Source organism: Ranitomeya variabilis, chromosome 4, assembly GCF_051348905.1.
Source record: "Ranitomeya variabilis isolate aRanVar5 chromosome 4, aRanVar5.hap1, whole genome shotgun sequence".
In the NCBI taxonomy this organism is placed as follows: domain Eukaryota; kingdom Metazoa; phylum Chordata; class Amphibia; order Anura; family Dendrobatidae; genus Ranitomeya; species Ranitomeya variabilis.
The window spans coordinates 695,321,826-695,836,687 of NC_135235.1; the positions used below are offsets into that span (position 1 = coordinate 695,321,826).

At 44.7% G+C, this 514,862-nt stretch overlaps 5 protein-coding genes and 1 long non-coding RNA gene across 8 annotated transcripts; all 6 read right to left on the reverse strand.

The window, feature by feature from the left end:
* Positions 1-10,347: 10,347 nt before the first annotated feature.
* Positions 10,348-79,216, reverse strand: LOC143767655 (uncharacterized). 2 transcript variants are annotated; one of them, XM_077256111.1, is made up of 8 exons: positions 78,905-79,216; positions 78,596-78,775; positions 78,389-78,512; positions 78,208-78,305; positions 77,928-78,018; positions 59,148-59,291; positions 37,928-38,071; positions 10,348-21,205 (listed from the first exon to the last, which is right to left on the reverse strand). In XM_077256111.1, exons 1-8 carry the CDS (start codon positions 78,980-78,982, stop codon positions 19,848-19,850), a joined length of 2,217 nt encoding a protein of 738 aa, XP_077112226.1. In that variant the 5' UTR covers positions 78,983-79,216; the 3' UTR covers positions 10,348-19,847. The 2 variants fall into 2 exon arrangements, with proteins under 2 accessions (XP_077112226.1, XP_077112227.1); XM_077256112.1 differs by lacking the exon at positions 37,928-38,071.
* On the reverse strand, positions 10,348-410,757 carry LOC143767729 (uncharacterized). The gene is made up of 2 exons (XR_013213764.1): positions 403,371-410,757; positions 10,348-11,911 (listed from the first exon to the last, which is right to left on the reverse strand). It is a non-coding gene; the product is annotated as an uncharacterized LOC143767729 (long non-coding RNA).
* LOC143767664 (uncharacterized) lies at positions 147,202-204,412 on the reverse strand. Of its 2 annotated transcripts, XM_077256134.1 has the most exons (7): positions 203,368-204,411; positions 203,059-203,238; positions 202,852-202,975; positions 202,671-202,768; positions 202,384-202,474; positions 193,504-193,647; positions 147,202-149,533 (listed from the first exon to the last, which is right to left on the reverse strand). In XM_077256134.1, exons 1-7 carry the CDS (start codon positions 203,443-203,445, stop codon positions 148,176-148,178), a joined length of 2,073 nt encoding a protein of 690 aa, XP_077112249.1. In that variant the 5' UTR covers positions 203,446-204,411; the 3' UTR covers positions 147,202-148,175. The 2 variants fall into 2 exon arrangements, with proteins under 2 accessions (XP_077112249.1, XP_077112250.1); XM_077256135.1 differs by lacking the exon at positions 193,504-193,647 and having other exon boundaries at positions 203,368-204,412.
* On the reverse strand, positions 290,702-309,979 carry LOC143767651 (uncharacterized). Its single transcript, XM_077256104.1, has 6 exons — positions 309,450-309,979; positions 309,141-309,320; positions 308,934-309,057; positions 308,757-308,854; positions 308,470-308,560; positions 290,702-293,176 (listed from the first exon to the last, which is right to left on the reverse strand). Exons 1-6 carry the CDS (start codon positions 309,669-309,671, stop codon positions 291,567-291,569), a joined length of 2,325 nt encoding a protein of 774 aa, XP_077112219.1. The 5' UTR covers positions 309,672-309,979; the 3' UTR covers positions 290,702-291,566.
* Positions 373,805-380,923, reverse strand: LOC143767069 (oocyte zinc finger protein XlCOF29-like). The gene is made up of 4 exons (XM_077255092.1): positions 380,806-380,923; positions 375,570-375,710; positions 375,273-375,440; positions 373,805-373,897 (listed from the first exon to the last, which is right to left on the reverse strand). The coding sequence occupies exons 1-4, from the start codon at positions 380,830-380,832 to the stop codon at positions 373,805-373,807; spliced, it is 429 nt and encodes a 142-aa protein (XP_077111207.1). The 5' UTR covers positions 380,833-380,923.
* Positions 410,758-411,434: 677 nt separating the features above from the next.
* On the reverse strand, positions 411,435-475,170 carry LOC143767644 (uncharacterized). The gene is made up of 8 exons (XM_077256093.1): positions 474,859-475,170; positions 474,550-474,729; positions 474,346-474,469; positions 474,165-474,262; positions 473,885-473,975; positions 455,670-455,813; positions 438,771-438,914; positions 411,435-414,057 (listed from the first exon to the last, which is right to left on the reverse strand). Exons 1-8 carry the CDS (start codon positions 474,934-474,936, stop codon positions 412,448-412,450), a joined length of 2,469 nt encoding a protein of 822 aa, XP_077112208.1. The 5' UTR covers positions 474,937-475,170; the 3' UTR covers positions 411,435-412,447.
* Between the last annotated feature and the right edge of the window lie 39,692 nt (positions 475,171-514,862).

The following is a 514,862-nucleotide window of genomic DNA, read 5'->3' on the forward strand; positions in this document are numbered from 1 at the left end:
ACACGCCCTCCTGGACAGGACTACTGACATCAGTGGAAAAACCATGGGAAATCCTGGTTCTGCATGACATCTCAGCAATCCTCAACCAAACCCAGCTAAAACATCTCTCCACCGCCAGGCATCTTCGCCTCCAGTGCTCTCTACTCCTGCCCAACAATGTCACCATCTCCAGATGCACAGTCCTCAATCCGCCCACTCTACTCCCACTCCCAAGGGGGGATACAGATACGGATCCTCAGATAAAAAGTCTGATCAAAATCTGCATGATACCTTCTGCAGGGATCTGAATTTGCTCCGGACGGATGACCATGATTGCTTCAGCATCATGCAACAGGAAACAGCAGGACTACCCAAGGTGGCAGAAGAGCCACTGACCAACCCAGAGTTGATCCTCTATGTGGATGGCTCCAGATTTGCAGATGATGAAGGAAGATTCCACACGGGAGGTGCAGCGACCAGCAATCAAGAGATCCTGTGGTCCAGAAGTCTGCCGCCCAGTCTGTCAGCCCAGGAAGCAGAACTGATAGCGCTGATGAAGGCCTACCAGATGGCAGAAGACAAGACTGAGAAAATGTTTACCGATTCAAGGTACTTGCATGGCATAGCACACGACTTCGGACCCATCTGGGCTGCAAGGGACTTCCTCACAGCAAGCGGAACAACCGTGAAGCATCAATGGAGCCATTAAGGACCTGCTGAACACACTTCAACTTCCAAAAGTGGTGACAATGCTAAAAGTCAAAGCGCATGGAAAACTGAACACAGTAGGGGCACGAGGCAACAACATGGCGGATATGGCAGCCAAAGAAACAGTCAAGGGAAGACAATATGGACAAGTGGAAGAGGTCGTAGAGCCGGACGGCTACTACAGGACGGCTGAAGACAGGAAACCTGACAAGATGACATCCTGGGATCTGCTCAAAAAAGTTGCAAGAGCAAGCCCCAAAGGACAAGAAGGAATGCTGGATGCAGAAGAGAGCAGCACATGAAGAATGAAGGGTATACTCAATGGACTACAAACCCTGTTTACCCCGAAGCATGTACCCTATGGTGGTCCAGTGGGCACATGGGCCCACACACAGATTAAAGACACAGATGAATGATCCGATTGGTGCTTACTGGTTCGCTCCAGAAATCTCCACCCTAACAGCCAAGTTCATAAACAGCTGTCTGACCTGTGGCAAATGCAACCCTGGAAGAATGAAGAAAGTTCCCACACATCGTCTTGCCAGACCACTGTACCCCTTCCAGAGGATCCAGATAGACCACATCCAGATGCCGCCAAGTGGAGGATTCGAATATGCCCTTGTGGTCGTGGACATGTTCTCAGGATGACAGCCAGAAGCTTTCCCAGTGAGGAATCAGTCAGCAAAGACTACTGCAAAGAAGCTACTCTCAGAGATGAGATATGCAGCCATGGGGTCCCAGAAGTGATAGAGAGTGACCAGGGACCCGCATTCACAGCAAACCTCACATGAGAGATCTAGTCAGCAGTAGGATCAGACTTAGGCCTACACACTCCCAATCACACTACTCAGTGTTAGGCACACTCCCAGAGGCCCAGGAAAGCTGTTACTATATGAAATTTTGTTTGTGTCTAGTCCCAGGTTAGGGGTATCCTTTCCCTTAGCAGCTGATTATGCAATATGATACTTTGTCTGCTTATGTAATTGAAATCACCAAGAAACTTGCTAACATCCATTCTCGAGTTTTTTTCTTCATTGCCAGATCCAGATTCAGTGTCCGGTATGCACTCCTAGAAGCCAGGAGACTGGGTGTTGGTGAAAAAGCTTGTAAGGAGAACACCACTCGATCCCAGATTTGATGATCCTGCTCAAGTGCTGCTGATGACACCAAACTCTGTGAAACTGGATGGAAGACCCACTTGGATCCACTCATCGCATGGCAAGAAAGCTCCCCTACCAGAAGATGACACCCAAGCCAGAATGATGTCGTGGATGCCCTGCCTGACCGGAAAAGATGACCTACCTGATAAAGACTACACATCGCTCACTACACATGCTATTGACTAAGAGACTGATTGCAACGAACCCCCGTTAGGGACAGATCTCCTGACCGCCCATTTGCGAAAAGTCTGTATGGAGTGGGGCACAGGCGTTAGGCTTGTGTCAGTTCGCCAACAGCACAAAAGAGTTGCAGCGCTTTGGGACAGGAGGCTAGGATTAGGGCAAGTGATATCTAAGGGGGGCTTGTGATAGAAATATATATATCATGTAGATCTCACTTGCATGTATACTCCTCTATAATCAAATATATACTTATATGCTCACAGCTAATATATACATTATAATCAATGGTTTAAAATGGCTGACACAAACTAATATAACCTAGACAGATCATAAAATGGCTGACATGAACTAATATAAACCGGACAGATCATATGGGGTTTTCCACCCCTAAAAGCGGAATGATGTCAGATGTCTGATGACTGCTGATCAAATGTCTCAGCTTAATCAGCAGTCATATGAGCATTAATCACAATATTCCATATATGTTTAGATAACCAATGACAGAGGAGCTAGACAATATGGTAATTAACTAACCACCCCTGACAACCCCTAACCACTCCTTTCTATGTGAAAATATAAAACTATGTATGTACAATAAAGTATCAGTATTGATGGAATGTTGTTCTGACACAATGGTGTTGCAGTCTCATTCCTTTGAGCGCTCAAAATACTCAGTCTAATTGGGAGCGGCCACAGCACACACAGGGATATATTTATCCAACCCTAATATTTCCATAACACCTGTACCGCCGGAATACTGCGATCATGTTTGATCGCAGTGTGCCGGTGGTTAATGTGCCAGGGGCGGTCCGTGACCGCTCCTGGCACATAGTGCCGGATGTCAGCAGCGATAGCTGACACCCGGCCGCGCTCCCCCTGTGAGCGCGGCTGATCACACTGGACGTACTATCCCGTCACTGGGAATTAAGTCCCAGGTCACCTTGACGGGATAGTACGTCCAATGGGATCAAGGGGTTAAGTATAACATCTACATACAACATTCTTCAAATTGCAAATCAGTATGTGTTAGAGACTGTTATTAGGGTTCTCTAATTTTATTGATCCCTTCCTCTGTCCACTGTTAACCCTTCCCTTCCCCTCCCTCATTTCCCTAATCCCGCTTTTTAATATAAAATCTAATAAAAATATTTTAAAAAGAAAAATGAAAATATGGGACTAGTGTATGTAATATTACTGTGCAAAAAGGGAAATAATAAAAGTGCAGATGTGCTGCTAAGTACTAAACTGAAAATTATCCCAATTGTAAAAGATATTTTTTGCTGTTTATTGTGAACAGTTAAACAAGTTAAAGATTACATGATGTCTAAAAGGCCTAAAGTTAAATATGACACATTTCCTTTGCATCTTAGATATATATATATATATATATATATATTTCACTGACCCGTAGAAGAGGAACTGAGCGGCACTCGATGTGTTAATCTTCACAGGCAGTAACAATGTGGGAGACGTCTTGGCATAAACTTCAAGCCACCAGTCTATGAATTTGCAGACGCTGAGTGGTGCTTAGCATATAAAGTAAACAAACTTTCCGACTTGTTCAAATAACAAAAGATGCAGCACTCACCAGATTCTTGCTGAAGATAGTGTCCTTTATTCACTTTAAGCGATGTGAGACATGTTATACGGAGAGGCGGCAGGAAAGAGGATTAGGTGCGGGGGAGAGGAGAAGGACTACGGCCGTTTCACGCCAAATGCGCTTCCACGGGTCCAGGTCCTGGACCCGTGGAAGCGCATTTGGCGTGAAACGGCCGTAGTCCTTCTCCTCTCCCCCGCACCTAATCCTCTTTCCTGCCGCCTCTCCGTATAACATGTCTCACATCGCTTAAAGCGTTCACGCTCCTTCAGTTTTTTGACCCTATCCCCTCCTCTCCGGGCCAAAGGAACATGGTCTTCGGTTACTGAAGTTATCTTATATATTGGCTTAATAGTAGTACATTGCTCCTGTTATACTTTATGTTATACTTTATGTGAAAGATTGCACTATGGCTGTTGTTCTCTTTTTTCTCGCCCTCTGTCTGGACAGATTTTCTATAAAAGCCTCTTATTGTAGATATATGTATTATTTGAAATTATATTCACAGAAGTCAGGAAAGAATCCATTCCGTACAGATGGCTGGATACATATTGCATATATTTATACATATTGTGTATTTCTTTTGTGTTTTCTTATATTGTACTGTTGAATATGCTATTTCAGCACTATTTTGTTGAGTATACCATTCTTTGTATATATCATTCCTCATTTGTTTATGTATATTTCAGATAGATTGATACCCCTTGAAAAAGGCAAAGTTATTGCCGAAACGTCGGGGACACCCTTCAATTGTGACCATTTTTCTTTTTTCTTTTGTATGGCATCCCGCCGTCTGCTTATTTGGGTTACTAATAAACAAGATTAACTGTTGAAAATTTGTGGTGTGCCGGAGTCATCTATAATACAATATTGGACTCTTTTTTTCTCCTGAGCACCCTGTTCAAGTTGAGTGAGCACCCTTGATTTTTACTTTGATAGTATATTGCCCAGCCACGTAGTATATTGCCCAGCCACGTAGTATATTGCCCAGTGACGTAGTATACAGCACAGAGCCACGTAGTATATTACCCAGCCACGTAGCATATTGCCCAGTCACGTAGTATATTGCCCAGCTACGTAGTATATTGCCCAGCCACGCATGTTACAGGTTAAAAAATAAACATATACTCACCTTCCCAGGTCCCCTTGTAGTCCTGTCGCCTGTGTGCGGTGCACGCGGCAGCTTCCGGTCCCAGGCTTGGTATGAGCGTAGGACCTGTGATGACGTTGCGGTCACATGACCGTGACGTCATAGCAGGTCCTTCTCGCGCAGGCGCGCAGGGCCTGTGATGACGTCACGGTCATGTGTCATGGTCCTTCTCGCATACCATCCTTGCCACCGGAACCTACCGCTTGCATGGAGCGGTTACCGGAGCGTCGCGAGGAGCGGGAAAGGCGGCGGTAGGTGAGTATATAATTATTTTTTATTTATTATTTTTCACATTAGATCTTTTTACTATTGATGCTGCATAGGCAGCATCAATAGTAAAAACTTGGTGACACAGGGTTAATAGCGGCTGTAACGGAGTGAGTTACCCGCAGCATAACACGGTCCGTTACTGCTGGCATTAACTTTGTGTGAGCGGTGACTGCGGGTAGTATGGAGCGGGCGCCGGGCACTGACTGCAGGGGAGTAGGGATGGACTAATCGGACTGTGGCCGTCGCTGATTGGTCGCGGCAGCCATGACAGGCAGCAGTCGAGACCAATCAGCGACTTGGATTCCATGACAGACAGAGGCCGCGACCAATGAATATCCGTGGCAGACAGAAGGACAGACAGAAAGACGGAAGTGACCCTTAGACAATTATATAGTAGATAGATAGATATATATACACACACATATACACACACATGGAAATATATACACATATATGGAAATATATACATTATATATATATATATATATATATAGTGAAAAAAGGATCAGCACAATGCTCACCGGAGGGTGCCTAGCCTCCTGGATAGAATAGTCCATTCATCTACCCAACATGTATACAAAAATAGAAAGAGAAGGCAGCACTCCAAGTCCTTTTCAGGGTGAAAAAATGTGCAGCTTAGTCATCCCACATCTCTATGCGACGTTTCGGCTCACACTGAGCCTTTCTCAAGCCCCTGAAAAGGACTTGGAGTGCTGCCTTCTCTATATATATACATATATATACATATATATACATATATATACACATATATATACATATATATACATATATATACATATATATACATATATATACATATATATACATATATATACATATATATACATATATATACATATATATACATATATATACATATATATACATATATATATATATACACACACACATACACATACATTTTAAGAAGTACAAAAAGGAAAAGTTTGGGCACGCTTGGAGATTTGTGTGCTCAGTCATCTTTGACCCAGGTTTCACACCTTAATTAACCTGTTGGGGTTATCGCTTGTTCACTATCATTGTTAGGAAAGGCCAGGTGATGCAAATTTATTTCCAAGCTTTGTAAAAACCAAGCCTCCTCTAACCTTGTGCCAAAAAACAGCAGTCATGGGTTCTAAGCAGCTGCCTAGCACTCTGAAAATGGTGGAGGCCCACAAAGCAGGAGGATATAAGAAGATAACAAAGCATTTTCAAGTTGCCCTTTTCTCAGTCCTAAATGTAATTAAGAAATAACAGTTAACAGGAACAGTGGAGGTTAAGATAAGGTCTGGAAGACCAAGCAATATATTTCTAATATTAATGCGCCAGTAATGGGGAATCTCCACATACCTTCACTTGCAGAGAAGTTTATATGTGGGGTCAGGAGGGATTTACAGTGTGGATGTAGCTGAGCCGTATGTGTACGAGGTGTACGGAGCCGAGCTATGTGTGTACGAGAGCAGAGCCGTGTGTGTATGAGGTGTACGGAGTGGAACCATGTGTGTACGAGATATATGGAGTGGAGCTGCGTGTGTACAGGTTGTACGGTGCTGAGCCATCCGTGTACCGTATGTACGGAGCAGAGTTGTTTGCGTATCGACAGGAGCCATGTTTGTACGGAGCGAAGCCGTGTGTCTACGACATGTACTGAGCAGAGCCGTGTGTGTACAATGTGTATGGAGCGGAGCTTTGTTCGTTTACTAAGTAGATTTTTTTTTATAAAACAATGATTGGATCCATCTCAATATTACATGTATTGTTCCCCAATATTTCCCTCTATTATTCCTATCTGTGTATGTTAGGGCTAGCGGAACGCACCGAGTAAATATAGATGTTTATTATTATTGGTGCGTTCGCAGCCCGGGGTCCACCGTGCAGGAGAACCTGCTGCTAGTGAATGGCGGCACTATTTGGCGGTATAGGCTAGCTCTGTTACTTCACAGCGTAGCCGTGAAAGGAAAGCACTGCGCCCTGTTAGACTCACAGGAGCACAAGCTAACTGCCGAACTGATAGCAGTCAGTGGTCATGCAAACATACAATCTCCTCACTGGAGGTGCCGGTATTCTAGGGGCTTATTTCAGCCGGGTCCCTGAATACATAGTAACATAGTTAGTAAGGCCGAAAAAAGACATTTGTCCATCCAGTTCAGCCTATATTCCATCATAATAAATCCCCAGATCTACGTCCTTCTACAGAACCTAATAATTGTATGATACAATATTTTTCTGCTCCAGGAAGACATCCAGGCCTCTCTTGAACCCCTCGACTGAGTTTGCCATCATCACCTCCTCAGGCAAGCCCTAACAGTAAAGAATCCTCTTCTATGTTGGTGGAAAAACCTTCTCTCCTCCAGACGCAAAGAATGCCCCCTGGTGCCCGTCACCTTCCTTGGTATAAACAGATCCTCGGTGAGATATTTGTATTGTCCCCTTATATACTTATACATGGTTATTAGATCGCCCCTCAGTCGTCTTTTTTCTAGACTAAATAATCCTAATTTCGCTAATCTATCTGGGTATTGTAGTTCTCCCATCCCCTTTATTAATTTTGTTGCCCTCCTTTGTACTCTCTCTAGTTCCATTATATCCTTCCTGAGCACCGGTGCCCAAAACTGAACACAGTACTCCATGTACGGTCTAACTAGGGATTTGTACAGAGGCAGTATAATGCTCTCATCATGTGTATCCAGACCTCTTTTAATGCACCCCATGATCCTGATTGCCTTGGCAGCTGCTGCCTGGCACTGGCTGCTCCAGGTAAGTTTATCATTAACTAGGATCCCCAAGTCCTTCTCCCTGTCAGATTTACCCAGTGGTTTCCCGTTCAGTGTGTAATGGTGATATTGATTCCTTCTTCCCATGTGTATAACCTTACATTTATCATTGTTAAACCTCATCTGCCACCTTTCTGCCCAAGTTTCCAACTTATCCAGATCATCTGTAGCAGAATACTATCTTCTCTTGTATTAACTGCTTTACATAGTTTTGTATCATCTGCAAATATCAATATTTTACTGTGTAAACCTTCTACCAGATCATTAATGAATATGTTGAAGAGAACAGGTCCCAATACCAACCCCTGCGGTACCCCACTGGTCACAGCGACCCAGTTAGAGACTATACCATTTATAACCACCCTCTGCTTTCTATCACTAAGCCAGTTACTAACCCATTTACACACATTTTCCCCCAAACCAAGCATTCTCATTTTGTGTACCAACCTCTTGTGCGGCAGGGTATCAAACGCTTTGGAAAAATCGAGATATACCACGTCCAATGACTCACCGTGGTCCAGCCTATAGCTTACCTCTTCATAAAAACTGATTAGATTGGTTTGACAGGAGCGATTTCTCATAAACCCATGCTGATAGGGAGTTAAACAGTTATTCTCATTGAGATAATCCAGAATAACATCCTTCAGAAACCCTTCAAATATTTTACCAACAATAGAGGTTAGACTTACTGGCCTATAATTTCCAGGTTCACTTTTAGAGCCCTTTTTGAATATTGGCACCACATTTGCTATGCACCAGTCCTGCGGAACAGACCCCGTCCCTATAGAGTCCCTAAAAATAAGAAATAATGGTTTATCTATTACATTACTTAGTTCTCTTAGTACTCGTGGGTGTATGCCATCCGGACCCGGAGATTTATCCATTTTAATCTTATTTAGCCAGTTTCGCACCTCTTCTTGGGTTAGATTGGTGACCCTTAATATAGGGTTTTCATTGTTTCTTGGGATTTCACCTAGCATTTCATTTTCCACCGTGAATACCGTGGAGAAGAAGGTGTTTAATATGTTAGCCTTTTCCTCGTCATCTACAACCATTCTTTCCTCACTATTTTTTAAGGGGCCTACATTTTCAGTTTTTATTCTTTTACTATTGATATAGTTGAAGAACAGTTTGGGATTAGTTTTACTCTCCTTAGCAATGTGCTTCTTTGTTTCCTTTTTGGCAGCTTTAATTAGTTTTTTAGATAAAGTATTTTTCTCCCTATAGTTTTTTAGAGCTTCAATGGTGCCATCCTGCTTTAGTAGTGCAAATGCTTTCTTTTTACTGTTAATTGCCTGTCTTACTTCTATGTTTAGCCACATTGGGTTTTTCCTATTTCTAGTCCTTTTATTCCCATAAGGTATAAACCACTTACAGTGCCTATTTAGGATGTTCTTAAACATTTTCCATTTATTATCTGTATTCTTATTTCTGAGGATATTGTTCCAGTCTACCAGATTAAGGGCATCTCTAAGCTGGTCAAACTTTGCCTTCCTAAAGTTCAGTGTTTTTGTGACAATCACACATAACCACACTGAGCAGACTCCACTGCGGCAGGAGAAGAATGGGAGACCGCAGCAGAGATGGCCCGAAATTCCCCCTGTGCAGAGGCGGGAACTCGACCCCTAACCCCCCTCCTAGGGCAATGAGCTGCGGAGCCTGAATGTGCTCAGCAGGCTCCCAGGACCTGTCCTCAGGACCATAACTCTTCCAGTCCACCAAATAAAATTATTTGCCTCGTACCACCTAGCACCCCAAAATAACCTCGTAATCACCCGTAGACGACCCCGATGTCTCGGCAGATGACTCGGAAAACCGGGACATGCATAAGGGTTTTAAGAGGGACACATGGAAGGTGTCGGTGATACCCAGGCATGGTGGAAGGGCCAGATGGTAGACCACAGGGTTAGCCTGTTCGAGGACCTTAAAAGGGCCCAAGTAGAGAGGTGCAAACTTAGTGGACTCAACTCGCAGCCTGATGTAACGGGCGGAGAGCCACACTAAGTCGCCAGGAGCAAAGGTCGGAGCGGGGCACCGATGTGCATCGGCGGAGGACCTCATTCTCTCCTTGGAGGCCCGAATGGCATCCTGAGTGCGGTCCCAAATGTCCCGTGCCTCCACAGCCCAGTCTGCCACCCTGGAGTCGGCGGAAGACACGGGCATAGGCACAGGTACCTGCGGATGCGGACCATAGTTAAGAAATTGGGTCTGTCCAGTGGAGTCGGCTACGGCGTTGTTCAGCGCAAACTCCGCCCACGATAGCAAAGATACCCAGGCATCCTGCCTGGCTGAGAGAAAATGTCACAGATATGTGACCAGAGTCTGGTTGGCCCTCTCTACCAACCCACTCGTCTCGGGATGATATGCAGAAGAGAGATTCAACTCAATGCTGAGAAGACGACAGAGCTCTCTCCAAAACCAAGATGCCAACTGAGGACCCCGGTCACTGACAATTTTGTCCGTCATACCGAGTAGGCAGAAGGTGTGTTTTATAAACCAAATATTAAAGAAATAGGAGAACTAGAGTTATAAATAATGGAATTTTTTTAATATATGTCAAAGAAGTTAATTTTAGATACACAATACAGAAATTATATACATAAATAAATACAATGTTTAATTACATATCATATTTATAGAGATTGATCCTAAAAGGTGATAATATAGAGCTGCCGCCAACCGGGACAAATGTAACAGTGCTGAAAACTATGTCTACCTGAACCATGTGTCAAATCATGGGCTCATAATCATGCCATTAATCCTAAGCCAAAAAGGACACGTCATTTCTCGTGGTACAGCGCTGTTGCAAAGAAACACACACACACACATTAACAAAATAAGGGGTTAATTACCCATAACGGTGTCTCTATTTGAGTCCAGTCCTGTAATCTTCGGGTCAGAACGATTACAGTGATATCTAATTTATATCATTTTTTTTATGTTTTGTCACTTTTATACGATAAAAACTATTTTATATAAAAAAATTATTTCTGCATCACTTTATTCTGAGGACAATAACTTTTTTATATTTTCGTTAATGATGCTGTATGGCGGCTCGTTTTTTGCGGGACAAGATGACGTTTTCAGCGGTACCACGGTTATTTATATTCGTCTTTTTGATCGTGTGTGATTCCACTTTTTGTTTGGCGGTATGATAATAAAGCGTGTTTTTTTTGCCTTGTTTTTTTCTTTTTTACGGTGTTCACTGAAGGGGTTAACTAGTTAACAGTTTTATAGGTCAGGTCGTTACGGACGTGGTGATAAATGTGTACTTTTTTTTTATTTAGATAAAGAAATGTATTTATTGTAAAAAAAATATTTTTTTCTTTATTTAGGATTTTTTAAAAAAAAATTTTTTTTTTACACATGTAAATATTTTTTTTTTACTTTTTTTTACATTTCCCCAGGGGGGACATCACAGTAAAGTGACAGATCGCTGATCTAACACTTTGAAGAGCACTGCAGGGAGGCTTCCCAGTGCCTGCTGTGAGTGGCCAGTGGCCATTTTGGATCCGGGCCTACAGTGAGGAGGAGGTAGGAGACACTCGGAGCAATGCGATCACATCGCGATGCTCTGAGGGTCTCAGGGAAGCACGCAGGGAGCCCCCTCCCTGCGAGATGCTTCCCTATGCCCTATGCCGCTGGAACGCTGCGATCATCTTTGATCGCAGTGTGCTGGGGGTTAATGTGCCAGGAGCGGTCCATAACTGCTCCTGGCACATAGTGCCGGATGTCAGCTGCGATGTCAGCTGACACCCGGCCCTGATCGGCCGCGCTCCACCTGTGAGTGCGGCTGATCAGTGATGACGTACTATCCCGTCGGTGGGCATACGGGCCCACCCCACCTCGATGGGATAGTACGTCATATGTCAGAAAGGGGTTAAGAGCCATTTACTATCTGCAAATAGCCACAGTTCTGACAAAAGCCCTATAGTTCTGTCAGAGAACAGATGTATGGGCAAAATCCTCAGAATAACTCAGTCACTCACTACCCAGAGTATCTATTTGCTAGTTAGAACCTGCATATGTTAAGTAATCTATATATTTTTTTATTATTGAATTGAAATACTAATATTTTACAGTGGCTTACCTTCCTTCTGGAGTATGTCAGTGACTGCCTTCTAGACATCTGTCCAATCAGCAGTCTTCCTCATGATTGTGGAGCTACTGAAACAGACTAAGGGACCTCTTTTTTAAATGTTTAGGAAGCCATTGCAGGTGTTTTTGTTTTAATTTACTGACATAATGACTTTTGGGTTTTCATTGGCTGTAGATTTATTCAACAGAAATAAACACTTGAGATAGATCACTCTATAATGACCCTATATAATATGAGTTTCACTTTTTGCATTGAAGAACTGAAATAAATTAACTTTCTGATAATATTCTAATTTAGTGAGAAGCACTTGTATGTGACTATGTAAAAACAATTAAGAACATAAAAAAAGCTTCTCCCCTTTTTTGAATTATTTTTTAAATGTGTTTATTAAACCACAAATCAAAATGTACTCATTAGTATACAACCACAATAATACATATGCATCTGTCAAAGTGGTTATAAAAGAACAGCAAATTTGTACATTAAATTGTTTGCACAATTTTAGTTTCTCAAATCCATATAATGCTGTATGGACAATAGATTAATTAGCAAATAAACAAAAAAACAATATTTAGCCATATATATTTAGTAGTATATAGCTCAAAAAGACACTACATAACTAATTAAACTACAACTATCCTGCCGCCAAGTATAGTCACACAATATTAATAGTCTTGTGATGCCATAAAATAGAATTCGATGCATTCTAAACATAATATTCACGGTAGTACTGGACCGCTACGTACTAGTATAGTAAAATTTCCCTAAATACCCCCTATTCTGATATAGAATTCGCTCATATGGTGTAGCTAAATTTACTAATTCAATCCAAGCTCTGAGAGAGGGATGTGAACCACCCATCCAATGTAATGCCAACACTTTCCTGGCCAGAAAAAGTGTCTCGCGCAGGAAAATCCTAGCATAGTGTCCCCAAGTCTCCTCATCCAACACCCCAAATAAACAAACTAGTGGACTAAGAGGACCAGGGGTTTGTATTAAGGATGTCAGAAACGATGTTACCGCGCTCCAGTAGGAAAGAATAATGGGGCAGTCTCATGTCTTATGTATAAAATCTGCGTCTAGTGAATGACATGTCAAACATTCTGAGGATTGGAGCTGACCCATTTAAAAAAGTCATAACGGAGTCAGATATGATTGATATATTATATACAACTGAATCATTCTATTATTAACAGATGGGGATACCTTATCTCCTCCGAGTCTTCACCTTAAGCATCAGAGATAAGTCCTTCCCATTTCCCCTTAATTATCATTATAGCAGAGTCAGTTCCCACAGACATGTACGTATATGAAACGGAAATGAAACCTTGGGGACCTTGTGATTTAAGGACACCCATTAAAGGGAGAGATGAGATAGTTTGGGTCGTATTCATATAACGTAAATGCGAAAGAATTGGAACCTCGGGATATTATATTTAGTTTGTATTTGTTCAAAGGACATTAAAACATCATGATCATATAAATCTTTTACCAAGGAAACATTATGTAAGATCCAGAAATCAGTGGATGAGTGGTTTAGTAACACTGGGAAATAATTATTATTCCATAGCTGCATTTCAGCTATAATGTCCTTAAAGCTAATTACTTTTTTCATTTGTTTCCAAACTGACCGCGCTAATTGAAGTAGGGGCAATAATCGAGGGACATTAAGTTTGTTTGTTTCCAGGAAACTTAACAGGCAATCAACCCTTGCAGCATGGACTAGATGACTTTCCGAGGCATCCATTTACCCAAAGCTTTAACCTGCCAGGACAAATAGTATAAAAAGAAGTCCAGCAATGCCGCTCCTCCCGTTTGTTTAGACCTCTGCAAAGTAGTTAAGTTTAGGTCTAATTTTCCCCCATATAAAAGACGTGATCATGGAATTTAAATTTGGGAAAAAGGATTTAGGAACCAATACAGCACTATGTTGTAGGAAGTAGCTAAACTTAGGAAGTAAAATCATCTTAATTAAATTAATACGACCGGCTACAGATAATGGAAGTTTACTCCAAGAGCCAAATTTAAGCTTGATCAGTTCCAATAGTGGAGGAATATTAAGCTGTAGGTCAAGGTCACTGCATTTGGATATATTAATTTTTAAGTATTTAAAATGAGACACAATAGGAAATGGAGACAAGATATCAAGGTGGACCATTGGCTATGAGAAAGGGGCAATAAGGCAGACTTATCCCAATTTATGTATAACCCCGAGCATTTACTAAATGTATCTATGGTAGTAATCACCTGTGACGTCCCATCTATAAATATCACCATATCATCAGCATATGAGCAGATAGTGTTTAAATGATCTGCTATGTTTATTGCCCTAATATTTGGAGAGGACCTTATACGTATTGCCAACGCCTCAATCGCAAGAGCAAAGAGGGCCGAGGTGAGGTGGCATCCCTGACGTGTTCCCCTAGATAGAGAAAATGATTCCGATACAGAGGGATTTATAATTATACGAGTTTTAGGTTTCACATACATTACGCCAATCCATTTTTTAAAATCTAGCACCAAAACCATATTTCTGTAAACAAGCAGACAAGAAAGGCCAATCAAGGGAGTCAAAAGCCTTAGCCGCATCCAAGGATGCCAAAGCCCAGATATTATCTGACATCAAAGAACTATATTGAACCACCGACTGGACCCGCCTTATATTAATAGAAGTACTTTTACCAGGCATGAAACCAGTCTGGTCTGGGAGTATAAGATCCAATATAAGCGAGTTCAGCCTAGTGGCCAGAACCTTAGTAAAGATTTTATAATCTACATTTATCAGCGATATGGGGCGATAAGATCCACATTCAAGGGGGTCCTTCCCTTCTTTCTGAATCACAATAATATTTGCCTCATAAAAGGAGTCTGGCAAATATCCTACCTCCCAGATCCCTAGAAACATCTTTAAAAGAAGTGGTGCAAATATATCTCGATATTTCCTGTATAATTCAATGGGGAATCCATCCGATCCGGGAGCCTTCCCGGAAGCCATATCCTAATGGCACCTTCTATCTCCTCTATAGTAAAATCAGCATCCAGAAAGGCCTGCTGAGTAGGACTGAACATGGGGAATTTTATATCTGATAAATAATCCAAACATTCTGGGATACCAAGACCACTCCTAGGAGGTATAGAATGTGCTATAATAATCAAAGAAACAATGAAGTATATCCTCAGTCGAGGTCACCACTGAACCATCCAATTTTCAAATTTGGAGTCTAGTATTAGACGTGTTATGCTGGTGCACCAAAAAAGTCAAAAATTAACTTGCCTGGTTCCCCAGTTCAAAGTAGGATTCACGGGTAAAAAATAGTTTGCGTTTAGATTTGGTGTCCATATATTTGGTATATAGTCTATGTGAGGTCAGCCACTCAATTCTATTTTCATTAGTTTGACTAGATATGTACGCAGCTTCTGAGTCCTTCAATCGCTGTTCCATCTCATCATCCTCCCGTGAAGTTACCCGTTTAATATAAGAAATTGTAAAACATAAACATCCTCTTAAGTACGCCTTGAGGGTATCCCAAAATAGGTTAATATTCTGGGGTTCAGGGTGGGATGAAATTAAATGATCTAATTGACCAATAGTTCTATCATTCGAACCTATTAGCTTTAGCCAGAATAGATTTAACTTCCACAATATATTATTATACATTTTTATAGCGTCATTTATTCCATGGCGCTTTACATGTGAAAAGGGGGCAAATATAGACAAATACAATTAAACATGAGCAAAAAATAAGGCACACAGGTACATAAAGAGGGAGGACCCTGCCCACGAGGGCTCACAGTCTGCAGGGGATGGGTGAGGATACACTAGGAGAGGGTAGAGCTGGTTGTGCGGCAGTTTAGTAGGTTGAGGATCACTGCAGGCTGTAGGCTTGTTGGAAGAGGTGAGTCTTCAGGTTCTTTTTGAAAGTTTCTATGGTAGGAGAGAGTCTGATGGGGAAGCACGGGAGAAGTCTTGGATGCGGTTGTGGGAAGAAGAGATGAGAGGGGAGTAGAGAAGAAGATCTTGAGAGGATCGGAGGTTGCATGTAGGTAAGTACCGGGAAACCATGTCACAGATATATGGAGACAGGCTGTGGATGGCTTTGTACGTCATTGTAAGGGTTTTGAACTGGAGTCTCTGGGCAATAGGATGCCAGTGAAGTGCTTGGCATAGGGGAGAGGCAGGTTAATAGTGGGGAGACATATATTAGTCGGGCAGCAGAGTGTAGGATGGATTGGAAGGGTGCCAGAGTGCTAGAGGGGAGGCCAGAGAGTAGGAGGTCAAAGTAGTCAAGGCGGGAGATAAGGGCATGCACTAGTGTTTTTGTGGTGTCACGGTCAAGGAATTCATAGATCCGGGAGATATATTTGAGTTTGAGGTGGCAGGAGGAGGCAAAGGCTTGGATATGTGGCTTGAAAGAGAGGGCAGAGTAGGGGATGATACTGCATACCGTAGGATTCTATGAGTTGTCCCAGGCCGAAGGTGTAGTTGGGGAAGAGTAGGGGTCCTAGAACAGAGCCTTGAGGAAAACCGACAGACAAGAGGAGGAGTGAAGAGGTGGTGTGGGGGAGGGAGACACTGAATGTTCAGTCTGTCAGATATGACGAGATCCAGGATAGGGCCGAGTCTGTGATGTCAAGAGATGAGAAGATCTGTAGCAGAAGGGAGTGGTCCACAGTGTCAAAGGCAGAAGACAGGTCCAGAAGGAGGACAGAGTAGTGTCGCTTGCTCTTGGCAGTTAATAGGTCACTGGTGACTTTAGTTAGGGCAGTTTCAGTTGAGTAATGGGGTCGGAAGCCAGATTGTAACCGGTCAAAGAGGGAGCAGGAGGAGAGGTGGGAGGACAGTTCAAGATGGACATGTTGTACCATAAATTTTAAGGCATAAGGAAGAAGAGATATCGGGCAATAGCTAGACACAGAGGATGGGTCGAGGGAGGGCTTTTTGAGGATGGGTGTGATCTTGGCATGTTTGAAGGATGAGAGGAAGACACTTGTTGTGAGTGAGAGGTAGAAGAGCTGTGTTAGGGTTGGGATGAAGACCGTGGCAAGATTAGGGATGAGGTGGGACGGGAGCAGGTCAAGCGTGCAAGTGGTGAGGTGTGATCTTGACAGGAGGGTGGAGAGCTGATCTGCCATGGTGAAGCTGGTTTTGGAGGAGCAGGGTTAAGCAGCTAAGAGGGGCATTGGGCGCTGTGAGCCAAAGCTTTCTCTGATCGTATCGATCTTTTTTAAGATATAGGCAAAGTCTTCAGCAGAAATGAGAGGGGAGGGAGGGGGTGCGGTTACGGTTAATTTGGCCAAATCTAAGTCTATGTATAATTAGACTGTGATCTGAGAACCCTTTATTACCATGCTTTATGTCATCTACCCATGTAGCTAAACTACTGGATCCAAGTATATAGTCTATACGGTATAGAATGCGTCTAGTAGATGAGTGACAAGTATATTCCTTCACCTTAGGATGACGCATCCTCCATAGATCTAGCCACCCACTACCCTCTATGACCAGTGCTAGCTGAGACGAAGATGGAGAAGGGGTCCATCCAGAAGTCTCACCATCCAGCCTAATTCTGTCAAGACAATTGTCCATGACTAGATTAAAGTCTCCCATGCAAATAATGTGTGCATCCGGATAATTTAAAGCAAAGCTCATTGCCATTTGAAGAACCGAGACATTGGCTGGGGGAGGATTATAAAACACACAATATAAAGGTACCTACTTGAATTTATCAATGCATGTACAAAAATAAAGCATCCCTCAGGGTCTTTCTGAGCCTCCTTGACCTCCCATCTAACGTCTCTATGTATCAATAATGATATACCCCCTTGAATAACTAGTATGGGATGTGTGAATGAACCATTGCACCCATGGTTTCTGTACGCACCGAGCTGAATCTCTGGTTAGGCGCGTTTCAACCAAAGCCACAATATGAGGGTGATAACGCTTAATCTGTTAAAATACCTTAACTCTCTTAAGAGATTTAAGACCCATCACATTCCAAGTCATACATATAATTTTAGAAGCCATGTTTTCTCATCCAAATATGATATACATTATAACACAGGTAAAATTTACAGGCATCATATAAAGACTCTTGGCGGGAGCTTCTACATAAACAAAAAGAACTGATATAAGTGAGAACAAAATAAAATTCAAAAATAAAGTTGCAAGTCTTGTGCTCCTATCATGGATTGAACAAGGGAATACCCTCACTGAACACAGTGTCCGGTATTGCTGTTCAACTGGACGCTAGTGGAAAAAGCTCAAATCATACAATTGTTAGGAGAGTTCCAAATTAGCTGCAAGCATATCAGGACTTTTTTTCATGAGATCCCATATGGGATCGGAACCACTCAGCTGCCTCGGCTGGATCCGTAAAAAAATATGGAAGAACTCTCATGGACAATTCGGAGTCGAGCTGAATAGATCATTGAAGAAAGAACATTCTTTCTTCTGAGCTGCTTCTTGATCTCCATAAACTGTGCCCATTGTTTCTAGAGTTCCATAGAGAAATCAAGGAATATTGAAATCGTTGCATTATTGAACTTAATAGGACTCTTTTGTCGTGCTATGCATATAATAGCATCTCTGTCTTTACTATTGAGGAGACGGAGTCTAGGTAGACTGAAGAGATTTTATAGGGACCCTATGAGCCCTTTCCACAGAAAATGTGGAGAATTCATCTCCCAAAGTATCCTTTAGCCAACCTTCAAGGAATTGCTCATGCTGCTGGCCTTCCGAACACTCCGGTAATCCAATGATTCGAATGTTATTCCGGCACAGTCTATTTTCCAGATCATCTGCATTTTGCTTCCAGGCATTTATGGAGCCAGCCTCTTTTGTCAATTTAGTCTCTATAGGTGTAAGATTGTCCTCCAAGTGTGATAATCTTGATTCAACTTCTGTAAAGCGCCTCCCCATGGCTTGCAAATCTTGCCCTACTTCAGAGTGCACATCCTCTATTTTTCCGGTCAGGGATGTTCTAGGTAAAGATATGGCTTGCATTAACTGTTCGGATGACTGTTTAAGAGTTAGATCCTATTGGTCACCACCTTCTCACTATCAGAAATGCGGTTTTTACACTGATCCGCAGTCTTAGCATGTGATGGATTATTCCTGAGAGATCATGCATTATCAGATGGATCAATCCTTGCAAACTCTTAGTTTGTTTGCCATCCCTGACCATTTTAAATGATTCATGGTTAACAAATATAAAGTATAGCAAGTTGAGAAAACGTGTATTTATAGAGTTCCCTCTTTCTCTACTTCCATATGCAGCAGTATTATTATAAAGTATACATATATACTTGTCTAGGCACATTAATACAGAGGAGTGCAAACAGCTCCAAGTATTTAGTAAGGTAGAGTGCTGGGTTTTATGGCAAATCTGAAACTGTTGCACAAGTCCTGTGTAGCAGAATGACCTGCAGCATCTGCAGGGATGGCAACAAGAGTCCAGAGACCCTTGAAATGGCGGGAACCGACGAACCAGCTATATTATCAATAAGGGAGCGCTGAGCTCATTTCTCAGAGCTCACACCGTGCTTCCCCCTCAGGTACCTCCAGGATATAGCCGCACTGCTCAGTCAGTCCCTCCAGGAGCAAAGTCCACAGCTCCATGCCTCCTGCCACCCAAGCGCACAGTAGAAAATGTCCACCTTCCTCCACAGGCCTTATGTCCCATGAGAGTTTAATCAGAACCCGACACACCAGAGTCGCGGACCGCACTTCTCCAGGAGCCGGAGACCTCCAAGAGCCCAGGGAACTACACTGCTTGCAGGTAAACTCACTTTAACAAAGTCAGGATTGTGACATGATTATAGGAGCTCTGTCTGGACATGTCCTCTCAGCTCCACTACACCGCCACTCCCTCCTGTGTGAATTCTTTGTTGGCTAGAAAGATTGTTTCTTCACAAAACATTTTCCGCATTATGAACAGGAAAAAGGCTTCTCCCCTGTGTGGGTTTTCTGGTGCCTAACAAGATTCACTTTGTGGTTAAAACATTTCCCACATTCTGAACAGGAAAAAGGCTTCTCCCCTGTGTGAGATCTATGATGTCTGACAAGAACTGATTTATCTAGAAAACATTTCCCACATTCTGAACAGGAAAAAGGCTTCTCCCCTGTGTGGGTTTTCTGGTGCCTAACAAGATTCACTTTGTGGTTAAAACATTTCCCACATTCTGAACAGGAAAAAGGCTTCTCCCCTGTGTGAGATCTATGGTGTCTGATAAGAACTTTTTTTTCTGTAAAACATTTCCCACATTCTGAACATGAAAAAGGCTTCTCCCCTGTGTGAGATCTATGGTGGGTAACAAGATTTGCTTTCTGGTTAAAACATTTCCCACATTCTGAACAGGAAAAAGGCTTCTCCCCCATGTGGGTTTTCTGGTGGCTATCAAGAGTCGCTTTCCTGTTAAAACATTTCCCACAATCTGAACAGGAAAAAGGCTTCTCCCCTGTGTGAGATCTATGGTGTCTGATAAGAACTTTTTTTTCTGTAAAACATTTCCCACATTCTGAACATGAAAAAGGCTTCTCTCCTGTGTGGGTTTTCTGGTGCCTAACAAGATTCACTTTGTGGTTAAAACATTTCCCACATTCTGAACAGGAAAAAGGCTTCTCCCCTGTGTGGGTTTTCTGGTGGCTAACAAGATTCGCTTTCCTGTTAAAACATTTCCCACATTCTGAACATGAAAAAGGCTTCTCCCCTGTGTGGGTTTTCTGGTGGCTAACAAGATTCGCTTTCCTGGTAAAACATTTCCCACATTCTGAACAGGAAAAAGGCTTCTCTCCTGTGTGAGTTCTTTGGTGAGGAACAAGCTGCGCTTTCCGAATAAAACATTTTCCACATTCTGAACATGAAAATGGCTTCTCCCCTGTGTGAATTCTCCGGTGACTGACAAAATCTGATTTCTGGTTAAAACATCTCCCACACTTGGAACAAGAAAATACATTGTTTGCTTTGTGAAGGTTTTGTTGTTTGTGAAAGGACTGTATTAGGGGAAAACTATTTCCATATTCTGATAATGAAGATGTCTTCATTGCTTTAGGAGCAGTTCCTTTTTTAATGCTTATTTTGTGACTTTGATTTTCCTTAGTAGTAGGTAATGAATCAGAAGACAGGACCTTTTCCAAAAGATCAGATGACAGATCTTTGCGGTGATGGGATGGTGGTGTATCTGGAGTAATGGCATTCACTTCAATTGTATCCTGTGGGATCTCAAGATCATCTGATTTAAACATTGAAGATGTCAGCTGTCCTGCTGATCTCCTGGTACGGTCATCTGCCAAGAATAAAACCAATTATTATTTTAGAATAAAATATCCTTGAATTCTATATTTTTGAACATTTCTACTTAAATGGTCTGTAAAAATGGAAAGTTATGCAAAATTATTTAATTATTCACCAAGACAATGACAGTTTACAGTTAACTAGACTGTGCTCAAACCACATTAAGCATCCATGCTTTTGGCATCACTATAGGAGAAGAAACCACTTATTTTACGGCATGTGTATCTCCTGGAGCACAATCTGGGAACTATGTGTTGGGTAATAACTTGGGATATTTGCAATTTTCATTTTCCAACATCCACTGTGCGTGCTAATATCTGGAAACTGCCAATGGAGTCAAAATAGTCACTATTCCTATAGATTAATTCATTGAGGGTTATAATTTACAAAATGGAGTCACTTTAAAGGGATTTCATCCGCTCTGGTTTTCTGCAATTTTGTCATATTAGGGATTCTGCAAATTTTGTCATATTAGGGATTCTGCAAATGGTGTTTCCCATCTCCTCTGGTATCTGCTCCTGCAATGTCTGCTTTGGACACCAGACGCGGCTTACTCATTCTGCAGGCGATGCTGGTAACAGTGATGGGGTTGGAACCAGAAGCTGTTGGCAGTGCAGGCTCTATCCAGCCACTAAGATTAGGGAGCCTGTCATCTGTAGTACCATCCAGTCTGGCAGTATGGGCATGTGTGCTGTCAGCTGCAGTAATCTGCTCCCTGTTTTAGACAACTGGAAAGCACCACACCTTTTTTAATCAGATAAATTTCTATTAACCATGATATTCACAACAGATCACATGTTCATACTCATTTTATGTTTTACAGTAAATTAACCCCCCCCCCCCACCCATGGAGACCATATCAGGTGGAAACAATAATTCATCCATAGTTGACAATATCAACCAGAGTTCCAGTTTACCAAAAGTTGTACTCTATACTGGTATAACATTAATTAATCCTATCCAACCACGGCTGCCATAATGAAGAGAATAAATCCAGCCGTCTCTCCTGGTGTAAATACTTTTCTCAAATTCAATTATGTGGCTCTTTTGAGCAATGAATTCGCGTCCGGACGGAGGCTCCTCTCTAACCCAATATTTTGCAATCAGTTTCCTTGCAATAAACAATCTTGCAATTACAATTTTAGTTGTATTGCCAGTTAACATTTCCTCCACATACCCTATACATATACATATCAACGGATGTCGTATGTCGCATGTGGCATGTCGCATGCGGTATGTCGCGTATGTCATGTCGCGTATGTCATGTCGCATGTCATGACACATGTATGTCGCATGTCATGTTGCATGTTGTGTCGCATTGTGCATGTCGTATGTCGCATGTTGTACATCGCATGTCGCATGATGTATGTCACACGTTCAATGTTGCATGTTGTGCATGTCAAATGTATGTAACATGTATGTTGCATGTTGTATGTCGCATGTTGTACGTCGCACGTCGCTTGGTGCATGTCGCATGGTGCACGTCGCACGGTGCACGTCGCATGGTCAATGTTCTATGTTTTGCATGTCAAATGTGGTAACATGTAGGTCGCATGTTGTATGTCGCATGGTGCATGTTGTATGTTCAATGTTGTATGTTGTGTGTTGTATGTGCACACAGTCTAGACGAGCCCAGCTCTGCTACATCTGGATGCCTGACAAATACTTGCTTTTCAGGCATACTGATCACATGGATTTATTTGGAGAAAAATTATTTGTATTGAGCTTTTCAAATATTTTAGTAGTCCATTTAAAATGGGCAAGGCAAGGGGCAAGGGACGGGGAAGTGGCCGTGATGCTGATGGTGAACGCAGAGGATGAGGCCAAGCTGAAAGTGAACAACAAAGAGCCACATCTTCGCGCTCGACCTTCCTGTCCTACTTTCTAGGGGACCGCAGCACACCACTATTGAAGCCACAGCATTGTGAAATGATTGTTGGTTGGATACCGAATAATGCTTCTAGTCACTAAGCCACCACCACGTCTTCCACACGGTCAAGTATGAGTAGCCGTGAGTGAGGACCGGATATTGCCCACCCTGATCTTCCTTCCTACCATCATGCCGAGTGCCCTGAGACAAATGATCCCGCACTTGGACACTCCAAAGAGCTGATCAGTTTACCCTTTAACCCCTTCACCCCCGGAGCTTTTTCCGTTTTTCCGTTTTCGTTTTTCGCTCCCCTCCTTCCCAGAGCCATAACTTTTATATTTTTCCGTCAATTTGGCCATGTGAGGGCTTATTTTTTGCGGGACGAGTTGTACTTTTGAACGACATCATTGGTTTTAGCATGTCGTGTACTAGAAAACGAGAAAAAAATTCCAAGTGCAGTGAAATTGCAAAAAAAGTGCAATCCCACACTTGTTTTTTGCTTGGCTATTTTGCTAGGTTCACTAAATGCTAAAACTGATCTGCCATTATGATTCTCCAGGTCACTACGAGTTCATAGACACCTAACATGACTAGGTTATTTTTCACCTAAGTGGTGAAAAAAAATTCCAAACTTTGCAAAAAACAAAACAAAATTGTGCCATTTTCCGATACTCGTAGCGTCTCCATTTTTCGTGATCTGGGGTCAGGTGAGGGCTTATTTTTTGCGTGCCGAGCTGGCGTTTTTAATGATAGCATTTTGGTGTAGATACGTTCTTTTGATCGCCCGTTATTGCATTTTAATGCAATGTCGTGGCGACCAAAAAAACGTAAATCTGGCGTTTCGAATTTTTTTCTCATTACGCCATTTAGCGATCAGGTTAATGCTTTTTTTTTATTGATAGATCGGGCGATTCTGAACGCGGCGATACCAAATATGTGTAGGTTGGGGTTTTTTTTTATTGATTTATTTTGATTGGGGCGAAAGGGGGGTGATTTAAACTTTTAAAATTTTTTATTTTTTTCACATTTTTAAAAACCTTTTTTTTTTAATTTTGCCATGCTTCTATAGCCTCCATGGGAGGCTAGAAGCAGGCACAGCCCGATCGGCTCTGCTACATAACAGCGATCATCAGATCGCTGTTATGTAGCTAAAATGCAGGTGTGCTGTGAGCGCCGACCACAGGGGGGCGCTCACAGCCACCGGCAATCAGTAACCATAGAGGTCTCAAGGACCTCTATGGTTACAATGGAGGAGCATCGCCAACCCCCGATCATGTGACGGGGGTCGGCGATGCGCTCATATCCGGCCGCACGGCCGGATGCGGTAGTTAAATGCCGCTGTCTGCGTTTGACAGCGGCATTTAACTAGTTAATAGCGGCGGGTGATCGCGATTTCACCCGCCGCTATTGCGCGCACATGTCAGCTGTAAAAAACAGCTGACATGTCGCGACTTTGATGTGCGCTCACCGCCGGAGCGCACATCAAAGCGGGGGTCCCGACATGTGACGTACTATTCCGTCACATGTCGGGAAGGGGTTAAAGATTCCGGACTCTCGGCCGGTCAATTTGAAGTGGGGCCACATGAGATCGCATGTAGCGATGCCTAAAGATTTAAACAGCCACGGTCACACGAAGGCGATGGTGGGAAAGTGTCACAAGAGGTGGACGATGAGACACAATTGCCAGAAAGTCAGGAGGAGGAGCAGGGTGCAGATGTGGAGGACGAGGTGGTGGATGACTAAAGTATCTGACCCAACCTGGCAGAACGACATGCAGAGCGAGGACAGCAGCACACATGGGGAAGGAGGCATATCACCCCAACAGGCAGGAAGAAGCAGTGTGGTGGCCATAGACAGAAGGCGTGCATCCGTTCCCCGTAACACCAACATGACGGAAGTTGCCATTCCAACTGTTAGATCTTCCAGAGTCAGGTTATTTTTTTAAAGACTCTGCCGATAACCCCAAACAGGACATGGCACCAAAGCACCCGACTTTGTGGGCCGAACCCCAGGTTCCAGGAACGCTGTCTGCAGGTGACACCACTGCTTCTTCCACTGTTTTGCATACAAGCCAATCCCCAGTTCACCGTACCTGTAAAGATGCCTCGGGTCCTGCACCTGATGTTGCCCACAGTCAACCAGCACCATCATCAATCCCATCCACGTCCTTGTCCCAGGGCAGCCTTCAGTTGTCTATACCCCAGTCACTGGAACACAAGGGGAAAAACCTAGCCAACGCCCACAAGCCACAGTACTAAATTCTAACATTTCTCGTCTGCTTGCGCTCAAAATGTTGCCCTTTAGACTCATTGAGACGGAAGATTTCCACAACCTGAAAGCGGTGGCCTTTCCAAGGTACTCGGTCCCCAGTCGCCACATGTCTCCTGGTGTGCCATACCAGCATTACACCAGCATGTGTCCCACAACATTACCCGTGCCCTCAACAAAGCTGTTACTGGGAAAGTCCACCTAACCACTGCCACGTGGACAAGTTCTTGTGGGCAGGGATGGTACATCTCACCGACGGCACACTGGGTTAACATAGTGGAAGCTGGGACCCAGTCGGACCTTGGGATGGAACACATCCTCCCCACGCCAAGGATATCGGGCCCTACGTCAATAAGGGTTTCCCCCACAGTCTACAGCTCCTGCAACTCCTCCTCCTACTCCTCTTCAGCCTCCATCTCTGAAACGAACACATCAGTCAGAAGCTGGAAGCACTTTTTCAGCCAAGCAGCAACAGGCTGTGCTGAAGCTAATCTGCTTAGGTGACAAACCGCACAATGCTGAAGAGTTGTGGACAGCGCTGAAAGAGCAGTCAGATATTTGGATGACACCGCTGAACCGACAGCCAGGCATGGTCGTGTGTGACAATGGCCGGAACCTGGTGGCGGCTCTGAGGCAAGGTGAGCTCACACACGTACATTGCCTGGCCCATGTGCTTAACCTCGTGGTTCAACATTTTCTGAAAAGCTACCTGGAGCTGCTGGATCTGCTAGTGAAAGTATGCCGTCTGTCTGCCCATTTTAGAAAGTTAGCTACACCTTCAGCCACCCTTGACGTGCTTCAGCAGGGTGTGCAGTTTCCGGCTCACCGACTGGTGTGTGATGTGTGGAACTCTACACTGCATATGTTGGAAAGGATTTGTGAGCAGAAGAGAGTAGTTGTTGACTACCAGCATCAACAAGGCTGTCGATATTCAGTTCAGACTCCACACAAGACCTCAGGAGTGGACATGGATGTCAGACATATGTACCATCCTCCAAAACTTTGAGGACTGCACCAAGATGGTGAGCGGCTTTGACGCCATAATTAGCGTCATCATCCCGCTTCTCTGCATTCTGAAAACCTCTCTGCTCTCAATTAAAGAGGATGCATTGCAGGCAGAGCACGACATGGAGTAAGGAACCATACAGGGATATTACACTCAGCCCAGCCTCATGTCACATAACGTGGATTGGTAGACAATGAGGAGGAGGAGGAAGAACAGGAGCTACTTTCATGCGCTATAGACGGTACCACAAGCACAGCTGTCATACCGTATGTTCAGCGTGGATGGCCTGAGGACTGGGAGGAGCAGGATGAGGACAGCATGGTCATTCATCCTGTTGGTTGAGGACACGGAAGTTTCACCTGTTAGTCAGCCATGCGTGCCAGACTGCTATGTTGCACTGCGTTTCCTGTGACCCTTGCATTAATAAAATTTTCGGAGACACTAATTACTGGTTGGTGACACTTCTAGACCCACGCTACAAAGAGAACTTTCAATCTCTTCTTCCAGAGGCAGATAAGTGTACTAAAATGTTGCGGTACCAGGGGGCCCTAGTAGCGGAATTACTTAAATAATTCCTATCTGAGAACGCTGGCAGCGGATGTCACAGTATGTTGTACTACCAAGGAGTCCAAGCGAGAGATACAGAAGTACAATCCAACTCAGGCAGGGGGAACAATGGCAAAGTTCTAGGACAGCTTTCTCAGACCCTCCCATCGTGCCGCCGCAGAGGCAAGACGTGCTGGCACAAGTAGCGCAATGTTTGGGAAGATGCTGAGGGATTACCTTGCAGATCATACAAACGTCCTCCGGGATTCCTCTGTGCCTTTAAATTATTGGGTATCCAAGCTGGACACGTGGCATGAACTGGTTCTCTACGCCTTGGAGGTCCTGGTCTGCCCTGCTGCTAGCTGTTATGACCTGGTGGTAAGGTGCACACTGAACAGACCTAGATGTTAGGAAAACACTACAATGACCTGGAGGTTAGGTGCACACAGAAATGACCTAGTGGTTAGGTGCACACAGAAATGACCTGGTGGTTAGGTGCACACAGAAATGACATGGTGGTTAAAACCAAAATCATAGACAAGCTCTGGGGAGGTGGTAACTCTACTGACCGCAATCCCTAATCCTAACACCAACACTAGAAATAGCCGTGGAGCGTTCCTAACTCTCCCTAGACGCCTCTTCACGGACTAAGAGCTAACTACCCCTTAAAGATGGAAAATAGAAAACTACCTTGCCTCAGAGAATTTCCCCAAAGGAAAGGCAGCCCCCCACATATATTGACTGTGAGTTAAGAGGGAAGTGACAAATGCAGAAATGAAACAGATTTTAGCAAAGGAGGCCCAAATCTACACTAGATAGACAGAATAGGAAAGGGAACTGTGCGGTCAGTACAAAACACTAACAAATTCCACGCAGAGTATACAAAAAGACCTCCACACCGACTCACGGTGTGGAGGGGCAACTCTGCACCCCCAGAGCTTCCAGCTAGCAAGGAAATATCATAATAGCAAGCTGGACAAGAAAAATAGCAGGCGCTGAGAAATAACCTCCAACGCAATTGGACACAAAAAACAACTTAGCAGGAACTTAGCTTCTGCTGGAATGGACAGACCATCTGAGAAATCCAAGAGAGATCAGAACCAGTCCTAAGACATTGACAGCTGGCATGAACTAGCGACATGAGCAAAGTTAAATAGGAAAGCCAGCAGAACTATAAGTGAGTGCAGCTGAGAAGGGAAACCTCAAAGATCAGCAGTTCCACTCAAAGCCACCAGAGGGGGCCCAAGAACGGAATTCACAACAGTACCCACCCCCCTTGAGGAGGGGTCACCGAACCCTCACCAGAGCCCCCAGGCCGATCAGGACGAGCCAAGTGAAAGGCACGAACCAAATCGGCAGCATGGACATCGGAGGCAACGACCCAAGAATTATCCTCCTGGCCATAACCCTTCCACTTAACCAGGTACTGAAGCTTCCGCCTCGAAATACGAGAATCCAAAATCTTCTCCACCACATACTCCAACTCCCCCTCAACCAACACCGGAGCAGGAGGATCAACGGAAGGAACCATGGGCGCCACATATCTCCGCAACAAAGATCTATGGAACACATTATGGATGGAAAAAGAAGCTGGAAGGGCCAAACGAAAAGACACAGGATTGACAATTTCAGAAATCTTATAAGGACCAATAAAACGAGGCTTGAACTTAGGAGAAGAAACCTTCATAGGAACGTGACGAGAAGACAACCAGACCAAATCCCCAACACGAAGCCGGGGACCAACACAGCGACGGCGGTTAGCAAAACGTTGAGCCTTTTCCTGAGACAACGTTAAATTGTCCACCACATGAGTGCAAATTTGCTGCAACCTGTCCACCACAGAATCCACACCAGGACAGTCAGAAGGCTCAACCTGCCCTGAAGAAAAACGAGGATGAAAACCAAAGTTACAAAAAAAAAGGCGAAACCAAAGTAGCCGAACTAGCCCGATTATTAAGGGCGAACTCGGCCAACGGCAAAAAGGTCACCCAATCATCCTGATCAGCAGACACAAAGCATCTCAAATAGGTTTCCAAGGTCTGATTAGTTCGTTCAGTTTGGCCATTTGTCTGAGGATGGAACGCTGAAGAAAAAGACAAATCAATGCCCATTCTAGCACAAAAGGACCGCCAAAACCTAGAAACAAACTGGGAACCTCTATCGCAGAGGTCCCCAACCTTTTTTGCACCAGGGACCGGCTTTAAGCAAGACCAGTTTTCCATGGCCCGGTGGGGGTGGGGCAGGGGCGGGGCTTTGGTCATATGGGGGTGGGGTTATGGAGGGATGGAGCTTAGTGCATACTTATCATATAATTATGACATTTATAATGAGAATGTGATTCAACTTACCATAGGTTCAGAATGAGTGGGAGCACCATGCTTGTTTCCCTGGTGCTCTGCACCATTATTGCCCCATAGCTGTGCCATATAGTGCTCTGCACCATTATTGCCCCATAGCTGTGCCATATAGTGCTCTGCACCATTATTGCCCCATAGCTGTGCCATACAGTGCTCTGCACTGTTTATTATTGCCCCATAGCTGTGCCATACAGTGCTCTGCACCGTTCATAATTGCCCCATAGCTGTGCCATATAGTGCTCTGCACCGTTCATAATTGCCCCATAGCTGTGCCATATAGTGCTCTGCACCGTTCATAATTGCCCCATAGCTGTGCCATACAGTGCTCTGCACCATTATTGCCCCATAGCTGTGCCGTATAGTGCTCTGCACCATTATTGCCCCATAGCTGTGCCATACAGTGCTCTTCACCATTATTGCCCCATAGCTGTGCCATATAGTGCTCTGCACCGTTTATTATTGCCCCATAGCTGTGCCATATAGTGCTCTGCACCGTCCATTATTGCCCCATAGCTGTGCCATACAGTGCTCTGCACCATTATTGCCCCATAGCTGTGCCATACAGTGCTCTGCACCATTATTGCCCCATAGCTGTGCCATACAGTGCTCTGCACCATTATTGCCCCATAGCTGTGCCATATAGTGCTCTGCACCATTGCCCCATAGCTGTGCCATATAGTGCTCTGCGCCTTTGCCCCATAGCTGTGCCATATAGTGCTCTGCACCGTCCATTATTGCCCCATAGCTGTGCTGCTGCTGCTGCTGCAATAAAAATAATAAAACACATACTCACCTCTCTTGCAGCTCCTCGGCGCCATCTTCCCGGCGTCTCCCTGCACTGACTGATCAGGCAGAGGGCGGCGCGCACACTATATGCGTCATCGCGCCCTCTGCCTGCAGTCAGTGAGGAGAGACGCCGGGAAGATGGAGACAGCGCCCAGCGTGTGGAACGAGGATAGGTGAATATGAGATACTTACCTGCTCCCGGCGTCCCGCTCCTTCCCCCGGACAGCTGGTCTTCGGTGCCGCAGCCTCTTCCTCTGTCAGCGGTCACCGGCACCGCTGATTAGAGAAATGAATTATGCGGCTCCGCCCCTATGGGAGGTGGAGCCGCCTATTCATTTCTCTAATGAGCGGTCCCACGTGACCGCTGAACAGGGGCGCCGCGGACCGGCTGAAAAACCCCAACGGCCCGGTCCTGGTCCGCGGACCGGCGGTTGGGGACCTCTGCTCTATCGGACACAATGTTCTCCGGAATGCCATGTAAACGAACCACATGCTGAAAAAATAATGGAACCAAATCAGAGGAAGAAGGCAACTTAGGCAAAGGTACCAAATGGACCATCTTAGAAAACCGATCACAAACCACCCAGATGACAGACATCTTCTGAGAAACCGGAAGATCGGAAATAAAATCCATGGAAATATGCGTCCAGGGCCTCTCCGGGATAGGCAAGGGCAAAAGCAACCCACTGGCACGGGAACAGCAAGGCTTGGCCCGAGCACAAATCCCACAGGACTGCACAAAAGAATGCACATCCCGTGACAAGGAAGGCCATCAGAAGGACCTAGCAACCAAATCTCTGGTACCAAAAATCCCAGGATGACCAGCCAACACCGAACAATGAACCTCAGAAATTACCTTACTAGTCCATTTATCAGGAACAAACAGTCTCCCCACTGGACAGCGGTCAGGCTTATCAGCCTGAAACTCCTGAAGCACCCGCCGCAAATCAGGGGAGATGGCAGAAAGAATCACCCCCTCCTTGAGAATACCAGCCGGCTCAAGGACTCCCGGAGAATCAGGCACAAAACTCCTAGAAAGGGCATCAGCCTTCACATTCTTAGATCGTGGAAGGTACGAGACCACAAAATCAAAACGGGAGAAAAACAAAGACCATCGAGCCTGTCTAGGATTCAATCGCTTGGCAGACTCGAGGTAAATCAGATTCTTATGATCGGTCAAGACCACCACGCGATGCTTGGCTCCCTCAAGCCAATGTCGCCACTCCTCAAATGCCCATTTCATAGCCAACAACTCCCGATTGCCGACATCATAATTACGCTCAGCAGGCGAAAATTTTCTGGAGAAGAAAGCACACGGTTTCATCGAAGAGCCATCAGAACCTCTCTGAGACAAAACGGCCCCTGCCCCAATCTCAGAGGCGTCAACCTCGACCTGAAAAGGGAGAGAAACATCTGGCTGACGCAACACAGGGACAGAAGTAAAACGACGTTTAAGCTCCTGAAAGGCCTCAACAGCCACAGGGGACCAATTCATCACATCAGCGCCTTTCTTCGTCAAATCAGTCAGAGGCTTAACCACACTGGAAAAATTAGCAATGAAGCGGCGATAAAAATTGGCAAAGCCAAAAACTTCTGAAGACTCTTCACAGATGTAGGTTGAGTCCAATCATAAATAGCCTGAACTTTAACAGGGTCCATTTCAATAGCTGAAGGAGAAAAAATGAAGCCCAAAAAAGAAATCTTCTGAACTCCAAAAAGGCATTTAGACCCCTTAACAAACAATGCATTAGCACGAAGGACCTGAAATACCATCCTGACCTGCTTCACATGAGACTCCCAATCATCCGAAAAGACCAAAATATCATCCAAATATACAAACATGAATTTATCCAGATAATTCCGGAAGATATCGTGCATAAAGGACTGAAACACAGATGGAGCATTAGAAAGCCCGAATGGCATCACTAGGTATTCAAAATGACCCTCGGGCATATTAAATGCTGTTTTCCATTCATCGCCCTGTTTTATACGAACAAGATTATACGCCCCTCGCAGGTCAATCTTGGTAAACCAACTAGCCCCCTTGATCCGAGCAAACAAATCAGAAAGCAAAGGCAAAGGGTACTGAAATTTGACCGTGATCTTATTGAGAAGGCGATAATCTATACAAGGTCTCAAGGAGCCATCCTTCTTGGCAACAAAAAAGAACCCCGCTCCCAACGGTGACGAAGACGGGCGAATATGCCCTTTCTCCAAGAACTCCTTTACATAACTCCGCATGGCGGCATGCTCTGGCACAGACAGATTGAAAAGTCGGCCCTTAGGGAATTTACTACCAGGAATCAAATTAATAGCACAATCACAGTCCCTATGAGGAGGTAGGGAACTGTATTTGGGCTCATTAAATACATCCTGAAAATCCAACAAAAACTCAGGGACTTCAGAAGAGGGGGGAGAGGAAATTGACATCAAAGGAACATCACTGTGTATCCCCTGACAACCCCAACTAGTCCCAGACATGGATTTCCAATGCAATACTGGATTATGTACCTGTAACCATGGAAAACCCAGCACAACAACATCATGCAAATTATGCAACACCAAAAAGCAAATATTTTCCTGATGTGCGGGAGCCATGTACATGGTCAACTGAGCCCAGTACTGAGGTTTATTCTTGGCCAATGGCGTAGCATCAATCCCCCTTAGGGGAATAGGGCTCTGCAACGGCTCCAAGGAAAAACCACAGCGCCTGGCAAATTCCAAATCCATTAAGTTCAGGGCAGCGCCAGAAACCACAAATGCCATAACAGAAAAGGACGACAATGAGCAAATCAGAGTAATAGACAGGAGAAATTTAGGCTGTACAGTACTAATGGTGACAGACCTAGTGAACCTCTTAGTACGCTTAGGACAATCAGAAATAGCATGAGAAGAGTCACCACAGTAAAAACACAGCCCATTCTGACGTCTGAGTTCTTGCCGTTCAACTCTAGTCAAAGTCCTATCACATTGCATAGGCTCAGGACTCCGCTCACAGGACACTGCCATATGGTGCACAACCTTGCGCTCACGCAGGAGCCGATCAATCTGAATGGCCAAAGACATTGATTCATTCAGACCAGCAGGCGTGGGGAACCCCACCATAACATCTTTAAGGGCTTCAGAAAGACCCTTTCTGAAAATCGCTGCCAGGGCATACTCATTCCATTGCGTGAGCACAGACCACTTTCTAAACTTTTGGCAGTAAACCTCTGCTGCTTCCTGACCCTGACATAGAGCCAGCAAGGTCCTTTCTGCCTGATCCACAGAATTAGGTTCATCATACAGCAATCCGAGCGCTTGAATAAATGCATCCACATTGAGCAATGCAGGATTTCCTGGCTCAAGGGCGAATGCCCAGTCTTGCGGGTCGCCACGCAGCAAAGAAATAACAATCTTCACCTGCTGAATGGGGTCACCAGAGGAACGGGGTTTCAGAGCAAAAAACAATCTGCAATTATTTTTGAAGTTCAAAAATTTAGATCTATCCCCAGTAAACAAATCAGGAATAGGAATTCTAGGCTCTAACACCGGAGTCTGGACAACATAATCTTGAATACTCTGTACCCTTGCAGCGAGCTGATCCACACAAGAAGATAAACCCTGAATATCCATATCAGCACCTGAGTCTTGAACCACCCAGAGGTTAAGGGGAAAAAAAAAGACAAAACAAGCTGCAAAGGAAAAAAATATAACTCAGAACTTCTTTGTTCCCTCTTTTGAGATGCATTAACACTTTGTGGGCCAGCTGTACTGTTATGACCTGGTGGTAAGGTGCACACTGAGCAGACCTAGATGTTAGGAAAACACTACAATGACCTGGAGGTTAGGTGCACACAGAAATGACCTGGTGGTTAGGTGCACAAAGAAATGACCTGGTGGTTAGGTGCACAAAGAAAAGACCTGGTGGTTAAAACAAAAATCATAGACAAGCTCTGGGGAGGTGGTAACTCTACTGACCGCAATCCCTAATCCTAACACCAACACCAGAAATAGCCGTGGAGCGTTCCTAACTCTCCCTAGACGCCTCTTCACGGCCTAAAAGCTAACTACCCCTTAAAGATGGAAAATAGAAAACTACCTTGCCTCAGAGAAATTCCCCAAAGGAAAGGCAGCCCCCCACATATATTGACTGTGAGTTAAGAGGGAAGTGACAAACGCAGAAATGAAACAGATTTTAGCAAAGGAGGCCCAAATCTACACTAGATAGACAGAATAGGAAAGGGAACTGTGCGGTCAGTACAAAACACTAACAAATTCCACGCAGAGTATACAAAAAGACCTCCACACCGACTCACGGTGTGGAGGGGCAACTCTGCACCCCCAGAGCTTCCAGCTAGCAAGGAAATATCATAATAGCAAGCTGGACAAGAAAAATAGCAGGCGCTGAGAAATAACCTCCAACGCAATTGGACACAAAAAACAACTTAGCAGGAACTTAGCTTCTGCTGGAATGGACAGACCATCTGAGAAATCCAAGAGAGATCAAAACCAGTCCTAAGACATTGACAGCTGGCATGAACTAACGACATGAGCAAAGTTAAATAGGAAAGCCAGCAGAATAATAAGTAAGTGCAGCTGAGAAGGGAAACCTCAAAGATCAGCAGTTCCACTCAAAGCCACCAGAGGGGGCCCAAGAACGGAATTCACAACAGTACCCCCCCCCCTTGAGGAGGGGTCACCGAACCCTCACCAGAGCCCCCAGGCCGATCAGGACGAGCCAAGTGAAAGGCACGAACCAAATCGGCAGCATGGACATCGGAGGCAACGACCCAAGAATTATCCTCCTGGCCATAACCCTTCCACTTAACCAGGTACTGAAGCTTCCGCCTCGAAATACGAGAATCCAAAATCTTCTCCACCACATACAGCTAGCGTTCTGTCAGAGCAGGTTTTTAGTGCCACTGGAGGAATTATAACAGATAAGTGCATCCGCCTGTCAACTGTAAATGCTGACAGGCAGACTCTTATAAAAATGAACAAAGGCTGGATTGGGCAAGACTTCTGTACACCACCGAATGAAAACATAACCTTAAATACATTGTCTTTTTTGTGGAGGTGTATTCTCATGCACCTCTTCACAACCACACATGGGTATGCGCTTCCTGATTTGGTCTGTTTGCTGTTATCCTCCTCCTTATCTTCATGCTCTTTAACCACAACCACTAGAACACCAGGGTGAACGTATTCGGTGATGCTAAAGTCATTACATTTTTGTGCAATGGTGTTTTTATGATGCCAGTTACGAATTTGAAATCAAAACAAAAAAAGTTACTCCCCCAGGGAAAAATGCAATAAAAATGAGATGTACGTATATTCTTCCCATTTATTCTTATATTTTTAATTTTTTATATCTCTGGACCATCCTCTTATGGACCTAGTATATACCTCTCCAATATAAAATATATTGAAATACTATTATATTATATTTTTATTTAGATGCCGGTCTCTGAGCTGTTGCTAGGGACCAACATATCTCGTTGGACACATTCTGGCTTCATATCTATTAACCCATGTTCGCCCCTCCCTTTTGTTATTTTCTTTCATAGGTGGATTCACATCCTTTATTCATTTGTTTGATTTCAGTATGATTGATCGTTATGTCTCCTCATGCTCCGCCACTAGATCACCAGGGTTAAAGTGTTCTGTACTGCTACAGCCAGTCCAATTTTTGACAAGGGTGTCTATGATACCCATAAAATATTTTTTTAAAAAGGTACCCCCATGGGGAAATGTTTGTCAGCCCATGCATTTTGTGTATGGGCATTACAAGTCTAGGAGACACGCTCCTTTACATTGGGCCTAGTTTTTAATTGTGCTAGGTAGGCGGGAGAGTCTATGTGCACATATCTACATCACTGCAAGGCATGCAGGCACGGTATGTTGAGTCTATAGATCTCCCTGCATACATCAAAAGACTCCATTACTGTCTGCTGCTGCAGCTGCAGGTATCCGTGGCCAGGATTTCTTTTGGGCGGAGGCACCTTATACCTGCAAATTTTAGTACAAAGCAATACGGGACCCCATTTTTTACATTTATTGGCTTGGTCACACTGCAGACTACAGCCAGGTAATTTTAAATACAAGAGCATTAAAACATAATTTAAAATGGCTGTTTTTGTCCCAGGCATCAGATGAGAGTGAGCATAAAATTCTGGCCTTTTTTTGGTACTATAGTTTTTTTTTGGAGTGTCTTACAACATTTTTGAACAACATTTTGGTGACCAAAAAATCTTTAGCTGGCGAAGAAAATATTTAGCTACAGTTCTTATATTTATCACTGTGATTTGTACGCCACACGCATCGCATATCATTGCGCTAAATATTGTACAATTTTAGTACTCCAAATGTTTTATTATAGGGTCATAGCCTACTTATTAAAAAGATTTTGTCGGTCCCCCCAAAAAAAAAAAAAAAAAAAAAATCAAGGCCACATTTAGATCACTCTGTTATCTCCGTCAGACGCACAGTGTATCTGTGGTGTCCAAATCCTTGCTTGGCAGGCATGCATATCATTATTTGGTTTGCTATCCTTGCTGTACACAGAATTTTTTGTTTTAAATTTTTTTTACAAAATAACATATTGAAAGTCTTATCTCAGTCACACATCTCATCTATCTGTGGTCTTCAAATCTTGGCTTTTCAGCCATACATTCCAGTTTTTGGTCTGCTACCCTTTGTGTATACAGTATTTTGCTGTTTCAAATGTTTTAAAAATACAGGCCACATACGTGTGATCTAAAAATAGTTGTTTTCATGCATACATTCCAATTTTTGGTATGTCTAATACCCTAGGTCTATACACTATCTTGGTTAAAACAAAAAAAAAAGCAAAAATAACATATTACAGTGTGGTAGTTCTGTGACACACCTCATCTATCTGTGGGATACAAAGTGTGCATTTGAGGCTTCCATTCTCCTTTTTTTGTGGTGTGTTACCCTAGCTCTAAACACTATTTAGCAGTAAAAAAATAAATATACAGGCCACATATTGAAGAGTCTGGTATCTCAGTCAAACGCCAGATGTATCTGTGGCCTACAAATTGTGGTATTTGAGGGCTACATTCCACTGTATTTGCTGTCTTTGACCTGATTTCTATACACTATTTTGGGGGCCAAAATAAAAACACAGGACACATATTTTACAGTGTGGTATCTCCGTGACATGCCTCATGTATCTTTGGTCTACAAAGTGTGCTTTTCAGGCTTCCATTCACCTTTTTTTTCTGTGTGTTACCCTAGCTCTAAACAGTAAACACTATTTTGAGCTGAATTTAAAAAAAAAAAAAAATTTCACCCCCCATGGGGAAATGTTTGTTAGCCATACACTTAGTGTATGGGCATCACGAGTCTAGGAGACCCGCTCCTTTGTAAATGGGACAGTTTTGTTTTGTTTATAGTAGGCCATCCACCATGTTTCTTCCAAGGGGTGCAAATTTGGATCAAGGCAGCCCTTGCATTCAATGCATAAGGAAACTGTATGGCAGGACCAACTGAACACTGAAGTGGGTTTTCCTGTGGCCATCCAGTACCTGGGTTCAAAGGCTTATTATTGGGGTGCATATCACTTGATAGCACGGAAGGCCTTGCATTCAATGCAACATTTTTTCAGGAGGCCCTCCTGTACCTCTCGTGAAAGGTGTATTGGGGTGCATTGTAATTCTTGGCAGCCCAGCTACTCACTGCAATATAATTGCAATAATAGCATAGGAGACCCACTGTTTATTAATGTCCCTTTAAGAATATTAATGCTGCCTGATGCCCCTCTAAAAATAGGCTTGTGACTTTAAGAGTCCCTCCTTCATAAATGAAACAAGATGTGTCTCCTTATGTGTCACACACCACATGGCCAGCTAGGGTTGTTAAATGTTACAATTATACCTGTAGGTATCCTATTCTTCCTTCTCTGGGCCGCTAGTTCTCCGGAGGACTGGTGTATAGACTCTTTTTTTGATGTGTCTCCTGTCTTTGGCGCAGCCCTAATGGTCAGTTCCTGGCAGTTCTTCTCAAGAAAAACTATCCCAGCTGGAAAATAGAGTGAGAGGACAAGAAAAGGAGATTTTTGTTTACTTACCGTAAAATCTTTTTCTCCGAGCCAATCATTGGGGGACACAGACCGTGGGTGTTATGCTGCTTGCCACTAGGAGGACACTAAGTGATACAAAGAAAGTTAGCTCCTCCCTTGCAGTATACACCCTCCTGCTGGCCCTCAGCTAACCAGTTCGGTGCAAAAAGCAGTAGGAGATCAGTAACAACATATTAGCTTACAGCATGTCATATTATATATGAGAGTATAGCATATCGGATTGTAAAAACAAGCATAAGCCAATACTAGGGTGGGAGCTGTGTCCCCCAATGATTGGCTCGGAGAAAAAGATTTTACGGTAAGTAAACAAAAATCTCCTTTTCTCCTACGCCTCATTGGGGGACACAGACCGTGGGACGTACCAAAGCAGTCCCTGGGTGGGGACAACATCAGATCAGGCTCTGTGTAACCGCTACTTACAAGTGCGCCACCGCGGCCTGCAGAGTCCGCCTGCCCAGAGTCACATCTGTGGAAGTCTGGGAATTATAATGCTTCAAGAATGCATGCGGACTGGACGAATCCGCAAACGTGCAGGCGTGTCTTGTTGACGCCTGGTGCCTGGAACCCACGATAGACGGGGAGATAGGCTGTCATCTAACACGGAAGGACTACTGGATGGTGAAAGAATACACCAGGCTAAATGGCCGATGGAGACGGCCAAACCCCTCCTGTAAAAGTCAGGAAGCCTTCCTCTTACCGGTAGGAAACCCAAGATACAGTGTCCAACCTTCGGAAGGACGCCGTCCTCAAGACATACCTACTCAGAGCACTTGCTCTGTCCGGAATATGGGGACCTCATTCCATTTTGTGGAGTGGTGCCAAAAGAGATGAGGGAGGAACTATGCCCTCATGACAGTAGTAATACAATACCACCTTGGTAACTAGGGACAGGGAAGGCTTGAGGACAACCTTGCCTTGAAGGAAATAAGAGAAAAAAGTCTGAAAAGACCCGTTAGCACCGAAGACTCGTCAGGATGAGGATATAGCCGAGAGAAAAAGGCAACCTTCCCTAATAGAGTAGATCCCAATGATCTAACGGTGAGCAATAGGGAAGAATTACATGTGAAAAACATCCTGCGAGGTGGTCCCTACTTGCAGTTTTGTTGCAGAAATACAGAAAGCTACCAGCTCCGCAAGCGAACTGACGTGGTCAGTACGGATTTCCGAGGATCACTGGGGCCCTTTCTGCTTCTGAAAAGCTTTCGGAAGTGGAAACTGGTACCACGGAATAACCGGAGCATGCAGTGCGAAGGCTCCTGGATCTCGAGGCCGAACAACCAACTCCAGTACGCCGGCGATAATCAGGACGCTATCCGAGCTACAACTGTAGAGCTCCAGTGAAGGCGGGTCTGATGGAATACTTCCGGTGAAGTTCCCACTCACTTGAGATGAAACCCTGACGACTAAATATGTTCGCAGCCCAGGGTTCTACTTCTGGGATATGAACTGTCAATATCACCGAGTGATAGATCTCGGCCCATGTGAGGTACTTTGGCCATGGTGATTGAACGTGGGTACTCGCTAGATGATTGACGTATGACACAGCCGTGGCGTTGTCCGATTGAATTCGGATGGGTTGACCCGCCATAAGGAGTGGACCTACTATAGGACTACCCTTGAGATCTCCAGAGCAATGATCGGGTGAAGAGGACTGGCATTGGAAGTTACTAGTAACCATGGAACCGGGAGAAAATACTCCGGATGAAGAAGGAACTCAGAGACTATCGTCTGAAAGGCTGCTTGCTGAGAACTAATGGAGCAAAGGAAACTGTTTCCATTGTCGTCTCCGTTTTTTTTTTTTTTTTTTTTTTAACCCTCCCAGCAAATCGAATGAAATGAGGGGATGAGTGAGCAAGAGCGCGAGCTCCCTGTTGAAAAACCATGACCTTGTCCGGAGGGAGATTTACCACCCTTCTGGAAGAATACTGGATCATCCTCAAAAAGGATATCTGCTGGGCTGGAAATGAGGAGTTGTCTAAGTCTAGCCACCAGCTCAGGTGAGAGGGTATCGCAAGAGATATAGACGACTTAGCGTAGTCCTGCAAGGGTGGGTAAACAGTCGGTCAAACAGGATAGGACGACCACGCCTCTAGGTGCAAGATGACAGCCACCCTGACCCTTGCGAACACCCTGGATGCGGTAGCAAGGTCGAAGAACAAGGTCGTGACTTAAATGCTATTCATGAAAGAAAAAGCAAAGGAATTTTTGAAGAGGTTAGGCATCCCGAATGTCGATGGATGCCCGAAACTGCACCTTTTTTGTTGAAGTAATGGCTGAGCGGATGAGACTCCATTCGAAGAAGAAGAAGAACCTTGTGAAAAGATTGTTAGAAGTTTGAGGTCCGGAATCGGTCCTACTTATCGTTCCATCTTTTAGTAACCAAGATCCCTTAGATCTAGACTGTCCTGGACAACCCTTTCACTGTTGGTCGGGGCTGCGGAAACGTACAATTAGTTCGTTAGTCTCCCGCTCAAGAATATGATTGACCAGCTGAACTGTCTTCAGGAAAGGGATACTGGTGTGAATCAAAGTAGTTAAGGGCTCTAAGCAGGAGACCGTTGCTCTAGCATCCATGCGGCGGATAGGAAGGTTAAAGGGCTGGATGCTATTTGACAGATCGTGGCATTTTTAATTGAGGACATATCGGGCAGGGATACTGGTAGGTAACCCACAGGAGATTGACCCGGTTAATCTGCCGAGTGGCAGAATGCGCCGCTGCTTCCAGCAGGTCATTGCAGAGTTAAAAATTAGGAGCCTCGATCCACCATCCTCTTAACAAGGAAGTGGAGAGGGAAATTCGCCTACTTGCATCTTCTGTTAAATAGTGGTGATGCAGAGGGGGGTGCTCAGACGCCCGAAAAAACGGGTGCCTCTGTACATCCACAGAGTACAGGTCTCCGGGTGGACAGGACAGGCTGTCTGGCGTTAGGCCTGGGCCTTCGAGTGCCCGTCTGTTGATGGTGTGGGGAGACCGGCGCCCTTTAAAGTGCCTGTCGCCCTTAAAAATCAGACCAGGCATAGCGTCCCACGTAGAGGCTTCTGTCCAGTGAATCGCCTATCCGGACTGGATGGCAAAAGCTCTACGAGGGAGTTTAGGCTGAGGGAACTTGGGATAAACTGGGATCGGCGGCAGAGGGCTCCTCATTTATGACCAGTTTCGGATTGGTCATGGTGCCCTCAAGACCAGGGAATACTGGTCGTGTGCCTTTAAGACCAGGGAAAACTGGTCGTGTGCCTTTAAGACCAGGGAAAACTGGTCGTGTACCTTTAAGACCAGGGAATACTGGTCGAGTGCCTTTAAGACCAGGGAATACTGGTCGTGTGCCTTTAAGACCAGGGAATACTGGTCGTGTGCCTTTAAGACCAAGGATTACTGGTCGTGTGGCTTTAAGACCAGAGAATGCTGGTCATGAGCCTTTAAGACCAGGGAATACTGGTAGTGCGCCATTAAGACCAGGGAATACTGGTCGCGTGCCTTTAAGACCAGGGAAAACTGGATGTGTGCCTTTAAAACCCGGGAATCTGGTCACGCGCCCTTAAGACCAGGGAATACTGGTCACGCGCCTTTAAAACCAGGGAATACTGGTCACGTGCCTTTAAGACCAGGGAATACTGGTCACGCGCCTTTAAGACCAGGGAATACTGGTCACGTGCCTTTAAGACCAGGGAATACTGGTCACGTGCCTTTAAGACCAGGGGATACTAGTCACGTACCCTTAAGACCAGGGGATACTGGTCACGTACCCTTAAAACCAGGGAATACTGGTCACGAGCCTTTAAGACCAGGAAATACTGGTCACGTACCCTTAAGACCAAGGAATACTGGTCACGAGCCTTTAAGACCAGGGAATACTGGTCACGTGCCTTTAAGACCAGGGAATACTGGTCACGCGCCTTTAAGACCAGGGAATACTGGTCACGTGCCTTTAAGACCAGGGAATACTGGTCACGTGCCTTTAAGACCAGGGGATACTAGTCACGTACCCTTAAGACCAGGGGATACTGGTCACGTACCCTTAAAACCAGGGAATACTGGTCACGAGCCTTTAAGACCAGGAAATACTGGTCACGTACCCTTAAGACCAAGGAATACTGGTCACGAGCCTTTAAGACCAGGAAATACTGGTCACGTACCCTTAAGACCAAGGAATACTGGTCACGTGCCTTTAAGACCAGGGAATACTGGTCACGTGCCTTTAAGACCAGAGAATACTGGTCGTGTGACTTAAAGACCGGGAATACTGGTCATGCGGGTTTAGGTAAAATCTCGCAGCGAGCGAGAAGCGCCAATTTAGGGGGCGGAGCTACAGGCACGATGTGGGCGGGGCCTCGAAACTTTCATGATAGGCCCCAGCCGGGGCGTAAATTTCTGCAGCCGGCGTCAGCGTAAGAGTTAGGGGTGGTCACCCGTTGCTCGAGAAAATTGAGCGCTTCCGCGTCAGGCGCTAAGCGCCGGGAAAAAAGGCTAAGCCGCCTTGAGGCGACACAGTGCGCTTCTGGAGGTGCGGACTACACATCGGCCGAAGCCGGGAGCTAAATTTGTTAGCCGGCTGGAGCGTTACCTCAGGGAGGTGGCCACAGGGAAGTCTGAGACTGCCTGTCAATATCCCGCTGCAGAAGCCCATTGCTGGCAGGATCCACTTACCAACGGTGCGCGTCCCGGCATGGAGCCGCCGCGGATGTCGGGTATTGCAGCGTGGACGGTGCAGGGGTAGAGAGATAAACCTCAATCCATCATCCCTTTGTTAGGGAGGTGGAGAGGAACCGTCCGCCTCCTTGCCCGCTTTCACAGTGGTGGAGGCTGCCCGGACCATGGAGGGGGGCTTCTGTACATCCACGAAGTTCAGCCCATCGGGACCATGAAAGCACCTCCGCTCCTGAAAGGGATTTCACTGCGGCCTAGTCCGGCTGCAAAAGCCGGGGACTAAATTTGTGGAGCCTGCCGGTGGAGCGTGTCGGCGGGCCGCGCGCCGAATGATTGCCGCTGGCGTACCGGCCAGTGGCACCCCCAGGACTGCATCTTCCAGGCAGGCAGCGTGAGGAAGCATGGCCCCCGAGATCTGCAGGGCGCCTCTCGTCCCAGACGAGAAGCGCCGATATAGGGGGCGGACTTACGGCCGTGGGCGGATCTAATCACTGCGGCCTAGTCCGGCTGGAAAGCCGGGGACTAAATTTTGAGGGCCTGCCCGGCGATGCGCGGTGTCGACCGCGATGGAGCGCCGCTAACCGCCGCTGACCCCTGCTGGCGGCGCCTCTCCCCAGGGACCCGGACCGTACCTCATGCCGCCAGAACATCCTCCTGAAGAGCTCCGGAGCGTGGAGGAAAGGGAGGAGGAGGGGGGAGTATGTACTCACAGCCTCCAGATGCGCAGGTCCCCTTGACACAGTGAGTGTACGCTCTCAATCCATGCACCTTGGTGAATGGAGAGAATTCTTCTTCCAGATGGAAGTGTGCAAACGCCATGTAATGTGGGCCTTGTCTGTCGGCCCCGGAGAGGGACATGAGAGCCAGGCTCTATGTGCTCGCCGTCTTGCAGGGGGAAGGGAAATCGGGACCAAAGATGGAAACCCGTTGCCCCAGTAAAAATTGGCGTGCTCCAACGTCGCAGGAGAGGGACGGGGAGGTATACTCGCCGTGCTCGCCTGTTGCTGGTTCGGGGGAGAGCGGGTCCCATAAAAAAGGATCCGTCGCCCCCTTCACTCCGTTGAATAAAAAATAAAAATTTACAGAAAAATAAAAATTAAAATTAAAATAAGAAAGTTGGGGTCTGAAAACAGACCCAAGTGCCTCCTACAGACACTAAGCAAGAACTGGTTAGCTGAGGGCCAGCAGGAGGGTGTATACTGCAGGGGAGGAGCGAACTTTCTTTGTATCACTTAGTGTCCTCCTAGTGGCAAGCAGCATAACATCCACGGTCTGTGTCCCCCAATGAGGCGTAGGAGAAAAGGAAACTTCGTTATACAAGGGATCTATACGGACATTCCATCATTATGTAATGTTTATCACTTAGCATTGGTTTTTTAACATTTTAACATGACAAGTAAGATATTCGTTGGACATTTACATATGTGTATAATATATATGAATATATATTTTTACACTTTTTCCATTCACTTCACCCCTAGCCAACTTTTTATATTATCAGTACTATTGCATTTTATAAGCATACAATGTCCTTGCCACCTTATACAGGCATGTACCCTTTCCCCACCATTCAATGTCACTGCACCCCTGGTGCATTTTCTAACATCCCCACTGGATCCAATTAGTGGGTCCCCATCTCACCACCTTCCCAATATATAAACTCCCTTCATCCCCCCATACCTCACTCCTTCTATATGTTATAACTACGGTTATGATTATATTTTTTTCTTTTCTCAACACAACTTCTCTACCTTTGCTGCCTTTTAAAAAAAATTATTTTCAGCACTTCTTTAGTCCTTCGATTTTCTTTCATCCACTCACATTATTATAAAAACAATTACTTAATATCTCCATCTTCAGCTTGGAAAACCAATTTAGCACCCATCTTATAACCCTCTTCACTTTTGGTTTCCAGCCGCACTTAGTCTCATTTGCCCCCTTTCACTTGGCGCATATAATGGCACCGGCCCTCTCTCCAAAAGATATAGCTTCCCCCCCACCCTCATGATTGTCCTTTTCTTTCCTTTTACCTTCCCCTTCTCTGCTGTTTATTGTTCATCCACGGCCGCGTAGAACAGGGTGAATGGAGGGGGCGGTACTACACATTGTGCCCGTCACATTCACAAACACCATTCCCCTGGCTAGTGCGCATGCGCCGGTCTCATATCTCCATCCGATTTCCAATCAGCGCCAGTTCCATGACACGCGGTGCGTTCCATCGCGTGTCATGAGGCGCAGGACCGGAAGTCCCCTTTGCTGTGGGAGTTTTGACCGGCTTCATGCGCCATTACCACTGCCAGACACACCCATGCAAATCCCCACCCACCGCACACAACTCTGCCCTCCCCATTTACTCTACATATGCTGGGGGTGTACCCGACCGAACTTCTGCGCCAAACAAAGACCATTGACAACCTCCCCCTTCCCACCCTCTGCTTACCACTCCGCGCTCCTAATCACTTTACACCCGCCCTTACGATATAAAAACCTATTTCCTTACCTAGTCTCCACCACGCCTCCACTTTATGAAGAAGCAGTTATGCGAAACGGTGCTCGTCGGGCGCAGGACGTGATACCATCATCTCCCCATGCTGCCCAAGCCTTTATCTTCTAAATCCAGGTAAGCTCGGACTGGCCTTTGACCAGCTTTATTATGTGCTAATTTAGTCTCTACATCTCTTGCATGTACTGCTTACCTACCCTCATACCTGACTGCCATCTAATGGTCTCTTTGTACTTTATGCTTATGATTATATTTAAAGACACACCACAGCAGAGATGCGACTTGTTGCACTTCTTTCTTAGCCTGCCCCAGTAATTTAATCTTGGTAATTTGGGCACACTGTGGGATGATTATTACTGTCGTTTCTTCTGGTCAGTGTTCCTTCTTCCTGGTAAGGACTGTGTAGGGAAATAATGAGACGCTCGATTGTGTCCATGCACTATAGCAAGTCCACTTAACCAGTCTATAAGGCCGCTTTCCAGGTACTGACAGATCACAAAACCATCGCTTTCCAAGTGTCACGCCCTGACTTTTTATATACAATTTTATATCTTTCTGTGTTTTTATATGATACTGTTTTTAACATCATGTTAATAAATAAAAAATTATTTTAATTACTCATCTTCTAGTCACTTCATATCTTATTAGGTAACGTCTGTAAGCATCAATGACATTTCCCAGTGAATGCATTTGTATTGGTTGAAAGCAATGTGAAAGTTGAAAAATGCATCAAAAACGCTGCGTGTGAACATAGCCCAACTGGTGGAGGAACATTTTGGTCTGGGGTTAATTATTTTGCCTTGCATACAAGTCATTACCCTGGAAAGGACGTACCTTAACATATTTCCCAGCAAAATCCATTTTGTTTACGTTTTGGTATGTTTTTTTGGTGCACCTGTAAAAATGATGTGAAACTTTGACAACATTGCTTACAGTTGTGACCTGGGAGTCAGAAATGCTTCCAGGGGCAATCCCCATGATGTTCCTGTGTCATTTGAGCAGTGTTCCCATCATTTTCAGACCTTAAAAGGTTCCCCCGGGGGGAATCGCGGTAAAAATACTCAGGTTTCCTGTTGTGAACTCCTTTCTCGGGCTCCCTCCTGTGGTCATGAGTGGTACTGTGTGAGTTCTGTCTTTGGGCTCCCTCTGGTGGCTTTTTCGTCATACTGCTGGTCTGTGGCTGGGACCCAGCTGCCTCGTTTCCTGCTATTCAGGTCTCCTATTTAACTCCACCTGGACCTTTACTTGTTGCCTGCTGTCGTTGTATTCAGTACTGGTTCTGATCTTTCCTGGCTTCCCTTGTGACCTGTCTCTCCTAGAGAAGCTAAGTTTTGCTAGTTCATTTTTGCTCATCTTTTCCTTGAAAATGTTTCTCAGTATATGATGAGTTTTGTCCAGCTTGCTTATATGTGATTTTCTTGCTTGCTGGTAGCTCTGGGGTGCAGAGTTGCGCCCCTCACATCGTTAGTTGGTGTGGGGGTTCTTGTATTCTCTGCGTGGATATTTTTGATAGGGTTTTATACTGACCGCACAGATTCTTTTCTATCCTCTGACTATTTAGTGATTAGCGGGCCTCTTTTGCTAAATCTGTTTTCATTTCTGCGTTTTTACATTCTCCTTAACTCACCGTTATTATTTGTGATCGTTTTTCTAAAATGGTCCATTTGGTGCCCTTGCCTAAGTTGCCTTCCTCCTCCGATTTGGTTCCGCTGTTTTTTCAGAATGTGGTTCTTTTGCACGGCATTCCTGAGAACATTGTGTCTGACAGAGGATCCCAGTTTGTGTCCAGATTTTGGCGGTCCTTTAGTGCTAAGATGGGCATTGATTTGTCTTTTTCGTCAGCCTTCCATCCTCAGACGAGTGGCCAAACCGAGCGAACTAATCAGACCTTGGAAACTTTGGGGTTGGGGGGCTGTCTAAACTTTGGGGTTATTTCTCTGAGGCAAGTGAGGCTTTGCTTTCTCTCTAGGGGTAGCCAGTTTCTCAGGCTGTGAAGAGACATCTAGGATTTTAGGAACGTTCCACGGCTGCCTATAGTGTGTGCGGTCAGTAAAGGTCCCACATCCCCAGAGCTTGTCCTACATTCTGTTACTTAGCTGGTCAGTTTTGTGATCCTAAACCACCAGGATCATAACAGTTTCCCTTATATTGGGCTTGTTGCTTGGGTCGAGTACCCAAGTATTCCAATTTGCTCGACCCGAGCACCCAAGCATTTTAGTGCTCACTCATCACTAATTGGACCCAAAGAGTGGTCGTAAATGGCTGCACATCCAGTTGGAAGAATGTCTCACGTGGGGTACCACAGGGCTCTGTCCTGGGCTCTGTAATGTCCAACATCTTATCAATGATTTAGATGAAGGCATTGAGGGTAAACTGATTAAAATTTGCTGATGACACAAAGCTAGGAGAGATAGCTAATACTAGAAAAGAGAGAGAGAGGATTTAAACACAAACTGGAGCAGAGGGCAGCAACTAACAGAATGGTTTTTAACAGGGAAAATGCAAAGTACTACATCTGGGCAATAAAAATTAAAAAAGGATATACAGAATGGGAGGAATAGGGCTAAGCAACAGCACATGTGAAAAAGACTTGGGTATACTAATTGATCACAGACTGAACATGAGTCAACAGTGTGATGCAGCAGCAAAAAAGGCAAATACAATTCTGGGATGCATTAACAGAAGCATACAGTCTAGATCATGTGAAGTCATTATTGCCCTCTACTCCGCTTTGGTCAGACCTCATCTGGAATACTGTGTCCAGTTTTGGGCACCACATTTAAAAAAACAACATCAACAAACTGGAGCAAATTCAAAGAAGAGCGACCAGAATGGTGACCGGTCTGCAAACCATGTCCTATGAGGAACGTTTACAAGATTTAGGAATGTTTAGCTGGCAAAAAAGAAGACAGAGGAGACTTAATAGCTGTCTACTATTATCTCAAGGGCTGTCACATTGTAAAAGGATCATATTTAGGGCTCATACTTACCTGCGAGAAAAATGGATGAGTCTCGCATGTCAATACCCGGCGCTGCTGCCGGCACTCAGGAGCAGAGCGTGTGGCTGCATGTATTCCAATGTGGCCGCATGCTCCGATCTGAGAGCCGGGTATTAACATGCGAGACTCAGTTTCTCACAGGTGAGTATGAACCCTTATTCTCATTTACACAAGGAAAGACTAGAAGCAATGGGATGAAACTGAATGGGAGGAGACACAGATTAGATATTAGAAAAAAAAACTTTGACAGTGAGGGTGATCAATGAGTGGAACAGGCTGCCACAAGATGTGGTGAGTTCTCCTTCAATGGAAGTCTTCAAACAGAGGTTGGACAGACATCTGTCTGGGATGATTTAGTGAATCCTGCTTTGAACAGGGGGTTGGACAGATGACCCAGGAGGTCCTTTCCAACTCTACACACAAAAAAATGTCATAGAATGGCATTTTTTTTTTCTTTTTGGATCCCATTTCTGGGCTGGCAGAGCAGCTGCAGAGGTTGTCACTGGAAGTGACTGACCTACGTTCTGAGGTTCAGCAGCAATGGCAGCTGCTGCAGACGCCTACTGTGGGGGCTTTAGCCCTTATCTATGATGCTCATGACTGCATTTCCCTGGCTGATTCTAGGCTGTGTCGCCTTCAGCAGGAGAAAAGTTCAGTGAAGATTTAGGCTGGGTTCACATTGCGTTATAACAGTCCGTTAGACGGACTGCGCTACACCGTGGCATAACGCGGTGTAATGCAGTCAGTTAATGCTGCCATTAACCCCTATTATCAGGCACATCTCCAACGCATGCCATAATCAGCATGCGCTAGCGATGTGCCGTCATTCTGTGACGGGCCCCCAGACGTGGGCTGCAGCGTTTCCGGGTCCGTCACCGCTAGCGCAGATAGAGCATCTGCGCTAGCACGATCGCATAAAGCGATCTTTTTCGGCAATTGCATTAACACAGTCCGTTTAACGCATGCGCTAATGCAACGTAAACCTAGCCTTACAGCTAGGAATTCCACAGGTGGGCAACCGATACCAAGTGGAATGACCCGGTCATAAAAGCCAATTTTAGCAAGGCAGACCTTACAGAAAGGTTAAAAGAGTCCTTGGAGGCTGCCATGTCATTGGCTATACATGTGGACAGCATCCTGCGGGATAGATGGGTAAGACCACCTTCTCTGGAGCCCTCTTTCCGGGACAATACTCCTGTGCCAGTAGGGGGATGGTCTGGGGGTGTACTAGTACTTGTGGAGTTAGGAGGAACGCATGCAGTTAGGAGGTGCTTCTACGTCATATGTCTCCTTTGAGATTCGCAAGAAAAAAGGGAGTGTGTTTCTTTTGTAGGGGAAACGGACATTTTATTGGGGCCTGCCCCTTGATTCCTAAGCTAAAAAAGTCTCGAGTAACCCTTGGGAGTCTGGAGTTGGATAATCAAGGGGAATGCTTGTCGCCAACCTGTAATTTTCGGTTTGCCCGGACAGCAGAGATGGTGCTAGAGAGCACAACAGAATTTCAGAGTTTGTAGACAGTGGAGCTGAAGTCAAGTTGGTTGATGCTGAGTTTTCTAGAACTCATGGGCTTGCTTGCTCAACCTTAGTTAAGCTCATTACTTGGTAATGGTGGAATCCCTTACTGACATGACAAGGAAGGGGTCTGATTTTTCTAAATGATCGAATGCTGCTCAGCAGGCTTTTTCCTCCTTAAAGAGTTGTTTTGACACAGCACCTATACTCTGTCAACCGGAAGTTTCTCAACCTGTCATAGTAGAAGTGGATGCGTCGGAGGTGGGGGTTGGGGCTATACCGTCATCTGGTAAATGGGGTCCATGCGCCTTCTTTTCCCAAAAATTATTATCGACTGAGAGAAATTATGACATGGGTAATAGGGAGCTTCTGGCAATTAAATTGGTGTTCCTGTAATGGCGATATTCGTTAGAGGGCCAGTCCATCTTATTACGGTTATCATGGACCACAAGAGCCTGTCATATCTTCAATTGGCTAAACGTCTCAACCCAAGGCAAGTTAGGTGGTCACTGTTTACTAGATTAAAATTTGTGGTCACTTTTCATCCAGGAGGTAAAAACACCAAGGCTAATGCTTTGTCCCATAGCTTACCAGGTGGTGGTGATCATGAGAACCTTGTCTCAATTCTACAGAAGGGAGTAGTTATTACAGCCTTGTACCCTGACCTGGAGGGAGAGGTGTTGGATGCTCAGGGATATGCACCTGCCTTTCGGGGAGATTATTTGTACCATATAATTTGCGCGTAAAGCTATATAGGAACATCGTAACTCCGTGCTTGCTGGTCATCCAGAGGGTAAGGCAACCGCAGACCTCCATTCTCGTTGTTTTTGGTGGCCATGGTTGCATCGGGATGTAGTTGAACAGGTGTCTGCTTGCAGTGTTCGCCCGCGTTCTAAAGTATCGCATACCTGTCCGTCTGGTTCTCTTATTCCACTGCCCATTCCTAGTAAACCATAGACACACTAGTCCATGGATTTTATTAGTGACCTTCCGGTATTGGCAGCCAAGATGGTGTTTTGGTGGTTGTAGATAGGTTCAGTTAAATGGTGCATTTCATGGCATTACCGGGACTTCTGAACAGGGTCAGACTGGGTCACCGGGACACCGGAGAATCCTCCGGTGGGCCCCGCTCCCAGCCCCAGCTCCTTCATTTGTGCCTGCCCTGCATGCTCCTAGCGTGTGTCCAGCAGTGCGCACTTTATTGTATAGTCGGCACCGGCTGGCAGACTGCACAGGTGATGGGAAGTGCATGCGCAGCTCCTTCACATCACCTGCTGTCGCTGCCGGACTTCTGTAACTCTGCCAGGAGAGCTCTGGGTGCGTGCCGACCCTCACTTCAGCCAGACAAGTCAGCGGAACAGCTGACTGTGCGGCTGAGTCTGAGAGGAGACACGCACACAACAGCTGACCCGCAGTCACCCGTTTCCTGTACTGTATCTCTCTGCTCCTCTTCCACAAAGCCCTGGGCAGCAGAGTAAACACTGATTGGCTGCAATTCATACTAAACACCATAAACAGAAACAACTCAAGAACACCAAATGTACTTTTTTCTGTTCGCCACAATTCCACAAAAAAAAGCTATAGCAAGTGATGAAAACCACATCTATCCCAAAATCGTACTAACAAAAACAATGTCTCGCCCCCAACAGAAAGCTATGATACCGCTTCCCTGTGTGTAATAAAATACGCAGCAGTCACCGTCTTCTGCCGCTGTGTCGTTCTTCTGTCTTCTTCATTGCAGTGGAATATGGCCACCGGTAAGTAGTTTACTACACACACTGGACCTATATTACTGCTCTCCTCTGTGGTGCAGTATGTAGAGATGTATGTATAGATGCTTACAAACATTTACCTAATAAGGTATAAAGTGACTAGAAGATGAGTGAAGAAAAAATAATAATTTTTATTAACATGTTAAAAACAGACAATATTATATAAAAAGACAGAAAGATGTAATAATGGGATCTCCAAAACAAGTCAGGGCATGACACTTGAAGGGTGATGGTTTTGTGATCTCACAGCAACTGGAAAGCGGCCCTATAGGCTGGTTAGGTGGACTTGCTGTAATGGATGGACACGATAAGGCGTCTCATTGTTTCCTTACACAATCCTTACCCAAAAAAAGGGAACCCTGACCAGAAGAAACGACAGTAATGATCATCCCACAAAGTGCCCAAACTGCCAAAGATTAAGTTACTAACACAGGCTACAGAAAAAGTGCAATAAGTTACACCTCTGCTGTGGTGTGTCTATAATCATGAGCATAAAGTACAAAGAGACCACTACATGGCAGTCAGTTATAAGGGTAGGTAAGCAGTACATGCAAGAGATGTAGAAACTAGATTAGCACATAATACAGCTGGTCGAAGACCAGTCAGAGTTTACCTGAATTTAGTAAATGAGGGCTTGGGCAGCCTGGGGAGATGATGGTGTCCCGTCCTGCGCCCGACGAGCGCCGTTTCGCATGACTGCTTCTTCATAAAGGGGGGCGTGATGGAGACTAGGTAGGGGAGTAGGTTTTTATATCCTAAGGGCGGGTGTAAAGTAATTAGGAGGGCAGAGTGGTAAGCAGCAGAGGGTGGGAATGGGGAGATTGTCAATGGTCTTTGTTCGGCGCCCATCACTTTTCAAGTGTCACGCCCTGACTTGTTTTGGAGGTCCCATTATTACATCTTTCTGTCTTTTTATATAATATTATCTGTTTTTAACATTATGTTAATAAAAAAAAAAAAAATGTATTCACTTATCTTCTAGTCACTTCATACCTTATTAGGTAAACGTTTGTAAGCATCCATGATCGAAGTGCTATTGCCAATTTAATTGTTGGATTATGGGATTAATAAATATCTCTGTGCTTAGTAAACAGATTATTTGCAACTTTACTCTAATGGATTTCAAAGCCAGGGAACGCTCCTGGCAGTCTAAGGCATCACATTTTTTCAGACAGGGGACCTCCACCCCTTCCTCGGATACTAATAAAACTGTTAAGGAAACAATTCGACTATATAGGAATGCTCTATACAAGAAGGCCAAAATATGGTGGAACAAATCCTCTTTTGAGAATTATATGAACCAACAAATCGTTCCACATGGTTTGAGGGTACAAGTTCATCCTTCATTTGACTTTAAAGATGAGGTCCAGCTCAAGAGGTGGACCTCAGCAGCTACCACCTCCTCTTTAGATTTTATCCTATTCATTATTGACAAAAACACTCTTTCCCTAAAGAGCATTGATGAAAATGTTGAAGAATTAGAAAGGACACTAGTGAAAGACCTACCGGTGGAGGATTTTGATAAAATATTAGTTGACATCAATAAAGACCTTGACAAATGGGAAAGTGAGATATCACAAAGTAAACTTAAAAAATACCAAAGAGATCTAAATGACTATGATAGTAACAAAGTATACCGTTGGCAACAGAAAAAGACAACGAGAAGACCAAACCAAGACAATTCCAAACCTGCAACATCTCACCATAGGACTCAGTCCGAAAGTTCAGCTCAATCGATGTCGGACATGAATACCTCGGCAAGTGACAATGAAGCATCGAATAATGAATCAATAAGCACTAGACTCAGAAGCGCCTACCTGACATTTTTACGAAGTCCAAATCAGCTAAAAACTTTGGAGAACACCAAAAGGTAATTAACCTATCTTCACACACTTTGTCAAATGCACAACTCAATTTATTGGAAAAAGGTCTATCTTTCTCCCCTTCATGTCATTTAGATACGTTTTCAGTGGTAAGAGATCTACATCTCTTTGCCAGAAAATTGACTTTCAAAAAATTGCACAATAAAAACATGAACCACGACATCTTTACCTCTGCCGATGAGAGAGAAGCTCTAAGAAATCTAGAAGCTCTATTGGAAGAGAACACCTTGGAGGTCAGTAACTTTCCCCACAATTTATTTAGCAAAAGATATCCCCCCATTAGCACGGTATCAGCTATAGAGGTCTTTACCAAAATTGTTACATCTGAGATAGAAACACTCCAAAAATCTCCATTCTGGGCATCCAATAAGAAACAGGAAGAGAGATTGGTTCTGGCCAAATTACACTCTCTTCCTGACGTAGTCTTCAAACCTGCTGATAAAGGGGGAAACCTAGTCATATGGCCAACCCCCTGTATGAAAAGCAGGCTTTGAGACTGCTAAATGAACCTGACTGCTTCAAAAAACTACTCACAAATCCCCTTTCAAATTTTCATAATCAAGCTTTTGACCAGGAAATTGTTCCTTAAAAAATGCTGGAACATGTCAAGAATCTTCATCCCAAATTGCCAACTTTATATCTGGTCCCCAAGATTAACTAAAACCTGCTAGATCTGCCAGGGAAACCCATAATATCGGGCAACAGCGGACTGTGTGAGGTAATTTGTGACTTGATTATTACCTGAAACCACTGGTAACCACTCTTCCCTCTTACATACAAGACACCACTGCAGCACTACAAAGACTAGATTATATATACCTTGAAGACCATAAGCTGATGGTAACTGCCGATGTAGAATCATTATATACTTCCATCAGGCATGAAGATGGCCTAAAAGCCGTATTGTGGTATCTTCAAATGAGCAACCTGGCATCCCCTCTGGCTAATTGGATTCTGGCCCTACTAGATTTTATTCTCACCCATAACGTTTAATAATAAAATTTATCTACAAACCCAGGGGACCTCCATGATAGCCTCTTGTGCCCCCTTATATGCCAACTTGTTTCTGGGGGCGTGGGAGAGGACCATTTTCCAGGGAGATGACACTGGGGAGATACAAAGCATCCAGGGATAGATGCGTTATATAGACGATATCTGGTTCATCTGGGAAGGTACGGTAGACAATTTGCATCTCCTCATGGACAAACTAAATCAAAATAATCAGAACATAAAACTAACCTACAAGTTTGGCAAGGACCTGGAATTTTTGGACCTAAAAATCTTTACAATGCCAAATGGGATGATTGCAACAGATTTATACAGAAAACCCACCTCAACCAACTCCTTTCTACAAGCCACTTCTTCCCTCCCACCAGCAACCATTAACCCCTTCATGACCCAGCCTATTTTGGCCTTAATGACCTTGCCGTTTTTTGCAATTCTGACCAGTGTCCCTTTATGAGGTAATAACTCAGGAACGCTTCAACGGATCCTAGCGGTTCTGAGATTGTTTTTTCATGACATATTGGGCTTCATGTTAGTGGTAAATTTAGGTCGATAATTTCTGAGTTTATTTGTGAAAAAAACGGAAATTTGGCAAAAATTTAGAAAATTTTGCAATTTTCACATTTTGAATTTTTATTCTGTTAAACCAGAGAGTTATGTGACACAAAATAGTTAATAAATAACATTTCCCACATGTCTACTTTACATGAGCACAATTTTGGAAACAAATTTTTTTTTTTGCTAGGAAGTTAAGGGTTAAAATTTGACCAGTGATTACTCATTTTTACAACAAAATTTACAAAACTTTTTTTTAGGGACCACCTCACATTTGAAGTCAGTTTGAGGGTTCTATATGGCTGAAAATACCCAAAAGTGACACCATTCTAAAAACTGCACCCCTCAAGGTGCTCAAAACCACATTCAAGAAGTTTATTAACCCTTCAGGTGTTTCACAGCAGCAGAAGCAACATGGAAGTAAAAAATGAACATTTAACTTTTTAGTCACAAAAATGATCTTTTAGCAAAATTTTTTTTATTTTCCCAAGGGTAAAAGGAGAAACTGGACCACGAACGTTGTTGTCCAATTTGTCCTGAGTACGCTGATACCTCATATGTGGGGGTAAACCACTGTTTGGGCGCACGGCAGGGCTCGGAAGGGAAGGAGCGCCATTTGACTTTTTCAATGAAAAATTGGCTCCAATCTTTAGCGGACACCATGTCGCGTTTGGAGAGCCCGTGTGCCTAAACATTGGAGCTCCCCTACAAGTGACCCCATTTTGGAAACTAGAGCCCCCAAGGAACTTATCTAGATGCATAGTGAGCACTTATAACCCCAAGGTGCTTCACAGAAGTTTATAACGCAGAGCCATGAAAATAAAAAATAATTTTTCTTTTCTCAAAAATGATTTTTTAGCCCACAAGTGCTTCACAGACGTTTACAACGCAGAGCTGTGAAAATAAAAAATCATTTTTCTTTCCTCAGAAATGATGTTTTAGCAAGCAATTTATTTTCACAAGGGTAACAGGAGAAATTGGACCCCATTATTTGTTGCCCAGTTTGTTGTGAGTACGCTGATACGCCATATGTGGGGTTAAACCACTGTTTGGGCACACGACAGAGCTCGGAAGGGAAGTAGTGACATTTGAAATGCAGACTTTAATGGAATGGTCTGCGGGCGTCACGTTGCATTTGCAGAGCCCCTGATGTGCCTAAACAGTAGAAACACCCCACAAGTGACCCCATTTTGGAAACTAGACCCCCCAAGGAACTTATCTAGATGTGTGGTGAGCACGTTCAACCCCCAAGTGCTTCACAGAAGTTTATAACGCAGAGCCGTGAAAATAAAAAATAATTGTTCTTTCCTCAAAAATTATGTTTTAGCATGTAATTTTTTATTTTTGCAAGGGTAACAGGAGAAATTGGACCCCAACAGTTGTTGCCCAGTTTGTCCTGAGTACGCTGGTACCCCAAATGTGGGGGTAAACCACTGTTTGGGCGCACGTCGGGGCTTGGAAGGGAGGGAGCACCATTTGACTTTTTGAACGCAAGATTGGCTGGAATCAATGGTGGCGCCATGTTGCGTTTGGAGACCCCTGATGTGCCTAAACAGTGGAAACCCCTCAATTCTAACTTCAACACTAACCCCAACACACCCCTAATCCTAATCCCAACTGTAGCCATAACCCTAATCACAACCCTAACCCCAACAAACCCCTAACCACACCCCTAACCCCAACACACCTGTAACCCTAATTCCAACCCTAATCCTAACCCTAATCCCAACCCTAACCCTAATCCCAACCCTAACCACAACTGTAACCCCAACACACCCCTAAACCTATCCATAACCCTAACCACAAGCCTAATCTTAACCCTATTTCCAACCCTAGCCCTAATTCCAACCCTAACTCCAATTCCAACTCTAACCCTAAGGCTATGTGCCCACATTGCGGATTCGTGTGAGATTTTTCCGCACGATTTTTGAAAAATCTGCAGGTAAAAGGCACTGCGTTTTACCTGCGGATTTACAGCAGATTTCCAGTGTTTTTTTGTGCGGATTTCACCTGCGGATTCCTATTGAGGAACAGGTGTAAAACGCTGCGGAATCCGCACAAAGAATTGACATGCTGCGGAAAATACAACGCAGCGTTTCTGCACGGAATTTTCCGCACCATGGGCACAGCGGATTTGGTTTTCCATAGGTGTACATGGTACTGTAAACCTGATGTAAAACTGCTACGAATTCGCAGCGGCCAATCCGCTGCGGATCCGCGGCCAAATCCGCACTGTGTGCACATGCCATAACCCTAACCCTACCCCTAACCCTACCCCTAGTTCTAACCCTAGTTCTATCCCTAGTGGAAAAAGAAAAAAAAAATATTTTCTTTATTTTATTATTGTCCCTACCTATGGGGGTGATAAAGGGGGGGTTTATTTATTATTTTTTTATTTTGATCGCTGTGATAGAACCTACCACAGCGATCAAAATGTACTTGTAACGATTCTGCCGGCTGGCAGATTCGGCGGGCGCACTGAGCATGCGCCTGCCATTTTGGAAGACGGCGGCGCCCAGGGAGAAGACGGACCGACTTCGGGAGGCTCGGTAAGTATGAGGGGGTGGTGGGGGGGTGGATCGGAGCACAGGGGGGGGGGGGGAATCGGAGGACGGGGGGAGCGGACAGGAGGACAGAGGGGGGTACCGGACAGAACGGACGACTGGGGAGGAGATCGGGGGCGGTGGGGGGGCAGAACATGATTTCCAGCCATGGCAGATGCTATTGCAGCATCGGCCATGGCTGGATTGCAATATTTCACCATTTTCATAGGTGAAATGTTGCAAATTGCTCTGATTGGCTGTTGAAAGTGCAACAGCCAATCAGAGCGATCGTAGCCACGTGGGGGCAAAGCCACCCCCCCTGGGCTGAAGTACAACTCCCCCTCTCCCTGCAGATTGGGTGAAATAGGAGTTAACCCTTTCACCCGGTCTGCAGGGACGTGATCATTCCATGAAGCCACATAGGCGTCATGGGTCGGATTGGCACAGACTTTCATGACGCCTACGTGGCGTCAAAGGTCGGGAAGGGGTTAAGGATATTCCAACTGGCCAATTTTTAAGAGCCAAGAGGATCTGCTCGGAAAGTGGTGACTTTGAAAAACAAGCCCTTGACTTGACATAGATTCTATGACAGAGGTTATAGCAAACGGTCCATCAGATTTGGCTATAAAAAGGCAAAAAAAAACCCAAGAGAACAACTACTATACCCTAGGCACAAGGATGCGCGCTCCCAAGATGGCCAGGTAAGATTTATTTCCTCATATCACAATCGATGGAAAGACCTAAGGCTAATACTTAATAAGCACTGGCACATCCTTATGACAGATCCGGTCTTAAAACAAGGTCTCCCTCCACATCCACTAATAGTGGCAAAAAGAAGCCGCAATCTCAGGGATATACTGGTTCATAGCCACTATGACCCCACAACTAATTCAACATGCTCAATTCCACTACAAGGCTTCTTTCCCTGTGGCTTATCTAAAGCATGCATTAACCTAAAAAAGGCCAAAAAATTTACCAATTATGATGGATCCAAATCATTTACCATCAGAAAACATCTTACATGCTCCACCCAAGGGGTCATATACCATGCAACTTGCCCTTGCAATTTGATATACAGTATATTGGCTTAACAACGCGGGAACTCAAAATTAGGGTGCGGGAACACATTAGAGACATAGAGAAATCCAAGACCATTGAAGATATTTCTCTACTTAAAACCCTACCCCGTCGTTTTAAAACACACCACAATTCCCAATCAAGAGGCCTTATTTTTAAAGCCATAGATCAAATTGACCTGGGCATCAGCGGGGGGGACTTAAGCAAATCATTAGCGCAACAAGAGAGTAGATGGATCTACCGCCTGAACACCATCACACCCTCTGGCCTAAATGAAAAACATGGCTTTGCTTCCTTTTTATAGGAAACACGGCCTGAACACTATAACACCCTTTCGCCTGAGTGAAAATTATGATTTTGTTTCCTTCCTAGAGCAGACATCGTTTACTAATAATAACAACAATCCAAGTTTTAATTGGTCGCTAGGTTTTAATTAATTTTTTATCTTCTTTCCCTCTTCATCACCCCTAACTATTTATCATTTCATTTGTATATTTACCCTATCATAATTTTTAACTTACCCGTAGGTATCCTAGGCTTTCCTTTCTGGGCCACTTGTTCTCCGGAGGATTGGTGTATGGACCGTTTCTTCCTTCCTGTCTCCTGTTTTGACGCAGCCCTAATGGTCGGTTCCTGGCGGCTCTTTTCAAGAAAAATCATCCCAGCTGGGAAATAAAGTTGAGACGACAAGAAAAGGAAATTTCTTTACACAAGGGACTTATATGGACACTCCATCATTATGTAATATTCCATCTCACAGCACCTTCACTCCATCCATGTGTTTATAATTACGGATATTATTTTATTTCATTTATTTTTTCTCCACACAATTTCTTTATCTTGCTCCCTTTTCATAATTTTCCTTTTAGCACATTTCAAGCCCCTCCATTTCCACTCACCCATCCATATTATTACAAATATTTTTTACTAAACATATTCACCTTCAGCTTGTAAGGCCAATTCAGCACCCACCTCTTAAACCCTTCTCTTTTTTGGCCTTTAACCGCATTTAGCCTTATTTGTCCTTTTTCACATGACGCACATAATGGCACCGGTCCTCTTTTCAAAAGATATAGTTTCCCCCTCCTTACCCTCATGATTTCCTTTTCTCCTCCATCCTCCCATTTTACTTCCCCCTTCTTTGTTGCTTACTGTTCATCCACGGCCGCGGAGAACAGGATGAATGGAGGGGGCGGTACTATACTTTGTGTCTGTCACGCTCACAAGCCCTCTCCTTCTGGCTAGTGCGCATGCGCCGGTCTCATATCTCCACCTGAGTTCCGATCAGCGCCAGTTCCATGACACGCGGTGCGCTCCACTGCGTGTCATGAGGCGCAGGACCGGGAGTCCCCTTGGCTGTGGGAGCTTTGACCGGCTGCATGCGCCATTACCACTGCCAGATACACCTCCGCAACTCCTTCACCCTACGCACGTAACCCCGCCCTCTCCTTTGACTTCACATGTGCTGGGGGTGTATCCAACTGGACCCTGGCGCCGAACAAAGACCATTGACAATCTCCCCATTCCCACCCTCTGCTTACCACTCCGCCCTCCTAATTACTTTACACCCGCCCTTAGGATATAAAAACCTACTCCCCTACCAAGTCTCCATCACGCCCCCCTTTATGAAGAAGCAGTCATGCGAAACGGCGCTCGTCGGGCGCAGGACGTGACACCATCATCTCCCCAGGCTGCCCAAACCCTCATTTACTAAATTCAGGTAAACTCTGACTGGTCTTCGACCAGCTGTATTATATGCTAATCTAGTTTCTACATCTCTTGCATGTACTGCTTACCTACCCTTATAACTGACTGCCATCAAGTAGAGGATCGGTGAGATCTCCCGTGTGGTGTAGTATATAGAGGATCTGTCATCTCTACTATGTGGTGTAGTATATAGAGGATCTGTCAGCTCTCCTGTGTGGTGTTGTATATAGAGGATCTGTCGGCTCTCCCGTGTGGTGTAGTGTATAGAGGATCTGTCAGCTCTCCTGTGTGGTGTTGTATATTGAGGATCTGTCAGCTCTCCCGTGTGGTGTAGTATATAGAGAGATCTGTCAGCTCTCCCGTGTGGTGTAGTATATAAAGGATCTGTCAGCTCTCCTGTGTGGTGTAGTATATAGAGGATCTGTCAGCTCTCCCGTGTGGTGTAGTATATAGAGGATCTGTCAGCTCTCCCGTGTGGTGTAGTATATAGAGGATCTGTCAGCTCTCCCGTGTGGTGTAGTATATAGAGGATCTGTCAGCTCTCCTGTGTGGTGTAGTATATAGAGGATCTGTCAGCTCTCGTGTGTGGTGTGGTATATAGGATCTATCCGGTATGGTATTTTTAAACTGCATGGTGGGCCCCAAGAATGATTTTTCTCTGGTGGGCCCAAGGTACTCCAGTCCGACGCTGCTTCTGAATGCTAAGACTATCGCTCAGGTTTTTGATAATGAGATCATGAAGCTTCACGGTGTTCCCTCCGATGTTGTGTTACATCGGATGACCCAATTTGTTTCCAAGTTCTAGAAAGTTTTCTGTTCTCGACTGGGGTGCAGCTGTTCTTTTCCTCTTCTTTCCATCCTCAGTTGCATGGACATTCCGAACGCATTAATCAGAATTTTAGAGGCTTCTCTCAGGTGTTTTCTCTCTGAAAACCAGGAGGATTGGGCATCTTCCTTACCGTTGGCCGAGTAAGCTATTAATAATCATTGCCAAGAATTTACCGGCAGGTCACTATTTATTTGTGCATACGGTTTCCTTCCACAGTTTGGTACTTTTAGTGAGGGAGGGGGCTTCAGGAGTTCCTGAGGAGGAACGTTTTGCTTTATCTTCCTCCTCTGTGTGGCAAGGGGCTCAGAGTAATTTGAGGATCATGGGAGACAGGTAGAAACGTATTGCTGACAGGAAACGCTCGACAGGTCCAGACCTAAATGTGAATTACTTTTTGTGGATATCAACCAGGAATATGAAGTTGAAGATCCCTTCCTGGAAACTGGGACCTAGGTTTATTGGTCCCTTTAAAATAACCACTGTCATTAACCCTGCAGCTTTTCTTCTTGAGTTACCTCAGGCTCTTAAGATCCACAAGGTGTTCCACAGGTCTTTACTCAATAAATAGGTAGAACCTCTTGAGTCATCTCCCTGCTGCCGCTCTCAATCCTTACTGATGGTAATTTGGAGATCCAGATTTTGATGATTGTTTATTCCCATCTACAGCGTTCTTTCCTGTTGTACTTCATGCACTGGAGATGTTATGGTCCAGAAGAGAGGATGTGGGTTTCTCAATCAGAGGTGAATTCCCCTAGGCTGGTTCGTTCGTTCCATGCCTCATCCTGAGAAACCAGGTCCTGAGTGTCCGGAGGCCACTCATACAAGGGGAGGGTACTGTCACGGGTGCATCAGTCAGTCATTCTGGATCCGGCTACAGAAGGTCATTGCGCTGAGCTCTGCAGGCAATTTCTGGATCTTGTATCTCTGTTGCAAAGTGATATCCTTCTCCCTCTAGGACCTAGCAGTGATCTTCACTACTGCTGATTAACACACCTTTGCTGGATGTTTAAATTCCTTTAGTCGCTTCAGCAAGGAGCCGGTGATAGTTCTACTATTTCCCTTTGTCTAGTTGGAAGTACTTGTAATCAACTAGTTCCTTCTTGGTGTTCTCTTGGAAGGATAGCTGGCGTGATCTCTTTGGTGTCTTCTGAAGCTAGAAGAGGGTCTATCGCTAGGGGCAGCCAGGAATTAGGCTCCTGCTCGACGATAGTTGAAGAACCAGGAGTGGCTACTTGGTTTTTGCTAGAGCTTCTCATAATGGAGTTAGGCTTGTACAGCAGATAGCCGTCGGGTAACAGTCCTGGGCAGTCCCTGGTACTGTAGAAGCTCACCCAATGGGTCAGGATGGCAGTCAAGGACATGGATTCGGAGTCACGGGCAGTACAGGATTTGGATACTGGTAAACCAGCTATAGGAGAATATACAGATGGTATGGATTCTGGCTCACCCAGATGACAGACACTGATCCTTGTTCAAACAGTGCAGATTTTGAGACAAGCCAGGAAGGACACTGGTGCTAATTCAATCAACACAGGTTTCAGGAACATATTTAGACAACATGGGAATCAGGAACAGGTTATGGACCAGGGACCTGGCTACATACTACTTACATACACAGACTAAGTAGAGAAAATACAGGAGTTGTTCAGGCACCTCCCTACTAACGCTGCCGTCACAATAGCAGTATGTGGTCAGTATTTTACATCAGTATTTGTAAGCCAAAACCAGGAGTGGAACAAAGAGGAAAAGTCTAATAGAAACATATGCACCACTTCTGCATTTATCAGCCACTCCTGGTTTTGGCTTACAAATACTAGTTAAAAAGGGGGGTAAACACTGGCGCTGCACTAACTGATCAGTAGGGGGAGAGGGAAATGAAGCTGCTGGTGGGGTGACAGGGACTGTGCTGAACCCTGTCTAAAATAAATAAATAATCCAATAAAAACAATGCCACACCTGCGCTGATAGGAAGGGGATACTGCATGCACTAAGGCGCTGCCTGCTGTGAGGGCAAAGACGGAGCTAATCCCGCTCTGCTTAATGGAAAAGGTCCGGTGTGCATACACTTTACATTCGTACACACGCACTTACTAGAAGTTGTGGAGGTCAGTGGATATCCAAGGTTCCTCTGTCGGTGAGCCGGGCTGGACCGCACACCTTTAGGGAGATCCGGAGCCGATTATGCCCAGATGGAAGGTTGAATGCTGGGCGTCTAGCAAGGGTAAGAACCGCTTACTCCTAGCGTGCCCCGGCCGGAAGCAACGACGGAGCAGATGCGGTGTGGAGGGGGAGGGCGTGGCTAAGGTGGTGACGTCACAAGTGGGGCGGGTGCTTGTCAGGGCAACCAACCTACGCGTTTCGAAGGAGGGACTCCTTCGTCAGGGCTGAAGTTCCCTGAAGGACCCGTCCTTATATAGCCTACGCCCCCTAAGATAGATCTGCCCATATAACTTGGTGTGTCTAGTCATGGGCCCATGACTAGACACACCAAGTTATATGGGCAGATCTATCTTAGGGGGCGTAGGCTATATAAGGACGGGTCCTTCAGGGAACTTCAGCCCTGACGAAGAAGGAGTCCCTCCTTCGAAACGCGTAGGTTGGTTGCCCTGACAAGCACCCGCCCCACTTGTGACGTCACCACCTTAGCCACGCCCTCCCCCTCCACACCGCATCTGCTCCGTCGTTGCTTCCGGCCGGGGCACGCTAGGAGTAAGCGGTTCTTACCCTTGCTAGACGCCCAGCATTCAACCTTCCATCTGGGCATAATCGGCTCCGGATCTCCCTAAAGGTGTGCGGTCCAGCCCGGCTCACCGACAGAGGAACCTTGGATATCCACTGACCTCCACAACTTCTAGTAAGTGCGTGTGTACGAATGTAAAGTGTATGCACACCGGACCTTTTCCATTAAGCAGAGCGGGATTAGCTCCGTCTTTGCCCTCACAGCAGGCAGCGCCTTAGTGCATGCAGTATCCCCTTCCTATCAGCGCAGGTGTGGCATTGTTTTTATTGGCTTACAAATACTGATGTAAAATACTGACCAAATACTGCTAGTGTGACGGCAGCCTAAGGAGGGTGCTTTACATACAAGTGCTTCTCACAATATCAGAAAATCATCAAAAAGTTAATGTATTTCAGTTCTTCAATACAAAAAGTGAAACTCACATATTACATAGAGTCATTACAAACAGAGTGATCTATTTCAAGTGTTTCTTTCTGATAATGATGATGATTATGGCTTACAGCCAATGAAAACCCAAAAGTCATTATCTCAGTAAGTTAGAATACCTTATAACACCAGCTTGAAAAATTATTTTAAAATCGAAAATGTTGGCCCACTGAAATTTATGCTCAGTAAATGTGCTCAATACTTAGTTGGGGCTCCTTTTGCATCAATTACTTCATCAATGTGGTGTGACATGGAGGCGATCAGCCTGTGGCACTGCTGAGGTGTTATGGAAGCCCAGGTTGCTTTGATAGCAGTCTTCAGCTCATCTGCATTGTTGGGTCTGGTGTCTCATCTTCCTCTTGACAATACCCCTTGAATTCTCTATGAGGTTAAGGTCAGGTGAGTTTGCTGGCTAATCAAGAACAGTGATACTGCTGTTTTTAAACCAGGTATTGGTACTTTTGGCAGTGTGGACAGGTGCCAAGTCCTGCTGGAAAATGAAATTTTCATCTCCAAAAAGCTTGTCGGCAGAGGGGAGCATGAAGTGCTCTAAAATTTCCTGGTAGACAGCTGCGCTGACTTTGGTCTTGATAACACACAGTGGACCAGCACCACCAGATGACATGGCTCTCCAAACCATCACTGATTGTGGAAACTTCACACTAGACCTCAAGCAGTTTGGATTGTCTGTCTCTCCACTCTTCCTGCAGACTCTGAGACCTTCATTGCTAAATGAAAAGCAAAATTCACTTTCATCTGAAAACACCACCTTGGATCATTGAGCAACAGTCCAGTTCTTTTTCTCCTTGGCCTAGGGAAAACACTTCTGGCATTGTCTGTTGGTTACGAGTAGCTTGACACAAGGAATGAGACACTTGTAGCCCATGTACTTGATACGTCTGTGTGTGGTGGCTCTTGCAGCAATGACTCCAGCAGCAGTCCACTCCTTGTGAATCTTCCCCAAATTTTTGAATTGCCTTTTCTTAACAATCCTTTCAAGGCTGTGGTTATCGCGGTTGCTTGTGCACCTTTTTCTACCACACTTTTACCTTCCACTCAACTTTCCATTAATCTGCTTGGACACAGCACTCTGTGAACAGCCGGTTTCTTTAGCAATGTCCTTTTGTGGCTTCCCCTCCTTGTGGAGTGTCAGTGACTGCTTTATGGACATTTATCAAGTCAGCAGTGTTTCCCATGATTGTGGAGCTACTGAAACAGACTAAGGGACTTTTTGTAAAGCTTAGGAAGCCTTTGCAGGTGTTTTTCGTTAATTATTATTATTGACTGAAGTAATGGCTTTTGGGGTTTCATTGGCTGTAAGCCATAATCATCAACATTAACAGAAATAAACACTTGAAATAAATCACTCTGCTTGTAAGGACTCTAAAATATATCAGTTTCACTTTTTGTATTGAAGAACTGAAATAAATTAACTTTTTGATGATATTCCAATTTTGTGAGATGCACCTGTACCTGATGCCTACCAGCTTTTGGCTGAAGCAACTCCCAAAGTGCGAGCACTGCCCCTTTAAGAATCGGAGCGAGTGTACGCAGACCTAGAGAAGCAGGAAGGCACAACAGGGAACAGATAGATCGCCGACTGGCCGGGACATTGAGCATGTTGGCATCCGTGCCACAGGAGTGGCAATGACCACACTGGGACGTCAGAATCGCCTTTACAAATGTAACAGCATCGTTACCCTCTGATTACCGGCCCATTATATTTTTCTTCAAGTGATTTTCTAACCTGTCAGCACAGTCTACTTACGCTGTCATTTGGCCTCAAAACAATCCCGAGACATTTCAGGACTAAACATCATAGTGACAGTTCCCTTTTTAGGGTGCGGGGTATAGATATGCTCAATGTTAATATCCGTGGCGGGAATTTGTTTAAACGTTTGGGCCAACTGGAAACACGTTGGATTTGGTCCCTCAATACCGTATACCCTGCAGGTCTGAATGAGAACATTAGTTATGCTCCCTTCCTGTAGTCGCTGCACTGGTGTGCTTAGTGTGCCTTCTTGCAATTTTTCACATTTTGTTTTAATTATTTTATTGTTGTTCTGTTTTTAATTCACCTTTTTATTACTTAGGATTCCCATATCGCTATACTGAATTGGTTATTGTGCTTTTGGAACTCATCTGGACTATGTGACATGGAAATTGAAGCTGATGGACTGCTATTTTTGTCATTTTTCCCTACCCTGATAAAGCCATCGTTTGGGTTCTTTTCTTCCCCATTGGGGTGTAGGGGACATATGCGGACAAGCTGTTAGTACTTTTTATGATGCTATCATCAATGCTCATGTGCCTTGTGGGACTGTACCATGTTATATTGTTTTGTTTATGGTCATTGTATTTTATATTATTATTTGATACTAGATGGCAGCCCGATTCTAAAGAATCGGGAGTCTAGAATCCATATATACTTTATTTATTCAAATGTAAGAATAATACAATTAATAAATAATAGTAAGAAAGAACAAAAAATGGCTGCACTCACCAGCTCTTGACAATTCTTGTTATTTAAGGTACAGTTACACAGGATCCATGAACATGCTTATGAGGAGAGGGATGAAAGACATCAGACGACAACTTTGCGTGTTGTGGCAAATGCCACAACAACGGTTCTTTGCTTAAGAACAATAATGTAAATAATAAATAATATGTATCAATAACTATGTATATTGGTATGTTCTATGACATTTTTAAATATTTCATTATTATGTGGAAAAGCTCTTAGTACCCATACTGGCGCATACTTGTGTGCCCATCAGGTATTTTCACAGTAATTTTACATCTGATGGGTTGGTATGAAACGTTTTTAATCATCTCTTGGGCTTAGCTAAGCCTTCATTTTAAATAATTCTAATAGGTACAACAGAAATAAAAGCCTTTTTGTGTACCCAAATTTTTTGTGTTTATTTTTACAGAAGTGTAAAATTTAAGAAATCAACGTTCATAGTACACCGATGGGCAAATATAAACATGCCCATCAACCACGTCACGGTAGCCTTTGAACTGATGGGTCCTAACTAACTGATTCCTATTTCTTAATACTCAAACCTCTTTCACATCTGCATGTTTCTGATATTTGCAGAAGTAATGTTAAAAACAATACAACTTCCACACTTGGTACCAAAGAACTGACCTACAACACACTTTCAGCAAGTGCCATGCAATGTAGATGAAGCTTGGAGTTAACTTGCAGTAAATGCGGCAAACGCGGCTTCGGCAATTGCATTAAATGCAGCCACAACAAAAACACTGGTAAGTGGAGATTTTGTGGCGAAAACTGCAGAAACCACATGTGCCGCACCTGCCGCAAGTGAAGTACAAATTCCGTATACATTGCATGCAACTTACAGCAAGAGTGGCGTGGGTCAGCCCTTAGGCAGGAAGTGCAGAAATAGCCTTTTTTCCACCATAAATTCTCCAAATAGCAGAAAAATGTTGATGTGAAAGCAAAATCTCTATTCTTTCCCTATCTATCTAAATATGTACCTAGCTATATATCTATTTCTATGTACAGAACACACCTGGAGATAGAGATGTGTGTGAACAGCCATCCCACCCGTCTCTTACCTGTTCACAAAAACCTCACCCTTTTTAAAAACAAAATGAAATCTCTCAGCAGCTATACTGCTGGAGCTTCAAATACAGGTTCCTATCACCAAATACAGGCATTTGGATGATACACATCTTACATCTTGTACTTAATATGTGTTCTACTTACCTATAAAAATATGTATTGATATATCATATTTCTACATTTATGTAGATATGATATAGAGTTATTAACCCTATATGCTAATGAGTACGTATGTTATATACGTATTTCCTACATAAGTACTTAAAATCTATATGTCTATGGCTACACTAATTTTTTTTTGTTTTTGTTTTTTTTCCTTATCTCTATACATAGAATTTACCTATTGCTGTCTATGTTATTAGAAAAACTGAATAATGAAAAAAAAGAAAAGTAACTTTAAACTAAAATATTTTTGTACACAATATTACGTGTGAAGACTTTAGTACTATCAGCCAATAATTGTCCTTGAAGTGGTGTATTAACCACTTTAACCCTCACATTGCAACATTGCTTCACCCTGGAAAAAGCAACATACAATTGACCATGGGCAAAAGCAGGTTCTGGTAGATAAATGCCAACTCGATGGAGGGTCTGGCCTTGAGATTTATTTATGGTCATTGCAAATGCGGGCTTGATGGGAAATTGTCTCCGTCTTAATTTAAAAGGTAATCCAGTCTCTGATGGACACAAATCAATTCGTGGAATGAATACCACATTTCCTGCTGCTGACCCACTAATTACTTTAGCCAGTATGATATTGGCATGTAAGGCAGTGACAATGAGCCGCGTACCATTGCAGAGACCTTTGTTCGTGTTCAGATTACGTAATAACATGACAATGGTGCCAATTTTAAGTTTCAGCCGATGTGAAGGCATTCCAGTTGGTGTTAGTGAATTCAAAAACTCAAGTGGGTATTGATCGAGGTCATCAGCTTCATCAGGATCGATGGAATCATCACTGATATATTCAGTATAGTCACCTATCAATAAATCCATGACTTGGGAATTGACTTTCTCAACGTCCTCATTTTTTGGACATAAAATTGCATGAGATGCAGCTGTATTTATGCTTTCGGTGTCATTCACATCAATACAAAGATTATCTCCAAAAATTTCAATTATTAAACAGCCAGTGCATACCATGTCTGGAGGAATTTCAATTACATCATCTCCAAGATTATGTTCATTAGATAGTTCACCATTTCCCAGTTGAAGCAACCAACTGCTGTAGTGAGGATCAATGGAGCGCATGTTGTTAATAAGTGGCAGGCGAGTAAAATGTTGCCAGTGTTGTGAATATTTTATACAGCTGTCTACAACATCAGTTCTTGTCCCATGAGGGATGACAGGAAGACATTGTCTACAGTCGCCTCCAAAAACAATCACTTTACCTCCAAACGGTGTTTTTTTCTTTGTGAGCTACATTTGTTGTCATGACATCACGTAAAACTCTATCAATGACATGCAATGCATATTTGGATAGCATTGTGCACTCATCAATAATAAAAAGTTTAGTGCTGTGCAAATCTTTTGCTGCATCGGTATCATTCTTAATCCTGGAAACAGATGTTTCATTCACAGGAATTGGAATCCCATAAAGAGAATGAATGGTTCGTCCACCTTGTAGCAAGTTGGCGGCAATTCCAGTAGTGGCAGCAGGTGACACAATGTCTCCTTGTCCTCTTAGCTGATGTAGGAGTACATGATATAGGTACGTTTTTCCGCTGCCACCAGGACCATCAAGGAAAAAACAACACTTTGCTGTAGAATTAGTGTCTTCTAAAGCTTGAGTGATAGCATCAAAAGCAAAAAGTTGGTCCTCATTTAGAGTAGCTTTCATTTCAGCAGCTGCTGATAACTCATAATCTTTATCATACTGTGGGAGGAGGTGTTGTTTCTTGACTGGACGTGGCAAATTAAAATCAGTATAAGTTTTGCCATGAGCTTTAAGAACATGTTGGACATCTGTCATAGCATAGCCTTCACAATTGACACACTCCAGAGTGTCGGAGTGGTATGCATGGCAGTAGTCTTCTACAAAGTGTTCCTTAAATTCATCCCATAAGTCCCGAGGTTTAGCTGGAGGACCAAAAATACAAATGTAGGCAAACATGTCACGTAGCTGTGCTGGCATGTTGAGAATACTGGCATCAAGTAATGTATTTCTCCACAGCCTATCATCAAATAGTAAGCCAAGAGCTAATGCCGCATCTTTAAAGGTTTCATGTGTGACTCCGTGTACAGTTTTTATGCTGTCAAAACTGGTTGCACCTTTCACATGTAACAATAACAATCTTAAATAGTAGCGTTCTTGGTCTTTCACACTGACAGTATACATTCGTCCAATCACAGAACCACCTGCTCGCTTTCTAACTTCCCAAGAACCTTCTTTCCAAACATCGTTTTCAGGAATTTCACGGTATAAATAAATATGAGCATGATGGTCGTTCTGATTAAGCTTGAAGTAGGCCATAAGTGTAGAATTTTGATGGAGCTTTTGTTTGATGTTTCCAATAGAGTCATCCTCATGAAAATAGAGTGGCTGAGAATGCGGTAGATGTACAGCAAGGCGAATGATGCTATGAGATTGTTTATGCATTGGATATGAGAATATTCGCCAAGCTGCCTCTGGTGCACTGACATATCTTGAATCCATGAATTGGTGTGTTTCATCATGTTGGATGTTAGTCTGGCAGATTTCAAGATTGGCTTTATCATGTCCTTTGTAGACGTATTTAAATAAATATTTCACAGCCTGAATGGAACCACAAACTTCGACACTTATATGGCACTTGTATTTTAATAGCAGGAACGGATTATATGGAACCACCCACGAATTGTCAATCATGTTAGAATGGTGTTGAAAAGATGGGCCAAAGTGTCTGCGATAAGTAGGATAGGCGTCCTTAGCTATGATGGTTCTTGGTTGCAAATCTTTAGGGAAACCTTTTGTACACTTCCCCAGATCCATACAGGGAGAATTTGGGTTGTGTTCTCCACACGGACCATGAATCATATGTTGGAGAACAATTTTATGGACGTGAGGGTAGTGGGTAGGATTGGGAATTTCAGCCCACACTGTATTGTCTATGTCCTCCTCAGTCCTTAATTTGGAGTTGCTGTCCATAATAATCAAAATGTGAGCGTGTGGAAGGCCACATTTTTGAAATTCAATTACATGAACCATAGCGCAAACTTTCCCAAATAATCCGTTGTTAATGTCTTTTAAGAGTGCTTCCAGTTTTATTTTGAAAACACGTGCCACCAAATCAGGTCTATGTTCCACACGCTGCCAAGGTTCCAAATTCTCAGTAATCTCATTCCATTTCGGATTACAGGTCATGGTGATGAATAGATCAGGACGACCATATTTAGTCACAATAGCCATGGCATCCTGGTACCGCTGCTGCATATTCCTGGGACTGCCTTCAAACGAAGATGGTAAAATGACCGTTTTTCCAATGGGGATGCCCTTCTCAATGGATTTTTTCTGGAGATGTTCCTGGAGTACACAATAATACTCTACTTTCAAATCCTTTTGGTGTTGACGGATATAATTTAGGCGATTTGCCTCGATTTTCACATAAGCATCCACTAAGTACTGCTGAGTGAGTTTGCCACCATTCAGGAGCGGATTAAACTGATTACGGACAGACAGCACATAGCAGTAATATTGCAGTTGTGTAACTCTGCGTGGACTTTGCCCTTGTTGCTTGAGGCCATCATGCCAGCCCTGGTCTCCGTAAGGGAAAAATAAAGGATAGAGTAAAGCATCTAAATTACTGTGTAGAATGCTGACCTGTTGTGTTCTTGGCGCCAAAGGATTTTTGGGGTCAGTTTGTAAATGTATTAAAATATCACGATTAAATGGTGGCTCTCCATTGTCATTTTCAAATACGACAGCAACTTCATTGACAGTTGGATTATTATATCGGCGAGGGTCTTGATTCCGATCTTGTTTAAGGGCCATGATGATATTTGGCATGAGAGTGCCATTAGCTTCAGCTTTAAGATGTTCTTCATGTTCCACATCTCGTAACATTTTGTAGGCAGCAACAAAGGGATTCACATTGTCTAACTGAAGAGCAATTATACTCATCAAAGTGGGATGACATTTTTGATTTTGTTCACAGTTTAAACGTTGTTCATTCGCGGTAGCGGTATCCAAAATATACAGTTGGGCATAAGCTGGAACTTGATCATCACTGGGATGTAGGGTTCCAGTGCGATTATATATTTGTCCATGTATACGGAAACAGTAAGGGCCATGTCCAGGTGGAGGGGATATATTGGCACCCATGGAGGCGAAAGCAAATGAGCTGTTAATACTACGAATATTTTCCATGAGATTCTTACTGAACTCACTCTCCCCTGTCAGCAATCGTTTAAAGACCTCGGGATATTGGGGTATAGGTATATGCACTTTACTCTTGTGACAACACAGAGTAAAATTTTTATCTGCTGGTATCTCAGCATTAAAGTGTAATGCTTGACAATGTTCACATAAATAGTTCATAGGACCACAGGAGTGTTCTACTATGGTACTGTCATCATTAGTAAAACCTGTAGGATGTTGAGGTACAGGTTGTGGTAACGGAGCATTGGAATGTTTCTGTAAGCCAACATATAACGTGGACCTGGTAGAGGATCTTCACTGTCCACAGATTCAATCACTGAGGAGTTGGAAGGTGTATCGTGGTCAGAGTTTATTAATATGGAGGTGCAAGCGGTTTTTTTGCGCCGTTCACGGCGTGCACCAGCAGCATTTGGTAATGGTTTGTTTGTTGCCTTAGAAGAGTCAGGTGTGAAGCATGTCTTATAAGCAGACTTAACGGTGTGCAGGCGACGGCGTTTATCATTTGGAGTGTAAGTAGGACAGTGTTTACGCTTACGTGCAGATTTACCAACGGTTAAAGGAGCTTCAGGCTGCACACATTCTATGAATGGAGACAAAGAAGCTGTATTGTGGGCAGAATCTATAACTGAGGACGTGGAAATATTATGTTTGCAACGTTGAGAGCGTGCAGCAGCAGCTTTATTACTTAATCGATTAGTTTTGTCCTCAAAAGACTCATTAGTAATGCGTTTATTGCAAGCAGCATTAACAGTGTCCAGGCGCTTGCATCTCTCCTCTGTACTCTTGTTAGCACGCTGTTTGCGCTCACGTGCGGCATCGGCGGCTTTTCGCTCTGCATCATTACGATACTTTATATCAGACCTGATCTTACGTGCGCCATCAGCAGCTTTGGACTCTGTGTCATTAGTATACTTAACAGTGTCCAGGCGCTTGCATCTCTCCTCTGTACTCTTGTTAGCACGCTGTTTGCGCTTACGTGCAGCATCGGCGGCTTTTTGCTCTGCATCATTACCATACTTTATATCAGACCTGATCTTACGTGCGCCATCAGCAGCTTTGGACTCTGTGTCATTAGTATACTTAACAGTGTCCAGGCGCTTGCATCTCTCCTCTGTACTCTTGTTAGCACGCTGTTTGCGCTTACGTGCAGCATCGGCGGCTTTTTGCTCTGCATCATTACCATACTTTATATCAGACCTGATCTTACGTGCGCCATCAGCAGCTTTGGGCTCTGTGTCATTAGTATACTTAACAGTATCCAGGCGCTTGCATCTCTCCTCTGTACTCTTGTTAGCACGCTGTTTGCGCTTACGTGCAGCATCGGCGGCTTTTTGCTCTGCATCATTACCATACTTTATATCAGACCTGATCTTACGTGCGCCATCAGCAGCTTTGGACTCTGTGTCATTAGTATACTTAACAGTATCCAGGCGCTTGCATCTATCCTCTGTACTCTTGTTAGCACGCTGTTTACGCTTACGTGCGGCATCGGCGTCTTTTTGCTCTGCATTATTAGTATACTTTATATCAGACCTAATCTTACGTGCGCCATCAGCAGCTTTGGGCTCTGTGTCATTAGTATCCTTACTATTAGAGCTCATGTTGGCTAAGCTAAACAGCTTTAAGCGTGGTGGTGGCAAACAACAGGTTAATAAGAGGCAGTGTCAGGTAGTAGGAAAATAGCCAGTTAATGATAGGCAATAGTTCTTTGCAGGAATGCAGATATTAATAAATAGGCAGTTTATATTGCAGAGAAATTGCTGGGCAATAATGGACAACGTCCTTATGTGGCAAATAATAGAGCAATATACCCAGTGTGGCAAAGAAGAGGTTAATAAACGGCAGTCTCTCAGTATAACAGTCAGTGAATAATAGGCAGTATATGGAGAAAACACCAAACAAAAGTTCAAAATTGGTGTGAAAATGTCACTGAACCACTTCACAACTAAATATATATAGTTTTGGTAAATGGTATCATTTTTTTGACGAAATTCGGCAGGAGCTTGAAGAGCGACGTCACTGGGACCGCCTCCACGCAGTAGAAACTTGCTGTAAGGTAAAAATTCAAAAATCACACCAAAATGGCGGGCGGAGTGCGTCACAGTACAGCACGTTTCTGATTGGTCGCTCGCGGCAGGCGGCAACCAATCAGAAAAGTGCCGCGCACCACGAAGGCATATATCTTTGTCCACCCTGACCGGGTGTAGGACGCTGGTGACGTCACTTATCTCCGGACATTATCTCCGGACAAAGCCACGGAAGTTGGCACAAATTGCCGGAAGTAGTATTCTAGGCAATTATATATTAGATTTTAATGTTATCAGTGTTTACCTTTGAACGTTTATATTGTATTGTCCTGTCACCAGCCATGTGTACGATTATCGTCCGAAAGCCTCTCTGGAACCAATAATCACCCCATGTAAAGGTATCTTTATAAGTTAAAGATTCAGAATACTATGACTTTTATCATATCCTGAACAGTCAAGTTTTTTATGAACCGTTAAGGTTTTCTGGTTGAAGTAAAAAAAACTCTGAGTGTTTACAGTTTGAAACCATAAAATGTTGAAAAATTATGTCATTCTTAAGTATATCACTCAATGGTGCTCATAAACGTGTCAAATTTGATCTATAATATACTTTAATATACGTTACTTTAACCCCTTCACCCCCGGAGCTTTTTCCGTTTTTCCGTTTTCGTTTTTCGCTCCCCTCCTTCCCAGAGCCATAACTTTTTTATTTTTCCGTCAATTTGGCCATGTGAGGGCTTATTTTTTGCGGGACGAGTTGTACTTTTGAACGACATCATTAGTTTTAGCATGTCGTGTACTAGAAAACGGGAAAAAAATTCCAAGTGCAGTGAAATTGCAAAAAAAGTGCAATCCCACACTTGTTTTTTGCTTGCCTATTTTGCTAGGTTCACTAAATGCTAAAACTGACCTGCCATTATGATTCTCCAGGTCACTACGAGTTCATAGACACCTAACATGACTAGGTTATTTTTCACCTAAGTGGTGAAAAAAAATTCCAAACTTTGCAAAAAACAAAACAAAACAAAATTGCGCCATTTTCCGATACTCGTAGCGTCTCCATTTTTCGTGATCTGGGGTCAGGTGAGGGCTTATTTTTTGCGTGCCGAGCTGGCGTTTTTAATGATAGCATTTTGGTGTAGATACGTTCTTTTGATCGCCCGTTATTGCATTTTAATGCAATGTCGTGGCGACCAAAAAAACGTAAATCTGGCGTTTCGAATTTTTTTCTCATTACGCCATTTATCGATCAGGATAATGCTTTTTTTTTATTGATAGATCGGGCGATTCTGAACGCGGCGATACCAAATATGTGTAGGTTGGGTTTTTTTTTTATTGATTTATTTTGATTGGGGCGAAAGGGGGGTGATTTAAACTTTTATATTTTTTTTATTTTTTTCACATTTTTAAAAACTTTTTTTTTTTTACTTTTGCCATGCTTCTATAGCCTCCATGGGAGGCTAGAAGCAGGCACAGCCCGATCGGCTCTGCTACATAACAGCGATCATCAGATCGCTCTTATGTAGGAGAATTGCAGGTGTGCTGTGAGCGCCGACCACAGGGTGGCGCTCACAGCCACCGGCGATCAGTAACCATAGAGGTCTCAAGGACCTCTATGGTTACAATGGAGGAGCATCGCCGACCCCCGATCATGTGACGGGGGTCGGCGATGCGCTCATATCCGGCCGCACGGCCGGATGCGGTAGTTAAATGCCGCTGTCTGCGTTTGACAGCGGCATTTAACTAGTTAATAGCGGCGGGTGATCGCGATTTCACCCGCCGCTATTGCGCGCACATGTCAGCTGTAAAAAACAGCTGACATGTCGCGACTTTGATGTGCGCTCACCGCCGGAGCGCACATCAAAGCGGGGGTCCCGACATGTGACGTACTATTCCGTCACATGTCGGGAAGGGGTTAATCTTTAATATACTTAAGAACGGGGCCCCAGACATCACACAGGGGGTCTGAAACACCGCACAGTGGTCCAAAATATTGCTGTGCTCTGCCTGGGGCCCCATATGCTGCCTGGGGCCCCTGTGCTCTGCCTGGGACCACTGTGCTCTGCCTGGGGCCCCATATGCTGCCTAGGGCCCCTGTGCTCTGCCTGGGGCCACTGTGCTCTGCCTGGGGCCCCATATGCTGCCTGGGGCCCCTGTGCTCTGCCTGGGGCCCCTGTGCTCTGCCTGGGGCCCCTGTGCTCTGCCTGGGGCCCCTGTGCTCTGCCTGGGGCCCCTGTGCTCTGCCTGGGGCCCCTGTGCTCCGCCTGGGGCCCCATATGCTGCCTGGGGCCCCTGTGCTCTGCCTGGGGCCCCATATGCTGCCTGGGGCCCCTGTGCTCTGCCTGGGGCCCCATATGCTGCCTGGGGCCCCTGTGCTCTGCCTGGGGCCCCTGTGCTCTGCCTGGGGCCCCATATGCTGCCTGGGGCCCCTGTGCTCTGCCTTGGGCCCCATATGCTGCCTGGGGCCACTGTGCTCTGCCTGGGTGTAGGACACTGGTGACGTCACTTATCTCCGGACATTAGCTCCGGACATAGCCACGGAAGTTGGCACAAATTGCAGGAAGTAGTATTCTAGGCAATTATATATTAGATATTATATTATGTAAAGTGGTCACAGTCTCCTCTTGGCCAATGTGTCTCTTTGTACAATTCATTTTTATAACTGCATTTGTCCGTATGTTTTATTTGATATGCTGTTATATCTGCATATCTCCTTGTTGTCCTTCTACGCTAATAGTTGCTTCTAAACGCTTCTGTTTGCCCTTTCCATTGCCCCTATTGTAGATGGCGTCTACGCACTGATCACTTTAGGCGCATGCGCCGCTCTGTTACTGCTCCGTCCTTCTCTGACAGCCACGCATGTACTTCCGGATCACATGGGGCCCCATGCGTTTCCGGTCGTCGTTGTTCGGCGTGCTGGACTGGGCGGAAGCAGTGTGTTGCGGTGGCGTGCAGTCTCTATTATGGGTTTCCTATATATATACTCCTCTATGCCCATTCTATGTACGCGCCCCCTGAGGAAGGTATCCTAACTGAAACGCGCGTCGGGGTGGATCGGGGTCCCCATACTGCGGAGGTTTACCACGGGATCGCTATTACCAGGTGATGTGTAGTAGTTCATTTATGTGCCTTTACCTGTATAATCACTGGTTTATTTACATTTCTTCCATGTACTCTGGATGAAGTTCTGCTATCCTGTGGGGCTGTGCCTCTACGAATTGCACTATATACCATCTTTTTATAGTATACTTTAAATTCTCTGCAGCTGGGGATCGCCGTACCTTGGGCTGGTTTATTGTTCACATGTTGCTGCTGGCATTTTTGTCATCTTTTAGCCCTTTCTAACACTAACTCTCTGGTTGTTATATGTATAATTTTATCCAATAAAGTGTTGTTCTATGTTTGGACTCTATGACTGCGTGGTGCTCTTTTGTCTTTGTCATTTGGCTTTGTAGTTTACAGACCTGGACAGGTAATGGTCAGTGCCTCCTAATTTATGTTGGTAGGTGGATTTCCCAGATTGTAAGCTCTATAGAAAAGAGCTTTCAATACCCAGTCATTGGGATAGTGTGACATGACTGAACTACTTCTTTACTTCTCTATACTTAGTGGTTACTACTCACCTGGGTGGTCACAAGTAGGAATCTCCTCTTTACACCGCTCATCACCCCTCACATGTGTCTCTGTAGCATTAATATAGGTCAGATCTTCACCCTGAAACATATATTGTAAAAGTCACCGACAGATGGAGAAGTCACATCTATGATCAGCTCTAATCCTGCCATCTCCACTGTTCTCATTACACAAGTATAAAACTGGTGGATAAAACAAGACTGAGCACAAGACCTTCACAGCCGTCTACACATCATAGGGGAGATCTCCTGACACCTTCTCTCCATCTACCTGATGATCCTGAGGAACATTGGGATCTTCTTGTTTACAGTCCTGTGGAAGAAGAGGATGGGGACATCTCTCTGGTGTTGTCCTCTTACTGGATAGATCTGGAGGAAACACACACAGGGACTGAATTCATTCTTTATATACAGATAATTATAGGCCGTGTGTATTTAGTCCTGTCTATTACCTGGTGATGTGAGGGGCTGGGGAACCTCCATCATGACGTCCTTGTACAGATCTCTGTGTCCTTCTAAATACTCCCACTCCTCCATGGAGAAATGGACAGCGACATCCTGACACCTTATAGGAACCTGACACATACAATGATACCGTCATCCCCCCGATCCCTTCATAGCATTACTGTATAATGTCCCAGCATTCCCAGCAGTGTCACCTCTCCAGTCAGCAGCTCAATCATCTTGTAGGCGAGTTCTAGGATCTTCTGGTCATTGATGTCCTCATGTATCAGGGGTTGAGGTGGAGGCCCCGTGATTGGGCTCAGGAGTCTTCCCCATCCCTCAGACACAGGGTCCTGACAGTGCTCACTAGAGGTCTTCTTCACCACTGTGTAATCCTGGTTATGGAGAGACACATTAATAAATCTCACTACAGACATTTCCAGAGTCCTCACCTCTCTAGTTCTGTCCATCTGTTATTCCCATAGATAAGAATGATGTAATGTGACGTCATCAGAATCTCTCACCTCTCCAGTAAGCCGGAAGAGGATCTCTAGGGTGAGGTGTAATATCCTCTCCGCCATCTTGTCTCTGTCCATATCCATCTTTGATGGATAAGCCAAAAAAATTCTCTTCTATGGAAAGATCTTCACTGAGAAGATCCGAGACCTGAATGAGAAGATGAGCCGATGTAATATCATAAAAATCCTGTGTAATAATACAATTACTGGAGATAATAAGGGAAACATATGAGGAGATTTATTATTTTACAGTATTTAGTTTTCTTCTTTGACATCTACTAATAAAACCTATATATTTAGGCCACAGACAACAAGCAGTTTCTTCCTCGGAGTCGGCAGCTGAATAAGTTTCTCTCATAGACTCATCTTCCATAACGCAGAGAATAATGGAGCCTCCAGCACCGACCTCCACCCGCAGAGCCACACTCCACATAGAGAATAATGGAGCCTCCAGCACAGATCTCCACCCGCAGAGCCGCACTCCACATAGAGAATAATGGAGCCTCCAGCACCGACCTCCACTCGCAGAGCTGCCCTCCACATAGAGAATAATGGAGCCTCCAGCACCGACCTCCACCCGCAGAGCTGCCCTCCACATAGAGGATAATGGAGCCTCCAGCACCGACCTCCACCCACAGAGCCGCCCTCCACATAGAGAATAATGGGGCCTCCAGCACCGACCTCCACCCGCAGAGCCGCACTCCACATAGAGAATAATGGAGCATCCCGCTCCACCGACCTCCACCCGCAGAGCCGCACTCCACATAGAGAATAACGGAGCCTCCAGCACTGACCTCCACCCGCAGAGCCGCACTCCACATAGAGAATAATGGGGCCTCCAGCACCAACCTCCACCCGCAGAGCCGCCCTCCACATAGAGAATAATGGAGCCTCCAGCACCGACCTCCACCCGCAGAGCGGCACTCCACATAAAGAATAATGGAGCCTCCAGCACCGACCTCCACCCGCAGAGCCCCCCTCCACATAGAGAATAATGGAGCCTCCAGCACCGACCTCCACCCGCAGAGCCGCCCTCCACATAGAGAATAATGGAGCCTCCAGCACCGACCTCCACCCGCAGAGCCGCACTCCACATAGAGAATAATGGAGCCTCCAGCACCGACCTCCACCTGCAGAGCCGCACTCCACATAGAGAATAATGGAGCCTCCAGCACCGACCTCCACCCGCAGAGCCGCACTCCACATAGAGAATAATGGAGCCTCCAGCACCGACCTCCACCCGCAGAGCCGCACTCCACATAGAGAATAATGGAGCCTCCAGCACCTACCTCCACCCGCAGAGCCGCACTCCACATAGAGAATAATGGAGCCTCCAGCACCGACCTCCACCCGCAGAGCCACACTCCACATAGAGAATAATGGAGCCTCCAGCACCGACCTCCACCCGCAGAGCCGCACTCCACATAGAGAATAATGGAGCCTCCAGCACCGACCTCCACCCGCAGAGCCGCACTCCACATAGAGAATAATGGGGCCTCCAGCACCGACCTCCACCCGCAGAGCCGCACTCCACATAGAGAATAATGGGGCCTCCAGCACCGACCTCCACCCGCAGAGCCGCACTCCACATAGAGAATAATGGGGCCTCCAGCACCGACCTCCACCCGCAGAGCCGCACTCCACATAGAGAATAATGGGGCCTCCAGCACCGACCTCCACCCGCAGAGCCGCACTCCACATAGAGAATAATGGAGCCTCCAGCACCGACCTCCCCCCGCAGAGCCGCACTCCACATAGAGAATAATGGGGCCTCCAGCACCGACCTCCACCCGCAGAGCCGCACTCCACATAGAGAATAATGGAGCCTCCAGCACCGGCCTCCACCCGCAGAGCCACACTCCACATAGAGAATAATGGAGCCTCCAGCACCGACCTCCACCCGCAGAGCCACACTCCACATAGAGAATAATGGAGCCTCCAGCACCGACCTCCACCCGCAGAGCCGCACTCCACATAGAGAATAATGGAGCCTCCAGCACCGACCTCCACCCGCAGAGCCGCACTCCACATAGAGAATAATGGGGCCTCCAGCACCGGCCTCCACCCGCAGAGCCGCACTCCACATAGAGAATAATGGGGCCTCCAGCACCGACCTCCACCCGCAGAGCCGCACTCCACATAGAGAATAATGGGGCCTCCAGCACCGACCTCCACCCGCAGAGCCGCACTCCACATAGAGAATAATGGAGCCTCCAGCACCTACCTCGCAAACACCACATATATGGCTTTTCTGTGTGCACAGGACCTGTGATGAGGTCACAGGAGGGGAGGAGTCAGGGGTCACATGATCAGGGGCCTCAGTGTATGCAGGACTCTGCTGTGCTGGTTGTCATGGTGCTGGATGAGGAGAAGTTTATGTGTGGGGTCAGGAGGGGTTTACAGTGTGGATGGAGCTGAGCCGTATGTTTACGAGTTGTACGGAGCCGAGCTATGTGTGTACGAGAGCAGAGTCGTGTGTATGAGGTGTACGGAGTGGAACCATGTGTGTACGAGATATATGGAGTGAAGCTGCCTGTGTACAGGGTGGCGTTAGGGGCAGACAGACTAGGCAGCTGCCTAGGGCCCACACTGCCCTAGGGGGCCCCAGCCAGTGGTGGACATACTGCTGATGGCACTGCTCCGGGCCCAGAGGTGGAGGGGGGCCCCTGCAGGCAGGCCCGGTATCATGCAGGATCGGGCCCCTCTCACTCCCTACTGTAATCATGGAACACCGGGTGCCGGGGAGAGAGCGGGCGCGAAGTGCAGGAGATCCAAAAGGGGGCGTGTCATGCAGGGAGAGACGCTGGCCAATGAATGCTTTCCTTACCTCACAGTGAGCAGACAGCCTGAGGAGAGCGCTCACTGGCTGCCGCCTGTCCTGCTGCATGGAGCGTCCCAATGGTGAGTGCTCGCCTACAGTCAGGGGCCCCGGCTGCACAGCACATAGGGACATCAGTGGAGGAAGAGCAGGACTTTTTCTGCTCCCTCCACTGTTCTGTTCAGAGCAGGCTGCAGCCTCTCCTCACAGAGAACAGATGGGGGAGGAGGAGCGCACTGCAGGGGACAGCAGGGGAGCACTAGGGGGCTAATATCAGTCCTGTCTGCTCTGTGCCCCATCCCCCACAGTGGGGTCTGCAGCCTTCTCCAGCTGAACTGACCTCCTGCAGGGCTCATCTGATCATCTATACAAGATTAGTATGTATGTATGTATATGCTTGTATATGTAAGTGTGCATCTGTGTGTATCTATGTGTATGTTTCTGTGTGTGTATCTGTATGTATGTACGGTATATGTGTATCTGTGTATGTGCAATACATTTGTATGGATATATGGTATATATGTATGTTTATGTGCATGTACATACAGTATATGTATGTATATGTGTGTACGGTACGTGTATGTGTATCTGTATGTTCGGTATATGTGTGTGTATGCATGTAGGGTATATGTATGTATGTACGGTATCTGTGTGTACGGCATTTGTGTGAATGTACTTTATATGCATGTGTGTATGTACGGTATGTGTATCTGTGTGTATGTATGGTATATGTATGTACGGTATGTGTATATAACTGTGTGTATGCATGTAAGGTATATGTCTGTGTATGTATGTACAGTATATGCCGGAACAAAAATCATTGTTCTCATAAGCACATCGCCCAGTTAAAACTGTAGATATTCTGCTAAGATGATACTGTATGGACACAGATTGATTTACTAGTGATCATTCTGTCCCCATCATTGTTCCTCAGCCAGTGTAAAGAGGCTGGAAACAAGCGGCGAATGAGTTCAATATTGTTGATCACACTCGTTTAGTGGCCTGAAATCAGCGCATGTAGCTACAACCAAAATGTTTGTTTGTTGGTGCAATATGTTAGCATTTGGGGCCCCATTTTAAACTTTTGCCTAGGGCCCCACTTTGCCTAAAACCAGCCCTGCCTGTGTACAGGGTGTGTTGAGTGGAGCTGCGTGTGTACAGGTTGTACGGTGCTGAGCCGTGCGTGTACAGTATGTACGGAGCAGAGTTGTTTGCGTATCTGCAGGAGCCATGTTTGTACGGAGCGAAGCCGTGTGTCTATGACATGTACTGAGCAGAGCCGTGTGTGTATGGAGCGGAGCTTTGTTCGTTTTATAAGTAGATTTTTTTTTATAAAACAATGATTGGATCCATCTCAATATTACATGTATTGTTCCCCAATATTTCCCTCTATTATTCCTATCTGTGTATGTTAGGGCTAGCGGAACGCACCGAGTAAATATAGATGTTTATTATTATTGGTGCGTTCGCAGCCCGGGGTCCACCGTGCAGGAGAACCTGCTGCTAGTGAATGGCGGCACTATTTGGCGGTATAGGCTAGCTCTGTTACTTCACAGAGTAGCCGTGAAAGGAAAGCACTGCGCCCTGTTAGACTCACAGGAGCACAAGCTAACTGCCGAACTGATAGCAGTCAGTGGTCATGCAAACACACAATCTCCTCCCCGGAGGTGCCGGTATTCTAGGGGCTTATTTCAGCCGGGTCCCTGAATACAATCACAGAGAATTGGGAATATTCACAATGAGATTAAATTCCTTACATTCAGTGAGATAAAATCTAAATACAACTTACCCTCTTCTGAACTGGTCCTTATTATTATGCTAAAGGACAGTATACAAAAACTCCTGACCGGTAAAGCCTTGAATCTTGAAATCCGTTCTTCACTGATGTGCAACCTAAACAATAAAAACATTTGGAGCCAAAGTAACTATATATATACAGTGCCTTGCGAAAGTATTCGGCCCCCTGGAACTTTTCAACCTTTTCCCACATATCATGCTTCAAATATAAAGATACCAAATGTAACTTTTTGCTGAAGAATCAACACCAAGTGGAACACAATTGTGAAGTTGAACGAAATTTATTGGTTATTTAAAATTTTTGTGGAAATTCAAAAACTGAGAAGTGGGGCGTGCAATATTATTCAGACCCTTTACTTTCAGTTACTCCAGAAATTCATTGTGGATCTCTGAATGATTCAATGTTGTCCTAGATGCCTAATGATGATAAATATAATCCACCTGTGTGTAATCAAGTCTCCGTATAAATGCCCCTGCTCTGTGAGGGTATGTGCACACGTCAGGATTTTGTCAGGATTTTTCATCAGGATTTGTAGCCAAAACCAGGAGTGGAACAATTAGAGGAAAAGTATAATAGAAACATATGCACCACTTCTGCATTTATCACCCACTCCTGGTTTTGGCTACAAAACCTGATGAAAAATCCTGACGTGTGCACATACCCTGATAGTCTCAGGATTCTGTTTGAAGCACAGAGAGCATCATGAAGACCAAGAAACACAACAGGCAGGTCCGTTGTCACGCTCACGCCCTGACTGGTGGGTGTGAGCTCGGGGGGTTTGTGGCCCCACTGTGCTACAAACCAGACTACCCTGGAAGGGGCGTGACTGTGACAGCTGCCTGGGTTTTCACTGGAGCCCCTGGTGGTGAGGTCAGGCTTGTGCAGCAGGCAGCTGCCAGGTGCTACTCCAGGGCAGTGTCTGGCTGTGGCTGCTGATCCCACTTGGGAGACAGGAACACCAGGATTGGTGCAGGCATCAGGCAGGACTGGCAGACGGGCACGGCTGAAACTCAGACGAGAAGGCTGGCACGGCTGAGACACAGGGCTGGCAGAGACACGGCAGAGAACACAGGGCTATCAGAGACACGGCAGAGAACACAGGGCTGGCAGGAACACAGGACTGGCAGGGATGACAGGAACACAGGACTGGAAGGCACGGCAGGAACGGCTGGACTGGCAGGAACACTGGATAGGAAGGCACGGCAGAGAACACAGGACTGGTTGATATGGTATATGAAGGAACAGGTAGGAGCCTGTTCACACTAGAGGTGCAGGTACGGAAATGTAGTATGGAGGAACAGGTAGGGACCTGTTCACACAGGAGGTGCAGGAACTGATATGAAATATGAAAGGAACAGGTAGGGACCTGTTCACACAGGAGGTGCTGTTCACATAGGAAGAGAACCGCAAGGCTGCGGATAGGAGCGGTAGAGCAGCAAGAGATAGCGCAGCAATAAAAGCAAAGCAGAGCAGAACCACAAGGAATGTGGAGAAGAGCTGCAGCAAGAGATTCTTACTGCAACGGGAGCGGAGCAGAGATGAACCGCAAGGAATGCGGAGAGGAGCTGCAGAAAGATTCTTACAGCAACGGGAGCGGAGCAGAGATGAATGGAGCAGAACCGCAAGGAAAGCGGAGAGGAGCTGCAGAAAGATTCTTACAGCAACGGGAGCGGAGCAGAGATGAATGGAGCAGAACCGCAAGAGTGCGGATCAGAGGTAAAAGCCACAAAGGTATTGAGCAGGCAGGGCTGCAAGAGTCCAGAGCATAAGCAGACTGAGAACACAAGGAATAGCAGGGAAGGAAGCCACAGACAAGGAGACGGAGATAAGACTAAGTACAGACAAGGCAATGGAACAAGACACGAGGACAAAGACACAGGGACCAGGATATTCTGCCTCCTGGAGGGCGGACAACAAGAACAAGGCAAGAATACAGAGTAGAGCCTCCAGCGAGGGAGTAACAGAGCAAGGCCTGGCAAACTCAGCAGCTAGACACTAACTGAGCAAACACATTGCACAGGCCCAGAACACTGGGTGGAGCTGCACTATATACTGGAGGCCTCTTGGTAATTGGTCAGGAACAGATTGGACAGATGCACCTGATTCCTATAAGAACCAGAGAGTTCAGGTGCCGGCCCCCTATACACACAGCCATGAAGCATGCAGAGAGCAGAGACATAGAACATGGTGCTGGCAAGAAACAGAAACCACAACATGACCTGGAGCAGTGGGTAAGATAGTGTGAGAGATGGGAGGCCATGCCGTGATGTCAGCAGAGTTGTTACATCCGTGATACTGTTGTGGAGAAGTTTAAAGCCAGATTGGATACAAAATGATTTCCAAAACTTTAAACATCCCAAGGAGCACTGTGCAAGCGATCATATTGAAATGGAAGGAGTATCATACCACTGCAAATCTACCAAGACCGGCCGTCCCTCTAAACTGTCATCTCAAACAAGGAGAAGACTGATCAGAGATGCAGCCAAGAAGAGGCCCATGATCACTCTGGATGAACTGCAGAGATCTACAGCTGAGGTGGGACAGTCTGTCCATAGGACAACAATCAGTCGTACACTGCACAAATCTGGCCTTTATGGAAGAGTGGCAAGAAGAAAGCCATTTCTCAAAGATATCCATAAAAAGTATCTTTTAAAGTTTGCAACAAGCCACCTGGGAGACACACCAAACATGTGGAAGAAGGTGCTCTGCTCACATGAAACCAAAAGGGAACTTTTTGGCAACAATGCCAAATACAGGACCTGAGACTGGGATGGAGATTTGTCTTCCAACAAGACAACGATCCAAAACATAAAGCAAAATCTTCAATGGCGTTCCATGTGTCCTATTTTAAAATAATGACAAGATGGTATCTCACTCCCATCAGATTGTCACATATAAACCAGGAACACTCTCCCTTATGTTGGAGAGACTGCGGACAACAAGGTAATCTCTTTCACTTATTTTTTGGTTGTCCGATAATAAAAACTGGGATGGAGATTTGTCTTCCAACAAGACAATGATCCAAAATATAGAGCAAAATCTACAATAGAATGGTTCACAAATAAACGTATCCAGGTGTTAGAATGGCCAAGTCAGAGTCCAGACTTCAATCAAGAATCTGTGGAAAGAGCTGAAAACTGCTGATCACAAACGATCTCCATCAAACCTCACTGAGCTCGAGCTGTTTGCCAAGGAAGAATGGGCAAGAATTTCAGTCTCTTGATGTTCAAAACTGATAGAGACATACCCCAAGCGACTTGCAGCTGTAATCGCAGCAAAAGGAGGCGCAATAAAGTATTAAGGGGGCTGAATAATATTGCACGTCCCACTTTTCAGTTTTTGAATTTCCACACAAAATTTAAAATATCCAATAAATTTCATTCAACTTCACAATTGTGTTCCACTTGGTGTTGATTCTTCCCCAAAAATTTACATTTGATATCTTTATGTTTGAAGCATGATATGTTGGAAAAGGTTGATAAGTTCCAGGGGGCCGAATACTTTTGCAAGGCACTGTACTTTATCAAGGACAATGTTAGCTCTAAAAACGTATATATGAAGAGGTGGGAGTCCGACCCTGGTACAGACTTGCGAACTGAACAATTGACAGCGCTATAAAAAACACATACCAGTCAAACATTTCAATAGCGTTCCATGAGTCCTATTGTAAAATAATGACAAGATGGTATCTCAGTCACATCAGATTGTCACATATAAACCAGGAACACTCTCCCTTATGTTGGAGAGACTGCGGACAATGGGGTAATCTTTCACATATTTTTTGGTTGTCCGATAATAAAAAATCTCTGGTTCCAGGTATCGCGCCATATTAACTCCTTTTCTGAAAACTTTGTGATCACCCTTGATTGCCCTCAAAGGGCGCTTCTTTCCCATGATGTGGAGCAATTTGACCCCCCGGTTAGATATGTCATCATACAGATCCTCCTAGTTGTCAAAAATACATTGGCATTATGGTGGAAAAAATCCGAAACACCCAAATTCTCAGATATTTTGGACAAAATTCACTAACATAGCGCTCTGGAATGGAGATTTCCGGCTAACAATAGCAGTGTTTACAAATATTCTAAGAAATGGAAGATCTGGAACAGCAAGTAAAAGGTTTAAAATTGCCATTTAGTGCCTCTTTACTCGAAATTTTATACATTTAACCCCTTAAGTCCCGAGGGTGGTTTGCACGTTAACCCCTTAAGCCCCGAGGGTGGTTTGCACGTTAATGACCGGGCCAATTTTTACAATTCTGACCACTGTCCCTTTATGAGGTTATAACTCTGGAACGCTTCAACGGATCTTGGCAATTCTGACATTGTTTTCTCGTGTCATATTGTACTTCATGATAGTGGTAAAATTTCTTCGACATAACTTGCGTTTATTTGTGAAAAAAAGGAAATTTGGCAAAAATTTTGAAAATTTCACAATTTTCCAACTTTGAATTTTTATGCCCTTAAATCACAGAGATATGTCACGCAAAATACTTAATAAGTAACATTTCCCACATGTCTACTTTACATCAGCACAATTTTGGAACCAAAATTTTTTTTGTTAAGGAGTTATAAGGGTTTAAAGTTGACCAGAAATTTCTCATTTTTACCACACCATTTTTTTTTAGGGACCACATCTCATTTGAAATCATTTTGAGGGGTCTATATGATAGCAAATACCCAAGTGTGACACCATTCTAAAAACTGCACCCCTCAAGGTGCTCAAAACCACATTCAAGAAGTTTATTAACCCTTCAGGTGTTTCACAGGAATTTTTGGAATGTTTAAATAAAAATGAACATTTAACTTTTTTTCACAGAAAATTTATTTCAGCTCCAATTTGTTTTATTTTCCCAAGGGTAAGAGAAGAAATTAGACCCCAATATTTGTTTTGCAATTTGTCCTGAGTACGACGATACCCCATATGTGGGGATAAACGACTGGGCGCATGGCAGAGCTCGGAAGGGAAGGAGCGCCGATTGACTTTTCAATGTAAAATTGACTGGAATTGAGATGGGACACCATGTCGCGTTTGGAGAGCCCCCGATGTGCCTAAACATTAAAACCCCCCACAAGTGACACCATTTTGGAAAGTAGACCCCCTAAGGAACTTATCTAGATGTGTGGTGAGCACTTTGACCCCCAAGTGTTTCACTACAGTTTATAACGCAGAGCCGTGAAAATATATATATATATTTTTCACAAAAATGAATTTTTTAGCCCCCAGTTTTGTATTTTCACAGGAGTAACAGGATAAATTGGACCCAAATAGTTGTTGTCCAATTTGTCCTGAGTATGCTGATACCCCATATGGGGGGGAACCACTGTTTGGGCGCATGGCAGAGCTCGGAAGGGAAGGAGTGCCATTTGGAATGCAGGCTTAGATGGATTGGTCTGCAGGCGTCACGTTGCATTTGCAGAGCCAATGATGTACCCAAACAGTAGAAACCCCCAACAAGTGACCCCATATTGGAAACTAGACCTCCCAAGGAACTTATCTAGATGTGTTGTGAGAACTTTGAACCCCAAGTGTTTCACTACAGTTTACAACGCAGAGCCGTGAAAATAAAAATTCTTTTTTTTTCCACAAAAATGATTTTTTAGCCCCCAGTTTTGTATTTTCCCAAGGGTAACAGGAGAAATTGGACCCCAAAAGTTGTTGTCCAATTTGTCCTGAGTACGCTGATACCCCATATGTGGGGGGGAACCACTGTTTGGGCACATGGCAGAGCTCGGAAGGGAAGGAGCGCCATTTGGAATGCAGACTTAGATGGATTGGTCTGCAGGCGTCACGTTGCATTTGCAGAGCCCCTGATGTACCCAAACAGTAGAAACCCCCCACAAGTGACCCTATATTGGAAACTAGACCTCCCAAGGAACTTATCTAGATGTGTTGTGAGAATTTTGAACCCCCAAGTGTTTCACTACAGTTTACAATGCAGAGCCGTGAAAATAAAAAATCTTTTTTTTCCCACAAAAATGATTTTTACCCCCAAAAAATTTTATTTTCCCAAGGATAACAAGAGAACTTGGACCCCAAAAGTTGTTGTCCAATTTGTCCCGAGTACGCCGATACCCCATATGTTGGGGTAAACCCCTGTTTGGGCGCACGGGAGAGCTCGGAAGGGAAGGAGCACTGTTTTACTTTTTCAATGCAGAATTGGCTGGAATTGAGATCGGACGCCATGTCGCGTTTGGAGAGCCCCTGATGTGCCTGAACAGTGGAAACTCCCCAATTCTACCTGAAACCCTAATCCAAACACACCCCTAACCCTAATCCCAATGGTAACCCTAACCACACCCCTAACCCTGACACACCCCTAACTCTAATCCCAACCCTAATTCCAAACCCTAACCCTAACTTTAGCCCCAACCCTAACCCTAACTTTAGCCCCAACCCTAACCCTAACTTTAGCTCCAACCCTAAACCTAGCCCTAACCGTAGCCCTAGCCCTAACCCTAACCCTAATGGGAAAATGGAAATAAATACATTTTTTTAATTTTTCGCTAACTAAGGGGGTGATGAAGGTGGGTTTGATTTACTTTTATAGCGGGTTTTTTAGCGGATTTTTATGATTGGCAGCCGTCACACACTGAAAGACGCTTTTTATTGCAAAAAATATTTTTTGCGTTACCACATTTTGAGAGCTATAATTTTTCCATAATTTGATCCACAGAGTCATGTGAGGTCTTGTTTTTTTGCGGGACGAGTTGACGATTTTATTTGTAACATTTTCGGGCACGTGCCATTTTTTGATCGCTTTTTATTCCGATTTTTGTGAGGCAGAATGACCAAAAACCAGCTATTCATGAAATTCTTTTGGGAGAGGCGTTTATACCGTTCCACATTTGGTAAAATGGATAAAGCAGTTTTATTCTTCGGGTCAGTACGATTACAGCGATACCTCATTTATATCATTTTTTTATGTTTTGGTGCTTTTATTATGATAAAAACTATTTTATAGAAAAAATAATTATTTTTGCATTGCTTTATTCTGAGGACTATAAAGTTTTAATTTTTTCTTTGATGACACTGTATGGCGGCTCGTTTTTTGCGGGACAAGATGACGTTATATCCGTCTTTTTGATCGCGTGCTATTCCACCTTTTATTTGGCGGTATGATAATAAAGCGTTTTTTGCCTCTTTTTTTTTTTTTACAGTGTTCACTGAAGGGGTTAACTAGTGGGACAGTTTTATAGGTCGGGTCGCTACGGACGCGGCGATACTAAATATGCGTACTTTTATTGTGTTTTTTTTTATTTAGATAAAGAAATGTATTTATAGGAACAATATAATTTTTTTTTTGCATTTTTTTTGGATTTTTTTATTCTTTTTAAACATGTGAATTTATTTTTTTTACACTATAACATTGCCCCAGGGGGGGGGAATGATGTTATAGTGTAAGATTGCCGATCTGACACTTTGCTGTGCACTGTGTCAGATCGGCGATCTGACGTGCACAGCTCCTGGAGGTGTGAAGGGTTAAACTAAAATCAAAACTAAAGGCTTCATTTTTTTTGCTTGTACGTCTGTCCTGTTTCTCACGAAGATAACATTTTGTTACTTAATTAGGCTATGGTTTATAGTTGGTGTAAAGACCTTGAGTGTTCTAACTCGAGCCAGGGAAGGGACTCGGGGGTGTATCACTAGATAAGACTTTGAGACTTCGAGGCACCTGTTAATATGTTGTTTTGTGCCAAAAAGACACAACCATATATGTAGTTTCCTTTTTTCTGTATCCTCATAGGTTAAGTTTTTCCTGCATTTTTATAGGTTAAGTGCTGAAAGTGTGTTTTTATACTATTGGTTGAAGTAGAATTTGCTAACATGATAAAAGTACAACACAATAAACGGGGGCTAGGAATCTCCTTTGATTCTTCCAAACAGAGCTACGTCTCAGTCTGGTCATTCTCAGTTGCCGGCAACACCCTGTTAATTAATTTGAAAATCACTAAGGTCAACCGTGAAGGGTCACTTTAGATCCTCCCTCAACAGCTTGGCGTCCATACGTGGGGCTCCCAATTAGGGACTCCTCTTCCCCGGAGGACAACAAGACAAAGGACCCTCGGACCGGACACAGGCACTGGAAAATTGGGACTGATCATCCCCCACGACAACCACGGTAAGTTGGCAGTTATACTGTTCAGACTGATCGTTTGGTGTGGTTTTCCTGTGTTTGTTGCTGCAAAGAGGATCTGAGGTTGTCCCCTATGGTGGGGTGATTCTTGGGTGGAATCATATAGAGGTGTAGTTCCGTTGGGGGCCCAGTGCTCGAACCGTACCTCATAAGGGACGGACACCCCGGATTGACCAGTGATGTAATTCTCTTTTTAGTCAAAATATCCTGAATTCCTGATCACTGTTAGAATCAGGCGCGGTGAGGTGATCGAAGATTGGGTAGGATACGTAACTCAGGAATATATAGAAGTATACAATATATATATCCAGGAGGTGTCCAGAGGGAAGTCTAAGACGCCCTCCTCCTTTCACTGAGTACCGCGTTTTTGGGTTGTCCCAGTGGGGGACAGAGAGACCCGTGGAACAACCGTAAGGCCACTCGGTATTGTGCACAAGTAAAATCAGGATATTTAGCTCAAAAGGTGAATCATGTTTCCGTGGAACAAAAAGAAGACTTTGAATATGTGTGATGAATCTGATACCGTTAGTCTTATGATTCAAAGACGGGGAAAGAAATCTGTCAGGAATGCAGGAAAAATATTCTCAATTATGGGTTTTCCTAAGGGCGGGAGGCTACAGCCTACGTTATGGGACGAAGGTATCAGAAAGAGCAAGGGAAGGTTGATTGATAATGGTTTGTTTAAAGATGCTGTGGAATTCCGTGGTCTGGCACATGAATTATGTGACGAAGGGTATGTGGAGGTAGAAGTGGAAGTGAGTTCTGATAGTCTCTGTTATTGCTACGTGGAAAAAGGAAAGCTGTCTACTCCTATGATAAAGTCTGGATGTTTTGTGGTGCAGGAAGGTATTGAGAAAGCGATTGAGAATAATGTGCCAGAAAGACAAACAATTAAAAATGATGATCTGGAACAGGGGGTCTCCCTGCTTGATGATAAGGTCCCTCCCCAGGAAATTAAGCCTCTTCTCCCGACTGTAAGCTCTGTGCCCCTTAACCCCAAAGCACCAATATATACTGGGTTGCCAAAACTTAGTGCGCCTCCACCCTATGATCCTGCAGGGTGGATTTGTGATGTATGCAGAGTTACTAATTCTCAGTGGAGACAGGTCTGTTACAATTGTGAAGCAAGAAGACCCGGAGTTGTAGCCCCCACCTTTCCCTTGCTAAATGCTGACGGCACTTATTATCAGCCACCGCCAGCACCAGTCCCTGCTATGCCTAGTATTGCTAGTGGTTATGAGTATCCACTCCCTACTACTTTAGTCACCCGCTCAGAGACGGGATACACAGAGGAGACAGAAGATTTCCAGGAAATGTATTCCAATGTTATTCCTGGACCCCACCGTCATGATGTGCTCTTTAGGATAGGGACAGGGGATCTTATGAAGCAGCACGTTGGGGCCATAGTAAATGCCGCAAATAATCAACTCCACCATGCTGGGGGACTGGCCGCAACAATTTCACAGAAGGGCGGACCCATGATACAGGAAGAATCTAATTCATATATACAAACGTATGGCCAGGTAGAAACAGGACAGGTCGCAGCAACCAGAGCAGGACAGCTGCCGTGCCAATATATACCGTAATACATGCAGTGGGACCACGATATGATCCTACCAATATCCCAAGATCCCAACAATTACTTACCGAGGCTGTCCAGAATGCAATCTTGTATGCCTCCTCTGTACCCCCCGGTACGATGCCTCAACGTACAATGGCCATACCATTAATCTCTGCCGGTATCTTTCAATATTCCAGGAAGGATGCTGCCATGATCATAGTATCAGCAATAGAGCGGTGTATACAGGAAAACCCTATAAAATTGGAGGAGGTCCGATTTGTCCTTGACAGCCGCCTAACGGCCCATCAGGCAATACAATCTCTAACTGTAACAGAGCCTCCTGCCCCGCTTCCGCAGCAGATGCCTCTTGTACCTGTACTACCACCACCTCCTCCCGCCTCCGAGTCAGTAATATCAGAGTTTGGAGAGGATGATGTGGAAACTACTCCTGACAGGCCAAAGTATACCCCCTTTTCTCCATCCCAGATAGACACCCTTTGTAACCAGTTACCTGATCCAGAAACATCCCCCATGGCCTTCTATAGACAAATAGAAGCAAATCAAGAGATTTATTCCACTCCCCGAAGAGATCTGTTACACTTACTCCAGGTGAAGGCTGGAGAGGGGTATTTTCCAATTATTGAGGGTGGCATAATGTATAATGTGAACCTGGATGGGAGAACCTATGAGAGTGGTGTTGATTTCTGTAATGCTTTAAAGGTTTGGGCACAAGATAGACTAGCGGACCAAGCTACCTCCCTCACAGATGTCACACAGGACAAGGGGGAGAGTGCCGAGAAGTTCTATGGGCGTCTTATGGTAGTGTTTAAATATTTGGGATTCTCATTGTATAATAAAGCCCATTCACACCTTTTTGTGGCAGCTTTGATGTCTGGCCTTAAATCTGAATTGAAAGAGGCAATAATGTCGGTTAGACCTGACGTTGAGAATTCCACTCCGGACGATGCATTAAAAGTAATTAAAAGTTTTCAGAAAAATTTAGCACGTTCTGCATCAACAGGAAAATCAAGGGTTAAAACTGTAGCTGCAGCAATCTCTGCTCCAATTCCAGCCCCCACCCCAGGTACAAGCACGCAGCTGGCTCCTTATCAGTGGCCTGCCCAGCAGCAAACTCCAGTTCCAGCCCTCCCACCTTATACGAATTCAGTCCCCTACTCAAATATCCCTTTTAACGCTATGTCTGGAAGTATCGCTCCCCAGCCCCGCCGCACCAGTTCTCGCTTGCAGTGTTGGCGTTGTGGCCGACCCGGTCACTTTCAGAGAGATTGTCACACCCCTGCTGACAGATGCTACCCTCAAGTTCCCCCTTCCAGTCACAACCTGAATACAGGGAACCCCAGAGGATACCCCAATTACAGACAGCCTCAAAATCCTGATAATCGCCCATACTGAAGGGGTGGCCAACCAGGGTCTGCCATCACAATGTCCTCCACCAAACCTGGGGCATGCTCATATGTCACGCTTCCTGTTGGGGACACCCTTGTTAAGTTCATGGTAGACACTGGGGCGGCCAACTCTATAATCAAGTCATCAGATGTACCTACAGATATCCCTATTCAATTCTCAGACCAAGAGCTTGTTTTAATTGGAGTAGATGGTAGACCCAATAAACATACTCTTACAAAACCCATTCCTGTTGGGCCTTTCCCTGAAGTTACTGCTCAGTTCGTAATCTCTCCCACATGTCCTGTAAATTTACTGGGGGCAGATTTATTATCACAGTTCCGCTCCAGAATACAATTCCAAGATGATGGTCAGATGGTCCTCACATTATATAACCCCTATGCAGATAAAGATAGTGAGGAGATCTGTATCCTACATGCCCTTCCTACGGTTATGATGGCCCTGATAGGCCCAGATCCACCCGCAATTATGCCCGAGGACCAGCGACTCGCCCCCTATCTCTCAGAGATACCACCTAAACTTTGGTCAAAAGGGCCAGATGATATAGGGAAAATGCCTGTAGAACCAGTAAAAGTGTTTCTCAAACCTGGTGCCCCTTTTCCCAAAGTCCATCAGTACCCTTTGAAACATGATCAGGAGCAGGGCCTCAAGGGGCAAATACAAACGTTACTCGATAATGGTGCCCTGGTACCCGGTGTTTCCCCATGTAACATGCCCTTGTTTCCCGTTAAGAAAAAGACACCACCTGGCCAACCCCCTGCATACCGGCTGGTACAAGATCTACGGGCAGTTAATGCAGTTACTGTTCTAGAAACTCCGGTGGTGCCTAATCCACATACTCTCTTGTCCCAGATACCTCAGGATGCTGCTTGGTTCACAGTTATCGACCTCGCCAATGCCTTCTTCAGCATTCCATTACACATAGATTGCCAGTTTCTGTTTGCATTCACTTAGCAGGGACGACAATTGACATGGACAGTTATGCCACAAGGGGCCCAAAACAGTCCCAATCAGTTTACAAAAAATATGGGCGAGTGTCTTTTACCCTGGCAGTTAGAACATCCCTATGTCACGCTGCTTCAGTATGTGGATGATCTTTTGTTGTGTGCACAAACAGAGCAGGAAGCTATTGTTGCCACTGTTAGCCTCCTCAAGTATCTGGCAGATCTGAACTGTCGGGTTTCGGCTTCGAAACTTCAGTTTTGCCTTGGTCAAGTGATATTTTTGGGTCACTGTCTCCTTCAGGGTGCCAGACACCTCACAGAAGAAAGAAAAATAGCCGTCAGCTCCCTTCCTTTCCCAAAAGATGAGACTGAACTCCAGCGTTTTCTTGGACTATGTACTTATTGTCGTCAGTGGATACCGGACGCATCCCGCATAATGCAACCTCTCTACAATGCCTTAAAAGACGGTATAATGAACTATAAGGAAAGATTACCAATTTGTATGGAAAGCCTTTATCGTGCCTTCTCTGAATTAAAGCAACTTATTGCATCCGCCCCTGCCTTGGGCATCCCGGACTATACTCGACCATTTCATTTGTATGTGTCTGAGAATGAAGGACACGCAGCAGGGGTACTTACACAGTCGCATGGCAATAGGCAACGACCAGTGGGCTATTATTCGGCCCGCCTCGACCCTGTGGCCCGAGCATCACCAAGTTGCATGAGAGCAGTTCATGCCACTCACTCGTTGCTTGACAAGACTGCAGAAATAATTCTTGGGCATGAGACGCACATTTTTTCCCCGCATGATATCGCAGCAATACTGACACTCCAACAGCCAAGACATTTGACCGTACAACGACACTTACGGCTGCAGTGTTCACTCCTTTTGCCTGACTACGTCAAATTGCATCGCTGTACTACAATCAACCCTGCTACTTTACTGCCGGTCCCCAAGAAGGATGGCAGTGATGAGGATTACCTCCAACATGACTGTTCCCAACTTCTGACTGAAGAAACAGCTACTCCGCTAAATGTCAGTGAAAATCCACTTCCAAATCCTGATCTGGTGTTATACACGGATGGTTCAAGATATGCTGATGAGTTTGGCAGATTCCACACCGGATACGCTGTTACTACGGAAGACACTGTAGTGCATGCAGCTGCACTCCCTCCCTCACAGTCAGCACAAGAAGCAGAACTTCAGGCTCTGTCTACTGCATGTGTTCTGGCCAAAGACAGGCGGGCTAATATATACACGGACTCACAGTATGCATTTGGTATTGCTCATGATTTTGGGGCTCTATGGGCCAATCGAGGGTTTATTACTACTGCCGGAACTCCAGTGAAGAATGCTGAAGCTGTTAAAACCCTCATGGACTCAATCAAATTACCTACCCAGGTGGCCAATATCAAGGTCAAGGCACACGGTCCTAGGAACAGTCCACAGAGTGTTGGTAACGCCTTTGCAGATATGCAAGCAAAAGCCGCTGCTCTTCTGCCTGTTGAACTGACCATACCAACTATGGTGACCACACGCTCTCAGCGTAAACAGTTACAAGAAACACTGACTCTACAGGAACCTGATGATCCACGACAGACTGAGGTTTTCTGCTGGACCCCACGAGACCGCTTACTGACGATGCAGAGAATGTCTCCAAAGGAAGAAGTGAAGCAGTGGAAGGCTGATGGAGCATGTATGGACAATGGTCTCTGGAAAAAGGACCAATTTGTGTGTCTCCCTAAGCGGATGTACCCTGCTATTGCCACGTGGGCACATGGGCCCACACATCGAGGAAAAAAACAGGCCCTTGCCCTGGTACAAAAATTCTACTGGGCTCCAGGTATTTCTACAGTCCAGACAGCACTCAACCGTGCATGTAATATCTGTCAGACCTGCAATCCCGGTCAACTTCAGCATGTACCCCCGAAACACCTTGCTAAGCCCGACTATCCTTTCCAAAGGCTCCAGGTGGACCACATCACGTTGCCTAAGTCTGGAAGGTATGAATATTGTCTGGTAGTTGTCGACATGTTCTCCAGTTGGCCAGAAGCATTCCCAGTTACCAACATGACTGCAAAGACCACAGCGAAGAAACTGGTGATGGAAGTTATATGCAGATACGGTGTTCCAGAAGTCGTCGAAAGTGACCAAGGTCCAGCTTTTTCTTCTCATGTGTATCAGGAGGTTCTGACAATGCTTGGATCCACTGTAGCCCTCCATACTCCGTACCATCCACAATCCAGTGGGAAAGTTGAGAGGCTGAATGGCACACTGAAGGGACAATTGACCAAAATGATGCAGGAGACTACGGCTCCATGGCCAGAGCTCCTACCCATTGTACTGTACCACATTCGCACTACCCCTATTGCAAAACATGGCCTGTCCCCATATGAGATATTGTTTGGTGCTAGGCCCCCAGTTGCAAATTTCCAGCCTCAGCAGTTGTCAGAGGAAACTGACTGTACTGTTCAATATGTTATTCAGCTTAGTAGAAATCTTGCTAACACCCATGCTCTAGTTTCTTCTTCCCTTCCAGGTACAGCAGAAACGGACACTTGTCACAACTTGAAGTCTGGTGATTTTGTGGTCGTGAAAAGGCATGTCAGAAAACAAGGACTAGAACCCTTGTATGACGGTCCCTACCAAGTCCTCCTCATCACCCCTACGTCAGTGAAACTGGAAGGAAGGCCGACGTGGATCCACGCATCGCACTGCAAGCTGGTCAACAGACTAGTAGCAAATAAGAGAACATAATGTTTTGGTTTTTCGCATTTTCCATATTATTATTGGTAACCGCATGGGACAGCCTAAATTCCCCAGCTTTCTTGAATAATAAGTTTGTACAACATCATGAAAGATTACTGAGAGATTTGTTGGATAATTCCCAGTCTCTGGCAGATTGCTGGATTTGCACACATTCACCAGTGTCAGCCACAAGTATCCCCTTTTTGGCTATTCCTGTCCCACCTGAGGAGTTGTTTGCCTGGACTAACTGTTCTGACACATTCGCTAACAATGCCACAGATAATGCTAAATTATGGAATACTACTGTTGGTATACCTATTGTGGGATGGGTTGGGTGTTGTGAACTCTGTTTTTGGGCTCCCTCTTGTGGTCACAGGTGGTACTGTATGACTTTTGCTTTGGGCTCCCCCTGGTGGCTTTGTGTGTTATCTGCTTGTCTCTGGCTACCACCTGCTTCGTTATCTTCTGGGAGGTTCCTATATAGCTCTGTTTCACTTCCACTTGTTGCCGGCTATCAATGTAATCAGTGCTACTCAGATTCCTTCTGACTACCTTGCTCCCAGTTTCTTCAAGACAAGCTAAGTTTGTTTTCTCAGTTTTTGTGCATTTTTGTTCATCATGTTTTCTAGTCCAGCTTGTTAAAATGTTTTCCCATGCTTGCTGGTTGCTCTAGTGGACTGAGTTTCTCCCCATGCACCATTAGATGGTGCATGGGTTCTTGTAATCTCAGGATGGATTTTGTGTAAGGGTTTTCTGCTGACCGCTTAGATCCCTGTTCTATTTTCTGGTTTTTAGTATTAGCGGGCCTCTTTTGCTGAATCTCATTTCATCCCTATGTATGTGCCTTCCTCTTACCTCACCGTTAATATTTGTTGGGGGCTTCTATATCTTTGGGGATTGTTTCTCTGGAGGCAAGCGAGGTCTTACTTTCTCTTCAGGGGTAGTTAGTTTCTCAGGCTGGCGTGAGACGTCTAGAACCAACGTAGGCACGTTCCCCGGCTGCCTCTAGTTGTGTTGGATAGGTTTAGGTCTGCGGTCAGTCCAGTTACCATCACCCTAGAGCTTGTCCTATTTTTTGCATGCTTGCTTGTCTTTTTGCGATCCTCCGCCACTAGGATCATAACAGTATAGCCGGCCCTCAAAGTGTTAATTGCATGGCAGAAGCAGGAGAAAAGAAGCCTTGAGAAATTTTTTTTTTTTTTGCTGCTGGGTCTCTAGCTGCTGTGTTGCTGGCTTCTCTCCTCCTCTTAATCTTGGTGTGGCTCTTAGCTCAGCTGTTGACATGGATGTCCAGAGTTTGGCTTCCAGTCTGGATAACCTAGCTGCTAGGGTTCAAAGTATTCAGGATTGTGTTGTTCGCAGTCCTATGTCTGAGCCCAGAATACCTATTCCGGAGTTGTTTTCTGGAGATACAGTTAGGTCCATATATATTTGGACAGAGACAACATTTTTCTCATTTTGGTTATAGACATTACCACAATTTAATTTTAAACAAAACAATTCAGATGCAGTTGAAGTTCAGACTTTTAGCTTTCATTTGAAGGTATCCATATTAAAATTGGATGAAGGGTTTAGGAGTTTCAGCTCCTTAACCTGTGCCACCCTGTTTTTTAAAGGGACCAAAAGTAATTGGACAGATTCAATAATTTTAAATAAAATGTTCATTTCTAGTACTTGGTTGAAAACCCTTTGTTGGCAATGACTGCCTGAAGTCTTGAACTCATGGACATCACCAGACGCTGTGTTTCCTCCTTTTTGATGCCCTGCCAAGCCTTCACTGCGGTGGTTTTCAGTTGCTGTTTGTTTGTGGGCCTTTCTGTCTGAAGTTTAGCCTTTAACAAGTGAAATGCATGCTCAATTGGGTTGAGATCGGGTGACTGACTTGGCCATTCAAGAATATTCCACTTCTTTGCTTTAATAAACTCCTGGGTTGCTTTGGCTTCATGTTTTGGGTCATTGTCCATCTGTAGTATGAAACGACGACCAATCAGTTTGGCTGCATTTGGCTGGATCTGAGCACACAGTATGGCTCTGAATACCTCAGAATTCATTTGGCTGCTTCTGTCCTGTGTCACATCATCAATAAACACTAGTGACCCAGTGCCACTGGCAGCCATGCATGCCCAAGCCATCACACTGCCTCCGCCGTGTTTTACAGATGATGTGGTATGCTTTGGATCATGAGCTGTACCAAGCCTTCGCCATACTTTTCTCTTTCCATCATTCTGGTAGAGGTTGATCTTGGTTTCATCTGTCCAAAGAATGTTATTTCTGAACTGTGCTGGCTTTTTTAGATGTTTTTTAGCAAAGTCCAGTCTAGCCTTTTTATTCTTGACACTTATGAGTGGCTTGCACCGTGCAGTGAACCCTCTGTATTTACTCTCATGCAGTCTTCTCTTTATGATAGATTTGGATATTGATACGCCTACCTCCTGGAGAGTGTTCTTCACTTGGTTGGCTGTTGTGAAGGGGTTTCTCTTCACCATGGAGATTATTCTGCGATCACCCACCACTGTTGTCTTCCGTGGGCGCCCAGGTCTTTTTGCATTGATGAGTTCACCAGTGCTTTCTTTCCTTCTCAGGATGTACCAAACTGTACATTTTGCCACTCCGAATATTGTAGCAATTTCTCGGATGGGTTTTTTCTCTGTTTTCACAGCTTAAGAATGGCTTGTTTCACCTTCATGGAGAGCACTTTTGACCGCATGTTTACTTCATAGGAAAACCTTCCAAATGCAAGCACCACACCTCAAATCAACTCCAGGCCTTTTATCTGCTTAGTTGAGAATGACATAATGAAGGGATTGCCCACACCTGTCCATGAAATAGCCTTGGAGTCAATTGTCCAATTACTTTTGGTCCCTTTAAAAAAACAGGGTGGCACAGGTTAAGGAGCTGAAACTCCTAAACTCTTCATCCAATTTTAATATGGATACCCTCAAATGAAAGCTAAAAGTCTGAACTTCAACTGCATCTGAATTGTTTTGTTTAAAATTAAATTGTGGTAATGTCTATAACCAAAATGAGAAAAATGTTGTCTCTGTCCAAATATATATGGACCTAACTGTAGATCTAGGTTCCTGAATTTTAAGAACAATTGTAAGTTGTTTCTTTCCTTGAAATTTCATTCCTCTGGTGACTCCGTTCAGCAAGTTAAGATTATCATTTCTTTTTTGCGTGGTGACCCTCAAGATTGGGCCTTCGCATTGGCTCCAGGGGATCCTGCATTGCTCAGTGTGGATGCGTTTTTTCTGGCTCTTGGATTGCTCTATGAGGAACCTAACCTTGAGATCCAGGCCGAAAAAGCGTTATTGGCCCTCTCACAGGGGCAAGATGAAGCAGAGGTGTACTGCCAGAAATTTCGGAAGTGGTCGGTGCTTACTCAGTGGAATGATTGTGCCCTGGCTGCAAATTTCAGAGAAGGTCTTTCTGAGGCCATTAAGAATGTTATGGTGGGGTTCCCTACGCCTGCAGGTCTGAATGAGTCAATGACTCTGGCCATTCAGATTGATCGGCGTTTGCGGGAGCGCAAACCTGTGCACTATTTGGCGGTGTCTTCTGAACAGACACCTGAGACTATGCAATGTGATAGAATTCTGACCAGAAATGAACGGCAAAGTTATAGACGGCAAAATGGGTTGTGCTTTTACTGTGGTGACTCAGCTCATGTTATATCAGCATGCTCTAAGCGCAAAAAAAAAGGTTGATAAATCTGTCACCATTGGTACTTTACAGCCTAAGTTCATTTTGTCTGTTACCCTGATTTGTTCCCTGTCATCTTATCCGGTTAATGCTTTTGTGGATTCAGGTGCTGCCCTGAGTCTGATGGATTGGTCATTTGCCAGACACTGTGGTTTTGATCTGGAGCCTTTAAAATTCCCTATTCCTCTGAGGGAAATTGATTCTACACCATTGGCTACAAATAAACCTCAGTACTGGACACAGGTGACCATGTGCATGACTCCTGTTCATCAGGAGGTGATTCGCTTTCTTGTACTGCATAAATTACATGATATTGTCGTGCTGGGTCTGCCATGGTTGCAGACTCATAATCCAGTCCTGGATTGGAAAACAATGTCTGTGTTAAGTTGGGGTTGTCAGGGAGTTCATGATGACGCTACTGTGGTGTCAATTGCTTCATCCACTCCTTCTGAAATCCCTGCGTTTTTGTCAGACTACCAGGATGTATTTGAGGAGCCCAAGCTCAATTCTCTACCTCCTCATAGAGATTGTGATTGTGCTATAAATTTGATTCCTGGTAGTAAGTTTCCTAAGGGACGACTTTTCAATTTGTCAGTACCAGAGCATGCTGCCATGCGGAGTTATATAAAGGAGTCTTTGGAAAAGGGACATATTTGTCCATCCTCGTCCCCTCTGGGTGCAGGCTTCTTTTTTGTGGCTAAGAAAGATGGCTCCCTGAGACCTTGTATTGATTATTGCCTTCTGAATAAAATCACGGTCAAATTTCAGTATCCTTTGCGATTGTTAACTGATTTGTTTGCTCGCATTAAGGGGTCTAGGTGGTTCACCAAGATAGATCTTCGTGGCGCGTTTAACCTTGTGCGGATAAAGCAGGGTGATGAATGGAAAACTGCATTTAATACGCCTGAAGGCCATTTTGAGTACTTGGTGATGCCTTTTGGACTTTCTAATGCTCCTTCAGTCTTTCAGTCCTTTATGCACGACATCTTCCGTGTTGTGAATTCTGTTTTTGGGCTCCCTCTGGTGGTCACAGGTGGTACTGTGTGACTTGGTGTTTTGGGCTCCCTCTGGTGGCCTTGCGTGTTGTCTGCTGGTCTCTGGCTTCCACCTGTTTCATTAGTTGCTGGGAGGTTCCTATATAGCTCTGTTTCTCTGACATTTGTTGCCGGCTGTCAATGTAATCAGTGCTACTCAGTTTCCTTCTGACTACTTTGCTCCCAGACCCTTCAGGACAAGCTAAGTTTTGTTTTCTCAGTTTTTGTGTTTTTGCCTATTATGTTTTCTAGTCCAGCTTGCTAAAATGTGAATCCTATTCTTGCTGGTTGCTCTAGTGGGCTGAGGTTCTCCCCATGCACCATGAGTTGGCGCATGGGTTCTTGTAATCTCAGGATGGATTTTTAATTAGGGTTTTCTGCTGACCGCCTAGATCCCTGTTGTATTTTCTGCTTTCTAGCATTAGCGGGCCTCTTTTGCTAAATCTCATTTCATCTCTGTGTATGTGCCTTCCTCTCGCTTCACCGTTAATATTTGTGGGGGGCTTCTATACCTTTGGGGATATTTCTCTGGAGGCAAGCTAGGTCTTTGTTTCCTCTTCAGGGGTAGTTAGTTTCTCCGGCTGGCGCGAGACGTCTAGAACCAACGTAGGCACGTTCCCCGGCTACTGCTAGTTGTGTTTGTCAGGTTTAGGGTCGCGGTCAGTCCAGTTTCCATCTCCCTAGAGCTTGTCCTATTTTTGTATCTGTGCTTGTCCTTTTAGCGATCCTCTGCCATTGGGATCATAACAGTACAGCCGGCCGACAAGGTGTTAATTGCATGGCAGAAGCAGGAGAAAGGGAAGCCTTGAGAATTTTTTTTTTCTTCTCTTCCTTTGGGTTTGCTGCCGTGTCTCTAATTGCTGTCTGGCTAGCTTCTCTCCTCCTCTTAATCTTAGAGTGGCTCTGACTTCAGCTGTTGTCATGGATGTCCAGAGTTTGGCTTCCAGTCTGGATCACCTTGCTGCTAAGGTTCTGTTGTTCATACTCCTATGTCTGAGCCTAGAATTCCTATTCCAGAGCTGTTTTCTGGAGATAGATCTAGGTTCCTGAATTTTAGGAACAATTGTAAATTGTTTCTTTCTTTGAGATCTCGTTCCTCTGGAGACCCTGTTCAGCAGGTTAAGATTGTCATTTCTTTTTTGCGGGGTGACCCTCAAGATTGGGCTTTTGCATTGGCACCAGGGGACCCTGCATTGCTCAGTGTGGATGCGTTTTTTCTGGCTCTTGGTTTGCTCTATGAGGAACCTAACCTGGAGACCCAGGCTGAAAAAGCATTATTAGCCCTCTCTCAGGGGCAAGATGAAGCAGAAGTATACTGTCAAAAATTTCGGAAGTGGTCGGTGCTTACTCAGTGGAATGAATGTGCCCTGGCTGCAAATTTCAGAGAAGGTCTTTCTGAGGCCATTAAGAATGTTATGGTGGGGTTCCCTACGCCGGCAGGTCTGAATGAGTCAATGACTCTGGCCATTCAGATTGATCGGCGGTTGCGGGAGCGCAAACCTGTGCACCATTTGGCGGTGTCCTCTGAACAGACACCTGAGATTATGCAATGTGATAGAATTCTGTCCAGAAGTGAACGGCAAAACTATAGACGGCAAAATGGGTTGTGTTTTTATTGTGGTGATTCAGCTCATGTTATATCAGCATGCTCTAAGTGCAAGAAAAAGGTTGATAAATCGGTCGCCATTGGTACTCTACAGCCTAAGTTCATTTTGTCTGTTACTTTGATTTGTTCACTGTCATCTTTTTCGGTCAATGCCTTTGTAGATTCGGGTGCTGCCCTGAGTCTTATGGATTGGTCATTTGCCAGACGCTGTGGTTTTGATTTGGAGCCTTTAAAAGTCCCTATTCCCCTGAGGGGAATTGACTATACACCATTGGCTACTAATAAACCTCAGTACTGGACACAGGTGACCATGTGCATGACTCCCGTTCATCAGGAGGTGATTCGCTTCCTAGTACTGTATAATTTACATGATGTTCTCGTGCTGGGTCTGCCATGGTTGCAGACTCATAATCCAGTCCTGGATTGGAAAACAATGTCTGTGTCAAGTTGGGGGTGTCAGGGAGTTCATAATGACGCGCCTGTGATGTCAATTGCTTCATCTACTCCTTCTGAGATCCCTGCGTTTTTGTCTGACTACCAGGATGTATTTGAGGAGCCTAAGCTCAACTCGCTTCCTCCTCATAGGGATTGTGATTGTGCTATAGATTTAATTCCTGGTAGTAAGTTTCCTAAGGGACGATTGTTCAATTTGTCAATACCAGAGCATGCTGCCATGCGGAGTTACATAAAGGAGTCTTTGGAAAAGGGACATATTCGTCCATCTTCGTCCCCTCTGGGAGTAGGCTTTTTCTTTGTGGCTAAGAAAGATGGCTCCCTGAGACCTTGTATAGATTATCGCCTTCTGAATAAAATCACAGTCAAATTTCAGTATCCGTTGCCATTGTTGACTGATTTGTTTGCTTGCATTAAGGGGGCTAGGTGGTTCACTAAGATAGATCTTCGTGGCGCATATAATCTTGTGCGGATAAAGCAGGGTGATGAATGGAAAACCGCATTTAATACGCCTGAGGGCCATTTTGAGTACTTGGTAATGCCTTTTGGACTCTCTAATGCTCCTTCATTCTTTCAGTCCTTTATGCACGACATCTTCCGTGAATACCTGGATAAATTTATGATTGTGTATCTGGATGATATTCTGTTTTTTTCTGATGACTGGGAGTCTCATGTTCAGCAGGTCAGGATGGTGTTTCAGGTCCTGCGGGCCAATGCTTTATTTGTGAAGGGCTCAAAATTCCTTTTTGGAGTCCAGAAGATTTCTTTTTTGGGTTACATTTTTTCTCCTTCTACTATTGAGATGGATCCTGCCAAGGTTCAGGCTATTCGTGACTGGACGCAACCTACATCCGTTAAGAGTCTTCAGAAGTTCTTGGGTTTTGCTAATTTTTACCGTCGCTTCATAGCTAATTTTTCTAGTATTGTTAAGCCTTTGACGGATTTGACCAAGAAAGGTTCTGATGTTGCTAATTGGTCTTCTTCGGCTTTGGAGGCCTTTCGTGAGCTGAAGCGCCGGTTTTCTTCTGCTCCGGTTTTGTGTCAGCCAGATGTTTCACTTCCCTTTCAGGTTGAGGCTGATGCTCTTTCCAGGAGTTTTGTGCCTGACTCTCCTGGAGACTCTGAACCGGCTGGTATTCTTAGGGAGGGGGTGATTTTGTCTGCCATATCCCCAGATTTGCGACGTGCGCTGCAGGAGTTTCAGGCGGATAGACCTGATCGCTGTCCGCCAGAAAGACTGTTTGTTCCAGATAGATGGACCAGTAGAGTCATCTCTGAGGTTCATTCTTCCGTATTGGCAGGTCATCCTGGAATATTTGGTACTAGAGACTTGGTGGCCAGGTCCTTTTGGTGGCTTTCCTTGTCGAGGGATGTGCGTTCCTTTGTGCAGTCTTGTGGAGTTTGTGCTCGGGCCAAGCCTTGCTGTTCTCGTGCCAGTGGTTTGTTGTTACCTTTGCCTGTCCCGAAGAGGCCTTGGACGCACATTTCCATGGATTTTATTTCAGATCTCCCTGTCTCTCAGAAAATGTCTGTTATCTGGGGGGTGTGTGACCGCTTTTCTAAGATGGTTCATTTGGTGCCCTTGCCTAAGTTGCCTTCTTCCTCTGAGTTGGTTCCTCTGTTTTTTCAAAATGTGGTTCGTTTGCATGGGATCCCTGAGAACATTGTTTCTGACAGAGGATCCCAGTTTGTGTCTAGATTTTGGTGGACTTTCTGTGCTAAGATGGGCATTGATTTGTCTTTTTCGTCAGCATTCCATCCTCAGACGAATGGCCAGACAGAGCGAACTAATCAGACCTTGGAGACTTATTTAAGATGTTTTGTTTCTGCTGATCAAGATGACTGGGTTACCTTTTTGCCGCTGGCCGAGTTTGCTCTTAATAATCGGGCTAGTTCTGCTACTTTGGATTCTCCTTTTTTTTGTAATTCGGGGTTTCATCCTCGTTTTTCTTCGGGTCAGGTGGAGCCTTCTGACTGTCCTGGAGTGGATGTGGTGGTGGACAGGTTGCATCAGATTTGGAATCATGTGGTGGACAATTTGAAGTTGTCTCAGGAGAAGGCTCAGCGGTTTGCCAATCGCCGTCGCTGCGTGGGTCCTCGACTTCGCGTTGGGGACTTGGTGTGGTTGTCTTCTCGCTTTGTTCCTATGAAGGTCTCCTCTCCTAAGTTCAAGCCTCGGTTTATCGGTCCTTATAAGATCTTGGAGGTTCTCAACCCTGTGTCATTTCGTTTAGATCTCCCAGCATCGTTTGCTATTCATAATGTGTTCCATCGGTCGTTGTTGCGGAGGTATGTGGTGCCCGTGGTTCCTTCGGTTGAGCCTCCTGCTCCGGTGCTGGTTGAGGGAGAATTGGAGTATGTGGTGGAGAAGATCTTGGATTCTCGTGTTTCTAGACGGAAGCTCCAATATTTGGTTAAGTGGAAGGGTTATGGTCAGGAGGATAATTCTTGGGTTGTCGCCTCTGATGTTCATGCGACTGATTTGGTTCGTGCCTTCCATAGGGCTCATCCTGATCGCCCTGGGGGTTCTCGTGAGGGTTCGGTGACCCCTCCTCAAGGAGGGGTACTGTTGTGAATTCTGTTTTTGGGCTCCCTCTGATGGTCACAGGTGGTACTGTGTGACTTGGTGTTTTGGGCTCCCTCTGGTGGCCTTGCGTGTTGTCTGCTGGTCTCTGGCTTCCACCTGTTTCATTAGTTGCTGGGAGGTTCCTATATAGCTCTGTTTCTCTGACTTTTGTTGCCGGCTGTCAATGTAATCAGTGCTACTCAGTTTCCTTCTGACTACTTTGCTCCCAGACCCTTCAGGACAAGCTAAGTTTTGTTTTTTCAGTTTTTGTGTTTTTGCATATTATGTTTTCTAGTCCAGCTTGCTAAAATGTGAATCCTATTCTTGCTGGTTGCTCTAGTGGGCTGAGGTTCTCCCCATGCACCATGAGTTGGCGCATGGGTTCTTGTAATCTCAGGATGGATTTTTAATTAGGGTTTTCTGCTGACCGCCTAGATGCCTGTTGTATTTTCTGCTTTCTAGCATTAGCGGGCCTCTTTTGCTAAATCTCATTTCATCTCTGTGTATGTGCCTTCCTCTCGCTTCACCGTTAATATTTGTGGGGGGCTTCTATACCTTTGGGGATATTTCTCTGGAGGCAACCTAGGTCTTTGTTTCCTCTTCAGGCGTAGTTAGTTTCTCCGGCTGGCGCGAGACGTCTAGAACCAACGTAGGCACGTTCCCTGGCTACTGCTAGTTGTGTTTGTCAGGTTTAGGGTCGCGGTCAGTCCAGTTTCCATCTCCCTAGAGCTTGTCCTATTTTTGTATCTGTGCTTGTCCTTTTAGCGATCCTCTTCCATTGGGATCATAACACTTCCGTGAATATCTGGATAAATTTATGATTGTGTATCTGGATGATATTCTTTTTTTTTCTGATGACTGGGAGTCTCATGTTCAGCAGGTCAGGATGGTGTTTCAGGTCTTGCGGGCCAATGCTTTATTTGTGAAGGGCTCAAAATGTCTTTTTGGAGTCCAGAAGATTTCTTTTTTGGGTTTCATTTTTTTTCCTTCTACTATTGAGATGGACCCTGTCAAGGTTCAGGCTATTCGTGACTGGACGCAGCCTACATCTGTTAAGAGTCTTCAGAAGTTCTTGGGTTTCGCTAATTTTTACCGTCGCTTCATAGCTAATTTTTGTAGTGTTGTTAAGCCTTTGACGGATTTGACCAAGAAGGGTTCTGATGTTACTAATTGGTCTTCTGCGGCTGTGGAGGCCTTTCGGGAGCTGAAGCGCCGGTTTTCTTCGGCTCTGGTTTTAGGTCAGCCAGATGTCTCACTTCCCTTCCAGGTTTAGGTTGATGCTTCCGAGATTGGAGCGGGGGCGGTTTTGTCACAGAGAAGCTCTGATGGCTCTGTGGTGAAGCCATGTGCTTTCTTTTCAAGAAAGTTCTCGCCTGCCGAGCGGAATTATGATGTCGGAAATCGGGAGCTGTTGGCTATGAAGTGGGCATTTGAGGAGTGGCGACATTGGCTCGAGGGAGCTAAGCATCGTGTGGTGGTCTTGACTGATCACAAGAATTTGATTTATCTCGAGTCAGCCAAGCGGCTGAACCCCAGACAGGCTCGTTGGTCGTTGTTTTTCTCTCGTTTTGATTTTGTGGTCTCGTACCTGCCTGGTTCAAAGAATGTGAAGGCTGATGCTCTTTCCAGGAGTTTTGTGCCTGACTCTCCTGGAGATTCTGAGCCGACTGGTGTCCTTAGGGAAGGGGTGATTTTGTCTGCCATCTCCCCAGATTTGCGACGTGTGCTGCAGGAGTTTCAGGCGGATAGACCTGATCGTTGTCCACGGGAGAGACTGTTTGTCCCGGATAGATGGACCAATAGAGTCATCTCTGAGGTTCATTCTTCGGTATTGGCGGGTCATCCTGGAATATTTGGTACCAGAGACTTGGTGGCCAGGTCCTTTTGGTGGCCTTCCTTGTCGCGGGATGTGCATTCCTTTGTGCAGTCTTGTGGAATTTGTGCTCGGGCTAAGCCTTGCTGTTCTCGTGCCAGTGGTTTGTTGTTACCTTTCCCTGTCACGAAGAGGCCTTGGACGCACATTTCCATGGATTTTATTTCAGATCTCCCTGTCTCTCAGAGAATGTCTGTCATCTGGGTGGTGTGTGATCGTTTCTCTAAGATGGTCCATTTGGTGCCCTTGCCTAAGTTGCCTTCCTCCTCCGAGTTGGTTCCACTGTTTTTTCAAAATGTGGTTCGTTTGCATGGGATCCCTGAGAACATTGTTTCTGACAGAGGATCCCAGTTTGTGTCTAGATTTTGGCGGACCTTTTGTGCTAAGATGGGCATTGATTTGTCTTTTTCGTCGGCCTTCCATCCTCAGACGAATGGCCAAACCGAGCAAACTAATCAGACCTTGGAGACTTATTTAAGATGTTTTGTTTCTGCGGATCAGGATGATTGGGTGGCTTTTTTGCCGTTGGCCGAGTTTGCTCTTAATTATCGGGCTAGTTCTGCTACTTTGGTTTCTCCTTTTTTTTGTAATTCGGGGTTTCATCCTCGTTTTTCTTCAGGTCAGATGGAGCCTTCTGACTGTCCTGGAGTGGATGTGGTGGTGGACAGGTTGCATCAGATTTGGAATCATGTGGTGGACAATTTGAAGCTGTCTCAAGAGAAGGCTCAGCTGTTTGCCAACCGCCGTCGCTGCGTGGGTCCCCGACTTCGTGTTGGGGACTTGGTGTGGTTGTCTTCTTGTTTTGTTCCTATGAAGGCCTCTTCTCCTAAGTTCAAGCCTCGGTTTATCGGTCCTTATAAGATTTTGGAAGTCCTCAACCCTGTGTCATTTCGTTTGGACCTCCCAGCATCGTTTGCTATTCATAATGTGTTCTATCGGTCGTTATTGCGGAGGTATGTGGTGCCTGTGGTTCCTCCTGTTGAGCCTCCTGCCCCGGTGTTGGTTGAGGGAGAAATGGAATACGTGGTGGAGAAGATCTTGGATTCTCGTGTTTCTAGACGGAGGCTCCAGTATTTGGTTAAGTGGAAGGGCTATGGTCAGGAGGATAATTCCTGGGTTGTCGCCTCTGATGTTCATGCGGCTGATTTGGTTCGTGCCTTCCATGTGGCTCATCCCGATCGCCCTGGGGGTTCTCGATCGCCCTGGGGGTTCTCGTGAGGGTTCGGTGACCCCTCCTCAAGGGGGGGTACTGTTGTGAACTCTGTTTTTGGGCTCCCTCTTGTGGTCACAGGTGGTACTGTATGACTTTTGCTTTGGGCTCCCCCTGGTGGCTTTGTGTGTTATCTGCTTGTCTCTGGCTACCACCTGCTTCGTTATCTTCTGGGAGATTCCTATATAGCTCTGTTTCACTTCCACTTGTTGCCGGCTATCAATGTAATCAGTGCTACTCAGATTCCTTCTGACTACCTTGCTCCCAGTTTCTTCAAGACAAGCTAAGTTTGTTTTCTCAGTTTTTGTGCATTTTTGTTCATCATGTTTTCTAGTCCAGCTTGTTAAAATGTTTTCCCATGCCTGCTGGTTGCTCTAGTGGACTGAGTTTCTCCCCATGCACCATTAGATGGTGCATGGGTTCTTGTAATCTCAGGATGGATTTTGTGTAAGGGTTTTCTGCTGACCGCTTAGATCCCTGTTCTATTTTCTGCTTTTTAGTATTAGCGGGCCTCTTTTGCTGAATCTCATTTCATCCCTATGTATGTGCCTTCCTCTTACCTCACTGTTAATATTTGTTGGGGGCTTCAATATCTTTGGGGATTGTTTCTCTGGAGGCAAGCGAGGTCTTACTTTCTCTTCAGGGGTAGTTAGTTTCTCAGGCTGGCGCGAGACGTCTAGAACCAACGTAGGCACGTTCCCCGGCTGCCTCTAGTTGTGTTGGATAGGTTTAGGTCTGCGGTCAGTCCAGTTACCATCACCCTAGAGCTTGTCCTATTTTTTGCATGCTTGCTTGTCTTTTTGCGATCCTCCGCCACTAGGATCATAACAGTTGGGTACCCCTGGTGGCAAGGTAACCTTTCAGGAAGGGATACACACCTTCAATATCTGGCCTATGAAGGAGGGGCTTGGGTACCTAAGAATAAGACTAGTCTAACCAATCTAGGGCAAGTTCCAACATATGGTTTACAAATTAGTTTTGATGTGACCTCATACTCTACTGATGCTTTCAAACCAATAATGTTAGAAAGAATGATACATAATACGTCATGGAAATTTTCTTGTCTGTTTTTACAAGGTTCTAAAGATATCTGTACTTGAAAAAAGGAGCGCTCTTACCCTGAAGGAGCTTTGCATCACTTTATTGGGACATAATAAAAAATTAAGAGCAGGGAGGGATAAGATCAGCCAAGGACGACGATCGTTTCGTGCTAAAAAGCACTTCAACGGGTCCACACGCTGATAAGATCCGGGGAGTGTTTTATAGACCCACCTGGGTCGCAAACTCCTCCCCTACCTCGCTCATAACATGAACACAATTACATTTAAAAACAGCAAAATGTAAATTAAAAACAATCTGATTACTAAGCACCACCTATAAGACAGAATGAAACATCAAAGATTAAAAGTAAATCTCTTACAAAAAGACAGACATATCAACCTTTTCATTCAAGCCAGATGGTCCTGCTGCCTCTGTGCGCAGAATCCATCTGGCTTCCCTGCATAGTAAGAGGCGATTCAAGTCCCCTCCTCCCTCTGGAAGGGAGACACGCTCCAAGCCGGCAAATCTCAACACACTGACATCACTCCCATGGTGAGTACGGACATGCTCTATTAATCTCGGTGCTCCCTTCCCTGTTTTAACAGAATTGAAATGTTCTCTGACACGAACAAAAAGAGGGCGGATCGTTTTTCCGATGTAAAATCTCCTGCATGTACAGAAAAGGACATAAACTACATGGGTAGTCCTGCAGGATATAAAATCCCGCACCCTATGCTGTATATGACCTACTCTGACCCTATCCCCAATAAAATGATAATTACAGAAACTGCAGCCCCCATGTCTTATAGGTGGTGCTTAGTAATCAGATTGTTTTTAATTTACATTTTGCTGTTTTTAAATGTAATTGTGTTCATGTTATGAGCGAGGTAGGGGAGGAGTTTGCGACCCAGGTGGGTCTATAAAACACTCCCCGGATCTTATCAGCGTGTGGACCCGTTGAAGTGCTATTTAGCACGAAACGATCGTCGTCCTTGGCTGATCTTATCCCTCCCTGCTCTTCATTTTTTATTATGTCCCAATAAAGTGATGTAAAGCTCCTTCAGGGTAAGTGCGCTCCTTCTTTTTTCAAGTTCATGTTTGCACTTTGCTGTTTTTTCTGGATGCGGCACCCCTGTAGTTCATCAAATGGAGCGGATGCACAGGTTTTGCGACCTTTAGGTGTTGGATCGACGTTACAGTGCGGTCCTGGGTGGATTTTTGATCAGCAGTGCGGATGTGTGCTTTTTGCTCTTTTGGAGGACTTTGAGTATTGACTTTCTTTCACACACTACCAGCACGCTGAGTTGCCTACACCCATTTGTCACACCAGGTTGTAACCTATACGTGAGTGATTGCTCACTGACCTAGACTCCACAACATGGAGCAGGAAGTTGCATCTTTATCACATGGACAATTAGCAGGGAGGGAAAATGTAGATTCCTACTTCTCAGAATGTGAACTACATGATAATGTTTTTTCCTTAAGCACCAAAACATTGGAACATAAACTTTTTTTGGCCGCTGAGAGAGAAGTAAATTTGTTTTGGACAAATAACTCTTTGAAGTCCTATATGGAGTGTGGCCGCGTGCCAAGGGGACTACGAGTCACAAAGGATATGGCTCAGTATAAAAACAATGAATCTTTTATCAAAGAGTGGGAGGCAATTTTATTACATTGTTCCCAAGAATTACTACGCTTGGTCCTAAAACAAAATATTATTAATTATGAGGCCACTAAAGTTGAGTTTCTTAAGACAAAGGAAGAATTAAAGACTAGACTGTCTGAAATCCAATGGACAGCGGTCGACAAAAGATTGGACACAAAATTAGTAACCCTGCAAAATGAAATAAAAGAAAGGAAGAGAGACAAGTTTATAAGAGATAAAGTCGATTTTGAATCCGGCAGAATTTTCACGTGGAACAAAGGCGGACCGCCAGAGGGTCATCGAAAATTTCGTAAATGGAATCAGAACAAAGGACAGGCGCGGAGTAAACCCTTTTTCAAAAAGAATAAGAATAAGAGGGACTATCTTACAACAGACTCTGACTCAAGCGCTACTGAAGATCCTTGCACATCTACAAGTCTGGTGCCACCACAACAAGTAGCCGCCTCCAATGTCTCCCCTTTAGACGCAGGACGCGTCGAGGGGGTAGGAGAAATGGCAGAAGGAAACGCCAAAAAAAGGCGACAAGTGTCGTGGAGACCAACGAAATAACTGTGGTCAATTTAACTCCACGCGTTCTAGATGAGGCACACCTATCTGTCCTATCTAAAGGACTTAATTTTTGCGTTTCAGAGCCTTTTGATATAGTAGACTTCAAGATTGACTTATTTAAAGCTATTCGTAAAATACAGTTATTCAAATCGTTTGTCACAGCTCACAAAAACGCAGCTCCGTGGGAGGTACTCCCAGGAGAAGTGCCTTGCCGAGTGGGCCCCCTTGGCTTTTTTGTCACGGAGGACCCATTCGGTGACGTACGGGAAGAGACACGAGATCTACTTGATTCATTGGGCATGGTATCTAACTCGACAGGTGGTAGTGAATTGTCTGCTGTACCTTTTACAGGGGGGGTTAAGTCCACCTTTATGCCCCCAGTGTCCCCGGGGAATTTGGTTGATGTTTTTCAATTGCAAGTTCTGAAAGATATAGAAGCTCTAATCTATGAACCGCCCGTAGATAATCTTCGGCTGGAAGAAAAACGCGCCCTAGCAGAAATACGGAGGTGGTCTGATGTGACTGTCCGTGGGGCAGATAAAGGGGGGAAATGTAGTTCTGATGACAAGTGACTATTACAAAACTGAGGCATTGAGACAAATATCTGATGAGAGGACATATCTCAAATTAAAAGGGGACCCCACTTCAAAATTTAAAAACCTTCTACGTTCTTTATTAAGATGCTATGTGGAAAAAAGGGTTTTTTCTTCCAGACAAGCCGAAAAGTTATTACCAGCGTTTCCGAGAAGACCACATTGGTATCATATACCTAAATTGCATAAATCAGCAGAGGCCCCCCCGGCCGCCCCATCGTGTCGGAAGTGGGGTCCCTGACTGAGCCACTGTCCTCCTACGTTGACTGGCTGCTGCGCCCCCTATTGCGAGATATCCCCTCATATATTAAAGATACGGGGGATTTCCTAAAGATACTAAAAGGTTTTGAATGGCATGAATCATATGCCTTGACTTCGATAGATATCGAAAGTCTATATACAAGGATTCCACAGAAATTAGGGGTGGATACAGTTAGGCGTATTCTGGAGAACACACCCACAGGAGTAGACACTATACAGTTTATCTGTGAGAGCCTTTCCTTCATTTTAATGCATAATGCTTTCCAATTTGATAGCCAGTGGTACCTGCAGACGGTGGGTACCGCGATGGGTACCCCCGTCGCATGTACCCTGGCTAACCTCTTTCTTGCCAGGTTTGAAGAGGAGTATATTTACTCCTCAAATAACCCGTTTCTTGGACATATCGAGCTTTATGCTAGGTATGTCGATGACATGTTCATGGTGTGGGATGGGCACCAGGATACTTTCACAGAATTTGTGAGGTACCTGAGGACATCCAACACCATGAACATGGGGTTTACCTCGCAATTTGGAGGAGCCAGTTTGGTTTTTCTGGATGTGAAATTACACATTAATGAAGGGGGCATAATCACAGAAGTATACAGAAAACCTTTTGCATCAAATTCTTTACTACATTTTAATAGTGCTCATCCGTCATACATGAAAAGATCATTGCCATACAGTCAATTTCTCAGGGTCAAGAGAATTTATAATGATCCAGTGGGGTTTGCGCAGCAGTCGGCTGACTTAGCGGACAGATTTAGGAAACGTGGGTATCCCCCTGCAGTTTTAAATACTGCCTATAACAGAGCAATCGCTACAGACACCTCTGTCACCCCCCAAAAAAAGTTTGATAAAAAGTTTGTATTTAGCTTTAAATTTGGCCCACTGGACAGTCACATCAGAATGACCATCAGAAAAAATTGGCAAATCCTGCGGCAAGATCCCGATTTAAAAGAAATAGTGGATAGAGGACCTCTATTTGCTAGTCGCCGCAGTAGAAATATCAGGGACAGAAATCGCTTCGTAACAAAGAAAAGCAATTGGCTTACTGATAGCATCCCTAAGGGAAACTTTAAATGTGGGGGCTGCAGTTTCTGTAATTATCATTTCATTGGGGATAGGGTCAGAGTAGGTCATATACAGCATAGGGTGCGGGATTTTATATCCTGCAGGACTACCCATGTAGTTTATGTCCTTTTCTGTACATGCAGGAAATTTTACATCGGAAAAACGATCCGCCCTCTTTTTGTTCGTGTCAGAGAACATTTCAATTCTGTTAAAACAGGGAAGGGAGCACCGAGATTAATAGAGCATGTCCGTACTCACCATGGGAGTGATGTCAGTGTGTTGAGATTTGCCGGCTTGGAGCGTGTCTCCCTTCCAGAGGGAGGAGGGGACTTGAATCGCCTCTTACTATACAGGGAAGCCAGATGGATTCTGCGCACAGAGGCAGCAGGACCATCTGGCTTGAATGAAAAGGTTGATATGTCCGTCTTTTTGTAAGAGATTTACTTTTAATCTTTGATGTTTCATTCTGTCTTATAGGTGGTGCTTAGTAATCAGATTGTTTTTAATTTACATTTTGCTGTTTTTAAATGTAATTGTGTTCATGTTATGAGCGAGGTAGGGGAGGAGTTTGCGACCCAGGTGGGTCTATAAAACACTCCCCGGATCTTATCAGCGTATGGACCCGTTGAAGTGCTATTTAGCACGAAACGATCGTCGTCCTTGGCTGATCTTATCCCTCCCTGCTCTTCATTTTTTATTATGTCCCAATAAAGTGATGTAAAGCTCCATCAGGGTAAGGGTACTGTCACACAGTGAAACTTCCATCGCTGCGACGGCACGATTCGTGACGTCGCAGCGTCGTATGAATATCGCTCCAGCGTCGTAGACTGCGGTCACACTTTGCAATCACGGCGCTGGAGCGATGCCGAAGTCCCCGAGTAACCAGGGTAAACATCGGGTTACTAAGCGCAGGGCCGCGCTTAGTAACCCGATGTTTACCCTGGTTACCAGCGTTAACGTAAAAAAAACAAACAGTACATACTCACATTCCGGTGTCTGTCCTCCGGCGTTCTCCTTCTCTCCACTGTGTAAGCACAGCGGCCGGAAAGCAGAGCGGTGACGTCAGACGTCACTGCTGTGCTCGCTTTCCGGCTGGCAGGCGCTCACAAAGTGCAGAGAAGCTGAGATGCCGGGGACAGACACCGGAATGTAAGTATGTACTGTTTGTTTTTTTTACGTTAACGCTGGTAACCAGGGTAAACATCGGGTTACTAAGCGCGGCCCTGCGCTTAGTTACCCGATGTTTACCCTGGTTACAAGCGAACACATCGCTGGATCGCTGTCACACACAACGATCCAGCGATGTCAGCGGGTGATCAAGTGACGAAAGAAAGTTCCAAACGATCTGCTACGACGTACGATTTTCAGCAGGATCCCTGATCGCTGCTGCGTGTCAGACACTGCGATATCGTAACGATATCGCTAGAACGTCACGAATCGTACCGTCGTAGCGATGGAAATTTCACTGTGTGATGGTACCCTAAGTGCGCTCCTTCTTTTTTCAAGTTTATGTTTGCACTTTGCTGTTTTTTCTGGATGCGGCACCCCTGTAGTTCATCAAATGGAGCGGATGCACAGGTTTTGCGACCTTTAGGTGTTGGATCGACGTTACAGTGCGGTCCTGGGTGGATTTTTGATCAGCAGTGCGGATGTGTGCTTTTTGCTCTTTTGGAGGACTCTAAAGATATCTGTGCTAGCATTCCTGGCAATATACCTTGCAATGAGTCCTCTGGATATGTGCCAGGAACCCCCACTTGTGGGAATCCTAATGTAGGTTATTGTAGTCCTCTAGGACAGTCTCCACCTTGGTGCATGCTCCAGAATGTCTCAGCCTTCATAGACTTAGCGCATAGATTGGTACTACAACATTCAGCCTTATGGGATTTACCTGTTGATATGTTCTGGGTGTGTGGAGACAATGCTTATAAATGGTTGCCAGTAGGGGTAAAGGGCACTTGTACTCTGGGTCGATTGACCCCGGCCACCTTTGTCCTCTCAAGTAAACAGTTGGATACATAGGCTATACCCAAACATACATTGTACAAAAGAGCTGCAGATAACTCACCCCGCCCTTCGGGAAGACCACATGTAGTACAGATGGGTATAGCCAATAAAATTGTCAGTTCTATTTTCATTTACCCTATGATTACACAAATGTGGGATAAATTGGTTAGGGCCACAGACTATCTAGATGATCAAATTTGGGATATATTGGATATACTTAATACTACTGTTGCTGTTCAAAACCAACTTATCATAGTCACTAATCAACATACTGTAGTACTGGATTACTTAACAGCAGCACAGGGTGGTATGTGTCAGGTTATTGGACCCGCATGCTGTCATTATATAGATCCCAATAGCACTATGAAGTTAAAGTTAAAGTTAGAGGATATTCAAAGACTTAGAGATCAATATGATAAATAAGGACAGTTATAATACATATATATATACATACAATATATATATGTAATAAGGACAGTTGGTGGACAGACACCTTCTCCTTTCTTAATCCAGCCAATTGGTTTAAGGGATTTGGGGGCTGGATAGCTGGAATCTTGCAAAGTTTGTTACACATCGCTGCCTTTATCCTTGTTATGTATGTAATACTAAAACTTGTTCTTTGGTGTATTTCTGTATGTATTAGGAAATTCTGCACTAAGACAGCTAATGATGATACCAAAAGTGTTGCCACCCCTGCTCTTCTCTACACCGATTTCACAAAGTTACCTGATGAAGATGTTGAAGCCAAGCGCATGGCTACTTTCAAAAGATCCCAACCATTGTCATCAACAATTGTTATTCATAAATTCTAGCATACAGGGGGGACGGGTACGCCGCAACAGCCATGGCTGGTAACATGGCACCAGTCATGTGAAGACCAGTACCCCTCGAGCTTATAGCTTGGGATAGTACCTCTGATGCTGGACATTAATTAACAAAATTTATCTAGGGGGGATTGTGAAGGGTTAAACTAAAATCAAAACTAAAGGCTTCATTTTTTTTGCTTGTACCTCTGTCCTGTTTCTCACGAAGATAACATTTTGTTACTTAATTAGGCTATGGTTTATAGTTGGTGTAAAGACCTTGAGTGTTCTAACTCGAGCCAGGGAAGGGACTCGGGGGTGTATCACTAGATAAGACTTTGAGACTTCGAGGCACCTGTTAATATGTTGTTTTGTGCCAAAAAGACACAACCATATATGTAGTTTCCTTTTTTCTGTATCCTCATAGGTTAAGTTTTTCCTGCATTTTTATAGGTTAAGTGCTGAAAGTGTGTTTTTATACTATTGGTTGAAGTAGAATTTGCTAACATGATAAAAGTACAACACAATAAACGGGGGCTAGGAATCTCCTTTGATTCTCCCAAACAGAGCTACGTCTCAGTCTGGTCATTCTCAGTTGCCGGCAACACCCTGTTAATTAATTTGAAAATCACTAAGGTCAACCGTGAAGGGTCACTTTAGATCCTCCCTCAACAGCGGCTTCCCGGCGCCTGCTCTGAGCAGGTGCAGTGAAGCCACCTCCCTGCAAGACCCGGATGCCGTGGCCATCTTGGATCCGGGCCTGCTGCAGGGAGTAGGAGGTAAGAGACCCTCGGAGCAACGCGATTACATCGCGTTGCTCCGGGGGTCTCAGGGAAGCACGCAGGGAGCCCCCTCCCTGCGCGATGCTTCACTATACCGCCGGAACACTGCGATCATGTTGGATCGCAGTCTGCTGGGGGTTAATGTGCCGGGGGCGGTCCGTGACGGCTCCTGGCACATAGTACCGGATGTCAGCTGTGATAGTCAGCTGACACCCGGCCGCGATCGGCCACGCTCCCCCCTTGAGCGTGGCCAATTGCATATGACATACTATCCCGTCACTGTGAATTAAGTTCCAGGTCACCTTGACGGGATAGTACGTCATATGGGATTAAGGGGTTAATGACCGGGCCAATTTTTACAATTCTGACCACTGTCCCTTTATGAGGTTATAACTCTGGAACGCTTCAATGGATCCCGGTGATTCTGAAATTGTTTTCTCGAGACATATTGTACTTCATGATAACGGTAAAATTTATTTGATATTACCTGCGTTTATTTGTGAAAAAAAAGGAAATTTGGTGAAAATTTTGAAAATTTCACAATTTGTCCAACTTTGAATTTTTATACCCTTGAATCACAGAGATACAGTACAGACCAAAAGTTTGGACACACCTTCTCATTTAAAGATTTTTCTGTATTTTCATGACTAAGAAAATTGTACATTCACACTGAAGTCATCAAAACTATGAATTAACACATGTGGAATTATATACTTAACAAAAAAGTGTGAAACAGCTGAAAATATGTCTTATATTCTAGGTTCCTCAAAGTAGCCACCTTTTGCGTTGATGACTGCTTTGCACACTCTTGGCATTCTCTTGATGAGCTTCAAGAGGTAGTCACCGGGAATGGTCTTCCAAAAATCTTGAAGGAGTTCCCCTTTTGCCTTCACTCTGCGGTCCAGCTCACCCCAAACCATCTCGATTGGGTTCAGGTCTGGTGACTGTGGAGGCCAGGTCATCTGGCATAGCACCCCATCACTCTCCTTCTTGGTCAAATAGCCCTTACACAGCTTGGAGGTGTGTTTAGGGTCATTGTCCTGATGAAAAGTAAATGATGGTCCAATTAAATGCAAACCGGATGGAATAGCATGCCGCTGCAAGATGCTGTGGTAGCCATGCTGGTTCAGTGTGCCTTCAATTTTAAATAAATCCCCAACAGTGTCACCAGCAAAGCACCCCCACACCATCACACCTCCTCCTCCATTATTCTCTGTGGGAGTCCATCCGTTCACCTTTTGTCGGACGCTGTTCTTACTAGGGCGTTCGTCAGACAGCGGTAATTCCGCTTTTGTCCACTATGTGCTCAGTGGCGTCGGCTAGATTTTATCTAGCTGGTCCGGGGTTAATTTAGCTGGAGCTCGGATTGGAAGCTGGCCACGCCCATTGCCTTTAAATAGTTCTTCTGAACATTGGGCGTCACCGATTATAGCTTCTGTCTTGTGCTTGGTTATCTCGGTCTGGAGTGGTGATCTAGAAGGAGTATCGTATCTGGTGGAGTATTTCCCTTTGTCATATTTTCTCCTTCCTATATTTGTATTTGTTTTTCCCTGTGCATTTATAGTGTATTCCTGAGTGACTGCGGCGTGGTTCATATTTTCCATTATCCTTGTCTGTGCTAACTGTGGGTATTGGTGTGTGGTCTCTTCACTGGGTGGTGGGTTGTGGTTTCAGCCTAGGGTTGAAACAGGAGATAGGGTGAGGATGGAGGCCCAGACATGCACACCATCAGTGTAAACTCTGGGAGAGGGTCAGTCAGGATTTCCTGTTGTGAAATTGGATTTTGGGCTCCCCCGGTGGCCACTGGTGGAATTGAACTTGTGTGCATTATCCCCTCTGTTCACCTGTTTCCATCAGGATGTGGGAGTCGCTATTTAGCCTTGCTCCTCTGTCACTTCCATGCCGGTCAACATTGTAATCAGAAGCCTTTCTGTGCATGTTCCTGCTGCTAGACAACTCCCAGCTAAGTTGGACTTTAGTCCTCGTTTGTTTTTGTATTTTGTTCCAGTTCACAGCTGAAGTTTCGTTTCTGTGTCTGGAAAGCTCTTGTGATCTGAAATTGCCACTCTGATGTTATGAGTTAATACTAGAGTCTTAAAGTAATTTCAGGATGGTGTTTTGATAGGGTTTTCAGCTGACCATGAAAGTGCCCTTTCTGTCTTCCTGCTATCTAGTAAGCGGACCTCAATTTTGCTAAACCTATTTTCATACTACGTTTGTCATTTCATCTAAAATCACCGCCAATATATGTGGGGGCCTCTGTCTACCTTTCGGGGAAATTTCTCTAGAGGTGAGCCAGGACTATATTTTCCTCTGCCAGGATTAGTTAGTCCTCCGGCTGGCGCTGGGCGTCTAGGGATAAAACGTAGGCAACGCTACCCGGCTACTGTTAGTTGTGCGGCAGGTTTAGTTCATGGTCAGTTTAGTTTCCATCCTTCCAAGAGCTAGTTCTTATGTTTGCTGGGCTATGTTCTCTTGCCATTGAGAACCATAACAATTTCCCTAGTCTGAGGGAAATCGCAGGGGCCCGGGTTATTAGCTCTTGCCTACCTAGGCTTCCCGTGACATTATAATCGGCCAACATTATTTGTATTCCATGGATAACATGACTACCATAACCCGCCAGTTGGAGGCGCTGTCTCTACAGGTCACTGAGTTGAGGGGGGCAGTGCAGCAACAGGGACTAGCAGTATCTAATGTGCAAGCTGGAGCTACTGGTAGAGTTGCTGAGCCTAAGTTTCCTTTGCCTGAAAAGGTGCTGGGGAACGCAGTAAATTTGTTTCTTTTCGTGAAGCGTGCAAACTATATTTCCGTATGCGCCCGATCTCCTCGGGTAATGAGGCTCAGTGTGTGGGCCTGGTGTTGTCATTATTAAACGGGGACCCCCAAGCATAGGCGTTTTCTTTGCCATCTGATTCTGCTGCATTTGACTCTGTGGAGAGTTTTTTTTCCGCTCTTGGACACATTTACGATGATCCAGACAGAATGGCTCTAGCAGAATCTAAGATACGCACTATTCGCCAGGGGGAGCGTTTTGCAGAGGATTACTGTTATGAATTTCGCCGCTGGGCGGTCGACACACAGTGGAATGATCCCGCGCTGCAGAGTCAGTTTATTCATGGGGTTTCTGGAAGGGTTAAAAAAGCCCTCCTGATGTACGAGACTCCTGCTTCTCTAGATTCCACTATGAGTCTGGTTGTCCGCATTGATCGCCATTTGCGTCAGGGGGAGCATGAGACGCCGCTTTTGGGAGAGGGTTCAGGTTCAAGTGAGGTTGCTGCAGGTGAGCCCACGGAGCTTATGCAAATCACAGGAGTGTCACATGTTAAGCGTCGAGCCCCTCCCTGTGCTCAGGAAGCAGGGAGCCCGTTTTTACTGCGGTAAAACTGGTCATTTTGTTAACATTTGTCCTCTGCTGTCTAAGAAAAACGCAACGGCGGAAAACTTCTAAGCTCAGAGGGTGTGGAGGAGGCCAATCTGAGCTTAAGGTATATCCTCCATGGTGGTTTCTCAATGCATACTCCCTGCTAAGGTTATTATCGCTGGCAGAGAGCTGCCAATTTACTGTTTTCGTGGATAGTGACTCTGCCACAAATCTCATTGATGAGGTGTTTGCGCGCACTGCCGGTTTTAAGATCGAAAAACTGCCTCATCCTATCCGTGTGGTCACCATCAATGCTGCTCCTCTCTCACAGGGGGAGATTACTGAGTTTGTGGCTGAGGTGAAACTCCACATTGGGGTTCTACATTTCGAGCAGGTTACATGTAAGTTGCTCAAGAATCTACCTGCACAGGTGGTTTTGGGTTTTCCATGGTTGTCTATGCACAACCCGGTTATTGACTGGAAAACTCAGGACATAATTCAGTAGAGCGAATTCTGCCAGGAGAATTGCCTGGCCACATGTGTGTCTGCTGTGACTTCAAGCGTTCCTGAGTCACTTCTCGATTTTGCAGATGTTTTCTCTCAGAAGGGTTGCTCAGAGTTGCCACCACATCGCCCCTATGACTGTACTATCAGGTTTAAACCAGGGGCCAAATTGCCTAAAGCAAGGATGTTTAACATCTCCGGTACGGAGAGACAAGCGTTAAAGGATTACATTGCTGAAAGTTTGAGCAAAGGGCACATCAGGCCTTCATCCTCGCCTGTGGCAGCAGGGTTCTTCTTTGTAAAGAAGAAAGATGGCAGACTACGCCCGTGTCTGGATTTCAGGGAGTTAAACCAGATTACGGTTCGTGATCCATACCCTATGCCATTGATACCGGATTTGTTCAATCAGGCGGCAGGCGCTACGTGGTTTACCAAGCTTGACCTCAGGGGGGCGTACAACCTCATAAGAGTCCGTCAAGGTGATGAGTGGAAGACGGCTTTTAATACTCCTGAGGGTCATTTTGAAAATTTGGTGATGCCTTTTGGGTTGACAAACGCGCCTGCAGTGTTTCAACATTTCATAAATGATGTGTTCTCGCATGTTTTGGGAAAATTTGTTATCGTGTACCTAGATGACATTCTCATATATTCTTGCGATCGTGATACTCATTTGGATCATGTCAGGCAGGTGTTACAGCTTCTCAGAGAGAATAAGCTATATGCAAAACTTGAGAAATGTGTATTTTCGGTTCAGGAGTTGCCTTTCTTGGGTTATATTGTGTCTGCTTCTGGTTTTAAAACGGACGCCGCTAAAGGTGCAAGCGGTGTTGCGTTGGGAATGGCCTGATAACCTGAAAGCACTTCAGCGGTTCCTTGGGTTTTCTAACTACTATAGGAAGTTTATCAAGGATTTTTCTATCATTGCTAAACCGCTAACTGACATGACTAAAAAGAGTACCAATTTCTCCGTGTGGCCTGAGGCTGCTGTGCGCGCATTTGAATTTCTTAAGAACAGTTTTGTTTCGGCCCCCATTCTTGTGCAGCCAGACGTATCAAAACCTTTTGTCGTGGAAGTCGATGTGTCTGAGGTGGGTGTAGGGGCGGTGTTGTCACAAGGTTCATCCTTGAGCGATTTGCGTCCATGCGCCTATTTCTCCAAGAAACTGTCGTCCGCCGAACGTAACTACGATATCGGCAACAGGGAGTTGTTGGCAATCAAGTTGGCCTTTGAGGAATGGCGACACTTCCTGGAGGGGTCAGTTCATCAGGTTACTGTTATTACCGACCATAAGAATTTGCTTTATTTGGAGTCTGCCAAGCATCTATTTCCCAGGCAGGCTCACTGGGCATTGTTTTTCACGCGGTTCAACTTTGTTGTTACTTACAGACCTGGGTCTAAAAACACTAAGGCGGATGCTCTGTCCAGGTGTTTTCCGGGGGGAGAACCTCGGGAAGATCCGGTACCCATCCTCCAAAAGGGTGTTGTGGTTTCGGCTCTCACTACCGAGGTTGAGGCTGAGATTGCCGAGGCCCAGGAGGAGGTACCATCTGAACTTCCCATCAACAAATCTTTGTACCGCTTCATCTCCGCTTAAATGTAATGGCAGAGCATCATGATGCTGTCCTGGCTGGCCACCCAGGGGTTAGAGGTACCTTGGAGTTGGTGTCACGTCGGTTTTGGTGGCCCAAAATCCGACAGGACGTGGTCTCATACGTGTCAGCTTGCACCACGTGCGCTAGGGCTAAGACGCCCAGCTCCCGTCCTGTTGGCACACTACTTCCTCTCGAGGTACCTAGTAAGCCATGGACGGAGATCTCCATGGATTTTATCACTGACTTGCCCTCTTCAGCTGGGAACACGGTCATCTTGGTGATTGTTGATCGGTTCTCAAAAATGTTGCACTTTGTGTCGTTGCCTTCGTTGCCTAACGCTAAGACTCTGGCTCAGGTATGTGTGCAGGAGGTGGTCAGACTTCATAGGGTTCCATCTGACATCGTTTCTGATAGGGGGTCTCAGTTTGTGGCAAAATTTTGGAAAGCATTTTGCTCACGGCTGGGGATCAAGTTGTCTCATTCTTCGGCGTTTCATCCTCAGTCAAATGGTGAGACCGAGCGTATGAACCAAAATTTGGAACAGTACTTGCGCTGCTTTGTTTCTTATAACCAGGAGGAGTGGTCGACGTTCCTTCCTTTGGCTCAGTTTGCCATCAATAATCACTGCCAGGAGTCTTCTGGGGAGTCTCCGTTCTTTTGTGTTTATGGGATACATCCTCAATTTTGTACTTGGAGTCACGGGGGCTCTTCCGGCGTCCCGGAGGAAGACCAGTTAGGAGCACAATTGTCATCAGTCTGGAGGAGAGTTAAACAGCGCCTGTTGAGTGTGGGTGCTAGGTACAAACGTGTGGCTGACAGTAGGCGTGTGCCAGGTCCGGACCTGAGTGTGGATGACTGGGTGTGGTTATCCACAAAAAAACATAAGACTCAAAATACCATCCCTTAAATTGGGTCCAAGGTTTATTGGTCCGTTTAGGGTCGCCGCCGTCATTAACCCAGTAGTGTACCGTTTGGAGCTTCCTACGGGGTATAAGATACACAACGTGTTCCACAGATCATTGCTAAAAAAGATGGTGGGTCTTGTGGACACGACACTGATGCCTTCTCCAGTCTTGGTGGATGGTAATTTGGAATTTGAAGTCTCCAAGGTGGTTGACTCTCGTGTGGTGCGCCGCACTTTACAGTACTTGGTACACTGGCGTGGTTATGGGCCTGAGGAGAGGTCCTGGGTACCAGCCTTGGACATTCATGCGGATCGGCTGGTCAGTATGTTTCACCGCTGCCATCCGGACAAGCCGGGTCCTATAAGTCGTGAGGGCCCTGGGGTCCCTCGTAGAAGGCGGGGTACTGTCATGTCGGATGCTGTTCATACTAGGCCGTTCGTCAGACAGCGGTAATTCCGCTTTTGTCCACTATGTGCTCAGTGGCGTCGGCTAGATTTTATCTAGCTGGTCCGGGGTTAATTTAGCTGGTGCTCGGATTGGAAGCTGGGTCACGCCCACTGCCTTTAAATAGTTATTCTGAACATTGGGCGTCGCCGATTATAGCTTCTGTCTTGTGCTTGGTTATCTCGGTCTGGAGTGGTGATCTAGGAGAAGGAGTTTCGTATCTGGTGGAGTAATTCCCTTTGTCATATTTTCTCCTTTCTATATTTGTATTTGTTTTTCCCTGTGCATTTATAGTGTATTCCTGCATGACTGCGGCGTGTGGGTATTGGTGTGTGGTCTCTTCACTGGGTGGTGGGTGGTGGTTTCAGCCTAGGGTTGAAACAGGAGATAGGGTGAGGATGGAGGCCCAGACATGGACACCATCAGTGTAAACTCTGGGAGAGGGTCAGTCAGGATTTCCCTAGTCTGAGGGAAATCGCATTGGCCCGGGTTATTAGCTCTTGCCTACCTAGGCTTCCCATGACACCTTTTCTGTGTCACACAAAAACACGGTGGTTGGAACCAAAGATCTCAAATTTGGACTCAGACCAAAGCACAGATTTCCACTGGTCTTATGTCCATTCCTTGTGTTCTTTAGCCCAAACAAGTCTCTTCTGCTTGTTGCCTGTCCTTAGCAGTGGTTTCCTAGCAGCTATTTTACCATGAAGGCCTGCTGCAAAAAGTCTCCTCTTAACAGTTGTTGTAGAGATTTGTCTGCTGCTAGAACTCTGTGTGGCATTGACCTGGTCTCTAATCTGAGCTGCTGTTAACTTGCGATTTCTGAGGCTGGTGACTCAGACAAACTTATCCTCAGAAGCAGAGGTGACTCTTGGTCTTCCTTTCCTGGGGCGGTCCTCATGTGAACCAGTTTCTTTGTAGCGCTTGATGGTTTTTGCCACTGCACTTGGGGACACTTTCAAAGCTTTCCCAATTTTTCGGACTGACTGACCTTCATTTCTTAAAGTAATGATGGCCACTCATTTTCCTTTACTTAGAATTTGTATTATAGCAAGAAAAAAGCAACTAACAGTCTATTCAGTAGGACTATCAGCTGTGTATCCACCAAACTTCTGCACAACACAACTGATGGTCCCAACCCCATTTATAAGGCAAGAAATCCCACTTATTAAACCTGACAGGGCACACCTGTGAAGTGAAAACCATTCCCGGTGACTACCTCTCGAAGCTCATCAAGAGAATGCCAAGAGTGTGCAAAGCAGTCATCAAAGCAAAAGGTGGCTACTTTGAAGAACCTAGAATATAAGACATAATTTCAGTTGCTTCACACTTTTTTTTATTAAGTATATAATTCCACATGTGTTAATTCAAAGTTTTGATGCCTTCAGTGTGAACGTACAATTTTCTTAGTCATGAAGATACAGAAAAATCTTTAAATGAGAAGGTGTGTCCCAACTTTTGGTCTGTACTGTATGTCACACAAAATACTTAATAACTAACATTTCCCACATGTCTACTTTACATCAGCACAATTTTGGAAACAATTTTTTTTTGTTAGGGAGTTATAAGGGTTAAAATTTGACCAGCAATTTCTCATTTTTACAACACCATTTTTTTAGGGACCACTACACATTTGAAGTCATTTTGAGGGGTCTATATGATAGAAAATACCCAAGTATGACACCATTCTAAAAACTGCACACCTCAGGATGCTCAAAACCACATTCAAGAAGTTTATTAACCCTTCTGGTGGTTCACAGGAATTTTGGGAATGTTTAAAAAAAAAATGAACATTTAATTTTTTTCACAAAAAATTTACTTCAGATCCAATTTTTTTTATTTTACAAAGGGTAACAGGAGAAAATGGACCCGAAAAGTTGTTACACAATCTCGGAAGGGAAGGAGCGCCGTTTGACTTTTCAATGCAAAATTGGCTGGAATTGAGATGGGACGCCATGTTGCGTTTGGGAGCCCCTGATGTGCCTAAACATTGAAACCCCCCCCAAGTGACACCATTTTGGAAAGTAAACCCCCAAACGATCTTATCTAGATGTGTCGTGAGCACTTTGACCCACCAAGTGCTTCACAGAAGTGTATAATGTAGGGCCGTAAAAATAAAATATAATATTTTTTCACAAAAATAAACTTTTCACCCCCAATTTTTATTTTCCCAAGGGTACCATAAGAATTTGTACCATAAAAGTTGTTGTGCAATTTGTCCTGAGTACACTGATACCCCATATGTGTGGGGGAACCACTGTTTGGGCGCATGGCAGAACTCGGAAGAAAAGGAGCGCCATTTGGAATGCAGACATAGATGGATTGGTCTGCATGCGTCACGTTGCATTTGCAGAGCCCCTGATGTACCTAAACAGTAGAAACCCCCCACAAGTGACCCCATATTGGAACCTAGACTTCCAAGGAACTTATCTAGATGTGTTGTGAGAACTTTGAAGCCCCAAGTATTTCACTACAGCTTATAAAGCAGAGCCGTGGAAAAAAAAAATAGTTTTTGTCCCACAAAAGTTTTTTTAGCCCCCCAAATTTTTATTTTCCCAAGGGTAACAAGTTAAATTGGACCCCAATTTGTCCTGAGTACGCTGATACCCCATATGTTGGGGTAAACTCCTGATTGGGCACACGGGAGAGCTCGGAAGGGAATGAGCACTGTTTTACTTTTTCATCGCAGAATTGGCTGGAATTGAGATCGGACAACATGTCGCGTTTGGAGAGCCCCTGATGTGCCTAAACAATGGAAACCCCCCAATTCTAACTGAAACCCTAACCCAAACACACCCCTAATCCCAACCACACCCCTAACCCCAACCACACCCCTAACTCCAACACACCCCTAACCCTAATCCCAACCATAACCGTAACCACACCCCTAACCCTGACACACCTCTAACCCTAATCCCAACTCTAAATGTAATCCTAACCCTAGCCCCAACCCTAACCCTAGCCTTAACCCTAACCCTAGCCCTAACCCTAGCCCTAACGGGAAAATGGAAATAAATAAACAATTTTATTTTTTTATTTATTTTTCCCTAACTAAGGGGGTGATGAAGGGGGGTTTGATTTACTTTTATAGCGTTTTTTTAGCAGATTTTTATGATTGGCAGCTGTCACACTAAAAGACGCTTTTCATTGCAAAAAATATTTTTTTGCGTTACCACATTTTGCGAGCTATATTTTTTCCATATTTTGGTCCACAGAGTCATGTGAGGTCTTGTTTTTTTGCGGGAGGAGTTGACGTTTTTATTGGTAACATTTTCGCGCACGTGCCTTTTTTTGATAGCTTTTTATCCTGATTTTTGTGAGGCAGTATGACCAAAAACCAGCTATTCATGAATTTCTTTTGGGGGGGGAAGGCATTTATACCGTTCAGCGTTTGGTAAAATGGATAAAGCAGTCTTATTCTTCGAGTCAGTACGATTACAGCAATACCTCATTTAGATTATTTTTTTATGTTTTGGCGCTTTTATATGATAAAAACTATTTTATAGAAAAAATAATTATTTTTGCATCGCTTTATTCTGAGGACTATAACTTTTTTATTTTTTCACTGATGACCCTGAATAACGGCTCGTTTTTGCGCGACAAGATGACGTTTTTAGCGGTACAATGAATATATATATGTCTTTTTGATCGCGTGCTATTCCACTTTTTATTCGGCGGTATGATAATAAAGGGTTGTTTTTTGCCTTTTTTTAAGGTGTTAACTGAAGCAGGTAACTAGTGGGACAGTTTTATAGGTTGGGTCGTTACGGAAGAGGCGATACTAAATATGTGTACTTTTATTGTTTTTTTTATTTAGATAATAGAATGTATTTATTGGAACAATATATTTTTTTATTTATTTAGGAATTTTTTAAAAAAAATTTTTTACACATGTAAAAAAAAATTTTTTTAACTTTTTTACTTTGCCCCAGGTGGCGTCACATTATATTGACAGATCGCTGATCCGACACTTTGCTGTGCACTGTGTCAGATCAGCGATCACACAGGCACAGCAGGGAGGCTTGCCAGCGCCTGCTCTGAGCAGGCGCTGGTAAGTCACCTCCCTGCAGGACCTGGAAGGCCACCCGCGGCCATTTTGGATCCGGGCCTGCAGGGAGGAGGAAGTAAGACACCCTCGGAGCAACGAGATCACATCGCATTGCTCCGGGGGTCTCAGGGAAGCACGCAGGGAGCCCCCTCCCTGCGCGATGCTTCCCTGTACCGCTGGAATACTGCGATCATGTTTGATTGCAGTGTGCCGGGGGTTAATGTGCCGGGGGCGGTCCGTGACCGCTCCTGGCACATAGTGCCGGATGTCAGCAGCGACAGCTGACACCCGGCCGCGCTGCCCCCGTGAGCGCGGCTGATCACACTGGATGTACTATCCCATCACTGGGAATTAAGTCCCAGGTCACCTTGACGGGATAGTACGTCCAATGGGATTAAGGGGTTAAGTATAACATCTACATACAACATTCTTCAAATTGCAAATCAGTATTTGTTTGTTAGAGACTGTTATTAGGGTTCTCTAATTTTATTGATCCCTTCCTCTGTCCACTGTTAACCCTTCCCTTCCCCTCCCTCATTTCCCTAATCCCGCTTTTTAATACAAAATCTAATAAAAATATTTTAAAAAGAAAAATGAAAATATGGGACTAGTGTATGCAATGTTACTGTGCAAAAAGGGAAATAATAAAAGTGCAGATGTGCTGCTAAGTACTAAACTGAAAATTATCCCAATTGTAAAAGATATTTTTTGCTGTTTATTGTGAACAGTTAAGCAAGTTAAAGATTAAATGATGTCTAAAAGGCCTAAAGTTAAATATGACACATTTCCTTTGCATCTTAGGCTACGTTCACATTTGCGTTGTGCGGCGCAGCGTCGGCGACGCAACGCACAACGCATGCAAAAACGCATGCAGAACGCAGCTTTTTGTGACGCATGCGTCCAATTTTGGCATTATTTTCAGCACAAAAAAAATGCAACATGCAGCGTCCTGTGCGCCCTGACGCTTGCGCCAAAAATGACGCATGCGTCACAAAACGCAAGACAACGCATGTCCATGCGCCCCCATGTTAAATATAGGGGAGCATGATGCATGCGCCGCTATGCGTCGCCGAACCTGCGCCCGACGCAACGCAAATGTGAACGTAGTATATATATATATATATATATATATATATATATATATATATATATATATATATATATATACCGTATTTTCCGGCGTATAAGACGACTGGGCGTATAAGACGACCCCCCAACTTTACCAGTTAAAATATAAAATCTTCTTAAAAGTCGGGGGTCTTCTTATACACCCTATGTCGTCTTATAGGGCCGGTGAATATGTGCCTTTTGGGGGGGGGGGAGTGATCCTGATGATGACGAGGGGGCGTCTCACAGGAAAGTGAGTATCCCCCATTACCTTATCGTAGCGCTGCAGCGTGGGGGTCTCAGTGCTGGGAGCGGCGGCGGCTGCTGTGCTGTGGGGCGGCGGCTCCTCTTCTGTGTGGGGCCTCTGTGCTGTGGGGTGGCAGCGGCGGCGGCGGCATATCGTTATCCAGTTGGGGCTCCTCCGGCATCTCCTTAAGCCCTGGAGGCCCCGCCGCAACTCCATCGGTGCAATGCAGCGGCCATTTTCCCGGAGGCAGCTCAATAGGTGCGATGCGGTGGCCTCCGGGAAAATGGCCGCTGCTCAGATTCAGATCTCGTCCCGAAATCTCGGGACACGAGATCTGAATCTGAGCAGCGGCCATTTTCCCGGAGGCCACCACATTGCACTGATGGAGTTGCGGCGGGGCCTCCAGGGCTTAAGGAGATGCCGGAGGAGCCCCAACTGGATAAAGATACGCCGCCGCCGCCGCCACCCCACAGCACAGAGGCCCCACACAGAAGAGGAGCCGCCGCACCACAGCACAGCAGCCGCCGCCGCTCCCAGCACTGAGACCCCCACGCTGCACCGCTACGATAAGGTAATGGGGGATACTCACTTTCCTGTGAGACGCCCCCTCGTCGTCATCAGGATCACTCCCCCTCCCCACCCACCATATACAGCGGCGTACAAGACGATTCCCGGCGTATAAGACGACCCCCGACTTTTAAGAAGATTTTCGGGGGTTAAAAAGTCGTCTTATACGCCGGAAAATACGGTATATATATATACACACACACACACACACACACTAGATGGTTGCCCGTATTCTAGAATATGCATGTCCGCGTAGTATATTGCCCAGCCACGTAGTATATTGCCCAGTGATGTAGTATATTGCCCAGTGACGTAGCATATTACCCAGTGACGTAGAATATTGCCCAGCCACGTAGAATATTGCCCAGCCACATAGTATATTGCCCAGCTTGCCCAGCCACATAGTATATTGCCCAGTTACGTACTACATTGCCCAGTGACTTAGTATATTGCCCAGTGATAGTATATTGCCCAGTGACGTAGTATACAGCACAGAGCCATGTAGTATATTGCCCAGCGACATAGTATATTGCCCAGTCACGTAGTATATTGCCCAGCCACGCATGTCACAGGTTAAAAAATTAAAAATAAACATATACTCACCTTCCCAGGTCCCCTTGTAGTCCTGTCACCTGTGTGCGGTGCACGCGGCAGCTTCCGATCCCAGGCTTGGTATGAGCGCAGGACCTGTGATGGCGTCGCGGTCACATGACCGTGACGTCATGGCAGGTCCTTCTCGCGCAGGGCCTGTGATGACGTCGCGGTCACATGACTGCTTGCATGGAGCGGTTACCGGAGCATCGCGAGGAGCGGGAAAGGCGGTGGAAGGTGAGTATATAATGATTTTTTATTTCTTTATTATTTTTCACATTAGATCTTTTTACTATTGATGCTGCATAGGCAGCATCAATAGTAAAAACTTGGTGACACAGGGTTAATAGCAGCGGTAACGGAGTGAGTTACCCGTGGCATAACGCGGTCCGTTACTGCTGGCATTAACTTTGTGTGAGCGGTGACTGCGGGGAGTATGGAGCGGGTGCCGGGCACTGACTGCAGGGGAGTAGGGTGGGACTAATCGGACTGTGGCTGTCGCTGATTGGTCGCAGCAGCCATGACAGGCAGCTGGCGAGACCAATCAGTGACTTGGATCCCATGACAGACAGAGGCCGCGACCAATGAATATCCGTGACAGACAGAAGGACAGACAGAAAGACGGAAGTGACCCTTAGACAATTATATAGTAGATATATACATATATATGCATTTTTTACATTTTAAAAAGTACAAAAAGGAAAAGGGGGTGATGAAAAGATGAAAAAGTTTGGGCATGCTTGGAGATGTGTGCTCAGTCATCTTTGACCCAGGTTTCACACCTTAATTAACCTGTTAGGGTTACGGCTTATTCAGTATCATTGTTAGGAAAGGCCAGATGATGCAAATTTCCCAGCTTTGTAAAAATCCAGCCTCCTCTAACCTTGTGCCAAATAACAGCAGTCATGGGTTCTAAGCAGCTGCCTAGCACTCTGAAAATGGTGGAGGCCCACAAAGCAGGAGGATATAAGGAGATAAAGCATTTTCAAGTTGCCCTTTTCTCAGTCCTAAATGTAATTAAGAAATAACAGCTAACAGGAACAGTGGAGGTCAAGATAAGGTCTGGAAGACCAAGCAATATATTTCTATATTGTCGCCAGGAGCAAAGGTCGGAGCGGGGCGCCGATGTGCATCGGCGGAGGACTTCATTCTCTCTTTGGAGGCCCAAATGGCATCCTGAGTGCAGTCCCAAATGTCCCGTGCCTCCACAGCCCAGTCTGCCACCCTGGAGTCGGCGGAAGACACGTCATAGGACAGGTACCCGCGGATGCTGACCATAGTTAAGGAGGAATGGGGTCTGTCCAGTGGAGTCGGCTACGGCATTGTTCAGCGCAAACTCTGCCCACGGTAGCAAGGATGCCCAGTCATCCTGCCTGGCTGAGAGAAAATGTCGCAGATATGTGACCAAGGTCTGGTTGGCCCTCTACCAACCCATTAGTCTCGGGATGATATGCAGAAGAGAGATTCAACTCAATGCTGAGAAGACGACAAAGCTCTCTCCAGAACCGAGATGCAAACTGGGGACCCCGGTCACTGACAATTTTGTCCAGCATACCGTGTAGGCGGAAGATGTGTTTTATAAACCAAATATTAAAGAAATAGGAGAACTAGAGTTACATAGTTATTAAGGTTGAAGGAAGACTTTAAGTCCATCTAGTTCAACCCATAGCCTAACCTAACATGCCCTAACATGTTGATCCAGAGGAAGGCAAAAAAAAACCATGTGGCAAAGAGTAACTCCACCATGGGGAAAAAAATTCCTTCCCGACTCCACATACGGCAATCAGACTAGTTCCCTGGATCAACGCCTCATCAAGGAATCTAGTGTATATACCCTGTAACATTATACTTTTCCAGAAAGGTATCCAGTCCCCTCTTAAATTTAATTAATGAATCACTCATTACAACATCATACGGCAGAGAGTTCCACAGTCTCACTGCTCTTACAGTAAAGAATCCGCGTCTGTTATTATGCTTAAACCTTCTTTCCTCCAGACGTAGAGGATGCCCCCTTGTCCCTGTCTCAGGTCTATGATTAAAAAGATTATCAGAAAGGTCTTTGTAATGTCCCCTCATATATTTATACATTAAAATAAGATCACCCCTTAGTCTTCGTTTTTCCAAACTAAACAGCCCCAAGTGTAATAACCTATCTTGGTATTGCAGACCCCCCAGTCCTCTAATAACCTTGGTCGCTCTTCTCTGCACCGCTCTAGTTCAGCTATGTCTTTCTTATACACCGGAGACCTGAACTGTACACAGTATTCTAAGTGTGGTCGAACTAGTGACTTGTATAGAGGTAAAATTATGTTCTCCTCATGAGCATCTATGCCTCTTTTAATACATCCCATTATTTTATTTGCCTTTGTAGCAGCTGCCTGACATTGGCCACTGAATATGAGTTTGTCATCCACCCATACACCCAGGTCTTTTTCATTGACGGTTTTGCCCAGAGTTTTAGAATTAAGCACATAGTTATACATCTTATTACTTCTACCCAAGTGCATGACCTTACATTTATCCCCATTAAAGCTCATTTGCCATTTATCAGCCCAAGCTTCTAGTTTACATAAATCATCCTGTAATATAAAATTGTCCTTCCCTGTATTGATTACCCTGCAGAGTTTAGTGTCATCTGCAAATATTGAAATTCTACTCTGAATGCCCCCTACAAGGTCATTAATAAATATGTTAAAAAGAAGAGGGCCCAATACTGACCCCTGTGGTACCCCACTGCTAACCGCGACCCAGTCCGAGTGTGCTCCATTAATAACCACCCTTTGTTTCCTATCCCTGAGGCAGCTCTCAACCCACTTACACATATTTTCCCCTATCCCCAATATTCTCATTTTATGTAACAACCTTTTGTGTGGCACCGTATCAAAAGCTTTGGAAGTTTGGAGTTTTCATATATTAAAAAAATTCCATTATTTATTTATGTCAAAGAAGTTATTTTTAGATACACATGATACAGAAATTATATACATAAATAAATACAATGTTTAATTACATATCATATTCATAGAGATTGATCCTAAAAGGTGATATTATAGAGCTGCCACCAACCGGGACAAATGTAACACACTGCTGAAAACTATGTCTACCTGAACCATGTGTCAAATCATGGGCTCATAATCATACCATTAATCCCAAGCCAAAAAGGACACAGGTCATTTCTCGTGGTACAGCGCTGTTGCAAAGAAACACACACACACACACACACACACATTAACAAAATAACGGGTTAATTACCCATAACGGTGTCTCTATTTGAGTCCAGTCCTGTAGTCTTCGGGTCAGAACGATTACAGTGATATCTAATTTATATCATTTTTTTTATGTTTTGTCACTTTTATACGATAAAAACTATTTTATATAAAAAATAATGATTTTTGCATCACTTTATTCTGAGGACAATAACTTTTTTATATTTTCGTTAATGATGCTGTATGGCGGCTCGTTTTTTGCGGGACAAGATGACGTTTTCAGCGGTACCATGGCTATTTATATCCGTCTTTTTGATCGTGTGTTATTCCACTTTTTGTTTGGCGGTATGATAATAAAGCGTGTTTTTTTTGCCTTGTTTTTTTCTTTTTTACGGTGTTCACTGAAGGGGTTAACTAGCCGTCAACAGTTTTATAGGTCAGGTCGTTACGGACGTGGTGATAATAAATATGTGTACTTTTATTTTTTTTTACTTAGATAAAGAAATGTATTTATTGTAAAAAAAAATATTTTTTTCTTTATTTAGGATTTTTTTTTTTAATTTTATTTTTACACATGTAAATATTTTTTTTTTACTTTTTTACATTTCCCCAGGGGGGACATCACAGTAAAGTGACAGATCACTGATCTGACACTTTGAAGAGCACTGCAGGGAGGCTTCCCAGTGCCTGCTGTGAGCAGGCGCTTGAAAGCCACCTCCCTGCAGGACCCGGATGCAGCCCAGTGGCCATTTTGGATCCAGGCCTACAGGGAGGAGGAGGTAGGAGACCCTCTGAGCAAAGCGATCACATCACGTTGCTCCGAGGGTCTCAGGGAAGCACGCAGGGAGCCCCCTCACTGCAAGATGCTTCCCTATGCCGCCGGAGCGCTGCAATCATCTTTGATTGCAGTGTGCTGGGGGGGGGGGGTTAATGTGCCAGGAGCGGTCCATAACTGCTCCTGGCACATGGTGCCGGATGTCAGCTGCGATGGTCAGCTGACACCCGGCCCTGATCGGCCGTGCTCCCCCTGTGAGTGCGGCTGATCAGTGATGACATATTATCCCGTCGGTGGGCATACGGGCCCACCCCACCTCGATGGGATAGTACGTCATATGTCAGAAAGGGGTTAAGAGCCATTTACTATCTGCAAATAGCCACAGTTCAGACAAAAGTCCTATAGTTCAGACAGAGAGCAGATGTATGGGCAAAATCCTCAGAATAACTCAGTCACTCACTACCCAGAGTATCTATTTGCCAGTTAGAACCTGCATATGTTAAGTAATCTATCTATATATATATTATATATATATATATATATATATATATATATATATATATATATATATATATATATATATATATATATATATATATATATATATATATTTTTTTTTTTTATTATTGAAATACTAATATTTTACAGTGGCTTACCTTCCTTCTGGAGTGTGTCAGTGACTGCCTTCTACACATCTGTCCCGTCAGCAGTCTTCCTCATGATTGTGGAGTCTACTGAAACAGACTAAGGGACCTTTTTTAAATGTTTAGGAAGCCATTGCAGGCGTTTTTGTTTTAATTTACTGACATAATGACTTTTGGGTTTTCATTGGCTGTAGATTTATTCAACAGAAATAAACACTTGAGATAGATCACTCTGTAATGACCCTATATAATATGAGTTTCACTTTTTGCATTGAAGAACTGAAATAAATTAACTTTCTGATAATATTCTAATTTAGTGAGAAGCACTTGTATGTGACTATGTAAAAACAATTAAGAACATAAAAAAAGCTTCTCCCCTTTTTTGAATTATTTTTTAAATTTGTTTATTAAACCACAAATCAAAATGTACTCATTAGTATACAACCACAATAATACATATGCATCTGTCAAAGTGGTTATAAAAGAACAGCAAATTTGTACATTAAATTGTTTGCACAATTTTAGTTTCTCAAATCCATATAATGCTGTATGGACAATAGATTAATTAGCAAATAAACAAAAAAAACAATATTTAGCCATATATATTTAGTAGTATATAGCTCAAAAAGACACTACATAACTAATTAAACTACAACTATCCTGCCGCCAAGTATAGTCACACAATATTAATAGTCTTGTGATGCCATAAAATAGAATTCGATGCATTCTAAACATAACATTCATGGTGGTACTGGACCGCTACGTACTAGTATAGTAAGATGAGAAGAGTTCCACCTGTCCCAAATCTTGTCATATTTCCTTAAACACCTCCTATTCTGATATAGAATTCGCTCATATGGTGTAGCTAAATTTACTAATTCAATCCAAGCTCTGAGAGAGGGATGTGAACCACCCATCCAATGTAATGCCAACACTTTCCTGGCCAGAAAAAGTGTCTCGCGAAGGAAAATCCTAGCATAGTGTCCCCATGTCTCCTCAACCAACACCCCAAAGAAACAAACTAGTGGACTAAGAGGACCAGGGGTTTGTATTAAGGATGTCAGAAACGATGTTACCACGCTCCAGTAGGAAAGAATAATGAGGCAGTCCCATATCATATGTATAAAATCTGCGTCTAGTGAATGACATGTCAAACATTCTGAGGATTGGAGCTGACCCATTTAAAAAAGTTGTAATGGAGTCAGATATGATATATCATATACAACTGAATCATTCTATTATTAACAGATGGGGATACCTTATCTCCTCCGAGTCTTCACCTTAAGCATCAGAGATAAGTCCTTCCCATTTCCCCTTAATTATCATTATAGCAGAGTCAGTTCCCACAGACATGTACGTATATAAAACGGAAATGAGACCTTGGGGACCTTGTGATTTAAGGACACCCATTAAAGGGAGAGATGAGATAGTTTGGGTCGTATTCATATAACGTAAATGCGAAAGAATTGGAACCTCGGGATATTATATTTAGTTTGTATTTGTTCAAAGGACATTAAAACATCATGATCATATAAATCTTTTACCAAGGAAACATTATGTAAGATCCAGAAATCAGTGGATGAGTGGTTTAGTAACACTGGGAAATAATTATTATTCCATAGCTGCATTTCAGCTATAATGTCCTTAAAGCGAATTACTTTTTTCATTTGTTTCCAAACTGACCGCGCTAATTGAAGTAGGGGCAATAATCGAGGGACATTAAGTTTGTTTGTTTCCAGAAAACTTAACAGGCAATCAACCCTTGCAGCATGGACTAGATGACTTTCCGAGGCATCCATTTACCCAAAGCTTTAACCTGCCAGGACAAATAGTATAAAAAGAAGTCCAGCAATGCCGCTCCTCCCGTTTGTTTAGACCTCTGCAAAGTAGTTAAGTTTAGGTCTAATTTTCCCCCATATAAAAGACGTGATCATGGAATTTAAATTTGGGAAAAAGGATTTAGGAACCAATACAGCACTATGTTGTAGGGAGTAGCTAAACTTAGGAAGTAAAATCATCTTAATTAAATTTATACGACCGGCTACAGATAATGGAAGTTTACTCCAAGAGCCAAATTTAAAGGGCCACTGTCACCCCCTCCAGCCGTTATAAACTAAAAGAGCCACCTTGTGCAGCAGTAATGCTGCAGTCTAACAAGGTGGCTCTTTTAGTTTTTGATTCAGTTATTACCTCAATAAAGCGTTTTAAAAATTGGCCACAAATACCAGATTTTGTACCTGGAGGCGGTCCGAAGCCTCCTCTATGAATCTCCCAACTGCCGTCACTCTTCTCTTCAGGGGCGATGGTCGCCGCCCCCTTCGCGCTGTTTCTTAAATCCGGCGCCTGCGCTGTGCGTGCCTGCCTGGGGCAGGCGCAGTCTTCATTGTCAGTCACAGCTCAGACGCAGGGTGCCTGACTGCGCCTGTGTGGGCAGTGTGGCCACCCTGTTGCTGAATCCTCGCCCCGCACTGTGTTATTCATTATGCACAGTGCGGGGCTGGCATTCCTGAGCATGCGCACTGCGCTGTTCAGGCGCTCCACCATCTCGGACGCTCCCCCGCCTTCCAGCATTGTTATTTGCGGCTGCCACATTACAAACGCTGGTGAGGATTAGTGTATATTGCGGCAATTAGTGTATATTGCGGTGTATATGCCCAGGAATGCCAGCCCCGCACTGTGCATAATGAATAACAGTGCGGGGCGGGGATTCAGCAACAGGGTGGCCGCACTGCCCGCACAGGCGCAGTCAGGCACCCTGCGTCTGGGCTGTGACTGACAATGAAGACTGCGTCTTCCCCAGGCAGGCACGCACAGCGCAGGCGCCGGATTTAAGAAGAAACAGCGCGAAGGGGGCGGCGACCATCGCCCCTGAAGAGAAGAGTGACGGCAGTTGGGAGATTCATAGAGGAGGCTTCGGACCGCCTCCAGGTACAAAATCTGGTATTTGTGGCCAATTTTTAAAACGCTTTATTGAGGTAATAACTGAATCAAAAACTAAAAGAGCCACCTTGTTAGACTGCAGCATTACTGCTGCACAAGGTGGCTCTTTTAGTTTATAACGGCTGGAGGGGGTGACAGTGGCCCTTTAAGCTTGATCAGTTCCAATAGTGGAGGAATATTAAGCTGTAGGTCAAGGTCACTGCATTTGGATATATTAATTTTTAAGTATTTAAAATGAGACACAATAGGAAATGGAGACAAGATATCAAGGTGGACCATTGGCTATGAGAAAGGGGCAATAAGGCAGACTTATCCCAATTTATGTATAACCCCGAGCATTTACTAAATGTATCTATGGTAGTAATCACCTGTGACGTCCCATCTATAAATATCACCATATCATCAGCATATGAGCCGATAGTGTTTAAATGATCTGCTATGTTTATACCCCTAATATTTGGAGAGGACCTTATACGTATTGCCAACGCCTCAATCGCAAGAGCAAAGAGGGCCGAGGTGAGGTGGCATCCCTGACGTGTTCCCCTAGATAGAGAAAATGATTCCAATACAGAGGGATTTATAATTATACGAGTTTTAGGTTTCACATACATTACGCCAATCCATTTTTTTTAAATCTAGCACCAAAACCATATTTCTGTAAACAAGCAGACAAGAAAGGCCAATCAACGGAGTCAAAAGCCTTAGCCGCATCCAAGGATGCCAAAGCCCAGATATTATCTGACATCAAAGAACTATATTGAACCACCGACTGGACCCGCCTTATATTAATAGAAGTACTTTTACCAGGCATGAAACCAGTCTGGTCTGGGAGTATAAGATCCAATATAAGCGAGTTCAGCCTAGTGGCCAGAACCTTAGTAAAGATTTTATAATCTACATTTATCAGCGACTGCCTGACTGCGCCTGTGTGGGCAGTGTGGCCACCCTGTTGCTGAATCCCCGCCCCGCACTGTGTTATTCATTATGCACAGTGCGGGGCTGGCATTCCTGAGCATGCGCACTGCGCTGTTCAGGCGCTCCACCATCTCGGACGCTCCCCCGCCTTCCAGCATTGTTATTTGCGGCTGCCACATTACAAACGCTGGTGAGGATTAGTGTATATTGCGGCAATTAGTGTATATTGCGGTGTATATGCCCAGGAATGCCAGCCCCGCACTGTGCATAATGAATAACAGTGCGGGGCGGGGATTCAGCAACAGGGTGGCCGCACTGCCCGCACAGGCGCAGTCAGGCACCCTGCGTCTGGGCTGTGACTGACAATGAAGACTGCGTCTTCCCCAGGCAGGCACGCACAGCGCAGGCGCCGGATTTAAGAAGAAACAGCGCGAAGGGGGCGGCGACCATCGCCCCTGAAGAGAAGAGTGACGGCAGTTGGGAGATTCATAGAGGAGGCTTCGGACCGCCTCCAGGTACAAAATCTGGTATTTGTGGCCAATTTTTAAAACGCTTTATTGAGGTAATAACTGAATCAAAAACTAAAAGAGCCACCTTGTTAGACTGCAGCATTACTGCTGCACAAGGTGGCTCTTTTAGTTTATAACGGCTGGAGGGGGTGACAGTGGCCCTTTAAGCTTGATCAGTTCCAATAGTGGAGGAATATTAAGCTGTAGGTCAAGGTCACTGCATTTGGATATATTAATTTTTAAGTATTTAAAATGAGACACAATAGGAAATGGAGACAAGATATCAAGGTGGACCATTGGCTATGAGAAAGGGGCAATAAGGCAGACTTATCCCAATTTATGTATAACCCCGAGCATTTACTAAATGTATCTATGGTAGTAATCACCTGTGACGTCCCATCTATAAATATCACCATATCATCAGCATATGAGCCGATAGTGTTTAAATGATCTGCTATGTTTATACCCCTAATATTTGGAGAGGACCTTATACGTATTGCCAACGCCTCAATCGCAAGAGCAAAGAGGGCCGAGGTGAGGTGGCATCCCTGACGTGTTCCCCTAGATAGAGAAAATGATTCCAATACAGAGGGATTTATAATTATACGAGTTTTAGGTTTCACATACATTACGCCAATCCATTTTTTTTAAATCTAGCACCAAAACCATATTTCTGTAAACAAGCAGACAAGAAAGGCCAATCAACGGAGTCAAAAGCCTTAGCCGCATCCAAGGATGCCAAAGCCCAGATATTATCTGACATCAAAGAACTATATTGAACCACCGACTGGACCCGCCTTATATTAATAGAAGTACTTTTACCAGGCATGAAACCAGTCTGGTCTGGGAGTATAAGATCCAATATAAGCGAGTTCAGCCTAGTGGCCAGAACCTTAGTAAAGATTTTATAATCTACATTTATCAGCGATATGGGGCGATAAGATCCACATTCAAGGGGGTCCTTCCCTTCTTTCTGAATCACAATAATATTTGCCTCATAAAAGGAGTCTGGCAAATATCCTCCCTCCCAGATCCCTAGAAACATCTTTAAAAGAAGTGGTGCAAATATATCTCAATATTTCCTGTATAATTCAATGGGGAATCCATCCGATCCAAGAGCCTTCCCGGTAGCCATATCCTAATGGCACCTTCTATCTCCTCTATAGTAAAATCAGCATCCAGAAAGGCCTGCTGAGTAGGACTGAACATGGGGAATTTTATATCTGATAAATAATCCAAACATTCTGGGATACCAAGACCACTCCTAGAGGTATAGAATGCGCTATAATAATCAAAGAAACAATGAAGTATATCCTCAGTCGAGGTCACCACTGAACCATCCAATTTTCAAATTTGGAGTCTAGTATTAGATGTGTTATGCTGGTGCACCAAAAAAGTCAAAAATTAACTTGCCTGGTTCCCCAGTTCAAAGTAGGATTCACGGGTAAAAAATAGTTTGCGTTTAGATTTGGTATCCATATATTTGGTATATAGTCTATGTGAGGTCAGCCACTCAATTCTATTTTCATTAGTTTGACTAGATATGTACGCAGCTTCTGAGTCCTTCAATCGCTGTTCCATCTCATCATCCTCCCGTGAAGTTACCCGTTTAATATAAGAAATTGTAAAACATAAACATCCTCTTAAGTACGCCTTGAGGGTATCCCAAAATAGGTTAATATTCTGGGTTCAGGGTGGGATGAAATTAAATGATCTAATTGTTCAATAGTTCTATCATTCGAACCTATTAGCTTTAGCCAGAATGGATTTAACTTCCATAATATATTATTATACATTTTTATAGCGTCATTTATTCCATGGCGCTTTACATGTGAAAAGGGGGCAAATATAGACAAATACAATTAAACATGAGCAAAAAATAAGGCACACAGGTACATAAAGAGGGAGGACCCTGCCCACGAGGGCTCACAGTCTGCAGGGGATGGGTGAGGATACACTAGGAGAGGGTAGAGCTGGTTGTGCGGCAGTTCAGTAGGTTGAGGATCACTGCAGGCTGTAGGCTTGTTGGAAGAGGTGAGTCTTCAGGTTCTTTTTGAAAGTTTCTATGGTAGGCGAGAGTCTGATGGGGGAAGCACGGGAGAAGTCTTGGATGCGGTTGTGGGAAGAAGAGATGAGAGGGGAGTAGAGAAGAAGATCTTGAGAGGATTGGAGGTTGCGTGTAGGCAAGTACCGGGAAACCATGTCACAGATGTATGGAGACAGGCTGTGGATGGCTTTATACGTCATTGTAAGGGTTTTGAACTGGAGTCTCTGGGCAATAGGATGCCAGTGAAGTGCTTGGCATAGGGAGAGGCAGGTTAATAGTGGGGACAGATATATTAGTCGGGCAGCAGAGTGTAGGATGGATTGGAAGGGTGCCAGAGTGCTAGAGGGGAGGCCAGAGAGTAGGAGGTCAAAGTAGTCAAGGCGGGAGATAAGGGCATGCACTAGTGTTTTTGTGGTGTCACGGTCAAGGAATTCATAGATCCGGGAGATATATTTGAGTTTGAGGTGGCAGGAGGAGGCAAAGGCTTGGATATGTGGCTTGAAAGAGAGGGCAGAGTAGGGGATGATACTGCATACCGTAGGATTCTATGAGTTGTCCCAGGCCGAAGGTGTAGTTGGGGAAGAGTAGGGGTCCTAGAACAGAGCCTTGAGGAAAACCGACAGACAAGAGGAGGAGTGAAGAGGTGGTGTGGGGGAGGGAGACACTGAATGTTCGGTCTGTCAGATATGACGAGATCCAGGATAGGGCCGAGTCTGTGATGTCAAGAGATGAGAAGATCTGTAGCAGAAGGGAGTGGTCCACAGTATCAAAGGCAGAAGACAGGTCCAGAAGGAGGACAGAGTAGTGTCGCTTGCTCTTGGCAGTTAATAGGTCACTGGTGACTTTAGTTAGGGCAGTTTCAGTTGAGTGATGGGGTCGGAAGCCAGATTGTAACCGGTCAAAGAGGGAGCAGGAGGAGAGGTGGGAGGACAGTTCAAGATGGACATGTTGTACCATAAATTTTAAGGCATAAGGAAGAAGAGATATCGGGCAATAGCTAGACACAGAGGATGGGTCGAGGGAGGGCTTTTTGAGGATGGGTGTGATCTTGGCATGTTTGAAGGATGAGAGGAAGACACTTGTTGTGAGTGAGAGGTAGAAGAGCTGTGTTAGGGTTGGGATGAAGACCGTGGCAAGATTAGGGATGAGGTGGGACGGGAGCAGGTCAAGCGTGCAAGTGGTGAGGTGTGATCTTGACAGGAGGGTGGAGAGCTGATCTGCCATGGTGAAGCTGGTTTTGGAGGAGCAGGGTTAAGCAGCTAAGAGGGGCATTGGGCGCTGTGAGCCAAAGCTTTCTCTGATCGTATCGATCTTTTTTAAGATATAGGCAAAGTCTTCAGCAGAAATGAGAGGGGAGGGAGGGGGTGCGGTTACGGTTCATTTGGCCAAATCTAAGTCTATGTATAATTACACTGTGATCTGAGAACCCTTTATTACCATGCTTTATGTCATCTACCCACGTAGCTAAACTACTGGATCCAAGTATATAGTCTATACGGTATAGAATGCGTCTAGTAGATGAGTGACAAGTATATTCCTTCACCTCAGGATGACGCATCCTCCATAGATCTAGCCACCCACTTCCCTCTATGACCAGTGCTAGCTGAGACAAAGATGGAGAAGGGGTCCATCCAGAAGTCCCACCATACAGCCTAATTCTGTCAAGACAATTGTCCATGACTAAATTAAAGTCTCCCATGCATATAATGTGTGCATCCGGATAATTTAAAGCAAAGCTCATTGCCATTTGAAGAACCGAGACATTGGCTGGGGGAGGATTATAAAACACACAATATAAGGTACCTACTTGAATTTATCAATGCATGTACAAAAATAAAGCATCCCTCGGGGTCTTTCTGAGCCTCCTTACCCTCCCATCTAACGTCTCTATGTATCAATAATGATATACCCCCTTGAATAACTAGTATGGGATGTGTGAATGAACCATTGCACCCATGGTTTCTGTACGTACCGAGCTGAATCTCTGGTTAGGCGCGTTTCAACCAAAGCCACAATATGAGGGTGATAACGCTTAATCTGTTAAAATACCTTAACTCTCTTAAGAGGAGATTTAAGACCCCTCACATTCCAAGTCATACATATAATTTTAGAAGCCATGTTTTCTCATCCAAATATGATATACATTATAACACAGGTAAAATTTACAGGCATCATATAAAGACTCTTGGCGGCAGCTTCTACATAAACAACAAACAGAACTGATATAAGTGAGAACAAAATAAAATTCAAAAATAAAGTTGCAAGTCTTGTGCTCCTATCATGGATTGAACAAGGGAATACCCTCACTGAACACAGTGTCCGGTATTGCTGTTCAACTGGACGCTAGTGGAAAAAGCTCAAATCATACAATTGTTAGGAGAGTTCCAAATTAGCTGCAAGCATATCAGGACTTTTTTTCATGAGATCCCATATGGGATCGGAACCACTCTGCTGCCTCCGCTGGATCCGTAAAAAAATATGGAAGAACCCTCATGGACAATTCGGAGTCGAGCTGAATAGATCATTGAAGATAGAACATTCTTTCTTCTGAGCTGCTTCTTGATCTCCATAAACTGTGCCCGTTGTTTCTAGAGTTCCATAGAGAAATCAAGGAATATTGAAATCGTGGCATTATTGAACTTAATAGCACTCTTTTGTCATGCCATGCATATAATAGCATCTCTGTCTTTACTATTGAGGGGACGGAGTCTAGGTAGACTGCCTGGAGGAAGAGATTTTATAGGGACCCTATGAGCCCTTTCCACAGAAAATGTGGAGGAGAATTCATCTCCCAAAGTTTCCTTTAGCCAACCTTCAAGGAATTGCTCATGCTGCTGGCCTTCCGAACGCTCCGGTAATCCAATGATTCAAATGTTATTCCGGCACAGTCTATTTTCCAGATCATCTGCCTTTTGCTTCCAGGCATTTATGGAGCCAGCCTCTTTTGTCAATTTAGTCTCTATAGGTGTAAGATTGTCCTCCAAGTGTGATAATCTTGATTCAACTTCTGTAAAGCACCTCCCTATGGCTTGCAAATCTTGCCCTACTTCAGAGTGCACATCCTCTATTTTTCCGGTCAGGAATGTTCTAGGTCAGTGTTCCCCAACTCCGGTCATCAAAAGCCACCAACAGGTCATGTTTTCAGTATTTTCTTAGTATTGCACAGGTGATAATTGCATCACCTGCACAGGCAATAATTCCATCACCTGTGCAATACTAAGGAAATCCTGAAAACACGACCTGTTGGTGGCTCTTGAGGACTGGAGTTGGGGAACACTGTTCTAGGTAAAGCTATGGCTTGCATTAACTGTTCGGATGACTGTTTAAGAGTTAGATCCTATTGGTCACCACCTTCTCACTATCAGAAATGCGGTTTTTACACTGATCCGCAGTCTTAGCATGTGATGGATTATTCCTGAGAGATCATGCATTATCAGATGGATCAATCCTTGCAAACTCGTAGTTTGTTTGCCATCCCTGACCATTTTAAATGATTCATGGTTAACAAATATAAAGTATAGCAAGTTGAGAAAACGTGTATTTATAGAGTTCCCTCTTTCTCTACTTCCAGATGCAGCAGTATTATTATAAAGTATACATATATACTTGTCTAGGCACATTAATACAGAGGAGTGCAAACAGCTCCAAGTATTTAGTAAGGTAGAGTGCTGGGTTTTATGGCAAATCTGAAACTGTTGCACAAGTCCTGTGTAGCAGAATGACCTGCAGCATCTGCAGGGATGGCAACAAGAGTCCAGAGACCCTTGAAATGGCGGGAACCGACGAACCAGCTATATTATCAATAAGGGAGCACTGAGCTCATTTCTCAGAGCTCACACCGTGCTTCCCCCTCAGGTACCTCCAGGATATAGCCGCACTGCTTCGTCAGTCCCTCCAGGAGCAAAGTCCACAGCTCCATGCCTCCTGCCACCCAAGTGCACAGTAGAAAATGTCCACCTTCCTCCACAGGCCTTATGTCCCATGAGAGTTTAATCAGAACCCAACACACCAGAGTCGCGGACCGCACTTCTCCAGGAGCCGGAGACCTCCAAGAGCCCAGGGAACTACACTGCTTGCAGGTAAACTCACTTTAACAAAGTCAGGATTGTGACATGATTATAGGAGCTCTGTCTGGACATGTCCTCTCAGCTCCACTACACCGCCACTCCCTCCTGTGTGAATTCTTTGTTGGCTAGAAAGATTGTTTCTTCACAAAACATTTTCCGCATTATGAACATGAAAATGGCTTCTTCCCTGTGTGAGTTCTTTGGTGGGTAACAAGATGTGCTTTCCGGTTAAAACATTTCCCACATTCTGAACAGGAAAAAGGCTTCTCTCCTGTGTGAGTTTTCTGGTGGCTAACAAGATGCGCTTTCTGGTTAAAACATTTCCCACATTCTGAACAGGAAAAAGGCTTCTCTCCTGTGTGGGTTTTCTGGTGGTTAACAAGATACGCTTTCTGGTTAAAACATTTCCCACATTCTGAACAGGAAAAAGGCTTCTCTCCTGTGTGAGTTTTCTGGTGGCTAACAAGATTCGTTTTCTGGTTAAAACATTTCCCACATTCTGAACAGGAAAAAGGCTTCTCTCCTGTGTGGGTTTTCTGGTGGCTAACAAGATTCACTTTGTGGTTAAAACATTTCCCACATTCTAAACAGGAAAAAGGCTTCTCCCCTGTGTGAGTTCTTTGGTGGGTAACAAGATATGCTTTGCTGTTAAAACATTTCCCACATTCTGAACATGAAAAAGGCTTCTCTCCTGTGTGAGTTTTCTGGTGGCTAACAAGATACGCTTTCTGGTTAAAACATTTCCCACATTCTGAACATGAAAAAGGCTTCTCTCCTGTGTGAGTTTTCTGGTGGATAACAAGATGCGCTTTTTGGTTAAAACATTTCCCACATTCTGAACAGGAAAAAGGCTTCTCCCCAGTGTGGGTATTCTGGTGGCTAACAAGATTCGTATTCCTGTTAAAACATTTCCCACATTCTGAACATGAAAAAGGCTTCTCTCCTGAGTGGGTTTTCTGGTGGCTAACAAGATTCGTATTCCTGTTAAAACATTTCCCACATTCTGAACATGAAAAAGGCTTCTCCCCTGTGTGGGTTTTCTGGTGGCTATCAAGAGTTGCTTTCCTGTTAAAACATTTCCCACATTCTGAACATGAAAATGGCTTCTCCCCTGTGTGAATTCTCTGGTGACTGACAGAATCTGATTTCTGGTTAAAACATCTCCCACACTTGGAACAAGAAAATACATTGTTTGCTTTGTGAAGGTTTTGTTGTTTGAGAAAGGACTGTACTAGGGGAAAACTATTTCCATATTCTGATAATGAAGATGTCTTCATTGCTTTAGGAGCAGTTCCTTTTTTAATGCTTATTTTGTGACTTTGATTTTCCTTAGTAGTAGGTAATGAATCAGAAGACAGGACCTTTTCCAAAAGATCAGATGACAGATCTTTGCTGTGATGGGATGGTGGTGTATCTGGAGTAATGGCATTCACTTCAATTGTATCCTGTGGGATCTCAAGATCATCTGATTTAAACATTGAAGATGTCAGCTGTCCTGCTGATCTCCTGGTACGGTCATCTGCCAAGAATAAAACCAATTATTATTTTAGAATAAAATATCCTTGAATTCTATATTTTTGAACATTTCTACTTAAATGGAAAGTTATGCAAAATTATTTAATTATTCACCAAGACAATGACAGTTTACAGTTAACTAGACTGTGCTCAAACCACATTAAGCATCCATGCTTTTGGCATCACTATAGGAGAAGAAACCACTTATTTTATGGCAGGTGTATCTCCTGGAGCACAATCTGGGAACTATGTGTTGGGTAATAACTTGGGATATTTGCAATTTTCATTTTCCAACATCCACTGTGCGTGCTAATATCTGGAAACTGCCAATGGAGTCAAAATAGTCACTATTCCTATAGATTAATTCATTGAGGGTTATAATTTACAAAATGGAGTCACTTTAAAGGGATTTCATCCGCTCTGGTTTTCTGCAATTTTGTCATAATAGGGATTCTGCAAATTTTGTCATATTAGGGATTCTGCAAATGGTGTTTCCCATCTCCTCTGGTATCTGCTCCTGCAATGTCTGCTTTGGACACCAGACACGGCTTACTCATTCTGCAGGCGATGCTGGTAACAGAGATGGGGTTGGAACCAGAAGCTGTTGGCAGTGCAGGCTCTATCCAGCCACTAAGATTAGGGAGCCTGTCATCTGTAGTACCATCCAGTCTGGCAGTATGGGCATGTGTGCTGTCAGCTGCAGTAATCTGCTCCCTGTTTTAGACAATTGGAAAGCACCACACCTTTTTTAATCAGATAAATTTCTATTAACCATAAGATTCACAACAGATCACATGTTCATACTCATTTTATGTTTTACAGTAAATTAACCCCCCCCCCCCCCCCCATGGAGACCATATCCGGTGGAAACAATAATTCATCCATAGTTGACAATATCAACCAGAGTTCCAGTTTACCAAAAGTTGTACTCTATGCTGGTATAACATTAACCCCTTCATGACCCAGCCTATTTTGGCCTTAATGACCTTGCCGTTTTTTGCAATTCTGACCAGTGTCCCTTTATGAGGTAATAACTCAGGAACGCTTCAACGGATCCTAGCGATTCTGAGATTGTTTTTTCGTGACATATTGGGCTTCATGTTAGTGGTAAATTTAGGTCGATAATTTCTGAGTTTATTTGTGAAAAAAACGGAAATTTGGCAACAATTTTGAAAATGTTGCAATTTTCACATTTTGAATTTTTATTCTGTTAAACCAGAGAGTTATGTGACACAAAATAGTTAATAAATAACATTTCCCACATGTCTACTTTACATCAGCATAATTTTGGAAACATTTTTTTTTTTTGCTAGGAAGTTATAAGGGTTAAAATTTGACCAGTGATTTCTCATTTTTACAACAAAATTTACAAAACCATTTTTTTTAGGGACCACCTCACATTTGAAGTCAGTTTGAGGGTTCTATATGGCTGAAAATACCCAAAAGTGACACCATTCTAAAAACTGCACCCCTCAAGGTGCTCAAAACCACATTCAAGAAGTTTATTAACCCTTCAGGTGTTTCACAGCAGCAGAAGCAACATGGAAGGAAAAAATGAACATTTAACTTTTTAGTCACAAAAATGATCTTTTAGCAACAATTTTTTTAATTTTCCCAAGGGTAAAAGGAGAAACTGGACCAGGAACATTGTTGTCCAATTTGTCCTGAGTACGCTGATACCTCATATGTGGGGGTAAACCACTGTTTGGGCGCACGGCAGGGCTCGGAAGGGAAGGAGCGCCATTTGACTTTTTGAATGAAAAATTGGCTCCAATCTTTAGCGGACACCATGTCGCGTTTGGAGAGCCCCCATGTGCCTAAACAATGGAGCTCCCCCACAAGTGACCCCATTTTGGAAACTAGACCCCCCAAGGAACTTATCTAAAAGCATAGTGAGCACTTTAAAGCCCCAGGTGCTTCACAAATTAATCCGTAAAAATGAAAAAGTACTTTTTTTTTTTTGCAAAAAAAATTATTTTAGCCTCAATTTTTTCATTTTCACATGGGCAACAGGATAAAATGGATCCTAAAATTTGTTGGACAATTTCTCCTGAGTACACCGATACCTCACATGTGGGGGTAAACCACTGTTTGGGCACATGGTAAGGCTCGGAAGGGAAGGAGCGCCATTTGACTTTTTGAATGAAAAATTATCTCCATCGCTAGCGGACACCATGTCAGGTTTGGAGAGCCCCTGTGTGCCTAAACATTGTAGCTCCCCCACAAGTGACCCCATTTTGGAAACTAGACCCCCCAAGGAACTTATCTAAAAGCATAGTGAGCACTTTAAACCCTTAGGTGCTTCACAAATTGATCCATAAAAATGAAAAAGTACTTTTTTTCACACAAAATTTATTTTAGCCTCACTTTTTTCATATTCACATGGGCAACAGGATAAAATGGATCCTAAAATTTGTTGGGCAATTTCTCCTGAGTACACCGATACCTCATATGTGGGGGTAAACCACTGTTTGGGTGCAAGGGAAGGCGCGCCATTTGACTTTTTGAATGGAAAATTAGCTCCAATCGTTAGCGGACACCATGTCGCGTTTGGAGAGCCCCTGTGTGCCTAAAAATTGGAGCTCCCCTACAAGTGACCCCATTTTGGAAACTAGACCCCCCAAGGAACTTATCTAGATGCATAGTGAGCACTTAAAACCCCCAGGTGCTTCACAGAAGTTTATAACGCAGAGCCATGAAAATAAAAAATTATTTTTCTTTCCTCAAAAATGATCTTTTCGCAACAATTTTTTTATTTTCCCAAGGGTAATGGGAGAAATTGGACCCCAAATGTTGTTGTCCAGTTTGTCCTGAGTACGATGATACCCCATATGTGGGGGTAAACCACTGTTTGGGCGCACGGCAGGGCTCGGAAGGGAAGGCACGCCATTTGGCTTTTTGAATGGAAAATTAGCTTCAATCATTAGCGGACACCATGTCGCGTTTGGAGAGCCCCTGTGTGCCTAAACATTGGAGCTCCTGCACAAGTGACCCCATTTTGGAAACTAGACCTCCCAAGGAACTAATGTAGATTCATAGTGAGCACTTTGAACCCCCAAGTGCTTCACAGAAGTTTATAACGCAGAGCCGTGAAAATAATAAATGTGTTTTCTTTCCTCAAAAATATTTTTTTATCCCAGAATTTTTTAATTTTCCCAAGGGTAACAGGAGAAATTTGACCACAAAAGTTGTTGTCCAGTTTCTCCTGAGTACGCTGATACCCCATATGTGGGGGTAAACCACTGTTTGGGCACATGCCGGGGCTCGGAAGGGAAGTAGTGACGATTTGGAATGCAGACTTTGATGGAATGGTCTGCGGGCATCATGTTACGTTTGCAGAGCCCCTGATGTGCCTAAACAGTAGAAACACCCCACAAGTGACCCCACTTTGGAAACTATACCCCCCAAGGAACTTATCTAGATGTGTGGTGAGCACTTTGAACCCCCAAGTGCTTCTCAGAAGTTTATAACGCAGAGCCGTGAAAATAAAAAATAATTGTTCTTTCCTCAAAAATTATGTTTTAGCAAGTAATTTTTTATTTTTGCAAGGGTAATAGGAGAAATTGGACCCCAACAGTTGTTGCCCAGTTTGTCCTGAGTACGCTGGTATCCCATATGTGGGGGTAAACCACTGTTTGGGCGCACGTCGGGGCTTGGAAGAGAGGGAGCACCATTTGACTTTTTGAAAGCAAGATTGGCTGGAATCAATGGTGGTGCCATGTTGCGTTTGGAGACCCCTGATGTGCCCAAACAGTGGAAACCCCTCAATTCTAATTTCAACACTAACCCCAACACACCCCTAACCCTAATCCCAACTGTAGCCCTAACCCTAATCACAACCCTAACCCCAACACACCCGTAACCCTAATCCCAACCCTAACCCTAATCCCAACCCTAACCACAACTGTAACCCCAACACACTCCTAACCCTATCCGTAACCCTAACCACAAGCCTAATCTTAACCCTATTTCCAACCCTAGCCCTAATTCAAACCCTAACTCTAATTCCAACCCTAACCCTAAGGCTATGTGCCAACGTTGCGGATTCGTGTGAGATTTTTCCGCACGATTTTTTAAAAATCTGCAGGTAAAAGGCACTGCGTTTTACCTGCAGATTTACAGCGGATTTCCAGTGTTTTTTTGTGCGAATTTCACCTGCGGATTCCTATTGAGGAACCGGTGTAAAACGCTGTGGAAACCGCACAAAGAATTGACATGCTGCGGAAAATACAACGCGTTTCCGCACGGAATTTTCCGCACCATGGGCACAGCGGATTTGGTTTTCCATAGGTGTACATGGTACTGTAAACCTGATGGAAAACTGCTACGAATCCGCTGCGGATCCGCGGCCAATCCGCTGCGGATCCGCGGCCAATCTGCTGCGGATCCGCGGCCAATCTGCTGCGGATCCGCGGCCAAATCCGCACTGTGTGCACATGCCCTAACCCTAACCCTAACCCTAACCCTAGTTCTAACCCTAACCCTAGTGGAAAAAGAAAAAATATATATATATTTTCTTTTTTTTAATTATTGTCCCTACCTATGGGGGTGATAAAGGGGGGGGGGTCATTTACTATTTTTTTTATTTTGATCACTGTGAGGTTTTATCACAGTGATCAAAATGTACATGGAACGAATCTGCCGGCTGGCAGATTCGGCGGGCGCACTGAGCATGCGCCCGCCATTTTGGAAGATGGCGGTGCCCAGCAAGGAGACGCACGGACACCGAGAGGATCGGTAAGTATGAAGGGGTGGTGGGGGGGTGGATCGGAGCACAGGGGGGGTGGACCTGAGCAAGGAGGGAGCGGACAGGAGGACGAGGGAGCGGGAAGGCGGACAGAGGGGACCGGCAACATAACGGAGGACTGGGGGGGGCGATCGGTGGAGTGGGGGGGCAGATCAGGTTTTCCAGCCATGGCCGATGCTATTGCAGCATCGGCCATGGCTGGATTGTAATATTTCACTACTTTTCATAGTGAAATATTACAAATCGCTCTGATTGTCTGTTGCACTTTCAACAGCCAATCAGAGCGATCGTAGCCACGGGGGGGTGAAGCCACCCCCCCTGGGCTAAAGTACCACTCCCCCTGTCTCTGCAGATCGGGTAAAATGGGAGTTAACCCTTTCACCTGATCTGCAGGGACGAGATCATTCTGTGACACAGCATATGCGTCACAGGTCGGATTGGCACAGACTTTCATGACGCATACGCTGTGTCACAGGTCGGGAAGGGGTTAATTAATCCTATCCAACCACGGCTGCCATAATGAAGAGAATAAATCCAGCCGTCTCTCCTGGTGTAAATACTTTTCTCAAATTCAATTATATGGCTCTTTTGAGCAATGAATTCGCGTCCGGACGGAGGCTCCTCTCTAACCCAATATTTTGCAATCAGTTTCCTTGCAATAAACAATCTTGCAATTACAATTTTAGTTGTATTGCCAGTTAACATTTCCTCCACATACCCTAATATACATATCAACGGATGTCGTATGTCGCATGTCGCATGTCATGTCGCATGTCATGTCGCATGTCATGTCGCATGTCGCATGTCATGTCATGTCGCATGTCATGTCGCATGTCATGTCGCATGTCATGTCATCTCGCATGTCATGTCGCATGTCATGTCATGTCGCATGTCGCATGTCATGTCGCATGTCATGTCGCATGTCATGTCATGTCGCATGTCATGTCATGTCGCATGTCATGTCATGTCGCATGTCATGTCATGTCGCATGTCATGTCATGTCGCATGTCATGTCGCATGTCATGTCATGTCGCATGTCATGTCGCATGTCATGTCGCATGTCATGTCGCATGTCATGTCATGTCGCATGTCATGTCGCATGTCATGTCATGTCGCATGTCATGTCGCATGTCATGTCATGTCGCATGTCATGTCATGTCGCATGTCATGTCATGTCGCATGTCATGTCATATGTCATGTCATGTCGCATGTCATGTCGCATGTCATGTCGCATGTCATGTCGCATGTCATGTCGCATGTCATGTCATGTCGCATGTCCTTTTTAGAAGTGCATTTGAACAGCAAGGTGGCTTGTTGTTGAAGGGAAATAGAGAGAAAAAAAAATCTATAAATCTTCAGCATAGCGAGTGTGAGCGAGCTGAGTGTGACCTGAGCGCAAGTGTGGACGGCGGTAAGTGTGACTTGTGATCCAGTGAGGAGGTATTTGGAAGGCCTTTAACAAATACCTGTGTGAATTTGTGCGAGTTGCTAAATTGGGAGTAGCTATATTCACAAGGGGTTAACTTAGGGTGGGCGGTCATAATCAAGGGTTTATAAGGGGCAGCTGTTTGGGGCTCAAGTCCTTTTTGGAAATGCATTTGAACAGCAAGGTGGCTTGTTGTTGAAGGGAAATAGAGAGAAAAAAAAAAATCTATAAATCTTCAGCATAGCGAGTGTGAGCGAGCTGAGTGTGACCTGAGCGTAACTGTGGACGGCGGTAAGTGTGACTTGTGATCCAGTGACTTTGGAATCAGGGAGTTTCCAAGGGAGGAATTGCTGTCTGTTTAATTAATACTTGTATTTATTTTTTATTTAACGTTTCTGTCTGGTGCAATCCCCATTAGGAAATGTGCTCCACTATTGTTAATGCCATCCAGTGCACATCTTGCCACATGTATGCAGTCCTTGACCAGCCGGTCGAGAGTGCATACTGCTGTGCGAGATGTGAGCACATTGTGCATTTGGAATCCCAGATCCTGGATCTGAATGTGCAGCTGGCAACACTGAGATCCATAGACAATATGGAGAGGAGTCTTCTGCTCACAGAGCAGACGCTCAATGGGATAGATGAGGGGGATGGTAGGATGGAGCTGCAGGACAGTGAAGTAGGTAGCTGGGTGACATTCAGAAAGCATGGTAGAGGGAAGAGTGCCAGGGAGGCTAGTCCTGATCTGGCACACCCCAATAAGTTTGCTAAGTTGGCAGATGAGGGGGGTGCCAGTACAGGGGTAGCACTGCTGCAGCCAGGCATGTCTTCTGAAAGCCGGAGGAGTGACTGCTCCAGTAAGGAGGTAAGTAGGAGAGCAGGGCAGGCCAGACAGGTGCTGGTAGTGGGGGACTCAATTATTAGGGGAACAGATAGGGCAATCTGTCACAAAGACAGGGATCGTCTAACGGTGTGCTGCCTACCTGGCGCTCGAGTCCGACACATCGCTGATCGGGTGGACAGATTACTGGGAGGGGCTGGTGAGGACCCAGCGGTCATGGTGCACATTGGCACAAATGACAAAGTTAGAGGTAGGTGGAAGGTCCTTAAAGATGATTTCAGGGAATTAGTCTGCAAGCTGAAAGCAAGGACCTCCAATGTGGTATTTTCCGAAATACTGCCGGTACCACGTGCCACGCCAGAGACGCAACGGGAGATTAGGGAGGTTAATAAGTGGCTCAAGAATTGGTGTAGGAAGGAGGGGTTTGGGTTCCTGCAGAACTGGGCCGACTTCTCAGTGGGCTACAGGCTCTACGCTAGGGACGGGCTGCACCTCAATGGGGAAGGTGCAGCTGTGCTGGGGGAGAAAATGGCTAGAAGGTTGGAGGAGTGTTTAAACTAGGGATTGGGGGGAGGGTATTCAATTTATAGGAGGGGAAGATAGTGCAGATAGAGACCTGGGCACAAATAAGGAAGTTGGGGGTGGCGGTGGCATGGGGGGTGGGGTTAGAACAGTTAGTAATTTAAGAAAGAATAGAGGTACAGAGAGTAACATCAAGTGCATGTATACTAATGCCAGAAGCCTCGCCAACAAAATGGACGAATTAGAACTAATGTTGTTGGAACATAATTATGACATGGTGGGGATATCTGAAACGTGGCTGGATGAGAGCCATGACTGGGCTGTTAACTTGCAGGGCTATAGCCTTTTTAGAAATGACCGTACAGATAAGCGAGGGGGTGGGGTATGTCTGTATGTAAAATCGACCTTAAAACCCATCCTGCGTGATAATATAGGTGAATCTAATGAAAATGTAGAGTCCCTGTGGGTGGAGATAAGGGGAGGGGGAAAAAATAATAAATTACTGATAGGGGTTTGTTATAAATCTCCAAAAATAATGGAAGCAATGGAGAATATCCTCGTAAAGCAAATAGATGAAGCTGCGACTCAAGGAGAAGTCATTATTATGGGGGACTTCAACTACCCTGAAATAGATTGGGGAACAGAAACCTGCAGTTCCAGTAAAGGTAATCGATTTTTGACAACTATGAGAGACAATTACCTTTCACAACTGGTTCAGGACCCAACAAGAAGGGGGGCACTGCTAGACCTAATATTAACCAACAGGCCAGACCGCATAGCAAATATAAGGGTTGGGGGTCACTTGGGGAATAGTGATCACAAAATAATAAGTTTTCATGTCTCCTTTAATAAGATAAGGAGACAATAAGACACTAAACTTCAGGAGGGCAAATTTCCAACGGATGAGAGACGATCTTGGTGCAATTAACTGGGACGACATCCTGAGACATAAAAATACACAAAGAAAATGGGAGACGTTGATTAGCATCCTGGATAGGACCTGTGCACAGTATATACCGTATGGGAATAAACATACTAGAAATAGGAGGAAACCAATATGGCTAAATAGAGCTGTAAGGGGTGCAATAAGTGACAAAAAGAAAGCATTTAGAGAATTAAAGGAAGTAGGTAGTGAGGAGGCATTAAATAAATACAAAAAATTAAATAAATTCTGTAAAAAGCAAATCAAGGCAGCAAAGATTGAGACAGAGAGACTTATTGCCAGAGAGCAAAAATAACCCCAAAATATTCTTTAACTACATAAATAGTAAGAAACTAAAAAATGATAGTGTTGGCCCCCTTAAAAATAGTCTGGGTGAAATGGTGGATGAGGATGAGGAAAAAGCCAATATGCTAAATGACTTTTTTTCATCAGTATTTACAAAAGAAAATCCCATGCCAGCCAATATGACTAGTGATAAAAATTCCCAATTAAATGTTACCTGCTTAACCCAGCAGGAAGTACGGCGGCGTCTAAAAATCACTAAAATTGACAAATCTCCGGGCCCGGATGGGATACACCCCCGAGTACTGCAGGAATTAAGTACAGTCATTGATAGACCATTATTTTTAATCTTTAAAGAGTCCATAATAACAGGGTCTGTACCACAGGAGTGGCGTATAGCAAATGTGGTGCCAATATTAAAAAAGGGGACAAAAACTGAACTCGGAAATTATAGGCCAGTAAGCTTAACCTCTACTGTGGGTAAAATCCTGGAGGGCATTCTAAGGGATGCTATACTGGAGTATCTGAAGAGGAATAACCTCATGACCCAGTATCAGCACGGGTTTACTAGGGACCGTTCATGTCAGACTAATTTGATCAGCTTCTATGAAGAGGTAAGTTCCGGACTGGACCAAGGGAACCCAGTGGACTTTTCAAAAGCTTTTGATACGGTGTCACACAAAAGGTTGTTACATAAAATGAGAATAATGGGGATAGGGGAGAATATGTGTAAGTGGATTGAGAGCTGGCTCAGGGATAGGAAACAAAGGGTGGTTATTAATGGAGCACACTCGGACTGGGTCGCGGTTAGCAGTGGGGTACCACATTGGTCAGTATCGGGCCCTCTTCTTTTTAACATATTTATTAATGACCTTGTAGGGGGCATTCAGAGTAGAATTTCAATATTTGCAGATGACACTAAACTCTGCAGGGTAATCAATACAGAGGAGGACAATTTTATATTACAGGATGATTTATGTAAACTAGAAGCTTGGGCTAATAAATGGCAAATGAGCTTTAATGGGGATAAATGTAAGGTCATGCACTTGGGTAGAAGTAATAAGATGTATAACTATGTGCTTAATTCTAAAACTCTGGGCAAAACCGTCAATGAAAAAGACCTGGGTGTATGGGTGGATGACAAACTCATATTCAGTGGCCAGTGTCAGGCAGCTGCTACAAAGGCAAATAAAATAATGGGATGCATTAAAAGAGGCATAGATGCTCATGAGGAGAACATAATTTTACCTCTATACAAGTCACTAGTTCGACCACACTTAGAATACTGTGTACAGTTCTGGTCTCCGGTGTATAAGAAAGACATAGCTGAACTGGAGCGGGTGCAGAGAAGAGCGACCAAGGTCATTAGAGGACTGGGGGGTCTGCAATACCAAGATAGGTTATTACACTTGGGGCTATTTAGTTTGGAAAAACGAAGGCTAAGGGGTGATCTTATGTTAATGTATAAATATATGAGGGGACAGTACAAAGACCTTCCTGATGATCTTTTTAATCATAGACCGGTGACAGGGACAAGGGGGCATCCTCTACGTCTGGAGGAAAAAAGGTTTAAGCATAATAACAGACGTGGATTCTTTACTGTAAGAGCAGTGAGACTATGGAACTCTCTGCCGTATGATGTGGTAATGAGTGAGTCATTACTTAAATTTAAGAGGGGACTGGATACCTTTCTGGAAAGGAATAATGTTACAGGGTATATATATTAGATTCCTTGATAGGGCGTTGATCCAGGGAACTAGTCTGATTGCCGTATGTGGGGTCGGGAAGGAATTTTTTTCCCCATGGTGGAGCTTACTCTTACCACATGGGTTTTTTTTGCCTTCCCCTGGATCAACAGGTTATTGGATGTTAGGCTATGGGTTGAACTAGATGGACTTAAAGTCTTCCTTCAACCTTAATAACTATGTTACTATTTTACTATGTCGCATGTCACTATTTTACTATGTCGCATGTCACTATGTTACTCTGTCGCATGTCACTATGTTACTCTGTCGCATGTCACTATGTTACTCTGTCGCATGTCACTATGTTACTCTGTCGCATGTCTGTCGCATGTCTGTCGCATGTTGTACATCGCATGTCGGTCGCATGTCTGTCGCATGTTGTACATCGCATGTCGCATGATGTATGTCGCATGTTCAATGTTGCATGTTGTGCATGTCAAATGTTGTATGTAACATGTATGTTGCACGTCGCATGTTATACGTCGCATGGTGCACGTCGCATGGTGCATGGTCAATGTTGTATGTTGTGCATGTCAAATGTCGTAACATGTAGGTCGCATGTTGTATGTCGCATGGTGCATGTTGTATGTTCAATGTTGTATGTTGTGTGTTGTATGTGCACACAGTCTAGACGAGCCCATCTCTGCTACATCTGGATGCCTGACAAATACTTGCTTTTCAGGCATACTGATCACATGGATTTATTTGGAGAAAAATTATTTGTATTGAGCTTTTCAAATATTTTAGTAGTCCATTTAAAATGGGCAAGGCAGGGGGCAAGGGACGAGGAAGTGGCCGTGATGCTGATGGTGAACGCAGAGGATGAGGCCCAGCTGAAAGTGAACAACAAAGAGCCACATCTTCGCGCTCGACCTTCCTGTCCTACTTTCTAGGGGACCGCAGCACACTACTATTGAATGCTTCCAGTCACTAAGCCACCACCACGTCTTCCACACGGTCAAGTATGAGTAGCCGTGAGTGAGGACCGGATATTACCCACCCTGATCTTCCTTCCTACCATCATGCCGAGTGCCCTGAGACAAATTATCCCGCACTTGGACACTCCGAAAAGCTGATCAGTTTACCCTTTAAAGATTTCGGACTCTCGACCGGTCAATTTGAAGTGGGGCCAGATGAGATTGCATGTAGCGATGCCTAAAGATTTAAACAGCCACGGTCACACGAAGGCGATGGTGGGAAAGTGTCACAAGAGGTGGACGATGAGACAATTGCCAGAAAGTCAGGAGGAGGAGCAGGGTGCAGATGTGGAGGACGAGGTGGTGGATGACTAAAGTATCTGACCCAACCTGGCAGAACGACATGCAGAGCGAGGACAGCAGCACACATGGGGAAGGAGGCATATCACCCCAACAGGCAGGAAGAAGCAGTGTGGTGGCCATAGACAGAAGGCGTGCATCCTTTCCCGGAACACCAACATGACGGAAGTTGCCATTCCAACTGTTAGATCTTCCAGAGTCAGGTTATTTTTTTAAAGACTCTGCCGATAACCCCAAACAGGACATGGCACCAAAGCACCCGACTTTGTGGGCCGAACCCCAGGTTCCAGGAACACTGTCTGCAGGTGACACCACTGCTTCTTCCACTGTTTTGCATACAAGCCAATCCCCAGTTCACCGTACCTGTAAAGATGCCTCGGGTCCTGCACCTGATGTTGCCCACAGTCAACCAGCACCATCATCAATCCCATCCACGTTCTTATCCCAGGGCAGCCTTCAGTTGTCTATACCCCAGTCACTGGAACACAAGGGGAAATACTCAGCCAACGCCCCACAAGCCACAGTACTAAATTCTAACATTTCTCGTCTGCTTGCGCTCGAAATGTTGCCCTTTAGACTCATTGAGACGGAAGCTTTCCACAACCTGAAAGCGGTGGCCTCTCCAAGGTACTCGGTCCCCAGTCGCCACATGTCTCCTGGTGTGCCATACCAGCATTACACCAGCATGTGTCCCACAACATTACCCGTGCCCTCAACAAAGCTATTACTGGGAAAGTCCACCTAACCACGGCCACGTGGACAAGTTCTTGTGGGCAGGGATGGTACATCTCACCGACGGCACACTGGGTTAACATAGTGGAAGCTGGGACCCAGTCGGACCTTGGGATGGAACACATCCTCCCCACGCCACGGATATCGGGCCCTACATCAATCAGTCTACAGCTCCTGCAACTCCTCCTCCTACTCCTCTTCAGCCTCCATCTCTGAAACGAACACATCAGTCAGAAGCTGGAAGCACTTTTTCTGCCATGCAGCAACAGGCTGTGCTGAAGCTAATCTGCTTAGGTGGCAAACCGCACAATGCTGAAGAGTTGTGGACAGCGCTGAAAGAGCAGTCAGATATTTGGATGACACCGCTGAACCGACAGCCAGGCATGGTCGTGTGTGACAATGGCCGGAACCTGGTGGCGGCTCTGAGGCAAGGTGAGCTCACACACGTACATTGCCTGGCCCATGTGCTTAACCTCGTGGTTCAACATTTTCTGAAAAGCTACCTGGAGCTGCTGGATCTGCTAGTGAAAGTATGCCGTCTGTCTGCCCATTTTAGAAAGTTAGCTACACCTTCAGCCACCCTTGACGTGCTTCAGCAGGGTGTGCAGCTTCCGGCTCACCGACTGGTGTGTGATGTGTGGAACTCTACACTGCATATGTTGGAAAGGATTTGTGAGCAGAAGAGAGTAGTTGTTGACTACCAGCATCAACAAGGCTGTCGATATTCAGTTCAGACTCCACACAAGACCTCAGGAGTGGACATGGATGTCAGACATATGTACCATCCTCTAAAACTTTGAGGACTGCACCAAGATGGTGAGCGGCTTTGACGCCATAATTAGCGTCACCATCCCGCTTCTCTGCATTCTGAAAACCTCTCTGCTCACAATTAAAGAGGATGCATTGCAGGCAGAGCACGAGGACATGGAGTAAGGAACCATACAGGGATATTACACTCAGCCCAGCCTCATGTCACCCAACGTGGATTGGTAGACAATGAGGAGGAGGAGGAAGAACAGGAGCTACTTTCATGCGCTATAGACGGTACCACAAGCACAGCTGTCATACCGTATGTTCAGCGTGGATGGTCTGAGGACTGGGAGGAGCAGGATGAGGACAGCATGGTCATTCATCCTGTTGGTTGAGGACACGGAAGTTTCACCTGTTAGTCAGCCATGCGTGCCAGACTGCTATGTTGCGCTGCGTTTCCTGTGACCCTTGCATTAATAAAATTTTCGGAGACACTAATTACTGGTTGGTGACACTTCTAGACCCACGCTACAAAGAGAACTTTCAATCTCTTCTTCCAGAGGCAGACAGGTGTACTAAAATGTTGCGGTATCAGGGGGCCCTAGTAGCGGAATTATTTAAATAATTCCTATCTGAGAACACTGGCAGCGGATGTCACAGTATGTTGTACAACCAAGGAGTCCAAGCGAGAGAGACAGAAGTACAATCCAACTCAGGCAGGGGGAACAATGGCAAAGTTCTGGGACAGCTTTCTCAGACCCTCCCATCGTGCCGCCGCAGAGGCAAGAGGTGCTGGCACAAGTAGCGCAATGTTTGGGAAGATGCTGAGGGATTACCTTGCAGATTGTACAAACGTCCTCCGGGATTCCTCTGTGCCTTTTAATTATTGGGTATCCAAGCTGGACACTTGGCATGAACTGGTTCTCTACGCCTTGGAGGTCCTGGCCTGCCCTGCTGCTAGCTGTTATGACCTGGTGGTAAGGTGCACACTGAACAGACCTAGATGTTAGGAAAACACTACAATGACCTGGAGGTTAGGTGCACACAGAAATGACCTGGTGGTTAGGTGCACACAGAAATGACCTGGTGGTTAGGTGCACACAGAAATGACCTGGTGGTTAGGTGCACACAGAAATGACCTGGTGGTTAAAACAAAAATCATAGACAAGCTCTGGGGAGGTGGTAACTCTACTGACCGCAATCCCTAATCCTAACACCAACACTAGAAATAGCCGTGGAGCGTTCCTAACTCTCCCTAGACGCCTCTTCACGGCCTAAGAGCTAACTACCCCTTAAAGATGGAAAATAGAAAACTACCTTGCCTCAGAGAAATTCCCCAAAGGAAAGGCAGCCCCCCACATATATTGACTGTGAGTTAAGAGGGAAGTGACAAATGCAGAAATGAAACAGATTTTAGCAAAGGAGGCCCAAATCTACACTAGATAGACAGAATAGGAAAGGGAACTGTGCGGTCAGTACAAAACACTAACAAATTCCACGCAGAGTATACAAAAAGACCTCCACACCGACTCACGGTGTGGAGGGGCAACTCTGCACCCCCAGAGCTTCCAGCTTGCAAGGAAATATCATAATAGCAAGCTGGACAAGAAAAATAGCAGGCGCTGAGAAATAACCTCCAACGCAATTGGACACAAAAAACAACTTAGCAGGAACTTAGCTTCTGCTGGAATGGACAGACCATCTGAGAAATCCAAGAGAGATCAGAACCAGTCCTAAGACATTGACAGCTGGCATGAACTAACAACATGAGCAAAGTTAAATAGGAAAGCCAGCAGAACAATAAGTGAGTGCAGCTGAGAAGGGAAACCTCAAAGATCAGCAGTTCCACTCAAAGCCACCAGAGGGGGCCCAAGAACGGAATTCACAACAGTACCCTCACCTTGAGGAGGGGTCACCGAACCCTCACCAGAGCCCCCAGGCCGATCAGGACGAGCCAAGTGAAAGGAACGAACCAAATCAGCAGCATGGACATCGGAGGCAACGACCCAAGAATTATCCTCCTGGCCATAACCCTTCCACTTAACCAGGTACTGAAGCTTCCGCCTCGAAATACGAGAATCCAAAATCTTCTCCACCACATACTCCAACTCCCCCTCAACCAACACCGGAGCAGGAGGATCAACTGAAGGAACCATGGGCGCCATATATCTCCGCAACAAAGATCTATGGAACACATTATGGATGGAAAAAGAAGTTGGAAGGGCCAAACGAAAAGACACAGGATTGACAATTTCAGAAATCTTATAAGGACCAATAAAACGAGGCTTGAACTTAGGAGAAGAAACCTTCATAGGAACGTGACGAGAAGACAACCAGACCAAATCCCCAAAACGAAGCTGGGGACCAACACAGCGATGGCGGTTAGCAAAACGTTGAGCCTTTTCCTGAGACAACGTTAAATTGTCCACCACATGAGTCCAAATTTGCTGCAACCTGTCCACCACAGAATCCACACCAGGACAGTCAGAAGGCTCAACCTGCCCTGAAGAAAAACGAGGATGAAAACCAAAGTTACAAAAAAAAGGCGAAACCAAAGTAGCCAAACTAGCCCGATTATTAAGGGCGAACTCGGCCAATGGTAAAAAGGTCACCCAATCATCCTGATCAGCAGACACAAAGCATCTCAAATAGGTTTCCAAGGTCTGATTAGTTCGCTCAGTTTGGCCATTTGTCTGAGGATGGAACGCTGAAGAAAAAGAAAAATCAATGCCCATTCTAGCACAAAAGGACCGCCAAAACCTAGAAACAAACTGGGAACCTCTATCGGACACAATGTTCTCCGGAATGCCATGTAAACGAACCACATGCTGAAAAAATAAAGGAACCAAATCAGAGGAAGAAGGCAACTTAGGCAAAGGTACCAAATGGACCATCTTAGAAAACCGATCACAAACCACCCAGATGACAGACATCTTCTGAGAAACCGGAAGATCGGAAATAAAATCCATGGAAATATGCGTCCAGGGCCTCTCCGGGATAGGCAAGGGCAAAAGCAACCCACTGGCACGGGAACAGCAAGGCTTGGCCCGAGCACAAATCCCACAGGACTGCACAAAAGAATGCACATCCCGTGACAAGGAAGGCCATCAGAAGGACCTAGCAACCAAATCTCTGGTACCAAAAATCCCAGGATGACCAGCCAACACCGAACAATGAACCTCAGAAATTACCTTACTAGTCCATTTATCAGGAACAAACAGTCTCCCCACTGGACAGCGGTCAGGCTTATCAGCCTGAAACTCCTGAATCACCCGCCGCAAATCAGGGGAGATGGCAGAAAGAATCACCCCCTCCTTGAGAATACCAGCCGGCTCAAGGACTCCTGGAAAATCAGGCACAAAACTCCTAGAAAGGGCATCAGCCTTCACATTCTTAGATCCCGGAAGGTACGAGACCACAAAATCAAAACGGGAGAAAAACAAAGACCATCGAGCCTGTCTAGGATTCAATCACTTGGCAGACTCGAGGTAAATCAGATTCTTATGATCGGTCAAGACCACCACGCGATGCTTGGCTCCCTCAAGCCAATGTCGCCACTCCTCAAATGCCCATTTCATAGCCAACAACTCCCGATTGCCGACATCATAATTACGCTCAGCAGGCGAAAATTTTCTGGAGAAGAAAGCACACGGTTTCATCGAAGAGCCATCAGAACCTCTCTGAGACAAAACGGCCCCTGCCCCAATCTCAGAGGCGTCAACCTGGACCTGAAAAGGGAGAGAAACATCTGGCTGACGCAACACAGGGGCAGAAGTAAAACGACGTTTAAGCTCCTGAAAGGCCTCAACAGCCGCAGGGGACCAATTCATCACATCAGCGCCTTTCTTCGTCAAATCAGTCAGAGGCTTAACCACACTGGAAAAATTAGCAATGAAGCGGCGATAAAAATTGGCAAAGCCCAAAAACTTCTGAAGACTCTTCACAGATGTAGGTTGAGTCCAATCATAAATAGCCTGAACTTTAACAGGGTCCATTTCAATAGCTGAAGGAGAAAAAATTAAGCCCAAAAAAGAAATCTTCTGAACTCCAAAAAGGCATTTAGACCCCTTAATAAACAATGCATTAGCACGAAGGACCTGAAATACCATCCTGACCTGCTTCACATGAGACTCCCAATCATCCGAAAAGACCAAAATATCATCCAAATATACTGTACAATCATGAATTTATCCAGATAATTCCGGAAGATATCGTGCATAAAGGACTGAAACACAGATGGAGCATTAGAAAGCCCAAATGGCATCACTAGGTATTCAAAATGACCCTCGGGTGTATTAAATGCTGTTTTCCATTCATCGCCCTGTTTTATACGAACAAGATTATACGCCCCTCGCAGGTCAATCTTGGTAAACCAACTAGCCCCCTAGATCCGAGCAAACAAATCAGAAAGCAAAGGCAAAGGGTACTGAAATTTGACCGTGATCTTATTGAGAAGGCAATAATCTATACAAGGTCTCAAGGAGCCATCCTTCTTGGCAACAAAAAAGAACCCCGCTCCCAACGGTGACGAAGACGGGCGAATATGCCCTTTCTCCAAGGACTCCTTTACATAACTCCGCATGGCGGCATGCTCTGGCACAGACAGATTGAAAAGTCGGCCCTTAGGGAAATTACTACCAGGAATCAAATTAATAGCACAATCACAGTCCCTATGAGGAGGTAGGGAACTGGATTTGGGCTCATTAAATACATCCTGAAAATCCGACAAAAACTCAGGGACTTCAGAAGAGGGGGGAGAGGAAATTGACTTCAAAGGAACATCACTGTGTATCCCCTGACAACCCCAACTAGTCCCAGACATGGATTTCCAATCCAATACTGGATTATGTACCTGTAACCATGGAAAACCCAGCACAACATCATGCAAATTATGCAACACCAAAAAGGCGAATATTTTCCTGATGTGCGGGAGCCATGTACATGGTCAACTGAGCCCAGTACTGAGGTTTATTCTTGGCCAATGGCGTAGCATCAATCCCCCTTAGGGGAATAGAGCTCTGCAACGGCTCCAAGGAAAAACCACAGCGCCTGGCAAATTCCAAATCCATTAAGTTCAGGGCAGCGCCAGAATCCACAAATGCCATAACAGAAAAGGACGACAATGAGCAAATCAAAGTAATAGACAGGAGAAATTTAGGCTGTACAGTACGAATGGTGAGACAGACCTAGCAAACCTCTTAGTACGCTTAGGACAATCAGAAATAGCATGAGAAGAGTCACCACAGTAAAAACACAGCCCATTCTGACGTCTGAGTTCTTGCCGTTCAGCTCTAGTCAAAGTCCTATCACATTGCATAGGCTCAGGACTCCGCTCAGAGGACACTGCCATATGGTGCACAACCTTGCGCTCACGCAGGAGCCGATCAATCTGAATGGCCAAAGACATTGATTCATTCAGACCAGCAGGCGTGGGGAACCCCACCATAACATCTTTAAGGGCTTCAGAAAGACCCTTTCTGAAAATCGCTGCCAGGGCATACTCATTCCATTGCGTGAGCACAGACCACTTTCTAAACTTTTGGCAGTAAACCTCTGCTGCTTCCTGACCCTGACATAGAGCCAGCAAGGTCCTTTCTGCCTGATCCACAGAATTAGGTTCATCATACAGCAATCCGAGCACTTGAAAAAATGCATCCACATTGAGCAATGCAGGATTTCCTGGCTCAAAGGCGAATGCCCAGTCCTGCGGGTCGCCACGCAGCAAAGAAATAACAATCCTCACCTGCTGAATGGGGTCACCAGAGGAACGGGGTTTCAGAGCAAAAAACAATCTGCAATTATTTTTGAAGTTCAAAAATTTAGATCTATCCCCAGTAAACAAATCAGGAATAGGAATTCTAGGCTCTAACACCGGAGTCTGGACAACATAATCTTGAATACTCTGTACCCTTGCAGCGAGCTGATCCACACGAGAAGATAAACCTTGAATATCCATATCAGCACCTGAGTCTTGAACCACCCAGAGGTTAAGGGGAAAAAAAGACAAAACAAGCTGCAATGGAAAAAAAAATAACTCAGAACTTCTTTGTTCCCTCTTTTGAGATGCATTAACACTTTGTGGGCCAGCTGTACTGTTACGACCTGGTGGTAAGGTGCACACTGAACAGACCTAGATGTTAGGAAAACACTACAATGACCTGGAGGTTAGGTGCACACAGAAATGACCTGGTGGTTAGGTGCACACAGAAATGACCTGGTGGTTAAAACAAAAATCATAGACAAGCTCTGGGGAGGTGGTAACTCTACTGACCGCAATCCCTAATCCTAACACCAACACTAGAAATAGCCGTGGAGCGTTCCTAACTCTCCCTAGACGCCTCTTCACAGCCTAAGAGCTAACTACCCCTTAAAGATGGAAAATAGAAAACTACCTTGCCTCAGAGAAATTCCCCAAAGGAAAGGCAGCCCCCCCACATATATTGACTGTGAGTTAAGAGGGAAGTGACAAACGCAGAAATGAAACAGATTTTAGCAAAGGAGGCCCAAATCTACACTAGATAGACAGAATAGGAAAGGGAACTGTGCGGTCAGTACAAAACACTAACAAATTCCACGCAGAGTATACAAAAAGACCTCCACACCGACTCACAGTGTGGAGGGGCAACTCTGCACCCCCAGAGCTTCCAGCTAGCAAGGAAATATCATAATAGCAAGCTGGACAAGAAAAATAGCAGGCGCTGAGAAATAACCTCCAATGCAATTGGACACAAAAAACAACTTAGCAGGAACTTAGCTTCTGCTGGAATGGACAGACCATCTGAGAAATCCAAGAGAGATCAGAACCAGTCCTAAGACATTGACAGCTGGCATGAACTAACGACATGACCAAAGTTAAATAGGAAAGCCAGCAGAACAATAAGTGAGTGCAGCTGAGAAGGGAAACTGTTATGGACCTAGTGGTTAGGAGCACCCGGAATGACCTGATGGTTAAACTAGAAATCTGGGACAAGCTCTGGGGAGGTGGGAACTCTACTGACCGCAAACCCTAATCCTATTACACACACTAGAAATAGCCGTGGAGCAGTCCTAACTCTCCCTAGACGCCTCTTCACAGCCTAAGAGCTAACTACCCCTAAAGATAGAAATAGAAGCCTTACCTTGCCTCAGAGAAATTCCCCAAAGGAAAAGGCAGCCCCCCACAAATATTGACGGTGAGTTAAGAGGAAAGTTACAAACATAGGAATGAAACAGGTTTTAGCAAAGGAGGCCCAATCTTACTAAATAGTCAGAGGATAGGAAAGGGAACTATGCGGTCAGTACAAAAAACTACAAAAACCACGCAGAGTGTGCAAAAAGACCTCCACACCGACTCACGGTGTGGAGGTGCAACTCTGCACCCCCAGAGCTTCCAGCTAGCAAGGAAATATCATGATAGCAAGCTGGACTAGAACTTAGCATGTACTAAGAAATATATTCAGAAAGCAATGAACAACAAATGAACTAGCAGGAACTTAGCTTCTGCTGGAATAGACAGGTCATCAGAGAAATCCAAGAGAGATCTGAACCAGTACTGAGACATTGACAGCTGGCATGAAGTAACGATCTGAGTGGAGTTAAATAGGGAAGTCAGCAGAGCAATAAACGAGGCCAGCTGAGAAGCCAACCTCAAGGACCAGCAGTTCCACTCAAAGCCACCAGAGGGTGTCCAAGGACAGAACTCACCAAAGTACCATTCATGACCACAGGAGGGAGCCCGAGAACGGAATTCACAACAGGAAACCTCAAAGATCAGCAGTTCCACTAAAAGCCACCAGAGGGGGCCCAAGAACGGAATTCACAACAGCTAGTGTTCTGTCAGAGCAGGTTTTTAGTGCCACTGGAGGAATTATAACAGATAAGTGCATCCGCCTGTCAACTGTAAATGCTGACAGGCAGACTCTTATAAAAATGAACAAAGGCTGGATTGGGCAAGACTTCTGTACACCACCGAATGAAAACAGCGAAACATAACCTTAAATATATTGTCTTTTTTGTGGAGGTGTATTCTCATGCACCTCTTCACAACCACACATGGGTATGCGCTTCCTGATTTGGTCTGTTTGCTGTTATCCCCCTCCTTATCTTCATACTCTTTAACCACAACCATTAGAACACCAGGGTGAACGTATTCGGTGATGCTAAAGTCATTACATTTTTGTGCAATGGTGTTTTTATGATGCCAGTTACTAATTTGAAATCAAAACAAAAAAGTTACTCCCCCAGGGAAAAATGCAATAAAAATGAGATGTACGTATATTTTTCCCATTTATTCTTATATTTTTAATTTTTTATATCTCTGGACCATCCTGTTATGGACCTAGTATATACCTCTCCAATATAAAATATATTGAAATACTATTATATTATATTTTTATTTAGATGCCTGTCTCTGAGCTGTTGCTAGGGACCAACATATCTCGTTGGACACATTCTGGCTTCATATCTATTAACCCGTGTTCGCCCCTCTCTTTTGTTATTTTCTTTCATAGGTGGATTCACATCCTTTATTCATTTGTTTGATATCAGTATGATTGATCGTTATGTCTCCTCATGCTCCGCCACTAGATCACCAGGGTTAAAGTGTTCTGTGCTGCTACAGCCAGTCCAATTTTTGACAAGGGTGTCTATGATACCCATAAAATACTTTTTAAAAAAGGTACCCCCATGGGGAAATGTTTGTCAGCCCATGCATTTTGTGTATGGGCATTACAAGTCTAGGAGACACGCTCCTTTACATTGGGCCTAGTTTTTAATTGTGCTAGGTAGGTGGGAGAGTGTATGTGCACATATCTACATCACTGCAAGGCATGCAGGCACTGTATGTTGAGTCTATAGATCTCCCTGCATACATCAAAAGACTCCATTACTGTCTGCTGCTGCAGCTGCAGGTATCCGTGGCCATAATTTCTTTTGGGCGGAGGCACCTTATACCTGCAAATTTTAGTACAAAGCAATACGGGACCCCATTTTTTACATTTATTGGCTTGGTCACACTGCAGACTACAGCCAGGTAATTTTAAATACAAGAGCATTAAAACATAATTTAAAATGGCTGTTTTTGTCCCAGGCATCAGATGAGAGTGAGCATAAAATTCTGGCCTTTTTTTGGTACTATAGTTTTTTTTTTGGAGTGTCTTACAACATTTTTGAACAACATTTTGGTGACCAAAAAATCTTTAGCTGGCAAAGAAAATATTTAGCTACAGTTCTTATATTTATCACTGTGATTTGTACGCCACACGCATCGCATATCATTGCGCTAAATATTGTACAATTTTAGTACTCCAAATGTTTTATTATAGTGTCATAGCCTACTTATTAAAAAGATTTTGTCGGTCCCCCCCAAAAAAAAAAAATCAAAAAAAAAAATCAAGGCCACATTTAGATCACTCTGTTATCTCCGTCAGACGCACAGTGTATCTGTGATGTCCAAATCCTTGCTTGGCAGGCATGCATATCATTTTTTGGTCTGCTATCCTTGCTGTACACAGAATTTTTTGTTTTAAATTTTTTTTACAAAATAACATATTGAAAGTCTTATCTCAGTCACACGTCTCATCTATCTGTGGTCTTCAAATCTTGGCTTTTCAGCCATACATTCCAGTTTTTGGTCTGCTACCCTTTGTGTATACAGTATTTTGCTGTTTTAAATGTTTTAAAAATACAGGCCACATACATGTGATCTAAAAATAGTTGTTTTCATGCATACATTCCAATTTTTGGTATGTCTAATACCCTAGGTCTATACACTATCTTGGATAAAACAAAAAAAAAAAAGCAAAAATAACATATTACAGTGTGGTAGTTCTGTGACACACCTCATCTATCTGTGGGATACAAAGTGTGCATTTGAGGCTTCCATTCTCCTTTTTTTGTGGTGTGTTACCCTAGCTCTAAACACTATTTAGCAGTAAAAAAATAAATATACAGGCCACATATTGAAGAGTTTGGTATCTCAGTCAAACGCCAGATGTATCTGTGGCCTACAAATTGTGGTATTTGAGGGCTACATTCCACTGTATTTGCTGTCTTTGACCTGATTTCTATACACTATTTTGGGGGCCAAAATAAAAACACAGGACACATATTTTACAGTGTGGTATCTCCGTGACATGCCTCATGTATCTTTGGTCTACAAAGTGTGCTTTTCAGGCTTCCATTCACCATTTTTTTTTCTGTGTTACCCTAGCTCTAAACAGTAAACACTATTTTGAGCTGAATTTAAAAAAAAAAAAAAATTTTCACCCCCCATGGGGAAAGGTTTGTCAGCCCATACACTTAGTGTATGGGCATCACGAGTCTAGGAGACCCGCTCCTTTGTAAATGGGACAGTTTTGTTTTGTTTTTAGTAGGCCATCCACCATGTTTCTTCCAAGGGGTGCAAATTTGGATCAAGGCAGCCCTTGCATTCAATGCATAAGGAAACTGTATGGCAGGACCAACTGAACACTGAAGTGGGTTTTCCTGTGGCCATCCAGTACCTGGGTTCAAAGGCTTATTATTGGGGTGCATATCACTTGATAGCAAGGCAGGCCTTGCATTCAATGCAACATTTTTTCAGGAGGCCCTCCTGTACCTCTCGTGAAAGGTGTATTGGGGTGCATTGTAATTCTTGGCAGCCCAGCTACTCACTGCATAGGCAATAATAGCATAGGAGACCCACTGTTTATTAATGTCCCTTTAAGAATATTAATGCTGCCTGATGCCCCTCTAAAAATAGGCTTTGTGACTTTAAGAGTCCCTCCTTCATAAATGAAACAAGATGTGTCTCCTTATGTGTCACACACCACATGGCCAGCTAGGGTTGTTAAATGTTACAATTATACCTGTAGGTATCCTATTCTTCCTTCTCTGGGCCGCTAGTTCTCCAGAGGACTGGTGTATAGACTCTTTTTTAGATGTGTCTCCTGTCTTTGGCGCAGCCCTAATGGTCAATTCCTGGCAGTTCTTCTCAAGAAAAACCATCCCAGCTGGAAAATAGAGTGAGAGGACAAGAAAAGGAAACTTCGTTATACAAGGGATGTATACGGACATTCCATCATTATGTAAGGTTTATCACTTAGCATTGATTTTTTAACATGACAAGTAAGATATTCGTTGGACATTTACATATGTGTATAATATATATGGATATATATTTTTACACTTTTTCCATTCACTTCACCGCTAGCCAACTTTTTATATTATCAGTACTATTGCATTTTATAAGCATACAATGTCCTTGCCACCTTATACAGGCATGTACCCTTTCCCCACCATTCAATGTCACTGCACCCCTGGTGCATTTTCTAACATCCCCACTGGATCCAATTAGTGGGTCCCCATCTCACCACCTTCCCAATATATAAACTCCCTTCATCCCCCCATACCTCACTCCTTCTATATGTTATAACTACGGTTATGATTATATTTTTTTATTTTCTCAACACAACTTCTCTACCTTTGCTGCCTTTTAAAAAAAATTATTTTCAGCACTTCTTTAGTCCTTCGATTTTCTTTCATCCACTCACATTATTATAAAAACAATTACTTAATATCTCCATCTTCAGCTTGGAAAACCAATTTAGCACCCATCTTATAACCCTCTTCACTTTTGGTTTCCAACCGCACTTAGTCTCATTTGCCCCCTTTCACTTGGCGCATATAATGGCACCGGCCCTCTCTCCAAAAGATATAGCTTCCCCCCCACCCTCATGATTGTCCTTTTCTTCCCTTTTACCTTCCCCTTCTCTGCTGTTTATTGTTCATCCACGGCCGCGTAGAACAGGGTGAATGGAGGGGGCGGTACTACACATTGTGCCCGTCACATTCACAAACACCATTCCCCTGGCTAGTGCGCATGCGCCGGTCTCATAGCTCCATCCGATTTCCAATCAGCGCCAGTTCCATGACACGCGGTGCGTTCCATCGCGTGTCATGAGGCGCGGGACCGGAAGTCCCCTTTGCTGTGGGAGTTTTGACCGGCTTCATGCGCCATTACCACTGCCAGACACACCCATGCAAATCCCCACCCACCGCACACAACTCTGCCCTCCCCATTTACTCTACATATGCTGGGGGTGTACCCGACCGAACTTCTGCGCCAAACAAAGACCATTGACAACCTCCCCCTTCCCACCCTCTGCTTACCACTCCGCGCTCCTAATCACTTTACACCCGCCCTTACGATATAAAAACCTATTTCCTTACCTAGTCTCCACCACGCCTCCACTTTAAGAAGAAGCAGTTATGCGAAAAGGCGCTCGTCGGGCGCAGGACGTGATACCATCATCTCCCCATGCTGCCCAAGCCTTTATCTTCTAAATCCAGGTAAGCTCGGACTGGCCTTTGACCAGCTTTATTATGTGCTAATTTAGTCTCTACATCTCTTGCATGTACTGCTTACCTACCCTCATACCTGACTGCCATCTAATGGTCTCTTTGTACTTTATGCTTATGATTATATTTAAAGACACACCACAGCAGAGATGCGACTTGTTGCACTTCTTTCTTAGCCTGCCCCAGTAATTTAATCTTGGTAATTTGGGCACACTGTGGGATGATTATTACTGTCGTTTCTTCTGGTCAGTGTTCCTTCTTCCTGGTAAGGACTGTGTAGGGAAATAATGAGACGCTCGATTGTGTCCATGCACTATAGCAAGTCCACTTAACCAGTCTATAAGGCCGCTTTCCAGGTACTGACAGATCACAAAACCATCGCTTTCCAAGTGTCACGCCCTGACTTTTTATATCTTTCTGTGTTTTTATATGATACTGTTTTTAACATCATGTTAATAAATAAAAAATTCTTTTAATTACTCATCTTCTAGTCACTTCATATCTTATTAGGTAACGTCTGTAAGCATCAATGACATTTCCCAGTGAATGCATTTGTATTGGTTGAAAGCAACGTGAAAGTTGAAAAATGCATCAAAAACGCTGCGTGTGAACATAGCCCAAGTGGTGGAGGAACATTTTGGTCTGGGGTTAATTATTTTGCCTTGCATACAAGTCATTACCCTGGAAAGGACGTACCTTAACATATTTCCCAGCAAAATCCATTTTGTTTACGTTTTGGTATGTATTTTTGGTGCACCTGTAAAAATGATGTGAAACTTTGACAACATTGCTTACAGTTGTGACCTGGGAGTCAGAAATGCTTCCAGGGGCAATCCCCATGATGTTCCTGTGTCATTTGAGCAGTGTTCCCATCATTTTCAGACCTTAAAAGGACCCCCGGGGGGAATCGCGGTAAAAATACTCAGGTTTGTGAACTCCTTTCTCGGGCTCCCTCCTGTGGTCATGAGTGGTACTGTGTGAGTTCTGTCTTTGGGCTCCCTCTGGTGGCTTTTTCGTCATACTGCTGGTCTGTGGCTGGGACCCAGCTGCCTCGTTTCCTGCTATTCAGGTCTCCTATTTAGCTCCACCTGGAACTTTACTTGTTGCCTGCTGTCGTTGTATTCAGTACTGGTTCTGATCTCTCCTGGCTTCCCTTGTGACCTGTCTCTCCTAGAGAAGCTAAGTTTTGCTAGTTAATTTTTGCTCATCTTTTCCTTGAAAATGTTTCTCAGTATATGATGAGTTTTGTCCAGCTTGCTTATATGTGATTTTCTTGCTTGCTGGTAGCTCTGGGGTGCAGAGTTGCGCCCCTCACATCGTTAGTTGGTGTGGGGGTTCTTGTATTCTCTGCATGGATATTTTTGATAGGGTTTTATACTGACCGCACAGATTCTTTTCTATCCTCTGACTATTTAGTGATTAGCGGGCCTCTTTTGCTAAATCTGTTTTCATTTCTGCGTTTTTACATTCTCCTTAACTCACCGTTATTATTTGTGATCGTTTTTCTAAAATGGTCCATTTGGTGCCCTTGCCTAAGTTGCCTTCCTCCTCCGATTTGGTTCCGCTGTTTTTTCAGAATGTGGTTCTTTTGCACGGCATTCCTGAGAACATTGTGTCTGACAGAGGATCCCAGTTTGTGTCCAGATTTTGGCGGTCCTTTAGTGCTAAGATGGGCATTGATTTGTCTTTTTCGTCAGCCTTCCATCCTCAGACGAATGGCCAAACCGAGCGAACTAATCAGACCTTGGAAACTTTGGGGTTGGGGGGCTGTCTAAACTTTGGGGTTATTTCTCTGAGGCAAGTGAGGCTTTGCTTTCTCTCTAGGGGTAGCCAGTTTCTCAGGCTGTGAAGAGACGTCTAGGATTTTAGGAACGTTCCACGGCTGCCTATAGTGTGTGCGGTTAGGATCAGGGTTGCGGTCAGTAAAGCTCCCACATCCCCAGAGCTTGTCCTACATTCTGTTACTTAGCTGGTCAGTTTTGTGATCCTAAACCACCAGGATCATAACAGTTTCCCTTATATTGGGCTTGTTGCTTGGGTCGAGTACCCAAGTATTCCAATTTGCTCGACCCGAGCACCCAAGCATTTTAGTGCTCACTCATCACTAATCGGACCCATCACTAATCGTAAATGGCTGCACATCCAGTTGGAAGAATGTCTCACGTGGGGTACCACAGGGCTCTGTCCTGGGCTCTGTAATGTCCAACATCTTATCAATGATTTAGATGAAGGCATTGAGGGTAAACTGATTAAAATTTGCTGATGACACAAAGCTAGGAGAGATAGCTAATACTAGAAAAGAGAGAGAGAGAGAGAGGATTTAAACACAAACTGGAGCAGAGGGCAGCAACTAACAGAATGGTTTTTAACAGGGAAAATGCAAAGTACTACATCTGGGCAATAAAAATTAAAAAAGGATATACAGAATGGGAGGAATAGGGCTAAGCAACAGCACATGTGAAAAAGACTTGGGTATACTAAATGATCACAGACTGAACATGAGTCAACAGTGTGATGCAGCAGCAAAAAAGGCAAATACAATTCTGGGATGCATTAACAGAAGCATACAGTCTAGATCATGTGAAGTCATTATTGCCCTCTACTCCGCTTTGGTCAGACCTCATCTGGAATACTGTGTCCAGTTTTGGGCACCACATTTAAAAAAAACGACATCAACAAACTGGAGCAAATTCAAAGAAGAGCGACCAGAATGGTGACCGGTCTGCAAACCATGTCCTATGAGGAACGTTTACAAGATTTAGGAATGTTTAGCTGGCAAAAAAGAAGACAGAGGAGACTTAATAGCTGTCTACTATTATCTCAAGGGCTGTCACATTGTAAAAGGATCATATTTAGGGCTCATACTTACCTGCGAGAAAAATGGATGAGTCTCGCATGTCAATACCCGGCGCTGCTGCCGGCACTCAGGAGCAGAGCGTGTGGCTGCATGTATTCCAATGTGGCCTCATGCTCCGATCTGAGAGCCGGGTATTAACATGCGAGACTCAGTTTCTCACAGGTGAGTATGAACCCTTATTCTCATTTACACAAGGAAAGACTAGAAGCAATGGGATGAAACTGAATGGGAGGAGACACAGATTAGATATTAGAAAAAAAACTTTGACAGTGAGGGTGATCAATGAGTGGAACAGGCTGCCACAAGATGTGGTGAGTTCTCCTTCAATGGAAGTCTTCAAACAGAGGTTGGACAGACATCTGTCTGGGATGATTTAGTGAATCCTGCTTTGAACAGGGGGTTGGACAGATGACCCAGGAGGTCCCTTCCAACTCTACACACACACAAAAAAATGTCATAGAATGGTTTTTTTTTTTTTCTTTTTGGATCCCATTTCTGGGCTGGCAGAGCAGCTGCAGAGGTTGTCACTCGAAGTGACTGACCTACGTTCTGAGGTTCAGCAGCAATGGCAGCTGCTGCAGACGCCTACTGTGGGGGCTTCTTTAGCCCTTATCTATGATGCTCATGACTGCATTTCCCTGGCTGATTCTAGGCTGTGTCGCCTTCAGCAGGAGAAAAGTTCAGTGAAGATTTAGGCTGGGTTCACATTGCGTTATAACAGTCCGTTAGACGGACTGCGCTACACCGCGGCATAACGCGGTGTAATGCAGTCAGTTAATGCTGCCATTAACCCCTATTATCAGGCACATCTCCAACGCATGCCATAATCAGCATGCACTAGCGATGTGCCGTCATTCTGTGACGGACCCCCAGACGTGGGCTGCAGCGTTTCCGGGTCCGTCACCGCTAGCGCAGATAGAGCATCTGCGCTAGCGCGATCGCATAAAGCGATCTTTTTCGGTAATTGCATTAACGCAGTTCGTTTAACGCATGCGCTAATGCAACGTGAACCTAGCCTTACAGCTAGGAATTCCACAGGTGGGCAACCGATACCAAGTGGAATGACCCGGTCATAAAAGCCAATTTTAGCAAGGCAGACCTTACAGAAAGGTTAAAAGAGTCCTTGGAGGCTGCCATGTCATTGGCTATACATGTGGACAGCATCCTGCGGGATAGATGGGTAAGACCACCTTCTCTGGAGCCCTCTTTCCGGGACAATACTCCTGTGCAGGTAGGGGGATGGTCTGGGGGTGTACTAGTACTTGTGGAGTTAGGAGGAACGCATGCAGTTAGGAGGTGCTTCTACGTCATATGTCTCCTTTGAGATTCGCAAGAAAAAAGGGAGTGTTTCTTTTGTAGGGGAAACGGACATTTTATTGGGGCCTGCCCCTTGATTCCTAAGCTAAAAAAGTCTCGAGTAACCCTTGGGAGTCTGGAGTTGGATAATCAAGGGGAATGCTTGTCGCCAACCTGTAATTTTCGGTTTGCCCGGACAGCAGAGATGGTGCTAGAGAGCACAACAGAATTTCAGAGTTTGTAGACAGTGGAGCTGAAGTCAAGTTGGTTGATGCTGAGTTTTCTAGAACTCATGGGCTTGCTTGCTCAACCTTAGTTAAGCTCATTACTTGGTAATGGTGGAATCCCTTACTGACATGACAAGGAAGGGGTCTGATTTTTCTAAATGATCGAATGCTGGTCAGCAGGCTTTTTCCTCCTTAAAGAGTTGTTTTGACACAGCACCTATACTCTGTCAACCGGAAGTTTCTCAACCTGTCATAGTAGAAGTGGATGCGTCGGAGGTGGGGGTTGGGGCTATACCGTCACCTGGTAAATGGGGTCCATGCGCCTTCTTTTCCCAAAAATTATTATCGACTGAGAGAAATTATGACATGGGTAATAGGGAGCTTCTGGCAATTAAATTGGTGTTCCTGTAATGGCGATATTCGTTAGAGGGCCAGTCCATCTTATTACGGTTATCATGGACCACAAGAGCCTGTCATATCTTCAATTGGCTAAACGTCTCAACCCAAGGCAAGTTAGGTGGTCACTGTTTACTAGATTAAAATTTGTGGTCACTTTTCATCCAGGAGTTAAAAACACCAAGGCTAATGCTTTGTCCCATAGCTTACCAGGTGGTGGTGATCATGAGAACCTTGTCTCAATTCTACAGAAGGGAGTAGTTTTTACAGCCTTGTACCCTGACCTGGAGGGAGAGGTGTTGGATGCTCAGGGATATGCACCTGCCTTTCGGGGAGATTATTTGTACCATATAATTTGCACGTAAAGCTATATAGGAACATCGTAACTCCGTGCTTGCTGGTCATCCAGAGGGTAAGGCAACCGCAGACCTCCATTCTCGTTGTTTTTGGTGGCCATGGTTGCATCGGGATGTAGTTGAACAGGTGTCTGCTTGCAGTGTTCGCGCGCGTTCTAAAGTATCGCATACCTGTCCGTCTGGTTCTCTTATTCCACTGCCCATTCCTAGTAAACCATGGACACACTAGTCCATGGATTTTATTAGTGACCTTCCGGTATTGGCAGCCAAGATGGTGTTTTGGTGGTTGTAGATAGGTTCAGTTAAATGGTGCATTTCATGGCATTACCGGGACTTCTGAACAGGGTCAGACTGGGTCACCGGGACACCGGAGAATCCTCCAGTGGGCCCCGCTCCCAGCCCCAGCTCCTTCATTTGTGCCTGCCCTGCATGCTCCTAGCGTGTGTCCAGCAGTGCGCACTTTATTGTATAGTCGGCACCGGCTGGCAGACTGCACAGGTGATGGGAAGTGCAGGCGCAGCTCCTTCACATCACCTGCTGTCGCTGCCGGACTTCTGTAACTCTGCCAGGAGAGCTCTGGGTGCGTGCCGACCCTCACTTCAGCCAGACAAGTCAGCGGAACAGCTGACTGTGCGGCTGAGTCTGAGAGGAGACACGCACACAACAGCTGACCCGCAGTCACCCGTTTCCTGTACTGTATCTCTCTGCTCCTCTTCCACAAAGCCCTGGGCAGCAGAGTAAACACTGATTGGCTGCAATTCATAGTAAACACCATAAACAGAAACAACTCAAGAACACCAAATGTACTTTTTTCTGTTCGCCACAATTCCACAAAAAAAGCTATAGCAAGTGATGAAAACCACATCTATCCCAAAATCGTACTAACAAAAACAATGTCTCGCCCCCAACAGAAAGCTATGATACCGCTTCCCTGTGTGTAATAAAATACGCAGCAGTCGCCGTCTTCTGCCGCTGTGTCGTTCTTCTGTCTTCTTCATTGCAGTGGAATATGGCCACCGGTAAGTATTTTACTACACACACTGGACCTATATTACTGCTCTCCTGTGTGGTGCAGTATGTAGAGATGTATGTATAGATGCTTACAAACATTTACCTAATAAGGTATAAAGTGACTAGAAGATGAGTGAAGAAAAAAATAATAATTTTTATTTATTAACATGTTAAAAACAGACAATATTATATAAAAAGACAGAAAGATGTAATAATGGGATCTCCAAAACAAGTCAGGGCATGACACTTGAAGGGTGATGGTTTTGTGATCTCACAGCAACTGGAAAGCGGCCCTATAGGCTGGTTAGGTGGACTTGCTGTAATGGATGGACACGATAAGGCGTCTCATTGTTTCCTTACACAATCCTTACCAAAAAAAAGGGAACCCTGACCAGAAGAAACGACAGTAATGATCATCCCACAAAGTGCCCAAACTGCCAAAGATTAAGTTACTAACACAGGCTACAGAAAAAGTGCAATAAGTTACATCTCTGCTGTGGTGTGTCTATAATCATGAGCATAAAGTACAAAGAGACCACTACATGGCAGTCAGTTATAAGGGTAGGTAAGCAGTACATGCAAGAGATGTAGAAACTAGATTAGCACATAATACAGCTGGTCGAAGACCAGTCAGAGTTTACCTGAATTTAGTAAATGAGGGCTTGGGCAGCCTGGGGAGATGATGGTGTCCTGCGCCCGACGAGCGCCGTTTCGCATGACTGCTTCTTCATAAAGGGGGGCGTGATGGAGACTAGGTAGGGGAGTAGGTTTTTATATCCTAAGGGCGGGTGTAAAGTAATTAGGAGGGCGGAGTGGTAAGCAGCAGAGGGTGGGAATGGGGAGATTGTCAATGGTCTTTGTTCGGCGCCCATCACTTCAAGTGTCACGCCCTGACTTGTTTTGGAGGTCCCATTATTACATCTTTCTGTCTTTTTATATAATATTATCTGTTTTTAACATTATGTTAATAAAAAAAAAAAAAAAATGTATTCACTTATCTTCTAGTCACTTCATACCTTATTAGATTAAACGTTTGTGAGCATCCATGATCGAAGTGCGATTGCCAATTTAATTGTTGGATTATGGGATTAATAAATATCTCTGTGCTTAGTAAACAAATTATTTGCAACTTTACTCTAATGGATTTCAAAGCCAGGGAACGCTCCTGGCAGTCTAAGGCATCACATTTTTTCAGACAGGGGACCTCCACCCCTTCCTCTGATACTAATAAAACTGTTAAGGAAACAATTCGACTATATAGGAATGCTCTATACAAGAAGACCAAAATATGGTGGAACAAATCCTCTCTTGAGAATTATATGAACCAACAAATCGTTCCACGTGGTTTGAGGGTACAAGTTCATCCTTCATTTGACTTTAAAGATGAGGTTCAGCTCAAGAGGTGGACCTCAGCAGCTACCACCTGCTCTTTAGATTTTATCCTATTAATTATTGACAAAAACACTCTTTCCCTAAAGAGCATTGATGAAAATGTTGAAGAATTAGAAAGGACACTAGTGAAAGACCTACCGGTGGAGGATTTTGATAAAATATTAGTTGACATCAATAAAGACCTTGACAAATGGGAAAGTGAGATATCACAAAGTAAACTTAAAAAATACCAAAGAGATCTAAATGACTATGATAGTAACAAAGTATACCGTTGGCAACAGAAAAAGACAACGAGAAGACCAAACCAAGACAATTCCAAACCTGCAACATCTCACCATAGGACTCAGTCCGAAAGTTCAGCTCAATCGATGTCGGACATGAATACCTCGGCAAGTGACAATGAAGCATCGAATAATGAATCAATAAGCACTAGACTCAGAAGCGCCTACCTGACATTTTTACGAAGTCCAAATCAGCTAAAAACTTTGGAGAACACCAAAAGGTAATTAACCTATCTTCACACACTTTGTCAAATGCACAACTCAATTTATTGGAAAAAGGTCTATCTTTCTCCCCTTCATGTCATTTAGATACGTTTTCAGTGGTAAGAGATCTACATCTCTTTGCCAGAAAATTGACTTTCAAAAAATTGCACAATAAAAACATGAACCACGACATCTTTACCTCTGCCGATGAGAGAGAAGCTCTAAGAAATCTAGAAGCTCTATTGGAAGAGAACACCTTGGAGGTCAGTAACTTTCCCCACAATTTATTTAGCAAAAGCAAAAAATTTCCCCCCATTAGCACGGTATCAGCTATAGAGGTCTTTACCAAAATTGTTACATCTGAGATAGAAACACTCCAAAAATCTCCATTCTGGGCATCCAATAAGAAACAGGAGGAGAGATTGGCTCTGGCCAAATTACAGTCTCTTCCTGACGTAGTCTTCAAACCTGCTGATAAAGGGGGAAACCTAGTCATATGGCCAACCCCCTGTATGAAAAGCAGGCTTTGAGACTGCTAAATGAACCTGACTGCTTCAAAAAACTACTCACAAATCCCCTTTCAAATTTTCATAATCAAGCTTTTGACCAAGAAATTGTTCCTTAAAAAATGCTGGAACATGTCAAGAATCTTCATCCCAAATTCCCAACTTTATATCTGGTCCCCAAGATTAACTAAAACCTACTAGATCTGCCAGGGAAACCCATAATATCGGGCAACGGCGGCCTGTGTGAGGTAATTTGTGACTTGATTATTACCTGGAACCACTGGTAACCACTCTTCCCTCTTACATACAAGACACCACTGCAGCACTACAAAGACTAGATTATATATACAGTGGGGCAAAAAAGTATTTAGTCAGTCAGCAATAGTGCAAGTTCCACCACTTAAAAAGATGAGAGGCGTCTGTAATTTACATCATAGGTAGACCTCAACTATGGGAGACAAACTGAGAAAAAAAAATCCAGAAAATCACATTGTCTGTTTTTTTATAATTTTATTTGCATATTATGGTGGAAAATAAGTATTTGGTCAGAAACAAACAATCAAGATTTCTGGCTCTCACAGACCTGTAACTTCTTCTTTAAGAGTCTCCTCTTTCCTCCACTCATTACCTGTAGTAATGGCACCTGTTTAAACTTGTTATCAGTATAAAAAGACACCTGTGCACACCCTCAAACAGTCTAACTCCAAACTCCACTATGGTGAAGACCAAAGAGCTGTCAAAGGACACCAGAAACAAAATTGTAGCCCTGCACCAGGCTGGGAAGACTGAATCTGCAATAGCCAACCAGCTTGGAGTGAAGAAATCAACAGTGGGAGCAATAATTAGAAAATGGAAGACGACTTCCGGGAGGCGGAGCTAGTGAATGGCCGCTTCTTAGCAGAGCTCCTGGGTTAAGGTCGCTAATTTTATCTAAAGCGCCGCTTTATCTCACCCAGAGATCAGGATAAGGACCGGACAAGGGGTACCGACGGTGGTCCCAGCTCTCCGGATTCCCCGGGAGTCAAGAGGCGCATTCAGTGCCACATACAGTGCAGCACTCAGCACTCTGCACAGTTCCCGGCCAGCAGGATCGGCGGCGGAGAAGGCGGCTGAGAGACCGGAGAAAAGGAGTGAGCGGCACGCAGAGGCACTAACCCAGGTTGGTGAGGAGAACAGGAGCCACCGAGGAGGACCGGAGGCGTGCAGGAGCGGTGAACAGCTTCGGAGAGGTGCAGAAGCTCAGAGCGGGAAAAAGGAGGTGAGCCGGCGCCATCTTGCCAGAAAGCGCGCCAGCCCTCACAGCTCGTTGCACACAGCCAGAGAGGAGAGGTGAGCTGCACCGCTGAACCGCAACTATAACTGCTGCTACAAGGACAAGGTGAGCAGCGCAGGGGACATATAAACTATCCTGGCACAAGGGGAGCTGGTGCAAGTAACGAGACCTGAAGCCCCAAGGAGGAAGGTGCACTAGACATCCCCCCCATATTGTGGGCACGGCCTGGTGGAGACTTGTAGCAAGCAGCAGCGCTGATGTAGGAGAGTGGATGCAGCGCCCCTGGTCTAAATCAGTCACAAGGAGAGAGTGTTTTCTGTAAGAAGACACACCTGCTACAGGGTGATTTTCTCAATCTGTATAGCAAAAGTCCAGAACTGGTTTTTATCATAGTTCTATAGTAACCACAGCATCATTGCACCATGTTTGGATGTCACAGAGATCTAGGTGAATGCCTGCTTGTTGTGATAATGTAAGGCATCCACAGATGTAGCTATCAAGCACAAAGATATCACTAATAACTTAACAAATATCTCGGGCTCCCATTTCACCATGGATAAATATGTGGGCAAGGGTACCAAGGCCGGCAGAAGTTCTACACGTAACCAGGCAGGTACATCTCCGATATCATCAGTTGCAGACACTAACACAGACAACCCACAGTCAATAGCAACCGCTATCATTGAACGGTTGATGCCTGAGATAGACAATCGATTGGCAGCTTTTCAAACTTCATTGGACACGATAGTCTCTCAAGTTAATACCCAGGGAGCACGCATAACAGATGCGGAACAAAGAATTTCAGACCTGGAGGACTCCACCATAACTCTCACAAACAAACTAGATGATAAAGAAAAGATTATTTCGGATTTAATAGACAAAGTAGATGACCTTGAAAACAGGTCCCGTCGTAACAATCTGAGACTTATAGGCCTCCCAGAGTCGATTCCTTCCTCAGAACTAGTTAAAATCACATCTGAATGGTTGCCTAGAGCCCTTGGAGTATTGCCAACATCAGGCGTTGTGGCCATTGAAAGAGCACATAGACTAGGACCCCCAAGAGGGGGAGAAGGGGTCAGGCCGCGCCCGGTCATTTTCAAAATCCTGGACTTTCAGGATAAAATTCGTATCTTGGCAGCATTCAGGAAACAACGTACTCTGATGTATGAAAACCACAAACTATTGCTATTCCAAGACTACTCAGCGGCCATGGCAGCTAAACGCAAAGCTTTCAACCCCGCTTGCAAAGTATTGGTGGATAAAAATATTCGCTTCAATCTGCAGTATCCTTCAATTCTACGCTTCGTTATGGAGGGGAAAAGCAGATCCTTCAGTGATCCAGAAAAGGCCCTGGAATTCCTTCATGAAGCATCTCAGGATCACTCTAGTCCTGTTAATTCATGATACGAAAGCTACTTTAATATGTCATTAAGTGATATCTTACTTGTGCTAACATTTTTATGCCCCTAAGCGGCGTGTTTATTTTTTATGTTATGTTCACTTTAAGGTTGAGTGCACCTGTTATTGTTATAGAATTAAATTGGGGAGAAAATTGGGGAGGGGGGGTTGGGCTCTGCTTATGTACACTTATATCCTGGGTTCAGGGAGATCTTACACCTACTCGCTGGGATGGGTGGGGATCTCATTTACAACTTATACAGGTGGGTCTGATGATCACCCGAAAAGGGATAGGTTAATGACTGATCAGGCAGGCACCAAAGATACCACTATCCGCTCTTTACAATGGTGCTCATGGAATGTCAATGGACTTAATTCCCCGGTCAAAAGGAAAAAGGTTCTACATTTCCTGCAGAAACAGAATTTTCACATTATTTTTCTTCAAGAGACACATTGGGTTAAGGGTAAACACCCTTCTATGTTTAGCAGGAAATATACACTCTGTGCTGAGGCCTCATATACAAAAAAACAACGAGGGGTAGCCATACTGATATATAATGGCCTCAACTATGAAATACTAGACACTTTAGAAGATCCTCAAGGCAGATTTCTGCTAGTCAAAATCATGATTGAGGGAATGTGTTTCAATCTAGCCAACATTTACGCCCCAAATACACCTGAGGTTCAGTTTCAAGTTAAATTACGAGAGAGACTGGCGGGATGGGATACATCACGGGTGGTCATGGGAGGTGACTTCAATGAAGTAGCAGACATATTCATGGATAGATCTAACCCTAAAGACACTCATCGTTCACTGCAGAATAATGGCATCCAACTACTAATTGATCACTTTGATTTGATTGATATATGGAGGCTACAACATCCTTTGGAGAGGGACTACTCTCATTACTCCCATGTACATGATACACATGCCAGGATTGATTGCTGGTTGATACATGAATCTCTGTTACCCTTAGTAACACAATCAAACATACAAAACATTCATATTTCGGATCACGCCCCGGTGACATTTCAGACCAAATTAGTATCCCCAATTCATCAGGAACGGAGGTGGCGCTTTCCGTCATACCTATACCAATCAGACGATTTCAAAAAATACCTACAAATGTCATGGGCAGTATACAAAAATGATAACCAGGTCCACTGTGATAATCCACACCTGTTCTGGATGGCCTCTAAGGCCGTGTTGAGAGGTCAAATTATTTCTTATGTCAGTCATAAAAAAAAAGAAATAATGAATAAAGCTAGGGATATACAGAATTCACTAACCCAAGCATACAAAGATTTCAAACTAAATAACACTCCATCGACGAAGGAAAAATATTTGAGGGCAAAAGAAGATGCAGACACTTTAGCACACGAATTGGCTTTATTTAACTTAGACTACCAAAAACAAAAATACTTTAAATGGGGTAACAAACCGGGGAGGGTATTGGCATCTCTCACAAAACCATATAGGAAACAAACGAGAATACACAAAATTAAACAACGCAGTGGTCACACCCTATTTAAAAATGAAGAGATAGTGGATGAGTTCCGTTCTTTTTTCAGTGAGTTGTATAAGTCAGAAATAGGGGGAGGAAGCGGGGAATTCCTCACAGACAACCTTGCCCCGGCGCTTACGGAAGAAGAGAGAGAGGCTATTAATTCCCCAATAACACCTTCAGAAATTGTACAGACTATAACTAAACTTAAAGTATCCAAGGCACCCGGCCCAGATGGGTTCAGCAATGAACACTATAAAATCTTAGGTCCATGTATAGCTCCCCATTTGAGTGAATTATTTAATAAGATAGTTAGACTTGGTCACATGCCGGACTATTTCAATGAGGCGGTGGTTATTGTTCTCCCAAAACCAGGTAAAGATCTTGCTCAGGTCGAAGGTTATAGACCTATTTCATTATTAAATTCAGATTTTAAAATTCTCACAAAAATTCTGGCAGATAGATTACAGAAAATAATGCCAAAATTGATATCACCACAACAAACTGGTTTTATTCACGGAAAATCCATTACATTCAACATTAGGACAGCGGTGAGTGCCATATCTTATAGTAGAGCTAATAAACATATGAAAACCATTGTGGTAAGTCTAGACGCGGACAAGGCGTTTGATAGAGTAGCCTGGAACTATTTGTATGACCTGTTATCATTTCGGAAGTTTGGTCCGTGGTTTAGTGAAGCGGTCAAAACAATTTATAGGAAACCATTATCCAGAATGTCCGTGAACAATGTACTATCCAAACCCTTTGAGATTCAGAGGGGAACCCGACAGGGTTGCCCCTTGTCTCCACTATTATTCAACATAGCATTAGACCCATTTCTGAGAAGATTACAAAACGAGGCGGCATTTGAGGGGGTGAAGGTGGGAACTACATCGGTAAAAATCTCGGCCTTTGCTGATGATGTCCTTTTATTTATTGCCAACCCAGTTAAGGCAATCCCGGCCATAATGCTTATTTTAGAGAGTTTCGGTAAATGCTCTGGTTTCAAAATCAACTACAGTAAATCTGAAGCCCTGGCAATTTTCAGATCCGGGAGGCTAAGTGACCCCACATTCCCATTCCACTGGTGCCAAGAATCCATTAAATACCTGGGGATACGGTTGCCTGCAGACCCATCTATTTTATATAGAGCTAATTATAGGCCACTGATCTCCTCCACAGTTGACCTCCTCCATTCCTGGAAACACTTCTCACTGTCATTCTCTGGTAGATGCTATTTAATTAAAATGATAATTTTTCCTAAACTGCTATACGCCTTTCAGACTCTGCCCCTTCTCCTGACTCAATCGGATCAGGATCTGTTAAACCTAAATTTTCGAAGATTCATTTGGGGAATTGGAGGTAGATCACGCATAAGTCTCGCAAAACTACAAGCGACTAAGTTGGAGGGTGGAGTTAACTTTCCTGATTTGGGAAGATATAATTTAGCGGCTAACCTCAGATATGCAATTGACTGGATTAGGGGTCTTTCTCATTTTGCAAATGTTGAAATAGAGCAACAATTTTACCCACACATTTCATTACCATCTTTATTACATTTAAGTGGGGAGGAACTCCCAGAGGGAATACATGACCACCCATCACTTTGGCAAACGATGCAGACTTGGCGACAATGTAGGAAGATTGGTGGCTTGAGATATGATTTATCTCCATTCCAGACCTTTTTGGGAAACCCGAAATTCTTGGAGGGCTCCACACCGTCTTTTTATAGGATTTTGGCCTCTCAGGGTTGCAGGCAGGTGGTAGATCTCTTGGATCTTAATTTCTCAATAATATCTTTTGAAAAGGCATCACAACAATACCCATTATTTAATAATAAACCGTTTTTATTTCTTCAAGCGCGTAGCCTGGTACAAAAATGTCAGACACTGGGGGAGACGACGGTGGGGAGGGCCAACTTGGATGGGTTTATTCGGAATGCAAAATCTAATCCGGCTTCTATAAGTAACATCTATTCAATATTGCGTAAAAAATGGGTGGGGGAAGGGAAAACCACGGGTGTGGCAAGATGGCTGAGGGTTATGCCTGACTTGGAGGTGAGTGACCTTTTTGAGGCTACCATGACACAAAGAAAAATTTTACCATATAGCAGCTATACTGATATGGCACTTCTAATATTGCATAGAGCCTATATCACACCCAGCATGCAATCTAAGATGTCCCCATCCATTGTCTACTCATGCTCCAAATGTAAAGCCCATAATACTGACTTATACCATCACTTATGGAGTTGCCCGCTAATCCGGGAACTTTGGGAAAAGGTACATAAAGAACTGCAAAACATTTGTGGAGTGGGTTTCAAACTTACCCCACAATGGGCTATCTTTAATATCCTAGATGAAACATCTCAAAAATTACCCAAACATATCAAGGCAACACTTATAATATGGGCCTCAGCAACTAGAAAGAGTATTTTACATCAGTGGTTGAATCCTTTAGTTCCTTCACTCCCTTTCATTCGCACAAAAATACAGTTTATATTCAGAATGGAATGGCTAGACGCATTGACTAACAAAGAAAGACAAGTAAGCAAATTCTTTTCTACATGGGTTGCTTTTATTCCTTCGCTCCCTTTGGAAACTAGGGAGAAATTGAGAGCACAATTTGAAAATACCCAATGGTACTTATTGCAGCGGATTGGTGGTGACTCACCAATTCCTTGAGACACCTCTATGATTGGGTGTACGCAGAGTCTAGAGGTTTATGTTTTTGGTTTAAGTAGGGTTGGGAGGGTTTGGGGTCATAATATAGTTAATTTTGCCATATTACTGTATTACTATATTATTACTGCATTATTATCATTGGAAATGTATGTTGTAAATTACAATATATTATAAACTCTAATAAAAAGATTTTCAAAAAAAAAGAAAATGGAAGACATACAAGACCACTGATAATCTCCCTCGATCTGGGGCTCCACCCAAAATCCCACCCCGTGGGGTCAGAATGATCACAAGAACGGTGAGCAAAAATCCCAGAACCACGCGGGGGGACCTAGTGAATGAACTGCAGAGAGCTGGGGCCAATGTAACAAGGCCTACCATAAGTAACACACTACGCCACCATGGACTCAGATCCTGCAGTGCCAGACGTGTCCCACTGCTTAAGCCAGTACATGTCCGGGCCCGTCTGAAGTTTGCTAGAGAGCATTTGGATGATCCAGAGGAGTTTTGGGAGAATGTCCTATGGTCTGATGAAACCAAACTGGAACTGTTTGGTAGAAACACAACTTGTCGTGTTTGGAGGAAAAAGAATACTGAGTTGCATCCATCAAACACCATACCTACTGTAAAGCATGGTGGTGGAAACATCATGCTTTGGGGCTGTTTCTCTGCAAAGAAGCCAGGACGACTGATCCGGGTACATGAAAGAATGAATGGGGCCATGTATCGTGAGATTTTGAGTGCAAACCTCCTTCCATCAGCAAGGGCATTGAAGATGAAACGTGGCTGGGTCTTTCAACATGACAATGATCCAAAGCACACCGCCAGGGCAACGAAGGAGTGGCTTCGTAAGAAGCATTTCAAGGTCCTGGAGTGGCCTAGCCAGTCTCCAGATCTCATCCCTATAGAAAACCTTTGGAGGGAGTTGAAAGTCCGTGTTGCCAAGCGAAAAGTCAAAAACATCACTGCTCTAGAGGAGATCTGCATGGAGGAATGGGCCAACATACCAACAACAGTGTGTGGCAACCTTGTGAAGACTTGCAGAAAACGTTTGACCTCTGTCATTGCCAACAAAGGATATATTACAAAGTATTGAGATGAAATTTTGTTTCTGACCAAATACTTATTTTCCACCATAATATGCAAATAAAATGACAAAAAAACAGACAATGTGATTTTCTGGATTTTTTTTTCTCAGTTTGTCTCCCATAGTTGAGGTCTACCTATGATGTAAATTACAGACGCCTCTCATCTTTTTAAGTGGTGGAACTTGCACTATTGCTGACTGACTAAATACTTTTTTGCCCCACTGTACCTTGAAGACCATAAGCTGATGGTAACTGCCGATGTAGAATCATTATATACTTCCATCAGGCATGAAGATGGCCTAAAAGCCGTATTGTGGTATCTTCAAATGAGCAACCTGGCATCCCCTCTGGCTAATTGGATTCTGGCCCTACTAGATTTTATTCTCACCCATAACGTTTTTACGTTTAATAATAAAATTTATCTACAAACCCAGGGGACCTCCATGGTAGCCTCTTGTGCCCCCTTATATGCTAACTTGTTTCTGGGGGCGTGGGAGAGGACCATTTTCCAGGGAGATGACACTGGGGAGATACAAAGCATCCAGGGATAGATGCGTTATATAGACGATATCTGTTTCATCTGGGAAGGTACGGTAGACAATTTGCATCTCCTCATGGACAAACTAAATCAAAATAATCAGAACATAAAACTAACCTACAAGTTTGGCAAGGACCTGGAATTTTTGGACCTAAACATCTTTACAATGCCAAATGGGATGATTGCAACAGATTTATACAGAAAACCCACCTCAACCAACTCCTTTCTACACGCCACTTCTTCCCTCCCACCAGCAACCATTAAGGATATTCCAACTGGCCAATTTTTAAGAGCCAAGAGGATCTGCTCGAAAAGTGGTGACTTTGAAAAACAAGCCCTTGAGTTGACAAATAGATTCTATGACAGAGGTTATAGCAAACGGTCCATCAGATTTGGCTATAAAAAGGCAAAAAAAAAACAAGAGAACAACTACTATACCCTAGGCACAAGGATGCGCGCTCCCAAGATGGCCAGGTAAGATTTATTTCCTCATATCACAAATCGATGGAAAGACCTAAGGCTAATACTTAATAAGCACTGGCACATCCTTATCACAGATCCGGTCTTAAAACAATGTCTCCCTCCACATCCACTAATGGTGGCAAAAAGAAGCCGCAATCTCAGGGATATACTGGTTCATAGCCACTATGACCCCACAACTAATTCAACATGCTCAATTCCACTACAAGGCTTCTTTCCCTGTGGCTTATGTAAAGCATGCATTAACCTAAAAAAGGCCAAAAAAATTTACCAATTCTGATGGATCCAAATCATTTACCATCAGAAAACATCTTACATGCTCCACCCAAGGGGTCATATACCATGCAACTTGCCCTTGCAATTTGATATACAGTATATTGGCTTAATAACGCGGGAACTCAAAATTAGGGTGAGGGAACACATTAGAGACATAGAGAAACCTAAGACCATTGAAGATATTTCTCTACTTAAAACCCTACCCCGTCATTTTAAAACACACCACAATTCCCAATCAAGAGGCCTTATTTTTAAAGCCATAGATCAAATTGACCTGGGCATCAGAGGGGGGGACTTAAGCAAATTATTAGCGCAACAAGAGAGTAGATGGATCTACCGCCTGAACACCATCACACCCTCTGGCCTAAATGAAAAACATGGCTTTGCTTCCTTTTTATAGGAAACACGGCCTGAACACTATAACATCCTTTCGCCTGAGTGAAAATTATGATTTTGTTTCCTTCCTATAGCAGACTTCGTTTCCTAATAATAATAATAACAATCCAAGTTTTAATTGGTCGCTAGGTTTTAATTAATTCTTTTTTATCTTCTTTCCCTCTTCATCACCCCTAACTATTTATCATTTCATTTGTATATTTACCCTATCATCATTTTTAACTTACCCGTAGGTATCCTAGGCTTTCCTTTCTGGGCCACTTGTTCTCCGGAGGATTGGTGTATGGACCGTTTCTTCCTTCCTGTCTCCTGTTTTGACGCAGCCCTAATGGTCGGTTCCTGGCGGCTCTTTTCAAGAAAAATCATCCCAGCTGGAAAATAAAGTTGAGAGGACAAGAAAAGGAAATTTCTTTACACAAGGGACTTATATGGACACTGCATCATTATGTAATGTTCCATCTCACAGCACCTTCACTCCATCCATGTGTTTATAATTACGGATATTATTTTATTTCATTTATTTTTTCTCCACACAATTTCTTTATCTTGCTCCCTTTTCATAATTTTCCTTTTAGCACCTTTCAAGCCCCTCTATTTCCACTCACCCATCCATATTATTACAAATTTTTTTTACTAAACATATTTACCTTCAGCTTGTAAGGCCAATTCAGCACCCACCTCTTAAACCCTTCTCTTTTTTGGCCTTATTTGTCCTTTTTCACACAACGCACATAATGGCACCGCTCCTCTTTTCAAAAGATATAGTTTCCCCCTCCTTACCCTCATGATTTCCTTTTCTCCTCCTTCCTCCCATTTTACTTCCCCTTTATTTGTTGCTTACTGTTCGTCCACAGCTGCGGAGAACAGGATGAATGGAGGGGGCGGTACTATACTTTGTGTCTGTCACGCTCACAAGCCCTCTCCTTCTGGCTAGTGCGCATGCGCCGGTCTCATATCTCCACCTGAGTTCCGATCAGCGCCAGTTCCATGACACGCGGTGCGCTCCACTGCGTGTCATGAGGCGCAGGACCGGAAGTCCCCTTCGCTGTGGGAGCTTTGACCGGCTGCATGCGCCATTACCACTGCCAGATACACCTCTGCAACTCCTTCACCCTCCGCACATAACCCCGCCCTCTCCTTTGACTTCACATGTGCTGGGTGTGTATCCGACTGGACCCTGGCGCCAAACAAAGACCATTGACAATCTCCCCATTCCCACCCTCTGCTTACCACTCCGGCCTCCTAGTTACTTTACACCCGGCCTTAGGATATAAAAACCTACTCCCCTACCTAGTCTCCATCACGCCCCCCTTTATGAAGAAGCAGTCATGCGAAACGGCGCTCGTCGGGCGCAGGACGTGACACCATCTCTCCAGGCTGCCCAAGCCCTCATTTACTAAATTTAGGTAAACTCTGACTGGTCTTCGACCAGCTGTATTATGTGCTTATCTAGTTTCTACGTCTCTTACATGTACTGCTTACCTACCCTTATAACTGACTGCCATCAAGTAGTCTCTTTGTACTTTATGCTCATGATTATAGACACACCACAGCAGAGATGTAACTTATTGCACTTTTTCTGTAGCCTGTGTTAGTAACTTAATCTTTCGCAATTTGGGCACTTTGTGGGATGATCATTACTGTCGTTTCTTCTGGTCAGGGTTCCCCTTTTTTTGGTTAGGATTGTGTAAGGGAACAATGAGACGCCTTATCGTGTCCATCCACTATAGCAAGTCCACCTAACCACTCTATAGGGCCTCTTTCCAGTTGCTGTCAGATCACAAACTGTTAGGGTTGGAGGAACGCATATATATAGTAGTATAAACGAACTCTGTTACTTCACAGAGTCCGTTAGTAAAGAGAATGCTGTACCCTGTTAGCTTCACAGGGGAACACAGCTACTTAGTAGAGCAGATGGTGGTCATGCAGTCAAATGCAAACACGCAGCTCCTCTCCGGTGGAGCCAGAATTCTGATGGCTATACGCCAGCCCTGAATCCACTCACATGAAACTCCTCGCCGGAGGTGCCAGCATTCTAGGGGCTTATTTTAGCCGGGTCCCTGAATACACACACACACACACACACACACATGACCTCACTGGCGCTGAGCGCATACATACATTGACACTAGGGCATGGCCATGCGGTCATGAGAACCTTTTAAAGCTGCAGCAACTTCAGGACCTTCCAAGAAGGACCAATGGAAGACTTCCACAGAACTTGATCAGGTACATGACCTTCCTGGAGGACCAATGGAAGTTGCTGCAGTACCTGAGCATGTGGCCCTTGATCTCCAATGAGAGATCTTACCCTGGGCATGCTCAGTGTGTGCAAAGCAGGACTTAGTCCCAGAAAAGCCTGCTCGCCGCAGACCAGTGCAGGGTACAATAGCAGAGCCTGGAGAGGCAGCAGTAACCCTTTGCACAGTACCAGATTCAGTGAGACGTCTCCACTGAGCAGGCTCCACTGCGGCTGATGCAGAATGGGAGACCGCAGCAGACATGGCTCGAGATTCCCCCTGTGCAGTGGCGGGAACTCGACTCCTAACACAAACCATCACTTTTCAAGTGTCACGCCCTGACTTGTTTTGGAGGTCCCATTATTACATCTTTCTGTCTTTTTATATATTATCTGTTTTTAACATTATGTTAATAAAAAAAATGTTTTTTCATTCACTCATCTTCTAGTCACTTCATACCTTATTAGGTAAACGTTTGTAAGCATCTATGATCGAAGTGCTATTGCCAATTTAATTGTCGGATTATGGGATTAATGTGATTATGTATATACTAGATGGCAGCCCGATTCTAAAGAATCGGGAGTCTAGAATCCATATATACTTTATTTATTCAAATGTAAGAATAATACAATTAATAAATAATAGTAAGAAAGAACAAAAAATGGCTGCACTCACCAGCTCTTGACAATTCTTGACAGTACGGCACATTTCTGATTGGTTGCCGCCTGCCGCGAGCGACCAATCAGAAAAGTGCCGCGCACCACGAAGGCATATATCTTTGTCCACCCTGAGCGGGTGTAGGACGCTGGTGACGTCACTTATCTCCGGACATTATCTCCGGACAAAGCCACGGAAGTTGGCACAAATTGCCGGAAGTAGTATTCTAGGCAAATATATATTAGATTTTAATGTTATCAGTGTTTACCTTTGAACGTTTATATTGTATTGTCCTGTCACCAGCCATGTGTACGATTATCGGCCGAAAGCCTCTCTGGAACCAATAATCACCCCATGTAAAGGTATCTTTATAAGTTAAAGATTCAGAATACTATGACTTTTATCATATCCTGAACAGTCAAGTTTTTTATGAACCGTTAAGGTTTTCTGGTTGAAGTAAAAAAAACTCTGAGTGTTTACAGTTTGAAACCATAAAATGTTGAAAAATTATGTCATTCTTGAGTATATCACTCAATGGTGCTCATAAACGTGTCAAATTTGATCTATAATATACTTTAATATACGTTACTTTAATCTTTAATATACTTAAGAACAGGGCCCCAGACATCACACAGGGGGTCTGAAACACCGCACAGTGGTCCAAAATATCGCTGTGCTCTGCCTGGGGCCCCATATGCTGCCTGGGGCCCCTGTGCTCTGCCTGGGGCCCCATATGCTGCCTGGGGCCCCTGTGCTCTGCCTGGGGCCCCATGTTCTGCCTGGGGCCCCTGTGCTCTGCCTGGGGCCACTGTGCTCTGCCTGGGGCCCCATATGCTGCCTGGGGCCCCTGTGCTCTGCCTGGGGCCCCTGTGCTCTGCCTGGGGCCCCATAGGCTGCCTGGGGCCCCTGTGCTCTACCTGGGACCACTGTGCTCTGCCTGGGGCCCCATATGCTGCCTGTGGCCCCTGTGCTCTGCCTGGGGCCCCTGTGCTCTGCCTGGGGCCCCATGTTCTGCCTGGGGCCACTGTGCTCTGCCTGGGGCCCCATAGGCTGCCTGGGGCCCCTGTGCTCTGCCTGGGGCCCCATGTTCTGCCTGGGGCCCCTGTGCTCTGCCTGGGGCCACTGTGCTCTGCCTGGGGCCCCATGTTCTGCCTGGGGCCACTGTGCTCTGCCTGGGGCCCCATAAGCTGCCTGGGGCCCCTGTGCTCTGCCTGGGACTACTGTGCTCTGCCTGGGGCCCCATATGCTGCCTGGGGCCACTGTGCTCTGCCTGGGGCCCCATGTTCTGCCTGGGGCCCCTGTGCTCTGCCTGGGGCCACTGTGCTCTGCCTGGGGCCCCATATGCTGCCTGGGGCCCCTGTGCTCTGCCTGGGGCCCCATATGCTGCCTGGGGCCCCTGTGCTCTGCCTGGGGCCACTGTGCTCTGCCTGGGGCCCCATAGGCTGCCTGGGGCCCCTGTGCTCTGCCTGGGACCACTGTGCTTTGCCTGGGGCCCCATATGCTGCCTGGGGCCCCTGTGCTCTGCCTGGGGCCCCATATGCTGCCTGGGGCCCCTGTGCTCTGCCTGGGTGTAGGACACTGGTGACGTCACTTATCTCCGGACATTAGCTCCGGACATTAGCTTCGGACATTATCTCCGGACATTATCTCCGGACAAAGCCACGGAAGTTGGCACAAATTGCAGGAAGTAGTATTCTAGTCAATTATATATTAGATACACATATATATATATATATATATAATGTGTATATAAGGGATCTGTCAGCTCTCCTGTGTGGTGTAGTACATAAAGGATCTGTCAGCTCTCCTGTGTGATGTAGTATATAGAGGATCTGTCAGCTCTCCTGTATGGTGTAGTATATAGTGGATCAGTCAGCTCTCCCGTGTGGTGTAGTATATAGAGGATCTGTCATCTCTCCTGTGTGGTATAGTATATAGAGGATCTGTCAGCACTCCTGTGTGGTGTAGTACATAGAGGATCTGTCAGCTCTCCCGTGTGGTGTAGTATATAGAGGATCTGTCAGCTCTCCTGTGTGGTGTAGTATATATAGAGAGATCTGTCAGCTCTCCCGTGTGGTGTAGTATATAGAGGATCTGTCAGCTCTCCTGTGTGGTGTAGTATATAGAGAGATCTGTCAGCTCTCCTGTGTGGTGTTGTATATAGAGGATCTGTCAGCTCTCATGTGTGGTGTGGCATATAGGATCTATCCTGTGTGGTATTTTTAAACTGCATGGTGGGCCTCAAGAATTATTTTTCTCTGGTGGGCCCAAGGTACTCCAGTCCGACGCTGCTTCTGAATGCTAAGACTATCGCTCAGGTTTTTGATGAGATCATGAAGCTTCACGGGGTTCCCTCCGCTGTTGTGTTACATCGGACCCAATTTGTTTCCAAGTTCTGGAAAGTTTTCTGTTCTCGACTGGGGTGCAGCTGTTCTTTTCCTCTTCTTTCCATCCTCAGTTGCATGGACATAACGAACGCATTAATCAGAATTTAGAGGCTTATCTCAGGTGTTTTATCTCTGAAAACCAGAAGGATTGAGCATCTTACTTACCGTTGGCCGAGTATGCTATTAATAATCATTGCCAAGAATCTACCGGCAGGTCAGTATTTGTTTGTGCATACAGTTTCCTTCCACAGTTTGGTACTTTTAGTGAGGGAGGGGGCTTCAGGAGTTTCTGAGGAGGAATGTTTTGCTTTATCTCCCTCCTCTGTGTGGCGAGGGGCTCAGAGTAATTTGAGGATCATGGGAGACAGGTAGAAACCTATTGCTGACAGGAAACACTCGACAGGTCCAGACCTAAATGTGAATGACTTTTTGTGGATATCAACCAGGAATATGAAGTTGAAAATCCCTTCCTGGAAGCTGGGACCTAGGTTTATTGGTCCCTTTAAAATAACCAGTCATTCTTGAGTTACCTCAGGCTCTTAAGATCCACAATGTGTTCCACAGGTCTTTACTCAATAAATATGTAGAACTTCTTGAGTCCTCTCCCTGCTGCCGCCCTCAATCCTTATTGATGGTAATTTGGAGTTCCAGATTTTGATGATTGTTTATTCCCGTTTTCAACATTGTGTCCTGTAGTACTTAATGCACTGGAGGTAATATGATCCAGAAGAGAGGATGTGGGTTTCTGCATCAGAGGTGAATTCCCCTAGGCTGGTTCGTTCGTTCCATGCCTCATCCTGAAAAACCAGGTCCTGAGTGTCCGGAGGCCACTCATAGAAGGGGAGGATACTGTCACGGGTGCATCAGTCAGTCATTCTGGATCCGGCTACAGAAGGTCTTTGCGCTGAGCTCTGCAGGCAATTTCTGGATCTTGTACCTCTGTTGCAAAGTGATATCCTTCTCCCTCTAGGACCTAGCAGTGATCTTCACTACTGCTGATTAACACACCTTTGCTGGATGTTTAAATTCCTTTAGTCGCTTCAGCAAGGAGCCGGTGATAGTTCTACTATTTCCCTTTGTCTGGTTGGAAGTACTTGTAATCAACTAGCTCCTTCTTGGTGTTCTCTTGGAAGGATAGCTGGCGTGACCTCTTTGGTGTCTTCTCAAGCTAAGTGTATTCCCTACTTTGTTTACCTTATTTGTTTTTAGTTGTAGTGGGGGCTGACTAGTGATTACCCCATCCTTCTCCAGGGTCAGCCAGGGATTAGGCTCCTGCTCGACGATAGTTGAAGAACCAGGAGTGGCTACTTGGTTTTTGCTAGAGCTTCTCATAATGGAGTTAGGCTTGTACTGCAGATAGCCGTTGGGTAACAGTCCTGGGCAGTCCCTGGTACTGTAGAAGCTCACCCAATGGGTCAGGATGGCAGTCAAGGACATGGATTCGGAGTCACGGGCAGTACAGGATTTGGATACTGGTAGACCAGCTATAGGAGAATATACAGATGGTATGGATTCTGGCTCACCCAGATGACAGACACTGATCCTTGTTCAAACAGTGCAGATTTTGAGACAAGCCAGGAAGGACACTGGTGCTAATTCAATCAACACAGGTTTCAGGAACATATATAGACAACATGGGAATCAGGAACAGGTTATGGAGCAGGGACCTGGCTACATACTACTTACATACACAGACTAAGTAGAGAAAATACAGGAGTTGTTCAGGCACCTCCCTACTAAGGCTGCTGTCACACTAGCAGTATTTGGTCAGTATTTTACATCAGTATTTGTAAGCCAAAACCAGGAGTGGAACAAAGAGGAAAAGTCTAATAGAAACATATGCACCACTTCTGCATTTATCAACCACTCCTGGTTTTGGCTTACAAATACTGATGTAAAATACTGACCAAATACTGCTAATGTGACGGCAGCCTAAGGAGGGTGCTTTACATACAAGTGCTTCTCACAATATCAGAAAATCATCAAAAAGTTAATGTATTTCAGTTCTTCAATACAAAAAGTGAAACTCACATATTACATAGAGTCATTAAAAACAGAGTGATCTATTTCAAGTGTTTCTTTCTGATAATGATGATGATTATGGCTTACAGCCAATGAAAACCCAAAAGTCATTATCTCAGTAAGTTAGAATACCTTATAACACCAGCTTGAAAAATTATTTTAAAATCAAAAATGTTGGCCTACCGAAATGTATGCTCAGTAAATGTGCTCAATACTTAGTTGGGGCTCCTTTTGGATCAATTACTGCATCAATGCGGTGTGACATGGAGGCGATCAGCCTGTGGCACTACTGAGGTGTTATGGAAGCTCAGGTTGCTTTGATAGCAGTCTTCAGCTCGTCTGCATTGTTGGGTCTGGTGTCTCATCTTCCTCTTGACAATACCCCATGAATTCTCTATGAGGTTAAGGTCAGGTGAGTTTGCTGGCTAATCAAGAACAGTGATACTGCTGTTTTTAAACCAGGTATTGGTAATTTTGGCAGTGTGGACAGGTGCCAAGTCCTGCTGGAAAATGAAATTTTCATCTCCAAAAAGCTTGTCGGCAGAGGGAAGCATGACGTGCTCTAAAATGTCCTGGTAGACAGCTGCGCTGACTTTGGTCTTCATAACACACAGTGGACCTACACCAGCAGATGACATGGCTCCCCAAACCATCACTGATTGTGGAAACTTCACACTAGACCTCAAATTCAAGCAGTTTGGATTGTCTGTCTCTCCACTCTTCCTGCAGACTCTGAGATATTCATTGCTAAATGAAAAGCAAAATTCACTTTCATCTGAAAACACCACCTTGGATCATTGAGCAACAGTCCAGTTCTTTTTCTCCTTGGCCTAGGGAAGACGCTTCTGGCATTGTCTGTTGGTTACGAATAGCTTGACACAAGGAATGAGACACTTGTAGCCCATGTACTTGATACGTCTGTGTGTGGTGGCTCTTGCAGCAATGACTCCAGCAGCAGTCCACTCCTTGTGAATCTTCCCCAAATTTTTGAATGGCCTTTACTTAACAATCCTTTCAAAGCTGTGGTTATCGCGGTTGTTTGTGCACCTTTTTCTACCACACTTTTACCTTCCACTCAACTTTCCATTAATATGCTTGGATACAGCACTCTGTGAACAGCCAGTTTCTTTAGCAATGTCCTTTTGTGGCTTTCCCTCCTTGTGGAGTGTCAGTGACTGCTTTATTGACATTTATCAAGTCAGCAGTGTTTCCCATGATTGTGGAGCTACTGAAACAGACTAAGGGACTTTTTGTAAAGCTTAGGAAGCCTTTGCAGGTGTTTTTCATTAATTATTATAATTGACTGAAGTAATGGCTTTTGGGGTTTCATTGGCTGTAAGCCATAATCATCAACATTAACAGAAATAAACACTTGAAATAAATCACTCTGCTTGTAAATGACTCTATAAAATATATCAGTTTCACTTTTTGTATTGAAGAACTGAAATAAATTAACTTTTTGATGATATTCCAATTTTGTGAGAAATTGAGCTGGCATTTTTGTCATCTTTTAGCCCTTTCTAACACTAACTCTCTGGTTGTTATATGTATAATTTTATCCAATAAAGTGTTGTTCTATGTTTGGACTCTATGACTGCGTGGTGCTCTTTTGTCTTTGTCATTTGGCTTTGTAGTTTACAGACCTGGACAGGTAATGGTCAGTGCCTCCTAATTTATGTTGGTAGGTGGATTTCCCAGATTGTAAGCTCTATAGAAAAGAGCTTTCAATACCCAGTTATTGGGATAGTGTGACATGACTGAACTACTTCTTTACTTCTCTATACTTAGTGGTTACTACTCACCTGGGTAGTCATATGTAGGAATCTCCTCTTTACACCGCTCATCACCCCTCACATATGTCTCTGTAGTATTAATATGGGTCAGATCTTCACCCTGAAACATATATTGTATCAATCACAGAGAGACGAAGAAGTCACATCTGTGATCAGCTCTAATCCTGCCATCTCCACTGTTCTCATTACACAAGTATAAAACATAAAACTGGTGGATAAAACAACACTGAGCACAAGACCTTCACAGCCGTCTACACATCATAGGGGAGATCTCCTGACACCTTCTCTCCATCTACCTGATGATCCTGAGGAACATTGGGATCTTCTTGTTTACAGTCCTGTGGAAGAAGAGGACGGGGACATCTCTCTGGTGTTGTCCTCTTACTGGATAGATCTGGAGGAAACACATACAGGGACTGACTTCATTCTTTACATACAGATAATTATAGGCCGTGTGTATTTAGTCCTGTCTATTACCTGGTGATGTGAGGGGCTGAGGAACCTCCATCATGACGTCCTTGTACAGATCTTTGTGTCCTTCTAAATACTCCCACTCCTCCATGGAGAAATAGACAGCGACATCCTGACACCTTATAGTAACCTGACACATACAATGATACCGTCATCCCCCCGATCCCTTCATAGCTTTACTGTATAATGTCCCAGCATTCCCAGCAGTGTCACCTCTCCAGTCAGCAGCTCAATCATCTTGTAGGTGAGTTCTAGGATCTTCAGGTCATTGATGTCCTTATGTATCAGGGGGTGAGGTTGAGGCTCAGTGATTGGGCTCAGGGGTCTTCCCCATCCCTCAGACACAGGGTCCTGACAGCGCTCACTAGAGGTCTTCTTCACTACTGTGTAATCCTGGTTATGGAGAGACACATTAATAAATCTCACTACAGACATTTCCAGAGTCCTCACCTCTCCAGTTCTATCCATCTGTTATTCCCACAGATAAGAATGATGTAATGTGACGTCATCAGAATCTCTCACCTCTCCAGTAAGCCGGAAGAGGATCTCTAGGGTGAGGTGTAATATCTTCTCCGCCATCTTGTCTCTGTCCATATCCATCTTTGATGGATAAGCCAAAAAAATTCTCTTCTATGGAAGGATCTTCACTGAGAAGATCCGAGACATGAATGAGAAGATGAGCCGATGTAATATCATAAAAATCCTGTGTAATAATACAATTACTGGAGATAATAAGGGAAACATATGAGATTATTTTACACCATTTAGTTTTCTTCTTTGACATCTACTAATAAAACCTATATATCTAGGCCACAGACAACAAGCAGTTTCTTCTTCAGAGTCGGCAGCTGAATACGTTTCTCTCATAGACTCATCTTCCATAACGCAGAGAATAATGGAGCCTCCAGCACCGACCTCCACCCGCAGAGCCGCACTCCACATAGAGAATAATGGAGCCTCCAGCACCGACCTCCACCCGCAGAGCCACACTCCACATAGAGAATAACGGAGCCTCCAGCACCGACCTCCACCCGCAGAGCAGCTCTCCACATAGAGAATAATGGAGCCTCCAGAACCGACCTTCACCCGCAGAGCCGCACTCCACATAGAGAATAATGGAGCCTCCAGCACCGACCTCCACCCGCAGAGCCGCACTTCACATAGAAAATAATGGAGCCTTCAGCACCGACCTCCACCTGCAGAGCCGCACTCCACATAGAGAATAATGGAGCCTCCAGCACCGACCTTCACTCACAGAGCCGCACTCCACATAGAGAATAATGGAGCCTCCAGCACCGACCTCCACCCGCAGAGCCGCACTCCACATAGAGAATAATGGAGCCTCCAGCACCGACCTCCACCTGCAGAGCCGCACTCTACATAGAGAATAATGGAGCCTCCAGCACCGACCTCCACCTGCAGAGCCGCACTCCACATAGAGAATAATGGACCCTCAAGCACCGACCTCCACTCGCAGAGCCGCACTCCACATAGAAAATAATGGAGCCTTCAGCACCGACCTCCACCTGCAGAGCCGCACTCTACATAGAGAATAATGGAGCCTCCAGCACCGACCTCCACCCGCAGAGCCGCACTCCACATAGAGAATAATGGAGCCTCCAGCACCGACCTCCACCTGCAGAGCCGCACTCTACATAGAGAATAATGGACCCTCAAGCACCGACCTCCACTCGCAGAGCCGCACTCCACATAGAGAATAATGGAGCCTCCAGCACCGACCTCCACCCGCAGAGCCGCACTCCACATAGAGAATAATGGGGCCTCCAGCACCGACCTCCACCCGCAGAGCCGCACTCCACATAGAGAATAATGGAGCCTCCAGCACCGACCTCCACCCGCAGAGCCGCACTCCACATAGAGAATAATGGAGCCTCCAGCACCGACCTCCACCCGCAGAGCCGCACTCCACATAGAGAATAATGGAGCCTCCAGCACCGACCTCCACCCGCAGAGCCACATTCCACATAGAGAATAATGGAGCCTCCAGCACCGACCTCCACCTGCAGAGCCGCACTCCACATAGAGAATAATGGACCCTCAAGCACCGACCTCCACTCGCAGAGCCGCACTCCACATAGAAAATAATGGAGCCTTCAGCACTGACCTCCACCTGCAGAGCCGCACTCTACATAGAGAATAATGGAGCCTCCAGCACCGACCTCCACCCGCAGAGCCGCACTCCACATAGAGAATAATGGAGCCTCCAGCACCGACCTCCACTCGCAGAGCCGCACTCCACATAGAGAATAATGGACCCTCAAGCACCGACCTCCACTCGCAGAGCCGCACTCCACATAGAGAATAATGGAGCCTCCAGCACCGACCTCCACCCGCAGAGCCGCACTCCACATAGAGAATAATGGGGCCTCCAGCACCGACCTCCACCCGCAGAGCCGCACTCCACATAGAGAATAATGGAGCCTCCAGCACCAACCTCCACCCGCAGAGCCGCACTCCACATAGAGAATAATGGAGCCTCCAGCACCAACCTCCACCTGCAGAGCCGCACTCCACATAGAAAATAATGGAGCCTCCAGCACCGACCTCCACCCGCAGAGCCGCACTCCACAGAGAATAATGGAGCCTTCAGCACCGACCTCCACCTGCAGAGCCGCACTCTACATAGAGAATAATGGAGCCTCCAGCACCGACCTCCACCCGCAGAGCCGCACTCCACATAGAGAATAATGGGGCCTCCAGCACCGACCTCCACCCGCAGAGCCGCACTCCACATAGAGAATAATGGAGCCTCCAGCACCGACCTCCACCCGCAGAGCACCACTCCACATAGAGAATAATGGAGCCTCCAGCACCGACCTCCACCTGCAGAGCCGCACTCCACATAGAGAATAATGGACCCTCAAGCACCGACCTCCACTCGCACAGCCGCACTCCACATAGAGAATAATGGAGCCTCCAGCACCGACCTCCACCCGCAGAGCCGCACTCCACATAGAGAATAATGGAGCCTCCAGCACCGACCTCCACCCGCAGAGCAGCTCTCCACATAGAGAATAATGGAGCCTCCAGCACCGACCTCCACCCGCAGAGCCGCACTCCACATAGAGAATAATGGAGCCTCCAGAACCGACCTTCACCCGCAGAGCCGCACTCCACATAGAGAATAATGGAGCCTCCAGCACCAACCTCCACCTGCAGAGCCGCACTCCACATAGAAAATAATGGAGCCTCCAGCACCGACCTCGCGCACTCCACATATATGGGTAGAAGCTAGAGTGTATGGGCTCCTTCCAGGTGTGACGTCATTTCCGGGGGTCAAGGCTTAACCCACATATATGGCTTTTCTGTGTGTACAGGACCTGTGATGAGGTCACAGGAGGGGAGGAGTCAGGGGTCACATGATCAGGGGCCTCAGTGTATGCAGGACTCTGCCGTGCTGGTTGTCATGGTGCTGGATGAGGGGAAGTTTATGTGTGGGGTCAGGAGGGGTTTACAGTGTGGATGTAGCAGAGCCGTCAGCTGTGTGTGTACGAGATATATGGAGTGGAGCTGCCTGTGTACAGGTTGTACGGTGCTGAGTTGTTTGTGTATGGACAGGAGCCATGTTTGTACTGAGCAGAGCCGTGTGTGTATGGAGCGGAGCTTTGTTCGTTTAATAAGTAGATTTTTTTTAATAAAACAATGATTGGATCCATCTCAATATTACATGTATTGTTCCCCAATATTTCCCTCTATTATTCCTATCTGTGTATGTTAGGGCTAGCGGAACGCACCGAGTAAATATAGATGTTTATTATTATTGGTGCGTTCGCAGCCCGGGGTCCACCGTGCAGGAGAACCTGCTGCTAGTGAATGGCGGCACTATTTGGCGGTATAGGCTAGCTCTGTTACTTCACAGAGTAGCCGTGAAAGGAAAGCACTGCGCCCTGTTAGACTCACAGGAGCACAAGCTAACTGCCGAACTGATAGCAGTCAGTGGTCATGCAAACACACAATCTCCTCCCCGGAGGTGCCGGGATTCTAGGGGCTTATTTCAGCCGGGTCCCTGAATACAATCACAGAGAATTGGGAATATTCACAATGGGATTAAATTCCTCACATTCAGTGAGATAAAATCTAAATACAACTTACCCTCTTCTGAACTGGTCCTTATTATTATGCTAAAGGTCAGTATACAAAAACTCCTGACCGGTAAAGCCTTGAATCTTGTAATCCTTTCTTCACTGCCGTGCAACCTAAACAATAAAAACATTTGGAGCCGAAGTAACCTATATATATATATATACACTGCCTTGCGAAAGTATTCGGCCCCCTTGGAACTTTTCAACCTTTTCCCACATATCATGCTTCAAATATAAAGATACCAAATGTAACTTTTTGGTGAAGAATCAACACCAAGTGGAACACAATTGTGAAGTTGAATGAAATTTATTGGTTATTTTAAATTTTTGTGGAAATTCAAAAACTGAAAAGTGCGGCGTGCAATATTATTCAGCCCCTTTACTTTCAGTTACTCCAGATGTTCATTGTGGATCTCTGAATGATCCAATGTTGTCCTAAATGCCTAATGATGATAAATATAATCCACCTGTGTGTAATCAAGTCTCCGTATAAATGCTCCTGCTCTGTAATAGTCTCAGGCTTCTGTTTGAAGCACAAAGAGCATCATGAAGACCAAGGAACACAACAGGCAGGTCCATGATACTGTTGTGGAGAAGTTTGGAGCCGGATTTGGTTACAAAATGATTTCCAAAACTTTAAACAACCCAAGGAGCAGTGTGCAAGCGATCATATTGAAATGGAAGGAGTATCATACCACTGCAAATCTACCAAGACCGGGCCGTCCCGCTAAACTTTCATCTCAATCAAGGAGAAGACTGATCAGAGATGCAGCCAAGAGGCCCATGATCACTCTGGATGAACTGCAGAGATCTACAGCTTAGGTGGGACAGTCTGTCCATAGGACAACAATCAGTCGTAAACTGCACAAATCTGGCCTTTATGGAAGAGTGGCAAGAAGAAAGCCATTTCTCACAGATATCCATAAAAAGTATCTTTTAAAGTTTGCAACAAGCCACCTGGGAGACACACCAAACATGTGGAAGAAGGTGCTCTGCTCACATGAAACCAAAAGGGAACTTTCTGTCAACAATGCCAAATACAGGACCTGAGACTGGGATGGAGATTTGTCTTCCAACAACACAATGATCCAAAACATAAAGCAAAATCTTCAATGGCGTTCCATGAGTCCTATTTTAAAATAATGACAAGATGGTATCTCACTCCCATCAGATTGTCACATATAAACCAGGAACACTCTCCCTTATGTTGGAGAGACTGCGGACAACAGGGTAATCTCTTTCACTTATTTTTTGGTTGTCCGATAATAAAAACTGGGATGGAGATTTGTCTTCCAACAAGACAATGATCCAAAACATAGAGCAAAATCTACAATAGAATGGTTCACAAGTAAACGTATCCAGGTGTTAGAATGGCCAAGTCAAAGTCCAGACTTCAATCAAGAATCTGTGGAAAGAGCTGAAAACTGCTGTTCACAAACGATCTCCATCAAACCTCACTGAGCTCGAGCTGTTTGCCAAGGAAGAATGGGCAAGAATTTCAGTCTCTTGATGTTCAAAACTGATAGAGACATACCCCAAGCGACTTGCAGCTGTAATCGCAGCAAAAGGAGGCGCAACAAAGTATTAAGGGGGCTGAATAATATTGCACGTCCCACTTTTCAGTTTTTGAATTTCCACAAAAAATATAAAATAACCAATAAATTTCATTCAACTTCACAATTATGTTCCACTTGGTGTTGATTCTTCCCCAAAAATTTACATTTGGTATCTTTATGTTTGAAGCATGATATGTGGGAAAAGGTTGATAAGTTCCAGGGGGCCGAATGCTTTTGCAAGGCACTGTACTTTATCAAGGACAATGTTAGCTCTAAAAACATATATATGAAGAGGTGGGAGTCCGACCTTGGTACAGACTTGCGAACTGAACAATGGGACAGCGCTATAAAAAACACAAACCAGTCAAATATTTCAATGTCGTTCCATGAGTCCTATTTTAAAATAATGACAAGATGGTATCTCACTCCCATCAGATTGTCACATATAAACCAGGAACACTCTCCCTTATGTTGGAGAGACTGCGGACAATGGGGTAATCTCTTTCACTTATTTTTTGGTTGTCCGATAATAAAAAATCTCTGGTTCCAAGTATCGCGCCATATTAACTCCTTTTCTGAAAACTTTGTGATCACCCTTGATTGCCCTCAAAGGGCGCTTCTTTCCCTTGATGTGGAGCAATTTGACCCCCCGGTTAGATATGTCATCATACAGATCCTCCTAGTTGTCAAAAATGCATTGGCATTATGGTGGAAAAAATCCAAAACACCCAAATTCTCAGATATTTTGGACAAATTTCACCAACATAGCGCTCTGGAATGGAAATTTCCGGCTAACAATAGCAGTGTTTACAAATATTCTAAGAAATGGAAGATCTGGAACAGCAAGTAAAAGGTTTAAAATTGCCATTTTGTGCCTCTTTCCTCGAAATTTTATACATTTAACCCCTTAAGCCTCGAGGGTGGTTTGCACGTTAACCCCTTAAGCCTCGAGGGTGGTTTGCACGTTAATGACCGGGCCAATTTTTACAATTCTGACCACTGTCCCTTTATGAGGTTATAACTCTGGAACGCTTCAATACATCTTAGCGATTCTGACATTGTTTTCTCGTGTCATATTGTACTTCATGATAGTGGTAAAATTTCTTCGATATAACTTGAGTTTATTTGTGAAAAAAACGGAAATTTGGCAAAAATTTTGAAAATTTCACAATTTTCCAACTTTGAATTTTTATGCCCTTAAATCACAGAGATATGTCACGCAAAATACTTAATAAGTAACATTTCCCACATGTCTACTTTACATCAGCACAATTTTGGAACCAAAATTTTTTTTGTTAGGGAGTTATAAGGGTTAAAAGTTTACCAGAAATGTCTCATTTTTACAACACCATTTTTTTTTAGGGACCACATCTCATTTGAAATCATTTTGAGGGGTCTATATGATAGCAAATACCCAAGTGTGACACCATTCTAAAAACTGCACCCCTCAAGATGCTCAAAACCACATTCAAGAAGTTTATTAACCCTTCAGGTGTTTCACAGGAATTTTTGGAATGTTTAATTAAAAATGAACATTTAACTTTTTTTCACACAAAATTTATTTCAGCTCCAATTTGTTTTATTTTACCAAGGGTAACAGGAGAAAATGGATCCGAAAAGTTGTTGCACAATTTGTCCTGAGTACCCCGATATACCATATGTGGGGGTAAACCACTGTTTGGGCGCATGGCAGAGCTCGGAAGTTAAGGAGCACCATTTGACTTTTCAAGCAAAATTGACTGGAATTGAGATGGGATGCCATGTTGAGTTTGGAGAGCCCCTGATGTGCATAAACATTGAAAACCCCCACAAGTGACACCATTTTGGAAAGTAGACCCCTTAAGGAACTTATCTAGATGTGTGGTGAGCACTTTGACCCAACAAGTGCTTCACATAAGTTTATAATGCAGAGCCGTAAAAATAAAAAAATCATATTTTTTCACAAAAAAGATCTTTTCGCCCCCAATTTTTTATTTTCCCAAGGGTAAGAGAAGAAATTAGACCCCAATAGTTTTTTGCGTTAACACATTTTGAGAGCTATAATTTTTCCATAATTTGGTCCACAGAGTCATGTGAGGTCTTGTTTTTTTGCGGGACGAGTTGACGATTTTATTTGTAACATTTTCGGGCACGTGCCATTTTTTGATCGCATTTTATTCCGATTTTTGTGAGGCAGTATGACCAAAAACCAGCTATTCATGAATTTCTTCTGGGGGAGGCGTTTATACCGTTCCACATTTGGTAAAATGGGTAAAACAGTTTTATTCTTCGGGTCAGTACGACTACAGCGATACCTCATTTATATCATTTTTTTATGTTTTGGTGCTTTTATACGATAAAAACTATTTTATAGAAAAAAATTATTTTTGCATCGCTTTATTCTGAGGACTATAAAGTTTTAATTTTTTCTTTGGTGATGCTGTATGGCGGCTCGTTTTTTGCTGGACAAGATGACGTTATATTCGTCTTTTTTTTTTATTTGGCGGTATGATAATAAAGCGTTGTTTTTTGTCTTTTTTTTTTTTTTTTACGGTGTTCACTGAAGGAGTTAAATAGTGGGACAGTTTTATAGGTTGGGTCGCTACGGACGCGGCGATACTAAATATGTGTTCTTTTATTGTTTTTTTTTATTTAGATAAAGAAATGTATTTATAGGAACGATATATTTATTTTTTTTTTGCATTTTTTTTTTTTTTTTGTTTTTTGTTTTTTTTTACACATGTGAATTTATTTTTTTTTACACTATAACATTGCCCCGGGGGGGGGGAATGATGTTATAGTGTAAGATTGCCGATCTGACACTTTGCTGTGCACTGTGTCAGATCGGCGATCTGACGTGCACAGCTCCAGGAGCACCTCCCTGCAGGACCCGGATGCTGCGGCCATCTTGCGGCCTGCTGCAGGGAGTAGGAGGTAATAGACCCTCGGAGCAACGCGATTACATCGCGTTGCTCCGGGGGTCTCAGGGAAGCACGCAGGGAGCCCCCTCCCTGCGCGATGCTTCCCTATACCGCCGGAACACTGCAATCATGTTTGATCGCAATCTGCCAGAGGTTAATGTGCCAGGGGCGGTCCGTGACCACTCCTGGCACATAATACCGGATGTCAGCTGTGATAGTCAGCTGACACCCGGCCGCGATCAGCCGCGCTCCCCCCTTGAGCGCGGCCGATCGCATATGACGTACTATCCCGTCACTGTGAATTAAGTCCCAGGTCACCTTGACGGGATAGTACGTCATATGGGATTAAGGGGTTAATGACCGGGCCAATTTTTACAATTCTGACCACTGTCCCTTTATGAGGTTATAACTCTGGAACGCTTCAATGGATCCCGGTGATTCTGAAATGGTTTTCTCGAGACATATTGTACTTCATGATAGCGGTAAAATTTATTTGATATTACCTGCGTTTATTTGTAAAAAAAAAAAGGAAATTTGGTGAAAAACTTTGAATTTTTATCCCCTTGAATCACAGAGATACAGTACAGACCAAAAGTTTGGACACACCTTCTCATTTAAAGATTTTTCTGTATTTTCATGGCTAAGAAAATTGTACATTCACACTGAAGGCATAAACTATGAATTAACACATGTCGAATTATATACTTAACAAAAAAGTGTGAAACAGCTGAAAATATGTCTTATATTCTAGGTTCCTCAAAGTAGCCACCTTTTGCTTTGATGACTGCTTTGCACACTCTTGGCATTCTCTTGATGAGCTTCAAGAGGTAGTCACCGGGAATGGTCTTCCAAAAATCTTGAAGGAGTTCCCCTTTTGCCTTCACTCTGCGGTCCAACTCACCCCAAACCATCTCGATTGGGTTCAGGTCTGGTGACTGTGGAGGTCAGGTCATCTGGCGTAGCACCCCATCACTCTCCTTCTTGGTCAAATAGCCCTTACACAGCCTGGAGGTGTGTTTGGGGTCATTGTCCTGATGAAAAGTAAATGATGGTCCAATTAAACGCAAACCGGATGGAATAGCATGCCGCTGCAAGATGCTGTGGTAGCCATGCTGGTTCAGTATGCCTTCAATTTTGAATAAATCCCCCAGTGTCACCAGCAAAGCACCCCCACACCATCACACCTCCTCCTCCATGCTTCTCTGTGGGAGCCAGGCATGTAGAGTCCATCCTTTCACCTTTTGTCATGTCGGACGCTGTTCATACTAGGGCGTTCGTCAGACAGCGGTAATTCCGCTTTTGTCCACTATGTGCTCAGTGGCGTCGGCTAGATTTTATCTAGCTGGTCCGGGGTTAATTTAGCTGGTGCTCGGATTGGAAGCTGGGCCACGCCCACTGCCTTTAAATAGTTCTTCTGAACATTGGGCGTCGCCGATTATAGCTTCTGTCTTGTGCTTGGTTATCTCGGTCTGGAGTGGTGATCTAGGAGAAGGAGTATCGTATCTGGTGGAGTATTTCCCTTTGTCATATTTTCTCCTTCCTATATTTGTATTTGTTTTTCCCTGTGCATTTATTGTGTATTCCTGAGTGACTGCAGCGTGGTTCATATTTTCCATTATCCTTGTCTGTGCTAACTGTGGGTATTGGTGTGTGGTCTCTTCACTGGGTGGTGGGTGGTGGTTTCAGCCTAGGGTTGAAACAGGAGATAGGGTGAGGATGGAGGCCCAGACATGCACACCATCAGTGTAAACTCTGGGAGAGGGTCAGTCAGGATTTCCCTAGGCTGAGGGAAATCGCAGGGGCCCGGGTTATTAGCTCTTGCCTACCTAGGCTTCCCGTGACATTATAATTGGCCAACATTATTTGTATTCCATGGATCCCATGACTACCATAACACGCTAGTTGGAGGCGCTGTGTCATGTTCCCAATGGCAGGGAATTAAACACATAACACGGGCAAAAAACAGGACGAGCTCTAGGGAGATGGAACCTGAGCTGACCGCGATCCTGAACCTCAACACTCAACTAACAGCAGCCGGGGAACGTTCCTGGGGGGACTCTAGACGTCTCGCGCCAGCCGGAGATCTAGCTACCCCTATCAGAAGAATCACAGACCTATCTTGCCTCCAGAGAAATATTCCCACAGAAATAGCAGCCCCCCACATATAATGACGGTGAAATGAGAGGAAGGCACAAACGTAGTTATGAAAACAGATTCAGCAAAATGAGGCCCGCTTAAGCTAGATAGCAGAGGATACAAAAGGTGAACTGCGCGGTCAGCTTAAAACCCTTCAAAATACCATCCTGAAATTACTTGAACTCATGTGCCAACTCATGGCACATGAGTGGTAATTTCAGCCCACTAGAGCAACCAGCAGCAGAGAATTACATATCTGCAAGCTGGACTAAAAACATGAAAGCAAACATGAAACAGGGAAATCCAGACTTAGCTTGTCTTGAAGGCCTAGGAGCAGGTAACAAAGGTAACAGAGACACACTGATACATTGATAGCCGGCAAGGGAATGACAGGAAAGCCAGGTTAAATAGGAAACACCCAGCCTCTGATGGACAGGTGGAAACCAGAGACCGCAACCCACCAAAGTCACCCAGTACCAGTTGTAACCACCAGAGGGAGCCCAAAAACAGAATCCACAACAGCGCTGTCCCTACAGGTCACTGAGTTGAGGGGGGCAGTGCAGCACCAGGGACTAGCAGTATCTAATGTGCAAGCTGGAGCTACAGGTAGAGTTGCTGAGCCTAAGTTTCCTTTGCCTGAAAAGGTGCTGGGGAACGCAGTAAATTTGTTTCTTTTCGTGAAGCTTGCAAACTATATTTCCGTATGTGCCCGATTTCCTTGGGTAATGAGGCTCAGCGTGAGGGCCTGGTGTTGTCATTATTAAACGGGGACCCCCAAGCATGGGCGTTTTCTTTGCCATCTGATTCTGCTGCATTTGACTCTGTGGAGAGGTTTTTTTTCCGCTCTTGGACACATTTACGATGATCCAGACAGAATGGCTCTAGCAGAATCTAAGATACACACTATTCGCCAGGGGGAGCGTTTTGCAGAGGATTACTGTTCTGAATTTCGCCGCTGGGCGGTCGACACACAGTGGAATGATCCCGTGCTGCGGAGTCAGTTTATTCATGGGGTTTCTGGAAGGGTTAAAAAAGCCCTCCTGATGTACGAGACTCCTGCTTCTCTAGATTCCGCTATGAGTCTGGTTGTCCACATTGATCGCCGTTTGCATCAGGGGGAGCATGAGACGCCGCTTTTGGGAGAGGGTTCAGGTTCACGTGAGGTTGCTGCAGGTGAGCCCACGGAGCTTATGCAAATCGCAGGGGTGTCACATGTTAAGCGTCGAGCCCCTGTGCTCAGGAAGCAGGGAGCCTGTTTTTACTGCGGTAAAACTGGTCATTTTGTTAAAGGGCACCTGTCACCCCGTTTTTTCCGTATGAGATAAGAATACTGTTAAATAGGGCCTGAGCTGTGCATTGCAATAGTGTATTTTGTGGACCCCGATTCCCCACCTATGCTGCCGAAATACGTTACCAAAGTAGTCGTTTTCGCCTGTCAATCAGGCTGGTCTGGTCAAAAGGGCGTGGTGTCTTCCCCCAGATCTTGCTTAGTTTTCCGTTGGTGGCGTAGTGGTGTGCGCATGCCCAAGGTCCCAAATCCACGTCACAGGGGAGTGAAAAGATCGCGATGTGCATTATTTAATTGGTGATCGGTGGGGGCGGCCATCTTCATTTGGCCGCGCGTGCGCAGAAGCGGCGCTCTGCTGGCCGTGGCTTCAGGAAAATGGTCGCGGGATGCCGCGCGTGCGCAGATGGAGATCGCGGCGGCCATTTTCCTGAAGCAGAGTTCGCATCTCGGCTTCAGGAAAATGGCCGCCGCGATCTCCATCTGCGCACGCGCGGCAACCCGCGGCCATTTTCCTGAAGCCGCGGCCAGCAGAGCGCCGCTTCTGCGCACGCGCGGCCAAAGGAAGATGGCCGCGCCCACCGATCACCAATGAAATACAGCACATCGCGGTCTTTTCACTCCCCTGTGACGTGGATTTGGGACCTTGGGCATGCGCACACCACTACGCCACCAACAGAAAACTAAGCAAGATCTGGGGGAAGACACCACGCCCTTTTGACCAGACCAGCCCGATTGACAGGCGAAAACGACTACTTTGGTAACGTATTTCGGCAGCATAGGTGGGGAATTGGGGTCCACAAAATACACTGTTGTAATGCACAGCTCAGGCCCTATTTAACAGTATTTTTATCTCATATGGAAAAAACGGGGTGACAGGTTCCCTTTAACATTTGTCCTCTGCTGTCTAAGAAAAATGCAACGGCGGAAAACTTCTAAGCTCAGAGGGTGTGGAGGAGGCCAATCTGAGCTTATGTATATCTTCCATGGTGGTTTCTCAATGCATGCTCCCTGCTAAGGTTATTATCGCTGGCAGAGAGCTGCCAATTTACTGTTGTCGTGGATAGTGGTTCTGCCACAAATCTCATTGATGAGGTGTTTGCGCACACTGCCGGTTTTAAGATCGAAAAACTGCCTCATCCTATCCGTGTGGTCACCATCAATGCTGCTCCTCTCTCACAGGGGGAAATTATTGAGTTTGTGGCTGAGGTGAAACTCCACATTGGGGTTCTACATTTCGAGCAGGTTACATGTAAGGTGCTCAAGAATCTACCTGCACTGGTGGTTTTGGGTTTTCCATGGTTGTCTATGCACAACCCGGTTATTGACTGGAAAACTCAGGACATAATTCAGTGGAGCGAATTCTGCCAGGAGAATTGCCTGGCCACATGTGTGTCTGCTGTGACTTCAAGCGTTCCTGAGTAATTTCTCGATTTTGCAGATGTTTTCTTTCAGAAGGGTTGCTCAGAGTTGCCACCACATCGCCCCTATGACTGTACTATCAGGTTTAAACCAGGGGCCAAATTGCCTAAAGCAAGGATGTTTAACATCTCCGGTCCGGAGAGACAAGCGTTAAAGGATTACATTGCTGAAAGTTTGAGCAAAGGGCACATCAGGCCTTCATCCTCGCCTGTGGCAGCGGGGTTCTTCTTCGTAAAGAAGAAAGATGGCGGACTACGCCCGTGTCTGGATTTCAGGGAGTTAAACCAGATTACGGTTGCCATTTATACCGGATTTGTTCAATCAGGCGGCAGGTGCTAAGTGGTTTACCAAGCTTGACCTCAGGGGGCGTACAACCTCATAAGAGTCCGTCAAGGTGATGAGTGGAAGACGGCTTTTAATACTCCTGAGGGTCATTTTGAAAATTTGGTGATGCCTTTTGGGTTGACAAACGCGCCTGCAGTGTTTCAACATTTCATAAATTATGTGTTCTCGCATGTTTTGGGAAAATTCGTTATCGTGTACCTAAATGACATTCTCATATATTCTTGCGACCGTGATACTCATTTGGATCATGTCAGGCAGGTGTTACAGCTTCTCAGAGAGAATAAGCTATATGCAAAACTTGAGAAATGTGTATTTTCGGTTCAGGAGTTGCCTTTCTTGGGTTATATTGTGTCTGCTTCTGGTTTTAAAATGGACGCTGCTAAGGTGCAAGCGGTGTTGCGTTGGGAACGGCCTGATAACCTGAAAGCACTTCAGCGGTTCCTTGGGTTTTCTAACTACTATAGGAAGTTTATCAAGGATTTTTCTATCATTGCTAGTGTTGAGCATTCCGATACCGCAAGTATCGGAATTCCGATACCGAGATCCGATACTTTTGTGGTATCGGGATTCGGTATCGGGATTAATATCAATGTGTAAAAGAAAGAATTAAAATAAAAAATAGGGATATACTCACCTCTCCGACGCAGCCTGGACTTTACCGCCGTAACCGGGAGCCGTTGTACCTAAAAATGCGCGCTTGAAGGGCCTTAGATGACGTCACGGCCCTCTGATTGCTCCGTAGCGGTCGCGTGACCGCTACGCGACCAATCACAAAGCAGTGACGTCACCTAAGGTCTTTCAAGCGCTTGAAAGACCTTAGGTGACGTCACTGCTTTGTGATTGGTCGCATAGCGGTCACGCGACCGCTACGGACCAATCAGAGCGCTGTGACGTCATCTAAGGCCCTTCAAGCGCGCATTCTTAGGTACAACGGCTCCCGGTTACGGCGGTAAAGTCCAGGCTGCGTCGGAGAGGTGAGTATATCCCTATTTTTATTTTAATTCTTTCTCTTACACATTGATATGGATCCCAGGGCCTGAAGGAGAGTTTCCTCTCCTTCAGACCCTGGTAACCATACAGGATACCGTCCGATACTTGGTGTCCCATTGACTTGTATTGGTATCGGGTATCGGTATCGGATTAGATCCGATACTTTGCCGGTATCGGCCGATACTTTCCGATACCGATACTTTCAAGTATCGGACGGTATCGCTCAACACTAATCATTGCTAAACCGCTAACTGACATGACTAAAAAGAGTACCAATTTCTCCGTGTGGCCTGAGGCTGCTGTGCGCGCATTTGAATTTCTTAAGAACAGTTTTGTTTCGGCCCCCATTCTTGTGCAGCCAGATGTATCAAAACCTTTTGTTGTGGAAGTCGATGCGTCTGAGGTGGGTGTAGGGGCGGTGTTGTCACAAGGTTCATCCTTGAGCGATTTGCGTCCATGCGCCTATTTCTCCAAGAAACTGTCGTCCACCGAACGTAACTACAATATCGGCAACAGGGAGTTGTTGGCAATCAAGTTGGCCTTTGAGGAATGGCGACACTTCCTGGAGGGGTCAGTTCATCAGGTTACTGTTATTACCAACCATAAGAATTTGCTTTATTTGGAGTCTGCCAAGCATCTATTTCCCAGGCAGGCTCGCTGGGCATTGTTTTTCACGTGGTTCAACTTTGTTGTTACCTACAGACCTGGGTCTAAAAACACTAAGGCGGATGCTCTGTCCAGGTGTTTTGCGGGGGGGAGAACCTCGGGAAGATCCGGTACCCATCCTCCAAAAGGGTGTTGTGGTTTCGGCTCTCACTACCGAGGTTGAGGCTGAGATTGCCGAGGCCCAGGAGGAGGTACCATCTGAACTTCCCATCAACAAATCGTTTGTACCGCTTCATCTCCACTTAAAGGTTTTGGCGCAGCATCATGATGCTGTCCTGGCTGGCCAACCAAGGGGTTTGGGGTACCTTGGAGTTGGTGTCACGTCGGTTTCGGTGGCCCAAAATCCGACAGGACGTGGTCTCATACGTGTCAGCTTGCACCACGTGCGCTAGGGCTAAGACGCCCAGCTCCCGTCCTGTTGGCACACTACTTCCTCTCGAGGTACCTAGTAAGCCATGGACGGAGATCTCCATGGATTTTATCACTGACTTGCCCTCTTCAGCTGGGAACACGGTCATCTTGGTGATTGTTGATCGGTTCTCAAAAATGTCGCACTTTGTGTCGTTGCCTAACGCTAAGACTCTGGCTCAGGTATTTGTGCAGGAGGTGGTCAGACTTCATGGGGTTCTGTCATGGTTCTCAACACAAGAGAACGTAGTAGAGCATACAAAAGGACTAGCTCTTGGAAGATGGGAACTCGAGCTGACCGTGAGCTAAATCTACCGCACAACTAAAAGTGGCCGGGTAGCGTGCCTACGTTTTTATCCCTAGACGCCCAGCGCCAGCCGGAGGACTGACTGACCCTAGCAGAGGAAAATACAGACCTGGCTTACCTCTAGAGAAATTTTCCCCAAAAGGCAGACAGTAGCCCCCACATATATTGTCGGTGATTTCAGAGGAAATTGACATACGAAGTATGAAGATAGGTTTAGCAAAATTGAGGTCCGCTTACTAGATAGAAGGAAGACAGAAAAGGGAACTTCACGGTCAGCTGAAAACCCTTTCAAAATTCCATCCTGAAATTACTTTAAAACTCTAATATCAACTCATGACACCAGAGTGGCAATTTCAGCTCACAAGAGCTTCCAGCCTCAGAAATATTCAATCACAGAGAACTGGAACAAAAATGCAAAACAAACTTAGGACAAAAATCCAACTTAGCTGATAGCAGTCTAGGAGCAGGAACATGCAACAGAAAGGCTTCTGGTTACATTGATGGCCGGCATAGAAATGACTGAGGAGCAAGGCTAAATAGAAAACTCCCACATCCTGATGGAAACAGGTGAACAGAGGAGATGAAGCAAACAAGTTCAGTACCACCAGTGACCACCGGGGGAGCCCAGAAACCAAATTCACAACAGTACCCCCCCCTCAAGGAGGGGGCACCGAACCCTCACCAGAACCACCAGGGCGATCAGGATGAGCCCTATGAAAGGCACGGACCAAATCGGAGGCATGAACATCAGAGGCTGTCACCCAAGAATTATCCTCCTGACCGTAGCCCTTCCACTTGACCAGATACTGAAGTCTCTGTCTGGAAACACGGGAGTCCAAGATCTTCTCCACAACGTACTCCAACTCACCCTCAACCAACACCGGAGCAGGAGGCTCAACGGAAGGCACAACCGGTGCCTCATACCTGCGCAACAATGACCGATGGAAGACATTATGAATAGAAAAAGATGCAGGGAGGTCCAAACGAAAGGACACAGGGTTAAGAATCTCCAATATCTTGTACGGGCCGATGAACCGAGGCTTAAACTTAGGAGAAGAAACCTTCATAGGGACAAAACGAGAAGATAACCACACCAAATCCCCAACACAAAGACGAGGACCAACACGACGACGGCGGTTGGCAAAATGCTGAGTCTTCTCCTGGGACAACTTCAAATTGTCTACCACATGCCCCCAAATCTGATGCAACCTCTCCACCACAGCATCCACTCCAGGACAATCCGAAGACTCCACCTGACCGGAAGAGAAACGAGGATGAAACCCCGAATTACAGAAGAAAGGAGAAACCAAAGTGGCAGAACTAGCCCGATTATTGAGGGCAAACTCCGCCAAGGGCAAAAAGGCAACCCAATCATCCTGATCCGCAGACACAAAACACCTCAAATAAGTCTCCAAGGTCTGATTAGTTCGCTCGGTCTGGCCATTAGTCTGAGGATGGAAAGCAGATGAAAAAGACAAATCAATGCCCATCCTAGCACAGAACGCTCGCCAAAATCTAGACACGAATTGGGTCCCCCTGTCAGAAACGATATTCTCCGGAATACCATGCAAGCGAACCACATTTTGAAAAAACAGAGGAACCAACTCGGATGAGGAAGGCAATTTAGGCAAGAGAACCAAATGGACCATCTTAGAGAAACGGTCACACACCACCCAGATGACAGACATCTTCTGAGAAACAGGGAGATCAGAAATAAAATCCATCGAGATGTGAGTCCAAGGCCTCTTCGGAATAGGCAAGGATAACAACAATCCACTAGCCCGAGAACAACAAGGCTTGGCCCGAGCACAAACATCACAAGACTGCACAAAACCTCGCACATCTCGTGACAGGGAAGGCCACCAGAAGGACCTAGCCACCAAATCCCTGGTAACAAAGATTCCAGGATGACCTGCCAACGCAGAAGAATGGACCTCCGAGATGACTCTACTGGTCCAATCATCAGGAACAAACATTCTACCAGGCGGGCAACGATCAGGTCTATCCGCCTGAAACTCCTGCAAGGCCCGTCGCAGGTCTGGGGAAACAGCAGATAATATCACTCCATCCTTAAGGATACCTGTAGGTTCAGAATTACCAGGGGAATCAGGCTCAAAACTCCTAGAAAGGGCATCCGCCTTCACATTTTTAGAACCCGGTAGGTATGAAACCACAAAATTAAACCGAGAGAAAAATAACGACCAGCGCGCCTGTCTAGGATTCAGGCGCCTGGCAGACTCAAGATAAATCAAATTCTTGAGGTCGGTCAATACCACCACCTGATGTCTAGCCCCCTCAAGCCAATGATGCCACTCCTCAAAAGCCCACTTCATAGCCAAGAGTTCACGATTACCAATATCATAATTTCGCTCCGCGGGCGAAAATTTACGAGAAAAGAACGCACAAGGTCTCATCACGGAGCAGTCGGAACTTTTCTGCGACAAAACCGCCCCAGCTCCGATTTCTGAAGCGTCGACCTCAACCTGAAAAGGAAGAGTAACATCAGGCTGACGCAATACAGGGGCGGAAGAAAAGCGGCGCTTAAGCTCCCGAAAGGCCTCCACAGCAGCAGGGGACCAATCAGCAACATCAGCACCTTTCTTAGTCAAATCAGTCAATGGTTTAGCAACATCAGAAAAACCAGTTATAAATCGACGATAGAAATTAGCAAAGCCCAAGAATTTCTGAAGGCTCTTAAGAGAAGAGGGTTGCGTCCAATCACAAATAGCCTGAACCTTGACAGGATCCATCTCAATGGAAGAGGGGGAAAAAATATACCCCAAAAAAGAAATCTTTTGAACCCCAAAAACGCACTTAGAACCCTTTACACACAAGGAATTAGAGCGCAAAACCTGAAAAACCTTCCTGACCTGCTGGACATGAGAGTCCCAGTCATCCGAAAAAATCAAAATATCATCCAAATACACAATCATAAATTTATCCAAATATTCACGGAAAATGTCATGCATAAAGGACTGAAAGACTGAAGGGGCATTTGAAAGACCAAAAGGCATTACTAAATACTCAAAATGGCCCTCAGGCGTATTAAATGCGGTTTTCCACTCATCCCCCTGCTTAATTCGCACTAAATTATACGCCCCACGAAGATCAATCTTAGAGAACCACTTGGCCCCCTTTATACGAGCAAACAAATCAGTAAGCAGTGGCAAAGGATACTGATATTTAACCGTGATTTTATTCAAAAGCCGATAATCGATACATGGCCTCAAAGAGCCATCTTTTTTAGATACAAAGAAAAAACCGGCTCCTAAGGGAGATGACGAAGGACGAATATGTCCCTTTTCCAAGGACTCCTTAATATATTCACGCATAGCAGCATGTTCAGGCACAGATAGATTAAATAAACGACCCTTTGGAAACTTACTGCCCGGAATCAGATCTATGGTACAATCGCAATCTCTGTGCGGAGGCAGTGAACCAAGTTTAGGTTCCTCAAAAACGTCACGATAATCAGATAAAAATTCCGGAATCTCAGAGGGAATAGATGACGAAATGGAAACCAAAGGTACGTCCCCATGAGTCCCCTGACATCCCCAGCTTAACACAGACATTGCTTTCCAGTCGAGGACTGGGTTATGAGATTGCAGCCATGGCAATCCAAGCACCAAAACATCATGTAGATTATACAACACAAGGAAGCGAATAATCTCCTGGTGATCCGGATTAATACGCATAGTTACTTGTGTCCAGTATTGTGGTTTATTACTAGCCAATGGCGTGGAGTCAATACCCTTCAGAGGTATAGGAACTTCCAAAGGCTCTAAATCATAACCACAGCGTTTGGCAAAGGACCAATCCATAAGACTCAAAGCGGCGCCAGAGTCGACATAGGCGTCCGCGGTAATTGACGATAAAGAGCAAATCAGGGTCACAGATAGAATAAACTTAGACTGTAAAGTGCTGATTGAAACAGACTTATCAACCTTCTTTGTACGTTTAGAGCATGCTGATATAACATGAGTTGAATCACCACAATAGAAGCATAACCCATTTTTTCGCCTAAAATTCTGCCGTTTGCTTCTGGACAGAATTCTATCACATTGCATATTCTCTGGCGCCTTCTCAGTAGACACCGCCAAATGGTGCACAGGTTTGCGCTCCCGCAAACGCCGATCAATCTGAATAGCCATTGTCATGGACTCATTCAGACCTGCAGGCACAGGGAACCCCACCATAACATCTTTAATGGCATCAGAGAGACCCTCTCTGAAATTCGCCGCCAGGGCGCACTCATTCCACTGAGTAAGCACAGACCACTTACGAAATTTTTGGCAGTATATTTCAGCCTCATCTTGCCCTTGAGACAGGGCCATCAAGGCTTTTTCAGCCTGAATCTCTAAATGAGGTTCCTCATAAAGCAACCCCAAAGCCAGAAAAAACGCATCCACATTGAGCAACGCAGGATCCCCTGGTGCCAAAGCAAATGCCCAATCCTGAGGGTCGCCCCGGAGCAAGGAAATTACAATCCTGACCTGCTGTGCAGGATCTCCAGCGGAGCGAGATCTCAGAGACAAAAACAATTTACAATTATGTTTGAAATTCTGAAAGCGAGATCTATCCCCGGAGAAAAATTCAGGTAAAGGAATTCTAGGTTCAGATATTGGAGCATGAATAACAAAATCCTGTAAACTTTGAACCTTCGTAGCGAGATTATTCAAACCTGTAGCTAAACTCTGAGGATCCATTTTAATCAGGTGAGATCAGAGCCATTCAAGGATTAGAAGGAGAGAGAGACGAAGGCTGCAGTATAAGCAGAGATGCTAGTGAATCAACTATAGAGCAAACTCGGAGAAAAAAAAAAAAAAAAAAAGTTCTCTGCAGACTTCTTTTTCTCTCCTTTCTTCAGCCGATTATTTTAACCCTTGGCCGGCCATACTGTCATGGTTCTCAACACAAGAGAACGTAGTAGAGCATACAAAAGGACTAGCTCTTGGAAGATGGGAACTCGAGCTGACCGTGAGCTAAATCTACCGCACAACTAAAAGTGGCCGGGTAGCGTGCCTACGTTTTTATCCCTAGACGCCCAGCACCAGCCGGAGGACTGACTGACCCTAGCAGAGGAAAATACAGACCTGGCTTACCTCTAGAGAAATTTTCCCCAAAAGGCAGACAGTAGCCCCCACATATATTGTCGGTGATTTCAGAGGAAATTGACATACGAAGTATGAAGATAGGTTTAGCAAAATTGAGGTCCGCTTACTAGATAGAAGGAAGACAGAAAAGGGAACTTCACGGTCAGCTGAAAATCCTTTCAAAATTCCATCCTGAAATTACTTTAAAACTCTAATATCAACTCATGACACCAGAGTGGCAATTTCAGCTCACAAGAGCTTCCAGCCTCAGAAATATTCAATCACAGAGAACTGGAACAAAAATGCAAAACAAACTTAGGACAAAAATCCAACTTAGCTGATAGTAGTCTAGGAGCAGGAACATGCAACAGAAAGGCTTCTGGTTACATTGATGGCCGGCATAGAAATGACTGAGGAGCAAGGCTAAATAGAAAACTCCCACATCCTGATGGAAACAGGTGAACAGAGGAGATGAAGCACACAAGTTCAGTACCACCAGTGACCACCGGGGGAGCCCAGAAACCAAATTCACAACAGGGTTCCATCTGACATCGTTTCTGATAGGGGGTCTCAGTTTGTGGCAAAATTTTGGAAAGCATTTTGCTCACGGCTGGGGATCAAGTTGTCTCATTCTTCGGTGTTTCATCCTCAGTCAAATGGTCAGACCGAGCGTACGAACCAAAATTTGGAACAGTACTTGCGCTGCTTTGTTTCTGATAACCAGGAGGAGTGGTCGACGTTCCTTCCTTTGGCTCAGTTTGCCATCAATAATCACCGCCAGGAGTCTTCTGAGGAGTCTCCTTTTTTTGTGTTTATGGGCTACATCCTCACTTTTGTACTTGGAGTCACGGGGGCTCTTCCGGCTTCCCGGAGGAAGACCAGTTAGGAGCACAATTGTCATCAGTTTGCAGGAGAGTTAAACAGCGCCTGTTGAGTGTGGGTGCTAGGTACAAATGTGTGGCTGACAGTAGGCGTGTGCCAGGTCCAGACCTGAGTGTGGATGACTGGGTGTGGTTATCCACAAAAAAACATAAGACTCAAAATACCATCCCTAAAATTGGGTCCAAGGTTTATTGGTCCATTTAGGGTCGCCGCCGTTATTAACCCAGTAGCGTACCGTTTGGAGCTTCCTACGGTGTATGAGATACACAACGTGTTCCACAGATCATTGCTAAAAAAGATGGTGGGTCTTGTGGACACGACACCGATGCCTTCTCCAGTCTTGGTGGATGGTAATTTGGAATTTGAAGTCTCCAAGGTGGTTGACTCTCGTGTGGTGCGCCGCACTTTACAGTACTTGGTACACTGGCGTGGTTATGGGCCTGAGGAGAGGTCCTGGGTACCAGCCTTTGACATTCATGTGGATCGGCTGGTCAGTATGTTTCACCGCTGCCATCCAGACAAGCCGGGTCCTATAAGTCGTGAGGGCCCTGGGGTCCCTCGTAGAAGGCGGGGTAATGTCATGTCAGACGCTGTTCATACTAGGTCGTTCGTCAGACAGCGGTAATTCCGCTTTTGTCCACTATGTGCTCAGTGGCGTTGGCTAGATTTTATCTAGCTGGTCCGGGGTTAATTTAGCTGGTGCTCGGATTGGAAGCTGGGTCACGCCCACTGCCTTTAAATAGTTCTTCTGAACATTGGGCGTCGCCGATTATAGCTTCTGTCTTGTGCTTGGTTATCTCGGTCTAGAGTGGTGATCTAGGAGAAGGAGTATCGTATCTGGTGGAGTATTTCCCTTTGTCATATTTTCTCCTTTCTATATTTGTATTTGTTTTTCCCTGTGCATTTATAGTGTATTCCTGAGTGACTGCGGCGTGGTTCATATTTTCTGTTATCCTTGTCTGTGCTAACTGTGGGTATTGGTGTGTGGTCTCTTCACTGGGTGGTGGTTTCAGCCTAGGGTTGAAACAGGAGATAGGGTGAGGATGGAGGCCCAGACATGCACACCATCAGTGTAAACTCTGGGAGAGGGTCAGTCAGGATTTCCCTAGTCTGAGGGAAATCGCATTGGCCCGGGATATTAGCTCTTGCCTACCTAGGCTTCCCGTGACACCTTTTCTGTGTCACACAAAAACACGGTGGTTGGAACCAAAGATCTCAAATTTGGACTCATCAGACCAAAGCACAGATTTCCACTGGTCTTATGTCCATTCCTTGTGTTCTTTAGCCCAAACAAGTCTCTTCTGCTTGTTGCCTGTCCTTAGCAGTGGTTTCCTAGCAGCTATTTTACCATGAAGGCCTGCTTAACAGTTGTTGTAGAGATTTGTCTGCTGCTAGAACTCTGTGTGGCATTGACCTGGTCTCTAATCTGAGCTGCTGTTAATATGTGATTTCTGAGGCTGGTGACTCGGACAAACTTATCCTCAGAAGCAGAGGTGACTCTTGGTCTTCCTTTCCTGGGGCGGTCCTCATGTGAACCACTTTCTTTGTAGCGCTTGATGGTTTTTGCCACTGCACTTGGGGACACTTTCAAAGCTTTCCCAATTTATCGGACTGACTGACCTTCATTTCTTAAAGTAATGATGGCCACTCATTTTCCTTTACTTAGCTGCTTTTTTCTTGCTATAATACAAATTCTAACAGTCTATTCCGTAGGACTATCAGCTGTGTATCCAATAGACTTCTGCACAACACAACTGATGGTCAAAACCCCATTTATAAGGCAAGAAATCCCACTTATTTAACCTGACAGGGCACACCTGTGAAATGAAAACCATTTCCGGTGATTACCTCTTGAAGCTCATCAAGAGAATGCCAAGAGTGTGCAAAGCAGTCATCAAAGCAAAAGGTGGCTACTTTGAAGAACCTAGAATATAAGACAATTTTAGTTGCTTCACACTTTTTTTTATTAAGTATATAATTCCACATGTGTTAATTCATAGTTTTGATGCCTTCAGTGTGAACGTACAATTTTCTTAGTCATGAAAATTCAGAAAAATCTTTAAATGAGAAGGTGTGTCCCAACTTTTGGTCTGTACTGTATGTCACACAAAATACTTAATAACTAACATTTCCCACATGTCTACTTTACATCACCACAATTTTGGAAACAATTTTTTTTTGTTAGGGAGTTATAAGGGTTAAAATTTGACCAGCAATTTCTCATTTTTACAACACCATTTTTTAAGGGACCACTACATATTTGAAGTCATTTTGAGGGGTCTATATGATAGAAAATACACAAGTGTGACACCATACTAAAAACTGCACCCCTCAGGGTGCTCAAAACCACATTCAAGAAGTTTATTAACCCTTCTGGTGGTTCACAGGAATTTTTGGAATGTTTTAAAAAAATGAACATTTAATTTTTTTCACAAAAAATTTACTTCAGCTCCAATTTTTTTTATTTTACAAAGGGTAACAGGAGAAAATGGACCCGAAAAGTTGTTGCACAATTTGTCCTAAGTACCCCGATATCCCATATGTGGGGGTAAACAACTGTTTGGGCGCATGGCAGAACTCGGAAGGGAAGGAGCGCCGTTTGACTTTTCAATGCAAAATTGGCTGGAATTGAGATAGGACGCCATGTTGCGTTTGGGAGCCCCTGATGTGCCTAAACATTGAAACCCCCCACAAGTGACACCATTTTGGAAAGTAGACCCCCAAATGATCTTATCTAGATGTGTCGTGAGCACTTTGACCCACCAAGTGCTTCACAGAAGTTTATAATGTAGGGCCGTAAAAATAAAATATAATATTTTTTCACAAAAATAAACTTTTCACCTCCAATTTTTATTTTCCCAAGGGTACCATAAGAATTTGTACCATAAAAGTTGTTGTGCAATTTGTCCTGAGTATGCTGATACCCCATATGTGGGGGTAAACCACTGGGTGCATGACAGAGCTCGGAAAGGAAGGAGCTCCGTTTGACTTTTCAATGCAAAATTGGCTGAAATTAAGATGGGACGCCATGCTGCATTTGGAGAGCCCCTGATGTGCCTAAACATGGAATCCCCCCCATTTTGGAAAATACACCACCAAAGGATCTTATCTAGATGTGTTGTGAGAGCTTTGAACCCCCAAGTGTTTCACTACAGTTTATGATGCAGAGCCGTGAAAATAAACTTTTTTTTCCACAAAAATTATTTTTTAGCCCCCAGTTTTGTATTTTCCCAAGGGTACCAGGAGAAATTGGACACCAAACATTGTTGTGCAATTTGTCCTGAGTACGCTGATACCCCATATGTGGGGGGTAACCACCGTTTGGGCGCATGGCAGAGCTCAGAAGGGAAGGAGCGCCTTTTGGAATGCAGACTTAGATGGAATGGTCTGCAGGCGTCACATTGCATTTGCAGAGCCCCTAATGTGCCTAAACAGTAGAAACCCCCCACAAGTGACCCCATATTGGAAACTTGACTCCCCAAGGAACTTATCTAGATGTGTTGTGAGAACTTTGAACCCCCAAGTATTTCACTACAATTTATAACGCAGAGCCGTGAAAATAAAAAATCATTTTTTCCTACAAAAGTTTTTTTAGCCCCCCAAATTTTTATTTTCCCAAGGGTAACAAGATAAATTGGACCCCAATTTGTCCTGAGTACGCTGATACCCCATATGTTGGGGTAAACTCCTGATTGGGCACACGGGAGACCTCGGAAGGGAACGAGCACTGTTTTACTGTTTCAATGCAGAATTGGCTGGAATTGAGATCGGACACCATGTCGCGTTTGGAGAGCCCCTGATGTGCCTAAACAATGGAAACCCCCAATTCTAACTGAAACCCTAACCCAAACACACCCCTAATCCCAACCACACCCCTAACCCCAACCCTAACCACACCCCTAACTCCAACACACCCCTAACCCTAATCCCAACCATAACCGTAACCACACCCCTAGCCCTGACACACCCCTAACCCTAATCCCAACTCTAAATGTAATCCTAACCCTAGCCCCAACCTTAACCCTAGCCTTAACCCTAGCACTAACCCTAGCCTTAACCCTAACCCTAGTCCTAACCCTAAAGGGAAAATGGAAATAAATATACAATTTTATTTTTTTATTTATTTTTCCCTAACTAAGGGGGTGATGAAGGGGGGTTTGATTTACTTTTATAGCTTTTTTAGCAGATTTTTATGATTGGCAGCTGTCACACACTAAAAGACGCTTTTTATTGCAAAAAATATTTTTTTGCGTTACCACATTTTGAGAGCTATATTTTTTCCATATTTTGGTCCACAGAGACATGTGAGGTCTTGTTTTTTGCGGGAGGAGTTGACGTTTTTATTGGTAACATTTTCGCGCACGTGACATTTTTTTTTTGATCGCTTTTTATTCTGATTTTTGTGAGGCAGTATGACCAAAAACCAGCTATTCATGAATTTCTTTTGGGGGGAAGGCATTTATACCGTTCAGCGTTTGGTAAAATGGATAAAGCAGTTTTATTCTTCGGGTCAGTACGATTACAGCAATACCTCATTTAGATTATTTTTTTATGTTTTGGCGCTTTTATATGATAAAAACTATTTTATAGAAAAAATAATTATTTTTGCATCGCTTTATTCTGAGGACTATAACTTTTTTCTTTTTTCACTGATGACCCTGAATAATGGCTCGTTTTTTGCGCGACAAGATGACGTTTTTATCGGTACAATGGTCATATATATGTCTTTTTGATCGCGTGCTATTCCACTTTTTATTCGGCGGTATGATAATAAAGGGTTGTTTTTTGCCTCTTTTTTAACTTTTTTTTAAGGTGTTAACTGAAGCAGGTAACTAGTGGGACAGTTTTATAGGTTGGGTCGTTACGGAAGAGGCGATACTAAATATGTGTACTTTTATTGTTTTTTTATTTAGATAATAGAATGTATATATTGGAACAATATTTTTTTTTATTTCTTTATTTAGAAATTTTTTTTTAATTTTTTTTTACACATGTAAAAAAAATTTTTTTTTACTTTTTTACTTTGCCCCAGGGGGGCGTCACATTATATTGACAGATCGCTGATCTGACGCTTTGCTGTGCACTGTGTCAGATCAGCGATCACACAGGCACAGCAGGCAGGCTTGCCAGCGCCTGCTCTGAGCAGGCCCTGGTAAGCCACCTCCCTCCAGGACCTGGAAGGCCACCCGCAGCCATTTTGGATCCAGGCCTGCAGGGAGGAGGAAGTAAGACACCCTCGGAGCAAGGAGATCACATCGCATTGCTCCAGGGGTCTCAGGGAAGCACACAGGGAGCCCCCTCCCTGCGCGATGCTTCCCTGTACCGCCGGAATACTGCGATCATGTTTGATTGTAGTGTGCCGGGGGTTAATGTGCCGGGGGCGGTCCGTGACCGCTCCTGGCACATAGTGCCGGATGTCAGCAGCGATAGCTGACACCCGGCCGCGCTGCCCCCGTGAGCGCGGCTGATCACACTGGACGTACTATCCCGTCACTGGGAATTAAGTCCCAGGTCAACTTGACGGGATACGTCCAATGGGATTAAGGGGTTAAGTATAACATCTACATACAACATTCTTCAAATTGCAAATCAGTATTTGTTTGTTAGAGACTGTTATTAGGGTTCTCTAATTTTATTGATCCCTTCCTCTGTCCACTGTTAACCCTTCCCTTCCCCTCCCTCATTTCCCTAATCCCGCTTTTTAATACAAAATCTAATAGAAATATTTTAAAAAGAAAAATGAAAATATGGGACTAGTGTATGTAATATTACTGTGCAAAAAGGGAAATAATAAAAGTGCAGATGTGCTGCTAAGTACTAAACTGAAAATTATCCCAATTGTAAAAGATATTTTTTGCTGTTTATTGTGAACAGTTAAGCAAGTTAAAGATTACATGATGTCTAAAAGGCCTAAAGTTAAATATGACACATTTCCTTTGCATCTTAAGCTACGTTCACATTAGCGTTGTGCAGCGCAGCGTCGGCGACGCAACACACAACACATGCAAAAACGCATGCAGAACGCAGCTTTTTGTGACGCATGCGTCCAATTTTGGCATGATTTTCGGCGCAAAAAAAATGCAACATGCAGCGTCCTGTGCGCCCCGACGATTGCGCCAAAAATGACGCATGCATCACAAAACGCAAGACAACGCATGTCCATGCGCCCCCATGTTAAATATAGGGGCACATGACGCATGCGCCGCTATGCGTCGCCGAACCTGCGCCCGACGCAACGCAAATGTGAATGTAGCCTTAGATATATATATATATATATATATATATATATATATACAGTGGGGCAAAAAAGTATTTAGTGTTATGGTTCTCAATGGCAAGAGAACATAGCCCAGCAAACATAAGTACTAGCTCTTGGAAGGATGGAAACTAAACTGACCATGAACTAAACCTGCCGCACAACTAACAGTAGCCGGGTAGCGTTGCCTACGTTTTTTATTCCTAGACGCCCAGCGCCGGCCGGAGGACTAACTAATCCTGGCAGAGGAAAATATAGTCCTGGCTCACCTCTAGAGAAATTTCCCCGATAGGCAGACAGAGGCCCCCACATATATTGGCGGTGATTTTAGATGAAATGACAAACGTAGTATGAAAATAGGTTTAGCAAAATTGAGGTCCGCTTACTAGATAGCAGGAAGACAGAAAGGGCACTTTCATGGTCAGCTGAAAACCCTATCAAAATACCATCCTGAAATTACTTTAAGACTCTAGTATTAACTCATAACATCAGAGTGGCAATTTCAGATCACAAGAGCTTTCCAGACACAGAAACGAAACTACAGCTGTGAACTGGAACAAAATGCAAAAACAAACGAGGACTAAAGTCCAACTTAACTGGGAGTTGTCTAGCAGCAGGAACATGCACAGAAAGGCTTCTGATTACAATGTTGACCGGCATGGAAGTGACAGAGGAGCAAGGTTAAATAGCGACTCCCACATCCTGATGGAAGCAGGTGAACAGAGGGGATGATGCACACCAGTTCAATTCCACCAGTGGCCACCGGGGGAGCCCAAAATCCAATTTCACAACAGTACCCCCCCCTCAAGGAGGGGGCACCGAACCCTCACCAGAACCACCAGGGCGATCAGGATGAGCCCTATGAAAGGCACGGACCAGATCGGAGGCATGAACATCAGAGGCAGTCACCCAAGAATTATCCTCCTGACCGTATCCCTTCCATTTGACCAGATACTGGAGTTTCCGTCTGGAAACACGGGAGTCCAAGATTTTTTCCACAACGTACTCCAACTCGCCCTCAACCAACACCGGAGCAGGAGGCTCAACGGAAGGCACAACCGGTACCTCATACCTGCGCAACAATGACCGATGAAAAACATTATGAATAGAAAAAGATGCAGGGAGGTCCAAACGGAAGGACACAGGGTTAAGAATCTCCAATATCTTGTACGGGCCGATGAACCGAGGCTTAAACTTAGGAGAAGAAACCCTCATAGGGACAAAACGAGAAGACAACCACACCAAGTCCCCAACGCAAAGCCGAGGACCAACCCGACGCCGGCGGTTGGCAAAAAGCTGAGTCTTCTCCTGGGACAACTTCAAATTGTCCACTACCTGCCCCCAAATCTGATGCAACCTCTCCACCACAGCATCCACTCCAGGACAATCTGAAGATTCCACCTGACCAGAAGAAAATCGAGGATGAAACCCCGAATTACAGAAAAAAGGAGACACCAAGGTGGCAGAGCTGGCCCGATTATTGAGGGCAAACTCCGCTAAAGGCAAAAAAGCAACCCAATCATCCTGATCTGCAGACACAAAACACCTCAAATATGTCTCCAAGGTCTGATTCGTCCGCTCGGTCTGGCCATTAGTCTGAGGATGGAAAGCAGACGAGAAAGACAAATCTATGCCCATCCTAGCACAGAATGCTCGCCAAAATCTAGACACGAATTGGGTTCCTCTGTCAGAAACGATATTCTCCGGAATACCATGCAAACGGACCACATTTTGAAAAAACAGAGGAACCAACTCGGAAGAAGAAGGCAACTTAGGCAGGGGAACCAAATGGACCATCTTAGAGAAACGGTCACACACCACCCAGATGACAGACATCTTCTGAGAAACAGGAAGATCCGAAATAAAATCCATCGAGATGTGCGTCCAGGGCCTCTTCGGGATAGGCAAGGGCAACAACAATCCACTAGCCCGAGAACAACAAGGCTTGGCCCGAGCACAAACGTCACAAGACTGCACAAAGCCTCGCACATCTCGAGACAGGGAAGGCCACCAGAAGGACCTTGCCACCAAATCCCTGGTACCAAAGATTCCAGGATGACCTGTCAACGCAGAAGAATGAACCTCAGAAATGACTTTACTGGTCCAATCATCAGGAACAAACAGTCTACCAGGTGGGCAACGATCAGGTCTATCCGCCTGAAACTCCTGCAAGGCCCGCCGCAGGTCTGGAGAAACGGCAGACAATATCACTCCATCCTTAAGGATACCTGTAGGTTCAGAGTTACCAGGGGAGTCAGGCTCAAAACTCCTAGAAAGGGCATCCGCCTTAACATTCTTAGAACCCGGCAGGTAGGACACCACAAAATTAAACCGAGAGAAAAACAACGACCAGCGCGCCTGTCTAGGATTCAGGCGTCTGGCGGACTCAAGATAAATTAGATTTTTGTGGTCAGTCAATACCACCACCTGATGTCTAGCCCCCTCAAGCCAATGACGCCACTCCTCAAAAGCCCACTTCATGGCCAAAAGCTCCCGATTCCCAACATCATAATTCCGCTCGGCGGGCGAAAATTTACGCGAGAAAAAGGCACAAGGTCTCATCACGGAACAATCGGAACTTCTCTGCGACAAAACCGCCCCAGCTCCGATCTCAGAAGCGTCGACCTCAACCTGAAAAGGAAGAGCAACATCAGGCTGACGCAACACAGGGGCGGAAGAAAAGCGGCGCTTAAGCTCCCGAAAGGCCTCCACAGCAGCAGGGGACCAATCAGCAACATCAGCACCCTTCTTAGTCAAATCAGTCAATGGTTTAACAACATCAGAAAAACCAGCAATAAATCGACGATAAAAGTTAGCAAAGCCCAAAAATTTCTGAAGACTCTTAAGAGAAGAGGGTTGCGTCCAATCACAAATAGCCTGAACCTTGACAGGATCCATCTCGATGGAAGAGGGGGAAAAAATATATCCCAAAAAGGAAATCTTTTGAACCCCAAAAACGCACTTAGAACCCTTCACACACAAGGAATTAGACCGCAAAACCTGAAAAACCCTCCTGACCTGCTGGACATGAGAGTCCCAGTCATCCGAAAAAATCAAAATATCATCCAGATACACAATCATAAATTTATCCAAATAATCACGGAAAATGTCATGCATAAAGGACTGAAAGACTAAAGGGGCATTTGAAAGACCAAAAGGCATCACCAAATACTCAAAGTGGCCCTCGGGCGTATTAAATGCGGTCTTCCACTCATCCCCCTGCTTAATTCGCACCAAATTATACGCCCCACGGAGATCTATCTTAGAGAACCACTTGGCCCCCTTTATGCGAGCAAACAAATCAGTCAGCAGTGGCAACGGATATTGATATTTAACCGTGATTTTATTCAAAAGTCGATAATCAATACACGGTCTCAAAGAGCCATCTTTCTTAGCCACAAAGAAAAAACCGGCTCCTAAGGGAGATGACGAAGGACGAATATGTCCCTTTTCCAAGGACTCCTTTATATATTCTCGCATAGCAGCATGTTCAGGCACAGACAGATTAAATAAACGACCCTTAGGGTATTTACTACCCGGAATCAAATCTATGGCACAATCGCACTCCCGGTGCGGAGGTAATGAACCAAGCTTAGGTTCTTCAAAAACGTCACGATATTCAGTCAAAAATTCAGGAATCTCAGAGGGAATAGATGATGAAATGGAAACCACAGGTACGCCCCCATGCATCCCCTTACATCCCCAGCTTAACACAGACATAGCTTTCCAGTCAAGGACTGGGTTATGAGATTGCAGCCATGGCAATCCAAGCACCAACACATCATGTAGGTTATACAGCACAAGAAAGCGAATAATCTCCTGATGATCCGGATTAATCCGCATAGTTACTTGTGTCCAGTATTGTGGTTTATTACTAGCCAATGGGGTGGAGTCAATCCCCTTCAGGGGTATAGGAGTTTCAAGAGGCTCCAAATCATACCCACAGCGTTTGGCAAAGGACCAATCCATAAGACTCAAAGCGGCGCCAGAGTCGACATAGGCATCCGCGGTAATAGATGATAAAGAACAAATCAGGGTCACAGATAGAATAAACTTAGACTGTAAAGTGCCAATTGAAACAGACTTATCAAGCTTCTTAGTACGCTTAGAGCATGCTGATATAACATGAGTTGAATCGCCGCAATAGAAGCACAACTCATTTTTTCGTCTTAAATTCTGCCGTTCACTTCTGGACAGAATTCTATCACATTGCATATTCTCTGGCGTCTTCTCAGTAGACACCGCCAAATGGTGCACAGGTTTGCGCTCCCGCAGACGCCTATCGATCTGGATAGCCATTGTCATGGACTCATTCAGACCCGCAGGCACAGGGAACCCCACCATAACATCCTTAATGGCATCAGAGAGACCCTCTCTGAAATTCGCCGCCAGGGCGAACTCATTCCACTGAGTAAGCACAGCCCATTTACGGAATTTCTGGCAGTATATTTCAGCTTCGTCTTGCCCCTGAGATAGGGACATCAAGGCCTTTTCCGCCTGAAGCTCTAACTGAGGTTCCTCATAAAGCAACCCCAAGGCCAGAAAAAACGCATCCACATTGAGCAACGCAGGATCCCCTGGAGCCAATGCAAAAGCCCAATCCTGAGGGTCGCCCCGGAGCAAGGAAATCACAATCCTGACCTGCTGAGCAGGATCTCCAGCAGAGCGAGATTTCAGGGACAAAAACAACTTGCAATTATTTTTGAAATTTTGAAAGCAAGATCTATTCCCCGAGAAAAATTCAGGCAAAGGAATTCTAGGTTCAGATATAGGAACATGAACAACAAAATCTTGTAAATTTTGAACTTTCGTGGTGAGATTATTCAAACCTGCAGCTAAACTCTGAATATCCATTTTAAACAGGTGAACACAAAGCCATTCCAGGATTAGAAGGAGAGAGAGAGAGAGAAAGGCTGCAATATAGGCAGACTTGCAAGAGATTCAATTACAAGCACACTCAGAACTGAAGGGAAGGGAAAAAAAAAAAAAATCTTCAGCAGACTTCTCTTTTCTCTCCTTTCTCTGTCAATTAATTTAACCCTTTTTTGGCCGGTCAAACTGTTATGGTTCTCAATGGCAAGAGAACATAGCCCAGCAAACATAAGTACTAGCTCTTGGAAGGATGGAAACTAAACTGACCATGAACTAAACCTGCCGCACAACTAACAGTAGCCGGGTAGCGTTGCCTACGTTTTTTATTCCTAGACGCCCAGCCCCGGCCGGAGGACTAACTAATCCTGGCAGAGGAAAATATAGTCCTGGCTCACCTCTAGAGAAATTTCCCCGATAGGCAGACAGAGGCCCCCACATATATTGGCGGTGATTTTAGATGAAATGACAAACGTAGTATGAAAATAGGTTTAGCAAAATTGAGGTCCGCTTACTAGATAGCAGGAAGACAGAAAGGGCACTTTCATGGTCAGCTGAAAACCCTATCAAAATACCATCCTGAAATTACTTTAAGACTCTAGTATTAACTCATAACATCAGAGTGGCAATTTCAGATCACAAGAGCTTTCCAGACACAGAAACGAAACTACAGCTGTGAACTGGAACAAAATGCAAAAACAAACGAGGACTTAAGTCCAACTTAACTGGGAGTTGTCTAGCAGCAGGAACATGCACAGAAAGGCTTCTGATTACAATGTTGACCGGCATGGAAGTGACAGAGGAGCAAGGTTAAATAGCGACTCCCACATCCTGATGGAAGCAGGTGAACAGAGGGGATGATGCACACCAGTTCAATTCCACCAGTGGCCACCGGGGGAGCCCAAAATCCAATTTCACAACAATTTAGTCAGTCAGCAATAGTGCAAGTTCCACCACTTAAAAAGATGAGAGGCGTCTGTAATTTACATCATAGGTAGACCTCAACTATGGGAGACAAACTGAGAAAAAAAAAAATCCAGAAAATCACATTGTCTGTTTTTTTATCATTTTATTTGCATATTATGGTGGCAAATAAGTATTTGGTCAGAAACAAAATTTCATCTCAATACTTTGTAATCTATCCTTTGTTGGCAATGACAGAGGTCAAACGTTTTCTGTAAGTCTTCACAAGATTGCCACACACTGTTGTTGGTATGTTGGCCCATTCCTCCATGCAGATCTCCTCTAGAGCAGTGATGTTTTTGGCTTTTCGCTTGGCAACACGGACTTTCAACTCCCTCCAAAGGTTTTCTATAGGCTTGAGATCTGGAGACTGGCTAGGCCACTCAAGGACCTTGAAATGCTTCTTACGAAGCCACTTCTTCGTTGCCCTGGCGGTGTGCTTTGGATCATTGTCATGTTGAAAGACCCAGCCACGTTTTATCTTCAATGCCCTTGCTGATGGAAGGAGGTTTGCACTCAAAATCTCACGATACATAGCCCCATTCATTCTTTCATGTACCCGGATCAGTCGTCCTGGCCCCTTTGCAGAGAAACAGCCCCAAAGCATGATGTTTCCACCACCATGCTTTACAGTAGGTATGGTGTTGGATGGATGCAACTCAGTATTCTTTTTCCTCCAAACACGACAAGTTGTGTTTCTACCAAACAGTTCCAGTTTGGTTTCATCAGACCATAGGACATTCTCCCCAAACTCCTCTGGATCATCCAAATGCTCTCTAGCAAACTTCAGACGGGCCCGGACATGTACTGGCTTAAGCAGTGGGACACGTCTGGCACTGCAGGATCTGAGTCCATGGTGGCGTAGTGTGTTACTTATGGTAGGCCTTGTTACATTGGTCCCAGCTCACTGCAGTTCATTCACTAGGTCCCCCCGCGTGGTTCTGGGATTTTTGCTCACCGTTCTTGTGATCATTCTGACCCCACGGGGTGGGATTTTGTGTGGAGCCCCAGATCGAGGGAGATTATCAGTGGTCTTGAATGTCTTCCATTTTCTAATTATTGCTCCCACTGTTGATTTCTTCACTCCAAGCTGGTTGGCTATTGCAGATTCAGTCTTCCCAGCCTGGTGCAGGGCTACAATTTTGTTTCTGGTGTCCTTTGACAGCTCTTTGGTCTTCACCATAGTGGAGTTTGGAGTCAGACTGTTTGAGGGTGTGCACAGGTGTCTTTTTATACTGATAACAAGTTTAAACAGGTGCCATTACTACAGGTAATGAGTGGAGGAAAGAGGAGACTCTTAAAGAAGAAGTTACAGGTCTGTGAGAGCCAGAAATCTTGATTGTTTGTTTCTGACCAAATACTTATTTTCCACCATAATATGCAAATAAAATGATAAAAAAACAGACAATGTGATTTTCTGGATTTTTTTTTCTCAGTTTGTCTCCCATAGTTGAGGTCTACCTATGATGTAAATTACAGACGCCTCTCATCTTTTTAAGTGGTGGATCTTGCACTATTGCTGACTGACTAAATACTTTTTTGCCCCACTGTACATACATATATATACACAGTATATATATATATATATATATATATATATATATATATATATACACACTAGATGGTTGCCCGTATTCTAGAATATGCATGTCCACGTAGTATATTGCCCAGTCACGTAGTATATTGCCCAGTGACGTAGTATATTGCCCAGTGACGTAGTATACAGCACAGAGCCATGTAGTATATTGCCCAGCGACATAGTATATTGCCCAGTGACGTAGTATGCAGCACAGAGCCACGTAGTATATTGCCCAGCCACGTAGTATATTGCCCAGTCACGTAGTATATTGCCCAGCTACGTAGTATATTGCCCAGCCATGCATGTCACAGGTTAAAAAATAAAAAATAAACATATACTCACCTTCCCAGGTCCCCTTGTAGTCCTGTTGCCTGTGTGCGGTGCACATGGCAGCTTCCGGTCCCAGGCTTGGTATGAGCGCAGGACCTGTGATGATGTCGTGGTCACATGACCGTGACGTCAAGGCAGGTCCTTCTCGCACAGGGCCTGTGATGACGTCGCGGTCACATGACCGTGACGTTATGGCAGGTCCTTCTCGCATACCATCCTTGCCACTGGAACCTGCTGCTTGCATGGAGCGGTTACCGGAGCATCGCGAGGAGCGGGAAAGGCGGTGGAAGGTGAGTATATAATGATTTTTTATTTCATTATTATTTTTCACATTAGATCTTTTTGCTATTGATGCTGCATAGGCAGCATCAATAGTAAAAACTTGGTGACACAGGGTTCATAGCGGCGGTAACGGAGTGAGTTACCCGTGGCATAACGCGGTCCATTACTGCTGGCATTAACTTTGTGTGAGCGGTGACTGCGGGGAGTATGGAGCGGGCGCCGGGCACTGACTGCAGGGGAGTAGGGAGGGACTAATCGGACTGTGGCTGTCGCTGATTGGTCGCAGCAGCCATGACAGGCAGCTGGCGAGACCAATCAGCGACTTGGATTCCATGACAGACAGAGGCCGCGACCAATGAATATCCGTGACAGACAGAAGGACAGACAGAAAGACGGAAGTGACCCTTAGACAATTATATAGTAGAGATATATATATATATATATATATATATATAAATATATAGGGGAATATATACATTTATATATATATATATATACAGTATATATACAGTGGGGCAAAAAAGTATTTAGTCAGTCAGCAATAGTGCAAGTTCCACCACTTAAAAAGATGAGAGGCGTCTGTAATTTACATCATAGGTAGACCTCAACTATGGGAGACAAACTGAGACAAAAAAATCCAGAAAATCACATTGTCTGTTTTTTTATCATTTTATTTGCATATTATGGTGGAAAATAAGTATTTGGTCAGAAACAAAATTTCATCTCAATACTTTGTAATCAGTGGCGTAACTACAAAGTTATGGGCCCCGGTGCGAACTTCCAAATGGGGCCCCCCCCGCCATAAAATTCAATGTAAGCCCCATAGAATACAATGCAGCCCCCCCCTCATAGTATAATGCAGCCCCTCCATACAGGGGCAGTGACAAAGACACGAGCAAATGGTGACGAGGGGGCAGAGGAGAGGGAACAAGGGGGCAAGGAAGACAGGCACTAGGGGACACATGGGGGCTAGGAGGCAGGGGAGAAGGATACAAGGGGTCTAGTGGGCAAGGGAGACTGACAAGTGGGCAAGGGAGACTGACACAAAGGGCACACGGGGACTAGTGGACAAGAGAGACTGGCACACGGGGACACGGACTAGTGGGCAAGGGAGACTGACACACGGGGAATAGTGGGCAAGCACAAGGGGACAAGGGAGACAGGCACAAGGGGACACATAGGGACTAGTGAGCAAGAGACTGACACAAGGGGACAAGGGATACAAGCACAAGGGGACACAGGGACAAGTGGGAAAGGGAGACTGACACACAGGGACTAGTGGGCAAAGGAGACTGACACAAGCACAAGGGGACAAAGGAGACTGGCACACGGGGACATAGGAGACAGGCACATGGGGACACACAGGGACTAATGGGCAAGGGAGACTGGCACACGGGGACACAAGCATAAGGGAGACAGGCTCAAGGGGACACACAGGGACTAATGGGCAAGGGAGACTGGCACACGGGGACAAGGGACACAAGCATAAGGGGACAAGGGAGACAGGCACATGGGGACACACAGGGACTAATGGGCAAGGGAGACTGGCACATGGGGACACAAGCATAAGGGAGACAGGCTCAAGGGGACTCACGGCCCCCTGACCTGCCAGAGCCGCTTGCAGCTGCGACCGTAGTAGTTACGCCGCTGCCTCACACACACACATACTACAGATATCACACACACACTACAGATATCACACACACACATCATACTACAGATATCACACACACATCATATTACAGATATCACACACATACTACAGTTATCACACACACACACACTGGATATCACACACACACACAGACATACTACAGATATCACACACACACACATCATACTACAGATATCACACACACACACACACACACACACTACAGATAACACACACACACACACTACAGATATCACACACACACACACACACACACACACTACAGATATCACACACACACACACATACACACACTACAGATATCACACACACACACATCATACTACAGATATCACACACATACTACAGTTATCACACACACACTACAGATACCACACACACACACACACACCAGAGATACCAGCTCATATACACAACTCACAATCTCCTCTCTGGTACAGGGGTGGCTGATGTAAACCGGCTGCAGCTCCTCAGCTTCTCCTGACTAAGGCTAGTTTCACACTAGCGTCGGGAACAACCCGTCGCTGTGCGTCGGGCCGACGTTCCCGACGCTAGTGTGGTCTCCGCCGCACAACGGGGGCAGCGGATGCATTTTTCCCACGCATCCGCTGCCCCATTGTGAGGTGCGGGGAAGTGCGGGGAGGTGGGGGCGGAGTTCCGGCCGCGCATGCGCGGTCGGAAAAAGTGGACCGTCGGGAGCAAAAAACGTTACATGTAAGGTTTTTTTCTCCCGACGGTCCACTACCACACGCCCAAGCGTCGCAAAACAGACGCGACGTTTGGCAATGCGTCGCAAATGCGTCGCTAATGTTAGTCTATGACGAAAAAACGTATCCAGCAAGAACTTTTGCTGGATGCGTATTTTCGGCAAAATGACGCATTTGCGGCGTATTGCAGTTAACGCTAGTGTGAAACTAGCCTAAAGCGGCTCTGTCCCGCACCTCCCCCCTGCTCTCGCCTTCTGTCCCGGGGTTATTTTGGCTTTCTCTTAAAGGGAACCTGTCACCCCGTTTTTTCCGTATGAGATAAAAATACTGTTAAATAGGGCCTGAGCTGTGCATTGCAATAGTGTAGTTTGTGGACCCCGATTCCCCACCTATGCTGCCGAAATACGTTACCAAAGTAGTCGTTTTCGCCTGTCAATCAGGCTGGTCTGGTCAGATGGGCGTGGTGTCTTCCCCCAGATCTTGCTTAGTTTTCCGTTGGTGGCGTAGTGGTGTGCGCATGTCCAAGGTCCCGAATCCACTGCACAGGGGAGTGAAAATAGCAGCGATGTGCACTATTTCATTGGTGATCGGTGGGGGCGGCCATCTTCCTTTGGCCGCGCGTGCGCAGAAGCGGCGCTCTGCTGGCCGCGGCTTCAGGAAAATGGCCGCAGGATGCCGCGCGTGCCTAGATGGAGATCGTGGCGGCCATTTTCCTGAAGCAGAGATGCGACACCTCGTACACACCCGACTCCGCTCCGTACACCCCCGACTCCGCTCCGTACACCTCGTACACACACGGCTCCGCTCCGTACACCTCGTACTCACACGGCTCCGCTCCGTACACCTCGTACACACCCGGCTCCGCTCCGTACACCTCGTACACACACGGCTCCGCTCCGTACACCTCGTACACACACGGCTCCGCTCCGTACACCTCGTACACACACGGCTCTGCTCCGTACACCTCGTACACACACGGCTCCGCTCCGTACACCTCGTACACACCCGGCTCCGCTCCGTACACCTCATACACACCCGGCTCTGCTCCGTACACCTCATACACACCCGGCTCCGCTCCGTACACCTCATACACACCCGGCTCTGCTCCGTACACCTCATGCACACCCGGCTCCGCTCCGTACACCTCATACACACCCGGCTCCGCTCCGTACACCTCATACACACCCGGCTCTGCTCCGTACACCTCATGCACACCCGGCTCTGCTCCGTACACCTCATACACACCCGGCTCTGCTCCGTACACCTCATACACACCCGGCTCCGCTCCGTACACCTCATACACACCCGGCTCTGCTCCGTACACCTCATGCACACCCGGCTCCGCTCCGTACACCTCATGCACACCCGGCTCTGCTCCGTACACCTCATACACACACTGCTCTGCTACATCCACCCAAACCCCTCCTGACCTCACACAAAAGCTTACCCTCCAGCATGATGACAAACAGCACTGCACTACTGTCCTGCACTACACGGAAGCCCTTGATCATGTGACTCCAACTCCTCCCCTCCTGTGACCTCATCACAGGTCCTGTGCGCACAGAGCAGTGGCAGCTATAGTAGTGGTGTGCGGCTCTCTGCGGTGGAGGGGCTCTGCTGCGGGTCAAGTGCAGTCCCACCCGTGATCGCGAGTGCACGCGCAGCAGGGCCTGTAAGGAAGAATTATTTAAAGGGCCGGCGGCCCATTTTGTAGCTTAGAGTTCTTAGGAGCCCGCCCAGTCTGCTGGACTGGGTGGGCCCCTAAGCACTGCGGGCCCCGTCGCAATTGCGACCCCTGCGACCGCGGTAGTTACGCCCCTGTTTGTAATATATCCTTTGTTGGCAATGACAGAGGTCAAACGTTTTCTGTAAGTCTTCACAAGGTTGCCACACACCGTTGTTGGTATGTTAGCCCATTCCTCCATGCAGATCTCCTCTAGAGCAGTGATGTTTTTGGCTTTTCGCTTGGAAACACGGACTTTCAACTCCCTCCAAAGATTTTCTATAGGGTTGAGATCTGGAGACTGGCTAGGCCACTCCAGGACCTTGAAATGCTTCTTACGAAGCCACTCCTTCGTTGCCCTGGCGGTGTGCTTTGGATCATTGTCATGTTGAAAGACCCGGCCACGTTTCATCTTCAATGCCCTTGCTGATGGAAGGAGGTTTGCACTCAAAATCTCACGATACAGGGCCCCATTCATTCTTTCATGTACCCGGATCAGTCGTCCTGGCCCCTTTGCAGAGAAACAGCCCCAAAGCATGATGTTTCCACCACCATGCTTTACAGTAGGTATGGTGTTTGATGGATGCAACTCAGTATTCTTTTTCCTCCAAACACGACAAGTTGTGTTTCTACCAAACAGTTCCAGTTTGGTTTAATTAGACCATAGGACATTCTCCCAAAACTCCTCTGGATCATCCAAATGCTCTCTAGCAAACTTCAGACGGGCCCGGACATGTACTGGCTTAAGCAGTGGGACACATCTGGCACTGCAGGATCTGAGTCCATGGTGGCGTAGTGTGTTACTTATGGTAGGCCTTGTTACATTGGTCCCAGCTCTCTGCAGTTCATTCACTAGGTCCCCCCGCGTGGTTCTGGGATTTTTGCTCACCGTTCTTGTGATCATTCTGACCCCACGGGGTGGGATTTTGCGTGGAGCCCCAGATCGAGGGAGATTATCAGTGGTCTTGAATGTCTTCCATTTTCTAATTATTGCTCCCACTGTTGATTTCTTCACTCCAAGCTGGTTGGCTATTGCAGATTCAGTCTTCCCAGCCTGGTGCAGGGCTACAATTTTGTTTCTGGTGTCCTTTGACAGCTCTTTGGTCTTCACCATAGTGGAGTTTGGAGTCAGACTGTTTGAGGGTGTGCACAGGTGTCTTTTTATACTGATAACAAGTTTAAACAGGTGCCATTACTACAGGTAATGAGTGGAGGAAAGAGGAGACTCTTAAAGAAGAAGTTACAGGTCTGTGAGAGCCAGAAATCTTGATTGTTTGTTTCTGACCAAATACTTATTTTCCACCATAATATGCAAATAAAATGATAAAAAAACAGACAATGTGATTTTCTGGATTTTTTTGTCTCAGTTTGTCTCCCATAGTTGAGGTCTACCTATGATGTAAATTACAGACGCCTCTCATCTTTTTAAGTGGTGGAACTTGCACTATTGCTGACTGGCTAAATACTTTTTTGCCCCACTGTATATATACAGTATATATATATATATATATATATATATATATATATATATATATATATATATATATACATACATACAGTGTATATATATATATATATATATATATATATATATATATATATATATGCATTTTTTTTTTTTTCAAAATCTGTTTATTAGATTTTTCAAGACAGTACAAATCATACCATTCCAATAATAATGCAATAATATGACAATGTTAACAATGTAACTTCAACATCCCTCCCCCCCCCCTCCTACAAAATCCAAATTAGAGACCCCCAAACTTAGCCTGCGCATAACCAAGAAATGTCTCACGAAACTGGTGAGTTACCACCTATCCTCTGTAATAAGTACCATTGGGTGTTTTCAAAATGTGCTCTCAGTTTCTCCCCAGTTTCTAGAGGAAGCGAAGGAATAAAAGTAGCCCACGTAGAAAAGAATTTACCCACTTGCTTTTCTCTATTAGTCAGTGCATCCAACCACTCCATTCTGAATATAAACTGGATTTTAGTGCGGATGAAAGGAAGTGAAGGGACTAAAGGGCTCAGCCACTGGTGTAAAATGCTCTTCCTAGTCGCCGAAGCCCAAATTATAAGTGTTGCCTTAATGTGTTTGGGCAGTTTGTGAGATGACTCGTCTAGGATATTAAATATGGCCCATTGTGGAGTAAGCGTGAAATTTACTTTACAAATATTCTGTAATTCTTCGTGTACCTCTCTCCATAGTTCCAGAATTTGCGGGCAACCCCACAAATGATGGTAAATGTCAGTGTTACGAGACTTGCATTTAGAACACAAATAGACGGTGGAGGGGGACATTTTAGATTGCATGCAAGGTGTAATGTAGGCTCTGTGTAGTATTAAAAGTGCCATGTCAGTGTAGCTGCTGTAAGGCAGAGTCTTTCTCTGTGACATAGTAGCCTCAAAGAGGTCTCCCACCTCCAAGCATGGCATGTCCTTCAGCCATCTCGCCACTCCTGTAGTTTTCCCTTCCCCCACCCACTTTCTACGTAATAATGAGTAAATGTTGCTTATAGAAGCCGGGTTGGATTTTGCATTACGAATAAATCCATCTAGATTAATTCTCCCCTCCACCCCCCTCCCACTCCCCCCGACTGACATTTCTGTACCAAACTGCGTGCCTGGAGAAATAAGAATGGTCTATTACTAAATAGTGGGAATCGTTGTGACGCCAATTCAAAGGATAACATAGAGAAATTAGGATCTAAGAGATCCACTACCTGCCCACAACCTTGGGAAGCCAAAAGCTTATAAAAAGATGGTGCGGAGCCCCTCAAAAACCCCGGGTTTCCCAAAAAGGACTGGAAGGGGGACAGACCATGCTTTAAATTACAAATTTTCCTGCATTGTTTCCAAGTTTGCAGCGTCTGCCATAGTGATGGGTGTTCGTGTATTCCCGTTGGGAGATCTTCCCCACTTAGGTGTAACAAGGCCGTTAACGAGATATGTGGGAAGAATTGTTGCTCTAGTTCAACATTTGCAAAGTGGGAGACACCCCTAATCCAATCAATTGCATATCTAAAATTAGCCGCTAAATTATATCTTCCCAAGTCAGGAAAATTTACTCCACCTTCCAATCTCGTTGCCTGCAATCTTGCAAGACTTATTCGTGATCTACCTCCAACTCCCCAAATGAATTTACGAAAGTTTAGGTTCAATAAGTCCAGGTCTGATCTAGTCAGGAGAAGGGGCAGCGTCTGAAAGGTGTATAACAATTTAGGAAACACTACCATTTTAATTAAATGGCATCTACCAGAAAACGACAGTGTGAAGTGTTTCCATGAATGGAGAAGATCAACTATGGAGGAGATTAATGGTTTGTAATTAGCTCTATATAAAATAGATGGGTCTGCAGGCAATCGTATCCCCAAGTATTTGATAGAATCCTGGCACCAGTGGAATGGGAATGAGGGGTCACCCAGCCTCCCGGATCTAAAAACCGCCAGGGCCTCAGATTTACTATGGTTAACCTTAAACCCAGAGCATCTACCAAAATTCTCCAAGATTTGCATAATGGCCGGGATTGCTTTTCCTGGGTTGGCAATAAATAAAAGAACATCATCAGCAAAGGCCGAGATCTTTATAGATGTAGCTCCCACCTTCACCCCCTCGAAAGCTGCCTCGTTCTGTAGTGTTCTTAAAAGGGGGTCTAGTGCTATATCAAATAAGAGTGGGGACAAAGGGCAGCCCTGGTGTGTTCCCCGCTGAATCTCAAAGGGTCTAGATAGAACATTGTTCACAGACATCCTGGACAGTGGGTGTCTGTAAATTGATTTGACAGCTTCACAAAACCATGGACCAAATTCTCTGAATAATAGCAGATCATATAGATAATCCCATGCTACCCTATCGAACGCCTTGTCAGCGTCAAGGCTGACCACTATAGTTTTCATCTGTTTGTGTGCTCTGCTATAAGATATGACACTCAAAGCTGTCCTAATGTTGTATGTGATGGATTTTCCGTGGATAAATCCAGTTTGTTGTGGCGAGATCAAATTTGGAATTATTTTCTGTAGTCTATCTGCCAGGATTTTTGTAAAAATTTTAAAATCCGAATTTAATAACGAGATAGGTCTATATCCTTCAACCTGAGTGTGGTCTTTACCTGGTTTTGGGAGAACAATAACCACCGCCTCGTTGAACCGGTCTGGTAAGTGGCCCGATTCAACTATATTATTAAATAACTCACTCAAATGGGTAGCTATATGTGTTCCTAGGATCTTATAATGTTCATTGCTGAACCCGTCTGGGCCTGGTGCTTTGGAAAGTTTAAGTTTAGTTAAAGTCTGTAAAATTTCTGAGGATGTAATAGGGGAGTTGATGGTTTCTCTCTCTTCTACTGTGAGCGCCGGAGCAAGGTGGCTTTTAAGGAAATCCCCATTCCCTCCTTCTCCCCCCGCCTCTGATTTATATAACTCGCCGAAAAAGGATCGGAATTCATCCACTATCTCCTCATTATTAGTTAAGGTGTGACCATTGCGTTGTTGTATTTTATATATTTTCGTTGCTTTCCTGTATGGCCTTGTAAGAGATGCTAGCAATTTCGCCGGTTTGTTACCCCATTTAAAATATTTTTGTTTTTGATAGTCCAAGTTGAACATAGCCATCTCATGGGCCAGAGTATCCGCCTCCTCCTTTGCCCTCAAAAATTTTTCTTTTGTCAGTGGGGAGTTATTCAGTTTAAAATCTTTGTAAGCTTGGGTTACTGATTTTTGTGTTTCCATTGCTCTTTTCATAATTTCTTTTCTTTTATGACTAACATAAGAGATAATTTTACCCCTCAGCACGGCCTTAGAGGCCATCCAAAACAGGTGTGCGTCATCACAGTGAATTTGATTATCGTTTTTATATTCTCCCCAAGACATCTGCAAATATTTTTTTAAATCATCTGATTGGTATAGGTAAGAAGGGAAGCGCCACCTCCTCTCCTGATGAACTGGAAATGTTAGTTTAGATTGGAACGTCACCGGGGCATGATCTGAAATGTGAATAGTTTGTATATTAGACTGTGTTACTAGGGGCACTAATGACTCATGTAACAACCAGCAATCAATCCTGGCGTGTGAGTCATGTACGTGGGAGTAGTGAGAATAGTCCCTCTCCAAGGGGTGTTGTAGTCTCCATATGTCAATCAAGTCAAAGTGGTCTATTAATGATTGAATACTGCTCCCCTGCACCGGTCGATAAATATCTTTAGGGTTGGATCTATCCATGGAGATGTCTGCTACCTCGTTAAAGTCGCCTCCCATGATCACCCTTGACGTATCCCACCCTGCCAACCTCTCTCTCAGTTTAACCTGAAACTGAACCTCAGGTGTGTTTGGGGCATAAATATTGACCAAACTAAAACACATTCCCTCAATTATAATTTTAACCAAAAGGAATCTGCCCTGAGGGTCTTCTAAGGTGTCAAGTATCTCATAATTGAGGCCATTGTATATCAGTACAGCTACTCCTCGTTGTTTTTTTGTGTATGAAGCCTCGGCACAAAGTGTGTATTTTCTACTTAACAGAGAGGGGTGATTACCCCTGATCCAATGTGTTTCTTGGAGAAAAATGATGTGGAAGTTTTGTTTTTGTAAAAAATTTAGGACCTTTTTCCTCTTAACTGGGGAGTTCAGTCCATTGACATTCCATGAGCACCATTGTAAGGAGCGGATAGTGGTATCTTTAGTGCCTGCTTGGTCTGTCATTAACCTATCCCCTTTCGGGTGACCACCAGACCCACCTGCAGAAGCTGTAAGTGAAATCCCCACCCATCCCAGCGAGTGAGCGCGACACCTCCCAGAACCTGAGAATTAAGTATGCGCAAGCAGAGCCCCTCCCCCCCTCCCAACTCCCCCCCCCAAATAAACTTTATAACTATAACAGAGATACTCAACCAAAGAGTGAGCATAACATAGAAAATAAACATGCCGCCTGAGGGCAAAAGAGTAATGGCATAAACACGACATCACTTAATAATGACAAATTAGAGCAGCTCTTCTTATTCAGGGTTTGTCAGAGTTAGAATGAGCCCGGGGTGTATCCTGAAGAAATTCCAGAGCCTTTTCTGGGTCACTAAAGGACCGATTTTTACCCTCCATGACAAAGCGCAGAATCGAGGGATATTGCAGGCTAAAGCGAATGTTTTTATCCACCAAAATTTTACAAGCAGGGTTGAAGGCTTTACGTTTGGCCGCCATTGCAGCCGAGTAATCTTGGAACAAAAGTAGTTTGTGGTTCTCAAACAGCAGGGTGCGTTGTTTCCTAAATGCTGCCAAGATGCGGGTTTTATCTTGGAAATCCAGGATTTTAAAGATGACTGGACGTGGCCTATCACCCTCTTCTCCCCTCGGTGGTCCCAACCTGTGTGCTCTCTCAACAGCCATTACGCCCGAAGCTGGTAGCACCCCAAGAGCTTTAGGCAGCCACTCAGATGTAATTTTAACTAGCTCCGAGGGGGGGATAGACTCTGGGAGGCCTATAAGTCTCAGATTATTACGACGAGACCTATTTTCAAGGTCATCTACTTTGTCCAGAAGATCTGAAATGACCTTTTCTTTGTTATCCAGTTTGTCTTTGAGGGTCATGGTAGAATCTTCCAGGTCTGATATTCTTTGTTCCACTTCTGCTATGCGTGCGCCCTGGGTGTTAACTTGTGAAACTATTGTGTCCAATGAAGTTTGAAAAGCTGCCAAGCGATTGTCTATCTCAGGCATCAGCCGTTCTATGATAGCAGTTGCAATGGACTGTGGGTTTTCTATATTGATATCGTCTTTTTGTGACAAAGGCGATGCGCCTGCTTGGTTACGTGTAGAGCTTCTGCCAGACTTGGCATTTTTACCCACAAATTTGTCCATGATGAGATGGAAGCCTAAGGTAGTTAGTAAAGTTGTCAGTGATGTCGTTATACGTAGCAATTACATCTGGGGATAAATTTGGATATCTTTTAGATTATTGCCCTAAATGGGCTTTCACTCATGACTTTGCATGAATTATACCAGAAGAATTAAAAGTGCCTTTCATAAAGATGTTGTATATACACTTCAGACAATATAAAGCTGTGGCTTGAGCCAGTACAGAGCCCCAGCTGTGTAGTTGTGCAAAGATCCCAGCAGACTGTTACCAGTACCAGGTGTGCTTTCTGTAAGTTCATAGAAATGTCTCTCCCCACGCTTCACACCCCCGCCGGTGTTATGATTTTCTAGGATCAAAGATGCTACTCTCCTTCTCCTGCACTGGCACTATGTCCTCCAGTGGGTCTCCAAAGAAGTATTGCCCGCAATGTATAGGGCTAATCTAGGTCCTGCAATCGTCTCCCACCTCCTTAGTGCCTGGGTGTTATGAGTGTCACCTGTGCCTCTCACCCTGTCACAGCGGCGGCAGTAGCAGCTTAACTTCTCTCTCCCCTCCAGCGGTGTGTGGCAGTAATGAGGACCTGCACGCTGTCTGGCAAGATGGCGCCGGCTCACCTCCTCTTCCCGCGCAGATCTTCCCGCACACCTGTGACGCCGCTTACCCACCCGGGGCGCTTCGGATTCTCACCGGTAACTCCTGCTCTCCTCCTCTCGGCGGTGATCAATGCTGCTATGTGCAGAGCGCCTTATCTCCTCCGGTTTCTTCACCGCTTCCGGCCTCTGATTGCCAGAAAGGAGCGGCGCCGCGTGCTATGAGGTATGTGGTGCTGCTTGCACCTGGTGACTCCCGGGGAGTCCGGAGAGCCGGGACTACAGTGGGTATCCCTTGTCCGGTCCCTATCCTGGGCTCAGTATGAGAAACGGGCGTTAAAAGAGATGTTCTGCGCCCTCGGTCCAGGAGCTCTGATAAGAAGCGGCCATTCACAAGCTCCGCCTCCCGGAAGTCCCATATATGCATTTTTTACATTTTAAAAAGTACAAAAAGGAAAAGGGGGTGATGAAAAGATGAAAAAGTTTGGGCATGCTTGGAGATATGTGTGCTGTCATCTTTGACCCAGGTTTCACACCTTAATTAACCTGTTAGGGTTACGGCTTGTTCAGTATCATTGTTAGGAAAGGCCAGATGGTGCAAATTTCCCAGCTTTGTAAAAATCCAGCCTCCTCTAACCTTGTGCCAAAAAACAGCAGTCATGGGTTCTAAGCAGCTGCCTAGCACTCTGAAAATGGTGGAGGCCCACAAAGCAGGAGGATATAAGAAGATAACAAAGCATTTTCAAGTTGCCCTTTTCTCAGTCCTAAATGTAATTAAGAAATAACAGTTAACAGGAACAGTGGAGATCAAGATAAGGTCTGGAAGACCAAGCAATATATTTCTGTATTGTCGCCAGGAGCAAAGGTCGGAGCGGGGCGCCGATGTGCATCGGCGGAGGACCTCATTCTCTCCTTGGAGGCCCGAATGGCATCCTGAGTGCAGTCCCAAATGTCCTTTGCCTCCACAGCCCAGTCTGCCACCCTGGAGTCGGCGGAAGACACGGCATAGGCACAGGTACCCGCGGATGCAGAACATAGTTAAGGAGGAATGGGGTCTGTCCAGTGGAGTCGGCTACGGCATTGTTCAGCGCAAACTCTGCCCACGGTAGCAAGGATGCCCAGTCATCCTGCCTGGCTGAGAGAAAATGTTGCAGATATGTGACCAAGGTCTGGTTGGCCCTCTCTACCAACGCATTCGTCTCGGGATGATATGCAGAAGAGAGATTCAACTCAATGCTGAGAAGACGACAGAGCTCTCTCCAGAACCGAGATGCAAACTGAGGACCCTGGTTACTGACAATTTTGTCCGTCATACCGAGTAGGCGGAAGATGTGTTTTATAATCCAAATATTAAAGAAATAGGAGAACTAGAGTTTTCATATATTAAAAAAATTCCATTATTTATTTATGTCAAAGAAGTTATTTTTAGATACACATAATACAGAAATTATATACATAAATAAATACAATGTTTAATTACATATCATATTATCATATTCATAGAGATTGATCCTAAAAGGTGATAATATAGAGCTGCCGCCAACTGGGACAAATGTAACATAGTGCTGAAAACTATGTCTACCTGAACCATGTGTCAAATCATGGGCTCATAATCATGCCATTAATCCTAAGCCAAAAACAACACAGGTCATTTCTCGTGGTACAGCGCTGTTGCAAAGAAACACACACACATTAACAAAATAAGGGGTTAATTACCCATAACGGTGTCTCTATTTGAGTCCAGTCCTGTAATCTTCGGGTCAGAACGATTACAGTGATATCTAATTTATATCATTTATTTTATGTTTTGTCACTTTTATACGATAAAAACTATTTTATATAAAAAATAATTATTTTTGCATCACTTTATTCTGAGGACAATAACTTTTTTATATTTTCGTTAATGATGCTGTATGGCGGCTCGTTTTTTGCGGGACAAGATGACGTTTTCAGCGGTACCATGGTTATTTATATCCGTCTTTTTGATCGTGTGTTATTCCACTTTTTGTTTGGCGGCATGATAATAAAGCGTCGTTTTTTTGCCTTGTTTTTTTTCTTTTTTACGGTGTTCACTGAAGGGGTTAACTAGCGGTTAACAGTTTTATAGGTCAGGTCGTTACGGACGTGGTGATAAATATGTATACTTTTATTTATTTTTTATTTAGATAAAGAAATGTATATTGTAAAAAAAATTATTATTTCTTTCTTTAGGATTTTTTTATTTATTTATTTTTACACATGTAAATATTTTTTTTTTTAAACTTTTTTACATTTCCCCAGGGGGGACATCACAGTAAAGTGACAGATCGCTGATCTGACACTTTGAAGAGCACCGTGTCATATCAGCGATCTGACAGGCACTGCAGGGAGGCTTCCCGATGCCTGCTCTGAGCAGCTGCTTGGAAGCCACCTCCCTGCAGGACCCGGATGCAGCCCAGTGGCCATTTTGGATCCGGGCCTACAGGGAGGAGGAGGTAGGAGACCCTCGGAGCAAAGCGATCACATCGCGTTGCTCCGAGGGTCTCAGGGAAGCACGCAGGGAGCCCCCTCCCTGCGAGATGCTTCCCTATGCCCTATGCCGCTGGAGCGCTGCTTTCATGCTGGGGGTTAATGTGCCAGGAGCAGTTCATAACTGCTCCTGGCACATAGTGCCGGATGTCAGCTGCGATAGTCAGCTGACACCCGGCCCTGATCGGCCGCGCTCCACCTGTGAGTGCGGCTGATCAGTGATGATGTACTATCCCGTCGGTGGGCATACGAGCCCACCCCACCTCGATGGGATAGTACGTCATATGTCAGAAAGGGGTTAAGAGCCATTTACTATCTGCAAATAGCCACATTTCTGACAAAAGCCCTATAGTTCAGACAGAGAACAGATGTATGGGCAAAATCCTCAGAATAACTCAGTCACTCACTACCCAGAGTATCTATTTGCTAGTTAGAACCTGCATATGTTAAGTAATCTATATATTTTTTTAATATTGAAATACTAATATTTTACAGTGGCTTACCTTCCTTCTGGAGTGTGTCAGTGACTGCCTTCTACACATCTGTCCCGTCAGCAGTCTTCCTCATGATTGTGGAGCCTACTGAAACAGACTAAGGGACCTTTTTTAAATTTTTAGGAAGCCATTGCAGGTGTTTTTGTTTTAATTTACTGACATAATGACTTTTGGGTTTTCATTGGCTGTAGATTTATTCAACAGAAATAAACACTTGAGATAGATCACTCTGTAATGACCCTATATAATATGAGTTTCACTTTTTGCATTGAAGAACTGAAATAAATTAACTTTCTGATAATATTCTAATTTAGTGAGAAGCACTTGTATGTGACTATGTAAAAACAATTAAGAACATAAAAAAAACTTCTCCCCTTTTTGGAATTATTTTTTAAATTTGTTTATTAACCCCTTCACCCCCAAGGGTGGTTTGCACGTTAATGACCGGGCCAATTTTTACAATTCTGACCACTGTCCCTTTATGAGGCTATAACTCTGGAACGCTTTGACGGATCTTGGCGATTCTGACATTGTTTTCTCGTGACATATTGTACTTCATGTTAAAGGTAAAATTTATTCGATATAACTTGCGTTTATTTGTGAAAAAAATGGAAATTTGGCGAAAATTTTGAAAATTTTGCAATTTTCCAACTTTGAATTTTTGTGCCCTTAAATCACAGACATATGTCACGCAAAATACTTAATAAGTAACATTTCCCACATGTCTACTTTACATCAGTACAATTTTGGAACCAAAATTTTTTTTTGTGACGGAGTTATAAGGGTTAAAAGTTGACCAGCAATTTCTCATTTTTACAACACCATTTTTTTTTAGGGACCACATCTCATTTGAAGTCATTTTGAGGGGTCTATATGATAGAAAATACTCAAGTGTGACACCATTCTAAAAACTGCACCCCTCAAGGTGCTCAAAACCACATTCAAGAAGTTTATTAACCCTTCAGGTGTTTCACAGGAATTTTTGGAATGTTTAAATAAAAATGAACATTTAACTTTTTTTCACACAAAATTTATTTCAGCTCCAATTTGTTTTATTTTACCAAGGGTAACAGGAGAAAATGGACCCCCAAAGTTGTTGTACAATTTGTCCTGAGTACGATGATACCCCATATGTGGGTGTAAACCATTGTTTAGGCGCATGGCAGAGCTTGGAAGGGAAGGAGCGCCATTTGACTTTTCAATGCAAAATTGACTGGAATTGAGATGGGACGCCATGTTGCGTTTGGAGAGCCCCTGATGTGCCTAAACATTGAAACTCCCTACAAGTGACACCATTTTGGAAAGTAGACCCCCTAAGGAACTTATCTAGATGTGTGGTGAGCACTTTGACCCACCAAGTGCTTCACAGAAGTTTATAATGCAGAGCCGTAAAAATAAAAAATCATATTTTTTCACAAAAATGATCTTTTCGCCCCCAATTTTTTATTTTCCCAAGGGTAAGAGAAGAAATTGGACCCCAAAAAATGTTGTGCAATTTGTCCTGAGTACGCTGATACCCCATATGTGGGTGTAAACCATTGTTTGGGCGCATGGCAGAGCTTGGAAGGGAAGGAGCGCCATTTGACTTTTCAATGCAAAATTGACTGGAATTGAGATGGGACGCCATGTTGCGTTTGGAGAGCCCCTGATGTGCCTAAACATTGAAACTCCCTACAAGTGACACCATTTTGGAAAGTAGACCCCCTAAGGAACTTATCTAGATGTGTTTTGAGAGCTTTGAACCCCCAAGTGTTTCACTACAGATTATAACGCAGAGCCGTGAAAATAATTTTTTTTTTTTTTCTCAAAAATGATTTTTTAGCCCCCAGCTTTGTATTTTTACAAGGGTAACAGAATAAATTGGACCCCAAAATTTGTTTTCCAATTTGTCCTGAGTACGCTGATACCCCATATGTGGGGGGGAACCACTGTTTGGGCGCATGACAGAGCTCGGAAGGGAAGGAGCGCCATTTGGAATGCAGACTTAAATGGATTGGTCAGCAGCCGTCACGTTGCATTTGCAGAGCCCCTGATGTACCCAAACAGTACAAACCCCCCACAAGTGACCCCATATTGGAAACTATACCTCCCAAGGAACTTATCTAGATGTGTTTTGAGAACTTTGAACCCCCAAGTGTTTCACTAAAGTTTATAGCGCAAAGCCGTGAAAATAAAAATTCTTTTTTTTTTTCACAAAAATGATTTTTTAGCCCCCAGTTTTGTATTTTCACAAGGGTAACAGGATTAATTAGACCCCAAAAGTTGTTGTCCAATTTGTCCTGAGTACGCTGATACCCCATATGTCGGGGGGAACCACTGTTTGGGCGCATGACAGAGCTCGGAAGGGAAGGAGCGCCATTTGGAATGCAGCCTTAAATGGATTGGTCTGCAGGCGTCACGTTGCATTTGCAGAGCCCCTGATGTACCCAAACAGTACAAACCCCCCACAAGTGACCCCATATTGGAAACTAGACCTCCCAAGGAACTTATCTAGATGTGTTGTGAGAACTTTGAACCCCCAAGTGTTTCACTACAGTTTATAATGCAGAGCCGTGAAAATAAAACATCTTTTTTTTCCCACAAAAATGATTTTTAGCCCCCCAAATTTTTATTTTCCTAAGGATAACAAGAGAACTTGGACCCCAGAAGTTGTTGTTCAATTTGTCCCGAGTACGCTGATAACACATATGTTGGGGTAAACCCCTTTTTGGGCGCACGGGAGAGCTCGGAAGGGAAGGAGCACTGTTTTACTTTTTCAACGCAGAATTGGCTGGAATTGAGATTGGACGCCATGTCGCGCTTGGAGAGCCCCTGATGTGCCTGGACAGTGGAAACCCCCCAATTCTACCTGAAACCCTAACCCAAACACACCCCTAACCCTAATCCCAACGGTAACCCTAACCACACCCCTAGCCCTGACACACCCATAATTCTAATCCCAACCCTAATCCAAACGTAAATGTAATCCAAACCCTAACCCTAACTTTAGCCCCAACCCTAACTTTAGCCCCAACCCTAACTTTACCTCCAACCCTAGCCCTAACCCTAACCCTACCCCTAACCCTAACCCTAAACGTGACTGAAATACGTGGCACTGAAATACGTGGCACTGAAATACGTGGCACTGAAATACGTGGCACTGAAATACGTGGCACTGAAATACGTGGCACTGAAATACGTGATACGTGGCACTTAAATATGTGGCACTGAAACACGTGGCACTGAAATACGTGGCACTGAAATACGTGGCACTGAAATACGTGGCACTGAAATACGTGGCACTTAAATAAGTGGCACTGAAATATGTGATATGTGGCACTTAAATACGTGGCACTGAAATACGTGGCACTGAAATACGTGGCACTGAAATACGTGGCACTGAAATACGTGGCACTGAAATACGTGGCACTGAAATACGTGGCACTGAAATACGTGGCACTGAAATACGTGGCACTGAAATATGTGATACGTGGCACTTAAATACGTGGCACTGAAACACGTGGCACTGAAATACGTGATACGTGGCACTGAAATACGTGGCACTGAAATACGTGGCACTGAAATACGTGCAACTGAAATACGTGGTACTAAAATATGTGGCACTGAAATACGTGATACGTGGCACTGAAATACGTGGCACTGAAACACGTGCCACTGAAATACGTGATACGTGGCACTGAAATACGTGGCACTGAAATACGTGGCACTGAAATACGTGGCACTGAAATACGTGGCACTGAAATACGTGGCACTATGACTGTCAGAAAATGTTCATTAAACGGTTAGGGGTGAGGTTAGGGGTAGAGTTAGGGTTAGGGTTTGGATCCCTTTATCACCTTGATGGTGGTGGGTGGCTTTTCAGTGTGTTTTCTGTTTTTTTCGATAAAAATGCATGCGTTTTTAACGCAAACAAACGCATGTGCTTAAAAACGCAAGAAAATACTGCAGGTTGTATTTCTGAAAATGAACGCATGCAGAAAAAAAACGCATGCGTTTGAAAACGCGACCAAACGCGTACAAAAAAACCGCATGCGTTTTCAATGTTAAATATAGGGAAAAAACGCATGCTTTTTTTGTGCAAAAAACGCTGCAGACAAAAACGGAAGTGTGAAACCAGCGACGCTTTTTATAGCAAAAAAGTTTTTGCGTCTCCACATTTTGAGACCTATAATTTTTCCACATTTGCTCCACAGAGTCATGTGAGGTCTTGTTTTTTGCGGGACGAGTTGACGTTTTTATTGGTAACATTTTCGGACACGTGACCGTTTTTGATCGCTTTTTATTCCGATTTTTGTGAGGCAGAATGACCAAAAACCTGCTATTCATGAATTTCTTTTGGGAGAGGCGTTTATACCGTTCCGGGTTTGGTAAAATTGATAAAGCAGTTTTATTCGTCGGGTCAGTACGATTACAGCGATATCTCATTTATATCATTTTTTTTATGTTTTGGCGCTTTTATACGATAAAAACTATTTTATAGAAAAAATAATTATTTTGGTATCGCTTTATTCTCAGGACTATAACTTTTTTATTTTTTTGCTGATGATGCTGTATGGCGGCTTGTTTTTTGCGGGACAAGATGACGTTTTCAGCGGTACCATGGATATTTATATCAGTCTTTTTGATCGCGTGTTATTCCACTTTTTGTTCGGCGGTATGGTAATAAAGCGTTGTTTTTTGCCTCGTTTTTTTTTTTTTTTTCTTACGGTGTTTACTGAAGGGGTTAACTAGTGTGGCAGTTTTATAGGTTGGGTCGTTACGGACGTGGCGATACTAAATATGTGTACTTTTATTGTTTTTTTTTTTTTATTTAGATAAAGAAATGTATTTATGGGAATAATATTTTTTTTTTTTTTTCATTATTTTGGAATATTTTTTTTTATTTTTTTTTACACATTTGGAAATTTTTTTTTTTACTTTTTTACTTTGCCCCAGGGGGGGACAATACAGATCGGTGATCTGTCAGTTTGCATAGCACTCTGACAGATCACCGATCTGATTGAAGTGCAGGCTGCTTCACAGTGCCTGCTCTGAGCAGGCGTCTGTGAAGCCACCTCCCTCCCTGCAGGACCCGGATCCGCGGCCATCTTGGATCCGGGTCTGGAGCAGGCAGGGAGGGAGGTAAGACCCTCGCAGCAACGCGATCACATCGCGTTGCTGCGGGGGGCTCAGGGAAGCCCGCAGGGAGCCCTCTCCCTGCGCGATGCTTCCCTGCATCGCCGGCACATCGCGATCATGTTTGATCGCGGTGTGCCGGGGGTTAATGTGCCGGGGGCGGTCCGTGACCGCTCCTGGCACATAGTGCCGGATGTCAGCTGCGATATGCAGCCGACACCCGGCCGCGATCGGCCGCGCTCCCCCCGTGAGCGCGGCCGATCGGCTATGACGTACTATCCCGTCGGCGGTCATACGGGCCCACCCCACCTCGACGGGATAGTACGTCAAATGTCGGGAAGGGGTTAAACCACAAATCAAAATGTACTCATTAGTATACAACCACAATAATACATATGCATCTGTCAAAGTGGTTATAAAAGAACAGCAAATTTGTACATTAAATTGTTTGCACAATTTTAGTTTCTCAAATCCATATAATGCTGTATGGACAATAGATTAATTAGCAAATAAACAAAAAAACAATATTTAGCCATATATATTTAGTAGTATATAGCTCAAAAAGACACTACATAACTAATTAAACTACAACTATCCTGCCGCCAAGTATAGTTACACAATATTAATAGTCTTGTGATGCCATAAAATAGAATTCGATGCATTCTAAACATAACATTCATGGTGGTACTGGACCGCTACGTACTAGTATAGTAAGATGAGAAGAGTTCCACCTGTCCCAAATCTTGTCATATTTCCCTAAACACCTCCTATTCTGATATAGAATTCGCTCATATGGTGTAGCTAAATTTACTAATTCAATCCAAGCTCTGAGAGAGGGATGTGAACCACCCATCCAATGTAATGCCAACACTTTCCTGGCCAGAAAAAGTGTCTCGCGCAGGAAAATCCTAGCATAGTGTCCCCATGTCTCCTCAACCAACACCCCAAATAAACAAACTAGTGGACTAAGAGGACCAGGGGTTTGTATTAAGGATGTCAGAAACGATGTTACCGCGCTCCAGTAGGAAAGAATAATGAGGCAGTCCCATATCATATGTATAAAATCTGCGTCTAGTGAATGACATGTCAAACATTCTGAGGATTGGAGCTGACCCATTTAAAAAAGTTGTAATGGAGTCAGATATGATATATTATATACAACTGAATCATTCTATTATTAACAGATGGGGATACCTTATCTCCTCCGAGTCTTCACCTTAAGCATCAGAGATAAGTCCTTCCCATTTCCCCTTAAATATCATTATAGCAGTCAGTTCCCACAGACATGTACGTATATAAAACGGAAATGAGACCTTGGGGACCTTGTGATTTAAGGACACCCATTAAAGGGAGAGATGAGATAGTTTGGGTCGTATTCATATAACGTAAATGCGAAAGAATTGGAACCTCAGGATATTATATTTAGTTTGTATTTGTTCAAAGGACATTAAAACATTTTGATCATATAAATCTTTTACCAAGGAAACATTATGTAAGATCCAGAAATCAGTGGATGAGTGGTTTAGTAACACTGGGAAATAATTATTATTCCATAGCTGCATTTCAGCTATAATGTTCTTAAAGCTAATTACTTTTTTCATTTGTTTCCCAACTGACCGCGCTAATTGAAGTAGGGGCAATAATCGAGGGACATTAAGTTTGTTTGTTTCCAGGAAACTTAACAGGCAATCAACCCTTGCAGCATGGACTAGATGACTTTCCGAGGCATCCATTTACCCAAAGCTTTAACCTGCCAGGACAAATAGTATAAAAAGAAGTCCAGCAATGCCGCTCCTCCCGTTTGTTTAGACCTCTGCAAAGTAGTTAAGTTTAGGTCTAATTTTCCCCCATATAAAAGACGTGATCATGGAATTTAAATTTGGAAAAAAGGATTTAGGAACCAATACAGCACTATGTTGTAGGGAGTAGCTAAACTTAGGAAGTAAAATCATCTTAATTAAATTTATACGACCGGCTACAGATAATGGAAGTTTACTCCAAGAGCCAAATTTAAGCTTGATCAGTTCCAATAGTGGAGGAATATTAAGCTGTAGGTCAAGGTCACTGCATTTGGATATATTAATTTTTAAGTATTTAAAATGAGACACAATAGGAAATGGAGACAAGATATCAAGGTGGACCATTGGCTATGAGAAAGGGGCAATAAGGCAGACTTATCCCAATTTATGTATAACCCCGAGCATTTACTAAATGTATCTATGGTAGTAATCACCTGTGACGTCCCATCTATAAATATCACCATATCATCAGCATATGAGCCGATAGTGTTTAAATGATCTGCTATGTTTATACCCCTAATATTTGGAGAGCACCTTATACGTATTGCCAACGCCTCAATCGCAAGAGCAAAGAGGGCCGAGGTGAGGTGGCATCCCTGACGTGTTCCCCTAGATAGAGAAAATGATTCCGATACAGAGGGATTTATAATTATACGAGTTTTAGGTTTCACATACATTACGCCAATCCATTTTTTTAAATCTAGCACCAAAACCATATTTCTGTAAACAAGCAGACAAGAAAGGCCAATCAAGGGAGTCAAAAGCCTTAGCCGCATCCAAGGATGCCAAAGCCCAGATATTATCTGACATCAAAGAACTATATTGAACCACCGACTGGACCCGCCTTATATTAATAGAAGTACTTTTACCAGGCATGAAACCAGTCTGGTCTGGGAGTATAAGATCCAATATAAGCGAGTTCAGCCTAGTGGCCAGAACCTTAGTAAAGATTTTATAATCTACATTTATCAGCGATATGGGGCGATAAGATCCACATTCAAGGGGGTCCTTCCCTTCTTTCTGAATCACAATAATATTTGCCTCATAAAAGGAGTCTGGCAAATATCCTCCCTCCCAGATCCCTAGAAACATCTTTAAAAGAAGTGGTGCAAATATATCTCGATATTTCCTGCATAATTCAATGGGGAATCCATCCGATCCGGGAGGCTTCTCGGAAGCCATATCCTAATGGCACCTTCTATCTCCTCTATAGTAAAATCAGCATCCTGAAAGGCCTGCTGAGTAGGACTGAACATGGGGAATTTTCTATCTGATAAATAATCCAAACATTCTGGGATACCAAGACCACTCCTAGAGGTATAGAATGCGCTATAATAATCAAAGGAACAATGAAGTATATCCTCAGTCGAGGTCACCACTGAACCATCCAATTTTCAATTTTGGAGTCTAGTATTAGACGTGTTATGCTGGTGCACCAAAAAAGTCAAAAATTAACTTGCCTAGTTCCCCAGTTCAAAGTAGGATTCACGGGTAAAAAATAGTTTGCGTTTAGATTTGGTGTCCATATATTTGGTATATAGTCTATGTGAGGTCAGCCACTCAATTCTATTTTCATTAGTTTGACTAGATATGTACGCAGCTTCTGAGTCCTTCAATCGCTGTTCCATCTCATCATCCTCCCGTGAAGTTACCCGTTTAATATAAGAAATTGTAAAACATAAACATCCTCTTAAGTACGCCTTGAGGGTATCCCAAAATAGGTTAATATTCTGGGGTTCAGGGTGGGATGAAATTAAATGATCTAATTGATCAATAGTTCTATCATTCGAACCTATTAGCTTTAGCCAGAATGGATTTAACTTCCACAATATATTATTATACATTTTTATAGCGTCATTTATTCCATGGCGCTTTACATGTGAAAAGGGGGCAAATATAGACAAATACAATTAAATATGAGCAAAAAATAAGGCACACAGGTACATAAAGAGGGAGGACCCTGCCCACGAGGGCTCACAGTCTGCAGGGGATGGGTGAGGATACACTAGGAGAGGGTAGAGCTGGTTGTGCGGCAGTTCAGTAGGTTGAGGATCACTGCAGGCTGTAGGCTTGTTGGAAGAGGTGAGTCTTCAGGTTCTTTTTGAAAGTTTCTATGGTAGGCGAGAGTCTGATGGGGGAAGCACGGGAGAAGTCTTGGATGCGGTTGTGGGAAGAAGAGATGAGAGGGGAGTAGAGAAGAAGATCTTGAGAGGATCGGAGGTTGCATGTAGGTAAGTACCGGGAAACCATGTCACAGATGTATGGAGACAGGCTGTGGATGGCTTTGTACGTCATTGTAAGGGTTTTGAACTGGAGTCTCTGGGCAATAGGATGCCAGTGAAGTGCTTGGCATAGGGGAGAGGCAGGTTAATAGTGGGGAGACAGATATATTAGTCGGGCAGCAGAGTGTAGGATGGATTGGAAGGGTCCCAGAGTGCTAGAGGGGAGGCCAGAGAGTAGGAGGTCAAAGTAGTCAAGGCGGGAGATAAGGGCATGCACTAGTGTTTTTGTGGTGTCACGGTCCAGGAATTCATAGATCCGGGAGATATATTTGAGTTTGAGGTGGCAGGAGGAGGCAAACGCTTGGATATGTGGCTTGAAAGAGAGGGCAGAGTAGGGGATGATACTGCATACCGTAGGATTCTATGAGTTGTCCCAGGCCGAAGGTGTAGTTGGGGAAGAGTAGGGGTCCTAGAACAGAGCCTTGAGGAAAACCGACAGACAAGAGGAGGAGTGAAGAGGTGGTGTGGGGGAGGGAGACACTGAATGTTCGGTCTGTCAGATATGACGAGATCCAGGATAGGGCCGAGTCTGTGATGTCAAGAGATGAGAAGATCTGTAGCAGAAGGGAGTGGTCCACAGTGTCAAAGGCAGAAGACAGGCCCAGAAGGAGGACAGAGTAGTGTCGCTTGCTCTTGGCAGTTAATAGGTCACTGGTGACTTTAGTTAGGGCAGTTTCAGTTGAGTGATGGGGTCGGAAGCCAGATTGTAACCGGTCAAAGAGGGAGCAGGAGGAGAGGTGGGAGGACAGTTCAAGATGGACATGTTGTACCATAAATTTTAAGGCATAAGGAAGAAGAGATATCGGGCAATAGCTAGACACAGAGGATGGGTCGAGGGAGGGCTTTTTGAGGATGGGTGTGATCTTGGCATGTTTGAAGGATGAGAGGAAGACACTTGTTGTGAGTGAGAGGTAGAAGAGCTGTGTTAGGGTTGGGATGAAGACCGTGGCAAGATTAGGGATGAGGTGGGACGGGAGCAGGTCAAGCGTGCAAGTGGTGAGGTGTGATCTTGACAGGAGGGTGGAGAGCTGATCTGCCATGGTGAAGCTGGTTTTGGAGGAGCAGGGTTAAGCAGCTAAGAGGGGCACTGGGTGCTGTGAGCCAAAGCTTTCTCTGATCGTATCGAACTTTTTTAAGATATAGGCAAAGTCTTCAGCAGAAATGAGAGGGGAGGGAGGGGGTGCGGTTACGGTTCATTTGGCCAAATCTAAGTCTATGTATAATTAGACTGTGATCTGAGAACCCTTTATTACCATGCTTTATGTCATCTACCCACGTAGCTAAACTACTGGATCCAAGTATATAGTCTATACGGTATAGAATGCGTCTAGTAGATGAGTGACAAGTATATTCCTTCACCTTAGGATGACGCATCCTCCATAGATCTAGCCACCCACTACCCTCTATGACCATTGCTAGCTGAGACGAAGATGGAGAAGGGGTCCATCCAGAAGTCCCACCATCCAGCCTAATTCTGTCAAGACAATTGTCCATGACTAGATTAAAGTCTCCCATGCATATAATGTGTGCAACCGGATAATTTAAAGCAAAGCTCATTGCCATTTGAAGAACCGAGACATTGGCTGGGGGAGGATTATAAAACACACAATATAAGGTACCTACTTGAATTTATCAATGCATGTACAAAAATAAAGCATCCCTCATGGTCTTTCTGAGCCTCCTTTACCTCCCATCTAACGTCTCTATGTATCAATAATGATATACCCCCTTGAATAACTAGTATGGGATGTGTGAATGAACCATTGCACCCATGGTTTCTGTACGCACCGAGCTGAATCTCTGGTTAGGCGCGTTTCAACCCAAGCCACAATATGAGGGTGATAACGCTTAATCTGTTAAAATACCTTAACTCTCTTAAGAGGAGATTTAAGACCCCTCACATTCCAAGTCATACATATAATTTTAGAAGCCATGTTTTCTCATCCAAATATGATATACATTATAACACAGGTAAAATTTACAGGCATCATATAAAGACTCTTGGCGGCAGCTTCTACATAAACAACAAACAGAACTGATATAAGTGAGAACAAAATAAAATTCAAAAATCAAGTTGCAAGTCTTGTGCTCCTATCATGGATTGAACAAGGGAATACCCTCACTGAACACAGTGTCCGGTATTGCTGTTCAACTGGACGCTAGTGGAAAAAGCTCAAATCATACAATTGTTAGGAGAGTTCCAAATTAGCTGCAAGCATATCAGGACTTTTTTTCATGAGATCCCTTATGGGATCGGAACCACTCAGCTGCCTCCGCTGGATCCATAAAAAATATGGAAGAACCCTCATGGACAATTCGGAGTCGAGCTGAAAAGATCATTGAAGATAGAACATTCTTTCTTCTGAGCTGCTTCTTGATCTCCATAAACTGTGCCCATTGTTTCTAGAGTTCCATAGAGAAATCAAGGAATATTGAAATCGTGGCATTATTGAACTTAATAGGACTCTTTTGTCGTGCCATGCATATAATAGCATCTCTGTCTTTACTATTGAGGAGACGGAGTCTAGGTAGACTGCCTGGAGGAAGAGATTTTATAGGGACCCTATGAGCCCTTTCCACAGAAAATGTGGAGGAGAATAAATCTCCCAAAGTATCCTTTAGCCAACCTTCAAGGAATTGCTCATGCTGCTTGCCTTCCGAACGCTCCGCTAATCCAATGATTCGAATGTTATTCCGGCACAGTCTATTTTCCAGATCATCTGCCTTTTGCTTCCAGGCATTTATGGAGCCAGCCTCTTTTGTCAATTTAGTCTCTATAGGTGTAAGATTGTCCTCCAAGTGTGATAATCTTGATTCAACTTCTGTAAAGCGCCTCCCCATGGCTTGCAAATCTTGCCCTACTTCAGAGTGCACATCCTCTATTTTTCCGGTCAGGGATGTTCTAGGTAAAGATATGGCTTGCATTAACTGCTCGGATGACTGTTTAAGAGTTAGTTCATAAAAAAGGCCAATTTTATGTGTACCTGGTAGCCACTTTACGGCATCTCTCTTATACCAGGTCCTACGATTTCCTTCTTCACTGAGAATAAACGTCTCCATCTGAATGGGTGCCTATGAAAACCTCTTGTGAGACTACCATTCTCTCTCTGTGGAGAGGTAATGGACCCGCTGTAATTAAAACACCTGTGACTAGGAGGCGGAGTGCTCGGTCAGAAAGCTAAATAATACACATGAAAAAACTGACCGTCACATCCATACATAGACTAAGTGTGAACAGGTGCTAAACCTAGAGTCGCCAACTCCTATACATTCAAGCAAATAAGGTAGCACACTGTAGCGCTGAAACATGCAAACATTAAACATGAAAATTTAACTGCATTACTTCACTAGAAATATGAAAAATGAGAGCGTTTAGCGCATAAAAAAGGCCAATTTTATGTGTACCTGGTAGCCACTTTACGGCATCTCTCTTATACCAGGTCCTACGATTTCCTTCCTCACTGAGAATAAACGTCTCCATCTGAATGGGTGCCTATGAAAACCTCTTGTGAGACTACCATTCTCTCTCTGTGGAGGGGTAATGGACCTGCTGTAATTAAAACACCTGTGACTAGGAGGCGGAGTGCTCGGTCAGAAAGCTAAATAATACACATGAAAAAACTGACCGTCACATCCATACATAGACTAAGTGTGAACAGGTGCTAAACCTAGAGTCGCCAACTCCTATACATTCAAGCAAATAAGGTAGCACACTGTAGCGCTGAAACATGCAAACATGAAACATGAAAATTTAACTGCATTACTGCACTAGAAATATGAAAAATGAGAGTGTTTAGCGCATAAAAAAGGCCAATTTTATGTGTACCTGGTAGCCACTTTACGGCATCTCTCTTATACCAGGTCCTACGATTTCCTTCCTCACTGAGAATAAACGTCTCCATCTGAATGGGTGCCTATGAAAACCTCTTGTGAGACTACCATTCTCTCTCTGTGGAGGGGTAATGGACCTGCTGTAATTAAAACACCTGTGACTAGAAGGCGGAGTGCTCGGTCAGAAAGCTAAATAATACACATGAAAAAACTGACCGTCACATCCATACATAGACTAAGTGTGAACAGGTGCTAAACCTAGAGTCGCCAACTCCTATACATTCAAGCAAATAAGGTAGCACACTGTAGCGCTGAAACATGCAAACATGAAACATCAAAATTTAACTGCATTACTGCACTAGAAATATGAAAAATGAGAGCGTTTAGCGCATAAAAAAGGCCAATTTTATGTGTACCTGGTAGCCCTTTATGGCATCTCTCTTATACCAGGTCCTACGATTTCCTTCCTCACTGAGAATAAACGTCTCCATCTGATTGGGTGCTGTTGTGAACTCCGTTTTCTGGCTCCCTCTTGTGGTCACAGATGGTATTGTGTGACTTTGGTTTTTTGGCTCCCCCTGGTGGTTTGGTTTATTATCCTGCGGGTCTGCTGGATCAGCTGCCTCGTTATTCACCAGGGAGGCTCCTATTTAGCTCTGCTTCACTTCCACTTGTTGCCGGCTGTCAATGTATTCAGTGCTATTCTGATTACTCCTGATTATCTCGTTTTCTGCCTCTTCAGGATAAGCTAAGTTCTGTTTGAATATTTTTTGCTCATCTGCCTGCAATATGATTTCTGTGTATGATGAGTCTAGTCCAGCTTGCTAACATGTGATTTCTTTTTGCTGGTAAGCTCTGGGGTACGGAGTTGCTTCCCCCGCACCGTTAGTTGGTGCGGGGGCTCGAGCAATCTCTGCGTGGATATTTTGAATAGGGTTTTTATTGACTGCACAGTTTCCTTCCTATTTTCTGCTATCTAGTATTAGCGGCCTCATTTGCTAAATCTGATTTCATCTCTGCGTTTGTACTTTCCCCTTAACTCACCGTTAATATTTGTGGGGGGCTATTCTATATCTTTGGGGTCTTCCACGGTTCTTGGCCAGAGGATACCCGAAAGGCATCCTAAGGAAGGCATATAATGAAGTAAAGGGCATTAACAGGAACAGTCTACTGGTGCCAGCTCCAAAAAGAGAAGAGACGCCTGTTTGTAGGTACATCACCACTTATAACAATGGGGCCCAAAAGATACGGTCAATATTGCAAAAATATTGGCCCATTTTTAAAATGGATGAGGACATTGGAGAGATGGTGGGGGAACATCCGCAAATCACCTTTAAAAAGGGCAGATCTGTTGGGGACAGACTTATACACAGCCACTATTCTTCGCCGGTAAAGGACACATGGCTCCCAAAACCACCAAAGGGATGTCACAAATGTAGTGGGTGTATAGCATGTCCGGTAATCATGGTGGGACCGAGATTTCAGAGTGGAGTGACAGGGAAAGAATATGAAATCTATCACTTCATAAATTGTAGGTCCAAAGGAGTGATTTACAGAGCAGTCTGCCCATGCGGCTTGGAATATATCGGCAAGACGATACGCGAATTTAGGAGACGCGTAGCGGAACATTTGAGGGACATCGCCCTGAACAGAGATACACCCTTGGCTAGACACATTAACATTGAGCATAATGGTGATAGTCGAGGTATCAGGTTTATGGGGATTGATAGGATTGGTGCACCTAAGAGGGGAGGGAATTGGGATCAAATGCTACTACAATGTGAGACAAGATGGATTTTCCGTTTAAAAACACAAGTACCAGGAGGCTTGAACGAAATCCTAACATACAGCTGTTTCCTGGAGAATTAGGCCAAGCAACCAAGATATAATGTGGTCTCTTTTCTTTCTTCTCCCCCCCTTTTTTCTTTCATTAGGGTTTAATAGGACCATTAACAGGGATAGTCGTCGTGGACTGGGGGCGCCATTCTTGCGTTTTTTCTATCCTAGGGTGCCAACCTCCATAGGCCAGGCAGGTAATGATAGGAGCATGGTTAGGGATATTGGGAATATACATTACACTGTCCTTTTCTGCCTACCTTTTTTCTGTGCTCCAATCCTATATATCTTTCCCCTTCAAAAATTCCCCCTCTCCCCCCCCCATCTCTCCTTACAGTCTCTCTCATAAATTTAATAATCAAATACTTATGATTGATTTCTTTTGTTCCATAATGGGACTTCCTTACAAATCTGGTATATTGTATGGGCTCAGGTATTTACCGGCCCTAGGTTGTAGTTTTGTCCCCACTTGTGAGAGATAGCCAGCACATGCCTGTGACTATTATCCTCCCTTCCAAAGGAAGGTTATGGTAGGATTAATGATAATGGTTTGAGAAATGACCCTGTATGAATGGTACAATATGCTGAAATTTGCATATTTGGTAACTATGGAGGGGTTAATATATTTCTTATTGATATAACATGGCAGTTGAATCTTTAGTTAGGCAGATGCAACGGTGTTCTGAGACTCCGGAAAAGTGGCACATAGCGCGTATTCCTGTACCTGAAGATATGGTCGAGCGTCGCGCTGCTATAGTTACCCAGACAGGGGCAGTATACCGGAAGTGATACGCACGGCCCCACGGTCTGCAATGTGATTGGATGGCGCGCTACCATAGCAACCCTCACAACACGCGCAGCCGGAAGTGACGTGTGCGGTCCAGGAGCTGCGTTCCACACGGGACGCATAGCACATTACGTCATTTGGTCCGGCCCAGGTAATACTGGGCGGGCTATTTAAACACGAACAACGCTGTGATACAGTGATTGCCTATATCCCCCCATTCTGCAGGTCCCCCACTAACTTGGAGGGACTATATTCTATTTTCCCCTGAAGAGTTATATACAACGAAACGCGTAGGGAAATGTGGTCGGTACTTTGGGGTTAAAGCTATTTTTCTGAACAGCGTGGATGGGTATGTGTGTGGCCAGATTTGGAAGCCCCCCCTTTCCCAGATGCTGTTGACGTGAGAGGTCTTACCCGGAAGTCCTGAGGTGAGATCGTTCCAATTATTATACACCAAGCACAATTACTGCATCTCCGTATGATGGATGGGGACAAATTATATGCAGTTGGTGGTGTATATTTGTTATATATTCCTGTTTAGGAGCGCACTTTCTCTCCTTAACGAAGACTGACAAACTCGTCTGGTTTAGAAGGTCTTGGAGACTGGGTCATTTTATGATTCCCGTGCTTTGGGAATTTTTTCCTTGTGAGTCTTTTCATATGTAATTGGCTATACCAATTTTTTAGCTATATTTATTAAAAGTTATTTTTTATTTATTGGTCATACCCTGCTTTGATATATAAATCTGATTTCATCTCTGCGTTTGTGCTTTCCCCTTAACTCACCGTTAATATTTGTGGGGGCTATTCTATATCTTTGGGGTCTTTCACTGAGGCAAGTGAGGACTTACTTTCCCTTCAGGAATAGTCAGTTTCTCAGGCCATGACGAGACGTCTAGGATTTTTTAGGTAACGTTCCACGGCTGCCTATAGTTGTTTGCGGATAGGATCAGGTTGCGGTCAATCTAGTTACCACTTCCCCAGAGCTAGTAGTCTGTTCAGTTACTTAGCTAGTCCGACCTGCGATCCTTGCCACTAGGATCATAACACTACAGCCGACCCATAAAGTGTTAATTGCATGGCAGAAGCAGGAGAAAAGAAGCTTGGAGATATTTTTTTTTTTTTTTTTTGCTGCCGTGTGTCTAGCTGCTGTGTGTCTGGCTTCTCTCCTCCTCTTAATCTTGGTGTGGCTCTGAGTTCAGCTGCTGATATGGATATCCAGAGTTTAGCCTCCAGTGTAGATCATCTTGCTGCAAGGGTACAAAGTATTCAGGATTTTGTTGTGCACAGTCCTATGTCAGAGCCTAGAATACCTATTCCGGAGTTGTTTTCTGGAGATAGATCTAGGTTCCTGAATTTGAAGAACAATTGCAAGTTGTTTCTTTCTTTGAAACCTCGTTCCTCTGGGGATTCTGTTCAGCAAGTTAAGATTATTATTTCTTTCTTGTGTGGCGATCCTCAAGATTGGGCTTTCGCATTGGCTCCAGGGGATCCTGCATTGCTCAGTGTGGATGCGTTTTTTCTGGCCCTTGGATTGCTCTATGAGGAACCTAATCTTGAGAACCAGGCTGAAAAAGCGTTGTTGGCCCTCTCTCAGGGGCAAGATGATGCAGAGGTGTACTGCCAGAAATGTCGGAAATGGTCGGTGCTTACTCAATGGAATGAGTGTGCCCTGGCTGCAAATTTCAGAAAAGGTCTTTCTGAAGCCATTAAGAATGTCATGGTGGGGTTCCCTACGCCTGCAGGTCTGAATGAGTCAATGACTCTGGCCATTCAGATTGATCGGCGTTTGCGGGAGCGCAAACCTGCGCACCATTTGGCGGTGTCTTCTGAACAGACACCTGAGTCTATGCAATGTGATAGAATTCTGACCAGAAGTGAACGGCAAAATTATAGACGGCAAAATGGGTTGTGCTTTTACTGTGGTGACTCAGCTCATGTTATCTCAGCATGCTCTAAGCGCACAAAAAAGATTGATAAATCTGTCACCATCGGTACTTTACAGCCTAAGTTTATTTTGTCTGTTACCCTGATTTGTTCCCTGTCATCTTACCCGGTTATGGATTTTGTGGATTCAGGTGCTGCCCTGAGTCTGATGGATTTGTCATTTGCCAGGCGCTGTGGTTTTGTTTTGGAGCCTTTAAAATTCCCTATTCCACTAAGGGGAATTGATGCTACACCATTGGCTACGAATAAACCTCAGTACTGGACACAAGTGACCATGTGCATGACTCCTGTTCATCAGGAGGTGATTCGCTTTCTTGTATTGCATAATTTGCATGATGTTGTCGTGTTGGGCCTGCCATGGTTGCAGACTCATAATCCAGTCCTGGATTGGAAAGCAATGTCTGTGTCAAGTTGGGGTTGTCAGGGAATTCATGGCAATGCTCCTGTGGTGTCAATTGCTTCATCCACTCCTTCTGAGGTCCCTGCGTTTTTGTCAGATTACCAGGATGTATTTGATGAGCCCAAACTCAGTTCTCTACCTCCTCATAGGGATTGTGATTGTGCTATAAATTTGATTCCTGGTAGTAAGTTTTCTAAGGGACTTTTCAATTTGTCAGTGCCGGAGCATGCTGCTATGCGGAGTTATATAAAGGAGTCTTTGGAGAAAGGACTTATTCGCCCCTCCTCCTCCCCTCTTGGTGCGGGGTTCTTTTTTGTGGCTAAGAAGGATGGTTCCTTGAGACCTTGTATTGATTATCGCCTTCTAAACAAAATCACGGTCAAATTTCAGTATCCTTTGCCATTGTTATCTGATCTGTTTGCTCGCATTAAGGGGTCTAGTTGGTTCACCAAGATAGATCTTCGTGGTGCGTATAACCTTGTGCGTATTAAGCAGGGTGATGAATGGAAAACTGCATTTAATACGCCCGAAGGCCATTTTGAGTACTTGGTGATGCCTTTTGGACTTTCTAACGCTCCTTCTGTCCTTCAGTCCTTTATGCACGACATCTTCCGCGAATATCTGGATAAATTTATGATTGTGTATCTGGATGATATTCTGTTTTTTTCGGATGATTGGGAGTCCCATGTTAAGCAGGTCAGGATGGTGTTTCAGGTCCTGCGTGCCAATGCTTATTTGTGAAGGGCTCAAAATGTCTTTTTGGAGTCCGGAAGGTCTCTTTTTTGGGTTTCATTTTTTCTCCTTCTGCTATTGACATGGACCCAGTCAAGGTTCAGGCTATTCATGACTGGACTCAGCCTACATCTGTTAAGAGTCTTCAGAAGTTCTTGGGTTTTGCTAATTTTTACCGTCGCTTCATCGCTAATTTTTCTGGTGTTGTTAAGCCATTGACGGATTTGACCAAGAAGGGTTCTGATGTTACTAATTGGTCTCCTGCGGCTGTGGAGGCCTTTCGGGAGCTGAAGCGCCGGTTTTCTTTGGCTCCGGTCTTATGTCAGCCAGACGTCTCCCTTCCTTTCCAGGTCGAGGTTGATGCTTCTGAGATTGGAGCGGGGGCTGTTTTGTCGCAGAGAAGCTCTGATGGCTCTGTGATGAAGCCATGTGCTTTCTTTTCAAGAAAGTTTTCGCCTGCCGAGCGGAATTATGATGTTGGTAATCGGGAGTTGTTGGCTATGAAGTGGGCATTTGAGGAGTGGCAACATTGGCTCGAGGGAGCTGAGCATCGTGTGGTGGTCTTGACTGATCACAAGAATTTGATTTATCTCGAGTCGGCCAAGAGGCTGAATCCTAGACAGGCTTGTTCGTCGTTGTTTTTCTCTCGTTTTGATTTCGTGGTCTCATACCTGCCTGGTTCGAAGAATGTGAAGGCTGATGCTCTTTCTAGGAGTTTTGTGCCTGACTCTCCTGGTGATTCAGAGCCAGCTGGTATCCTCAGAGAAGGGGTGATTTTGTCTGCCATCTCCCCAGATTTGCGACGAGTGCTGCAGGAGTTTCAGGCGGATAGACCTGACCGTTGTCCACCGGAGAGACTGTTTGTCCCGGATAGATGGACCAGCAGAGTTATTTCCGAGGTTCATTCTTCGGTGTTGGCAGGCCATCCTGGGATTTTTGGTACCAGAGATTTGGTGGCTAGGTCCTTCTGGTGGCCTTCCTTATCGCGGGATGTGCGTTCCTTTGTGCAGTCTTGTGGAATTTGTGCTCGGGCTAAGCCTTGCTGTTCTCGTGCCAGTGGCTTGTTGTTGCCTTTGCCTGTCCCGAAGAGGCCTTGGACGCACATTTCCATGGATTTTATTTCAGATCTCCCTGTCTCTCAGAGAATGTCGGTCATTTGGGTGGTGTGTGATCGTTTTTCTAAGATGGTCCATTTGGTGCCCTTGCCTAAGTTGCCTTCCTCCTCCGAGTTGGTTCCTCTGTTTTTTCAAAATTTGGTTCGTTTGCACGGGATCCCTGAAAATATTGTTTCCGACAGAGGATCCCAGTTTGTGTCTAGATTTTGGCGGACCTTTTGTGCTAAGATGGGCATTAATTTGTCTTTTTCGTCGGCCTTCCATCCTCAGACGAATGGCCAAACCGAGGGCACTAATCAGACTTTGGAAACCTATTTAAGATGTTTTGTTTCTGCTGATCAGGACGACTGGGTGACTCTTTTGCCATTGGCCGAGTTTGCCCTTAATAATCGGGCTAGTTCTGCTACTTTGGTTTCGCCTTTTTTTTGTAATTCAGAGTTTCATCCTCGTTTTTCCTCGGGTCAGGTGGAGTCTTCTGACTGTCCTGGAGTGGATGTTGTGGTGGATAGGTTGCATCAGATTTGGAATCATGTGGTGGACAATTTGAAGCTGTCACAAGAGAAGGCTCAGCGCTTTGCCAAACGCCGTCGCTGTGTGGGTCCCCGACTTCGCGTTGGGGATTTTGTGTGGTTGTCTTCTCGCTTTGTTCCTATGAAAGTCTCCTCTCCTAAGTTTAAGCCTCGGTTTATCGGTCCTTATAAGATTTTGGAAGTCCTTAACCCTGTGTCATTTCGTTTGGACCTCCCGGCATCGTTTGCTATTCATAATGTGTTCCATCGGTCGTTGTTGCGGAGGTATGTAGTGCCTGTGGTTCCTTCGGTTGAGCCTCCTGCCCCTGTGCTGGTTGAGGGAGAATTGGAATACGTGGTGGAGAAGATCTTGGATTCTCGTATTTCTAGACGGAGGCTTCAGTATTTGGTTAAGTGGAAAGGCTATGGTCAGGAGGATAATTCCTGGGTTGTCGCCTCTGAAGTTCATGCGGCCGATTTGGTTCGTGCCTTTCATGTGGCTCACTCTGATCGCCCTGGGGGTTTTGATGAGGGTTCGGTGACCCCTCCTCAAGGGGGGGGTACTGTTGTGAACTCCGTTTTCAGGCTCCCTCTTGTGGTCACAGATGGTATTGTGTGACTTTGGTTTTTTGGCTCCCCCTGGTGGTTTGGTTTATTATCCTGCGGGTCTGCTGGATCAGCTGCCTCGTTATTCACCAGGGAGGCTCCTATTTAGCTCTGCTTCACTTCCACTTGTTGCCGGCTGTCAATGTATTCAGTGCTATTCTGATTACTCCTGATTATCTCGTTTTCTGCCTCTTCAGGATAAGCTAAGTTCTGTTTGAATAGTTTTTGCTCATCTGCCTGCAATATGATTTCTGTGTATGATGAGTCTAGTCCAGCTTGCTACCATGTGATTTCTTTTTGCTGGTAAGCTCTGGGGTACGGAGTTGCTTCCCCTGCACCGTTAGTTGGTGCGGGGGCTCGAGCAATCTCTGCGTGGATATTTTGAATAGGGTTTTTTATTGACCGCACAGTTTCCTTCCTATTTTCTGCTATCTAGTATTAGCGGGCCTCATTTCCTAAATCTGATTTCATCTCTGCGTTTGTGCTTTCCCCTTAACTCACCGTTAATAATTGTTTATTCTATATCTTTGGGGTCTTCCACTGAGGCAAGTGAGGACTTACTTTCCCTTCAGGAATAGTCAGTTTCTCAGGCCGTGACGAGACGTCTAGGATTTTTTAGGTAACGTTCCACGGCTGCCTATAGTTGTTTGCGGATAGGATCAGGTTGCGGTCAATCTAGTTACCACTTCCCCAGAGCTAGTAGTCTGTTCAGTTACTTAGCTAGTCCGACCTGCGATCCTTGCCACTAGGATCATAACAGGGTGCCTATGAAAACCTCTTGTGAGACTACCATTCTCTCTCTGTGGAGGGGTAATGGACCTGCTGTAATTAAAACACCTGTGACTAGGAGGCAGAGTTCTCGGTCAGAAAGCTAAATAATACACATGAAAAAACTGACCGTCACATCCATACATAGACTAAGTGTGAACAGGTGCTAAACCTAGAGTCGCCAACTCCTATACATTCAAGCAAATAAGGTAGCACACTGTAGCGCTGAAACATGCAAACATGAAACATGAAAATTTAACTGCATTACTGCACTAGAAATATGAAAAATGAGAGCGTTTAGCGCATAAAAAAGGCCAATTTTATGTGTACCTGGTAGCCACTTTACGGCATCTCTCTTATACCAGGTCCTACGATTTCCTTCCTCACTGAGAATAAACGTCTCCATCTGAATGGGTGCCTATGAAAACCTTTTGTGAGACTACCATTCTCTCTCTGTGGAGGGGTAATGGACCTGCTGTAATTAAAACACCTGTGACTAGGAGGCGGAGTGCTCGGTCAGAAAGCTAAATAATACACATGAAAAAACTGACCGTCACATCCATACATAGACTAAGTGTGAAAAGGTGCTAAACCTAGAGTCGCCAACTCCTATACATTCAAGCAAATAAGGTAGCACACTGTAGCGCTGAAACATGCAAACATGAAACATGAAAATTTAACTGCATTACTGCACTAGAAATATGAAAAATGAGAGCGTTTAGCGCATAAAAAAGGCCAATTTTATGTGTACCTGGTAGCCACTTTACGGCATCTCTCTTATACCAGGTCCTACGATTTCCTTCCTCACTGAGAATAAACGTCTCCATCTGAATGGGTGCCTATGAAAACCTCTTGTGAGACTACCATTCTCTCTCTGTGGAGGGGTAATGGACCTGCTGTAATTAAAACACCTGTGACTCTGAGACGTTTATTGTCAGTGAGGAAGGAAATCGTAGGACCTGGTGTAAGAGAGATGCCGTAAAGTGGCTACCCGGTACACATAAAATTGGCCTTTTTTATGCACTAAACGCTCTCATTTTTCATATTTCTAGTGCAGTAATGCAGTTAAATTTTTATGTTTCATGTTTGCATGTTTCAGCGCTACAGTGTGCTACCTTATTTGCTTGAATGTATAGGAGTTGGCGACTCTAGGTTTAGCACCTGTTCACACTTAGTCTATGTATGGATGTGACTGTCAGTTTTTTCATGTGTATTATTTAGCTTTCTGACCGAGCACTCCGCCTCCTAGTCACAGGTGTTTTAATTACAGCAGGTCCATTACCCCTCCACAGAGAGAGAATGGTAGTCTCACAAGAGGTTTTCATAGGCACCCATTCAGATGGAGACGTTTATTCTCAGTGAGGAAGGAAATCGTAGGACCTGGTATAAGAGAGATGCCGTAAAGTGGTTACCAGGTACACTGTTATGATTACAATGGCAGAGGATCTCTGATATTCCGGCAAGATAGCAAAAATATAAATACTGCTCTAGGGAGGTGGAAACTGGGCTAACCGCATACCTGATCCTGACACCAACAACTAAAAGTAGCCGGTGAACGTGCCTACGTTGGTTCTAGACGTCTCGAGCCAGCCGGAGAACTGACTACCCCTAGAGGGAAAAAATAAGACCTCGCTTGCCTCCAGAGAAATTGAACCCCAAAGATATAGAAAGCCCCCAACAAATAATAACGGTGAGGCAAGAGGAAAACACAAACGTAGAGATGAACTAGATTCAGCAAAGTGAGGCCCAATAGTCTAGATAGCAGAAAATAGATAGTGGACTATCCGGTTAGCAGAAAACCCTACAAAACATCCACGCTGAACATTCAAGAACCTCCACACCGACTAACGGTGTGGAGGGAGAATATCAGCCCCCTAGAGCTTCCAGCGAGTCAAAAATCAAATGTAAAGCAAGCTGGACAAAAACACTGAATACTGCAAACGATCCAAATTGTACAAAACAGACTTAGCTTTTCTTGCATGAGGCAGTCTGAAAGGAATCCGGAGGAGACCAAATAGGTCTGGATACAACGATGCCAGGCAAGAGACTGAGTCCAGAGGAGACTCAAATAGGAAACACCCGCTGCTTAACGACACAGCTGGAGCTCAGGCCTGCAACAAGACATACCTAACACAATACCGTTAGTGACCACCAGAGGGAGCCCAGAAACACAGTTCACAACAGTACACATAAAATTGGCCTTTTTATGCGCTAAACGCTCTCATTTTTCATATTTCTAGTGCAGTAATGCAGTTAAATTTTCATGTTTCATGTTTGCATGTTTCAGCGCTACAGTGTGCTACCTTATTTGCTTGAATGTATAGGAGTTGGCGACTCTAGGTTTAGCACCTGTTCACACTTAGTCTATGTATGGATGTGACGGTCAGTTTTTTCATGTGTATTATTTAGCTTTCTGACCGAGCACTCCGCCTCCTAGTCAAAGGTGTTTTAATTACAGCAGGTCCATTACCCCTCCAGAGAGAGAGAATGGTAGTCTCACAAGAGGTTTTCATAGGCACCCATTCAGATGGAGACGTTTATTCTCAGTGAGGAAGGAAATCGTAGGACCTGGTATAAGAGAGATGCCGTAAAGTGGCTACCAGGTACACATAAAAATGGCCTTTTTTATGCACTAAACGCTCTAATTTTTCATATTTCTAGTGCAGTAATGCAGTTAAATTTTCATGTTTCATGTTTGCATGTTTCAGCGCTACAGTGTGCTACCTTATTTGCTTGAGTGTATAGGAGTTGGCGACTCTAGGTTTAGCACCTGTTCACACTTAGTCTATGTATGGATGTGACGGTCAGTTTTTTCATGTGTATTATTTAGCTTTCTGACCGAGCACTCCGCCTCCTAGTCACAGGTGTTTTAATTACAGCAGGTCCATTACCCCTCCACAGAGAGAGAATGGTAGTCTCACAAGAGGTTTTCATAGGCACCCATTCAGATGGAGACGTTTATTCTCAGTGAGGAAGGAAATCGTAGGACCTGGTATAAGAGAGATGCCGTAAAGTGGCTACCAGGTACACATAAAATTGGCCTTTTTTATGCGCTAAACGCTCTCATTTTTCATATTTCTAGTGCAGTAATGCAGTTAAATTTTCATGTTTCATGTTTGCATGTTTCAGCGCTACAGTGTGCTACCTTATTTGCTTGAATGTATAGGAGTTGGCGACTCTAGGTTTAGCACCTGTTCACACTTAGTCTATGTATGGATGTGACGGTCAGTTTTTTCATGTGTATTATTTAGCTTTCTGACCGAGCACTCCGCCTTCTAGTCACAGGTGTTTTAATTACAGCAGGTCCATTACCCCTCCACAGAGAGAGAATGGTAGTCTCACAAGAGGTTTTCATAGGCACCCATTCAGATGGAGACGTTTATTCTCAGTGAGGAAGGAGATCGTAGGACCTGGTATAAGAGAGATGCCGTAAAGTGGCTACCAGGTACACATAAAATAGGCCTTTTTTATGCGCTAAACGCTCTCATTTTTCATATTTCTAGTGCAGTAATGCAGTTAAATTTTCATGTTTCATGTTTGCATGTTTCAGCGCTACAGTGTGCTACCTTATTTGCTTGAATGTATAGGAGTTGGCGACTCTAGGTTTAGCACCTGTTCACACTTAGTCTATGTATGGATGTGACGGTCAGTTTTTTCATGTGTATTATTTAGCTTTCTGACCGAGCACTCCGCCTCCTAGTCACAGGTGTTTTAATTACAGCAGGTCCATTACCCCTCCACAGAGAGAAAATGGTAGTCTCACAAGAGGTTTTCATAGGCACCCATTCAGATGGAGACGTTTATTCTCAGTGAGGAAGGAAATCGTAGGACCTGGTATAAGAGAGATGCCGTAAAGTGGCTACCAGGTACACATAAAATTGGCCTTTTTTATGCGCTAAACGCTCTCATTTTTCATATTTCTAGTGCAGTAATGCAGTTAAATTTTCATGTTTCATGTTTGCATGTTTCAGCGCTACAGTGTGCTACCTTATTTGCTTGAGTGTATAGGAGTTGGCGACTCTAGGTTTAGCACCTGTTCACACTTAGTCTATGTATGGATGTGACGGTCAGTTTTTTCATGTGTATTATTTAGCTTTCTGACCGAGCACTCCGCCTCCTAGTCACAGGTGTTTTAATTACAGCAGGTCCATTACCCCTCCACAGAGAGAGAATGGTAGTCTCACAAGAGGTTTTCATAGGCACCCATTCAGATGGAGACGTTTATTCTCAGTGAGGAAGGAAATCGTAGGACCTGGTATAAGAGAGATGCCGTAAAGTGGCTACCAGGTACACATAAAATTGGCCTTTTTTATGCGCTAAACGCTCTCATTTTTCATATTTCTAGTGCAGTAATGCAGTTAAATTTTCATGTTTCATGTTTGCATGTTTCAGCGCTACAGTGTGCTACCTTATTTGCTTGAATGTATAGGAGTTGGCGACTCTAGGTTTAGCACCTGTTCACACTTAGTCTATGTATGGATGTGACGGTCAGTTTTTTCATGTGTATTATTTAGCTTTCTGACCGAGCACTCCGCCTTCTAGTCACAGGTGTTTTAATTACAGCAGGTCCATTACCCCTCCACAGAGAGAGAATGGTAGTCTCACAAGAGGTTTTCATAGGCACCCATTCAGATGGAGACGTTTATTCTCAGTGAGGAAGGAGATCGTAGGACCTGGTATAAGAGAGATGCCGTAAAGTGGCTACCAGGTACACATAAAATAGGCCTTTTTTATGCGCTAAACGCTCTCATTTTTCATATTTCTAGTGCAGTAATGCAGTTAAATTTTCATGTTTGCATGTTTCAGCGCTACAGTGTGCTACCTTATTTGCTTGAATGTATAGGAGTTGGCGACTCTAGGTTTAGCACCTGTTCACACTTAGTCTATGTATGGATGTGACGGTCAGTTTTTTCATGTGTATTATTTAGCTTTCTGACCGAGCACTCCGCCTCCTAGTCACAGGTGTTTTAATTACAGCAGGTCCATTACCCCTCCACAGAGAGAGAATGGTAGTCTCACAAGAGGTTTTCATAGGCACCCATTCAGATGGAGACGTTTATTCTCAGTGAGGAAGGAAATCGTAGGACCTGGTATAAGAGAGATGCCGTAAAGTGGCTACCAGGTACACATAAAATTGGCCTTTTTTATGCGCTAAACGCTCTCATTTTTCATATTTCTAGTGCAGTAATGCAGTTAAATTTTCATGTTTCATGTTTGCATGTTTCAGCGCTACAGTGTGCTACCTTATTTGCTTGAATGTATAGGAGTTGGCGACTCTAGGTTTAGCACCTGTTCACACTTAGTCTATGTATGGATGTGACGGTCAGTTTTTTTCATGTGTATTATTTAGCTTTCTGACCGAGCACTCCGCCTCCTAGTCACAGGTGTTTTAATTACAGCAGGTCCATTACCCCTCCACAGAGAGAGAATGGTAGTCTCACAAGAGGTTTTCATAGGCACCCATTCAGATGGAGACGTTTATTCTCAGTGAGGAAGGAAATCGTAGGACCTGGTATAAGAGAGATGCCGTAAAGTGGCTACCAGGTACACATAAAGTTGGCCTTTTTTATGCGCTAAACGCTCTCATTTTTCATATTTCTAGTGCAGTAATGCAGTTAAATTTTCATGTTTCATGTTTGCATGTTTCAGCGCTACAGTGTGCTACCTTATTTGCTTAAATGTATAGGAGTTGGCGACTCTAGGTTTAGCACCTGTTCACACTTAGTCTATATATGGATTTGACGGTCAGTTTTTTCATGTGTATTATTTAGCTTTCTGACCGAGCACTCTGCCTCCTAGTCACAAGTGTTTCAATTACAGCAGGTCCATTACCCCTCCACAGAGAGAGAATGGTAGTCTCACAAGAGGTTTTCATAGGCACCCATTCAGATGGAGACGTTTATTCTCAGTGAGGAAGGAAATCGTAGGACCTGGTATAAGAGAGATGCCGTAAAGTGGCTACCAGGTACACATAAAATTGGCCTTTTTTATGCGCTAAACGCTCTCATTTTTCATATTTCTAGTGCAGTAATGCAGTTAAATTTTCATGTTTCATGTTTGCATGTTTCAGCGCTACAGTGTGCTACCTTATTTGCTTGAATGTATAGGAGTTGGCGACTCTAGGTTTAGCACCTGTTCACACTTAGTCTATGTATGGATGTGACGGTCAGTTTTTTCATGTGTATTATTTAGCTTTCTGACCGAGCACTCCGCCTTCTAGTCACAGGTGTTTTAATTACAGCAGGTCCATTACCCCTCCACAGAGAGAGAATGGTAGTCTCACAAGAGGTTTTCATAGGCACCCATTCAGATGGAGACGTTTATTCTCAGTGAGGAAGGAAATCGTAGGACCTGGTATAAGAGAGATGCCGTAAAGTGGTTACCAGGTACACATAAAATTGGCCTTTTTATGCGCTAAACGCTCTCATTTTTCATATTTCTAGTGCAGTAATGCAGTTAAATTTTCATGTTTCATGTTTGCATGTTTCAGCGCTACAGTTCGCTACCTTATTTGCTTGAATGTATAGGAGTTGGCGACTCTAGGTTTAGCACCTGTTCACACTTAGTCTATGTATGGATTTGACGGTCAGTTTTTTCATGTGTATTATTTAGCTTTCTGACCGAGCACTCTGCCTCCTAGTCACAAGTGTTTCAATTACAGCAGGTCCATTACCCCTCCACAGAGAGAGAATGGTAGTCTCACAAGAGGTTTTCATAGGCACCCATTCAGATGGAGACGTTTATTCTCAGTGAGGAAGGAAATCGTAGGACCTGGTATAAGAGAGATGCCGTAAAGTGGCTACCAGGTACACATAAAATTGGCCTTTTTTATGCGCTAAACGCTCTCATTTTTCATATTTCTAATGCAGTAATGCAGTTAAATTTTCATGTTTCATGTTTGCATGTTTCAGCGCTACAGTGTGCTACCTTATTTGCTTGAATGTATAGGAGTTGGCGACTCTAGGTTTAGCACCTGTTCACACTTAGTCTATGTATGGATGTGACGGTCAGTTTTTTCATGTGTATTATTTAGCTTTCTGACCGAGCACTCCGCCTCCTAGTCACAGGTGTTTTAATTACAGCAGGTCCATTACCCCTCCACAGAGAGAGAATGGTAGTCTCACAAGAGGTTTTCATAGGCACCCATTCAGATGGAGACGTTTATTCTTAGTGAGGAAGGAAATCGTAGGACCTGGTATAAGAGAGATGCCGTAAAGTGGCTACCAGGTACACATAAAATTGGCCTTTTTTATGCGCTAAACGCTCTCATTTTTCATATTTCTAGTGCAGTAATGCAGTTAAATTTTCATGTTTCATGTTTCAGCGCTACAGTGTGCTACCTTATTTGCTTGAATGTATAGGAGTTGGCGACTCTAGGTTTAGCACCTGTTCACACTTAGTCTATGTATGGATGTGACGGTCAGTTTTTTCATGTGTATTATTTAGCTTTCTGACCGAGCACTCAGCCTCCTAGTCACAGGTGTTTTAATTACAGCAGGTCCATTACCCCTCCACTGAGAGAGAATGGTAGTCTCACAAGAGGTTTTCATAGGCACCCATTCAGATGGAGACGTTTATTCTCAGTGAGGAAGGAGATCGTAGGACCTGGTATAAGAGAGATGCCGTAAAGTGGCTACCAGGTACACATAAAATTGGCCTTTTTTATGCGCTAAACGCTCTCATTTTTCATATTTCTAGTGCAGTAATGCAGTTAAATTTTCATGTTTCATGTTTGCATGTTTCAGCGCTACAGTGTGCTACCTTATTTGCTTGAATGTATAGGAGTTGGCGACTCTAGGTTTAGCACCTGTTCACACTTAGTCTATGTATGGATGTGACGGTCAGTTTTTTCATGTGTATTATTTAGCTTTCTGGCCGAGCACTCCGCCTTCTAGTCACAGGTGTTTTAATTACAGCAGGTCCATTACCCTTCCACAGAGAGAGAATGGTAGTCTCACAAGAGGTTTTCATAGGCACCCATTCAGATGGAGACGTTTATTCTCAGTGAGGAAGGAGATCGTAGGACCTGGTATAAGAGAGATGCCGTAAAGTGGCTACCAGGTACACATAAAATAGGCCTTTTTTATGCGCTAAACGCTCTCATTTTTCATATTTCTAGTGCAGTAATGCAGTTAAATTTTCATGTTTCATGTTTGCATGTTTCAGCGCTACAGTGTGCTACCTTATTTGCTTGAATGTATAGGAGTTGGCGACTCTAGGTTTAGCACCTGTTCACACTTAGTCTATGTATGGATGTGACGGTCAGTTTTTTCATGTGTATTATTTAGCTTTCTGACCGAGCACTCCGCCTCCTAGTCACAGGTGTTTTAATTACAGCAGGTCCATTACCCCTCCACAGAGAGAGAATGGTAGTCTCACAAGAGGTTTTCATAGGCACCCATTCAGATGGAGACATTTAGGCCGGCGTCACACTCGGCGTAGGACAATACGGTCCGTATTTTACGGCCGTAATACGGCCGAAATACGGTGAAATGTTCCCAAAATAGTGATCCGTAGGCAGGGTGTGTCAGCGTATTTTGCGCATGGCATCCTCCGTATGTAATCCGTATGGCATCCGTACTGCGAGATTTTCGCGCAAGCTTGCAAAACCGACATCTAATGGATTTATGTGCTCAAATGTTCATTAAAACATATATACAGTATATATATATATATATATATATATATATATGTCATTGAGACACATATATATATATTCTGTATTTAGATTTCATTCAGCGCGATATCTGTGAACAGCCGGTAATTCAATTGCCGGTTTTTCATTTCTCCTGCACAAACCCGACATGATATGAGACATGGTTTACATACAGTAAACCATCTCATATCCCCTTTTTTTTTTGCATATTCCACACTACTAATGTTAGTAGTGTGTATGTGCAAAATTTCAGCACTGTAGCTGCTAAAATAAAGGGTTAAATGGCGGAAAAAATTGGCGTGGGCTCCCGCGCAATTTTCTCCGCCAGAATGGTAAAGCCAGTGACTGAGGGCAGATATTAATAGCCAGGAGAGGGTCCATGGTTATTGGCCCCCCCGTGGCTAAAAACATCTGCCCCCAGCCACCCCAGAAAAGGCACATCTGGAAGATGCGCCTATTCTGGCACTTGGCCACTCTCTTCCCACTCCCTGTAGCGGTGGGATATGGGGTAATGAAGGGTTAATGCCACCTTGCTATTGGAAGGTGACATTAAGCCAGATTAATGATGGAGAGGCGTCAATTATGACACCTATCCATTATTAATCCAATTGTAGGAAAGGGTTAAACACACACACACACACATGATTGAAAAGTATTTTAATGAAATAAACACAGCGGTTGTTGTAATAATTTATTGTTCTCTCAAATCCATTTGCAGTCCCTCGCTTGGCAACATAATAAATGCACAAGATACATACCTTCTGATGTTCTGTCAGGTCCAACGATGTAATCCATCTGAAGGGGTTAACTAATATTACAAGCAGGAGCCCTGCTATAATGCAGCTGTGCTCCGTGCTTGTAATTCCCCTGCGAATGAATGAAATGTAGGTCATTGACCTACATTTCATTCATTCGCGGTGAGGCGCCCTCTGGTGGATGTTCTCATGAACTGCAGCCTGGGAACTTTTTCCCACGCTCCAGGTCATATGAGGACATCCACCAGGGGGCGCATCACCGCGACTGAAGGAAATGTAGGTCAATGACCTACATTTCATTCATTCGCAGGGGAATTACAAGCACGGAGCACAGCTGCATTATAGCAGGGCTCCTGCTTGTAATATTAGTTAACCCCTTCAGATGGATTACATCGTTGGACCTGACAGAACATCAGAAGGTATGTATCTTGTGCGTTTATTATGTTGCCAAGCGAGGGACTGCAAATGGATTTGAGAGAACAATAAATGATTACAACAACCGCTGTGTTTATTTCATTAAAATACTTTTAAATCGTGTGTGTGTTTTTTAACCCTTTCATACAATTGGATTAATAATGGATAGGTGTCATAATTGATGCCTCTCCATTATTAATCTGGCTTAATGTCACCTTCCAATAGCAAGGTGGCATTAACCCTTCATTACCCCATATCCCACCGCTACAGGGAGTGGGAAGAGAGTGGCCAAGTGCCAGAATAGGCGCATCTTCCAGATGTGCCTTTTCTGGGGTGGCTGGGGGCAGATGTTTTTAGCCACGGGGGGGCCAATAACCATGGACCCTCTCCTGGCTATTAATATCTGCCCTCAGTCACTGGCTTTACCGCTCTGGCGGAGAAAATTGCGCGGGAGCCCACGCCAATTTTTTCCGCCATTTAACCCTTTATTTTAGCAGCTACAGCGCTGAAATTTTGCACATACACACTACTAACATTAGTAGTGTGGAATATGCAAAAAAAAGGGGGATATGAGATGGTTTACTATATGTAAACTATGTCTCATATCATGTCGGGTTTGTGCAGGAGAAATGAAAAGCCGGCAATTGAATTACCGACTTTTCACTAACACCGCTGCGTATTTCTCGCAAGTCACACTGCTGGTCCGTGTGGAATCCGTATTTTTCTCGCCCCCATAGACTTTCATTGGCGATTTTTTTGCGCAGTACGCTGACAAACGCAGCATGCTGCGATTTTGTACGGCCGTAGAAAGCCGTATAATACTGAACCGTAATATACGGCTAATAGGAGCAGCCCCATTGAGAATAATTGTGCCGTATGTTATGCGAGTTTTACGGACGTAGTTTCTGCGCTCTTACATCCGTAAAACTCGCCAGTGTGACGCCGGCCTTATTCTCAGTGAGGAAGGAAATCGTAGGACCTGGTATAAGAGAGATGCCGTAAAGTGGCTACCAGGTACACATAAAATTGGCCTTTTTTATGCGCTAAACGCTCTCATTTTTCATATTTCTAGTGCAGTAATGCAGTTAAATTTTCATGTTTCATGTTTGCATGTTTCAGCGCTACAGTGTTATGACCCCAATGGCGAGGGTCTCAGAGGAACGTGGAAGTCTGCAGAATACAAAAATCCAGCTCATAGGGCAGTGGTAACTGGGTTGACCATATATCTACTCCTAACGCCAACACTAGAAGTAGCCGGGGATCATTCCTACGTTGATTCTAGATGACACGCGCCAGCCGGAGAATCTAGCTACCCCTAGTAGAGGAAAACAAAGACCTTTCTTGCCTCCAGAGAAGGGGACCCCAAAGCTGGATAGAAGCCCCCCACAAATAATGACGGTGAGGTAAGAGGAAATGACAAACACAGAAATGAACCAGATTTAGCACAGAGAGGCCCGCTTACTGATAGCAGAATAAAGAAAGGTAACTTATATGGTCAACAAAAACCCTATCAAAATCCACACTGGAAATTCAAGAACCCCCGAACCGTCTAACGGTCCGGGGGGAGAACACCAGCCCCCTAGAGCTTCCAGCAAAGGTCAGGATATAGATTAGGAACAAGCTGGACAAAAATACAAAACCAAAACAAATAGCAAAAAGCAAAAGGCAGACTTAGCTGATATAACTGGAACCAGGATCAGTAGACAAGAGCACAGCAGACTAGCTCTGATAACTACGTTGCCAGGCATTGAACTGAAGGTCCAGGGAGCTTATATAGCAACACCCCTAACTAACGACCCAGGTGCGGATAAAAGGAATGACAGAAAAACCAGAGTCAAAAAACTAGTAACCACTAGAGGGAGCAAAAAGCAAATTCACAACAGTACCCCCCCCCCTTAGTGAGGGGTCACCGAACCCTCACCACGACCACCAGGGCGATCAGGATGAGCGGCATGAAAGGCACGAACTAAATCGGCCGCATGAACATCAGAGGCGACCACCCAGGAATTATCCTCCTGACCATAGCCCTTCCACTTGACCAGGTACTGAAGCCTCCGCCTGGAGAGGCGAGAATCCAAGATCTTCTCCACCACGTACTCCAACTCGCCCTCAACCAACACCGGAGCAGGAGGCTCAGCAGAAGGAACTACAGGCACAATGTACCGCCGCAACAAGGACCTATGAAATACATTGTGAATAGCAAACGACACAGGAAGATCCAGACGAAAAGATACAGGATTAAGGATTTCCAATATCTTGTAAGGCCCAATAAAACGAGGTTTAAATTTGGGAGAGGAGACCTTCATAGGAACAAAGCGGGAAGAAAGCCATACCAAATCCCCAACGCGTAGTCGGGGACCCACACCGCGGCGGCGGTTGGCAAAGCGCTGAGCCTTCTCCTGTGACAACTTCAAGTTGTCCACCACATGATTCCAGATCTGCTGCAACCTATCCACCACGGAATCTACCCCAGGACAGTCAGAAGGCTCCACATGACCCGAAGAAAAGCGAGGATGGAAACCAGAGTTGCAGAAAAAAGGCGAAACCAAGGTGGCGGAACTAGCCCGATTATTAAGGGCAAACTCAGCCAACGGCAAGAATGTCACCCAGTCGTCCTGATCAGCAGAGACAAAACACCTCAAATAAGCCTCCAAAGTCTGATTGGTTCGCTCCGTCTGTCCATTAGTCTGAGGATGGAAAGCAGACGAAAACGACAAATCAATGCCCATCCTACTACAAAAGGATCGCCAGAACCTGGAAACGAACTGGGATCCTCTGTCTGACACAATATTCTCAGGGATGCCGTGCAAACGAACCACGTTCTGGAAAAACACAGGAACCAGATCGGAAGAGGAAGGCAGCTTAGGCAAAGGAACCAAATGGACCATCTTGGAGAAGCGATCACATATCACCCAGATAACGGACATGCCCTGAGATAGCGGAAGATCAGAAATGAAATCCATGGAGATATGTGTCCAAGGTCTCTTCGGGACAGGCAAGGGCAAGAGCAAACCGCTGGCACGAGAACAGCACGGCTTAGCTCGAGCACAAGTCCCACAGGACTGCACAAATGACCGCACATCCCTTGACAAGGAAGGCCACCAAAAGGACCTGGCCACCAGATCTCTGGTGCCAAAAATTCCCGGGTGACCTGCCAACACCGAGGAATGAACCTCGGAAATGACTCTGCTGGTCCACTTATCCGGGACAAACAGTCTGTCAGGTGGACAAGACTCAGGCCTATCAGCCTGAAATCTCTGCAACACACGTCGCAGATCCGGAGAAATAGCTGACAAGATAACTCCATCTTTAAGAATACCAACAGGATCAGCGACTCCAGGAGCATCAGGCACAAAGCTCCTAGAAAGAGCATCGGCCTTCACATTCTTTGAACCTGGTAAATACGAGACAACAAAATCAAAGCGGGAGAAAAACAATGACCAGCGGGCCTGTCTCGGATTAAGGCGTTTAGCAGACTCGAGATACATCAGATTTTTGTGATCAGTCAAGACCACCACACGATGCTTAGCACCCTCGAGCCAATGACGCCACTCCTCAAATGCCCATTTCATGGCCAACAACTCCCGATTGCCCACATCATAATTTCGCTCGGCAGGCGAAAACTTCCTAGAGAAAAAGGCACAAGGTTTCATAACAGAGCAACCAGGGCCTCTCTGCGACAAAACGGCCCCTGCCCCAATCTCCGAAGCATCCACCTCAACCTGAAAGGGAAGTGAGACGTCAGGCTGGCACAAAACAGGCGCCGAAGTAAACCGGCGTTTCAACTCCTGGAAAGCCTCCACGGCAGCAGGAGCCCAGTTAGCTACATCGGAGCCCTTCTTGGTCATATCCGTCAAAGGTTTCACAATGCTAGAAAAATTAGCGATAAAACGACGGTAGAAGTTAGCGAAGCCCAAGAACTTCTGAAGACTCTTAACTGACGAGGGCTGAGTCCAATCAAGAATAGCTCGGACCTTGACTGGGTCCATCTCCACAGCAGAAGGGGAAAAAATGAACCCCAAAAAGGGAACCTTCTGTACACCAAAGAGACACTTTGAGCCCTTGACAAACAAAGAATTTTCACGCAAAATTTTAAAGACCAACCTGACCTGCTCCACATGCGAATCCCCGTAAGAACGAAATAACAATTTTTACTTGCTGAGCAGAATCTCCAGATGAACAGGGTCTCAGGGACAAAAACAATTTACAATTATTCACGAAATTCCTAAACTTAAACCTGTCTCCGGAAAACAGTTCAGGAATCGGTATTTTAGGTTCTGACCTAGGATTTCTGATAACATAGTCTTGTATGCCCTGCACACGAGTAGCCAGCTGGTCCACACTTGTAATCAAGGTCTGGACATTCATGTCTGCAGCAAGCATAGCCACTCTGAGGTAAAGGGGAAGAAGAAAAAAAAAAAACTCAGAATCTTCTTTCTTATAATCCCTCTTCTGCAATGCATTAAACATTTAATACTGGCCTGGCAAACTGTTATGACCCCAATGGCGAGGGTCTCAGAGGAATGTGGAAGTCTGCAGAATACAAAAATCCAGCTCATAGGGCAGTGGTAACTGGGTTGACCATATATCTACTCCTAACGCCAACACTAGAAGTAGCCGGGGATCATTCCTACGTTGATTCTAGATGACACGCGCCAGCCGGAGAATCTAGCTACCCCTAGTAGAGGAAAACAAAGACCTTTCTTGCCTCCAGAGAAGGGGACCCCAAAGCTGGATAGAAGCCCCCCACAAATAATGACGGTGAGGTAAGAGGAAATGACAAACACAGAAATGAACCAGATTTAGCACAGAGAGGCCCGCTTACTGATAGCAGAATAAAGAAAGGTAACTTATATGGTCAACAAAAACCCTATCAAAATCCACACTGGAAATTCAAGAACCCCCGAACCGTCTAACGGTCCGGGGGGAGAACACCAGCCCCCTAGAGCTTCCAGCAAAGGTCAGGATATAGATTAGGAACAAGCTGGACAAAAATACAAAACCAAAACAAATAGCAAAAAGCAAAAGGCAGACTTAGCTGATATAACTGGAACCAGGATCAGTAGACAAGAGCACAGCAGACTAGCTCTGATAACTACGTTGCCAGGCATTGAACTGAAGGTCCAGGGAGCTTATATAGCAACACCCCTAACTAACGACCCAGGTGCGGATAAAAGGAATGACAGAAAAACCAGAGTCAAAAAACTAGTAACCACTAGAGGGAGCAAAAAGCAAATTCACAACATACAGTGTGCTACCTTATTTGCTTGAATGTATAGGAGTTGGCGACTCTAGGTTTAGCACCTGTTCACACTTAGTCTATGTATGGATGTGACGGTCAGTTTTTTCATGTGTTTAAGAGTTAGATCCTATTGGTCACCACCTTCTCACTATCAGAAATGCGGTTTTTACACTGATCCGCAGTCTTAGCATGTGATGGATTATTCCTGAGAGATCATGCATTATCAGATAGATCAATCCTTGCAAACTCTTAGTTTGTTTGCCATCCCTGACCATTTTAAATGATTCATGGTTAACAAATATAAAGTATAGCAAGTTGAGAAAACGTGTATTTATAGAGTTCCCTCTTTCTCTACTTCCAGATGCAGCAGTATTATTATAAAGTATACATATATACTTGTCTAGGCACATTAATACAGAGGAGTGCAAACAGCTCCAAGTATTTAGTAAGGTAGAGTGCTGGGTTTTATGGCAAATCTGAAACTGCTGCACAAGTCCTGTGTAGCAGAATGACCTGCAGCATCTGCAGGGATGGCAACAAGAGTCCAGAGACCCTTGAAATGGCGGGAACCGACGAACCAGCTATATTATCAATAAGGGAGCGCTGAGCTCATTTTTCAGAGCTCACACCGTGCTTCCCCCTCAGGTACCTCCAGGATATAGCCGCACTGCTCCGTCAGTCCCTCCAGGAGCAAAGTCCACAGCTCCATGCCTCCTGCCACCCAAGCGCACAGTAGAAAATGTCCACCTTCCTCCACAGGCCTTATGTCCCATGAGAGTTTAATCAGAACCCGACACACCAGAGTCGCGGACCGCACTTCTCCAGGAGCCGGAGACCTCCAAGAGCCCAGGGAACTACACTGCTTGCAGGTAAACTCACTTTAACAAAGTCAGGATTGTGACATGATTATAGGAGCTCGGTCTGGACATGTCCTCTCAGCTCCACTACACCGCCACTCCCTCCTGTGTGAATTCTTTGTTGGCTAGAAAGATTGTTTCTTCACAATACATTTTCCGCATTATGAACATGAAAATGGCTTCTTCCCTGTGTGAGTTCTTTGGTGGGTAACAAGATGTGCTTTCTGGTTAAAACATTTCCCACATTCTGAACATGAAAAAGGCTTCTCTCCTGTGTGGGTTTTCTGGTGGCTAACAAGATTCACTTTGTGGTTAAAACATTTCCCACATTCTGAACATGAAAAAGGCTTCTCTCCTGTGTGGGTTTTCTGGTGGCTAACAAGATTCGCTTTCCTGTTAAAACATTTCCCACATTCTGAACAGGAAAAAGGCTTCTCCCCTGTGTGAGATCTATGATGTCTGACAAGAACTGATTTATCTAGAAAACATTTCCCACATTCTAAACAGGAAAAAGGCTTCTCCCCCGTGTGGGTTTTCTGGTGGCTAACAAGATTCGCTTTGTGGTTAAAACATTTCCCACATTCTGAACAGGAAAAAGGCTTCTCCCCTGTGTGAGATCTATGATGTCTGACAAGAACTGATTTATCTAGAAAACATTTCCCACATTCTGAACAGGAAAAAGGCTTCTCCCCTGTGTGAGATCTATGGTGTCTGATAAGAACTTTTTTTTCTGTAAAACATTTCCCACATTCTGAACATGAAAAAGGCTTCTCTCCTGTGTGGGTTTTCTGGTGCCTAACAAGATTCACTTTGTGGTTAAAACATTTCCCACATTCTGAACAGGAAAAAGGTTTCTCCCCTGTGTGGGTTTTCTGGTGGCTAACAAGATTCTCTTTCCTGTTAAAACATTTCCCACATTCTGAACATGAAAAAGGCTTCTCTCCTGTGTGAGTTTTTTGATGGGTAACAAGATGCGCTTTTTGGTTAAAACATTTCCCACATTCTGAACAGGAAAAAGGCTTCTCCCCTGTGTGGGTTTTCTGGTGGCTATCAAGAGTCGCTTTCCTGTTAAAACATTTCCCACATTCTGAACATGAAAAAGGCTTCTCTAATGTGTGGGTTTTCTGGTGGCTAACAAGATTCGTTTTCCTGTTAAAACATTTCCCACATTCTGAACATGAAAAAGGCTTCTCCCCTGTGTGGGTTTTCTGGTGGCTATCAAGAGTCGCTTTCCTGTTAAAACATTTCCCACATTGTGAACATGAAAAAGGCTTCTCCCCTGTGTGAGTTTTTTGATGGGTAACAAGATGCGCTTTCCGAATAAAACATTTTCCACATTCTGAACATGAAAATGGCTTCTCCCCTGTGTGAATTCTCTGGTGACTGACAAAATCTGATTTCTGGTTAAAACATCTCCCACACTTGGAACAAGAAACTACATTGTTTGCTTTGTGAAGGTTTTGTTGTTTGAGAAAGGACTGTACTAGGGGAAAACTATTTCCATATTCTGATAATGAAGATGTCTTCATTGCTTTAGGAGCAGTTCCTTTTTTAATGCTTATTTTGTGACTTTGATTTTCCTTAGTAGTAGGTAATGAATCAGAAGACAGGACCTTTTCCAAAAGATCAGATGACAGATCTTTGCTGTGATGGGATGGTGGTGTATCTGGAGTAATGGCATTCACTTCAATTGTATCCTGTGGGATCTCAAGATCATCTGATTTAAACATTGAAGATGTCAGCTGTCCTGCTGATCTCCTGGTACGGTCATCTGCCAAGAATAAAACCAATTATTATTTTAGAATAAAATATCCTTGAATTTTATATTTTTGAACATTTCTACTTAAATGGTCTGTAAAAATGGAAAGTTATGCAAAATTATTTAATTATTCACCAAGACAATGACAGTTTACAGTTTACTAGACTGTGCTCAAACCACATTAAGCATCCATGCTTTTGGCATCACTATAGGAGAAGAAACCACTTATTTTACGGCATGTGTATCTCCTGGAGCACAATCTGGGAACTATGTGTTGGGTAATAACTTGGGATATTTGCAATTTTCATTTTCCAACATCCACTGTGCGTGCTAATATCTGGAAACTGCCAATGGAGTCAAAATAGTCACTATTCCTATAGATTAATTCATTGAGGGTTATAATTTACAAAATGGAGTCACTTTAAAGGGATTTCATCCGCTCTGGTTTTCTGCAATTTTGTCATATTAGGGATTCTGCAAATTTTGTCATATTAGGGATTCTGCAAATGGTGTTTCCCATCTCCTCTGGTATCTGCTCCTGCAATGTCTGCTTTGGACACCAGACGCGGCTTACTCATTCTGCAGGCGATGCTGGTAACAGAGATGGGGTTGGAACCAGAAGCTGTTGGCAGTGCAGGGTCTATCCAGCCACTAAGATTAGGGAGCCTGTCATCTGTAGTACCATCCAGTCTGGGCATGTGTGCTGTCAGCTGCAGTAATCTGCTCCCTGTTTTAGACAATTGGAAAGCACCACACCTTTTTTAATCAGATAAATTTCTATTAACCATAAGATTCACAACAGTTCACATGTTCATACTCATTTTATGTTTTACAGTAAATTAACCCCCCCCCCCCCCATGGAAACCATATCAGGTGGAAACAATAATTCATCCATAGTTGACAATATCAACCAGAGTTCCAGTTTACCAAAAGTTGTACTCTATACTGGTATAACATTAATTAATCCTATCCATCCACGGCAGCCATAATGAAGAGAATAAATCCAGCCGTCTCTCCTGGTGTAAATACTTTTCTCAAATTCAATTATGTGGCTCTTTTGAGCAATGAATTCGCGTCCGGACGGAGGCTCCTCTCTAACCCAATATTTTGCAATCAGTTTCCTTGCAATAAACAATCTTGCAATTACAATTTTAGTTGTATTGCCAGTTAACATTTCCTCCACATACCCTAATATACATATCAACGGATGTCGTATGTCGCATGTGGTATGTCGCATGTGGCATGTCGCATGTGGCATGTCATGTCGCGTATGTCATGTCGCATGTATGTCGCATGTATGTTGCATGTCATGTCGCATGTTGTATGTCGCATTGTGCATGTCGTATGTCGCATGTTGTACATCGCATGTCGCATGATGTATGTCACATGTTCAATGTTGCATGTTGTGCATGTCAAATGTTGCATGTAACATGTATGTTGCATGTCGCATGTTGTACGTCGCATGGTGCATGTCGCACGTCGCGTGGTGCACATCGCAATGGTGCATGTCGCATGGTCAATGTTGTATGTTGTGCATGTCAAATCTCGTAACATGTAGGTCGCATGTTGTATGTCGCATGGTGCATGTTGTATGTTGTGTGTTGTATGTGCACACAGTCTAGACGAGCCCAGCTCTGCTACATCTGGATGCCTGACAAATACTTGCTTTTCAGGCATACTGATCACATGGATTTATTTGGAGAAAAATTATTTGTATTGAGCTTTTCAAATATTTTAGTAGTCCATTTAAAATGGGCAAAGCAAGGGACGGGGAAGTGGCCATGATGCTGATGGTGAACGCAGAGGATGAGGCCCAGCTGAAAGTGAACAACAAAGAGCCACATCTTCACGCTCGACCTTCCTGTCCTACTTTCTAGGGGACCACAGCACACCACTATTGAAGCCACAGCATTGTGAAATGATTGTTGGTTGGATAGCGAATAATGCTTCCAGTCACTAAGCCACCACCACGTCTTCCACACGGTCAAGTATGAGTAGCCGTGAGTGAGGACCAGATATTACCCACCCTGATCTTCCTTCCTACCATCATGCCGAGTGCCCTGAGACAAATGATCCCGCACTTGGACACTCCGAAGAGTTTACCCTTTAAAGATTCCGGACTCTCGGCCGGTCAATTTGAAGTGGGGCCACATGAGATCGCATGTAGCGATGCCTAACGATTTAAACAGCCACGGTCACACGAAGGCGATGGTGGGAAAGTGTCACAAGAGGTGGACGATAAGACAATTGCCAGAAAGTCAGGAGGAGGAGCAGGGTGCAGATGTGGAGGACGAGGTGGTGGATGACTAAAGTATCTGACCCAACCTGGCAGAACAACATGCAGAGCGAGGACAGCAGCACACATGGGAAAGGAGGCATATCACCCCAACAGGCAGGAAGAAGCAGTGTGGTGGCCATAGACAGAAGGCGTGCATCCATTCCCCGTAACACCAACATGACGGAAGTTGCCATTCCAACTGTTAGATCTTCCAGAGTCAGGTTATTTTTTTAAAGACTCTGCCGATAACCCTTGAGCTGGACCTCATCTTTAAAGTCAAATGAAGGATGAACTTGTACCCTCAAACCACGTGGAACGATTTGTTGGTTCATATAATTCTCAAGAGAGGATTTGTTCCACCATATTTTGGTCTTCTTGTATAGAGCATTCCTATATAGTCGAATTGTTTCCTTAACAGTTTTATTAGTATCCAAGGAAGGGGTGGAGGTCCCCTGTCTGAAAAAATGTGATGCCTTAGACTGCCAGGAGCATTCCCTGGCTTTGAAATCCATTAGAGTAAAGTTGCAGATAATCTGTTTACTAAGCACAGAGATATTTATTAATCCCATAATCCAACAATTAAATTGGCAATAGCACTTCGATCATGGATGCTTACAAACGTTTACCTAATAAGGTATGAAGTGACTAGAAGATAAGTGAATACATTTTTTATTTTATTTTTTTTATTAACAATGTTAAAAACAGATAATATTATATAAAAAGACAGAAAGATGTAATAATGGGACCTCCAAAACAAGTCAGGGCGTGACACTTGAAAAGTGATGGGCGCCGAACAAAGACCATTGACAATCTCCCCATTCCCACCCTCTGCTGCTTACCACTCCGCCCACCTAATTACTTTACACCCGCCCTTAGGATATAAAAACCTACTCCCCTACCTAGTCTCCATCACGCCCCCCTTTATGAAGAAGCAGTCATGCGAAACGGCGCTCGTCGGGCGCAGGACGTGACACCATCATCTCCCCAGGCTGCCCAAACCCTCATTTACTAAATTCAGGTAAACTCTGACTGGTCTTCGACCAGCTGTATTATGTGCTAATCTATTTTCTACATCTCTTGCATGTACTGCTTACCTACCCTTATAACTGATTGCCATCAAGTAGAGGATCGGTGAGCTCTCCCGTGTGGTGTTGTATATAGAGGATCTGTCAGCTCTCCCGTGTGGTGTAGTATATAGAGGATCTGTCAGCTCCCCTGTGTGGTGTAGTATATAGAGGATCTATCAGCTCTCCCGTGTGGTGTAGTATATAGAGGATCAGTCAGCTCTCCTGTGTGGTGTAGTATATAGAGGATCTGTCAGCTCTCCTGTGTGGTGTGGTATATAGAGGATCTGTCATCTCTACTATGTGGTGTAGTATATAGAGGATCAGTCAGCTCTCCTGTGTGGTGTAGTATATAGAGGATCTGTCAGCTCTCCTGTGTGGTGTGGTATATAGAGGATCTGTCATCTCTACTATGTGGTGTAGTATATAGAGGATCTGTCAGCTCTCCCGTGTGGTGTAGTATATAGAGGATCTGTGAGCTCTCCCGTGTGGTGTAGTATATAGAGGATCTGTCAACTCTCCCGTGTGGTGTTGTATATAGAGGAACTGTCTTCTCTCCTGTGTGGTGTAGTATATAGAGGATCTGTCAGCTCTCCTGTGTGGTGTAGTATATAGAGGATCTGTCAGCTCTCGTGTGTGGTGTGGTATATAGGATCTATCCGGTGTGGTATTTTTAAACTGCATGGTGGGCCCCAAGAATGATTTTTCTCTGGTGGGCCCAAGGTACTCTAGTCCGACGCTGCTTCTGAATGCTAAGACTATCGCTCAGGTTTTTGATAATGAGATCATGAAGCTTCACGGTGTTCCCTCCGATGTTGTGTTACATCGGATGACCCAATTTGTTTCCAAGTTCTAGAAAGTTTTCTGTTCTCGACTGGGGTGCAGCTGTTCTTTTCCTCTTCTTTCCATCCTCAGTTGCATGGACATTCCGAACGCATTAATCAGAATTTTAGAGGCTTATCTCAGGTGTTTTTTCTCTGAAAACCAGGAGGATTGGGCATCTTCCTTACCGTTGGCCGAGTATGCTATTAATAATCATTGCCAAGAATTTACCGGCAGGTCACTATTTATTTGTGCATACGGTTTACTTCCACAGTTTGGTACTTTTAGTGAGGGAGGGGGCTTCAGGAGTTCCTGAGGAGGAATGTTTTGCTTTATCTTCCTCCTCTGTGTGGCAAGGGGCTCAGAGTAATTTGAGGATCATGGGAGACAGGTAGAAACGTATTGCTGACAGGAAACACTCGACAGGTCCAGACCTAAATGTGAATTACTTTTTGTGGATATCAACCAGGAATATGAAGTTGAAGATCCCTTCCTGGAAGCTGGGACCTAGGTTTATTGGTCCCTTTAAAATAACCACTGTCATTAACGCTGCAGCTTTTCTTCTTGAGTTACCTCAGGCTCTTAAGATCCACAAGGTGTTCCACAGGTCTTTACTCAATAAATATGTAGAACCTCTTGAGTCATCTCCCTGCTGCCTCTCTCAATCCTTACTGATGGTAATTTGGAGTTCCAGATTTTGATGATTGTTTATTCCCATCTTCAGCGTTGTTTCCTGTTGTACTTCATGCACTGGAGGTGTTATGGTCCAGAAGAGAGGATGTGGGTTTCTCAATCAGAGGTGAATTCCCCTAGGCTGGTTCGTTCGTTCCATGCCTCATCCTGAGAAACCAGGTCCTGAGTGTCCGGAGGCCACTCATACAAGGGGAGGGTACTGTCACGGGTGCATCAGTCAGTCATTCTGGATCCGGCTACAGAAGGTCATTGCGCTGAGCTCTGCAGGCAATTTCTGGATCTTGTATCTCTGTTGCAAAGTGATATCCTTCTCCCTCTAGGACATAGCAGTGATCTTCACTACTGCTGATTAACACACCTTTGCTGGATGTTTAAATTCCTTTAGTCGCTTCAGCAAGGAGCCGGTGATAGTTCTACTATTTCCCTTTGTCTGGTTGGAAGTACTTGTAATCAACTAGTTCCTTCTTGGTGTTCTCTTGGAAGGATAGCTGGCGTGATCTCTTTGGTGTCTTCTCAAGCTAGAAGAGGGTCTATCGCTAGGGGCAGCCAGGGATTAGGCTCCTGCTCGACGATAGTTGAAGAACCAGGAGTGGCTACTTGGTTTTTGCTAGAGCTTCTCATAATGGAGTTAGGCTTGTACAGCAGATAGCCGTCGGGTAACAGTCCTGGGCAGTCCCTGGTACTGTAGAAGCTCACCCAATGGGTCAGGATGGCAGTCAAGGACATGATTCGGAGTCACGGGCAGTACAGGATTTGGATACTGGTAAACCACCTATAGGAGAATATACAGATGGTATGGATTCTGGCTCACCCAGATGACAGACACTGATCCTTGTTCAAACAGTGCAGATTTTGAGACAAGCCAGGAAGGACACTGGTGCTAATTCAATCAACACAGGTTTCAGGAACATATTTAGACAACATGGGAATCAGGAACAGGTTATGGACCAGGGACCTGGCTACATACTACTTACATACACAGACTAAGTAGAGAAAATACAGGAGTTGTTCAGGCACCTCCCTACTAACGCTGCCGTCACAATAGCAGTATTTGGTCAGTATTTTACATCAGTATTTGTAAGCCAAAACCAGGAGTGGAACAAAGAGGAAAAGTCTAATAGAAACATATGCACCACTTCTGCATTTATCAGCCACTCCTGGTTTTGGCTTACAAATACTGATGTAAAATACTGACCAAATACTGATAGTGTGACGGCAGCCTAAGGAGGGTGCTTTACATACAAGTGCTTCTCACAATATCAGAAAATCATCAAAAAGTTAATGTATTTCAGTTCTTCAATACAAAAAGTGAAACTCACATATTACATAGAGTCATTACAAACAGAGTGATCTATTTCAAGTGTTTCTTTCTGATAATGATGATGATTATGGCTTACAGCCAATGAAAACCCAAAAGTCATTATCTCAGTAAGTTAGAATACCTTATAACACCAGCTTGAAAAATTATTTTAAAATCGAAAATGTTGGCCTACTGAAATGTATGCTCAGTAAATGTGCTCAATACTTAGTTGGGGCTCCTTTTGCATCAATTACTTCATCAATGTGGTGTGACATGGAGGCGATCAGCCTGTGGCACTGCTGAGGTGTTATGGAAGCCCAGGTTGCTTTGATAGCAGTCTTCAGCTCGTCTGCATTGTTGGGTCTGGTGTCTCATCTTCCTCTTGACAATACCCCATGAATTCTCTATGAGGTTAAGGTCAGGTGAGTTTGCTGGCTAATCAAGAACAGTGATACTGTTATTTTTAAACCAGGTATTGGTACTTTTGGCAGTGCGGACAGGTGCCAAGTCCTGCTGGAAAATGAAATTTTCATCTCCAAAAAGCTTGTCGGCAGAGGGAAGCATGAAGTGCTCTAAAATTTCCTGGTAGACAGCTGCGCTGACTTTGGTCTTGATAACACACAGTGGACCTGCACCAGCAGATGACATGGCTCCCCAAACCATCACTGATTGTGGAAACTTCACACTAGACCTCAAGCAGTTTGGATTTTCTGTCTCTCCACTCTTCCTGCAGACTCTGAGACATTCATTGCTAAATGAAAAGCAAAATTCACATTCATCTGAAAACACCACCTTGGCTCACTGAGCAACAGTCCAGTTCTTTTTCTCCTTGGCCTAGGGAAGACGCTTCTGGCATTGTCTGTTGGTTACAAGTAGCTTGACAAGGAATGAGACACTTGTAGCCCATGTCCTTGATACGTCTGTGTGTGGTGGCTCTTGCAGCAATGACTCCAGCAGCAGTCCACTCCTTGTGAATCTTCCCCAAATTTTTGAATTGCCTTTTCTTAACAATCCTTTCAAGGTACCTTTTTCTACCACACTTTTACCTTCCACTCAACTTTCCATTAATCTGCTTGGATACAGCACTCTGTGAACAGCCAGTTTCTTTAGCAATGTCCTTTTGTGGCTTCCCCTCCTTGTGGAGTGTCAGTGACTGCTTTATTGACATTTATCAAGTCAGCAGTGTTTCCCATGATTGTGGAGCTACTGAAACAGACTAAGGGACTTTTTGTAAAGCTTAGGAAGCCTTTGCAGGTGTTTTTCGTTAATTATTATAATTGACTGAAGTAATGGCTTTTGGGGTTTCATTGGCTGTAAGCCATAATCATCAACATTAACAGAAAAACACTTGAAATAAATCACTATGCTTGTAAGGACTCTAAAATATATCAGTTTCACTTTTTGTATTGAAGAACTGAAATAAATTAACTTTTTGATGATATTCCAATTTTGTGAGAAGCACCTGTACCTGATGCCTACCAGCTTTTGGCTGGAGCAACTTCCAAAGTGCGAGCACTGCCCCTTTAAGAATCGGAGCGAGTGTACGCAGACCTAGAGAAGCAGGAAGGCACAACAGGGAACAGATAGATCGCCGACTGGCCGGGACATTGAGCATTTTGGCACCCGTGCCACAGGAGTGAGAATGACCACACTGGGACATCGGAATCGCCTTTACAAATGTAACAGCATCGTTACCCTCTGATTTCTCTTACAGGCCCATTATAATATTTTTCTTCAAGTGATTTTCTAACCTGTCAGCACAGTCTACTTACGCTGTTATGACCCCAATGGCAGAGGGTCTCAGAAGTAATTACCAAGTCTGCAAACACAAAAAAACAGTTCATAGGACAGTGGTAACTGGACTGACCGTATAACTAATCCTAGCACCACAAATAGCAGCAGCCGGGGAACGTGCCTACGTTGGTTCTAGACGTCTCGTGCAAGCCGGAGAACTAACTAACCCTAGAAGGGAAAAGATAGACCTTTCTTGCCTCCAGAGAAAAGACCCCAAAAGTTGGATACAAGCCCCCAACAAATAATAACGGTGAGGTAAGAAGAAAAGACAAACGTAAGAATGAACTAGATATTTAGCAAAGAGAGGCCCACTGACTAATAGCAGAATATAGTAAGATGACTTATATGGTCAGCAAAAACCCTATCAAAATTTCCACGCTGGATATACAAGAACCCCCGAACCGTCTAACGGCCTGGGGGGAGGATACCAGCCCCCTAGAGCTTCCAGCAAAATCAGGAATCACATTTAGTACAAGCTGGACAAATAAATAAGAGCAATGCAAATAACCAAAAAACAAGGAAGCAGGACTTAGCTTAATTTAGCAAGAACCACGACCAGCAGACAGGAGCAAACAGAAAGGAACTGATTACAACGATGCCAGGCACCAGACTGAGAATTCAGGAAGTTTATATAGCAACACCCCTGGACTAACGACCCAGGTGGGTGCCAAACTAGGGAAAGACAATCCCAGAGTCATATCACTAGTGACCACAAGAGGGAGCCAAAAAAGTCTAATTCACAACAGTACCCCCCCTTTAAGGAGGGGTCATCGAACCCTCACCAAGACCACCAGGGCGATCAGGATGAGCAGCGTGAAAGGCACGAACTAAATCGGCCGCATGCACATCAGAGGCAACCACCTAGGAATTATCCTCCTGACCATAGCCCTTCCACTTGACCAGATACTGAAGCCTCCGCCTGGAGAGACGAGAATCCAAGATCTTCTCCACCACGTACTCCAACTCGCCCTCAACCAACACCGGAGCAGGAGGCTCAAGAGAAGGAACCACAGGTACAACGTACCGCCACAACAAAGACCTATGGAACACGTTGTGAATGGCAAACGACACAGGAAGATCCAAGCGAAAGGACACGGGATTAAGGATTTCCAATATCTTGTAAGGACCGATGAAGCGAGGCTTAAATTTAGGAGAGGAGACCTTCATAGGAACAAATCGAGAAGACAGCCATACCAAATCCCCAACACGAAGTCGGGGACCCACACCGCGGCGGCGGTTGGCAAAACGCTGAGCCTTCTCCTGTGACAACTTTAAGTTGTCCACCACATGATTCCAAATCTGCTGCAACCTATCCACCACAGAATCTACCCCAGGACAGTCAGAAGGCTCCACATGTCCCGAGGAAAAACGAGGATGGAAACCAGAGTTGCAGAAAAATGGCGAAACCAAAGTAGCGGAACTAGCCCGATTATTAAGGGCAAACTCAGCCAACGGCAAGAAGGTCACCCAATCATCCTGATCTGCAGAAACAAAACACCTCAAATAAGCCTCCAGAGTCTGATTAGTTCGCTCCGTTTGTCCATTAGTCTGAGGATGAAAGGCAGACGAAAACGACAAATCAATGCCCATCTTAGCACAGAAGGATCGCCAGAACCTGGAAACAAACTGGGATCCTCTGTCAGACACGATATTCTCAGGAATGCCGTGTAAACGAACCACATTCTGAAAGAACAAAGGAACCAGATCGGAAGAGGAAGGCAGCTTAGGCAAAGATACCAAATGGACCATCTTGGAAAAGCGATCACATACCACCCAGATGACAGACATGCCCTGAGACACCGGAAGATCTGAAATGAAATCCATGGAAATGTGTGTCCAAGGCCTCTTCGGGACAGGCAAGGGCAAGAGCAACCCGCTGGCACGAGAACAGCAAGGCTTAGCTCGAGCACAAGTCCCACAGGACTGCACAAATGACCGCACATCCCGTGACAAAGAAGGCCACCAAAAGGACCTAGCCACCAAATCTCTGGTGCCAAAAATTCCCGGATGCCCTGCCAACACCGAGGAATGAACCTCGGAAATGACTCTGCTGGTCCACTTATCAGGAACAAACAGTCTGTCAGGTGGACAAGAGTCAGGTCTACCAGCCTGAAATCTCTGCAACACACGTCGCAAATCCGGAGAAATGGCTGACAAGATTACTCCCTCTTTAAGAATACCAACAGGTTCTGCGACTCCAGGAGAGTCAGGCACAAAGCTCCTTGAAAGAGCATCAGCCTTCACATTCTTTGAACCTGGTAAATACGAGACCACAAAGTCAAAACGGGAGAAAAACAATGACCAACGGGTCTGTCTAGGATTCAGGCATTTAGCAGACTCGAGATACATCAGATTTTTGTGATCAGTCAAGACCACCACACGATGCTTAGCACCCTCGAGCCAATGACGCCACTCCTCAAATGCCCACTTCATGGCCAACAACTCCCGATTGCCAACATCATAATTCCGCTCAGCGGGCGAAAACTTCCTAGAGAAAAAAGCACATGGTCTCATTACAGAGCAACCAGGGCCTCTCTGCGACAAAACGGCCCCTGCCCCAATCTCAGAAGCATCCACTTCAACCTGAAAGGGAAGTGAGACATCAGGCTGGCACAAAACAGGCGCCGAAGTAAAACGGCGCTTCAACTCTTGGAAAGCTTCCACGGCTGCAGGAGCCCAGTTAGCAACATCAGAACCTTTCTTGGTCATATCCGTCAAAGGTTTAACAACGCTAGAAAAATTAGCGATAAAACGACGGTAGAAGTTAGCAAAACCCAAGAACTTCTGAAGACTCTTAACTGACGTGGGTTGAGTCCAATCATGAATAGCTCGGACCTTGACTGGGTCCATCTCCACCGCAGAAGGGGAAAAAATAAAACCCAAAAAGGGAACCTTCTGTACTCCAAAGAGACACTTTGAGCCCTTAACAAACAAAGCATTCTCACGCAAAACCTGAAACACCATCCTGACCTGCTCTACATGCGAGTCCCAATCATCAGAAAAAAACAGAATATCATCCAGATAAACAATCACAAATTTATCCAGATACTTCCGGAAAATATCATGCATAAAGGACTGAAACACTGAAGGAGCATTAGAGAGCCCAAAAGGCATCACCAAGTACTCAAAATGACCTTCGGGCGTATTAAATGCAGTTTTCCATTCATCTCCTTGCTTAATGCGCACAAGGTTGTACGCACCACGAAGATCTATCTTGGTGAACCACTTGGCACCTTTAATCCGGGCAAACAAGTCCGACAACAGAGGCAAAGGATACTGAAATTTAACAGTGATTTTATTCAGAAGCCGATAGTCAATACAAGGTCTCAAAGATCCGTCCTTCTTGGCCACAAAAAAGAATCCCGCACCAAGAGGGGAAGAGGATGGACGGATATGCCCCTTCTCCAGAGATTCCTTGATATACGAACGCATTGCGGTATGCTAAGGTACAGACAGATTAAATAATCTTCCCTTAGGAAATTTACTACCTGGAATCAAATCTATAGCGCAGTCACAGTCCCTATGAGGAGGAAGAGCACTGGACCTGGACTCGCTGAATACATCCTGATAATCAGACAAATACTCAGGAACTTCCGAAGGAGTAGAGGAAGCAATAGACACCGGGGGGGAATCACCATGAATTCCCTGACAGCCCCAACTTGACACAGACATTGCCTTCCAATCCAAGACTGGATTATGGGTCTGTAACCATGGCAGAACCAAAACGACCAAATCATGCATTTTATGCAGCACAAGAAAACGAATCACCTCCCGATGTTCAGGAGTCATGCACATGGTTACCTGTGTCCAAAACTGCGGTTTATTTTCCGCCAATGGCGTAGCATCAATACCTCTAAGAGGGATAGGATTTACCAACGGCTCAAGAACAAAACCACAGCGCTTGGCAAATGACAGATTTATAAGACTCAGGGCAGCACCTGAATCCACAAACGCCATAACAGGGTAGGAGGACAATGAGCAAATTAAAGTCACAGACAAAATAAATTTAGGTTGCAAATTACCAATGGCGACAGGACTAACAACCCTTGTTAGGCGTTTAGAGCATGCTGATATAACGTGTAGAATCACCACAGTAAAAACACAACCCATTCTGACGTCTATGATTTTTCCGTTCATTTCTAGTCTGAATTCTACCACATTGCATTAAATCAGGTGTTTGTTCAGACAACACCACCAGAGGATTAGCGGCTTTGCGCTCCCGCAAACGCCGGTCAATTTGAATAGCCAGCGCCATGGAATCATTCAGACTTGTAGGAATGGAGAAACCCACCATCACATTCTTAATGGCTTCTGAAAGGCCATTTCTGAAATTAGCGGCCAGAGCACACTCATTCCACTGAGTAAGCACGGACCATTTCCGAAATTTTTGGCAATACACTTCAGCTTCATCCTGGCCCTGAGAAATAGCCAGCAAGGCTTTTTCTGCCTGAATTTCAAGATTGGGTTCCTCGTAAAGCAATCTGAGCGCCAGAAAAAACGCATCAATATTTGCCAATGCCGGATCTCCTGGCGCTAGCGAAAAAGCCCAATCCTGAGGGTCGCCCCGCAAAAAAGAGATAACAATTTTAACTTGCTGAGCTGAGTCTCCAGATGAACGGGGTCTCAGAGACAGAAACAATTTACAATTATTCCTGAAATTCCTAAACTTATATCGGTCTCCAGAGAACAGTTCAGGAATAGGTATTTTAGGTTCAGAAATAGGACTACTAGTAACAAAATCTTGTATGCCCTGCACACGAGCAGCAAGCTGATCTACACTTGTAATCAAGGTCTGGACATTCACGTCTGCAGCAAGCACAAGCCACTCAGAGGTAAAGGGGAGGAAGAAAGAAAAAAAAAAAAAAACTCAGAATTTCCTTTCTTATTATCCCACTTCTGCAGTGCATTAAACATTCAACTTGGGCCTGGCATACTGTTATGACCCCAATGGCAGAGGGTCTCAGAAGTAATTACCAAGTCTGCAAACACAAAAAACCAGCTCATAGGACAGTGGTAACTGGACTGACCGTATAACTAATCCTAGCACCACAAATAGCAGCAGCCGGGGAACGTGCCTACGTTGGTTCTAGACGTCTCGCGCCAGCCGGAGAACTAACTAACCCTAGAAGGGAAAAGATAGACCTTTCTTGCCTCCAGAGAAAAGACCCCAAAAGTTGGATACAAGCCCCCAACAAATAATAACGGTGAGGTAAGAAGAAAAGACAAACGTAAGAATGAACTAGATATTTAGCAAAGAGAGGCCCACTGACTAATAGCAGAATATAGTAAGATGACTTATACGGTCAGCAAAAACCCTATCAAAATTTCCACGCTGGATATACAAGAACCCCCGAACCGTCTAACCGCCCGGGGGGAGGATACCAGCCCCCTAGAGCTTCCAGCAAAATCAGGAATCACATTTAGTACAAGCTGGACAAATAAATAAGAGCAATGCAAATAACCAAAAAACAAGGAAGCAGGACTTAGCTTAATTTAGCAAGAACCACGACCAGCAGACAGGAGCAAACAGAAAGGAACTGATTACAACGATGCCAGGCACCAGACTGAGAATTCAGGAAGTTTATATAGCAACACCCCTGGACTAACGACCCAGGTGGGTGCCAAACTAGGGAAAGACAATCCCAGAGTCATATCACTAGTGACCACAAGAGGGAGCCAAAAAAGTCTAATTCACAACATTACGCTGTCATTTGGCCTCAAAACAATCCCGAGACATTTCAGGACTAAACATCATAGTGACAGTTCACTTTTTAGGGTGCGGGGTATAGATATGCTCAATGTTAATATCCGTGACGGGAATTTGTTTAAACGTTTGGGCCAACTGGAAACACATTGGATTTGGTCCCTCAATACCGTATACCCTGCAGGTCTGAATGAGAACATTAGTTATGCTCCCTTCCTGTAGTCGCTGCACTGGTGTGCTTAGTGTGCCTTCTTGCAATTTGTGCACATTTTGTTTTAATTCTTTTATTGTTGTTCTGTTTTTAATTCACCTTTTTATTACTTAGGATTCCCATATCGCTATACTGAATTGGTTATTGTGCTTTTGGAACTCATCTGGACTATGTGACATGGAAATTGAAGCTGATGGACTGCTATTTTTGTCATTTTTCCCTACCCTGATAAAGCCATCGTTTGGGTTCTTCCCTTCCCCATTGGGGTGTAGGGGACATATGCGGACAAGCTGTTAGTACTGTTATTACTTTTTATGATGCTATCATCAATGCTCATGTGCCTTGTGGGACTGTACCATGTTATATTGTTTTGTTTATGGTCATTGTATTTTATATTATTATTTGATATATTATATTATGTAAAGTGGTCAGTCTCCTCTTGGCCAATGTGTCTATCTCTTTGTACAATTCATTTTTATAACTGCATTTGTCCGTATGTTTTATTTGATATGCTGTTATATCTGCATATCTCCTTGTTGTCCTTCTACGCTAATAGTTGCTTCTAAACGCTTCTGTTTGCCCTTTCCATTGCCCCTATTGTAGATGGTGTCTACGCACTGATCACTTTAGGCGCATGCGCCGCTCTGTTACTGCTCCGTCCTTCTCTGACAGCCGCGCACGTACTTCCAGATCACATGGGGCCCCATGCATTTCCGGTCGTCGTTGTTCGGCGTGCTGGACTGGGCGGAAGCAGTATGTTGCGGTGGCATGCAGTCTCCATTATGGGTTTCCTATATATACTCCTCTATGCCCATTCTATGTACGCGCCCCCTGAGAAAGGTATCCTAACCGAAACGCGCGTCAGGTGGATCGGGGTCCCCATACTGCGGAGGTTTACCACGGGATCGCTATTACCAGGTGATGTGTAGTAGTTCATTTATGTGCCTTTACCTGTATAATCACTGGTTTATTTACATTTCTTCCATGTACTCTGGATGAAGTTCTGCTATCCTGTGGGGCTGTGCCTCTACGAATTGCACTACATACCATCTTTTTATAGTATACTTTAAATTCTCTGCAGCTGGGGATCGCCGTACCTTGGGCTGGTTTATTGTTCACATGTTGCTGCTGGCATTTTTGTCATCTTTTAGCCCTTTCTAACACTAACTCTCTGGTTGTTATATGTATAATTTTATCCAATAAAGTGTTGTTCTATGTTTGGACTCTATGACTGCGTGGTGCTCTTTTGTCTTTGTCATTTGGCTTTGTAGTTTACAGACCTGGACAGGTAATGGTCAGTGCCTCCTAATTTATGTTGGCAGGTGGATTTCCCAGATTGTAAGCTCTATAGAAAAAAGCTTTCAATACCCAGTCATTGGGATAGTGTGACATGACTGAACTACTTCTTTACTTCTCTATACTTAGTGGTTTCTACTCACCTGGGTGGTCACAAGTAGGAATCTCCTCTTGACACTGCTCATCACCCGTCACATGTGTCTCTGTAGTATTAATATGGGTCAGATCTTCACCCTGAAACAAATATTGTATCAATCACAGAGAGACGAAGAAGTCACATATGTGATCAGCTCTAATCCTGCCATCTCCACTGTTATGATTACACAAGTATAAAACATAAAACTGGTGGATAAAACAAGACTGAGCACAAGACCTTCACCGGCGTCTACACATCATAGGGGAGATCTCCTGACACCTTCTCTCCATCTACCTGATGATCCTGAGGAACATTGGGATCTTCTTGTTTACAGTCCTGTGGAAGAAGAGGACGGGGACATCTCTCTGGTGTTGTCCTCTTACTGGATAGATCTGGAGGAAACACATACAGGGACTGAATTCATTCTTCATATACAGATAATTATAGGCCGTGTGTATTTAGTCCTATTACCTGGTGATGTGAGGGGCTGGGGAACCTCCATCATGACGTCCTTGTACAGATCTTTGAGTCCTTCTAAATACTCCCACTCCTCCATGGAGAAATAGACGGAGACATCCTGACACCTTATAGGAACCTGACACATACAATGATACCGTCATCCCCCCGATCCCATCATAGCGTTACTGTATAATGTCCCAGCATTCCCAGCAGTGTCACCTCTCCAGTCAGCAGCTCAATCATCTTGTAGGTGAGTTCTAGGATCTTCTGGTCATTGATGTCCTCATGTATCAGGGGGTGAGGTGGAGGCCCAGTGATTGGGCTCAGGGGTCTTCCCCATCCCTCAGACACAGGGTCCTGACAGCGCTCACTAGAGGTCTTCTTCACTACTGTGTAATCCTGGTTATGGAGAGACACATTAATAAATCTCACTACAGACATTTCCAGAGTCCTCACCTCTCCAGTTCTGTCCATCTGTTATTCCCATAGATAAGAATGATGTAATGTGACGTCATCAGAATCTCTCACCTCTCCAGTAAGACAGAAGAGGATCTCTAGGGTGAGGTGTAATATCCTCTCCGCCATCTTGTCTCTGTCTATATCCATTCTTGATGGGTAAATCAGGAAAATTCTCTTATGTGGAAGGATCTTCACTGAGAGGATCCGAGACATGAATGAGAAGATGAGCCGATGTAATATCATAAAAATCCTGTGTAATAATACAATTACTGGAGATAATAAGGGAAACATATGAGATTATTTTACACTATTTAGTTTTCTTCTTTGGAGCCTCCAGCACCGACCTCCACCCGCAGAGCCGCACTCCACATAGAGAATAATGGAGCCTCCAGCACCGACCTCCACCCGCAGAGCAGCACTCCACATAGAGAATAATGGAGCCTCCAGCACCGACCTCCACCCACAGAGCCGCACTCCACATAGAGAATAATGGAGCCTCCAGCACCGACCTCCACCCGCAGAGCAGCACTCCACATAGAGAATAATGGAACCTCCAGCACCGACCTCGCGCACTCCACATATATGGGTAGAAGCTAGAGTGTATGGGCTCCTTCCAGGTGTGACATCATTTCCGGGGGTCTAGGCTTAACCCACATATATGGCTTTTCTGTGTGCACAGGACCTGTGATGAGGTCACAGGAGGGGAGGAGTCAGGGTCACATGATCAGGGGCCTCAGTGTATGCAGGACTCTGCTGTGCTGGTTGTCATGGTGCTGGATGAGGGGAAGTTTATGTGTGGGGTCAGGAGGGGTTTACAGTGTGGATGTAGTGGAGCCGTGTGTGTAAGAGATATATGGAGTGAAGCCGCCTGTGTACAGGGTGTGTTGAGTGGAGCTGCGTGTGTACAGGCTGTACGGTGCTGAGTTGTTTGTGTATGGACAGGAGCCATGTTTGTACTGAGCAGAGCCGTGTGTGTATGGAGCGGAGTTTGTTCGTTTTATAAGTAGATTTTTTTTTTATAAAACAAGGGCTAGCGGAACGCACCGAGTAAATATAGATGTTTATTATCATTGGTGCGTTCGCAGCCCGGGGTCCACCGTGCAGGAGAACCTGCTGCTAGTGAATGGCGGCACTATTTGGCGGTATAGACTAGCTCTCTAACTTCACAGAGTAGCCGTGAAAGGAAAGCACTGCGCCCTGTTAGACTCACAGGAGCACAAGCTAACTGCCGAACTGATAGCAGTCAGTGGTCATGCAAACATACAATCTCCTCCCCGGAGGTGCCGGGATTCTAGGGGCTTATTTCAGCCGGGGCCCTGAATACAATCACAGAGAATTGGGAATATTCACAATGGGATTAAATTCCTCACATTCAGTGAGATAAAATCTAAATACAACTTACCCTCTTCTGAACTGGTCCTTATTATTATGCTAAAGGACAGTATACAAAAACCCCTGACCGGTAAAGCCTTGAATCTTGAAATCCTTTCTTCACTGCCGTGCAACCTAAACAATAAAAACATTTGGAGCCGAAGTAACCTATATATATACAGTGCCTTGCGAAAGTATTCAGCCCCCTTGGAACTTTTCAACCTTTTCCCACATATCATGCTTCAAACATAAAGATACCAAATGTAACTTTTTGGTGAAGAATCAACAACAAGTGGAACACAATTGTGAAGTTGAAGAAATTTATTGTTTATTTTAAATTTTTGTGGAAATTCAAAAACTGAAAAGTGGGGCGTGCAATATTATTCAGACCCTTTACTTTCAGTGCAGCAAACTCACTCCAGAAGTTCATTGTGGATCTCTGAATGATCCAATGTTGTCCTAGATACCTAATGATGATACATAAACAAGAACACGGAGGAAAAAAGTCCACTTAAACATATTTAGAAAACAATATTCAAAAGATTTATTAGGTAATCAATCATATACAAATACAGATATGTAAGATACAAAACATGGGTGTATCGTCAATACAGCCATATAGCAGAAGACACATAAAGGAGAAAATGCGGCAATGACCAAGTCAGGGGGGGAGCACACAAATAAACCTTTTGGGTGGCAGCATCAATTCGAAGTATAGAGAAAACGTATGACCAAATGCAGTCACTATGTCCAACTCACATGGCTGAATTGCCCAAAATGCATGATCACATCTTCATATGTACATATAGTCGCTGCTTACCCATTGTGGATCAGGTATGGCCTCCCCACCTCACTCGGTCCCCCCGGACGCGCGTTTCGCGTGGCTTTTTCAACAGGGTGTATCCATAGTGTGTCTCATTGTGCTTAAATATCATAAACCCGGAAGTAGAACCGGTGAAATTGAGAGACAGTCCGCCATCCTTACGGAATGCTTTAGAGCACGAGGATACAGCCACCGTAGCATCAGGGCAGGGTATGGACGAGCTAGACATACACGGAGAGAGGACCTACTAAGGGAGTCGAACAGATCAGGAGCGAATGATGAGATGGCGATTAGATTTATTTCTACTGCGAATTGCCAATGGCACCGCATTCGTGAGGTGTTCAGTAAACACTGGTCCGTGCTACAGACCGATAGTGCTTTGGCCCCATATCTCACAAAATCTCCTCTGATGACACAAAGGAGAGCCAGAAACTTGAAAGACACATTGGTAAGGAGCCACTATATAACAACAAAAAGTAAAACATTTCTTGGTGCAAGGAGTCCCAGACAGGGATGTTTTCCTTGTGGCTCGTGTGTCGCGTGTCCGAACATCCTTAGATGTGGGACCTTCAGGAATTCGGATGGGAGCAGGGAATTTAAGATAAGAGAATACATCTCATGTAACACTACTTTTGTGGTCTATTATGCGACCTGTCCCTGCTCTCTGATCTATGTTGGTCTCACATCTAGGGAACTAAAGGTTCGGACGCGCGAACACGTAAGGGATATTTTGGCGGGTAAAGAAGAAGAAGATCCATCAGTCTTAAAAACAATACCCAGGCACTTTCGGCTGTTCCACGGATCAGACCCTAGGGGCTTAAAAGTGAGAGGGATAGATAAAATACATGGAGGTATCAGGGGTGGCAATATGACGAAGTTACTCGCACAGTGCGAGTGTAAGTGGATTGTCACCCTTGATACCCTTGCCCCCAAGGGACTTAATGAACAGCTCAGTTTCGCTCCTTTTCTGTGAGAGTCCCGTAGGTTCTCTGTTATATTTGACACCTTCACCTTGTTCCTAACGTATTTTTTCGGCTTTGTTCTAATTTGCAGCGATATAATATGGATATAATATGGACATTAGTTTGTGACCTTTGACCTGGCTGTCCTCTCTTGGGTGACTCTTTCACCATTCGCTTTTAATATTTCTATGTATTTACTGTCTTGTTGTGTGTTTTTCCTTTTAGTTTTTTATTAGTCGTCCATGGCTATATACTGGTGATGACGCCGCAGCAAAACCCGTTTAACGTTTCGGAGCACGAAAAGAAGAAGTGTTTTCCATATGTTGTCTACATGCTGTTTACATGTTTTTTATATGTTTTTTACGTGTTTTCTATGTGTTTGCATTTTTACGTGGTTTCTATATTTATACACTAATTTTTAATGAATGTCTGTAATAGACTGTTCAATATGTTTATATGATTAGGCCTAGTTATGGTGTTGGGGTCCATTGGTTACTCACTAGGTTTCACTTTGGCACCCTGCGAATTTTTAAGAATGTGCAGGATCACATCAGTTTTGACCTTGTTGGTTTATATTGTAGGTCTTTTAGAGGACCTCTTTGATATTAAAAATGTACGCTGGGGCTGTAAGCGTCTAATAGCACAGAGTATATTATATTCCCTATTGTGATGTGGGGTCTGTTTCCTAATATATACACAGAGAGTCACATAAATGCTTCACATGTGTGATATATTCTTCTTTGACATCACATATTCATATGAATGTCACTGTCTTTCTTTGTAGGTTGTCTCTTTCTTCTCTTTTTACTGTTTATATGTAATTTTACTTACTTTGAACATATGAGTTGCGTTATAAGTTTTTGCATCTTTTTAGCGTCCCGCTTTTCCACTCTACTGAGTACGTTTTTGAATCTATCTAGCGTTCCGGTTTTACGTACATTTTGGGACGCAGCGGCGTTCTGTTTTTCGAGCGAGTCTGTTTTCATCACTAAGAAAATGGCTGTAGCCATGGGCTTTTAATTGGGAGCTGGTGGTGCGCATGCCCGGTGTCGTCCATCGTAGCCATCTTCTCGTGGACCTATCACTTACAAGTGGGGAGTGTTACACTCCTTGTGTTAGAAGGTGGAGCTCCGCCTCTTACACACGCCCCACTGTGATGGCCCTACTGGATGATGCACTCTGGACGCTACTGCGCATGCGCCGATTTCACCGGTTCTACTTCCGGGTTTATGATATTTAAGCACAATGAGACACACTATGGATACACCCTGTTGAAAAAGCCACGCGAAACGCGCGTCCGGGGGGACCGAGTGAGGTGGGGAGGCCATACCTGATCCACAATGGGTAAGCAGCGACTATATGTACATATGAAGATGTGATCATGCATTTTGGGCAATTCAGCCATGTGAGTTGGACATAGTGACTGCATTTGGTCATACGTTTTCTCTATACTTCGAATTGATGCTGCCACCCAAAAGGTTTATTTGTGTGCTCCCCCCTGACTTGGTCATTGCGCGTTTTCTCCTTTATGTGTCTTCTGCTATATGGCTGTATTGACGATACACCCATGATTTGTATCTTACATATCTGTATTTGTATATGATTGATTACCTAATAAATCTTTTGAATATTGTTTTCTAAATATGTTTAAATGGACTTTTTTCCTCCGTGTTCTTGTTTATGTATTGGTTTGGAGTAGTCCCAGAAGGGCACCTGAGGAGTGCCTAGAGAGAGTTGGTATTTACCACTCATTTATACAAAGTATATTGGTGCTTCATGACTGTAATATTAAATACCTAATGATGATAAATATAATCCACCTGTGTGTAATTGCAGCGCCCCAGAGTCCTGGTCGTTGCAGTACTGTGGCTCCGCCACTATGGGGAGCTATGGTACGCCTGATGGCACTGAAGGAGTTCATCTGATCAGGTATCACAGACACCAATACATTTCACAGTCGGGCCTCCAGGGGGAGCTAAGGGTGCTATTTATTAGGCCACTCCTCACCACTGTGGGTAAACTGGGGGTCAGGCAGGAAGTTAGAACGGAAAGCTGACTGGGTTGGAACCAGGCAACACCTTGTGGCAGAGGGTGTTGTGGGGGGAAGATTCAGTAGGGTCTCTGTCAGGGGTGGGATCCTGACAGAGGCTTGGCAACTTGAGCGAACGTAACGGGGCCGTGCCTGCTCAGCATAGCGGCGGTGCCCAAGGAAGGATTAGAAGCGAGATAGATTGTGCTGAGTGAGAAACGAGATCAACGCAATAAGGAGAATACCAGTAGGAGTCATGCTGAAAGATCGAGGCAATATCCTACTGAGGCGCACAACCGGCGGCCGGAACGCTGAGGGAGTATTACAATATACAGCTTCAAGCAATACTCTAAACAGCGGCAGGACAGTCAGTCTAAGGCGGGCTGTCTCACTTAAATCACCTATGCAGTCTTGGGGGGCAACTTGTGGAGAGGGGCGACTCTAGGGTCCCGGAAGAGCTCCGAGCCTACCCGTCAAACGGGTGCCGTCCCAACCGTAACATCAGGGAGGGACGGAGGATTAGCAGAACATCATCTAATCGAGTTGTGAGGGAACTTAAGAAACGGACACAACAGTTGTGGGGACTTTCCGTAAGCACAGCAGGGAATGACCGCAACACATAGCGCTAGAAGGAAGGCACAGATTTCCACCTGTTAAGAGAACTCTGGAGGTGCCATTGGACCGGCCAGACTTGCGCAGCCTGGTTATCCGGATTCCGGACTGAGGACCCAAAGATCTTCAGTAAAGAGGTAAAGAGACTGCAACTTGGTGTCCTCGTTATTTACTGCACTGCACCACTATCCTCATCATCAATCCACATCATTCACTGTGCGCCCCTCGGCAGGGTCACGGACCGGGGCCTAGCCACCGTGACAACCCCGGAGCAGAGACTCAGAGGCCCGGTACCGGGTACCCCTCGGCCCTGCGGCAGTGGGGGCGCTACAACTTGGCGTCACGAACAGGATCTACTTAAGCCTGAAAAATCAGGTCATGTGTGCCTTGGAACTGTGATTTACTGTGCTTGGACTGTACTTTATTGTAAAGACTGTGCTGCGCCATTCCCCGCCAAAACCGCCGCCATTATAGCACTATGTGGCGCGCAGGAGAGAGGGGGCGTGTCATCGTGGGTGTAGCTTGGAAGAGTGGCGCGAAGATGGAACCCGCCCCTCACAGATATTACTATGTCCAGAAGATATGCTCATCAAGGAGAAGGGCCCGCCTCCTAGTGTGGGATGGTGGAGGAGAGAGGGGCCGCCCTCCGGAAGGGGAGGAGCAAAAACCTCTGAACGCCACGAGGCAGAATCCGATTGGCAGCATGGAGCGTGGAAGTCACCCCGGAGAGGGAGAGAAGACCCGTACCAGGCCCCGCCAATGGGAGCCGAAGGAGCTCTTACCAGGCTGCGCGAATCAGGAGATCCTCGGGGCGGAGGTAGAGGAGCTGTGTCGGCAGTTCCGGAGTCTGTGCCAGCGAGCAACCACCCCCGGCGAGGAGCCGCACCAGCACCAGGCGCCGATCCCGCAGCCGACAACGGAGGAGGCCGGCACCGGAGATGCTTCAGAAGCAGGTAACGGCGCCGACCCTGGCGTGGCGACTGAAGAGCCCCTGCTGGTAGATGTAGACTCACCTCCACCACGACCACCCGGAAGGGTGTGTAGCCGCATTGAATGCGAGAGGCCCTGGGAAACTCTACAGACAGCCGATAGCCCCCTACGACCCACCAAGCAGCCCACGCAGCTCCAGGGAGAATGGGTAACCTTCAAGTGGACCCGCGCGGCCACTACCAATCTGATGGGGTTTCCAGGGGATGTCCAGGAGGAGGGGGAGAGTATTGAGGTCATCCGCCAGAGGGAATACCGCCAGCAGTTGCACCAGCAGGAAGAGGAGTGGGCCCGCAAGAAGGAGCTCCGGCGCCAGGCTGAGCGAGAGAAGAACCTTCAAACTAAAGCCCAGATCCGGCAGGCTGCTGAGGAGAACTGGGGCCTGCAGCGCTACGGCGTGATCAGCACCTTCCGACTGCAGGGAGGTTGGGGCTTCATTAAAGAGTCCGGTCTTGCCTTGGAAGTGTTTGTAAACCGGCGGGATGTAGAGGCGCATCTCATTGAGGGACACCCAGGCCGGGATCTCTACCCAGGGGACCGAGTTCGGTATACCCGCCACTGGGGGGACAAAGGGTGGTATGCCCTGCATGTGCGTAAATACAAGCCGGAAGTGACACCACCAGCCCCTGATGATTCCCCAAGACCAGCGGTCATTGCCCCAATCTCTCTGTGTGCCAAATGTCTGCGGACCATCACTCCGAGGAGAACCGTGAGTACCCAGACCCCTATCCAGGGTGCTGACGCCCATTATGTGGTGGCGGGAGGAGGGCAGTACTCACGGAGGCCACCCCCAGACTTGGAAGGATAAACCTCGATACCATGAATATGTATATAGTTACTGTTCTTCTGTTTTGCTGCTAAACCCATTCAGGGTTAACTTTTTAAAGGGATCCCTTCGTTGACCCGGGATCCCTATTGTTTTGTTTATTTTTCTAAGTTTTTGCACAAGTTTCCAGAACTGCCGCAATCATGAACAGTGCATGATACAAACTTTTTGTAAATAGTTTGCACCTTATTAAAGGTGCTCCCTACTGGTTTTACTTCAAAAGGACTCTTTGTGAAGATACCACACTGGAACCTTTGCTGAGTACGGACTGGTAGCTTGAGAAGATATGCTACCTCATAGAGACTTGGTCCCCTCTTAAAGGGGATGTTCATGTGTTGCACTTAGAGAATAGTATTGCTTTAAGACTGAGAGATAGCAATAATGTTTTGATAAAGAGAAAGTGATGATAATGTTTGCGTGAGAAAGTTATATGTATCCAACTAGTTAATTGTAAAGAAATGCTGATGATGTTCCCTGAAAGAAAGTGAAAGCTAGAAGAAGGATGCAGTGGGCCCGTAGGGGTAGACGTAGTGTCCAGCATACATGTCAGTAAGAAAAATAATGAGAAGGTTTAATGTTCTATAGAAAATGTTTGATAATGTTGATAGACAACGAGGACAGAAGGTGAACCCTGAGTCCTCCTAGGAGTCATGTAGAGATGGCTCGGTGCTCTTAAACTTAAAGTAATGTTATGTTCTATACTGTGTATAGTAGTTGAAAAGACAGAAGGCTCGGGCTGAAAGGAGCGGTCCTGTAAGAAAGGAGAGTAAGTAGGTCTGGTGCCGTTAGGACAGGCGGTCCTGCAGATTTAAAGAAGGAGAATGTAAAAGTTAAATTGCCTTATAATGTGATTATAAGAAGGTCTTTAGCGGATTCAGAGCGTACATCCTTAAAGGCGATGTTAAGTTATTGTTCAAAAGTTTGTACTAGTAGAATACCCGGTTGGGTAAGAAAAGTTATTTATAGCATGTTGCTATTATATTTAACCATGTTTGTAACGTTCAAGTGTCCTCACCTCCCATAAAGGGAAGCTCTGTTTAAATATGCTTATTGTTATTGCACTCAACTAAACTGTATGTCTTTTTGCCAACTTGTATTGTTGTTTTCTTCCCAGTCCCGGAGTACTGTGTTTAACCAGGGGGGAGTGCAGCGCCCCAGAGTCCTGGCCATTGCAGTACTGTGGCTCCACCACTATGGGGAGCTATGGTACGCCTGATGGCACTGAAGGAGTTCATCTGATCAGGTATCACAGACACCAATACATTTCACAGTCGGGCCTCCAGGGGGAGCTAAGGGTGCTATTTATTAGGCCACTCCTCACCACTGTGGGTAAACTGGGGGTCAGGCAGGAAGTTAGAACGGAAAGCTGACTGGGTTGGAACCAGGCAACACCTTGTGGCAGAGGGTGTTGTGGGGGGGAAGATTCAGTAGGGTTTCTGTCAGGGGTGGGATCCTGACAGAGGCTTGGCAACTTGAGCGAACGTAACGGGGCCGTGCCTGCTCAGCATAGCGGCGGTGCCCAAGGAAGGATTAGAAGCGAGATAGATTGTGCTGAGTGAGAAACGAGATCAACGCAATAAGGAGAATACCAGTAGGAGTCATGCTGAAAGATCGAGGCAACATCCTACTGAGGCGCACAACCGGCGGCTGGAACGCCGGGGGAGTATTACAATATACAGCTTCAAGCAATACTCTAAACAGCGGCAGGACAGTCAGTCTAAGGCGGGCTGTCTCACTTAAATCACCTATGCAGTCTTGGGGGGCAACTTGTGGAGAGGGGCGACTCTAGGGTCCCGGAAGAGCTCCGAGCCTACCCGTCAAACGGGTGCCGTCCCAACCGTAACATCAGGGAGGGACGGAGGATTAGCAGAACATCATCTAATCGAGTTGTGAGGGAACTTAAGAAACGGACACAACAGTTGTGGGGACTTTCCGTAAGCACAGCAGGGAACGACCGCAACACATAGCGCTAGAAGGAAGGCACAGATTTCCACCTGTTAAGAGAACTCTGGAGGTGCCATTGGACCGGCCGGACTTGCGCAGCCTGGTTATCCGGATTCCGGACTGAGGACCCAAAGATCTTCAGTAAAGAGGTAAAGAGACTGCAACTTGGTGTCCTCGTTATTTACTGCACTGCACCACTATCCTCATCATCAATCCACATCATTCACTGTGCGCCCCTCGGCAGGGTCACGGACCGGGGCCTAGCCACCGTGACAACCCCGGAGCAGAGACTCAGGCCCGGTACCGGGTACCCCTCGGCCCTGCGGCAGTGGGGGCGCTACATAATCACGTCTCTGTATAAATGCACCTGCTCTGTGATAGTCTCAGGGTTCTGTTTGAAGCACAGAGAGCATCATGAAGACCAAGGAACACAACAGGCAGGTCCATGATACTGTTGTGGAGAAGCTTAAAGCTGAATTTGGATACAAAATGATTTCCAAAACTTTAAACATCCCAAGGAGCACTGTGCAAGTGATCATATTGAAATGGAAGGAGTATCATACCACTGCAAATCTACCAAGACCCGGCCGTCCCTCTAAACTTTCATCTCCAACAAGGAGAAGAAAATCAGAGATGCAGCCAAGAGGCTCATGATCACTCTGGATGAACTGCAGAGATCTACAGCTTAGGTGGGACAGTCTGTCCATAGGACAACAATCAGTCGTACACTGCACAAATCTGGCCTTTATGGAAGAGTGACAAGAAGAAAGCCATTTCTCAAAGATATCCGTAAAAAGTATCTTTTAAAGTTTGCAACAAGCCACCTGGGAGACACACCAAACATGTGGAAGAAGGTGCTCTGCTCACATGAAACCAAAAGGGAACTTTTTGGCAACAATGCCAAATACAGGACCTGAGACTGGGATGGAGATTTGTCTTCCAACAAGACAATGATCCAAAACATAAAGCAAAATCTTCAATGGCGTTCCATGAGTCCTATTTTAAAATAATGACAAGATGGTATCTCACTCCCATCAGATTGTCACATATAAACCAGGAACACTCTCCCTTATGTTGGAGAGACTGCGGACAACAGGGTAATCTCTTTCACTTATTTTTTGGTTGTCCGATAATAAAAATTCCCTGGTTCCAGGTATCGCGCCATATTAACTCTTTTTCTGAAAACTTTGTGATCACCCTTGATTGCTCTCAAAGGGCGCTTCTTTCCCTTGATGTGGAGCAATTTGACCCCCCGGTTAGATATGTCATCATACAGATCCTCCTAGTTGTCAAAAATGCATTGGCATTCTGGTGGAAAAAATCCGAAACACCCAAATTCTCAGATATTTTGGACAAATTTCACTAACCTAGCGCTCTGGAATGGAGATTTCCGGCTAACAATACCAGTGTTTACAAATATTCTAAGAAATTGAAGATCTGGAACAGCAAGTAAAAGGTTTAAAATTGCCATTTAGTGCCTCTTTCCTCGAAATTTTATACATTTAACCCCTTAAGCCCCGAGTGTGCTTTGCACATTAATGACCGGGCCAATTTTTACAATTCTGATCACTGTCCCTTTATGAGGTTATAAATCTGGAACGCTTCAATGGATCCCGGTGATTCTGACATTGTTTTCTCTAGACATATTGTCCTTCATGATAGTGGTAACATTTATTTGATATTACTTGCGTTTATTTGTGAAAAAAATGGAAATTTGTTGAAAATTTCGCAATTTTCCAACTTTAAATTTTTATCCCCTTAAATCACAGAGATATGTCACACAAAATACTTAATAACTAACATTTCCCACATGTCTACTTTACATCAGCACAATGGAAACAATTTCTTTTTTGTTAGGGAGTTATAAGGGTTAAAATTTGACCAGCAATTTCTCATTTTTACAACACCATTTTTTTTTTAGGGACCACATCACATTTGAAGTCATTTTGAGGGGTCTATATGATAGAAAATAACCAAGTGTGACACCATTCTAAAAACTGCACCCCTCAGGGTGCTCAAAACCACATTCAAGAAGTTTATTAACCCTTCTGGTGCTTCACAGGAATTTTTGGAATGTTTAAAAAAAATGAACATTTAATTTTTTTTCACAAAAAATTTACTTCAGCTCCAATTTTTTTTATTTTACAAAGGGTAACAGGAGAAAATGGACCCCAAAAGTTGTTACGCAATTTGTCCTGAGTACCCCGATATCCCATATGTGGGGGTAAACCACTGTTTAAGCGCATGGCAGAACTCGGAAGGGAAGGAGCGCCGTTTGACTTTTCAATGCAAAATTGGCTGGAATTGAGATGGGACGCCATGTTGCGTTTGGGAGCCCCTGATGTGCCTAAACATTGAAACCCCCACAAGTGACATCATTTTGGAAAGTAGACCCCCTAACGATCTTATCTAGATGTGTGGTGAGCACTTTGACCCACCAAGTGCTTCACACAAGTTTATAATATAGAGCCGTAAAAATAAAATATAATATTTTTTCACAAAAATAAACTTTTCACCCCCAATTTTTATTTTCCCAAGGGTACCAGAAGAATTTGTACCACAAAAGTTGTTGTGCAATTTGTCCTGAGTAAGCTCACACCCCATATGTGGGGGTAAACTACTGTTTGGGTGCATGACAGAGCTCGGAAAGGAAGGAGCGCCGTTTGACTTTTCAATGCAAAATTGGCTGAAATTAAGATGGGACGCCATGCTGCATTTAGAGAGCCCCTGATGTGCCTAAACATTGAAACCCCCCCATTTTGGAAAGTATACCACCTAAGGATCTTATCTAGATGTGTTGTGAGAGCTTTGAACCCCCAAGTGTTTCACTACAGTTTATGATGCAGAGCCATGAAAATAAACTTTTTTTTTCCACAAAAATTATTTTTTAGCCCCCAGTTTTGTATTTTCCCAAGGGTAACAGGATAAATTGGACACCAAACGTTGTTGTGCAATTTGTGCTTAGAACACTGATACCCCATATGTGGGGGGTAACCACCGTTTGGGCGCATGGCAGAGCTCAAAAGGGAAGGAGCGCCATTTGGAATGAAGACTTAGATGGAATGGTCTGCAGGCGTCACATTGCGTTTGCAGAGCCCCTAATGTACCTAAACAGTAGAAACCCCCCACAAGTGACCGCATATTGGAAACTAGACCCCCAAGGAACTTATCTAGATGTGTTGTGAGAACTTTTAACCCCCAAGTATTTCACTACAGTTTATAACGAAGAGCCGTGAAAATAAAAAATCACTTTTTTCCTACAAAAATGTTTTTTTTTAGCCCCTCAAATTATTATTTTCCCAAGAGTAACAAGAGAAACTGGACCCAAAAAGTTGTCCAATTTATCCGGAGTACGCTGATACCCCATATGTGGGGGGGAAACCACCGTTTGGGCGCATGGCAGAACTCGGAAGGGAAGGAGCGCCATTTGGAATGCAGACTGTTGTGAATTCCGTTCTTGGGCTCCATCCTGTGGTTACGAATGGTATTTTTGGAAGTTCTGCTCTTGGGCTCCCTCTGGTGGTTTCGAGTGGAACTTAGCAGCTGCTTTCACTAATCGGTTCCCTGGCCTTGTTATTTAACTGGGCTCTAGTCTGTAGTCGATGCCAGCTGTCAATGTTTTTCTGTTGGATTCAGTCCTCTCCTGGAAGTTCTCTGTTGGCCAGTCCATTTCAGCTTAAGATAAGTTCTGCTAGTTCTTGGGTGTTTCCCTGCTTTTGACCTTCTGTTCTAGTTTAAGTTATGTCTCTTTTGTCCAGCTTGTCATGATGAAATATTCCGGCTAGTTGGAAGCTCTGGGGTAGCAGATTTGCTCCTCCACACCGTGAGTCGGTGTGGAGGTTATTTTTGTAAACTCTGCGTGGATATTTAGTTTTTATACTGACCGCACAGTATCCTTTTCTATCTCTGTCTATTTAAATAGTATTGGCCTCCTTTGCTAAAATCTAGTTTCATTTCTGAGTTTGTCATTTCCCTCTCCACTCACCGTCAATATTTGTGGGGGGCTATCTTTCCTTTTGGGGGTTTCTCTGAGGCGAGATAGTTTTCCGTTTCCATCTTCAGGGGTAGTTAGTTCTTAGGCTGCGAAAAGGCGTCTAGGCAGAGATAGGAAAGTCCCACGGCTATTTCTAGTGTTGGTGTTAGGAGTAGGGATTGCAGTCAGTAAAGCTACCACCTCCTCAGAGCTTGTACATTATTTGTTTTACCCACCAGGTCATTTCAGTACTGCTCCGTAATCACCAGGTCATAACAGTGATTGCTGTCGGTGGAGCTGCCACCTCCTTTGAGCTTGTCCATAATTGGTTTTACCCACCAGGTCATCTCAGTGCTACTCCATAATCACCAGGTCATAACAGCAGACTTAGATGGATTGGTCTGCAGGCGTCATGTTGCATTTGAAGAGCCCCTGATGTACCTAAACAGTAGAAACCCCCCACAAGTGACCGCATATTGGAAACTAGACCCCCAAGGAACTTATCTAGATGTGTTGTGAGAACTTTGAACCCCCAAGTATTTCACTACAGCTTATAACGCAGAGCCGTGAAAATTAAAAATTCAATTTTTCCTAAAAAATTTTTTTTTAGCCCCCCAAATTTTTATTTTCCCCAGGGTTACAAGATAAATTGGACCCCAGAAGTTGTTGTCCAATTTGTACTGAGTACGCTGATACCCCATATTTTGGGGTAAACTCCTGTTTGGTCACACGGGAGAGCTTGGAAGGGAACGAGCACTGTTTTACTTTTTCAACACAGAATTGGCTGGAATTGAGATAGGACATCATGTCGCGTTTGGAGAGCCCCTGATGTGCCTAAACAATGAAAACCCCCAATTCTAACTGAAACCCTAACCCAAACACACCCCTAATCCCAACCACACCCCTAACCCCAACCCTAACCACACCCCTAACTCCAACACACCCTTAACCCTAATCCCATCCATAACCGTAACCACACCCCTAACCCTGACACACCCCTAACCCTAATCCCAACTGTTAATGTAATCCTAACCCTAGCCCCAACCCTAACCCTATCCTTAACCCTAGCCCTAACCCTAGCGCTAACCCTAGCCCTAACCCGAAAGGGAAAATGGAAATAAATAAAAAAATATATTTTTTTATTTTTCCCTAACTAAGGGGGTGATGAAGGGGGGTTTGATTTACTTTTATAGCGGGTTTTTAGCGGATTTTTATGATTGGCAGCTGTCACACACTAAAAGACGCTTTTTATTGCAAAAAATATTTTTTTGCGTTACCACATTTTGAGAGCTATATTTTTTCCATATTTTGGTCCACAGAGTCATGTGAGGTCTTGTTTTTTTGTGGAAGGAGTTGACGTTTTCATTGGTAACATTTTCGCGCACGTGACATTTTTTGAGCTCTGAGCAGGCGCTGGTAAGCCACCTCCCTGCAGGACCTGGAAGGCCACCCGCGGCCATTTTGGATCCGGGCCTGCAGGGAGGAGGAAGTAAGAGACCCTCGGAGCAACGAGATCACATCGTGTTGCTCCGAGGGTCTCAGGGAGCCCCCTCCCTGCGCGATGCTTCCCTGTACCGCCGGAATACTGCAATCATGTTTGATCGCAGTGTGCCAGTGGTTAATGTGCCAGGGGCGGTCCGTGACCGCTCCTGGCACATAGTGCCGGATGTCAGCAGCGATAGTCAGCTGACACCCGGCCGCGCTCCCCCTGTGAGCGCGGCTGATCACACTGGACGTACTATCCCATCACTGGGAATTAAGTCCCAGGTCACCTTGACGGGATAGTACGTCCAATGGGATTAAGGGGTTAAGTATAACAACTACATACAACATTCTTCAAATTGCAAATCAGTATTTGTTAGAGACTGTTATTAGGGTTCTCTAATTTTATTGATCCCTTCCTCTGTCCACTGTTAACCCTTCCCTTCCCCGCCCTCATTTCCCTAATCCCGCTTTTTAATACAAAATCTAATAAAAATATTTTAAAAAGAAAAATGAAAATATGGGACTAGTGTATGTAATATTACTGTGCAAAAAGGGAAATAAAAGTGCAGATGTGCTGCTAAGTACTAAACTGAAAATTATCCCAATTGTAAAAGATATTTTTTGCTGTTTATTGTGAACAGTTAAGCAAGTTAAAGATTACATGATGTCTAAAAGGCCTAAAGTTAAATATGACACATTTCCTTTGCATCTTAGGTATATATATATATATATATATATATATATATATACAGGTCCTTCTCAAAAAATTAGCATATAGTGTTAAATTTCATTATTTACCATAATGTAATGATTACAATTAAACTTTCATATATTATAGATTCATTATCCACCAACTGAAATTTGTCAGGTCTTTTATTGTTTTAATACTGATGATTTTGGCATACAACTCCTGATAACCCAAAAAACCTGTCTCAATAAATTAGCATATTTCACCCGTCCAATCAAATAAAAGTGTTTTTTAATAACAAACAAAAAACCATCAAATAATAATGTTTAGTTATGCACTCAATACTTGGTCGGGAATCCTTTGGCAGAAATGACTGCTTCAATGCGGCGTGGCATGGAGGCAATCAGCCTGTGACACTGCTGAGATGTTATGGAGGCCCAGGATGCTTCAATAGCGGCCTTAAGCTCATCCAGAGTGTTGGGTCTTGCGTCTCTCAACTTTCTCTTCACAATATCCCACAGATTCTCTATGGGGTTCAGGTCAGGAGAGTTGGCAGGCCAACTGAGCACAGTAATACCATGGTCAGTAACCCATTTACCAGTGGTTTTGGCACTGTGAGCAGGTGCCAGGTCGTGCTGAAAAATGAAATCTTCATCTCCATAAAGCATTTCAGCCGATGGAAGCATGAAGTGCTCCAAAATCTCCTGATAGCTAGCTGCATTGACCCTGCCCTTGATGAAACACAGTGGACCAACACCAGCAGCTGACATGGCACCCCACACCATCACTGACTGTGGGTACTTGACACTGGACTTCAGGCATTTTGGCATTTCCTTCTCCCCAGTCTTCCTCCAGACTCTGGCACCTTGATTTCCGAATGACATGCAAAATTTGCTTTCATCAGAAAAAAGTACTTGGGACCACTTAGCAACAGTCCAGTGCTGCTTTTAAGTGGCTTTACCTGGGGAATGCGGCACCTGTAGCCCATTTCCTGCCCACGCCTGTGCACGGTGGCTCTGGATGTTTCCACACCAGACTCAGTCCACTGCTTCCTCAGGTTCCCCAAGGTCTGGAATCGGTCCTTCTCCACAATCTTCCTCAGGGTCTGGTCACCTCTTCTCGTTGTACTGCGTTTTCTGCCACATTGTTTCCTTCCAACAGACTTACCATTGAGGTGCCTTGATACAGCACTCTGGGAACAGCCTATTTGTTGAGAAATTTCTTTCTGGGTCTTACCCTCTTGCTTGAGGGTGTCAATGATGGCCTTCTTGACATCTGTCAGGTCGCTAGTCTTACCCATGATGGGGGTTTTGAGTAATGAACCAGGCAGGGAGTTTTTAAAAGCCTCAGGTATCTTTTGCATGTGTTTAGAGTTAATTAGTTGATTCAGAAGATTAGGGTAATGGATCGTTTAGAGAACCTTTTCTTGATATGCTAATTTATTGAGACAGGTTTTTTGGGTTATCAGGAGTTGTATGCCAAAATCATCAGTATTAAAACAATAAAAGACCTGACAAATTTCAGTTGGTGGATAATGAATCTATAATATATGAAAGTTTAATTGTAATCATTACATTATAGTAAATAATGAAATTTAACACTATATGCTAATTTTTTGAGAAGGACCTGTATATATATATATATATATATATATATATATATATATATATATATATATATATATATATATATATATATATATAGAGATACTAGATGGTTGCCCGATTCTAAGATTCTAAGGCATCGGGTATTCTAGAATATGCATGTCCACTGTTATGATCCGGTGACCCTGAAGCTGCATGAGACTATCTCTGGAGTAGGTGGTACCTGTACTGACCGCAATCCTAATACTGACACCGCAACTAGAAGTAGCCGTGGGATGTTCCTAACATGGCCTAGACACCTCGACACAGCCGGAGGACTAAATACCCCTAAAGATGGAAAAGGGAAATACTATCTTGCCTCAGAGCAGATTCCCAAAGGAAAGGCAGCCCCCCACAAATATTGACTGTGAGTTTAAGATGAAATACGTACACAGGCAGAAAAGACAGAATTTAGCAAAAGAGGCACTTCTAGATAAATAGAGAAAGATAGGACAGAGTTCTAAGCGGTCAGTATTAAACACTAGAAAAATCCACAGCAGAATATACTATAAACTACATCTAACTAAAGACATATAGTGTATATCTGCATATCCAGAGAAACCAGCACGACAGAAAAATCCAAACAAAGTCAAAGCTGGACAAAAACACAATAGATTGCACTGCACATAAAAGCACACTGCTTGCGTGCTACAGAGAATAAAAACCAGACACTTATCTTAGCTGAAATGACAGCAGGGCAAGAGGAGCCAGACAGAGATGCAATCCCTCCAAGATACAATGGACAACTGGAAGGGATAGAAGGCTCCTTCACACCTAAATACCTAATAGATCTGCAATAAGCAGAAACACCTGCCCTGGCTTACAATCCAGAGACCACTGCACTACCACTAACAACCACCGGAGGGAGCCCAAGAGCAGAATTCACAACAGTCCACGTAGTATATTGCCCAGCCCACGTACTATATTGCCCAGTGACGTACTATATTGCCCAGTGACATACTATATTGCCCAGTGACGTACTATATTGCCCAGTGACGTACTATATTGCCCAGTGACGTACTATATTGCCCAGTGACGTACTATATTGCCCAGTGACGTAGTATATTGCTCAGCCACGTAGTATATTGCCCAGCCACGTAGTATATTGCCCAGTTACGTACTATATTGCCCAGTGACTTAGTATATTGCCCAGCCACGTAGTATATTGCCCAGTGATGTAGTATATTGCTCAGCCACATAGTATATTGCCCAGTGACGTAGTATATTGCCCAGTGACGTAGTATATTGCCCAGCGACGTAGTATATTTCCCAGCGACGTAGTATATTGCCCAGCCACGTAGTATATTGCCCAGCCACGTAGTATATTGCCCAGTGACGTAGTATACAGCACAGAGCCACGTAGTATATTGCCCAGCCACGTAGCATATTGCCCAGTCACGTAGTATATTGCCCAGCTACGTAGTATATTGCCCAGCCACGCATGTCACAGGTTAAAAAATAAACATATACTCACCTTCCCAGGTCCCCTTGTAGTCCTGTCGCCTGTGTGCGGTGCACGCGGCAGCTTCCGGTCTCAGGCTTGGTATGAGCGCAGGACCTATGATGACGTCGCGATCACATGACCGTGACGTCATAGCAGGTCCTTCTTGCACAGGCGCGCAGGGCCTGTGATGACGTCATGTTCATGTGGCATGGTCCTTCTCGCATACCATCCTTGCCACCGGAACCTGCCACTTGCATGGAGCGGTTACCGGAGCGTCGCGAGGAGCGGGAAAGGCGGCGGTAGGTGAGTATATAATTATTTTTTATTTCTTTATTATTTTTCACATTAGATCTTTTTACTATTGATGCTGCATAGGCAGCATCAATAGTAAAAACTTGGTGACACAGGGTTAATAGCAGTGGTAACGGAGTGAGTTACCCGCGGCATAACACGGTCCGTTACTGCTGGCATTAACTTTGTGTGAGCGGTGACTGCGGGGAATATGGAGCGGGCGCCGGGCACTGACTGCAGGGGAGTAGGGATGGACTAATCGGACTGTGGCTGTCGCTGATTGGTCGCGGCAGCCATGACAGGCAGCAGGCGAGACCAATCAGCGACTTGGATTCCATGACAGAGGCTGCGACCAATGAATATCCGTGACAGACAGAAGGACAGACAGAAAGACGGAAGTGACCCTTAGACAATTATATAGTTAGATATAGATAGATATATATATATATATTTTTATATATATATACACACACACACGCGGAAATATATACATATATATGGAAATATATACATATATATATATATATATACACACATATATATATATATATATACATACATACATACACATATATATATATATATATATATATATATATACATACTGTATACATACATATACATATACACTGTGTTCCAAATTATTATGCACATAGAGTTTAGGAGTGATAAGGTTAGAATTTTTTTGTTTGTCATTTAAACTCATTGATGGTGATGTGGGTCAGGGCTCTTTATATCACTGAAAGCAGTTGCAGATACCTGTGCAAATTAGTTTGGCAGGTGTGTCCAAATAAAGGCAAGACTACTTAAGAAGGCTGTTCCACATTATTAAGCAGCCTACATTTTTTGCCAAAATGGGAAAGAAAAAGGATGTGTCGGCTGCTGAGAAGCAACAAATTGTGGAGTATTTAGGTCAAGGCATGACTACAATCAATATTGCCAAGACACTTCATCGTGATCATCGCACAATCAAGAAGTATGTAGCTGAGTCCCAGCACACACACGTGTGCGTGCTGATAAGGAAAAATTGAGGACTCTTTCCAGCAGGCAATTGCGTAAGGTTAAAAGAGCAGCTGCAAAAATGCCTTGTCATAGCAGCAGACAAGTTTTTGAAGCTGCTGGTGCCTCCAACGTCCCCAGAACAACAAGATGCAGGGTCCTTAAGAGGTTTGCAGCTGTGCGTAAGCCATCCTGTCGACCACCTCTATCCACTGCAACAAGCAGAAACGGCTCCAGTGGGCCAAACGATACATGAAGACTGACTTCCAAACTGTTTTGTTCACCGATGAGTGCCATGCAACGCTCAATGGTCCAGATGGATGGAGTGGAGGATGGACACCCCATGAAAACACAGCTAAGGCACCAACAAGGAGGAGGTGGAGTAATGTTTTGGGCTGGAATCATGGGGAGAGAGATTGTCGGCCCCTTTATGATCCCTGAAGGGGTAAAGATGAACATAATCTATGTGGAGTTTCTAAAACAACACTTCCTGCCATGGTTCAAGAGGAAGAACCGTGCTTTCCGCAGCAAGATCATTTTCATGCATGATAAAGCACCGTCTCATGCTGCAAAAAACACATCTGCATCTCTGGCTGCTATGGGCATAAAAGAGGACAAACTTATGGTGTGGCCACCATCTTCCCCTGACCTCAACCCCATTGAGAACCTCTGGAGCATCATCAAAAGGAGTGTCTATGATGGCGGGAGGCAGTTCACATCTAAGCAACAGCTCTGGGAGGGTATTCTGACCACATGCAAAACAACTGAAGCAGAAACCATCCAAAAACTGAAAAATTCAGTGGACGAGAGAGTTCAGAAGCTTCTTTCGAACAAGGGGTCCTATGTGCAAATGTAACATCACCTAGAATAAAGTTTTCAATTGAAAACTGTTTGATTTCATTTTGTAATAAGCTGATAATGCTTATAACTTCACAATTGACCATTTTTTTGTTCAAAATAAAAAAAAAGGTTGAAAACTCTGCTGTGCATAATAATTTGGAACATGCATTTTGAGTGTTTATTTTTTTTAAAAAGATACTGTTTTCATAGGCAGTTTGTTCCAAAACATTGCAATTATGCTAGAATAGTAGATGACTGGAAAATAACAATGACTGCAATTCAGATAGGTAATTTAGAGAAAATATGAGGAAATATTATTTGCATAATAATTTGGAACACAGTGTATGTATATATATATATATATATATATATATATATATATATATATATATATATATATACACGTACATATATATGCATTTTTTACATTTTAAGAAGTACAAAAAGGAAAAGGGGGTGATGAAAAAGTTTGGGCATGCTTGGAGATATGTGTGCTCAGTCATCTTTGACCCAGGTTTCACACCTTAATTAACCTGTTGGGGTTATCGCTTGTTCACTATCATTGTTAGGAAAGGCCAGGTGATGCAAATTTATTTCCAAGCTTTGTAAAAACCAAGCCTCCTCTAACCTTGTGCCAAAAAACAGCAGTCATGGGTTCTAAGCAGCTGCCTAGCACTCTGAAAATGGTGGAGGCCCACAAAGCAGGAGGATATAAGAAGATAACAAAGCATTTTCAAGTTGCCCTTTTCTCAGTCCTAAATGTAATTAAGAAATAACAGTTAACAGGAACAGTGGAGGTCAAGATAAGGTCTGGAAGACCAAGCAATATATTTCTAATATTAATGCGCCAGTAATGGGGAATCTCCACATACCTTCACTTGCAGAGAAGTTTATGTGTGGGGTCAGGAGGGATTTACAGTGTGGATGTAGCTGAGCCGTATGTGTACGAGGTGTACTGAGCCGAGCCATGTGTGTACGAGAGCAGAGCCGTGTGTGTATGAGGTGTACGGAGTGGAACCATGTGTGTATGAGATATATGGAGTGAAGCTGCCTGTGTACAGGGTGTGTTGAGTGGAGCTGCGTGTGTACAGGTTGTACGGTGCTGAACCATCCGTGTACAGTATGTACGGAGCAGAGTTTTTTGCGTATCGACAGGAGCCATGTTTGTACGGAGCGAAGCCGTGTGTCTACGACATGTACTGAGCAGAGCCGTGTGTGTACAACGTGTATGGAGCTGAGCTTTGTTTGTTTACTAAGTAGATTTTTTTTTATAAAACAATGATTGGATCAATCTCAATATTACATGTATTGTTCCCCAATATTTCCCTCTATTATTCCTATCTGTGTTTGTTAGGGCTAGCGGAACGCACCGAGTAAATATAGATGTTTATTATTATTGGTGCGTTCGCAGCCCGGGGTCCACCGTGCAGGAGGAACCTGCTGCTAGTGAATGGCGGCACTATTTGGCGGTATAGGCTAGCTCTGTTACTTCACAGAGTAGCCTTGAAAGGAAAGCACTGCGCCCTGTTAGACTCACAGGAGCACAAGCTAACTGCCGAACTGATAGCAGTCAGTGGTCATGCAAACATACAATCTCCTCACCGGAGGTGCCGGTATTCTAGGGGCTTATTTCAGCCGGGTCCCTGAATACCTAGTAACATAGTTAGTAAGGCCGAAAAAAGACATTTGTCCATCCAGTTCAGCCTATATTCCATCATAATAAATCCCCAGATCTACGTCCTTCTACAGAACCTAATAATTGTATGATACAATATTGTTCTGCTCCAGGAAGACATCCAGGCTTCTCTTGAACCCCTCGACTGAGTTCGCCATCACCACCTCCTCAGGCAAGGAATTCCAGATTCTCACTGCCCTAACAGTAAAGAATCCTCTTCTATGTTGGTGGAAAAACCTTCTCTCCTCCAGACGCAAAGAATGCCCCCTTGTGCCCATCACCTTCCTTGGTATAAACAGATCCTCAGCGAGATATTTGTATTGTCCCCTTATCTATATATATAATTGTCTAAGGGTTTTTCTGTCTGTCTGTCTGTCTGTCCTGGAAATCCCGCATCTCTGATTGGTCGAGGCTGCTAGGCCTCGACCAATCAGCGACGGGCACAGCATGGCGACGATGATGTCATAAAGGTTGCCTCGACCAATCAGCGACGGGCACAGTCTGCCGCGAATTCGCCTCGACCAATCAGCGACGGGCACAGTATCGACGTAGATGTCATAATGGTTGCCTCGACCAATCAGTGACGACAGTCTGCCGCGAATTCTGGAATCATCATTGTCAATATACTACGGGGACATGCATATTCTAGAACTAGATTGTGGCCCGATTCTAACGCATCGGGTATTCTAGAATATGCATGTCCCCGTAGTATATGGACAATGATGATTCCAGAATTCGCGGCAGACTCTGCCCGTCGCTGATTGGTCGAGGCAACCTTTATGACATCATCGTCGCCATGGCAACCATTATGACATCTACGTCGATACTGTGCCCGTCGCTGATTGGTTGAGGCGAATTCGCGGCAGATTGTGCCCGTCGCTGATTGGTCGAGGCAACCTTTATGACATCATCGTCGCCATGCTGTGCCCGTCGCTAATTGGTCGAGGCTGCCAGGCCATGGTTGCCATGGCGATGATGTCATAAAGGTTGCCTCGACCAATCAGCGACGGGCACAGTCTGCCGCGAATTCTGGAATCATCATTGTCCATATACTACAGGGACATGCATATTCTAGAATACCCGATGCGTTAGAATCGGGCCACAATCTAGTATACTTATACATGGTTATTAGATCACCCCTCAGTCATCTTTTTTCTAGACTAAATAATCCTAATTTCGCTAATCTATCTGGGTATTGTAGTTCTCCCATCCCCTTTATTAATTTTGTTATCCTCCTTTGTACTCTCTCTAGTTCCATTATATCCTTCCTGAGCACCGGTGCCCAAAACTGGACACTGTACAAATCCCTAGTTAGACCGCACATGGAGTATTGAGGCAGTATAATGCTCTCATCATGTGTATCCAGACCTCTTAATGCACCCCATGATCCTGATTGCCTTGGCAGCTGCTGCCTGGCACTGGCTGCTCCAGGCAAGTTTATCATTAACTAGGATCCCCAAGTCCTTCTCCCTCTCAGATTTACCCAGTGGTTTCCCGTTCAGTGTGTAATGGTGATATTGATTCCTCCTTCCCATGTGTATAACCTTACATTTATCATTGTTAAACCTCATCTGCCACCTTTCTGCCCAAGTTTCCAACTTATTCAGATCCATCTGTAGCAGAATACGACCTTCTCTTGTATTAACTGCTTTACATAGTTTTGTATCATCTGCAAATATCAATATTTTACTGTGTAAACCTTCTACCAGATCATTAATGAATATGTTGAAGAGAACAGGTCCCAATACCGACCCCTGCGGTACCCCACTGGTCACAGCGACACAGTTAGAGACTATACCATTTATAACCACCCTCTGCTTTCTATCACTAAGCCAGGTACTAACCCATTTACACACATTTTCCCCCAGACCAAGCATTCTCATTTTGTGTACCAACTGCTTGTGCGGCACGGTATCAAACGCTTTGGAAAAATCGAGATATACCACGTCCAATGACTCACCGTGGTCCAGCCTATAGCTTACCTCTTCATAAAAACTGATTAGATTGGTTTGACAGGAGCAATTTCTCATAAACCCATGCTGATATGGAGTTAAACAGTTATTCTCATTGAGATAATCCAGAATAACATCCTTCAGAAACCCTTCAAATATTTTACCAACAATAGAGGTTAGACTTACTGGCCTATAATTTCCAGGTTCACTTTTAGAGCCCTTTTTGAATATTGGCACCACATTTGCTATGCGCCAGTCCTCCGGAACAGACCCCGTCGCTAGAGAGTCCTTAAAAATAAGAAATAATGGTTTATCTATTACATTACTTAGTTCTCTTAGTACTCGTGGGTGTATGCCATCTGGACCCGGAGATTTATCTATTTTAATCTTATTTAGCCGGTTTTGAACCTCTTCTTGGGTTAGATTGGTGACCCTTAATATAGGGTTTTCATTGTTTCTTGGGATTTCACCTAGCATTTCATTTTCCACCGTGAATACCGTGGAGAAGGTGGTGTTTAATATGTTAGCTTTTTCCTCATCATCTACAACCATTCTTTCCTCACTATTTGTTAAGGGGCCTACATTTTCAGTTTTTATTCTTTTACTATTGATATAGTTGAAGAACAGTTTGGGATTAGTTTTACTCTCCTTAGCAATGTGCTTCTCTGTTTCCTTTTTGGCAGCTTTAATTAGTTTTTTAGATAACGTATTTTTCTCCCTATAGTTTTTTAGAGCTTCAATGGTGCCATCCTGCTTTAGTAGTGCAAATGCTTTCTTTTTACTGTTAATTGCCTGTCTTACTTCTTTGTTTAGCCACATTGGGTTTTTCCTATTTCTAGTCCTTTTATTCCCATAAGGTATAAACCGCTTACAGTGCCTATTTAGGAAGTTCTTAAACATTTTCCATTTATTATCTGTATTCTTATTTCTGAGGATATTGTTCCAGTCTACCAGATTAAGGGCATCTCTAAGCTGGTCAAACTTTGCCTTCCTAAAGTTCAGTGTTTTTGTGACAATCACACATAACCACAATGAGCAGACTCCACTGTGGCAGGAGAAGAATGGGAGACCGCAGCAGAGATGGCCCGAGATTCCCCCTGTGCAGAGGCGGGAACTCGACCCCTAACCCCCCTCCAAGGGCCCCCCTCCTACGCTCGAAGGCAGAAATGAGCTGTGGAGCCTGAATGTGCTCAGCAGGCTCCCAGGACCTGTCCTCAGGACCATAACTCTTCCAGTCCACCAAATAAAATTTTTTGCCTCGTACCACCTAGCACCCCAAAATAACGTTCACCTCGTAATCACCCGTAGACGACCCCGATGTCTCGGCAGATGACTCGGAAAACTGGGACAAGCACAAGGGTTTCAAGAGGGACACATGGAAGGTGTCGGTGATACCCAGGCGTGGCGGAAGGGCCAGATGGAAGACCACAAGGTTAACCTGTTCGAGGACCTTGAAAGGGCCCAAGTAGAGAGGTGCAAACTTAGTGGACTCAACTCGCAGCCTGATGTAACGGGCGGAGAGCCACACTAAGTCGCCAGGAGCAAAGGTCGGAGCGGGGCACCGATGTGCATTGGCGGAGGACCTCATTCTCTCCTTGGAGGCCCGAATGGCATCCTGAGTGCGGTCCCAAATGTCCCGTGCCTCCACAGCCCAGTCTGCCACCCTGGAGTCGGCGGAAGACACGGGCATAGGCACAGGTACCTGCGGATGCTGACCATAGTTAAGAAATTGGGTCTGTCCAGTGGAGTCAGCTACGGCGTTGTTCAGCGCAAACTCCGCCCACGATAGCAAAGATACCCAGGCATCCTGCCTGGCTGAGAGAAAATGTCACAGATATGTGACCAGAGTCTGGTTGGCCCTCTCTACCAACCCACTCGTCTCGGGATGATATGCAGAAGAGAGATTCAACTCAATGCTGAGAAGACGACAGAGCTCTCTCCAAAACCAAGATGCCAACTGAGGACCCCGGTCACTGACAATTTTGTCCGTCATACCGAGTAGGCGGAAGATGTGTTTTATAAACCAAATATTAAAGAAATAGGAGAACTAGAGTTTTCATATATTAAAAAAATTCCATTATTTTTTTATGTCAAAGAAGTTAATTTTAGATACACATAATACAGAAATTATATACATAAATAAATACAATGTTTAATTACACATCATATTTATAGAGATTGATCCTAAAAGGTGATAATATAGAGCTGCCACCAACCGGGACAAATGTAACACAGTGCTGAAAACTATGTCTACCTGAACCATGTGTCAAATCATGGGCTCATAATCATGCCATTAATCCTAAGCCAAAAAGGACACAGGTCATTTCTCGTGGTACAGCGCTGTTGCAAAGAAACACACACACATTAACAAAATAAGGGGTTAATTACCCATAACGGTGTCTCTATTTGAGTCCAGTCCTGTAGTGTTCGGGTCAGAACGATTACAGTGATATCTAATTTATATCATTTTTTTTAATGTTTTGTCACTTTTATACGATAAAAACTATTTTATATAAAAAATAATTATTTTTGCATCACTTTATTCTGAGGACAATAACTTTTTTATATTTTCGTTAATGATGCTGTATGGCGGCTCGTTTTTTGCGGGACAAGATGACGTTTTCAGCGGTACCACGGTTATTTATATCCGTCTTTTTGATCGTGTGTTATTCCACTTTTTGTTTGGCGGCATGATAATAAAGCGTCGTTTTTTTGCCTTGTTTTTTTTCTTTTTTACGGTGTTCACTGAAGGGGTTAACTAGCGGTTAACAGTTTTATAGGTCAGGTCATTACGGACGTGGTGATAAATATGTGTACTTTAATTTTTTTTATTTAGATAAATATTTTTTTTTACAATATACATTTCTTTCTTTATTTAGGATTTTTTTTTTACATTTTTTTTTTACACATGTAAATTTTTTTTTTAACTTTTTTACATTTCCCCAGGGGGGACAAAACAGTAAAGTGACAGATCGCTGATCTGACACTTTGAAGAGTACTGCAGGGAGGCTTCCCAGTGCCTGCTGTGAGCAGGCGCTTGGAAGCCACCTCCCTGCAGGACCCGGATGCAGCCCAGTGGCCATTTTGGATCTGGGCCTACAGGGAGGAGGAGGTAGGAGACCCTCGGAGCAAAGCGATCACATCGTGTTGCTCCGAGGGTCTCAGGGAAGCACGCAGGGAGCCCCCTCCCTGCGAGATGCTTCCCTATGCCCTATGCCGCTGGAGCGCTGCGATCATCTTTGATCGCAGTGTGCTGGGGGTTAATGTGCCAGGAGCGGTCCATAACTGCTCCTGGCACATAGTGCCGGATGTCAGCTGCGATGGTCAGCTGACACCCGGCCCTGATCGGCCGCGCTCCACCTGTGAGTGCGGCTGATCAGTGATGACGTACTATCCCGTCGGTGGGCATACGGGCCCACCCCACCTCGATGGGATAGTACGTCATATGTCAGAAAGGGGTTAAGAGCCATTTACTATCTGCAAATAGCCACAGTTCTGACAAAAGCCCTATAGTTCTGTCAGAGAACAGATGTATGGGCAAAATCCTCAGAATAACTCAGTCCCTCACTACCCAGAGTATCTATTTGCTAGTTAGAACCTGCATATGTTAAGTAATCTATATATTTTTTTATCATTGAAATACTAATATTTTACAGTGGCTTACCTTCCTTCTGGATTGTGTCAGTGACTGCCTTCTAGACATCTGTCCAGTCAGCAGTCTTCCTCATGATTGTGGAGCTACTGAAACAGACTAAGGGACCTTTTTTAAATGTTTAGGAAGCCATTGCAGGTGTTTTTGTTTTAATTTACTGACATAATGACTTTTGGGTTTTCATTGGCTGTAGATTTATTCAACAGAAATAAACAATTGAGATAGATCACTCTGTAATGACCCTATATAATATAAGTTTCACTTTTTGCATTGAAGAACTGAAATAAATTAACTTTCTGATAATATTCTAATTTAGTGAGAAGCACTTGTATGTGACTATGTAAAAACAATTAAGAACATAAAAAAGCTTCTCCCCTTTTTTGAATTTTTTTTTAAATTTGTTTATTAAACCACAAATCAAAATGTACTCATTAGTATACAACCACAATAATACATATGCATCTGTCAAAGTGGTTATAAAAGAACAGCAAATTTGTACATTAAATTGTTTGCACAATTTTAGTTTCTCAAATCCATATAATGCTGTATGGACAATAGATTAATTAGCAAATAAACAAAAAAAAACAATATTTAGCCATATATATTTAGTAGTATATAGCTCAAAAAGACACTACATAACTAATTAAACTACAACTATCCTGCCGCCAAGTATAGTCACACAATATTAATAGTCTTGTGATGCCATAAAATAGAATTCGATGCATTCTAAACATAACATTCATGGTGGTACTGGACCGCTACGTACTAGTATAGTAAGATGAGAAGAGTTCCACCGGTCCCAAATCTTGTCATATTTCCCTAAACACCTCCTATTCTGATATAGAATTCGCTCATATGGTGTAGCTAAATTTACTAATTCAATCCAAGCTCTGAGAGAGGGATGTGAACCACCCATCCAATGTAATGCCAACACTTTCCTGGCCAGAAAAAGTGTCTCGCGCAGGAAAATCCTAGCATAGTGTCCCCATGTCTCCTCAACCAACACCCCAAATAAACAAACTAGTGGACTAAGAGGACCAAGGGTTTGTATTAAGGATGTCAGAAACGATGTTACTGCGCTCCAGTAGGAAAGAATAATGAGGCAGTCCCATATCATATGTATAAAATCTGCATCTAGTGAATGACATGTCAAACATTCTGAGGATTGGAGCTGACCCATTTAAAAAAGTTGTAATGGAGTCAGATATGATATATTATATACAACTGAATCATTCTATTATTAACAGATGGGGATACCTTATCACCTCCGAGTCTTCACCTTAAGCATCAGAGATAAGTCCTTCCCATTTCCCCTTAATTATCATTATAGCAGAGTCAGTTCCCACAGACATGTACGTATATAAAACGGAAATGAGACCTTGGGGACCTTGTGATTTAAGGACACCCATTAAAGGGAGAGATGAGATAGTTTGGGTCGTATTCATATAACGTAAATGCGAAAGAATTGGAACCTCAGGATATTATATTTAGTTTGTATTTGCTCAAAGGACATTAAAACATCATGATCATATAAATCTTTTACCAAGGAAACATTATGTAAGATCCAGAAATCAGTGGATGAGTGGTTTAGTAACACTGGGAAATAATTATTATTCCATAGCTGCATTTCAGCTATAATGTCCTTAACCCCTTCATGACCCAGCCTATTTTGGCCTTAATGACCTTGCCGTTTTTTGCAATTCTGACCAGTGTCCCTTTATGAGCTAATAACTCGGGAACGCTTCAACGGATCCTAGCGGTTCTGAGATTGTTTTTTCGAGACATATTGGGCTTCATGTTAGTGGTGAATTTAGGTTGATAATTTCTGCGCTTGTGAAAAAAAACGGAAATTTGGCGAAAATTTTGAAAATTTTGCAATTTTCACATTTTGAATTTTTATTCTGTTAAACCAGAGAGATATGTAACACAAAATAGTTAATAAATAACATTTTCCACATGTCTACTTTACATCAGCACAATTGTGGAAACAAAATTTTTTTTTGCTAGGAAGTTATAAGGGTTAAAATTTGACAAGTGATTTCTCATTTTTACAACAAAATTTACAAAACCATTTTTTTTAGGGACCACCTCACATTTGAAGTCAGTTTGAGGGTTCTATATGGCTGAAAATACCCAAAAGTGACACCATTCTAAAAACTGCACCCCTCAAGGTGCTCAAAACCACATTCAAGAAGTTTATTAACCCTTCAGGTGTTTCACAGCAGCAGAAGCATCATGGAAGGAAAAAGTGAACATTTAACTTTTTAGTCACAAAAATGATCTTTTAGCAACAATTTTTTTATTTTCCCAAGGGGAAACTGGACCACGAACGTTGTTGTCCAATTTGTCCTGAGTACGCTGATACCTCATATGTGGGGGTAAACCACTGTTTGGGGGCACGGCAGGGCTCGGAAGCGAAAAATTGGCTCCAATCTTTAGCGGACACCATGTCGCGTTTGGAGAGACCCTGTGTGCCTAAACATTGGAGCTCCCCCACATGTGACCCCATTTTGGAAACTAGACCCACCAAGGAACTTATCTAGATGCATAGTGAGCACTTTAAACTCTCAGGTGCTTCACAAATTGAGCCGGAAAAATGAAAAAGTACTTTTTTTTTTTCACAAAAAAATTCCTTTAGCCTCAATTTTTTCATTTTCACATGGGCAACAGGATAAAATGGATCCTAAAATTTGTTGGGCAATTTCTCCTGAGTACACCGATACCTCACATGTGGGGGTAAACCACTTTTTGGGTGCACGGCAAGGCTTGTAAGGGAAGGCGCGCAATTTGACTTTTTGAATGGAAAATTAGCTCCAATCGTTAGCGGACACCATGTCGCCCTTGGAGAGCTCCTGTGTGCCTAAACATTGGAGCTCCCCCACAAGTGACCCCATTTTGGAAACTAGACCCCCCAAGGAACTTATCTAGATGCATTGTGAGCACTTTAAACCCCCAGCTGCTTCACATTAGTTCATAATGCAGAGCCGTGAAAATAAGAAATAATTTTTCTTTCCTCAAAAATGATTTTTTAGCCCGGAATTTTTTATTTTCCCAAGGGTAACAGGATAAATTGGAACCCAAATGTTATTGTCCAGTTTCTCCTGAGTACGCCAATACCCCGTATGTGGGGGTAAACCACTGTTTGGGCGCACGGCAGGGCTCGGAAGGGAAGGAGCGCCATTTGGCTTTTTGAATGGAAAATTAGCTCCAATCATTAGCGGACACCATGTTGCGTTTGGAGAGCACCTGTGTGCCTAAACATTGGAGCTCCCCTACAAGTGACCCCATTTTGGAAACTAGACCTCCCAAGGAACTAATCTAGATGTGTGGTGAGCACTTTGAACCCCCAAGTGCTTCACAGAAGTTTATAACGCAGAGCCATGAAAATAAAAAATAATTTTTCTTTTCTCAAAAAAATGATTTTTAGCCCGCAATTTTTTATTTTCCCAATGGTAACAGGAGAAATTTGACCCCAAAAGTTGTTGTCCAGTTTCTCCTGAGTACGCTGATACCCCATATGTGGGGGTATATCACTGTTTGGGCACACGGGGTTCGGAAGGGAAGTAGTGACATTTTGAAATGCAGACTTTGATGGAATGCTCTGCGGGCATCACGTTGCGTTTGCAGAGCCCCTGATGTGCCTAAACAGTAGAAACTCCCCACAAGTGACCCCATTTTGGAAACTAGACCCCCAAAGGAACTAATCTAGATGTGTGGTGAGCACTTTGAACCCCCAAGTGCTTCATAGAAGTTTATAACGCAGAGCCATGAAAATAAAAAATAATTTTTCTTTAATCAAAAATGATTTTTTAGCCTGCAATTTTTTATTTTCCCAAGGGTAACAGGAGAAATTTGACCCCGAAAGTTGTTGTCCAGTTTCTCCTGAGTACGCTGGTACCCCATATGTGGGGGTAAACCACTGTTTGGGCACACGTCGGGGCTCGGAAGGGAGAAAGCACCATTTGACTTTCTCAACGCAAGATTGGCTGGAATCAATGGTGGCGCCATGTCGCGTTTGGAGACCCCCTGATGTGCCTAAACAGTAGAAACCCCTCAATTCTAACTCCAACACACCCCTAACCCTAATCCCAACCCTAACCCCAACACACCCCTAACCCTAGTCTTAACCCTAATTCCAACCCTAACTCTAATTCCAACCGTAATCCTAAGGCTATGTGCCCACGTTGCGGATTTGTGTGCGGATTTTTCCGCACTGTTTTTGAAAAATCTGCACTGCGCTTTACCTGCAGATTTACCGCGGATTTCCAGTGTTTTTTGTGTGGATTTCACCTACGGATTCCTATTATGGAGCAGGTGTAAAACGCTGCGGAATCCGCACAAAGAATTGACATGCTGCGGAAAATACAACGCAGCGTTTCTGCGCTGTATTTTCCGCACCATGGGCACAGCGGATTTGGTTTTCCATAGGTTTACTTGGTACTGTAAATGTGATGGAAAACTGCTACAAATCCGCAGCGACCAATCTGCTGCGGATCCGCAGCCAAATCTGCACCATGTGCACATAGCCTAATTCTAACCCTAATTCCAACCTTAGCCCTTATTCTAACCTTAACTCTAACCCTAATTGTAACCCTAATTCTAACCCTATCCCTAAGTGCAACCCTATCCCTAAGTGCAACCCGAAGTGCAACCCTAAGTGCAACCCTATCCCTAAGTGCAACCCTAAGTGCAACCCTATCCCTAAGTGCAACCCTATCCCTAAGTGCAACCCTATCCCTAAGTGCAACCCTATCCCTAAGTGCAACCCTAGGTGCAACCCTATCCCTAAGTGCAACCCTAGGTGCAACCCTATCCCTAAGTGCAACCCTACCCCTAACCCTACCCCTAATTCTAACAGAAAAACAAAAATAAATATATTTTCAGTATTTTATTATTGTTTCTACCTATGGGGGTGATAAAGGGGGGGGTTTATTTACTATTTTTTTTACTTTGATTGCTGTGATAGAACCTATCGCAGCGATCAAAATGTGTAAGGAACGAATCTGCCGGCCAGCAGATTCGGCCGGCGCACTGCGCATGCCATTTTCCAAGATGGCGGCGCCCATGCGAGAAGACCGAGGACACCGGGACGGACACCGGGACTAGGTGAGTATGGGGGGGTGCGATCAGACAGCGGAGGGGGGGGGGGGGTAGAGGGGAGGAAGGGGGAGGGTCGGATGGCAGAAAAAGGCACTTAAGACAGGACGGAGGGGTACGGAACACTGACGGCGGCTGCAGATCGCCGCCGTCAGTCGGTGGGGGGGCCAGATCGGGGTCTCCAGCCATGGCAGAGGCTATTGCAGCATCGGCCATGGCTGGATTGTAATATTTCACCAATTTTCATAGGTGAAATATTACAGATTGCTCTGATTGGCTGTTGAAAGTGAAACAGCCAATCAGAGCGATCGTAGCCACGAGGGGGTGAAGCCCCCCTGGGCTGAAGTACCCCTGCATGTCAGGTGAAATTGGAGTTAACCCTTTCACCCGGCCTGCAGGGACGCGATCATTCTGTGACACAGCATATGCGTCACAGGTCGGATTGGCACCGACTTTCATGACGCATACGCTGTGTCACAGGTGGGGAAGGGGTTAAATGATCTGCTATGTTTATACCCCTAATATTTGGAGAGGACCTTATACGTATTGCCAACGCCTCAATCGCAAGAGCAAAGAGGGCCGAGGTGAGGTGGCATCCCTGACGTGTTCCCCTAGATAGAGAAAATGATTCCGATACAGAGGGATTTATAATTATACGAGTTTTAGGTTTCACATACATTACGCCAATCCATTTTTTTTAAATCTAGCACCAAAACCATATTTCTGTAAACAAGCAGACAAGAAAGGCCAATCAAGGGAGTCAAAAGCCTTAGCCGCATCCAAGGATGCCAAAGCCCAGATATTATCTGACATCAAAGAACTATATTGAACCACCGACTGGACCCGCCTTATATTAATAGAAGTACTTTTACCAGGCATGAAACCAGTCTGGTCTGGGAGTATAAGATCCAATATAAGCGAGTTCAGCCTAGTGGCCAGAACCTTAGTAAAGATTTTATAATCTACATTTATCAGCGATATGGGGCGATAAGATCCACATTCAAGGGGGTCCTTCCCTTCTTTCTGAATCACAATAATATTTGCCTCATAAAAGGAGTCTGGCAAATATCCTCCCTCCCAGATCCCTAGAAACATCTTTAAAAGAAGTGGTGCAAGTATATCTCGATATTTCCTGTATAATTCAATGGGGAATCCATCCGATCCAAGAGCCTTCCCGGAAGCCATATCCTAATGGCACCTTCTATCTCCTCTATAGTAAAATCAGCATCCAGAAAGGCCTGCTGAGTAGGACTGAACATGGGGAATTTTATATCTAATAAATAATCCAAACATTCTGGGATACCAAGACCACTCCTAGAGGTATAGAATGCGCTATAATAATCAAAGAAACAATGAAGTATATCCTCAGTCGAGGTCACCAATGAACCATCCAATTTTCAATCTTGGAGTCTAGTATTAGACGTGTTATGCTGGTGCACCAAAAAAGTCAAAAATTAACTTGCCTGGTTCCCCAGTTCAAAGTATGATTCACGGGTAAAAAATAGTTTGCGTTTAGATTTGGTGTCCATATATTTGGTATATAGTCTATGTGAGGTCAGCCACTCAATTCTATTTTCATTAGTTTGACTAGATATGTACGCAGCTTCTGAGTCCTTCAATCGCTGTTCCATCTCATCATCCTCCCGTGAAGTTACCCGTTTAATATAAGAAATTGTAAAACAAACATCCTCTTAAGTACGCCTTGAGGGTATCCCAAAATAGGTTAATATTCTGGGGTTCAGGGTGGGATGAAATTAAATGATCTAATTGATCAATAGTTCTATCATTCGAACCTATTAGCTTTAGCCACAATGGATTTAACTTCCACAATATATTATTATACATTTTTATAGCGTCATTTATTCCATGGCGCTTTACATGTGAAAAGGGGGCAAATATAGACAAATACAATTAAACATGAGCAAAAAATAAGGCACACAGGTACATAAAGAGGGAGGACCCTGCCCACGAGGGCTCACAGTCTGCAGGGGATGGGTGAGGATACACTAGGAGAGGGTAGAGCTGGTTGTGCGGCAGTTCAGTAGGTTGAGGATCACTGCAGGCTGTAGGCTTGTTGGAAGAGGTGAGTCTTCAGGTTCTTTTTGAAAGTTTCTATGGTAGGCGAGAGTCTGAAGGGGAAGCACGGGAGAAGTCTTGGATGCGGTTTTGGGAAGAAGAGATGAGAGGGGAGTAGAGAAGAAGATCTTGAGAGGATCGGAGGTTGCGTGTAGGTAAGTACCGGGAAACCATGTCACAGATGTATGGAGACAGGCTGTGGATGGCTTTGTACGTCATTGTAAGGGTTTTGAACTGGAGTCTCTGGGCAATAGGATGCCAGTGAAGTGCTTGGCATAGAGGAGAGGCAGGTTAATAGTGGGGAGACAGATATATTAGTCGGGCAGCAGAGTGTAGGATTGGAAGGGTGCCAGAGTGCTAGAGGGGAGGCCAGAGAGTAGGAGGTCAAAGTAGTCAAGGCGGGAGATAAGGGCATGCACTAGTGTTTTTGTGGTGTCATGGTCAAGGAATTCATAGATCCGGGAGATATATTTGAGTTTGAGGTGGCAGGAGGAGGCAAAGGCTTGCATATGTGGCTTGAAAGAGAGGGCAGAGTAGGGGATGATACTGCATACTGTAGGATTCTATGAGTTGTCCCAGGCCGAAGGTGTAGTTGGGGAAGAGTAGGGGTCCTAGAACACAGCCTTGAGGAAAACCGACAGACAAGAGGAGGAGTGAAGAGGTGGTGTGGGGGAGGGAGACACTGAATGTTCGGTCTGTCAGATATGACGAGATCCAGGATAGGGCCGAGTCTGTGATGTCAAGAGATGAGAAGATCTGTAGCAGAAGGGAGTGGTCCACAGTGTCAAAGGCAGAAGACAGGTCCAGAAGGAGGACAGAGTAGTGTTGCTTGCTCTTGGCAGTTAATAGGTCACTGGTGACTTTAGTTAGGGCAGTTTCAGTTGAGTAATGGGGTCGGAAGCCAGATTGTAACCGATCAAAGAGGGAGCAGGAGGAGAGGTGGGAGGACAGTTCAAGATGGACATGTTGTACCATAAATTTTAAGGCATAAGGAAGAAGAGATATCGGGCAATAGCTAGACACAGAGGATGGGTCGAGGGAGGGCTTTTTGAGGATGGGTGTGATCTTGGCATGTTTGAAGGATGAGAGGAAGACACTTGTTGTGAGTGAGAGGTAGAAGAGCTGTGTTAGGGTTGGGATGAAGACCGTGGCAAGATTAGGGATGAGGTGGGACGGGAGCAGGTCAAGCGTGCAAGTGGTGAGGTGTGATCTTGGCAGGAGGGTGGAGAGCTGATCTGCCATGGTGAAGCTGGTTTTGGAGGAGCAGGGTTAAGCAGCTAAGAGGGGCATTGGGCGCTGTGAGCCAAAGCTTTCTCTGATCGTATCGATCTTTTTTTAAGATATAGGCAAAGTCTTCAGCAGAAATGAGAGGGGAGGGAGGGGGTGCGGTTACGGTTCATTTGGCCAAATCTAAGTCTATGTATAATTAGACTGTGATCTGAGAACCCTTTATTACCATGCTTTATGTCATCTACCCATGTAGCTAAACTACTGGATACAAGTATATAGTCTATACGGTATAGAATGCGTCTAGTAGATGAGTGACAAGTATATTCCTTCACCTTAGGATGACGCATCCTCCATAGATCTAGCCACCCACTACCCTCTATGACCAGTGCTAGCTGAGACGAAGATAGAGAAGGGGTCCATCCAGAAGTCTCACCATCCAGCCTAATTCTGTCAAGACAATTGTCCATGACTAGATTAAAGTCTCCCATGCATATAATGTGTGCATCCGGATAATTTAAAGCAAAGCTCATTGCCATTTGAAGAACCAAGACATTGGCTGGGGGAGGATTATAAAACACACAATATAAAGGTACCTACTTGAATTTATCAATGCATGTACAAAAATAAAGCATCCCTCAGGGTCTTTCTGAGCCTCCTTAACCTCCCATCTAACGTCTCTATGTATCAATAATGATATACCCCCTTGAATAACTAGTATGGGATGTGTGAATGAACCATTGCACCCATGGTTTCTGTACGCACCGAGCTGAATCTCTGGTTAGGCGCGTTTCAACCAAAGCCACAATATGAGGGTGATAACGCTTAATCTGTTAAAATACCTTAACTCTCTTAAGAGGAGATTTAAGACCCCTCACATTCCAAGTCATACATATAATTTCAGAAGCCATGTTTTCTCATCCAAATATGATATACATTATAACACGTAAAATTTACAGGCATCATATAAAGACTCTTGGCGGCAGCTTCTACATAAACAACAAACAGAACTGATATAAGTGAGAACAAAATAAAATTCAAAAATAAAGTTGCAAGTCTTGTGCTCCTATCATGGATTGAACAAGAGAATACCCTCACTGAACACAGTGTCCGGTATTGCTGTTCAACTGGACGCTAGTGGAAAAAGCTCAAATCATACAATTGTTAGGAGAGTTCCAAATTAGCTGCAAGCATATCAGGACTTTTTTTCATGAGATCCGATATGGGATCGGAACCACTCAACTGCCTCCGCTGGATCCGTAAAAAAATATGGAAGAACCCTCATGGACAATTCGGAGTCGAGCTGAATAGATCATTGAAGATAGAACATTCTTTCTTCTGAGCTGCTTCTTGATCTCCATAAACTGTGCCCGTTGTTTCTAGAGTTCCATAGAGAAATCAAGGAATATTGAAATCGTGGCATTATTGAACTTAATAGGACTCTTTTGTCGTGCCATGCATATAATAGCATCTCTGTCTTTACTATTGAGGAGACGGAGTCTAGGTAGACTGCCTGGAGGAAGAGATTTTATAGGGACCCTATGAGCCCTTTCCACAGAAAATGTGGAGGAGAATTCATCTCCCAAAGTATCTTTTAGCCAACCTTCAAGGAATTGCTCATGCTGCTGGCCTTCCGAACGCTCCGGTAATCTAATGATTCGAATGTTATTCCGGCACAGTCTATTTTCCAGATCATCTGCCTTTTGCTTCCAGGCATTTATGGAGCCAGCCTCTTTTGTCAATTTAGTCTCTATAGGTGTAAGATTGTCCTCCAAGTGTGATAATCTTGATTCAACTTCTGTAAAGCGCCTCCCCATGGCTTGCAAATCTTGCCCTACTTCAGAGTGCACATCCTCTATTTTTCCGGTCAGGGATGTTCTAGGTAAAGATATGGCTTGCATTAACTGTTCGGATGACTGTTTAAGAGTTAGATCCTATTGGTCACCACCTTCTCACTATCAGAAATGCGGTTTTTACACTGATCCGCAGTCTTAGCATGTGATGGATTATTCCTGAGAGATCATGCATTATCAGATGGATCAATCCTTGCAAACTCTTAGTTTGTTTGCCATCCCTGACCATTTTAAATGATTCATGGTTAACAAATATTAAGTATAGCAAGTTGAGAAAACGTGTATTTATAGAGTTCCCTCTTTCTCTACTTCCAGATGTAGCAGTATTATTATAAAGTATACATATATACTTGTCTAGGCACATTAATACAGAGGAGTGCAAACAGCTCCAAGTATTTAGTAAGGTAGAGTGCTGGGTTTTATGGCAAATCTGAAACTGTTGCAAAAGTCCTGTGTAGCAGAATGACCTGGCAGCATCTGCAGGGATGGCAACAAGAGTCCAGAGACCCTTGAAATGGCGGGAACCGACGAACCAGCTATATTATCAATAAGGGAGCGCTGAGCTCATTTCTCAGAGCTCACACCGTGCTTCCCCCTCAGGTACCTCCAGGATATAGCCGCACTGCTCCGTCAGTCCCTCCAGGAGCAAAGTCCACAGCTTCATGCCTCCTGCCACCGAAGCGCACAGTAGAAAATGTCCACCTTCCTCCACAGGCCTTATGTCCCATGAGAGTTTAATCAGAACCAGACACACCAGAGTCGCGGACCGCACTTCTCCAGGAGCCGGAGACCTCCAAGAGCCCAGGGAACTACACTGCTTGCAGGTAAACTCACTTTAACAAAGTCAGGATTGTGACATGATTATAGGAGCTCTGTCTGGACATGTCCTCTCAGCTCCACTACACCGCCACTCCCTCCTGTGTGAATTCTTTGTTGGCTACAAAGATTGTTTCTTCACAAAACATTTTCCGCATTATGAACATGAAAATGGCTTCTTCCCTGTGTGAGATCTATGATGTCTGACAAGAACTGATTTATCTAGAAAACATTTCCCACATTCTGAACAGGAAAAAGGCTTCTCTCCTGTGTGGGTTTTCTGGTGGCTAACAAGATTCGATTTCCGGTTAAAACATTTCCCACATTCTGAACAGGAAAAAGGCTTCTCCCCTGTGTGGGTTTTCTGGTGGCTATAAAGAGTAGCTTTCCTGTTAAAACATTTCCCACATTCTGAACATGAAAAAAGCTTCTCTCCTGTGTGGGTTTTCTGGTGTCTAACAAGATTCGATTTCTGGTTAAAACATTTCCCACATTCTGAACAGGAAAACAGCTTCTTCCCTGTGTGAGATCTATGATGTCTGACAAGAACTGATTTATCTAGAAAACATTTCCCACATTTTGAACAGGAAAAAGGCTTCTCCCCTGTGTGAGATCTATGGTGTCTGATAAGAACTTTTTTTTCTGTAAAACATTTCCCACATTCTGAACAGGAAAAAGGCTTCTCTCCTGTGTGGGTTTTCTGGTGGCTAACAAGATTCGATTTCCGGTTAAAACATTTCCCACATTCTGAACAGGAAAAAGGCTTCTCCCCTGTGTGGGTTTTCTGGTGGCTATAAAGAGTAGCTTTCCTGTTAAAACATTTCCCACATTCTGAACATGAAAAAAGCTTCTCTCCTGTGTGGGTTTTCTGGTGTCTAACAAGATTCGATTTCTGGTTAAAACATTTCCCACATTCTGAACAGGAAAAAGGCTTCTCTCCTGTGTGGGTTTTCTGGTGGCTATAAAGAGTAGCTTTCATGTTAAAACATTTCCCACATTCTGAACAGGAAAAAGGCTTCTGCCCTGTGTGAGTTTTTTGATGGGTAACAAGATGCGCTTTCTGGTTAAAACATTTCCCACATTCTGAACAGGAAAAAGGCTTCTCTCCTGTGTGAGTTCTTTGGTGGGTAACAAGCTCCGCTTTCCGAATAAAACATTTTCCACATTCTGAACATGAAAATGGCTTCTCCCCTGTGTGAATTCTCTGGTGACTGACAAAATCCGATTTCTGGTTAAAACATCTCCCACACTTGGAACAAGAAACTGCATTGTTTGCTTTGTGGAGGTTTTGTTGTTTGAGAAAGGACTGTACTAGGGGAAAACTATTTCCATATTCTGATAATGAAGAGGTCTTCATTGCTTTAGGAGCAGTTCCTTTTTTAATGCTTATTTTGTGACTTTGATTTTCCTTAGTAGTAGGTAATGAATCAGAAGACAGGACCTTTTCCAAAAGATCAGATGACAGATCTTTGCTGTGATGGGATGGTGGTGTATCTGGAGTAATGGCATTCACTTCAATTGTATCCTGTGGGATCTCAAGATCATCTGATTTAAACATTGAAGATGTCAGTTGTCCTGCTGATCTCCTGGTACGGTCATCTGCCAAGAATAAAACCAATTATTAGTTTACAATAAAATATCCTTGAATTCTATATTTTTGAACATTTCTACTTAAATGGTCTGTAAAAATGGAAAGTTATGCAAAATTATTTAATTATTCACCAAGACAATGACAGTTTACAGTTTACTAGACTGTGCTCAAACCACATTAAGCATCCATGCTTTTGGCATCACTATAGGAGAAGAAACCACTTATTTTACGGCATGTGTATCTCCTGGAGCACAATCTGGGAACTATGTGTTGGGTAATAACTTGGGATATTTGCAATTTTCATTTTCCAACATCCACTGTGCGTGCCACATCTGGAAACTGCCAATGGAGTCAAAATAGTCACTATTCCTATAGATTAATTCATTGAGGGTTATAATTTACAAAATGGAGTCACTTTAAAAGGGATTTCATCCGCTCTAGTTTTCTGCAATTTTGTCATATTAGGGATTCTGCAAATTTTGTCATATTAGGATTCTGCAAATGGCGTTTCCCATCTCCTCTGGTATCTGCTCCTGCAATGTCTGCTTTGGACACCAGACGCGGCTTACTCATTCTGCAGGCGATGCTGGTAACAGAGATGGGGTTGGAACCAGAAGCTGTTGGCAGTGCAGGCTCTATCCAGCCACTAAGATTAGGGAGCCTGTCATCTGTAGTACCATCCAGTCTGGCAGTATGGGCATGTGTGCTGTCAGCTGCAGTAATCTGCTCCCTGTTTTAGACAGCTGGAAAGCACCACACCTTTTTTAATCAGATAAATTTCTATTAACCATAAGATTCACAACAGATCACATGTTCATACTCATTTTATGTTTTACAGTAAATTAACCCCCCCCCCCCCCATGGAAACCATATCAGGTGGAAACAATAATTCATCCATAGTTGACAATATCAACCAGAGTTCCAGTTTACCAAAAGTTGTACTCTATACTGGTATAACATTAATTAATCCTACCCAACCACGGCTGCCATAATGAAGAGAATAAATCCAGCCGTCTCTCCTGGTGTAAATACTTTTCTCAAATTCAATTATGTGGCTCTTTTGAGCAATGAATTTGCGTCCGGACGGAGGCTCCTCTCTAACCCAATATTTTGCATGTGGTATGTCGCACATGTGGCGCATGTCATGTGGCGCATGTCATGTGGCGCATGTCATGTGGCGCATGTCATGTGGCGCATGGTATGTCGCAGGTATGTCGCATGTTATGTCGCATGTTATGTCGCATTGGGGGTCTCCCTCTTGGTCCCAGCCTGGTGCCCAGGTGCAGCCCTGTCATTATTGCGGTAAGCATGCCTTGTGGTTTCTACTACTGACTACCGGTGTCCTTATATTGTACTTGTGTAGCCACATGGCATTGTATGGCTATTGTTTCTATCTATCCGCGCCATAGTGCAGATTGATTCACCTTTTGGGCCCTGTGCACCAGATGGGTTTTCCTGTCCTCATCCTATATGCACTTTACATGTGGTTTGTACCTCTGGTTGTTTAAACATATAATTATTGCTTGTATTTATACATTGTACACTTAATAAATTTTTGGTACCCAATATACTCCCTTGTTCTCCTGATCTTTAGTGATATTATGGAGTGGGTGGCCTCGTGGTAGGCCTGGGGCTAATTGTTCATTATTATGTGGTAAATTAGCCCCCTTTTTGCCGGTCTCTTGGTCCCGGTAATATGTTCTCTGGTTGTGTTTTAATGTTATGTCGCATGTTGTATGTCGCATGTCATGTGGCGCATGTCATGTGGCGCATGTCATGTCGCGTATGTCATGTCGCGTATGTCATGTCGCGTATGTCATGTCGCAGGTATGTCGCATGTTATGTCGCATGTTGTATGTCGCATGTCATGTCGCATGTTGTATGTCGCATTGTGCATGTCGCATGTTGTACATTGCATGTCGCATGATGTATGTCGCATGTTCAATGTTGCATGTTGTGCATGTCAAATGTTGTATGTAACATGTATGTTGCATGTTGTATGTTGCATGTCGCATGTTGTACGTCGCATGGTGCACGTCGCATGGTGCATGTCGCACGTCGCATGGTGCATGTCGCATGGTCAATGTTGTATGTTGTGCATGTCAAATGTCGTAACATGTAGGTCGCATGTTGTATGTCGCATGGCGCATGTTGTATGTTCAATGTTGTATGTTGTGTGTTGTGTGTTGTATGTGCACACAGTCTAGACGAGCCCAGCTCTGCTACATCTGGATGCCTGACAAATACTTGCTTTTCAGGCATACTGATCACATGGATTTATTTGGAGAAAAATTATTTGTATTGAGCTTTTCAAATATTTTAGTAGTCTATTTAAAATGGGCAAGGCAAGGGGCAAGGGACGGGGAAGTGGCCGTGATGCTGATGGTGAACGCAGAGGATGAGGCCCAGCTGAAAGTGAACAACAAAGAGCCACATCTTGGCGCTCGACCTTCCTGTCCTACTTTCTAGGGGACCGCAGCACACCACTATTGAAGCCACAGCATTGTGAAATGATTGTTGGTTGGATAGCGAATAATGCTTCCAGTCACTAAGCCACCACCACGTCTTCCACACGGTCAAGTATGAGTAGCCGTGAGTGAGGACCGGATATTACCCACCCTGATCTTCCTTCCTACCATCATGCCGAGTGCCCTGAGACAAATGATCCCGCACTTGGACACTCCGAAGAGCTGATCAGTTTACCCTTTAAAGATTCCGGACTCTCGGCCGGTCAATTTGAAGTGGGGCCACATGAGATCGCATGTAGCGATGCCTAAAGATTTAAACAGCCACGGTCACACGAAGGCGATGGTGGGAAAGTGTCACAAGTGGTGGACGATGAGACAATTGCCAGAAAGTCAGGAGGAGGAGCAGGGTGCAGATGTGGAGGACGAGGTGGTGGATGACTAAAGTATCTGACCCAACCTGGCAGAACGACATGCAGAGCTAGGACAGCAGCACACATGGGGAAGGAGGCATATCACCCCAACAGGCAGGAAGAAGCAGTGTGGTGGCCATAGACAGAAGGCGTGCATCCGTTCCCCGTAACACCAACATGACGGAAGTTGCCATTCCAACTGTTAGATCTTCCAGAGTCAGGTTATTTTTTTAAAGACTCTGCCGATAACCCCAAACAGGACATGGCACCAAAGCACCCGACTTTGTGGGCCGAACCCCAGGTTCCAGGAACACTGTCTGCAGGTGACACCACTGCTTCTTCCACTGTTTTGCATACAAGCCAATCCCCAGTTCACCGTACCTGTAAAGATGCCTCGGGTCCTGCACCTGATGTTGCCCACAGTCAACCAGCACCATCATCAATCCCATCCACGTCCTTGTCCCAGGGCAGCCTTCAGTTGTCTATACCCCAGTCACTGGAACACAAGGGGAAATACCCAGCCAACCCAGCCAACGCCCCACAAGCCACAGTACTAAATTCTAACACTTCTCGTCTGCTTGCGCTCGAAATGTTGCCCTTTAGACTCATTGAGACGGAAGCTTTCCACAAACTGAAAGCGGTGGCCTTTCCAAGGTACTCGGTCCCCAGTCGCCACATGTCTCCTGGTGTGCCATACCAGCATTACACCAGCATGTGTCCCACAACATTACTCGTGCCCTCAACAAAGCTGTTACTGGGAAAGTCCACCTAACCACGGCCACGTGGACAAGTTCTTGTGGGCAGGGATGGTACATCTCACCGACGGCACACTGGGTTAACTGTTATGAATTCCGTTCTCGAACTCCCTTCTGTGGTCATGAATGGTACTTCAGCGAGTTCTGTCTGTGAACTCCCTCTGGTGGCTGTGGGGGGAGCTACTAGCTCTTGAGGTTCCTTCCTCACCTGCCCTCGTTTATTGCTAGACTGGCTTCTCTATTTAACTCCACTCAGATCGTTATTTCATGCCAGCTGTCGATGTCTTAGTACTGGTTCAGATCTCTCTTGGATTCTTCTGATGACCTGTCTACTCCAGCAGAAGCTAAGTTCCTGCTAGTTCATTTGTTGTTCATTGTTTTCTTGCTAAGTTCTAGTCCAGCTTGCTATCATGATATTGCCTTGCTAGCTGGAAGCTCTGGGGGTGCAGAGTGGCACCACCGCACCATGAGTCGGTGCGGGGGTCTTTTTGCACACTCTGCGTGGTTTTTGTCATTTTTTGTGTTGACCGCAAAGATCCCTTTTCTATCCTCAATCTGTTTAGTTAGACTGGCCTCCTTTGCTAAAACCTATTTCATTCCTGTGTTTGTGATTTCCTCTTAACTCACAGTCAACACTTGTGGGGGGCTTCCTTTTCCTTTGGGGAATTTCTCTGAGGCAAGGTGAGGCTTTATTTCCTATCGTTAGGGGTAGTTAGCTCTTAGGCTGTGAAGAGGCATCTAGGCAGAGTTAGGCACGCTCCACAGCTATTTCTAGTGTGTGTGATAGGAGTAGGGTTTGCGGTCAGCAGAGTTCCCACTTCCCCAGAGCTTGTCCCGATTCCATGATTAACTATCAGGTCATTCCGGGTGCACCTAACCACCAGGTCCATAACAGTACAGCTGGCCTCAAAGTGTTAATGCATCTCAATAGAGGGATAAGAGAAGTTCTGAGACCATTTTTTTTTTTCTGCAGTGTGTTTTGTCTTTCTTTTCCGCTTAACCTCTGGGTGGTTCAGGACTCAGGTGTAGATATGGACATTCAAGTTCTGTCCTCTAGTGTGGATCAACTTACTGCAAGGGTACAAAGCATTCAAAATTATGTAGTTCAGAATCCGATGTTAGAGCCTAGATGTTATGATCCTAGTGGCAAGGATCGCAAGTCTGACTAGCTAAGGAACTAAACCGACGACTAGCTCTGGGGAAGTGGTAACTGGATTGACCGCAACCTGATCCTATCCGCACACAACTATAGATAGCCGTGGAACGTTACCTGGAAATCCTAGATGTCTCTTCACGGCCTGAGAAACTGACTATCCCTAGAGGGAAAGTAAAGTCGTACTTACCTCAGAGAAATGACTCCAAAGATATAGAAAAGCCCCCACAAATATTAAGGGTGAGTTAAGGGGAAAGCACAAACGCAGAGATGAAATAGATTTAGCAAATGAGGCCCGCTAACACTAGATAACAGAAAATAGGAAGGGAACTGTGCGGTCAATAGAAAACCCTATACAAAATATCCACGCAGAGATTGCTCGTGCCCCCGCACCAACTAACGGTGCGGGGGAAGCAACTCCGTACCCCAGAGCTTACCAGAAGCAAGAAATCACATATTAGCAAGCTGGACTAAACTCATCATACACAGAAATCATATTGCAGACTGATGAGCAAAAAATAATCAAACAGAAACTTAGCTTCTCATGAAGAGACTGAAAACGAAGATAGTCAGGAGTAATCAGAATAGCACTGAATACATCGACAGCCGGCAACAAGTGAAGGTGTAGCAGAGCTAAATAGGAACCTCCCTAGTGGACAACGAGGCAACTGATCCAGCCACAGACCCGCAGGATAACAAACAAAGCCACCAGGGGGAGCCCAAAAAACAAAACTCACACAATACCACCTGTGACCACAAGAGGGAGCCCGAAAACAGAGTTCACAACACTAGAATTCCAATTCCTGATTTGTTTTCTGGGGATAGATCTAAGTTTCTGAATTTCAAAAATAATTGTAAACTGTTTCTTGCTCTGAAACCCCGCTCTTCTGGTGACCCCATTCAGCAAGTAAAAATTATTATTTCTTTGTTACATGGCGACACTCAAGACTGGGCATTCTCCCTGGCGCCAGGAGATCCTGCATTGCGTAATGTAGATGCGTTTTTTCTGGCGCTGGGATTGCTTTATGATGAACCGAATTCTGTGGATCAGGCAGAGAAAATTTTGCTGGCTTTGTGTCAGGATCAGGATGAAGCGGAGGTATATTGCCAGAAGTTCAGAAAGTGGTCTGTGCTTACTCAATGGAATGAGTGTGCCCTGGCAGCAATTTTCAGAAAGGGTCTTTCTGAAGCCCTTAAGGATGTTATGGTGGGGTTCCCCACGCCTGCTGGTCTGAATGAATCAATGTCCTTGGCCATACAGATCGATCGGCGCTTACGTGAGCGCAAAACTGTGCACTATTTGGTGGTATCCTCTGAGCAGAGGCCTGAGCCTATGCAATGTGATAGGACTTTGACCAGAGCTGAACGGCAAGAACACAGATGTCAGAATGGGCTGTGTTTTTACTGTGGTGACTCCACTCATGCTATCTCTGATTGTCCTAAGCGCACTAAGTGGTTCGCTAGGTCCGTCACCATTGGTACTGTACAGCCTAAATTTCTTTTGTCCGTTACTCTGATTTGCTATTTGTCGTCCTACTCTGTTATGGCATTTGTGGATTCAGGCGCTGCCCTGAATTTGATGGACTTGGAGTTTGCCAGGCGCTGTGGTTTTTTCTTGGAGCCCTTGCAGTATCCTATTCCATTGAGGGGAATTGATGCTACGCCTTTGGCCAAGAATAAGCCTCAGTACTGGACTCAGTTGAACATGTGCATGGCTCCTGCACATCAGGAGGATATTCGCTTTTTGGTGTTGCATAATCTGCATGATGTGGTCGTGTTGGGTTTGCCATGGCTACAGGTCCATAATCCAGTATTGGATTGGAAATCAATGTCTGTGTCCAGTTGGGGTTGTCAAGGGGTACATGGGGATGTTCCATCGTTGTCAATTTCTTCCTTTACTCCTTCTGAAGTCCCTGAGTTTGTCGGATTACCGGGATGTATTTGATGAGCCAAAATCCAGTGCCCTACCTCCTCATAGGGATTGTGATTGTGCTATTAATTTGATTCCTGGTAGCAAGTTCCCTAAGGGACGACTTTTCAATTTATCTGTGCCAGAACACGCCGCTATGCGGAGTTATACAAAAGAGTCCTTGGACAAAAGGGCATATTCGCCCGTCGTCGTCACCATTGGGAGCAGGGTTCTTTTTTGTGGCCAAGAAGGATGGTTCTCTGAGACCTTGTATAGATTACCGCCTTCTCAATAAAATCACGGTCAAATTTCAGTACCCTTCGCCTCTACTGTCTGATTTGTTTGCTCGGATTAAGGGGGCTAGTTGGTTCACCAAGATAGATCTTCGAGGGGCGTATAATCTTGTGTGTATTAAACAGGGCGATGAATGGAAAACAGCATTTAATACGCCCGAGGGCCATTTTGAGTACCTGGTGATGCCATTCGGGCTTTCTAATGCTCCCTCTGTGTTTCAGTCCTTTATGCATGACATCTTCCGAAAGTATCTGGATAGTTTCATGATTGTATATTTGGATGATATTTTGGTCTTTTCGGATGATTGGGAGTCTCATGTGAAGCAGGTCAGAATGGTGTTCCAGGTCCTTCGTGCTAATTCCTTGTTTGTGAAGGGATCTAAATGTCTCTTTGGAGTTCAGAAGGTTTCCTTTTTGGGCTTCATTTTTTCCCCTTCTACTATCAAGATGGATCCTGTTAAAGTTCAGGCCATTTATGATTGGAGTCGGCCTACATCTGTGAAGAGCCTTCAGAAATTCCTGGGCTTTGCTAATTTTCACCGTCGCTTCATCGCTAATTTTTCTAGTGTTAAACCGTTGACTGATTTGACCAAGAAGGGTGCTGATGTGGTGAATCGGTCCTCTGCGGCCGTTGAACCTTTCAGGAGTTGAAACGTCGTTTCTCTTCGGCTCCTGTGTTGTGTCAGCCAGATGTTTCGCTCCCTTTTCAGGTCGAGGTTGATGCTTCTGAGATTGGAGCAGGGGCTGTTTTGTCTCAAAGAAGTTCTGATGGCTCTGTGATGAAGCCATGTGCTTTCTTTTCTAGAAAGTTTTCGCCTGCTGAGCGTAATTATGATGTTGGCAATCGGGAGTTGTTGGCTATGAAGTGGGCATTCGAGGAGTGGCGACATTGGCTTGAGGGAGCCAAGCATCGCGTGGTGGTCTTGACGGATCACAAGAATCTGACTTCTCGAGTCTGCCAAGCGGTTGAATCCTAGACAGGCTCGATGGTCACTGTTTTTCTCCCGTTTCGATTTTGTGGTATCATACCTTCCGGGTTCTAAGAATGTGAAGGCTGATGCCCTTTCTAGGAGTTTTGTGCCTGATTCTCCGGGAGTCCCTGAGCCGGCTGGTATTCTCAAAGAGGGGGTAATTCTGTCTGCCATCTCCCCTGATTTGCGGCGGGTGCTGCAGGAGTTTCAGGCTGATAGACCTGACCGTTGTCCAGCGGAGAAACTGTTTGTCCCTGATAGATGGACTAGTAGAGTTATTTCTGAGGTTCATTGTTCGGTGTTGGCTGGTCATCCTGGGATTTTTGGTACCAGAGATTTGGTGGCTAGGTCCTTTTGGTGGCCTTCCTTGTCACGGGATGTGCGTTCTTTTGTGCAGTCCTGTGGGACTTGTGCTCGGGCCAAGCCCTGCTGTTCTCGTGCCAGTGGGTTACTTTTGCCCTTGCCGGTCCCGAAAAGGCCCTGGACGCATGTTTCCATGGAATTTATTTCTGATCTTCCGGTCTCTCAAAGGATGTCTGTCATCTGGGTGGTTTGTGATCGCTTTTCTAAGATGGTCCATTTGGTACCCTTGCCCAAATTACCTTCCTCCTCTGATTTGGTTCCATTATTTTTTCAGCATGTGGTTCGTTTGCATGGCATTCCGGAGAACATTGTGTCGGACAGAGGTTCACAGTTGGTTTCTAGGTTTTGGCGGTCCTTTTGTGCTAAGATGGGCATTGATTTGTCTTTTTCTTCGGCTTTCCATCCTCAGACAAATGGCCAAACCGAACAAACCAATCAGACCTTGGAAACCTATCTGAGAGGCTTTGTTTCTGCTGATCAGGATGATTGGGTGACCTTCTTGCCATTGGCTGAGTTCGCCCTTAATAATCGGGCTAGTTCGGGTACTTTGGTTTCGCCTTTTTTTTGCAATTCTGGTTGTCATCCTCGTTTTTCTTCAGGGCAGGTTGAGCCTTCTGACTGTCCTGGTGTGGATTCTGTGGTGGACAGGTTGCAGCAAATTTGGACTCACGTAGTGGACAATTTGACGTTGTCCCAGGAGAAGGCTCAACGTTTCGCTAACCGCCGTCGCTGTGTTGGTCCCCGACTTAGTGTTGGGGATTTGGTTTGGTTGTCTTCTCGTTATGTTCCTATGAAGGCTTCTTCTCCTAAGTTTAAGCCTCGTTTCATTGGTCCTTATAAGATTTCGGAAATTCTCAATCCTGTGTCATTTCGTTTGGTCCTTCCAGCTTCTTTTGCCATCCATAATGTGTTCCATAGGTCGTTGTGGCGGAGATATGTGGCGCCTATGGTTCCCTCCGTTGATCCTCCTGCTCCGTTGTTGGTCGAGGGGGAGTTGGAGTATGTGGTGGAGAAGATTTTGGATTCTCGTATTTTGAGACGGAAGCTTCAGTACCTGGTTAAATGGAAGGGCTATGGTCAGGAGGATAATTCCTGGGTTGTTGCCTCCGATGTCCATGCTGCCGATTTAGTTCGTGCCTTTCATTTGGCTCGTCCTAATCGGCCTGGGGGCTCTGGTGAGGGTTCGGTGACCCCTCCTCAAGGGGAAGGTACTGTTGTGAATTCCGTTCTCGGGCTCCCTCCTGTGGTCATGAATGGTACTTTGGTGAGTTCTGTCCTTGGACTCCCTCTGGTGGCTTTGAGTGGAACTGCTGGTCCTTGAGGTTGGCTTTCTCAGCTGCCCTCGTTTATTGCTATGCTGGCCTCCCTATTTAACTCCACTCAGATCGTTACTTCATGCCAGCTGTCAATGTCTCAGTACTGGTTCAGATCTCTCTTGGATTTCTCTGATGACCTGTCTACTCCAGCAGAAGCTAAGTCCCTGCTAGTTCATTTGTTATTCATTGCTTTCTGAATATATTTCTTAGTACATGCTAAGTTCTAGTCCAGCTTGCTATCATGATATTTCCTTGCTAGCTGGAAGCTCTGGGGGTGCAGAGTTGCACCTCCACACCGTGAGTCAGTGTGGAGGTCTTTTTGCACACTCTGCGTGGTTTTTGTAGTTTTTTGTGCTGACCGCATAGTTCCCTTTTCTATCCTCTGACTATTTAGTGAAGACTGGCCTCCTTTGCTAAAACCTGTTTCATTCCTGTGTTTGTGACTTTCCTCTTAACTCACAGTCAATATTTGTGGGGGGCTGCCTTTTCCTTTGGGGAATTTCTCTGAGGCAAGGTAAGGCTTTATTTTGTATCTTTAGGGGTAGTTAGCTCTTAGGCTGTGAAGAGGCGTCTAGGGAGAGTTAGGTACGCTCCACGGCTATTTCTAGTGTGTGTGATAGGATAAGGGTTTGCGGTCAGCAGAGTTCCCACTTCCCCAGAGCTTGTCCTGATTTCTAGTTTAACCATAAGGTCATTCCGGGTGCTCCTAACCACCAGGTCTATAACAGAGAGCACAACAGAATTTCAGAGATTGTAGACAGTGGAGCTGAAGTCAAGATGGTTGATGCTGAGTTTTCTAGAACTCATGGGCTTGCTTGCTCAACCTTAGTTAAGCTCATTACTTGGTAATGGTGGAATCCCTTACTGACATGACAAGGAAGGGGTCTGATTTTTCTAAATGATCGAATGCTGCTCAGCAGGCTTTTTCCTCCTTCAAGAGTTGTTTTGACACAGCACCTATACTCTGTCAACCGGAAGTTTCTCAACCTGTCATAGTAGAAGTGGATGCGTCGGAGGTGGGGGTTGGGGCTATACCGTCACCTGGTAAATGGGGTCCATGCGCCTTCTTTTCCCAAAAATTATTATCGACTGAGAGAAATTATGACATGGGTAATAGGGAGCTTCTGGCAATTAAATTGGTGTTCCTGTAATGGCGATATTCGTTAGAGGGCCAGTCCATCTTATTACGGTTATCATGGACCACAAGAGCCTGTCATATCTTCAATTGGCTAAACGTCTCAACCCAAGGCAAGTTAGGTGGTCACTGTTTACTAGATTCAAATTTGTGGTCACTTTTCATCCAGGAGTTAAAAAACACCAAGGCTAATGCTTTGTCCCATAGCTTACCAGGTGGTGGTGATCATGAGAACCTTGTCTCAATTCTACAGAAGGGAGTAGTTATTACAGCCTTGTACCCTGACCTGGAGGGAGAGGTGTTGGATGCTCAGGGATATGCACCTGCCTTTCGGGGAGATTATTTGTACCATATAATTTGCGCGTAAAGCTATATAGGAACATCGTAACTCCGTGCTTGCTGGTCATCCAGAGGGTAAGGCAACCGCAGACCTCCATTCTCGTTGTTTTTGGTGGCCATGGTTGCATCGGGATGTAGTTGAACAGGTGTCTGCTTGCAGTGTTCGCGCGCGTTCTAAAGTATCGCATACCTGTCCGTCTGGTTCTCTTATTCCACTGCCCATTCCTAGTAAACCATGGACACACTAGTCCATGGATTTTATTAGTGACCTTCCGGTATTGGCAGCCAAGATGGTGTTTTGGTGGTTGTAGATAGGTTCAGTTAAATGGTGCATTTCATGGCATTACCGGGACTTCTGAACAGGGTCAGACTGGGTCACCGGGACACCGGAGAATCCTCCGGTGGGCCCCGCTCCCAGCCCCAGCTCCTTCATTTGTGCCTGCCCTGCATGCTCCTAGCGTGTGTCCAGCAGTGCGCACTTTATTGTATAGTCGGCACCGGCTGGCAGACTGCACAGGTGATGGGAAGTGCATGCGCAGCTCCTTCACATCACCTGCTGTCGCTGCCGGACTTCTGTAACTCTGCCAGGAGAGCTCTGGGTGCGTGCCGACCCTCACTTCAGCCAGACAAGTCAGCGGAACAGCTGACTGTGCGGCTGAGTCTGAGAGGAGACACGCACACAACAGCTGACCCGCAGTCACCCGTTTCCTGTACTGTATCTCTCTGCTCCTCTTCCACAAAGCCCTGGGCAGCAGAGTAAACACTGATTGGCTGCAATTCATAGTAAACACCATAAACAGAAACAACTCAAGAACACCAAATGTACTTTTTTCTGTTCGCCACAATTCCACAAAAAAAGCTATAGCAAGTGATGAAAACCACATCTATCCCAAAATCGTACTAACAAAAACAATGTCTCGCCCCCAACAGAAAGCTATGATACCGCTTCCCTGTGTGTAATAAAATACGCAGCAGTCGCCGTCTTCTGCCGCTGTGTCGTTCTTCTGTCTTCTTCATTGCAGTGGAATATGGCCACCGGTAAGTATTTTACTACACACACTGGACCTATATTACTGCTCTCCTGTGTGGTGCAGTATGTAGAGATGTATGTATAGATGCTTACAAACATTTACCTAATAAGGTATAAAGTGACTAGAAGATGAGTGAAGAAAAAAAAATAATTTTTATTTATTAACATGTTAAAAACAGACAATATTATATAAAAAGACAGAAAGATGTAATAATGGGATCTCCAAAACAAGTCAGGGCATGACACTTGAAGGGTGATGGTTTTGTGATCTCACAGCAACTGGAAAGCGGCCCTATAGGCTGGTTAGGTGGACTTGCTGTAATGGATGGACACGATAAGGCGTCTCATTGTTTCCTTACACAATCCTTACCAAAAAAAAGGGAACCCTGACCAGAAGAAAGAACAGTAATGATCATCCCACAAAGTGCCCAAACTGCCAAAGATTAAGTTACTAACACAGGCTACAGAAAAAGTGCAATAAGTTACATCTCTGCTGTGGTGTCTATAAATCATGAGCATAAAGTACAAAGAGACCACTACATGGCAGTCAGTTATAAGGGTAGGTAAGCAGTACATGCAAGAGATGTAGAAACTAGATTAGCACATAATACAGCTGGTCGAAGACCAGTCAGTTTACCTGAATTTAGTAAATGAGGGCTTGGGCAGCCTGGGGAGATGATGGTGTCCCGTCCTGCGCCCGACGAGCGCCGTTTCGCATGACTGCTTCTTCATAAAGGGGGGCGTGATGGAGACTAGGTAGGGGAGTAGGTTTTTATATCCTAAGGGCGGGTGTAAAGTAATTAGGAGGGCGGAGTGGTAAGCAGCAGAGGGTGGGAATGGGGAGATTGTCAATGGTCTTTGTTCGGCGCCCATCACTTTTCAAGTGTCACGCCCTGACTTGTTTTGGAGGTCCCATTATTACATCTTTCTGTTTTTTTATATAATATTATCTGTTTTTAACATTATGTTAATAAAAAAAAAAAAATGTATACTATTCACTTATCTTCTAGTCACTTCATACCTTATTAGGTAAACGTTTGTAAGCATCCATGATCGAAGTGCTATTGCCAATTTAATTGTTGGATTATGGGATTAATAAATATCTCTGTGCTTAGTAAACAGATTATCTGCAACTTTACTCTAATGGATTTCAAAGCCAGGGAACGCTCCTGGCAGTCTAAGGTATCACATTTTTTCAGACAGGGGACCTCCACCCCTTCCTCTGATACTAATAAAACTGTTAAGGAAACAATTCGACTATATAGGAATGCTCTATACAAGAAGACCAAAATATGGTGGAACAAATCCTCTCTTGAGAATTATATGAGCCAACAAATCATTCCACGTGGTTTGAGGGTACAAGTTCATCCTTCATTTGACTTTAAAGATGAGGTCCAGCTCAAGAGGTGGACCTCAGCAGCTACCACCTGCTCTTTAGATTTTATCCTATTCATTATTGACAAAAACACTCTTTCCCTAAAGAGCATTGATGAAAATGTTGAAGAATTAGAAAGGACACTAGTGAAAGACCTACCGGTGGAGGATTTTGATAAAATATTAGTTGACATCAATAAAGACCTTGACAAATGGGAAAGTGAGATATCACAAAGTAAACTTAAAAAATACCAAAGAGATCTAAATGACTATGATAGTAACAAAGTATACCGTTGGCAACAGAAAAAGACAACGAGAAGACCAAACCAAGACAATTCCAAACCTGCAACATCTCACCATAGGACTCAGTCCGAAAGTTCAGCTCAATCGATGTCGGACATGAATACCTCGGCAATTGACAATGAAGCATCGAATAATGAATCAATAAGCACTAGACTAAGGGTACTGTCACACTGTGCAATATTCGTCGCTGCGACGGCACGATCCGTGACGTCGCAGCGTCGTATGAATATCGCTCCAGCGTCGTAGACTGCGGTTACACTTTGCAATCACGGCGCTGGAGCGATGCCGAAGTCCCCGGGTAACCAGGGTAAACATCGGGTTACTAAGCGCAGGGCCGCGCTTAGTAACCCGATGTTTACCCTGGTTACCAGCGTAAACGTTAAAAAAACAAACAGTACATACTCACATACATTCCGGTGTCTGTCCCCGGCGTCTCAGCTTCTCAGCACTGTGTAAGCACAGCGGCCGGAAAGCAGAGCGGTGACGTCAGACGTCACCGCTGTGCTCGCTTTCTGGCCGGCGCGCACAGTGCAGAGAAGCTGAGACGCCGGAGGACAGACACCGGAATGTATGTGAGTATGTACTGTTTGTTTTTTTAACGTTTACGCTGGTAACCAGGGTAAACATCGGGTTACTAAGCGCGGCCCTGCGCTTAGTTACCCGATGTTTACCCTGGTTACAAGCGAACACATCGCTGGATCGCTGTCACACACAACGATCCAGCGATGTCAGCGGGTGATCAAGCGACGAAAGAAAGTTCCACACGATCTGCTACGACGTACGATTCGCAGCAGGGGTGTCTGATCGCAGTAGCTGTCAGACACTGCGATATCGTATGGATATCGCAGCAACGTCACGAATCGTACCGTCGTAGCGATCAAAGTGTGATAGTGTGACAGTACCCTTAGATGCAATAAACACCTACCTGACATTTTTACAAAGTCCAAATCAGCTAAAAACTTTGGAGAACACCAAGAGGTAATTAACCTATCTTCACACACTTTGTCAAATGCACAACTCAATTTATTGGAAAAAGGTCCATCTTTCTCCCCTTCATGTCATTTAGATACGTTTTCAGTGGTAAGAGATCTACATCTCTTTGCCAGAAAATTGACTTTCAAAAAATTGCACAATAAAAACATGAACCACGACATCTTTACCTCTGCCGATGAGAGAGAAGCTCTAAGAAATCTAGAAGCTCTATTGGAAGAGAACACCTTGGAGATCAGTAACTTTCCCCACAATTTATTTAGCAAAAAATTTCCCCCCCATTAGCACGGTATCAGCTATAGAGGTTTTTACCAAAATTGTTACATCTGAGATAGAAACACTCCAAAAATCTCCATTCTGGGCATCCAATAAGAAACAGGAGAGATTGGCTCTGGCCAAATTACAGTCTCTTCCTGACGTAGTCTTCAAACCTGCTGATAAAGGGGGAAACCTAGTCATATGGCCAACCCCCTATATGAAAAGCAGGCTTTGAGACTGCTAAATGAACCTGACTGCTTCAAAAAACTACTCACAAATCCCCTTTCAAATTTTCATAATCAAGCTTTTGACCAGGAAATTGTTCCTTAAAAAATGCTGGAACATGTCAAGAATCTTCATCCCGAATTGCCAACTTTATATCTGGTCCCCAAGATTAACTAAAACCTACTAGATCTGCCAGGGAAACCCATAATATCGGGCAACGGCGGCCTGTGTGAGGTAATTTGTGACTTGATTATTACCTGAAACCACTGGTGACCACTCTTCCCTCTTACATACAAGACACCACGGCAGCACTACAAAGACTAGATTATATATACCTTGAAGACCATAAGCTGATGGTAACTGCCGATGTAGAATCATTATATACTTCCATCAGGCATGAAGATGGCCTAAAAGCCGTATTGTGGTATCTTCAAATGAGCAACCTGGCATCCCCTCTGGCTAATTTGATTCTGGCCCTACTAGTCTTTATTCTCACCCATAACGTTTTTACGTTTAATAATAAAATTTATCTACAAACTCAGGGGACCTCCATGGTAGCCTCTTGTGCCCCCTTATATGCCAACTTGTTTCTGGGGGCGTGGGAGAGGACCATTTTCCAGGGAGATGACACTGGGGAGATACAAAGCATCCAGGGATAGATGCATTATATAGACGATATCTGTTTCATCTGGGAAGGTACGGTAGACAATTTGCATCTCCTCATGGACAAACTAAATCAAAATAATCAGAACATAAAACTAACCTACAAGTTTGGCAAGGACCTGGAATTTTTGGACCTAAAAATCTTTACAATGCCAAATGGGATGATTGCAACAGATTTATACAGAAAACCCACCTCAACCAACTCCTTTCTACACGCCACTTCTTCCCTCCCACCAGCAACCATTAAGGATATTCCAACTGGCCAATTTTTAAGAGCCAAGAGGATCTGCTCGGAAAGTGGTGACTTTGAAAAACAAGCCCTTGACTTGACAAATAGATTCTATGACAGAGGTTATTGCAAACGGTCCATCAGATTTGGCTATAAAAAGGCAAAAAAACCCCCCCAAGAGAACAACTACTATACCCTAGGCACAAGGATGCGCGCTCCCAAGACGGCCAGGTAAGATTTATTTCCTCATATCACAATCGATGGAAAGACCTAAGGCTAATACTTAGGCTAGGTTCACATTGCGTTAGTGGGTGATCGCTAACGGACAGCGTTGCACGGCGAAAATGTCGCAATTAACGCCGTGCAACGGGTCCGTTAGCGCACCCATTGACAGCAATGTAAATTTCGCCTGTAGTGCATCACTAGCGCGTGCCTATTTCGGCTTGCGCTAGCGATGTGCCGTTCTTTTGCAGCGTCCGCGGCGCGCCAGAGGTCCGTTCCCCGCTCTCGCAGATCGGGGATCTGCGAGAGCGGGGACGTTAGCGTGACCCCTAAACGCGGCCCCTACAAAAACATTGCGTTAGGGCAATCCGTTTAGCGCTTGCGGATTGCGCTAACGCAATGTGAACCTAGCCTTAATAAGCACTGGCACATCCTTATGACAGATCCGGTCTTAAAACAAGGTCTCCCTCCACATCCACTAATGGCAAAAAGAAGCCGCAATCTCAGGGATATACTGGTTCATAGCCACTATGACCCCACAACTAATTCAACATGCTCAATTCCACTACAAGGCTTCTTTCCCTGTAGCTTATGTAAAGCATGCATTAACCTAAAAAAGGCCAAAAAATTTACCAATTCTGATGGATCCAAATCATTTACCATCAGAAAACATCTTACATGCTCCACCCAAGGGGTCATATACCATGCAACTTGCCCTTGCAATTTGATATACAGTATATTGGCTTAACATCGCGGGAACTCAAAATTAGGGTGAGGGAACACATTAGAGACATAGAGAAATCTAAGACCATTGAAGATATTTCTCTACTTAAAACCCTACCCCGTCGTTTTAAAATACACCACAATTCCCAATCAAGAGGCCTTATTTTTAAAGCCATAGAACAAATTGACCTGGGCATCAGAGGGGGGGACTTAAGCAAATTATTAGCGCAACAAGAGAGTAGATGGATCTACCGCCTGAACACCATCACACCCTCTGGCCTAAATGAAAATCATGGCTTTGCTTCCTTTTTATAGGAAACACGGCCTGAACACTATAACACCCTTTCGCCCGAGTGAAAATTATGATTTTGTTTCCTTCCTATAGCAGACATCGTTTCCTAATAATAATAACAACAACAATCCAAGTTTTAATTGGTCGCTAGGTTTTAATTAATTCTTTTTTATCTTCTTTCCCTCTTCATCACCCCTAACTATTTATCATTTCATTTGTATATTTACCCTACCATCATTTTTAACTTACCCGTAGGTATCCTAGGCTTTCCTTTCTGGGCCACTTGTTCTCCAAAGGATTGGTGTATGGACCGTTTCTTCCTTCCTGTCTCCTGTTTTGACGCAGCCCTAATGGTCGGTTCCTGGCGGCTCTTTTCAAGAAAAATCATCCCAGCTGGGAAATAAAGTTGAGAGGACAAGAAAAGGAAATTTCTTTACACAAGGGACTTATATGGACACTCCATCATTATGTAATATTCCATCTCACAGCACCTTCACTCCATCCATGTGTTTATAATTACGGATATTATTTTATTTCATTTATTTTTTCTCCACACAATTTCTTTAACTTGCTCCCTTTTCATAATTTTCCTTTTAGCACCTTTCAAGCCCCTCCATTTCCACTCACCCATCCATATTATTACAAATATTTTTTACTAAACATATTCACCTTCAGCTTGTAAGGCCAATTCAGCACCCACCTCTTAAACCCTTCTCTTTTTTGGCCTTTAACCGCACTTAGCCTTATTTGTTCTTTTTCACACGGCGCACATAATGGCACCGGTCCTCTTTTCAAAAGATATAGTTTCCCCCTCCTTACCCTCATGATTTCCTTTTCTCCTCCATCCTCCCATTTTACTTCCCTCTTCTTTGTTGCTTACTGTTCATCCACGGCCGCGGAGAACAGGATGAATGGAGGGGGCGGTACTATACTTTGTGTCTCTCACACTCACAAGCCCTCTCCTTCTGGCTAGTGCGCATGCGCCGGTCTCATATCTCCACTTGCGTTCCGATCAGCGCCAGTTCCATGACACGCGGTGCGCTCCACTGCGTGTCATGAGGCGCAGGACCGGGAGTCCCCTTGGCTGTGGGAGCTTTGACCAGCTGCATGCGCCATTACCACTGCCAGATACACCTCCGCAACTCCTTCACCCTACGCACGTAACCCCGCCCTCTCCTTTGACTTCACATGTGCTGGGGATGTATCCAACTGCACCCTGGCGCCGAACAAAGACCATTGATAATCTCCCCATTCCCACCCTCTGCTTACCACTCCGCCCTCCTAGTTACTTTACACCCGCCCTTAGGATATAAAAACCTACTCCCCTACCTAGTCTCCATCACGCCCCCCTTTATGAAGAAGCAGTCATGCGAAACGGCGCTCGTCGGGCGCAGGACGTGACACCATCATCTCCCCAGGCTGCCCAAACCCTCATTTACTAAATTCAGGTAAACTCTGACTGGTCTTCGACCAGCTGTATTATGTGCTAATCTAGTTTCTACATCTCCTGCATGTACTGCTTACCTACCCTTATAACTGACTGCCATCAAGTAGAGGATCGGTGAGCTCTCCCGTGTGGTGTAGTATATAGAGGATCTGTCAGCTCTCCCGTGTGGTGTTGTATATAGAGGATCTGTCAGCTCTCCCGTGTGGTGTTGTATATAGAGGATCTGTCAGCTCTCCCGTGTGGTGTTGTATATAGAGGATCTGTCAGCTCTCCTGTGTGGTGTAGTATATAGAGGATCTGTCAGCTCTCCCGTGTGGTGTTGTATATAGAGGATCTGTCAGCTCTCCCGTGTGGTGTTGTATATAGAGGATCTGTCAGCTCTCCCGTGTGGTGTAGTATATAGAGGATCTGTCAGCTCTCCCGTGTGGTGTAGTATATAGAGGATCTGTCAGCTCTCCTGTGTGGTGTAGTATATAGAGGATCTGTCAGCTCTCCTGTGTGGTGTGGTATATAGGATCTATCCGGTGTTGTATTTTTAAACTGCATGGTGGGCCCCAAGAATGATTTTTCTCTGGTGGGCCCAAGGTACTCCAGTCCGACGCTGCTTCTGAATGCTAAGACTATCGCTCAGGTTTTTGATAATGAGATCATGAAGCTTCACGGTGTTCCCTCCGATGTTGTGTTACATCGGATGACCCAATTTGTTTCCAAGTTCTAGAAAGTTTTCTGTTCTCGACTGGGGTGCCGCTGTTCTTTTCCTCTTCTTTCCATCCTCAGTTGCATGGACATTCCGAACGCATTAATCAGAATTTTAGAGGCTTATCTCAGGTGTTTTCTCTCTGAAAACCAGGAGGATTGGGCATCTTCCTTACCGTTGGCCGAGTATGCTATTAATAATCATTGCCAAGAATTTACCGGCAGGTCACTATTTATTTGTGCATACGGTTTCCTTCCACAGTTTGGTACTTTTAGTGAGGGAGGGGGCTTCAGGAGTTCCTGAGGAGGAACGTTTTGCTTTATCTTCCTCCTCTGTGTGGCAAGGGGCTCAGAGTAATTTGAGGATCATGGGAGACAGGTAGAAACGTATTGCTGACAGGAAACACTCGACAGGTCCAGACCTAAATGTGAATTACTTTTTGTGGATATCAACCAGGAATATGAAGTTGAAGATCCCTTCCTGGAAGCTGGGACCTAGGTTTATTGGTCCCTTTAAAATAACCACTGTCATTAATGCTGCAGCTTTTCTTCTTGAGTTACCTCAGGCTCTTAAGATCCACAAGGTGTTCCACAGGTCTTTACTCAATAAATATGTAGAACCTCTTGAGTCATCTCCCTGCTGCCGCTCTCAATCCTTACTGATGGTAATTTGGAGTTCCAGATTTTGATGATTGTTTATTCCCATCTTCAGCGTTGTTTCCTGTTGTACTTCATGCACTGTAGGTGTTATGGTCCAGAAGAGAGGATGTGGGTTTCTCAATCAGAGGTGAATTCCCCTAGGCTGGTTCGTTCGTTCCATGCCTCATCCTGAGAAACTAGGTCCTGAGGCCACTCATACAAGGGGAGGGTACTGTGCATCAGTCAGTTATTCTGGATCCGGCTACAGAAGGTCATTGCGCTGAGCTCTGCAGGCAATTTCTGGATCTTGTATCTCTGTTGCAAAGTGATATCCTTCTCCCTCTAGGACATAGCAGTGATCTTCACTACTGCTGATTAACACACCTTTGCTGGATGTTTACATTCCTTTAGTCGCTTCAGCAAGGAGCCGGTGATAGTTCTACTATTTCCCTTTGTCTGGTTGGAAGTACTTGTAATCAACTAGTTCCTTCTTGGTGTTCTCTTGGAAGGATAGCTGGCGTGACCTCTTTGGTGTCTTCTCAAGCTAAGTGTATTCCCTACTATGTTTACCTCATTTGTTTTTAGTTGTAGTGGGGGCTGACTAGTGATTACCCCATCCTTCTCCAGGGTCAGCCAGGGATTAGGCTCCTGCTCGACGATAGTTGAAGAACCAGGAGTGGCTACTTGGTTTTTACTAGAGCTTCTCATAATGGAGTTAGGCTTGTACAGCAGATAGCCGTCGGGTAACAGTCCTGGGCAGTCCCTGGTACTGTAGAAGCTCACCCAATGGGTCAGGATGGCAGTCAAGGACATGGATTCGGAGTCACGGGCAGTACAGGATTTGGATACTGGTAGACCAGCTATAGGAGAATATACAGATGGTATGGATTCTGGCTCACCCAGATGACAGACACTGATCCTTGTTCAAACAGTGCAGATTTTGAGACAAGCCAGGAAGGACACTGGTGCTAATTCAATCAACACAGGTTTCAGGAACATATTTAGACAACATGGGAATCAGGAACAGGTTATGGACCAGGGGCCTGGCTACATACTACTTACATACACAGACTAAGTAGAGAAAATACAGGAGTTGTTCAGGCACCTCCCTACTAACGCTGCCGTCACAATAGCAGTATTTGGTCAGTATTTTACATCAGTATTTGTAAGCCAAAACCAGGAGTGGAACAAAGAGGAAAAGTCTAATAGAAACATATGCACCACTTCTGCATTTATCAGCCACTCCTGGTTTTGGCTTACAAATACTGATGTAAAATACTGACCAAATACTGATAGTGTGATGGCAGCCTAAGGAGGGTGCTTTACATACAAGTGCTTCTCACAATAACAGAAAATCATCAAAAAGTTAATGTATTTCAGTTCTTCAATACAAAAAGTGAAACTCACATATTATATAGAGTCATTACAAACAGAGTGATCTATTTCAAGTGTTTCTTTCTGATAATGATGATGATTATGGCTTACAGCCAATGAAAACCCAAAAGTCATTATCTCAGTAAGTTAGAATACCTTATAACACCAGCTTGAAAAATTATTTTAAAATCGAAAATGTTGGCCTACCGAAATGTATGCTCAGTAAATGTGCTCAATACTTAGTTGGGGCTCCTTTTGCATCAATTACTTCATCAATGTGGTGTGACATGGAGGCGATCAGCCTGTGGCACTGCTGAGGTGTTATGGAAGCCCAGGTTGCTTTGATAGCAGTCTTCAGCTCGTCTGCATTGTTGGGTCTGGTGTCTCATCTTCCTCTTGACAATACCCCATGAATTCTCTATGAGGTTAAGGTCAGGTGAGTTTGCTGGCTAATCAAGAACAGTGATACTGTTATTTTTAAACCAGGTATTGGTACTTTTGGCAGTGTGGACAGGTGCCAAGTCCTGCTGGAAAATGAAATTTTCATCTCCAAAAAGCTTGTCGGCAGAGGGAAGCATGAAGTGCTCTAAAATTTCCTGGTAGACAGCTGCACTGACTTTGATCTTGATAACACACAGTGGACCTGCACCAGCAGATGACATGGCTCCCCAAACCATCACTGATTGTGGAAACTTCACACTAGACCTCAAGCAGTTTGGATTGTCTGTCTCTCCACTCTTCCTGCAGACTCTGAGATATTCATTGCTAAATGAAAAGCAAAATTCACTTTCATCTGATACGTGTGTGTGTGGTGGCTCTTGCAGCAATGACTCCAGCAGCAGTCCACTCCTTGTGAATCTTCCCGAAATTTTTGAATTGCCTTTTCTTAACAATCCTTTCAAGGCTGTGGTTATCGCGGTTGCTTGTGCACCTTTTTCTACCACACTTTTACCTTCCACTCAACTTTCCATTAATATGCTTGGATACAGCACTCTGTGAACAGCCAGTTTCTTTAGCAATGTCCTTTTGTGGCTTCCCCTCCTTGTGGAGTGTCAGTGACTGCTTTATGGACATTTATCAAGTCAGCAGTGTTTCCCATGACTGTGGAGCTACTGAAACAGACTAAGGGACTTTTTGTAAAGCTTAGGAAGCCTTTGCAGGTGTTTTTCGTTAATTATTATAATTGACTGAAGTAATGGCTTTTGGGGTTTCATTGGCTGTAAGCCATAATCATCAACATTAACAGAAATAAACACTTGAAATAAATCACTCTGCTTGTAAGGACTCTAAAATATATCAGTTTCACTTTTTGTATTGAAGAACTGAAATAAATTAACTTTTTGATGATATTCCAATTTTGTGAGAAGCACCTGTACCTGATGCCTACCAGCTTTTGGCTGGAGCAACTCCCAAAGTGCGAGCACTGCCCCTTTAAGAATCGGAGCGAGTGTACGCAGATCTAGAGAAGCAGGAAGGCACAACAGGGAACAGATAGATCGCCGACTGGCCGGGACATTGAGCATGTTGGCATCCGTGCCACAGGAGTGACAATGACCACACTGGGACGTCAGAATCGCCTTTACAAATGTAACAGCATCGTTACCCTCTGATTTCTCTTACAGGCCCATTATAATATTTTTCGTCAAGTGATTTTCTAACCTGTCAGCACAGTCTACTTACGCTGTCATTTGGCCTCAAAACAATCCCGAGACATTTCAGGACTAAACAACATAGTGACAGTTCCCTTTTTAGGGTGCGGGGTATAGATATGCTCAATGTTAATATCCGTGGCGGGAATTTGTTTAAACGTTTGGGCCAACTGGAAACACGTTGGATTTGGTCCCTCAATACCGTATACCCTGCAGGTCTGAATGAGATTGTTGTCCTTCTACGCTAATAGTTGCTTCTAAACGCTTCTGTTTGCCCTTCCCATTGCCCCTATTGTAGATGGCGTCTACGCACTGATCACTTTAGGCGCATGCGCCGCTCTGTTACTGCTCCGTCCTTCTCTGACAGCCGCGCACGTACTTCCGGATCACATGGGGCCCCATGCGTTTCCGGTCGTCGTTGTTCGGCGTGCTGGACTGGGCGGAAGCAGAAAATTGCGGTGGCATGCAGTCTCTATTATGGGTTTCCTATATATACTCCTCTATGCCCATTCTATGTACGCGCCCCCTGAGGAAGGTATCCTAACTGAAACACGCGTCGGGGTGGATCGGGGTCCCCATACTGCGGAGGTTTACCACGGGATCGCTATTACCAGGTGATGTGTAGTAGTTCATTTATGTGCCTTTACCTGTATAATCACTGGTTTATTTACATTTCTTCCATGTACTCTGGATGAAGTTCTGCTATCCTGTGGGGCTGTGCCTCTACGAATTGCACTATATACCATCTTTTTATAGTATACTTTAAATTCTCTGCAGCTGGGGATCGCCGTACCTTAGGCTGGTTTATTGTTCACATGTTGCTGCTGGCATTTTTGTCATCTTTTAGCCCTTTCTAACACTAACTCTCTGGTTGTTATATGTATAATTTTATCCAATAAAGTGTTGTTCTATGTTTGGACTCTATGACTGCGTGGTGCTCTTTTGTCTTTGTCATTTGGCTTTGTAGTTTACAGACCTGGACAGGTAATGGTCAGTGCCTCCTAATTTATGTTGGTAGGTGGATTTCCCAGATTGTAAGCTCTATAGAAAAGAGCTTTCAATAACCAGTTATTGGGATAGTGTGACATGACTGAACTACTTCTTTACTTCTCTATACTTAGTGGTTACTACTCACCTGGGTGGTCACAAGTAGGAATCTCCTCTTTACACCGCTCATCACCCCTCACATATGTATCTGTAGTATTAATATGGGTCAGATCTTCACCCTGAAACAAATATTGTAAAAGTCACAGACAGATGGAGAAGTCACATCTATGATCAGCTCTAATCCTGCAATCTCCATTGTTATGATTACACAAGTATAAAACATAAAACTGGTGGATAAAACAAGACTGAGCACAAGATCTTCACCGGCGTCTACACATCATAGGGGAGATCTCCTGACACCTTCTCTCCATCTACCTGATGATCCTGAGGAGCATTGGGATCTTCTTGTTTACAGTCCTGTGGAAGAAAAGGACGGGGACATCTCTCTGGTGTTGTCCTCTTACTGGATAGATCTGGAGGAAACACATACAGGGACTGAATTCATTCTTTACATACAGATAATTATAGGCCGTGTGTATTTAGTCCTGTCTATTACCTGGTGATGTGAGGGGCCGGGGAACCTTCATCATGACGTCCTTGTACAGATCTCTGTGTGCTTCTAAATATTCCCACTCCTCCATGGAGAAATAGACAGCGACATCCTGACACCTTATAGGAACCTGACACATACAATGATACCGTCATCCCCCCGATCCCATCATAGCGTTACTGTGTAATGTCCCAGCATTCCCAGCAGTGTCACCTCTCCAGTCAGCAGCTCAATCATCTTGTAGGTGAGTTCTAGGATCTTGTGGTCATTAATGTCCTCATGTATCAGGGGGTGAGGTGGAGGCCCCGTGATTGGGCTCAGGGGTCTTCCCCATCCCTCAGACACAGGGTCACTAGAGGTCTTCTTCACCACTGTGTAATCCTGGTTATGGAGAGACACATTAATAAATCTCACTACAGACATTTCCAGAGTCCTCACCTCTCCAGTTCTGTCCATCTGTTATTCCCATAGATAAGAATGATGTAATGTGACGTCATCAGAATCTCTCACCTCTCCAGTAAGCCGGAAGAGGATCTCTAGGGTGAGGTGTAATATCCTCTCCGCCATCTTGTCTCTGTCCATATCCATCTTTGATGGATAAGCCAAAAAATTATCTTCTATGGAAGGATCTTCACTGAGAAGATCCGAGACCTGAATGAGAAGATGAGCCGATGTAATATCATAAAAATCCTGTGTAATAATACAATTACTGGAGATAATAAGGGAAACATATGAGATTATTTTACACTATTTAGTTTTCTTCTTTGACATCTACTAATAAAACCTATATATTTAGGCCACAGACAACAAGCAGTTTCTTCTTCAGAGTCGGCAGCTGAATACGTTTCTCTCATAGACTCATCTTCCATAACGCAGAGAATAATGGATCCTCCAGCACCGACCTCCACCCGCAGAGCCGCACTCCACATAGGGAATAATGGAGCCTCCAGCACCGCCCTCCAAATAGAGAATAATGGAGCCTCCAGCACCGACCTCCACATAGAGAATAATGGAGCCTCCAGCACCGACCTCCACCCGCAGAGCCGCACTCCACATAGAGAATAATGGGGCCTCCAGCACCGACCTCCACATAGAGAATAATGGGGCCTCCAGCACCGACCTCCACATAGGGAATAATGGAGCCTCCAGCACCGACCTCCACCCGCAGAGCCGCACTCCACATAGAGAATAATGGGGCCTCCAGCACCGACCTCCACATAGAGAATAATGGAGCCTCCAGCACCGACCTCCACCCGCAGAGCCGCAGTCCACATAGAGAATAATGGGGCCTCCAGCACCGACCTCCACATAGAGAATAATATAGCCTCCAGCACCGACCTCCACCCGCAGAGCCGCACTCCACATAGAGAATAATGGAGCCTCCAGCACCGACCTCCACCCGAAGAGCCGCACTCCACGTAGAGAATAATGGGGCCTCCAGCACCGACCTCCACCCGAAGAGCCGCACTCCACGTAGAGAATAATGGGGCCTCCAGCACCGACCTCCACCCGCATTCCACATACAGAATAATGGAGCCACCAGCACCAACCTCCACATAGAGAATAATGGAGCCTCCAGCACCGACCTCCACCCGCAGAGCCGCACTCCACATAGAGAATAATGGAGCCTCCAGCACCGACCTCCACATAGAGAATAATGGAGCTTCCAGCACCGACCTCCACATAGAGAATAAAGGGGCCTCCAGCACCGACCTCCACCCACAGAGCCGCACTCCACATAGAGAATATTGGGGCCTTCAGCACCGACCTCCACCCGCAGAGCCGCACTCCACATAGAGAATAATGGGGCCTCCAGCACCGACCTCCACCCGCAGAGCCGCACTCCACATAGAGAATAATGGGGCCTCCAGCAACGACATCCACCTGCAGAGCCGCACTCCACATAGAGAATAATGGGGCCTCCAGCACCGACCTCCACCCACAGAGCCGCACTCCATATATAGAATAATGGAGCCTCCAGCACCGACCTCCACCCGCAGAGCCGCACTCCACATAGAGAATAATGGGGCCTCCAGCACCGACCTCCACCCGCAGAGCCGCACTCCACATAGAGAATAATGGAGCCTCCAGCACCGACCTCCATCCGCAGAGCCGCACTCCACATAGAGAATGGGGCCTCCAGCACCGACCTCCACCCGCAGAGCCGCACTTCACATAGAGAATAATGGAGCCTCCAGCACCGACCTCCACCCACAGAGCCGCACTCCACAGAGAATAATGGAGCCTCCAGCACCGACCTCCACCCGCAGAGCCGCACTCCACATAGAGAATAATGGAGCCTCCAGCACCGACCTCCATCCGCAGAGCCGCACTCCACATAGAGAATGGGGCCTCCAGCACCGACCTCCACCCGCATAGCCGCACTCCACATAGAGAATAATGGAGCCTCCATCACCGACCTCCACCCACAGAGCCGCACTCCACATAGAGAATAATGGAGCCTCCAGCACCGACCTCCACCCGCATAGCCGCACTCCACATAGAGAATAATGGAGCCTCCATCACCGACCTCCACCCACAGAGCCGCACTCCACATAGAGAATAATGGAGCCTCCAGCACCGACCTCCACCCGCAGAGCCCCACTCCACATAGAGAATAATGGAGCCTCCAGCACCGACCTCCACCCGCACTCCACATAGAGAATAATGGAGCCTCCAGCACCGACCTCCACCCGCAGAGCCGCACTCCACATAGAGAATAATGGAGCCTCCAGCACCGACCTCCATCCGCAGAGCCGCACTCCACATAGAGAATGGGGCCTCCAGCACCGACCTCCACCCGCAGAGCCGCACTTCACATAGAGAATAATGGAGCCTCCAGCACCGACCTCCACCCACAGAGCCGCACTCCACAGAGAATAATGGAGCCTCCAGCACCGACCTCCACCCGCAGAGCCACACTCCACATAGAGAATAATGGAGCCTCCAGCACCGACCTCCATCCGCAGAGCCGCGCTCCACATAGAGAATGGGGCCTCCAGCACCGACCTCCACCCGCATAGCCGCACTCCACATAGAGAATAATGGAGCCTCCATCACCGACCTCCACCCACAGAGCCGAACTCCACATAGAGAATAATGGAGCCTCCAGCACCGACCTCCACCCGCAGAGCCCCACTCCACATAGAGAATAATGGGGCCTCCGGCACCGACCTCCACCCACAGAGCTGCACTCCACAGAGAATAATGGAGCCTCCAGCACCGACCTCCACCCGCAGAGCCGCACTCCACATAGAGAATAATGGAGCCTCCAGCACCGACCTCCATCCGCAGAGCCGCACTCCACATAGAGAATGGGGCCTCCAGCACCGACCTCCACCCGCATAGCCGCACTCCACATAGAGAATAATGGAGCCTCCAGCACCGACCTCCACCCGCAGAGCCGCCCTCCACACAGAGAATAATGGAGCTTCCAGCACCGACCTCCACCCGCAGAGCCGCCCTCCACATAGAGAATAATGGAGCCTCCAGCACCTACCTCCACCCGCACAGCCGCACTCCACATAGAGAATAATGGGGCCTCCAGCACCGACCTCCACCCGCAGAGCCGCACTCCACATAGAGAATATTGGAGCCTCCAGCACCGACCTCCACCCACAGAGCCGCACTCCACATAGAGAATAATGGAGCCTCCAGCACCGACCTCCACCCGCAGAGCCGCACTCCACATAGAGAATAATGGAGCCTCCAGCACCGACCTTCACCCGCAGAGCCGCACTCCACATAGAGAATAATGGAGCCTCCAGCACCGACCTCCATATAGAGAATAATGGAGCCTCCAGCACCGACGTCCACATAGAGAATAATGGAGCATCCAGCACCGACCTCCACATAGAGAATAATGGGGCCTCCAGCACCGACCTCCACCCGCAGAGCCGCACTCCACATAGAGAATAATGGGGCCTCCAACACCGACCTCCACCCGCAGAGCCGCACTCCACATAGAGAATAATGGAGCCACCAGCACCGACCTCCACATAGAGAATAATGGAGCCTCCAGCACCGACCTCCACCCACAGAGCCACACTCCACATAGAGAATAATGGAGCCTCCAGCACCGACCTCCACATAGAGAATAATGGAGCCTCCAGCACCGACCTCCACCCGCAGAGCCGCACTCCACATAGAGAATAATGGGGCCTCCAGCACCGACCTCCACCCGCATAGCCGCACTCCACATAGAGAATAATGGAGCCTCCAGCACCGACCTCCACCCGCAGAGCCACACTCCACATAGAGAATAATGGAGCCTCCAGCACCGACCTCCACCCGCAGAGCCGCACTCCACATAGAGAATATTGGAGCCTCCAGCACCGACCTCCACCCGCAGAGCCGCACTGCACATAGAGAATAATGGGGCCTCCAACACCGACCTCCACCCGCAGAGCCGCACTCCACATAGAGAATAATGGAGCCTCCAGCACCGACCTCCATATAGAGAATAATGGAGCCTCCAGCACCGACCTCCACATAGAGAATAATGGGGCCTCCAGCACCGACCTCCACCCGCAGAGCCGCACTCCACATAGAGAATAATGGAGCCTCCAGCACCGACCTCCACCCGCAGAGCCGCACTCCACATAGAGAATAATGGAGCCTCCAGCACCGACCTCCACTCGCAGAGCCACACTCCACATAGAGAATAATGGAGCCTCCAGCACCGACCTCCACCCGCAGAGCCGCACTCCACATAGAGAATAATGGAGCCTCCAGCACCGACCTCCACCCGCAGAGCCGCACTCCACATAGAGAATAATGGAGCCTCCAGCACCGACCTCCACCCGCAGAGCCGCACTCCACATAGAGAATAATGGAGCCTCCAGCACCGACCTCCACCCGCAGAGCCACACTCCACATAGAGAATAATGGAGCCTCCAGCACCGACCTCCACCTGCAGAGCCGCACTCCACATAGAGAATAATGGAGCCTCCAGCACCAACCTCCACATGCAGAGCCGCACTCCACATAGAGAATAATGGAGCCTCCGGCACCGACCTCCACCCGCAGAGCCGCACTCCACATAGAGAATAATGGAGCCTCCAGCACCGACCTCCATATAGAGAATAATGGAGCCTCCAGCACCGACCTCCACATAGAGAATAATGGGGCCTCCAGCACCGACCTCCACCCGCAGAGCCGCACTCCACATAGAGAATAATGGAGCCTCCAGCACCGACCTCCACCCACAGAGCCGCACTCCACATAGAGAATAATGGAGCCTCCAGCACCGACCTCCACCCGCAGAGCCACACTCCACATAGAGAATAATGGAGCCTCCAGCACCGACCTCCACCCGCAGAGCCGCACTCCACATAGAGAATATTGGAGCCTCCAGCACCGACCTCCACCCGCAGAGCCGCACTCCACATAGAGAATAATGGAGCCTCCAGCACCGACCTCCACCCGCAGAGCCGCACTCCACATAGAGAATAATGGAGCCTCCAGCACCGACCTTCACCCGCAGAGCCGCACTCCACATAGAGAATAATGGAGCCTCCAGCACCGACCTCCATATAGAGAATAATGGAGCCTCCAGCACCGACGTCCACATAGAGAATAATGGAGCCTCCAGCACCGACGTCCACATAGAGAATAATGGAGCCTCCAGCACCGACCTCCACATGCAGAGCCGCACTCCACATAGAGAATAATGGAGCCTCCAGCACCGACCTCCACCCGCAGAGCCGCACTCCACATAGAGAATAATGGAGCCTCCAGCACTGACCTCCACCCGCAGAGCCGCAGTCCACATAGAGAATAATGGGGCCTCCAGCACCGACCTCCACCCGCAGAGCCGCACTCCACATAGAGAATAATGGGGCCTCCAGCACCGACCTCCACCCGCAGAGCCACACTCCACATATATGGCTGTTCTGTGTGCACAGGACCTGTGATGAGGTCACAGGAGGGGAGGAGTCAGGGGTCACATGATCAGGGGCCTCAGTGTATGCAGGACTCTGCTGTGCTGGTTGTCATGGTGCTGGATGAGGGGAAGTTTATGTGTGGGGTCAGGAGGGATTTACAGTAGTGATGGGACTTCAGGGTTTTTTTTTGGGAATCGGCTCTTTCGGCTCTTGAATCGGCTCTTCAGTAATCTCACCAAAATAATGACACAAAACCTTCTAGTTAACAGATTAACATTGTTTATATTATATTTCATTATAAGAACATCAAACAAATGCAAAAAATGTGCAACGGGGTATAGGAACGGAGACCCGGACATCATACCTCATGTGAGTTTCTCCTTAGCTTGCCCTGTCCACTCTGTAAGGCTACGTTCACATTTGCGTTTTGCGCCGCATGCGTCCTTTTTGGCCGAAAGTTGGACGCAAAAAAAATGCAACTTGAAGCGTTTCTTGCGTCCAACGCTTGCGGCCATGCGGCGTAAAACGCAGCACAACGCATGTCCATGCGCCCCCATGTTATATATAGGGGCGCATGACGCATGCGGCGACGCTGCGGCGCCCGACGCTGCGGCGCTGACCGCAAATGTGAACGTAGCCTAATTGTAATCTTTATCGGTACAATCTGATAGAGGTAGTGAGCGCTAATATACCTGCTGTGTGGCAGTAACTAATTACAGCTCTGTTTATTCCACCACCGATGTTCATTGAGCTCTGTGCACCACGGTCACATTGTCTGACAGGTTGCAGCTCATTAGAAGACAGCTCCTTTTGTACGGGCATTTTTTGCTATTGATTCCTCAGATAGGTTTTTTTTATTGATGTTATGTGGCTATATCCGCTCCATTTACATTTGGAGGTTTTTTTGCTGGTAAAAATTATTATTGTTATTTTGTAATTATTAATAAACATTACTGCACTTAATATTATTGAACATTGTGGTTTGAGTCTTGTTGTGTGTTTTTCATGGCAATTCTAGACTTATTTTTGGATTTGAGTACTTTCAGCAACAGCTTTCCTCTCTCCCCCTCCAGCACACAGTCTCTCCTGGCTCCTCGCCTCCCCCTCCACCACCAGGCTGAGGGAAGGGAGGAGAGCAGAGAGCCACTAGATAACAAGCGGCTCACTGATAGGTGCCGGCTCATATCGTTCACAGTGAAGAGTCGGCTCTTTGAGTCGGCTCGTTCATGAACGTCACATCACTAGTTTACAGTGTGGATGTAGCTGAGCCGTGTGTGTATGAGGTGTACGAAGTGGAACCATGTGAGCAGGGCTGCCACTAGAAATTTCGGGGCCCCATACTGGCAACATTTTCGGGGCCCCCTTAAGACTCCGCCCAGGCTCCACCCGAGCCCCGCCTCCAACCCTCGAACTGTCTACAGCACCACCGCTGACTCTTGGAAAAACTACACTTCTCACCAATCACACATTAACAGTTCCCATCACCAGATCACACACATAGCCAGCAGATTTTGTTTTGGCCAAAAGGTTTTTTTAATCTGCCACGATGACAAGGTAGACTCATTTGGCCGGGCCCTACTCTACTCTAACTTATTAAACATTTGTTAAAATATGCAATACAATTTAGGTATATTTTTATTTATTTTTCAATTTTTCAAATGACCAATAATTCCACATACAAGGGACAAATAACACAACACCATGACCAGACACCACATTATCACCACATAGTGACCTATAATACTATCTACAAGGAATAAATACTGCCACACCATGTGCAGACCACATATTACCACCACAGTGACCGAACAATATCGCATACAAGGGACAAATACCATAGCAGCATGTACAGACCACATATTACCACCACATGGTGACCAACTACATACAAGGAACAAATACCAACACAACATGACCAGACCACATATTACCACCACACGGTGACCGAATAATAGCACGTACAAGGAACAAATTTTCACCACACCATGACCAGACCACATATTACCACCAAATAGTGACCAAATAATAGCACATACAAGGATCAAATACCGCCACACCATGGCCGGACAACATATTACCACCACATTGTGACTGAATAGTACAATACTGATCATTAATAAAAAAAAATACTATCACCATAAGTGCTATTATACATAGGAGATCTGTACTTAGTATGCAGTGTCTGTGTACAGGTAATACAGTGGTCACCGATGCCATTATACACAGGAGCTCTATATATAGTGTCAGTGTACAGGTAACACAGGGATCACCAGTGACATTATACACAGGAGCTCTATATATAGTGTCAGTGTACATGTAATACAGTGATCACTAGTGACATTATACACAGGAGCTCTGTATATAGTGTTTAGTGTACAGATAATATAGTGATCATCAGTGACATTATACACAGGAGCTCTGTATACAGTATATAGCGTATGGTGTCAGTGTACAGGTAACATACTGACTCACCAGTGATGTCTCTAGCTGAAGTCCTTCATCTTTGCGTTTCTTTTTAATCCAGCGCAGACCGCCATCACTTCTTTCAGCCAGGACTCGTCTCTGCATAAAATAACACAGTTATCTAGAGCACCGCTTTCAGAGCACATTCCCCACTTTTTTCCTTTCTTCTACACTACCCATCTGAATACAGACATTCACCCACCATTAATATATACTGTAATTGGTTATTATGCAACCCACCATTCCAAATATAAATTACTAGATGGCAGCCCGATTCTAAAGAATCGGGAGTCTAGAATCCATATATACTTTATTTATTCAAATGTAAGAATAATACAATTAATAAATAATAGTAAGAAAGAACAAAAAATGGCTGCACTCACCAGCTCTTGACAATTCTTGACAGTACGGCACATTTCTGATTGGTCGCTCGCGGCAGGCGGCAACCAATCAGAAAAGTGCCGCGCACCACGAAGGCATATATCTTTGTCCACCCTGAGCGGGTGTAGGACGCTGGTGACGTCACTTATCTCCGGACATTATCTCCGGACAAAGCCACGGAAGTTGGCACAAATTGCCGGAAGTAGTATTCTAGGCAATTATATATTAGATTTTAATGTTATCAGTGTTTACCTTTGAACGTTTATATTGTATTGTCCTGTCACCAGCCATGTGTACGATTATCGGCCGAAAGCCTCTCTGGAACCAATAATCACCCCATGTAAAGGTATCTTTATAAGTTAAAGATTCAGAATACTATGACTTTTATCATATCCTAAACAGTCAAGTTTTTTATGAACCGTTAAGGTTTTCTGGTTGAAGTAAAAAAAACTGAGTGTTTACAGTTTGAAACCATAAAATGTTGAAAAATTATGTCACTCTTGAGTATATCACTCAATGGTGCTCATAAACGTGTCAAATTTGATCTATAATATACTTTAATATACGTTACTTTAATCTTTAATATACTTAAGAACAGGGCCCCAGACATCACACAGGGGGTCTGAAACACCGCACAGTGGTCCAAAATATTGCTGTGCTCTGCCTGGGGCCCCATATGCTGCCTGGGGCCCCTGTGCTCTGCCTGGGGCCCCATATGTTGCCTGGGGCCCCTGTGCTCTGCCTGGGGCCCCTGTGCTCTGCCTGGGGCCCCATGTTCTGCCTGGGGCCCCTGTGCTCTGCCTGGGGCCACTGTGCTCTGCCTGGGGCCCCATATGCTGCCTGGGGCCCCTGTGCTCTGCCTGGGGCCCCATATGCTGCCTGGGGCCCCTGTGCTCTGCCTGGGGCCCCATAGGCTGCCTGGGGCCCCTGTGCTCTACCTGGGACCACTGTGCGCTGCCTGGGGCCCCATATGCTGCCTGGGGCCCCTGTGCTCTGCCTGGGGCCCCATGTTCTGCCTGGGGCCACTGTGCTCTGCCTGGGGCCCCATAGGCTGCCTGGGGCCCCTGTGCTCTGCCTGGGACCACTGTGCTCTGCCTGGGGCCCCTGTGCTCTGCCTGGGGCCCCATATGCTGCCTGGGGCCCCTGTGCTCTGCCTGGGGCCCCATATGCTGCCTGGGGCCCCTGTGCTCTGCCTGGGGCCCCATGTTCTGCCTGGGGCCCCTGTGCTCTGCCTGGGGCCACTGTGCTCTGCCTGGGGCCCCATGTTCTGCCTGGGGCCACTGTGCTCTACCTGGGGCCCCATAAGCTGCCTGGGGCCCCTGTGCTCTGCCTGGGACCACTGTGCTCTGCCTGGGGCCCCATATGTTGCCTGGGGCCCCTGTGCTCTGCCTGGGGCCACTGTGCTCTGCCTGGGGCCCCATATGCTGCCTGGGGCCACTGTGCTCTGCCTGGGGCCCCATATGCTGCCTGGGGCCCCTGTGCTCTGCCTGGGGCCCCATATGCTGCCTGGGGCCCCTGTGCTCTGCCTGGGGCCCCTGTGCGCTGCCTGGGGCCCCTGTGCTCTGCCTGAGGCCCCTGTGCGCTGCCTGGGGCCCCATATGCTGCCTGGGGCCCCTGTGCTCTGCCTGGGGCCCCATGTTCTGCCTGGGGCCACTGTGCTCTGCCTGGGGCCACTGTGCTCTGCCTGGGGCCACTGTGCTCTGCCTGGGGCCCCATATGCTGCCTGGGGCCCCTGTGGTCTGCCTGGGGCCCCATATCCTGCCTGGGGCCCCTGTGCTCTGCCTGGGGCCACATAGGCTGCCTGGGGCCCCTGTGCTCTGCCTGGGACCACTGTGCTCTGCCTGGGGCCCCATATGCTGCCTGGGGCCCCTGTGATCTGCCTGGGGCCCCATATGCTGCCTGGGGCCCCTGTGCCCTGCCTGGGTGTAGGACACTGGTGACGTCACTTATCTCCGGACATTAGCTCCCGGGGGCGCACTTACTTTTGCACCCGGGGGCGCACTTACTTTTGCACCCGGGGGCGCACTTACTTTTGCACCCGGGGGCGCACTTACTTTTGCACCCGGGGGCGCACTTACTTTTGGGGCCGCACTTACTTTTGGTGGGCGGGGACCCTCGGCCTCCGATTTGGTGGGCGGGGACCCTCGGCCTCCGATTTGGTGGGCGGGGACCCTCGGCCTCCGATTTGGTGGGCGGGGACCCTCGGCCTCCGATTTGGTGGGCGGGGACCCTCGGCCTCCGATGTGGTGGGCGGGGACCCTCGGCCTCCGATGTGGTGGGCGGGGACCCTCGGCCTCAGACGAAAACGACAAATCAATGCCCATCCTACTACAAAAGGATCGCCAGAACCTGGAAACGAACTGGGATCCTCTGTCTGACACAATATTCTCAGGGATGCCGTGCAAACGAACCACGTTCTGGAAAAACACACGAACCAGATCGGAAGAGGAAGGCAGCTTAGGCAAAGGAACCAAATGGACCATCTTGGAGAAGCGATCACATATCACCCAGATAACGGACATGCCCTGAGATAGCGGAAGATCAGAAATGAAATCCATGGAGATATGTGTCCAAGGTCTCTTCGGGACAGGCAAGGGCAAGAGCAAACCGCTGGCACGAGAACAGCAAGGCTTAGCTCGAGCACAAGTCCCACAGGACTGCACAAATGACCGCACATCCCTTGACAAGGAAGGCCACCAAAAGGACCTGGCCACCAGATCTCTGGTGCCAAAAATTCCCGGGTGACCTGCCAACACCGAGGAATGAACCTCGGAAATGACTCTGCTGGTCCACTTATCCGGGACAAACAGTCTGTCAGGTGGACAAGACTCAGGCCTATCAGCCTGAAATCTCTGCAACCCACGTCGCAGATCCGGAGAAATAGCTGACAAGATAACTCCATCTTTAAGAATACCAACAGGATCAGCGACTTCAGGAGCATCAGGCACAAAGCTCCTAGAAAGAGCATCGGCCTTCACATTCTTCGAACCTGGTAAATACGAGACAACAAAATCAAAGCGGGAGAAAAACAATGACCAGCGGGCCTGTCTCGGATTAAGGCGTTTAGCAGACTCGAGATACATCAGATTTTTGTGATCAGTCAAGACCACCACACGATGCTTAGCACCCTCGAGCCAATGACGCCACTCCTCAAATGCCCATTTCATGGCCAACAACTCCCGATTGCCCACATCATAATTTCGCTCGGCAGGCGAAAACTTCCTAGAGAAAAAGGCACAAGGTTTCATAACAGAGCAACCAGGGTCTCTCTGCGACAATACGGCCCCTGCTCCAATCTCTGAAGCATCCACCTCAACCTGAAAGGGAAGTGAGACATCGGGCTGGCACAAAACAGGCGCCGAAGTAAACCGGCGTTTCAACTCCTGGAAAGCCTCCACGGCAGCAGGAGCCCAGTTAGCTACATCGGAGCCCTTCTTGGTCATATCCGTCAAAGGTTTCACAATGCTAGAAAAATTAGCGATAAAACGACGGTAGAAGTTAGCGAAACCCAAGAACTTCTGAAGACTCTTAACTGACGAGGGCTGAGTCCAATCAAGAATAGCTCGGACCTTGACTGGGTCCATCTCCACAGCAGAAGGGGAAAAAATGAACCCCAAAAAGGGAACCTTCTGTACACCAAAGAGACACTTTGAGCCCTTGACAAACAAAGAATTTTCACGCAAAATTTTAAAGACCAACCTGACCTGCTCCACATGCGAATCCCAATTATCAGAAAAAAACAAAATATCATCCAGATAAACAATCAAAAATCTATCCAGATACCTCCGGAAAATGTCATGCATAAAGGACTGAAAAACTGAAGGCGCATTGGAGAGCCCAAAAGGCATCACCAAGTACTCAAAATGACCTTCGGGCGTATTGAATGCGGTTTTCCATTCATCACCTTGCTTAATGCGCACAAGGTTGTACGCACCACGGAGGTCTATCTTGGTGAACCACTTGGCACCTTTAATCCGGGCAAACAAGTCAGACAACAGCGGTAAAGGATACTGAAATTTGACAGTGATCTTATTTAAAAGCCGATAATCAATACAAGGCCTCAAAGATCCGTCCTTTTTTGCCACAAAAAAGAATCCCGCACCAAGAGGGGAAGAAGACGGACGAATATGTCCTTTCTCCAGAGACTCCTTGATATATGAACGCATAGCGGTATGTTCAGGTACCGACAGATTAAACAGTCTTCCCTTAGGAAATTTACTGCCTGGGATCAAATCTATAGCACAGTCACAGTCCCTATGAGGAGGCAGTGCACTGGACTCAGACTCACTGAAGACATCCTGATAATCAGACAAATACTCAGGAACTTCTGAAGGCGTAGAAGAAGCAATAGACACAGGCAGGGAATCCCCATGAATACCACGACAGCCCCAACTTGAGACTGACATAGCCTTCCAGTCCAGGACTGGATTATGGGTCTGTAACCATGGCAGCCCTAAAACAACCAAATCATGCATTTTATGTAAAACCAGGAAACGTATCACCTCGCGGTGTTCAGGAGTCATGCACATGGTAACCTGTGTCCAATACTGCGGTTTATTTGCTGCCAATGGCGTAGCATCAATACCCCTAAGAGGAATAGGATTTTCTAATGGTTCAAGAGTAAAACCACAGCGCTTAGCAAATGACAGATCCATAAGACTCAGGGCAGCACCTGAATCTACAAACGCCATGACAGGATAAGATGACAGTGAGCAAATCAAAGTTACAGACAAAATAAATTTAGGTTGCAAATTACCAACGGTGACAGGACTAACAACCTTAGCTATACGTTTAGAGCATGCTGAGATAACATGTGTAGAATCACCACAGTAGTAGCACAAGCCATTCCGGCGTCTATGAATTTTCCGCTCATTTCTAGTCAGGATTCTATCACATTGCATTAAATCAGGTGTCTGTTCAGACAACACCATGAGGGAATTTGCGGTTTTTCTATCACATTGCACCGAATTAGGTGTCTGTTCAGACAACACCATGAGGGAATTTGCGGTTTTGCGCTCCCGCAACCGCCGGTCAATTTGAATAGCCAGTGCCATAGTATCATTCAGACCTGTGGGAATGGGAAAACCCACCATAACATTCTTAATGGCTTCAGAAAGGCCATTTCTAAAATTAGCGGCCAGTGCACACTCGTTCCAATGTGTCAGCACGGACCATTTCCGAAATTTTTGGCAATACACTTCAGCCTCGTCCTGCCCCTGAGACATAGCCAGCAAGGCCTTTTCTGCCTGAATCTCAAGATTGGGTTCCTCATAAAGTAAACCGAGCGCCAGAAAAAACGCATCAATATCAGCCAATGCCGGATCTCCTGGCGCCAGCGAAAAAGCCCAATCCTGAGGGTCGCCCCGTAAGAACGAAATAACAATTTTTACTTGCTGAGCAGAGTCTCCAGATGAACAGGGTCTCAGGGACAAAAACAATTTACAATTATTCATGAAATTCCTAAACTTAAACCTGTCTCCGGAAAACAGTTCAGGAATCGGTATTTTAGGTTCTGACCTAGGATTTCTGATAACATAGTCTTGTATGCCCTGCACACGAGTAGCCAGCTGGTCCACACTTGTAATCAAGGTCTGGACATTCATGTCTGCAGCAAGCATAGCCACTCTGAGGTAAAGGGGAAGAAGAAAAAAAAAAAAAAAAAAAAAAACTCAGAATCTTCTTTCTTATAATCCCTCTTCTGCAATGCATTAAACATTTAATACTGGCCTGGCAAACTGTTATGACCCCAATGGCGAGGGTCTCAGAGGAACGTGGAAGTCTGCAGAATACAAAAATCCAGCTCATAGGGCAGTGGTAACTGGGTTGACCATATATCTACTCCTAACGCCAACACTAGAAGTAGCCGGGGATCATTCCTACGTTGATTCTAGATGACACGCGCCAGCCGGAGAATCTAGCTACCCCTAGTAGAGGAAAACAAAGACCTTTCTTGCCTCCAGAGAAGGGGACCCCAAAGCTGGATAGAAGCCCCCCACAAATAATAACGGTGAGGTAAGAGGAAATGACAAACACAGAAATGAACCAGGTTTAGCACAGAGAGGCCCGCTTACTGATAGCAGAATAAAGAAAGGTAACTTATATGGTCAACAAAAACCCTATCAAAATCCACACTGGAAATTCAAGAACCCCCGAACCGTCTAACGGTCCGGGGGGAGAACACCAGCCCCCTAGAGCTTCCAGCAAAGGTCAGGATATAGATTAGGAACAAGCTGGACAAAAATACAAAACCAAAACAAATAGCAAAAAGCAAAAAGCAGACTTAGCTGATATTACTGGAACCAGGATCAGTAGACAAGAGCACAGCAGACTAGCTCTGATAACTACGTTGCCAGGCATTGAACTGAAGGTCCAGGGAGCTTATATAGCAACACCCCTAACTAACGACCCAGGTGCGGATAAAAGGAATGACAGAAAAACCAGAGTCAAAAAACTAGTAACCACTAGAGGGAGCAAAAAGCAAATTCACAACAGGACGCCATGTTGCGTTTGGGAGCCCCTGATGTGCCTAAACATTGAAACCCCCCACAAGTGACACCATTTTGGAAAGTAGACCCCCTAACGATCTTATCTTTGACCCACCAAGTGCTTCACAGACGTTTATAATGTAGAGCCGTAAAATAAAATAATATTTTTTCACAAAAATAAACTTTTCACCCCCAATTTTTATTTTCCCAAGGGTACCAGAAGAATTTGTACCACAAAAGTTGTTGTGCAATTTGTCCTGAGTACGCTGACACCCCATATGTGGGGGTAAACCACTGTTTGGGCGCATGGCAGAACTCGGAAGGGAAGGAGCGCCATTTGGAATGCAGACTTAGATGGATTGGTCTGCAGGCGTCATGTTGCATTTGCAGAGCCCCTGATGTACCTAAACAGTAGAAACCCCCCACAAGTGACCGCATATTGGAAACTAGACCCCCCAAGGAACTTATCTAGATGTGTTGTGAGAACTTTGAACCCCCAAGTATTTCACTACAGCTTATAACGCAGAGCCGTGAAAATAAAAAATCATTTTTTCCTACAAAAATTTTTTTTAGCCCCCTAAATTTTTATTTTCCCAAGGGTTACAAGATAAATTGGACCCCAGAAGTTGTTGTCCAATTTGTACTGAGTACGCTGATACCCCATATGTTGGGGTAAACTCCTGTTTGGGCACACGGGAGAGCTCGGAAGGGAACGAGCACTGTTTTACTTTTTCAACGCAGAATTGGCTGGAATTGAAATCGGACATCATGTCGCGTTTGGAGAGCCCCTGATGTGCCTAATCAATGAAAACCCCCATTTCTAACTGAAACTCTAACCCAAACACACCCCTAATCCCAACCACACCCCCAACCCTAACCACACCCCTAACTCCAACACAACAACACCTATCCCTAATCCCAACCATAACCCTAATCCCAACTCCCAAGTGTTAATGTAATCCTAGCCCCAACCCTGACCCTATCCTTAACCGTAGCCCTAACACTAGCCTTAACCCTAGCCCTAACCCTAGCGCTAACCCTAGCCCTAACCCGAAAGGGAAAATGGAAATAAATAAAAAAAAAATTTTTTATTTTTCCCTAACTAAGGGGGTGATGAAGGGGGGTTTGATTTACTTTTATAGCGGGTTTTTAGCTGATTTTTATGATTGGCAGCTGTCACACACTAAAAGACGCTTTTTATTGCAAAAAATATTTTTTTGCATTACCACATTTTGAGAGATATATTTTTTCCATATTTTGATCCACAGAGTTATGTGAGGTCTTGTTTTTTTGCGGAAGGAGTTGACGTTTTTTATTGGTAACATTTTCGCGCACGTGACATTTTTTGATCGCTTTTTATTCTGATTTTTGTGAGGCAGTATGACCAAAAACCAGCTATTCATGAATTTCTTTTGGGGGGGAAGGCATTTATACCGTTCAGCATTTGGTAAAATGGATAAAGCAGTTTTATTCTTCGGGTCAGTACGATTACAGCGATACCTCATTTATATCATTTTTTACGTTTTGGCGCATTTATACGATAAAAACTATTTTATAGAAAAAAATAATTTTTTTTGCATCGCTTTATTCTGGATTATAACCTTTTTGTTTTTTCACTGACGCTGAATAGCGGCTCGTTTTTTGCGTGACAAGATGACGTTTTTAGCGGTAGCATGGTTATATATCTCTTCTTGATCGCGTGCTATTCCACTTTTTATTTATTTATTGCTTTTTGCCTCTTTTTTTACTTTTTTTACGGTGTTAACTGAAGCAGTTAACTAGTGGGACAGTTATAGGTTGGGTCGTTACGGAAGAGACGATACTAAATATGTGTACTTTTATTGTTTTTTTTTTATTTAGATAATAAAATGTATTTATTGGAACAATATATTTTTTTTTTATTTATTTAGGATTTTTTTTTTTATTTTTTTTTTACACATGTAAAAAAAAATTTTTTTACTTTGCCCCAGGGGGGCGTCACATTATATTGACAGATCGCTGATCTGACACTTTGCTGTGCACTGTGTCAGATCAGCGATCACACAGGCACAGCAGGGAGGCTTGCCAGCGCCTGCTCTGAGTAGGCGCTGGTAAGCCACCTCCCTGCAGGACCTGGAAGGTCACCCGCGGCCATTTTGGATCCGGGCCTGCAGGGAGGAGGAAGTAAGAGACCCTCGGAGCAACGAGATCACATCGTGTTGCTCCGAGGGTCTCAGGGAAGCACGCAGGGAGCCCCCTCCCTGCGCGATGCTTCCCTGTACCGCCGGAATACTGCGATCATGTTTGATCGCAGTGTGCCGGTGGTTAATGTGCCAGGGGCGGTCCGTGACCGCTCCTGGCACATAGTGCCGGATGTCAGCAGCGATAGCTGACACCCGGCCGCGCTCCCCCTGTGAGCGCGGCTGATCACACTGGACGTACTATCCCGTCACTGGGAATTAAGTCCCAGGTCACCTTGACGGGATAGTACGTCCAATGGGATTAAGGGGTTAAGTATAACATCTACATACAACATTCTTCAAATTGCAAATCAGTATGTGTTAGAGACTGTTATTAGGGTTCTCTAATTTTATTGATCCCTTCCTCTGTCCACTGTTACCCCTTCCCTTCCCTCATTTCCCTAATCCCGCTTTTTAATATAAAATCTAATAAAAATATTTTAAAAAGAAAAATGAAAATATGGGACTAGTGTATGTAATATTACTGTGCCAAAAGGGAAATAATAAAAGTGCAGATGTGCTGCTAAGTACTAAACTGAAAATTATCCCAATTGTAAAAGATATTTTTTGCTGTTTATTGTGAACAGTTAAACAAGTTAAAGATTACATGATGTCTAAAAGGCTTAAAGTTAAATATGACACATTTCCTTTGCATCTTAGGTATATATATATATATATATACACTAGATGGTTGCCCGATTCTAAGATTCTAAGGCATCGGGTATTCTAGAATATGCATGTACACTGTGACCGGTGACCCTGAAGCTGCATGAGACTATCTCTGGAGTAGGTGGTACCTGTACTGACCGCAATCCTAATACTGACACCGCAACTATAAGTAGCCGTGGGATGTTCCTAACATGGCCTAGACACCTCGACACAGCCGGAGGACTAAATACCCCTAAAGATGGAAAAGGGAAATAATATCTTGCCTCAGAGCAGATTCCCAAAGGAAAGGCAGCCCCCCACAAATATTGACTGTGAGTTTAAGAGGAAATACGTACACAGGCAGAAAAGACAGAATTTAGCAAAAGAGGCACTTCTAGCTAAATAGAGAAAGATAGGACAGAGTTCTAAGCGGTCAGTATTAAACACTAGAAAAATCCACAGCAGAATATACTATAAACTACATCTAACTAAAGACAGAGTGTATATCTGCATCTCCAGAGAAATCAGCATGACAGAAAAATCCAAACAAAGTCAAAGCTGGACAAAAACACAATAGATTGCACTGCACATAAAAGCACACTGCATGCGTGCTACAGAGAACAATAACCAGACACTTATCTTAGCTGAAATGACAGCAGGGCAAGAGGAGCCAGACAGAGATGCAATCCCTCCAAGATACAGTGGACAACTGGCAGGGATAGAAGGCTCCTTCACACCTAAATACCTAATAGATCTGCAATAAGCAGAAACACCTGCCCTGGCTTACAATCCAGAGACCACTGCACTACCACTAACAACCACCGGAGGGAGCCCAAGAGCAGAATTCACAACAGACCACGTAGTATATTGCCCAGCCCACGTAGTATATTGCCCAGCCACGTAGTATATTGCCCAGTGACATAGTATCTTGCCCAGCCACGTAGTATATTGCCCAGTGATGTAGTATATTGCCCAGTCACGTAGTATATTGCCCAGTGACGTAGTATATTGCCCAGTGACGTAGTATATTGCCCAGTGACATAATATATTGCCCAGCCACGTAGTATATTGCCCAGCCACGTAGTATATTGCCCAGCCACATAGTATATTGCCCAGCCACATAGTATATTGCCCAGTGACATAGTATATTGCCCAGTGACATAGTATATTGCCCAGCCACGTAGTATATTGCCCAGCCACGTAGTATATTGCCCAGTGACGTAGTATACAGCACAGAGCCACGTAGTATATTGCCCAGCCACGTAGCATATTGCCCAGTCACGTAGTATATTGCCCAGCTACGTAGTATATTGCCCAGCCACGCATGTCACAGGTTAAAAAATAAACATATACTCACCTTCCCAGGTCCCCTTGTAGTCCTGTCGCCTGTGTGCGGTGCACGCGGCAGCTTCCGGTCCCAGGCTTGGTATGAGCGTAGGACCTGTGATGACGTCGCAGTCACATGACCGTGACGTCATAGCAGGTCCTTCTCGCGCAGACGCGCAGGGCCTGTGATGACGTCACGGTCATGTGGCATGGTCCTTCTCGCATACCATCCTTGCCACCGGAACCTACCGCTTGCATGGAGCGGTTACCGGAGCGTCGCGAGGAGCGGGAAAGGCGGCGGTAGGTGAGTATATAATGATTTTTTATTTCTTTATTATTTTTCACATTAGATCTTTTTACTATTGATGCTGCATAGGCAGCATCAATAGTAAAAACTTGGTGACACAGGGTTAATAGCGGCTGTAACGGAGTGAGTTACCCGCGGCATAACACGGACCGTTACTGCTGGCATTAACTTTGTGTGAGCGGTGACTGCGGGTAGTATGGAGCGGGCGCCGGGCACTGACTGCAGGGGAGTAGGGATTGCAAAAATGCAAAAACAATACTCAGGACAAAAGTCCAACTTAGCTGATCAGATGACTAGGAGCAGGAACATGCAACAGAAAGCTCTGGTTACATTGATGACCGGCAAGGCAATGACTGAGCAGCAAGGCTAAATAGGAAACTCCCATATCCTGGAGGAAACAGGTTTACAGAGAAAGTGAGGACACAAGTCCAGTACCACCAGTGACCACCGGGGGAGCCCAAAACCAAATTCACAACAATATATATATATATATATATATATATATATATATATATATATATATATATATATATATATATATATATATATATATATATATATATATATATATATATATATATATATATACATATATATAGAGAGTGAAAAAAGGAACAGCACAATGCTCACCGGTGGGTGCCTAGCCTCCTGGATAGAATAGTCCATTCATCTACCCAACATGTATACAAAAATAGAAAGAGAAGGCAGCACTCCAAGTCCTTTTCAGGGTGAAAAAATGTGCAGTTTATTCATCCCACATCTCTATGCGACGTTTCGGCTCACACTGAGCCTTTCTCAAGCCCCTGAAAAGGACTTGGAGTGCTGCCTTCTCTTTCTATATATATATATATATATATATATATATACAGTTAGGTCCATATATATTTGGACAGAGACAACATTTTTCTAATTTTGGTTATAGACATTACCACAATGAATTTTAAACAAAGCAATTCAGATGCAGTTGAAGTTCAGACTTTCAGCTTTCATTTGAGGGTATCCACATTAAAATTGGATGAAGAGTTTAGGAGTTTCAGCTCCTTAACCTCTGCCACCCTGCTTTTAAAGGGATCAGAAGTAATTGGACAAGTGACTCCCAAGGCTATTTCATGGACAGGTGTGGGCAATCCCTTCATTATGTCATTCTCAATTAAGCAGATAAAAGGCCTGGAGATGATTTGAGGTGTGGTGCTTGCATTTGGAAGGTTTTGCTGTGAAGTAAACATGTGGTCAAAGGAGCTCTCCATGCAGCTGAAACAAGCCATCCTTAATCTGCGAAAACAGAAAAAACCCATCCGAGAAATTGCTACAATATTAGGAGTGGCAAAATCTACAGTTTGGTACATCCTGAGAAAGAAAGAAAGCACTGGTGATCTCATCAATGCAAAAAGACCTGGGCGCCCACGGAAGACAACAGTGGTGGGTGATCGCAGAATAATCTCCATGGTGAAGAGAAACCCCTTCACAACAGCCAACCAAGTGAACAATACTCTCCCGGAGGTCGGCGTATCAATATCCAAATCTATCATAAAGAGAAGACTGCATGAAAGTAACTACAGAGGGTTCACTGCACGGTGCAAGCCACTCATAAGTGTCAAGAATAAAAAGGCTAGACTGGACTTTGCTAAAAAAACATCTAAAAAAGCCAGCACAGTTCTGAAAGAACATTCTTTGGACAGATGAAACCAAGATCAACCTCTACCAGAATGATGGAAAGAGAAAAGTATGGCGAAGGAGTGGTACAGCTCATGATCCAAAGCATACCACATCATCTGTAAAACACGGCGGAGGCAGTGTGATGGCTTGGGCATGCATGGCAGCCAGTGGCACTGGGTCACTAGTGTTTATGGATGATGTGACACAGGACAGAAGCAGCGAATGAATTCTGAGGTATTGAGAGCCGCCATACTGTGTGCTCAGATCCAGCCAAATGCAGCCAAACTGATTGGTCGTCGTTTCATACTACAGATGGACAATGACCCAAAACATAAAGCCAAAGCAACCCAGGAGTTAATTAAAGCAAAGAAGTGGAATATTCTTGAATGGCCAAGTCAGTCACCTGATCTCAACCAAATTGAGCATGCATTTCACTAGTTAAAGACTAAACTTCAGACAGAAAGGCCCACAAACAAACAGCATCTGAAAACCACCGCAGTGAAGGCCTGGCAGAGCATCAAAAAGGAGGAAACACAGCGTCTGGTGATGTCCATGAGTTCAAGACTTCAGGCAGTCATTGCCAACAAAGGGTTTTCAACCAAGTACTAGAAATGAACATTTTATTTAAAATTATTGAATCTGTCCAATTACTTTTGGTCCCTTTAAAAACAGGGTGGCACATGTTAAGTAGCTGAAACTCCTAAACCCTTCATCCAATTTTAATGTAGATACCCTCAAATGAAAGCTGAAAGTCTGAACTTTAACTGCATCTGAATTGCTTTGTTTAAAATTCATTGTGGTAATGTCTATAACCAAAATTAGAAAAATGTTGTCTCTGTCCAAATATATATGGACCTAACTGTATATATATATATATATATATATATATATATATATATATATATATATACACACATACATTTTTTACATTTTAAGAAGTACAAAAAGGAAAAGTTTGGGCACGCTTGGAGATTTGTGTGCTCAGTCATCTTTGACCCAGGTTTCACACCTTACTTAACCTGTTGGGGTTATCGCTTGTTCACTATCATTGTTAGGAAAGGCCAGGTGATGCAAATTTATTTCCAAGCTTTGTAAAAACCAAGCCTCCTCTAACCTTGTGCCAAAAAACAGCAGTCATGGGTTCTAAGCAGCTGCCTAGCACTCTGAAAATGGTGGAGGCCCACAAAGCAGGAGGATATAAGAAGATAACAAAGCATTTTCAAGTTGCCCTTTTCTTAGTCCTAAATGTAATTAAGAAATAACAGTTAACAGGAACAGTGGAGGTTAAGATAAGGTCTGGAAGACCAAGCAATATATTTCTAATATTAATGCGCCAGTAATGGGGAATCTCCACATACCTTCACTTGCAGAGAAGTTTATATGTGGGGTCAGGAGGGATTTACAGTGTGGATGTAGCTGAGCCGTATGTGTACGAGGTGTACGGAGCCGAGCTATGTGTGTACGAGAGCAGAGCCGTGTGTGTATGAGGTGTACGGAGTGGAACCATGTGTGTACGAGATATATGGAGTGAAGCTGCCTGTGTACAGGGTGTGTTGAGTGGAGCTGCGTGTACAGGTTGTACGGTGCTGAACCATCTGTGTACAGTATGTACAGAGCAGAGTTGTTTGCGTATCGACAGGAGCCATGTTTGTACGGAGCGAAGCCGTGTGTCTACGACATGTACTGAGCAGAGGCGTGTGTGTACAATGTGTATGGAGCGGAGCTTTGTTCGTTTACTAAGTAGATTTTTTTTTATAAAACAATGATTGGATCCATCTCAATATTACATGTATTGTTCCCCAATATTTCCCTCTATTATTCCTATCTGTGTATGTTAGGGCTAGCGGAACGCACCGAGTAAATATAGATGTTTATTATTATTGGTGCGTTCGCAGCCCGGGGTCCACCGTGCAGGAGGAACCTGCTGCTAGTGAATGGCGGCACTATTTGGCGGTATAGGCTAGCTCTGTTACTTCACAGAGTAGCCGTGAAAGGAAAGCACTGCGCCCTGTTAGACTCACAGGAGCACAAGCTAACTGCCGAACTGATAGCAGTCAGTGGTCATGCAAACCTACAATCTCCTCCCCGGAGGTGCCGGTATTCTAGGGGCTTATTTCAGCCGGGTCCCTGAATACATAGTAACATAGTTAGTAAGGCCGAAAAAAGACATTTGTCCATCCAGTTCAGCCTATATTCCATCATAATAAATCCCCAGATCTACGTCCTTCTACAGAACCTAATAATTGTATGATACAATATTTTTCTGCTCCAGGAAGACATCCAGGCCTCTCTTGAACCCCTCGACTGAGTTCGCCATCATCACCTCCTCAGGCAAGCAATTCCAGATTCTCATTGCCCTAACAGTAAAGAATCCTCTTCTATGTTGGTGGAAAAACCTTCTCTCCTCCAGACGCAAAGAATGCCCCCTGGTGCCCGTCACCTTCCTTGGTATAAACAGATCCTCGGTGAGATATTTGTATTGTCCCTTTATATACTTATACATGGTTATTAGATCGCCCCTCAGTCGTCTTTTTTCTAGACTAAATAATCCTAATTTCGCTAATCTATCTGGGTATTGTAGTTCTCCCATCCCCTTTATTAATTTTGTTGCCCTCCTTTGTACTCTCTCTAGTTCCATTATATCCTTCCTGAGCACCGGTGCCCAAAACTGAACACAGTACTCCATGTACGGTCTAACTAGGGATTTGTACAGAGGCAGTATAATGCTCTCAGCATGTGTATCCAGACCTCTTTTAATGCACCCCATGATCCTGATTGCCTTGGCAGCTGCTGCCTGGCACTGGCTGCTCCAGGTAAGTTTATCATTAACTAGGATCCCCAAGTCCTTCTCCCTGTCAGATTTACCCAGTGGTTTCCCATTCAGTGTGTAATGGTGATATTGATTCCTTCTTCCCATGTGTATAACCTTACATTTATCATTGTTAAACCTCATCTGCCACCTTTCTGCCCAAGTTTCCAACTTATCCAGATCCATCTGTAGCAGAATACTATCTTCTCTTGTATTAACTGCTTTACATAGTTTTGTATCATCTGCAAATATCAATATTTTACTGTGTAAACCTTCTACCAGATCATTAATGAATATGTTGAAGAGAACAGGTCCCAATACCGACCCCTGCGGTACCCCACTGGTCACAGCGACCCAGTTAGAGACTATACCATTTATAACCACCCTCTGCTTTCTATCACTAAGCCAGTTACTAACCCATTTACACACATTTTCCCCCAAACCAAGCATTCTCATTTTGTGTACCAACCTCTTGTGCGGCAGGGTATCAAACGCTTTGGAAAAATCGAGATATACCACATCCAATGACTCACCGTGGTCCAGCCTATAGCTTACCTCTTCATAAAAACTGATTAGATTGGTTTGACAGGAGCGATTTCTCATAAACCCATGCTGATATGGAGTTAAACAGTTATTCTCATTGAGATAATCCAGAATAACATTCTTCAGAAACCCTTCAAATATTTTACCAACAATAGAGGTGAGACTTACTGGCCTATAATTTCCAGGTTCACTTTTAGAGCCCTTTTTAAATATTGGCACCACATTTGCTATGCGCCAGTCCTGCGGAACAGACCCCGTCCCTATAGAGTCCCTAAAAATAAGAAATAATGGTTTATCTATTACATTACTTAGTTCTCTTAGTACTCGTGGGTGTATGCCATCCGGACCCGGAGATTTATCCATTTTAATCTTATTTAGCCGGTTTCGCACCTCTTCTTGGGTTAGATTGGTGACCCTTAATATAGGGTTTTCATTGTTTCTTGGGATTTCACCTAGCATTTCATTTTCCACCGTGAATACCGTGGAGAAGAAGGTGTTTAATATGTTAGCCTTTTCCTCGTCATCTACAACCATTCTTTCCTCACTATTTTTTAAGGGGCCTACATTTTCAGTTTTTATTCTTTTACTATTGATATAGTTGAAGAACAGTTTGGGATTAGTTTTACTCTCCTTAGCAATGTGCTTCTCTGTTTCCTTTTTGGCAGCTTTAATTAGTTTTTTAGATAAAGTATTTTTCTCCCTATAGTTTTTTAGAGCTTCAATGGTGCCATCCTGCTTTAGTAGTGCAAATGCTTTCTTTTTACTGTTAATTGCCTGTCTTACTTCTATGTTTAGCCACATTGGGTTTATCCTATTTCTAGTCCTTTTATTCCCATAAGGTATAAACCACTTACAGTGCCTATTTAGGATGTTCTTAAACATTTTCCATTTATTATCTGTATTCTTATTTCTGAGGATATTGTTCCAGTCTACCAGATTAAGGGCATCTCTAAGCTGGTCAAACTTTGCCTTCCTAAAGTTCAGTGTTTTTGTGACAATCACACATAACCACACTGAGCAGACTCCACTGCGGCAGGAGAAGAATGGGAGACCGCAGCAGAGATGGCCCGAAATTCCCCCTGTGCAGAGGCGGGAACTCGACCCCTAACCCCCATCCTAGGGCAATGAGCTGCGGAGCCTGAATGTGCTCAGCAGGCTCCCAGGACCTGTCCTCAGGACCATAACTCTTCCAGTCCACCAAATAAAATTATTTGCCTCGTACCACCTAGCACCCCAAAATAACCTCGTAATCACCCGTAGACGACCCCGATGTCTCAGCAGATGACTCGGAAAACCGGGACATGCATAAGGGTTTTAAGAGGGACACATGGAAGGTGTCGGTGATACCCAGGCATGGTGGAAGGGCCAGATGGTAGACCACAGGGTTAGCCTGTTCGAGGACCTTAAAAGGGCCCAAGTAGAGAGGTGCAAACTTAGTGGACTCAACTCGCAGCCTGATGTAACGGGCGGAGAGCCACACTAAGTCGCCAGGAGCAAAGGTCGGAGCGGGGCACCGATGTGCATCGGCGGAGGACCTCATTCTCTCCTTGGAGGCCCGAATGGCATCCTGAGTGCGGTCCCAAATGTCCCGTGCCTCCACAGCCCAGTCTGCCACCCTGGAGTCGGCGGAAGACACGAGCATAGGCACAGGTACCTGCGGATGCTGACCATAGTTAAGAAATTGGGTCTGTCCAGTGGAGTCGGCTACGGCGTTGCTCAGCGCAAACTCCGCCCACGATAGCAAAGATGCCCAGGCATCCTGCCTGGCTGAGAGAAAATGTCGCAGATATGTGACCAGAGTCTGGTTGGCCCTCTCTACCAACCCACTCGTCTCGGGATGATATGCATTAGAGAGATTCAACTCAATGCTGAGAAGACGACAGAGCTCTCTCCAAAACCAAGATGCCAACTGAGGACCCCGGTCACTGACAATTTTGTCTGTCATACCGAGTAGGCAGAAGATGTGTTTTATAAACCAAATATTAAAGAAATAGGAGAACTAGAGTTATAAATAATGTAATTTTTTTAATATATGTCAAAGAAGTTAATTTTAGATACACAATACAGAAATTATATACATAAATAAATACAATGTTTAATTACATATCATATTTATAGAGATTGATCCTAAAAGGTGATAATATAGAGCTGCCGCCAACCGGGACAAATGTGACAGTGCTGAAAACTATGTCTACCTGAACCATGTGTCAAATCATGGGCTCATAATCATGCCATTAATCCTAAGCTAAAAAGGACATAGGTCATTTCTCGTGGTACAGCGCTGTTGCAAAGAAACACACACACATTAACAAAATAAGGGGTTAATTACCCATAACGGTGTCTCTATTTGAGTCCAGTCCTGTAATCTTCGGGTCAGAACGATTACAGTGATATCTAATTTATATCATTTTTTTTATGTTTTGTCACTTTTATACGATAAAAACTATTTTATATAAAAAAATTATTTCTGCATCACTTTATTCTGAGGACAATAACATTTTTATATTTTCGTTAATGATGCTGTATGGCGGCTCGTTTTTGCGGGACAAGATGACGTTTTCAGCGGTACCACGGTTATTTATATTCGTCTTTTTGATCGTGTGTTATTCCACTTTTTGTTTGGCGGTATAATAAAGCGTGGTTTTTTTGCCTTGTTTTTTTCTTTTTTACGGTGTTCACTGAAGGGGTTAACTAGTTAACAGTTTTATAGGTCAGGTCGTTACGGACGTGGTGATAAATGTGTACTTTTTTTTTTTTATTTAGATAAAGAAATGTATTTATTGTAAAAAAAATATTTTTTTCTTTATTTAGGATTTTTTTAAAAACATTTTTTTTTACACATGTAAATATTTTTTTTTTTACTTTTTTTTACATTTCCCCAGGGGGGACATCACAGTAAAGTGACAGATCGCTGATCTGACACTTTGAAGAGCACTGCAGGGAGGCTTCCCAGTGCCTGTGAGCAGGCGCTTGGAAGCCACCTCCCTGCAGGACCCGGATGCAGCCCAGTGGCCATTTTGGATCCGGGCCTACAGGAGGAGGAGGTAGGAGACACTCGGAGCAATGCGATCACATCGCGATGCTCTGAGGGTCTCAGGGAAGCACGCAGGGAGCCCCCTCCCTGCGAGATGCTTCCCTATGCCGCCGGAGCGCTGCGATCATCTTTGATCGCAGTGTGCTGGGGGTTAATGTGCCAGGAGCGGTCCATAACTGCTCCTGGCACATAGTGCCGGATGTCAGCTGCGATGGTCAGCTGACACCCGGCCCTGATCGGCCGTGCTCCCCCTGTGAGTGCGGCTGATCAGTGATGACGTACTATCCCGTCGGTGGGCATACGGGCCCACCCCACCTTGATGGGATAGTACGTCATATGTCAGAAAGGGGTTAAGAGCCATTTACTATCTGCAAATAGCCACAGTTCTGACAAAAGCCCTATAGTTCAGACAGAGAACAGATGTATGGGCAAAATCCTCAGAATAACTCAGTCACTCACTAACCAGAGTATCTATTTGCTAGTTAGAACCTGCATATGTTAAGTAATCTATATATTTTTTTATTATTGAAATACTAATATTTTACAGTGGCTTACCTTCCTTCTGGAGTGACTGCCTTCTACACATCTGTCCAATCAGCAGTCTTCCTCATGATTGTGGAGATACTGAAACAGACTAAGGGACTTTTTTAAATGTTTAGGAAGCCATTGCAGGTGTTTTTGTTTTAATTTACTGACATAATGACTTTTGGGTTTTCATTGGCTGTAGATTTATTCAACAGAAATAAACACTTGAGATAGATCACTCTGTAATGACCCTATATAATATAAGAGTTTCACTTTTTGCATTGAAGAACTGAAATAAATTAACTTTCCGATAATATTCTAATTTAGTGAGAACCACTTGTATGTGACTATGTAAAAACAATTAAGAACATAAAAAAAGCTTCTCCCCTTTTTTGAATTATTTTTTAAATGTGTTTATTAAACCACAAATCAAAATGTACTCATTAGTATACAACCACAATAATACATATGCATCTGTCAAAGTGGTTATAAAAGAACAGAAAATTTGTACATTAAATTGTTTGCACAATTTTAGTTTCTCAAATCCATATAATGCTGTATGGACAATAGATTAATTAGCAAATAAACAAAAAAACAATATTTAGCCATATATATTTAGTAGTATATAGCTCAAAAAGACACTACATAACTAATTAAACTACAACTATCCTGCCGCCAAGTATAGTCACACAATATTAATAGTCTTGTGATGCCATAAAATAGAATTCGATGCATTCTAAACATAATATTCACGGTAGTACTGGACCGCTACGTACTAGTATAGTAAAATTTCCCTAAATACCCCCTATTCTGATATAGAATTCGCTCATATGGTGTAGCTAAATTTACTAATTCAATCCAAGCTCTGAGAGAGGGATGTGAACCACCCATCCAATGTAATGCCAACACTTTCCTGGCCAGAAAAAGTGTCTCGCGCAGGAAAATCCTAGCATAGTGTCCCCAAGTCTCCTCATCCAACACCCCAAATAAACAAACTAGTGGACTAAGAGGACCAGGGGTTTGTATTAAGGATGTCAGAAACGATGTTACTGCGCTCCAGTAGGAAAGAATAATGGGGCAGTCTCATGTCTTATGTATAAAATCTGCGTCTAGTGAATGACATGTCAAACATTCTGAGGATTGGAGCTGACCCATTTAAAAAAGTCATAACGGAGTCAGATATGATTGATATATTATATACAACTGAATCATTCTATTATTAACAGATGGGGATACCTTATCTCCTCCGAGTCTTCACCTTAAGCATCAGAGATAAGTCCTTCCCATTTCCCCTTAATTATCATTATAGCAGAGTCAGTTCCCACAGACATGTACGTATATGAAACGGAAATGAAACCTTGGGGACCTTGTGATTTAAGGACACCCATTAAAGGGAGAGATGAGATAGTTTGGGTCGTATTCATATAACGTAAATGCGAAAGAATTGGAACCTCGGGATATTATATTTAGTTTGTATTTGTTCAAAGGACATTAAAACATCATGATCATATAAATCTTTTACCAAGGAAACATTATGTAAGATCCAGAAATCAGTGGATGAGTGGTTTAGTAACACTGGGAAATAATTATTATTCCATAGCTGCATTTCAGCTATAATGTCCTTAAAGCTAATTACTTTTTTCATTTGTTTCCAAACTGACCGCGCTAATTGAAGTAGGGGCAATAATCGAGGGACATTAAGTTTGTTTGTTTCCAGGAAACTTAACAGGCAATCAACCCTTGCAGCATGGACTAGATGACTTTCCGAGGCATCCATTTACCCAAAGCTTTAACCTGCCAGGACAAATAGTATAAAAAGAAGTCCAGCAATGCCGCTCCTCCCGTTTGTTTAGACCTCTGCAAAGTAGTTAAGTTTAGGTCTAATTTTCCCCCATATAAAAGACGTGATCATGGAATTTAAATTTGGGAAAAAGGATTTAGGAACCAATACAGCACTATGTTGTAGGAAGTAGCTAAACTTAGGAAGTAAAATCATCTTAATTAAATTAATACGACCGGCTACAGATAATGGAAGTTTACTCCAAGAGCCAAATTTAAGCTTGATCAGTTCCAATAGTGGAGGAATATTAAGCTGTAGGTCAAGGTCACTGCATTTGGATATATTAATTTTTAAGTATTTAAAATGAGACACAATAGGAAATGGAGACAAGATATCAAGGTGGACCATTGGCTATGAGAAAGGGGCAATAAGGCAGACTTATCCCAATTTATGTATAACCCCGAGCATTTACTAAATGTATCTATGGTAGTAATCACCTGTGACGTCCCATCTATAAATATCACCATATCATCAGCATATGAGCAGATAGTGTTTAAATGATCTGCTATGTTTATTGCCCTAATATTTGGAGAGGACCTTATACGTATTGCCAACGCCTCAATCGCAAGAGCAAAGAGGGCCGAGGTGAGGTGGCATCCCTGACGTGTTCCCCTAGATAGAGAAAATGATTCCGATACAGAGGGATTTATAATTATACGAGTTTTAGGTTTCACATACATTACGCCAATCCATTTTTTTAAATCTAGCACCAAAACCATATTTCTGTAAACAAGCAGACAAGAAAGGCCAATCAAGGGAGTCAAAAGCCTTAGCCGCATCCAAGGATGCCAAAGCCCAGATATTATCTGACATCAAAGAACTATATTGAACCACCGACTGGACCCGCCTTATATTAATAGAAGTACTTTTACCAGGCATGAAACCAGTCTGGTCTGGGAGTATAAGATCCAATATAAGCGAGTTCAGCCTAGTGGCCAGAACCTTAGTAAAGATTTTATAATCTACATTTATCAGCGATATGGGGCGATAAGATCCACATTCAAGGGGGTCCTTCCCTTCTTTCTGAATCACAATAATATTTGCCTCATAAAAGGAGTCTGGCAAATATCCTCCCTCCCAGATCCCTAGAAACATCTTTAAAAGAAGTGGTGCAAATATATCTCGATATTTCCTGTATAATTCAATGGGGAATCCATCCGATCCGGGAGCCTTCCCGGAAGCCATATCCTAATGGCACCTTCTATCTCCTCTATAGTAAAATCAGCATCCAGAAAGGCCTGCTGAGTAGGACTGAACATGGGGAATTTTATATCTGATAAATAATCCAAACATTCTGGGATACCAAGACCACTCCTAGGAGGTATAGAATGTGCTATAATAATCAAAGAAACAATGAAGTATATCCTCAGTCGAGGTCACCACTGAACCATCCAATTTTCAAATTTGGAGTCTAGTATTAGACGTGTTATGCTGGTGCACCAAAAAAGTCAAAAATTAACTTGCCTGGTTCCCCAGTTCAAAGTAGGATTCACGGGTAAAAAATAGTTTGCGTTTAGATTTGGTGTCCATATATTTTGTATATAGTCTATGTGAGGTCAGCCACTCAATTCTATTTTCATTAGTTTGACTAGATATGTACGCATCTTCTGAGTCCTTCAATCGCTGTTCCATCTCATCATCCTCCCGTGAAGTTACCCGTTTAATATAAGAAATTGTAAAACATAAACATCCTCTTAAGTACGCCTTGAGGGTATCCCAAAATAGGTTAATATTCTGGGGTTCAGGGTGGGATGAAATTAAATGATCTAATTGACCAATAGTTCTATCATTCGAACCTATTAGCTTTAGCCAGAATAGATTTAACTTCCACAATATATTATTATACATTTTTATAGCGTAATTTATTCCATGGCGCTTTACATGTGAAAAGGGGGCAAATATAGACAAATACAATTAAACATGAGCAAAAAATAAGGCACACAGGTACATAAAGAGGGAGGACCCTGCCCACGAGGGCTCACAGTCTGCAGGGGATGGGTGAGGATACACTAGGAGAGGGTAGAGCTGGTTGTGCGGCAGTTTAGTAGGTTGAGGATCACTGCAGGCTGTAGGCTTGTTGGAAGAGGTGAGTCTTCAGGTTCTTTTTGAAAGTTTCTATGGTAGGAGAGAGTCTGATGGGGAAGCACGGGAGAAGTCTTGGATGCGGTTGTGGGAAGAAGAGATGAGAGGGGAGTAGAGAAGAAGATCTTGAGAGGATCGGAGGTTGCATGTAGGTAAGTACCGGGAAACCATGTCACAGATATATGGAGACAGGCTGTGGATGGCTTTGTACGTCATTGTAAGGGTTTTGAACTGGAGTCTCTGGGCAATAGGATGCCAGTGAAGTGCTTGGCATAGGGGAGAGGCAGGTTAATAGTGGGGAGACATATATTAGTCGGGCAGCAGAGTGTAGGATGGATTGGAAGGGTGCCAGAGTGCTAGAGGGGAGGCCAGAGAGTAGGAGGTCAAAGTAGTCAAGGCGGGAGATAAGGGCATGCACTAGTGTTTTTGTGGTGTCACGGTCAAGGAATTCATAGATCCGGGAGATATATTTGAGTTTGAGGTGGCAGGAGGAGGCAAAGGCTTGGATATGTGGCTTGAAAGAGAGGGCAGAGTAGGGGATGATACTGCATACCGTAGGATTCTATGAGTTGTCCCAGGCCGAAGGTGTAGTTGGGGAAGAGTAGGGGTCCTAGAACAGAGCCTTGAGGAAAACCGACAGACAAGAGGAGGAGTGAAGAGGTGGTGTGGGGGAGGGAGACACTGAATGTTCGGTCTGTCAGATATGACGAGATCCAGGATAGGGCCGAGTCTGTGATGTCAAGAGATGAGAAGATCTGTAGCAGAAGGGAGTGGTCCACAGTATCAAAGGCAGAAGACAGGTCCAGAAGGAGGACAGAGTAGTGTCGCTTGCTCTTGGCAGTTAATAGGTCACTGGTGACTTTAGTTAGGGCAGTTTCAGTTGAGTGATGGGGTCGGAAGCCAGATTGTAACCGGTCAAAGAGGGAGCAGGAGGAGAGGTGGGAGGACAGTTCAAGATGGACATGTTGTACCATAAATTTTAAGGCATAAGGAAGAAGAGATATCGGGAAATAGCTAGACACAGAGGATGGGTCGAGGGAGGGCTTTTTGAGGATGGGTGTGATCTTGGCATGTTTGAAGGATGAGAGGAAGACACTTGTTGTGAGTGAGAGGTAGAAGAGCTGTGTTAGGGTTGGGATGAAGACCGTGGCAAGATTAGGGATGAGGTGGGACGGGAGCAGGTCAAGCGTGCAAGTGGTGAGGTGTGATCTTGACAGGAGGGTGGAGAGCTGATCTGCCATGGTGAAGCTGGTTTTGGAGGAGCAGGGTTAAGCAGCTAAGAGGGGCATTGGGCGCTGTGAGCCAAAGCTTTCTCTGATCGTATTGATCTTTTTTAAGATATAGGCAAAGTCTTCAGCAGAAATGAGAGGGGAGGGAGGGGGTGCGGTTACGGTTCATTTAGCCAAATCTAAGTCTATGTATAATTACACTGTGATCTGAGAACCCTTTATTACCATGCTTTATGTCATCTACCCACGTAGCTAAACTACTGGATCCAAGTATATAGTCTATACGGTATAGAATGCGTCTAGTAGATGAGTGACAAGTATATTCCTTCACCTCAGGATGACGCATCCTCCATAGATCTAGCCACCCACTACCCTCTATGACCAGTGCTAGCTGAGACGAAGATGGAGAAGGGGTCCATCCAGAAGTCCCACCATACAGCCTAATTCTGTCAAGACAATTGTCCATGACTAGATTAAAGTCTCCCATGCATATAATGTGTGCATCCGGATAATTTAAAGCAAAGCTCATTGCCATTTGAAGAACCGAGACATTGGCTGGGGGAGGATTATAAACCACAATATAAGGTACCTACTTGAATTTATCAATGCATGTACAAAAATAAAGCATCCCTCAGGGTCTTTCTGAGCCTCCTTAACCTCCCATCTAAAGTCTCTATGTATCAATAATGATATACCCCCTTGAATAACTAGTATGGGATGTGTGAATGAACCATTGCACCCATGGTTTCTGTACGTACCGAGCTGAATCTCTGGTTAGGCGCGTTTCAACCAAAGCCACAATATGAGGGTGATAACGCTTAATCTGTTAAAATACCTTAACTCTCTTAAGAGGAGATTTAAGACCCCTCACATTCCAAGTCATACATATAATTTTAGAAGCCATGTTTTCTCATCCAAATATGATATACATTATAGCACAGGTAAAATTTACAGGCATCATATAAAGACTCTTGGCGGCAGCTTCTACATAAACAACAAACAGAACTGATATAAGTGAGAACAAAATAAAATTCAAAAATAAAGTTGCAAGTCTTGTGCTCCTATCATGGATTGAACAAGGGAATACCCTCACTGAACACAGTGTCCGGTATTGCTGTTCAACTGGACGCTAGTGGAAAAAGCTCAAATCATACAATTGTTAGGAGAGTTCCAAATTAGCTGCAAGCATATCAGGACTTTTTTTCATGAGATCCCATATGGGATCGGAACCACTCTGCTGCCTCCGCTGGATCCGTAAAAAAATATGGAAGAACCCTCATGGACAATTCGGAGTCGAGCTGAATAGATCATTGAAGATAGAACATTCTTTCTTCTGAGCTGCTTCTTGATCTCCATAAACTGTGCCCATTGTTTCTAGAGTTCCATAGAGAAATCAAGGAATATTGAAATCGTGGCATTATTGAACTTAATAGGACTCTTTTGTCGTGCCATGCATATAATAGCATCTCTGTCTTTACTATTGAGGGGACGGAGTCTAGGTAGACTGCCTGGAGGAAGAGATTTTATAGGGACCCTATGAGCCCTTTCCACAGAAAATGTGGAGGAGAATTTATCTCCCAAAGTTTCCTTTAGCCAACCTTCAAGGAATTGCTCATGCTGCTGGCCTTCCGAACACTCCGGTAATCCAATGATTCAAATGTTATTCCGGCACAGTCTATTTTCCAGATCATCTGCCTTTTGCTTCCAGGCATTTATGGAGCCAGCCTCTTTTGTCAATTTAGTCTCTATAGGTGTAAGATTGTCCTCCAAGTGTGATAATCTTGATTCAACTTCTGTAAAGCACCTCCCCATGGCTTGCAAATCTTGCCCTACTTCAGAGTGCACATCCTCTATTTTTCCGGTCAGGAATGTTCTAGGTCAGTGTTCCCCAACTCCGGTCGTCAAAAGCCACCAACAGGTCATGTTTTCAGTATTTTCTTAGTATTGCACAGGGGATAATTGCATCACCTGCACAGGCAATAATTCCATCACCTGTGCAATACTAAGGAAATCCTGAAAACACGACCTGTTGGTGGCTCTTGAGGACTGGAGTTGGGGAACACTGTTCTAGGTAAAGATATGGCTTGCATTAACTGTTCGGATGACTGTTTAAGAGTTAGATCCTATTGGTCACCACTAGTGTTGAGCGATACCGTCCGATACTTGAAAGTATCGGTATCGGAAAGTATCGGCCGATACCGGCAAAGTATCGGATCCAATCCGATACCGATACCCGATACCAATACAAGTCAATGGGACTCATGTATCGGACGGTATCCCTGATGGTTCCCAGGGTCTGAAGGAGAGGAAACTCTCCTTCAGGCCCTGGGAACCATATAAATGTGTAAAAGAAAGAATTAAAATAAAAAATATCGCTATACTCACCTGTCCGACGCAGCCGGGACCTCAGCGAGGGAACCGGCAGCGTTGTTTGTTTAAAATTCGCGCTTTTACTTGGTTACGTGAATTCCCGGCTTGTGATTGGTCAGGGCGTCCATGTTGCCGGGACGCGGACCAATCACAGCAAGCCGTGACGAAATTACGTCACGGCTTGCTGTGATTGGTCCGCGTCCCGGCAACATGGCGCCGTGACCAATCATAAGCCGGGACGTCACTGGAGGCTGGACACGCGCGCTTTTTAAAAAGTGCGCAAGTCCAGCCTCCCGTGACGTCACGGCTTGTGATTGGTTAATGGCGGCCATGTTGCCGGGACGCGGACCAATCACAGCAAGCCGTGACGTAATTTCGTCACGGCTTGCTGTGATTGGTCCGCGTCCCGGCAACATGGCCGCCCTGACCAATCACAAGCCGGGAATTCACGTAACCAAGTAAAAGCGCGAATTTTAAACAAACAACGCTGCCGGTTCCTTCGCTGAGGTCCAGGCTGCGTCGGACAGGTGAGTATAGCGATATTTTTTATTTTAATTCTGTCTTTTACACATTTTTACATTAATGTTGTTTCGATACCGATATCCGATATCACAAAAATATCGGATCTCGGTATCGGAAATTCCGATACAGCAAGTATCGGCCGATACCCGATACTTGCAGCATCGGAATGCTCAACACTAGTCACCACCTTCTCACTATCAGAAATGCGGTTTTTACACTGATCCGCAGTCTTAGCATGTGATGGATTATTCCTGAGAGATCATGCATTATCAGATGGATCAATCATTGCAAACTCGTAGTTTGTTTGCCATCCCTGACCATTTTAAATGATTCATGGTTAACAAATATAAAGTATAGCAAGTTGAGAAAATGTGTATTTATAGAGTTCCCTCTTTCTCTACTTCCAGATGCAGCAGTATTATTCTAAAGTATACATATATACTTGTCTAGGCACATTAATACAGAGGAGTGCAAACAGCTCCAAGTATTTAGTAAGGTAGAGTGCTGGGTTTTATGGCAAATCTGAAACTGTTGCACAAGTCCTGTGTAGCAGAATGACCTGCAGCATCTGCAGGGATGGCAACATGAGTCCAGAGACCCTTGAAATGGCGGGAACCGACGAACCAGCTATATTATCAATAAGGGAGCACTGAGCTCATTTCTCAGAGCTCACACCGTGCTTCCCCCTCAGGTACCTCCAGGATATAGCCGCACTGCTCCGTCAGTCCCTCCAGGAGCAAAGTCCACAGCTCCATGCCTCCTGCCACCCAAGCGCACAGTAGAAAATGTCCACCTTCCTCCACAGGCCTTATGTCCCATGAGAGTTTAATCAGAACCCAACACACCAGAGTCGCGGACCGCACTTCTCCAGGAGCCGGAGACCTCCAAGAGCCTAGGGAACTACACTGCTTGCAGGTAAACTCAATTTAACAAAGTCAGGATTGTGACATGATTATAGGAGCTCTGTCTGGACATGTCCTCTCAGCTCCACTACACCGCCACTCCCTCCTGTGTGAATTCTTTGTTGGCTAGAAAGATTGTTTCTTCACAAAACATTTTCCGCATTATGAACATGAAAATGGCTTCTTCCCTGTGTGAGTTCTTTGGTGGGTAACAAGATGTGCTTTCCGGTTAAAACATTTCCCACATTCTGAACAGGAAAAAGGCTTCTCTCCTGTGTGAGTTTTCTGGTGGCTAACAAGATGCGCTTTCTGGTTAAAACATTTCCCACATTCTGAACAGGAAAAAGGCTTCTCTCCTGTGTGAGTTCTTTGGTGGGTAACAAGATATGCTTTGCTGTTAAAACATTTCCCACATTCTGAACATGAAAAAGGCTTCTCTCCTGTGTGAGTTTTCTGGTGGCTAACAAGATTCGCTTTCTGGTTAAAACATTTCCCACATTCTGAACATGAAAAAGGCTTCTCTCCTGTGTGAGTTTTCTGGTGGCTAACAAGATTCACTTTGTGGTTAAAACATTTCCCACATTCTAAACAGGAAAAAGGCTTCTCCCCTGTGTGAGTTCTTTGGTGGGTAACAAGATATGCTTTGCTGTTAAAACATTTCCCACATTCTGAACATGAAAAAGGCTTCTCTCCTGTGTGAGTTTTCTGGTGGCTAACAAGATACGCTTTCTGGTTAAAACATTTCCCACATTCTGAACATGAAAAAGGCTTCTCTCCTGTGTGAGTTTTCTGGTGGATAACAAGATGCGCTTTTTGGTTAAAACATTTCCCACATTCTGAACAGGAAAAAGGTTTCTCCCCAGTGTGGGTATTCTGGTGGCTAACAAGATTCGTATTCCTGTTAAAACATTTCCCACATTCTGAACATGAAAAAGGCTTCTCTCCTGTGTGGGTTTTCTGGTGGCTAACAAGATTCGTATTCCTGTTAAAACATTTCCCACATTCTGAACATGAAAAAGGCTTCTCCCCTGTGTGGGTTTTCTGGTGGCTATCAAGAGTTGCTTTCCTGTTAAAACATTTCCCACATTCTGAACATGAAAATGGCTTCTCCCCTGTGTGAGATCTATTGTGTATGATCAGAACTTTTTTTTCTGTAAAACATTTCCCACATTCTGAACAGGAAAAAGGCTTCTCTCCTGTGTGAGTTTTCTGGTGGCTTAAAAGATGCGCTTTTTGGTTAAAACATTTCCCACATTCTGAACATGAAAAAGGCTTCTCTCCTGTGTGGGTTTTCTGGTGGCTAACAAGCTGCGCTTTCCGAATAAAACATTTTCCACATTTTGAACATGAAAATGGCTTCTCCCCTGTGTGAATTCTCTGGTGACTGACAAAATCTGATTTCTGGTTAAAACGTCTCCCACACTTGGAACAAGAGAATACATTGTTTGCTTTGTGAAGGTTTTGTTGTTTGAGAAAGGACTGTACTAGGGGAAAACTATTTCCATATTCTGATAATGAAGAGGTCTTCATTGCTTTAGGAGCAGTTCCTTTTTTAATGCTTATTTTGTGACTTTGATTTTCCTTAGTAGTAGGTAATGAATCAGAAGACAGGACCTTTTCCAAAAGATCAGATGACAGATCTTTGCTGTGATGGGATGGTGGTGTATCTGGAGTAATGGCATTCACTTCAATTGTATCCTGTGGGATCTCAAGATCATCTGATTTAAACATTGAAGATGTCAGCTGTCCTGCTGATCTCCTGGTACGGTCATCTGCCAAGAATAAAACCAATTATTAGTTTACAATAAAATATCCTTGAATTCTATATTTTTGAACATTTCTACTTAAATGGTCTGTAAAAATGGAAAGTTATGCAAAATTATTTAATTATTCACCAAGACAATGACAGTTTACAGTTAACTAGACTGTGCTCAAACCACATTAAGCATCCATGCTTTTGGCATCACTATAGGAGAAGAAACCACTTATTTTACGGCATGTGTATCTCCTGGAGCACAATCTGGGAACTATGTGTTGAGTAATAACTTGGGATATTTGCAATTTTCATTTTCCAACATCCACTGTGCGTGCTAATATCTGGAAACTGCCAATGGAGTCAAAATAGTCACTATTCCTATAGATTAATTCATTGAGGGTTATAATTTACAAAATGGAGTCACTTTAAAGGGATTTCATCCGCTCTGGTTTTCTGCAATTTTGTCATATTAGGGATTCTGCAAATGGTGTTTCCCATCTCCTCTGGTATCTGCTCCTGCAATGTCTGCTTTGGACACCAGACACGGCTTACTCATTCTGCAGGCGATGCTGGTAACAGAGATGGGGTTGGAACCAGAAGCTGTTGGCAGTGCAGGGTCTATCCAGCCACTAAGATTAGGGAGCCTGTCATCTGTAGTACCATGCAGTCTGGCAGTATGGGCATGTGTGCTGTCAGCTGCAGTAATCTGCTCCCTGTTTTAGACAATTGGAAAGCACCACACCTTTTTTAATCAGATAAATTTCTATTAACCATAAGATTCACAACAGATCACATGTTCATACTCATTTTATGTTTTACAGTAAATTAACCCCCCCCCCCCATGGAGACCATATCCGGCGGAAACAAGAATTCATCCATAGTTGACAATATCAACCAGAGTTCCAGTTTACCAAAAGTTGTACTCTATGCTGGTATAACATTAACCCCTTCATGACCCAGCCTATTTTGGCCTTAATGACCTTGCCGTTTTTTGCAATTCTGACCAGTGTCCCTTTATGAGGTAATAACTCAGGAACGCTTCAACGGATCCTAGCGATTCTGAGATTGTTTTTTCGTGACATATTGGGCTTCATGTTAGTTGTAAATTTAGGTCGATAATTTCTGAGTTTATTTGTGAAAAAAACGGAAATTTGGCAAAAATTTTGAAAATGTTGCAATTTTCACATTTTGAATTTTTATTCTGTTAAACCAGAGAGTTATGTGACACAAAATAGTTAATAAATAACATTTCCCACATGTCTACTTTACATCAGCATAATTTTGGAAACAATTTTTTTTTTTGCTAGGAAGTTATAAGGGTTAAAATTTGACCAGTGATTTCTCATTTTTACAACAAAATTTACAAAACCATTTTTTTTAGGGACCACCTCACATTTGAAGTCAGTTTGAGGGTTCTATATGGCTGAAAATACCCAAAAGTGACACCATTCTAAAAACTGCACCCCTCAAGGTGCTCAAAACCACATTCAAGAAGTTTATTAACCCTTCAGGTGTTTCACAGCAGCAGAAGCAACATGGAAGGAAAAAATGAACATTTAACTTTTTAGTCACAAAAATGATCTTTTAGCAACAATTTTTTTATTTTCCCAAGGGTAAAAGGAGAAACTGGACCAGGAACATTGTTGTCCAATTTGTCCTGAGTACGCTGATACCTCATATGTGGGGGTAAACCACTGTTTGGGCGCACGGCAGGGCTCGGAAGGGAAGGAGCGCCATTTGACTTTTTGAATGAAAAATTGGCTCCAATCTTTAGCGGACACCATGTCGCGTTTGGAGAGCCCCCGTGTGCCTAAACAATGGAGCTCCCTCACAAGTGACCCCATTTTGGAAACTAGACCCCCCAAGGAACTTATCTAAAAGCATAGTGAGCACTTTAAACCCTCAGGTGCTTCACAAATTGATCCATAAAAATGAAAAAGTACTTTTTTTCACACAAAATTTATTTTAGCCTCACTTTTTTCATTTTCACATGGGCAACAGGATAAAATGGATCCTAAAATTTGTTGGACAATTTCTCCTGAGCACACCGATACCTCACATGTGGGGGTAAACCACTGTTTGGGCACATGGTAAGGCTCGGAAGGGAAGGAGCGCCATTTGACTTTTTGAATGAAAAATTATCTCCATCGCTAGCGGACACCATGTCAGGTTTGGAGAGCCCCTGTGTGCCTAAACATTGTAGCTTCCCCACAAGTGACCCCATTTTGGAAACTAGACCCCCCAAGGAACTTATCTAAAAGCATAGTGAGCACTTTAAACCCTCAGGTGCTTCACAAATTGATCCATAAAAATGAAAAAGTACTTTTTTTCACACAAAATTTATTTTAGCCTCACTTTTTTCATATTCACATGGGCAACAGGATAAAATGGATCCTAAAATTTGTTGGGCAATTTCTCCTGAGTACACCGATACCTCATATGTGGGGGTAAACCACTGTTTGGGTGCAAGGGAAGGCGCGCCATTTGACATTTTGAATGGAAAATTAGCTCCAATCGTTAGCGGACACCATGTCGCGTTTGGAGAGCCCCTGTGTGCCTAAAAATTGGAGCTCCCCTACAAGTGACCCCATTTTGGAAACTAGACCCCCCAAGGAACTTATCTAGATGCATAGTGAGCACTTAAAACCCCCAGGTGCTTCACAGAAGTTTATAACGCAGAGCCATGAAAATAAAAAATTATTTTTCTTTCCTCAAAAATGATCTTTTCGCAACAATTTTTTTATTTTCCCAAGGGTAATAGGAGAAATTGGACCCCAAATGTTGTTGTCCAGTTTGTCCTGAGTACGATGATACCCCATATGTGGGGGTAAACCACTGTTTGGGCGCACGGCAGGGCTCGGAAGGGAAGGCACGCCATTTGGCTTTTTGAATGGAAAATTAGCTTCAATCATTAGCGGACACCATGTCGCGTTTGGAGAGCCCCTGTGTGCCTAAACATTGGAGCTCCTGCACAAGTGACCCCATTTTGGAAACTAGACCTCCCAAGGAACTAATGTAGATTCATAGTGTGCACTTTGAACCCCCAAGTGCTTCACAGAAGTTTATAACGCAGAGCCGTGAAAATAATAAATGTGTTTTCTTTCCTCAAAAATATTTTTTTAGCCCAGAATTTTTTCATTTTCCCAAGGGTAACAGGAGAAATTTGACCACAAAAGTTGTTGTCCAGTTTCTCCTGAGTACGCCCATACCCCATATGTGGGGATAAACCACTGTTTGGGCACATGCCGGGGCTCGGAAGGGAAGTAGTGACGATTTGGAATGCAGACTTTGATGGAATGGTCTGCGGGCATCATGTTACGTTTGCAGAGCCCCTGATGTGCCTAAACAGTAGAAACCCCCCACAAGTGACCCCATTTTGGAAACTAGACCCCCCAAGAAACTTATCTAGATGTGTGGTGAGCACGTTCAACCCCAAGTGCTTCACAGAAGTTTACAACGCAGAGCCGTGAAAATAAAAAATCATTTTTCTGTCCTTAAAAAAAGATGTTTTAGCAAGCAATTTTTTATTTTCACAAGGGTAGCAGGAGAAATTGGACCCCAATATTTGTTGCCCAGATTGTTGTGAGTACGCTGGTACCCCATATATTGGGGTAAACCACTGTTTGGGTGCACGTCGGGGCTTGGAAGGGAAGTAGTGACATTTGAAATGCAGACTTTGATGGAATGGTCTGCGGGTGTCACGTTGCATTTGCAGAGCCCCTGATGTGCCTAAACAGTAGAAACACCCCACAAGTGACCCCATTTTGGAAACTATACCCCCCAAGGAACTTATCTAGATGTGTGGTGAGCACTTTGAACCCCCAAGTGCTTCTCAGAAGTTTATAACGCAGAGCCGTGAAAATAAAAAATAATTGTTCTTTCCTCAAAAGTTATGTTTTAGCAAGTAATTTTTTATTTTTGCAAGGGTAATAGGAGAAATTGGACCCCAACAGTTGTTGCCCAGTTTGTCCTGAGTACGCTGGTATCCCATATGTGGGGGTAAACCACTGTTTGGGCGCACGTCGGGGCTTGGAAGAGAGGGAGCACCATTTGACTTTTTGAAAGCAAGATTGGCTGGAATCAATGGTGGTGCCATGTTGTGTTTGGAGACCCCTGATGTGCCCAAACAGTGGAAACCCCTCAATTCTAATTTCAACACTAACCCCAACACACCCCTAATCCCAACTGTAGCCCTAACCCTAATCACAACCCTAACCCCAACCCTAACCCTAATCCCAACCCTAACCACAACTGTAACCCCAACACACTCCTAACCCTATCCGTAACCCTAACCACAAGCCTAATCTTAACCCTATTTCCAACCCTAGCCCTAATTCAAACCCTAACTCTAATTCCAACCCTAACCCTAAGGCTATGTGCCAACGTTGCGGATTCGTATGAGATTTTTCCACACGATTTTTTAAAAATCTGCAGGTAAAAGGCACTGCGTTTTACCTGCAGATTTACAGCGGATTTCCAGTGTTTTTTTGTGCGAATTTCACCTGCGGATTCCTATTGAGGAACCAGTGTAAAACGCTGCGGAAACCGCACAAAGAATTGACATGCTGCGGAAAATACAACGCAGCGTTTCCGCACGGAATTTTCCGCACCATGGGCACAGCGGATTTGGTTTTCCATAGGTGTACATGGTACTGTAAACCTGATGGAAAACTGCTACGAATCCGCTGCGGATCCGCGGCCAATCTGCTGCGGATCCGCGGCCAATCCGCTGCGGATCCGCGGCCAAATCCGCACTGTGTGCACATGCCCTAACCCTAACCCTACCCCTAACCCTAGTTCTAACCCTAACCCTAACCCTAGTGGAAAAAGAAAAAAATATATATATTTTCTTTTTTTTATTATTGTCCCTACCTATGGGGGTGATAAAGGGGGGGGGGGGGTCCATTTACTATTTTTTTTATTTTGATCACTGTGAGGTTTTATCACAGTGATCAAAATGTACATGGAACGAATCTGCCGGCTGGCAGATTCGGCGGGCGCACTGAGCATGCGCCCGCCATTTTGGAAGATGGCGGTGCCCAGCGAGGAGACGCACGGACACCGAGAGGATCGGTAAGTATGAAGGGGTGGTGGGGGGGTGGATCGGAGCACAGGGGGGGTGGACCTGAGCAAGGAGGGAGCGGACAGGAGGACGGGGGAGCGGGAAGGCGGACAGAGGGGACCGGCAACATAACGGAGGACTGGGGGGGGCGATCGGTGGGGTGGGGGGGGGCAGATCAGGTTTTCCAGCCATGGCCGATGCTATTGCAGCATCGGCCATGGCTGGATTGTAATATTTCACTACTTTTCATAGTGAAATATTACAAATCGCTCTGATTGTCTGTTGCACTTTCAACAGCCAATCAGAGCGATCGTAGCCACGGGGGGGGGGGGGGGTGAAGCCACCCCCCCTGGGCTAAAGTACCACTCCCCCTGTCTCTGCAGATCGGGTAAAATGGGAGTTAACCCTTTCACCCGATCTGCAGGGACGAGATCATTCTGTGACACAGCATATGCGTCACAGGTCGGATTGGCAAAGACTTTCATGACGCATACGCTGTGTCACAGGTCGGGAAGGGGTTAATTAATCCTATCCAACCACGGCTGCCATAATGAAGAGAATAAATCCAGCCGTCTCTCCTGGTGTAAATACTTTTCTCAAATTCAATTATGTGGCTCTTTTGAGCAATGAATTCGCGTCCGGACGGAGGTTCCTCTCTAACCCAATATTTTGCATAAGTTTCCTTGCAATAAACAATCTTGCAATTACAATTTTAGTTGTATTGCCAGTTAACATTTCCTCCACATACCCTAATATACATATCAACGGATGTCGTATGTCATGTCGCATGTCATGTCGCATGTCATGTCGCATGTCGCATGTCATGTCGCATGTCGCATGTCATGTCGCATGTCGCATGTCATGTCATGTCGCATGTCATGTCATGTCGCATGTCATGTCATGTCGCATGTCATGTCATGTCGCATGTCATGTCATGTCGCATGTCATGTCATGTCGCATGTCATGTCATGTCGCATGTCATGTCATGTCGCATGTCATGTCATGTCGCATGTCATGTCATGTCGCATGTCATGTCATGTCGCATGTCATGTCATGTCGCATGTCATGTCATGTCGCATGTCATGTCATGTCGCATGTCATGTCATGTCTCATGTCAGCAAGGTGGCTTGTTGTTGAAGGGAAATAGAGAGAAAAAAAATCTATAAATCTTCAGCATAGCGAGTGTGAGCGAGCTGAGTGTGACCTGAGCGTAAGTGTGGACGGCGGTAAGTGTGACTTGTGATCCAGTGAGGAGGTATTTGGAAGGCCTTTAACAAATACCTGTGTGAATTTGTGTGAGTTGCTAAATTGGGAGTAGCTATATTCACAAGGGGTTAACTTAGGGTGGGCGGTCATAATCAAGGGTTTATAAGGGGCAGCTGTTTGGGGCTCAAGTCCTTTTTGGAAGTGCATTTGAACAGCAAGGTGGCTTGTTGTTGAAGGGAAATAGAGAGAAAAAAAATCTATAAATCTTCAGCATAGCGAGTGTGACCTGAGCGTAAGTGTGGACGGCGGTAAGTGTGACTTGTGATCCAGTGACTTTGGAATCAGGGAGTTTCCAAGGGAGGAATTGCTGTCTGTTTAATTAATACTTGTATTTATTTTTTATTTAACGTTTCTGTCTGGTGCAATCCCCATTAGGAAATGTGCTCCACTATTGTTAATGCCATCCAGTGCACATCTTGCCACATGTATGCAGTCCTTGACCAGCCGGTCGAGAGTGCATACTGCTGTGCGAGATGTGAGCACATTGTGCATTTGGAATCCCAGATCCTGGATCTGAATGTGCAGCTGGCAACACTGAGATCCATAGACAATATGGAGAGGAGTCTTCTGCTCACAGAGCAGACGCTCAATGGGATAGATGAGGGGGATGGTAGGATGGAGCTGCAGGACAGTGAAGTAGGTAGCTGGGTGATATTCAGAAAGCATGGTAGAGGGAAGAGTGCCAGGGAGGCTAGTCCTGATCTGGCACACCCCAATAAGTTTGCTAAGTTGGCAGATGAGGGGGGTGCCAGTACAGGGGTAGCACTGCTGCAGCCAGGCATGTCCTCTGAAAGCCGGAGGAGTGACTGCTCCAGTAAGGAGGGAAGTAGGAGAGCAGGGCAGGCCAGACAGGTGCTGGTAGTGGGGGACTCAATTATTAGGGGAACAGATAGGGCAATCTGTCACAAAGACCGGGATCGTCGAACGGTGTGCTGCCTACCTGGCGCTCGAGTCCGACACATCGCTGATCGGGTGGACAGATTACTGGGAGGGGCTGGTGAGGACCCAGCGGTCATTGTGCACATTGGCACAAATGACAAAGTCAGAGGTAGGTGGAAGGTCCTTAAAGATGATTTCAGGGAATTAGGCTGCAAGCTGAAAGCAAGGACCTCCAATGTGGTATTTTCCGAAATACTGCCGGTACCACGTGCCACGCCAGAGACACAACGGGAGATTAGGGAGGTTAATAAGTGGCTCAAGAATTGGTGTAGGAAGGAGGGGTTTGGGTTCCTGCAGAACTGGGCCGACTTCTCAGTGGGCTACAGGCTCTACGCTAGGGACGGGCTGCACCTCAATGGGGAAGGTGCAGCTGTGCTGGGGGAGAAAATGGCTAGAAGGTTGGAGGAGTGCTTAAACTAGGGATTGGGGGGGAGGGTATTCATTTTATAGGAGGGGAAGATAGTGCAGATAGAGACCTGGGCACAAATAAGGAAGTTGGGGGTGGCGGTGGCATGGGGGGTGGGGTTAGAACAGTTAGTAAATTAAGAAAGAATAGAGGTACAGAGAGGAACATCAAGTGCGTGTATACTAATGCCAGAAGCCTCGCCAACAAAATGGACGAATTAGAACTAATGTTGTAGGAACATAATTATGACATGGTGGGGATATCTGAAACGTGGCTGGATGAGAGCCATGACTGGGCTGTTAACTTGCAGGGCTATAGCCTTTTTAGAAATAACCGTACAGATAAGCGAGGGGGTGGGGTATGTCTGTATGTAAAATCGACCTTAAAACCCATCCTGCGTGATAATATAGGTGAATCTAATGAAAATGTAGAGTCCCTGTGGGTGGAGATAAGGGGAGGGGGAAAAAATAACACAGGCCAACAAAAAACAACTTTTTTTATGTTTCTTTGATGAAAATAGGCAAATATTACTAATTTTGGGTCGAGAAACTCAAATATACCCACAGAATTGTTTAATTAGCTCTCGTTTTTTAGATACACGCCATGGAAGTATGTGCTGTAGGTAGCGAGAAGAATTCATTACAAGAGTATAAATTGCACAGTACAGTACACATATTTAGTATCGCCGCGTCCGTAACGACCCAACCTATAAAACTGTCCCACTAGTTAACCCCTTCAGTAAACACCGTAAGAAAAAAAAAAAAAAAACGAGGCAAAAAACAACGCTTTATTACCATACCGCCGAACAAAAAGTGGAATAACACGCGATCAAAAAGATGGATATAAATAACCATGGTACCGCTGAAAACGTCATCTTGTCCCGCAAAAAACAAGCCGCCATACAGCATCATCAGCAAAAAAATAAAAAAGTTATAGTCCTCAGAATAAAGCGATGCCAAAATAATTATTTTTTCTATAAAATAGTTTTTATCGTATAAAAGCGCCAAAACATTAAAAAATGATATAAATGAGGTATCGCTGTAATCGTACTGACCCGACGAATAAAACTGCTTTATCAATTTTACCAAACGCAGAACGGTATAAAGAAATTCATGAATAGCTGGTTTTTGGTTATTCTGCCTCACAAAAAACGGAATAAAAAGTGATAAAAAATGGTCACGTGTCCGAAAATGTTACCAATAAAAACGTCAACTCGTCCCGCAAAAAACAAGACCTCACATGACTCTGTGGACCAAAATGTGGAAAAATTATAGGTCTCAAAATGCCACGTATATAAGTGCCACGTATTTAAGTGCCACGTATAAGTGCCACGTATTTAAGTGCCACGTATAAGCAAAGTAATGATGGTAAGCAGTCTTCACAAGTGGAGTAATTGGTCTTCTTTGGTTGGCAAATGTCACATAACCACACACGTAACAAAAATTGTTAACAATATTTGCACATTTACGAGGCATTTTCAAAGTGTAAATTCTCTCCACAAAATTACTGCAACAAGAGAAAGAGACTTCAATTAGTACAAACTATGCAGACACAATTTATAAAATGGCTGACATTGGTTCAACAGGTCTGTAATCAGGTTTACCAATACACATTTGTTGAAAATTCAAAATTTCCCTATTTTCCTGCATAATAATCTTAAATGACCTGTATCTCAGCAACAAGAGCTAATAATGATTTTTAAGTAACATATTCGTTTTTAGGATGCTAAAATTATTACAAACCAGCTATTTTCATTTCAGAAACATTTTCACTGTTGGCCAGTGTAATAAATTACTGATAGGGGTTTGTTATAAATCTCCAAAAATAATGGAAGCAATGGAGAATATCCTCGTAAAGCAAATAGATGAAGCTGCGACTCAAGGAGAAGTCATTATTATGGGGGACTTCAACTTCCCTGAAATAGATTGGGGAACAGAAACCTGCAGTTCCAGTAAAGGTAATCGATTTTTGACAACTATGAGAGACAATTACCTTTCACAACTGGTTCAGGACCCAACAAGAAGGGGGGCACTGCTAGACCTAATATTAACCAACAGGCCAGACCGCATAGCAAATATAAGGGTTGGGGGTCACTTGGGGAATAGTGATCACAAAATAATAAGTTTTCATGTCTCCTTTAATAAGATGTGTAGTAGAGGGGTGACAAGGACACTAAACTTCAGGAGGGCAAATTTCCAACGGATGAGAGAGGATCTTGGTGCAATTAACTGGGACGACATCTTGAGACATAAAAATACACAAAGAAAATGGGAGACGTTGATTAGCATCCTGGATAGGACCTGTGCACAGTATATACCGTATGGGAATAAACATACTAGAAATAGGAGGAAACCAATATGGCTAAATAGAGCTGTAAGGGGCGCAATAAGTGACAAAAAGAAAGCATTTAGAGAATTAAAGGAAGTAGGTAGTGAGGAGGCATTAAATAAATACAGAAAATTAAATAAATTCTGTAAAAAGCAAATCAAGGCAGCAAAGATTGAGACAGAGAGACTTATTGCCAGAGAGCAAAAATAACCCCAAAATATTCTTTAACTACATAAATAGTAAGAAACTAAAAAATGATAGTGCTGGCCCCCTTAAAAATAGTCTGGGTGAAATGGTGGATGAGGATGAGGAAAAAGCCAATATGCTAAATGACTTTTTTTCATCAGTATTTACAAAAGAAAATCCCATGCCAGCCAATATGACTAGTGATAAAAATTCCCAATTAAATGTTACCTGCTTAACCCAGCAGGAAGTACGGCGGCGTCTAAAAATCACTAAAATTGACAAATCTCCGGGCCCGGATGGGATACACCCCCGAGTACTGCAGGAATTAGGTACAGTCATTGATAGACCATTATTTTTAATCTTTAAAGAGTCCATAATAACAGGGTCTGTACCACAGGAGTGGCGTATAGCAAATGTGGTGCCAATATTCAAAAAGGGGACAAAAACTGAACTCGGAAATTATAGGCCAGTAAGCTTAACCTCTACTGTGGGTATAATCCTGGAGGGCATTCTAAGGGATGCTATACTGGAGTATCTGAAGAGGAATAACCTCATGACCCAGTATCAGCACGGGTTTACTAGGGACCGTTCATGTCAGACTAATTTGATCAGCTTCTATGAAGAGGTAAGTTCCGGACTGGACCAAGGGAACCCAGTGGACTTTTCAAAAGCTTTTGATACGGTGTCACACAAAAGGTTGTTACATAAAATGAGAATAATGGGGATAGGGGACAATATGTGTAAGTGGATTGAGAGCTGGCTCAGGCATAGGAAACAAAGGGTGGTTATTAATGGAGCACACTCGGACTGGGTCGCGGTTAGCAGTGGGGTACCACAGGGGTCAGTATCGGGCCCTCTTCTTTTTAACATATTTATTAATGACCTTGTAGGGGGCATTCAGAGTAGAATTTCAATATTTGCAGATGACACTAAACTCTGCAGGGTAATCAATACAGGGGAGGACAATTTTATATTACAGGATGATTTATGTAAACTAGAAGCTTGGGCTGATAAATGGCAAATGAGCTTTAATGGGGATAAATGTAAGGTCATGCACTTGGGTAGAAGTAATAAGATGTATAACTATGTGCTTAATTCTAAAACTCTGGGCAAAACCGTCAATGAAAAAGACCTGGGTGTATGGGTGGATGACAAACTCATATTCAGTGGCCAGTGTCAGGCAGCTGCTACAAAGGCAAATAAAATAATGGGATGCATTAAAAGAGGCATAGATGCTCATGAGGAGAACATAATTTTACCTCTATACAAGTCACTAGTTCGACCACACTTAGAATACTGTGTACAGTTCTGGTCTCCGGTGTATAAGAAAGACATAGCTGAACTGGAGCGGGTGCAGAGAAGAGCGACCAAGGTCATTAGAGGACTGGGGGGTCTGCAATACCAAGATAGGTTATTACACTTGGGGCTATTTAGTTTGGAAAAACGAAGGCTAAGGGGTGATCTTATGTTAACGTATAAATATATGAGGGGACAGTACAAAGACCTTTCTGATGATCTTTTTAATCATAGACCGGTGACAGGGACAAGGGGGCATCCTCTACGTCTGGAGGAAAAAAGGTTTAAGCATAATAACAGACGTGGATTCTTTACTGTAAGAGCAGTGAGACTATGGAACTCTCTGCCGTATGATGTGGTAATGAGTGAGTCATTACTTAAATTTAAGAGGAGACTGGATACCTTTCAGGAAATGCCTCGGGTCCTGCACCTGATGTTGCCCACAGTCAACCAGCACCATCATCAATCCCACCCACGTCCTTGTCCCAGGGCAGCCTTCAGTTGTCTATACCCCAGTCACTGGAACACAAGGGGAAATACTCAGCCAACGCCCCACAAGCCACAGTACTAAATTCTAACATTTCTTGTCTGCTTGTGCTCGAAATGTTGCCCTTTAGACTCATTGAGACGGAAGCTTTCCACAACCTGAAAGCGGTGGCCTCTCCAAGGTACTCGGTCCCCAGTCGCCACATGTCTCCTGGTGTGCCATACCAGCATTACACCAGCATGTGTCCCACAACATTACCCGTGCCCTCAACAAAGCTGTTACTGGGAAAGTCCACCTAACCACGGCCACATGGACAAGTTCTTGTGGGCAGGGATGGTACATTCTCACCGACGGCACACTGGGTTAACATAGTGGAAGCTGGGACCCAGTCGGACCTTGGGATGGAACACATCCTCCCCACGCCAAGGATATCGGGCCCTACATCAATCAGTCTACAGCTCCTGCAACTCCTCCTCCTACTACTCTTCAGCCTCCATCTCTGAAACGAACACATCAGTCAGAAGCTGGAAGCACTTTTTCTGCCAAGCAGCAACAGGCTGTGCTGAAGCTAATCTGCTTAGGTGACAAACCGCACAATGCTGAAGAGTTGTGGACAGCGCTGAAAGAGCAGTCAGATATTTGGATGACACCGCTGAACCGACAGCCAGGCATGGTTGTGTGTGATAATGGCCGGAACCTGGTGGCGGCTCTGAGGCAAGGTGAGCTCACACACATACATTGCCTGGCCCATGTGCTTAACCTCGTGGTTCAACATTTTCTGAAAAGCTACCTGGAGCTGCTGGATCTGCTAGTGAAAGTATGCCGTCTGTCTGCCCATTTTAGAAAGTTAGCTACACCTTCAGCCACCCTTGACGTGCTTCAGCAGGGTGTGCAGCTTCCGGATCACCGACTGGTGTGTGATGTGTGGAACTCTACACTGCATATGTTGGAAAGGATTTGTGAGCAGAAGAGAGTAGTTGTTGACTACCAGCATCAACAAGGCTGTCAATATTCAGTTCAGACTCCACACAAGACCTCAGGAGTGGACATGGATGTCAGACATATGTACCATCCTCCAAAACTTTGAGGACTGCACCAAGATGGTGAGCGGCTTTGACGCCATAATTAGCGTCACCATCCCGCTTCTCTGCATTCTGAAAACCTCTCTGCTCACAATTAAAGAGGATGCATTGCAGGCAGAGCACGAGGACATGGAGTAAGGAACCATACAGGGATATTACACTCAGCCCAGCCTCATGTCACCCAACGTGGATTGGTAGACAATGAGGAGGAGGAGGAAGAACAGGAGCTACTTTCATGCGCTATAGACGGTACCACAAGCACAGCTATCATACCGTATGTTCAGCGTGGATGGTCTGAGGACTGGGAGGAGCAGGATGAGGACAGCATGGTCATTCATCCTGTTGGTTGAGGACACGGAAGTTTCACCTGTTAGTCAGCCATGCGTGCCAGACTGCTATGTTGCGCTGCGTTTCCTGTGACCCTTGCATTAATAAGATTTTCGGAGACACTAATTACTGGTTGGTGACACTTCTAGACCCACGCTACAAAGAGAACTTTCAATCTCTTCTTCCAGAGGCAGACAGGTGTACTAAAATGTTGCAGTACCAGGGGGCCCTAGTAGCGGAATTACTTAAATAATTCCTATCTGAGAACGCTGGCAGCGGATGTCACAGTATGTTGTACAACCAAGGAGTCCAAGCGAGAGAGACAGAAGTACAATCCAACTCAGGCAGGGGGAACAATGGCAAAGTTCTGGGACAGCTTTCTCAGACCCTCCCATCGTGCCGCCGCAGAGGCAAGAGGTGCTGGCACAAGTAGCGCAATGTTTGGGAAGATGCTGAGGGATTACCTTGCAGATCGTACAAACGTCCTCCGGGATTCCTCTGTGCCTTTTAATTATTGGGTATCCAAGCTGGACACTTGGCATGAACTGGTTCTCTACGCCTTGGAGGTCCTGGCCTGCCCTGCTGCTAGCTGTTATGACCTGGTGGTAAGGTGCACACTGAACAGACCTAGATGTTAGGAAAACACTACAATGACCTGGAGGTTAGGTGCAGACAGAAATGACCTGGTGGTTAGGTGCACACAGAAATGACCTGGTGGTTAGGTGCACACAGAAATGATCTGGTGGTTAAAACAAAAATCATAGACAAGCTCTGGGGAGGTGGTAACTCTACTGACCGCAATCCCTAATCCTAACACCAACACTAGAAATAGCCGTGGAGCGTTCCTAACTCTCCCTAGACGCCTCTTCACGGCCTAAGAGCTAACTACCCCTTAAAGATGGAAAATAGAAAACTACCTTGCCTCAGAGAAATTCCCCAAAGGAAAGGCAGCCCCCCCACATATATTGACTGTGAGTTAAGAGGGAAGTGACAAACGCAGAAATGAAACAGATTTTAGGAAAGGAGGCCCAAATCTACACTAGATAGACAGAATAGGAAAGGGAACTGTGCGGTCAGTACAAAACACTAACAAATTCCACGCAGAGTATACAAAAAGACCTCCACACCGACTCACGGTGTGGAGGGGCAACTGTGCACCCCCAGAGCTTCCAGCTTGCAAGGAAATATCATAATAGCAAGCTGGACAAGAAAAATAGCAGGCGCTGAGAAATAACCTCCAACGCAATTGGACATAAAAAACAACTTAGCAGGAACTTAGCTTCTGCTGGAATGGACAGACCATCTGAGAAATCCAAGAGAGATCAGAACCAGTCCTAAGACATTGACAGCTGTCCTTGTCGGAATTCACAACAGTACCCTCCCCTTGAGGAGGGGTCACCGAACCCTCACCAGAGCCCCCAGGCCGATCAGGACGAGCCAAGTGAAAGGAACGAACCAAATCGGCAGCATGGACTTCGGAGGCAACGACCCAAGAATTATCCTCCTGGCCATAACCCTTCCACTTAACCAGGTACTGAAGCTTCCCTGTTATGGTTACCCCCAATGACCAGGGAAATAAAAATACTAAACGGACTAGCTCTCGGGTGATGGAAACTAAGGTCGACCGTGACCTGAACCTGACACAACACTTACAGTAGCCGGGGGATGTACCTACGATGCCCTAGACACCACGCGCCAGCCGGAGATCTAACTACCCCTATAAGAGGAAGATACAGGCCTGCCTTACCTCCAGTGAGGAACCCCAAAAGATGATAGTAGGCCCCCACAGATATTGACGGTGAGTTCAGAGGAAATGACATACGTAGGATGAACAGCAGATTTAGCACAGTGAGGTCCGCTTACTAGATAGCAGAAGGACAGGAAAGTGTTACTTCACGGTCGACCTAAAAATCACTATTCAAAAACACCATCCAGAAATTACTTTAAACTCCAGTGACAACTCATGCCACTGGAGTGGTAATTTTCTGTCCACAAGAGCTTCCAGCACTGAAGAGTCACATTGCAGATAGCTGGACAAAAATAGCAAAACAAGAAACAAAATTCAACTTAGCTGAACTGGGACTTGAAGCAGGTGAATGCAACAGAATGCTACTAGCACATTGTTGGCCGGCATAAGACTAACAGCCAAGCAGCCTTAAATAGGAAACTCCCCTAGAGGGTGGCGACAGGTAATCAGAGATGGAAGAAGGCACATAAGAGACACTACCATAACAAACCACCGGGGGAGCCCACAAACCGAATTCACAACACTTCCCCCTCAAAATACGAGAATCCAAAATCTTCTCCACCACATACTCCAACTCCCCCTCAACCAACACCGGAGCAGGAGGATCAACTGAAGGAACCATGGGCGCCACATATCTCCGCAACAAAGATCTATGGAGCACATTATGGATGGAAAAAGAAGCTGGAAGGGCCAAACGAAAAGACACAGGATTGACAATTTCAGAAATCTTATAAGGACCAATAAAACGAGGCTTGAACTTAGGAGAAGAAACCTTCATAGGAACGTGACGAGAAGACAACAAGACCAAATCCCCAACACGAAGCCGGGGACCAACACAGCGATGGCGGTTAGCAAAACGTTGAGCCTTTTCCTGAGACAACGTTAAATTGTCCACCACATGAGTCCAAATTTGCTGCAACCTGTCCACCACAGAATCCACACCAGGACAGTCAGAAGGCTCAACCTGCCCTGAAGAAAAACGAGGATGAAAACCAAAGTTACAAAAAAAAGGCGAAACCAAAGTAGCCGAACTAGCCCGATTATTAAGGGCGAACTCGGCCAATGGTAAAAAGGTCACCCAATCATCCTGATCAGCAGACACAAAGCATCTCAAATAGGTTTCCAAGGTCTGATTAGTTCGCTCAGTTTGGCCATTTGTCTGAGGATGGAACGCTGAAGAAAAAGAAAAATCAATGCCCATTCTAGCACAAAAGGACCGCCAAAACCTAGAAACAAACTGGGAACCTCTATCGGACACAATGTTCTCCGGAATGCCATGTAAACGAACCACATGCTGAAAAAATAAAGGAACCAAATCAGAGGAAGAAGGCAACTTAGGCAAAGGTACCAAATGGACCATCTTAGAAAACCGATCACAAACCACCCAGATGACAGACATCTTCTGAGAAACCGGAAGATCGGAAATAAAATCCATGGAAATATGCATCCAGGGCCTCTTCGGGACCGGCAAAGGCAAAAGTAACCCACTGGCACGGGAACAGCAAGGCTTGGCCCGAGCACAAATCCCACAGGACTGCACAAAAGAATGCACATCCCGTGACAAGGAAGGCCACCAGAAGGACCTAGCGTCCAAATCTCTGGTACCAAAAATCCCAGGATGACCAGCCAACACTGAACAATGAACCTCAGAAATTACCTTACTAGTCCATTTATCAGGAACAAACAGTCTCCCCACTGGACAGCAGTCAGGCTTATCAGCCTGAAACTCCTGAATCACCCTCCGCAAATCAGGGGAGATGGCAGAAAGAATCACCCCCTCCTTGAGAATACCAGCCGGCTCAAGGACTCCTGGAAAATCAGGCACAAAACTCCTAGAAAGGGCATCAGCCTTCACATTCTTAGATCCCGGAAGGTACGAGACCACAAAATCAAAACGGGAGAAAAACAAAGACCATCGAGCCTGTCTAGGATTCAATCGCTTGGCAGACTCGAGGTAAATCAGATTCTTATGATCGGTCAAGACCACCACGCGATGCTTGGCTCCCTCAAGCCAATGTCGCCACTCCTCAAATGCCCATTTCATAGCCAACAACTCCCGATTGCCGACATCATAATTACGCTCAGCAGGCGAAAAGTTTCTGGAGAAGCACACGGTTTCATCGAAGAGCCATCAGAACCTCTCTGAGACAAAACGGCCCTTGCCCCAATCTCAGAGGCGTCAACCTCGACCTGAAAAGGGAGAGAAACATCTGGCTGACGCAACACAGGGGCAGAAGTAAAACGACGTTTAAGCTCCTGAAAGGCCTCAACAGCCGCAGGGGACCAATTCATCACATCAGCGCCTTTCTTCGTCAAATCAGTCAGAGGCTTAACCACACTGGAAAAATTAGCAATGAAGCGGCGATAAAAATTGGCAAAGCCCAAAAACTTCTGAAGACTCTTCACAGATGTAGGTTGAGTCCAATCATAAATAGCCTGAACTTTAACAGGGTCCATTTCAATAGCTAAAGGAGAAAAAATGAAGCCCAAAAAATAAATCTTCTGAACTCCAAAAAGGCATTTAGACCCCATAACAAACAATGCATTAGCACGAAGGACCTGAAATACCATCCTGACCTGCTTCACATGAGACTCCCAATCATCCGAAAAGACCAAAATATCATCCAAATATACAGTACAATCATGAATTTATCCAGATAATTCCCGAAGATATCGTGCATAAAGGACTGAAACACAGATGGAGCATTAGAAAGCCCGAATGGCATCACTAGGTATTCAAAATGACCCTCGGGTGTATTAAATGCTGTTTTCCATTCATCGCCCTGTTTTATACGAACAAGATTATACGCCCCTCGCAGGTCAATCTTGGTAAACCAACTAGGCCCCTTGATCCGAGCAAACAAATCAGAAAGCAAAGGCAAAGGGTACTGAAATTTGACCGTGATCTTATTGAGAAGGCAATAATCTATACAAGGTCTCAAGGAGCCATCCTTCTTGGCAACAAAAAAGAACCCCGCTCCCAACGGTGACGAAGACGGGCGAATATGCCCTTTCTCCAAGGACTCCTTTACATAACTCCACATGGCGGCATGCTCTGGCACAGACAGATTGAAAAGTCGGCCCTTAGGGAAATTACTACCAGGAATCAAATTAATAGCACAATCACAGTCCCTATGAGGAGGTAGGGAACTGGATTTGGGCTCATTAAATACATCCTGAAAATCCGACAAAAACTCAGGGACTTCAGAAGAGGGGGGAGAGGAAATTGACTTCAAAGGAACATCACTGTGTATCCCCTGACAACCCCAACTAGTCCCAGACATGGATTTTCAATCCAATACTGGATTATGTACCTGTAACCATGGAAAACCCAGCACAACATCATGCAAATTATGCAACACCAAAAAGGCAAATATTTTCCTGATGTGCGGGAGCCATGTACATGGTCAACTGAGCCCAGTACTGAGGTTTATTCTTGGCCAATGGCGTAGCATCAATCTCCCTTAGGGGAATAGAGCTCTGCAACGGCTCCAAGGAAAAACCACAGCGCCTGGCAAATTCCAAATCCATTAAGTTCAGGGCAGCGCCAGAATCCACAAATGCCATAACAGAAAAGGACGACAATGAGCAAATCAGAGTAATAGACAGGAGAAATTTAGGCTGTACAGTACGAATGGTGAGACAGACCTAGCAAACCTCTTAGAACGCTTAGAACAATCAGAAATAGCATGAGAAGAGTCACCACAGTAAAAACACAGCCCATTCTGACGTCTGAGTTCTTGCCGTTCAGCTCTAGTCAAAGTCCTATCACATTGCATAGGCTCAGGACTCCGCTCAGAGGACACTGCCATATGGTGCACAACCTTGCGCTCACGCAGGAGCCGATCAATCTGAATGGCCAAAGACATTGCTTCATTCAGACCAGCAGGCGTGGGGAACCCCACCATAACATCTTTAAGGGCTTCAGAAAGACCCTTTCTGAAAATCGCTGCCAGGGCATACTCATTCCATTGCGTGAGCACAGACCACTTTCTAAACTTTTGGCAGTAAACCTCTGCTGCTTCCTGACCCTGACATAGAGCCAGCAAGGTCCTTTCTGCCTGATCCACAGAATTAGGTTCATCATACAGCAATCCGAGCGCTTGAAAAAATGCATCCACATTGAGCAATGCAGGATTTCCTGGCTCAAAGGCGAATGCCCAGTCCTGCGGGTCGCGACGCAGCAAAGAAATAACAATCCTCACCTGCTGAATGGGGTCACCAGAGGAACGGGGTTTCAGAGCAAAAAACAATCTGCAATTATTTTTGAAGTTCAAAAATTTAGATCTATCCCCAGTAAACAAATCAGGAATAGGAATTCTAGGCTCTAACACCGGAGTCTGGACAACATAATCTTGAATACTCTGTACCCTTGCAGCGAGCTGATCCACACGAGAAGATAAACCTTGAATATCCATATCAGCACCTGAGTCTTGAACCACCCAGAGGTTAAGGGGAAAAAAAGACAAAACAAGCTGCAATGGAAAAAAAAATAACTCAGAACTTCTTTGTTCCCTCTTTTGAGATGCATTAACACTTTGTGGGCCAGCTGTACTGTTACGACCTGGTGGTAAGGTGCACACTGAACAGACCTAGATGTTAGGAAAACACTACAATGACCTGGAGGTTAGGTGCACACAGAAATGACCTGGTGGTTAGGTGCACACAGAAATGACCTGGTGGTTAAAACAAAAATCATAGACAAGCTCTGGGGAGGTGGTAACTCTACTGACCGCAATCCCTAATCCTAACACCAACACTAGAAATAGCCGTGGAGCGTTCCTAACTCTCCCTAGACGCCTCTTCACGGCCTAAGAGCTAACTACCCCTTAAAGATGGAAAATAGAAAACTACCTTGCCTCAGAGAAATTCCCCAAAGGAAAGGCAGCCCCCCACATATATTGACTGTGAGTTAAGAGGGAAGTGACAAACGCAGAAATGAAACAGATTTTAGCAAAGGAGGCCCAAATCTACACTAGATAGACAGAATAGGAAATGGAACTGTGCGGTCAGTACAAAACACTAACAAATTCCACGCAGAGTATACAAAAAGACCTCCACACAGACTCACAGTGTGGAGGGGCAACTCTGCACCCCCAGAGCTTCCAGCTAGCAAGGAAATATCAGAATAGCAAGCTGGACAAGAAAAATAGCAGGCGCTGAGAAATAACCTCCAACGCAATTGGACACAAAAAACAACTTAGCAGGAACTTAGCTTCTGCTGGAATGGACAGACCATCTGAGAAATCCAAGAGAGATCAGAACCAGTCCTAAGACATTGACAGCTGGCATGAACTAACGACATGAGCAAAGTTAAATAGGAAAGCCAGCAGAACAATAAGTGAGTGGAGCTGAGAAGGGAAACTGTTATGGACCTAGTGGTTAGGAGCACCCGGAATGACCTGATGGTTAAACTAGAAATCTGGGACAAGCTCTGGGGAGGTGGGAACTCTACTGACCGCAAACCCTAATCCTATTACACACACTAGAAATAGCCGTGGAGCAGTCCTAACTCTCCCTAGACGCCTCTTCACAGCCTAAGAGCTAACTACCCCTAAAGATAGAAATTGAAGCCTTACCTTGCCTCAGAGAAATTCCCCAAAGGAAAAGGCAGCCCCCCACAAATATTGACGGTGAGTTAAGAGGAAAGTTACAAACATAGGAATGAAACAGGTTTTAGCAAAGGAGGCCCAATCTTACTAAATAGTCAGAGGATAGGAAAGGGAACTATGCGGTCAGTACAAAAAACTACAAAAACCACGCAGAGTGTGCAAAAAGACCTCCACACCGACTCACGGTGTGGAGGTGCAACTCTGCACCCCCAGAGCTTCCAGCTAGCAAGGAAATATCATGATAGCAAGCTGGACTAGAACTTAGCATGTACTAAGAAATATATTCAGAAAGCAATGAACAACAAATGAACTAGCAGGAACTTAGCTTCTGCTGGAATAGACAGGTCATCAGAGAAATCCAAGAGAGATCTGAACCAGTACTGAGACATTGGCAGCTGGCATGAAGTAACGATCTGAGTGGAGTTAAATAGGGAAGTCAGCAGAAAAATAAACGAGGCCAGCTGAGAAGCCAACCTCAAGGACCAGCAGTTCCACTCAAAGCCACCAGAGGGTGTCCAAGGACAGAACTCACCAAAGTACCATTCATGACCACAGGAGGGAGCCCGAGAACGGAATTCACAACAGGAAACCTCAAAGATCAGCAGTTCCACTAAAAGCCACCAGAGGGGGCCCAAGAACGGAATTCACAACAGCTAGCGTTCTGTCAGAGCAGGTTTTTAGTGCCACTGGAGGAATTATAACAGATAAGTGCATCCGCCTGTCAACTGTAAATGCTGACAGGCAGACTCTTATAAAAATGAACAAAGGCTGGATTGGGCAAGACTTCTGTACACCACCGAATGAAAACAGCGAAACATAACCTTAAATACATTGTCTTTTTTGTGGAGGTGTATTCTCATGCACCTCTTCACAACCACACATGGGTATGCGCTTCCTGATTTGGTCTGTTTGCTGTTATCCCCCTCCTTATCTTCATGCTCTTTAACCACAACCACTAGAACACCAGGGTGAACGTATTCGGTGATGCTAAAGTCATTACATTTTTGTGCAATGGTGTTTTTATGATGCCAGTTACTAATTTGAAATCAAAACAAAAAAAGTTACCCCCCCAGGGAAAAATGCAATAAAAATGAGATGTATGTATATTCTTCCCATTTATTCTTATATTTTTAATTTTTTATATCTCTGGACCATCCTGTTATGGACCTAGTATAGGAAAAGACAAAGAGCTAGCACTCGACTATAGGTGGAGTTTCGATGGTGCAGGTGAACGGAGCCAGAAGCCCTCTTTGTAATAGAGAAAAAATCAAATCACCGCACTCATCCTGTTCGTTTTTGCTAACGTGAAAATTTTATTCAAAAAGTGAAGACGAAACAACAGGGCAATGGTATTATAACGTTTTGGCCGAAACGTTATAATACCATTGCCCTGTTGTTTCGTCTTCACTTTTTGAATAAAATTTTCACGTTAGCAAAAACGAACAGGATGAGTGCGGTGATTTGATTTTTTCTCTATGGACCTAGTATATACCTCTCCAATATAAAATATATTGAAATACTATTATATTATATTTTTATTTAGATGTCTGTCTCTGAGCTGTTGCTAGGGACCAACATATCTCGTTGGACACATTCTGGCTTCATATCTATTAACCCGTGTTCGCCCCTTCCTTTTGTTATTTTCTTTCATAGGTGGATTCACATCCTTTATTCATTTGTTTGATTTCAGTATGATTGATCGTTATGTCTCCTCATGCTCTGCCACTAGATCACCAGGGTTAAAGTGTTCTGTGCTGCTACAGCCAGTCCAATTTTTGACAAGGGTGTCTATGATACCCATAAAATACTTTTTAAAAAAGGTACCCCCATGGGGAAATGTTTGTCAGACCATGCATTTTGTGTATGGGCATTACAAGTCTAGGAGACACGCTCCTTTACATTGGGCCTAGTTTTTAATTGTGCTAGGTAGGCGGGAGAGTCTATGTGCACATATCTACATCACTGCAAGGCATGCAGGCACTGTATGTTGAGTCTATAGATCTCCCTGCATACATCAAAAGACTCCATTACTGTCTGCTGCTGCAGCTGCAGGTATCCGTGGCCATGATTTCTTTTGGGCGGAGGCACCTTATACCTGCAAATTTTAGTACAAAGCAATACGGGACCCCATTTTTTACATTTATTGGCTTGGTCACACTGCAGACTACAGCCAGGTAATTTTAAATACAAGAGCATTAAAACATAATTTAAAATGGCTGTTTTTGTCCCAGGCATCAGATGAGAGTGAGCATAAAATTCTGGCCTTTTTTTGGTACTATAGTTTTTTTTTTGGAGTGTCTTACAACATTTTTGAACAACATTTTGGTGACCAAAAAATCTTTAGCTGGCAAAGAAAATATTTAGCTACAGTTCTTATATTTATCACTGTGATTTGTACGCCACACGCATCGCATATCATTGCGCTAAATATTGTACAATTTTAGTACTCCAAATGTTTTATTATAGTGTCATAGCCTACTTATTAAAAAGATTTTGTCGGTCCCCCCCAAAAAAAAAAAAAAAAAAAAAAAAATCAAGGCCACATTTAGATCACTCTGTTATCTCCGTCAGACGCACAGTGTATCTGTGATGTCCAAATCCTTGCTTGGCAGGCATGCATATCATTTTTTGGTCTGCTATCCTTGCTGTACACAGAATTTTTTGTTTTAAATTTTTATTACAAAATAACATATTGAAAGTCTTATCTCAGTCACACGTCTCATCTATCTGTGGTCTTCAAATCTTGGCTTTTCAGCCATACATTCCAGTTTTTGGTCTGCTACCCTTTGTGTATACAGTATTTTGCTGTTTTAAATGTTTTAAAAATACAGGCCACATACGTGTGATCTAAAAATAGTTGTTTTCATGCATACATTCCAATTTTTGGTATGTCTAATACCCTAGGTCTATACACTATCTTGGTTAAAACAAAAAAAAAAAAAGCAAAAATACCATATTACAGTGTGGTAGTTCTGTGACACACCTCATCTATCTGTGGGATACAAAGTGTGCATTTGAGGCTTCCATTCTCCTTTTTTTGTGGTGTGTTACCCTAGCTCTAAACACTATTTAGCAGTAAAAAAATAAATATACAGGCCACATATTGAAGAGTCTGGTATCTCAGTCAAATGCCAGATGTATCTGTGGCCTACAAATTGTGGTATTTGAGGGCTACATTCCACTGTATTTGCTGCCTTTGACCTGATTTCTATACACTATTTTGGGGGCCAAAATAAAAACACAGGACACATATTTTACAGTGTGGTATCTCCGTGACATGCCTCATGCATCTTTGGTCTACAAAGTGTGCTTTTCAGGCTTCCATTCACCATTTTTTTTTCTGAGTGTTACCCTAGCTCTAAACAGTAAACACTATTTTGAGCTGAATTTAAAAAAAAAAAAATTTCACCCCCCCATGGGGAAAGGTTTGTCAGCCCATACACTTAGTGTATGGGCATCACGAGTCTAGGAGACCCGCTCCTTTGTAAATGGGACAGTTTTGTTTTGTTTTTAGTAGGCCATCCACCATGTTTCTTCCAAGGGGTGCAAATTTGGATCAAGGCAGCCCTTGCATTCAATGCATAAGGAAACTGTATGGCAGGACCAACTGAACACTGAAGTGGGTTTTCCTGTGGCCATCCAGTACCTGGGTTCAAAGGCTTATTATTGGGGTGCATATCACTTGATAGCAAGGCAGGCCTTGCATTCAATGCAACATTTTTTCAGGAGGCCCTCCTGTACCTCTCGTGAAAGGTGTATTGGGGTGCATTGTAATTCTTGGCAGCCCAGCTACTCACTGCATAGGCAATAATAGCATAGGAGACCCACTGTTTATTAATGTCCCTTTAAGAATATTAATGCTGCCTGATGCCCCTCTAAAAATAGGCTTTGTGACTTTAAGAGTCCCTCCTTCATAAATGAAACAAGATGTGTCTCCTTATGTGTCACACACCACATGGCCAGCTAGGGTTGTTAAATGTTACAATTATACCTGTAGGTATCCTATTCTTCCTTCTCTGGGCCGCTAGTTCTCCGGAGGACTGGTGTATAGACTCTTTTTTTGATGTGTCTCCTGTCTTTGGCGCAGCCCTAATGGTCAATTCCTGGCAGTTCTTCTCAAGAAAAACCATCCCAGCTGGAAAATAGAGTGAGAGGACAAGAAAAGGAAACTTCGTTATACAAGGGATCTATACGGACATTCCATCATTATGTAATGTTTATCACTAAGCATTGGTTTTTTAACATTTTAACATGACAAGTAAGATATTCGTTGGACATTTACATATGTGTATAATATATATGGATATATATTTTTACACTTTTTCCATTCACTTCAACCCTAGCCAACTTTTTATATTATCAGTACTATTGCATTTTATAAGCATACAATGTCCTTGCCACCTTATACAGGCATGTACCCTTTCCCCACCATTCAATGTCACTGCACCCCTGGTGCATTTTCTAACATCCCCACTGGATCCAATTAGTGGGTCCCCATCTCACCACCTTCCCAATATATAAACTCCCTTCATCCCCCCATACCTCACTCCTTCTATATGTTATAACTACGGTTATGATTATATTTTTTTATTTTCTCAACACAACTTCTCTACCTTTGCTGCCTTTTAAAAAAAATTCTTTTCAGCACTTCTTTAGTCCTTCGATTTTCTTTCATCCACTCACATTATTATAAAAACAATTACTTAATATCTCCATCTTCAGCTTGGAAAACCAATTTAGCACCCATCTTATAACCCTCTTCACTTTTGGTTTCCAACCGCACTTAGTCTCATTTGCCCCCTTTCACTTGGCGCATATAATGGCACCGGCCCTCTCTCCAAAAGATATAGCTTCCCCCCCACCCTCATGATTGTCCTTTTCTTCCCTTTTACCTTCCCCTTCTCTGCTGTTTATTGTTCATCCACGGCCGCGTAGAACAGGGTGAATGGAGGGGGCGGTACTACACATTGTGCCCGTCACATTCACAAACACCATTCCCCTGGCTAGTGCGCATGCGCCGGTCTCATATCTCCATCCGATTTCCGATCAGCGCCAGTTCCATGACACGCGGTGCGTTCCATCGCGTGTCTGGAGCGCCCCCACACCGCCGCAGGGCCGAGGGGTACCCGGAGCCGGGCCTCTAGGTCTCAGTCTTGGGGTTGTCACGGTGGCTAGACCCGGTCCGTGGCCCTGTCCGTCAGTGGGGGACGTCCGGTACAATAGGTGGTGTTAACGGTGGTGTAGCGGTGCAGTTGTGGGGTGCAGGTCGCGGTAAATAACGAGGACACCAGGTTGCAGTCTCTTTACCCCTTTACTGGAGATCTCTGAGTCCTCAGTCCAGAATACGGTTCACCAGGCTGCGCAAGTCCGGCCGGTCCAATGGCACCTCCAGAGTTCTCTTCCCAGGTGGAAATCAGTGCCTTCCTTCTTAGCGCTGTGTGTTGTAGTCCTTCCCTGCTGTGCTCACGGAAAGTACCCCACAACTGTTGTGTCTGTTTCTTAAGTTCCCTCACAACTCGATTAACTGGTCTTCTGCTAATCTTCCGTCCCTTCCTGATGTTACAGTAAGAACGGCACCCGTTTGTCAGGTAGGCCTGGAGTTCTTCCGGGACCCTAGAGACGCCCCTCTCCCGCAATTGCCCCCCAAGACTTCATAGGTGATATGTGGTAGACAGCCCGCCTGAGACTGACTGTCCTGCCGCTGTTTGGAGTATGGCTTAAAGCTGTATCTTATTCCACTCCCTCGGCGTTCCGGCCACCGGTAATGCGCCTCAGCAAGGTGCTGCCTCTTTCAACAAAACCCCTGCTGGTATACTCCTTCTGCTTGATCTCGTTTCTCACTCAGCACAATCTATCTCGCTTCTAGTCCTTTCTTAGGGCACCGCCGCTATGCTGAGCAGGCACGGTCCCGTTACGTTCTTTCCAATGCCAAGCCTCTGCCAGGATCCCACCCCTGGCAGAGACCCTACTGTCTCTTCCTCCACAACACCCTCTCTCACTAGGTGTTGCTTCATTCAATCCAGTCAGCGTTCTTCCTAACTTCCTGCCTGACCCCCAGTTTACCCACTATGGTGGGGAGTGGCCTAATGAATAGCACCCTTAGCTCCCCCCGGAGGCCCTGCTGTGAAACATATTGGTGTCTGTGATACCTGATTAGAGGAACTCCTTCAGTGCCATCGAACGCACCATGGCTCCCCATGGTGGCGGAGCCACAGTACTGCAACGACCAGGACTCTGGGGCGCTGCATGTCATGAGGCGCAGGACCGGAAGTCCCCTTTGCTGTGGGAGTTTTGACTGGCTTCATGCGCCATTACCACTGCCAGACACACCCATGCAAATCCCCACCCACCGCACACAACTCTGCCCTCCCCATTTACTCTACATATGCTGGGGGTGTACCCGACCGAACTTCTGCGCCAAACAAAGACCATTGACAACCTCCCCCTTCCCACCCTCTGCTTACCACTCCGCGCTCCTAATCACTTTACACCCGCCCTTACGATATAAAAACCTATTTCCTTACCTAGTCTCCACCACGCCTCCACTTTATGAAGAAGCAGTTATGCGAAACGGTGCTCGTCGGGCGCAGGACGTGATACCATCATCTCCCCATGCTGCCCAAGCCTTTATCTTCTAAATCCAGGTAAGCTCGGACTGGCCTTTGACCAGCTTTATTATGTGCTAATTTAGTCTCTACATCTCTTGCATGTACTGCTTACCTACCCTCATACCTGACTGCCATCTAATGGTCTCTTTGTACTTTATGCTTATGATTATATTTAAAGACACACCACAGCAGAGATGCGACTTGTTGCACTTCTTTCTTAGCCTGCCCCAGTAATTTAATCTTGGTAATTTGGGCACACTGTGGGATGATTATTACTGTCGTTTCTTCTGGTCAGTGTTCCTTCTTCCTGGTAAGGACTGTGTAGGGAAATAATGAGACGCTCGATTGTGTCCATGCACTATAGCAAGTCCACTTAACCAGTCTATAAGGCCGCTTTCCAGGTACTGACAGATCACAAAACCATCGCTTTCCAAGTGTCACGCCCTGACTTTTTATATACAATTTTATATCTTTCTGTGTTTTTATATGATACTGTTTTTAACATCATGTTAATAAATAAAAAATTATTTTAATTACTCATCTTCTAGTCACTTCATATCTTATTAGGTAACGTCTGTAAGCATCAATGACATTTCCCAGTGAATGCATTTGTATTGGTTGAAAGCAATGTGAAAGTTGAAAAATGCATCAAAAACGCTGCGTGTGAACATAGCCCAACTGGTGGAGGAACATTTTGGTCTGGGGTTAATTATTTTGCCTTGCATACAAGTCATTACCCTGGAAAGTATAGAAGAAATAGGAGACAAAAAAGCGCAAATAGGGTCTTATCCTCAGGACTGCTCTTACAGAATTATAAGAGAACTGCTCACCTGGTGGTGCAAAGTAAAGGCGTGTAATTTGTCAGCTGCTGCAGATCCACAGGTCGGCGCTGCGACCTCTTAGAGACGTTATAATAGATGAATGTGGTTATAATCTGCGCTGCTGTAACAAATAATGAATCCAGATATAGTTGTAAGGTGTTCGGGTGGTTTATTCAACGCGTTTCGAAGCTCATGGCTTCTTCTTCAGGAAGTTTCCACACAAAGGTATTCCATACCTTTGTGTGGAAACTTCCTGAAGAAGAAGCCATGAGCTTCGAAACGCGTTGAATAAACCACCCGAACACCTTACAACTATATCTGGATTCATTATTTGTTACAGCAGCGCAGATTATAACCACATTCATCTATTATAAAATTACCCTGGAAAGGACATACCTTAACATATTTCCCAGCAAAATCCATTTTGTTTACGTTTTGGTATGTTTTTTTGGTGCACCTGTAAAAATGATGTGAAACTTTGACAACATTGCTTACAGTTGTGACCTGGGAGTCAGAAATGCTTCCAGGGGCAATCCCCATGATGTTCCTGTGTCATTTGAGCAGTGTTCCCATCATTTTCAGACCTTAAAAGGTTCCCCCGGGGGGAATCGCGGTAAAAATACTCAGGTTTCCTGTTGTGAACTCCTTTCTCGGGCTCCCTCCTGTGGTCATGAGTGGTACTGTGTGAGTTCTGTCTTTGGGCTCCCTCTGGTGGCTTTTTCGTCATACTGCTGGTCTGTGGCTGGGACCCAGCTGCCTCGTTTCCTGCTATTCAGGTCTCCTATTTAACTCCACCTGGACCTTTACTTGTTGCCTGCTGTCGTTGTATTCAGTACTGGTTCTGATCTTTCCTGGCTTCCCTTGTGACCTGTCTCTCCTAGAGAAGCTAAGTTTTGCTAGTTCATTTTTGCTCATCTTTTCCTTGAAAATGTTTCTCAGTATATGATGAGTTTTGTCCAGCTTGCTTATATGTGATTTTCTTGCTTGCTGGTAGCTCTGGGGTGCAGAGTTGCGCCCCTCACATCGTTAGTTGGTGTGGGGGTTCTTGTATTCTCTGCGTGGATATTTTTGATAGGGTTTTATACTGACCGCACAGATTCTTTTCTATCCTCTGACTATTTAGTGATTAGCGGGCCTCTTTTGCTAAATCTGTTTTCATTTCTGCGTTTTTACATTCTCCTTAACTCACCGTTATTATTTGTGATCGTTTTTCTAAAATGGTCCATTTGGTGCCCTTGCCTAAGTTGCCTTCCTCCTCCGATTTGGTTCCGCTGTTTTTTCAGAATGTGGTTCTTTTGCACGGCATTCCTGAGAACATTGTGTCTGACAGAGGATCCCAGTTTGTGTCCAGATTTTGGCGGTCCTTTAGTGCTAAGATGGGCATTGATTTGTCTTTTTCGTCAGCCTTCCATCCTCAGACGAGTGGCCAAACCGAGCGAACTAATCAGACCTTGGAAACTTTGGGGTTGGGGGGCTGTCTAAACTTTGGGGTTATTTCTCTGAGGCAAGTGAGGCTTTGCTTTCTCTCTAGGGGTAGCCAGTTTCTCAGGCTGTGAAGAGACATCTAGGATTTTAGGAACGTTCCACGGCTGCCTATAGTGTGTGCGGTCAGTAAAGGTCCCACATCCCCAGAGCTTGTCCTACATTCTGTTACTTAGCTGGTGAGTTTTGTGATCCTAAACCACCAGGATCATAACAGTTTCCCTTATATTGGGCTTGTTGCTTGGGTCGAGTACCCAAGTATTCCAATTTGCTCGACCCGAGCACCCAAGCATTTTAGTGCTCACTCATCACTAATTGGACCCAAAGAGTGGTCGTAAATGGCTGCACATCCAGTTGGAAGAATGTCTCACGTGGGGTACCACAGGGCTCTGTCCTGGGCTCTGTAATGTCCAACATCTTATCAATGATTTAGATGAAGGCATTGAGGGTAAACTGATTAAAATTTGCTGATGACACAAAGCTAGGAGAGATAGCTAATACTAGAAAAGAGAGAGAGAGGATTTAAACACAAACTGGAGCAGAGGGCAGCAACTAACAGAATGGTTTTTAACAGGGAAAATGCAAAGTACTACATCTGGGCAATAAAAATTAAAAAAGGATATACAGAATGGGAGGAATAGGGCTAAGCAACAGCACATGTGAAAAAGACTTGGGTATACTAAATGATCACAGACTGAACATGAGTCAACAGTGTGATGCAGCAGCAAAAAAGGCAAATACAATTCTGGGATGCATTAACAGAAGCATACAGTCTAGATCATGTGAAGTCATTATTGCCCTCTACTCCGCTTTGGTCAGACCTCATCTGGAATACTGTGTCCAGTTTTGGGCACCACATTTAAAAAAACAACATCAACAAACTGGAGCAAATTCAAAGAAGAGCGACCAGAATGGTGACCGGTCTGCAAACCATGTCCTATGAGGAACGTTTACAAGATTTAGGAATGTTTAGCTGGCAAAAAAGAAGACAGAGGAGACTTAATAGCTGTCTACTATTATCTCAAGGGCTGTCACATTGTAAAAGGATCATATTTAGGGCTCATACTTACCTGCGAGAAAAATGGATGAGTCTCGCATGTCAATACCCGGCGCTGCTGCCGGCACTCAGGAGCAGAGCGTGTGGCTGCATGTATTCCAATGTGGCCGCATGCTCCGATCTGAGAGCCGGGTATTAACATGCGAGACTCAGTTTCTCACAGGTGAGTATGAACCCTTATTCTCATTTACACAAGGAAAGACTAGAAGCAATGGGATGAAACTGAATGGGAGGAGACACAGATTAGATATTAGAAAAAAAACTTTGACAGTGAGGGTGATCAATGAGTGGAACAGGCTGCCACAAGATGTGGTGAGTTCTCCTTCAATGGAAGTCTTCAAACAGAGGTTGGACAGACATCTGTCTGGGATGATTTAGTGAATCCTGCTTTGAACAGGGGGTTGGACAGATGACCCAGGAGGTCCTTTCCAACTCTACACACACACAAAAAAAAATGTCATAGAATGGCATTTTTTTTTTCTTTTTGGATCCCATTTCTGGGCTGGCAGAGCAGCTGCAGAGGTTGTCACTGGAAGTGACTGACCTACGTTCTGAGGTTCAGCAGCAATGGCAGCTGCTGCAGACGCCTACTGTGGGGGCTTTAGCCCTTATCTATGATGCTCATGACTGCATTTCCCTGGCTGATTCTAGGCTGTGTCGCCTTCAGCAGGAGAAAAGTTCAGTGAAGATTTAGGCTGGGTTCACATTGCGTTATAACAGTCCGTTAGACGGACTGCGCTACACCGTGGCATAACGCGGTGTAATGCAGTCAGTTAATGCTGCCATTAACCCCTATTATCAGGCACATCTCCAACGCATGCCATAATCAGCATGCGCTAGCGATGTGCCGTCATTCTGTGACGGGCCCCCAGACGTGGGCTGCAGCGTTTCCGGGTCCGTCACCGCTAGCGCAGATAGAGCATCTGCGCTAGCACGATCGCATAAAGCGATCTTTTTCGGCAATTGCATTAACACAGTCCGTTTAACGCATGCGCTAATGCAACGTAAACCTAGCCTTACAGCTAGGAATTCCACAGGTGGGCAACCGATACCAAGTGGAATGACCCGGTCATAAAAGCCAATTTTAGCAAGGCAGACCTTACAGAAAGGTTAAAAGAGTCCTTGGAGGCTGCCATGTCATTGGCTATACATGTGGACAGCATCCTGCGGGATAGATGGGTAAGACCACCTTCTCTGGAGCCCTCTTTCCGGGACAATACTCCTGTGCCAGTAGGGGGATGGTCTGGGGGTGTACTAGTACTTGTGGAGTTAGGAGGAACGCATGCAGTTAGGAGGTGCTTCTACGTCATATGTCTCCTTTGAGATTCGCAAGAAAAAAGGGAGTGTGTTTCTTTTGTAGGGGAAACGGACATTTTATTGGGGCCTGCCCCTTGATTCCTAAGCTAAAAAAGTCTCGAGTAACCCTTGGGAGTCTGGAGTTGGATAATCAAGGGGAATGCTTGTCGCCAACCTGTAATTTTCGGTTTGCCCGGACAGCAGAGATGGTGCTAGAGAGCACAACAGAATTTCAGAGTTTGTAGACAGTGGAGCTGAAGTCAAGTTGGTTGATGCTGAGTTTTCTAGAACTCATGGGCTTGCTTGCTCAACCTTAGTTAAGCTCATTACTTGGTAATGGTGGAATCCCTTACTGACATGACAAGGAAGGGGTCTGATTTTTCTAAATGATCGAATGCTGCTCAGCAGGCTTTTTCCTCCTTAAAGAGTTGTTTTGACACAGCACCTATACTCTGTCAACCGGAAGTTTCTCAACCTGTCATAGTAGAAGTGGATGCATCGGAGGTGGGGGTTGGGGCTATACCGTCATCTGGTAAATGGGGTCCATGCGCCTTCTTTTCCCAAAAATTATTATCGACTGAGAGAAATTATGACATGGGTAATAGGGAGCTTCTGGCAATTAAATTGGTGTTCCTGTAATGGCGATATTCGTTAGAGGGCCAGTCCATCTTATTACGGTTATCATGGACTACAAGAGCCTGTCATATCTTCAATTGGCTAAACGTCTCAACCCAAGGCAAGTTAGGTGGTCACTGTTTACTAGATTAAAATTTGTGGTCACTTTTCATCCAGGAGGTAAAAACACCAAGGCTAATGCTTTGTCCCATAGCTTACCAGGTGGTGGTGATCATGAGAACCTTGTCTCAATTCTACAGAAGGGAGTAGTTATTACAGCCTTGTACCCTGACCTGGAGGGAGAGGTGTTGGATGCTCAGGGATATGCACCTGCCTTTCGGGGAGATTATTTGTACCATATAATTTGCGCGTAAAGCTATATAGGAACATCGTAACTCCGTGCTTGCTGGTCATCCAGAGGGTAAGGCAACCGCAGACCTCCATTCTCGTTGTTTTTGGTGGCCATGGTTGCATCGGGATGTAGTTGAACAGGTGTCTGCTTGCAGTGTTCGCCCGCGTTCTAAAGTATCGCATACCTGTCCGTCTGGTTCTCTTATTCCACTGCCCATTCCTAGTAAACCATAGACACACTAGTCCATGGATTTTATTAGTGACCTTCCGGTATTGGCAGCCAAGATGGTGTTTTGGTGGTTGTAGATAGGTTCAGTTAAATGGTGCATTTCATGGCATTACCGGGACTTCTGAACAGGGTCAGACTGGGTCACCGGGACACCGGAGAATCCTCCGGTGGGCCCCGCTCCCAGCCCCAGCTCCTTCATTTGTGCCTGCCCTGCATGCTCCTAGCGTGTGTCCAGCAGTGCGCACTTTATTGTATAGTCGGCACCGGCTGGCAGACTGCACAGGTGATGGGAAGTGCATGCGCAGCTCCTTCACATCACCTGCTGTCGCTGCCGGACTTCTGTAACTCTGCCAGGAGAGCTCTGGGTGCGTGCCGACCCTCACTTCAGCCAGACAAGTCAGCGGAACAGCTGACTGTGCGGCTGAGTCTGAGAGGAGACACGCACACAACAGCTGACCCGCAGTCACCCGTTTCCTGTACTGTATCTCTCTGCTCCTCTTCCACAAAGCCCTGGGCAGCAGAGTAAACACTGATTGGCTGCAATTCATACTAAACACCATAAACAGAAACAACTCAAGAACACCAAATGTACTTTTTTCTGTTCGCCACAATTCCACAAAAAAAGCTATAGCAAGTGATGAAAACCACATCTATCCCAAAATCGTACTAACAAAAACAATGTCTCGCCCCCAACAGAAAGCTATGATACCGCTTCCCTGTGTGTAATAAAATACGCAGCAGTCACCGTCTTCTGCCGCTGTGTCGTTCTTCTGTCTTCTTCATTGCAGTGGAATATGGCCACCGGTAAGTAGTTTACTACACACACTGGACCTATATTACTGCTCTCCTCTGTGGTGCAGTATGTAGAGATGTATGTATAGATGCTTACAAACATTTACCTAATAAGGTATAAAGTGACTAGAAGATGAGTGAAGAAAAAATAATAATTTTTATTAACATGTTAAAAACAGACAATATTATATAAAAAGACAGAAAGATGTAATAATGGGATCTCCAAAACAAGTCAGGGCGTGACACTTGACGGGTGATGGTTTTGTGATCTCACAGCAACTGGAAAGCGGCCCTATAGGCTGGTTAGGTGGACTTGCTGTAATGGATGGACACGATAAGGCGTCTCATTGTTTCCTTACACAATCCTTACCCAAAAAAAGGGAACCCTGACCAGAAGAAACGACAGTAATGATCATCCCACAAAGTGCCCAAACTGCCAAAGATTAAGTTACTAACACAGGCTACAGAAAAAGTGCAATAAGTTACACCTCTGCTGTGGTGTGTCTATAATCATGAGCATAAAGTACAAAGAGACCACTACATGGCAGTCAGTTATAAGGGTAGGTAAGCAGTACATGCAAGAGATGTAGAAACTAGATTAGCACATAATACAGCTGGTCGAAGACCAGTCAGAGTTTACCTGAATTTAGTAAATGAGGGCTTGGGCAGCCTGGGGAGATGATGGTGTCCCGTCCTGCGCCCGACGAGCGCCGTTTCGCATGACTGCTTCTTCATAAAGGGGGGCGTGATGGAGACTAGGTAGGGGAGTAGGTTTTTATATCCTAAGGGCGGGTGTAAAGTAATTAGGAGGGCAGAGTGGTAAGCAGCAGAGGGTGGGAATGGGGAGATTGTCAATGGTCTTTGTTCGGCGCCCATCACTTTTCAAGTGTCACGCCCTGACTTGTTTTGGAGGTCCCATTATTACATCTTTCTGTCTTTTTATATAATATTATCTGTTTTTAACATTATGTTAATAAAAAAAAAAAAAATGTATTCACTTATCTTCTAGTCACTTCATACCTTATTAGGTAAACGTTTGTAAGCATCCATGATCGAAGTGCTATTGCCAATTTAATTGTTGGATTATGGGATTAATAAATATCTCTGTGCTTAGTAAACAGATTATCTGCAACTTTACTCTAATGGATTTCAAAGCCAGGGAACGCTCCTGGCAGTCTAAGGCATCACATTTTTTCAGACAGGGGACCTCCACCCCTTCCTCGGATACTAATAAAACTGTTAAGGAAACAATTCGACTATATAGGAATGCTCTATACAAGAAGGCCAAAATATGGTGGAACAAATCCTCTTTTGAGAATTATATGAACCAACAAATCGTTCCACATGGTTTGAGGGTACAAGTTCATCCTTCATTTGACTTTAAAGATGAGGTCCAGCTCAAGAGGTGGACCTCAGCAGCTACCACCTGCTCTTTAGATTTTATCCTATTCATTATTGACAAAAACACTCTTTCCCTAAAGAGCATTGATGAAAATGTTGAAGAATTAGAAAGGACACTAGTGAAAGACCTACCGGTGGAGGATTTTGATAAAATATTAGTTGACATCAATAAAGACCTTGACAAATGGGAAAGTGAGATATCACAAAGTAAACTTAAAAAATACCAAAGAGATCTAAATGACTATGATAGTAACAAAGTATACCGTTGGCAACAGAAAAAGACAACGAGAAGACCAAACCAAGACAATTCCAAACCTGCAACATCTCACCATAGGACTCAGTCCGAAAGTTCAGCTCAATCGATGTCGGACATGAATACCTCGGCAAGTGACAATGAAGCATCGAATAATGAATCAATAAGCACTAGACTCAGAAGCAATAAACGCCTACCTGACATTTTTACGAAGTCCAAATCAGCTAAAAACTTTGGAGAACACCAAAAGGTAATTAACCTATCTTCACACACTTTGTCAAATGCACAACTCAATTTATTGGAAAAAGGTCTATCTTTCTCCCCTTCATGTCATTTAGATACGTTTTCAGTGGTAAGAGATCTACATCTCTTTGCCAGAAAATTGACTTTCAAAAAATTGCACAATAAAAACATGAACCACGACATCTTTACCTCTGCCGATGAGAGAGAAGCTCTAAGAAATCTAGAAGATCTATTGGAAGAGAACACCTTGGAGGTCAGTAACTTTCCCCACAATTTATTTAGCAAAAGATATCCCCCCATTAGCACGGTATCAGCTATAGAGGTCTTTACCAAAATTGTTACATCTGAGATAGAAACACTCCAAAAATCTCCATTCTGGGCATCCAATAAGAAACAGGAAGAGAGATTGGTTCTGGCCAAATTACACTCTCTTCCTGACGTAGTCTTCAAACCTGCTGATAAAGGGGGAAACCTAGTCATATGGCCAACCCCCTGTATGAAAAGCAGGCTTTGAGACTGCTAAATGAACCTGACTGCTTCAAAAAACTACTCACAAATCCCCTTTCAAATTTTCATAATCAAGCTTTTGACCAGGAAATTGTTCCTTAAAAAATGCTGGAACATGTCAAGAATCTTCATCCCAAATTGCCAACTTTATATCTGGTCCCCAAGATTAACTAAAACCTACTAGATCTGCCAGGGAAACCCATAATATCGGGCAACAGCGGACTGTGTGAGGTAATTTGTGACTTGATTATTACCTGAAACCACTGGTAACCACTCTTCCCTCTTACATACAAGACACCACTGCAGCACTACAAAGACTAGATTATATATACCTTGAAGACCATAAGCTGATGGTAACTGCCGATGTAGAATCATTATATACTTCCATCAGGCATGAAGATGGCCTAAAAGCCGTATTGTGGTATCTTCAAATGAGCAACCTGGCATCCCCTCTGGCTAATTGGATTCTGGCCCTACTAGATTTTATTCTCACCCATAACGTTTAATAATAAAATTTATCTACAAACCCAGGGGACCTCCATGATAGCCTCTTGTGCCCCCTTATATGCCAACTTGTTTCTGGGGGCGTGGGAGAGGACCATTTTCCAGGGAGATGACACTGGGGAGATACAAAGCATCCAGGGATAGATGCGTTATATAGACGATATCTGGTTCATCTGGGAAGGTACGGTAGACAATTTGCATCTCCTCATGGACAAACTAAATCAAAATAATCAGAACATAAAACTAACCTACAAGTTTGGCAAGGACCTGGAATTTTTGGACCTAAAAATCTTTACAATGCCAAATGGGATGATTGCAACAGATTTATACAGAAAACCCACCTCAACCAACTCCTTTCTACAAGCCACTTCTTCCCTCCCACCAGCAACCATTAACCCCTTCATGACCCAGCCTATTTTGGCCTTAATGACCTTGCCGTTTTTTGCAATTCTGACCAGTGTCCCTTTATGAGGTAATAACTCAGGAACGCTTCAACGGATCCTAGCGGTTCTGAGATTGTTTTTTCATGACATATTGGGCTTCATGTTAGTGGTAAATTTAGGTCGATAATTTCTGAGTTTATTTGTGAAAAAAACGGAAATTTGGCAAAAATTTAGAAAATTTTGCAATTTTCACATTTTGAATTTTTATTCTGTTAAACCAGAGAGTTATGTGACACAAAATAGTTAATAAATAACATTTCCCACATGTCTACTTTACATGAGCACAATTTTGGAAACAAATTTTTTTTTTTTGCTAGGAAGTTAAGGGTTAAAATTTGACCAGTGATTACTCATTTTTACAACAAAATTTACAAAACTTTTTTTTAGGGACCACCTCACATTTGAAGTCAGTTTGAGGGTTCTATATGGCTGAAAATACCCAAAAGTGACACCATTCTAAAAACTGCACCCCTCAAGGTGCTCAAAACCACATTCAAGAAGTTTATTAACCCTTCAGGTGTTTCACAGCAGCAGAAGCAACATGGAAGTAAAAAATGAACATTTAACTTTTTAGTCACAAAAATGATCTTTTAGCAAAATTTTTTTTATTTTCCCAAGGGTAAAAGGAGAAACTGGACCACGAACGTTGTTGTCCAATTTGTCCTGAGTACGCTGATACCTCATATGTGGGGGTAAACCACTGTTTGGGCGCACGGCAGGGCTCGGAAGGGAAGGAGCGCCATTTGACTTTTTCAATGAAAAATTGGCTCCAATCTTTAGCGGACACCATGTCGCGTTTGGAGAGCCCGTGTGCCTAAACATTGGAGCTCCCCTACAAGTGACCCCATTTTGGAAACTAGAGCCCCCAAGGAACTTATCTAGATGCATAGTGAGCACTTATAACCCCAAGGTGCTTCACAGAAGTTTATAACGCAGAGCCATGAAAATAAAAAATAATTTTTCTTTTCTCAAAAATGATTTTTTAGCCCACAAGTGCTTCACAGACGTTTACAACGCAGAGCTGTGAAAATAAAAAATCATTTTTCTTTCCTCAGAAATGATGTTTTAGCAAGCAATTTATTTTCACAAGGGTAACAGGAGAAATTGGACCCCATTATTTGTTGCCCAGTTTGTTGTGAGTACGCTGATACGCCATATGTGGGGTTAAACCACTGTTTGGGCACACGACAGAGCTCGGAAGGTAAGTAGTGACATTTGAAATGCAGACTTTAATGGAATGGTCTGCGGGCGTCACGTTGCATTTGCAGAGCCCCTGATGTGCCTAAACAGTAGAAACACCCCACAAGTGACCCCATTTTGGAAACTAGACCCCCCAAGGAACTTATCTAGATGTGTGGTGAGCACGTTCAACCCCCAAGTGCTTCACAGAAGTTTATAACGCAGAGCCGTGAAAATAAAAAATAATTGTTCTTTCCTCAAAAATTATGTTTTAGCATGTAATTTTTTATTTTTGCAAGGGTAACAGGAGAAATTGGACCCCAACAGTTGTTGCCCAGTTTGTCCTGAGTACGCTGGTACCCCAAATGTGGGGGTAAACCACTGTTTGGGCGCACGTCGGGGCTTGGAAGGGAGGGAGCACCATTTGACTTTTTGAACGCAAGATTGGCTGGAATCAATGGTGGCGCCATGTTGCGTTTGGAGACCCCTGATGTGCCTAAACAGTGGAAACCCCTCAATTCTAACTTCAACACTAACCCCAACACACCCCTAATCCTAATCCCAACTGTAGCCATAACCCTAATCACAACCCTAACCCCAACACACCCCTAACCACAACCCTAACCCCAACACACCTGTAACCCTAATTCCAACCCTAATCCTAACCCTAATCCCAACCCTAACCCTAATCCCAACCCTAACCACAACTGTAACCCCAACACACCCCTAAACCTATCCATAACCCTAACCACAAGCCTAATCTTAACCCTATTTCCAACCCTAGCCCTAATTCCAACCCTAACTCCAATTCCAACTCTAACCCTAAGGCTATGTGCCCACATTGCGGATTCGTGTGAGATTTTTCCGCACGATTTTTGAAAAATCTGCAGGTAAAAGGCACTGCGTTTTACCTGCGGATTTACAGCAGATTTCCAGTGTTTTTTTGTGCGGATTTCACCTGCGGATTCCTATTGAGGAACAGGTGTAAAACGCTGCGGAATCCGCACAAAGAATTGACATGCTGCGGAAAATACAACGCAGCGTTTCTGCACGGAATTTTCCGCACCATGGGCACAGCGGATTTGGTTTTCCATAGGTGTACATGGTACTGTAAACCTGATGTAAAACTGCTACGAATTCGCAGCGGCCAATCCGCTGCGGATCCGCGGCCAAATCCGCACTGTGTGCACATGCCATAACCCTAACCCTACCCCTAACCCTACCCCTAACCCTACCCCTAGTTCTAACCCTAGTTCTATCCCTAGTGGAAAAAGAAAAAAAAAATATTTTCTTTATTTTATTATTGTCCCTACCTATGGGGGTGATAAAGGGGGGGTTTATTTATTATTTTTTTATTTTGATCGCTGTGATAGAACCTACCACAGCGATCAAAATGTACTTGTAACGAATCTGCCGGCTGGCAGATTCGGCGGGCGCACTGAGCATGCGCCCGCCATTTTGGAAGACGGCGGCGCCCAGGGAGAAGACGGACCGACTTCGGGAGGCTCGGTAAGTATGAGGGGGTGGTGGGGGGGTGGATCGGAGCACAGGGGGGGGGGGGATCGGAGGACGGGGGGAGCGGACAGGAGGACAGAGGGGGGTACCGGACAGAACGGACGACTGGGGAGGAGATCGGGGGCGGTGGGGGGGGGGGGGGGGGCAGAACATGATTTCCAGCCATGGCAGATGCTATTGCAGCATCGGCCATGGCTGGATTGCAATATTTCACCATTTTCATAGGTGAAATGTTGCAAATTGCTCTGATTGGCTGTTGCACTTTCAACAGCCAATCAGAGCGATCGTAGCCACGTGGGGGCAAAGCCACCCCCCCTGGGCTGAAGTACAACTCCCCCTCTCCCTGCAGATTGGGTGAAATAGGAGTTAACCCTTTCACCCGGTCTGCAGGGACGTGATCATTCCATGAAGCCACATAGGCGTCATGGGTCGGATTGGCACAGACTTTCATGACGCCTACGTGGCGTCAAAGGTCGGGAAGGGGTTAAGGATATTCCAACTGGCCAATTTTTAAGAGCCAAGAGGATCTGCTCGGAAAGTGGTGACTTTGAAAAACAAGCCCTTGACTTGACATAGATTCTATGACAGAGGTTATAGCAAACGGTCCATCAGATTTGGCTATAAAAAGGCAAAAAAAAACCCAAGAGAACAACTACTATACCCTAGGCACAAGGATGCGCGCTCCCAAGATGGCCAGGTAAGATTTATTTCCTCATATCACAATCGATGGAAAGACCTAAGGCTAATACTTAATAAGCACTGGCACATCCTTATGACAGATCCGGTCTTAAAACAAGGTCTCCCTCCACATCCACTAATAGTGGCAAAAAGAAGCCGCAATCTCAGGGATATACTGGTTCATAGCCACTATGACCCCACAACTAATTCAACATGCTCAATTCCACTACAAGGCTTCTTTCCCTGTGGCTTATCTAAAGCATGCATTAACCTAAAAAAGGCCAAAAAATTTACCAATTATGATGGATCCAAATCATTTACCATCAGAAAACATCTTACATGCTCCACCCAAGGGGTCATATACCATGCAACTTGCCCTTGCAATTTGATATACAGTATATTGGCTTAACAACGCGGGAACTCAAAATTAGGGTGCGGGAACACATTAGAGACATAGAGAAATCCAAGACCATTGAAGATATTTCTCTACTTAAAACCCTACCCCGTCGTTTTAAAACACACCACAATTCCCAATCAAGAGGCCTTATTTTTAAAGCCATAGATCAAATTGACCTGGGCATCAGCGGGGGGGACTTAAGCAAATCATTAGCGCAACAAGAGAGTAGATGGATCTACCGCCTGAACACCATCACACCCTCTGGCCTAAATGAAAAACATGGCTTTGCTTCCTTTTTATAGGAAACACGGCCTGAACACTATAACACCCTTTCGCCTGAGTGAAAATTATGATTTTGTTTCCTTCCTAGAGCAGACATCGTTTACTAATAATAACAACAATCCAAGTTTTAATTGGTCGCTAGGTTTTAATTAATTTTTTATCTTCTTTCCCTCTTCATCACCCCTAACTATTTATCATTTCATTTGTATATTTACCCTATCATAATTTTTAACTTACCCGTAGGTATCCTAGGCTTTCCTTTCTGGGCCACTTGTTCTCCGGAGGATTGGTGTATGGACCGTTTCTTCCTTCCTGTCTCCTGTTTTGACGCAGCCCTAATGGTCGGTTCCTGGCGGCTCTTTTCAAGAAAAATCATCCCAGCTGGGAAATAAAGTTGAGACGACAAGAAAAGGAAATTTCTTTACACAAGGGACTTATATGGACACTGCATCATTATGTAATATTCCATCTCACAGCACCTTCACTCCATCCATGTGTTTATAATTACGGATATTATTTTATTTCATTTATTTTTTCTCCACACAATTTCTTTATCTTGCTCCCTTTTCATAATTTTCCTTTTAGCACATTTCAAGCCCCTCCATTTCCACTCACCCATCCATATTATTACAAATATTTTTTACTAAACATATTCACCTTCAGCTTGTAAGGCCAATTCAGCACCCACCTCTTAAACCCTTCTCTTTTTTGGCCTTTAACCGCATTTAGCCTTATTTGTCCTTTTTCACATGGCGCACATAATGGCACCGGTCCTCTTTTCAAAAGATATAGTTTCCCCCTCCTTACCCTCATGATTTCCTTTTCTCCTCCATCCTCCCATTTTACTTCCCCCTTCTTTGTTGCTTACTGTTCATCCACGGCCGCGGAGAACAGGATGAATGGAGGGGGCGGTACTATACTTTGTGTCTGTCACGCTCACAAGCCCTCTCCTTCTGGCTAGTGCGCATGCGCCGGTCTCATATCTCCACCTGAGTTCCGATCAGCGCCAGTTCCATGACACGCGGTGCGCTCCACTGCGTGTCATGAGGCGCAGGACCGGACGTCCCCTTGGCTGTGAGAGCTTTGACCGGCTGCATGCGCCATTACCACTGCCAGATACACCTCCGCAACTCCTTCACCCTACGCACGTAACCCCGCCCTCTCCTTTGACTTCACATGTGCTGGGGGTGTATCCAACTGGACCCTGGCGCCGAACAAAGACCATTGACAATCTCCCCATTCCCACCCTCTGCTTACCACTCCGCCCTCCTAATTACTTTACACCTGCCCTTAGGATATAAAAACCTACTCCCCTACCAAGTCTCCATCACGCCCCCCTTTATGAAGAAGCAGTCATGCGAAACGGCGCTCGTCGGGCGCAGGACGTGACACCATCATCTCCCCAGGCTGCCCAAACCCTCATTTACTAAATTCAGGTAAACTCTGACTGGTCTTCGACCAGCTGTATTATATGCTAATCTAGTTTCTACATCTCTTGCATGTACTGCTTACCTACCCTTATAACTGACTGCCATCAAGTAGAGGATCGGTGAGATCTCCCGTGTGGTGTAGTATATAGAGGATCTGTCATCTCTACTATGTGGTGTAGTATATAGAGGATCTGTCAGCTCTCCTGTGTGGTGTTGTATATAGAGGATCTGTCGGCTCTCCCGTGTGGTGTAGTGTATAGAGGATCTGTCAGCTCTCCTGTGTGGTGTTGTATATTGAGGATCTGTCAGCTCTCCCGTGTGGTGTAGTATATAGAGAGATCTGTCAGCTCTCCCGTGTGGTGTAGTATATAAAGGATCTGTCAGCTCTCCTGTGTGGTGTAGTATATAGAGGATCTGTCAGCTCTCCCGTGTGGTGTAGTATATAGAGGATCTGTCAGCTCTCCCGTGTGGTGTAGTATATAGAGGATCTGTCAGCTCTCCCGTGTGGTGTAGTATATAGAGGATCTGTCAGCTCTCCTGTGTGGTGTAGTATATAGAGGATCTGTCAGCTCTCGTGTGTGGTGTGGTATATAGGATCTATCCGGTATGGTATTTTTAAACTGCATGGTGGGCCCCAAGAATGATTTTTCTCTGGTGGGCCCAAGGTACTCCAGTCCGACGCTGCTTCTGAATGCTAAGACTATCGCTCAGGTTTTTGATAATGAGATCATGAAGCTTCACGGTGTTCCCTCCGATGTTGTGTTACATCGGATGACCCAATTTGTTTCCAAGTTCTAGAAAGTTTTCTGTTCTCGACTGGGGTGCAGCTGTTCTTTTCCTCTTCTTTCCATCCTCAGTTGCATGGACATTCCGAACGCATTAATCAGAATTTTAGAGGCTTCTCTCAGGTGTTTTCTCTCTGAAAACCAGGAGGATTGGGCATCTTCCTTACCGTTGGCCGAGTAAGCTATTAATAATCATTGCCAAGAATTTACCGGCAGGTCACTATTTATTTGTGCATACGGTTTCCTTCCACAGTTTGGTACTTTTAGTGAGGGAGGGGGCTTCAGGAGTTCCTGAGGAGGAACGTTTTGCTTTATCTTCCTCCTCTGTGTGGCAAGGGGCTCAGAGTAATTTGAGGATCATGGGAGACAGGTAGAAACGTATTGCTGACAGGAAACGCTCGACAGGTCCAGACCTAAATGTGAATTACTTTTTGTGGATATCAACCAGGAATATGAAGTTGAAGATCCCTTCCTGGAAACTGGGACCTAGGTTTATTGGTCCCTTTAAAATAACCACTGTCATTAACCCTGCAGCTTTTCTTCTTGAGTTACCTCAGGCTCTTAAGATCCACAAGGTGTTCCACAGGTCTTTACTCAATAAATAGGTAGAACCTCTTGAGTCATCTCCCTGCTGCCGCTCTCAATCCTTACTGATGGTAATTTGGAGATCCAGATTTTGATGATTGTTTATTCCCATCTACAGCGTTCTTTCCTGTTGTACTTCATGCACTGGAGATGTTATGGTCCAGAAGAGAGGATGTGGGTTTCTCAATCAGAGGTGAATTCCCCTAGGCTGGTTCGTTCGTTCCATGCCTCATCCTGAGAAACCAGGTCCTGAGTGTCCGGAGGCCACTCATACAAGGGGAGGGTACTGTCACGGGTGCATCAGTCAGTCATTCTGGATCCGGCTACAGAAGGTCATTGCGCTGAGCTCTGCAGGCAATTTCTGGATCTTGTATCTCTGTTGCAAAGTGATATCCTTCTCCGTCTAGGACCTAGCAGTGATCTTCACTACTGCTGATTAACACACCTTTGCTGGATGTTTAAATTCCTTTAGTCGCTTCAGCAAGGAGCCGGTGATAGTTCTACTATTTCCCTTTGTCTAGTTGGAAGTACTTGTAATCAACTAGTTCCTTCTTGGTGTTCTCTTGGAAGGATAGCTGGCGTGATCTCTTTGGTGTCTTCTGAAGCTAGAAGAGGGTCTATCGCTAGGGGCAGCCAGGAATTAGGCTCCTGCTCGACGATAGTTGAAGAACCAGGAGTGGCTACTTGGTTTTTGCTAGAGCTTCTCATAATGGAGTTAGGCTTGTACAGCAGATAGCCGTCGGGTAACAGTCCTGGGCAGTCCCTGGTACTGTAGAAGCTCACCCAATGGGTCAGGATGGCAGTCAAGGACATGGATTCGGAGTCACGGGCAGTACAGGATTTGGATACTGGTAAACCAGCTATAGGAGAATATACAGATGGTATGGATTCTGGCTCACCCAGATGACAGACACTGATCCTTGTTCAAACAGTGCAGATTTTGAGACAAGCCAGGAAGGACACTGGTGCTAATTCAATCAACACAGGTTTCAGGAACATATTTAGACAACCTGTTCCTGATTCCCATGTTATGGACCAGGGACCTGGCTACATACTACTTACATACACAGACTAAGTAGAGAAAATACAGGAGTTGTTCAGGCACCTCCCTACTAACGCTGCCGTCACAATAGCAGTATGTGGTCAGTATTTTACATCAGTATTTGTAAGCCAAAACCAGGAGTGGAACAAAGAGGAAAAGTCTAATAGAAACATATGCACCACTTCTGCATTTATCAGCCACTCCTGGTTTTGGCTTACAAATACTAGTTAAAAAGGGAGGTAAACACTGGCGCTGCACTAACTGATCAGTAGGGGGAGAGGGAAATGAAGCTGCTGGTGGGGTGACAGGGACTGTGCTGAACCCTGTCTAAAATAAATAAATAATCCAATAAAAACAATGCCACACCTGCGCTGATAGGAAGGGGATACTGCATGCACTAAGGCGCTGCCTGCTGTGAGGGCAAAGACGGAGCTAATCCCGCTCTGCTTAATGGAAAAGGTCCGGTGTGCATACACTTTACATTCGTACACACGCACTTACTAGAAGTTGTGGAGGTCAGTGGATATCCAAGGTTCCTCTGTCGGTGAGCCGGGCTGGACCGCACACCTTTAGGGAGATCCGGAGCCGATTATGCCCAGATGGAAGGTTGAATGCTGGGCGTCTAGCAAGGGTAAGAACCGCTTACTCCTAGCGTGCCCCGGCCGGAGGCAACGACGGAGCAGATGCGGTGTGGAGGGGGAGGGCGTGGCTAAGGTGGTGACGTCACAAGTGGGGCGGGTGCTTGTCAGGGCAACCAACCTACGCGTTTCGAAGGAGGGACTCCTTCGTCAGGGCTGAAGTTCCCTGAAGGACCCGTCCTTATATAGCCTACGCCCCCTAAGATAGATCTGCCCATATAACTTGGTGTGTCTAGTCATGGGCCCATGACTAGACACACCAAGTTATATGGGCAGATCTATCTTAGGGGGCGTAGGCTATATAAGGACGGGTCCTTCAGGGAACTTCAGCCCTGACGAAGAAGGAGTCCCTCCTTCGAAACGCGTAGGTTGGTTGCCCTGACAAGCACCCGCCCCACTTGTGACGTCACCACCTTAGCCACGCCCTCCCCCTCCACACCGCATCTGCTCCGTCGTTGCTTCCGGCCGGGGCACGCTAGGAGTAAGCGGTTCTTACCCTTGCTAGACGCCCAGCATTCAACCTTCCATCTGGGCATAATCGGCTCCGGATCTCCCTAAAGGTGTGCGGTCCAGCCCGGCTCACCGACAGAGGAACCTTGGATATCCACTGACCTCCACAACTTCTAGTAAGTGCGTGTGTACGAATGTAAAGTGTATGCACACCGGACCTTTTCCATTAAGCAGAGCGGGATTAGCTCCGTCTTTGCCCTCACAGCAGGCAGCGCCTTAGTGCATGCAGTATCCCCTTCCTATCAGCGCAGGTGTGGCATTGTTTTTATTGGCTTACAAATACTGATGTAAAATACTGACCAAATACTGCTAGTGTGACGGCAGCCTAAGGAGGGTGCTTTACATACAAGTGCTTCTCACAATATCAGAAAATCATCAAAAAGTTAATGTATTTCAGTTCTTCAATACAAAAAGTGAAACTCACATATTACATAGAGTCATTACAAACAGAGTGATCTATTTCAAGTGTTTCTTTCTGATAATGATGATGATTATGGCTTACAGCCAATGAAAACCCAAAAGTCATTATCTCAGTAAGTTAGAATACCTTATAACACCAGCTTGAAAAATTATTTTAAAATCGAAAATGTTGGCCCACTGAAATGTATGCTCAGTAAATGTGCTCAATACTTAGTTGGGGCTCCTTTTGCATCAATTACTTCATCAATGTGGTGTGACATGGAGGCGATCAGCCTGTGGCACTGCTGAGGTGTTATGGAAGCCCAGGTTGCTTTGATAGCAGTCTTCAGCTCATCTGCATTGTTGGGTCTGGTGTCTCATCTTCCTCTTGACAATACCCCTTGAATTCTCTATGAGGTTAAGGTCAGGTGAGTTTGCTGGCTAATCAAGAACAGTGATACTGCTGTTTTTAAACCAGGTATTGGTACTTTTGGCAGTGTGGACAGGTGCCAAGTCCTGCTGGAAAATGAAATTTTCATCTCCAAAAAGCTTGTCGGCAGAGGGGAGCATGAAGTGCTCTAAAATTTCCTGGTAGACAGCTGCGCTGACTTTGGTCTTGATAACACACAGTGGACCAGCACCACCAGATGACATGGCTCTCCAAACCATCACTGATTGTGGAAACTTCACACTAGACCTCAAGCAGTTTGGATTGTCTGTCTCTCCACTCTTCCTGCAGACTCTGAGACCTTCATTGCTAAATGAAAAGCAAAATTCACTTTCATCTGAAAACACCACCTTGGATCATTGAGCAACAGTCCAGTTCTTTTTCTCCTTGGCCTAGGGAAGACACTTCTGGCATTGTCTGTTGGTTACGAGTAGCTTGACACAAGGAATGAGACACTTGTAGCCCATGTACTTGATACGTCTGTGTGTGGTGGCTCTTGCAGCAATGACTCCAGCAGCAGTCCACTCCTTGTGAATCTTCCCCAAATTTTTGAATTGCCTTTTCTTAACAATCCTTTCAAAGCTGTGGTTATCGCGGTTGCTTGTGCACCTTTTTCTACCACACTTTTACCTTCCACTCAACTTTCCATTAATCTGCTTGGATACAGCACTCTGTGAACAGCCAGTTTCTTTAGCAATGTCCTTTTGTGGCTTCCCCTCCTTGTGGAGTGTCAGTGACTGCTTTATGGACATTTATCAAGTCAGCAGTGTTTCCCATGATTGTGGAGCTACTGAAACAGACTAAGGGACTTTTTGTTAATTATTATAATTGACTGAAGTAATGGCTTTTGGGGTTTCATTGGCTGTAAGCCATAATCATCAACATTAACAGAAATAAACACTTGAAATAAATCACTCTGCTTGTAAATGACTCTATAAAATATATCAGTTTCACTTTTTGTATTGAAGAACTGAAATAAATTAACTTTTTGACGATATTCCAATTTTGTGAGAAGCACCTGTACCTGATGCCTACCAGCTTTTGGCTGCAGCGACTCCCACAGCACTGCAGCGAGCACTGCCCCTTTAAGAATCGGAGCGAGTGTACACAGACCTAGAGAAGCAGGAAGGCACAACAGGGAACAGATAGATCGCCGACTGGCCGGGACATTGAGCATGTTGGCATCCGTGCCACAGGAGTGGCAATGACCACACTGGGACGTCAGAATCGCCTTTACAAATGTAACAGCATCGTTACCCTCTGATTACCGGCCCATTATAATATTTTTCTTCAAGTGATTTTCTAACCTGTCAGCACAGTCTACTTACGCTGTCATTTGGCCTCAAAACAATCCCGAGACATTTCAGGACTAAACATCATAGTGACAGTTCCCTTTTTAGGGTGCGGGGTATAGATATGCTCAATGTTAATATCCGTGGCGGGAATTTGTTTAAACGTTTGGGCCAACTGGAAACACGTTGGATTTGGTCCCTCAATACCGTATACCCTGCAGGTCTGAATGAGAACATTAGTTATGCTCCCTTCCTGTAGTCGCTGCACTGGTGTGCTTAGTGTGCCTTCTTGCAATTTTTCACATTTTGTTTTAATTATTTTATTGTTGTTCTGTTTTTAATTCACCTTTTTATTACTTAGGATTCCCATATCGCTATACTGAATTGGTTATTGTGCTTTTGGAACTCATCTGGACTATGTGACATGGAAATTGAAGCTGATGGACTGCTATTTTTGTCATTTTTCCCTACCCTGATAAAGCCATCGTTTGGGTTCTTTTCTTCCCCATTGGGGTGTAGGGGACATATGCGGACAAGCTGTTAGTACTTTTTATGATGCTATCATCAATGCTCATGTGCCTTGTGGGACTGTACCATGTTATATTGTTTTGTTTATGGTCATTGTATTTTATATTATTATTTGATACTAGATGGCAGCCCGATTCTAAAGAATCGGGAGTCTAGAATCCATATATACTTTATTTATTCAAATGTAAGAATAATACAATTAATAAATAATAGTAAGAAAGAACAAAAAATGGCTGCACTCACCAGCTCTTGACAATTCTTGTTATTTAAGGTACAGTTACACAGGATCCATGAACATGCTTATGAGGAGAGGGATGAAAGACATCAGACGACAACTTTGCGTGTTGTGGCAAATGCCACAACAACGGTTCTTTGCTTAAGAACAATAATGTAAATAATAAATAATATGTATCAATAACTATGTATATTGGTATGTTCTATGACATTTTTAAATATTTCATTATTATGTGGAAAAGCTCTTAGTACCCATACTGGCGCATACTTGTGTGCCCATCAGGTATTTTCACAGTAATTTTACATCTGATGGGTTGGTATGAAACGTTTTTAATCATCTCTTGGGCTTAGCTAAGCCTTCATTTTAAATAATTCTAATAGGTACAACAGAAATAAAAGCCTTTTTGTGTACCCAAATTTTTTGTGTTTATTTTTACAGAAGTGTAAAATTTAAGAAATCAACGTTCATAGTACACCGATGGGCAAATATAAACATGCCCATCAACCACGTCACGGTAGCCTTTGAACTGATGGGTCCTAACTAACTGATTCCTATTTCTTAATACTCAAACCTCTTTCACATCTGCATGTTTCTGATATTTGCAGAAGTAATGTTAAAAACAATACAACTTCCACACTTGGTACCAAAGAACTGACCTACAACACACTTTCAGCAAGTGCCATGCAATGTAGATGAAGCTTGGAGTTAACTTGCAGTAAATGCGGCAAACGCGGCTTCGGCAATTGCATTAAATGCAGCCACAACAAAAACACTGGTAAGTGGAGATTTTGTGGCGAAAACTGCAGAAACCACATGTGCCGCACCTGCCGCAAGTGAAGTACAAATTCCGTATACATTGCATGCAACTTACAGCAAGAGTGGCGTGGGTCAGCCCTTAGGCAGGAAGTGCAGAAATAGCCTTTTTTCCACCATAAATTCTCCAAATAGCAGAAAAATGTTGATGTGAAAGCAAAATCTCTATTCTTTCCCTATCTATCTAAATATGTACCTAGCTATATATCTATTTCTATGTACAGAACACACCTGGAGATAGAGATGTGTGTGAACAGCCATCCCACCCGTCTCTTACCTGTTCACAAAAACCTCACCCTTTTTAAAAACAAAATGAAATCTCTCAGCAGCTATACTACTGGAGCTTCAAATACAGGTTCCTATCACCAAATACAGGCATTTGGATGATACACATCTTACATCTTGTACTTAATGTGTGTTCTACTTACCTATAAAGATATGTATTGATATATCATATTTCTAAATTTATGTAGATATGATATAGAGTTATTAACCCTATATGCTAATGAGTACGTATGTTATATACGTATTTCCTACATAAGTACTTAAAATCTATATGTCTATGGCTACACTAATTTTTTTTTGTTTTTGTTTTTTTTCCTTATCTCTATACATAGAATTTGCCTATTGCTGTCTATGTTATTAGAAAAACTGAATAATGAAAAAAAAGAAAAGTAACTTTAAACTAAAATATTTTTGTACACAATATTACGTGTGAAGACTTTAGTACTATCAGCCAATAATTGTCCTTGAAGTGGTGTATTAACCACTTTAACCCTCACATTGCAACATTGCTTCACCCTGGAAAAAGCAACATACAATTGACCATGGGCAAAAGCAGGTTCTGGTAGATAAATGCCAACTCGATGGAGGGTCTGGCCTTGAGATTTATTTATGGTCATTGCAAATGCGGGCTTGATGGGAAATTGTCTCCGTCTTAATTTAAAAGGTAATCCAGTCTCTGATGGACACAAATCAATTCGTGGAATGAATACCACATTTCCTGCTGCTGACCCACTAATTACTTTAGCCAGTATGATATTGGCATGTAAGGCAGTGACAATGAGCCGCGTACCATTGCAGAGACCTTTGTTTGTGTTCAGATTACGTAATAACATGACAATGGTGCCAATTTTAAGTTTCAGCCGATGTGAAGGCATTCCAGTTGGTGTTAGTGAATTCAAAAACTCAAGTGGGTATTGATCGAGGTCATCAGCTTCATCAGGATCGATGGAATCATCACTGATATATTCAGTATAGTCACCTATCAATAAATCCATGACTTGGGAATTGACTTTCTCAACGTCCTCATTTTTTGGACATAAAATTGCATGAGATGCAGCTGTATTTATGCTTTCGGTGTCATTCACATCAATACAAAGATTATCTCCAAAAATTTCAATTATTAAACAGCCAGTGCATACCATGTCTGGAGGAATTTCAATTACATCATCTCCAAGATTATGTTCATTAGATAGTTCACCATTTCCCAGTTGAAGCAACCAACTGCTGTAGTGAGGATCAATGGAGCGCATGTTGTTAATAAGTGGCAGGCGAGTAAAATGTTGCCAGTGTTGTGAATATTTTATACAGCTCTCTACAACATCAGTTCTTGTCCCATGAGGGATGACAGGAAGACATTGTCTACAGTCGCCTCCAAAAACAATCACTTTACCTCCAAACGGTGTTTTTTTCTTTGTGAGCTACATTTGTTGTCATGACATCACGTAAAACTCTATCAATGACATGCAATGCATATTTGGATAGCATTGTGCACTCATCAATAATAAAAAGTTTAGTGCTGTGCAAATCTTTTGCTGCATCGGTATCATTCTTAATCCTGGAAACAGATGTTTCATTCACAGGAATTGGAATCCCATAAAGAGAATGAATGGTTCGTCCACCTTGTAGCAAGTTGGCGGCAATTCCAGTAGTGGCAGCAGGTGACACAATGTCTCCTTGTCCTCTTAGCTGATGTAGGAGTACATGATATAGGTACGTTTTTCCGCTGCCACCAGGACCATCAAGGAAAAAACAACACTTTGCTGTAGAATTAGTGTCTTCTAAAGCTTGAGTGATAGCATCAAAAGCAAAAAGTTGGTCCTCATTTAGAGTAGCTTTCATTTCAGCAGCTGCTGATAACTCATAATCTTTATCATACTGTGGGAGGAGGTGTTGTTTCTTGACTGGACGTGGCAAATTAAAATCAGTATAAGTTTTGCCATGAGCTTTAAGAACATGTTGGACATCTGTCATAGCATAGCCTTCACAATTGACACACTCCAGAGTGTCGGAGTGGTATGCATGGCAGTAGTCTTCTACAAAGTGTTCCTTAAATTCATCCCATAAGTCCCGAGGTTTAGCTGGAGGACCAAAAATACAAATGTAGGCAAACATGTCACGTAGCTGTGCTGGCATGTTGAGAATACTGGCATCAAGTAATGTATTTCTCCACAGCCTATCATCAAATAGTAAGCCAAGAGCTAATGCCGCATCTTTAAAGGTTTCATGTGTGACTCCGTGTACAGTTTTTATGCTGTCAAAACTGGTTGCACCTTTCACATGTAACAATAACAATCTTAAATAGTAGCGTTCTTGGTCTTTCACACTGACAGTATACATTCGTCCAATCACAGAACCACCTGCTCGCTTTCTAACTTCCCAAGAACCTTCTTTCCAAACATCGTTTTCAGGAATTTCACGGTATAAATAAATATGAGCATGATGGTCGTTCTGATTAAGCTTGAAGTAGGCCATAAGTGTAGAATTTTGATGGAGCTTTTGTTTGATGTTTCCAATAGAGTCATCCTCATGAAAATAGAGTGGCTGAGAATGCGGTAGATGTACAGCAAGGCGAATGATGCTATGAGATTGTTTATGCATTGGATATGAGAATATTCGCCAAGCTGCCTCTGGTGCACTGACATATCTTGAATCCATGAATTGGTGTGTTTCATCATGTTGGATGTTAGTCTGGCAGATTTCAAGATTGGCTTTATCATGTCCTTTGTAGACGTATTTAAATAAATATTTCACAGCCTGAATGGAACCACAAACTTCGACACTTATATGGCACTTGTATTTTAATAGCAGGAACGGATTATATGGAACCACCCACGAATTGTCAATCATGTTAGAATGGTGTTGAAAAGATGGGCCAAAGTGTCTGCGATAAGTAGGATAGGCGTCCTTAGCTATGATGGTTCTTGGTTGCAAATCTTTAGGGAAACCTTTTGTACACTTCCCCAGATCCATACAGGGAGAATTTGGGTTGTGTTCTCCACACGGACCATGAATCATATGTTGGAGAACAATTTTATGGACGTGAGGGTAGTGGGTAGGATTGGGAATTTCAGCCCACACTGTATTGTCTATGTCCTCCTCAGTCCTTAATTTGGAGTTGCTGTCCATAATAATCAAAATGTGAGCGTGTGGAAGGCCACATTTTTGAAATTCAATTACATGAACCATAGCGCAAACTTTCCCAAATAATCCGTTGTTAATGTCTTTTAAGAGTGCTTCCAGTTTTATTTTGAAAACACGTGCCACCAAATCAGGTCTATGTTCCACACGCTGCCAAGGTTCCAAATTCTCAGTAATCTCATTCCATTTCGGATTACAGGTCATGGTGATGAATAGATCAGGACGACCATATTTAGTCACAATAGCCATGGCATCCTGGTACCGCTGCTGCATATTCCTGGGACTGCCTTCAAACGAAGATGGTAAAATGACCGTTTTTCCAATGGGGATGCCCTTCTCAATGGATTTTTTCTGGAGATGTTCCTGGAGTACACAATAATACTCTACTTTCAAATCCTTTTGGTGTTGACGGATATAATTTAGGCGATTTGCCTCGATTTTCACATAAGCATCCACTAAGTACTGCTGAGTGAGTTTGCCACCATTCAGGAGCGGATTAAACTGATTACGGACAGACAGCACATAGCAGTAATATTGCAGTTGTGTAACTCTGCGTGGACTTTGCCCTTGTTGCTTGAGGCCATCATGCCAGCCCTGGTCTCCGTAAGGGAAAAATAAAGGATAGAGTAAAGCATCTAAATTACTGTGTAGAATGCTGACCTGTTGTGTTCTTGGCGCCAAAGGATTTTTGGGGTCAGTTTGTAAATGTATTAAAATATCACGATTAAATGGTGGCTCTCCATTGTCATTTTCAAATACGACAGCAACTTCATTGACAGTTGGATTATTATATCGGCGAGGGTCTTGATTCCGATCTTGTTTAAGGGCCATGATGATATTTGGCATGAGAGTGCCATTAGCTTCAGCTTTAAGATGTTCTTCATGTTCCACATCTCGTAACATTTTGTAGGCAGCAACAAAGGGATTCACATTGTCTAACTGAAGAGCAATTATACTCATCAAAGTGGGATGACATTTTTGATTTTGTTCACAGTTTAAACGTTGTTCATTCGCGGTAGCGGTATCCAAAATATACAGTTGGGCATAAGCTGGAACTTGATCATCACTGGGATGTAGGGTTCCAGTGCGATTATATATTTGTCCATGTATACGGAAACAGTAAGGGCCATGTCCAGGTGGAGGGGATATATTGGCACCCATGGAGGCGAAAGCAAATGAGCTGTTAATACTACGAATATTTTCCATGAGATTCTTACTGAACTCACTCTCCCCTGTCAGCAATCGTTTAAAGACCTCGGGATATTGGGGTATAGGTATATGCACTTTACTCTTGTGACAACACAGAGTAAAATTTTTATCTGCTGGTATCTCAGCATTAAAGTGTAATGCTTGACAATGTTCACATAAATAGTTCATAGGACCACAGGAGTGTTCTACTATGGTACTGTCATCATTAGTAAAACCTGTAGGATGTTGAGGTACAGGTTGTGGTAACGGAGCATTGGAATGTTTCTGTAAGCCAACATATAACGTGGACCTGGTAGAGGATCTTCACTGTCCACAGATTCAATCACTGAGGAGTTGGAAGGTGTATCGTGGTCAGAGTTTATTAATATGGAGGTGCAAGCGGTTTTTTTGCGCCGTTCACGGCGTGCACCAGCAGCATTTGGTAATGGTTTGTTTGTTGCCTTAGAAGAGTCAGGTGTGAAGCATGTCTTATAAGCAGACTTAACGGTGTGCAGGCGACGGCGTTTATCATTTGGAGTGTAAGTAGGACAGTGTTTACGCTTACGTGCAGATTTACCAACGGTTAAAGGAGCTTCAGGCTGCACACATTCTATGAATGGAGACAAAGAAGCTGTATTGTGGGCAGAATCTATAACTGAGGACGTGGAAATATTATGTTTGCAACGTTGAGAGCGTGCAGCAGCAGCTTTATTACTTAATCGATTAGTTTTGTCCTCAAAAGACTCATTAGTAATGCGTTTATTGCAAGCAGCATTAACAGTGTCCAGGCGCTTGCATCTCTCCTCTGTACTCTTGTTAGCACGCTGTTTGCGCTCACGTGCGGCATCGGCGGCTTTTCGCTCTGCATCATTACGATACTTTATATCAGACCTGATCTTACGTGCGCCATCAGCAGCTTTGGACTCTGTGTCATTAGTATACTTAACAGTGTCCAGGCGCTTGCATCTATCCTCTGTACTCTTGTTAGCACGCTGTTTACGCTTACGTGCGGCATCGGCGTCTTTTTGCTCTGCATTATTAGTATACTTTATATCAGACCTAATCTTACGTGCGCCATCAGCAGCTTTGGGCTCTGTGTCATTAGTATCCTTACTATTAGAGCTCATGTTGGCTAAGCTAAACAGCTTTAAGCGTGGTGGTGGCAAACAACAGGTTAATAAGAGGCAGTGTCAGGTAGTAGGAAAATAGCCAGTTAATGATAGGCAATAGTTCTTTGCAGGAATGCAGATATTAATAAATAGGCAGTTTATATTGCAGAGAAATTGCTGGGCAATAATGGACAACGTCCTTATGTGGCAAATAATAGAGCAATATACCCAGTGTGGCAAAGAAGAGGTTAATAAACGGCAGTCTCTCAGTATAACAGTCAGTGAATAATAGGCAGTATATGGAGAAAACACCAAACAAAAGTTCAAAATTGGTGTGAAAATGTCACTGAACCACTTCACAACTAAATATATATAGTTTTGGTAAATGGTATCATTTTTTTGACGAAATTCGGCAGGAGCTTGAAGAGCGACGTCACTGGGACCGCCTCCACGCAGTAGAAACTTGCTGTAAGGTAAAAATTCAAAAATCACACCAAAATGGCGGGCGGAGTGTGTCACAGTACAGCACGTTTCTGATTGGTCGCTCGCGGCAGGCGGCAACCAATCAGAAAAGTGCCGCGCACCACGAAGGCATATATCTTTGTCCACACTGACCGGGTGTAGGACGCTGGTGACGTCACTTATCTCCGGACATTATCTCCGGACAAAGCCACGGAAGTTGGCACAAATTGCCGGAAGTAGTATTCTAGGCAATTATATATTAGATTTTAATGTTATCAGTGTTTACCTTTGAACGTTTATATTGTATTGTCCTGTCACCAGCCATGTGTACGATTATCGGCCGAAAGCCTCTCTGGAACCAATAATCACCCCATGTAAAGGTATCTTTATAAGTTAAAGATTCAGAATACTATGACTTTTATCATATCCTGAACAGTCAAGTTTTTTATGAACCGTTAAGGTTTTCTGGTTGAAGTAAAAAAAACTCTGAGTGTTTACAGTTTGAAACCATAAAATGTTGAAAAATTATGTCATTCTTAAGTATATCACTCAATGGTGCTCATAAACGTGTCAAATTTGATCTATAATATACTTTAATATACGTTACTTTAACCCCTTCACCCCCGGAGCTTTTTCCGTTTTTCCGTTTTCGTTTTTCGCTCCCCTCCTTCCCAGAGCCATAACTTTTTTATTTTTCCGTCAATTTGGCCATGTGAGGGCTTATTTTTTGCGGGACGAGTTGTACTTTTGAACGACATCATTAGTTTTAGCATGTCGTGTACTAGAAAACGGGAAAAAAATTCCAAGTGCAGTGAAATTGCAAAAAAAGTGCAATCCCACACTTGTTTTTTGCTTGCCTATTTTGCTAGGTTCACTAAATGCTAAAACTGACCTGCCATTATGATTCTCCAGGTCACTACGAGTTCATAGACACCTAACATGACTAGGTTATTTTTCACCTAAGTGGTGAAAAAAAATTCCAAACTTTGCAAAAAACAAAACAAAACAAAATTGCGCCATTTTCCGATACTCGTAGCGTCTCCATTTTTCGTGATCTGGGGTCAGGTGAGGGCTTATTTTTTGCGTGCCGAGCTGGCGTTTTTAATGATAGCATTTTGGTGTAGATACGTTCTTTTGATCGCCCGTTATTGCATTTTAATGCAATGTCGTGGCGACCAAAAAAACGTAAATCTGGCGTTTCGAATTTTTTTCTCATTACGCCATTTATCGATCAGGATAATGCTTTTTTTTTATTGATAGATCGGGCGATTCTGAACGCGGCGATACCAAATATGTGTAGGTTGGGGTTTTTTTTTATTGATTTATTTTGATTGGGGCGAAAGGGGGGTGATTTAAACTTTTATATTTTTTTTATTTTTTTCACATTTTTAAAAACTTTTTTTTTTTTACTTTTGCCATGCTTCTATAGCCTCCATGGGAGGCTAGAAGCAGGCACAGCCCGATCGGCTCTGCTACATAACAGCGATCATCAGATCGCTCTTATGTAGGAGAATTGCAGGTGTGCTGTGAGCGCCGACCACAGGGTGGCGCTCACAGCCACCGGCGATCAGTAACCATAGAGGTCTCAAGGACCTCTATGGTTACAATGGAGGAGCATCGCCGACCCCCGATCATGTGACGGGGGTCGGCGATGCGCTCATATCCGGCCGCACGGCCGGATGCGGTAGTTAAATGCCGCTGTCTGCGTTTGACAGCGGCATTTAACTAGTTAATAGCGGCGGGTGATCGCGATTTCACCCGCCGCTATTGCGCGCACATGTCAGCTGTAAAAAACAGCTGACATGTCGCGACTTTGATGTGCGCTCACCGCCGGAGCGCACATCAAAGCGGGGGTCCCGACATGTGACGTACTATTCCGTCACATGTCGGGAAGGGGTTAATCTTTAATATACTTAAGAACGGGGCCCCAGACATCACACAGGGGGTCTGAAACACCGCACAGTGGTCCAAAATATTGCTGTGCTCTGCCTGGGGCCCCATATGCTGCCTGGGGCCCCTGTGCTCTGCCTGGGACCACTGTGCTCTGCCTGGGGCCCCATATGCTGCCTAGGGCCCCTGTGCTCTGCCTGGGGCCACTGTGCTCTGCCTGGGGCCCCATATGCTGCCTGGGGCCCCTGTGCTATGCCTGGGGCCCCTGTGCTCTGCCTGGGGCCCCTGTGCTCTGCCTGGGGCCCCTGTGCTCCGCCTGGGGCCCCATATGCTGCCTGGGGCCCCTGTGCTCTGCCTGGGGCCCCATATGCTGCCTGGGGCCCCTGTGCTCTGCCTGGGGCCCCATATGCTGCCTGGGGCCCCTGTGCTCTGCCTGGGGCCCCTGTGCTCTGCCTGGGGCCCCATATGCTGCCTGGGGCCCCTGTGCTCTGCCTTGGGCCCCATATGCTGCCTGGGGCCACTGTGCTCTGCCTGGGTGTAGGACACTGGTGACGTCACTTATCTCCGGACATTAGCTCCGGACATAGCCACGGAAGTTGGCACAAATTGCAGGAAGTAGTATTCTAGGCAATTATATATTAGATATTATATTATGTAAAGTGGTCACAGTCTCCTCTTGGCCAATGTGTCTCTTTGTACAATTCATTTTTATAACTGCATTTGTCCGTATGTTTTATTTGATATGCTGTTATATCTGCATATCTCCTTGTTGTCCTTCTACGCTAATAGTTGCTTCTAAACGCTTCTGTTTGCCCTTTCCATTGCCCCTATTGTAGATGGCGTCTACGCACTGATCACTTTAGGCGCATGCGCCGCTCTGTTACTGCTCCGTCCTTCTCTGACAGCCGCGCATGTACTTCCGGATCACATGGGGCCCCATGCGTTTCCGGTCGTCGTTGTTCGGCGTGCTGGACTGGGCGGAAGCAGTGTGTTGCGGTGGCGTGCAGTCTCTATTATGGGTTTCCTATATATATACTCCTCTATGCCCATTCTATGTACGCGCCCCCTGAGGAAGGTATCCTAACTGAAACGCGCGTCGGGGTGGATCGGGGTCCCCATACTGCGGAGGTTTACCACGGGATCGCTATTACCAGGTGATGTGTAGTAGTTCATTTATGTGCCTTTACCTGTATAATCACTGGTTTATTTACATTTCTTCCATGTACTCTGGATGAAGTTCTGCTATCCTGTGGGGCTGTGCCTCTACGAATTGCACTATATACCATCTTTTTATAGTATACTTTAAATTCTCTGCAGCTGGGGATCGCCGTACCTTGGGCTGGTTTATTGTTCACATGTTGCTGCTGGCATTTTTGTCATCTTTTAGCCCTTTCTAACACTAACTCTCTGGTTGTTATATGTATAATTTTATCCAATAAAGTGTTGTTCTATGTTTGGACTCTATGACTGCGTGGTGCTCTTTTGTCTTTGTCATTTGGCTTTGTAGTTTACAGACCTGGACAGGTAATGGTCAGTGCCTCCTAATTTATGTTGGTAGGTGGATTTCCCAGATTGTAAGCTCTATAGAAAAGAGCTTTCAATACCCAGTCATTTGGATAGTGTGACATGACTGAACTACTTCTTTACTTCTCTATACTTAGTGGTTACTACTCACCTGGGTAGTCATATGTAGGAATCTCCTCTTTACACCGCTCATCACCCCTCACATGTGTCTCTGTAGCATTAATATAGGTCAGATCTTCACCCTGAAACATATATTGTAAAAGTCACCGACAGATGGAGAAGTCACATCTATGATCAGCTCTAATCCTGCCATCTCCACTGTTCTCATTACACAAGTATAAAACTGGTGGATAAAACAAGACTGAGCACAAGACCTTCACAGCCGTCTACACATCATAGGGGAGATCTCCTGACACCTTCTCTCCATCTACCTGATGATCCTGAGGAACATTGGGATCTTCTTGTTTACAGTCCTGTGGAAGAAGAGGATGGGGACATCTGTCTGGTGTTGTCCTCTTACTGGATAGATCTGGAGGAAACACACACAGGGACTGAATTCATTCTTTATATACAGATAATTATAGGCCGTGTGTATTTAGTCCTGTCTATTACCTGGTGATGTGAGGGGCTGGGGAACCTCCATCATGACGTCCTTGTACAGATCTCTGTGTCCTTCTAAATACTCCCACTCCTCCATGGAGAAATAGACAGCGACATCCTGACACCTTATAGGAACCTGACACATACAATGATACCGTCATCCCCGATCCCTTCATAGCGTTAAAAATAATGTCCCAGCATTCCCAGCAGTGTCACCTCTCCAGTCAGCAGCTCAATCATCTTGTAGGCGAGTTCTAGGATCTTCTGGTCATTGATGTCCTCATGTATCAGGGGTTGAGGTGGAGGCCCCGTGATTGGGCTCAGGAGTCTTCCCCATCCCTCAGACACAGGGTCCTGACAGCGATCACTAGAGGTCTTCTTCACCACTGTGTAATCCTGGTTATGGAGAGACACATTAATAAATCTCACTACAGACATTTCCAGAGTCCTCACCTCTCTAGTTCTGTCCATCTGTTATTCCCATAGATAAGAATGAGGTAATGTGACGTCATCAGAATCTCTCACCTCTCCAGTAAGCCGGAAGAGGATCTCTAGGGTGAGGTGTAATATCCTCTCCGCCATCTTGTCTCTGTCCATATCCATCTTTGATGGATAAGCCAAAAAAATTCTCTTCTATGGAAAGATCTTCACTGAGAAGATCCGAGACCTGAATGAGAAGATGAGCCGATGTAATATCATAAAAATCCTGTGTAATAATACAATTACTGGAGATAATAAGGGAAACATATGAGGAGATTTATTATTTTACAGTATTTAGTTTTCTTCTTTGACATCTACTAATAAAACCTATATATTTAGGCCACAGACAACAAGCAGTTTCTTCCTCGGAGTCGGCAGCTGAATAAGTTTCTCTCATAGACTCATCTTCCATAACGCAGAGAATAATGGAGCCTCCAGCACCGACCTCCACTCGCAGAGCTGCCCTCCACATAGAGAATAATGGAGCCTCCAGCACCGACCTCCACCCGCAGAGCTGCCCTCCACATAGAGGATAATGGAGCCTCCAGCACCGACCTCCACCCACAGAGCCGCCCTCCACATAGAGAATAATGGGGCCTCCAGCACCGACCTCCACCCGCAGAGCCGCACTCCACATAGAGAATAATGGAGCATCCCGCTCCACCGACCTCCACCCGCAGAGCCGCACTCCACATAGAGAATAACGGAGCCTCCAGCACTGACCTCCACCCGCAGAGCCGCACTCCACATAGAGAATAATGGGGCCTCCAGCACCAACCTCCACCCGCAGAGCCGCCCTCCACATAGAGAATAATGGAGCCTCCAGCACCGACCTCCACCCGCAGAGCGGCACTCCACATAAAGAATAATGGAGCCTCCAGCACCGACCTCCACCCGCAGAGCCCCCCTCCACATAGAGAATAATGGAGCCTCCAGCACCGACCTCCACCCACAGAGCCGCACTCTACATAGAGAATAACGGAACCTCCAGCACCGACCTCCACCCGCAGAGCCGCACTCTACATAGAGAATAACGGAACCTCCAGCACCGACCTCCACCTGCAGAGCCGCACTCTACATAGAGAATAATGGAGCCTCCAGCACCGACCTCCACCCGCAGAGCCGCACTCCACATAGAGAATAATGGAGCCTCCAGCACCGACCTCCACCTGCAGAGCCGCACTCCACATAGAGAATAATGGAGCCTCCAGCACCGACCTCCACCTGCAGAGCCGCACTCCACATAGGGAATAATGGAGCCTCCAGCACCGACCTCCACCCGCAGAGCCGCACTCCACATAGAGAATAATGGAGCCTCCAGCACCGACCTCCACCCGCAGAGCCACACTCCACATAGAGAATAATGGAGCCTCCAGCACCGACCTCCACCCGCAGAGCCACACTGCACATAGAGAATAATGGAGCCTCCAGCACCGACCTCCACCCGCAGAGCCGCATTCCACATAGAAAATAATGGAGCCTCCAGCACCGACCTCCACCCGCAGAGCCGCACTCCACATAGAGAATAATGAAGCCTCCAGTACCGACCTCCACCCGCAGAGCCGCACTCCACATAGAGAATAATGGAGCCTCCAGCACCTACCTCCACCCGCAGAGCCGCACTCCACATAGAGAATAATGAAGCCTCCAGTACCGACCTCCACCCGCAGAGCCGCACTCCACATAGAGAATAATGGAGCCTCCAGCACCGACCTCCACCCACAGAGCCGCACTCCACATAGAGAATAATGGAGCCTCCAGCACCGACCTCCACCCGCAGAGCCGCACTCCACATAGAGAATAATGGAGCCTCCAGCACCGACCTCCACCCGCAGAGCCGCCCTCCACATAGAGAATAATGGAGCCTCCAGCACCGACCTCCACCCGCAGAGCCGCACTCCACATAGAGAATAATGGAGCCTCCAGCACCGACCTCCACCCGCAGAGCCGCACTCCACATAGAGAATAATGGAGCCTCCAGCACCGACCTCCACCCGCAGAGCCGCACTCCACATAGAGAATAATGGAGCCTCCAGCACCGACCTCCACCCGCAGAGCCGCACTCCACATAGAGAATAATGGAGCCTCCAGCACCTACCTCCACCCGCAGAGCCGCACTCCACATAGAGAATAATGGAGCCTCCAGCACCGACCTCCACCCGCAGAGCCACACTCCACATAGAGAATAATGGAGCCTCCAGCACCGACCTCCACCCGCAGAGCCGCACTCCACATAGAGAATAATGGAGCCTCCAGCACCGACCTCCACCCGCAGAGCCGCACTCCACATAGAGAATAATGGGGCCTCCAGCACCGACCTCCACCCGCAGAGCCACACTCCACATAGAGAATAATGGGGCCTCCAGCACCGACCTCCACCCGCAGAGCCGCACTCCACATAGAGAATAATGGGGCCTCCAGCACCGACCTCCACCCGCAGAGCCGCACTCCACATAGAGAATAATGGGGCCTCCAGCACCGACCTCCACCCGCAGAGCCGCACTCCACATAGAGAATAATGGAGCCTCCAGCACCGACCTCCACCCGCAGAGCCGCACTCCACATAGAGAATAATGGAGCCTCCAGCACCGACCTCCACCCGCAGAGCCACACTCCACATAGAGAATAATGGAGCCTCCAGCACCGACCTCCACCCGCAGAGCCGCACTCCACATAGAGAATAATGGAGCCTCCAGCACCGACCTCCACCCGCAGAGCCGCACTCCACATAGAGAATAATGGGGCCTCCAGCACCGACCTCCACCCGCAGAGCCGCACTCCACATAGAGAATAATGGGGCCTCCAGCACCGACCTCCACCCGCAGAGCCGCACTCCACATAGAGAATAATGGGGCCTCCAGCACCGACCTCCACCCGCAGAGCCGCACTCCACATAGAGAATAATGGGGCCTCCAGCACCGACCTCCACCCGCAGAGCCGCACTCCACATAGAGAATAATGGAGCCTCCAGCACCTACCTCGCAAACACCACATATATGGCTTTTCTGTGTGCACAGGACCTGTGATGAGGTCACAGGAGGGGAGGAGTCAGGGGTCACATGATCAGGGGCCTCAGTGTATGCAGGACTCTGCTGTGCTGGTTGTCATGGTGCTGGATGAGGAGAAGTTTATGTGTGGGGTCAGGAGGGGTTTACAGTGTGGATGGAGCTGAGCCGTATGTTTACAAGTTGTACGGAGCCGAGCTATGTGTGTACGAGAGCAGAGTCGTGTGTATGAGGTGTACGGAGTGGAACCATGTGTGTACGAGATATATGGAGTGAAGCTGCCTGTGTACAGGGTGGCGTTAGGGGCAGACAGACTAGGCAGCTGCCTAGGGCCCACACTGCCCTAGGGGGCCCCAGCCAGTGGTGGACATACTGCTGATGGCACTGCTCCGGGCCCAGAGGTGGAGGGGGGCCCCTGCAGGCAGGCCCGGTATCATGCAGGATCGGGCCCCTCTCACTCCCTACTGTAATCATGGAACACCGGGTGCCAGGGAGAGAGCGGGCGCGAAGTGCAGGAGATCCAAAAGGGGGCGTGTCATGCAGGGAGAGACGCTGGCCAATGAATGCTTTCCTTACCTCACAGTGAGCAGACAGCCTGAGGAGAGCGCTCACTGGCTGCCGCCTGTCCTGCTGCATGGAGCGTCCCAATGGTGAGTGCTCGCCTACAGTCAGGGGCCCCGGCTGCACAGCACATAGGGACATCAGTGGAGGAAGAGCAGGACTTTTTCTGCTCCCTCCACTGTTCTGTTCAGAGCAGGCTGCAGCCTCTCCTCACAGAGAACAGATGGGGGAGGAGGAGCGCACTGCAGGGGACAGCAGGGGAGCACTAGGGGGCTAATATCAGTCCTGTCTGCTCTGTGCCCCATCCCCCACAGTGGGGTCTGCAGCCTTCTCCAGCTGAACTGACCTCCTGCAGGGCTCATCTGATCATCTATACAAGATTAGTATGTATGTATGTATATGCTTGTATATGTAAGTGTGCATCTGTGTGTATCTATGTGTATGTTTCTGTGTGTGTATCTGTATGTATGTACGGTATATGTGTATCTGTGTATGTGCAATACATTTGTATGGATATATGGTATATATGTATGTTTATGTGCATGTACATACAGTATATGTATGTATATGTGTGTACGGTACGTGTATGTGTATCTGTATGTTCGGTATATGTGTGTGTATGCATGTAGGGTATATGTATGTATGTACGGTATCTGTGTGTACGGCATTTGTGTGAATGTACTTTATATGCATGTGTGTATGTACGGTATGTGTATCTGTGTGTATGTATGGTATATGTATGTACGGTATGTGTATATAACTGTGTGTATGCATGTAAGGTATATGTCTGTGTATGTATGTACAGTATATGCCGGAACAAAAATCATTGTTCTCATAAGCACATCGCCCAGTTAAAACTGTAGATATTCTGCTAAGATGATACTGTATGGACACAGATTGATTTACTAGTGATCATTCTGTCCCCATCATTGTTCCTCAGCCAGTGTAAAGAGGCTGGAAACAAGCGGCGAATGAGTTCAATATTGTTGATCACACTCGTTTAGTGGCCTGAAATCAGCGCATGTAGCTACAACCAAAATGTTTGTTTGTTGGTGCAATATGTTAGCATTTGGGGCCCCATTTTAAACTTTTGCCTAGGGCCCCACTTTGCCTAAAACCAGCCCTGCCTGTGTACAGGGTGTGTTGAGTGGAGCTGCGTGTGTACAGGTTGTACGGTGCTGAGCCGTGCGTGTACAGTATGTACGGAGCAGAGTTGTTTGTGTATGGACAGGAGCCATGTTTGTACTGAGCAGAGCCGTGTGTGTATGGAGCGGAGCTTTGTTCGTTTTATAAGTAGATTTTTTTTTATAAAACAATGATTGGATCCATCTCAATATTACATGTATTGTTCCCCAATATTTCCCTCTATTATTCCTATCTGTGTATGTTAGGGCTAGCGGAACGCACCGAGTAAATATAGATGTTTATTATTATTGGTGCGTTCGCAGCCCGGGGTCCACCGTGCAGGAGGAACCTGCTGCTAGTGAATGGCGGCACTATTTGGCGGTATAGACTAGCTCTGTTACTTCACAGAGTAGCCGTGAAAGGAAAGCACTGCGCCCTGTTAGACTCACAGGAGCACAAGCTAACTGCCGAACTGATAGCAGTCAGTGGTCATGCAAACATACAATCTCCTCCCCGGAGGTGCCGGTATTCTAGGGGCTTATTTCAGCCGGGTCCCTGAATACAATCACAGAGAATTGGGAATATTCACAATGAGATTAAATTCCTTACATTCAGTGAGATAAAATCTAAATACAACTTACCCTCTTCTGAACTGGTCCTTATTATTATGCTAAAGGACAGTATACAAAAACTCCTGACCGGTAAAGCCTTGAATCTTGAAATCCGTTCTTCACTGATGTGCAACCTAAACAATAAAAACATTTGGAGCCAAAGTAACTATATATATACAGTGCCTTGCGAAAGTATTCGGCCCCCTGGAACTTTTCAACCTTTTCCCACATATCATGCTTCAAATATAAAGATACCAAATGTAACTTTTTGCTGAAGAATCAACACCAAGTGGAACACAATTGTGAAGTTGAACGAAATTTATTGGTTATTTAAAATTTTTGTGGAAATTCAAAAACTGAGAAGTGGGGCGTGCAATATTATTCAGACCCTTTACTTTCAGTTACTCCAGAAATTCATTGTGGATCTCTGAATGATTCAATGTTGTCCTAGATGCCTAATGATGATAAATATAATCCACCTGTGTGTAATCAAGTCTCCGTATAAATGCCCCTGCTCTGTGAGGGTATGTGCACACGTCAGGATTTTGTCAGGATTTTTCATCAGGATTTGTAGCCAAAACCAGGAGTGGAACAATTAGAGGAAAAGTATAATAGAAACATATGCACCACTTCTGCATTTATCACCCACTCCTGGTTTTGGCTACAAAACCTGATGAAAAATCCTGACGTGTGCACATACCCTGATAGTCTCAGGATTCTGTTTGAAGCACAGAGAGCATCATGAAGACCAAGAAACACAACAGGCAGGTCCGTTGTCACGCTCACGCCCTGACTGGTGGGTGTGAGCTCGGGGGGTTTGTGGCCCCACTGTGCTACAAACCAGACTACCCTGGAAGGGGCGTGACTGTGACAGCTGCCTGGGTTTTCACTGGAGCCCCTGGTGGTGAGGTCAGGCTTGTGCAGCAGGCAGCTGCCAGGTGCTACTCCAGGGCAGTGTCTGGCTGTGGCTGCTGATCCCACTTGGGAGACAGGAACACCAGGATTGGTGCAGGCATCAGGCAGGACTGGCAGACGGGCACGGCTGAAACTCAGACGAGAAGGCTGGCACGGCTGAGACACAGGGCTGGCAGAGACACGGCAGAGAACACAGGGCTATCAGAGACACGGCAGAGAACACAGGGCTGGCAGGAACACAGGACTGGCAGGGATGACAGGAACACAGGACTGGAAGGCACGGCAGGAACGGCTGGACTGGCAGGAACACTGGATAGGAAGGCACGGCAGAGAACACAGGACTGGTTGATATGGTATATGAAGGAACAGGTAGGAGCCTGTTCACACTAGAGGTGCAGGTACGGAAATGTAGTATGGAGGAACAGGTAGGGACCTGTTCACACAGGAGGTGCAGGAACTGATATGAAATATGAAAGGAACAGGTAGGGACCTGTTCACACAGGAGGTGCTGTTCACATAGGAAGAGAACCGCAAGGCTGCGGATAGGAGCGGTAGAGCAGCAAGAGATAGCGCAGCAATAAAAGCAAAGCAGAGCAGAACCACAAGGAATGTGGAGAAGAGCTGCAGCAAGAGATTCTTACTGCAACGGGAGCGGAGCAGAGATGAACCGCAAGGAATGCGGAGAGGAGCTGCAGAAAGATTCTTACAGCAACGGGAGCGGAGCAGAGATGAATGGAGCAGAACCGCAAGGAAAGCGGAGAGGAGCTGCAGAAAGATTCTTACAGCAACGGGAGCGGAGCAGAGATGAATGGAGCAGAACCGCAAGAGTGCGGATCAGAGGTAAAAGCCACAAAGGTATTGAGCAGGCAGGGCTGCAAGAGTCCAGAGCATAAGCAGACTGAGAACACAAGGAATAGCAGGGAAGGAAGCCACAGACAAGGAGACGGAGATAAGACTAAGTACAGACAAGGCAATGGAACAAGACACGAGGACAAAGACACAGGGACCAGGATATTCTGCCTCCTGGAGGGCGGACAACAAGAACAAGGCAAGAATACAGAGTAGAGCCTCCAGCGAGGGAGTAACAGAGCAAGGCCTGGCAAACTCAGCAGCTAGACACTAACTGAGCAAACACATTGCACAGGCCCAGAACACTGGGTGGAGCTGCACTATATACTGGAGGCCTCTTGGTAATTGGTCAGGAACAGATTGGACAGATGCACCTGATTCCTATAAGAACCAGAGAGTTCAGGTGCCGGCCCCCTATACACACAGCCATGAAGCATGCAGAGAGCAGAGACATAGAACATGGTGCTGGCAAGAAACAGAAACCACAACATGACCTGGAGCAGTGGGTAAGATAGTGTGAGAGATGGGAGGCCATGCCGTGATGTCAGCAGAGTTGTTACATCCGTGATACTGTTGTGGAGAAGTTTAAAGCCAGATTGGATACAAAATGATTTCCAAAACTTTAAACATCCCAAGGAGCACTGTGCAAGCGATCATATTGAAATGGAAGGAGTATCATACCACTGCAAATCTACCAAGACCGGCCGTCCCTCTAAACTGTCATCTCAAACAAGGAGAAGACTGATCAGAGATGCAGCCAAGAAGAGGCCCATGATCACTCTGGATGAACTGCAGAGATCTACAGCTGAGGTGGGACAGTCTGTCCATAGGACAACAATCAGTCGTACACTGCACAAATCTGGCCTTTATGGAAGAGTGGCAAGAAGAAAGCCATTTCTCAAAGATATCCATAAAAAGTGTCTTTTAAAGTTTGCAACAAGCCACCTGGGAGACACACCAAACATGTGGAAGAAGGTGCTCTGCTCACATGAAACCAAAAGGGAACTTTTTGGCAACAATGCCAAATACAGGACCTGAGACTGGGATGGAGATTTGTCTTCCAACAAGACAACGATCCAAAACATAAAGCAAAATCTTCAATGGCGTTCCATGTGTCCTATTTTAAAATAATGACAAGATGGTATCTCACTCCCATCAGATTGTCACATATAAACCAGGAACACTCTCCCTTATGTTGGAGAGACTGCGGACAACAAGGTAATCTCTTTCACTTATTTTTTGGTTGTCCGATAATAAAAACTGGGATGGAGATTTGTCTTCCAACAAGACAATGATCCAAAATATAGAGCAAAATCTACAATAGAATGGTTCACAAATAAACGTATCCAGGTGTTAGAATGGCCAAGTCAAAGTCCAGACTTCAATCAAGAATCTGTGGAAAGAGCTGAAAACTGCTGATCACAAACGATCTCCATCAAACCTCACTGAGCTCGAGCTGTTTGCCAAGGAAGAATGGGCAAGAATTTCAGTCTCTTGATGTTCAAAACTGATAGAGACATACCCCAAGCGACTTGCAGCTGTAATCGCAGCAAAAGGAGGCGCAATAAAGTATTAAGGGGGCTGAATAATATTGCACGTCCCACTTTTCAGTTTTTGAATTTCCACACAAAATTTAAAATATCCAATAAATTTCATTCAACTTCACAATTGTGTTCCACTTGGTGTTGATTCTTCCCCAAAAATTTACATTTGATATCTTTATGTTTGAAGCATGATATGTTGGAAAAGGTTGATAAGTTCCAGGGGGCCGAATACTTTTGCAAGGCACTGTACTTTATCAAGGACAATGTTAGCTCTAAAAACGTATATATGAAGAGGTGGGAGTCCGACCTTGGTACAGACTCGCGAACTGAACAATTGACAGCGCTATAAAAAACACATACCAGTCAAACATTTCAATAGCGTTCCATGAGTCCTATTGTAAAATAATGACAAGATGGTATCTCAGTCACATCAGATTGTCACATATAAACCAGGAACACTCTCCCTTATGTTGGAGAGACTGCGGACAATGGGGTAATCTTTCACATATTTTTTGGTTGTCCGATAATAAAAAATCTCTGGTTCCAGGTATCGCGCCATATTAACTCCTTTTCTGAAAACTTTGTGATCACCCTTGATTGCCCTCAAAGGGCGCTTCTTTCCCATGATGTGGAGCAATTTGACCCCCCGGTTAGATATGTCATCATACAGATCCTCCTAGTTGTCAAAAATACATTGGCATTATGGTGGAAAAAATCCGAAACACCCAAATTCTCAGATATTTTGGACAAAATTCACTAACATAGCGCTCTGGAATGGAGATTTCCGGCTAACAATAGCAGTGTTTACAAATATTCTAAGAAATGGAAGATCTGGAACAGCAAGTAAAAGGTTTAAAATTGCCATTTAGTGCCTCTTTACTCGAAATTTTATACATTTAACCCCTTAAGTCCCGAGGGTGGTTTGCACGTTAACCCCTTAAGCCCCGAGGGTGGTTTGCACGTTAATGACCGGGCCAATTTTTACAATTCTGACCACTGTCCCTTTATGAGGTTATAACTCTGGAACGCTTCAACGGATCTTGGCAATTCTGACATTGTTTTCTCGTGTCATATTGTACTTCATGATAGTGGTAAAATTTCTTCGACATAACTTGCGTTTATTTGTGAAAAAAAGGAAATTTGGCAAAAATTTTGAAAATTTCACAATTTTCCAACTTTGAATTTTTATGCCCTTAAATCACAGAGATATGTCACGCAAAATACTTAATAAGTAACATTTCCCACATGTCTACTTTACATCAGCACAATTTTGGAACCAAAATTTTTTTTGTTAAGGAGTTATAAGGGTTTAAAGTTGACCAGAAATTTCTCATTTTTACCACACCATTTTTTTTTAGGGACCACATCTCATTTGAAATCATTTTGAGGGGTCTATATGATAGCAAATACCCAAGTGTGACACCATTCTAAAAACTGCACCCCTCAAGGTGCTCAAAACCACATTCAAGAAGTTTATTAACCCTTCAGGTGTTTCACAGGAATTTTTGGAATGTTTAAATAAAAATGAACATTTAACTTTTTTTCACAGAAAATTTATTTCAGCTCCAATTTGTTTTATTTTCCCAAGGGTAAGAGAAGAAATTAGACCCCAATATTTGTTTTGCAATTTGTCCTGAGTACGACGATACCCCATATGTGGGGATAAACGACTGGGCGCATGGCAGAGCTCGGAAGGGAAGGAGCGCCGATTGACTTTTCAATGTAAAATTGACTGGAATTGAGATGGGACACCATGTCGCGTTTGGAGAGCCCCCGATGTGCCTAAACATTAAAACCCCCCACAAGTGACACCATTTTGGAAAGTAGACCCCCTAAGGAACTTATCTAGATGTGTGGTGAGCACTTTGACCCCCAAGTGTTTCACTACAGTTTATAACGCAGAGCCGTGAAAATATATATATATATTTTTCACAAAAATGAATTTTTTAGCCCCCAGTTTTGTATTTTCACAGGAGTAACAGGATAAATTGGACCCAAATAGTTGTTGTCCAATTTGTCCTGAGTATGCTGATACCCCATATGGGGGGGAACCACTGTTTGGGCGCATGGCAGAGCTCGGAAGGGAAGGAGTGCCATTTGGAATGCAGGCTTAGATGGATTGGTCTGCAGGCGTCACGTTGCATTTGCAGAGCCAATGATGTACCCAAACAGTAGAAACCCCCAACAAGTGACCCCATATTGGAAACTAGACCTCCCAAGGAACTTATCTAGATGTGTTGTGAGAACTTTGAACCCCAAGTGTTTCACTACAGTTTACAACGCAGAGCCGTGAAAATAAAAATTCTTTTTTTTTCCACAAAAATGATTTTTTAGCCCCCAGTTTTGTATTTTCCCAAGGGTAACAGGAGAAATTGGACCCCAAAAGTTGTTGTCCAATTTGTCCTGAGTACGCTGATACCCCATATGTGGGGGGGAACCACTGTTTGGGCACATGGCAGAGCTCGGAAGGGAAGGAGCGCCATTTGGAATGCAGACTTAGATGGATTGGTCTGCAGGCGTCACGTTGCATTTGCAGAGCCCCTGATGTACCCAAACAGTAGAAACCCCCCACAAGTGACCCTATATTGGAAACTAGACCTCCCAAGGAACTTATCTAGATGTGTTGTGAGAATTTTGAACCCCCAAGTGTTTCACTACAGTTTACAATGCAGAGCCGTGAAAATAAAAAATCTTTTTTTTCCCACAAAAATGATTTTTACCCCCAAAAAATTTTATTTTCCCAAGGATAACAAGAGAACTTGGACCCCAAAAGTTGTTGTCCAATTTGTCCCGAGTACGCCGATACCCCATATGTTGGGGTAAACCCCTGTTTGGGCGCACGGGAGAGCTCGGAAGGGAAGGAGCACTGTTTTACTTTTTCAATGCAGAATTGGCTGGAATTGAGATCGGACGCCATGTCGCGTTTGGAGAGCCCCTGATGTGCCTGAACAGTGGAAACTCCCCAATTCTACCTGAAACCCTAATCCAAACACACCCCTAACCCTAATCCCAATGGTAACCCTAACCACACCCCTAACCCTGACACACCCCTAACTCTAATCCCAACCCTAATTCCAAACCCTAACCCTAACTTTAGCCCCAACCCTAACCCTAACTTTAGCCCCAACCCTAACCCTAACTTTAGCTCCAACCCTAAACCTAGCCCTAACCGTAGCCCTAGCCCTAACCCTAACCCTAATGGGAAAATGGAAATAAATACATTTTTTTAATTTTTCGCTAACTAAGGGGGTGATGAAGGTGGGTTTGATTTACTTTTATAGCGGGTTTTTTAGCGGATTTTTATGATTGGCAGCCGTCACACACTGAAAGACGCTTTTTATTGCAAAAAATATTTTTTGCGTTACCACATTTTGAGAGCTATAATTTTTCCATAATTTGATCCACAGAGTCATGTGAGGTCTTGTTTTTTTGCGGGACGAGTTGACGATTTTATTTGTAACATTTTCGGGCACGTGCCATTTTTTGATCGCTTTTTATTCCGATTTTTGTGAGGCAGAATGACCAAAAACCAGCTATTCATGAAATTCTTTTGGGAGAGGCGTTTATACCGTTCCACATTTGGTAAAATGGATAAAGCAGTTTTATTCTTCGGGTCAGTACGATTACAGCGATACCTCATTTATATCATTTTTTTATGTTTTGGTGCTTTTATTATGATAAAAACTATTTTATAGAAAAAATAATTATTTTTGCATTGCTTTATTCTGAGGACTATAAAGTTTTAATTTTTTCTTTGATGACACTGTATGGCGGCTCGTTTTTTGCGGGACAAGATGACGTTATATCCGTCTTTTTGATCGCGTGCTATTCCACCTTTTATTTGGCGGTATGATAATAAAGCGTTTTTTGCCTCTTTTTTTTTTTTTACAGTGTTCACTGAAGGGGTTAACTAGTGGGACAGTTTTATAGGTCGGGTCGCTACGGACGCGGCGATACTAAATATGCGTACTTTTATTGTTTTTTTTTTTATTTAGATAAAGAAATGTATTTATAGGAACAATATAATTTTTTTTTTGCATTTTTTTTGGATTTTTTTATTCTTTTTAAACATGTGAATTTATTTTTTTTACACTATAACATTGCCCCAGGGGGGGGGAATGATGTTATAGTGTAAGATTGCCGATCTGACACTTTGCTGTGCACTGTGTCAGATCGGCGATCTGACGTGCACAGCTCCTGGAGGTGTGAAGGGTTAAACTAAAATCAAAACTAAAGGCTTCATTTTTTTTGCTTGTACGTCTGTCCTGTTTCTCACGAAGATAACATTTTGTTACTTAATTAGGCTATGGTTTATAGTTGGTGTAAAGACCTTGAGTGTTCTAACTCGAGCCAGGGAAGGGACTCGGGGGTGTATCACTAGATAAGACTTTGAGACTTCGAGGCACCTGTTAATATGTTGTTTTGTGCCAAAAAGACACAACCATATATGTAGTTTCCTTTTTTCTGTATCCTCATAGGTTAAGTTTTTCCTGCATTTTTATAGGTTAAGTGCTGAAAGTGTGTTTTTATACTATTGGTTGAAGTAGAATTTGCTAACATGATAAAAGTACAACACAATAAACGGGAGCTAGGAATCTCCTTTGATTCTTCCAAACAGAGCTACGTCTCAGTCTGGTCATTCTCAGTTGCCGGCAACACCCTGTTAATTAATTTGAAAATCACTAAGGTCAACCGTGAAGGGTCACTTTAGATCCTCCCTCAACAGCTTGGCGTCCATACGTGGGGCTCCCAATTAGGGACTCCTCTTCCCCGGAGGACAACAAGACAAAGGACCCTCGGACCGGACACAGGCACTGGAAAATTGGGACTGATCATCCCCCACGACAACCACGGTAAGTTGGCAGTTATACTGTTCAGACTGATCGTTTGGTGTGGTTTTCCTGTGTTTGTTGCTGCAAAGAGGATCTGAGGTTGTCCCCTATGGTGGGGTGATTCTTGGGTGGAATCATATAGAGGTGTAGTTCCGTTGGGGGCCCAGTGCTCGAACCGTACCTCATAAGGGACGGACACCCCGGATTGACCAGTGATGTAATTCTCTTTTTAGTCAAAATATCCTGAATTCCTGATCACTGTTAGAATCAGGCGCGGTGAGGTGATCGAAGATTGGGTAGGATACGTAACTCAGGAATATATAGAAGTATACAATATATATATCCAGGAGGTGTCCAGAGGGAAGTCTAAGACGCCCTCCTCCTTTCACTGAGTACCGCGTTTTTGGGTTGTCCCAGTGGGGGACAGAGAGACCCGTGGAACAACCGTAAGGCCACTCGGTATTGTGCACAAGTAAAATCAGGATATTTAGCTCAAAAGGTGAATCATGTTTCCGTGGAACAAAAAGAAGACTTTGAATATGTGTGATGAATCTGATACCGTTAGTCTTATGATTCAAAGACGGGGAAAGAAATCTGTTAGGAATGCAGGAAAAATATTCTCAATTATGGGTTTTCCTAAGGGCGGGAGGCTACAGCCTACGTTATGGGACGAAGGTATCAGAAAGAGCAAGGGAAGGTTGATTGATAATGGTTTGTTTAAAGATGCTGTGGAATTCCGTGGTCTGGCACATGAATTATGTGACGAAGGGTATGTGGAGGTAGAAGTGGAAGTGAGTTCTGATAGTCTCTGTTATTGCTACGTGGAAAAAGGAAAGCTGTCTACTCCTATGATAAAGTCTGGATGTTTTGTGGTGCAGGAAGGTATTGAGAAAGCGATTGAGAATAATGTGCCAGAAAGACAAACAATTAAAAATGATGATCTGGAACAGGGGGTCTCCCTGCTTGATGATAAGGTCCCTCCCCAGGAAATTAAGCCTCTTCTCCCGACTGTAAGCTCTGTGCCCCTTAACCCCAAAGCACCAATATATACTGGGTTGCCAAAACTTAGTGCGCCTCCACCCTATGATCCTGCAGGGTGGATTTGTGATGTATGCAGAGTTACTAATTCTCAGTGGAGACAGGTCTGTTACAATTGTGAAGCAAGAAGACCCGGAGTTGTAGCCCCCACCTTTCCCTTGCTAAATGCTGACGGCACTTATTATCAGCCACCGCCAGCACCAGTCCCTGCTATGCCTAGTATTGCTAGTGGTTATGAGTATCCACTCCCTACTACTTTAGTCACCCGCTCAGAGACGGGATACACAGAGGAGACAGAAGATTTCCAGGAAATGTATTCCAATGTTATTCCTGGACCCCACCGTCATGATGTGCTCTTTAGGATAGGGACAGGGGATCTTATGAAGCAGCACGTTGGGGCCATAGTAAATGCCGCAAATAATCAACTCCACCATGCTGGGGGACTGGCCGCAACAATTTCACAGAAGAGCAGACCCATGATACAGGAAGAATCTAATTCATATATACAAACGTATGGCCAGGTAGAAACAGGACAGGTCGCAGCAACCAGAGCAGGACAGCTGCCGTGCCAATATATACCGTAATACATGCAGTGGGACCACGATATGATCCTACCAATATCCCAAGATCCCAACAATTACTTACCGAGGCTGTCCAGAATGCAATCTTGTATGCCTCCTCTGTACCCCCCGGTACGATGCCTCAACGTACAATGGCCATACCATTAATCTCTGCCGGTATCTTTCAATATTCCAGGAAGGATGCTGCCATGATCATAGTATCAGCAATAGAGCGGTGTATACAGGAAAACCCTATAAAATTGGAGGAGGTCCGATTTGTCCTTGACAGCCGCCTAACGGCCCATCAGGCAATACAATCTCTAACTGTAACAGAGCCTCCTGCCCCGCTTCCGCAGCAGATGCCTCTTGTACCTGTACTACCACCACCTCCTCCCGCCTCCGAGTCAGTAATATCAGAGTTTGGAGAGGATGATGTGGAAACTACTCCTGACAGGCCAAAGTATACCCCCTTTTCTCCATCCCAGATAGACACCCTTTGTAACCAGTTACCTGATCCAGAAACATCCCCCATGGCCTTCTATAGACAAATAGAAGCAAATCAAGAGATTTATTCCACTCCCCGAAGAGATCTGTTACACTTACTCCAGGTGAAGGCTGGAGAGGGGTATTTTCCAATTATTGAGGGTGGCATAATGTATAATGTGAACCTGGATGGGGGAACCTATGAGAGTGGTGTTGATTTCTGTAATGCTTTAAAGGTTTGGGCACAAGATAGACTAGCGGACCAAGCTACCTCCCTCACAGATGTCACACAGGACAAGGGGGAGAGTGCCGAGAAGTTCTATGGGCGTCTTATGGTAGTGTTTAAATATTTGGGATTCTCATTGTATAATAAAGCCCATTCACACCTTTTTGTGGCAGCTTTGATGTCTGGCCTTAAATCTGAATTGAAAGAGGCAATAATGTCGGTTAGACCTGACGTTGAGAATTCCACTCCGGACGATGCATTAAAAGTAATTAAAAGTTTTCAGAAAAATTTAGCACGTTCTGCATCAACAGGAAAATCAAGGGTTAAAACTGTAGCTGCAGCAATCTCTGCTCCAATTCCAGCCCCCACCCCAGGTACAAGCACGCAGCTGGCTCCTTATCAGTGGCCTGCCCAGCAGCAAACTCCAGTTCCAGCCCTCCCACCTTATACGAATTCAGTCCCCTACTCAAATATCCCTTTTAACGCTATGTCTGGAAGTATCGCTCCCCAGCCCCGCCGCACCAGTTCTCGCTTGCAGTGTTGGCGTTGTGGCCGACCCGGTCACTTTCAGAGAGATTGTCACACCCCTGCTGACAGATGCTACCCTCAAGTTCCCCCTTCCAGTCACAACCTGAATACAGGGAACCCCAGAGGATACCCCAATTACAGACAGCCTCAAAATCCTGATAATCGCCCATACTGAAGGGGTGGCCAACCAGGGTCTGCCATCACAATGTCCTCCACCAAACCTGGGGCATGCTCATATGTCACGCTTCCTGTTGGGGACACCCTTGTTAAGTTCATGGTAGACACTGGGGCGGCCAACTCTATAATCAAGTCATCAGATGTACCTACAGATATCCCTATTCAATTCTCAGACCAAGAGCTTGTTTTAATTGGAGTAGATGGTAGACCCAATAAACATACTCTTACAAAACCCATTCCTGTTGGGCCTTTCCCTGAAGTTACTGCTCAGTTCGTAATCTCTCCCACATGTCCTGTAAATTTACTGGGGGCAGATTTATTATCACAGTTCCGCTCCAGAATACAATTCCAAGATGATGGTCAGATGGTCCTCACATTATATAACCCCTATGCAGATAAAGATAGTGAGGAGATCTGTATCCTACATGCCCTTCCTACGGTTATGATGGCCCTGATAGGCCCAGATCCACCCGCAATTATGCCCGAGGACCAGCGACTCGCCCCCTATCTCTCAGAGATACCACCTAAACTTTGGTCAAAAGGGCCAGATGATATAGGGAAAATGCCTGTAGAACCAGTAAAAGTGTTTCTCAAACCTGGTGCCCCTTTTCCCAAAGTCCATCAGTACCCTTTGAAACATGATCAGGAGCAGGGCCTCAAGGGGCAAATACAAACGTTACTCGATAATGGTGCCCTGGTACCCGGTGTTTCCCCATGTAACATGCCCTTGTTTCCCGTTAAGAAAAAGACACCACCTGGCCAACCCCCTGCATACCGGCTGGTACAAGATCTACGGGCAGTTAATGCAGTTACTGTTCTAGAAACTCCGGTGGTGCCTAATCCACATACTCTCTTGTCCCAGATACCTCAGGATGCTGCTTGGTTCACAGTTATCGACCTCGCCAATGCCTTCTTCAGCATTCCATTACACATAGATTGCCAGTTTCTGTTTGCATTCACTTAGCAGGGACGACAATTGACATGGACAGTTATGCCACAAGGGGCCCAAAACAGTCCCAATCAGTTTACAAAAAATATGGGCGAGTGTCTTTTACCCTGGCAGTTAGAACATCCCTATGTCACGCTGCTTCAGTATGTGGATGATCTTTTGTTGTGTGCACAAACAGAGCAGGAAGCTATTGTTGCCACTGTTAGCCTCCTCAAGTATCTGGCAGATCTGAACTGTCGGGTTTCGGCCTCGAAACTTCAGTTTTGCCTTGGTCAAGTGATATTTTTGGGTCACTGTCTCCTTCAGGGTGCCAGACACCTCACAGAAGAAAGAAAAATAGCCGTCAGCTCCCTTCCTTTCCCAAAAGATGAGACTGAACTCCAGCGTTTTCTTGGACTATGTACTTATTGTCGTCAGTGGATACCGGACGCATCCCGCATAATGCAACCTCTCTACAATGCCTTAAAAGACGGTATAATGAACTATAAGGAAAGATTACCAATTTGTATGGAAAGCCTTTATCGTGCCTTCTCTGAATTAAAGCAACTTATTGCATCCGCCCCTGCCTTGGGCATCCCGGACTATACTCGACCATTTCATTTGTATGTGTCTGAGAATGAAGGACACGCAGCAGGGGTACTTACACAGTCGCATGGCAATAGGCAACGACCAGTGGGCTATTATTCGGCCCGCCTCGACCCTGTGGCCCGAGCATCACCAAGTTGCATGAGAGCAGTTCATGCCACTCACTCGTTGCTTGACAAGACTGCAGAAATAATTCTTGGGCATGAGACGCACATTTTTTCCCCGCATGATATCGCAGCAATACTGACACTCCAACAGCCAAGACATTTGACCGTACAACGACACTTACGGCTGCAGTGTTCACTCCTTTTGCCTGACTACGTCAAATTGCATCGCTGTACTACAATCAACCCTGCTACTTTACTGCCGGTCCCCAAGAAGGATGGCAGTGATGAGGATTACCTCCAACATGACTGTTCCCAACTTCTGACTGAAGAAACAGCTACTCCGCTAAATGTCAGTGAAAATCCACTTCCAAATCCTGATCTGGTGTTATACACGGATGGTTCAAGATATGCTGATGAGTTTGGCAGATTCCACACCGGATACGCTGTTACTACGGAAGACACTGTAGTGCATGCAGCTGCACTCCCTCCCTCACAGTCAGCACAAGAAGCAGAACTTCAGGCTCTGTCTACTGCATGTGTTCTGGCCAAAGACAGGCGGGCTAATATATACACGGACTCACAGTATGCATTTGGTATTGCTCATGATTTTGGGGCTCTATGGGCCAATCGAGGGTTTATTACTACTGCCGGAACTCCAGTGAAGAATGCTGAAGCTGTTAAAACCCTCATGGACTCAATCAAATTACCTACCCAGGTGGCCAATATCAAGGTCAAGGCACACGGTCCTAGGAACAGTCCACAGAGTGTTGGTAACGCCTTTGCAGATATGCAAGCAAAAGCCGCTGCTCTTCTGCCTGTTGAACTGACCATACCAACTATGGTGACCACACGCTCTCAGCGTAAACAGTTACAAGAAACACTGACTCTACAGGAACCTGATGATCCACGACAGACTGAGGTTTTCTGCTGGACCCCACGAGACCGCTTACTGACGATGCAGAGAATGTCTCCAAAGGAAGAAGTGAAGCAGTGGAAGGCTGATGGAGCATGTATGGACAATGGTCTCTGGAAAAAGGACCAATTTGTGTGTCTCCCTAAGCGGATGTACCCTGCTATTGCCACGTGGGCACATGGGCCCACACATCGAGGAAAAAAACAGGCCCTTGCCCTGGTACAAAAATTCTACTGGGCTCCAGGTATTTCTACAGTCCAGACAGCACTCAACCGTGCATGTAATATCTGTCAGACCTGCAATCCCGGTCAACTTCAGCATGTACCCCCGAAACACCTTGCTAAGCCCGACTATCCTTTCCAAAGGCTCCAGGTGGACCACATCACGTTGCCTAAGTCTGGAAGGTATGAATATTGTCTGGTAGTTGTCGACATGTTCTCCAGTTGGCCAGAAGCATTCCCAGTTACCAACATGACTGCAAAGACCACAGCGAAGAAACTGGTGATGGAAGTTATATGCAGATACGGTGTTCCAGAAGTCGTCGAAAGTGACCAAGGTCCAGCTTTTTCTTCTCATGTGTATCAGGAGGTTCTGACAATGCTTGGATCCACTGTAGCCCTCCATACTCCGTACCATCCACAATCCAGTGGGAAAGTTGAGAGGCTGAATGGCACACTGAAGGGACAATTGACCAAAATGATGCAGGAGACTACGGCTCCATGGCCAGAGCTCCTACCCATTGTACTGTACCACATTCGCACTACCCCTATTGCAAAACATGGCCTGTCCCCATATGAGATATTGTTTGGTGCTAGGCCCCCAGTTGCAAATTTCCAGCCTCAGCAGTTGTCAGAGGAAACTGACTGTACTGTTCAATATGTTATTCAGCTTAGTAGAAATCTTGCTAACACCCATGCTCTAGTTTCTTCTTCCCTTCCAGGTACAGCAGAAACGGACACTTGTCACAACTTGAAGTCTGGTGATTTTGTGGTCGTGAAAAGGCATGTCAGAAAACAAGGACTAGAACCCTTGTATGACGGTCCCTACCAAGTCCTCCTCATCACCCCTACGTCAGTGAAACTGGAAGGAAGGCCGACGTGGATCCACGCATCGCACTGCAAGCTGGTCAACAGACTAGTAGCAAATAAGAGAACATAATGTTTTGGTTTTTCGCATTTTCCATATTATTATTGGTAACCGCATGGGACAGCCTAAATTCCCCAGCTTTCTTGAATAATAAGTTTGTACAACATCATGAAAGATTACTGAGAGATTTGTTGGATAATTCCCAGTCTCTGGCAGATTGCTGGATTTGCACACATTCACCAGTGTCAGCCACAAGTATCCCCTTTTTGGCTATTCCTGTCCCACCTGAGGAGTTGTTTGCCTGGACTAACTGTTCTGACACATTCGCTAACAATGCCACAGATAATGCTAAATTATGGAATACTACTGTTGGTATACCTATTGTGGGATGGGTTGGGTGTTGTGAACTCTGTTTTTGGGCTCCCTCTTGTGGTCACAGGTGGTACTGTATGACTTTTGCTTTGGGCTCCCCCTGGTGGCTTTGTGTGTTATCTGCTTGTCTCTGGCTACCACCTGCTTCGTTATCTTCTGGGAGGTTCCTATATAGCTCTGTTTCACTTCCACTTGTTGCCGGCTATCAATGTAATCAGTGCTACTCAGATTCCTTCTGACTACCTTGCTCCCAGTTTCTTCAAGACAAGCTAAGTTTGTTTTCTCAGTTTTTGTGCATTTTTGTTCATCATGTTTTCTAGTCCAGCTTGTTAAAATGTTTTCCCATGCTTGCTGGTTGCTCTAGTGGACTGAGTTTCTCCCCATGCACCATTAGATGGTGCATGGGTTCTTGTAATCTCAGGATGGATTTTGTGTAAGGGTTTTCTGCTGACCGCTTAGATCCCTGTTCTATTTTCTGGTTTTTAGTATTAGCGGGCCTCTTTTGCTGAATCTCATTTCATCCCTATGTATGTGCCTTCCTCTTACCTCACCGTTAATATTTGTTGGGGGCTTCTATATCTTTGGGGATTGTTTCTCTGGAGGCAAGCGAGGTCTTACTTTCTCTTCAGGGGTAGTTAGTTTCTCAGGCTGGCGTGAGACGTCTAGAACCAACGTAGGCACGTTCCCCGGCTGCCTCTAGTTGTGTTGGATAGGTTTAGGTCTGCGGTCAGTCCAGTTACCATCACCCTAGAGCTTGTCCTATTTTTTGCATGCTTGCTTGTCTTTTTGCGATCCTCCGCCACTAGGATCATAACAGTATAGCCGGCCCTCAAAGTGTTAATTGCATGGCAGAAGCAGGAGAAAAGAAGCCTTGAGAAATTTTTTTTTTTTTTGCTGCTGGGTCTCTAGCTGCTGTGTTGCTGGCTTCTCTCCTCCTCTTAATCTTGGTGTGGCTCTTAGCTCAGCTGTTGACATGGATGTCCAGAGTTTGGCTTCCAGTCTGGATAACCTAGCTGCTAGGGTTCAAAGTATTCAGGATTGTGTTGTTCGCAGTCCTATGTCTGAGCCCAGAATACCTATTCCGGAGTTGTTTTCTGGAGATACAGTTAGGTCCATATATATTTGGACAGAGACAACATTTTTCTCATTTTGGTTATAGACATTACCACAATTTAATTTTAAACAAAACAATTCAGATGCAGTTGAAGTTCAGACTTTTAGCTTTCATTTGAAGGTATCCATATTAAAATTGGATGAAGGGTTTAGGAGTTTCAGCTCCTTAACCTGTGCCACCCTGTTTTTTAAAGGGACCAAAAGTAATTGGACAGATTCAATAATTTTAAATAAAATGTTCATTTCTAGTACTTGGTTGAAAACCCTTTGTTGGCAATGACTGCCTGAAGTCTTGAACTCATGGACATCACCAGACGCTGTGTTTCCTCCTTTTTGATGCCCTGCCAAGCCTTCACTGCGGTGGTTTTCAGTTGCTGTTTGTTTGTGGGCCTTTCTGTCTGAAGTTTAGCCTTTAACAAGTGAAATGCATGCTCAATTGGGTTGAGATCGGGTGACTGACTTGGCCATTCAAGAATATTCCACTTCTTTGCTTTAATAAACTCCTGGGTTGCTTTGGCTTCATGTTTTGGGTCATTGTCCATCTGTAGTATGAAACGACGACCAATCAGTTTGGCTGCATTTGGCTGGATCTGAGCACACAGTATGGCTCTGAATACCTCAGAATTCATTTGGCTGCTTCTGTCCTGTGTCACATCATCAATAAACACTAGTGACCCAGTGCCACTGGCAGCCATGCATGCCCAAGCCATCACACTGCCTCCGCCGTGTTTTACAGATGATGTGGTATGCTTTGGATCATGAGCTGTACCAAGCCTTCGCCATACTTTTCTCTTTCCATCATTCTGGTAGAGGTTGATCTTGGTTTCATCTGTCCAAAGAATGTTATTTCTGAACTGTGCTGGCTTTTTTAGATGTTTTTTAGCAAAGTCCAGTCTAGCCTTTTTATTCTTGACACTTATGAGTGGCTTGCACCGTGCAGTGAACCCTCTGTATTTACTCTCATGCAGTCTTCTCTTTATGATAGATTTGGATATTGATACGCCTACCTCCTGGAGAGTGTTCTTCACTTGGTTGGCTGTTGTGAAGGGGTTTCTCTTCACCATGGAGATTATTCTGCGATCACCCACCACTGTTGTCTTCCGTGGGCGCCCAGGTCTTTTTGCATTGATGAGTTCACCAGTGCTTTCTTTCCTTCTCAGGATGTACCAAACTGTACATTTTGCCACTCCGAATATTGTAGCAATTTCTCGGATGGGTTTTTTCTCTGTTTTCACAGCTTAAGAATGGCTTGTTTCACCTTCATGGAGAGCACTTTTGACCGCATGTTTACTTCATAGGAAAACCTTCCAAATGCAAGCACCACACCTCAAATCAACTCCAGGCCTTTTATCTGCTTAGTTGAGAATGACATAATGAAGGGATTGCCCACACCTGTCCATGAAATAGCCTTGGAGTCAATTGTCCAATTACTTTTGGTCCCTTTAAAAAAACAGGGTGGCACAGGTTAAGGAGCTGAAACTCCTAAACTCTTCATCCAATTTTAATATGGATACCCTCAAATGAAAGCTAAAAGTCTGAACTTCAACTGCATCTGAATTGTTTTGTTTAAAATTAAATTGTGGTAATGTCTATAACCAAAATGAGAAAAATGTTGTCTCTGTCCAAATATATATGGACCTAACTGTAGATCTAGGTTCCTGAATTTTAAGAACAATTGTAAGTTGTTTCTTTCCTTGAAATTTCATTCCTCTGGTGACTCCGTTCAGCAAGTTAAGATTATCATTTCTTTTTTGCGTGGTGACCCTCAAGATTGGGCCTTCGCATTGGCTCCAGGGGATCCTGCATTGCTCAGTGTGGATGCGTTTTTTCTGGCTCTTGGATTGCTCTATGAGGAACCTAACCTTGAGATCCAGGCCGAAAAAGCGTTATTGGCCCTCTCACAGGGGCAAGATGAAGCAGAGGTGTACTGCCAGAAATTTCGGAAGTGGTCGGTGCTTACTCAGTGGAATGATTGTGCCCTGGCTGCAAATTTCAGAGAAGGTCTTTCTGAGGCCATTAAGAATGTTATGGTGGGGTTCCCTACGCCTGCAGGTCTGAATGAGTCAATGACTCTGGCCATTCAGATTGATCGGCGTTTGCGGGAGCGCAAACCTGTGCACTATTTGGCGGTGTCTTCTGAACAGACACCTGAGACTATGCAATGTGATAGAATTCTGACCAGAAATGAACGGCAAAGTTATAGACGGCAAAATGGGTTGTGCTTTTACTGTGGTGACTCAGCTCATGTTATATCAGCATGCTCTAAGCGCAAAAAAAAAGGTTGATAAATCTGTCACCATTGGTACTTTACAGCCTAAGTTCATTTTGTCTGTTACCCTGATTTGTTCCCTGTCATCTTATCCGGTTAATGCTTTTGTGGATTCAGGTGCTGCCCTGAGTCTGATGGATTGGTCATTTGCCAGACACTGTGGTTTTGATCTGGAGCCTTTAAAATTCCCTATTCCTCTGAGGGGAATTGATTCTACACCATTGGCTACAAATAAACCTCAGTACTGGACACAGGTGACCATGTGCATGACTCCTGTTCATCAGGAGGTGATTCGCTTTCTTGTACTGCATAAATTACATGATATTGTCGTGCTGGGTCTGCCATGGTTGCAGACTCATAATCCAGTCCTGGATTGGAAAACAATGTCTGTGTTAAGTTGGGGTTGTCAGGGAGTTCATGATGACGCTACTGTGGTGTCAATTGCTTCATCCACTCCTTCTGAAATCCCTGCGTTTTTGTCAGACTACCAGGATGTATTTGAGGAGCCCAAGCTCAATTCTCTACCTCCTCATAGAGATTGTGATTGTGCTATAAATTTGATTCCTGGTAGTAAGTTTCCTAAGGGACGACTTTTCAATTTGTCAGTACCAGAGCATGCTGCCATGCGGAGTTATATAAAGGAGTCTTTGGAAAAGGGACATATTTGTCCATCCTCGTCCCCTCTGGGTGCAGGCTTCTTTTTTGTGGCTAAGAAAGATGGCTCCCTGAGACCTTGTATTGATTATTGCCTTCTGAATAAAATCACGGTCAAATTTCAGTATCCTTTGCGATTGTTAACTGATTTGTTTGCTCGCATTAAGGGGTCTAGGTGGTTCACCAAGATAGATCTTCGTGGCGCGTTTAACCTTGTGCGGATAAAGCAGGGTGATGAATGGAAAACTGCATTTAATACGCCTGAAGGCCATTTTGAGTACTTGGTGATGCCTTTTGGACTTTCTAATGCTCCTTCAGTCTTTCAGTCCTTTATGCACGACATCTTCCGTGTTGTGAATTCTGTTTTTGGGCTCCCTCTGGTGGTCACAGGTGGTACTGTGTGACTTGGTGTTTTGGGCTCCCTCTGGTGGCCTTGCGTGTTGTCTGCTGGTCTCTGGCTTCCACCTGTTTCATTAGTTGCTGGGAGGTTCCTATATAGCTCTGTTTCTCTGACATTTGTTGCCGGCTGTCAATGTAATCAGTGCTACTCAGTTTCCTTCTGACTACTTTGCTCCCAGACCCTTCAGGACAAGCTAAGTTTTGTTTTCTCAGTTTTTGTGTTTTTGCCTATTATGTTTTCTAGTCCAGCTTGCTAAAATGTGAATCCTATTCTTGCTGGTTGCTCTAGTGGGCTGAGGTTCTCCCCATGCACCATGAGTTGGCGCATGGGTTCTTGTAATCTCAGGATGGATTTTTAATTAGGGTTTTCTGCTGACCGCCTAGATCCCTGTTGTATTTTCTGCTTTCTAGCATTAGCGGGCCTCTTTTGCTAAATCTCATTTCATCTCTGTGTATGTGCCTTCCTCTCGCTTCACCGTTAATATTTGTGGGGGGCTTCTATACCTTTGGGGATATTTCTCTGGAGGCAAGCTAGGTCTTTGTTTCCTCTTCAGGGGTAGTTAGTTTCTCCGGCTGGCGCGAGACGTCTAGAACCAACGTAGGCACGTTCCCCGGCTACTGCTAGTTGTGTTTGTCAGGTTTAGGGTCGCGGTCAGTCCAGTTTCCATCTCCCTAGAGCTTGTCCTATTTTTGTATCTGTGCTTGTCCTTTTAGCGATCCTCTGCCATTGGGATCATAACAGTACAGCCGGCCGACAAGGTGTTAATTGCATGGCAGAAGCAGGAGAAAGGGAAGCCTTGAGAATTTTTTTTTTTCTTCTCTTCCTTTGGGTTTGCTGCCGTGTCTCTAATTGCTGTCTGGCTAGCTTCTCTCCTCCTCTTAATCTTAGAGTGGCTCTGACTTCAGCTGTTGTCATGGATGTCCAGAGTTTGGCTTCCAGTCTGGATCACCTTGCTGCTAAGGTTCTGTTGTTCATACTCCTATGTCTGAGCCTAGAATTCCTATTCCAGAGCTGTTTTCTGGAGATAGATCTAGGTTCCTGAATTTTAGGAACAATTGTAAATTGTTTCTTTCTTTGAGATCTCGTTCCTCTGGAGACCCTGTTCAGCAGGTTAAGATTGTCATTTCTTTTTTGCGGGGTGACCCTCAAGATTGGGCTTTTGCATTGGCACCAGGGGACCCTGCATTGCTCAGTGTGGATGCGTTTTTTCTGGCTCTTGGTTTGCTCTATGAGGAACCTAACCTGGAGACCCAGGCTGAAAAAGCATTATTAGCCCTCTCTCAGGGGCAAGATGAAGCAGAAGTATACTGTCAAAAATTTCGGAAGTGGTCGGTGCTTACTCAGTGGAATGAATGTGCCCTGGCTGCAAATTTCAGAGAAGGTCTTTCTGAGGCCATTAAGAATGTTATGGTGGGGTTCCCTACGCCGGCAGGTCTGAATGAGTCAATGACTCTGGCCATTCAGATTGATCGGCGGTTGCGGGAGCGCAAACCTGTGCACCATTTGGCGGTGTCCTCTGAACAGACACCTGAGATTATGCAATGTGATAGAATTCTGTCCAGAAGTGAACGGCAAAACTATAGACGGCAAAATGGGTTGTGTTTTTATTGTGGTGATTCAGCTCATGTTATATCAGCATGCTCTAAGCGCAAGAAAAAGGTTGATAAATCGGTCGCCATTGGTACTCTACAGCCTAAGTTCATTTTGTCTGTTACTTTGATTTGTTCACTGTCATCTTTTTCGGTCAATGCCTTTGTAGATTCGGGTGCTGCCCTGAGTCTTATGGATTGGTCATTTGCCAGACGCTGTGGTTTTGATTTGGAGCCTTTAAAAGTCCCTATTCCCCTGAGGGGAATTGACTATACACCATTGGCTACTAATAAACCTCAGTACTGGACACAGGTGACCATGTGCATGACTCCCGTTCATCAGGAGGTGATTCGCTTCCTAGTACTGTATAATTTACATGATGTTCTCGTGCTGGGTCTGCCATGGTTGCAGACTCATAATCCAGTCCTGGATTGGAAAACAATGTCTGTGTCAAGTTGGGGGTGTCAGGGAGTTCATAATGACGCGCCTGTGATGTCAATTGCTTCATCTACTCCTTCTGAGATCCCTGCGTTTTTGTCTGACTACCAGGATGTATTTGAGGAGCCTAAGCTCAACTCGCTTCCTCCTCATAGGGATTGTGATTGTGCTATAGATTTAATTCCTGGTAGTAAGTTTCCTAAGGGACGATTGTTCAATTTGTCAATACCAGAGCATGCTGCCATGCGGAGTTACATAAAGGAGTCTTTGGAAAAGGGACATATTCGTCCATCTTCGTCCCCTCTGGGAGTAGGCTTTTTCTTTGTGGCTAAGAAAGATGGCTCCCTGAGACCTTGTATAGATTATCGCCTTCTGAATAAAATCACAGTCAAATTTCAGTATCCGTTGCCATTGTTGACTGATTTGTTTGCTTGCATTAAGGGGGCTAGGTGGTTCACTAAGATAGATCTTCGTGGCGCATATAATCTTGTGCGGATAAAGCAGGGTGATGAATGGAAAACCGCATTTAATACGCCTGAGGGCCATTTTGAGTACTTGGTAATGCCTTTTGGACTCTCTAATGCTCCTTCATTCTTTCAGTCCTTTATGCACGACATCTTCCGTGAATACCTGGATAAATTTATGATTGTGTATCTGGATGATATTCTGTTTTTTTCTGATGACTGGGAGTCTCATGTTCAGCAGGTCAGGATGGTGTTTCAGGTCCTGCGGGCCAATGCTTTATTTGTGAAGGGCTCAAAATTCCTTTTTGGAGTCCAGAAGATTTCTTTTTTGGGTTACATTTTTTCTCCTTCTACTATTGAGATGGATCCTGCCAAGGTTCAGGCTATTCGTGACTGGACGCAACCTACATCCGTTAAGAGTCTTCAGAAGTTCTTGGGTTTTGCTAATTTTTACCGTCGCTTCATAGCTAATTTTTCTAGTATTGTTAAGCCTTTGACGGATTTGACCAAGAAAGGTTCTGATGTTGCTAATTGGTCTTCTTCGGCTTTGGAGGCCTTTCGTGAGCTGAAGCGCCGGTTTTCTTCTGCTCCGGTTTTGTGTCAGCCAGATGTTTCACTTCCCTTTCAGGTTGAGGCTGATGCTCTTTCCAGGAGTTTTGTGCCTGACTCTCCTGGAGACTCTGAACCGGCTGGTATTCTTAGGGAGGGGGTGATTTTGTCTGCCATATCCCCAGATTTGCGACGTGCGCTGCAGGAGTTTCAGGCGGATAGACCTGATCGCTGTCCGCCAGAAAGACTGTTTGTTCCAGATAGATGGACCAGTAGAGTCATCTCTGAGGTTCATTCTTCCGTATTGGCAGGTCATCCTGGAATATTTGGTACTAGAGACTTGGTGGCCAGGTCCTTTTGGTGGCTTTCCTTGTCGAGGGATGTGCGTTCCTTTGTGCAGTCTTGTGGAGTTTGTGCTCGGGCCAAGCCTTGCTGTTCTCGTGCCAGTGGTTTGTTGTTACCTTTGCCTGTCCCGAAGAGGCCTTGGACGCACATTTCCATGGATTTTATTTCAGATCTCCCTGTCTCTCAGAAAATGTCTGTTATCTGGGGGGTGTGTGACCGCTTTTCTAAGATGGTTCATTTGGTGCCCTTGCCTAAGTTGCCTTCTTCCTCTGAGTTGGTTCCTCTGTTTTTTCAAAATGTGGTTCGTTTGCATGGGATCCCTGAGAACATTGTTTCTGACAGAGGATCCCAGTTTGTGTCTAGATTTTGGTGGACTTTCTGTGCTAAGATGGGCATTGATTTGTCTTTTTCGTCAGCATTCCATCCTCAGACGAATGGCCAGACAGAGCAAACTAATCAGACCTTGGAGACTTATTTAAGATGTTTTGTTTCTGCTGATCAAGATGACTGGGTTACCTTTTTGCCGCTGGCCGAGTTTGCTCTTAATAATCGGGCTAGTTCTGCTACTTTGGATTCTCCTTTTTTTTGTAATTCGGGGTTTCATCCTCGTTTTTCTTCGGGTCAGGTGGAGCCTTCTGACTGTCCTGGAGTGGATGTGGTGGTGGACAGGTTGCATCAGATTTGGAATCATGTGGTGGACAATTTGAAGTTGTCTCAGGAGAAGGCTCAGCGGTTTGCCAATCGCCGTCGCTGCGTGGGTCCTCGACTTCGCGTTGGGGACTTGGTGTGGTTGTCTTCTCGCTTTGTTCCTATGAAGGTCTCCTCTCCTAAGTTCAAGCCTCGGTTTATCGGTCCTTATAAGATCTTGGAGGTTCTCAACCCTGTGTCATTTCGTTTAGATCTCCCAGCATCGTTTGCTATTCATAATGTGTTCCATCGGTCGTTGTTGCGGAGGTATGTGGTGCCCGTGGTTCCTTCGGTTGAGCCTCCTGCTCCGGTGCTGGTTGAGGGAGAATTGGAGTATGTGGTGGAGAAGATCTTGGATTCTCGTGTTTCTAGACGGAAGCTCCAATATTTGGTTAAGTGGAAGGGTTATGGTCAGGAGGATAATTCTTGGGTTGTCGCCTCTGATGTTCATGCGACTGATTTGGTTCGTGCCTTCCATAGGGCTCATCCTGATCGCCCTGGGGGTTCTCGTGAGGGTTCGGTGACCCCTCCTCAAGGAGGGGTACTGTTGTGAATTCTGTTTTTGGGCTCCCTCTGATGGTCACAGGTGGTACTGTGTGACTTGGTGTTTTGGGCTCCCTCTGGTGGCCTTGCGTGTTGTCTGCTGGTCTCTGGCTTCCACCTGTTTCATTAGTTGCTGGGAGGTTCCTATATAGCTCTGTTTCTCTGACTTTTGTTGCCGGCTGTCAATGTAATCAGTGCTACTCAGTTTCCTTCTGACTACTTTGCTCCCAGACCCTTCAGGACAAGCTAAGTTTTGTTTTTTCAGTTTTTGTGTTTTTGCATATTATGTTTTCTAGTCCAGCTTGCTAAAATGTGAATCCTATTCTTGCTGGTTGCTCTAGTGGGCTGAGGTTCTCCCCATGCACCATGAGTTGGCGCATGGGTTCTTGTAATCTCAGGATGGATTTTTAATTAGGGTTTTCTGCTGACCGCCTAGATCCCTGTTGTATTTTCTGCTTTCTAGCATTAGCGGGCCTCTTTTGCTAAATCTCATTTCATCTCTGTGTATGTGCCTTCCTCTCGCTTCACCGTTAATATTTGTGGGGGGCTTCTATACCTTTGGGGATATTTCTCTGGAGGCAACCTAGGTCTTTGTTTCCTCTTCAGGCGTAGTTAGTTTCTCCGGCTGGCGCGAGACGTCTAGAACCAACGTAGGCACGTTCCCTGGCTACTGCTAGTTGTGTTTGTCAGGTTTAGGGTCGCGGTCAGTCCAGTTTCCATCTCCCTAGAGCTTGTCCTATTTTTGTATCTGTGCTTGTCCTTTTAGCGATCCTCTGCCATTGGGATCATAACACTTCCGTGAATATCTGGATAAATTTATGATTGTGTATCTGGATGATATTCTTTTTTTTTCTGATGACTGGGAGTCTCATGTTCAGCAGGTCAGGATGGTGTTTCAGGTCTTGCGGGCCAATGCTTTATTTGTGAAGGGCTCAAAATGTCTTTTTGGAGTCCAGAAGATTTCTTTTTTGGGTTTCATTTTTTTTCCTTCTACTATTGAGATGGACCCTGTCAAGGTTCAGGCTATTCGTGACTGGACGCAGCCTACATCTGTTAAGAGTCTTCAGAAGTTCTTGGGTTTCGCTAATTTTTACCGTCGCTTCATAGCTAATTTTTGTAGTGTTGTTAAGCCTTTGACGGATTTGACCAAGAAGGGTTCTGATGTTACTAATTGGTCTTCTGCGGCTGTGGAGGCCTTTCGGGAGCTGAAGCGCCGGTTTTCTTCGGCTCTGGTTTTAGGTCAGCCAGATGTCTCACTTCCCTTCCAGGTTTAGGTTGATGCTTCCGAGATTGGAGCGGGGGCGGTTTTGTCACAGAGAAGCTCTGATGGCTCTGTGGTGAAGCCATGTGCTTTCTTTTCAAGAAAGTTCTCGCCTGCCGAGCGGAATTATGATGTCGGAAATCGGGAGCTGTTGGCTATGAAGTGGGCATTTGAGGAGTGGCGACATTGGCTCGAGGGAGCTAAGCATCGTGTGGTGGTCTTGACTGATCACAAGAATTTGATTTATCTCGAGTCAGCCAAGCGGCTGAACCCCAGACAGGCTCGTTGGTCGTTGTTTTTCTCTCGTTTTGATTTTGTGGTCTCGTACCTGCCTGGTTCAAAGAATGTGAAGGCTGATGCTCTTTCCAGGAGTTTTGTGCCTGACTCTCCTGGAGATTCTGAGCCGACTGGTGTCCTTAGGGAAGGGGTGATTTTGTCTGCCATCTCCCCAGATTTGCGACGTGTGCTGCAGGAGTTTCAGGCGGATAGACCTGATCGTTGTCCACGGGAGAGACTGTTTGTCCCGGATAGATGGACCAATAGAGTCATCTCTGAGGTTCATTCTTCGGTATTGGCGGGTCATCCTGGAATATTTGGTACCAGAGACTTGGTGGCCAGGTCCTTTTGGTGGCCTTCCTTGTCGCGGGATGTGCATTCCTTTGTGCAGTCTTGTGGAATTTGTGCTCGGGCTAAGCCTTGCTGTTCTCGTGCCAGTGGTTTGTTGTTACCTTTCCCTGTCACGAAGAGGCCTTGGACGCACATTTCCATGGATTTTATTTCAGATCTCCCTGTCTCTCAGAGAATGTCTGTCATCTGGGTGGTGTGTGATCGTTTCTCTAAGATGGTCCATTTGGTGCCCTTGCCTAAGTTGCCTTCCTCCTCCGAGTTGGTTCCACTGTTTTTTCAAAATGTGGTTCGTTTGCATGGGATCCCTGAGAACATTGTTTCTGACAGAGGATCCCAGTTTGTGTCTAGATTTTGGCGGACCTTTTGTGCTAAGATGGGCATTGATTTGTCTTTTTCGTCGGCCTTCCATCCTCAGACGAATGGCCAAACCGAGCAAACTAATCAGACCTTGGAGACTTATTTAAGATGTTTTGTTTCTGCGGATCAGGATGATTGGGTGGCTTTTTTGCCGTTGGCCGAGTTTGCTCTTAATTATCGGGCTAGTTCTGCTACTTTGGTTTCTCCTTTTTTTTGTAATTCGGGGTTTCATCCTCGTTTTTCTTCAGGTCAGATGGAGCCTTCTGACTGTCCTGGAGTGGATGTGGTGGTGGACAGGTTGCATCAGATTTGGAATCATGTGGTGGACAATTTGAAGCTGTCTCAAGAGAAGGCTCAGCTGTTTGCCAACCGCCGTCGCTGCGTGGGTCCCCGACTTCGTGTTGGGGACTTGGTGTGGTTGTCTTCTTGTTTTGTTCCTATGAAGGCCTCTTCTCCTAAGTTCAAGCCTCGGTTTATCGGTCCTTATAAGATTTTGGAAGTCCTCAACCCTGTGTCATTTCGTTTGGACCTCCCAGCATCGTTTGCTATTCATAATGTGTTCTATCGGTCGTTATTGCGGAGGTATGTGGTGCCTGTGGTTCCTCCTGTTGAGCCTCCTGCCCCGGTGTTGGTTGAGGGAGAAATGGAATACGTGGTGGAGAAGATCTTGGATTCTCGTGTTTCTAGACGGAGGCTCCAGTATTTGGTTAAGTGGAAGGGCTATGGTCAGGAGGATAATTCCTGGGTTGTCGCCTCTGATGTTCATGCGGCTGATTTGGTTCGTGCCTTCCATGTGGCTCATCCCGATCGCCCTGGGGGTTCTCGATCGCCCTGGGGGTTCTCGTGAGGGTTCGGTGACCCCTCCTCAAGGGGGGGTACTGTTGTGAACTCTGTTTTTGGGCTCCCTCTTGTGGTCACAGGTGGTACTGTATGACTTTTGCTTTGGGCTCCCCCTGGTGGCTTTGTGTGTTATCTGCTTGTCTCTGGCTACCACCTGCTTCGTTATCTTCTGGGAGATTCCTATATAGCTCTGTTTCACTTCCACTTGTTGCCGGCTATCAATGTAATCAGTGCTACTCAGATTCCTTCTGACTACCTTGCTCCCAGTTTCTTCAAGACAAGCTAAGTTTGTTTTCTCAGTTTTTGTGCATTTTTGTTCATCATGTTTTCTAGTCCAGCTTGTTAAAATGTTTTCCCATGCCTGCTGGTTGCTCTAGTGGACTGAGTTTCTCCCCATGCACCATTAGATGGTGCATGGGTTCTTGTAATCTCAGGATGGATTTTGTGTAAGGGTTTTCTGCTGACCGCTTAGATCCCTGTTCTATTTTCTGCTTTTTAGTATTAGCGGGCCTCTTTTGCTGAATCTCATTTCATCCCTATGTATGTGCCTTCCTCTTACCTCACTGTTAATATTTGTTGGGGGCTTCAATATCTTTGGGGATTGTTTCTCTGGAGGCAAGCGAGGTCTTACTTTCTCTTCAGGGGTAGTTAGTTTCTCAGGCTGGCGCGAGACGTCTAGAACCAACGTAGGCACGTTCCCCGGCTGCCTCTAGTTGTGTTGGATAGGTTTAGGTCTGCGGTCAGTCCAGTTACCATCACCCTAGAGCTTGTCCTATTTTTTGCATGCTTGCTTGTCTTTTTGCGATCCTCCGCCACTAGGATCATAACAGTTGGGTACCCCTGGTGGCAAGGTAACCTTTCAGGAAGGGATACACACCTTCAATATCTGGCCTATGAAGGAGGGGCTTGGGTACCTAAGAATAAGACTAGTCTAACCAATCTAGGGCAAGTTCCAACATATGGTTTACAAATTAGTTTTGATGTGACCTCATACTCTACTGATGCTTTCAAACCAATAATGTTAGAAAGAATGATACATAATACGTCATGGAAATTTTCTTGTCTGTTTTTACAAGGTTCTAAAGATATCTGTACTTGAAAAAAGGAGCGCTCTTACCCTGAAGGAGCTTTGCATCACTTTATTGGGACATAATAAAAAATTAAGAGCAGGGAGGGATAAGATCAGCCAAGGACGACGATCGTTTCGTGCTAAAAAGCACTTCAACGGGTCCACACGCTGATAAGATCCGGGGAGTGTTTTATAGACCCACCTGGGTCGCAAACTCCTCCCCTACCTCGCTCATAACATGAACACAATTACATTTAAAAACAGCAAAATGTAAATTAAAAACAATCTGATTACTAAGCACCACCTATAAGACAGAATGAAACATCAAAGATTAAAAGTAAATCTCTTACAAAAAGACAGACATATCAACCTTTTCATTCAAGCCAGATGGTCCTGCTGCCTCTGTGCGCAGAATCCATCTGGCTTCCCTGCATAGTAAGAGGCGATTCAAGTCCCCTCCTCCCTCTGGAAGGGAGACACGCTCCAAGCCGGCAAATCTCAACACACTGACATCACTCCCATGGTGAGTACGGACATGCTCTATTAATCTCGGTGCTCCCTTCCCTGTTTTAACAGAATTGAAATGTTCTCTGACACGAACAAAAAGAGGGCGGATCGTTTTTCCGATGTAAAATCTCCTGCATGTACAGAAAAGGACATAAACTACATGGGTAGTCCTGCAGGATATAAAATCCCGCACCCTATGCTGTATATGACCTACTCTGACCCTATCCCCAATAAAATGATAATTACAGAAACTGCAGCCCCCATGTCTTATAGGTGGTGCTTAGTAATCAGATTGTTTTTAATTTACATTTTGCTGTTTTTAAATGTAATTGTGTTCATGTTATGAGCGAGGTAGGGGAGGAGTTTGCGACCCAGGTGGGTCTATAAAACACTCCCCGGATCTTATCAGCGTGTGGACCCGTTGAAGTGCTATTTAGCACGAAACGATCGTCGTCCTTGGCTGATCTTATCCCTCCCTGCTCTTCATTTTTTATTATGTCCCAATAAAGTGATGTAAAGCTCCTTCAGGGTAAGTGCGCTCCTTCTTTTTTCAAGTTCATGTTTGCACTTTGCTGTTTTTTCTGGATGCGGCACCCCTGTAGTTCATCAAATGGAGCGGATGCACAGGTTTTGCGACCTTTAGGTGTTGGATCGACGTTACAGTGCGGTCCTGGGTGGATTTTTGATCAGCAGTGCGGATGTGTGCTTTTTGCTCTTTTGGAGGACTTTGAGTATTGACTTTCTTTCACACACTACCAGCACGCTGAGTTGCCTACACCCATTTGTCACACCAGGTTGTAACCTATACGTGAGTGATTGCTCACTGACCTAGACTCCACAACATGGAGCAGGAAGTTGCATCTTTATCACATGGACAATTAGCAGGGAGGGAAAATGTAGATTCCTACTTCTCAGAATGTGAACTACATGATAATGTTTTTTCCTTAAGCACCAAAACATTGGAACATAAACTTTTTTTGGCCGCTGAGAGAGAAGTAAATTTGTTTTGGACAAATAACTCTTTGAAGTCCTATATGGAGTGTGGCCGCGTGCCAAGGGGACTACGAGTCACAAAGGATATGGCTCAGTATAAAAACAATGAATCTTTTATCAAAGAGTGGGAGGCAATTTTATTACATTGTTCCCAAGAATTACTACGCTTGGTCCTAAAACAAAATATTATTAATTATGAGGCCACTAAAGTTGAGTTTCTTAAGACAAAGGAAGAATTAAAGACTAGACTGTCTGAAATCCAATGGACAGCGGTCGACAAAAGATTGGACACAAAATTAGTAACCCTGCAAAATGAAATAAAAGAAAGGAAGAGAGACAAGTTTATAAGAGATAAAGTCGATTTTGAATCCGGCAGAATTTTCACGTGGAACAAAGGCGGACCGCCAGAGGGTCATCGAAAATTTCGTAAATGGAATCAGAACAAAGGACAGGCGCGGAGTAAACCCTTTTTCAAAAAGAATAAGAATAAGAGGGACTATCTTACAACAGACTCTGACTCAAGCGCTACTGAAGATCCTTGCACATCTACAAGTCTGGTGCCACCACAACAAGTAGCCGCCTCCAATGTCTCCCCTTTAGACGCAGGACGCGTCGAGGGGGTAGGAGAAATGGCAGAAGGAAACGCCAAAAAAAGGCGACAAGTGTCGTGGAGACCAACGAAATAACTGTGGTCAATTTAACTCCACGCGTTCTAGATGAGGCACACCTATCTGTCCTATCTAAAGGACTTAATTTTTGCGTTTCAGAGCCTTTTGATATAGTAGACTTCAAGATTGACTTATTTAAAGCTATTCGTAAAATACAGTTATTCAAATCGTTTGTCACAGCTCACAAAAACGCAGCTCCGTGGGAGGTACTCCCAGGAGAAGTGCCTTGCCGAGTGGGCCCCCTTGGCTTTTTTGTCACGGAGGACCCATTCGGTGACGTACGGGAAGAGACACGAGATCTACTTGATTCATTGGGCATGGTATCTAACTCGACAGGTGGTAGTGAATTGTCTGCTGTACCTTTTACAGGGGGGGTTAAGTCCACCTTTATGCCCCCAGTGTCCCCGGGGAATTTGGTTGATGTTTTTCAATTGCAAGTTCTGAAAGATATAGAAGCTCTAATCTATGAACCGCCCGTAGATAATCTTCGGCTGGAAGAAAAACGCGCCCTAGCAGAAATACGGAGGTGGTCTGATGTGACTGTCCGTGGGGCAGATAAAGGGGGGAAATGTAGTTCTGATGACAAGTGACTATTACAAAACTGAGGCATTGAGACAAATATCTGATGAGAGGACATATCTCAAATTAAAAGGGGACCCCACTTCAAAATTTAAAAACCTTCTACGTTCTTTATTAAGATGCTATGTGGAAAAAAGGGTTTTTTCTTCCAGACAAGCCGAAAAGTTATTACCAGCGTTTCCGAGAAGACCACATTGGTATCATATACCTAAATTGCATAAATCAGCAGAGGCCCCCCCGGCCGCCCCATCGTGTCGGAAGTGGGGTCCCTGACTGAGCCACTGTCCTCCTACGTTGACTGGCTGCTGCGCCCCCTATTGCGAGATATCCCCTCATATATTAAAGATACGGGGGATTTCCTAAAGATACTAAAAGGTTTTGAATGGCATGAATCATATGCCTTGACTTCGATAGATATCGAAAGTCTATATACAAGGATTCCACAGAAATTAGGGGTGGATACAGTTAGGCGTATTCTGGAGAACACACCCACAGGAGTAGACACTATACAGTTTATCTGTGAGAGCCTTTCCTTCATTTTAATGCATAATGCTTTCCAATTTGATAGCCAGTGGTACCTGCAGACGGTGGGTACCGCGATGGGTACCCCCGTCGCATGTACCCTGGCTAACCTCTTTCTTGCCAGGTTTGAAGAGGAGTATATTTACTCCTCAAATAACCCGTTTCTTGGACATATCAAGCTTTATGCTAGGTATGTCGATGACAAGTTCATGGTGTGGGATGGGCACCAGGATACTTTCACAGAATTTGTGAGGTACCTGAGGACATCCAACACCATGAACATGGGGTTTACCTCGCAATTTGGAGGAGCCAGTTTGGTTTTTCTGGATGTGAAATTACACATTAATGAAGGGGGCATAATCACAGAAGTATACAGAAAACCTTTTGCATCAAATTCTTTACTACATTTTAATAGTGCTCATCCGTCATACATGAAAAGATCATTGCCATACAGTCAATTTCTCAGGGTCAAGAGAATTTATAATGATCCAGTGGGGTTTGCGCAGCAGTCGGCTGACTTAGCGGACAGATTTAGGAAACGTGGGTATCCCCCTGCAGTTTTAAATACTGCCTATAACAGAGCAATCGCTACAGACACCTCTGTCACCCCCCAAAAAAAGTTTGATAAAAAGTTTGTATTTAGCTTTAAATTTGGCCCACTGGACAGTCACATCAGAATGACCATCAGAAAAAATTGGCAAATCCTGCGGCAAGATCCCGATTTAAAAGAAATAGTGGATAGAGGACCTCTATTTGCTAGTCGCCGCAGTAGAAATATCAGGGACAGAAATCGCTTCGTAACAAAGAAAAGCAATTGGCTTACTGATAGCATCCCTAAGGGAAACTTTAAATGTGGGGGCTGCAGTTTCTGTAATTATCATTTCATTGGGGATAGGGTCAGAGTAGGTCATATACAGCATAGGGTGCGGGATTTTATATCCTGCAGGACTACCCATGTAGTTTATGTCCTTTTCTGTACATGCAGGAAATTTTACATCGGAAAAACGATCCGCCCTCTTTTTGTTCGTGTCAGAGAACATTTCAATTCTGTTAAAACAGGGAAGGGAGCACCGAGATTAATAGAGCATGTCCGTACTCACCATGGGAGTGATGTCAGTGTGTTGAGATTTGCCGGCTTGGAGCGTGTCTCCCTTTCAGAGGGAGGAGGGGACTTGAATCGCCTCTTACTATGCAGGGAAGCCAGATGGATTCTGCGCACAGAGGCAGCAGGACCATCTGGCTTGAATGAAAAGGTTGATATGTCCGTCTTTTTGTAAGAGATTTACTTTTAATCTTTGATGTTTCATTCTGTCTTATAGGTGGTGCTTCGTAATCAGATTGTTTTTAATTTACATTTTGCTGTTTTTAAATGTAATTGTGTTCATGTTATGAGCGAGGTAGGGGAGGAGTTTGCGACCCAGGTGGGTCTATAAAACACTCCCCGGATCTTATCAGCGTGTGGACCCGTTGAAGTGCTATTTAGCACGAAACGATCGTCGTCCTTGGCTGATCTTATCCCTCCCTGCTCTTCATTTTTTATTATGTCCCAATAAAGTGATGTAAAGCTCCTTCAGGGTAAGTGCGCTCCTTCTTTTTTCAAGTTCATGTTTGCACTTTGCTGTTTTTTCTGGATGCGGCACCCCTGTAGTTCATCAAATGGAGCGGATGCACAGGTTTTGCGACCTTTAGGTGTTGGATCGACGTTACAGTGCGGTCCTGGGTGGATTTTTGATCAGCAGTGCGGATGTGTGCTTTTTGCTCTTTTGGAGGACTCTAAAGATATCTGTGCTAGCATTCCTGGCAATATACCTTGCAATGAGTCCTCTGGATATGTGCCAGGAACCCCCAATTGTGGGAATCCTAATGTAGGTTATTGTAGTCCTCTAGGACAGTCTCCACCTTGGTGCATGCTCCAGAATGTCTCAGCCTTCATAGACTTAGCGCATAGATTGGTACTACAACATTCAGCCTTATGGGATTTACCTGTTGATATGTTCTGGGTGTGTGGAGACAATGCTTATAAATGGTTGCCAGTAGGGGTAAAGGGCACTTGTACTCTGGGTCGATTGACCCCGGCCACCTTTGTCCTCTCAAGTAAACAGTTGGATACACAGGCTATACCCAAACATACATTGTACAAAAGAGCTGCAGATAACTCACCCCGCCCTTCGGGAAGACCACATGTAGTACAGATGGGTATAGCCAATAAAATTGTCAGTTCTATTTTCATTTACCCTATGATTACACAAATGTGGGATAAATTGGTTAGGGCCACAGACTATCTAGATGATCAAATTTGGGATATATTGGATATACTTAATACTACTGTTGCTGTTCAAAACCAACTTATCATAGTCACTAATCAACATACTGTAGTACTGGATTACTTACCAGCAGCACAGGGTGGTATGTGTCAGGTTATTGGACCCGCATGCTGTCATTATATAGATCCCAATAGCACTATGAAGTTAAAGGGCCACTGTCACCCCCCTCCCAGCCGTTATAAACTAAAAGAGCCACCTTGTGCAGCAGTAATGCTGCAGTCTAACAAGGTGGCTCTTTTAGTTTTTGATTAAGTTATTACCTAAATAAAGCGTTTTAAAATTTGGCCACACAGACCAGATATTGTACCTGGAGGCGGTCCCAAGCGTCCTGTATGAATCTTCCAACGGCCGTCACTCTTCTCTTCAGGGGCGATGGTCGCCGCCCCCTGAGCGCTGTTATCTTCTGAAATCCGGCGCCTGTGCTGTGCGTGCCTGCCTGGGGCCTGCGCAGTGTTCATTGTTAGTGCGGCCGCCCTATTACTGAATCCCCGCCCCGCACTGTGTTATTCATTATGCACAGTGCGGGGCTGGGGTTCCTGGGCATGCGCACTGCGCTGTTTTGACGCTCCCCAGCTCCGACGCTCCCCCGCCTTCCAAGGAACCCCAGCCCCGCACTGTGCATAATGAATAACAGTGCGGGGCGTGGGATTCAGCAGTAATAGGGCGGCCGCACTGACAATGAACACTGCGCAGGCACGCACAGCGCAGGCGCCGGATTTCAGAAGATAACAGCGCTCAGGGGGCGGCGACCATCGCCCCTGAAGAGAAGAGTGACGGCCGTTGG

Excerpts from the sequence above, each read along its gene's own strand:
- LOC143767655 (XM_077256111.1), bottom strand. The coding sequence starts at position 78,982 with ATGGATATGGACAGAGACAAGATGGCGGAGAGGATATTACACCTCACC. Across the intron at positions 78,513-78,595 it reads TTGAGCTGCTGACTGGAGAG|GTTCCTATAAGGTGTCAGGA; the intron begins GTGACACTGCTG and ends TGTATGTGTCAG. Across the intron at positions 38,072-59,147 it reads AAAGCCTAGGATACCTACGG|CTGGGATAGTTTTTCTTGAG; the intron begins GTAAGTTAAAAA and ends TCTATTTTCCAG.
- LOC143767664 (XM_077256134.1), bottom strand. The coding sequence starts at position 203,445 with ATGGATATGGACAGAGACAAGATGGCGGAGAAGATATTACACCTCACC. Across the intron at positions 203,239-203,367 it reads TCTTCCGGCTTACTGGAGAG|GATTACACAGTAGTGAAGAA; the intron begins GTGAGAGATTCT and ends CTCCATAACCAG. Across the intron at positions 193,648-202,383 it reads TCCTACATATGACTACCCAG|CTGGGATGATTTTTCTTGAA; the intron begins GTGAGTAGTAAC and ends TTTATTTTCCAG.
- LOC143767651 (XM_077256104.1), bottom strand. The coding sequence starts at position 309,671 with ATGTTTCCCTTATTATCTCCAGTAATTGTATTATTACACAGGATTTTT. Across the intron at positions 309,058-309,140 it reads TTGAGCTGCTGACTGGAGAG|GTTCCTATAAGGTGTCAGGA; the intron begins GTGACACTGCTG and ends TGTATGTGTCAG. Across the intron at positions 293,177-308,469 it reads TCCTACTTGTGACCACCCAG|ATGACCGTACCAGGAGATCA; the intron begins GTGAGTAGAAAC and ends TATTCTTGGCAG.
- LOC143767069 (XM_077255092.1), bottom strand. The coding sequence starts at position 380,832 with ATGTGGACTGCGGCTCTGCGGGTGGAG. Across the intron at positions 375,711-380,805 it reads CTGCGGCTCTGCGGGTGGAG|GTCTCGGATCTTCTCAGTGA; the intron begins GTCAGTGCTGGA and ends CTTCTCATTCAG. Across the intron at positions 373,898-375,272 it reads TTGAGCTGCTGACTGGAGAG|TCCAGCACGCCGAACAACGA; the intron begins GTGACACTGCTG and ends GCTTCCGCCCAG.
- LOC143767644 (XM_077256093.1), bottom strand. The coding sequence starts at position 474,936 with ATGGATATGGACAGAGACAAGATGGCGGAGAGGATATTACACCTCACC. Across the intron at positions 474,470-474,549 it reads TTGAGCTGCTGACTGGAGAG|GTTCCTATAAGGTGTCAGGA; the intron begins GTGACACTGCTG and ends TGTATGTGTCAG. Across the intron at positions 414,058-438,770 it reads GAAGAATAGGATACCTACAG|ATGACCGTACCAGGAGATCA; the intron begins GTATAATTGTAA and ends TATTCTTGGCAG.